This window comes from Mauremys reevesii, linkage group 15 (genome assembly GCF_016161935.1).
Source record: "Mauremys reevesii isolate NIE-2019 linkage group 15, ASM1616193v1, whole genome shotgun sequence".
Taxonomy (NCBI): Eukaryota; Metazoa; Chordata; order Testudines; family Geoemydidae; genus Mauremys; species Mauremys reevesii.
The window spans coordinates 41,232,172-41,795,212 of record NC_052637.1 but is presented as its reverse complement, the minus strand read 5'-3'; the positions used below and the strand labels follow the sequence as shown (position 1 = coordinate 41,795,212).

The window sequence follows — 563,041 nt, the reverse complement described above, 5'->3', positions numbered from 1 at the left end:
GCTGTACATTGGTTCTGTTGATTGCACTTGTACACGTCAGCTTCCAGCACCCAGCCATCACCACCCTCCACAGCAATGAACAACAATGCGAATGACTCTCTCTCCAAAGGCAGGGCACATGCAAAGGGCTCCAAAGGATTTCCAGGTGTGTATCTTCCAACGCCAGCGGCATCCATTTGTGATCAGGACACATACAGCCCTAGAACCTACCAATGGTGTTGTACTAGTACAAATGCTTGTGAGAAACCCAGGCTTGTGAGTGCATAGTTGTGACAAACAAATTTGGATTGGGTGCCTGCGACTATGCCTAACAGAAACCTGTGAACTGAGAGCTAGTGCAAGGTTATAAGAACGGCCACACTGGGTCAGACCAATGGTCCATCTAACCCAGTGTCCTGTCTTCCGACAGTGGCCAATGCCAGGTGCTTCAGAGGGAATGAACAGAACAGGGAATCATCAAGTGATCTATCCCCTGTCGTCCAATCCCAGCTTTTGGCAAACAGAGGCTAGGGATACTCAGACCATGGGGTTGCAACCCTGCCCATTCTAGCTAACAGCCATTGATGGACCTATGCTCCACTAACTTATCTAGTTCTTTTTCGAACCCTGTTATAGTTTTGGCCTTCGCAGGCATCCTCTGGCAAGGAGTTCCACAGGTTGACTGTGTGTTGTGTGAAGAAGAAGGTCCTTTGGTTTGTTTTAAACCTTCTGCCCATTAATGTCACTGAGTGACCCCTAGGTCAGTTCAAATAGAGCTGGGAGTAGAACCAGGTCTCTAGTATGACAGACCCTCATCCAGCCTGAGGACAGAAAAAGCACCATGTGAGTCACGTGACCAGCTACAACTAAGCAATGCCGCGTGCATGGCACACCAGTGAATAGATTACTTCGATCTCAGTAGCACCTAGGGGCTCCAGCCGAGCTCCGGGCCCCATTGTGCAAGGCGCTGCCAGACCCAGTCCCTGCCCTGAAGAGCTGGCAATCCGCACCGCCTCTCAAAGGAGAGTTGTGAAACATTCATGTGAGTAAGATAAATCAATGTAAAACCTGCCACCCAAAGAAACCAAAACAAAATCCCTCCAGTAAGTGTTTCCATCTCACCTGGAACCTTGTAACTGCATTTTCCAACACAGCCTCTGGTCTTGGCTGTACAACCTGGCACCTCCGAGGGGCCTTAAAGTGCCGAACACCTGCTCGCCGCAAATCAGGCCCCCCAGTGTCTTAGGTTGGACACCCCAGAATCGAGGCACCCAAAATCACTAGTCCCTCTGGAAAATCTTGACAAACCTTTGTGTCGTATTCCCTCTAGACGAGTTTATCCAGCCCTAATTGGATTACTGTCCAGTGCCTGTTTCTTGCCTGGCAACTCAGAGCCATTGAATTTGAAAAGCGATTGCGTGCATCAGTTCTGCACGTTTCAGAACCAAATCGCTTCGTACGCCAACTCGAGTCCTGGCGCCAGCCGCCGCCAAAGGGAACCATTCTGAAAGCTTTGCTCTTCATTGTACACGTTGAAATCACGGACGGGGCGTCTCCTCCTGGTGTTGAGTATCAGAGCTGCCAAATCCAGTTCGAGCGTCTCCTTCTTTCAGACCGATTCCAGATTGCTGCCTTTTGCCACTCAGAGCTGGGACTGTGCTGAGAGCCCATGTTTGACTAACTGCATTATTCAGCCAACAAACCAAGAGGTGAGATGCTGATTAGAGAAGAATTTAAAATGTGCTTTCATGCCTACAGGTTCTGCCGGTCTCGTTTAGTGCCTGTGAATGCTGTAATTAGCCAGTGGCTTCAATTGAGATATGACATATTATCCTTTCCAGTTAATTACGGTTCCTTTTATTCATACACCAGCATTTCATGCTAGATGGGTGATAGTGCCGGTAGCCCAGGTGTGACCACACCTGGAATTCTGTGCTAAGGGATGGGCCCTGCAGTATAAAAAGGACACAGAAAACAAAACATAAAAATCCCCTGAAGGGCCTGAGAGCAGGACGAGACTGACGAATTTATAGGACTGTCATGGGACTTGCCACTGAACTGGCGCCTCCTCCTGGTCACTCTGAGGATTAGCCCAGGGACCCTGTAAATAGCAGCCTCCTGCAGTGTCTCTTTAATGTCTCTTGATACTGCTCTATTTCCCTGGAGGTTTAGAGGTTTTTAAGGTCAGGCTTGACAAAGCCCTGGCTGGGATGATTCAGCTGGGGAGTGGTCCTGAGGTCCCTTCCTTCCCTAATAGTCTATGATGATTCTAAAAGCCACTTCCCCAGGGTCCCAGCACCTTCTTCACCCTCTCCTCCAGATACTCAGTTGCTCAGTCCCACAGCCAGCCAGGAGCTCCCTCTTACTCCCCCAGTCCCTGCCAGCAGCTGCTCTGTCCAAGGTGCACAGTTTTCTCAGCCCTCCAGGGCCACATTCCTTACTCCTTGAGCTCCCAGCAGCAACTGACCCACTCTGGCCCTGCAGCTCCTTTTATGTGAGCCCCCTAGGCCTTGATTGGCTACTCCTTATGGCCTCTCCCTGATTGGTTGCTTCCCACGCAGCCTCTTTGGGCCACTTGCAGGACTTGCCTCCCCTGCTCCTTCCGAGACAGGGCATGGCTAACCCTTTCCATGCCTGTGTAGGGTAGGCACCACTTCTCAGAGAACCTCCTTTACAAGTGTGTACAAAATGTGTGTGTACATCTCTTTGGGTGCCCAGGTGCCATGCTCACATGTGCAATTGCATCTATCAATGCCTTGATGGAAATGAAATGAGTCGTAGCCCCAGGAGGTGGGAGGACGAGGAGTCACGGCCAATGTAGGAAAATGTCAACTAGAGGTTAAGGAAAAGGTTTTATGATCAGGAGCAATTGTAAGGTGGAATCAAAGGAGGTGGAGGAAAACTCTTTACTGCAGATAGTCAATTTACACTGTGAATTCTCTGGGGCAGGGACTGTCTCCTACTCGGACAATCAGGGTCATTAGGCACTGCCCTAATGCTACTAATAAACAATAACAGGCATAAATATTCAAGAACGATGTAGGGAGTCAGGCTGGATGTGTGATGGGTTACCCCTCCACTCCGGGCTGCCACCTGATGTACGGGGGTCCCACTGAGCCCGCCCGTTCTTCCACCAGCCTGGGCTCCCTCATCCTGTCCTGCAGTGCCCAGCCCTCAAGCCTCCTCTAGCACATGCACAGGTAGGGCCACACCCAGCTGCAGAAGGACCCGGACACTGAGATCAGCTCTGTGTGGGAAGACTCAGCTCAGGGATTGCCCAGCCCTCAAGTGCACCCCTCCCCCCGGAGTGCAAACCCCAAATTGTATTGTCTTGTGCTGCACAGAAAACTGTACAGCGCAAGCTCAGGAAAATCGCCCCCTCCCTCAATGTGGAGGAAGAGCTGCACAGCTTCCCCCCTCCCCCAGCTATGAATTGCACAAACTGGTTAATAGAAAACAAAAACAAGTTTATTAACTACACAGGACAGATTTTAAGTGATTATAAGGGATAGCAAACAGATCAAAACAGATTACTGAGCAAATAAAGCAAACACACCAACTAAGCTTAATACACTAAAGAAACTGGCTACAAATAGTCATTTCTCACCCTAAATGTTGTTTTAAGCAGGTTGCAGAGATTCTTGAAGACGAACTTCTTCTGCTTGCAGCTTAGAATTCCAGCTATTCCCGTCACGGGCCAGACACCTTCTAGCCTGGGTCCAGCTCTTCCCCAGGTCAGTCAGGTGTTTTTAGCAGTCATCTTGGGCGGGGATTCAGTGAAGAACTGACCCTGATTCACTCACTCCTCAGCCTTAAATAGGATTTAGAGATGGTGGGAATCCTTTGTTTCCCAGTTTGGTCTCTACCCCTTTTGTGGAAAAATACTAGCAGGCCAAGATGGGGTCCAGTACCAGGTGACACGATCACCTGACCCTGCAGTGTCAAAGCTGCATCCCAGGAAGCTTCTCAGGAAGGTAGGAGATTAGCATCTTCAAAGTCTTATTGCCCTTCCTAATGGCCCATCCAGGCTGATTGCCTGCTGTCTGGTGGGCATTCCCAAGTGCAAACACTTTTGCAGTTGATACATAGTCCATGTTCCTAACTTCCGATACAGAAACGACACATGCATGCAAATGGGATAATCATATTCAGCAAATAATAACCTTTCCAATGATAACTCACATGACCCATCTGGAATAAAACATCTCTTAGGTATGCCATTCATATCCTAGCATATCTCTGTGAAGAATATGGGGCATAGTGCCACAGGATGTTTTCCCTTCTCCACTCTTCTAATTTACTGATACATCTCCTGGCAGCTCCCCTGTAATTACTAATGACCTCAGTGTGTGGTTTCAACAACCCCTTGGAGTGAGAAGTTTCCAGAGACCCAGGAAGTGGGGGAAACAAATCCACCATGTAGTTGCAACAGCTACTAGACAAATCCAAGGAGGAGAGAAAATCTAAGCCACCCTGCTCCCATGAGAGAAGTGGCTGCAGGCTGTAAGAAAGCATGCACAGATCATCCTCCATGAAAGATACAGCCTCATGGGACTGGAACACATGGGTGAGCTGTTCATAGACTGGACAAACACTGACCTGCTGTGTAAACTTGGGCAAGTCAGTCCCACTCCCTGTGCCTCAGTTTCCCCTTTCACCCCTTGTCTGTCTGGTTTATTCAGACTGAGCTCTTCAGGGCAGGGACTGTCTCCTTCTGTATGTATGTACAGCTCCTAGCACAGCGGAGTCCTGATTCCATCTGGGTCTCCAGGCCCTACTGTACTACTACTAGTCCAATATACAGTAGAGAATTCAGTGGTGGAGGAGGGAAGGGTGTGGAACAAGGTGACCTAAGAGCTTTTTAGCTGCTGGTCTCTGTGATACTGTGTGTACATCCTTATTGGTCTCTATGCAGTATTTGTTCCCTCTCCACAGACCTGACCGGCTTCTGCCGGCTGTGATAATATTTATCCTGTAACCCAGTGGATCCAAAACCATTCAGGCCAGTTACTGGGCTGGTTTTTACCAGGCTAAGATTTTCACTAAACCATCCACGTAGCCCTCATCACCTCCCATTCAGTTGCATGAGCCGGAACCGGCCATACAGCTTGGGATTCTCCACATAGAATAGGCTTGGAACGGCACAAACGCCATCCCAGAGCAGGCTGTGCCCAGCCGAGCGAGAGGCAGGCAGCAGCTGTGCACTAGGCACACAGATGTGCATGTCTACTCATGAGAGGAGACAACAGGGGCCAGTCAGAAAAAGTCCAAAGGACCAGTTCGTGTGCCAGCGGAGAGGGGCCCGGGCTTTGCCCTGCACTCATTAACAGTGAGCTCAGCAAAGCTGTTCTGTAAAGAAACCCGGGAATAAAATCCAAGTAGCTTCAACAGCAATAAAAATACAAAGCGCAAATCCTGCACTGACCTTCCGCCACCTTGTGCGTGACACGAGCTAGATGTGGTTGAAAAACAAAAACACTTTTGGTGAATCGTGTCATTCGCTCCCCAGACAACGGAAATCAGCTGTCGTGCCTGGCGCTCGTTGAGCTATTTCTCACCAGGAAGCCAAAGGGTGAAGAAGCAGATTCCACGACATTCACTACCGTCGCTGTCCCCTCCTTTTGTACTGGCATCTCATTATGTTCGGCTTTTCTATACGAGGTTACTTAATGCATGAATTAGAGTTTGCAAAGATCGTGTACACAATGGCTTCCAATCTCCTGTGAAGGTAAATGGAGGATGAGACCTAGCAAAAGCGCCAATTACTTAAAGAATATAGTCACGGCAACACCATTAATGTAATGGCAAGGAAGGATTCCAGAACCATTCACTCCAGGCTGTTCAATATTACAATTAATGTCGCAAAGTTGCCTTCAGTACCCAGCTCCTCTTGCTGAGCGGGGGATAGGTTTGGGCTATTAACCTTCTCAGTGTCAAGGTGTTCCAGCTCTCATCTGCAGCTTAATTAGTCTCCAAGGTAATATAACAAAAGCCCACTTCACAAGGAAAGATGTGTAGGCATCACTGGCTCCTCATAAGTGGAGCTGCTCAAAAACACACTGCAAGGAAGACTTTGAAAAGGAGTAAAAGCAGGTGCAGGAGGTAGATGTGTTGCTTTAGAGGCACATGCTCTCAGAGAGAGAGATACCAGGGGGGCACTGGCTTCCTGATCAGGGAGGGCCAGTTTCAAAATGGGTGCCACTTTCTCGGCATCAGAGAGCAGGGTTGGAGGGGGAGGAGGCCCAGAATTGCAGCTGTGACTGCTTTGGGGTGGGCATGCTAGAGAGGGCAAGATGGGGGATTGGTAGCCCAGCCACAGGCCAGGCTCTGAGCTCTCTGTTCCCACAGCTCGGACTCCGGCCCTGCTCGGAAACCATAAAGAGGCAAAGCGTGCTCTGAGCAGGGGTGTGCAGATAGGCAACGCGTCGGATCCCAGCTGACGTCAGAAGCTCTGTGTGTGTGTGGCAAAGAGCTTTCTGTTGAGGGCAGGGTCCGACCAGGCTTGGCACGCGTCTGGGGCCATGTTTAGCCTCCAGAGCTGTCCTGGGTTTGGGTACAAGCAGAAGTGAAGAGCTAAGAGGAGCTGAGCACTGAGCACCACCATGCCCGGCACACTTGGGAGAGAGCTCTAGGTATCTGGGGGCACGTACCACCTTGCTGGAAACCAACACAACAGCCAGACAGTCAGTGAGAGCCAGTCACCCAATGTGCTCAGCCATTCTTCATTTGTGCCTGTTAGCATGTGCCCCCCAGACCCTTTCTATGGTGTCTAGTTATACGGGCACTAGAAACTTCCTGTGCCAGACTAGCATCTTCCCCCCTCCGTGCTACTCCCAGGGAGATACTGGAGTGACAGGGAGGGAGCCCTGTGCCCTCTGCATGGCAGCCTCAGGCACGTTACGATGAGCCGCTCCTCCATTGCTGTGTGCCCAGCTCCATGGGTTCTCCACGGGAGCCAGCGAAAGCTCTCCGCTTGCCTGTGTTGCCGAATTCAGTCACGTAGAACTTGGCGCGGGAGCTGTCTCCCACTTGCATTGTGTGGGGCTGAGCAGAGAAAGGTGCTAATAAGACAGAGTGCTAATTAATTGCAGCACAAGCTCACCGAAGAGCCCTTGGAAGAGTTCCGGCTGTCAGGCTGAACGGCAAGCCGAGATGCCGCTGTCTCGAAACGGCTCCATTCCAGATCTCAGATCATTAGGAGAATGAGAGCCTGCAAATGAACAGAGGGCCCCCCGCCTCTGAAGGGGAATCAGCCACACAACTCCCTTCCGGCCCCCACGGCTTATCCTGCCATTGTGCAGCGACTGTCAGCGTGGGTGTTAGGGGAGGGAAGCCAGGTTGAAAGGACTCAGCGGGGTGCTCTAGCCCTCTCACCTTCTCTGTGGATCAGGACACGTGACACGCACCAAACGGTGGGTTACTCTCACCACGCACTGTGCATGCCTGGGCCACGCTAGCATTAATGCATGAGACAGAGCCTTAAAATCAGCCCCGTTCCCTCGCCCTCAAACCCAGCCATCTGCGGCATTCAGCTGCCAGCCAGCTCCAGCCCAGTGGTGACTTTTCCTCTCCATGGTTCTGTGTTTTGTCCCCTTCTGCAAATCACTTGGAACAAGGTCGGAACAAGGCCTCCATAGCTGGTGTGACTCTCAAGGAGTCACTCGGTCTTCTCTAGTCATCGTTCCTAATTAATTAAAAAGTAATTATGCATGGATTCGACTTTCATTATTTATGCTCCCTCCCATGGCTGCTAGGATATTGCTGGTGCTCCATCTCTAGGCTGGTTTGCTACAAAGGGTTTAAGCATCTGGGACTGAACTCAGCACTGGAGTCCATGGCATTACCACGGAGGAGACATTCACCCCCGTTGTTGTTATGGCTCAATGGGTAGCAGTCTCGTTGCCGAAGCAGAAGGCCAGAGGTTCAAGTCACGTGATGAGAAGGGGCTTCAGACCAGACACTGTAATGCAGCAGGACAAGGGCTGTGAGGTGAGAGCTGCTGTACGTCTTCGATGGGAAGTTAAATTCAGGCTCCTTTCTTGTTCCGCCCACGTCCTGAGGCCTGTTTTGAACGGATTCAGAGGTATCCCCGGCTTCCTCTGACACTAGAACAGGCTGTAAAGCTGCTCCAGGTGCCAGGAACCCATTGCCAAGTGTAGGCTGCCTGCTGCTTTTTGCCCCACACCAGAAGTTCTCAAAGTTTTTCAAGGCTCAGACCACATTTTAATACAGAGATTGTCTCATGAAGGCTCTTCTCCCCTAGGTGACTTGGGGTTCCCTTTCCTGGCCCTACGCAGTCCCATAACATACCTGTGGCCACAACACAAGAATGGTCTGCGGTCTGGAAAACCTGTCTCATACTGAGAGACTGACAAAGCGCCTTGTATTTCATTTAGTCCGGAGAACGTTACAAGGTGACTTGCTCACAGTCTATAAGCACCTACATGGGGAAGAGCTTTCTGATAATCAAAGGTTCTTTAATCTAAGCGAGAATGATCTAACGAGATCCAGTGGGTGAAGGCTGAAGTTAGGCAAATTCAGACTGGAAATAAGGTGCGAATTTTTAACAGTGAGAGTAATTACCAATTGGCCACGCCTAGGGAGGAGTGTGGTGGTCACTGGTTTCTCCATCGTTTTGGGTCTTCAAAGGAAGACTGGACGTCTCTCTCTCAGCTACAGCTCACTCAGAAGTTACGGAATCACTGGGTGAGGTTCTCTGCCCTGCGTCATGCAGGAAGTCAGACTAGATGGTCATAATGGTCCTTCTGGCCTTGAAATCTATGACTCCATGAATGACACCAATTGCTTGTACCGATCAGAAGCACCGGGCAAGGGCTCAGTGTCCTTTCAGCCTCCTTTTAGTGGACGGGAATAAAGGAAGAGACAGCGTCAGGTGAGCAGCCAGCTCTCTGCAGAGCACCCAGCCCCAAGTGCTCCATGAACTTGTCTGGGGACCTCCAGCATCACACAGTGGCTGTGGTACTGGTGTCTGTCTCACCACGTGTACCTTGAGCGTCACAGGGGCTATGGACACCCTTGTCGGTCTCCCCGCTCAGGCTATAGAAGCTGGAGTACGTTTTATACAGGAGGAGGCAAGGATGTGCCATCCCAGAGGTGTCTGTGGAACGAAGGGTTCTTCCATTGACAGGTGGAAGGGCGGAGGGCGAGTGGCAGGGAGGTGTCCATGCAAACAAGCAGCCTACGCATAAGGGTATCTACCCCTTAAAGAGCTCTCTCGTCTTCTGCGGCGCCCGTCTTCTTGCCGTGTGAGCACTTTTCGCTAGCAAGAAGAGTTGTAGGAGAGGGATCTTTACTGGGGATGCAGAGGGGCTGGTGTCACATGTTTGCTAGCAGCCCGGCTACCAGCCTGCCCCTGGTCTCTCACCAAAGTGGGTCCCTCCTGAAAGCTGACCTTCTTTCCCCTGTTCCACTTTCCCTTGTACAAGCATCACATGTCATTAAGAGGTGTCAAAGTCCATCCCAAATGCAAGTGTTTCACCGGGAACAGGGGCTGGTGTGGAATACATTTAAGTGCCCATGGCACCAGTCCTGGGGGGAGGGACCATCTGAGCATGGTCCGTTTAATCTTTCCCCTAGCTGGGGTCCCACTGCTGAAAACGAGCTGTCCCCTGCACCCCATAGTCTGATGCGGTGATGAGTGGGCTCCCGTGTACCGGCTGATAATCGTAGAGCTGGCAATAGTCACATGTTGTTTGAGGGTGTCTATCAAGGAGACGTACCCAAGCGACCTCATCTGATGGGACATCCTGTCTCCCCATGTACTTTTCTGACCTCCAATAGCGACATTAGCAAATTTCTCCTAGCGAGGCAATGGCCCCTCACAGAGATTATGTGACTCCCCCAGGCAGGCTTATGACAGGGTCAAGGAGTGAATCTAGGCCTCCTGACTCCCGTTCACAAGATCATCCTTCCCCTTGTCCCTGTAACTGAGACTCAGACTGGAATCCTTGTAACTCACATGCAATGTCTCTCTGACGAGGCTCCCCCGGGATGAGCCGGCACAGGCATCACAGCTAGGAGCCTCTCTCTGCAGAGCTCACAAGCTTTGCCCATTCCCACTTTGCCGCTGTGCTAATGTGTCCACTCCTCCAGCTGAGGCTTTGTTCTCTTCTGAGCTTCAAAACAAATAACCAGAAAGGAGAAAAAAGGGCAAGTTTAACAGCAGCAGGGGGAGAGAAATCCATCATTTCAAGGGTGTTTGTTTTGTGCCGGTACCAACAATAGACATGGAAATAAAAAAAACAAAAAACCTTGCTACGGCTCTAACTCCTCTTCAAGGCTGGAACTAGCTTAATTTTACAGTCTCGGCGTGTCAGGGACACTGCTTATTGCAAGTGCCTTCGTTGTCATCTTTCAAAGGAGACCCTGGGGCCATCTTGGTTTATCTCCATTTCAAAGCAGCACAGGGAATGATCAAAAAGTCAGCCCAACAATAGAAATAAAGTCACAGAGCAGCAGGCAAGATTCGGGTTTGATTATGTTAATTACAAGCAGGCAGAACCGGCCTCTTTTCACTGACTTTCAAAGACATGGATGTTTCAGTTCTCACACGCCCTCGTTCCACTCAGAAGTGAAGCAGGCTAATTCCCTCCAAGTCGGAGGGTGCATGTTTCTAAACATCCTGCAGGGATGTCTCGGCGTGCAGCAGGAATGCGGTGGCCCGCTGCAGTGCTTCACATAATTACTGCACGCGGGAGGATGTTTTATTTAGGGGAGTGCCAACAGAACAGACCGCTGTGTGAGTCCCTATATGCTCCCACACCCCTTGTATTGCTCTGAGACCTCCATCGGCTGCAGAGCATTCTGGGTAACGACCAGGAATTGGACTGGGTAGAACAAGGAGCCAGTTTGTCTATGATAGGTCGATGAGTTGGGCATCCTTACTGCTGGCCCTAAAGAATTCAAGTTTAATTAACAACCCCCCTGCCAAACAATAGTTTGTGTCCTTCTTGGATGGGAAGAAAACTCGCGAGCATGCGGCCGGGCCGTGCTGTCTTACCAAGCCTGCAGACGTCCAGCCAGAGGCGTGGGTATGGGCAGCAGCGTAACCCCACTGAGTTGCCAGCTAAACCTCTCATGCAGCGTTGAGGAGGCCCTGGGCTAGGCGGAGACAGCTGGCGATTGAGGGGTATGTTGGATTTGAGGGAGCTGGATGGTGGGACAGGAGGGGAGAAGCTCGCCAGTTACTGAGAGCTGCCAGCAATGCATGGCACTTTCTTGAGTGCTATAAACAAGTCTTCTTTCCCTGGCAATTTCTCTGCGATGCCCATAGCAGCCTGCAGCCTCCTGGGTCTCCCGTCGTGCAGGACCAGCTCACGCAGAAGGCGATGTCCTAGCTGTTTCTGGCTCTTTTTTTGTGCTGTGTTTTATGGGTCTCCCTGTTTGCCTGCAGCCATGGGAAGCAGTTTGTTACAGAATCAATGCTGAGTTAATGGGGACAGTTTATTAGGAAGTGTGTGGCGCTATAACCTTTACGCTGCTCAAACCTGCCTCCAACCAAGTGGCATTTAGGACTCCGGGGACTGCACGTTCTGAGATGCTGAGCGACCTTCGTCCCGTCTCCGGCGACTTTATGCCCAGCGTGCGCTGTGCCAAAGCTGCATGCTGCTCGGGGCATGCAGCAGCCTCATGGGGTGTGCACAGCTCAGAGATGGTGTCAGGCCACGGGTGGGGAGAGTCCTTGTCACAGGTGGGCCAAGGAATGGAAGCAGAATGTGGTGCAGCCCAAAGTACTGAAGGCCTGATTCAAAGCCCCGGCCGGAATCAATGAAAAGACTCCCGTTTGAGTGACCAGGCTGGGGCACCGCACCCCTGTGCTGGGCCATTCCCGGAGCAGGGATTTCTGGCACAGGAGGTGGCAGCGCTAGCGGAAGTTTCCCCTACGAAGCAACATTACTCCAGTGCAAATTTCCAGCCACTTTAAGTTGACTTTACATCACCCTGCAAGTGGCTGTGTGTGAACTTGGTGGGCTGGAGAATCTGTCCCAGGTGAGATTTACTGAGCTCAGTGGGGCTGCCGGTTTCCTCTGCTAAAGACTGATTATTTTCCCCACCATCAATTTTATTACATTCCAAAGGGGAAAAAAAAGCTACCTTCCACTAAGAAAACTGACTCAGGTTGCTAAGTGACAACACTGCAGTAATTCATTGTATCATTTACAAAACTCCAGCACTTAAAGCAAGGAATTGTATAGCTTAAGGACATCATACATTTCGTGCTGCCTACATAACGCACTGGTTTTATCAAGTACAAAAATGCGTAGTTCATCAGAATCACCTTAACTCTGACCTGTGCATGGTGGCTGGGTTTTTTAAATATATTTATCTTGATTTCAGTATCTAAATATTTTCTTAGAAGGGATATCACTGAATGGGGAGTATTGTTTGCTAGTGTATTTAATTGACAGATTTTTTGGGGAGGATAAAGTACTTTAAATGGCTCTTTCTTGAGAATAATGAGGCACATGTAATTTAATAGGAAAGTATTACAACATATCAATCACTGGTTCAATTGTATATGTATAGGGCCTTGCATTTGAGGCATTCAAATATTTCTTCCAGTTTCAACCATTTTCTTGACTTGAGAGCTATTTCTTATCCATGTGCTAAGGAACACCTGGCAAACCTGTAAAACTTTCACACCAAAACCTGTTGACTTGTGGCAGTGCGTGTCACTCATTTGAACCGACACATCTGACACCTTTCTTTTTCCAAAGGGTTTCGTGTTGGATTTATGTTTTGCGTTACTGGCGAAATCACTGAATCTCTTTTGGGGCAGGGTTCAGATAGTGCGGTTGAGATGAGCTGGGTGTCTCCTTATCTTCTCTACAAATGTGTTTGGTGATGAGGTGGGCAGTGAAGAATATGGGACGTGCTGTCTAGTCATTCCCTGGCCTTTGAGTGCATGGGTTTGTGCATCTAACGGCCTATCTGAGACACTCCCTTGCGCTCTTTAAAGAGAAGTTCTGACTGACCAGAAACCGAAGACAAAGATCCCTAGGGAAGGTCCCCCGGTGGAGCAGGCACCCCCCATGCAATGAGAGATATTGGGGGCTGAATGAATGTTAAAACACCTGTGCATGACGTTGCATTTTCATCAGCACAACGCTGACCTCTAGTGGGCAGGGAGCATTCGCAATAGCCCAAGGTTCCTGGGAGGGCAGCAGTGGCAGGCTTGCGTATGGCACCTTGATGACGGCCCCAAGGAAGACAGCCAGAATGCCGCAGGGCAGTTATAACTTTATTAAGTGAGGACACTTCATTCCCACTGGCATGTGATGCACTGCAGGCAGCGCGGGTGGACCCCATAGCTAGAGATGGATTCTGGCACAAAAGCATCTGACAAGTGATTTGTAAGTTGCTGATAGAGTTAGAGAAGGCAGCTCGGTGCAGACAGAAAGGACTTTGGGAGCAGACACCAAGCCGAACATGCTGCAATATGCTCCCTACTGTAATTCATCCTCCACTCCCCATGGCAAGTCAGGGGGGGCTTGCTGGCTGCCTGCACCTGGCAAAGGACAGCAGATCAAACTAACATCTCACCCACATGTGTCAAAGGGTGCCCCCATCTTCCTACCCGCCCCATACTGACTCCAGATTTGCAGAGAGCGGCTCTTGATCTTGGGTGCCAAGCACAGTTGTGGTTCTATATAAATAAAGGCAACGTGACAACTGGAGCAGGGCTACTTCTGCTGAGAGGGACGCAGGACTTTTTAACTCAGCAGCAACCTGCGTAGTGCAGGTACTGCCAATGCTCCAGAGGCCAAAAGGGTTAATCCAGAGTCGGGGGTTAGAGAAAGGCAAGGAAGTCATTTTTCTGCAGGTTAATGGGGTTTTTCTAATGGGCCTCATTTAATAAATGTGAAGGTGAATCTCTTACAGGTGCGATTACACACAGGGAGGGAGGAGTTATAACACCCTCCCTCCCCACATCCCTACTTACTCTCTGCTGCTATTTAAAAAAGACAAGAGAGGTAAGCAAAGTGCAGGAGGATGCAAGGAAGCGAAATAAGCCCAGACTTTAAAAGTACACAAGAATAGTGGTTCTAGGAACTGCCATAAATAATAGTGGCTCAGAACAGAGTGACTGATGGAGAGACAAGGGAGTAGGAGAAAGGGAATTCAATTATCAGAGAAAATTCCTCAAGAGCAACTCACTTCACTTCCTTGAGAATGAACCCTACAGCTGTCATGCCTCAAAGACTCCAACAAGCAGAGAAAGCTCATGCTCACACCGTTCCACAAAGGGTTATTTCTGATCTCTCACACCCGGGTCATACTATTGTCATTCTTCTGACTGTTACAGAGTCACTGTTCTTTTACCCTAGAGTAAGATTAGAGTCAGACCTAACAGATGGCAATTTGAAACAGTCGCTCAGACAGGGGACCCCTAGACTAACTCTAAGAGCTCTGAGCAGCTCCCTGTCTATAAACAGGAGCTTGGCAAAAGAAGGTCCCTTATATAGGGAGTTGCCTAGGCAGCGCTCCTCCCAGGGCACACCTAAACCCCGCCTCTTCCTGGAGTGGAGGATAAAAGGCCAGCTGCAGAGTATTATGGGTTTCCCCCTGTTATTAGGGAGAAGCTTCAGGGTAGGGGGACTGAGGGGAAGGCTTGTAGGAAGAAGTGGCTGGGGGACGCTCTGATTTACCAGGCCTGCTAGTAACCTTTGAGAGGGTGGGTGAGAGACTGAGAGTTTAGACTTTTTTTCCCTTCAGTCTTTCAGGTTCAGGAGTAAAGGGCTTTCCTGTGTCTGACTCTTCTCAATGAAAGGAGCATTTGCTCTGGGGAGTTCTTCTGTGTCAGGAAGACCCAAGCAATAGGCTTCTGCACTCAGAACTGCCTAACATGAGAACCTGGTAACCTTCTGCTTAGATGGAGCTAGATTGAGATGACTCTCACGTGTCTTCCAGTCTTTCCTTAGTGAAGGGGGATGACTGACACAAGCTTTTCATTCTTCAAGAAGGAGGCAGGCAGCTCCCTTATTCTCAGGCTTCACCTTCTCTGTGAAGTCACTCTAGTGCTAGGAAATAAATGCATTGGCAGCTGCAGATTCATTCCTTATTTCCAGCACTAACTATATCACACTTCACCCAGGAGCTGAGACTAGAGTGCACAGTGTTAGAACCGTGTTTATCCTTCTTGCTACACAGAAAACTAAAGCCTTGCAGTGTGTGAAGTCCTGGGTTAAACAGCTCAGCTGAGCTACAGCCAGGGTTTCCCCTCTTTCTCCCAGCTTTCTAGAGCACTTGTGTGTTTTATATACTTATGTGGAACTGCCCTAGCAATCCATCTAGAAGGATTTGAGAGCCCAGAAGTCTCCATATCCTTTATGGCATCCTTCCTACTCTGTCCTGAAGCATTAGAAAACCCTTTTCTGTACTTCGATGCAATGAAAGGGCCCTACACTTAAGACAAATAAAAGAATATACTGTTATGTAGTGTGAAGTCAACCGCTGGAACTCACTGCTGCAGGAGGTGATTGTGTTAACCATTGTGGCTAACAGGTTGGCTTATCTGAGGGCAAGTGTTTCCTTTTCAGTTAAGTGCTGTCTGTGGATTGCACTGTAACAAGAAGTAACCTGTGTCGTTACGCAGCCTAAGATAAAGGTAACTCCACGCTGGGCCTTGGGTGTGGGGTGGGCACTGACTGTGGTTAGGCTAAGGTAGGATTGCATGGCTCGTGATCATGTTAATAGCTGCATTGCCCTTTGGGAGGCAGAGTGCAGGGCAGAGAAGATATTTGAATGGAAAGGCCCCCATAGACCAGCCTTGCCCTGCTTCTGGCCCCTGCCCCTGTAAACTGAGCTCTGCAGCCTTCAACTGCCCAGTGTTCGCAGAAGTAGACCCTCCCCTTGGGCATCCCTTCCACACCCTGATAACGTCCCTGAGAGCTGCTCTCAGCCTCCTCCTCGCGTGCTGGAGCTCATTATCCCGGCAGGAGAGCCAGCTCCTGCCCAGCTGGCCGGGTCTGCGAGTTACAATCAACCAAGTCACGAGCCCTTGTCTGGTGCTGCCGGTCACTGCTGGAGACAGGGCTCTGCGTTAGGGCTGCGGGCCCCAAGGACCAACCCTGGCCGTTCCGATGCTCCAAAGCAGCACACACAAGTTTCTGCCTGAAGGGGCCGTGTTTGGAGACTGGACACTTGTGTGCTGCTCAGTGGACATGTCCAGTCTTCTCTGTGATCAGCTGCAGACAGGGAGTCAGTCCCCCCGGTGTCCCCGGTGGGGTAGCACAGCGGGGCTGGGGATTGATAGTCCCACAGATACTACAGGGCTGGGGGCCTAGGAGAGCCGAGCTAGACAGAAGGGCCATGGGGCACTCAGAGACAAGCCAGGGAACGTTTCTCAAAAGGCCGAGGGGGCGAGATCTCGGAGACGGCGCAGCACTGTTAGTCAGAGGGCTGGATCAGAGCCTTGGCCAAGTTCTTGCTATTTGCTTTCCTGTTTATATATAAACACTTTGGGTTCCATTTATTGTAAGCTGGCCTCTTTGAGACCTCAAAGTAAAAGCCACTGGGGAGCCAAACCTGCTGGCTCAAAGATATTTGCTGTTGCTGGATCCATTCCACTGGCCTTTTCTCATCCTCTTTTCATATGTTCCTTCTACACACGCACAATCTGTGTTTCCCTTTGGAGACTAAACAGAATATGCATCATGGTGACAGAGTCACGGCGTTTTAGTCCAAGCACTCCTGACTTTCCACCCCACATCTCTGGCCAGCTGATCTCATTTCCATGCTGTGGATTTACAAAGAAGGGACTTTTAAAAAAGAAAATGCGCAAGCGTTGCCTGGTTGTTGGTTTTTGTTGTAAACCTGGCTCCCTGTCAGTTATGCTCCAGTTTGTGTCATGTAAAGATGTCTTAATGGTTTGGTAAATATCCCTCCGTTTGATCAGTGTTCAGGGGGATATTTTCCCATCCTCTCTTATAAATAATTTGGCAACATAAATATTGTCATTGCTAATTATCTGGGTATTCCATAAACCTTAAAAAAATGAAACCAACCCCCGAGATAGCCGAGTGCTGCTGGGTATTTTGTGTAGAATTCAGGAGATTTGATAAAAGTGCTGACAGCTGGCAAAGCCCCTTCTGCCTTTTAACTGAGAGCTAATAAATATCCCTGAAGATCAAGAGGGAATACGGCTTTTTGTTGTTGTTGTGCCTTGTTCAATCCCTGGCTCAGTTAAATGCAGCCGAGTGGTGCTGAAATGGATCCATAGCCTGGCCATCTGCTCCTGATTGTAAACATGTGGATACAAAGTGAGTGTCACTTATGCTAATTCAGGGAAACGGTGGCAGCTAGTTATATGCCCCTTGAAGTGACTGCATAAAATCCTTTCACCCACCATGGCGGGCTAGGGTGACCAGAGGGCAAGTGTGAAAAATCGGGATGGGGGTGGGGGTAATACGCACCCATATAAGAAAAAGCCCCAAATATCAGGACAGTCCCTATAAAATCGGGACATCTGGTCACCCTAGGGTGGGCTGGCAGCATTATGACCCCTCACCTCCACAAGAAGGGTCTCTCCCCCCCACCAGGAAACAGGGAGGGGGGGAGACATGGCAGCCTGACACTGCAATCATGTGTATACAGATGCAGAGAAGGGATGGGAAGCGTGTATTGGTAAGATGCCACAGAGCCTTTAAACACAAGGTCACCAGTTCAATTTTAGCCCCAAAGGTGTTGCTGTCTAATGGCAGTTTGGAGGCCTGTGTGAAATGAGTTTTGATAGGTCTCAGCCCAGTTCCCAATGGGCAAGTTTCCACATTGCAAAAGCCTCCCATCAATGGGTTCATTAAGTGCTCATTGCTACCCAGAGAGGGCAAGGGCTGAATGTGTCAGAGGGAGATGATCCTTCCTGGAAATGCTGGCACTTGCAGGTCATGGGCACGCTGGTGGAGGGGTGAGTCCTTGCCCGGCTGCTGCCCACCCTGTATGAGCTCTGTAGATGGACAAGGATGGTCAGTCCCTGGGGCTGTCCTCCTGGAGCATTTCAGCAGCATGGTGTTTGCTGTCATATAGTGAGAATAATGATTTAAAAAAAAACGTAAAAAAAAATAGAAAGGAACTGAATAGAATCTGTATCTAAACTCTTAACAATGGAAAGGGTTTTGAACAAAGCATCAAGAATTGATGTTTTCCCTAGGGAGGGAGAGAGACAGAACCACAAAAACATGATTAAATTCCCACTACATGCAAAGAAAGTGCTCCCAGCCCCTGGGATGCAAACAACCCATTGTCTGGATTATTCCTTCCTCTGAGGGCTGATATGAAAAGCAGCTGTCACAGGTGGGTGGGGGGGGGCAGCCTTGCCCTCCATCCTTCGTGCCCCAGATGTCAGAGCGGCACCCTGTGAGGTATATTCATCAGGTAGAGATCCTCTCAGCCCCTTTGGGATGGGAGGTGATGGGGGAAGAAGGGAGCAGCTGGAGGGGCGGTGGGAGCAGGCGTGAAAAAAATATCTTCATGGCTCAGAGGATCTGCCCTAGGGGACAGAAAGAGCCACTGAAGCTGAATTGGTAACGGGCACTGCAAGGAGCAGCTCCCAGGGGCTCAGGTAGCAGGGAGAAGGTCCCTTTGGCTCAGCAGGCGCACCACTGCCTCTGACCTGTGGGGTGCCCAGTTCAAATCCCAGTAATGCCTAGGATGAACATGGGTGCTGTGCATGTCCAGGAGATGGATGCCATTCCCTGGTACAGCAGTGTCATGTTCCCAGACAGGGCTACCTGTCTCCATGGAGGGGAAGTTAGCCATCTGGTGGATACAGAGCCCTGGAAAGGGATGTTGTCTGTGTATCCCTAGAGCACTGACAGGGCAACCTTCCCCCATGCACCATTCTATCCATGTGTCCCAGCCCTCTTCTGCAGGTACTTGTCCTCTGGCTCATCTTCCACCTGGCCCAGCCAGACTCCCCTCTATAGAGCACCCCACACCATGGATCTGAGCAGCTCCGGAGAAGTACCAGTGGTGTCTCTCCATTGCCAGGCTCTAGGAGGAATAGTTGGGCTGGGGGTTGGCAGAGGAAGAACTCATTGTGGGGTGTCATGTCAGTCATTCTTCCCTCCTGCAGGAACGAGGTGCTGCAGCCAGCCAGGGCTCTCTTGCATTCATGAGCACACCCCCCTCAAGGGTTCATAGTTTTGTTGATCCAGTGGCACGTAGCTGTTCTGGGAGATCCTGGGACATCTGTCTGGTGGCTCTGGCCAGTCCCCGTGCAGGGTGTTGCATATCAGGCTAAGATCCTAAACTGGACTCTGTGGGGAGCCCTCTGCCATGAAGTATTCATAGCAATCTGCGTTCTGTACCCTCTGGAGCTTTTCCGGGGTGTGCAGCTTAGTCCCAGAGGAGCTGCCGTGATCCAGCCAGGTGGTCACTGGTCAGGTCAGTATCTGACAGGATGGGCTCAGCTGTCTGCCCAGTCACCTTCTGTCACCAGAGCTTAGGGCGCTGACTGATGGCCCAGAATGGCACCAAAGAAGTGGAGCAGTTTAACAACATGAGGGCTGAGAGCTGTCCTGGAGGAAGCAGGATCTCTGAGTTGACTCTTCCTCCTACCTCCTGCTTGCGTCTAGCTCTAGCCAGCTGCTCTTCATCTACAGCCCTGGGTTCTCTGCGGGGCCCACCACCAAGCAGCCAGCAGCTGCTATTTATCAGTGGGCCTGTCTGCGGGGGATTGAACCAAGAGCAGTTTTCTTCAGCCAGCAAGAAGCACCTTACTGCTGACGGAGGTTGGAATTGAACCGGTGAGGAAAGGGTTGAACCCCCATCATCAGTCCCCCAAGCTCTCCTGTCTGTCTGCAGGAGCCCTACCCCAGGGTTGGTTCTGATGAAGGAATGTTTTGTGTGTGTTTTTTTTTTTAAGTACCATCTCTTGGACCATAAACCCCACCAGGGGAATCCAACTTCTCCCTCCTGCCCCTCCCAATAGCTAAGTAATGATGCCGTTAACTGTAATGACTTCAAAGGGGAAGTTGGTGAGGTCACTGGTGGAAGGTGGAGAAAATGAAAAGACTGAAGGCAGCCGAACAATAACTCCAGCCAAAAGCCCTAATGAATCACGGTGACTCAGATACATGGAGTGACGCTGCTGCCTCATTAAAAGCCGGACTACAACAAGGCAAGAAAATAACTTAATTTGGGCTGTATTGGCCGTGCTGATTTGGGGGTGGTTTCCTTCCCCATGCTGGGCAAGTGTTTATAAAATCTTAATTAGGTTTCACATTTGGAACGGAGACTGATATAAGCCTTTGCCTTAATGGACTCTTGTCCCCTGGGACTTTGAGGCTCCGTGCACAGGATGGCCTGGGGATGGGGCGGGGAGCGGAGTGAGGAGAGAGCTCTCTTTCAGTCACAGATGGATGGCCGATAGCTTTCAGGCTGTCATTTTTTTTTAAATCTAAACCTCAAATTGGACTCAAAGCAGCTATTTATAACCTGTCAGGAGAAGCTGGCATTTCACTATCAAATTTCTATTGAATGAATTTCTAACATCCTTTTACTGCGGCAGATAAGTAGGAGCAGGGAAAAGAGAGCTGGGGGGGTGGTAGCCGGGAGGTTCCCCCAGGGACAAGATGGTGTGTGGCAGTCAGGGAGGGCTCTCCCCACCCAGCAAGTGCTGCCTGTGATGCTGCTGGGTGAGACTTAAGGCTGCTTTCCCCCCAAAAGACTCCTGAGGGAGCTGGGCACCTGAATCCTAAGGAATCTGGTACCTAACTGGGTTCCTTTGAGAATCCCAGCCGAAGATGTGCTCCCAGAGGAAAACCCATGGAGAAGGTTGAGAGTGTATCAGTAACTGATGAGTAAAACGCAGTACAGCCCACTCCATACGTTCCAATGTCAGGAGGGCATCTCCCCTTCCCCTGGAAATCATGAGATTTGGTTTAAAAGTCGAGAGATTTAAAAAAAATAAAAATAAATTCAGCTTCTTTCCGTTTGTCTTCTGGTGTCTGAGCCGTTAGGGAGCAGCTGGGTCACACTTTCGAGGCAGGCCGTGCTCATTAAGTCCCATCCCCCCTACTGGGCCCTCCAGAGCCCTTGGTCTGCTGACTTTGAAGGCCTCTTGCACGGTCTACTCCTTGCCCCAGTGAAAGGGAGCGGGTGGGTTTCTCTCTCCACCATTTGCAAGAATTTGGCACAACTGTCATCTATGTAAAGGAATCGCCTGGGTTTGTTGCCCCTATAGGTGAATCGGGAGCTCAGGGGGCAGCTTTCTTGTATGAGCCCCTTCATTGTATGGGACGTCCTGCTCCGGGGCTGAGGTGGCTGGGGCAGCGGTAGCTGCAAAGCCCAGCTGGGGGCACCAGCATGCACCCTGAGAGTTTGGAAGCAAAACTCCTTAGCATGGCGAGTCTCAGGCCGAAAGCCGGAGTTGAGGCCAATTTGCCCTCACTGCGGCTGAGGCGGGACAGTCAGCCCAGCGCCAGCCTTCCCCGGCGAGGGTCCCAGCTCACAGCACCCCCCAACTCTTCAGCTGCCTTGCAGCATCGTGCCCTGAGATCCTGCAGCGGCGAGCTTCCCACCTCAGCCTGGCGCTGGGGTGACCCCTGTGAGGGGCTAAGGCCCGGCGGGTGGCTTATAGCAGGTTCCCTGAGGATGGGTCTGAGGGCAGAGTCATTAAGAAGTCAAGAGCCAGCCCGTGAGCAGAGTGGGAGGAAGAGAGACCCTGGGGGAAGAGCCAGTCATTGCACAATCTCCATGTGCTTCTCCCATCTGTGTGGTCTTTTGTTTTAGACTTTGTTCATAAGCTCTTTGGGTCAGGGAGCATCTTTCCATTATGTGTGTGGACCGCTCCCCACACAAGGGGTCCCTGGTCTATGACATGGGCCCCTGATCCTAACCCTCCTCAGGGTCGGCTCTATAGACCAGTAGCTCCCAGCAGCCTCCAGGTGGGAGCCAGAAGGGGCTGGGATTCTCGTAAGTCTGAAAAAGGAAATCAGCAGCAGATCGACGCCACCCAGTTCCGACTCCGCTCCATCAGCCTCGTGTCTCCCCAGCAAAAGCTCCGGGTGTGAGTGAGAGGCAGAGCCAGCAGGACACGTGAGTGCTGAAAGTGGCCTTGGATGGCCATGGAGGAGCATTCCCTTGCATGCCTCTCTGCCTGGTCGACCTCATTCCCACCACATTTGAGGCACCGTCATTTGAACAAGCTTGCCCCAGCCGCCAACGGGTGAAACGCTCGCTCCTGCAGCCTTTGAGACAAACAAGCTACTGGGTGAGTGGATTTTGGAGACCAAAATTAAACAGCCACTGGCCTGAAATAGCCAAGCGCACAGCTGCCACGAGCTGGTACCTCCAGCTCTCCCCGGGGGTTGGGCAGCTTGCACGCAGCTTCTGCCTGAATGGCTGACAAGACAAAATACCTGCTCAATAAAATATTTACTGCACCCCGGGAGAGTCCCTGCCTCCTTACGCTCCTCTTCTGAAAGGCTAGTGGGGGGCTAACTGCGTGCAGGCTGGTTCTCCTCACAAGTTTGCTTCCCAGCTCGGCTGGGCAGCTGGGAGAACTGATGAGTTTTATCCCACGAGCAATGCAAGGGGGAACCCAGCAAAGTTTCTTTGTGACTGGAGTAAAGAATGGGGCCTGTCTGCTCCCTAAAGCCTCAACTCCAGCTCCCCCCAGCTTTGCACAAACTGTTTGTGAGCTTAAAACGGAGCAATGGCAAAGGGTAGGCCCACCTAGGTGTGTAATCCTAATACATGCGCGTGCGTTGGATAACTGAGAACTCAGCCCTAGCCTGCACAGTGGAAGACACACTATAGCCTGAGCAAAAGCCAAGTTCAGCAGGAGTTAAGGCTGAGTGGATGTATCAGTAATTTAGCACATACCATTACAGTGATGTTGCAATTGTCCCCAAACCTGAAATTGCCTGAAATAAACCCTAGAGAGTCAGAATTAACGGTAAATTTAAAAGAAATCCAAACATGCTATGGTCCGGAAATGCCAGACAACCATAACTCTTAAGGTTAAATCCCTTCTCAAGCGACCTAAGCTAAACTGGGGGAGGAAGGCCACCCTTACACTGGAACAAGAATGGCCACCTGGGGGTTATACTGGTACAACTAGGTGGGTTTAAATTCACACCTTACGTTATATTGGAAAAACCTTCCCATGTAGCTAAGACCTTTGATTTTCAGTGTCCCTATCCGTCCTCTTCACAAGTTATGAAAACAGTCAGGGGATGGGTTGATGGCATCACCTCAGGTGTTCACCAAGTATCTCTACAAATGTTCATCCTAAATTCCAGGAGGTCCTCAGACAGTGCCAGTGAAGCTTACAGGTGGCAGCGGTGGGACGAAGAAGTTATTTTGGGAGTGAGATGGACAAACCAGATCTGATACAATAATGGTCCTGACCCTTCAGGGAAGCCTTTGTGTGATTTGTCCATCCCTGTGCTTTGCATGGGAACAGTTTGCAGAGCTCGTTCTGGCTCCTTTAGCATCCCAGCTTGTTAACTGAAGCCACTGGCATTTCTCACCCCACCCCCAAGCACTGCCTTCCAGTCCCACAGCATGGAGCTTTGATGAATTTTAAACTTGATTTTAATATTACACGAGCTGTTCGTTTCCCTGTTTGCTGAGCTGCAGCAAGAAACAGCGTGTGTGTGATGCTGTAACCTCAGCAAGGAAGTCCGCGCTGCTGTTAGTGTGACTAACGTGTTGGTATTATTTGAAGGGATCCCAGTTTCCGGCCCTGAGTTCTCCCACCTGTGACCTCAGCGAATGGTCTGTTGTGGCAAATGTTTTGTTTACAGCTTTGTTCCCGTTTGCATCCCTTATGGGGGCTGGATTTCAAAGAGCTTGGTGGTAGCTTAAACCAAATGATTCTCCTCCCCTCTTCCCACAACCTGTCCCAACAACAACAACGAGCCTGACATAATCCTACATTATCACTCGCCCTCTGAAATCTCAGTGCCCCCGGACCAGGCATGAATAAAGCCATACAACCCTTCTATGGCTGTATAATCCCAGGGTATCATCCCCATAGTACAGATAAGGAACCTGAGGAGCTAAATGACTTGCTGTGGTCTCCTCTTGCTAGCGGGAGAGGTGGGGATAGACCCCAGGTGTCCTGACGTCCATTCCTGGCTGAGTCACTAGACTGGTCTCCTCCTCTGACCTAAATTGATGATGATGTTTGATGTCATGGTCATAGAATTCTGTCTTAAATGCAGCACCAGAGAGACGGAGGGGAAACCTGGATTGAGAAGGAGCAAACTCATCTTCTGCTGCACATGGTTGTAATAACTGCACAACAATTGAGAGAGGGGAAGAGAGCAGGCGGCTGGCGAAATAAATTGCTTTTTTGTGTATAACGTGTGTGTGATTCTTTCACGCTGCCCCAGTGATAAGGTCCCACCTGGATGAGCTTCACGCTTCATACAATTGAAGCTAACGGAAGGTCAACAAGGAGCAGGCACGAACAATGAAATGCCACAAGAGAGAGCCCAGCGAGGAGAGCAGCTGCTGTTACCCAGCGCGGGGCTAGCAAGCTGATGTATGGTGCTTAGCTGAATGCCCCATACCATGCACCGGCTGAGAACAAGGGGAGTTCAACTCCTTGCAATGGCTGAGAACGGGCAGCAGGCAGTGGCCAGACATCAAGGGGAAGCCAGTTGCTACTAGTTGGGTGAGCAAGTAAGATTACAGCTGTACAGACACCTCCTCGCTGGGGGAATCTCTGGCTACCGGGGCCCTCTGCAACTAAAGAGCAAACACACGGTTATTTCTGCTTCCTTTAAACAGAAGCCGGGTCCCAGGGCAATCATTGCCTGACCCATTATGTGTAATGATCATGTAATATGTGGGATTAGTATGTAGCCACAGCAGGATTTGGCCTGGGGTATTTCAGTGCTCCCATGTGAGCAGAGAGAACCTGGCCACACTGCATTAAGTAATATTCATGTAGCATTCGTGCCCTAGGGCCAAAGAGAAGTAGGAATAAAACACCCATTAAATGAATTTGTGGCTTTGAAACAGCCCCCAAGGCTCCTCTTCAGCTCCCATCCACCAGCTGCTCAGCGTTTCATGTGGCTGGCCCCGCGGAGTGGCAAAAAGCCGGCCAAAAGCACAGACGCTGTGTGGCACAGAGCAGCTCCTCAACCTGGGCCCTGACCCCTCGGAAACTCCGAATGCAGAGAGAGCTGCAAAACTGTCCCGTCCAGCCCTGACGTGGAAAAATGAGTTAGACAGTTGTATTAAAATGCAAATTTCTGCCTTGCTTGCTGGTTTATCATCTGACTCGTTATGCAATTTGCCAGTTATAGAAGAAAAATTACCATAATGGGCCCCCAGGGAATGGTTGTAAAAAGGATACCAACATAACTTATCCTCCCGTTCCACTACAATTATCTACCACTTTTGTGCTTTATTTCCCCCCCGCTCCGAAAACTGAAACCATCAATAGGAGCTGTGTACCGAGGTGGAATGAATGTAGCATTAGCAACAATCAAGGCATTTGTGTACATGTGTTTCCCCGCCTCAATGAAGTATTTCCCCCATCTTCTCACCCCTTTATTTTGCTTGTTACATCATTGCCTGAAATAAAGCATCTTAATTGTTTGGGAAAATTGAGGTTAAGGGCTTCAGAGCCCCCTCTGAAAAGTGCATCAGAGAAACGTCTGTAAAGCTGTCATTAGAGACCGGTGGAACAGAGGGAACAGGGGTCGGAGGCGGGGGGGTTAAGGAGCTGCATTTCTTAAGCAACAGCAAGAGAACTATTTAACGCGTTGTGTAAACTGTAAAGGGAATTAAAGAACTCTCTCTCTCTCTCTCATTCCAAGGAAGCAATTGAGCTTTGGACTCCACGAAGCCCTGGAAAATAACTGTTTCCACTTGGTTCTGAGTGTTTTGGGGTCTGCGTGGGACCTTTGACAGGGAAGCACTATTAACACAGACAAGAGTCAGGCGCAAGGCAAGCAGGAGCTGCGCTAGCTGCCCTCCTCCCATGAATTGCGATCAGAACGTCATGCAGAACTAAGGCCTATGCCTCATGGAGTCTAAGGACCCCATGTCAACCCAGTTCCCATTTTCAGTCAAACTTGTCATCTCATCCAAAACGATCAGCAACCTTTAACCCCCTGCTGACTGCATCCCATTTTGTGTTGAATATGCTGAGTTCTATTTGAACCCTTCCTTTGGCCTCCTCGTTGTCTGTATCAGCCACACACCTCCACCAAGATCGGGCGGGCCCCTGTTGTGCTAGGCACTGCAGTGAGAGACAGCCCCTGTCCCAGAGAGTTTGCAGTCTCAATGGACAAAGGGTGGGGAGAGAAACTGAGTCATAGTGAGGGGAAGAGACTTGCTCAGGGTCACACAGCAGGTCCATGGCAGGTCTCCTGAGTCCAGGTCAGTGCCCTATCCATTAGGCCCCACTGCCTTTGCTGCAGCATTCCCTTGCTATGTCTTCAGGACTGACTGCAGCAGCTCCCACTGCTCTGCAACGTTCCCTGCTGCACTCTCCCTGGATGAGGCTCTGCACAGCACTTCCCTGACATCCAGCCAAGGAAGGGGCTTGCCAGATAGGAGCCTTTGCCAATAGCCGCCATCGGCCAGAGGAGTGTCTGCTGAAGGACACGCAGGAGGCCGCGCTCCCCCCCAAGGGCTGCTTGCCCCCGCCACACTCCCCTGCCTCTGGGAAGTAAACCCAGGTCGTCTGCGTTGCAGGGCATCCATGCAGGCTGGCTTGGGCGGAGCAAAGGAGAGTCTCCTGAGCCCCTCTCAAAGGCAGGGGCTCAGAGCTCCTACAAGGGTCCGTCAGCTTCTTTCTGGCCGGGCAGCTGCTGGCCCCTTTCCCAGAACCATAAAACAGCCACAGCGAGTGCCAGCCAACAGCACTGAGTGACCTTCAAGGGCAGGCAGGAGAGAGAGCCGGTGACTCATAAAGCTCCTGCCAGATCCATAAAGCACAATATGACTCAGCCCCTCCTTCGCTCGGGCAGTGAAGTCTCCATTCCCTTCCTGCAGCACCGCCCGTGGCTGAGACGGGCTCCCGTCCCGGGCATCTTGGCACGCAGGACTGGGCGACAGATGTGGGCAGGGAAACGGGCGTGAGGACAATCGGCATGTCCCTGAGATTTCTAATGCTGGAGTCCTGGGACACTGGGCATTACGCATGGGGGGCAGGGGCACGGAGGAGCCTCGTATGGAACGAGACAATGGAGAAGGGGAGGCGAGAGAGACCAAGGCTGTGTTTTAGGCTGTTCTCATGCAGCAGGGTGGCGTGCATGGGGGAAGGAGGGGTCAGTAGCATGGCGGTGGGTGTGACCAGCGTGCAAGGGGGTGTGGCACATATAATTAAAGGAGCGGTGAGGGGAGGAAGCATGGTAGGGTGACCAGACAGCAAGTGGAAAAATCGGGGTGGGGAGGGGTAATAGGATCCTATATAAGAAAAAGCCCCAAATATCGGGATTGTCCCTATAAAATCGGGACATCTGGTCACTCTAAAGCATGGCGTCTGGCAGTAGTGCATAGGGCATGATGTTGGACAAACGGGCTGCTTCGCACCAGGAGGAAGCGGGCTGCCCTCCCCCACCACCGCAGGTGTTGGGGACCTTCTGTATGCCCAGCGCTAAGCTGCTGCACACAGGTGGCTAGATCCGTTCATAAATATGCCAGGTCTTTGTTAGCGCCTGCCAAAAGCAACGCCACCCTCTCGGAGACGCCGCTGTCTCCAGCAGGGAGCTGACCCACGGTTCCTTGTCTCTGAAGCATCAGACAGACAGAATGGGGGCAGCGCGTGCTGTACCATGCGCTATCTGCCATCCCTGCGCTGCTAGATAGGGCCTTCGAAAGGCGCAGCCATTTAGGGCGAGGAAGAGGAGGGAGGCAGCCCAAACAGGGATGAGAATAAGACCGCAGCAAGCGACGGGGCAGGAGTGCCACAGGCTGCCCTTGGGCAAACCCCTCCTGTTTCCCCTGGGCCAGCAGGAGGTTGGACTTCAGAAGGGGGGGAACTCCTCTGGCTAGCAGATCACTGCCTCCCCCAGAATAGAAAGGGGAGATCGCACTGCAGTGGCATAAAAATAACCACAGCAATAAGCGGCAGGGCCCAGCAAGGATCTCAAAGCTCTCAGAGGGGTAAGCCCGGCCCAAGCCACCCATCAGGCGAGTTAGGGAAGGACTGTCAGTGACGTTTTACAGGGGGAAACTGAGGCATGGCAGGTGGGAGAGAATCTCCCAAAATTTTGCAGTGAATTGGTTGAGGAGATGGAAGTGCAATCCAGAACTGACTCTGGGTGCTGTGCTCTATGCACAGTCACACTGCACCGAATCCGCTCTGAGCCTCCCAAATCCAGGCCATCTGCAGCACCCCCCTCCCGTCTCCTTTGGAACCAAGCACCCAGGCTAGCTCAGGTTGTGAGGGCAACACAGCCTCCAAATGAAACTGCTGCAGGGCTCTCTTTCCCCGGCCAGTTTTCTATAGCTTGCTTGTGTCCACAGTTCTCTGCAAAGTCAGATCCAGGTCTTGCAAGAACCTGACTTTAGCCTGCTTCTCAGTTCTCAGACCCGGTCTCCAATTAGTCGTTTGCTGGCTGTTCAGAGACGCTTGTCACTTGGTTTCATTGCATAAATCTGTCACTTAGTGGTCAATGGGCTCACCTGGCAGCTGCTTCCTTGTAAAGAAAATGTGTCTTTCCGAAGTTACATTCTTGCCTGGATCAGGCTGGTTTCACCAATTCAGGATGACTGATTAGCAGCGGAGCTTGCAGGCCCCTTCACGCTCCCGCGGGCTGTGGATTCCCAAGGCCTCTGCGACATGCAGCTGTGGAGAGGATCTTCGTCCTCACCGATTTCTCTGCAAAACCACCTGCTTCTGGGAAAATCTAGAAACGTGCAATCCCCTCCTCCGCTCCTGTGCCAGTTTCCTTTCCAGGCGTCTTCCTTCGCTTCTGTCTGGCCAAAAAGTCCATCTTCTTCCAACGCCACGTGGTAAAGAGGCGACACCTAAGAATGCTGGCTGTGGATTTCTTGGCCCCAGGGCTACAAAGGGTTAATAACAAGGCTGGGGGTCCAGGGGGTCCCAGTAGGGGACATAGCAGGAGGCTGGAGAGTGCAGGAAAGTCCTCGTTCCTCCCCGTATCCCAGCAGTGTAACTGGCCACAGAACATTAGCTCCACATTACAAAGTTATGTACCATAAACCAATGCATTCCCGTGAGGACAGTATATTATAAATGACACGCACGCCAGAGACCGGGGGAGGGGGGAGTTGTGAGCAGCGTGGGCTGGGAAAGAGAAGCCAGGCGGTTCCGGCCCCTGTCCCACAAACAAGTAACATCTTCCCAGCAGAAAGGTGCCTCCCCTGCAAGACTCTTCTCCTCAGCGTGATTAGCGTCTCTCCTCCGGATGGGGCGCGGGAGGTTTGTTTCTCAGCCACAGGTTTGCTCCTGAAATCCAAGGATCGCAAAGCGCTTTATGGACGTTCATTAAGCCTCACAATCTCCCCCCCAGCAAGGTGGACTCATTCATCTCTATCCCCATGGCACTGCAAGAGCACATGGCATCTGGCAAACAAATGAAGGTGGAGTCCCTGCCTAGATGCGAGTAGTTCCAGCAAAGGTTTGAATCTAGTGCCGGCTGGTCCTGAGGCGAGGAAGGCCGGCCTTCCGGTTACTGTGTGGGCGGCTAGGAGGGGGAGCTACCAGAGCCAGTCACTGACTCTGTCTCTGTTCCCAGTCTGCATAGCCGAGGTGATAGCAGTGCTTCATTAATGGCTGGGATGGACGCAGAGCCTAGCCATGCAGGGAGCCGTGTACCCAAGGCTCACTGAGGAATGTGCATGGTTATATACTCTGGGCCCGGTGCCACTTGGGGTAGATTTGGCCCTGAAGGCAGGAAGAGCAGGAGCGGGTGACAGAGGGGGAATTTGTGGGGTGGTGGTGCTGGGAAGTCTGGAATTACAGTCCTGCTTGGCTGAGAAAGGAGAAAGAAACCCCGTTCCATGCAGCATCCGCCCACCCCTACAGCTCTGCCGATGCCCCTCAACCCTGACCCACAGCCCCGCTGCTATTCCAGGCCTGGGCTCCCCTGACACAGCTCTGCTGGTACCCCTCAAACTGGGCCTCGGCCCCTCTGGCTGAGTACAGATGACCTGAGTACCCTGAGTACAGATGACCCATTATGCCAAATTGTGGTGTGGTTTTGTGCCATCCACTGGGAACGGCAGCAGGGAGAGAACCAAAGCCATTCTCACTTGGGACCCAGTCCAGGTGTCCAGAGGTGAAAGGCCGGGTGCCCACCCCCTTCCAGCCCTCCCCCTCCCCAGACCCTGTGCCAGCTCATTCACATTCCACTGCTCTCGCCACAGACGCCGGCGACACAGCTCCTCTTCTGTCTTGCCTCGGTTGCCGTGAGAAGGGGAAAAATGAGCTTGATTCCGTGCATGTGTTTCTGACACTCAAAGCCGCTGCTAATGGCTTTCCTGCAAACAGGCAACGACTGGCACGACGTGAAATATGCATGTCGCTGACAGCAGCGAGAGACGAGACGAAAGGCACCTTCCGCGTCATTCGGGCTGACAGGTGACGGCTGTGCTGAACCTGACAGGGGGAAATGTCGGCTGTGCCACTGGGAAAATGGCAAACAGCCACAGGGCGCCGGGAAAGTGGGAAGGGGCATGAAATAGAGGGGAGTGCTGGGCTGGAGGCAGGAGTGATTGAGTGAGGGTCTCTGACCCATGCTAGGCAGGAGGTCCGACTAGGTGATCACAATGGTCCCTTCTGGAACTGAACCTATGGATCTATGAAAAACCCCATAAAAACCTTATAAAAAGACCTCAAGCTAAAGATGGGCTGTTCTCCACCCGAACACACTGGCCATTTCATTACAGATTGGCGCTGGGGTCCCTCTAACCTCACCCAGCTCACAGCCCTGAGCCGGAGTTGTGCAGGAAGAGCAGGGGCAGATCTTGGGCCAAAGGCATCCCTGGTCACTGAAACACCTCCCTGGGGCCTAGCCCATTGGTGCGCACAAGAGCAACAGGGTGTCACGATTGTCAAGCTGTCCTGCAGCAGCTCAAGAGCGTGGGACTGGGTACCAACGTCAGGGCAGACTGTTAGTAACCAGGGCGCACACCCCAAATTGGCTGCGAGTTCACCAACCAATGACCAAGTGCAAACTCCTCGGGCACTATAACAGCCGTAACATGGAGTCGCAGACAGTCCCCTGGGGTACGCGATCTGTCTCACCGCCCAGGTGAGCCTGCCAAAAAGATGGTCCCTTACACCAAGGATCACAGCAGTATTCAGGTTCCTCCCAGTCCCAAAGGACCAATCACTTACCCCAGGTCAGTTGCGCCTTAGATCTCACACCACAGACATCGCTTGAAGCCAATCCTGTAATTAAATAGCTAAAGATTTATAAAGCAGGCAAAAGAAACCAGAGAATTATTTACAAGGTGAAAGCAGGTAAATGGGTATCATAGAATCTCAGGGCTGGAAGGGACCTCAGGAGGTCATCTAGTCCCACCCCCCGCTCAAAGCAGGACCAATCCCCAACTAAATCAGGGCACACACACACGCGTTCCAATCTTAAATTTCAAAAAGTAAAAGATGCTTGTAGGATAAGCAAGCGCTCTCTGTCCTTTAGGGCCAACCCAGGCTAAGTCCTGGGGGTCTTTGCGACCGCTCCCCCCGAGTCCAAGCAGCATAAAGATACAGTTCCTCCTTGCTAGGGGTTTTGAGTCCCTTCCCCACTTTTGCTTTGAGCTGCAAAATCAGCTGATGAGAGGAATTCACTTGCATGACTCATCTTCGGGGGTGGGGGGCACCCAAGTCTTTTGTCCTCTATATTGTTCCACTCTAGTCATCCGGTGTCCCGGAGCCTGGGGGGGCCGCAGGGGAGGGGGTACAGGACACCGTTTGTTGGAGACCAGCATTTCACACCAGTTGTTACTGTCTCTCTCCTGCCTGGTGATTTACAGTTACAAAGGCTTACAACGCAACTGCTCAAATATTACCTTCCAGTGTGGGATACGGACCCTCTAAGTGAGATTAATGCCGGCAGCAGATCACAAGCATTCAATAAAGTCAAAACACTAAGCACAGTCTTATCATTCCAATACCCATTTCAACACTACCAACACCCAGGTGAGCCGGACTGGTTGCAGCTGCGTTTGTCAGGATTCAATAGAGGCACGGGGCACCTTGGCATGAGCTGGCATCTGGTATCAGCGTCACAGATTGTTCGTTTTATGGAGGTACCTGGAGGTCCCAGCTGAGATCCGGACCCCTTTGTTCTAGACAGTCCCTGCCCTAAAGAGCTTCCAGTCTAACGAGATCAGACAGACAAAAGGCAGGAGGGGACGCCTGGAGACCTGTGTCCCAGGCCTCTGATGAACTGGGCTGCGCAGTACGCTTGGTCTCTGACATTCCTACCCCCACTCGTCAGGTGATATCTGGGCACCCTGGAGATCCCTGAAATAAAATATATAATTCCCCACCCCCGCTCCCTGTTCTCGGTGCAGTGTCCCCCAGCCCTCGCCATGCATGGGAGGACAGCTACATTGGGATCATCTCCTGAACAGGAATGATTTATAACCACTCTCCCCTCTGAGGACCGTCAGCTGCTACAGACACTCGCAGCTGGCGCTGTCGAGACAGGCACTACTACGGAGGAAGGGTCTGCACGGGAGGAGTATTTTTAGCTTTCTCATTAACCGAATGCTTTCAAATTAGCCTTCTATTAACCTCAAAGTGAAATGAAAGCATTTGAAAGAAAGTGTTTTTCCTTCCAGGGCTTAAGCCTCCTGCAGAATATCAAGGTTTTCGTGATTAACGTCACATCTGCCTTGAGGCGCTAATGAAGTGGAATTTTATAATATTCAAATTTTATGAATAATTGGTCTGTATTAAATGGGTGCCAAGAAGGCTGCACGCTGCCTACAATGTTGCACGGCATGGGTCACTCTCATTATTTTCCCCCTGCATTGCTGCTTAGGTTGAACACTAGCTGTGCTGTTTGTAGGGTTGCTCGTGAGCTCTGGGCTGCTCCAGCTGGTTTGTTATTGTAGGGTTGCTCATATACTCTGGGATCCTGGAATTCTGTTTAAATAAAAACAGCGCTGAGAAATAACGAAAAGCAAGAGCAAACCACATAAGTTTCTCAAGAATCTCAAGGGCTGCCCGACAGAAAAGAATAAAGAAGATAGATGAGATCTGGGGCTTCTGACCTGTGTCTCTGAAAGATGGTTTCTACTGCCCAAGGCATTTCAGAGCACACTGGGATGAAACGAGAGAGAGGAGCATCTATTTTTGTTGGTCCTTCCTTCCCATCCGAGGATCACACACCGCTCTGAGCAATGTTACATAATAATCCGTTATATGACACTTTTCACAGAAAAGTGCCCACTGCTGGGAAGCTGTTTATTTAATTAACATGTTGCTAAAAAGATAAGCGGATGATTCTCTGCCCCTGCTGGATTATAGTATTACAGGGAATTATAGATGGGTGAAACCATGGCTTCTATTTGCCAAATCCCCAAAGTTTGCAGTGACTCATAGAAGTCCTTTGGCCTATTCCTACAATGACTTTCTGCTGCTGACATCACAGGGTCCCTGCCTTTGCCGGTGCAACACGTCCTCACCGTGACAGGTGACATCAGTCGAAAATACGCTGCACCGTGGCTGGGCATTGGGTGGGGGATGTTCCTCGCACATTCCCAGAATACCGGACATCCTGCTACTCCCGGGAGTGCCATGGGTCCGCCCCTGCTAGTGTGACCTTGCTGGCGTGCGAGGTCATGGAGCAGTGCGCTTTTCATTACATCCCCCGTCCCAGTCCGGACAAAACCATGTACAGTTTTGTCTCCATACCGGACAGGGGACAAACATTACAACAGCAGGACTGTCCGGTTTACAGCTGGCTGAGTGGCCTGTGGGGCACCGTCCGGTGCATTGCCTTTTGGGATTTTTTGCAGTGCACTGTGGGATACCAGAGCTCTTCTCTGGAGTTTGGGGTCAAATTCCCACACTTCCCTCTGTTCCAGCCCACAATTTGCCCTTCCTTATGGTGGTTTTCAATCTCTCCATCATCTCGCTGCCAGAAGCATGGAGGCTAAATGGATCAGCAGCGCTGTCTGGTCTGTTTTAGAGACAGGGCGACCGATTCTTGTGTGTTTGCGGAACCACAACTATCCCAGTGGCTGGGTGTGCAGCAGTGGGCACGAGAGAACTGAGGAGGCGTGGATGATGCAGACCGTGAATGAAAGTCACCAGCTGCTGCAGGCTTTCATTGACCAGCTGCACATCATGGACTGGCACTTTGGGGCCTGCGTGAAATGAGCACCGAGTGATGGCATCAGATGATAAGGCAGAGCTGGGACGCCCTGCAGTAGGGCAACCAGACAGCAAGTATGGAAAAATTGGGACAGGGTGGGGGGTAATAGGAGCCTATATAAGAAAAAAAAACCAAAATTGGGACAGTCTATAAAATCGGGACATCTGGTCACCCTACCCCGCAGTGACTGCAGAAATTTCACATGCAGAAGGCCACATTCCTGGATCTGCATGCCAAGTCAGCGCAGCCCTCCAGTGCAGAGACCCCGGAAGGAGAGCTGCTTTGGCTGTGGAGAAATGGGTGGTGATTGCACTCTGGAAGTTTGCCACCCCTGATTGCTGTTGGTTAGTGGGACAACCAGTTTGGTGCTGGAAAATCTACAGTGGGGGCTGTTGTCATCCAAGGCCATTCAATGTGTCCCACTGCACAGGATTGTGACATTGGCCACTGTACAGGAAATAAAAGCTGGATTGGATGCAACAGATTTCCCTAACTGTGTGGGGAGATGGCTGGGGGATGGGCAGGGTGGGGGGTGAGATCAGACCCACTTCCAAGTGCCTCCCCCTGCTGCAGCTGGAGGAGACTTGTGGAGGTGGGTCGGATATCGCTCCTGGAAGTGCCTAGCCAGGGAGCTCCTAGCTGTGAGTCCCTGCTGGGCTGGGGAGAGACAGGACTTGTCCTTCCCTTGTGTGGCAGCTCTGGGGGGCGGGGAGAGGGGAGGAGATCAGACCCACTTCCAGGTACCTTTTGGGTTGGAAACCCGGTGGTTAGAACACTGTGAAATTTCAGATGTAAACAGCTGAAAATGTGAAATTGACCAATTAAAAAACCCTCTGGCCATGAAATTGATCAAAATGGACCCTGAATTTGGTAGGGCTCTAAGCATAGGCCTTTGAGAGGGTCTAAATCTGCCTGAGGAGCTGCATGATGTCTTGAGGAACTTCTCGATTCTTCTGCCTGTCCTCCACCAAGCACTCCCTGAGCTCATGGGCTCCAGACTCAGAATTGCTGAGCGGCTCAGAGGACATGTCCTCTCTTGTGTGTTTCTTCTTCCTCCTTCTCCCTGTCAGGCTTTCAGCAGGCATGGAATGGGGGGCATCCAGGGTACCCCAGCCAAGGTCACTGATAAACACCCACCCAACCAGCCATTGTTAGATTTAAGAGGCTACCAGACAGCAAAAAATAAGTGGCTAAAACATTTCCCATATAGAGCTGCAGAAATATATGAATGGGGCACATTCACACCAGCTGGCTTCAGGGCCATGTGACAGCACATGCGATGATGAGTATATGGGGGGGGGGCATTTCAAACCCTCTAGCCACAAGGAGTGGGGCCAGGGGTGGTGCTCTGGGTAAGTGCAGGGAGAGTGTAGTACACTGCTCGGCTTATTCCAGGCAGGGGTGATCCTGGCAGATATAGCTCTCAGGAGGGTGCCAAAGGCCCACAGAAGGAAGCTACTTGAGATATGCTGCTGACCTCTTCCCAGCGATGGAACCTGCCAAGCTCATGGCAGTGTGGCGTGGGGAGAGGTTGTACCACGGTGGGAGGAATGAGGCCGCTCTCCCGAGAAATGTGCGGGCAAAGATCAAACAATATTTCTTTGAAAGTGTCAGTGGAATTGTGCCAGAGGACAAAACGGGTGTCCGGACCAAGACAGACCAGAAGCTCCGTGAGCAGAGACGAGTTTGTGATCATCAGCTAGTTCTGTGAGCCAGTCCAAGCCCAGCCCCTGGAGCCAGCAACAACTTCTACCTCGTTCCTGAGTCTACGCAGAACAGGAAAGTAACTCGCTTTAGACTTGGACTCTGGGACTCGAAAACCAAAATATTGTGCTTTGGACTAGAAATCCTGCAGCCAATTCGTTTACCACAGTATTTCTGCAAAATCATGTCATCTGAATGCCCAGACACTGGATTGCTTGCAAGCATTCTTTGGTATTTCTGATGTATTTAATTTGACTGCTCAGTTATTGCTTTGTGTGTATTTTGTTTTCAGTTTTGAATATATTGGGTTATATTAGCATTGGTTTTATTTGAGTAGATTTTTTTTCTGCCTGCAAAAGTTTTCACTTTGAATGCATCAAAGGGTTCTGCTAACGTATGGATTTGGGAATGCTTTGGGGTTGTTTGCAGTATTATTGCTGTTGTTTTTTGCCTATTACTGCCAGTGCAGGCTCTTAAAATAATCCAAGTACTTTAAAAGAGAATTACTTTCTTCCTTGCTTGCACATGGTCAGCCACCATTGTGGGGAAGGGGACACGGAGAGAAGAGGAAGTGTTGGGGATCACAAAGAAAGTTTTTTTTTTTTAAAGTGTGTGTTAGTGAGGGGAGTAAATTACACCTACCTGAGTCCTTTTTCCCTTTCCTCGGTGGTGCAGTATATTGAAAACTGTTAAAATGATAAGCCATCTGGGGTTTTCCTGATCCTGCTTACAGGCTAGGGGTCTCTGTAGGGAAGCATCAAGGGTGTGATCTGAGTCGTCAGCAGTCCATCTGCAACGAGCCAGCCTAGAGCAAGGTGGGGTGAGTTCTCCACCTTACAGAGCAGCCTGCTTTCTCTCTCTCTGTTTTTGGTTTCTTGTGTGTTAAGGTTCTGGATTTAAAGCAATAAAGTAGTGTTACACTGCAGCCTTCCAGAAAGATAAAACACAAAATACAAACAGAGAACTTAGAATATGCCATGAACATACCCAGTGGGTTCTCTCTGAGTTTGGCTAGGTCTTGAAGAGGTCTTGGCTGTCCCTGGGCTCTGCATCCCCCATCCTCCCCACCTCAATGAGCACTTCCTCACTGCCGTCCTGAGGTCCTTTCCTCTGCATTGTCACTCGTGGGGTGGTGCTGGGGTCCCTGCTCAGTACAGCATCCAGCTCCATCTAATAGCAGCAGCTCAGTTGGGGGGGTGGGAGGGGGGAGAGCAGCACTGGATGTGGCATCATTAGGCTCCTTTGGCTTCGGCTTCTTCCTCTTCACCTGGCATTGCTGCTAATCCCAGTCATATCTCAGCATCTACATCTCCTTTGCCATGTCCAGTTAACATCTTTATTCTTGGGGGAATGCCACAGCTGGGCTTGCACTGCCCCTCCCCACCACAGGAGTAGGAAATCCAGGCCTTCATCCCTGGAGCAGGCAGTAGCTAGAGGTGTCACTGCAGCTGTGTGTGGAGCCATACCTGTGGGACTGCAGGAAGAGGCTGGAGCTGTTAAAGAGGGTGGGGGCAGGCAGGTTTCCGGTCACTGTGACAGCAGAGTTTAAAAATTCAACCAATGTGGCCCCTGATGTGGAGACAGAGGCATGGTGGGATTGATGCTGGAGGACTCTTTCTACCGGGACAGGTAATGCAGCATGCAGGCAGGCACCGTATGGCTGTATGGCTGGCAGAGGGCTCATGCCACTCTCGGAGGAGGTTTAACCTGACTGGCCGACGCCCAGGATTTTCTCAGCAGGACTCAGAATGCAGCAAAGCTGTGCTCACCGAAGGGAAGTTTTATCCATGCAACTTTGTATTGTAGAGCTGGTCTTTGTCCCAAGGCTCAGGTCTCGGAGCCTCTCTCTAGGCCCCTGATTCGGCACAGCACTTAAATACATGCTTACCATCCCGTTAACGGCAGCAGGTTATGTGCACTGTGCTGCGTTGAATCAGGATGGTTTGCGGAACTGAGGCCAACTGGAAGAAATAATAGATACGGCACTCAGTAAATAATAAATAATAATAATAATAATACCTGGGTTTTCGAAAGTGCTTTTTATCCCTGGATCTCAGTCCCCCAAATCTATCTGAAGTTGCAGATAATAAGGATCTTCCTTTCAGGGGGCAATAAACGCTTGGAGCCATGTGTGACTGGTCACGGCACATTCTGCAAAGCCTTTAAAAACTCTTCTTTACTGACGCGAGCGAGAAGCTGTTTCCTCTCCGCTTGCTCAGTGCCTTGCTGGCTGTGTTGTGTTTTGTGGCTCTCACCTGATGCCAATTAGGGAGCGGAGCAAGAAAAGGGGGTTTGAAAACGTTGAAATTTCTGCCTGTTTTGCTGCCTCTCACTGATGTTATAAACCTCTCTAGGTCCTTTGCACAGGAGGAATGAATCCTGTTGGAAGGGACTCGGAGCAACCCGGGCAGCCCGCGGGAATCTTCCACGCTGTTGGACGAGGGGCTGGTAACTAGGGCTGGCTGGAAAACAAGAATTCTGTTTCACAAAAAATCTTGAGGACTCAGGTGAAAGTGACAAGCATTCGAGCGAGCGGCACAGAGCTCCGGTTCAGATCTGGAGTGTCAGACACTCCGGTTACAGCACCTCCTGGCCTGAGGTAAAGCTCTGTGAAGCTTCAAAGCTTGGTGCTCCTTCTACCAACAGAAGTTGGCCCAATAAAAGCTGTTACCTTCCCCACCTCGTCTCCCTCCTATCCTGGGACCAACAGTGACAATACAAACACAGCGTATAACCACACAGGGTCTCCTAAACCCTGGCCTGGACGCAGCAGTTGTGGAAAGGGGCTGCTGACTGCACCGCAGCCTTGGCATTTTTTTGCAATGGGCATTGCAAGCCCAAACCCGGAGTCCCACGCCCTCAAACTCTGGGTGCTGCAAAATCTGGAGCTAGCTCTGTGGCAGTGCCCAGGCACAGCGGCACCGGGGGCAGCAGCATCGGAACTCCTTTGCTGGAACTGCATCCCTGGAGCAGCAATCACCCCTCCAACTGGGATACAATAACATACAGATTTTTATCTGTAAAAAAGTCACATCCCCACTCCCTCGCAGCACGCAGTCCTCGCCAGCCTTCTCTTTTGGGCGCTGGGAATTGGAGGCAGGGCTGTTATTCCAGGTGATGGATGGTGGCAGATTTGTCCACAGGTTCTGTGTGTGCAGTAAATCAAACAGGCCTGTTGGAGTTTTTGTCAAATGGTCTGTTCCCCCCAGTGCAAGGGAGCAGGGTTACACCCATCTGACTCTTGTTTTTCTTACTCTCCAGCATATCTCTCTCTGATCTCTCGCACTAATCTCTCTAGCTAATCTATCGGTTTTGCAATCCCACTGGAAAATGAAAACCGCGTCCATTTCTGCAGCAACCCACCTCTTTAGGCAGCAGCGAGAGCTCAGGAGATGCCTGGAGTGAGCTTTCCGGGCCCTCTGGATGAAAACGAACATTATATATTTATGAACTAGAGAGACAGGGCACAGCACTGCCACAGCTCATAGCTGTATTGCCACCAGGGGCAGCATGCTCAGGGCTGTGCCATCCTAGCAGTGTGGTGGTGGGGAGGGGGACCTGAGGCCTCTTTCACAGCAGCGTAATCAAGAGGATGGCAGTATGCAAATGACTCAGATCAACATTGCGATCGTTGGTGGAGTTACTTCAGATAGCACTAAGCCACTGGCCAACCAATGAACAGTTTCTAATCAAGTGGCTTGGAATCATAGGCTAGAATAATAACGCACATGTTTTCTCTCCTAATCATTATTATTACTGGTCCTGCCGTGCAAAGGGAAAATAAGTCGTCAGGAGGGCTCTGAGCATGGGGATATTCGGGGCATGATTTCCATATATTAATAATTGCTTCCTGTTATTATCATTATTCTTTGCATTCAGTAGCACCTAGAGGCTCCTGCTGGGACAATGATATTGCCTGGGACTTTACATCAGTAGATCTACAAAGGAGGTTAGTATTGTTTCCCAATTTAACAGGTGGGGAAACTGAGGCATGAAACAGTGACGTGACTTGGCCAGGCTCACCCAGCAAATCAGTGACAGAGCCCAGAGTAGAAACCAAGTCTCCTGAGTCTCAATCCAGTGCTCTATCCACTAGGCCATACTAGTGGGTCCATCCACCATTGTGCGAGGCATTGCCCAAACACAGCCAGCCCATTCCAAAGAGTTTGCAATCTAAATAGACAAGACAGAAGGTGTGAGGTCATACAGCCAATCGGTGGCACAGTCAGGACTAGCACAGAGATCTCCTGGCTCCCAGCCCAGTGGTCTAATCGCTGGGCCACTCCTCTCTCTGCAAACCGCGGCTGTGATGCTTCAGACGTGTAAATCCCAGCACAGGACAGCTAGGACTCCTGCTACGGGCACACGTGGCTGTATGGCTCAGGGTTCGACAAGCTGCTCTCGGCTTTACTCTCGTGGGAACCACTTGAGGTTCGGGCTTTCGCTCCCAGTGCAGTTACTTGGCAAGAATTCAGGCTCCCCTCTCACTGTCTTTGTTTCTATGATATAGACGCGGCTCTGAGGGGGAAAGGAGAAGGGAGCCGGGGCTTGCAGGTGAAATGGGGATTCTCTGTTTATATAACGCAGGCCAGATCTGTGAACCCATTACTATTTGTTAGTGTCTGGAGTCCCCATTCCCTGCCTGCCTGCTCAAGTTCAGCAGCCAATCCCGTTTGGTGTCCACCTCTCGGCTGCACCAGATCGGATTGTGCGCTCCTTTAGTCCATTAAACAACCTGGCCCCAACAGCTGGGGCAGGGAGCTGGGCAGGGGAGTGGGGACACCACGCCACCGCAGCCATCCTGACCACACTGCTTCCTCAGCCGGCTATGGGTCTCCGAGGCCCCACTGCCCACCCCCACCACAGCCAGAGTCCTGAGGGCAACCTGAGCTCCCTCTGCACCCCAGGCTGCTTGGTGCACACCCCCAAACCAATTCAAGGCAAGCTGCCGCCGCCTCTGTCTGACAGTGGTGTTCACTGCTGGAGGTTTCAGTGGAGGGCATAATGCAGCTCCCGCGGCAGTACTATACTGGAGGCTGCAGTTCCTTCCTGACCCCCAGCTGGTGATCACCTCATGCCCTGGAGCATGAAGCTGGAGAACCCTTGTCACTATTAACGTTATGTTCCAGTATAAACACCTCCATGCAGAAGTCTCTATTGAAAGCGATGCTCTTTCCGGGCCCAGCGCAAGACCAAGGAATTTAAAAGGCTCCTCGATGCCACCATCAATGGGGTTAACAGAACACACAGAAATTAGTCTCGATAGCGGGAGCACATCAATCCGAGGCATTTGCAGCACGTTCCAGCATCCAAATGGCCTCGAATCAAAGGACACAAAAAAAAAGCCCAGGTTGATTTCCATTAAATGCAAAGCGGAAAATAACAAGATCAAAGTGAAGCTGGAAAAAAAAGACAGAAAGAAAGAAAGAGAGAAGAACTGGGGTGAGGGGGACAGGAGGAGGGAAGAGATGAAGGGAAAGGAAGGGAAAGGAAATGTACGCCGCAAACGACCCGTCTGCAAATTGGGCCTTCTTCTTGTTGGTGTCCACGGGCGACCTGCCAGATCAATTGATTACATCTGTGGGCAGAGATGCCTTTTTATTTCACACCAATTTGCACGGCCGGCGTTAGACAAAAATGGAAGCGATGCAGAGAATGGCACGCCGGGCGGGGGGAACCCGACTGAAGGTTGATGTAACAGGGGACCGGGAGAGGGAAGGGAAAGACCTGTCAAATGGCCACTGACAGAGATGGTTCTGAAGAGGTTTTGCTTTTTTCCCCCCTGCTGCCCCTGTGACACCGAGCACAGGGGGGCTGGAACAATTTTTATAGTGGGGGTGCTGAGAGCCGTTCAACCAAACTGTGAACCCCGTATATATAATGGAGCCACTTCAAGCCAGGGGGTGCTGCAGCACCCCTAGTTCCAGCACCTATGCCCAAGCAGGACTCACCCCCCGGGCAAGCCAAAAGGAACTCCCACTGGCTCCGGGTGAAGGAATCCCTGCACCACGTCCCTGGGGGTCCCTACCCCACCCTCCCATGACAGCCAAACAGCAGTAGCACCCTGACAGGCAGTGTGGGCTAGTGGGTCGAGCCCTGGACTGGGCAGAATGAGGTTTGGGTTTTGTTCTTAGCTCTGCTGGGTGAGCTGATCTCAAGCATCGGGGAGTTCAGGGCTAGAGGTCCCATGGCTTACCCCTGCAGCGCCTGGGCCCGCAGTCTGCCATCTCAGCACAGTCTGCCATTTGTGTTGTGATGAATTTGCTCTGACACCATCTCAGGGAATCTCACATGGGACTCAGCCCCAGGGGACATATCCATGGAGTGTGCTGCTCAGGGCATGAGATTCAACTGGTCAGGCATGCAAGGGAAGGGCAGGACCCATTGAAGGGTAGTGTTGTCCCTTTAACTGGCAGGTCAAGGAAACTCAGAAGTCCTGTTGTTGGAGGAGTTGACAGGTTCAGTATTATCTCCCACAGGGGGTGATGCTGTGACCTCCCATGCCATATCTCCCTTTACCCCGGGGGAACGTCCCAATTCCAGGAGGCTTCATGGGCTGGGAGAAAAGGGGGGGCTGATGCCATGTTGGCTGCATAATGTCCTCCTCTGACAGCAGGAAGGGATTCCTTCCCCCAGCGTGAGTAGCAGGGATATGCTACGGTCCTGTATGTATGGTGATCAATTCACCATCACTAAAATGCAGCCACTTCTGGGGTGGGATGTGGCGGCTGCTTAGTGGTGCCCAGTACATCAGGATCAGAAGCGAAGAAGAACGTTGAATCTGCAGGGAGATTTGAGGGAGGCAGAGGGTACAATTTTCAGAAGTGCGTTGGTGACTTAGGAGAGTAAGGCTCTGTCTACTCTTAAACCGCTCCAGTGTAGACGCTCACTACAGCAACGAGGTCGCTCAGGGGGTGGATTTTTCACACCCCGAGCAATGTAGCTGGGTTGACCGAGCTTTTTTAGTGTAGAGCTGGCCCCAGGCAGGGTCTACACGATGGAACCTAGACTGACTCGTGATGCAGCCTACACCAAACAGAACACATTTTTCTGTCGGGGCAGGAACACTATCTCCATGAGCGACGGCAACAAACGCCCGCTCCCCTTGGCACAGCTGTGTCTACCCTGAGGGTTTCGTTGGCACTGCTGCACCAGCCTGGGGTGTGGTTTCACCCCCCCCACCCATGTAGCCATGCTGAGATAACACTGCAGTGTAGACCAGCAGTTCTCAAACTGTGGTTTGGGATCCCAAAGTGGGTCCTGATCCCATTTTAATGGGCTCACCAGGGCTGGCTTAGACTTGCTGGGGCCCAGGGCTGAAGCCGAAACCCGAGCCCCCCCGCCCGGGGCTGAAGCCCGAGCCCCAGCACCTAAGGCCAAAGCCAAAGCCTGAGGGCTTCAGCCCTGGGTGGCGGGGCTGAGGTTACAGGCCCCCTGCCTGAGGCTGAAGCCGTGGGGCTTTGGTCCCCCCGCCCAAGGCGCTGGGGCTCGGGCTTTGACTTTGGGCAACGGGGCTCGGGCAGGCTCAGGCTTCGGTCCCTGCTCCTGGGGTCGTGTAGGAATTTTTGGTGTCAGAAGGTCGCGGGGCAATGAAGTTTGAGACCCCCTGGTGTACACCAAGCCCAAGGCCTGTTGCAAGTCAAAGAGGATTTAAGGTCCAGAGTCACTTAGGTGCTTTTGAAAATTTGACCCAGAATCTCATCCTCTGAGTTGGAATTTGGCCAGGACCCCCAGGATTAGACTCTCCCTCTCTTTACATCTCGGCTGAGACGCGAGAACGTGGAGCAATCCTGAATGACAGCACCTTTAAAGAAGGTTAAATGTAGTGTTTGTCCAGAGAGCAGAGCATCAGCCCCACATGGGGGCCTGCAGAACTCCCGCTTGCTGCCTGGCAAATTGTAAATTTTGGCCTGGAAAAAATATATAGTGAAATCAAGGTTATGTAGCCTTGTGCTGCCAAAATGGATTATCTCCTGCAATCCATCATTTGCCAGGATCCTACTGACGTTTCTTTCGTTCAAAGAAAACATTTTAAGAGACCTTAATAACCACAGAAGGATGCTGTAAAGCCAGCAGAAATCTCTATCATTGTTATTTGGTTGTGCCTGGTAACAAGCAAGTTCAGGCGTTAAATCCAATGACTTTGGGAATTAAAAAAAAAAAAAAGGAAAATCCCACATGACTTCGCGTTAAAACCAGTCCCTCTTTCTGCCGCTAATGGCTCTGAAGGGGGCTCGCTCTCTGCTGGTAATTAACGTGGCCTCTTGCTCCTGTGGAAACGTCTGCAATCAAGCAGGGCTTGTTTCCAAGAAGTGGGGCATCCTCCCTCAAGGTGTGTGGAAGCTCTTGCTACAGTTGTTCCTTTGGCCTGAGTGGTTTGCCGCTGCCCGTGGCCCTGCAGGGTCATTTCTGTTAGGAAGAAAATTAACGCTATGAGTCAGGGATGTTTTTGTTCATTTACAAAAATGCGCCCAAAGTCCTGTTCCAATGAGTGCAGTGGAAACAAGCAACAGCAGGCAGATTCCTAGCTCAGAAACCCCCACGTTCACTCCTCCAGAGAGCTCTGGGCCCAAGTAGCTCTGTCTCTCGGCTTCCTCCCAGGGTCACACTCAGAACCGCTTCTCCTGGCTTCCTGTTCCAACAGCGCATCAAGCTGCAAAACCAATCTCCAGTCTAGCCCTTGTGTTTGCAATCTGGGAAACCCCTGAGCCCACACCTAGCTCAGACTTTCCATGTGCCTTGGGCGGTCCCTCCATTGTTTGTAGCTCTCTCTACTACATAAAGGGGCTTGGATGCTCCTTCTGATGAATCTGAATGAGCACTTGGTGTTGCCATTGACATTAACAAGGCCCACGATTGTCTTTGGATCAAAGATGCATTGGTTGGCAGCCATTAGCGCCATTCAGCATAACTCTACCCAGGGGCTCATAACACAGAGAAGGGTGGGGCATGATGCATAAACAGAGCACAACCGTGGGGTGTGGGTGTGGAGACAATGCCACCAAAATGCTTCCTCCAGTCCTGGGGTTGGTCAGGAATTGAGCAAGCAATTTATGGGCACATTTTAGAGCAGCCATGGGGTTGCTCTAACTTACATTAGCTGGAAGAGTCCCCTCAGAGCATTCCACAAGCCAGAGATCCCTGGAGTGCAGCACAGACCCCCAAGCCGACCCCAGAAGGTGCCCTGTGTGCAGTGGGGGAAAGTGAGTGTTGGAGAGCCAACTACTTGGGCTCAACCTCATTGGGGAAGTTGTTTAGGTCTCCTTTGCACCACACTGCAGTAGTCATGGGTAACAGCATCGGTTTAGTCCTGGGTGGCCTAGCTTCAGAAATGCAGAGCGCTCACAAACCACAGGGCAGTCCTTGGGCGCTGCATGTGCTCAGAACCGTCTGGGAGCCAGACCATGGAGGTTGCCTGGTTTGTCTGCATGTTGCCTGGTTTGTTGCTTTGGGGCTGGGTTTTGTGCCTGGTCCTGGTAACAGAATTAGTTCTTCCCTCAGGGTCTGGACATTCTCCCGCTCTCCTCTGCTCTGTGGAGCTGGGTGGGTGAACAGTGGATCTTTTCTCCAAGGATTCAGCTGGTCTCTTGTGTTCATACAGGGCCCATCAGTTTGAATTGGCAGTTCCCTGGGGCACAATTAGCATCAACTAGGTTAAGTGTGTGACTCCCTTTCTCTAGTGTTCTCACTGTTGGAAGATTTATGTTCTCCCAGGAGCGGAGACGCTGCTGGCTGCCTCCATGTGATCGGTATGTAGCCCTGCCCAGCATACCCGCACGTTCGTGTTCACGCTTGGGGAGTTTCTCTATCTCCTTTCCTTCTCAGCTACTTAATCGCTGTAGATTTCAGGGCGGAGGGTGCGGAGAGCATGCCCCAGGAACGCAGGGATGCCGGCGTCGTCACGGTGCCCAGATCAAATTGTTTTGACAGTTTTGCCAGATTACAAAGTAGAGGCCCCCGTTTTGTGATGGAAAAAGCATTAACAGCGCCGGGAAGTGTGAGCAAGTCATTCGCTGCTACATGTGCTGGTAAGTGAATTTGCATCCAGTTAGTAATGAAGCCAGCCAGCTGCTCTGGGCTCCAGCTGATCGAAGCGAGGGGAGTTACAAGCCCAGGGATTTGGTTGGTGATGGTTTGCTTTTAAATGTTATTGCTCCTGTTGACAGAACTCAGATTAAATAAGGACACTGGACTGCGAGAAGTGCCAGGTTGTCTCTAGTTCCTTGTGGGTGCTGGGAAAATGGGGGTGGTGGAGGCCTTCGCCAGGGATTGGAGACGCCTTTCCGTGTGCTCTGAGCAATTATAGAGTGATCCAGCCATATTGAGACCCGGCGGGCCAAAGAAACAGTCCTGAACTCATGAGCAACCCTACAAAAATAAGTGAGCATGTGCACGTCCCTGGTGCACACCATGTTACCCTACAGAAGCAAAGCAGGGCCCATAGCCCTGCAATAACTAACCCACACGTGCAGCTCAGCTGCAATGAGCGGCACAGGAACAACAAAGGAGTGGAACACTGGACCATTCCCACCCAGGGGCGGCTCTAGGTATTTTGCCGCCCCAAGCACGGCAGGCAGGTTGCCTTCGGCGGCTTGCCTGCGGGAGGTCCCCGGTCCCGCGGATTTGGCGGCACGCCTGCGGGAGGTCTGCCAAAGCTGCGGGACCAGTGGACTCTCCGCAGGCATGCCGCTCAAGGCAACCTGCCTGCCAACCTCGCGGCGACCGGCAGAGCGCCCCCTGCGGCTTGCCGCCCCAAGCACGCGCTTGGTGTGCTGGTGCCTGGAGCCTTCCCTGTTCCCACCTTCCGACAAAAGACCCAGGAACCAGATTTCAAGCTCCTAAAGGCGGGTATGGCCATGAGTCCGAGTGAGAGCCCCATCCAATGCTTAGTCAATGGGTGTCTTTCCACACACTTCTCCGGTCAGTGGATCAAACCCTTGGCATCTAATTTCACCTGCCGCAGGATTTGCCTTTCTTGGTAACTCAAAAACAATACCAGCATGACCTAAGCGTCTAGGGTTTCCTACCAGGTCCTCCTCTATCCTAACTCCCCCTGCCAAAGAGACATTCCCTGCCCCAGCCAGCAGGATGCGCCCTCTTGGGAGTTCATTGCAACCTTTCTGAACAGCAGCTAAGGACAAATATCTTAGCGTGCTGAGCACATCAGGCCTATCTTATATTGCCATCATGCTGTTTGGATTATCGATCCAAGCGACCAAGCACCAGGCCCTCTCCCTATGCCTGGGTGTTTCCTCGTGAACGTACCCGATCGCAGGGGACTTGCAGATTCCTTTTGCAATGCATGTTTGAGCCACACAATCGCCCTGGAGTGCCAGGTGGTGGGGCGGGGGGGAAGGGTGAGCAGTGGCATCAGTTATCCAATTCTTGTCCAAGCTGCATCCAAAGTGTCCTACAGTGGCACTAGGGCTCGGTGTTCCAGGTCTCGGTGCAGCTACTGGCTTGATCAGGAGGAATAAAGAATCAGGGCGTTAAATGACCTGTCAGCAGGTACAGCCTAGAAAGTGGCAATGGGAGTTCTGTGCCCAGGCTGAGCAATTCCCCAGAGCCTATGGCATGAGAGAGCATGAGTGATTTCTTCTCAGGGCTGTGGGAGCTGTGGGCAAGAGGCCAGAAGGCGCGAGCTCTCCGACGAAAGCAGAACCACTGCTGCCCTGGAGGCCAGAGAGACTTGGCCCATTTTAACCAGGAAGGCGGCTGCTGCTAAACAGAGCTTGTTCCCCAGGTCTCTCTCCATCCTGCAGGATAAATGAGCCGGGCTGGGCTGGTTTCACCTTAGATTCCACATACCCAAGGCCTGGCACGAGGCGGAGGAGGCTCTTCGGATCAATCGGGTCCAGTCACCTGTAAGCGGGGGAATGGTCCCGCTATTGTGGGGAACTTTCCTGGCTTCTGCACCACCCCGGTGAAGTGGGCGAGTGGAAGGATCTGAGTCCTCGCTCCCACTTCCTTTACCTAGAGGCCTCTCTACCCTTGAGGACTCCCCTTCCACTCTCCTGTCTGGCAGGGTCCTCGTAACCCCGACAAGGCTGGGCCCAGGATCTCGACCCCCAACCCTGCTGTGGTCACGCAGGACAGGGGTAGGGTGTCCCCACTCCGGGGTATCTTCTCTGCACTGGGCACCTCCCTGACCCACTGGTCATTTCATACAATTTAATGCTAATACAAACAATTAATATAAAAAAATAATAAGGAAAAATGGGAAAGGTTAAAGGAAAACCCATCACCCTGCTCTGTGGCAGGGACCATCACAAACAGTGTCCTTGGGCATCAGGGCACTTCACAGGCTGTTCCTTGTAGGTCCCAGGCCTCCTTCTCAGGCCCTGGCTGTGCTGCAGGGACGCTGCAGCTTGGACACTTGCAATGGTGGTGGCCACACACCTCCGGGCTTTGGGTGGTGGGACCCTTCTTCCCAGAGCCAGCCCCCCCATCGGGTTAAGATCCCACTCCCAGCCTGGCCTGCAAGGACCCTTGGCTGGGGGTGTCTTTCTGCGCTGGGCCCTTTGCCCAGGGTCCCCCCTTGGCTGGCCCCAATTGCTCACCACACCTGGCTCCATGGCTGCAGCTCTGCTCCCAGCCCAGGATCTGCTCTCCCTGGGCTGTGCCTCTGGCTCTGCTTCCAACCTGCTTCTGACCTGCTTCCTGAGCTGCTTCTCTGGCCCCTCTGGACCTGGCCCGGCTCTGCTCCCAGCCCAGGATCCGCTCTCCCTGGGCTGCGTCTCTGGCTCTGTGGCTGCAGCTCTGCTCCCAGCCCAGGATCCGTTCTCCCTGGGCTGTGCCTCTGGCCCCTCTGGACCTGGCCCGGCTCTGCTCCCAGCCCAGGATCCGCTCTCCCTGGGCTGTGCCTCTGGCGCTCCCAGCCCAGGATCTGCTCTCCCTGGGTTGTGCCTCTGGCCCCTCTGGACCTGGCCCGGCTCTGCTCCCAGCCCAGGATCTGCTCTCCCTGGGCTGCGTCTCTGGCTCTCTGGCTGCAGCTCTGCTCCCAGCCCAGGATCTGCTCTCCCTGGGCTGTGCCTCTGGCCCCTCTGGTCCTGGCCCGGCTTTGCTCCCAGCTCAGGATCTGCTCTCCCTGGGCTGTGCCTCTGGCCCCTCTGGACCTGGCCCAGCTCTGCTCCCCAGCTCAGCTTGGTCCCCTGCTTTCTCCTTAGCTCGGCCCCACTCTGTCTGCCCCAGTCCCCAGGCAGCTCCAGCTCACATGGAGGCCGGGACCCCCCTGGCCTCCTGACTCCCTGATTAGCCTGCCCGCCCTGTCAATCAGGCTGATCTGGAGCATTGGCCTCTCCCCAATCTGTTAGTGCTGGGAGCTAGCGACCCCCCCCCCCACACACACACTGAATGTTAGTAAGGGGGTAACAGTCCCCTCACACATGGATACCAAAATGGCTGCTGGCTTTCCACTCTCCTCTTGGCAACTGACTGTTCCTGCCATCAGAGGGCTCTGGCTGGGGCTGGGGTAAGGCCGTTTACACGTTGTTTTCTTCACAAGCTGGAGATCTTATTTCTTCTCCCTCCCCCACCCCGGGCTGGGAGTGACGGGTCAAAATCAACCTTTTCTCTCCCTCCTCTGGCATTGCTTTCCCACCGAGCGATTTCTCCCAGTCAGCCTCTCTGACTTGCTGTCAGGCGGGAAGAAAGGTCACAGGGCCTTGCTCGCTGGCTGTGATTAGCAGCTGGAGAAAACCCACAATCAGACGGGGAATTCCTGGCAGAGACACACTCTGGGGATGTCTGGGTTATTGAGAACTGAGCTTCGGAAGGGGCGTCTCTGCAAAGGGCTGGAGCTAGCGGCTGTTTGGAGGCTGTGAATGGCAGCCATAAATATTGGCGGGCTCACAAGGCCGACAATTTTATTACTGTAAACTAAATTCCTATTAGGATAATTGTTCGCTACATGCCCTGGCCCTGGGTACTGCTCCCTTCCCTGCCTGCTTTATTATCCCCACCATGGCGGTGATGTTAATGTGACCAGGCATCTATTACTCTGCTGGGGTCCCGTGTCTATGCCAGGCCATTTCATTAAGGCGGTTGATGAAACTGCCATAGAGATGCGTCACTTTGTTTGACCTGGATGTCGTGTCCTCAAGTCACCGGGAATCTTTAATTGAGACGCTGAGACTCAGGCATTGAGATAAGCTAGCAGGTTTATTGGACATAGTCATCCTAGCTGGAGGTCTCGGTGGAACTGGCTTAACCACACCCTGGAAAGGCTAGGTTCTGATCCATCACACCGGGGCAAATTCAGAGTAACTCCACTGACATTGGTGGGGTGACAGCACTCCGGATTACCCCATAAGTGCCAGGTAGTAAACCTGCACCCCACTGTAACATCCGGCAGTCACAGCCTGCTCCACATGTGTCTCTTGGGGAATCTGCTCCGCATTCAGCTTCTCTCCAACTGCTCCCTGCTCACAGTGCGCCTGCTGCTTCAGCTTCCCTGCTGCTCCTGGTTAGCCATGAGGCCACTGCTCCCACAGCCTGGCCAGTGCCACTTCCTAGCTCAGGACTTTTCCCTTGCCTGCCCAAGGAGGAAGGTGCTGTGCAGTGCAGGGAGAGGATTTGTCATCTTCTACTTAGCAGATCCATCCCACTAGGCAGGACAGCAGACAGCAAGAGAGCAACGTGGGCAAAGTGAGACTTGTTCATACATGGACAGACGGCCACTGAAACCGGTCCCCTCCCTGCTGAACTAGGGGCTGGAGAAAGGAGCTCAGTTTGTGTGGTTCCCCTTTCACCCAGATGCTCCAGGAAGACTGCCTCAAGTCAAAACCCACATCAGAAGCTCAGCGCATCCTGGGTTGATGAGTTTCCCCGAACAGTCATGAACCCTACGTCTTCTCTCCAGCCCCGGGCAATATTAAGGCCCCGTCCCCAGGTTTGTACTTCCCATCCTCTTCTGCATTCAGCTCCCAACACTGGTGATTCCTTTGTTTGCCCTGCACTCACTGCTGTCTGGGCGGCCCCGTACCTCTGGCTGTTAATACTAGGCTAACAAGCTTGGTTACTGCAGACAGGCTCCTCAAAAGACAGTTGGCTGGGACCCTGCATCATTCTGCAGGCACTGCTGTCCCACACTGGGGAAATCTTCCAGCCCTGTGCTCTGCCATCAACCAGAGAATCTCCAGCAGCTCTAGCTTCATGGTGACCATCTTTGTTGGGTGAAGAGAAGGGAAAACCACATGAAAAATAAGGGGCAATGCTTTATTTTAAGGGACATTACCATTACTCTGGGCATACCATGTATTTTTCTCTCTAGTGTACATTTCTACTGCTCTCATGGGTGCCATGCAATTATCATAAGCTTCAATTTAATGTTTAAAATGGTACTTAACAGTTTTAATACATTCCAGCACATCTTAAAATAAGGGATGGGTGGTCATCTTAAGGGACAGGTCAATGAACTAAGGGATGGTCCCTTGAAATACGGGACAGGTGGTCACCCTCTCTGGCTTGAAGAAGTAATAGTGCTCATATCTTCTCCTCAGACCTCCGGCTGCAGCATGGCAAACTGATTACAAATGCGGACCCATGAGCAGCTCTGATGCATTCCATCCGACAGGGCCACGGTTTACCTGCCCGCACTTACACAGGAGCCAGAGAAGGTGAGATTCTCTCTTTTATTGGACCAACTTCTGTGGGTGGAAGAGACAGAGACAAGCTTTCGAGCGCCGCAGAGCTGCATGTGCCGACGTGTTAGGATATGACACAGGTGCCTTCCTGCAGCAGGGAAAGGGTTAATGGAGACCAGTAGGAGGCGCCGCTGTTACTGGGCAGCAACGGTGTTGGACAGGGTCCGGGGAGGGGATTTGTGGTGCGATTTAGGTGCTCAGACATCACAGCGATGGACACGGTATAACTATCTAGAAGGCTGGATAGAGATATGGATTGACAGCTGGATTTAGCACTGCGTAGTCAGGGCATCTGGAGCCTTCTGCTGAGGAGTTGCATGCTCTGGGCTCACTGGCCTCTCCACAAGTCTCCCTTACAAACCCACCAGGTGAATATGTCTGTGTAAATCAATGGGCTGTAATATGACGCACACACGCTTGTAGGGGAGATGGAGTGAGTCCACCTGGGACCTGTTGCCCGAAGATCTGTATGATGTCCCCCATCTCAGGAACTCAGGTGCCCACAAGTGGTTCCAGGTGACCCAGGAGAATTTATTCCATGGCTACACCTGTCCCCATGACTCCTCTCCCAGGTAAAGACCCTGTACAGGGGTGAGGCTCTGGGGATGCTGCTTCAGGATGCAGGACCAGTGTCGCCCCTCCCCCCCAGCATGGGAACCAAACCCACCCATGTCTTTGCAACTCCCTGTCGCTTGGAAGCATTTCCAGGACACCCAGCCCTGCCAACTTCCCACGAGCTGCAAGCACCCTGGGCCCAGCCCCCTGCTGGTGGCTGGGATCCTGGGAGAGGGGTCTAAGTAGCACATTTCCCTCTGAGTCCACACTCAGTGGAGGCCCAGTGCAGCTGGGATTGCTGCACTGTGAATGGTACAAACAGCTGTGGTCACTGAAGATCCCTCTGCGTGGGCGGCGTGTGAGCCTCCTTGTCCCGGCTGAATTCTGACACCAGTATCCCCTGCTGGACACAGTGTCCTCTCCACCTCCGTTCCTAACCGGTAGGACTGTCATAGGAAGCAGCGTTTCCCGTTTGACTGGGAGGAAGTGCCCCTGGGTTGCAGACAGACAGGACCAAACCCTGCTGCCAGTTACACCGAAGTCAGTCTGGAGTAACCCTGCTGGTTTCAGTGGGCAAGGGGCGCTGTATTAAACCCCGGTGCGTGCATTCTGCCGCCCACCATTCCTGGCAGCACCGCCTCCGTAGCCAGGCACCGCAACCCAACGGCCCAGCCGCCGGCGAGGCGTTCCACCAGCTCAGCTCCCCTTCCCGCCGGCTGCAAAGAGGCTCAGCAGGGCAAGCAGAGCACCCTCGGGATAGCGGCTCTGCAATCAATTTGCTGTTTGACAGAGACGCTGGTGGAAGGGCCGGCTCTGGAGCAGATGCCCTTTGTTGAAACAAATGGACAGGTTCACTTTGAAAACCTGTCTTTCTTCCTTGCCTCCAACTCACCTTTGCTCACTCTCCCCCGCCCCCGCCACTCCCCAAGCTCCCCTTCATCCTCTCTATTTTTCCCTGCTAGGTTCAGATAAATTTTTTAAGGCAGGCCTCAGTCAAGCTGCTAACCGCAGGTCGATACGCACGCCGCGGCTTACCTGGGGGCGAGCCTCAAAGAACTTAACTTTCTCTGAGAACTCAGTGAGCGCCAGGCAGGTACTGAAGACGAGATGTGAAACTCCAGCAAACCCAGGGCCGTGCAGGAAACTTTGCCTTACCCAGCCAGACCTCCCCTGGCCCTCCGCGGAAGGAGGAAAGAGACAAAGGTCCAAAGTATCAGAGGGGGAGCCGTGTTAGTCTGGATCTGTAAAAGCAGCAAAGAATCCTGTGGCACCTTATAGACTAACAGACGTTTTGCAGCGTGAGCTTTTGTGGGTGAATCCCCACTTCGTCGGATGCAAGGGTCCAAAGAGAAGCGGGGCATCCATGGTCTAGAGCCACTTCTGAGATTGTGCCGGGGGCTTCCCTGCTGAGCTGACGGTCTGAACAGACCAGACAAGCACAGGGTGGGAGAAAGGAAGGTTGTTATCTCCACTGTGCAGATGCAAGCTATGCGGCCTGTCTCTCTCTACCCCACTGCCTGCTCTGCCTCCGTAACGTGTCCCCCTTCTCGGCCCTCTATGCTAGGCCAGCTGCAGCATGAACACCTTCCTGCTCCTCCGGACAGAGCAGTCGCGTTCGGAAACGCTGCCAGCCGGAGGTGTAAGAGGGAGCGTCGTGTTGCTGTGGAGGGCAGGGGACGAGGGGGCCCGAGTGGTGGGGCAGGGGGGTGCCTGTCCAAGTCCCTAGGAACAAGGAGTTGCCAAGCCAGGAAGCTCCCAGGTGGCTGGGGAAGGGCCGTGTCTCCGCACACCAGACGACTGGCTTAGTTCATAGAATCATAGAACTGTAGGGCTGGAAGGGCCCTCGAGAAGTCATCAAGTCCAACCTCTGCACTGAGGCAAGACCAAGCCAAGCGAGACCACCCCTGACCAGGTGTTTGTCCAACCTGGTCTCACAAACTTCCAGTGAAGGGGATTCCACAGCCTCCCTCGGGAGCCTGTGAGCTTAACAAACCTTATAGTTAGAAACCTTCTCCAAGTAGCTCGCCCTGGGTGCAGATGAAGCCCATTACTACTTGTCCTACCTTCAGTGGACATGGAGAGCAATTGATCGTCGTCCTCTTTATAGCAGCCTTTCACATATCTGAGATCGTAGATCCCTCCTCAGTCTCCTTTTCTCAAGACTAAACATGCCCCGTGCTTTTAACTTCTCCTCATAGGTCCGGTTTTCTAAACCTTTGATCATTTTTGTTGCTCTCCCCTGAGCTCTCTCCAGTTTGTCCAAGTGTGGTGCCCAGCACGGGGTGCAGCGCTCTAGCTGAGGGACAGTTACCCCCCGTGTCTTACCGCAGACGCTCCCAGAATGGTATTATCCCTTTTCACAACCACCTCTGCTGGCTTCTATTCAGTCTGTGAGCCACTCTTACCCCGAGCTCCTTTCCCGCAGATATTCCCCATTCGGGGAGGCCGCCAGCGAGCGAGGCGAGGACATTGGCTTTGCTTCAGCTGGCTGTTTTCGGAGCCTGCAGGGGCCTTCTCAGCAGCAGTCATGTGTGCACGACAGCCACCAAATGCTGTTTGGACAGGGCCAGTTTGCCGCCTAATTGCACGAGTGCGGGAAATAATGAGGCCAGTGGCTGGAGCCAAGCCTGGCAGTGAGAATAAATAACAGGGAAACAACCTCTCACTTTAATAAGGAAATAATTCTGTTCGCCCGAATCTTTCTGTCAGCAGCTTTTGTGAAATGCAGGACCGGCAGCTATTCGGGACAGGGAGGGACTCTGATGCCAAAGAGATTGGTCTGCTGCTCCCTGCGTTCCTCCTTCGTGCCCACTTTGCTCACTCAAGTTGGTTAAACCAATTAAAAGATGGTAATAAAGGGACAAAAATAACCCCCCGAAATGCAGGAAAGCGAAACAAACCACATGGATTGTCCCTGCATGGATGCTTTCCCTCCAGCATGCACTAACTCCTCTGTGCTTAGCACGGCAGAGCGTAGATCGCCTCTTACGACTGCATGGAATGAAATACAGCGGCAGAGCTGCAGACCGGATAACAGCAGCGCAAGAGGGAGGAGCTAATGGGGAGGGAGAGACAGCAAGGCTCCCATTGAGCTATGGAATGGGGTAGGGTCTCTGGGGTGGAGAGAGGCAGGAAGATGCTCCTGGCTGCAGAGAAGGAGGCTCTTGCGCCTACAGGGGCAGAAGAGAGATGGAATCCGTTGGAGCAAGTCTGCAAAAAAATGCTCCTTTCTCAGCCAAAAATAAATAAATAAAAAATCCTACACTAAACAAAAATGGCAATTTTTGATGTTTGGTTTTAGGTTTTTTTTCTCCCTTTCCATTTGCGTTTGGCTTTGAATCTTTCCATCCATAAATCAGAACAGTGGGTGGGTCTCTAGATGTGCTGTCCGCAGGTGGCTTCAGGGCCGGCGCTTCCATTTAGGCGACGTAGGCAGTCGCCTAGGGCGCCAGGATTTGGGCGGGGGCGGCATTTTGTCGGGAGGGCGGCAGGCGGCTCCGGTGGACCTCCCGCAGGAACGCCTGCGGCAGGTCCACCGGAGCCCTGGGACCAGCGGACCCTCCGCAGGAACGCCTGCGGCAGGTCCACCGGAGCCCCGGGACCAGCGGACCCTCCGCAGGAACGCCTGCGGCAGGTCCACCGGAGCCCCGGGACGAGCGGACCCTCCGCAGGGACGCCTGCAGGAGGTCCACCGGAGCCGCGGGTCCGGCGGCAAAATGGGTAGAGCCGGCCCTGCCCCTAGGGCACCAAAAACCCTGGCGCCGCTCCTGGGTGGCTTTGCTGCATACTTTCAGCCTGAGTTACACCTTGGAAGGCCCGATCTGAGCAGGGGCTGCGTGGCAGGCATCTGCATTTCAGCCTGTAATTATTAGACCGATCAGTCAATTCACTCTGCTAATCTCAGCCAGCGAGCCTCTTAAAAATATAATACAGGCGTTAAGTGAAATGGGGCCTGTGCTCAGGTTACATGACCTTTCACCCCAGGAAGGAGGGAGAATGCTGCCAAGAAACGCCCCCATGAATATTCCCAGGCTGTATTGATTGACAGGGCCTGTCCATTTACAGCCAAAGGGGAGACTTGCAAGAATAGAGAGAGGGTGGTAAGGGCTTGGTGCTGGCAATGCACCTTGATCACAGCACTCGATAGGAGCAGAGCCAGGCATTGGGAGAGCAGCGTGGCCTGCGGGCATGATGAGACAGCCAGTCAGCTCTTAGCTCACACTACTGCCTCTGCTGAGGGCCGGGATGCTGGCGAAGATGCCTTCTGCGGGGATAGCCTGGGGCTTTTCAGAGGCTGTCTGGGGGCCAGGAGAGCTGGCTTTGCCACCATGACCATGAGCAGCCACGTCCCCGCTACGTGCCTTGGTTTCCCCACCCGTCCAAGGGGGGTGACTGTTCCCTGGGCTGGGGAAGCAGAGGCGCTTGTTCTTTCAGTCACTGTGTGAAGTAACGTACTTTGAGATCTTTGGATTTAATGCCCAATGTCTGGCAGCTGCTGTACACAAGCAGAAGGCCCTTCATTGTACCCTGTCCGACCCATCCAGCAGGACCACGCTCCCTCCTCTGCACCCAGCACTGTCCAGCAGTGGACAAAAGCCCTGCTCTTTGGAGGCAGGGGAGTCTGCACCTATGACCTGCCAGGACGGGAGTGTCTCCTTTTTGCAGCACGCACCAAGCATCTGATTAGAATCCAGCCTTGTCCCGTGGTGCTGAGCTCCAGCAAACTCAGGTCCGCCCCTGGCAGCTCTACTGCTGTCAGAGGTACCCGGCTGGGCCACACGTGTTCCCCGTAAATAATTCACAGCTTCTAATGAGTTGTCAGACAGTTTGTGGGTTGCAATTAGAATAGAACCCTCCAGTTAGATGGTTCGCATGGCTCAGCTTTCCCCGCCCCCGGTGGTCTTCCCATCAGCCAAGGCTCGGTTCCAGCATAACCCAGGTTCACCAAGTGTGGACAGGAGCACGTGAGCTTGTCCTCTGCTGGGACCTCAGCTTAATTAATCTTCTGTCGAGCGCAGAAGTGGAATGGTCCCGGCGGAAGCAGGCGGGCTGATTGTGCTGGAGCCAGACAAAAGAGAACAGTTAGACTGTGACAGCTGATGTTAAAATGACTACAACTCACTTCATATCCAGTCAATGCATTATATTCCTTATAAATAGTAGGTTACTCCAGGTTAAGTGTCTGTTGCTGCATTCCAATTGTTGATATTTAATTAGCTCTAAAATTAAAGTCTGCTTTTATTGCCGTGGTGTTAGAACGGCTTTATTTCGAACTGATTGAGATTAAAGTGTCTCCTGACAATCTTGGCTTCCCTTTGTCGTGGGTGGGAGGGTGGACAGAGGATTTAATGGAAGCATTAGAGGTTTTGAAGGGTGACAAATTAAGGCAAGAGGGACTGTTTGATTATATTTTGCCACTAGTGCTCTGATGAGCCTGGAAAAGTTTCTTAACAGCAAAGAAGTCAGTGTGGGTGCGGGGGAATGCTGGTTATTCTGTACTTGTATTTAAAAGTTTTGGCCAGGGGGAACCATTCTCTGTATATCGACAAGTCTCACTAATCAGCCTGCTTGGCCTTTAGGGGAAGACATTTTGTTCACCCACGCCAGCACCAAAGCATGAGGACCGCCTCTGATCTCACCTCACAAGCAATGTTAGCATGACCTACCACCAACTAAAATGGGCAACTAAAATGATTAGGGGTTTGGAACAGGTCCCATATGAGGCGAGATTAAAGAGGCTGGGACTTTTCATCTTGGAAAAGAGGAGACTAAGGGTGGATATGATAGAGGTCTATAAAATCATGAGTAGTGTGGAGAAAGTGAGTAAGGAAAAGTTACTTACTTGTTCCCATAATATAAGAACTAGGGGCCACCAAATGAAATTAATAGGCAGCAGGTTTAAAACAAATAAAAGGAAGTTCTTCTTCACACAGCGCACAGTCAACCTGTGGAACTCCTTGCCTGAGGAGGTTGTGAAGGCTAGGACTATAACAGCGTTTGAAAGAGAACTAGATAAATTCATGAAGGTTACATCCATTAATGGCTATTAGCCAGGATGGGTAAGGAATGGTGTCCCTAGCCTCTGTTTGTCAGAGGGTGAAGACGGACGGCAGGAGAGAGATCACTTGATCATTGCCTGTTAGGTTCACTCCCTCTGGGGCACCTGGCATTGGCCACTGTCGGTAGACAGGATTGGGCTGCATGGACCTTTGATCTGACCCAGTACGGCCGTTCTTATGTTCTTAAGTGCTGGCCTGCCATTGTCCATTGTCAAAGGGACGCAGGCTGGCAGGGAGCAAGGGTGCTGCTCAGAAAAGGCTCTTTTCCGCTACCCCCATTGTCACAGCCTCCGTCCTGGCAAACGCTCCTCACCCACTGCACTAGTTCAGTTGACCCACCGTTGGGGACCTCCCCATGGACTCAAGTGGACTTTGGAAATACGCACAGTCACCCGCTCCGCCCAGCCCAGGCTGGAACGAGACGCAGAAGGGCCAAGATGCCAGGATGCAGCACACTAGACCAAGGCCCGTGGGACTCCATGGAACAGCCTGAGGTCCGATCCCAGAGGGATTGCCCCAGGAAGCAATTTACAAATGAAATGAGGTCAGCTGCAGAAAAAGGTCTGGAAACCTGACCACCTCAAGGAGCAAACTCAGAAGGCAAATAGAAGAATCTGAACGTTTCCTGTTTGGAAGGCAGTCAGATGATTTTTTGTGCCCTCATTCCTGATTTTTGAATAGCTGGAGTTGGCAATGCAGCCAGCAGGAGCACTTGGGATTGGTTATACGTTATTTGCTTCTGACCATTCATTTCCCGACGGAGCCAATCCCATCTGCCCTTTTCCTCTCCGTCGTTCTTGTCCGAGCTCCTTCCGGTGTCATTGATTCTCTGCTGGTCCTGAGGGGCCCACAGCTGATTGCACTCTCCTGGGGTGCGGGGAGGGAGGGAGCTGATGGTGCCCCCGTGTGAAAGGGTGACTCTCTCTCTGATCCTCGATGGGAAGCGTCCGCATGACGCAGCTCCAGCATCGCATTGGCTCTTCCAGCACCACATCACGTTTCAAGCTCGGATCCAATCTGCTGCTGGCTGCTGCTCCAGATACAAACCACTTCCCCCCCACTCCCCAAATCCTGACCCTGAGCAGGGTCAGGTGACTTTGCAAAGCCCAGCGACCTATGCATTTGCAGAGCCTCCTTAGCAAGTTCCATGGAGAAAAAGGAAATAGAAGGGCTCAGGGGCTCACCGTCTCTGGTAGGAAGCAGGCAACGTTAGCAAATGAACTAGAATCCATCCCTCCCCCAGCCGGTGGCTGTAAAAGTATCATGATCAACAGGTGAACGGCACAGCCAGCCGTTCTCCTCACTGGGGCAGAGAAGAGAGGAACGACTGAGAATCGCCTCATCCCACATCACGGTTATTGAAAATCGCTGGCTGTAAAGCTCATATCCCAGCCGGCAGAGGAGAGGAAATTGAGAGAGAGTCTTAGAAAGGCAGCAAATTGGAACATCGGGGAGAGTGGGGGGGTTCCAACCCTCAGCCTCCAGCAGCTTCACATATGCTGAATGGTACCTGCCCCGGCAAATCAGCAGCTCACAACTTTATGAGCGCTGTTACGAACAACGGTCCCTTCTCCGGGCTCGTAGAGCTGAGCGGATTGTCATTCCTGGTGCAAAGCGGGAATGCCAAGGCTGATAGGGTGACATCAGCTGCCACTGGCTGGGCCACTGGCTCCGCATTCCTTGCAAAACGGTCTTCCCCCGCTAAGATCGTGTTCGGTTCTGAGTACAAAGGGCTGGCGTGAGACTGAGAAACCTGACCGCAGGCTGCAATTGCAGGGAACAGTCATAGAATCATAGAATCTCAGGGTTGGAAGGAACCTCAGGAGAGCATCTAGTCCAACCCCCTGCTCAAAGCAGGACCAATCCCCAACTAAATCATCCCAGGTCAGCCCATGGCTCAGCGCGGCTGAAAGCACTAACCCAGGGGTGGCCAACCTGAGCCTGAGAAGGAGCCAGAATTTACCAGTGTGCATTGCCAAAGAGCCACAGTAATACATTAGCAGCCTCCATCAGCTCCCCCACCCCCCTGCTCCCAGCGCCTCCTACCCACCGATCAGCACCTCCCTCCCACACACACACCTCCCGGTCACCTGTTTCGTGGCATGCAGGAGGCTCTGGTTGGGGGTGGGGGAGAAGTGAGGGCACAGCAGGCTCAGGGGAGGGGGCAGCAAGGGGTAGAGTGGGGGCAAGGCCTGTGGCAGAGCCAGGGGCTGAGCAGCGAGCACCCCCCGGCACATTGGAAAGTTGGCGCCTGCAGCTCCAGCCCCAGAGTCGGTGCCTATACAAGGAGCCGCATATTAACTTCTGAAGAGCCGCATGTGGCTCCGGAGCCACAGGTTGGCCACCCCAGTGCTAACCGATTCCCTCTGGGTTACATTCCCAGGAGTGCCAACCTGAGAGTCAGAAATCAGGGGATTGGCTTAAAATCATGAGATTTAAAAATTAACAATAATCATAAATGTTTGCTTTAATTTGCCTCCTGGTTTTTGATTCTTCAGGGTGCACTTGGGTCTGGTTTCTAGCTTCGCTCTCTGCAGCCATGAGGACCAGAAACATACTCTTATTTTAAAATAAAAGCAAGGATTCGCAAGTAATCACAGGACTCCAGGAGCCGGTGCTTTAAGGAAAAAACCCACAACTAACTAGTGTGAGGTTTGTGATAAAATTGCCAGAGTTGGGAAGGCTGGGTTCTCCCCATCCCCCACTCCAACATCTCAGAACTATCCCATGGAATATGTTACCATTGATAGAGTCAGCCCAGGACTGGAATAGCAGGATCAGGGGCACTGGCAGAGCTATTGGGCTGCTATAGCTGGGGTTGGGGAGTGGGCTGGGATTGAGATGCATGAGAAGGTTTGTGGTGGAGGAGCCCAGACCTGGAAGAGTAGGGGGAAGGGGTCCGCCAGCCAGAGCTGTGTGTATGTGGAGACCCCAGCACTGGGCAGTGGATCGGGAATGAGGAGCACCGGCCGAGGTAGGTGTGTGTGTGTGTGTGTGTGTGTGTGTGTGTGTGTGTGTGTGTGTGTGTGTGTGTGTGTGTGTGTGTGAGGAGCCCAGAACTGGCAGCGAAGGGCGGGGGGGCTGCGTACGGTGGGATTGAGGGAGCAGCGTGGGGGCTTTTTCTGTGCATTGCTCTGTATCCCGTGCGCCAAGGCAGAGGAGTGAATTTCTATGTCTCACTAAAGGGGGGAATTATTACCCATCTGATCCACCTGAGATGAAATTTAACAGCCTGAGGTGGGCATCAGGCACTGATAAAAATCCATCTCACTGCGAGCTTAAACTGCCGTTTAAAAAGCTAATGCATAATTTAAGCAGAGCAATTTATAGCTGGTTCATTTGTGGCGCTGGCTGGGAAGAGCAGGAGCGCAGGAGGAGCCCCGAGTGGCATGGTTGGAGGCAGCTGTCTCTCTGCTGCACACTCCTCAGTCCAAACAGGGCTGAGTCAGAGCACCCGGGCCCTTTGCTGTGTGGTGCTACCCCGGCAGGCGGGGCGGATGCGTTTTCCGAGCCGTTAGCTGCCTGGCGATGTGACATGTGGAAGGGCACACGCTAAATCTACTGGCGTGTAAATGTTCTGGACGGTGCCAGGCTGCCAATCATCTAGTGTGCCTGACAGGTGCCAATCACTCAGAGCAGCTGGCCAATCAGCAAGCACATCCCGCAGTGGTCCAGAAGCTGGGCTCTGGGCCAGGATGCTAATTGGGACATTGAATTTAGCTGTACGGTGCCAGACCAGTGGAGGTGCAGCCCACCTCCTACAGGCAGGCCCCTTTGGCCGACCTCCCCTGGCAGTGCCAGCCTTGATCCCTTCCCCCATCACAGGGCAAGGTGGATTCTAACCCGTCCACTGGGCTGGGTGAACCAGGGCTCCCCGTGAGGGTGGGAGGTTCTGTCGTTTTGGAGGCTGGACAGCTGGGGGAGTTTAGTGCACTCGTTTTGGAGAGGTGGGTGTTTGTACAGTGGGTTAATGTGCCCAGCACAGTGATCCTCCAGCTGGGCTGCCTGCCTGCCCTCCCTACTACCAGCCCTTTGTCTGCAGGCCCGCACAGGGAAGCCTCAGGCAGCAGCTCAACCTGAGAGCCCTAGATTAGAGCACAAATCTCTTGGGGGTTCCCAGAGACTTAGACCAAGTCAGGTCAGCCCTGCCCTGCCCTGCCCCATCACGGCCCCCTCTCTGCATTGGGCCCAGCTGCTGTGTGTCTCAACCGTGCTCGCCACTCAGCTCCTGCAACCGGGCCGTGCAGCTCAGGAAACCGGGGCTTTGTCAGGCCACGGGAGAAAGCCAATCCTATTACCATAGCTCTGCCTCCAACCCCTGCCATGGCCGCCAGCTACACAGCTGGGACCTGTTAGCTTCCGAGCCCCTGCTGATCTCCAACTGAGGAGGCAAAGCACGCATGGGGAAGCAGACAGAGGCCCCTCCCTGGGCCTTCTGAGCTGCGCTCTTGTCCAAAGCAAACTCGCTGCTGACTGAGCCGGGTCTGGTGTCCAATGCTTGATAGCACCTGGCCAACACACCCACCATCAGCTGGCTTAATCCTGGTGAGAATCGCCTGGGGCCGGAGGGCGTCTCTTTGCTGTGAGATAAGCCATCCCACCAGCCCAGGAGCAGAGATGATTTGTTCAGTGAATTCAGTGGGGGGATACGGCTAATCAACTGCTACTCTCCTATCAGCCAGAGTGGGCAGGGATGGTGTCCTTAGCCTCTTTCTGCCAGAAGCTGGGAATGGGAGACAGGGATGGATCACTTGATGATTCCCTGTTCTGTTCATTCCCTCTGGGGCACCTGGCATTGGCCACTGTTGGCAGACAGGATAGTGGGCTAGATGGACAGTCTGGCCATTCCTATGTTCTTATCTCCCGCAGCACGTGCCTAGCCAGGGATGGCAAACAGGCCTGCTCTCCCTCAATGCAGAGAGCTCTGTTGAGTGGGAGTGCCCCTGGTCAGGGATTCCCCTCCCCACCACATGCACACACAGGGAATAAAGAAAGCCACACGGCCTGGGAGAAGCCGGCATGTTTCTCATCTCTGCCAGTGGAGACCGGGGGGGACGGGACACTCTATGTCAGCTGTTCTAGGGGGCCTTGAGCAGGTTTCAGGGGGGCCTCCAAGCAGGGCCAGCATTAGACTCGCTGGGGCCCAGGGCAGAAAGCCGAAGCCCCCCCACATGGGGCTGAAGCCCAGGCCCCTGAGCCCCGCCACCCAGCGCTGAAGCTGAAGCCTGAGCAATGTAGCTTCGTGGGGGCCCCTGTGGCACGGAGCCCAGGCAATGGCCCTGCTTGCTACCTCCTAATGCTGGCCCTGGCTTTTATATGAAGAAAATCAGTTATTGTAGCACAGGTGGGCCATGGAGTTTTTATAGCATGTTGGGGGGGGGGGGGGGGGATGGCGGGGCTCAGAATGAAAAAGGTTGAGAACCTCTGCTCTATGTGACAGAGCAGGCATCCCTAAGCACATCCGTGATCACCAAGCAGGTGGAGTTTATTGGCAGAGCCATATTCCTCACCCAAGGTGAAAGCGACGTATGGACTGCAACGATGAAAGATTTACTGTGCCTGTCATCAGTAATACAGGGGCCTGCTGGAATGACTGCAGCGAGGAAGAAGTGTGTGTGAGGAGCTGCCCCAGGTATTAATTTCTGGAGGCCTTATCCTGTCAGGACCATGTAATAAGGACGGTGTCAGGAACTGACGCTTTAAAAGGTCGAATGCCAACTGGAATGGAGCTCGGAGCTGGAGTTTTCAAGAGGCCCCGTCCCCTCTGAAAGGATTTTCAATACGTTGCGGATGAAAAGTGTGACACTGACACCTGATATCGTCTCTGGAGAAGCTGAACCCCGGCCCGGGCTCATCCGTTTAACGTCACCATGAATCACTCGGCTCGTTCGCAAGCACCTACTGCAACATTTCTCCTCTGGGGCCTCTCAACTTCCATCAGCCGAAGAACAGGAGCAAGGGAGCTTCCGCTGGGGGTGGGTTTTCATTCCTGGCCCCTCAAACATACTGGCTGAGGGCTTATCTACACGTGGGATCTGGCCCCATACAGCCAGCAGCGAGCAGCAGCGGCAGACAGGGAAAGGCTCCATTTCCACCGCTTGGCTTTCCTTGTGCACCCTGAGGATCTGCAGAAGCTGAGCTAGCCCGTGGGTGGCTGGATCCCACAGCCAAGGGGTGTGTACGTGCCCTGCCACGGTGCTGTCTGACCTGCCTTCTTGTCTGTGACCGCCGCCTGCTAAACTGCAATGGCCAAAAGCTCTGGTGGTTGGGTCCTGCATGCTCAGAGCAGCCGGCCCTGTGTTCTTGGGTCCAGGGAATCATCCCTCCACCTCCGCTGTGAATAGGTTCCACAGTTACTGTGTTTCAGCTGGACCAGATCCAGACCCTTCAGAATCTGTCCCAGGTCTGCCGAGGCTCAGCACAGCCAGCGCGGGGTAGCGGGCAGGTCTGGTTAATCCTGTGTAGATACCCAGCTAGCGCAGACCAGTTCAGTGCAACCCCTGTAATCCTCAGTCAGAGTGTCTGAGCGCCAGGGAATTCCACCTGCCCAGCCTGATGCCCTCGCTCTGGGGATGGCCACCGTCACCTGGCTCCATACCTGAGCTGCCCCCGGGACGGGGTTTCTTCCCCTCCCCTGCCTGACAGCCGCTCAGAGCCTAGTTCTGAATGCGGCTGGAGCTGCAGCTCCTGAGCAGTGGGCCCTCCAGTGGCACCTGGACAGCTCCCTGCATCTGTGAATGGCGCCAACAGGGTGATGGCGCCCAGGTGGATACAGGCAGGGCAGAGGGGTCAGGGCGGTGGGTACTCAGGTCAGCTAATGGCACTATGGCCCTTGCTAACACACCAGCCCTTCAGCAAAACAGCAGAACCCTGCAAACCCGAGACTGGGGCAAACCTCAGTAACTAGGTCCTGGCCCATGGCCCTTTCCCTTAGCCTAGGAGCATCCCCGGGGGCCTTGTGTGGCTGGGTTTTCTAAGTGGCGCCCCCTTGTGGCCCATCAGGGCATGTAGTGGGGCGGACTGCCCCACTCCCTGAGAGAGTGGGCTGTGGCAGGCCAGGGAGCCTGCGCAGACAGGGAGCCAATCAAAGAAGGGCTTATTGTGAGCCAGTCAGGGCCCAGTTTGGAGACAGCCAATCAGGGCCAGGCTCAGACATATATAAAGGCTGCTCAGGAAGCGAGTAGTCAGTCTGTCCTAGGCCTTTGAGAGGGGGAGGTCAGTCTCCAAGGGTAGAGACTAGCAGCACGGACAGCGCAGCGCTGGCAAGGCTCAGGGAGGCTAGGGAGCTCGAGCCCATAGCCGCCAGGCTGCAGGCCCTGAAGGGAAGGGCCTAGCGGGTGCAAGGGGCCGTAGGGGAAGCAGCCCAGGGAAGCAGACAGACGAGGGAGAGAAGGAGGACAGCGAGGCTGCCGCCAGAGGGTCCCTGGGCTGGGACCCAGAGTAGAGGGTGGGCCTGGGTCCCCCTCCTTCCCCCCTTGCAGTACACCCAGCCAATGGCCGTAGGGAGCGGCCATTAGCCTATGGCAGATCCCTGACAAGAGGGATTGGACTCAGAGGGCGGTTGGACATGGTGGCTGGGGTGTGGGACTGCTGATCACCGACCCCCGGAAGGGGGTGCAGATGGACGAAGGGGCACTACTGGAGGGCAGTGGCCTCGAAGAGGACGCTGCCGAGCAGGCAGCAACGCAGGTCCAGAGACAGCAACAGAGGGCAGAACGACGGACGGGACACCGCCAGGAGGGCACTCCGCCGGACAGAGCTAATTCCCGGAGTCACCAGCAGGAGACGCCAGGTGGTGAGTCCCCAACCTGTTACAGGGCACAACTTCCCCCCCACCCCCCTCCCGCCAGTCCTTGACGGTCCGGTATTGCCCCTCACAAAGCCAGAGCCGTGGTGCCATAGTGCTCTGGCGAAGGCAAATGGAGTCTTACCTCTTCTGGAGTATTAGGGTCCAAAACAAAAAGGAAAACAGTGAACAATAATCCAGGGTCATGTGAGGCTTAGTCAGCCAGACACTCCCTTCTGCTCCGGGCTTGGCTCCGTGCAGCTGGTCCCTTCTTGTCTGTCCTCCTGGGTCTAGTCATCCCATCTAGCAGGGTAAGCTTCGCTCAAGTAGCAGAGCTCTGGACCAGCTGGGGGAGGTCTCCTCCTCTGCATGTGTACTGGCCTGGGGTCAACTGGCTCCCGAGGCTCTCCTTAACCCTCTCTTGCCAGTGTGGGGCCCACCTGCCCTCTCACACCTTGGGGAAAGTATCACCTTCACATTACTGCGTTCAGAAAGGGCTCCTCGCATGGTGCAGACTCCTCCAGCCCCTGAGCCGAGACATTTAGAGACTGCCTTAAAAGCACAGACACAAATGAGTTTGTCTCATTCCTAATGAGGACATCAAATGCCCCATTAAACTCCACAAGACAGCTGCAGAACACGGTAGTGCCAGGCGGGGTGTCCTCACGCCACTCCCAGGCTGGCTGGGGATGGGATTTCTGGAGAGGCAACGCACTCTGCTCTGCAGAGACGCCACCAGGGGACTTGTGGGCCAGCCCACGAGTGGTGCTGTGCCACTGAGCTCCGGTGCGTCGCCGGGCCGATGCACCACACGCCCCAGACAGCAAGACAGAGACCAGGGCCGAGCAAACGAAATGTGAAAACCCAGACAAGAATTCTTCCTCTTCCGTGGGCTAGTGAGGTCTTCTGCTTCCACTGACAAACCTCCCTCCCACGGGGACCCCATCTGCAGGCTCTCCCTGGATCTAGCCCCCTTTCCACAGGGATCGATCCTGTGGCTGCCACCTTCCTCAATCTGCCCTCTCTCTCTGGGAAGGGCCTGGGGTAGGAACTCCCTGCCCAGGCTGCCTCCTCTCTGCTGGGTCCTCTCCCTTCGGCTGGGCTCCCTCAGCTCCTTAAAAGGCCCAGGTGCCTCATGGGGCTTTAGTTAGCTCCACCCTCTCTGGCCAAGATCCACGGAGTTAATCAGCTCACAGGTGCAGAGTGTGACTCTAATTGGTTTTCCCCCCTTTTCTAGCAGGGGGTGAGGGTTCACCCCATCACAGAGTCCCCAAAGCCAGCCCCTCCAGATCTCGGGGTGTGCACAGCTGCCCTATGGGCGGCAGGGTGGGACATGGGGACTAGTTATAGAACTTCAGAGGCTGTCGTGCTGTTTGACTGATTTTGAGCTAGCCCAGGGGGGTCGTGGCCTAATATCCTTATTGATTTCGGCCCAAACTTGAGCTCCTAAAGTTATATTTAGGCTCCTACATTTTTAGCGGTACCAAGTCCCTGCAACTCCCATTGAACCCAGGATCCTTTTATTTGGACACCTAACTTTGCTGAATTCCCACTGTCGCATGTTTGATAAAGGAAAAGGCCCTGTAGGATTCCCACACATCCATCAGATGGGGCCAGAGGGTTTGGGCAAGGCACTCTCCTGACTCGAGCTGGCAAAGGGGTGTCTGGAGGGCTGTAGGATCATGTGATTTTGCTACACTACAGACACCACATCCCAGAAGACCCCTGCAGATTTTTTGAAGAGGCACCATCTATACCCAGGTGCCAGGCAGCACCTGAACCGGGGCACATGGGCACCTAAGCTTGGAGGAGTGAGCCACCTGCTCCCTGGTAAGGTCAGGCCGAGTGGCTCCAGTTTTGAAGGTGAGAGGTGCTGGGTTGGAGCTCAAGGAGTCTCCTTAGCCAGGGAGAGCGCTTTGCCCACGTTCCTGGCCTGGGAAGGGGAGTGGAGCGTGATGGCCACAGGCCGTGCAGAGTGCAGAGACATGTACGTGCATTGAAATCGGTGCTCTGCCTCCCCAGTGTGCTCCTGCCATGAGCTGTGTCAGGAATGGAAGGGCAGAACAGATGGCCGAGTCTCTATTTAAAGTGGTGTGTCCATTAGAAGAGGCTGCCGGGGGGGTCGATGTTATCAAGGCAAATCAGCATCACCGTAGCAAATAAATGCCCAGGAAGATTGTTTTTCAGGAGAGCTAACGGTGTCTCGGTTACTGGCTACCGGGGGCCAGCGTTGTGCTCCAGGACAGGGATCAGCTGTCACTGGGGCCTTCTGCATGCTAGAGGGTGAGAGAATACCAGTGGGATCATCCATTGGGGGCCGCCACTGTATTGGGGGACGTGGTATCTGCAGACAGCCTGTTGGGGGGCGGCTGTTCCTAGGGGGCACTATACATCCCATTCCCAGCTGGTATCACCATACATAGCTGTCGCAAACAGGACGTAGGAGTCCCACTAGGCAGAACAGTGGTGGTCAGAGTAGGAGTCAGGAACCAGGGTTCTTAGCTGGGGCCAGAGCCGGTGCTGCCCGAGGCCTGCCTGGCCACCTACAGACGTGGGTCCAATACCCGTGATTCCTTACACTGCTCCTCTGGAAGTCAAAGCATTGTGCCTATTTACACCACCTCAGCCTCAGGCCCCGTACCTGCAGCACTGTTGGGGGAACCTACTGAATGGCTAGCTTCTGGCAGCAGCTGCGGTGCATTCTGCAAACCCAGCCCTGCCCCGAAGAGCTCATTGGTCCCTCTGCTACAGCCTGCATCGTTTTCCCCCACTGGTCAACGCAGCCTCACTGCTGGGACGTCGCTTGTCCCCACCTGAACACAGACCCTTTCACCCAGAGAAGCTAGTCGGTGCACAGACAGCTTTCTCCAGGCGCAAGGGGATGGGAGCAGTGGAGCTAGAGGTCGAATTGATTAAATAGGTAGATCATGTCCGTGCTTAAAAATGTGCCCATCTCAGCACATAAGACTCACATATAAGTTGGAGGGGGCAGAAAACCCCCCAGTTAAAAGAATAAGATCTGTGTATCAAATGGTGAAATATAAAAAGAACTTGACCTGCTAAATGAATTAACTTGTTAAGTGAATCTATTTGCATAAATCTGAATAAATGAATATGCTATGCCCAAGCCAGACACTTGGCAAACCCCTCATCCAGGGAAATACGAGGGAGGAATAGACGTGATGAAGGTATAGATTTTGACTGTATCCTAATGGTTTGCCTTGTGGTGCTCTTTGCTGGCTACATTATATTTATAGGTCACAGGGACACTGTTACCGCAGGGAGCTCATGCTGAACATTTTAATGGATATTAGTAGAAATATGGTAACAAATTGTTTTTAAAAGTAATTTACAGGAAAAGAGGGGTTTTTAGTTTGGATTTAGGCTGGGAGCATGCAGGAAGTAGGAACCCAATCTCAGTGAATTCAGTGGGATTTTGGTACTGAATTCCCTTAGGTTCCTTATCTGAGCCTTGCAGTACCAAGCAAGTGCAGGAGACCCCAAATGGAAACTGACTAGAAACAGAAGGGAAACTGAGTAGGCCAGTTCTTATTGTCCAAGGCGAGTGAAATTCCAAGGGTAAACAAACAGCATACATAGAGGGAAGCAAAAAGTCTTTCAGTTCTATGCTAGTCACACAGGCACAAAGATTTTATTTTGTGATGTCTTTTAACCTGGCAGTGTCGCTTAAAACACGCGCACTCACCCTATGCATTTAACAAAAATTCCTCTGAAGGCTGAGGACTCAAGGAGCAGTAAAACCCATCTCATTGTATAACAACAGCGAGCAATCGGCATGACATTTAAGTAAATGCTACAGCCATTTGTAAGTGTTCATTTTCCTGGGTACCCCATCTATTACATGACAGCTATTTGCGTAGCATCCTGGTGTGAATTCACTTGGTTCGCAGATAAGCTGTTTAGCAGGGCAGGTATCAGGATGTAAAACGCTATAATACGGACAATTTGTTACCACTGTACCGATCCACGCTGACATTATGGATCTGCAGATTGGAGAGGCCGGGATACACGTGGCGGTTTCTTAAATTTTGAGCTAATGGGGAGAGAAGTTGGAAGGCGGGGGCAGATGTGCTGCTTGGGAAGGACAACAGTGTCTCAGTAGTGCTGCAGTACAGATTGCCCAGGCTAAGGTAGAACCAGTGCTGACGAGCCCACCAGGCCACTGCACTATCCATCCGTCAGCCGTGAAGAGCTGTTTCAGACAGTACAAGACAGAGCAGAGGAAATGAGAAGATTATGGGAGAAGGGAGGAGTTGAGCGCCAGGGGCTGGATACAATACTGGAGTAACTCCATCATCACGGTCAACGGAGGAGCTCCAGATTCACGCTTCTTGGCCTGGGTGGAGTCAATCCCCCCTTTCCAAAGAGAAGGGCAGTGTTCTTTTTGACCTGGCGACGTGGTTTCACCTCGCTCCCGTCCCACAGAGAGATCAGTTCTTGGAATCCTCCGGCCTTGGCCAGCTGCTCCAGCACAGCTATTGCCTCAGTGAGGAGAAATTCAGAGAATCCAGGACTCATAATTCATAACTAACTTTGACAGCTCAGGCACTTCCAGAGGAGAAATTAATAGCCTGTGCAGGGAACTTGGAACTTCTTGGGATAGCGAGAGCAATGCCAAGAGACAGACCGCCTTCTGCCTTTTTAATGACAACCAAATTTGGGTTTTGTTTTTTTTTTTACAGATTTGTCCTGTTTTGTTTTTAATTTATATGTATTGTGGGAGAAAAGGGAGTGAAACTGAAACCGAAAATAATATTTTTTTCCAAAACAAAACCCATTTCTTTTGGAAACCTGTGAGATGAAAATGATTGGGAACAGTTTTGTAATAAGTGATGGGGATTTTTTGTGTGGCCCTACTCGTTACTGGACAGATGGGGTCCCAGAGACTTGAGGCAGAGCTGGGACCCTGGATGAAATCCCAGATCATTTATTGTCAGGCATCATCTCTCCCCACCCCCATGCAGGTGGAGAGAGGAGACCATACACTGGTCAGTGCTTTAGTAGAGTCCAGCTGCAAATCCAGCAGTGTCTTGTGGATTTTGCAACAGTTTTGTGCACTTTCACAATTAAAGGGTGGGTCTACCTGGGGAGATGGCAAGGCATCCACTGTGCTGGGCAAACACCGGCCATGTAGTGCAGGGACCAGACTAGATGACCTATCGCAGTCCCTTCCAGTCCTACATTTCTGTGGTTCTACGTTGGAATCCACACTGAGAGCAATTTAAACAAGAAAGACAAAACCCAGTGGCTTTGCATTTACAACAATAAAGTTTCCCATCTCTAAGCTATTAAGGCTGTGTCTACACAGGGATTGAAAACCAGTGGCAGGCCCGGGTCAGATGACTTGGCCTCGCGGGCCTGAAAAATAGCTGTGTAGATGTTTGGTCTCAGGCTGTAGCCCGAGCTCTGGGACCCTGCAAGGGTGGAGTCCATCCGAGCCCAAACGTTAACACAATGGCTTCTAGCCCTGCAGCCTGAGTCCCGCGAGCCCGCCTCAGCTGACCTGGGTCCGCCGTGGCCGTGCCACTGGTCCTTTATCCCAGTGTAGACGTACCCGTAGGGTATGTCAGTGCTGCAGTCAGAGGTGTGGTCGCCGCCTGCGCTAGCTTTAATCTAACCATGGCGTGTACAAGCTCGCCCAGCCCTCGGCACGGACTGGCTGGCTAGCCGCCCTGAAGCCCATGCGGCTGCATGTTCATTGCTTTTGGCATCCCGCTAGCTAGATGTCTCCATGTGCTGCAGTCATGCCCCTGACTGTGGTGCAGATAGACCCCCAGGGCCAGACTCACTGCGGCTCAGGAAAGCACTTACGCATGAATTTAAATGCTTTCCTGACTGGGGTCCTTGGCCCTGAGGCCCACAAAAATCTTAGCTGTGGTTAGCCAGCTGATGCACTGACTGTCAGCCTGACCAATATTGCCTCCTTGTTTCCTTGTGCTCCCCTGTCTGTCAGCCTGCATCCAGCTGTCTTAGAGTATCAGCGCCTTGCAGCAGGCCCCATCTCTTTGTTCTGAGTTTGTACAGCACCTAGCGCACTGGGGACTTGGTCCAGGCCTAGGGCTCCTAGGTGCTACCAGAATACAAATGTACAGTAGTAGTAATAAGAAGAATTGTGGGTCACCCTCTCTTGAATTTCACTGGCTATTCAGGGCCTGATTCAGGTCTCACCCCGATGTAAGCAAGGAGCCACTCCACTGAAGTCAACAGAGTTAGATGGGCAGAAAACCAGGTGTAAGTGAAGGGGAAGGATCAGACCCAAAACATGCCAAGGGAGCAGCTCTGTTGAATAAGAAATTGCCATTTTCCCCCGTCACTTTTCAGTGCAGAGCCACCCTTAAATGTAGCCACAAGATTTTTAGAAAGCAAAGTTCACAGCTCTCTGGAAAGATTTTAAAATGTTTTAGTAAAATAAAATAACGACAGTAAATATGACCTAGGTGTCATATTCAGTACCTACCTTACTCAAACAATGTCATCTGCAAGGAAATGTATAGCACTTATGTATCACAGCCTGCTCAGCCCGCTGTGGGTTAGAATTTCTAATGGGTCGCTGATTAATGCAGCACTCGGGAAGTTCATGTTGTGTCTAAACTCTTGATACAAAGCCTAACTGCACTGGAATGGTTAAGGGTATCTTCCTAAAATGTAATAATAATTGCGTCCTCCCTGTGACGTTACACCCCATATTCTTTATGAAAATATGCTTATGATATGGATATGGCATAAGATATCTTTTATGCCAGATGAGTCTTGTAAGGTATCATCGGAAAGGTTATAATTCACTGAATGTGATTATCCAATTTGTATGCATGTATCATTTCTGTATCTAAAGTTAGGAATCTTGACTATGTAACAATTACAACTGGGTGTGAATTTGGGAGCCATCCACCAGACAACAGGCCATCAGCCTTGATGGGCCATTAGGAAGAAATAATAAGGCTTTGAAGATACTAATCTCTCTCCTTCCTGAGAGGGGTCCTGGGAAGTAGCTGTGACACTGTTAGGTCAGGTGGTCCTGTCACCTGGTATTAAACACCATCTTGGACTGCTAGTCATTTTCCACTAAAAGGACAGGGAGGTCAAGACTGGGAAACAAAAGATTCCCACCGTACGTAAATCTTATTTAAGGCTGGGGCGTAAGGCAAACAGGACTTTCCTCCATTGCCTTCCGGCCCAAGAAGAAAGGCTGCTGAAAGTGCCTGAAGAGACACAGGAACTGAGCGGAGGGAAAGGCAAGGGCTGAGTAGGAGTCTAGTCTGTAAAGAGAAATACCTGGAACTCTGAGCTACAGAAACTCTGCAATTTGCCTAAAACAACATTTAGGGTGAGAAGTTATTTCTTGAAACCAGTCTCTTTAAGATCTTACGCTTAATAGGTGTGTTTTGTTTTCTTTGCTTAGAAATCTGCCTTGTTCTGTTTGCTATCCCTTATAATCACTTACGTTTATCAACTATAAAAGGCAGATTTTGTTTGGTTTATTATTAAACCCAGTTTGTGCAATTTCTAGCTGGGGAGGGGGCAAGAAGTTGTGCATATCTTCCTCCATGTTGAGGGAGGGAGCGAATTTATGACCTTTATCGATTTCTCTACAGCACAAGACAATATTATTTTGGGTGTACTTTCCAGAGGGGATCTGCATTTGAGTTATGGGCGATTTCCTAGCTCAATCTTCTCATAGAGAGCTGCTTGGAGAGAGAGAGTGTGTGAGTGTGTGTGTGCGCACGCGCTGCCAGAGACTGAGCCTAATTCAGCAAAACAGGGAGAGGGGGAGCAGGCAGGCTCAGTGAAATCCCAGTACATCAAGTGGCATCCCGGATGGAGGGATCTAACCCATCACACTCCCCTCTTTAATTGTGAGTGTTTTTTTGTGTGTTCCAGGAAGAAATGGGCTAAAATAGTGTTGTCAACTCTTGCACTAGTTGGGGTATTTCTTAAAGCTTCAGCTCCTGGAGTCATGCGACGACTTAAGAATCTCAGCTTCCATTTAAAAACGTGAGTTGATTTGATGCCCTCGTGTTTGCAGGAAAAGCTTGAAAACATGATCCGAATACATGCTGAAGGTTCAGAAAGCAGAAAGGTTCATTTGTGAGCTATCCAGAGACAAGTGCATTTCTCCAGAGACTGAATGCAAATGCACAATATGCCATTCCCTACAAAATCCTGTACCCTAATTAAGTCTCATCTGCCAAGCTCTTCCCTTGCACCCCATGTGCATACACCACTGCTCAGAATATATAGAGCTCTGCAAAAAGCGAGTAATTCTGCAAAACCTGCACACACAAAAAGGGCAGAATTTATGTCCCCACTGAAGGAGAAATGCTGCCGAATGGAAATAGAAAATGCAGAGCTCCTGTGCCCTTCTATTACCGCTGGGTGTCACAGGCAGTGACTGATGGCAAAAAACGAGATTGCAAGCCAAATCACTTTCGCTTTGCACAAAAGCAGCTCCACTCGGGGATGGAAGAGCTCGGCAAATCTGCAGCTCACAGAGCAGCACTGGAAAGCAAGGCCATGCAGGGGCCATAAACTTCAGTCACGCTTTGCCAGGTGCCTCTGGAGCCATCTTTCCTCTGCTGCACTACACTGAGGATGGCATCACTGGAGCCCAGGTAAACACAGCCAGAGTAGCTTGTTGATCCCAGTTTCCAGAGCCCAAAAGCCACAGGTTCTTTAAGTGCCACATCCCTTGCTAGGGGCTGGTTTGTAGAGGATAGCAGCCTACTACTCCTTTCGGCTTGTGGTGCTATCCTTGGAGTGGCAGAGGTCTATTCTGCCCTGCTGGCTTCACAACCCACTGATGACCCCAGAGGTCATCACGCATCTGGTTGCTTTCAATATCAAATTAGTTTTGTTTAAAGGCCAGAGGAGATGAAATTTCTATGGCAAGAGCATGGTGTGGACATCTGCTTTGCAACAATCTGTAGCAGCTCTGAGAACAAAATGGCCCCTGTCCTGGAGACATTTAAAGGTGCAGGACACGGCAAGCCAAAGGCCACCACATTTCACAGCTCCACACAGCATGGTTTTAATTACAGTGTGATTAGCTTCCCCCTCTGCGCCCCCCGCACCCCTTTCCTTTTTCCCCTCTGCAGTTACCCCACGGGCAGGTCGCTGTTGTACATTATGGTGAGGACAGGACAAGCCCAACCTCCCTCGGTTTACTAGCACATGTAGTCCCCCCGGGTCAAGACGAGAAGTCTGCGGGAGGAGTGGGGGCAGGTCTGTCTGTCTGACACAGTCCAACTGTAATATATGGAGGAGAACATTAATGCTAAACTTTACGGCATCTCTTTCATTCCAGAGCATCACACACACACTTCAGAGAGTTAATAAGAGAATCACAGAGACTTAGAGAATAAAAATGGACAAGGGTAATAGAAATAATAAATAATATGCTTACATGTCACGGGCTATAGTCACATACTGTCCATAACACGCATTGGGAGGAGCGGGAGAAGAAAGGAATTAGGACGGGAGAGTTATTTTTTTCCAGATGACATCTGTAGAGTGCGTGAGAGTGATGGAACTGAACAATGAAGGGAAGATGCTCCAGGAGAGGCGCAGCGGAAGGCTCTTGCGCTCGCCATGGTTCAACTGCGGACTGACACAGAGCTGGATTTCGGTGCCTAACAGGTATGGCTCCTAGGATCGACAGCACAGCTCGCCGTGTCCATCTGCTCTTGCTTTGCATCTCCAGCTGGCGGAAGAATTTCAGGCAGATTTCCTTGAGCGCTTTCATCCTCTCGCTCCTGTTGTGAAAGTGGCACAAGTCAAGGTTGGCGAGACCACACAAAAAAAAGGCTTCTGCTTTAATAGCAGTTCCCTGTGGGGCTCTCCCCAACTGGGTCCTGCTGGGTTGATTTTTTTCAAAGCCAATCCTTTCTGTGGGGATGAAAGTCCATGTTAGAGACTCCAGCCGGGGAGGGAGACCCTGAGAAATGGAACATCGGTTTAGCTGGAAAGACTAGCATCAGAGCGACACATTGAATGCCCGGAGACGGTGAATTAATGGTGTTGAATAGGGCTTGCTGGCATAAAGCTTCCTGCTGAGCAGCCTTTTCATGCTCCCTGGCTTCTAAACAACTCAATCTCACTTGACTATAATCCTAAAATGTTTTAATGCGGTTTATTTTCAAAGCAATGCCTGGCACGGAAGTGCCTCACTCCTGTCGCTCTGGATTCCTGGGTAGGGGGCTAGGCAGTGGGGAAGAGTTGTGTCTACCTGTGAAGAACTGGGGGGGGGGGTTTATACTGCAGTAGCATCTGGAGCCCCCAGTCTGTATCAGGGCACCCATTGCATCAGGGGCTGCCCATGCACCCAGGAAGTCTGGGTCCCTGCTCTGAAGAGCCCTCAGTCTAATCTGAGCCAGGGCTGTACTGAGTTAGGAAAGATGAGAGGGTGGAGAACGGTGGCTGCCCCTCTCAGAAGAGCACAAAGGGGTCTCACATGCCCCTTACCAACTACTGGGGATTCTCTCGCAGCTCCTGTGCCAGGGGTCCGCGCTGGAGGAGCTGAGTTCCAGGGGACCCTGCTGCAGAGCCATGCAGCCCCATGTGCCCAGAGCCATCGCAGTCAGACCTAGGCAAAACTCTTTTCCGATCACAGTTTCACATTTCAGAGAGAACGAGACGGAGACGCTGTCACAAAATACCTCCACCCCGGCAGGGTATTTTCAGATGGGGAACAGTTGTTGGTCTCAGAAACAAACGGCCAGGCTGCAACTTGTAAGGGAGCACCCTCCAGGGGAGAGCCCTGCTCATCGGGAAGAAGCCTGGCTCAGTGGTTAGAGCACCCGCTGCAGGCTTAGAAAACCTGGCTTCAATTCCCTGCTCTTCTGCAAGCTCCCTGTGTGACCTCTGGGCCCAATCCGAGTGCCTCCGTGCATTCGAGAGTGAGGCACTTCCCTACTCTGGTAATTGGGGCCATATAAATCCCATAGCAAGAGGGTAAATCCATTGTTCGACACGCTAACCTGCCCAGGAATGGAACCAAGGCAGCAGCCTGAGTTAACCAGTGGCTGGTTATGGAGGTCAGCCTTTATTTGTTATCAATCCACTCTTCATGGAGGCCACAGCTCCAGACGTTGCCCCAGAAACACAGAGACATGCAAAGCAACTTTAAAATTCAGGTTAAAATTCAAGAGCCGTCAGCCCCTCACTGTGTCTCCTGCTGCAGGGTGCTGTTGTTTCCAGGTATCTTCTCGCCATGTGTTTGCAGGTTCAAGGTGAATTTCATGCTCTTTATTATTGGCCACAGACGAGAGAATTTCATCTGATCTCAGACTATTAAAAATGACTGACTCCCAGAGCAGCATGCAGCCTGGTAGCATCTCCTGCGAGCGTGTCTGATCTCATGGTTAGGAGATCCTGTGACAAGCAGGGACAGACCCAGTGGCAAAGGCTGCCAGAGGCCATAACTATTGTCCTTATACTACTGTCTGCTGCTGGGGAAGATTTTCAAAAGAGCTACGCAGGTTGGATGCATGGTGGGTGCTGGACCTTGAAAATCTGGCCCTGCATCGTCATTGTTTCGGGGCTCAAATTAATGCACGATGGACAATTTGAATTCAGGGGAATCTCGAGGAGCAGAGAGGTTATTTCACCTCTGTATTTGGCTGCTGGAATCCTGTGTCCCGTTCTGGTGCCCACAATTCAAAAAGGATCTTGATAAATTGGAGCGGGGTCAGAGAAGATCCCTGGGCATGATTAAAGGATTAGGAAACCTGCCTTATTGTGATAGACTCAAAGAGTTCAATCTACTTAGGTAACAAAGAGAAGGCTAAGGGGTGACTTCATTACAGTCTATAAATATCTACAAGGGGAACAAAGATTTAATAAAAGGCTCTTCAATCTAGCCGAGAAAGGTCTCTCATGATCCAGTGGCTGGAAATTTAAGCTGGAGAAATTCAGACTGGAAATACGGAGTATATTTTTGCCAGTGAGAGTAACTAACCATTGGAACAATTCCCCAAGGGTCATTGTGGATTCTTCATCACTGACAGTTTTGAAATCAAGATTGGATGTTTTTCTAACAGCTCTGCTCTGGGAATTAGTTTGGGGACAGTTCTCTGGCCTGTTACGCAAGAGGCCAGATGAGATGATTACAGTGGCCTTGGAATCTATTAATTTAACTAAACCTTTCAAACTGGAGCCTGCACCCGGCTTGCGCTCCTGGCGCGTCTAGAGGGAAACGCCTCCTCCTCCCCTCGGCTCTTCTTGTTATTTTTATTATTTCTCTTGCAGTCGCTCGTCAGAGCCCAGCCCTGGCCTACGACCCCACTGCGCTTGGCTCTGTACAAAGACAGAACAAAAAGCCAGTTCCTGCCCCAGAGAGCGGCTGATCTATTGACACTGCATTCCAGGGTACTCCCTGGTCCTGAGTGCAGCTCAGGGCCTGTTGAAAGGGGGAATCAAGGGAGCCCCGAGGGGAGAAGTTGGATGGAGCAGGAGCAGGTAGAGACAGCAACAGGGGAGGGAGGGGAAGAGAGCGCCCGGCTGCGACTGGCATATGAAGAATGATGGATCCCAGGCATGGACAATTTCACCAAAGCCTCTGCTGCCACATGCATGCCCGGCCCTCATCTCTCTTAGCGGGAACCATGTGGAGCCAGTGTGGGCAGTGAGGGGTTAAACTGATCGATGGCAGACAGACTCCCCAGTGGGAAAGGAAAGAGGCAAAGAACCTGCCGCTGGGCAGCCTCACCCCGGCCATCGGTGCCCGGCCTGTCAGCAACACGCGGGCGCTCCGGGCTCCTCAGGTTCACTCGCCCTTTCCTGTCCATGGAAAATCGATGCGCCGCAGCAACGCGTGTGCTGGGGTGGGGGCAGGCGGGGTCTCTCCGGATGCTATTGTGTGGGAGTGCAGGAGTGTTGAGAGCTGCCTAAGAAGCTGGGAAGAGGGGGCGGAGGAGAGGATGTTATCACAGAAACCTGATTTCTCTGCACACTCCATCAGCTCCCCATCTGTTCCTTGATTGAATGGAGGGGCTGCGTGCGCTCGCCGCACACCGACTGCCAGCCCTTGTCTCCAGCGCCTTGATTGCATCTGCGGAGGGAGAGGCAAGCTGCACAGATGAGCAACCTTATCGATCACGCGTCTCAGCCCAGACAGGCGCTGTGGAATTGCCATTTATTTCTGAGAGGCGGGAAGTGGGGGCTAGCCATGGGGCGCTGTGGGGTGTGGGTGTGATAGGCAGACACCCCTCCCCTGCTGCCAGCAGGAGGTTTATTTAGAGATCCACTAGGTCTCTCCCCCGCCCTGATGCAGAGGAATCGTGTATTTTCTATCCTAGTTGGAGCCGCCTGGGCTGAAGGGTCGGGGTTCGACCCCAAGGACACTGGCTGTGCGGCCTGTAGGAATTGCACCTTGCAGATCCGGCAGGGCAAGTGTCAGCCTGGAGCCAGCACCCTGAGCCTTGTGGATGGAAGTGAGGGAGTCGGTGTAACATGCTGTGTGTGTGCTGGGCTCTGGAGGTCAAACCCTCCTCCTGGGGCTATGGAGATCCAACCCTCCTGGGCTCAACCTTCTCCTGACTCCTCGCAGTACTGGTGAGCAGACTGGGACTGGGACTCCTGTGAGCACTGGGTACCTGGGATGGGCACCCATGTTACACACTTAGAACGTGGGTGGTCTCCAGACGATAATAGCATACTACTACTGCCAGCGAATGGAGTTACGCCTTTAGCCCAATGGGTCCTTCCTGGTCCATCACTGAGACTCCGAGGTGCTACAATAATAAGAATAGTAAATAAGTACCAGAGGTCTGTGCTTCGGTGCTGCATTCAAATCCTGCTGTGATAGGGTGTGTGCCCCACCCCACTCGGTCCCTGAGAGGGTAAGGTGGGCCAGGAGGAGCCAATTAACCATGGATGTCATGCTGCACCTGGAGGGGAACCAGGGCTTGACAGGACCAAAGGACAGATGGGGAGAAGCTCGGCTGAGCCTATCAAGCCAGGAAGTTGAGAGCAGAAGGGGGCTGCAGGGGGGAGTCTGCAGTCACTCTCTGGTGGTGAGAAGGAAATGCGGGAGGGTGCCTGATGGGGAGAAAGCTCATTCTCAGACTTAGGCACCAGGAGACGCAGCAGTAGTGAGTGGACCCCTTCGCACTGCTGCACCGTCTCTGGTGGGCGTTCACACAAGCACTGTGCTGGTTTGCTGGGGTGTGGGGAGCTGGCGTCTGGCTGCAACAAGCTGGGCTGTAAAGCGTGACACTGGCTAGCTTGGCTGTTTGGGGGGACATATGGGGTGTCGTGACCAGTGCTGCAGTTCTTACTCTGCGGGCCTGGCCCATGACCCCGTTGCTGCTTAGTGCAGTGCCACTGAAGTGAATGGGACATGCTGGGCTGTTCCTCTCCCGGCTGCAAAGGGCCGATCTAGGCCACGCAGGGGCCGATGGGACTCTCCCCGTCGGCGCTCAGGGACAGAACCAGCCCTGTAGCAGGCCCTGAGAATGTTCTTCCGGGCGAGGCATCAGATTCCTAACACCGCAGGCAGGCTGGGCTGTTCCAACGGTGCCTGCGTCAAACGGTGCGAGTCTGCGGCCCCCCAGATAAGGAGAGTAAAGCCAGATCTCTGTGCAGGCCTGGGCCCAGTCAGGGCAGGGTGCATGGCCAGATGTGAGGCAGCTACAAAGGTGGGGTGGGGAGGCAGTTTATGGCTGGGGCTGGGGGTGGCTCAGGAGCTAACAGACTTTACATGACTTTTATGACTTAACACACAGCCAAGCACATGGCTCTGCTGACAGATTTATTGCTTGTTCTGTGATTTGACCTTAACATCAAAGCCTGGATGAAAGCCAAAGAGGGACGGATTGTTTGGGCATGAGCACTAGCAGCCTGGCATGCCCGAGTCCTAATCCCAGCTCACACTCTGTGATCTCAGGCAAACCACAGACCCCAAAGATTTCCAAACCACAGTGACTTAAAGTTAGGCATCTAAATCCATACTAGGCGTGGCCTGATTTCTAGGGTGCAATGTGTTGCCGGCTCTTGCAGTTTTATCCAGAGCCTCATGTTGTTTGGTGGGTTTTCTTCAAGCCCCAACTCCTGGAGTCCTGTGATGCTGTGAGCATCCCAGTTTGCATTGAAAATAAAAGTCATTCTGGCTCTTGTGGCTTCAGAGAAAAGTTTGAACAGGAGCCCCCTCATGGTTCAAACCCCCGGCAGAGAATAAACAGAGCCCACCGTTACTGTCTCTAAAATCTCATGATTTTGAAGCTGCTCTGGTGGTTGTCGAATGCTCGCGGTCAGAGCGCTGCAGGGGCTGGGCATACCTAGCTCCCATCAAAGCAAAGCGGAAATTCAAGTGTGCAGCAGCTCTGAATATTGAGGCTTTAGTTAGGCCCCTTGGATCTATATGTCGGCACCTAACTTCCGGCACCCAAGCTGGGAAATATTGGCCTTCCTGTCTCCGTGCCTCGGTTTCCCCATTGGTCCAGTGGGAATGATGCTGCTCACCTGCTCTGGGAGTGGGGGTGGGGCTGATGTAATGTTTGTGCAGCTGGCTAGGGCAGAAGAGTGCTGAGTACCAATTACCAAGAACAAGTGCCGTTGCTCTGTGGTTGCAGCTAAACGAGCTGGTGGGTGAAAATGGGTTTTGGTGGCACTGGTTCCAGGGAGTCTGGGCTCCCTCAGACTGTGGCTGGGAATACCAGTGCCCGGGACTTCACTCTTCCTCCTGGGATGCTACGTGGTAGGGCAGAGCAGAGGGGGGTGTGGTCCAGGGAGGGGCGGGGACTTGTTAAAGGTCACACAGAGCCAGGATTAGGACTCAGGTGTTCCAGGCTCCCACTCCTGTGCTCAGGCCAGTAGATGCCACTTGTGCACCTACACAACCCTTGCACACCTGCATAGGCCCCGAGCCTAGAACCTGGGCGGGCCAGGCACCCAGCATCCTGCCCTCTGGCCCGGGAGAACCAAACCTTCTCACGCCAAACCAGCGCTTCATTGATCAGGCCCCAGCCCCCTCCCCTCTGCTGCCAGGCAGGTGCTTCCCAGAAGAACCATCCCGCAGCCCTGCTGCACCTGCCCGCGGGACCTGGCAGGTGTCCCTTCCCTATTCCGCAGGGCACGTCTTGCTTGGCACCAGCCCGGACAGGAGGAAGCACGCGGATGGATGCTGGGGACACACAGCACCTGCTTCCCCTGGCAGGGCAGGACGTCTCCTTCCGTCTCTTCTCCTTGGGAAGCTGCTTGGGCTGCTTACTTGAATTCCTTAAGTTATGTGTGCCCTTTCCGCTGGATCATTAATATATCTGTCACGGGGCAAGTCCCAGGCAAGCTAACATTGATATAGCCATTAGCGTGCGTGGAGCCCGAGCGGCGCTGCTGTCTGAGGCAGCCACCTGCTCCCCTCCAGTCCTGAATCCCCGCGCGCTCGGAGCAGGCTGCGAGGGGACGCGCTGTGGAATGAAGCTTGATAGTCACAGAGCCGATGGAGGCTGCGGTCTCGGGTTAGCGTCTGCAGGCGTCAAGCCGGTGTCCATCTCGCAATGGGAAACCGGCATGACAGCAGCGCTGCTCGCCTGGCGACGGCTGCCAGAGGTGCCCGTCATAGGTGCCGACTTCTACTTTTCCCCAGGGGTTAGGGTGACCAGACGTCCCGATTTTATAGGGACAGTCCCTATTTTTGGGTCTTTTTCTTATATAGGCTCCTATTACACCCCTCATGCCCCTGTCCTATTACCCCACACCTCCTATTACCCCCCCCACACACTTTCTGGCTGGTCACCCTACCAGGGGTGCTCCACCCCGAGGCCCCGCCTCCAGCTTTGCCCCTTTCCCTAAGGCCAGGCCTTTGCTCCGCCTCTTCCTGCTTCCACTCCGCCCCCTCCCCAAGCTCCAGCCCACCCGCTGTTCTCTGCTCTCCACCCTCTTCCAAGCCCCTCCCCGAGCAGCCAAACAGCTGTTTTGCAGTGCCACCAAACAGCTGGGGCTGGTGGGTGCTGAGCACCCACTATTTTTTTTCCATGGGTGCTCCAGCCCCGGATCACCCACAGAGTCGGTGCCTATGGTGCCCATGCCTTGCTGGGGTTCTCCTAGCCCCCCGGCTTCAGCACAGCGCCGCTCCGAGCCAGGTGTTCTGCTCCGTGCTTGCGAATGCCTAACAATGCTCCTGGACCAGAACGGGGGCATTTTATACGCACCGTGCACTGGTGCTACGGACAATAGCATAGGGCAGCTGGTGTCTGTCACAGAGCAGAGCCACCCAGCTTAGCACAGTTCCTGTAAACTCCAGTTTACCACCCTTATAATAATAATCAGGAAATGTAGCTCGTCTAGGGTTGTTGTTGTTTTTATCTCCAAGCACTTTACAAACGAGGTGAGCAGCATTATCTCCATTTTACAATGGGGGAAACTGAGGCACAGAAAGGACACCGGCTTGCTCAAGTCCCCCGTCACTCTCCCCTCCCCCCCCAGCGTACTTGCGTCCCCATTCCAGTGAAATATGCCTTTTCTTCCAGATTGGTGCTGTACTGTTCCCCCCGTGTTTGTCATTTACCAGCCTCAGGATTAATTGCATGTCAGCGTGACCTTTACAGAAGCTTCTCTCTTCAGCCCGATGCTGTGTTGCATCCCAGACCCAAGTGCCAAGAGAGGTGTGGAAATCCTGGGGTGGTGTTGCTCTTTCAGCGTCACGAGGACGCTCAGAAGCTGCCAAGGGTGCCACCGCACCTGCTCCGCCCCCCCCCGCCCCTGACAGCACATCACCACCACCCCTCACCCCGTGGCCTCACCAATTACAATCCATCCAAAGAACTTTCTGATAGTTCGGAGCCGGAGGAAAATAACATCTCAAACTGTTGGCAGCACCAGCTTCACCTGGCAAAGGGGGGAGGGGAGCCCTTAAAATAACATACAAGTGTTTAAGGATGTAAGATCCACATTAAAAATCAGGGGAAAGGAGCAATTATGCTGTCAGTGAGGGTGATGCAATTTTGGAGAGTTAGTTTCACAGCTGTGATTTCCCCCGCCCCCCCATCACTTCTTCCCCCGGGGGATTTAGTGGCCAATTATCTGTCAGGTTGCTGGAAGGTGGTGTTTTAAGGAGCGGCTGCAGCAGGCCTAGTGGAAGAGGTGTAACCCTCTCCAGGCTAAGGGCTGGGTTAGCTGCAGGTGTCCGAGGTTTCAATGGCAGCCCCGGCTGGCAGGGACTGTGGTGTTTGCTGGCTGGCCTTGCTGCCCCGTGTTCTTTATTCATTCGAACGGCACCGCAGCAGGGTGGGAACGCCTTGCACCGTATAACCAACGCCAGCGCAGGGGGAAGTGGAAAACCAGAGCTACTGTCTGCAATGGAGCAGAACCACCAAGCTCTGAGCCATTCAGGCATGTCCCCAGGCTGGTTTCTAGCCTCGTTGGCCAGCCCCACTGCAGCCCTAGAAGACAGACACCCACCTCTGAAGCTGGACAGGAGGAGAAAGCGGTGATGGAGTCGGGTATCGGTAGTGCCATCCTGTTTATTTATAAAGAATGGACAAAATCCTGTTTCCCTGGCCTCAGCAGGAATCAAACAAGGGGAGGCAGTGTCTTCACTCAGAACTCCAAGCCCCTTTCGAGCAGCACTCTGCCCAAGAACTCTCTTTCTCTCGGCTTTCTGTGGGGCCACACTCCCAGTGCTTGCTCAGGCTTTCTGCTCCTTCTCTGGGGCTGCTCCTGGGCAGTTTCTCTCTCACACACACACTTCTCCCAAAAACATTCTCCCCCCAGCCCTTCTACCACATAGCTCAGATTCCTGAGCAGTCCCATGGGGGCCTGCGTTTGGTGTCAAGGCCGCTATTGTTTCATAAAGGAGCTGAACTCTCTCTCCCAGCTGTCCTAAAAGAGCAGCAGTTCCACGCACCAGCGGGTGGACAAGTGAGAAAGTTGTGCCGAAGCCGGAGAGAAACGTCCTAATGGTGAAATCCAGTGGGGAGAGACGTAATTACCCAAGGGAAGCACTGGGAGTCTCAGTGCTTGGACTAGTGCTGACGCACTGAACACGCTCTAGAGAACAGCCCCACACTGTCCCAGGGGTGAGTGTGGACTGGCCAACCTGGATGGGCCATTTCCCTGGGTAACTTCTCGGCTGGAGCAAGCAAAGTTTGGCAGTGAAGCAGGCAGATAACTGGTCTGCAGTCTCTGGCAGCAGGGCCAGGCTAGCCGCAGAAACCAACTAACAGGATGTAGGCTCCCAAATGGCAGCTGAGATTAACAGCCCCGGTTTCCAAGCGCGTTCGTTCCCCACGAGGATTGTGCCCCCCGGCCCAGGTTCTCGGTGCAGTACAGTATATTAAACTGCCCCACTCGCTGGTAGCTCAGAAAGACTTGATGCACACGCTGACTCCCTTTGACCTTGCAGCACGGTGGCTCGCCTTTGCCTGCCACACCCCTTGATGCAGCCACGGGTGCAAGTCATTGTGGCGTGGGCCAGATGCCACCCTGCCTGTGGGATCTGGGAGCAATGCAGAAGCGACGGGGCTGCCAGAGACACCCTCTAAATTCTAATGCTCTCTGCTGGCAAAGAGCCCAATCAGCTGGTAGCACGGCCCACCCTGTACCCTGTCTCTGGCTAGATGGGGGGAGAGAAAGGGCTGTGTGTGCCCCATGGTGCCAGCAGAGCTTGGCACTGAAGTTCAGCAGCAGGACTGGGGAAGGAAGAAGTTCCAGGCAGCTGGACACACCACGTAGCTACCAAAAAAAATAAATAGACCAAAGCCAGAACCCATCTCCCTCGCTCTCTCTGCCTGAGCACTCGCTGCCCTCGTTAAAAACCAGCTAATTATTATTCTGACTCATTAGCAATTATAAATCTCCAGCTCTGGTACTTCATTTTTTAAAAAATGACAAGTTAGCACTTAATTATGTTCCCCAGCAGCCCGCATCGCAGAAAGCATTAACCTGCTCAACCTCAGCCACCCGCCCGGGCAGCTTTCATTAGCTTGCCAGAGCCTGCCAGCGGTGGGCATTAAAGGGGACGTGTCACTCTGAAAGTGCAGGTCTCAGATCCACCCTCAGGCGTCCCTCGTTGGAGGGGCTCAGAGCTGCTCGGCTCAAGGAAGGAGGCTGGGCCCCGAAAGCTGGCTAATCACTCCTCTTACATCTCCTCCTCCTTCACTGAGAGCACACTGAGCAGCGCTGCCCGCGTGCCATGCACCCCTCAATCAAGAGTTTGTAGCCCCCGCTCCCTCTGGTTTCCCTCTGGACCACTTGCAGCCTAGGCACTTTGGAACAAGGTACTGTAAGCAGAAATGGTATCTGAAAAATTGAGGTGAGACCCTCTGTCAAACCCTCCCCGCCAACAACTTCACCGCAGCCAGAGCAGCACCTGCCACTCCCCTGCTCCTGCCCACTAGCAAGAAACTGGAGGAAGAAGATCAGGTTTCTGAAAAGGGCCTAATCCGGTGGGTCACCTAGCACTCAGAAATGCAGCCTGCTCCTGGTCAAACCCAGTTCTCTGCTTGTAACACCGGCCTCTTGGTGCATTCAGTGAAGATTTTTCTCCTTCAAACCGGCCTGCTGCATCGCTTATTGCCAATGGGTCAGCAACCGCACAAAATCCCCCGCTGCGTTTCAACGTCTGTTGCCCCAGCCTCTCTCACAGGAGTGCCCCAGAATCTCCAGGAACTAAAGACTAATCTTTAATTAAAGATTGTCATGTGTGAAACCCCCAGGAATAGGGCCAACCAAAACTGGCAACCCTTCGCGGATCACCTCCACCAGCTCGTGGAGGTGGGGAAAGTTGGCTACAGTATATTTCATTTAGACCTTGTAGGCTGGGTTCTGATCTCAGCACACCGGGATAGCAACATGGACTTCAACAGAGCCACTCCAGCCCCACATCAGACACCCAGCCCTTTCGGGCTCCTTCCCTGGGTGCTGAATCAGAGCTGTGGAAGATTGTTCCCTTTGGGTTTCCGACCAAGCCGCCATGCTACCAGGGGGTGGGATTGATTGTTGCCAAGGCAAAAATGAGTCTTGGAAATCAGCTGGTCCATCCCGCCCTTGTCAACACCCGCCCCCGATTGAGTGCAGCATATGGATGGTTAGGACTGAAAAATACAACCCCTCTGCAGCTGGGCCACTGCATAGTCCGAATAACCCAAGTTTGGTGGGGCACTACAGCTACTGACTCCAAACAGCCTCCCCCATGCTGAGCCGAGTCTGTTCTATTTCTGAGTCATGTGTGTCTTGTGTGCCTGGCGGGGCCAGTAGGAAGCAGCTGTCCCTCCGCAGCATGGACATCCCCCTTCCCAAGCGAGGCCTGTGAGCTGGCATCTCAATACCCTGCATTCCCCCAACAGCTGGGGTGGATCTAGTGTCAGCGTTCCCCCTGAATTACAGAGCGCACCTGTGTGTGTTCAGATCACCTGTCCCGGGAGCTGGGACTTCACTGGTCTTGGCGATGCTAAGCCATTGTGTTGCAAGAGCAGGCGGCAGGCTGTCACGCTAGGCAGGGAGGGCTCCATGCATTCAGAATGAGAAATCATAGCGGGAAACAGGCCGCTCTGGCCTCTGCCGCTGCCCTTGCTCCTCTCTGTAATTGTATCGTTTAACTCTGCAAAGGGCTTGGAGGATGCAATTTGTATGAACCGTGCTGCACAGGAGAAAGGTGCATTGTGTTATTTCATATTGCCTTGGCCGCGTGGGACGCCTGGTGCAATCGGTCTGGCTCAGCGGTGCTTATTATTCTTATTAGTGATTAGCTTGGTGTGGCGCCTTCTTAATTGGAGAATTGGTCTGAAATCAACAAGATGAAATTCAGTAAAGAGAAGTGCAAAATCCTGCTCTTAGGAAGGAAAAATGAAAAGCACAGCTGTAAAATGGGGACTAACTGGCTAGGCGATAGTCCTGCCAGAAAGGGGGGGTTCTAGTGGATCACAGATTGAATATGAGTTGTCAGTGTGATGCAGTGGTGAAAAAGGCTAATTCGGGGTTGGGGGGTATTAGGAGGAGTGTTGTATTTAGACACAGGAGGTAATTGTCTTGCTCTACTCGGCACTGGTGAGGCCTCGGCTGGAGTACTGTGTCCAGTCCTGGGCGTCGCATGTTAGCACAGATGTGCACAAACTGGAGAGAGTCCAGAGAAGAGCAACAGAAATGATCAAAGGGTTAGAAAACCTGCCCTCTGAGGGAAGGGTAAGGTTGAGACTGGTGCCCCCTTGCGTTGGGCGCAGCACACGGACCTGCAGCGGGAGGTATCGGGCCGCCCCGGGAGAGACTGCAGCCGACATAGAGAAGACAAAGGGAAACTGAGGCACAAAAAGTTAACTGACTTGCCTGAGGTCTCCCAGGAAGCCTGTGGCCTAAGCGCCCTCAATCCCAGGCATGCCTGTGTCACCACTCCAGCCCAACAGCAGCCCCTTTTGATGTCCCCCGCGGCAGCTTTATTCCCATGCAAGCCTGGAGGTAAGTCAGTGTCAGCAGGGTTTGCAGACAGGGGCTGGCATGAGTTCATCGTTACATTTGCCATGAACACATCACTGCACCTGTTCGCCCACTCTGGCCAGCTAAGGGCTGCGCCTGGCCCCATCCCACCTCCACCCAACTAACGGCTGCTGCAACAGCGCAAGGCAGAGGCGTTTTCACCCTCGGCAAGGTCCATAAGTCAGAGAAGAAGGCCCAGCTGTTCAGCTCACGCCAACCGGGACCCTTAGTAATTGCATTTCCGAGGCGGGGAAGTGGTGCCAATGCAGCCGTCCAGGTTTGGAGCTGGGGAAGCGCGTCTCTCCTTGCAGACAGCAGGGCTCCTTGCTGCTGCTGCTTGCTCCTGTTGCACATCACAGCCCTCTCTTATTTGCTTCCATTGCATTTATTCATTGCTTTGTTCACTAACTTCTCGGCGTGTCGGCTGTGCAACAGAACAGCCAGCGCAGCCAGGACTCCTGCGATCTGTTCCTGTTTCTGCCAGGAACTTGCAGCGTCAGCTTGGGCGTCTCACGTTCCTCTCTGTGCCACAGTTTTCCCATCTGTAAAATCATAGAATCACAGGACTGGAAGGGACCTCGAGAGGTCACCTAGTCCAGTCCCCTGCACTCAGGCAGGGCAGGACTAAGTATTATTTATTCTAGACCATCCCTGACAGGTGCTTGTCTAACCTACTTTTAAAAATCCCCAATGATGGAGATTCCACAACCTCCCTAGGCAATTTATTCCAGTGCTTAACCACCCTGACAGTTAGGAAGTTTTTTCTAATGTCCAATCTAAACCTCCCTTGCTGCAATTTAAGCCCACTGCTTCTTGTCCTAGCCTCAGAGGTTAAGAAAAACAATTTTTTTTCCTCCTCCTTGTAAAAACCTTTTACATACTTGAAAACTGTTATCCTGTCCCCCCTCAATCATCTCTTCTCCAGACTAAACAAACCCAATTTTTTCAATCTTCCCTCATAGCTCATGTTTTCTAGACCTTTAATCATTTTTGTTGCTCTTCTCTGGACTCTTTCCAATTTGTCCACATCCTTCCTGAAATGTGGCGCCCAGAACTGGACGCAGCACTCCAGTGGAGGCCTAATCAGAGCGGAAGAATTACCTCTTGTGTCTGTCTTACAACACTCCTGCTAATACATCCCAGAAGGATGTTTGCTTTTTTTGCAACAGCATTACACTGTAGACTCATATTTAGTTTGTGATCCACTCTGACCCCCAGATCCCTTTCCGCAGGACTCCTTCCTAGGCAGTCAGTTCCCATATTGTATGTGTGCAACTGATTGGTCCTTCCTAAGTGGAGTACTTTCCATTTGTTCTAACTGAGTTTCATCTAGTTACTTCAGACCATTTCTCCAGTTTGTCCAGATCATTTTGAATTATAATCTGATCCTCCAAAGCACTTGCAACCCCTCCCAGCTTGGTATCGTCCGCAAACTTTGTAAGTGCACTCTCTATGCCATTAGCTAAATCATTGATGAAGATATTTAACAGAGCCGAACCCAGAACTGATCCCTGTGGGACCCCACTCGCTATGTCCTTCCGGCCTGACTGTGAACCACTGATAACTACTCTCTGGGAATGATTTTCCAACCAGTTTTGCACCCACCTTATAGTAGCTCCATCTAGGTTGCATTTCCCTAGTTTGTTTATGAGAAGGTCATGTGAGACAGTATCAAAAGCTTTACTAAAGTCAAGATATACCACGTCTACCGCTTCCCCCCCATCCACAAGGCTTGTTACCCTGTCAAAGAAAGCTGTCAGCTTGGTTTGACATCATTTGTTTTTGACAAATCCATGCTGACTGTTACTTATCACCTCATTATCTTCTAGGTGTTTGCAAATTGATTGCTTAATTATTTGCTCCATTATCTTTCCGGGTACAAAAGTTAAGCTGATTGGTCTGTAATTCCCCGGGTTGTCCTTATTTCCCTTTTTATAGATGGGCACTAGATTTGCCCTTTTCCAGTCATCTGGAATCTCTCCCGTCTCCCAGGACTTGTCGAAGATAATCGCTAATGGCTCAGATATCGCCTCAGTCAGCTCTTTGAGTATTCTAGGATGCATTTCATCAGGCCCTGGTGACTGGAAGACATCTAATTTGTCCAAATCATTTTTAACTTGTTCTTTCCCTATTTTAGCCTCTGGTTCTTCCTCATTTTCACTGGCATTCACTATGTTAGAAGTCCAATCACCACCAACCTTCTTGGTGAAAACCGAACCAAAGACGTCATTTAACACCTCTGCCATTTCCACATTGTCTGTTATTATTTCCTCCCACCTCCCCACATTGAGTAATGGGCCTACCCTGTCCTTGGTCTTCCTCTTGCTTCTGATGTATTTGTAGAATGTTTTTGTGTTACCCGTTATGTCTCTAGCTAGTTTGATTTCATTTTGTGCCTTGGCCTTTCTAATTTTGTCCTTACACAGTTGTGTTATTTGTTTATATGCATCCTTTGTAATTTGACCGAGTTTCCACTTTTTGTAGGACTCTTTTTTGAGTTTTAGATCATTGAAGATTTCCTGGTTAAGTCAGGGTGGTTTCTTGCCACACTTCCTGTCTTTCCTATGCAGTAGGATAGTTTCCTCTTGTTCCCTTAATAATGTCTCTTGGAAAAATTGCCAACTGTCTTCTATTGTTTTCCCCCTTACCTACCAACTCCCTGAGTTTGCTGAAGTCACCTTCTTGAAATCCATTGTCTTTTATTTTGCTGTTCTCCCTCCTACCATTCCTTAGAATCACAAACTCTACCATTTCATGATCACTTTCACCCAAGCTTCCTTCCACTTTCAAATTCCTCTCTATTTGTCAAAATCAAATCTAGAACAGCCTCCCCCCGGTAGCTTTCTCCACCTTCTGAAATAAAAATTGTCTCCAATACATTCCAAGAACTTATTGGATAATCTGTGCCCTGCTGTGTTATTTCCCAACAGATGTCTGGGTAGTCGAAGTCCCCCATCACCACCAAGTCCTGTGCGTTGGATGATTTTGTTAGCTGTTTAAAAAAAGCCTTATCCACCTCTTCTTCCTGGCTAGGTGGTCTGTAGCAGCTCCCTACCATGACATCACCCTTGTTTTTTACCCCTTTTATCCTTACCCAGAGACTTTCAACAAGTCTGCCTCCTATTTCCATCTCTATCTCAGTCCAAGTTTAAACATCTTTAATATATAAGGCAACACCTCCTCCCTGTTTCCCCTGTTGGTCCTTCCTGAGCAAGCTGCACCCTTCTATACCAACATTCCAGTCATGCATATTATCCCACCAGGTCTCTGTGATTCCAACTATGTCATAGTTGTGTTTATTTACTAGCATTTCAAGTTCTTCCTGCTTATTCCCCATACTTCTTGCATCAGCATACAGACATCTAAGCAACTGATCTGATTCCCCCCGCCACCAGTTCTGTCCTGTCTCTCCTCTATCCCTGCTATAACAGCCCATGCTCCCCACAGTCCAAACCTTCTCCCAGGTCTCCATGTTTTTGACTTACCTGTGGGCTTTGGTGCCATGCCCCCTTTGAACCTAGTTTAAAGCCCTCCTCACTAGGTTAGCCAGGCTGTATCCAAATATGCTCTTCCCCTTCCTCGCTGAGGGCACTCGTGCTTCCAAGCCCTAATTCACTAGCGTTCAGAGAGAGCTTTGGGTGGAAAGTGCTAGAGAGTTGCAAATATTATTGCCAGAGCCCTGAACAACTGCTCAGAGGGAAGATCACCGCTATGGGAAATCTTGATTGGCTGCAGTGATTCAAGCCTCTGGGTTGCTTTTATAAAGTTAAGGATCATGTATTTAAACAAAACCCAAACATCCTTCTCTGAGCTAGAACATCTGAGAGCATTCACACTCAGTTTCAAAAATAAAATTGATGACGATGTCGCCCTTGAGCAGATCATGAAGCCTATGAGAGCTGGGGGAAAGCATTCTGGATTGTGGAGATTGGACCCTGGAACAAACAGACAGAGGCAATCAGTCCAATCCAGAGTCTCAGCAGCTTTAGGAAACACTGCAAAACATTCCTCTTTGATAAAGCTTTTCCACCATAATCCAAGTCAGAGGCACAGCATCAGCTCCCCACATCCCCTCCCCAAAAATCCCTACCATAAACAGCACTTGATCAGGGAGAAGAACCAGTAACTCCATGGTATCTGCTAGGGATTTTGGTATTGTCAGTCGGTTTCAGATAGAAACCCTCAGACCTGCAGTGATGGGCATGGACAAGATAGATAGATAATACCAATGTTGCCAACTCTCGCCATTTGTATCCCACAATATTTGATGCTTTCCTGAAAGCCCCAGCTCCAGAATCCTGTGATTACTTGGGAAATTCAGCTTTCATTTAAAAAAAAAGTCTCTGGCCCTTAGCTTTGTGGAGGAAAGCTTGAAAATGGGAAGTGACTTCACCCCCGGGACTCAGAAATCAGAATGGAAATGAAATGAACCCCCCAAATTATTATGACTATTTTTAAATCTCTTGGTTTTTAAGGAGATCTTCTGATTTGGGGGCCTGGCGGGTAATATTGGAATGCTGCTGTGCTGTGTTACTAGGGGCACTTCACCCACCAGGGTGGGGTTGGGGGGCAGTGGAAGCAAATGGCAAACTGATCAGTTTCACTTCCGAGCTCTCAGGCTGCAGCGTTCAGGAGGCAAACCCAGCAGGTGTGTGTTTAAGCCCCCACCCGAAATAAATGATCCTCAAAACGCTCCTGTCAGTCGTAAACTTTCTGACACCTTTCTACAAAGCCGTAGCATGTGGCCTAAATCAATCTGATTGTACTCCTTAAAGGGGCACTGAGAATGCCTGCTGGGGTGTCACCGTGCTGTCGTGCCTTCCATGGGAGTTGTGCGAACAGAACACATGTAGTCTGTGTCGATCAAGTGATGCTTTACGCTCGCCCGCCCGCTGGGGTCTCAGGCTGGCAGCTCCACCACAGCAGCAGAGCGCAGCTCATTCCAGCACCACTTCATGATAAATAAAAGCAATTAAAATAACCGCACGAATCATGATCATCGAGAGCCCCGGTATTGCTGTAATACCGCTGTCACTGGAATTATTAATCCCCACGGGGGCCTAATTTGTCAGATGTTTGGAGTTGAACTTTTATCATGGAGTAAATGATCGTCTAAAAGAGAATTAAATGAAAAGGGAAGGTAGAAAGAATTCAAACACCCCCTCCCCCCAAAAATGATCACATCTCCTAGAAACATGTTTTTAAAAAATTATTATTTTGATCCATCTCTGAGTTCCTGTACTGCATGACTAGCCTGGAATCGTTGTTTGAAATTATTATGCTACAAAACCCTTTTAAAGATTGATTTGAAACGATGGTTTTCTGCCCTTGATATCCAGCCGTGCATTCTGTTCAGTGGTTAGTGATCAAACAGGGTCAGATACCTCTGAGAAGAGGATGGGGAGGTTTTTAGCTTGCAGGCTGCGTGAATGGCTTTATTGTTTGGGGAAAAGAGCTAGACTTTATAATGAACTTTTACAAGTTAATCTGAACCCAGTCTTTCAGAAGCTCTAGGGCAAATTCTCTGGGCACAGGCATGACATTGAATTACTGCCACCTACCGGTGGACAAGTGAACTGGCACTTGCATGTTTTAATGAGGACAATTGTTTCTCCAGAGCATTGTGGGTAATAGCACTCAGCCCAGCGTCTTTGTCTTTGTACTCCCTTATATGAGCTAACTGCAACTTTCTGTTAGGCTCGTTCATGTGTCGATTACATAGTTAGAGGGTTTCTGCTGGGATGGACTAGTATTTTGACTCACCGCAAATGCCATCGTTTTTCTAATTAGAGAAAGCTCAGCCTGGTGGCTATGCAATATTGACTGAGACTAGTTGGTCCAATATCCTTCTGCACAAGGCCTGGTTTGGAAAACAGTGTGACCTAGCAAACTGAGCACAGCACCTGAGACTCTTGAGTTACGTTGGGTGACGGGACATGGATCACTTGATGATAACCTGTTCTGTTCATTCCCTTTGGGGCACCTGCCATTGGCCACTGTCAGAGGACAGGATACTGGGCTAGGTGGACCTTCGGTCTGACCCAGTATGGCCGTTCTTACGTTCTTATGTTATTGTTTCTGCCACCAACCTTGGGCACATCCCATCACCTTTCTGCATCCGTTTACCAGGATTCAAACCTGGGATAGTAATATGGACCTTCCTTGGAGAGGGGCTCATGACTGGTTAGGCAATGGCTGTCTGGCAGGTTGAAGATGTGCAAAGTGTCAACCATGTTTCTGGCTTCTAAATTCACTGTAAGCCCTCGGGGGGGAAGTGCCTGCAAAGCTGTGTGGATAGCAACATGGAAGCAGCAGATAAATAAGCAAACAGCGGCAAGGTGCATAAGGGGTAGGCTAGGCGATAATACTGAAAATATTACCATACCATTATAGGAATCAGTGGGATGCTCTCTGCCAGGGTACCGTGTTCAGCTCTGGCCACCCCAGCTCAATAAGGATGTAGGCTCAGAGACAGTAATGGACATGATTAGAAGCCTGGGGAGATTTCCATATGACGAGAGATTGGGAAAATTGGGACTGTTTAGTTTTGAGAGGCGGTGAATAAGAAGGGACATGACAGAGGCATACAGAATAATGAACGGTGTAGAGAAAGCAGCTGATGCTGCTATTCACCCCCTTTCTCAGTACAACAACAAAGGGGCGGTCAGTAACACTGAAAGGCAATACGTTTGAAACCGATCCAAGGATTATTTTTTTTAACACTACACTCAATTAACCAGTGGAACTCATTGCCACGGGATGTCATCTTTATGGCCGGATTGAAGAAAAGATCAGACATTTGTTTGGATAATGACAACATCCACAATTACATCAGACAAGGTAAAATTGTCATGCATCAGGCCAGCCACTACCTGATGGGAAATAGGAAGAAGCTTCCCTAGGAGCAATTATTCCCCTAAGAGTTATTCTGCCTACAGGGGGTTCTTGCCCCTGCCTTTGCAGACTCTGATCCTGGTCACTATTAATCAGGATACTGGACTAGATAGACCGTTGCTTTGATTTTATAAAGCAATTCCTACGTGTTCTATTGGAGGCAGCATGCTCTAGGGGCTAACGCACAGAGCCTGGGTGCAGGGTTCCTGAGTGCTATTCCTGGCTGCCTCTTATCAGCCCCATTTTACACACGAGAGCTGAAGTGACTTGCACAAGCCAGATAATAAAGCAATAGCGGACCTGGCAAGAGAACCAAGGCATCCTGCAGAGTCTTACGATCTAGCTATTAGGCCAGGGGTGGGAAAACTACGGTCCATGGGCCGCATCCGGCCCATCGGACCTTTTAATCTGGCCCTTGAGCTCCTGCCGGGGAGCGAGGTTGGGAGCTTTCCCCGCTTCGGTGCTCCAGACGAGGAGTGGGGCCTTGCCTTGCTCCACTCTGCGCATGCAGCAGCTCTGCCCAGCCCCCAGAAGCAGGGGCAGCCAGGTTGCTCCACATGCTGCCCCTGCCCCAAGTGCCGGCTCTGCAGCTCCAATTGGCTGGGAACCGCGGCCAATGGGAGCTGCGGGGGCGGTGCCCGTGGACAGAGCAGCATGCAGAGCAGTATGGCCCTGCCTCCGCATGGGAGCCAGAGGGGGGATGGGCCACTGCTTCCAGGAGCCACTTCAGGTAAGCACTGCCCAGATCCTGTACCCCTGAGCCTCCCCCGGCACCCCAGCCCTGATCACCCTCCAAACCCTTTGATTCCAGCCTGGAGCACCCTCCTGCACCCCAAAACCCTCATCCCCAGCCCACCCCAGAGTCTGCACCCCCAGCCGGACCCTCACCCTCCCATGCGCCCCAATCCCGCCCTCTGAACCCCTCCATCTCAGCCCAGAGCACCCTCCTGCACCCCAAACCTCACCGCAGAGTTTGCACCCTCAGCCAGAGCCTTCATCGTCCCCGAGCACCCCAATCCCCTGCCCCAGCCGGCCCTCCATACAATTTCCATACCAAGATGTGGCTCTCAGGCCAAAAAGTTGGCTCCCCCTTCCCCCCACCGTACTAGGCCATTCTTCTTCACCGATACCGGCCCAAATGGCTGTGAGCAAGGCAGGTGGACTAACCCAGGCCCCCAATCTCCGAATCCACAGCTGGCCCGCTGAAATAGAGATGACACTAAGAGATCGCTTTGCCGGCATAGGAAATGTTCCTTGCTGTGCTGCGTGTCCTATTCCTGAGTCTGGCAAATGGCCTAGATAAAGGTGTGAACATCATTTAGGGGATTCTAGTTTAAAATCCAAGCAGCTCTAGACAGGCCCAGCTAAAAAGAAAAAAAAGCCAACCTTACACTATTATTTCTCAAAGGTATAATTACATGTAATTGTCAATTACTAAGCCAGCACCAATGTGAAGTACGCACACGCTCCTGGCGTCCTTGCTTCTGCCTGCAGCATGGCAAATGAGCCGGCGTTGTGCTTGTAGCTGTTTCTAATGGCGCTGCCATGTGCTTGGAGCTCTCAGGTGGCAGGGCAAAGTGGAAAGGGTTTGGGTATGCCTCTGGGTGCATACCAGAGCCAATATTGCCAACCCCCAGCATTCAAACAGGAGTCAGGGCCCCCCAGAATCACTAGCTCAGCTTAGCAATCGGGGGATTTGATGCAGATAATAAATGCGAGTGTCGTCTTGTTCGGTCCATTCCAAGTCGCCGTTTCCAGCTTTTCTCCACAGCTAGAAGGGCTAGAAGTTTGGTTGGTTTTTAAGATTCTCAAATCATCAGAGGTCTCCAGGAGCTGGGACTTGAAGACAAAAATCTCCAAATAGAGCAAGACTTGTGATAGAATCCCCGGAGCCGGCGACGGGGCAGAAAACCGTCTGCATTTCCTGCTCATTGGGACAGGCTGCCAGAGAGGAGGAGTTCTTACTTACGTCTAGAGGCCCTGGCCAAGATCAGGACCTCCATCATTCTCCCATATTGGGAGGGAGACTTTTGATTTCAGAGGGTGAAAGCAGAGGGGGCAGATATGCACAGGCTCTGGGCCTAAGCTGTCACCGCTGTTTTAAATCAGTGCCCTGGGCAGGAAATCCAGCTCTTGAAAGAGACCGTTCTCTGCGGCTTCCTCCTCTTGTGCAGCACGTAGTAAAACCACGGTGGGAGCAGCCCAAAAGGCCAGTGGTTTTGGTGGCGCTGACACGGACGCGAGGGGGAGGGTCTGTTTAACTATTGCATCATTTCATTTACAGCTGACGTCGCTATGGCAGTGAGGAAGCCAGGGCTGGTTCTCAGCTGCAGCCGCCCATCCTGCCATGCAGCCCGGAAGCCTCGCCTGGCCACCGTTTTTGAGCTCCCCAGCCCCGCCCCGCTTCCGGGCACAGTAGCAGCAGCTGCACCGCACAGCGTCCCTGGAGCGACGTGTGGACAGCAAGATAAATGGGCAAGGGCAGCTCGAAACAATTATTAACTTAAAAATATAACAACACAATCACAACAACACTAACACGAGAGCGAACCGGCGCCAGCGACACAAATCTCATTTTCAAATTCCAGCCCTGTGATGTTCAGAGGATAAAGTTCTGATAATTGCTCTCTGTGGGGTTTTTTTTTTTTTTTTTTGCACTGAGTTCTAATAATTGGGTGCTGTCTCCTGAGCTCATCTTCTCCTGGCTTCCTGAAAGAAGCGTTGCAATTAGCAGCCATCACCCTATAATAAAGCCTGTAATATCCACTTTCACGGCTCATATTACAGTCATTCAGGCCTGTCCCCTCTCCACCCAGCCTGACAAGCGCCGGGGCCGCGGATGTGCACCTCAGAGAGAGACAGCAACACACCCGCGTTCCCGCAGAGCGGAAAGGCTTTGCCAGCGCAGCGCTCCAGCCAGCCAGCTGTGGGATTGTTCTTTTGCAATTGGACATTTGCCCCGCTTGGCTAGCAGTGGGAGGGCGTCGATTCGAGCCAGCCAACGCGCACCCCCGTGACTGCAGAATTCCAGAGCGTCTCATAATGTTTTGCCTGCGTCCATCTCCCTTTCCAGAGCCTCCCGTCTGAAATCTTCTGGCCATGAGAGGCAGCGGTGGTCGCATGGTGGTGTGGTAGGGGATGTTTCATAGCACCGCGGTGATGGAGGCATGGATGTCATTGGTGGGCGTGGGCGGGGTCCCGAGTGCACACCACTGGCCTCTGCTGGCGAGAGTGTGTTAGACCTGCTGACGTATGCAGAGGTTATTGTTGTCTCTATTAGGATAGGACCTACAAGCGCCAACTGAGATCGGGGCCCCATTGTGCTAGATGATGCAGTGAGATATGGTTCCCTCCCTGGAATGATTATAAATAGAACAGGCAGACAAAGGAAGGGTGGTTAGAATGAGGACATAGTCATCTTTCTCCACATTACCTACTTATGTCACATTGGTGGGGAATCTGATACACCAAGCATATGTCTACGCGGGAGTTAAAACCCTGCAGCTGGCCTGTGCCAGCTGACTCAGGCTAAGGGGGTGTTTAATTGCAGTGTAGACATCTGGACTCAGGCTGGAGCCCAGGCTCTAGGACCCTGAGATGTGGGAGGGCTGCAGCCCAAGTGTCTACACAGCCCCTTAGCCTGCCAGCCTGGGGTTTTAGTGTAGACAGAGCTGCTGAGATGAAGCAACTCGCCCAGAGAGTGTGCAGCTGACCTGGGAATTGAACTTGGTGTTCCCGAGACCCAGTCCAGAGTTCCACTCTCAAGGCCAAGAGTCCTCTGCAAGGAGCCATTTCCTGGGTCCTGATTGAGGAGTGTCAGTGGCCATGGTTTTTCCTGATGAGCCAAACCCGTGCTAGCTGGAGGGGAGAAGAAAAGAGACGTCTCTGTCTGAGCAGGGGCTGGAGAATTGTAGCATCACAGCTCAGCTGGGCCCTTGCTGTCCTTATCTCTGGCTCAGAGGCCATCTGCGAGGTGGTCACACGAGACAGCCGGTGCTTGTTTGGCTGGGCCAAGTCAGTCCTCTGGCAGAACCCTGAGCGCTCGTTCTCAGCTATCACTTGGGGTTCGCTCTTCGGATGCTTTGCCAGGGGATCCGAGCCGCTTGGCAGAGCCCAGTGAGCTCGGTTTCTGTGGGACTGCCTGGATTGCGTCTGTGCTGGAGGAGGGGGGCAGCGTGGACGGGAAAGGGCAGCGGAGCGGTTTGCAGGGATTTCACGGCTCAGGCCTCATTAACTGAGCCTTTGATTGTGACTCTTGAGGGCTGCGCGATCCTGGCATCTGTACAGAGTGAGGGCTTTATAGGAACGGAGTGAGGTCCTCCTCCATGGCAGCATGCTCCAATGGTGCCAGGGCCATGAAGGGAGCGGGCAGGAGTTTCCCTAACTAAGCAGCAGGCCTGCATGTCCCTTGCATTAGTCCTTGAACAACTGATCCTGGGGCCACAGTCCCCTGGGGTCCAGTTATCTGCAGCCACTGAACCTGGGACCTCTGGATCGCAACACATGAGTCTCTACTGCTAATGACCAAGATCAACTCTGGCCCAAACAGCCCTCTCTGGGAGGTCCAGCCGCTAGGACACAGACAGCCACGCTGTGTTAGCACGAGTCACCCACACATGGTCCTTTGACAGCGCTCCCCGCTGCAGCTCGCGCAAAGGACCCAGACACACAGGAGACAACTGGAAGCTGCTACTCCCTTGCAGAGAGTGGAGGCAGCTCCGCTGGGGCAGTGCTGGGTTTCACTCTTCATCTCCTCTGGAGTCAGTCAAGGGAAGGAGGAGATCCTGAGAGCAGCCAGAGCAACCCCTACTTTCCTCTGCCATGTCCCGTTACTAGCAAATTCATTGAACAGAGCGGAGGCAATTGTGAAAAGGAGCTTAGCACAACCAGGCAATTTGATTTGCAGGGATGGTGCTGGTAAGAGACCTCTGATCTCAGCAAGGAGGCCAAGAACTGCGTAGGCCATGGCGACCGATTTCCTCCCTCCGCCCTGGATTGGGGCCTTTCCTTGAGCGCAGGATTGAGACAAGTCGCTGGGGGGATCTTGCATGGTCGCCACCTGTGCATTGCCTCTACTGCGGATTAACTGCCCCACCACTTCATTAACAGCACTTCGGCTGCCCAGCGCTGGAGCATGGCGAGAGAAAGCTCTGGAAAGCAGGAGCTACAACGGTAGAGTACACCTTGTCCACCCAAGTCAGCCATAACCCTGCCCCGGGAGCAGAGCTAGCCGCCAGCTCAGTAGGGGGTAGGCGGGTGCCATAAGAAGCAGACCCAGGCCAGTGCAGAGGAAACGTGCCTTTGTGGGGTTGTGTTCCGCAGACTGGAACGCCAGCCGCTGGCTCTGGGCAGGAGGCCTCAGCCTGCAGGTTGGGGCACGTTGGGTGAGCTGGGGCTGGGGCTCAGAACTTGGAGCTGTTTCTGTTATTTCTCTTTTTAAACACCCGGGATACTGCAGTGAAGGGAGCTGTATATGCACAGGCATAAGACTGATAAAGTAGCAGAGCGGTGCTGCAGGTCGGGCCACAGGTGAACCAGCAGAGCTGGGGGGACCAGAGCTGGGATAGCAGGGGCGTTGTGGGGCAGGCGTGAGGGGCACTGGCGCAGCTGTGTGAGGAGCGGGAGCCCAGGGCTGGGATAGCAGAGGGTTGTGGGGCAGGTGTGAGGGGCACTGGCGCAGCTGTGTGAGGAGCGGGAGCCCAGGGCTGGGATAGCAGAGGGTTGTGGGGCAGGCATGAGGGGCACTGGTGCAGCTGTGTCAGGAGCAGGAGCCCAGGGCTGGGATAGCAGAGGGTTGTGGGGCAGGCGTGAGGGGCACTGGCGCAGCTGTGTGAGGAGCGGGAGCCCAGGGCTGGGATAGCAGAGGGTTGTGGGGCAGGTGTGAGGGGCACTGGCACAGCTGTGTGAGGAGCGGGAGCCCAGGGCTGGGATAGCAGAGGGTTGTGGAGCAGGCGTGAGGGGCACTGGCACAGCTGTGTGAGGAGCAGGAGCCAGGGCTGGGATAGCAGAGGGTTGTGGGGCAGGCGTGAGGGGCACTGGTGCAGCTGTGTGAGGAGCGGGAGCCCAGGGCTGGGATAGCAGAGGGTTGTGGGGCAGGCGTGAGGGGCACTGGCGCAGCTGTGTGAGGAGCGGGAGCCAGGACTGGGATAGCAGGGGCATTGTGGGGCAGGTGTGAGGGGCACTGGCGCAGCTGTGTGAGGAGCGGGAGCCCAGGGCTGGGATAGCAGAGGGCTGCAGGGCAGGATCGAGGGGCACCGGCAGAGCCGTTTTTGTGGGAGCCTAGGCCTGGACTAGCGAGGTGGCTGTGGGTAGGGTTGAGGGGCAGTGGCGGGGCTGTGTGACGGCCTTAGGATTGTATTAACCCACTTGCGTGAGCGCTGAACTCCTCGCAAATTTTTCAAAGTGAAAATCCCTGCGTCTAAGCCCTGGCTGGGGCTGAAGCTGCTTAACGTGGTTTATTACAAACGCTCCACACTCAGGTAATTATGGTTGGAATAATAAATGTGTCAGTCCTTCCGGAAATATTTTTCCTTAGAGCATGGGGGAGGAGGAGAGCCCATGCCGTTGGTTTTGGAGTGGCTGCATGTTACTGTACATATTAATTAACTGAGCAAAAAGCGCTTCAACCTCGTGGCACGTACATTATTTATGAATGTCTTGGGGCTGCGGTAACTTATGTGCTCTCCTGAGCTCAGCGTTGTGTTTCAGTTCCCTTGATTTCCTCTCTGTGCGTGATGCCGCAGCGTCTCTCGCCGCTCTGCTTCACTCCCGTTTGCTGCCGGACCCTTGTTGCTGCGCAGGGAGGACCCTTGGACGAGCGGGCCACAGACAGACGTCCGCCCAGAGAAGATGCTGAATTGCCAGGGAGAAGTAGCTAGAGCTTAGCTGGGCTAAACAGGGGATGGGGTTGCCCTGGAAGGACAGGCAAGCCCCTGGCCTTATTCCTTGAGCCCTGCAACCCGCTCGCTCCCTGGCATCATTGACCAATCCCTCCCGTCACGATGTCCTCAGGATGGCCAAGAGTTTGACTGAGCTCTGCAGGACTTTCCCCAGCCATTGAAACGGCCTTTGGAGCCGATGTCACAGCCCACCATCCATGCTGTGGAGGACAAAGCTGTCAGGGCGGAGTCTGCATCGGTTCAGCCGCCCTGCAGTGGAGAGCCGGCCTCCCGCCTGGCTAGAGAGACTCACGTGCCACTGAAAATAGCTGTCACAGCCGGGGGATAGTTTCACAAAAATGGGGATGGGGGGGGCCAAAGGTTTGGTGGGACAACTGCCCCCTTGGCTCCTAGCAAGTGAGGCCCCTGGCTGCAGCTCCAGCGGGGACTTGGGTTAGTCACCCAAGCTCGGGCCAAGCTGCAACGACCACGCTGCTGTTTCTAGCAGGCTCGCTCGAGCCCCACGAGCAAGCCTGGTCAGGGCTGGGCATTGCCGATGAGGGGGCTCCGGAGGAGTAGGAGGGGCCGTTTGGTTGGGTAGATCATGCAGGAGGCCCTCCACATGCCCATGCTCTTTCTCCAGGGATATGCTTCCCAACGTGCTCTTCTGCATGCAAACCCCAGGGCGTCCCACTGTGGTGGAGTAGGGGCTGTCTGTATGGGGGATGGGAGAGCAGGGAGGATTTAGGTGAGATGCAGGTATTCAGACTGTAACATGAGCCTGGCCTGGGGGAGGGGAGGTCTCACCTCTGGCTGGGGCTAGACAAAAGGGAAGGGTGGAGTGAAGTCAGTCTTCGGTTGGGAGCTGGGAGGTGGGGTTCCAGGGGATCCTAGGCTGGGATCCAAGCACCCTGAACCCCCCAGAAAGGCCAGATCGAGGGGTCCTGGCTCTGAACACCAGCTGGGCTGTATCCTGTGTTCCTGTTGTTCAATAAACCCTCTGTTTTACTGGCTGGCTGAGAGTCACTGTGAGTTCAGGAAGAGGGGTGCAGGGCCGGACTCCCCCACACTCCGTGACACCCACGTACCTGGACAGGACCCTGCCCCCAGGGGAGTGAGAACCCAGGCGGAGGGGGACGGCAAACTCATTCCTGGGCTGGCTTCCATCCAGTGCATAATTTGAACTGGGTCTTGCCAGGGCTGAGTCCCAGCACCTCTGGGCCTGGCAGTTCAGAGCCCCGGCACCTCTGGGCTTGGCAGTTCAGAGCCCCGGCACCTCTGGGCTTGGCAGTTCAGAGCCCCGGCACCTCTGGGCTTGGCAGTTCAGAGCCCCGGCACCTCTGGGCCTGGCAGTTCCTATCCCCAGCACCTCTGGGCCTGGCAGTTCAGAGCCCCGGCACCTCTGGGCCTGGCAGTTCAGAGCCCCGGCACCTCTGGGCCTGGCAGTTCCTATCCCCGGCACCTCTGGGCCTGGCAGTTCTTATCCCCGGCACCTCTGGGCCTGGCAGTTCAGAGCCCCGGCACCTCTGGGCCTGGCAGTTCCTATGCCCGGCACGTCTGAGCCTGGCAGTTCAGAGCCCCGGCACATCTGGGCCTGGCAGTTCTTATCCCCGGCACCTCTGGGCCTGGCAGTTCAGAGCCCCGGCACAGCAGTTCAGAGCCCCGGCACCTCTGGGCCTGGCAGGTCAGAGCCCCGGCACATGTGGGCCTGGCAGTTCCTAGCCTCGGGCACCTCTGGGCCTGGCAGTTCCTATCCCCGGCACCTCTGGGCCTGGCAGTTCCTATCCCCGGCACCTCTGGGCCTGGCAGTTCCTATCCCCGGCACGTCTGGGCCTGGCAGTTCAGAGCCCCGGTACCTCTGAGCCTGACAGTTCCTATCCCCGGCACCTCTGGGCCTGGCAGTTCCTATCCCCGGCACCTCTGGGCTTGGCAGTTCATAGCCATGGCCGCTCTGGGCTTGGCAGTTCGTAGCCCCGGCACCTCTGGGCCTGGCAGTTCCTATCCCCGGCACCTCTGGGCCTGGCAGTTCAGAGCCCCGGCACCTCTGGGCCTGGCAGTTCAGAGCCCCGGCACCTCTGGGCCTGGCAGTTCCTATCCCCGGCACCTCTGGGCCTGGCAGTTCAGAGCCCCGGCACCTCTGGGCTTGGCAGTTCATAGCCATGGCCACTCTGGGCTTGGCAGTTCGTAGCCCTGGCACCTCTGGGCTTGGCAGTTCCTAGCCATGGCCGCTCTGGACTTGCCATGTCAGTTATGAAAGTAAAATAATTGCTGAAGCCCTGGCACCTAATTGCCCCTCTGTCATTACAAATGAAGCCCTGCTTCCATCCCAGGAGCGGCCTGTGTGGGCACAGGTTCCATTGCTCAGCTTCGATCCATCTCTTTGGGGGGCACGGGGGGCTCTGGACAAGGTGGGCACAGCCGCCTTTTGCCTTTAGGATACTGATGCAGATTTATCTCCACGGGGTCCCAGAGCTGCTCCCACGTGACGGCTCCTCCGTGCCCTTTGAGGAACAAATTGTTGCATCTCTGTCCGGTTCCCGGTGGACAAACACCCACGTTAACTGACACTAATTGGGCCCCTCCGTTGGCAGGCTGAGCAGAGAGATCCTGCAACGCCTGCCATCCCCTCCCAAGGCTGCGGGCCAGGCCAGGCGAGAGAGGCATTGATGAGTCGGCGGGGGTGGGGAGGGGACAGGTAAACAGCAATTCTGTCTCCAGGGCTCTCGCTCTGGTAACTTGCACTAGTTCTGAATTATTCACGCACCCTGTTTGGAGGCCGGAGAAACCTGCTGATTGACTGGCTGCCTTGTGCTGGTTTGTTCCCGGCCCCCAGGGAAGTTGGCCCACTAGAAAATAATTAGCTGTGTTGTGTTGTTCTGTCCCGTCTTGTGTGTCATAACAGGCTGGCTGAGATCTGACGCAAAAATGCAATTATCCCAAGCAATGCACGCACAAACCCACAACTGTAATTAGGACTCCTGAGAATGGCTGCAGCTTGCAGCCGGGCGATGGGTTTTTTCCCCTGGATGTGTTGCTTCCTCACGACGCAGGGAGCGAAGCTAGGCAACTGGGGGGACCAAGGTCCTCCAGACGCCCGGGACGCGGGCAGGAGTCGGGAGTGTGGCTATTTCTGCATGGCACCGGGTGTCGTGTTTCTGACAGCTGAGCTCCAGGATGCAGGGCGGAGAAGGGACGGGCAGGCTCTGCAGATGCTCCAGGGACCCCATTAATAGACATGTGCCTGCAGGGTTTTGTTTCAAGGAACAGGAGAGAAGAAAGGCCCCCGTGCGAGGTTCTGCTGAGGGCTGAGCAAAGGGCACTGGAAAGTGAGAATTCAGGCTGTCTCCTGATGGGCACACGCCCGCTCGCTGGGCATGGCCATCTTCATCGCCATGTGCCGGGAAAGAGCCTTTGACCGGCCCTCCCTGAGAACAGAACACGGTGAGGAAAGGGCTGTGCTCATGGTCCTCGTCGCTTCCTGCCTTTGTTTCCCACGGTCCCACAGCATCTTCCCCCACTCAGCCCCAGAGGGGCATGGGCATGGCAGTGCCAGCACTGTTCTCACTACAGGGGATCCTACCCCTGCTTCGAGGAGCCACGTCCAAAGGTGATCCAGCTTCTAGACCTCCTTGAGGGACCTCTGGGCACCCATCTGTAGGGGCTGCTTCTGTGATGTGGGACAGGTGTCTGCTGGGATTGGACCAAATCGCAGCATGAGCCACTGCCCAGCCACCCGTTGATAACGCAAGTGGGCTGGGAGCGGAAAGGGCTGTGTACCCCGTTTTCCATCTTCTGAGCCGTCCAGTCCTCCAGCAGGAGCCTTTGAATGAAAAGGTAACATCTCTTCCCCATACCCACAGCCCTCTCCATCCCCAGGATCCCACAGCACCCTCCATATGCACAAAGACCACGGCGCCTGCCCACTGAAGTGCAGCCAGGCCTGGGGTGGAACGCGGGCGCTCTTTAACAGCTCACAGCGACTTGTGTTTAAGCATGGCCATGAAGAAGAGCACCCATGACAACAGGCCCTGTGGAAGAACAGACCCCCATGTTGGCCAACGGACAGTGATGCAGGTGAGCCGTGAGTTGTGGCTCTGGTTACAGGGTCCCAGGCCCCAGCCTGATTATAATCTGACCCGGCGATGGTCTAGCCATAGGCCAGGCTTAATGGAGGGACCTACGGCGCTAAGAGAAACAGCCTGGGAGCCACGTCTACTAGGGTTATTCAGACGATGGAGGCAATCGGCCAGATTGGCACCCATCAGTTGCAGGGTTGCAGGGCCCATAGCAGCTCATGCTCCCATACCACCCTGGGCCAGATCCTGCCAAGGTCCTGAGTGCCTCCTGAGGGTGCTTGTCTCCCGTCCGTCTCTTGCTGGGATCAGTAGGACTTGCAGGCGCCCCGCAGCTCTCCGGATCGGGCCCTGAGTGACGGCTGATGTCTATTGGCTTGTTTGTTTATTTCTGAGGTCATTACAAAGCAATGACCCTGCCTGCAGAGCGCGTCCCGGCTGCCTGGCTTAGCTCCAGCCAGCAGAGAAGCTTGAAACATCGCATCTGCTGGCAGCTGCCTCCAGCCAGACCCGGTTTGCTTCCTTTCGCCTTTGCTGTCGCTAACGCGCCGTGGCTTTTGCAGGCGTTGCCGGTGCCCCGAGCATGGCAGAGGAACGCCACTGCCCGGGCACCTCCCTCGCCTGGCCAAGGCCATTGATTTTCCTTCCGGGTCAGTGGCAGGTGGGGGTGACTCACTGCGGCACTGGCATCGTGGGCACAGGGTGCGGTCACGTGATCTGATTTGCCATCGCCTCACCCATCCCCACCGAGACGTGTGCGTTCCCAGACCCCCTGCCCCCAAGGGGAGGGCCTGTGACTCACGGGAAGCAGTGCGAAATGTGCAGAGACCTGCACGTTGTCCTTAAAGTTCCTAGTCTGTGTCCAGGATGGCAGGGCCACGGCCCAGATCAGCCCTGTTGTGCTAGGGGCTACGGATGCATCGGGACAGACACACTGTTCAAAGAGCTCAAATAGAGAAGACAAAGGAGAGGCCATGTTTTCCTACAGCATCGGCACTGAGACGTCCGTCTGCACCGCTGGTGGATTTCCAGCTCTCCCACCCTTCCGTTAAGAGGGAAATGCCGTTAGGGTGGATGGGCAGTAGCCGATAGTCGTTGTCTTTCCTTGCATATTTGCGGGACTCTGGACACGGAACTCCTGACATCTGGAAGTGTCTGTGTCCCTTCAGGGGAGGATTGAGGCCTGTTGGCTTGGGTCTGAGGTGGGACTCAACTTGGATTCAGCCCTGCCCAGGTAAAACTGAATTCTGCAAATAGGCAGCGTGGCCTAGTGGTTTGGTTTCTGGCTTGGAGGACCTGCCTTCTGTTCCTGACCTCCTCCATCTCTATTTTCCCTCCCACCCTTTTTGAGGCAAGTGGGTCACTGATCTTGTTCAGGGCTTTTCTGTGCAGCTACATAACTGTTACCAGTAGCCTCAGGCTCTAGTCAATCAGGCACCTTTTCCCCCAGTTCTGAAGCTAACTGCACCCTTCACTGGTGCAGCGAGCGTGCGGTATCGTCCGCCTGCACCAATCAAGCTCCCTTTGGCTTTGGAAACATCTCTGCTCCCTGGAGCGTGGGGATCCCTGCAACCTTCCCGCTGGCTAATTACAACACACCACGCTCCTAATGCAGCCATGAGGGGAAAGGAAAGTCTCCAGATACAGCTGACTGAGTGCCCCGCCGCACCGAGTCCTTGAAAAGCCAGGCTCTTAATTGGTGACCATACATCTTGCATGGTCATTTGTCAGGCCGGGAGGAAGGGCCCTGCTTTGATAGAATTACTCGGCACTCGAAGGAGATTGGAGGGAGGCATAAATAAGCATGCAAATGGCACGCTGCAGCCACAGCAGTTCAGAAGGGCACTGGCCACGGGAGTGCTCTGCATTTTAAACATCCAGTGTTCACATTCGGAAGCTGAAAATAATCATCCGTTGCCCTTCCCTAGCCCCTCCCACCAATGGTGCTGGAAGGTCTTCAGAAATATGAATGCAGTTGGCTCCGCCACACTTGCAGCAGTATCCTTCGCTTCGGTGGGGAAACTGAGGCACACAGCAGTTACATGGCTTGGCCTAGTCACACGACCGCTCGGCAGCCGGGCTTGGAACAGGAGCTCTCATCTGCCAAGCAGTGTCTGACCCACCAGCGCACCCTTGAAAATCCAAACCCCTTTTCTCAGCAACAGGTTTCTCCTCCAGCCGTTTTTTACTCCTGCAGGTTGGTTATTGTAGGGTTTTTTGTGTGTCCCGGATGACTGGCTGTGCTGAGGAGGAGGAGGGGTGCGTGTGCATAGCAATAGTGTGTGTAGACTGATGATTGTGTGTGTTTGTGTCTGTATTGCATCTTCTAGATCTACCTACTTACCTGATTAGCTAATGAAACGTTGCTATAAAAATACAATTGCCAGCAACGCTGAAATCCAAGTGTCTGCGGTGGAATATGTGTCCACCTCGGAGCTCCGAGACCACCCTGAGTTCTGCTGGGGAGATCTCTGCAGTGAGGGGTCCATCATTATGAGATCCCAGTACAATCAAGCTCGTCTCCATGCGGCCTAGCTGCTAGCTGGGAGATAAGGCACATGAGGGGCGGGACAGGGAGGGAGACGCCAGGTAGCAAAGCAGTGGGCTGAGGCTGGTATCTCTTCACCCACTTCTCTGCCTTCCCTTGCAGTGCTTTCTGCCATTTCCTCGGCTCTCTATTGCTGGTCACGCTGTGCGCTATCTCCTCCCGGAACGCCCGGGAGCGGCGGTGTAATGCTTCTAAATAAGAATGCAATTTAAACTAGAGCGGCAGACAGCTTATACAAAGCCGTTCTATTAAAACCCCATATTCCGCCGGTGATAGAATTACCTCGCGGAAAAGCTCCAAGATTGGAAAATAACCAGCGAGATGACAACATCCTGCCTCTCTCCACCAAGGCGGGGGCAGGGAAGGGATTTCTCCTGCACAACTGCGGGGAAACAAGGCAGTCCGGCCCAGAGGCCTGGGCGGCAGGAGTCCGGGGATCTAGTCCCACTGATTCCCTCTGTGGCCGCGGCTGTGCCCTTCCTTCTGTAGAAAACCTAGCCTATGAGGAGAGGCTGAAGGAACTGGGCCTGTTTAGCCTAGAGAAGGCTGAGGGGGAACCCGAGAACCGTCTTCAAATATTTAAACCGTCACAATAAGGAGGACGGCGATCGATTGTTCTCTGTGTCCACTGGGAGCTGGACAAGAAGTAACGGGCTTCATCTGCAGCAAGGGAGATTTCCGTTAGATCTGACGCAAAATGTTCTAACTCTAAGGGTGGCTAAGCTCTGGGACTGGCTCCCAAGGGAGGTTGTGAAATCCCCGGTATGGGAGGTTTTTAAGAACAGGTCGGGCAAATCCCTTCAGGGCTAGTCTAAGGTTATTTGGTCCTCTCGAAGTTCCTTCCAGCCCAACATTTCTGTGATTCCAGGATTATTCTCTCAGGGCCTCAGTTGCCCCCCGGAGAATGGGGATCATGATATTTAACCAGCTTTGAGCCCGGGGGTGGCTGTAGGCATTTTGCCGCCCCAAGCACGGCAGGCAGGCTGCCTTCGGCGGCTTGACTGCGGAGGGTCCGCTGGTCCCGCGGCTTCGGTGGACCTCCCGCCTGCAGGAGGGTCTCCAAAGCCGCGGGACCAGCGGACCCTCCGCAGGCAAGCCACCGAAGGCAGCCTGCCTGCCGCCCTCGCGGCGCCAGCAGAGCACCCCCCGTGGCTTGCCGCCCCAAGCATGCGCTTGGCGTGCTTGAGACCCAGCAAGGAAAGGGTCCTAAGAACAAGCCTGAGGCCAAAGCAGAGGTGGGTATAACTTATGTCCCTTCCCAGCTCATTACCTGACCAGACCGACGAGGTGGTCTGCGGGGGGAGCGTTTGTTGGGAGAAGTCGCTGCCTGGGGTGGATGCTGGTTTAGGAGCCTCTGCCTGGGAGATTCTCACAGTGCCAAGTGCTGAGCATGCAGTCGGTGCTTATCAAGCAATGACTCACCATGCTGAATTCCTCTAGCAGAGATCCTGCCAGGACACAGCGCGGTCTCTGAGCTCTGAGGGCTAAGCCACCGGCTCATTCCAGCCCAGACACCCTGGGTTTCCCAATTGTTGGCAATTGTCTTTTTATTGCAAAGGCCACTAGGCTCCCTAGCACAGCTCTGTCCACTTAGTGAGTCTGCACGTTGCTCTTCCAATCCCCTAACCTCTGTCTACTTCTCTGTCCTTGCACGGTGAGCTCCTGACTGTCCCTTCCTGAGTGTTTGGACAGCACCTCGCACAGAGTGGGTCCTCCCATGAACATCCACAATGGCGTGGAGATGAGCCTGCCTGAGATACAATGTTTGACTTGGCTCCAGAGCTGAATTTTCCTAGCATTGGAGGAAGAGTTGGAATTGGGAGTTTGGTTTGAGCCCATCTCAAGCACCTGTTACTCACTCTCAGGCTTTTGGACCTTTCAAGGAGATACAGAGCCTTTCTGCTTACTCACCCCAGCAGCCAGACCAGATAGGTCTCATTAGCTCCAGCTCAGCAGTATAAAAGGCTGTTCAGGGCGAGCATCTGACTGAGGGACAAAAAGAGCTCAGGAAGTCACAGAGTCTCTAATTTATGTTGTTTGTACGAGGGGCTCCCATGCCTTGAATTCCCTCCGATTTTGCTGGATTTTATCAGCCGTTATCTGCTCCTTTGGCTCTTGACAGAGCAGCATGCCCTGCTCCCACCCCACTTCAGTAAACTTCCAGGATGCCGCCAGGCACTTCAGGAAAAATGCTTTGAATTATTTACACGCCCTTTTTTCGTCAGGGATGGCCTGGCTTTTCCATCCGAGAAGGAAAACAGGGAAACACTTTCTAGCCCTTGAAGCTAAATGTACTGGCGTGTGGGATCTCTGTAATCTGGGCTCACTGCTCTGGCTTCTCCTTAGGAGCACGTGGCTGTGGTACCTAAGTGCTTTCCACCACCACCACCCCTCAAACACCCCCAAAGCCAGACAAGTGCCCCTTACACCTGGTTAGCACTCACATGCACGGGCAGCAAGTGGAGGGGAAAAGAGCTGTAGCTAATGTGAATCCATCAGGGAGCCCAACAGCTGGGGATCAAGGATTCTGCTGATCCTGGCCTAGGGTCCTTCTCCTGCAGCCGCAGCTCTGTCTATTGCTCTCCCAGCACAAGGCACACGTCGGACCCGTAACGACCCTGCCCGACCCATCCATCTCGAGAGCACAAGGAGCAGGCAGGCCCAGCCGTAATGGACTTTTGCATCTGAGAGAACAACGCGAGTGTTAAATCAAAGAGTCACCTTGTTACCTTTTTCCTCTGCTACACCGGGCCCCCATGTGCACATTGACTGGCTTTTATTCCACACAAGGCGTGTCGCAGAAGACTAGCGTGGGTCTGGGAGCGATCTCACCCGTGTAATAAGAGGCAGACGTGGCCTCCCATGTAGCTGCTCAGCCTCTGTAAAATCCAGCTGAGCGTTAACGCAGAGGATTGGTTCAGCTGCTGCCACGCAGGGTGTCCGGGAGCTCGCAGGGCAACGCGTCCCCATGGGACGGACTTGACCAGGGGCTCAGGGTGCTGGACACATCTAGCACCGGCTGGTAAGCGGCCTGCAGTTTTACCTGGCTAGAGCCCATTTGAAAGGGAGTCCAGCCAGGCCCTCAAAGGGGAGCTGGCTGCAGTGAAGGTGGGTGCATTGCATTCTGCACCCAATTCCCGCCCCTCCCTGCCACCCCAGCACCACCCCCAGGTGGCTCGGAAGGTGTGGGACAATGCAGGTGGTGTCTGCCTGCATGGGGTGAGAAAAGGCCCTGCACTGGGGAGACTGGTGGGTGGGAGCTGGCTCAGTATCATGGCGGAGCCTCTGCTCCTGTTCTCCTGGGGCATTAGCAATAATGAAGCAGCAAGACCTCCCTATGGTCACTCGTTAGGCCTAACCCTCTCCCGTGGCTTGGCGCCTGCCCGGGTTTTCTGAGGAGGAGGCTGTGGAAGAAAACGGGAAGAACTGGAGACAAGGAGAGGATGCCAGGAGGAAATTGGGAGAGCGAGACGTGGCGGAAGGAGGCGTCCCCGTGGCCAATGGCCGTGGGAAGGGTGCGTGGGAGCCGGGAAGAGAAGCCCGCGAAGACTCTATAAATCAGGGGTTCTCAAACTGGGCGTCAGGACCCCCCAGGGGGTCGCGAGGTTATTATATAGGGGGTTGCGAGCTGTCAGCCGGCACCCCAAGCCCTGCATTTATAATGGTGTTAAATATATTAAAAAGGGGGTTTAATTGATAAGGGGGGGTCACATTCAGAGGCTTGCTGTGTGAAAGGGGTCACCAGTACAAACGTTTGAGAACCACTGCTATAAATCATCGGCTGCCATTTAAAAATGGGATTTTTCCTCCCTGGCTTTGCTTTGGAATGTATTCGCAGTTCCATTTCCCAAGGTAATAATTCAATATTTCACTCTGAGCCAGGAGCGGCGCTTCCCTTCCACACCCTGGCAGCAGCTCTTTTTTAGCCGCGGCGTCCGCCAATCCATCACTCGGCAGAGCCCCCCAGGCGCTGGGTGACAGATGTTCTGTCCCAGCCAAACCCCCACCCCCCAGCCACTTTTTTAATTTTTTGACATCCCTTGAGCCAACTCCGCCAGGGCCACGAGCCTCGCTCTGTGGTGAAGTTCAGACAGCGCCAAGCTGTGCCGGGAGAGGGCCCTTCTGTCTGAGCAAAGCTAGCTGCTGTTGGGAAGGGAAAAACTAGCTCTCGGGCCACGCGGGGCAGATGCATGAGTGCGGCCGCAGCGCTGGCTGCCATGAACGAGGGAGGCGCGAGTGCCCTTACGTGACGTGAAAGGGGGTGGGGAGAGAAACCATCGCAGGAGGGAAACTGGCCAGGGGATGGAAAATAGCCCCTCCCAGGAGCATTGATGCAGGGTGCTGTATCAGGCCCCCAGGTCTGCAGGATGGGCTCTAAAGGGGACCCCTGGGGCTCTGCAGAGCGACACGCGTGAGTGGGGGCAAAGCAGAGGAGCTCCCATGAGGTCATTGTGTGGGTCTGGGCTGAGGATCGGGGCACGGGGAGTCCGGGGCAGGTGGGATCTCTTGGGATGTTGCTGTCCTAGGAAGGTGAGCCCAGCTCAGGGATCCACATGGCAAGGCCCTGCAGGGAAGCTCAGCTGTTCCTTTAGCCATGTGTGGCTGGTAACCCGGGAAAGGGACTCGGGGGGCGGGGGGAGACAGCCCCATCCCCGAAGCCCACGGCTCTCGGCTGGCGTTGGCACCACCCCACATCTCCCTCTGCTCCTCTAGTGGCACCTGGACACTCTGAGTGCTGGCTGCCCACTCCCAAGGCTGCTGCCCGCTCCTCAGCACTGGCATTAGCAGCCGCCTGGTCCCTGTGCCCAGGGCTCCCGGCGCCTCCTGCATCTGCAACGTATTTGTCAAAATCGGAGCTGTGTGTCAGGCTGCTAATGGTTTGGCGCTTCCCTCCGCTAAGTGATTCCAGCCCGTTAATGGGGAACACCTGTTCGTTCCCTCCTGCGGCCGGGCTGGGGGAGGGGAGCGCAGGCGCCAGAGAGACGATGCCTCGCTGCCCCATCTGTGTGGCACTGAGAGCGCAGCGGTGCCAGCTGGTACTAGAGGGCACGATACATCCTACGAATCCGCAGCCCGCCCTCCTCTGCCATTGCCCCCATGTGGGACCCCCCGCTTCCCACGCCGCAGGGTCAAACAGGGAGACCCAGAGTGAAAGCCCTCTGCCCCCACTGGCTGCTTGCGGGGGCGAGTTAGCCCTCAGAGCATTACCAGTGGCCGTGCCAAGCTCTGGAAAATGAGACAGTAAAGGAACGTAGGCACCTGGGTCTAAGCCCCATTTGCAGCTCCCGCCTGGCAACATCGCTCTCCCAGCATCCTGATGGGACCCCCTTGCAGGGGGCAGCTGGTCCCACGCCCCAGCTGTGTGCTGCACAGTCCACTAGGGGGCAGCAACAGCAGGAGGGGGATTTTCAGGTTGTTCCCACCCTTCCAGGAGGAGCCCAGCAGCCCCAGCGACGGTCTGAGGGTCCCTTTCGGGTGTGCCCGTTGTTGGCATGTCCAGCCAAGGAGGGTCACCGCGTCCTGCCATGGAGACGGAGCCACCCATGGGAGCGCTGCTGGAAGGGACAGATGCCAATGAGACGAAGGTGCCCCTGAGCCCGCCGGGTCCCAGAGCTGCCAGTTCAGAGAGCGGTTGCCATTCAGATCTTTATCCTTTTCAAGCTACGCGGGCCACTCTCCCCGTCCCACTCCCCTGCCCTCAGCTGAGAGGCCAGGCATTGAATGGGCCCATGCTGTGAGCGCCCCTCTCCCTCCATCAAGGCTAACTCATGCTTGCAGCGGGCAGGACGAAACCTTGTCTTGCTGGCTGGACGGGGCTTTATACTCCAGGGTTCTCAGTCTGATACCATCCCCCAGCGTCACAACCCACATGGTAGAGAACCGACCACCACGGGATTCTTTTCCCCCAAGGATTTTCTTAAATTAGGAGACTCCAGAAGCTACTCCACAACCCACGCATCTCTCCAGAGTCCTTCAGGTGAGCCTCGCAATGGAGCCGGTGAGGCTGGTCGGTCAATTACGAAAGGCACTGGGCACGCTGCATTACAGAGTCCTTATGATAAGTAAGTGGGGCAGGTGCAGCCAGAGATTCCTTGACCACGACTTACCATACATAAAAACTCTCATTACGCTGTTTCCCCGAGCCCTGCTCAAATGGCTCTGTCATGTCAGCGGAAAAGGAGCCGCTTGCTCCACCATAATTAAGTCTTCCCTAAGCCGATCAAGAAGAATTTTTGCTGGGGATTGTGTAATCCTGGCCTGAAAGGGAACTGAGGCTCCAATTTTTAATTTGCTTTACAGCCGTGTCGTGCCCGGCTCCTCTCTTGAGGCTGAATTAGCAGAGGAGTTTTGGTTTGGAGGTGTAGGGGGGTCACCACTTTGGTGGCAAAGCAAAGCATGGGCGGGTTGTAAGGTCATCCCTCCTGGCAGAGCTGCGCTCATTCTGGAGAGTCAGGAACCCAGGAAGCGGATGCTGCCGTCAGCTATCTGGAGCAGAACACTGTCTTGTATCAGCATTTAGCGCTCTGCCCTCCTAACCAACAGCCTTGACCTAAGGCATCAACTGAGTTTGAATCTGAGGCCTTCAGTACTAAGAGCACAAGCTGGCAGCTGTAGTTAGCTTTTATCCTCTTACCCAGACCAGCCAATAGAGGGAGACAAAGAGCATGTTGTGGGTCCAGTCTGGCTGACACTTGGAGTTGGTCCCAAATCCTGAAAATATTTGAGAGGGGGGAGGTAGGAGGCTGATCAGAAGTTTAAACCATGTCCCTGTTCATTCTGCCCAATGTTAATAATAGCTTGATAGACTTAAAAACTGAGGACAGAAGCTCCTGCACCCAGCGAGATGATTAGCCTTTGATATTTTGGTCATACTTTGTATTAATCTCCCATTTATTAATAGTTTATAAAGTGTTAATAAATGATTAATAGACACTTTACAGCAAACTGTAACTATTCATTCACTATTTATTAAAGTACAATAGGCTGTTCGTAATCATGGCTTGTAACCGTCTATGGCACATGCTACTTTTGTTTCTAATATGCCTATAACACCTATAAATGATTTAAACCACGTTTATAAAGATAACCTTCCTATAATCTGTAATCTATCAGCGCCAGGCATCAAAAGAGCCAGTGGCTGGAAACTGACTCCAGGGAAATTTAAATTAGAACTCAGGCATAAATGTTTCACAGTCAGAGTGACTGGCCGTAGGAAAAAACTCCCAAGGGAAGTGGTGGATACTCCATCTCTTGATGCCTTCACATCAAGACTGGAGGCCTTCCTGGAACATTAGCTTTAGCCAAACACAAGTTCTTGAGCTCAGTACAGGGGTAACAGGTGAAATTGAATGGCCTGTGTTTTACAGGAGGTCAGAGTAGATGGTCCAGTGGTCTCGTCTGGCCTTAAATGCTATGAAGCTATGAATAAAGCAGGACTGATCTCTCTGTGTTACACTGCTGTTGCCGGTTCTCGTGATTCTATTGCGGGCCTCGTGATTCGTGAGTTTCTTAAAGCCCCAGGGTCTGGAGCCAGGTGATTATTTGAAAATCTCAGCTTTGATTTTTTTTTTTAAAGGAAGTTTTTTCTCTAATCGATGAAAGCCAGCGTGAGTGTATGTACTCGGGCAGGGGATCACACCCCTAGCTCATCGTGCAGACGTAGCCTGCATAAGGAATTAGCAGTTACCGGCACTGAAGTGAGTTGAGTTACACTGCCCTAAACCCTTTGGAAATGAGATCAGGATTGGGCCTTATTCATGTGGTCAGCCTTTTATCAATGGGGTTGTGTCTGTGTGTGTTTGCGTGTGTGCACGGATATACACACACACACACACACGTGTATATATATAGAATATGTACCAATGCCAAATAACAGTAGAGCATATTTCTCCAGCCTGTTGAACATATTGCAAGAAAGGAATTGATCCCTGCTGTTTCATTTATTAGATGGTGTAATACCACAAAAATCGTTTCCACAATATCCCAAACTAAATCATTTATTCTTGACAAAAATCCAATAAAGAGCTCAATCCTTCTCCATAGGCAGATAAAGCACAGATTAATGGGGCTGCCTAGATCAAAAAAAAAATGCTGGGAAAATGAAAGGGAGATAGAGAGAATGCTTCTTTCTACCTTCTCTCTTTCCCAAGGCTGCTACAGCTCAGGGTTTTATTACAAAAAGCCGCCTAAGTATTACAGGCTAATCCGTAAATCCCAGCCTAGTAAAATATGTGACGGATTTTGTAAATTGTGCCCTTTACAAATCTGATTGAACTTTTTTCCCTGTTAGTTTTCTTTTCTTCTCCTTCGCCCCCCCCCCCCCTTTCCCTGGCTCAGTACCACGTCCTCTGCATTCACCTCTTGGTTCTGTGACAGCCCAGTACCTCCCGGACCTGCTCCCCAGCCCCATTCTAAACTGTATTGTGAGTGGCTAAGGTCTTCTGCTGCAAACAGGTGCTTAGCAAGGGCTGAGGGGGAAGTTTCCTTTATGCTACGGGTTTATCTCAGCCTGTGGCGTCCCCACATCCATTCCTAGGGATGGGCCCATCCCCAGGCTAATAGTTCAGCTGTGGCAGGCAGTTCTGGTCGTGCTATTGAGAGCATTCTGGGCAGAGCCCATGCAAGTGACAGGAGCTGCAGCTCGGCAGGGCACAGAGGCCTGTTGCTTAGAGGAGCGAGGGGGAGCCCAGGGTACTTTGCCATCCAGCCAGCAGCTGATGATTGCTCCAAGGAAATCCCCAGCCTCTCCCCTCCCGCCCCACCCGGCCCGGCCTGCCAGAGCCAGATGGCCCGATGTGCTGGCTCTCCTCCTGTACACCCACTCCCAGTGCATGCCGGGCATGGCATCGCCGTGTGCGGGGCAATGATCCCTGGCCAGCGGATCAGGGGTCAGCTCCGTACTCCATCCTGGCACCAAACGGGGAAAAAATAGGTGGTGATACCTGCTCCCATAGCCTCTTCCCACTGCATGGCTGCCTGTCCCTCTCCCTGGCCATGCTCCATCCCTCCTCCCTCTTGACTCCTTGGCCATTCCCTGGTGAAAGACGGGGCAGGGAAGGCCTGGCGCTCACTCGCAGCTGGAGTCAGGGCAGTCAGGGAGCCCTGCCCAAGTAGGGTGACCAGACAGCAAGTGTGAAAAATTGGGATGGGAGTGGGAGGTAATAGGAGCCTATATGAGAACAAGCCCCAAATATCAGGACTGTCCCTATAAAATCAGGACATCTGGTCACCCTATGCCCAGGAGAAGGAAGCTGCAGCATCCCCTGCTGGCCCGTGCGCTGCAGACAGCTGCTTTTCTGCCCCAGATGGGACCACCTCTCGGGGGCCCCTTTGCAACTTGCACCCTGCAGAATGACGGCACTTCCCTTCCGCACGGCTGGTGGGGAGGATATAAGTATTGGCGAGGGAGATTCTGCGCTGCTAGAAGCAATAAGGGCCATCGATGTATCTTAGCAACATGAGAAGGGCAGGGTGGTTACAACCAGGGGGTGACCCCCTGCTCTACATGGTTCGACACGGCCCGTCCCTTCCATATGCACAGAGCCCCACTGAAGTCGGGGCAGGGGCAGGCTTGGGGCCGGTTTTTGTACGGTTCAGACTCTAGCAGCGTGCTGGGACCAGGAGCTCCAGTACAAGCTGGTGCTGGGTGGCGACAGTTTCTTCCTATCTACTTAGAATCACTTCTCCGTCTTGCCCCGCAGTACTGCGGCTGGGAATTTGCATCTGGCTGAAATGAAGCAGAAATGCAGCTGTGATGCCAGGAGCCACAGCGAACACACCACAGCCTGGGAGGAGCTGGCTGGATCTGGGGGGGTTTCCAACTGGCCTTGGCTCTGGCCTGTTGATCTTTCCCCACGGGCCGTTTCCTTAGAAAGGGTGCACCGGCTGCACCGTTGCATCGCTTTTATTGAGTCTGAGCAGGCAAAGGGCTGAGCCCCCTCACCTCTCATTGGCTTCAGTGGGAGATGGGCCTGCCAGCATCTCACGCAGGGTGCTAAGCACCTGCCAGGACTTGGGCTCTGCTGGGCAGAGGTGTGCAGAGAGAAAGCTATGGCAGCCTATGAAGAGGCAGGACAGGGCAGGCGGGGAGGGCTGGCAGAGCTTCCCGGGGCTACGGGATCCCGATGCAACCTCTGTGTCAGATTTTCCTGGGCAGATCATCCCTCTGCTCCGAGAAGCATCTGCACTCCCCACCCCCGCAGCAATGGCACCAGGAAGGAATGCTGATCTCGCTGGGAAATCGTGCGGGAATGCTGCACAAATCCCTGGGAATTCCCAGGTGCTTTGGAGTCAGCCAGCCGCTGCCTGCAAAGTGTGCTGCCTGGTCCCGCTGGATGAGGGGCTGAGATTGGGGGGGGAGGGACTGTGGTTTGTGCTAGAATGTCAGAACAACCCTGTGCAGAAACAGAGGGGAGGCAGAGCTGTGTAGTGGGCAGAGCAGGGAGACTATGGGTTCAATCCCTGGCTCTGCCACTAACTCAATGGGTGACCTCAGGCAAATGCCTTCGCCTTTGTGTGCCTCAGTTTACTCATCTGGACAATGGGTCTAACAATAAAACGCTCTCAGTGATCCTGAACTAATGTCTGTAAACACTGCAATAAAAGATGCTACAGACTTAAAACATATCACCAATCATGCTCCAGCTTCTTCCTTGCCCGTCTGTCCACACTAACGCCAGGAGGCTTGCCCTGAGACACATCTTTGTGCAGCTCTCAAAGCGCTGAGTATCATGAGTCCATTTTCCAGATGGGGAAATGGAGGCATAGAGGGGGGATACAGCAAGGCCATAATCTGTCATTTTGGACACCTAGAACAGAGAGGACTGATATCACCACATGACAAACATGCAGCCATCTGAGGCCTGGCTGAACTTCCCAGCAAAACCAGGGTTAGAACCCACATCCTTTGGCTTCAGCTGCACGGGCCCCTGCCCCCTGCGCTGTTAATCGCATAGGGCCTATGACACATAGTTGCACAGTTCTGGTTCCATCCAGGAGAGGGTATTCCCCCTACATGTACACACACAATAGCCAGTTTGCTAGGACAGGAGACTGAGCTCAGAATTGGTGTCTGGGATACTGGGGTAGGCAATGGAGGGTTAACAGCCATCAATCCAGAAGAGGGTGATGAGAGGCATCTTCTGCCTGCAGCTGCCAGCCCTCTAGATAATACCACCACACCAGACTCTAGATAGTACTTAGTCCTGCTGTGAGCGCAGGGCACTGGACTAGAAGACCTCTCGAGGTCCCTTCCAGTCCTATAATTCTACAGTTTTATAATTCTGTGCCCACTCCACTTCTCCCTTCCCCAGGCTGGCTCGCACTCAAGTTCTCTGAGAGACGGAATCCCCTTAGGTCCAATCCCACAGCACCGGAGTCAATGGCAGCTTTGCCATTGACTTTAACAGCACTGGGTCACACTCTTGTTCCCAGGTTGATCAGGGTAGTTTTGACAATCTCTCTCCTCTGCTTGGGGCCAGGATCTGGGGGACAGAATTCCAGGTCATACCAAGCCTGGGTAAGAGAAGAGATCTGAGACGATTGCAGCCCACGGGCAGGAGGTGCTAAATGTCTTTTTTCTTTGTTTCCCCCCCAGGAGATAAACTTTATTGGGTTTTCACGTCACTACAAACAAGAGCCCAGCACAGAGAGAATTAACTAAACAATTGAGGTCTATCTGCCATTAAGTAGTAAACCAGAAAAGGAGTATAACTGGGTGGGCTCTTGGCAGAGATCTCCATCCTTCTGCGTCCCAGCTCCAATGACCTGTGCATCCCATACCATGAGCGTCTTCAAGGTACAGCTCCCCACATCTTCCTGTCCCAGCCAAATTCAACACAACAATGAACAGCCAACATTTATGGAATGCAGAATTTAAATGCTTACCGCCGCCCTAGTGACTGAACTCACTAATCAAGCCCAATTAGCCGCTGAGATTACCCTGCGCCGTTGCTTGGACTTGCGGATCTCCTTTGAAATACCAGGATTGCTGCTTTGGAAGCACTAAGTCCCTTTGTTATGACAGTGCAGCAGCCTGGGGCTGATCTGTCTTAACTGGCTCTGATCGTCCTGTACCTGAGACCTTCTGGGGTGAAATGAATGACTCGGTGCCCCTTAACATAAGCTTCTTAAAAAGACAGTTCCCCATGGGCTGGATTGCTGGATATTTAGGGCTTGAGTCTCATTTAAGGAGACCTCAATTACTAACGAGTAACCAGACGACACCACTTTGCCAGTGTAAAGGCACCTTAAAGTTGGAGTAAATATTATTTATTATTATAAAATAATCCAGTTTTACTAGTACTATTTTAAAATACTTTCCCACATCGTAGGGTTTTTTTTTCCCCAATAAGTGAGTTTCTCTACCAACAATATTTCTCAGTTTTTGTTAAACCAAGATATCATTGGAGAATCTCGTTTTTCTTCAGCTGATCATTTTGCAATAGAACGACCATGGAGTGAGTGGAACAGTCGTTCTTTTTCTGACAAATATTGTTGATTTCCCAAAGGAAGTCCTAGTCATAAGCTCAACAGGTCAGCTGATCAATTACGATTGGCAATGGAGGTGACTCTCCTCTCACGATGGTGACTCAGGAATAACGTCATGGGACTCGGTGGAGCTGCACAAGTGTGACTGAGCCAGTGAGTGCCGAGTAAGATAAGAGACAGGGGCCATGTCTTCAATTGACTTCATTCCCCTCCAAAAGGAAGTAAGAAGAAAGTGTAAGTTGATGTGCGACGCGGCCCAGTTCAACGCACACCTTCTCGCGCTCTCCTTGGGGTTGTATCTTCTCCCGCCCTCATCTCTCCTGCTCCCTTAGCACCTCAGGTGCACCAACCAACGCCCTTGAGTCTCCCCAGGAGGCTGGGTTCTCCAGAGAGATCAGTGACCCACAGGCATGGCCCACGGGAGAGGAGCTGTAGGCATCATGGGGTTTTGCCTACACTCCCATTTCCAGATTCTCACTGCCCCACAAAAAGGCCTGTAGTGGGGCGGCTGCCCCACTCCTGGAGAACAGGGATTGAGAGCAGCTGAGGCAGTGGCTGACCACAGGTGGGGCCGGCTCAATCAGGGCCCAGCTGGCCCTGATAAGAGGGCTTGGGGTCAGAAGCTGGAGAAGTCTCACTCTAGCCCTGGAGTGGGAAGGGCCTGGCTGCCTGGGAGCAGGGTACCCGAAGCAGAGCAGGGCTGGGGAAGGGCAAAGGGAGCTGGGGAGCTCCAGCCTGGTAAATCCCCCGGCTGCAGGCCTTGGTGAAGGCCTAAAGAGGTACTGAGGCTGCAGAGGGGCAGCCCAAGGATAGGCAAAGGCAGCTGGTCCTAACCCCTTGCCAGTGATGAATGGCCATGACGGGCTGCAGTCTGCCCCGGGGAGCGGGGCTGGATGACGACTGGCAGTAGCCACTGAGACCAGGTGGGTTTAGAGGGTTGGGGGTTCCCCTGGGAGGGGAGACCCAGAGTGTGGGGGTAACTGCAGGACAGAAGCTCAAGGGAAAAGGGCACTGGGGTCCGGGAGGAATACGGGGGCCTGAGGCAGGTGAGACACCGGCCAGCAGTGGGCGCTCCGAGTGCTGGAAGAGCTAATTCCCGGACAACCAGCAGGAGGTGCCACACTGGTGAGTCCTGCATAAGAAGCGGTAGGAGAAAAGAACATGCTGCCTGAGCCCGGCTGGCTACGCCTGCACCACTCCGTCTCTGCCAGCACTTGAGGCAGGGCAGACTGTATCCTAGCAATAGATACGTCAGGCTCGAAACTTCTCCTAAACAAACCAAGGAACAAATGCCGGCTTCCAGGATTGCTACGGGGGGAAATGAATGCTGACAGGCGCCAACGCCTCGGCACCGCTTGTCCACTTCCTTTATAACTCCTTGTTGAATTAGATGTTTCAGAGACGACTCCAGTTCCTTTGCTCAGTGTTTCGTCTTGTTTTCCCCCCAGCCACGAAATGGGATCCGCAGGCGTTTGCGCTAAGTGGGTTGAGAGGTTTACGTGGTTTCACCCTCTGCACCTGCCACTGAAAGGCAGTCGTTGGGGGAATTCTTATAGTGAGAAACCCTCGGGGGCTGCCATGGGACAGCCCTACGCTGCCTATAAAGGGAGGCTGCCCAGGCTAGGGGAGAGAGCCCTGCCCTGCCCTCGGAGTCAGGATGCCTGGGTTCTAACCCAGCTTCCACCATTGGTTTGCTGTGTGACCTGGGCAGGTTGCTTCCCTCTCCCCACTGGTCTCTTGTAAGCTCTTTGGGGCAGGGACCGGGCTGTGCTATGGATGTTTGTACATATGGGGCCTCCAGATGCTGCTAAATGCTAAATCAGAAGCCCGGTGCCTGCGCTACAGTCAGGACTCAGCCAGGCCTTGCTTCACTGATACAAGCGCTAAATGTGGGTTGTTAATGTTAGGTCAGTAACCATGGCAACTAACAGCGTTTTGCCCTGGCTGATCACCGAGGCAGGCAGTTGTCTCTCCGTAGCCATCCGAGCCCCCGTGATACTGCGGTGCATGCGGGCCCCCTCTCTGCACGGCTGGGCATCCTCCCCCCAGCTCTCTGTGCAGCGAGGAGTGCCACAGCGGGCCGCCCCACGGACTGCCCCATGGCATGTCCTCTGGGCTCGCTGTCCCCTGCTGAGGCACTGAGATGACTGCCCAGATCTTCCCAGCATGCCCCGAGGCAGGACCCAGCTCACAGCACCTGTTATGCCCTGGCCAGCTGAGAGCTGGTTATAGAAACCCAGTTGCACTTGTGGTGTAGACAGGAGCTGGGATTCAGTCCCTTCCATGAGCCCAGGCAGCACAGGCTGGGGGTCAGACTGAGAACCACAGGGTCTGTCAGTGGGCTGAGCCCCAGCTCTTCGCCGCAGTGAGACACTCCAGGTCCAGCCAGAGGCGCCTGAGCCTAGGTGGGTTGCTGGTTTCTGGCCACGTGGAGCCGGATGTTGCTTGGCTCCGACATCCGAGCGGGCGATTTCAACTGAGACCCGGCGTTCGGGTTTTTACGGATCCAAACGCAAAGCCAGACTCGGGGCACGTGGCGAAACAACCATCCCAGCTGCTGAGCACAGGACTTGAACCCAGGCCTAAGGTAACAGCCCCGTGACTACTGCGGGGGGCTGAGGAGGGCGTTTCTCACCTCACTTGCCCTTTGTGGCTGCCCCGCTAGGCCATTAGCCAGCCCAACCTTCGGCATCCTTCCCCCCCCAACAGGAACAATCCCTCGCGAGTCGGTCAAGGCGACATCTGCAACAGCTTAACCACGGTGTCTGGCCCAGCCCTTTCCAGAAATAGCTTATTGGTATTGGCTCGCACGGCGCCAAGTGAAGTCATTTGCTTTCGTTTCCCTCTCCCCCAGCTCCAGACACGAAACACTTGTTAGCCGGGTTCCTTTCCGTGGGCGTTTGATTGGCTGCCAGTCAGTGCCTGCGCTGACACGATATGTGTAATGAGCGCTCCTTATGCGGGAACATGCTGGCTGGGAGTGGTGTGTTTTATTGTGGTAGCTGACGTGGTCTCCCTGGTTTCCCTTTCTCGACGTGTTCAATGGCATCCAAGCTTGTTCCCATTCCCCCGGCCTCCAGGAAGGATAAGCTGCTGTTTCTCCCGGAGAGAGGGAAGCTTTGGCTACCAGAATGTGCAGGACATTTACCTCCTGGAGCCTTCATTCTGCATCTAGCTGTGCTGGGCCTTTGCTGTACCAGTACCGGAGAGTGGCTGAAATGGCCTGATCAGGGAACAGCAAACATGGACGCCCCCCTTGAACGTGCCTGGTGAAATCCCCAGAGCTTCCCCCTCTCCCAGCCGAAAAACGAGAGCCACACAGCACTTCCAGAGACAGAAAACTAAGGGCGGCTCTTGGTTCTCTGGGCCTCATCAGCCAGGGGTCGATTTCACGGAGCCTGCCCCAGCCCAAGGATCATTTGGATCGTGGTGCTGTTGTGAGTAGGTGAAGGAGCTGGTGTTTGGATCTGAATTAGGGTTCTGGATGGGGTGGGATGCCACTGGACCCTCCTGTGACCCAAACATCTCAATGCCAGGGGCAAGGGGCTCAGTGGATCGGACAGGGCGTTTCAGCTAGGTGGAGATCTCATTAGAAGAGTAATAACACACTGATCATTGGCATCATGTGCCAGCAATGCCCCTCTGCCATGTACATTGGCCAAACTGGATAGTCTCTACGCAAAAGAATAAATGGACACAAATCAGATGTCACGAATTATAACATTCAAAAACCAGTCGGAGAACACTTCACCCTCCCTGGTCACTCGATTACAGACCTCAAAGTCGCAATTCTCCAACAAAAAACTTCAAAACCAGACTCCAACGAGAAACCACAGAACTGGAATTAATTTGCAAACTGGACACCATTAAATTAGGCTTGAATACAGACTGGGAGTGGATGGGTCATTACACAAAGTAAAAGCTATTTCCCCATGCTAATGTCTCCCCTACTTGTACTCACACCTTCTTGTCAACTGTTGGAAATGGGCCTTCCTGATTATCACTTCAAAAGTTTTTTTTTCTCCTGCTGATAATAGCCCACCTTAATTGATTAGTCTCGTTAGAGGTGGTATGGCAACCTCCATTTTTTCATGTTCTCTGTATGTATATATATATACATATATATCTTCCTATTGTATTTTCCACTGCATGCATCCGATGAACTGGGTTTTAGCCCATGAAAGCTTATGCCCAAATAAATGACACCTTAGAGACTGATACAGACTAACACGGCTACCCCTCTGAAACACTGATCATTAATATTCTTGTATGGTGTATGTGCGGTGAATGTCCCAGGGACTATACAAGAATAGTTATATTACAATACACTGGTTTGTTATTGTAGGGTTGCTCACGAGAGCTAGATCTGACCTATTGTACATGCCCATCTCCTTAATTTCTTGGAGGAGGAGGGAAACATTCCAGCAGGAGTGGGAAAAGCCCCTTGATTCGAACATCTCTTAGCTGGAGAGTGTGCACATACAGTTAAAGCAGGAGCTGGTGGTTATAAAGTACCATGCAGCATAACACACATGGAGCTCTGGGCTTGTCCCGTCAGCCTGTTCAGACTGAACACTAGCCGGCCAGCTGGCTGGAGCCCCCTCGTTCATTCCCCAATTACCGAATCATTTGTCAAGTACAGTTCCAGAACAAGCAAGTTACACTTAGCAACAGCATCCCTGCCAAGAACTTATTCCAGCTCCGAACCCCGGTCGCCGCCAGCAACTTGTCCTCTCAGGGGTCACCTCAGTCTTTCAAGTGACCCTTATGCTGGTTTGAGATCTATGGGCCATCATCCGCCGGAGACTGGGCAAACTGGGACGGGTGGGTTCTGAGGGCAGAAGACTTGCTCTGATGGAAGGATTGCAGTGACCTCTCTTCCCTGGGCCAGCTGAGGCAGCATGCGCTCCGGAGTCATGTACATCACACTTTTCTGGAGGGGCCCAGCCATGGACCGCTGGTAGCCCCTCAGTCACCAGCAATTAAACTGGCTGCACCCGCTCAGTAGTCACCCTCACAGCAGCCTGAAGAGCGAGGAGCGTCTGAATGGCCATGGCAGGTCCAGCCAGACTGGAACCTTACACAGCATGGATATCCCCACCATCTTCTGAGATGCTCAGGGGGAGCGCAGCACTCAGTTTCCCTAGGAACTCCTGGGTTCCCATCTGCCGGGAACTCCTCATCTGGCCTCAGCCAAGTCATTTCACCTCTTTGCATCCATGAGGAGCATTGCTTCATCTATTCTACAGCCAGAAGGGACTGTCGTTATCAGCTGATCTCACCTCCTGCATCCCACAGGCCAGAGAACCTCCAGTAATCACTGCGTCAAGCCAGAACTCCTCCTTGTGCGACAGCAGATCTTTTAGCCAGACATCCCGTCTTGACTGAAAGATTTCAGGTGATGGAGAATCCACCACATCCTGTGGCAAGTGGTTCCAGTGGTTAATTACTCTTACCGTTAAAAATTCACGAGTTCAATCTAGTCTGAATTTGTCCAGCTCCAGTTTCCGGCAATCGGTCTCATTAGGCCTTTTTCTGGTGGATTAATGAGCCATTTACAACCAGAAAGCTCTTCCCCAGTAGACACTAGTAGACGGTGATCAAGTCACCTCTTACCCTTCCCTTGGATGAACTAAGCAGATGGAGCATCTGGCGTCTGTCTGGACAAGACACGTCTTCCAGACCTCCAGTCGCTCTTGCTGATGATCATCAGTGGCCCCTCAGCTCAGGTCTTGCTGTGCCCTGAGCCAACTGGGGCTGGGGCAAGTCTTGGGAGGTCTGTATTGCTGAGCGGGATGGGGAGACCCTGACCTGCATGAATGAGGTGACTCTTGCTCAGTCCCGTGTCTCCTTAGACAAGCCCATTCTCCACTCCGCCCTGTCGGAGCCTGCATCCCCGGAGAGCAAGGCTGCGAGTGCACAGAAGGTTTGGGGTTTCCAGCATTTCCCTGACTCGGACCCACACCCAGCTCCCCGCATGAGGCTGTTGTGCTAGGCCTTGCAAGAGCTCAGCCAGGTTCCTCTGGGCTCTCTTGGCTCTGCCTCCATCCTGGCTCTGGGCTCTCGGGGATGGGGGGCCGCACGGCCCTTGATGGGCTCATTTGCAAATGCCGATGCTGGCAGAGTGAAAGCTGTTGCTTTGTTTCGGCTTTGCAGGCCATGCATTGAAGGGAAATCATATGGCCAGAGAAAATGAGCCTGCTCCCATCTGTCAGCACCGCGGCTGCTGTCTGCTCAGGCAGCCTTGGTGGAATAAAGAATTCAGAGGGAGGGATGGGGAGTGGAGAGGGCAGGTTTTGTCCTTGCTGCCCAGCCGATCGCCATCACCTCCCAGTCCCAAAGAGGCTGATCAGAAATGCAGCCACCCTCTAGTTCTCCTGGTGTCTCGATCCCAGGGGCACCACACAGAGAAGGAAAATGACAGCAGCAAGCCACCTCTGCCCATTTAATGAGAGCTGAATGCAGTGTGTGTGTGGGGGGGGGCGGGGTGTTCCCCATGGACCATGGAGGGGCTGGCGGGACCCAGCGCATTAGGCTGCATCTCGGCAGCTCTGTGTGTGTTTGATATATGGACTGAGAACCTGAGCAAAGAAGGTACGTGCTAGGCAGAAACTGACTGTGCCACAGGGCTGATCTCTGCTATTAGCTCACAAGGGCTCCCCTGATTACTATGGGTACCAATCAGGGTCTGTTGTCAGCTTCCCCCCCACCTTGTCCCATTGTATTCCTGGAGATTGAGTGGGTGCCATTAAAATCCCACTATCACTCACTCAGCAGTGGTGGCTGCACCACAGGGGTATTATTATTTCTTATCTGCTTGTAGTGGGGTCTGCAGTGTGGTGGGTGCTTCCCAGACATCCAGGGAGGGATGGTTTCTGCCTTGGACAGCTCCCCATGCAGGGGCAGACAGAGGGCAAGGGAAGGGAAATATGACCTAAAGAGACTCACTGTAGGCACAAGTCTTTAAGAGGGTCTGGAATGTGGACAGAGGCCTTGCCTGTGTGTGTCCTGCGATAAAGGCACATTCTCCCTAGAACCAGTGTTGAAAACATACTTGGTGCTTTAAAAGGGCCAGTTTCAGAAAGCTGAAAACAATCCTGAGATAGATGGGGTGGGAGGAAGAATTTAAATAGAAAAAAGGCGAATGATCACTGGGAACTGTTAAAGAACATTTTACTAGATGCCCAAAAGCCACAATAACACAACAGTGAAAGAAGGCCACACAGGTTAAAAAAACAACCTGGCTTAGAGGGGAAGTAAAAGAGCTATAAATAGCAATAACAAAGAGGAAGTTGATAGCAATAAACATAAATCAGAAGCTAGGAATTGTAGAAAAATGATAAGGGAAGCAAAAGGACAGGCGGCGAAAGCTGTGGACAGCAGAATTAAGGATAATAAGGAGGAGTTTTAAAGTATATTAAGAACAAAAGGAATCCTAACAATGGTATTGGTCAATCTCTAGATGGAAATGGTTCAATTGTCAATAGCAATGTAGAAAAACGGAAGGATTCAATAAATATTTCTGTTCTGTATATGGGAAAAAGCCAGATGGTGTAGTCATAAAATATGATGATGAAATACATTCCACTGCAGCAATAACTAAGAAATATGTTAAACAGCAACTAATATGTCTAAATGGGACATTTCAATATTGTTAGAACTTTCTTTTCTGGTTTTCTGCCAATCTGAAATTCTAGCAAGCTTGACTCAATTTCATAAAGTGTTCTGATTTTGACAGAACCACATTTTTTGAGGGAACATGGTTCCATCAACACTTCTTCAACCGTAAGGAGCTCTATGCTCCCATCTGTTGGCGAACAGAGGTAAGTACAGCCACCGAGCTGCTTCATCTGCATAAACTATTTACCCAGAACTCCAGATGGACAGAAGCTCTAGAAGGGAATGAGCTCTCCACCACCATCTATTGGTGAATAGGGGGAAGTATGGCTACAGAGAAAGCTTCATTTGCATAGGTTTTCTACCCAGAATTCTTCCAATGATACTTTGGGAGTCACCATAACTGTGTACAAACTCACATTTGGTTGGGTAATGGTAGGTGGTAGAGGTTCAGGACAGAATCAAGCAACAATTTGCAAGAGGCCCTAGGTAAGCCAGTTCTAATGCAGTTCAGGGATCTGTGTTTGTGCTATACACTGATGCTAGGCTGTGAGTGGGGTTCACTGGAGGGGAAAGAGGGAAGTGACATGGTAAAAGAACTAGTATTTTGTGAACCCAGAAGTTCTCAAGTTGGTGTTGTTAGTGTTCAGAAGGACCCCTTAGCTCTTTAAACCCAGCCCTTGTTCCTACCAACAACTCCTGGCAGAAGGGTACATTACTGCCTGTAAGAAATAGAGCCCCTTCCTTGGGTTAGCACCCCATTTGTGAGTGCTCCTCCCTGCCCCCTTAGCCCGAGGAACCTGTTGTCTGCTTCTGAGCCAGTTGGCTTTGAAAGTTTGGTGTCTTTTAGTCCTGTTGTGTGGCTGGTTGTCAGCTGGGTCACATGCTGCTCCCTGATTGGATGGCTGAAACTTTAGGGCCATAAGAAGAATGAATGAGGAATTGCCGGTGGTGAATTTCCAGACGCAGAGCGCTTTGTGCTAAAATCTTGCAGGGCTGTGAGGATTCGCCAGCCCTTTCCGACAGTTCACCAGTGGTCACTCAGCTACTCGTGAATAACGAATGCTACACCCCATTGACTCAGAGCCCGCCATCCACTACCCTTACTAACCAACCAGCTCTGGTTCCTGAAAGAATTGCTCCCACTAGACCCCTGGGAGCAAGTTGATCCTGCACAGCAGCTTGGATACTATGGCAGTGGGGTTATAGCAGTGAATGGATGATTATTATCTGCACCACAGTAGTGGCTAGAAGGTCTGGGAGAATAAACTGCACCCTACTGTAACATGCAGTATGCTGACTGCCTGTATCTGAGTCTCTCCGAGACATGCCAAAGGGCGGTTGGCTGTATATTGGTAGCCGGCTGTTTCAGCTCATACCTGTTGTAGCTCTCTCCGCCAGCAGCGCATGTGCTGTATTTACGGGTTCTATCTCCTGATGGGGTTGGTGGTTGTTGAGAGGTTGAGGAGAGGAAGGAAGCATGTTACTCCATTGGCGAGGGAAGCATTTCTGTGTGTCACTTGAGTGCAGGGAGTTTGGCTTGGCTGGGAGCAGGGCTGGTGGGGCGGTGTCCTCACCAGGAGGGATGCTATTCGTTTACAAAGCGGATTCTGTGTGGGTGAAAGGGGCTGAACTGAAGAGCACCCCTGGGTATCCTCAAAGCAGGTGCAACGCAGAGAACAGCGGGGCAAGCTGCCCATGGCCTGGCCTTCTGGTCACCACGGTGACCCCCAGCAGCCTGCCACTGCGCCTCTAGAGACCATTGCTTGGTTCCTGGTCTCCCTGCAGAGCCTGCCGACAAGGGGTGGGGTAATTCTGGGACATGGACACTTATCTGCTGGGAAGTGGATGGAGATTCACCAAACCCCACTCCACACAGGCCACTGAGCAGTCAGCCTTGGGGAACAACTGGCGCTCCCACTGGGCTTGGTTCTTGTGGCTGAGAGCTGAGGCGCTCTCTTATCCATTGCTAGGAAGGAATACAGGAATCAGACTAGAGGCACATCCAGTATCCCGCCTCCAGCACCCACTGCTACAGAGGAAGGGACCAGAACCCCGGCAGTGGGCAGCTCTGGCATAAGGAAAATTTCTTCCTGACCTTTGATAATCAGAGGTCAGCTCATGCCCTGAAGCATGAGGGTTTCTATCCCTGATCTCCTAAACCATCCAACGCCCCAGGCTTTTTAACCCTTATGTGTAATGACCTTGGGGTAATTAGTGTAAATAAACAGCCACTCTGGCAATAGAACCCACTGTTCTGGATGAAAAAGAAAAGGCACAACACAAAATCAATTTTCCCTCTCCAGTGTGCTGTTCAGAAGGTCCCCATCCATTCCAGGTAACAGGCTGAGACTGTGAGGTGCTGAGCACCCTCAGCACCCATTGGCAGCTGTGTGGGTTGTGGTTCCTCAAAGATTCAGGCTCATAACCCATCGGGATCAGGCCCCACGCCATATGCCCTTTCTGCAACTTCAGCTGAGCAAACAGGGATTTTAAATGGACAGTAAACTCCTGACAAGTCCATTTGCACCTCGCTAGCACAGCTGCCCGCACGCTGACATCGCAGCAGACGTGTGAATGAATTCCTCCTGGTCTCCTTGTCACGTGGCCCTGTTCTGACACTCTTCATCTGGGCCCAAGTTACTTGCAAGAAGCAGTTCTTAGCCTTCTCTCCAGGTACTGCTGCGGCCCTCGTCACTCTGGCCTCTCGCAGGGGCACTGCCACTTCGAGATACTCTGTGAGCCTTTGTAAGAGAGACAGGCTCCTTAGCTCAAGCTGGAGAGACCCTGGTTAATAACGGTAATAGCGTTGATGCAATGCACTGAGCCTTCTCTAAGGCCTTTGACTTGGTACCACAGGACATTTTGATGAAAAAACTAGAATGAGATCAAATCCCCATGGCGCACATTCAATGGATTAGAAGCTGGTTAACTGATAGGCCTCAAAATGTAATTGCAAATAGGGAGGCATCATAGAGTGGGTGTGTTTCTAGTGGGGTCCTACAAGGCTTGGTTCTTGGCTCTACGCTACTTAACATTTTTATTCATGACCTGGAAGAAAACCGAAAACCATCCCTGATAAAGTTGGCAGGCGACACAAACACGGGGGAGTGGGAAATAATGCAGAGGGCAGGTCACTGAGACAGAGCGATCTGCATCGCTTGGTAACCTGGGCACAGGCAGACAAGGGGTGTTGTAATACAGCTCCATGGAAATGTGTCTGTCTGGGAACAGAGAGCGCAGGCCATGCAGACAGGATGAGGGAGTCTGTCCTGGGAAGCAGGGGCGCTGGGGACGATTTGGGGATCACGGTGGATAATCAGATGAACGAGAGCTCCGGGTGTGGCGCTGTGGGGAAATGGACTAACGCGATCCTTGGCTAACGCGTCAGCAGGGGACTCTCGGGTAGGAGCAGAGCGGTTCTCTCAGCTCTGGATGTGGCTGTGGTGAGACAGCGGCTGGAATCCCGTGTGCAGTTCTGGTGCCCACAATTGTATACGTTGATACGTTGGAGAGGATGATTAAAGGATTAGAAAACCTGCCTTGTAAAGATAGACTCAAAGAGCTCAATGTATTTAGCTTAACAAAGAGATGGCTAAGGGGTGAGTTCAGACAGTCTATAAGTACTAACATGGGGAGAAGTATTTGATAATGGGTCTTGAGTCTAGCTTACAAAGCGCTAACATGATCCAGGGGCTGGAAGCTGAAGCTAGACAAATTCAGACTGGAAATAAAGTGTAAGTTTTTAACAGTGAGGATAATTCCCTGTTGGAACAACTTACCGAGGATCGTGGGGATTCTCCATCCCTGGCAATTTTTAAATCAAGATTGGATGTTTTTCTACCAGATCTGCTCTAGGGATTATTTTTGGGAAGTCTGATGGCCTGATGGCTCTGGAGATCCCTAATTCAAGCCCTGCTATGGACTATGCTGGTGGTCACCACTCTTAACCTGGGTATCCTCTTTGCCATGCAGCGAGTGGCCCCTGGAGACTACAGGTCGCAGCGTGCCATGCTCCATCTTGATGCAGGTGGCAACCTGGGCCACCAGGTGGTGGGTGTGCTTCAGAAGTCTATTGGTTGCATGTGGTCCACTGGCTGACCCCTTCTGCCTGCTTCCCTCCTGGTTCTGAATATTCCTCCTTATCAAAGCTGAGCCGTTCACGTCTTCTTTGCACCCCAGGTACCGCGCGCCATCAGCAGCAGGGCCCAAAGCTTTCCCCCATGGGTGGGCGGTGAGGGAAAAGCCCCCACCAGGGAGAGGCTCTGAACTCGCAAGGTTGCATTTACTCACATTTCCCGCCCACTGGCACAGTAACAGACGTCTCCTGTTCAATTATTTAATTTCTCAAATCGTTCCCTTTTCCCTTTGCTTTCTCTACAGATTTATCATTATTCCATTAGCCAGACGCTTTGCTTTCACTTCATTTATTCATAGACCTGACGGTTGCTTTCCTGGTGATGATTAGAGTCGAGTCGAGCCGATTCCGCTTTTGTTTGTTACCCAGCGCGAGATGCACCAGACTTAAGGAGTCGCAGACATCCGGCAGAGGTTGCATCACACACAGGACTGGAGCCGGGGTAGAGTTGATAGAGCGAGGGATGACATTCAACTCTGGAATGCAGGGCAAAGCCTCGTGCCTTTGACATTGCGGCGCATGTTAATGATGTGCATTGGCAAAGGAGAATGCAACGCAATGGCGCACGTCCAGTCAGTGGACCCTTCCCTCTTCCTCCAACACAGCCACCATCAGATGGTGAGGACTTTGTTCGCAGAGCTCCGAGATGCACATGTTGACCCATGGTTTTGGAGATGCTCATGAGCACCAGGTTCACGCACACTCTTGTTACGTCAGGGTTGCTGGTGGGGCTGGACTGTACACATGATGGGTGTGATATTGAGAGCTGGTAGCTAGAGCTCTGGCCGGGCCTGCATGCAGCAAGCGCGTTCTTCAGGGTATGCATGGGGAGACAGCTAATCTGCATTTTCCTGGCCAGTGGGACTGGGTGAGAGCCAGAGAACAAACTGAGGACTACTAAGTCTGGGGGCATTTATATTAACAGCAATCCCAGGAATTTAAGGAAGCAGCATTTGCAATCTCATCCCCGGGGCCCTCTTATCCTTCCACATCTCTATGCTACCTGCCTGCCACACATAGCTCATCCGCGCAGGGATCATGCACCTAACTGGCTCCCCCTGTTCCATGCCGGAGGCACCCAGATCTGGAGAAGGGTCCCTGCGACACGGCGCTGCAATGACATGGAGAACGCCTAGAGTCATGGTAAGTGATTCCTGTACAAGCAAGACAGCTACAAAGGAAAGCAAGTAAAGCAATTATGGCAATATATCTGATCACCCCGGCTTGCCTCCAAAATGCAGCCGCTCGCACGAGGCAAAACCAGCGAGTGGCGGGGGATGCGCAGCCCGGCAAGGTATAGCACATCCTAATTACACACTCTGTTATGACAGCTAATGTCAAAAGATTAAAGGAATCAGACTAAGGCACTGCATGGCAGCTCCCCCACCCCCACAAATAAAAGCTATTCAAATGCTAAGACCATGGTTGGGGTGGGAGATAATTCCCTCAGCTCAGTGAGGTTGGGGCCACCTCTCTCTGCACACGGTGTCTCAGGAACACGTCCTTTCTTCCTCCTCTTCATGAATCTGACGAGTCTCCCGTTTTCCGCACCCTGTTCAGCAGCAGCAAAACAAGCGGGGAGATCGTGAGATGGCAGCGCAAGGGGCGACTGGGTAGCTTGTCTGGAGCCTCTGCCTCTGTCCCTCTCTGCATCTCTCTCTCCTCCCCTGGCCCTGGCCTATCACAGCTTCATTCACCAAGGCTCCAGCCATGAAAATCAAAGTCCTCCACTGGCAGCTACATGTGGATCCCACATCCCACGTCTGCACCGCTGGCCAGGAGAAAAGGCGCCAAGGGGAGCCAGGATGGAGGCCGGGATGGCAGCCAGAGGGAGCCAGCACCTATTTGCCTCTGGAATTTCAGCGGGTTAGCGCCGTCTCTGCTCTCCCATCTTTCTAGCTGCATACAGAAGAAACCACAAGGGAGGAATTAGAGATAAAAAATTGGACCTTAGCAGGAGCAGTGCGCAGGCTGAGCCTTCCCCAGTTAACGTGGAGTATATCCATTACCATAATAACTAACCACTTAATAACTGGCTTCCCCACTAATTCTAATTGAAACATATCATGCTATTTCCAAGCAAGAGTGGCAGTCTCAAGTCACCGCTGACATCTCCCAGGGACTTGCTTCTGCTGTGAAAACCAGTGGTCTCCCGGAGTATTCGGGCAGAATGTACATAGGCAACAGACAGGAGTTCTTGTACAACTGCCAGGAACCGCAGCTGATGATAAAAGCCATTAAAGGTCAGCAGGGAATAGAAAATGTTTATGTTAAATGTCACAGATTATACCACAGACACGGTCGGGGGAATCGGCATCGCACTTTGAGGGACGGCGTCCGCACGTGTCAACTCCTGGCAACACACTCCTGGAGCATCTTGGAGACACTGTCGCATGCGGGAGCACAGGATTGGTCCAGCCAGGCTGCTCTCCAGAGTTGCTAGGTGATAGGAACTGGGAGGAATACCCCGGTTGCCATCTAGACTCAGGCTTTTTTTCCCAAATATATTAAGTTCTCACCCCCATCCCCAGCCTCCTATCACCATCCATGTGCGATCATGCCAACGCCTAACACTTTCTTGACGTATTTCCTAAAACGTTTTCCTGCTTTGAGGCTGTTTGTAATCCATAACTGGAGCCTTAGCACATGCCGAGGGCCCGATCCTACGTGGAGCTGAGCACTGTCAACTCTCGTCGATTCCTCACTGAGATGGGAGAGCTCAGCACCCAGCAGATCCGGACCCCAGCTAAGTGTCTTGCATCTACTTCGGCTGCGAGTGAGAGGTCAAAGGGAGGTTGTGAGGACTTCTTTCTACTCCGCTCATCTCCCCCGGTCGCTCTTCTTCCTGGGGAATGTCTCTAAAGACAGGGTCTTGCCTGGTTGGGGATTCACCCAGGCTCTTCCTGAGCTGATGTAGGTAGAGGCCTTGAGCCAAGAGTTTTCTAAGTGACCTGTAATTCTGGGTGCCCAACTTGGGGTGCCTCAAAGGGGCCTGTTATTCAGCAGGTGGGTGCTCGGCATGTTCTGAAATTCAGGCCCCTTTATGGCGCCTCAAGTTGGAAAATCTTGACCTTGGCCTGGTTCCAAGTGGGCCAGTGTCCACAGCACCAGTCTCAGCAGAGAGACCCAGGAACGGGTGGGTCCCGGGCACGGAGGCTTGCGGGCACGCGTGGCAGTGAGATGAGGGAAGGCGCTTACCTCCTCATGGGATGGCGTAGTGACTCGTGCCTTGTTTATTCCACTCCCCATTCAGCCAGGGCAGGGGAGTGTTACAGGACCTGCTCCCTCAGCTCAAACAACAAGGGCTCCTGCTTTAACCCAAAACTCCCTGGTTCAGTTCTTGCTAATGACCCATCCAAGGCACTGCCACCTTGCTTAGGAGGCTGCATGCAGACGAGTTATCGGGTGTCTCCCATCTCTCAAGCCAAAGCAGGGCTGTTGGCTATTTGGTGCAGGGTTTTCCATGACTCCTTCCTGCACGAGGCTGGCCAGCTAAATTCTGGAGCCTGGCAATGGGGAAAGGTTTCCCCCCATTGGAGCAACGCGTCCAGGTCTCCATCTGCGCTGGCAGCCGCCCTGCGGATTTCTCGCTCTCCCTCTCTTCTCCTCCAGACTGAGACACACAAAGAGGCAGCGGAGGTGGGGGAGGAACGGGGCAGGTGTCACGCAGCAAAGGGGGGTGCATTTTGCTGTGCAAGGGCAGTCGTGCTGCTTGTGGAACGTCGATAATGGCACTCTTCCCAGCCTTCGAGCAAGGGAAGCTGAGTGCATAGACCGCCTGAGGGACCAACTATTCTGGGCCAATGGACCCCACACTAGTAAGAACATGAGAACGGCCAGACTGGGTCAGACCAAAGGTCCGTCTAGCCCAGTGTCGTCTCTTCCAACAGTGGCCAGTGCCAGGTGCCCCAGAAGGAATGAACAGAACAATCATCAAGTGATCCATCCCCTGTCGCCCATTCCCAGCTTCTGGCAAACAGAGCCTAGGGACACCATCCCCGCTGATCCTGGCTCATAGCCATTGATGGACCTGTCCTCCATGAATTTATCTAGCTCTTTTTTGCTGACACATGCATCCATCAGCGTGGCTGGAACCAGCTCTGGCTCCAAGCTGTGGTGTGACCCGGCACAAGTCACTTTCCCTCCTGCCCCTTGTTTATTTACACCAGGGGTAGGCAACCTATGGCACGGGTGCCGAAGGCGGCACGCGAGCTGATTTTCAGTGGCACTCACACTGCCTGGGTCCTGGCCACCGGTCCGGGGGACTCTGCATTTTAATTTAATTTTAAATGAAGCTTCTTAAACATTTTAAAAACCTTATTTACTTTACATACAACAATAGTTTAGTTATATATTATAGACTTATAGAAAGAGACCTTCTAAAAAAGTTCAAATGTGTGACTGGCACGCGGAACCTTAAATTAGAGTGAATAAATGAAGACTCGGCACAGCTCTTCTGAAAGGTTGCCGACCCCTGATTTACACTGTGAGATCTTCCAGGAGGGGACCGGTGCTCCTTACGTGTATGTACCAAGCCCAGCACAAGGGGGGACTGATTGACACAGGGCCAGTTTGTTCTCCCAGTCTCCTTGTAGAGGGGTGGTTACCCCGCTCCTGCCCTGAAGGGCTTAAGCCAGCCCTGGGGAGGGCTGTGGCAGGGAAAGCAGCTACTAGGCTGATTGGGGAAGCAGTCGCAGCTGGGCCACGCCCCAATCAAGCCTCAGCTGGCCCTATAGAAGAGGCTGGGAGCCAGGAGCTCAGCAGTCTCTCTGTGTTCAGGGAGAGAAGGGCCTGGCTACAGGGAGATTGACCAGGTATCTGGAGTGGAGCAGGGCTGGGGAAAGGCCAAGGGAGCTGGGGAGCTCCAGCCTAGGAAAGCTCCAGGCTGCAGGCCTGGTGAGGCCTATGAGGTACTGGGGGTTGCAGGGGTCAGCCCCCGGGTAGCCAAGGCAGCAGGTCTGAACCCCTTTGCCTGTGATGAGTGGCTGATACTGCAGCCTGCCCCAGTGAGCGGGGGCTAGATGGCGACTGGCCAAGACTGAGGTGAAGTGGGGATAGTGGGTTGGGGGTTCCCCTGGGAGGGGGAGACCCAGAACTGTGGGGGCACTGCCAGGGGGCAGCACCCAGTGAATGGGGCACCAGGGTCCTGGGAGGGACACGGGGGCCAAGCGGTAGCGGATCACTGGCTGACAGAGGTGGCTCCTCGGTCGAAGAGCTAATTCCCAGAGACGACCAGCAGGAGGCGCCGCAGGGGTGAGTCTGCCCGCTTACACTCCTCTGTTGCCTCGTTAGCAGACCACACGGAGCGAGGCGGGAAGTGCCGGGGGGTGGGTGGAATCGGCATGGGTTTACTGCGCCGCACCAGGAGTCAGGACCCCTGACCCTGCCACAGCCGCGGGGCAGACACTTCCCCCTGTGAAATGGGGTTAATGCGGCGTCCCCGGCGTGGGACCCGCAGCAGATGTGCCAGACGCTGAAGACGGCTCGTGTAGGACCTAGGGCAGGGGTGGTAAATCGAGCCCTGGCCTCGTCTCTGCCAGTTGGGGCTGCCCCGTGATAGCTTGCCATGCCAGTGGGCATCGGCGGGAGCCAGCCAGCTGAGCACTGCATCAAGGAAGCCAATCAGAACACGGGGCAGGCTTGCCAGGGCTTTCTGTCTGGCAGCGGCAAGGCCCTGGCTCATGGAGTGGCCACGCAGCCAGCTCCTCAGCAAGAGCACACACGCACCCCGGGCCAGACCCTGCACCGCCTCCAGTGCTCTGCCGGGCTTCACGCGGGCAGCAGCCATCCAGGGCAAGAGAAACCCTGCTGCAAAAGTGCCGGTGGATCAGGGAACTAAAGCGAAGCCCGGGGGTTCCAGTCAGACTGAGTTCTCGGGTGTGTGTGGGGGGGTTGACAGCAGGGGGTAGCGCTGGACGACGGGGGTGACCTCAGCCCCTCTCCTAGACAAAACAGAAAGAAACACTGTTGCTGTGACATCACATCAGCAGCTCCGAGGGCTGTACGGACCAACCCCCCCCCCCCGGGGGGGCTTTCCACCTCCCTGGCTCTTTCTTTTCCAGTGTTCTCCTGCTTCCATGCCCTGCACCCATAGACACGACTCTTCTCTTCAGCCTGCTCCCCACCAGGGCCATTTCTCTCTCCTCTCCATTCCTTTCCTGCTCCCTACTGATCTGTGGGGCTGGGGCAGCCAGAGCATGGCTCTTCCTTACCCATAGGCACAGGAATTAGGGGTGTGGGGGGTGCACCCAGGGTCCCAGCCACCAGCCCCTCGCATGGGGACTCCACTCCTGGTCCCAGCGCAGGGCTCCACACCCGCCCCTAGCTGTGACCCCAGCCTCGGCTGCCTTACCCCTGTCCATGTCCTCCCCCTCGGCCCTGCTCCCGGCCCCAGCTCTATGGGGCGGTGAGGGGCGCAGACAAGGGGGGGGGGCACAGCTCAGCCCCCCTCCCACGCTAAAAACTGTTCTAGCGCCACTGTCCACATGCAGGAGAGGGAGGTGAGCTGATAGCCCCAGATGTGGGGGAAGGAAGGGGGAAAACCACAGCAGGGTGGGGAACGTAAGGGAAGGGCAGAGATATCACTTTGTGCTCCATAGGCTCCACCGTGCAATTCATGGCACTGGATGCAACAGGCTGGGTCCTGGCGACCTCAGCGACTGAGCTCACTCCGTCCTGGCATTTATTGGTATTACAGCAGCCCCCGCAGAGATCAGAGTGAGAGACAGTCCCTGCCCCAAAGCTCTCACCGTCTAAACAGCCAAGGTGCAAAAGGAAAACGAAGCACAAGGAAGTGGAGTGATTTGGCCAAGGTCACCCAGCACAGCCAGGACCAGAACCCGGCTCTCCCCAATGCCTCAGTCACTGGGCTGGGCCTGTACTCACCACTCGGGCACACTCACACAGCTGCGCCGGCCCTCGCAGCACGTCGCCTGCCGTTTATTTATGCCCCATATGCAAAAGTAGCACATAACTCTTATGGCCACACAGATTACATTTCTGTTGCTCTCCGGTCTGCGCCAGCAGCCCGTCTTGCGGCCTATAATTCAAACGCCTCGGCCCAGCGAAGCTGTGTCAAAAAGAAAGAAAGAGGTTTGCCAAGGAAGCTGAGGCTGGCACCAGGAATCAGTATTTTAAGCCTATGCCAAGTCTGTGAGATGAATGCTCTGAAAATCCCGCATTAATCAATCAGCCAATTTGAGGCTGAAGCAATTGGTGCCCTCCAGCGCTGGCCCTTGTTGGCCAGTAGCTGCTTCCACTTGATGCCAGTTCTGTGCAGCTGGGAAGCGAGGATCAGACCTGGCGGGTCTTCTGCGAACTGAGCTTCTACGGCGCAGATCTGCAGCCAGCCCCTCCAGAGACCACCGCTGATTGAAGGGCAGATTGGTTCTGCCCTCAGACGCAGCGCTGCACATGAGTTGATGGCCCACGCCTCGTCCAGGCATAAACAGAGGTGCAGCATGGCCCTCACGTACAGCCTGTGTGACAGATCCTCTCCCCAAATCCCTTGGCGCAAGTGCCTGGACCCTGCCTGCCTCGGATTCCTGCGTCCGACACCATGAGGCTGATCTGCCGCATTCCTTGCGAGGGGCTGTGTCGAGGGGAGGTTTTGGGATCACATGTTTCCTTTTGTCTTTTAGTCCCTGAAATGAACAGGGCTTTGTTATTACTCGTTTGTGTTGTCATAGGGCCCAGGAGCCACAGTAATGAACCAGGATATCGTGGCACCACAAACACAGACCAGTCCCTACCCCACAGCGCAGGCAGTCTAAATGCAAGAGGTATCATACACAAGAAAACCAGGAGACAACATTGGTTCTTATGCTGGCCAATGTCACAGCTCAGCAGACGTTTGCCTACGTATACTTGCAGCATCATAGAAGTGAGATGGACAAGTTCTTCTAGCTCATCCTAGCCATTTCCCAGCAGGGTAAATATCCCAGCAGGACATTTTTGAGAGTCTTGCCCCGTTTAGTCTAAATGTCCCAAGGCGGCAGCTTCCACCACTTCCCTGGAGAGGCTAATTCAACGAACAACTCAAGCAACACCCTCCACTAGCCAGTTCGTTCTCCTTCCACACTGCATGGTTCCCAGAGCTGGACCAAACGAGGCGCCACAAGAATTTGGGGTAATGTTCCCCCAATGCAGAGAGCTAGCACAAGATGTCAGAGTTGACCTTACATGGTACCCCAGTTCTCTCCCTGCATTTGGGTGGCTTTCACCCTGCATGAATAAAGACAGCAGGCTGGCTCCCTGGTGTCTGGAGGTCATGTAACAGGGTTTGTTTGGGTCAACTCTCCACAAATCCCCCAAGGCTCTGTCTACACTGCCGCTGGGAGGGAGCCTTCCAGCCCGGACAGCCAGCTCGTCCTACCTAGTGTGAAGCTTGTGGCATAGATGGGGTTCCTCCACACAGTCATTTTGAGGGCACTAGCACGAGCCCCACTAACGTGAGTCTGTCTCCCCGGGCTGGGAGGTTCGCTCCCGGATGTGGGGTAGACAGACCCACAGGGACTTGATAAACTCACCCTCCCTCTGAGTCTTCACACCGAGACTGGGCTTGATGGGGCTAATGAATGTTAATGGAGAAGTACAGCTCCCTCTGCTGGGGGAGTCACGGGGGGGAAACTCTGCTGCAGCCCCCCGGCACCTGAACCAGCAGGAGGCCAGACCAGGTGATCATGATGGGCCCTTACGACTAGAAATCCACAGATGCAGGACGCATTCCCAGCAAGATCTGCTGGGCCACAGGCAGCCCCCAGAAGAGAGGCCGATGTTCCGTGGCTGGAGCGGATAGCGAGCTCCATTCCTGCACCGTGGCGTCTGCTTGCTGGCCCGTATCACTCTGGCCAGACACTTCCAAGGGAAGCTGTTTACTTTGGGCTCTTGTCGGGGTGGGGGAGGGAATTGGAGCCGGGTCTGAGGCAGCTGTTTCCCTGTCTCAAATCTGCTGATCCGTAAGCTGCCCCGCTGCAGGCGCTGCTCCCCAGCACCAGAGTCAGCAAGCCCAGGCCCCTCACCAGCGGGATGGAATCCAGCCCGGGTCAGCGGGTCACCAGGGCCCGTTTCCCTCAATCCCCCAGAGATGCGCCGCTGAGCCAGTTGGCCAGATAACAGACTTTGGCGGCTTAATCTGAGATTAACGCGGTGACCCCCTGCAGGCCTCTGCTTCTGGGGGAGAGAGGACGAGACGCTGCAAGCCCAAGACAGGGCTATTTCTGCCATGTCACTATGTCCCCTCCCGTTGGGGGAGAGGGGAGACTGGGAAAGGGCAGGGAATGAGAGCCAGGAAAGCCATTTCTGTACCCAAGATCCCTGATATTCCCCCCTCCCCCGCCTTGTCTGTCTAATATCCTGGGACCAAGGCGGCTACAACACCACTGCAGATTTCTGTACCCGAGACTCCTTCGTCCAGTGCCATATGGACACGGGGGGGGGGAGGGAGGGGGGGTTATCCCTCCACAGAGAGAGACCGATCGGCAGAGAGCTCTGACCCCAGGCAGGGATCAGCCTCGGGAGCTGCTAGACCAGATCAGTCTGGTGTCCTGCCACCAGCGGTGGCCAGTATTTGGCCCTGAGGGTTCAAAGGAAGGTAAATCCACCGGGTGCTTTGCAGCTCATTGGGAAGGGGGCTCCGTTCTGCCCCTCCCGCCACTCTGGAGCTACTTCCTCCGCGCCCTCAGGGGCAGTAGGGTGACCAGATGTCCTGATTATATAGGGACAGTCCCGATTTTGGGGTCTTTTTCTTATATAGGCTCCTATTACCCCTGCCCCCCACCCCCATCCTGATTTTTCACAATTGCTGTCTGGTCACCCTAAAAGGCAGCGAGGTTCAGGCAGCTGCTGACGCTGTGCCCTGCCTGGCCTACAGGCCTGCTCCTTTCCACACGCTTCCTCCCAGAGGGTGTCTCAGCCCCTTGGGTTGGGCTGATTCTCAAAGTGGCCCCGCCCTGCAGCCCTACCTGATCCAAAGCAGTGCAGGATTGGGCCCTGGGGCTGGGTACTCCCAGCCACACTGCATCAGACACTGGGTTTTGGCCAGCGAGAGGCCCACCCAGCTGAGCTCCCCTGACCCCCACCCACTCCGCCGTGCACTGGGTGGCGGGTGCCATTGGGGCTGCAGCACGGCGCCAGGGGAAACCGTGGCACAGCCGCCCTGTGGCATTCCGGGCCGCGCTGCCTCCCGACCCCGTGGCAGGGGAAGCCGTGGCACAGCCGCCCCGTGGCGTTCCAGGCCGCGCTGCCTCCCGACCCCGTGGCAGGGGAAGCCGTGGCACAGCCGCCCCGTGGCGTTCCGGGCCGCGCTGCCTCCCGACCCCGTGGCAGGGGAAGCCGTGGCACAGCCGCCCCGTGGTGTTCTGGGCCGCGCTGCCTCCCGACCCCGTGGCAGGGGAAGCCGTGGCACAGCCGCCCCGTGGCGTTCCGGGCCGCCCTGCCTCCCGACCCCGTGGCACTTCGAGCCTATTTAGCTCTGATGGGTAAGTAGGCTGCAGCCCAACCAAAAGAAGCAGGAGGAAATAAGAGGCAGGCTCCCATACGCTTAATTGGAGCTGGTACTTCATTACCCACACACCTGTTCCCAAGCACCATATGGTCCGAGGTAAATAGACTGTCATTGTTTATCCGGAGTCGGCATTTCAACGCGGCATGCGCAGGCTCTTGCAGGAAGTCACCTTCCCCTCTCGGGCAGCCAGCGAGCTGAAGGTCAGGGAGCCCAGAGACCAGGTGACAGGCCTTTGTGGTCTCCCCTGCTTCCTTCTGAGCTCCGACTTCTCTGCTTCGCTCCGTCTCCGGGGCCCCTCTCGGAAGCTTGTCCACAGCATTTCCTCTCCCGCCGAGCCCATCCCTCTGCACTAGGCAGCAGCTCACCGTGGCTGTGGTTTTGTTGGCTTCTTGGCACGGGTGCCTGTGTCGTCGGCATTGCCCACGGGAAAGACCGTGCGTGGCTCTGGGGTGGAGTAGGGGCAGGGCCTAGGGCTGAACAGGAGCCTTGGGGGTCTGCGAAAGATTTTTAAATCAAAATGGGGGTCTTCAGGTTGCTAAAGTTTGAGAACTGCTGCCACAGCACATTTTGTAAGAGTAGGGCATTAATTAGTTGTTATGTTCAGTTGGATACTTTATTCTTTACTCCCTATCCTAAGCTGTCATGTGGTGTTATAGTGCGCTGTTAAACAGCTTCCACGTTCCACCCTAGAGGTGGCTACATTTAAGCTGTAAAAAAATTGAAACACTTTCCTGACCACGGTTGTTTCAATGTTTAATTGCTAATTGTTTGCAATATGCTTTGAGACCTTCTGGTCAAAGGTCCTAGAGTGTGCTTATTTCAGTCGCCAGGTGGACCTAGCCCTTTCACATGATTTTCCTCTCCTTTTTTTGATGCTACGAGCACTCAAACCCTGCCACATATTCTGGTGTCGGGGGGGAGATGAAATGGCGGCATGTAGGTGCGGTGAGGCATTGCTCTCACTGGGGCATGTGTGTGATTGAACCAAGCAAGGCAAGGAAGTATGTCTTGTCTTCTTAATCTGCAAGCAGTTAGTCCTTAGTGTGACAGAAAGTCTGTGGTACTTTCAGAGATGATTAATCATCAGCAAAATAAAGAGATTAATTTCAGCCCAAACTGTTCCTTGGGTAAGCTGGGAGCTACGCGTTACAATCTGTACACTGTCTCCGTGCCGTCATCTCTAGGAGATTTTTCCCCCACTGCCCTGAGTTTGTACTCCTCGGCTCAGTTCTTCTCGGTGTGTGTAAATTTCGTTTTGTTTTATTTAAGCGCAGGCGTCTCCCTGAGCACCGGCACTCACGTACTCAAGGGCGGCGGATGATTTACGGAGAGATGATATATGACCTGCTTGCTCATCTAAGTTTGCAGCTAATATTGGAGCTAAGATTTCTCTGCAGAGGAAAGGGCGGGGGGGGGGGAGCTTTTCCTAGTAAGTTCTCTCTCTCAGCAGAACAGCGGCCTTTTGATGGTGCCATTTGAACAGCGGCTGGGCCGCAGCAGTCATACATTCCGGCCTTGCTTGAAAGCTGGCTGCTTAAAAAAAAATGAGGTTTTTAAACAGCCTCGCAAATCGATCCCCAGCCACCCATCTCCTCGCTCTGCCTGGGGTTAATGGCAGCCTGAGAGAGCCCTGAATCCACTCCCAGCTTGCTGGGCCTCTTCCCCAGGGTCATCATTAGCAGAGGCAGAGAGATCGGAGAGAGCGTTACTGCTCCATCCCCCTCGGTCCATGAACTGATTAACTGATGGATCTTTGGGGGACGCACTCCAAACATTGCTCTGGGGAGAGGCACGGTGGCTACCTTGGGCTGGACCTGAGCAATCGGCAAGCTCCGAGATGGCTCAGGAGAGACCTGTACCTCTGTGTTTCTCTGGGTGGGGGGAAGGCATTGAAGTACACCCCACTGGCTGACACCCTGAGAGCCCAGGGCTACGAGGTCCAGATACACACCCTGATCGTGGGAGCCCCACAACGAGACGGTACTGAGAGCGTGAGGAGTCAGTCGGCTAATGAGACAGCTCATGGTGTCCGACACCATCAGGTGGTCCAGAGACCTCTATACGGAACACATCATGGGACACCGTCAATACCACGCTGAGTAATCGAGACCGCCGACCAGGGAAACAACCACTTCCTTCCCTGACGAACCAAGGGACGCACCCCACCCACGTACTTATTCGCGACACTGATACTGACTTGGACTCTCAGTACAGTCCATGGGTGGTGTACCCGAGCCCACTTATCCACTGACGCTTTAGAAACGCCCGCACCCCAATCTGCGTCTCTGCTGGTTATGTGATACGTACGTACCTCATGATCCTGGTAACCGATACCTGTAATCCCTCCTAACTCGAGCCGGACCCCGGATGTACAGGACCTTCTCTCTTTTAAACATTAACTTTAATCAAATGTTTAATTCTTTCCCACTGGTGCTCAGAGTCCCTGGCTAAGATCAGGGCCCTGCTCTGCTGGGTTATCAGTGACTCAGCAGCCTGCAGCCTCCCGGTACCTCATGAGCATCTGACCACTGGCTTCAGCCTCCACGTTCCCCTCTGCACGTGGGCCTTTGTGCAAGGCTGAATTTCACCCGGAGGGGTTATCTGCCCGTGGGATGTCTGGCAAATTGCAGCTGTGCCTTTTGCCTCACTCCACAGATCCCAGCCATCAGGCGGCCGGTATCTGACACCCGAAATCTGACGTGGGGTGCTGAGCTCTGAGTATTGCTCTTGTTCCCTGAGTGCATCATGTTGCAGTTCTTTGCATGGGCAAGTTACACACTTGCTCCCACCCCGTCTTTGTGCCGGTGACGCTCCAGGTGCTTGCACCCGCCAGGGCCAAATGCAAACAGGCCACAAACCCGTGAGTTAATTCGCACAAATATTCCCAAGGCGAACGCAGCTCAGTATTCGCCCAGCGCTGCTCAAGTCTGTGTCTGAGCAGGGACGGGCCAGTGAGGAGAGAGCAGTAAAGTACCGTGTGTGTCAATAAAAGCAATAGACTTCTGCCTCTGACGAGCTCAGTGAGCCAGCCAGCTAGCAACGCCCCCGATAGATGTGTGCAGGCACCGAGTGCTTGTGTTTGTATGCAAAGGCCGGGCCAAAAGCTCAGTGGGCTAAATGCTCCCTCCCCTGACTTCAACAGGGCAGCTTCAGTTTGCACCACCTGACGAGCAGGCCCACTGTGTGTGTGTGTGTGTGTGTGTGTGTGTGCCGATAGATTGTGTCTCTATGTGTGTACAGATACACGGGGTGTGTATGTATGTGTGTACAGATAAACTCTGTGTGTATGTATGCATGTGTGTGCAAATAGACTGTGAGAGTGTGTGTGTGTGTGTGTGTGTGTGAGTGTGTGTGTGTGTGTGTGTGTGAGTGTGTGTGTGTGTGAGTGTGTGTGTGTGTGTGTGTGTAATAGCTTTATACCATCTAAAATGGAAAAGACAATTGGATGTCAAAACCAATTTGAGGAACACATTTATACCCACTGACTTTTATGGAATCCCCATTGATTGATTCAAGCCCCATAAAATTTCTCCGGGCAACTTACACACCTTCCCAGCCTGTTCCTTCCAGCCCCGCGTGACACTCTATTGAATAGGAACTTGATTGACTCCTCTGGCTTTAACAGGATTTTATCTGGGATCCCTGTTATGAGCAGCCTATTTTCAGCTTTCCATCAGCGGCGCACACCAGCTAAAGAACGCAGAATATATGCGGCTGTGTCAGAAAACGTACACAGAGCCCATCCATCATGCTGTCAAAGTATCAATCAGGAGAGAGAGCGCATAAAGTGGACTCAGGATGTTGTTAGGTTGGGGGTTGTTTATGGTTTTTCCAAGGAGAAAACAAATATGGGGAAGTTTTGCTTTGAAATCACTTAATCCCCTCGCGTGGGTGAATTTTCCACTTACCAAGCGAAGTTCTGCTAGTTCAGGGCTGAGCTCAGGATCGTGAACCAGGAGCTCCCTGCTATGCCAGTCCTGGAAACCCACACCCACCGCTTGGCTGATGCCTCTCGAGCCCAGCCTCTGCTCTAACCACTAGGCAACATTGCCTCTTACAGGTGATTTGGAGAAGAAAGTTGGGCTGGAGAGGAAACCGAAAATGTTTGTCCTCCTGCCTCCGCACCCTACCAGAGTGGAGATCAGCTGGAGACGCTAGGAGAACGGGTCCAGACGAACAGCCTGTGGCCTAGAGGCCAGGAACTAGAGACGCTGGCTGCTGGCCTTGGTGGTACCTACCGGGTTTCCCTCCTGCCCATCTCTATGATGGTCGGCGGCACCATGTGCCGGAGAGAGCAAAGCTGTCACCACAGCCCTCAGGCAACCTGTCAGGTTCCATCATTGCAACTGCCCTTGTGTGAAATGAGCGTCAGGCAGTTTGGGGAAGGCATTAACGCTGCTCTTCAGTGCGATTAATCACCATCATCAAACCCAAACGGGCACATCAGAGTGCAGAGAACTGTGGGCAGGGCATCGACTGCCCCTGAGGATCGGGGGAGCCCGTGGGGCACCAAGGGGCGGGGTCTTCACGGTAGCTAAGCTCCCACACCAACAGCTGGGAAGGAGCTGCAGTTACCAACTATCTGCAAAGTCTCTGGGCTTTTCCTCCCCTTGCCAAGAGCAATGTGGGGGAGAGATGTAGGCCTGGCTTCTGCATGGGGCTCAGCCACTGGCATCGCTGGGCTCATGCAACCCCCTGGCGCAGACGTGGCTACACCCATGCAGAGGCCCCGGGCAGTGAGCTGCATGATGCAAATCACACTGCAGTGGTGTAGGTCGCACCATACTGGTGCACACCATGCCACGCTGATGCACAAGACCCCTCTGCTGGGGGCGGGGGGGAGCTCCCACTGTGCACAAAGCCAGAGGGGTGGCAGGCAGCAGAAGATCGGGGAGGCAGGGATAGCGGAGGTGACACCGGACCAGCGCTTTCCTAGCTGCTGCCACTTCTCTTGGCCGTTGGCATCAAGCAGATGCGGTAGGTGGCAGCTCCTACCACACACACACTCCCTCTCGCCTGCTGTTTAGCACGTTAACCTCTCCCAGCAACTAAATGTTAACACATTTTCCTCTGGATGCATCATCATTTAATCCCTCCCCCCCGCTGGCACCCAAGTCCTTCTGGCTGCCAGCACCTTGTCTAATCAGCTTCCCGAAGGAGGGAGAGGGGTGGAGAGGGGGTGAAAATTCCCCCTCCCCACTGCGCCGAGGCCCTGGTGCCCCCCATCTCTCCCCTATCGCTCCGAGTCGCCGAGTACGCAGCGAGAACGCCGACACAATCAGGCCACTTAAATTATTACGCAGGGACTAATCGCGAGCTGTTTCCAGTGCCCGTCTTCACATTGCAACCGCCCCCACCCCACCCCAGGAGTGGTGACAGTAATGCAGTGAATGGACCTACCAAGCTGGGGGCGTTGGTATGGTGGGCGAAGGGAGACATGTTATTCTACATGCAGCCATATTAACCCACGGACTCTCGTGGGAGAAGAATGAGACCCTTGGGATTTTTTCCTGCAGGCTCCCAGGACAGGAGGCCACCTCGCTACTGTGTTCCAGCCCCTCCTCCTGCCCCCTGGGCTGGAGCCCATGTGGGCTGGGACATCAGCCGTGGGTGGGTGAGTGGACAGCAGAGGCCAGTCAGAGGTTGGGCGCACAGTTGCATTAGGGAAGGAGACGGCTCCGTGGCTCTCACAGCCATACCTGGGGTATGGGAAATGTCCCCCTGGTGCCCAGGGCCCCGCAACTCAGGGATCCGGGTCTGCTGGGCTGCCGGGGCGGGGGAGGGGGGCGGTCACTGCTGGGCATTCCTGCAGGGCCTACAAAAACATGGTGGGGCTGTGACATTTGTAAAACTGGGGGCCAGGTGCAGCCCTGTGGGCCCAGATGGAGGAGTGGCCCTGCCAGCCCCCGCCCCACATTCTGTTACCCAGAAGCCCGTGAAGCCCCAATGCCCCATTCTCTGTCATCCTTTTGCCACCTCACAGAGCCCGTGTTGTCTTCTGGAGTCCAAGCACCCTTCTGTAGGGCCTTTCGGCCAGCAGCTCTGCGGAAGGACACTTCCGTTTGGTCGCTGAGCAAAAAATCCCAGCGAAGCGACCAGTGGGTCTGTTCCGGGACAGCGTACTGCAGGTCCCGTCTCCCCCCAGCTTCCCTCCTGTACAGCCTTCTCTCTTCCCACCCCTTTGGTGCTGTCCCCCGACCTCCAGCTGCCCCCGGCCCCTTCCCCATTGGGCTCCCTTCCGTCGCCATTCAAACCCAGGAGGAGGAGCGGCGGCTCGGAAGGGGAAAGGGCCACGGGGAGCTGCTCTTCGTGCCGCTACAATCCAATCCCTCGGCCTCCTGCCGAAAAGGGGGCTCTGCACTTTCCAGAGGTTTTCTGGAACCCTCTCGCAGGTTTGAAAAGGGCTGAGATCGTGGGGCTCAGTTTCGTTCAGCTTGTGCCCTTAAAACAAAAACCCACCACGATGCTCCCCCTCCCTCTCCCCCTCTGCTCCGCGCACCCCCTGCCTCCAAAGTGGTGGTGTTCTCTGGCAGGGCGACCTGTGACCCTGACAGTGCTTGGCGGGGATAATTCCCAGCTCTGGCTGGGCTCGCGATGAAGATGGAGCTGCCTTATTGATCAAATGTCTGGGACACCTACCAAAACCCCTGGATGTGGAATCGATAGCGCTCTGCCCTGACATTGTTGAGAGCAACAAAGAAAAGGGAAAAAGCTGTCAGAGGAGAAGCCTGGCAGGTGCTGTGTCCCCCCACCCCTCAAAAAAGCAGAACAGGCCTTTATAGATTAGCCGTCAGCCCCGCAGGTGCCCATTGAATCTGCGCCACCTACCGGCACTCCCTGCGTGAGCACCCGCTGTTCCGGAGGAGCCGGCCAGGACCGAATGCACCCTCCAGGCCCAGAGGCCGAGTTGCAGCAGGCCCAGGTCTCCGTTTTTACTTATTTTAACAGATGTGGGGGGGTTTCAAGAAGGAAACCACTTTGGCGCATGAGATTCTCGGGGTTCACGCTGGTGAAATGAGCTGGGTCCCCACTACAGGCAGGTCCACATAGAGGTTAACAGCCTACTACTGCTGTGAGCGAAGGGTGTTACTCCTTTAGCTCAAGTGGTCAAGGGTTGTTCTGCAGGTCCTGGATTTGCTGACTGCTATGCCAATTTACACCAGCTGAGGATCTGGTCCTATATGTTTTATTATATAAGAACGGCCACACTGGGTCAGACCAATGGTCCAGCTAGCCCAGTATCCTGTCTCTGACAATGGCCAGATGCTTCAGAGGGAATGAACAGACCAGGGCAATTATCGAGTGACCCATCCCATCATCCAGTCCGAGCTTCTGGCAGTCAGAGGCTTAGGAAAACCTGAAGCACAGGGTTGTGTCCCTGAGCATCTTGGCGATTAGCCATTGAGGGACCTGTCCTCCAGGAACGGATCTTATTCTTTTGTTTGGAACGCAGTCATACGTGCTGCAGATAGGAACGTAACCTGGCAGCTAGCCGGCTGGAGTAGCAAGGCCTGGGTATGCCAGAGCTAGAGCCAGGGGACGGGGTGGGGTAGATCTGCCAAGAGGATCCCGGGGAATGAGTGCTTTGATTCTCCCTGCTACACCTCGCTGATACACTGCGGTAGGGAGGCAAGCCGGTCACTGCATTCCCATCATGCAAATGCTTCAGGAGGTGTTTGAACGCTCCAGACCAGACTGGAGCTAGCGGAGAAGCGGTGTCGTTGCTGTGAGCGGTGCGATTGCTGGGACGACCTGATGGCGGCAGAGAAAGGGACATGATTACAGTCAACTAATATGGAGGGGAGTCGGAGCTGGGCATTTCCTGAGTGCTCCTGACACGGAGCCTCCGGTGAGCAGAATTCGACGGGCCGGCAGCGCTCTTGCAGGCAGGAGACGGGGCTTTGATGAAATGGCAACCCCAAGGGGGGGAAATATATACCCTGATTCCCCACCCCCAACCTGCTTCCTCCCACAGCCAGCCAGACACACACATACCCTTCATTAGGGGGCAAGAGACCCCCCCACACACACCCTTCATTAGAGAGCAAGAGACAAAAACACACGCACACACACACACCCTTCATTAGAGGGCAAGAGACCACACACACACACACACACACACCCCACACACACACCCTTCATTAGGGAGCAAGAGACCAAACACACACACACACACACACACACACACACCCTTCATTAGGGAGCAAGAGACCAAACACAATGAGGCCTTGGGCTGGATGTCTCCCAGCTCCTGCCTTACTAGAAACACCAGCTAATAATCACAGTGATCCTGAGCGAGGCCAGTGGGGGCCCATTCAGAGCTAAGCCGCTCCTCCAAGACTGCCCACGAAGAAGCCAGTTGTGGCCACCCGAGGAGGTGGTTTTGGCCACACGTCTGGCTGGCCCATTAAGACCTGGGCTGAGACCCACTCAACTCATTGCCCACGGGCCCCATAGGATGGTCATGCTGCCATCCAGAGCTGGGTTTGAAGACCGGAGACAATTCCTGGGGAAAAGAAGCTGGTTTACCAAGGGAGCCTGCCTCTCTGGAGTGAGTTTGATTTTTCACAGGCTGGGGCCAATTACCGCTGTGGCAGTGATGCACGGTGCTTGCTGAGTTTCCCTTTGCTGAAGAGGGTATTAATTTCAGAGGAGAGAATGTAGCAATTAAAGGCACTAGCAGATCCGCTGGGCTGGGGCTGGGAAATGAAAGTGACCAGATTTAAATTAATTGCACTGGCTGCTGATAGCCCTGTCAGCTTGGCTAGTGAATCCATCCATCTTGGCTTTAACCTGAGCGCAGGCAAAATACCTAGCAAGCCAGCCGGCTGTCTGTGATGGGTAACCCCGCGCCGAGGGGGGGGGGGGGGGACATGCTACAACACAAGGAGAGGCCGGCTGGGAAGAAAGGCGGGAGGAATTCCTGGGCATTACTGTCATGTCTGGAGCAGCAGCAATTAGTCAGTCTCAGGAGGGGAGGATGAAAGCTTGCAACTGAGGCACTGGACTGGAACACCAGAGATCTGGGATTAAGTCCGAGTTCTGACATTTCATTTCTTTGTGTTTCAATCTGTACAAATGGGGAAAATAACCCTTCCCAGCCTGTGTCCGGCTGGGCTATCTAGACTGCAAGCTGCGTGGAGATCTGTTCCTACCGAGCTAGGCCTTTCTACGGCACTTGTCACTGGCACTAGAGAAACATAGGATCTGCTGTTGCTAAAACTACTCTGCCTGGGAACTGGCTCATGGAAAAATTTCTATCAAAATTGTTTTCCCATGATGCACCAGGGCCAACGGGCTCCCATGATGCACTGTCCTCTCAGCAAGAGAGGAGACTGTGGTGCACCATGGGAGATGTAGTCTGATCAGGGAGCCAGTTCCATAGAGGAGAATGTGTTGGGGGGGGTGAGACTCTCAAACTACAACTCCCAGGAGGCACCGCCGCTGCTTTTCCACTTTTAAATTTTTGGGGTGAAAATTTTTGATTTTTCACCGAAACGTCACATGTTTTTCCATGGAAACCCCCAGGTACTGAGCAGCTCATATGACCCATGTGATGCCGGGGCGGGGGGTCTGTTAAGCAGGTTAAATGCGGCACACATTCCCTGGAGAACCAAGGACCTCGGTTCTGGGAACATCCTGCTCCTGGATGAAAGAATCTAAAGACACCCTCTGTCCTGCAGCCCCAGCCCCTGGAGCTCCATTACACTGGGCACCCCCACTTGGCGTCCCAGGCGTGGTAGAGCCTGAGCCATCTGTTACCTGGTGCTAATGAACGTCACGGCGCTAAAACCCTTCGCTCCTGCACCTGATGCTCCAAACAGTGGGAGGCACTTGTGGTTGTCCTGGGCACTTGTCCCATGTAGCCAGATGCTGCTCATCCTACACCAGTACACCCTGCAGATCAGCATTCAGCGTCAGGCGGGGTGATTGTCTAAGAGGGCCAGCCTTGGAATCAGATCAAGGAGAGCACACACCCCCCCAGCTCTGCACCCCACCCCCAACCACAGCGAATTCTGTCGCTATTCCTCGCCCAGCCTGGCTGAGCTGACACGCTCGGGAGCCAGCCACGGGGCAGGGAGGCCGCGAGTGGTTTCAGCCATAACTCAGTGCAGCTCTGGCTCTGCTTTTCCAGACTGGGGCCTATGTCTCTCGCCATTGTCCCAAGGGAGAAGGCAGTAACGGGGTGCGTGGGTGGGTGACGTGCCACAAGAGTGTGTCATGACAGATGAACAGGCAAAGGCGAGCCCCCCTCAGGCCAGACGGCTTGGGCCCAAGAGGCTGAAATGGCCAGGGTCTGGTTTCCAGATGTGAAGCAGCTGGAAGCCCCTTTCCCAACACCTCCTAGGAGGTCCCTGGTCCCGGGAAGAGACAGATGTTGTGATGCCAGAGTCAGAGCTGACGGATGCCGCAGGGAGGGGTGTGCGTTGCAAGGAGAGGGCATCTGCCGTAGCCCAGGTGAGAACCAGGCTCACGTGGGCTTGTTCTATGTGAGAACCAGGACCATGTGGGTTCGGTATCAGGAGGCATTTCATGACTGCGAGCCCTGGGCAGCGGTGGATCCTCCCAGGAGAGGGCACGGGAGCTCCATTGCTAGGGCCTGTCAGAACTGCACCAGGCAATGAATGCTGCCTGCTGCAGGGCGGGCTCTGCCATTCCTGGATTGGGGCGAGTGAGTGAAGGTTAAAGCTGTATCGTGCACGTGAGGGCTATACAGACACGGTCCTGAGAGCCAGAGCAGGGTCACATTAGCTTTGTCAAAGGCCTGGGGGCCCTGGCTGCTGGTATGCAGCAGCACATTACAGAGCTGTGGACGCTGCTCCCACCTCGTCTATGGGATGGCAAAGACCAGATCCAGGATGCAAGATGCTCCCAGTGCACAGACTGCTATTGGCAACGCTGGCCATCTCCCCCGTCAGCCTCCGGCACAGGCTCTCGGCTCCTCCGGTGTGTAAATGTAAATGGATGGCTCCTGTTAATGACACCCAAGCTGGCTGCTCTCTCTGTTGTTAACACGGTCTAGAGGGCAGGTGTATGCACAATGTGCCTGACGGGAGAGTGTCGGTGAATCTCCTAGGTGCTCTATAAATAACTGGGAGCTGGAGCGGTTCGATGGAAACGCACACGTCGTGTGGAAGGATTGCTGTTCCGTTGAAGGCACACGTGCATGTCGCTGACCCTGCAGCTGCTGTACATGCACAGAATGGATGTGCACACGCCCCAGGTCGCGCTGTCGGGCATTTATAATGATGCTATCATCACGCCTCGAGCACCTTCCTCTGCAGATCTCAGAGCTCTTCACGGGCGTTAATGGACCGAGCCAGGGAGGTCTTCGGGGCCGGGACTGTGTCTTCCTACATGTGGGCGTCGTGCAGTGCGTAACACGGGCTCCTTTCTGAATGGGGCCTCCGGGCTCTGCCACAAGCGGAATAAATAACGACAGCTGCAGCAGGGCCGCCTGCTATTGTTGTTTATTTTGGCTATTGCAATAGGGCGGAGGAGCCACTGTCAGGGATCAGGGCTGCAGGGTGCTCGGAGCTGCACAGACACAGAGAGCTGGCGAGCTAAAGCGGAGACGAGAGGCAGTGGGGAAGCCGACAGGTAGAAGTGAATCCAGGAGCCCTGTTTCCCCCCCGATGACTGTCGGAATTGGGTGGTTGTTTTCGGATCCAGCCCGGGGTTCTTGGTCCGTTGCTTGGTAACCCCCGGTGCGGTTCCTCTCTGCCTGTCTGCATGGCAGGCCCCATCCCTGCGCAGGAGCACGGCCCTGTATCAAAGCCCCATCTGTCTGCTGGGGCTGCTCAGGAATCCCGGGCCCTGCCTGTGCGAGTGCTCTGAGTGGGATCAGCCATCCTCCGTGGGGCTGGGCATGTGGCCTCTGCGGCTCTGCCAGCTCCGCGGCAGGCTCCAGCAGCGCTCTTGGCACTGAGCAGACAGCGGGAAAGCTGGGCCAAGATCTGCTCTTCCGTGGCATGCAGCCCCCGGACTTCCAGGTGGGGCTTGGTCAGGGCCGCTGCGCTGCCGTGAAGAAAGATTCTCCAGCTGGGGCTGGCCCGAGTGCTGAGCTCAGGAGGGTTCAGCGGGAGTACGGGAGCCCCAAGCAGCCCTCGCCAGGTGCAGAATTTCCAGCCGCAGGCTCAGATCCTGACTCAGACGTGCCCAGGGCTGGGGGCTGGCAAAGCTCAGCATGGAGATGAGGCCAGGCAGACGTGAGGTCTGAGCCCAGATCTCCTCTCGCTCAGAGTCCAGGTGACTTTGGTACGGGCCCTTCGCTTCCATACGCCACCCCGGAGGATTTCCAGCTCAAGGAAAATCCAGCCATTGCCTTCTTCCTTCGTATGGCCCCTGTTCTCCCACTGCAAGACCTGAATCATTCCAGGGGGAACTCCTTGTATCCCACATTTTGGAGCAGAGGACGATCGGCCGCTGCTGCTCGCAGTGGCTCTGAGAAGGTCAGATTTCCACAGCCTCTATCACACATCGCACCTCATATGAAGAAGACATATTTTTTACTCTTTTATAAAATGCGATGCGCCGGTAATAAAGAATTTAATAACCCGCTGTGCCTGTGTGGATAGAAAACTCATTTGTTTAATAGGCAGCAGTTTGGCTTTGTCATGTTCATTTAGTTTTTAATGACGCACAGTTGTGCCAATATTGATTTTAGCTTATAGGGACTCAAAAAATTTACTATCTGGAATTATCTGAAATGTAACCATTTTATCTTGCAGTCAGGAAGACGGATCTCCCCCGTCTCGCTCCGAGCACCCTGAGCTGATTGTTCCGGCATCCATGTGACCCTTTCCAAAGCCCACCCCCACTTCTTTAAATCTCACCCCATCAGGCAGTACTGCGGTCGCCAGGAGGGGGTTGGTGCGTAATGCATTTTTCAGCTTGCAAAGCATAATGGGAAAAGCAGGAAGTCAATTTCCCCAGCTCTCTGCCCTGTTGTGTGTGTGTTTAATCTCTCTCTCGCTCTCTCCTGCGTCTCATTGGGATCTCTCCCCTTTATCCCTTTCCTGGTCTGCACACAGAAGAACTCGCCTGCACCTGCAGGTTGGGCTCAGTAGCTGCTGGCAGCCCTCAAGCATGACTCTGATTCTGCTCCAATCTGTGTCGGGTGTAGTGTCTCGAACTGAGGATCTGAAATATACATGGAAATTGAGAATTGCCCCGGAGGCCTCTTGGATTCCGCCGGCATAGCCAGCGCATTATGGAACCTGTGCTAACAATAATAATAACCCTGGGGCTGGGGTTTTGTCCAGGTGTTTTAATCTTTAGCCCTGGTGGGGAAACTGAAGCACAGAGGGGGAACGTGAGTTGCCCAAGGCCCTGCAATGAATCAGTGGATGAGTTGGGAATAGAACCCAGGAGTCCTGGCAGCTTTATGCTTGGCAAAGGCTGTGCTTCCTATGGCGTTAATGGAGGCGATAGCCATATTCTTAGAGAGGGACAGGGCCCCTGAGCCAGGCCACCTCCTCCCAGGCGCATTTGAGTGGGTTTTAACTGACATTGCCGGGCTGTGCACGCCAGAGAGGAGCTCAGCAGGCCGCAGAGTCATCAGAGCGATCGGCTGATTATCAGACAATATTTATGATTCATTCAGAGCGCTCCGTGGGCCCAGCTGTCTGAAACACCCGGGGCTGGCACAGATTGCTGTCCCGCTCTAGGCTGCGGCTTCCCAGGTCGCTCTCAGTGACAATAATACCCAGTGCTTCACGGGCTTTCCAGGGGGACGTTCCGTTACCCCCCCGTCCTATCCACCACAGCTGGCACTGGGCTCCAGACCGAGCCAGCGGCCGAACAGGGACATAGGGAAACCCAGGTGTCCTGCCTCCCATTCCCAGACACCGTCCTGGCCCTCTCCATTCCTAGTGACCCAAGGACTCATTCCTAGGGAGCCCACATGGAATGAGCTGCGGGGGGGCCCACTGTGGCTCCCAGTGGACAGCTGACCCCATCACCGCAGTCACTGGTGCCCCTTTGTGATAGGCTCAGGAGAGCCGGCGACAGGATGAACATGGAGATGGGAACTTCTTGCTAACCCGGTGATTGGTGCTGGTTCCTCCAGCCCAGAGATGAGGCACAGCAGTGGGGGGTGGGGCTATTTATTATTCTTATTACAGTAGTGGCTACCACAATCAAGGCCCCATTGGGCTAAGCACTGCACACACACAGAGTGGCAGACAGTCCCTGCCCTGAAGAGTCTGCAATCTGCGTAGATAAGACAGACAAAGGGGTTTTAGCCTCATTTTACAGATGGGGAAACTGAGGCACAGAGCAGCGTCTTGCCCCAGGTCACATGGGAAGAGCCAGGAACTGAATGCAGATCTCCAGATCCCTCACCACTAACCTGACCTCTTTCTTCAAGGACATATCGCAAAGGGCTGGGCGGGGAAAAGTGCCCCACGCTGCTCCTGCATTTATCAGTTGTACAGATTCCAGTCTGTCTGTCTGGTACATTTCACCGGCATGAAACCCACTAAGCAAACAAGGGCTGGAGTGCTACATTGAATTGTGGGAACATACCTGCCTGAAATTAAATGGGGTGATACACAGCCTGTATTAGCTTTGCTTATAGTTTTATGAATCAGCATTTTCTGTGTCAATCCGTCCCCCCACGCACCTGAACCCATTAGGCTTGATACTGTACAAAGTGACAATTGACAGCAAATTGTATTGACAGACTCTTATTGAACATAATTACTCCACAGGAACCATCCTGAATCCATTATCCAGAGTGTTACACAGCAGCCGTTCTGTGGGGCTTTCCATGCTCAAAGAAAAGATCAACGATTACTGGGTTTGTTTTTTCCTAGTTACAAAAATGAAAGGTGCAATTCACCCCTGGGAGCAGCTGAGATCTATTCTGGGGCTAAGCCCTCTGGCTGGCCCTCTATATTCCACAGGCATTAACAGTTCACCATCAAAACCAAATCCAGTCTTATCAGAACACCGAGCCCCCCACCCCAGCTCCATTATCATCTGTGCAGACAGTTAAAATAGAAGGGGTGGCGACTGATCCAGATTTCGGGACGATCTCTTATTCCCAGATCCAGGCTTTGCCAAGGTCAGGGCACCAGCTACACTTGATGTCTGTGTGCAGCAGGAAATACAGTTTGCAGGGCTACCGCTGATCATTGGCTCAATCTCGCAAGGACCAGATGCTGTCTCTAGGATTTGGGGGTCAGGTATTTAGTCACCTGAAGCTATCAAGGGGGTTTGACAGAACCCCAAGCAGATAAGGCTCCTAACTCACTTAGGCACTCTTTGCATCTTTAGGTAGCTAAATACATTGGAAGATTTGGCCTTTGGTTGCTGTATTGCAGCAGGATGTCCTGGGAGCTGGAATTTTCCAGCTGAGCTTGAACTCTGTCTTGTTTATGATGTTAGTCTGTAAATATATTATTTACTATTTTCTACTATTATTATCTATTATTTATCACTTAATTCTGTGGCTCCTGCAATCCGGGCTGCACCGGTAGGAATGACAATATGGAAAAATAAAGTGCATTATTAATATGCATTATGAACAACAACAATGAACCAAAAAAAGAAGGGGACACATTGAACCAGAACTGAAATCCCCCGAACCCTCGGTCATGCCGAGAGCACCGAGAGACTCCAGCGAAGTGCAGGATCCCCTTGTGCTGGGCACTGCACAAACACCTAGTGAGAGACCGGCCCTGCCCTCGGATAAACGAGGCCAGTAACGGGTGGGAGAGGAAATGGCGCCACAGAGAGGGCAAGTGATGCATGTGAGGTCCCCCGGAAGGTCAGTGGCCGAGCAAGAAGTAAAACTCTGGTCACCTGACACCACGTCCAGTGTCCTATCCACTAGACCCTGCTGCCTTTGCAAAAGCAGAGCTAATGTGTATTCTGGCCCAGCTGTCCCTACACAGCTGCCGTGAGCATGAATGATCTGCCGGGCTGTGCTGGCCCTTGCTGGATCAGAAGCAGGTGGCTCGTGCCCTCCGATCCATAACCCACACCCCAGAATGCCGCTCGCTGGCTCCCATTACACAGGACCTACCGAGCAGCCTGGACTTCCATGTCCCTGCAGCCCCTTCCCTCAGCCCCCTGACAGAATCGGGCCCAAGAGCTGGCTCAGCTATTTGCAACATGCTGTTCTCTTGGCTAAAATCCCTTCCCGGGAGGCAAAGGCTGAGCCTGCCCCCCCCTGTCCCATGCTGATCACGCCCTGCACCTGCCCTCCCCGATCACGCCTGCAAGCTGCCATTTCTCTGCCCCGCCAGGCACGGCCGACAGTCCCATCGCTGGAGCGAGCGCTCGACGCTGCATTGTGTGGCACCCACCCAGGGTATCCCCCGATTTCTGAAAGGCACAATCCCAGGAGGTGAGATACACCTGGCTCGGGGTCCCAGCTCAGCTGCCTGCAGCGCAGAGAGGAGGAAAGCAAGGCTGGAAGTCAAGCGTGGCGCACTGAGAACAACATGAAAACTCTGCCAAGCAGAGGCGAAGCAGATGCGACCGAGGCTGGCAAAGTGACAGTAAAGCCGCTGTTACCAGCGTGGCCTGGTCTCCAGCATGCTGCCTTCCCCAAGACCCAGGCTAAGAGAGCATAGAGGGGCCGGTCATTTCTCAGGCCAGGTCTACACTAAAAAGTGAGGTCAACCCAGCTACGTTGCTCAGGGTGTGAAAAATCCACCCCCCTGAGTGACGTCGAGCTAAGCTACGTCCCCATGTAGACAGCACTAGGTCAGCAGAAGTTCTTCCATCGACCTAGCTACCACCTCTCAGGGAGGTGGAGTGTGTCCGCCGAGGGGACAGCCCCTCCTGTTGGCATAGGGAGTATCTATGCTGAAGCAGCATGACTGGAGCTGTGCCACTCTCCTGTTCCAAGCAGAGACAACCCTCGGCAGGCAAGGTGCATGCAGCAGGCCTCATCCTCCACTGCCCTAAATCCATGTCACTCCATGGAAGCTGATGGGAGCGCTGCTGATTTCCACCAGCGGAGAATCTGGTCCAGTAAGTGAGGAGAGGCAGATGCAGTCCCTACACCATGGAGAGAACAGGACAGGTGCTTTTGCAGCTCCCTTTCCGTGCAAAGCAGCCTGAGCTAGCGGACAGCGCGACGCGGGCTGGGAGTCTGTTCCCAGCCCTGCCGCTGAGTCAAAAGGTGACCTTGGGCAAGTCACTTAGGCCAAGGTTTTCAGAAGTGGCCACTGATTTTTTGGGTGCCTCTGTATTTCAGGAGCCCAAGTCAAGACACCTGGGGGCCCTGTTCTTCAGAGGGGCTGAGCCACTGAAAATCAGTCCCTTGGGGTCTCAGGTTGCTGGGCGGGATTCATTCACTGCCACGGAGCTGAACGCTGGGAAGACCCCAACCCCTGTAGCACAAGGGTGGGGGGCAGGGACATGGCCAGTGTATCCATGGATCTACTGGCCAAAATCCCCTATTAGAAGTGAGCTGGGCGAGGGCTCTTGCCCGAGGGGAGATGATTGGCCTGGCCATGGCCCTTGGCAAGCCCTCTGAAAAGCCCATTTCCTTGGGCAATTTGCTAGGAGGGAAGAATTTGCCCTGCTCCCTCCCTCTGGCTCTACGAATAAAGGCCTGGGCCCGTCCTGGCTGCTGGATCAGCGCTGTCATCGCCAGCGGCTGGGGCAGGGGCTGGTTGGCACGTCTGAGCACAGAGATCCCCACCTGTGCTTTGCTCTGCCTTGGCTCTGATCATTAGCGGGACACGTAGCCGCGTGGCTCGTAGCGCTGGAATTCCACGTTGCATCGTACCCAGGGGCCTTTGGGCACGTGCCGCTTCCCAGTTAACAAGGCGTTATGGCTGCCCCGGCGGAAACCGCAATAACAGAACCGCGGCAAATAAAGAGCGGTAATCCTGCGGATTTGCTTTAACAGCGAGATAAGGGGAGAAACAAATACACGGAGCTCTGCAAACAAAGGGACGCGCCCCCTCTTCCCTCCCTGCCCTGCACACACACACACACACACACACACACACACACACACACACACACTTCCCCAGGCCTTTGCGTCCACGCAATCGAAGTCGGCAAGGAGAGTGAGCTGGCGAGCGCTGCTCTCTGTCAAAGGGAGTAACGCTGCCTGGGGTCAATCTCCCGTCACTCTCCTGATGTGCGGGCCATGTTGCTGAGAGGTGTTTGTGAATGGCCTGCTGGCCACTTCTGGGATTTCTCTGCAGCTTTCGAACCCCAGCAAATCCCAGCAAATCCCGACGCATGGTGCAAGGAAACACAGGGGCCTCTAGGACACGGGGGGGTGGGGGTGGGGGGGGGGAGATAAAGCCTTGATCCGCAAGGTTCATTACAGAGGGAGGGGCCCTGCCCCCCCTGAGCTGTGTGACGCTGATGCGGAGAGGCAGGCCTGCTCGGTGCCGGCAGGTGTGCGAATACCACGGGAGTCTCCCGTATGCCCTGCTTTCTCCTCCTCAGCTGAAGCCCAAGTGGCATGCTGCGTCTGGGCCAGGGGCAATGTAAAGACTTCTGACATGTCGTCACCACACTGCCCTGGTACTGGTAGCCCAAAGCCGGTAGCAGACTTAGCCCCCGGTGTGTGGTCCAGCCGTGGAGGGCACCCTGTGTACGGGAGAAGGGGACGGGATGTGCTGGACTGGCAAACAGCCCTGCCTTCCCCTCAGGGCTGGCTGGGATCCAGACAGTGCGAGCAGAGCAATCGCCCCATGACACTGGCAGCCCGCAGGGTAAGTCAGGTGCAGCGCAGTGGTGAAGCGAGGGGTTAAAGGTGCCGTTCTGGGTGAAGCTTTGCCCATAGCAATAGTCTCAGGCTAATCCGAACCCCCAGCTCAGGGGGATTCAGGCCGATCAAAGACGTGTTTCTAAGAGACAAATTCCCTCCCCAATTTGTCAGCACAGGCAATGGGCAGACCCCAGGCTGCCAACTCTTGTGACTTTACTGTAGTCTCGCAAGCGCTGGGGTTTTAATTAAAGACCCAGCTCTGGGAGCTCTGGGATGATGAGAGACTCTCCGCTCTCCCTTAAAAACAAGAAGTAAGTTTCCAGCCCTGGAGGTTGTGGAGAAAAGCTTGAACATGTGACCCCTAAGCCCCCGGAGACAAATCGAAAGAACAGACTTGATTTACTTTTTAATCTCCGGACTTGTTAGCAAATCTCAGGATTTGGGGCAGGGGGGCTGATGATTATTTTTGAACATTTGGGGTGGGGAATTCTGCAGAGCTGGGGGTGTCACTGAGGTTCCTAGTCATTTTGTGCCAGTCCCTCCCCTGACAATCACCCCGATATCGGGAGGGGGGGGGGGAGTGAGTGCTAGACAGGCCTGCTGATGCCCGTAGGACTGAACAGGGTGTAACGTCCCAGCTCTCAGACACTAGCACAAGGCTGCGGTGATGGGGTAACGAATGTTAAAGGGGAAAGTTGGAAGCCAGACAACAAGCCTGTTTCCTTGGGAATTTTAAAGAAACCACCTGGCGTTTGTAAAACCGCACAGGGCTTGTTGGTTTTGCAGAACCTGCCCTGCAGGCCAATATGGTCCCACAGGGACCGGCTAGGCCAGCTGAACTGTAGTCTCTGGGGCCAGCCAGACTCGGGGAAACCTTGGCAGGGAATTTTGCAAACACACACCTGTGCTGCTCGTTCCCCGAGCCTGCGGCACACCTGTGCAGGGGTGGAGCTGTTAGCTGGAACTGCACCTGGCAGGATGTGCTCCAGGGGGAAATCGCTGTTTTCTTTTCTGAACTGGGCCCTTCTTTCAGATGTGGGGCTTGGGCCCAGCCCGCAGGGAGCTGCAGCCGTGTGGAGGCGGGTGAGCCCACCAGGAAACCGGTGAGAGAGTCTTTTCCATTCACACCACTTCTTAAAACGGCTCTTTAGTCTTCACTTCCGGGCTGCCTGCCAGCTGCCCCCTCCCCTCCCCTCCCCGTGCCTGGGCGTGGGCTGAGTCCAGGGCAGCCGGGGGGACAGCTTGTTACAAATATGGTTTTATAACAACAAACAGTGGGATGCTATAAAAAGCCCCCCACGTGTCTTTTGGCAAGTGTTCCTAAGGCGGATCGGAGCCATTTGCTCTTGCTTCTGGGCCCAGGTAGAACTAACACGCCCATTGTCCCAGCTGCTGAGAGGGAGAACTCAGCCCTTTTCAAAAAGCTGTTCGCTGCCACTAATGCAGCCGTGGGGGTCGGCTGGAAGAAAACCGAGTGTTGGTCTCTGAGGCGGTAGCTGAGCAAAGCTCGGGGTTGCCAGCTGTGGAGATATTTGGTGATGGCTTCTTTTGAAACCCGAGCTCCGGAGATGAAGTGAGAATCTCAGCCTTCCTTATTTAAAAAAAGAAAACAAATTCTCCAGCCCTGGTGGTTGCAGAGAAAAGCTTGCACCCAGCTCAAAAACAAGTAAAATATGCCGGGCTGGGAATCTGGGGGGGCTGGACTGGGGATTGTGGAACTCTAGGGGAGACATCCGAGCCACAAGCAGGTGGGCAGAGGAGGTCACTACTCCAGTGGTCACACTTCCATTGTTCAAGTAACAAAGAGAGACCCCCAATTTGCCTTGGGGGTTGATTCTGGGGTGGTGGTTTTTCCTCCAAGCACAATAAGGAAAACTCAGGTCTCCAGGGGCAGTTAGGAGAAGGCCACCGGGTCTGTGATTTTGGAGCTGCTGGGAGGAATTTTTTGCCAGGATCTGGAAGAATTTGTGCTGGGTTCAAAAGTATTTGTATAATGATAACAAATCGGCCCTGCTCGTAACCCTGCAGCTGCTGCTTGAGGTTGTTTGTACGCGGGAGGGCACGTGAGAGCTGATGTTCCAAACGAGGATTTCTGACTCCGAGCCCCCTAATGGGAGAGAGACTGGAGGCTGACGGGAGTGGTAACAGACTTCCGCCCTGAGAGATGAGGCCTTCCGCGTCTCCACGTGCTTTCCAAACGCTCTTTCCCCCAGGGATGTGGGGCTGCCCTGATAACTGGGGGCTGCTTCCTGTAGTCCGGGGCCCCACCCTGGGTGTCTGGGGCTGGAGGCTGTTGCACAGGGGGCTTGGGAGGACTAGCTGGACCTGCCAGCAGCCACTTGGGAAACTGATCAGAACTTCTCCTGCAGCGTCCGTATCCCTGCACCCCTTGAAACGGGCTCCCCCCTTCAGTGCCATTTAATGGCCTCACCTCCCTCACCCCACTAGCTCCCAGGAATCCCTCCCTTCTCCTTGTGTTCCCATGCGGCTTTACCTGCCCTCACCCCTTCGTGTGCACCCCCACCAGGGAGCCCCGGTGAACAGCACCCCCCAGTGGTCTGGTTTGGAGCTGCCCCGCCTGGTTTCACATGGTTGGCACAGGCCTGTAGGCGACAGCAATAGGTGAGCTGTCCCTGAACGCAACCCAACGCTCGCCTGGGGCTGCTCCGGCCCTGCCTGTGTGCACGGAGCAGGGCAGGATGACGGAGTGGCCGATATTGAATCTCTAATGTTGAAGTGTAACCGCTCCTACCCCTGAGCAAGGGGAGAGGGCAGACAGTGGCACTCGGTCAAAACTTTAACCAGGTTCAAAGAGGAACTGGGTCCGTTCATGGAGGAGAGGTCTATGGAAGGCTCTTGGCGGAGACCAGAACCTCTGACTGCCAGAAGCTGGGAGGGGAAGATTTATGGCTTCCCTGTTCTATACACTCCCCCTGAAGCTCCGGCACTGGCCACTCTCAGAAGCCAGGATACTGGGCTGGATGGGCCAATGGTCTGACCCAGTGTGGCCGCTCTTGTGTTCTTATAGGTCCTGCTCTGCTCAGGTGAACCCTGCTACAGTCGGGGGGCTGTGCTTGGGGACAGGGGCTGGCAGCGTGCAGGATTGGGGTCTTGCTGTCTATCGAGCGCCCTTCGCTGGGGGTGCGCCTGCTTTGGCTCCGAAAGCTCTGCTGGGTTACTGACGGCCTGGGGTGGGGGAGAGCTTGTACGCCCATGGGACCCTTCTGGTGCCATCTGGTCCCTTCCCAAGGAGACCAACTTGCACTCAGGGTGTATCTGAGTCCCAGGCATGATGGAGCCAGCCTGCCGTTCCGTTTGGTGGCAAAGCTCTTTGGAGACCCGCCCACCTCGGTGACTGTCAAAGACCCTTTGGAGCCAGGCGGCTCTTCTCCCCAGGGGAGAGCAATGCTCCCAGGGGGACATGGGGCCTGCCTGACTCCCAGCCTCATTGCCCTGAGCCGGGGGCGTCATGCTTGGTCTGCATCACCGAGGTCTAGCTGAGAGCGCCCCTGCCCGGCCTTCGCTTAGCCCGCGGGGCTGCGTGGGGCACAGGGCTGCCGAGAGCGGGTTCGGGCCCCGGTGAAAAAAAAGTTTTGGGTCCCCCAGCAAGGGCAGACCAGCTAAACGGGGCTGACGAAGCCGGGGAAGCCAGGCCCCAGGTCCCCCTCCGGACTGCCAGGCCCCGGTAATTTGTACTGGCTCTTCCCCCACCCCCCCGGTCAGTCCTGGTGGAGCGTTCTCGCGGAGCTGCAGAGCAGGCCTCGGGGAGCCTGACGCACGGGGGTGGGATGACGGGTGTGTTGCCTGCTTCCCCAGGGAGGGGATCGCTGGGTGGATTAATGTCTGGTATTCTTTCAATCCGCTCCTCTCGGAGCACCTTGCAGGCTGCTGGGGCGGTGTCCAGCCCATCGTGGGCTCCGTACCCCCTACTAGATGTGTTTTGGTTTGAGTGCCTGGAAAATCGACTGTCCCCTTGGATGGCTCCTAACTTCCAAGCCACTGCCACACAGCGTGGTGTCTTCCCAGCTTCCTCCCCAGGCCAGGTGGTTTGTCTCTGAAAGGCCTGGAGGCAGGTTTGGTTTTAGGGAGATCCTGCACCTGCTGGCGGGTCTTTTCCACAAGCAGGGAGCCCGCAAAATGCCTCCTCTCCGCCCTGTGTTCTGTTGCGTCGCCGTGTATGCACATGCTTCCTCTTAAGGAGTGCCCGGAAGAGCTGCGAGCGTCTTTGCGGCTGTAGTTCTGTCATTTCCTGAGTTTCATGCTTATTATTCCCGGTTTGCCGAGAGCGTCATTGGTTTTAAACCGTGGTCTCCAGTGCCAAGCCTCTGTTTGAGGAAGGGATCGGGCCAGTGCGCGTGCACATCTCCCTGCTCCTCGGCTGACTATGCATTGACATTGAAAGAGCTGAGCAATAAGCAGATATTGATGGGCGCGAAGGGCAGTGAGGAGATGCATCGGCCGGCCAGGTGGCTATCGAATGAGGCGAGTCCAAGGTTGCTGCTGACCTGGAGGGATAATAAATAAGTATTGATAAGAGCCAATAAGGGGAATTGATAGCTCTATGGTTAGACGTGTCCTGCTGCCTTTTGCAAGCTATTGGCAGGAGCGACTCCCCCAAATACCTGGGGAAGGCGAAGGAGCAGCCCTGATAGACGCCAGTGGATGCTGTGTCCAGATCTCCTTGTTATATCGCATCGGGGGGATGTTCTAGGTTCTTGGAAGCCCCACGCCCAGGTCTAGCTGGTTGCTCTCAGACCGGGCTGCCAGAAGATTTGGTGTATTAGCCATGCTGCCCCCATTTCTTCCCTACATCCCACCATGGGGGGCACAGCCGTTGCTTGTCCGAGCTCAAGAGGGCTGTGGGGGTGGCGTGGCTTCTGCCTTGGGGCGCTCAGGACCAGGTGGTGCAGAATGCCAAGCCATCTGGCCAGGGTTCTTGAGTGGCGCTTGTCTGGGGATCTCCAGCTTGCCGGAAATGCGGCGCACTCGACACCCGGCTGAAGTCACTGCCAGGGCTCAGCCCTTCTGAAAATCAGCCCCCAAGTGTCTCATGCTGGGCTCCCAATTATGGAGCCCCCCCAACACCCAAATCCAAAGACATCCCCGATGATGGGCCAGACCATTCCCTGGCCAGGGCCTTTCTTGCAACATTACTAATGCAGGGGGCAGATTCCCATCTCTGCTGGGTGAGGACATGGCTTGTAAAGCCAGATGCTGTGCCCAGCTCAGGTCTGTGCCTGCTTCCCATGCTGCCCCCTGTGCCTGGCGTGTTCTCCCCACCCTGCTGTCCCAAGCCACCTCCTTGCCCTCATGCCCGTCTCTCCTAGACTGTCCTCTCCCTCGATGCATCAGAGATGGGACACACTAGGCGGGATGGCCCAGGGCTTGGGTCTGGCACCGAGCTTGGTGCTTGGCTGGCTGGTTCTTGTTCATGTGCCAGGATCTAGCTGATCGCCATGTGTGGGATCAGGAAGGATTTCCCCCCCAGGTCAGATTGGCAGTGGCCTTGGTCGGGGGGGGGGGGGGAGGGAAGGGGCACCTTTCTCTCCAGCGTGAGGCCCAGGTTGGGTGCTGGGTTCATCTCACTTAATCGGTTTGCATGGCCTTGGGCATTAGTGACCGTCAGCCCCTCCTGTTCTCTGCGTGGGGCACATCATAGCTCCAGCTGTCGGGTTTAGTGTGTAAGGGGCGGCGGCCCCTGATACACGGGAGGTCGGGCTGCAGGATCTGGTTGTCCCTCCAGGTTTTGAATTTCTGATGCCCACGGGAAGGGAGCTGATCACTCACTTTTTTGCTTTGTTGAATAGTGTTCCCTCCTCTGAGCTTCCCAGTGCGTCACGTCTCCTGCGTCCGTCTGCCTCAGCTCCTGTGTGGCACTGCGCACGCAGCTGGTGTGATAACCACCCATGGGGGTCAGCAGCAGAGTCTGAACCTCTCCCCTTCAGCACAGTCACCTACCGCTGGAGCGAAAGGAGCGTCTCCATTCGCTGGCAGCAGCAGTAGGCTGTTATCCTCGCTGAGGATCTGCCACTAGAGGGGGACATGAGACAAACAGTGAACGTGTGTCGAACTAGCACCTGCTTATTAGAGATGAGACCAGGAGCCAGCGTGACCCTAGCCGGTGTCCTCTGAAATGATTCCCCTTGGGGCTGTAATCATTAACAGACGGCTTGAAGTGCTTTCTCTTCCCCCTCCCACCTGCCCCCCGGCATGTTAGCTCTCGCTATTGGAGAAAGACTAAACCGCTGAGCTCCCCTGCGCCTGGCGCTGATGACTGCAGAATTCAGTTAGTCGCAGATCAATCTCATTTCAGGGTGGAAGGTAGATCTTAATTGGCACCAAAGCTTTCAGGGCGTCTGTCTGGGGTGGGCAGTTCTGGCCCAGGGGAAAGAAAATTGGCATTTGACTTGGTATCCAAAGAAGATGTTTAAAACATGTTGTTATCTTTCTCTCGCTCTCTCTTTCTCCCTCTCTCTGGTTTCTTTGTTTGGTTTTCTTTTAAGCCCTCAATTATTTAACATAAGCCTCTGTTTTGCGACAATTAGTTTAGAGGGGTCCCTTCGGAGGCGCGACAGTGCAGGCAGAGGAAATTCAGAGCATGACACCAGCATTCCCAAATGGGCACATGCGACTGCTCGGCTGTTCCCGGCCCCCCACGCTGGGTGGAGGAGCGGGATCCTTGGGACTGGCTGCCGGGCTGGCTGTTTCTTTTCTTCCCTTTGCCGTTCCCAAATTCAGGAATTATCCAAAGGGTGCCCGGGCTGGAGTGTCCAGTCCCAGGTGTCGCTCAAACCTGTGGCTGGGAGGAAGCCAAAAAGTGAAAAGTGGCTCGTGACTCCCCGGAGCTTTCAGGGGGTGGGGCCAGAGGAAATGGCGAATAAAGGGGTTTTCAAGGGGCTGTCCCTTCAAACAGGAACCCGGACAGCGAGGGTTCTCCAGAGCAGTCAGTGGCGTGTGGGGAAGAGTGCGGGGTGGGGTGACTGCTTGTGGCAGACTCCCCAGAGCAGCAGGACTGATTGTGCCAAGACAGGGCCTGCATGCGGGCACGCTGGGCAGTACAGGCTGGGTGCATCAGCACGAGAGCGAGAGCGAACCACAGGGTCTGTCTGTGCCTGGCAGCCTCAGTGGATGCCTCTGCATTCACCACAGCAGAATCTAGTCCCTCCTGTAGCGTGTTCTAATCCCCCAAGTGTCCACTCCACCTTTCACCCTTCCGTGCTGGGGAAACTGATCCCCATGCGATGTACCGTGTCCATCAGCGCGGGGTTATGGTTCATCTGATTATCTGGATCAGTAGCATCTAGAGACCCCAAGTGAGATCAGGGCCTCATTGTGCCAGGTGCTGCATGGACACAGGGGGAGATGGCCCCTCCCCCAGAGAGCTCCCAGATGAAACGGACAAGTTGCCAGTTTGTGTCATTTTATCTTGTCTTGTGATAGTTGGTGTTTTTCTTTGAGCTCCAGAATCTTGTGACTTTTTGGGGGGGAGGGGAATAGGCAGCAGCTTTAAAATAAATAAAAAGAAGTATTTCTTCACACAACGCACAGTCAACCTGTGGAACTCCTTGCCGGAGGATGTTGTGAAGGCCAAGACCATAACAGGGTTAATAAAAGAACTAGATAAATTCATGAAGGACAGGTTCATCAATGGCTATTAGCCAGGATGGGCAGGAATCGTGTCCCTAGCCTCTGTTTGCCAGAAGCTGGGAATGGGCGACAGGGGATGGATCACTTGATGATTCCCTGTTCTGTTCACTCCCTCTGGGGCACCTGGCACTGGCCACTGTTGGGAGACAGGACACTGGGCTAGATGGACCTTCGGTCTGACCCAACAGGGCCATTCTTATGTTCTTATGAGTCTCGAATGGTGTTTTTTTATAAAAGGAAGTTTCTCACCCTGTCCCACGTCCAGGATCAAACCAGACAGCAAAGGAAAGAAAACCACACTGGTTATATTTTGACCATCTCATGGTTTTGGGAGTGTCTGATGATTTCTGAACCCTTGGGATCGGCGATACTGGGTTTATCTTCCCCGTTTTACAGCTGGGCGGAGCCGAGGCCCGGGGAGTTGGGGTGATTTGCGCAAGGTCACGCTGGGAGTCTCTGCCGGAGCTGGGAAATGAACCCGAGTCTCTTTCCCCCGCTCGCGGCTGGAGGGCTCCACTCTACAGCAATGCAATGACAAATCCGCTAGGCACAGCTTTTCTGTAGGGGAGCTGGAATAGCCGTCCCGTGGCGAAGAAACCTCCCTCAGTAACGCTCACTATTGCTTCCTCGCTTCACAAGAGCGCAGCCCGGGAGCCAGAGAGCCGGAGAGAACGGATTTTTGGGTTTTGTATCTATTGACTCCTCCCTGCACCCTACCCTACCAGAACGCCAGGCAATATCCCTGTCTGGAGCCTCGACGGAGTGCAGGCTAGCGCGTGCTGCAGCTCGTCTCGGAACAAGCTGTTCCAGCTCCTGTTCCGTTTGAAACGAAAGGCGAAATAAATAAATAAAAAGCCGAAGCGTATATTTGGTTCTGTCTTAACAGAGCTTGATCTTCGCCTCCTGGGGCTCCGAGGTTAAAGTGTTCTCTGCAAAGGGCCTTAATGTATCGTTCCAGGGCTTCCTTCAAAAGGCACTTTTCAAACCTGGGTCACGAGCTGCTGCTTTCTTTGTGTAGGACAAAGTATAATTGTGTCCCTTCTGCCTCCCCCAGACGTGCCCCCGCTGTTTAATTTCATGGTGACTGTAATGAGAGCAAGTGGGGGGTGCACATGCCTGGGAAAGCCAGAGGGAGGCTGATGGAGTGACAGGCTCTAGCAGGATAATTTCCCGCAATGTAAGCAGCATGGAGTTATCAGCACCATGCCTGGGACCCTGATTCAGTCTCCGGCCCAGCGCAAGCACGATTAAGGCAGAGCCTTGGGGACCGAGCAAACCAGGAAACACCTTGGGTTGCATCTGAGCTCCTAGTGCGCTGCTGAGGTGCGCCGTGCGACAGCGTTGTCCCCTTGCATCCTGACACCAGCGCATCGCAAGGTTGGGAGGCAAGCTTTGCAGGCCTGGCAAGTTTTATGGGGGTTTTTTGGAGGTGGAATGGCGCTGAAATTGGAATGATCCCATTAAAAATATGGCATGTCTGGGGGACAGGCCTCGTCTCACGGAGCCCTTGGAACTGCCTGGGGATTGTCACATCTCGGGATTGTCACATCTAGCCCTCCTTGACCCTACTGAGCAGGCAGGGCTGGATTAAGGGGCAGGCGACTCAAGCGACTGCCTGGGGTCACCAGGCTCGGGGGGCTGTAAGAGATTCAAAAGTGTAACAAATGGGAGGGAGGCGCCATTTGGTCTACAACAGGCCCTGTGAGCTGGGGAACCTGAAATGAGATTAGTTCTTTTGGGGGCCAGAAGGAACCTCTGTGATCATCTAGTCCGATCTCCCCTCTAACACCGGCCACAGGATTTCTCTGAATTCCTTCTGGCTTGGACCAGAGCAGATCTAGAAAAAACATCCAATCTGGCCTTAAAAATATCCGGTGATGGAGAATCCACCTATGACCCTGTGTAAATTGTTCCAATGGTCAATTACCCTCGCTGCTAAAAACATGCCATTGTCCTAGTCTGAATTTGTCTAGTCTAGCTTCAACTTTCAGCCAGGGGAGCCCATTTGTCTGCCAGCTTGAAGAGAGCTCCGTCATCACATTTCTATTTCCCATGCAGGTACTTCGAGCCACTCCTTAACTTCCTCGCTGTTAAGCTAAATAGATCGAGCTCCTTGAGTCTGTCACCGTAAGGCAGGTTTTCTCATAGCTGTTCTCTGAGCCCTCTCCAATTTATCAACATCCCTCGGAAACTGCGGACAGCAGAACTGGACACAGGATTCCAGCAGCGGTCGCACCAGTGCCAAATACAGAGATAATAGAACCTCCCTGCAGCTACTCGAGAGTCCTCTGTTTATACAGCCAAGATCACACAGATGATATAAAGCATGTTTGTCTGTGTCCCATGCTGGTCTCTCGTCCTCTTGACACGATATCACAACCCCTCTGAATGTTAGTGAGCCAGGCTGTCTGGGGAATGCTGGTGTTCTACCTTTCCAGACGACTGTCCCCCTGTCAGGAGGCTGATTGGTCTTGCAGACCCCCAAGTTTCACCTCACTTCAAAATGACTTGCTTACAAAATCGGACATAAAATTACAGAAGTGTCCCAGCCACTGTTACTGAAAAATCACTTACTTCCTCCTTTCTACCATCTAATTATAAAATAAATCCACTGGAATACAAAGATTGTACTTACGATTCAGTGTATAGTATGTAGAGCAGTATAAACAAGTCATGGTCAGTGTGAAATTTCAGCTTGTTCTGACATCGCTAGGGCTTTTTCTGTAGCCTGTTGTGAAACTAGGCAAATATCTAGATGAGTTGAGGTCCCCCCTGGAAGATTTGTGTGTACCCCTGGTTGAGAACCATTGTTTTACATAGCAGGGGGACAATGGGATGTATTCAAAGCAGAAAGATTGGGAGTTTGGGTGTGGGAAAAGGAATCCATTTCTGTTGCTGTGTTGCCCTCCAGTATCACAGGCCGGCAAATCCCAGAGTGTCTGGCATGTCGGGGAAGATTTTTCCATTTCAAATAAACCCTTCATCTTTTTTGTAACTTGCCTCGGTTTCTGGGAGAAGTTTTAATTCAAACCCAGCAAAGTATTTTGGGTTTGTCTTTGATGCGCCCTCTTCAAGCGAGAAGCAAAATAACAGCTTTGAAACCTGCAAATAGCGTACAGTCAGCCCATTTGCCACATGCCACACGGGTTACACAAGAGCTAACTGGTCATTAGGGAGACGGCTGCTTTCCTTCCCCCTGGTTTAAGATCTTACGTTTCCGGCCGAGCTGGCTGGATGCGCTGTTAGCCCTGGAGAGCCGTGCACAGGATTCAGATACTCCTCTGGGATGGGGAACTGTGCACTGATCCCTCTTCTGTAGTGCTGCTGCTGGAGGCAGAGGCCTCTTGTGGGATTCACCCAGGGGAAGATTTCTACAGAAAGTCACAGAACAGTCAAAAACTGCCTGCGCCTCTTGACTGGCACATTCAGACGCCTGCATTTTCCCCTTCCAGTGCAGTTCCCATGTCAGGGCAGGTGACGCAGCCACGTAGCATTGATCAGAGCCGCTTTGCGTGTCCAAAACATTACAGTTCAAAGGTTAATTAAACATAAAATGGCCCCAACGCCTGGCCTGGAAGGTGAGGATGCTGGGCAGGTGCAGTTCCAGAGTTCTGGGGTGAGCCCAGTACTTGCATTGACAGAGAATTAGAGCCCTGGGGACATGAGTTCCTATTGTTTCCGGAACAAGGCCTTGATCCTGGAAAGGCTCATGCAGAATGACCTAAGACAGCTTGTGTAACAAGCTTAGCAGAGTGTGATGTCCCCCTCTAGTGTTGAATAGAGGATAACAGTCTAGAGGATAACAGTCTACTACTTCTAGTGGCTAATGGAGTTACTCCTCTAGCTCATGGTCACTTGATCCTGTCTGATCATTTCAGAAGGGGATGGTCGGCTCCTGAATCCCTAGCTTTAGTGAGCTGCCCCCACTGCCTGGGATTTCCTGTCACTCCGGGTGATGACTACATGGTTCCAGCCTCTCTGATTAGGCAGTGTAGTGCGCCAGGGGTCTCCGAGGATGATGCCAGCTCCCTCTTTGGAGGAAGGCTGGAGGAAATGTTTGCTATGAAATGGAAAACTTGTCCAGTCTTTCCAGGCACGATGGGGATGGGAGCCTATATATGGAGGTGGTAATTGGCTTACTCCTTGGCCAGGCGAATTGCAATAAATAAATATAACCTTTGCGGTCGGGGACCGGCAGGGAATTTACAGCCCTAGAGACAGGAGTCCCTGTTCTTTGCAGAACAAGGCCCCAATCCTGCCAAGGCTTGTGCATGTGGTGTGTAGCGAGTCGCGTTCGGGGACTACCCATAGGGTTAAAGTTAGGCATGTGGGGAAGTATTGCAGGATCAGGCCCAAGCCAAGTGCTAGCCACTCTCCCTTGTTCCTGTGCCACTGTGCCTTGCCTTACCCTTACAATGACCCCCGCTAGGGCTGAGGCAGGATTGCAATCTGCTGGGCCCGGTCAGTCCCTGTCCTCTGCTGGAAATGAGGGCCAGTGGAGAGGGTCGTTGGGTGAGTACTGGGATTATTACTGGTGATGTCATTTCAACACAACTTGACCATTCTCCTCCCCCCCCCCGGTGAAATTTGGCCCCAATTATTTAATATAAACTGTTATCCACTTGTGTGTGCTATAGACACACAAATATACAGGATTTATGGGTGCATACCAATACACACACACACACACACACATCTGTGTGTATAAGAAATACACACGCACGTTTCATGTATAGGGCAGCAATACTTTCCCTACAACTACATTTCCAACCACTCTGACCTTCTAAATTCCTCCCAAGTATTGAGTTTGTCCCCAGGCTACTCTCTTCCTTTCACCCTCCTCTGTATTCATCTCTTTGGTCACAGAGAGAGAAACCCAGGTAAGTTCTATCTTAGGGGCGTCTACAGCCTTCATCACCAGCATCTGAGCCCTCCCAATGTGGTTATTCTCCGAATACCCCTGTGTGGTAGGGCTGGGCTGTTATCTCCATTGCACAGAGAGACTAAGTGGCTCACCTGAGGTCACGCAGGAAGTCTGTGGCGGAGCAGGGAACTGATCACGGGTCTCCCATAGGAGTATCCCCAACCACTAGACTATTCTTCCTTAATACCATAACACTTGCCACTCCAGACCAATGCAGAGATCCCTCAAGCACCTGAGCTCCCATTTTTGTCTACTGTAGCTTTGCTTCTCACTCCTGGCAGGGGGCTCCTTGCGAAGGCAGGAGACTCTAATGTATTATTAGTGGCTTTTTGAACTACACCCCGACCTCCCATCTGTACGTGCTGGCACCCATCCCTCCACCAGACCTTCAACAAGATGCCGTTGCTGTTAAGTCTGCTTGGAGAACTGAGACAGATGAAACCACCCTATTATCTATGCTCCATTCGCAGACAGGGAACATCTCCCAGTGCCTGCATGCACACCCTGGCTCATCTCCCGGCAGCCTTTGCTACAGCCGCTCACACGCTCTTGGACAAGAGAGCTACCAGCTCTTTTCCGTGCATGGGTGATCGGTGCTGCCAGAGGGGAAGCATGGGGGAGAGAGAGTCGAACATAGCAAATAAATTCTGGAGTCCATCGTTGCACCTGCCTTCTGGGTCAGGCTCAACCAGCTACTCTCTGGCTTGACCAGAGTTTTACAGCTGTGCACCGGCTTGGCCTGCTTTCCTCCCCACACTGTGGTGGCAGGGCAGCGTCGCACAGACAGCGACTTGTGGTGGAAGAGTGACCAATCGAACATCTGCAGGAAGGAAGGAACATCTGCGATGCCTCGCTGCCCTTGGTCCAGAGACTGTCCTCTGGTTACAAAACCCAGCATCTGCACAGGAGAGAATCTAGGCCTGTACCCCATGCTTCAGTGGAAAGTGGGGAAACCTCAGTCATGGAAAGTCATGTCCATATGGATGTGTGTGTATTTCTTCCTAAAGCCAGGTACTAAGTGGTTGGTTTTCTCATGAAACATGAGGGTTGATATTCCTGTTCGGAGTTTATCCTGTTTACTTAGTTACTACTTTACTTTTGGCCGACCCCCAGCAGAAGTCCTTAACCAACACAACATCTGTCTCTCCACCAAATTGAAGATCTACAACACAGTGGTCCTGACATCTCTCCTGTATGGTTCTGAGACACGGACTCTTTATAGACATCACATTAAACAGCTTGAGCAATTTCACATGCGCTCCCTCCGCTCAATAATGCGCATTCGCTGGCAGGACAGAGTGATCAATATTCAGGTCCTTGAAAGAGCAAATGCAACCAGCATCGAGGAAATGTTACTGAGAGCACAACTCAGGTGGACCGGTGATGTCATCAGAATGGAAGCCCATTGGCTCCCAAAACAGATCTTAGAAGATCAGGGTTGGCAGGGACCTCAGGAGGTATCTAGTCTAACCCCCGGCTCAAAGCAGGATCAACACCAACTAAATCATCCCAGATCTTGTATGGGGAGCTGAGGCAGGACAAAAGAAAGAAGCGCCATCTGTATACGCACTTCAAAGATAACTTGAAGAGCAGTCTCCAGTGGGCTGGCATCAATCACAAAGGATTCGAGCAAACGGCTCAGAACAGGACTTGCTGGCGGTCTCTGATAAGATCAGAGGTTCTAGTGCGACCAACAAAATCGTCTCCAAGCTGCACGTGAAAGGTGCCACAGAGCTGCATCATCAAACATCATGGCCAGGGACTTCCCGTGCCCTCCATGCGGGCAACTGCGCATCAGGGTTCGGACTTCGGAGTCATACGCGTAGTCATAGATGAGAATTGTGGCAATATTGTCACCATTGTAAGCTATGGACTACTACTACTTCTTACTTATACAGTAGTGCCCAGAAGTCACTGTCACATCTACTGTGCATGGAGCTGTACAAAGATGAAATAAGCTAGTCACTTGGTTTACAGGCAAAGTCCCACAATCCTGCTGTGGGTGGACCACAGAGCCCATTGCAAGACTGGGACCTGAGTCATTAGACATATGCAAGTTAATAGCTTCAAAATACTCTAAAGCTTTTCTTTTAAATCCCTTTAAACTGGCTTCCTTAACAATCTAGTAGCAGTGTGTTCCACTGGATAATTGTGAATTTTAATGTTTTTTTTAAAGTAGAGGGATTTAAAAAAACCCTGCAACTCTCCACACACTCTACAGAAGATCGGAAAAGAAAGGACAGAAGCTATCCCTGACTAGGGCAGGCTCAAAACGTAATCCCTGCCTCCTGTTGCTGTTTCTAGGACTGCTGCAGGTTGGCTCTCCTGGTTTATTCAATTGCTGAGCCACAGCTACTAATGATAAAACTCCCCCTTCACAGGCACTGCCAGCCTTTTTAAATGACAGGTTTCAGAGTAGCAGCCGGGTTAGTCTGTATCCACAAAAAGAACAGGAGGACTTGTGGCACCTTAGAGACTAACAAACTTATTTGAGCATAAGCTTTTGTGGGCTACAGCCCACTTCATCAGATGCATAGAATGGAACATAGCAAGAAGATATATATACATACAGAGAACATGAAAAAGTGGAAATAGCCATATCAACTGTAAGAGGCTAATTAATTAAGATGAGCAATTATCAGCAGGAGAAAAAAAACGTTTGTAGTGATAATCAAGATGGCCCATTTTAGACAGTTGACAAGAAGGTGTGAGGATACTTAACAAGGGGAAATAGATTCAATGTGTGTAATGGCTCAGCTATTCCCAGTCTCTATTTAAGCCTAAATTAATTGTATCTAGTTTGCATATTAATTCACACTCAGCAGTGTCTGGTTGGAGTCAGTTTTTGAAGCTTTTCTGTTGCAAAATTGCCACCTTAAGTCTGTTACTGAGTGACCAGAGAGGCTGAAATGTTCTCTGACTGGTTTTTGAATGTTATGATTCCTGACGTCAGATTTGTGTCCATTTATTCTTTTGCTAGAGACTGTCCGGTTTGGCCAATGTACACGGCAGAGGGGCATTGCTGGGTATATCACACTGGTAGATGTGCAGGTGAAGGAGCCCCTGATGGCGGCCGATGTGACCAGGTCCTAGGACAGTGTCACTTGCATAGAGCTGCGCACAGAGTTGGCATCGGGCTTTGGTGCCAGGATAGGTCCCGGGTTCGTGTTTTTCAGTGTCAGTTTTACGAGCCCTGCGCCATGGGGGGGACAAGGTTCATCCCTGCGCTTTGCAGGAGCTGGCCGGGCAGGGCCCGGGGCGCTGCCTGCAGACCGGCTGGGGCTGAAGGGGGAGCCCGAGCCCGAGCCCAGGCCCAGGCCCGGCGCCGGTGGCCCCAGACTCGTTCCAAGCGCAGCCCCGCGCCCTCTCCACGGTTGGCCACCGGGTAGCGCTGTGCGCCGCTCCGCCTCCCCCGGCTGAGGCTGCCCCCGCAGCTCGCGGCTCCGCGGCTGCCAGAGCTTCGGCTCAGTCCGCTGCCAGCGAGCGGAGCGGCGGCTGCCCGCCGAGAACCGGCCGAGGGGAAGGGCGGGCGAGCGAGGCGGGAGCCGGGCAGCAGCGCACCCCAGGCGGCGGCAGGCAGAGCCGGGGCGCGCCCGCCTCCCCACCTGGCCTCGCTGCCCTCGGGCACCTTCCGGGCTCCGGAGCGCGGGTGGCAGGAGGCAAAGCCCCGAAGGCGCCGGCCATGGGGATCGCTCCGCTGGCGGGCTAAGGAGGGGGAAGGGGAGCGCCCCCTCCCCCAGCCGGATCCCAGCCGCCCTCCCCCCAAAAAACTTTCCTGGCTGGATGCGGAGCGCGGATTTCGCCGCGCGTGGATAAAACTGCCGCGACCCCCGCGTGTCAGCGGCGGTGGGGCCGCCCCACGCCCCGGGGCTTTGCCAGCTTGGGGCGCCCTGCGAAGCGGCGGCCGGGCGCGGGGGGACCTTTGGAGCAATCGGGGGGGGTCCCCGCGGGGCCGAGCCCCGGTCCGAGGCGGGACCTCGTGCGGACAAGTGAAGTCAGGGCTACGTGTCCAGACCCCCCCACACCCTCCGGCCTCTGGAACTGGGAGCGGAGCCTTTCCTCGCCCGGTGGCGGGGCGGCGCCGGCTGCGGGCCGAGGGCAGCGCGGATGGGCCGTTTCCCTTAAGGTCTCCCCCTGCCCCGGGGGTCGGCGGCTGTTTTCGGGGCGCCCCCGGAGCCAGCCTGCCGCAGCCAGCGAGACTCTGCACCGGCGGGAGGAGCAGCCGGAGCCGGCGGCGCGGACCGGGCAAAGGATTATAAAAGTCGGGGAAAGTTCCCTCCCCGCCCCCCCGCGGACCATGGCAGGGGGCGGCCGCTGGCAGCCCCTGCTCTGCATCCTCCTCGCTCTGCAGGGGACCCCCGGCGCCGGGGCTCAAGGTAAAGCGGAGGGGGCACGACCCGGGGGGGGCCTTTCCAGCCCAGCCCCCGCTGGGCTGGAGCAGCCTGGGAGCGCGCAGGAAACCCGAGCCCTGCTTTGCACGGTTCATTATTTTTAATTGTGGGATTGACTTTGATGCTACCGCAAGCTCAAGAGACGCGCAGCCCCCCCGCTCTGTGGAGGTGTCTCTTTTATGTGCTGATTGAATCTCTGGGGCTGTCCCCTCCCCGTGCCCCTTTTCCCGGGCGTTTGAGTTTCTGGTCCTGGTGCTTGTTTTAAACAATGTTCTGCGTTGGTTCTGGGAGGAGGAGGGGACCTCGCCTTGCTGATGGAGAGGAGGAGCAACACCCGTTATGGAAAGTTGTGTCTGCATGAGACGGGGATATAAATCAGGAGCTCCGAGGGATAGGAAGGGAGACCACGGGGCTGCGGAGTCCTGGGACTGGGGCCACAACGATGTGGAAAAGAGAGAAATGTTTAAAAAAAAGACACGGAAACCCAGCGTGAATATAAAGGCCCGGGTGGGGGTGGCGGGGGGAGGCCGATCTTTCTGCCTGGCTCAGAGCTGGCCAGCCAGGTTGTGACTAACCCTCAAAAAATGAAAACCCGGTGCAACATTTGTAACGTTGAGCCGAGGAGCAGGAGGTGGTGTCCCGGCTCGGGGTTTGCTCCCTTGGGCCTGGTCAAATGGGACTGTGTAGGGTGGAATCGAGTGTGCCTGGGGCTCCTGCAGACAGCTGAGAGGAAGCAATGGAGCAGAATAGGGCAAGGTGTGAAACCTAATTTCTCTCTCCTTAGTCCTCCCGTCCCCCAAAATCTTGGTGTTATTTTGGAGTTAACTTTGCCTGCTGGAGAGGTGTGTGTGTGTGTGATTTCTGATGTATGCTGGCCTTTAATGGTTTAAACAAACTGGCTTTGTACTGTAAACTGTGACTCCATCTCCCTAGGTCCTCCAATCTGTTGCCTGAAGATAAGGCTGCTAGCTGGTTACAGGTGGGCGTGTTGTTAATAGCGGTAGCAGCAGGAGCAAGGCAAAGTTTGTCCATGTCATGGCTTTGAGGGGCATGAAGCCCTGCCCCACGCACACTTTTCCAGAGCTTGTCTCGCGTGGCTGGCTCGCTGAGGTGATCGCTTACATGCCGTGCAGAGTAGATGCGCCCCGGCCGTTTCCCCAGGCTGCGTTCCGTTCGATCTGGTTCCAGTCGCACCAAGTGGCTAACTGTGAAATCAGTGAACTGTATGGGGATGTGGCTATGGAGCTGTAGAAAAGTGTTGATTTGCGAAGCCCTGTTTACCCCAGCCGTGACCTGAAAAGCAGGCTCCTGGTCTGATGTCAAAAAGAGCCAATGCGGGTGGCTGGAATCAGAAAGTTGTGCATTCCAGGGGGCTACACGCTTGGAGAAAAAGCCACGCGAAAAAGGCATCTTTGAATATTTGATTGTCTGACGTGGAACTGAAGAAGTCCCTTGCCAAGCACTAAGGAAGGTTGTTGCCTCTGTCCCTCCCCAGAGCTCCCTCCTTGGAAAGTTTCAGAAGCTCTTTTGGAAAGGGATTGGATATTTGGTTAGCAATCCAAACAGCTGCTTGAAATGACTAGGAGCAGCTTTACACTGTGTGTATCTCTCCCAAGCACCTTACTCTCTCTCTTCCTATCTCAAGACCTGTCAAGATAACAATACAGCCAGGAGAGATTTACATTCAGGAGACAGGAGAATGGGGCCAACCGAACCCTGGAAGCTTATTACGGTTCCTTAGGTAGGGGGTGAAAGGAGGAGGGGGGATGCCCGACAACCCAACTTTATTCTTTTCTTCCAGGGTCTGGTGAGAACTGGCAGCTCCTGATAGCAGAGTCTTGTTCAGAGGGAAGCATCAGCCCCGGCAGAGCTGACACGGTAGCCCTAGCAGGTACAGGCAGGCAGGCAGGCTGAATCTTAACGGAGACCGTGTAGGGGCAGGAAGGAAGGCATCAGGTGAGGGAAGGCAGAGCTATAAATACCTATAATGGAGAAGGTGGGTTGTGCAGTAAAATGCTACATAAGCTTGCTGGGTAGGTGGTTGGCAACTGCCTTTGTTGCATCCTATTTCGTGCTCTTGAATTCCTGTGTCCGTGCTATGAGGCTTCTGCTAAGATTAACCATCTGTGCACACTGGGATTAGCCGGGGTGACAGCCCTGGAATGCATTTCCACCCCTTGCTTCGAGAGGCTCCGTTCGGAGTCTGGGGGCTTGAGTTTGCCACCGGTTGCGGAGAAGCTGCACGCTTGTATTTGATAAAGGCTAGCCTGCGATGTGTGTTCCTGCACTGTCTGTCCGTCCACACCCCCACTCTCCCCTCCCCCGGCTGGAGCTGTACCCGTTGAGCTGCAGTAATGTAAGTAATGTAGAGCTGCAGTTTAAAGGGGATTCGAGGCAGTGCTCAGTGAGCTAATACTGCCCCTCTGATAAGCTAATCGCCTCCAGGATGCTTATGTGTTGTGGAGCCTATTTCCAGCTGCCTCTGTTATCTGAATGGGCTGTATAAATAGTTGCCTGGTTCTCCAAGGGGCAGTGTGAGTTCACGAGCGAGCGCGGAGCAATGCCAGCCCCTGGACGCGGGGAAGGCCGGGCAGCCGGGCTGAAGGGAAAGGGGGCTTTCGCTGGCAGAGGGAAGCACAGCCCTTTTGTCCTTTCATTAATTAGGACTTTGAGGAAGTACAGAATCTCCTTGCCCAACAGCCACGTTCGGTTGCAAGGAATTCAGGGGTTAAGTTGCTAACTCCGGGGCTCATCACCTAGGCATGCTGGATTTGCGTGACATCTTCTGGGCTGCCTGCATCCCAGTGACTGTTAGGGAGTCTCTCTCTCTGCAGGTGCAAGGGGGCTATCGTATGATTTCAGCCCAGGCTTCAAATGAGGGGGAGAATCTAGAGGCAGAGCGTGCTATGGGGCGGGTGGTCCAGGCAGTTGGAGCTGCACAGGAGAAGGCCCTTGCGCCGCCAACTGTGAGATTGTGGCACTTGAGCTCGATAGGCAGGAGGGAGGGATAGAAAGGAGGAGGGTGTCTGATGTACGCAGTTGTACATCCATGGAAGGTACATGGGATGCACACGTGTGTTAAAGCATGTTGATCCATGTAGCAGATTTGCCTGAGATCTTGTATTACTGCTTGACTCTAAACAGCTCTGTAGCCGCACTTAGCACCCTCCCATCCCCCAGGTTATGGGGGCTGGGTGTGCAGAGAGACCCTGTGATCAGACAGGTTGGGGAATCTCTGACAAGGGGAGGTCGCTTGCACTGGATCTGGCCTGTAGAAGGGGTTGCAGGTGGGGAAGGAGGCCTCTGAACCCCTCCCTGAGACAGGCAGGGCTATAATATACTCTCCCTCTAAATTTATAGCCATCGTTTTCAGCAGCAAATGGAGCCAAAGCCCTCTCTGCCCCTGGCTTCAAACTCCCCATCCACTGCCTTTCCTTAGCACCGGCGCTATAATTTCTCAGTAATTAAGTTCAGAACATAACATATAAACTGGCAGTATATTATACAGGCAGTGCCTGTGTCGGAAGCTGTGAAGGTCTCTTTGATTGATTCACTCTCTCTCTGAGTTTCTCTTCTCCTTGTCTTTGAATCTCTGTCTTCCAGGTTCCCCACCGCTCTGTTTGTTCTTTGCCTTTGGAACTATTTCCTGGCGTCATGAACTTGCCTCCTGTTTGTTTTAAGGGCTCTGGGGTTCTTGTACAGAGCGCGACGCTTGGTTTAGGTGCATAGTTTTGCCTTGTTTAAATGGGTCTGGGTCAGAAGTGGTGATGGGGGTTTGCTTATTTTCCCGTTTCCCCCCCCAAACTTATTGTTTAATGAATTGAACTTTTCATATTTAATTCCAGGGGACGAGTTGTTGTAAATACGTGTGAGCCTCAGTGAACAGAACAATTGGGGGAGGGATGGGAGAGAATTTGGCTGTGAGGCTTAGATAGTCCTTGGTCCAAAACTCCTCCGCGTCCCCAGGGCAGCGGCCGGGCCATGGAGCTGGGCCAGAGGGGAGCCTGGCCACGTGGGGGAATGCTCACTGAGCCTGCGGCGCTGGCCTTTCTGGCAGGGCTCGCTTGTGGCACTGGCCCTTTGCGACCTGCTTGGATTTTTACTAGCAGGTGGTTGGAGCTGGGTTACTTGGGGCTTGCACCGGGATCTGGGCGTAGCGGGACCCCGATGCAGAGACTTGTTACATCCCATCTCCTTCGTGCTGTGAGCACAGGGTAACCTCACGGCATCCGTAGAGCAGTGGAGTCCTGCCGGGTGAAAGCCACTGTACTAGCCCCAGAGGCTGGTAAGGAAGCCCAGGGCAATGCACTGGGAGTGTAGCTGGAAGAAGGGGAGAGAGAAACCTGCCGGAGCAGGCCCCCAAGGTGGCTTTGGGCCGCAGAGACTGCGACTGCAGCTCCAAGGTGTGTACAGATTTCCAGTGGGGGCTGCTGGGAAGAGTCCTGCTGGAGCCAACGTGGGCACGCTGCAAGCTAAGAGAGGCAGTGTAGGCTCCAGGGGAGGTTGGGTTGGAGCATGAAGTCACTAAAACCCTGCAAGTCGTCATGAGAATTCGGAGTGAGAGAAACCTGCCAAGGTCAGAGTCTGTCTCTTCAGCTCGCGGCTGGGCCAATCCCCGTGCGATGCCAGCCGCATCCAAACTGGAAACTGCTCTTCCCCACCGACTCGTGCCCAGAACCATGCAGGGCGCTCCGCTCTGAGCAGCGGCCCTCTCCCCTCCCCTGCCCAACACACAGCAGAAGGGATTCCGGCTCCGGCTCGTTTCTGGTGGCTAAGTGCCGTGTCCGTCAGGCATGCCGGGCCGGCTCCTCTCGTATGCCCGCTGTAGCCCTTCTGGGCTTCGCATCCACCTACGTAGCAAGCTGGGTTGTCTCGGGGAGAAGCTGACAGCAGCGGGCCCCTGATGGGCAGAGAAGCTGCAGAACACCTGAGCCAGGGAGACAGAACTCCTCTCCCTGCGAGGAAGCGCCTCCCTCTGGATCCTGAGTGGTGCGTGGGGGAGCCCGTACCCGTTCTCCCAGGAACTCAAGGGCTTCGTTCTTCGGGGCTGTGTCTGGGCACCAAATTCTATTCAAAACGTTTGACGAGGGAAGAAAATAACTGAGCAGCGTAGCAAGTTGCTGTTTGTGTGCCTGCACCCTGTGCTCTGGCGCTGGGGGGGTCAATTGCCACCTGTATCATGGCCTTTCAGCCCCCTAGTGCTCCCAAAAGCGCCCCCAGAGCCACATGTGGGAAGCGTGGAGGGGGGTGGCCGCCGCACCTTCCTATTGAGCCGAGGAGAGCCGCATGCTTTTGTGTGCGCTCTGTCGATTCAGCCAGCTGAAGAAAGAGGGATCGATAGAGCGAGAGCAAAGGAGGAAAAGAATGAAAAAGTGAAACAGCTCAAATGCTGAAAGAGGGATCGCTCCTGCCCCAGAGGTGCTTCCCGGCACCGGCAGCTGATTCTGCCGTCCCAGCTCCCAGGAAAGAGGCGTGAAGAGTTTCTTACCCGCCGTCACTAAAACAAAAGACACCCTGACACCTGGGGAAGACGGAATGAGAGTTTAATTACAGCCTGGCTGTGCCATGTAATTATTAATTACTCACGGCAAAAAATAACTTATTGATTAGGGCCTCTCGCTAATTACCAGCAGAATGCAGCGCTCGGCACGGGCTAATCAGTCACAGATCTGAAGAAGTGGGGTGCTGGACCGAATGCCTCCGCACCCCATCCCCCTCCCCCACCTGGCTTTGCCCAGCTGCCCTGAGCAAGGGCGTAGGATGCATCTTCTCTGCCTCCTGTGGCTGCTCCAAGTTTGACTTAGGCCCTGACCCCATGATCGGAGCCCTGTTGTGTGCCAGGCTCCATTGCAGGATTGACGCTGTGATGACGAGGTCCCTGGGGCGAGGCCTCTGTCTTGTGTTTGTACAGCTCCAGGCACGCTGATGCTCTGCAACAAATGGAGCCCCCTAGTCTCCCCGTCTAGGGGATGCTTTCACCTTGCGGACGTCAGATCCTTGGTTTCTCAAGCCCTTCCTGGCTCGAGAGTTTCTTTTGTCCAGGACTCAAAAGGAACCGCCCGTGCTAGGCCTTGTGACCTTGTCGAAAACAGCCGGGCAGGGCAATAGAACCTGTGGCTGATTGACATGGTGCAGCCCGTGGCAAGATGTCAAATGTTTCAAAATGTCACTAAAAATATTGGGGGGGGGGGCAAAGAGAGGGGGGACTTTGTTTGCAAATTTCAGCCTTTTCCTGGGAGCCCTGCCAGACCCCCTCTTGCTGATCTAAGGACAAACCCTGCATGGGGACTTGTCTCCCACCCGGTTCTGGGGGAGGGAGCAGCAGTACCCCTCCCAAGGGCAAAGAGACTCTAGTGGGATTTAAACTGCTGCGGTCAGGCCTGCAAGGGATTGGGAGACTTAGGGCTCCAGACAGGATTGGTGGGTGGGGAGGGCAGACCAGACTAGCTCCCCGGCTAAAGGGGCTTATTAGGCGGGATGCTGAGGCACCTTCTGGCATTCACGGGCTTTGGGCCACCCCACGGCTCTGCACACCCATGTTTGCTGACCTACCCGCTCCCCTGCCCCCACCTAGCCACCGGGCTCCACGCGGGGTTCCGGGCTCCACACGGGGTTCCAGGCTACTGCGATGTCTTGCCCTCCAGGTGGGCTTGTTTTACTGGGGTTGAACTGGAGGGGGGAGAGATGCCCCTTCCCCTGCCACCCAGAGGCAGATGGGGCTCAGGAAGTTAGTAATTGGAATTAGTTGGGTGATTTGGGGAGAACCAGCTATGCCCGCAGCGAGGCCAAGGTCGCAGGCAGGATGATCCCTGTCAAACGCCTCCCTGCCCCACGTTCTCCCACCCAGCCCAGTTACTGGGCAGGCACCGCAAAGTGTCCACTGCCAGCCCTGCCGTCTGGGTGAAGGGACCCCCCCAGCAGGCAGGTTCCTCTGTGTAAGATCAGCAACGGCCGGCAGGTCAGTACCCCACCGCCTGCTGCAGGGAAGGGGCTGCCCTCAAACTGAGCTGTGAATTTGGGGCTGGGGCCGGGCTAGCTGGCCCTGTACGTGGCTTTGCCAGCGAGCCTCGGTCCCGACCTGCCGAGCTGCCTGCCTGGGCTCGCCTGAGCAGAGGCAGCTGATGGTCCCGGGCTGAGCGGTGGGTTTGCGATGCAGCCAGTTTGCTCGTGAAATGGAGACTGTTTAGCCACTCGTGGATCTCTGGGGGATGCTGCCCCACCCCATCGTGGCCTAGAAGCTGCGTTCCCTGCTGGTCGACTGGGCCCTTGGCCAGCTGGCGTAAGGCCGATTATCTGCCCTCACTGGTGCAGAACTGCTGGCAAGTGCCCGGTTTTGCCCTAAGACTGGGTGCCCCCCGTGACTCTGGCACTGCCCCCTACCCCCGATCAGTGCCGGGCTCCTCCGTCCCCCAGGGCAGGAATGGGGTTGCTGCTTGCAGCCTTCCTCAGCTTCGCTCCCCTCTAGACTGATCTCACCCTCCCGCGTCGTATCGATTTTTTTTGCTGCTGCTTAGTACAATTTCCCGTAGGCTGAGCCCTCTTGTGCCCCTGATGCTTCTCTCTGTCCCCACCCCCCACACACAGACCCCTGTGGGTCTTTGCCAGGGGATGCCCGTCTGGGCCCCTCGGTGCCATGGGGAGAGTTGTACTGTACCAAGCTGGCAGGCCCAGCGTGCCCAGGAGAGGCCCAGCCGGTTGCGTCGTTCACCGATCCAGTCTCCACGGCAGCCAGAGGCCGCTCTGCGCCAGTGGCCCTGCTGCCCAGCCGGATCGCGGCCCCCTCCTTGCAGCGCCGTATCGGATTTAAGGTGGGTGGGCGCATGAGCTGCTGGCCTTGTGCGAAGCGGCACGGGGAGGAAAAGTGGCTTTCGGGGAAGAAGGGGGTGAAGGAGGAGACAGGACGATTAAAATTTGATGCTGCTTAGAAAGCCATTAGTGGCCTGCAATGGCCATGAAATTTTGATGATACGATAATCGTAAGGGGAGGGAATATTATTGGCTGCAACGCAGCCCATTAGTGACTCTGGGGGGGAGCTCGGTTCGAGCAGAGCCGGGGGGTTGTTTGGGTGGCTGGGAACACGGGGCCATTGTCTGTATCATTGTAGAGCCACTCCGGGCTGGCGTCTCTCTCCGGGTCTTTTGGTCTCAGTTCCCCCGGCTGTAAGGAGAGAAGCGTAATCCTCCTCTGACGTTCCATCGCTGCACGTAGCAGCCTGGGGTCACAGGAGGGGCAAGTGCATAGGCCAGAAACTGACGGGAAGAGTTCCCACTGAAGGCAGCAGGAATGCAAGCGCTTTGGGATCTGACCCTGGATAAGTGGCTGCGGGAGCATGGAGGCCTAGTGGGCACCATGTGGTGAAGGGAGCACCTTGGGCGTGGTGCCAGGAGGTGCTGAGCAGGGCTGGCTGGATGTAGAGTTTCCTGGGGTGAGTCACTGCCCCGCCTCTGTGACTCAGTTTCCCCACCTGTACAAATGGAGGACGTTCTCTGCCCCCTGGGGCATGAGACATAGCGAGCCCGTGCCTGCAAAGCAAAGGGGCACCATACTTACTATTGCTTATCACGATTCGCGTCCCAGGGAGCTGCCCTTCAGAGCTGCGGTTCCCGAGTGAGCGAATCCCCGTCGCCTGTATGTAGCGCGTGCGAATGTGTGACATGGTCCCTGTGGGTGGAAGGGGCTGATGGTGGAGGCTTGAGTCAGGGGCACTGTAAATTGACACCTCCCTCCCCTCTGCCAGCGTGCCCCAGTCCTGACTGACATCATCCCCCTCAGCACCAGCCCAGGGGGGAGACCGTCCCTGGTGGCCGCCGTATGATCGCGAGCAGGGTTTGGCATGAGAGAGGGGCCATCGGGCTCGTTCTCAAGGCAGGGCACAGAGAGCCCTGAGCGAGGGCATCCTTGGCAGCGTTGGGGAGGAGTGGGCGTCCCAGTGGCCAGGCAGTCCGGTAACCGATGTCCTAGGCTTAGGGACACTGGCTCCTCTCTCAACACCGCAGCTGGGGAGGGTGTGCGGGGCCTCGATGGAGCAGGGGCTAGCAGCTCCCCTGCCTTACCGATGGGGATCAGGCCGCCAGGCTGCGCCATTCAGCGGGCGTCAGAGGAGGGAGCTGGAGGTGAGACCTGGATGCTGGCTGCTCAACCCCCAGAAAAATGCCCGTAATTACCGTGGGGGGATGGAGCGTGGGCGAGGACAGTGGCATCCGCTCGAGTGAGTGGCAGCTTGCGGGGTGAATGTGGCACTGGGTGGCGCTTCCCTAGGGCGGGGGCGATAAGACAACTGCTGGGCACGATGCTTAGCAGCCCTCCTCCTCGCAGCCCTTTGCAAACCTTCTCCAGCGATGGGCAAACCGAGGAGAAGCGAGCTGCTCACGGGCCCCTGGCCTAGAACCCAGGAGTCCTGGCTCCCACTCCTGTGCTCGGGGTGTTGGCACTAGCCCGAGCGGCCGGCCTGGCGGCCTTGACTAGGACTCTGGAGTGCCTAGAGCCTGCGGTGGCTGGCGCTGTGTAAATATCTGAGAAATGAGGCAGTGATTATAGAGAGACTCTAATGCACCTCTCCAGCACGCGGCTCCTGTCAGTCCCTGCTGAGCAGCAGGCAGCCACGGCGGCCCGATTAGCATTGACGTGACCTCGCGACTCATTTAATAGGGTTGTGGGGGGGGGTTGGCATGTAAATGCACAGCCGGCAGCCCTCCTCTTCTCAGGGCTCATAAACTACGCAGGGTCAGGACTCGGACTGGGGCCGGGGGGGACTTCCAGGAAAACCCAGCATGCCCCAGGCCGAGCGAGCGGGGTGGCACTGTGCCGTCAGAGGTGCTGCCTTTCAGATGAGACGGAAATCCAGGCCTGGCCGTGGCTGCTTTCTTCAGCAGAACATTGTCTGGAGCCAGCGGCGTGAACCCTGGAGCCCTGGCTGAATCCCAGCAAGGCAAGTACAGCGGATGCACGATCCCTGGAAGTCCCTGTGTGCTCCAGCTGGGTCCCCGTTCCTGCAGTGTTGCTGTTGTAACACATGCTGCTTCAGCCAAGGCCGGCTGCCTCCGAGATGGGCAATGGCTGTGGGCTATGAACCGCGGCACGCTCTGCTCTGTGAACAAGGAGACATCAGTGCAAACAGTCTAATGTTGTTATCAAACTAAAAAGCCAGGGAGCAAGAGGGTTGGAAATGCCCCCCCCCCCCCCCGGGCTGTTCTGTGGCTATCACCTAGGGTGACCAGATATCCCGATTTTATAGGGACAGTCCCGATTTTTGGGTCTTTTCCTTATATAGGCTCCTATTACCCCCCTCACTCTGTCCCGATTTTTCACACTTGTTGTCTGGTCACACTTGTTTGGTCACCGGAACTTCCCTGAAGCATGGGAGAGCTGGCGTTGGAGGCTGCAGGGGAACCCAGGAGTTCGGGCTCAGACCACTAGAGACAAGCCCACGATGAAGTGATCTGATCACAACCTCGGTGTTTAGGAGCCACCTTTCTTCGTAAGCTGTTCGGCCCTCCAAAGCCCTGGGACTAAGCTCCTGACTTTGTACGGCTCTGTAGGGTGTTCTCCGGTGGCCTGGAGCTGGGCCGCTGGTGCGGTGTGCACAGTTCGGCTCTCAGTTGACGCTGTGCGGCTGGTGTGGGGGCTGAGGGAAGCGGTGGAGGCCGGCTGGCAAGGAAACGTGAAGTGCAGAAGCTCTGGCTTTGAATGGGAGACGGGATCAGCTTGCTGACGCGCAGGGCGTTGCTGCAGCCGTGAGGGTTAGCAGGACAGGCGAGAGGCTTTTCAACACACACCATAAAACCCAGCCGCTCATCTGCACCGGGGCTTCTTTGAGCTCCAGGGGAAAGCTCTCTGGACTTGGCGACGTATGAAAGCAAATGGGCTTAATTAATGGTGGCCGAGGGCAGCGTGCGGCTGCTTTCAGCTCTTAGATCTGCGTTTGTGCAGGTTGCTCTCCGGCTTGTTCCTGGCAAGAGCCTTGGCTGCCATGCAGCCGGCCTGATGGTAGGGCCAGGTTACTGTCCTGAGGAGGAGACGCAGCTGGTGCCTGAGGCAGGCCAGGCGTCTGTGGGCCAAGTGCAAGCAGGAAAGGCAGCGTCGCTAAGGGGCTTCAGTCCTGCCTCTGGTTTTGCACCCCTGTTCTGTGGCTGGAGCAATCGGGTGGGGGGGGGGGGGGGGGTTGGGCTGTCTGAGCTCTGACCTCAGTGCGTGCTATGAACTGTGTCCAGGTTGGAGTGAGTGCATGGAATTGAGGCTGTGGCCAGTCTGGGATCGGAAACCAGCTCGTCCATCCTTCCTGTGAGAGATGACCTGATGCCATGGGGATGGGCTCCACATAAGAACCTGGGTAATTCAAAATCAAACCCCCTTGGCAGTGCCTTTTTGAAGACTCTGCCCCCTTCTAAGGCCCTGAAAGTATCCAACTGGGGTAGCCGGCTTCCCTCCCGCCCCTGCTGGTGCTCGGACACCCTGGGCCGTTTCTCAGGCCTGTAGTTTGCCGGCTCCCCTCTGTCTTTGTGGAGGGGCAGGCGTGAGTGTGAGACACCGCAGCTGGCATGGTGCCTTCCCGATGGGTGACGCCCTGCTGCCGAGGCAGCCTGCGGGCACTCTGGTACGTACAGTCTGGCGGATCCAAGCATGCCGGAGGTGCGTGTTATGTGAGGCGTCACAGCCCATCTGCAGCCGCTGCTCAGGCAGCCTCTGGTGACTGCGTGGAAGCTGAGCTGGGCCCAGCCGCAGCAGGGCTGGAGGGTGACTCCTGTATCTAAGGTGTCTTGGGGAAATACCTCCCATCTTTCCTCCAGCGCCCCGGGCAATGCGCTGACGGAGTCTGGCTCGTGCACCTCACGCCAGGCTGGAGGGCTAGTTCCTACCGCGCCCACTGCTTAAAGCAGCTGCTGGCTGAGCTCGCCCTGCAAGGCTCTCCCGGCATGGAGGTGCTGCCCCCAGAGACCGCGAGTCCCAGCGTGCAGCGGGAACCGCCCCCCCCTCGAGCCCAGAGGCCAAGCTGCATTGCATGGTGGGATTTGTAGAGGCTGCTTGGCACTGAGAAGGATGGTGCTGAGGGCTGGCTCTGCTCAACGCCTGGACCCTTGGGCTCTTTGCAGGTTGCCAGAGTGAGCCTCTGTCATTCTCACTCTGACTGCAGCGAGCGTCTGTGCGAGTGGCCCTCAGACCGCGGCCAGGTGAGCTGCCCCAGAGCTGCAGTCAGCCTTGGGCGATGCAGGGCCTCGTGTAGCCCATTCTGAGCCTTTGCTCTGAGAGAGCGGAAATCTGCCCCTAAATGTTCGCGCCTCCTCCTCAGCCTGTTTCCGGGGGGCCAGCACGGCCCTGAGCCCACCAAGGAGGGTGATTGTGTTTCTTCCTGCTGCATGCCCAGGAATGTTTCAAAACAAAGGAGCCGAGGGGCAGCTGCGTCCCGGCGTGTAGGAGGAAGATGCACTTAGGAATCGAGCATGGTAGCCGGGAGTCCTGGGGTCGCCCACCCGGAGTTGGTGAAAGCTCTCGGCTGCCTCCTATTTTTAAATCAAAAGCTGCTCATGCAGCCCCACTGGTTTGGAGTTTGCCTATAGATCGGGGGCCGAAGGGACACTCGACTGGAGTAAGAGCCTCTTGGAAGCAAGGCACCCGCGTGGATTTCTTCTCCTGGATTTATTTAGTGAAACGCTGGGTGGGGAATACCCAGGAGTGCTGCTGGCAGCTGTGCTGGGGATAGGAAGCTGCAGGTGCATGACGCGCACAGCTGGCGAGGTCTGTCCAGGGTCCATGTCGCTGGTTCTGTAGTGATACCACTGATCCCCTCTCCCTTACCAGCCCTGCCTCTTCTAGGACGCATCCCCTGAAATTTCCCCCTACCGCTCACTCCATGGCATCCAGGTCAACGCTGCTCTCCTCTTTGTTTCCTTATTGGCATAAGATGGGGGGACTTGTGCTTGCTGTCTGGTCGACCCTGTGGGAGCAGAACAGGGCTTCCCGTAGGTCCTACGGAAACAGTGGCGCTTGGGCTGCCTGTGACGAAGTGGGAACATTCTTGATGTGCTCTTCGAATACTGAGTGGGGAGTATTGACCTGGGAAGGTTGCAGGGGAGTTGTGCTGGGACAGCCTGCACTGGGGAAGGGGGGACACCTGAGCATGTAACATGAGAACCCAGGAGGGGGGTTGGAGGCCAGGTGACACCTCTGCCCGGGACACTGGACAAAGGACACAAAAGCCGGCTGGCGGGTGGGGGCGGCTGAGTGAGAGGCTGGGGGGAGTTTCAGTTTGGAGCTGGCTGGGAAATGGAGGTGAGCCCCGACAGGGCTTGGGCTTCCCAACGGGGCTGTGGCCTCCCTGGGGCCCCAGATGGACCTAACTAAATGGGGTCCTGTTGTCTGTACTGGCAAGACCTGTTTTGGACTGTGTTCCTGTCGTGTAAATAAACCTCTGTTTTACTGGCTGGCTGACAGCCCTGGTGAATCGCAGGGAGCCGGGGGTGCAGGGCCTTGTCTCCCCCACACACCGTGCCACTGCCTTTAAAGTTTCTCGGCAGCTCAGGGGCGTTCTGTTTGAATTGATCTTGCAATCCAGAGGGCAGGCTTCACGTGTGGCGGGTTCTGCCGCGTATGCCAGACCCGGAGCCCGAACGATGCAGAAGTGAAATCCCCGTTCAGCCGATCAGTCCCAAATGGGCTCGTGAAACAATCGACACCTTTGTTCTCCCGCCGCACCATGCACGCACCCTCGGAGAGCAGCCCACTGCTGTTCCTAAACTCGTGGCCAGCGAGATACCAGCTCCCCACTCAGAGGCTGCAGGAAGACCCCTCATTAGCAGAGCTGCCCTCTAAGCTCATTATCAAGTTGCGTGTTGCTGGGTGGAAAACAGTCAGGGCTGGGACCATAATAAATATGCCGCTGTCAGTGTTGATGTGATTGCACTAATGAAGAGAAATCAGCCACGAAAGGGAGCTGCTGCGCTGCCACAAGCTCCCTTCCCCCCGGGCAGGGTGCACTTCGCCCCTTTTTCCCGCGGTTCCGCAGAAGAGTGAGGAAGCCAAGGGAACGTGACAGGCGGGTGGGCGGAGGTGGCGGACGAGTGAGAGGGAGGAAGCGGGAGCCGCTCTTGGGCCCACTGGAAACACGACAGGACGCGGTTGGGAGCGTGGGATTAGAGCTTGTCTCCTGAGTGCCTAGCGCTTCTCGTGCTCCGGCTCTCGCAGGGCACTTGCCACTTTGCTGGGCTGGACGCCAGCCGCGTGGGCAAATGCAGCTCGGCCCTGGGGCGCTGGGAGCTGCTGCTTCGGGAAGGGGGTGCAAAAGGAGGGTTACCGCCTGCTGTTTTTGGAAAGCGCCATGGGATCTCTCAAGCCTCCAGCCGGACAGCAGCTCCCGGAGGCAGGCAGGGAACCCTCTTGTGGGAGAGATGCCCCTTGCCTGGGGAGCGGAGGGAGGAGGCCAGGCTGACTTGGGACTCAGACGTATGTGGACTGTTCTGCCAAGCATCCTCTGGGGATTCCTCCCAGGGCTGCCTCTGTCTCTGGAGGCTCCTTAGGCTCAGGCCTAGGGGAGAATGACTCTCCCTGGGAGTGGGGGCAGACTTCAGAGCAGAACACTCACCAAAGCCATACAGGCGAGGCTCATCTTACGCGGGGGCTCCGTTCCGCGGTTAGCGCGTAAAGCGAAAACCGCGTATAGTCAAAATTACATTGAGTGGAATGGCGGGCGGAATCGCCCGCACTACAGGTACAGTATTAAAATTATGTTTCTCTTTTTTTATTTTGTTTTTGCCGACCACGTAAAGCTGAATTTGTGCACGTTAAATGTGCGTAAGATGCAACAGACCTGGACAGCTCAAAACCTTGTGCTGGTGGAATGCAGGATCTGCGGCTCTGCCTCTAGGGGGCGCTGCTTTGGGCTGCAGGGTTCTCGGGCTCATCAGCTGTTCACATTGCATGGCCCAGGGACAGTGCGGCTAGCCAGGCTTTGGTCCGTCCAGGCGGACGTATCTGGCATTCCTTCATGCCTGTTCGCCCCGGTGAAGGGGCGTGCCGGCCGGGGAATCCAGGCAGTGCCTGCCTGTCTGCTGGGCATAGGGCAGGAACCCTTCTGTTCAGCCTGGCGCTGGGACCGAACCAGAACCCTGCATCCAGACACTAGAGCCCGTCTCAGACAGAGCCAGCACCGGCGAGGAGCAGGCCCAAGCGTGCTGTAGGAGGCAGGATAAGAGATGGGCCGATGCTGCGCACGGAGAGCAAGTCACCGCGCTCCAGGGCGCCCTGCAGGGAGGCAGTTTGCTCACCAGCAGGTTTCTGCGAGTGGGCAATTAAGCAGAGCGCCCGCAGAGCTCCGGTGGCGGCTTGGCTGCCAGCACGCAAGGCTAATGGGCAGGTGCTCTGACTGCAGCCTGGGAACAGACGACTCGACCGCTCTCTTGTGACCTCGTCCCGTGGGCCGGCTCCTGGGGTCACGTGCCGGCCAGGGGAGCTGACTCCTGTGTCCGCGTGGCCCTGCGCTGGGTCCAGGGGGAGGCTGGGAGAGCTGCCTCACTGGCGTTAAATTCTCTGCCCTTTGAGGGACAAGGGGTTTCCCGTCAGCCCTCCCCTACCGGCCCTCTTGTCCTTCGGGCAAAGGAGGGCTTGGGCACTGCTCCTTCTGGAGCCGCTGGGTGCTGCTGCTTCTGGGGTGGCTGGACAGTCTGAGGAGGGGGCATCTCCGGAGCACCACGAGCTACTTCCCCAGATCTGCAGCAGGCAGGAAAGGCCTCGGTACCGAGTGGAAGGAGCTGTCAGGGCATCACTTTGCAGCCCCAAAGCCGCCCCGCCCCAGCCCGCCATGCCGCTGGGAGCAGGGAGCCGGCGAATGCTTTGCATTCCTTCCCGGCCCCTCTGTCAGCAGCCTGCTGTGGGCCACCTGCCTCCGGCCAGTTGGGCAGCCCCCTCCCGGGACCCACAGGAATGCTGCTGCTGCCGAAGTTCTGGCTGGGAAACTCAGTAACCTGATCCTGAGAACTGGGGGTGGGGGGCTATGGACGTGACAGCCGCAGCAGGTGTGTTGTCCCCGCACTGTCCGGCCTTTCTTGTACTCTCTCTGGGTCGGAACGGTTGGCTCCGAGCACATGGAATTAGCCACCGGAGGGTACCCAGGAGCTGGGAGCAAACCTTTCAGCCGCAGCCCACCTGCCATTGCCTTGCTCTCTCTGGCCCGTGTGACGGCTGAGGCCAGGAGAACCAGCACCGGCTGGCTGGGCCCAGCAGGGCCCCAAGGGGGCTGCCGCTGCCTCGTCTTTGAAACAGAGGAGACTATAGGGTCTCCATTGGGGGCCACTCTGATCGAGAGAGAGAATTGAATGGTGGGAACTGCCGTCTCCTCCAGCTGCTGCTCAGAACAAGGGCCGCTGCAGCCTGCGCTATTTTGTTTGTCAGCCAGGTGCCACCTCCTGGCAAGCAGCCGACGCAGCCCACAGCTGGGCAAAGCCTGAGGAGCCCTTGGCAAACACCTTCTTGGTGCTGGCAGCTGGCAAGTGCCCAGGGCAGCATGTGTGAAATCTTCACGGCACTCTGAAAACGCAGGGGCTGGATTCCCCTGGGCTTGGGAACGCCGGAGCGGATTGCGGCTCCCAGTTCTTCCCCCAGCTCTGCAGGGGCCTGCTGGCTCTGAACTAAAAACTGCCCAGGCTAAATAGAACCCCCCGCCCCATGCTCCCCCTCTCCCCTCATTGGGACCTTGGCATCATCCCCACGGCAGCCAGGAGTGATGTCACGAACGGGATTACGACTTCAAGCACAGTAACAAGCAGCCAGACCAGACTGTAGTTGTGAAGAGCAGAGATCTTGTCTCTCTCTGTTTTTCTCCCCTGTCCAAGCAGCGTCGGTGGCGGAGCGAGGGGAGAGGGGCGGGGACGCGTATAGAAACACAACGGATTGGGGCTTGCTAGAATGTCGACCCGGCGACCCCGAATCCCCCCAAACCGCCCGAGAGCCTGCGCGACGCGCCAAGCCCTGGCTGGCCGAGGTGGCGAGGAAGCCCCAGCGAAGCTGGAGAGAGGAAGGGGTTGGACAGAGTGGGGAGCTCCCGGTGGGGGAGAGCGCTCAGTGCCCCGCAGCAGGACGAGCTCATCAGTTGCCTGGGAAGTGCTGTCAATGGAGGAGGAGCCATTCCCGCCCTCTGGAGCCCCAGGGAGTCGCACCCCATTGCTCGGCTCTGCTCCATGGCTTTTATTCTCCAGGTCACAAAAACATCAGGTCAGACCTGAAAGGGTTAAACGGGAGCCTTCCTCCAGTGAGCCGACTGTCCATGTGTGGAGCTGCAAGCACTAGTCCCCGTAACCCTCCCTGCTCCCATTTATGCAGAGGGGGAAACTGAGGCGCAGAGGAGCAGCAACTTGCCCAAAGTCACCCCGCATGTCAGTGCCAGGGTTGGGAATGGGACCCAGGCATCCGGACGCCTGACCCAGGACTTCAGCAGCTGGACCAAGTGTCCTCTTCCGCTCAGTGCTGCCTGCAGGAGCGGGTTTAGTCTGAGCTGCCCGGGCGCTGTGTGTGTGTGTGTGAGCACGCGTGTGTGCGCCTTGTTCAGTTCTGTCTCATCAATCATTCCCAGCCCTAATGTGAAAATGCCACGTTCCTCGGAGCCGGGGAAGGGAAGGAAACCTTGACGGTTTCGACCATTAGCGGCAGGAAGTCGTTGATCTAATTTTAGCTGCGATCACTAATTGCCTTTTACGGCGCTCGGTGAGGTGACTACCTGAGAGAGCCCTCCCTCCTCTAACCTTGAGCGCCTGCCCTGACTCACGTGTGGCCAGAGCTCCACATGCGGCGCCGGGTTTTTGGTCCAGAAGAGTTGGCCGGTTCCCCTCTGCGCCCTGGGTGCTCAGATGGAGAAGTGGCTTTGCCAGCGGCTGCAGCAATTGGGCTGTTCCCAGCTGCGGAGGGCAATGCTGCGTTGGCTCCTGGAATGTTTGTGATGCATGAAGCATCTGGAGGCAAAGCAGCTCGCTGGGCCCCCTTCCAGCTCGTTGCTGCGTCTGGAGTGCCGTTGTCTGAAACCTGGGCAGAGCAGTGCCCAGGCAATGCGGCGGGATGCGCTGGAGTCTGCGGCGTGCGTTACTGCAGCAAGCCGTCTGATGCGGGACCGTCTCTTCCCTCGCCACCCGCTGCACCGTGGTACCGGGGCTCCGTACGTAAGCCGTACTTCCGGGTCTGAGTCTGCCTGGCATGGGACTAGGCCAGGGGTCTGCAGAGCCTGCGGTAGCTGATGGTCCCAGGAGGCACTTGTCCCATGGAGCCAGATGCTGCTCATCCTACACCAGTACACCCTGCAGATCAGCATTCAGCATCAGGCGGGGTGATTGTCTAAGAGGGGCAGCCTTGGAACCAGATCAAGGAGAGCAGGCAGAGAGGAACCGCACCGGGGGTTACCAAGCAAAGAGCACTGTGGCGATGAGGTGTTGCAGGAAGTACCAGCCAAAGAGCCCAGGGTCGCAGCACCCTGTGGCCTTCTGGTTGGCCCCGGGTCGCTGTTTAACCCTGGGAGCTGCCCAGGAATTGTCGGGGTGACCATGCAGACCAGTGCTGCTGCGCCGCCAGACCTCAGCTCGCTTTCGGCTCCCTGGTCTCCCACCCCAGCCGGACTCGCCCTGGCTCTTTGACTGCTGCCTCGGGGCTATCCTTGACTTGTGGATGCCAGCCCAGCTGTGACCACTAGCCCAGACTGCCTGCGCGGGATCCCTGACGGGAGGAGTTGGGGTCAATGCAGACAACAGGTCTAATGGAGCATCACGCCCAGCCGCGAGCAGCATCTCCCTGCTCTCACTCCAGGTTATCGGACAGAATTGCTGCCGCCTTCCCCAGCTGCCAGGATTGAACCTTCCATCCAGCGTGAGCGTCACCCGTTGGCTGGGCCAGGCTTGGTGTCAGGACGGCACAGCCCGCCTGGGCAAACGCTACCCCGCGTCCGATGCCAGCGCTCCAAAGCTGGGTGTTTCCTTTGCAGGCCGTTACCCCGAATGCCCTTCCAGCGCACGGCCCTCGTGCAGCGGGGCCGGAGCCTGCCAGCTGGGGCCACGAGCTGGCATGTGTCTGCAGTGAGTTCATCCAGATGCCACCTGGTGCCCTATAGGTGGATGGTCTGTGGCCCCTCCCTAAGCGGGGATGGGACCAGCTCTGTTACTGTGGGGCATGGTGCCCCCTTCCAGTGAGACAGGGGAACGAACCCCTCCCCGGACGCTTCAGAGCTGTCCTAGGCTAGTTCTGTCTGTCCCAGGGCAGCCGCGCACGCTGCTGGCAATGGGCATGTGCTTCTGCTGCCTTGGCAGATAGGAGCTGGGCCTTGTGCCAGGTGCGTGGCACCTGTGCCCGGAGCACGAGGAGGAGAACCAGGCTAGATGCTGGTGAGCCAACGGGGCTGCGAATCAGCTGGGTCCCAGCTTCTCCTGCCAGCCAGGAGAGGCCCGAGCAGCAGGGGCGAGGGCAGAGCGTCCAGCAGCATGAGTTTATTCATGACTCAGAACAGTTGCTGGAGTGGAGCGCTATTTTTAGAGCCCTTAACTGATGGGTTTTTTTGTGGGGTTTGTGTGTAGGTTTCCTGTCTAAGGAGCGGGCGTTCCATGGGGCCAGTAACTCTGCTAGGCGAAGGAGGAGGAGAACGGGGGGAGGGCTTGAGAAAAGCAACATCCACATGATGCATCTATGAAATGTAGCTGGCGCTAACCGAAGGAGACTCCCGCAAACCTGCGAGTCTGTTGTCTCTGGCTGCGTTTTGGTGACGGGCCCAGCCCCGGGTGGGACGGGTGAATAAATCGTCTCCTTCATTGCAGTGGGTTCCTGGTTCCTCTCTCCCACGCAGGGGGTGGCCTCCTGAACAGGATCAGCCAGCGGTCGCCTTTCTGCAGGGGAGCAGTGGAGCGTGCCTGGAAATGGAGAGCAGAGAGACGCTACTTTCTTCCATCCAGCTCCCAAATCCCAACCCCCACCCCTGGCTTTAGATTTGCAAACACCCCAAAGCTGCTCCTGGTTTTGTCAGGGGCAGCTTGAAGAGAGAAGCCCCAAACTGAGAGAAGCTGGGCTCGATCTCTGGGTCTGGGTCATCGGTGTGACCATTTGGGCCACCCACCTTCCATGTGGCTTCCTGACCCACAGAACTCAGTAGGGCGAGGGTCAGTCACCGGCACGGCCCCAGCTGTCACCCGCCATTCCGAGCACTAGGTTATGTTCCCCTGAAGAAGCCCCCTCCAACTTGGACATTAACTTCTCGTGATCCCCGGCGTCCTACCGCTCCTCTCCCGGTGGCTCCGGCGTGGCAGCTGCAGGCGCTGGCGTTTCCCAAGGGGCGCTGACCTACAGATCATGCTGCTGGCTGAGAATCTCTAGTCTGCGGCCCTCCCGGGTGCTCCCCAAGATGCCCTGGCTTTATAAATAAAAAATAATAATTGGAGATATACCAATCTCCTAGAACTGGAAGGGACCTTGAAAGGTGATCGAGTCCAGCCCCCTGCCTTCACTAGCAGGACCAAGTACTGATTTTGCCCCAGATCCCTAAGTAGCCCCCTCAAGGATTGAACTCACAACCCTGGGTTTAGCAGGCCAGTGCTCGAACCACTGAGACTAGCATGTAAAGGCTGCATCCTGCCAGCTACCTCCATGTAACGCCTCCTAAAACGCAAGTCCGAACGAGGCGAGTTGTGCTCTGGCTTGGTGGAGCTGAGGCCTGGGGCGTTGTTTGTGTTTGCTGTGTACATAGACCCCCCTGCAGGGTCCTCGTTCCCCGGCGGAGAGACTTAGCAGGGCCTGGCAAACGGGGGCATGTGGGTGCGAATCCCAGCGCTGACACTCCCTCCACGGCCTTGTCCTAGTCTCTTAACCCCTCTGTCCTGCTCCCTGAGCGCTGCACTGGGGATAATGGCTACCTGGCAGGGAGGATGAATTAGGTGTCTGGGAAGCGTTCGCCGCGCTGCGCAATGATTGAGTGTTCTGTTCATGCTTGTCCTTGACCCCCCCTCCCCGCTCCCTTTTCAGGCCCGGCTTTCCCTTTTTCACCAAGGCTGGGGCTTCTGAAGCAGAACGGTGCGACGGATTTCAAACCTGCAGCCGATTCCATTCCCCCAGCACTACCGCCACTGGGGAGGGGGCCGGGCTGCCGGCTCGAGGGGCAGACTGGCTGGGTTTAACCACAGAGCGGGTCCAGGAGGAGCAGATCCCCTACGCTGCCCCCCCCTGTTGGGGGGCGGAGAGGGGTCGCCAGTCCTTGACCTCTCCCCTAACCAGCAAGGGGCCCCACTAATGGCAGCTCTCGATTCCTGTCTGCCGGGAGCTGGGCGGGGGGCCCCAAGGGGCTGGTTCAGTCTCCTGGAGCCGTTCCCCGCGATCTATCCAGGGCTAGTCAGACCCCCTCCTCCTTCTCCCCTTCCCATCCCTGTGGGGCGTGATCTGGATTCCCTCTTGTGCGGGGTGAGGGCAGCACGGCCTATGACTGCGGTGCTGACCGGGGATAATAAGCCCGGCTGTGTGCAGGGGCCCCACCCGTCACCGGGTCTGCTGCACCCATGTGACTCCGCTTAGTGCTGGCAGGAGCCAGGCCGGAGCATTGGCACAGGAAGGGGCTGGGGTACTTCTAGCAGAGGGACTTCGTGTGATGCAAGATCCGGGGCAGGCGGGTTCCGAGTGACCAGTTACAAACAGCGCAGGGAGCCCCAGCTTCGCCCAGCCCGGCACCGGGCCGGGGGCACCCACCGGGCAGAGAGCGGAGCAGAGTGGAGCACTCCTCCAGCTTTAAGGTGGGTGTGCAGCCCACGGCGTAGATGGGTCCCAGCATCCAGTGCTCTTGTTCCAAGGCGCTGAGGGGCTTAGGACCTCCCGCTCATGGAAACTCCCTTCATCCCAGGGCTGGCACGGATTGCTGTAGGCGTAACCCCGGGGCCTGGGCGGAATTAGCAACGCGGGGGGGCAGGAATGCCATTCCAGGGGGATTTAAGACAGGCCCATTCCCTGCTGGTGCTATTGACTGACCCGGTTGGGGGGGAGAGCAGAGGTCGGGGGTGGACACAATAGCTCCGATTTCAGAAACCCGCATCCTGAATGCCTGAAAACAGCTGACAGTCATGAAGGGGGATGAAGTGGGATTAGCCCATCCTTTCCAAAGAGAGACTAGTGTGCAGAGAATCACAATGCACCCGCTGTCCCGCCGGCTTCATGCTTAACTTCTCAACCCCCTAGTCAGAGGTGGGAGGGGCAGGGAAGGGTGGTGGAGGGTTGGCCGATGCATTGCCATGAGATCAGGATGCTCCAGCTGGCCATAGGCCCCTGCGTTTCCTCCCTTAGCCAGCTTGCTACAATCAGCTTTTCCTCTGCAAACAGACAGCCCCACCCATCTACCCAGGAATTTCTCCAGTGTCTGGACAGCCTCTTTCCAGCCCGGGCCACCCCGCAGCAGTCACTGCCCTATCTAGAGTAGGTCTCGAGGGCTGCTTCGCGGTGCATTGCCATGTAGGGAGATGGCCGTGTGCGGCCGGGGCCGGGCGCCTTGTGGGGATTGCAAGCTGGGATACTCTGGGGGAGTGAGGGAGCAGCCTCTGGTGTTTCTGGGAGTGGTTCCTTCTGTTCGGTGTAGATCCTTAATCCGCCCTCATCAGCGTGGCCCCTGAGCACCTTCCGGTGGAGTGAACTAAGGGACGTGACTGCTCTCCAGCTGACGGGCAGGGGAATTTCTCCAGGTCCTGGCCCAGAGTGGGAAGATGCTCCTCTGGGAAGGGCTTGCTAAAGTTATTCCGAAGAAGCATTTCTCTTGCAAACGGCTGATCCTAGATTCAGGGGAGCACTTCGCCCCACAGAGATGGGCCCAGCTCCGAACCCCACATCCAGACTGCCCAGGACTTCGGGGGCAGTTGCCAAACTTGACCCTGGGTCTCCGCCGAATTTAGTAGCTTGCACGGGAGGGCCGGGCGGCTGCTGATCCCACTCAGATTCTCTCTTGCACCGTGCACACACACAAGGTACTTAGCCAGCCCCTGTAACCTGGACCACATCCACTACAGCACTCTTCCTGCTTGGGTTGGGAGCCCAGGACAAGCCCCGCAAGGAAAGGTGCAGGGGAGGCAGGCTCTGCCTTCTCCTCCAGCTTGCAAAGGGCCTGGGCTTTGCTGCTCAGGGCTCCGTTACTTTAGCAACGCTGCATGGTGAGGAGTAAACTTCAAGAGGGGACCTGTAGCGCCTATTGATTCTGTAAATTGCAGAAGAGCAGAGACGCTGGGGGGAGGGGAGGGCTGCAGCAGGAGGGATTGAGTCACACAGTTAATTTACAGCTGCAGTGCTGTTGAGATGGGGGGGGGGGTTGGTGAAATGAATTGATGTTTATTTTGATAATGAGTTCTCAGTGCATTCGCAAACTAATAAAATCAACTCATTAGGCAGCATGTTTAATTCAAAACTCTGCTGTTGGGAGATGTCCCCCCTCCCGGTGGCTGATGGGTAATATTAACACCCTGTCTGCGTGTGTATGTATTGTGTATCCAGGTGTGTGCCTAGATGGTGTAGTGTAAAGGGGAGAAATCAGGCTGGAGCCCTTTTTAAATGTTGCTTGTTGATCATGTAGAAGGCAGGGCCGACCGCTGTCAAGGAAGAATGAAATCCTGGGGCTAGACACTGATGCTAAATAATTTCAGCTTAGAACGCAGACACAGTATTTTAAGTGAGGGGAATTAACCTCTGGAAGGAATCACCAAAGGGAGTGGTGGATTGTCCATCACTTGGCGTCTTTCTATCTAGAGTAGGTGTCTCTGTCTATGAGACGTGCTCTGGCTCACCCACAGGATATGGGCTTGATGCAGAAATCCCTGGGCTAAATTCTCTGGCCAGGAGGTCAGACTAAGGGCTCTCAGCGAACCCCGCTAGCCTTAAAAATCTAGAATTTGGTATAAATTAATGCAATCATTCTGCTCAATGTTTTTATATTACCTGGGTAACCTGTTGGAGTCTGATTGACAAACTAGTGCAGTGATGGCATGACAAGAACCGGGAGAGGGAAACTGAGCAACTCAGTGTGGAAAGGATTTTTAGCCAGACGATATAATTGTGGTTGTGTTGTTTAAAACAACTAGAACTGCAATGACTGACTAGCCTTTTGGAGCAAGGAAGTCATTGTTAAAGACCCCCTGTCCCCTCTCTAAGCCCATTAATTCAGAGCCATTCCCTGGTGGGGCTGGCAGAGAACTGGATTGCCTTGTAGGCTGCAAAGCATTCAAAAGCTTCCAACGTAGTTTTTTGCTGGGTTTTCCCCCCATGCAGGAGCATGTGTGAGTGGGAACCTGGGCCCTGTGAATGGGTGGGGAGCCTGCAAAGCATTTGCAATTCCTTTGGGCTATAAAGCGGGGTGCTTGGCCCCACATGACGAGCCGGGGTTGGCGTATTTTCTGTTCCGCAATGCCGGTTTGTTGTGGTTTGGTGGCAGAACAGAAATGGTTCTTGGCTGCAGAACGTGGCTGCAGAACTCTGCTGCTTCCATGTGCGATCTCACAGGGGGGACAGCGAGCATCTGTTCGTCTCAGCTCCAATGCTGGACCCGTGAGCCGTGCGTAGCTCTGCAGGGATGCAGTGTCGCCATTTAATAACACTGGCGCTTTCCATCCGTCTACCACAAAGTACTTCATAGGGCTGGCTCGGGGGAAGCAAGACTCCTCCCTCCTCCATCTCCTCATGCCCGTTATCCCATCCTGTGGATAAGTGACTTGCCAGAGGTCACCCAGCAGGCCAGTGGCAGAGACCGGGAAGTAGCACAGGTCTCCTGACTCCCATCCCAGCGCCACAGTGTCTCCTCCTAATAGTGTCCCTGTGGTGTGACCCCTGGAGGCAGGAGACCAGCCCAGAACCCCAGGCGGCTCCATGTGTCTGGGGCTGGACACACCACTTACATTTGTGTGTGCGTAATGGGGCGCCAGCCATCTGCAAGGGCTCATGCTCTCTGCACGGAGCGTGTTCCCAGCAAAGCTTATTGCAGGCGACGTGACCTTTCTTCTGCTGAGGCTGTTAGAGCCCCGGGGCTGGGCACTGCCGGGAGGATCCCCCATCACCTCGAACGAGCATCAGATGGACAGCTGGGAGCTGCACTCCCTCTCCCCTCCCCCATCCTCCTAGGGCATTTATTTTTAACACAGGCCAGAGAAAGAAACGTGAGCGGTTTGACTGCAGCCAGGGCGCTGCTCCTCGTGCACAGGGAGAGGCAGTGACGGACTGGGCTGGTATCGCCGTGTGACATTCCCCTGCCTGCCCGTTCAGCTCCAGCCGTGTCTCCATCCCCCATTGCTCCTTGCACATCCACAGAGGGGGAGGCCTCAGTCGCTCCTCCCGGCTCCAGGGCTGTGGGGTGACTCGCCGGCTTGTAATTTGGGAGGGGGGCATCAGGGGCTGGGGTTACAGAGTCGCCTCGAGCGCTCCCCTCCCCCAGCGTTGCAAGAGGTGCCCCGGGTGGGACAAGCTGTTGTGTGTTGGCCTCTCTCAAGGGCCGGGCCCCTGTGCCCCTCTGTCAGGGAGCCTGTCTGTGTCACCGGTTCCCAAGGCGCCGTCAGCTCTGGGTTGTGCCGCTCTCGCCTGTTGTCCATGCCCCTGAACTGGAGGCTTCTGGAGTCTCTCCAACAGCTCCCTCTCCCCTGGGGATCCATCAGCGCGGTCCCATGGCCAGATTGGATGATCACATGGAAAGGGCACCCAGAGATCCCTGCGCCCGACCAGGCAGGAGCAGCGTGTGCCCCCCGGCTAAGGGCTCCTGGCAGGGCACAGCTTGTTGTGGCCTGAGTGAGTCCCACATGGGAACGGGCTGCCATGGCCCTGCTGCAGAGCCGGCGTGGGCTGGGTCTGCGGCGTCGCCTTAGCCAGCGCCACGTGTCCCAGTGAACCGGAGCACGGACCCGGCAGGCCGGAGCCAGCCTGGTGTGAGCAGGGGCTCAGCGGCTCTGAACCTTTCCAGACTCCCGTCCCCCTGCCAGGAGGCTGATTAGTCCTGCGGACCCCCAAGTTTCACCTCACTTCAGAACGCCTTGCTTACGAAATCGGACACAAAACCACAGAAGTGCGTCAGCCACTGTTACTGACGTATCGCTGACTTTCTTTTTACCGTAGAATTATAGAATAAATCCATTGGAATATAAACACCGTACTGACATTTCAGTGTAGAGTAGGCAGAGCAGTGTAAACCAGTCACTGTGTGACATTTTCGTTTGCACTGACTCCCCTGGTCCTTTTCCTGTAGCCTGTTGTAAAACTAGGCAAATCTCTAGAGGAGTTGATGCCCCCCCGGACCACCTCTGAGTGCGCCCGGGGAGACGTGCACCCTGGCTGAGAACCCCTGCTGTAGCCGGGCGGGGACTGTCGCGTCGGGATTGTGCTACTCACATTGTCCTATGCAAGGCCAGTCTTCACCCTCCTGGCCGTCAGGGCAGCGTTCATCCCGCTGGGGCTGAGGAGAACTCGCGTGCCTGACCCCCACCCCCTCCATGCCGGTGCGGCTCCGCGGGCGCAGTGCCAGGAGCAGGGCTAGAGGAGCCGGCAGGGGAAAGGTCAGTGCCCTGGGCACAGCCGTGCCCTCTCTGTTGCTGGGGCAGGGGGGCGCGTACCGTGGCAAAGGCCGAGGGCCCACGTTTCCTGGTTCCTGGCTGCAAAAGGGGGCTGGGAGAGGAACTGGGGAGGAGGGCGCCGAGCTGCGCTGCCGTTCAGAGAAGTGGGCAGAGGCATGAGGGCAGCAGCCCTGGCTGGGCACCATAGGTCGCGCTTTCACAGGTGCCCCCCGTCCTACCACCACTGAAGAACAAGAGAACTCGTGGGTCTCTCGTGGCTCCAGCTCAGATTCCTAGAGTCCAAGGCCGGAAGGGACCCTTGTGATCACAGTCTGACCTCCTGTAAACACAGGCCAGAGACCTGCCCCCAGCCATTCCTACCCCAGTGCCCCCCAATCTGCAGTGCCCCCCCCCGCCCTTGCCCTTAAAGTCACTCCTGGGGAAGTTAGCTGGTCCCGTTGCCTTCCCCCTGCGCTGGCAGAGCCTTAACTGCACTGAGTCACTGCTCTGAGTCACGGAGCCAGCGACTGACCCAGATACGGAGAAGCCGGCTAATCGCAGAGTCTGAAGGATTTGGCAGCCTCTGAAGAAGTTTGAAGGCATTTCGGGTTGATAGCTGGAGCTGCCAAGTGATTGAGAACAAGGGGGGGCTGCTGGCCCCTGCCTGGGCTGCGTCTTGGCTCCTGGCTGAACGCCTGGGTACGCAGAGGGGAAGTGACTGTTAATCCAGTCTGGGGTTAAATCTCAGTGAGGAATCTGGTGCCCTCCCCCGCTCGATACACCAGCGCCTCTTGCGGGAGCCCCGTCCCCCTGGGAATCCCTGCAGACTTGGCCCCAGCCCAGGTGGGGTCTCGGTACATGGTGACAGGGCTGCGGAAATGGGACTTCCCCTCTGCCCTCCTTGGCCCCCAGGGCAGCGGGTTTTGCATGAGGTAGCAGAGTCCAAGGCTGGCGGCGCTGAGCAGGTTTTAGGGGCGGCCTGTGCCTTGCACCGAAAGCTGGAAGCTGCCTTTCTAAATTCCTCTGAACTCTGCATCTTTGCCCCCTCACCGCCCTCCTTCCGCCACCCTGGCCCCTCTGCTGCCCCGGCGGTGCCCGCCTGTCAGACTGTGGTGACGGCGAGGTGGCAGCAGGTCAGGGCGCTATTTTTAACCCAGGTGCATCTGCGAACCCGAGCTGTGAATTCACAGCTCCTTCCCCACCAGCCAGGGAGGGGAACAGCGCTGGCGCTGGGGCTAGACGTGCCGGCTGAGCCCTGCCTGGGAGATCGGGGTCAGCACCCTGGCCCCTGGCCCTGTGGCTCTGAGCCTGTTACTGTGCAGCCCTAAGCGGGGTGCCGGGGAGCCATGGCGCTAACCCGGGAGCACAGATTCAGCGGCTGCTGCCTGCAGACCCAGCCGAGCTGCGTCCTGGCGTACCCAGGGTAACTGAGCAGGGTGGCCATGGCACCCGTCGTCTCTGGCGCCCACGCCGCACGCTTTCTGGTTGTCCTTGAGTGGTGGAGCCTGCCTGCAGGGGATGGAGGGCGGCTCAGACCCCCCAGGAGCCGCTAGCGCAGCTTGCGGAGGAAACACCTTGGGTTTGACAGTGCGTACGCGGTTGTCTCAACAGCCCCTGGGCTCAGGCAGAGTCCTGACCTGCTCCCCATTACGGCAGTGTCTGAGCATCTCGCGGTGTAATGGAGCTGTCCTCACACACGCCCCCGGGTACCAGGGAAACTGAGGCATGGAGCGACTAAGAGCTGGCTCATTTCCCTCAGCTCGCGTCCCCGTGGAAACTCCAGCAAAGTCAGGGCAGCTCCCAATGACAGTGGCCGCACGGGGTTAGCACGCTTCAGCTTCGCACCTTCGGCTAACTCCAGCGAGTGCGCGCGTAGCCACGCCATGAGTGACCCGGTCGCACCGGGTGTCTGGCAGAGCAGGGAAGGGAGCCCAGGGCTCCTGGTGCTCTGACCGCTAGGCCGTTCTGGCTCTCCATAGGGGCCATGCACACAATGCTTTTTGCCCTGTTACTGACTACGGGGCTGGCAGTGACTCCGTCTCCCGCCCCCTCCCTCCCCTGCCCCACGCTTCTCCAAGGAGCGGCCATTTTCCATCTCTCCTCCCTTTGCCAGACCTGCGGTGTGACGTGAAGCAGCACTAAGAAACGCGCGTGCCAGGTTCCTGGGAAGGTTGGCTGGGCCGGGAAGGGCTTGGTGACGCTGTGACCCCTATCAGTGTTAAAACAGCCCCGGTCCCAGGCCCAACCCCCCCCCCCCCCGTCGCTCCCCGGAGCGCAGCGTCCGTATCTGTCGTGTCCGCCCAGCTGGTGTCAGGGCTGATTGATCGGGTGGGACGGCTGGCCAGCCGACGGAGCGGGCAGCCGTTCTCAGCCCCGTGCGCTGATGCAGGCTGACAAGTGAATTTGCTGAAAATGTCGACTGTAAGATCAGCGGCACTTGGGGGCGGCAAGGGGGGGCTAGTCGGGGAGGGGAGGCCGGGAGAAACTGCATGAGCTGATGAAGATTCAGTGTTGGCTGGGGTCTGCTCCAGGTGCAGACTTCCCCTTCCCGCCCCCAGTGCTGCAACTGCTCGCACATCCCACGAGGGCTCCGGGATTCTCCAAACAAGAGGCAGGGGAGCGGGTCCCCCTTTTCATGGTGAAAGGGGTGGGAACGGGAGCCTGCTTCCATTGGGGGCCCACCCACCTGGCGGCTCCCAGGCAGGCGCCCCTGCTGCCCTTGCCTCTGGTGCCTTTCCAGCACGCTGCCCTCTGCACACGTCCATGTCCACGGCCGCCTGACCTGCCGCCGGCCTTGCAGCGATGAACCGAAGTGCTCTGGGCTGGGTTTGTGGGGGGCTGTGAGGGGCCGGACCCCAGCACTTTCCAACCCCCCAGGGGCATTGCACACGGAGCAACTGATCCTCTCTGCTATTGCCCTAAAGTCCGGGAGCGGGGGAGTGTTATGGAGGGTAGACAGGGCCAGACAGACAGACAGACTCTCTATTCTTTCATGGCCCTGCAGCCTGCAACCGTTGGGCATCTGTGTAGCAGGGATTCATCAGAGGCCCTGTGTCTCTCTCGCCTGCGGCCGGTTTCACCCTCCCGCTCTGCCATCCCAGGAGCACTTGGCACCATCGGCTGCAGAGTGTTTTTAAAAATCCCGCTGGGCATGTGCCATGCTGCGCCCCCGGCTTGGTGTGAGCAGGAACGTCCTGTGGGAGGAGGGCAGTGCTGGCTCCCGGCTCCCCTGGCAGTCGGGGCTGAACAAAGGTGCCAATGTGCATGCCTGTACGTTTCTTCTGGGGGGAAATATTGGTTTTTCCAGGGCTGGGTGGGGCTGGCGTTTCTGCAGCTGAGCCTCCTTCCGAGACAGAAACGCTTGTTTTCCCTAGCTTGTGTCAACAGGCCGCCGGGCTGAAAGCGACTCTGTTCCCCAGCCGGGACCGAGCCTCCTCTCCCAGCTACGAAGCAGTTGCAGGTTGGGCCAGACTTGGCTCCCTATGCTCGGCCCCCTTCCTGCCTCCCATCCCGGTGGCGAAAACGCAGACGGCTGCCCCACCTTGGGATAAACACGGATCCCCTGAAGGGCCCAGCCCAGGCCCCTGCCATCCCAGGGCGGGCTGGGAGCCTCGAGTGCTGCTCATTGCGGCCCATGGGTCGGAGCTGGGAGCTCTGCCTCCCCCGAACTGATCAGAGCCGGGTGTGCTGCTTCCCACCCCCGGCCAGCCCAATTTGACAGCTGATGGAGCACCAACTCCAGGGAGCGAGGGGTTGTTGGGGGCCCAGTGGTCCTGATGGTCATAGGTCCCAGCCCCGATGCTGCCTGCGCCGTGGGCCCAGCCCCAGGGGGCTCCAATCCCTGCGCTGCCCCAGAGCTGCTGTGTTGGAAGAGGGCAGCTCTGGGGAGTTAGATCTCTGGGTTTGGCAGCCTCTGTCGCTGCTTGCAGCTGTGGGGTGACGGGGCAGGGGGGTCAGAGAGAGGCTCCGGAAGGGGAGGATGGCTTTGAGTTCCTGGGTGCCATCTGGCATGGGCGCCTCCATACAGCGGAGCAAAGCAAACCGGAGCTGGCTGGAGCGCGGCAGGGGGATGAGCCCGGCCTCTGCCCGCCCTGCCCTGAGAGCCGAGATCTGCGCAGCCCCCAGCCCTGCTGCCTCAGACGCCAGATCTGTGCGAGGCTGGGAGGGAGAGGTGAACCCTAGCGCTCCGAGCGCCAGGCTGGGACGTTGGAGCCCCTGAGTCCTAATGCTGCCTGCTGTCCCGGAGCACGTCCCTCCCCCCCCACCCCCCGTCTGTTCTCAGTTTCCCTGGGGGTGGTGAGGGTCAGTCACAGCTGAGCTCCGAGACCCTCCTGTGGAGGGTGCAGCAGAGGGGCTGTGCACTGTCTCTAGGCTGGGCCCACAGTGCCCGGGGCTGGGGTCTTGCAAGGCTCAGGCCCTGTGCCACCCACGTGCCCGAGGATTTCGGGCGTAGCCGGGTAGCCGCAGGGCTGGCAGGGACAAGCCCATGGAGACCGGAGGTGTGGCGTGGCTTGCACGTGCAGCCTGTGGTTTAGTGCCCGGAGCCACCGCTGCAGGGGGAGATGGAGCTGTTTGGTTCTGGGATCAGCCTGTCCTGTGCAAAGGCCATTAACGCTGGAGCCTCCTGGCCCTCCAGCCCGTATTCACCGAGACTGCTGGAGGAGCCGGGCTCTGGCTCCTTCTGCGGCCTGAACCCAGTTCTGTTGGATGTGGACCTGCCCTTGTGGGGCCCCCAGCCTCTCTGCCCACGGCCCGTCCCCGTCCCCCCCCGTCTTCTGGGCCACGCTGGCCCTGGCTCGCTGCCCCCTCGCAGAGGCGGGTTGTGGCAGAGGATCTTGTTATGAAGGCAGTCTGCTTTTAATTAACAAATTAAAATCCTCGTTAACAATCCAGCCCCAGGGCTGTTGGAGGGCAGGAGAAGCCAGAGCATTTGTTATGGAAACAGCAGCTAATTAAAAAAATAAATAAATAATCCAGGCCCAGAGCCAGATGCACCAGAGGAAGGGAAAGGACCGTGCGCCCCCCGCTGGGAGTGGCCGAGGCCGGGCTAGTGGGCAAAAGGGGTTGTTGCCAGCATGGCCCTAGTCACTCTAATCCTTCCCCTTGGGAAGCTCTGGCCCCAGGGTGTGGATGGTAGGGGCCAGATCCTGCCCTGGTGTAAATGCGCTATGGAGTGACTCTGGATTTACACTGGCGTAACAGCTCAGGGTTTACAGGGCCGTGGATAACTGGTGGCTTTGGCCTCGACCCAGGTGCTTGGGGCAGAATGTAACGCCTCTCGCTGCAAACCAGCGCAGCCCCTGCCTCTGCCCAACATGTGGGGCCATGGGAGGCCGCTGCACGTTCCCCAGGGCGCTGGGAGAGGAGCCGAGGAAGGGCGGCCGATAGGGAAGTGCTCTCTGGCCGGCAGCTCGCCCAGCCCCTGCAGAGAGCGCACCTCCAGCCGGCCGTTGAGTGGGCACCATTGGGTGAGTGGCTGGAGCATTCGTGGTGCAGCAAATGCCGAGTCCTGGAGGCGGGGCGGGACCTCTGCCTGCACTATGAATTTTACTGGGCTGTGAACGAGCTAGAGGAGTAGCTAAAAGTGGCTGATGAATATGCTCATGCCGTGCACCCAACAGCGGCGCGGCCTGCACCCTCCAGAGTCCCCGCCTGCAGCACCGGGCAGCTTCCTGTACCCCCCAGAGCTGCCGGCGGGGACATTGGCACCTTGGAGACTGAGCCGCATTGGGTCTATCAGGATGGGAAGTGCAAACCCCAGGTGCGTCGGGCCCTGCAGCCCCCGTAGGTGCCTCTCACGAGTGCAGCCTTTCCCGGGAGACTCGGAGCGCCCTGCGGCCCCTTACAGCCAGCCGTGAATGGGGAGGAGGGAGGCCGTCTGCTCAAGGCCCGAGCCGCGCTGGCTGGGGGCTGTGACGCGGCAGGGGAGGGGGACCGGGGGGCTGTGTTTGTGTGTGTGAAGCGAGCCCCGTCAGCGAAAGCAGCTCCGGTCACGGGCAGGGCCCTTGTCAGCCTGGGAGCGCTACAGCTGTCCAAGCCCGGCGAGGGCGGGGGACCCCGCACACCCGTTCCCGCGTGTCTCCCGTGACAAGGTCAGGGTGCTCGTCTCAAGCCAGCCTCAGCCCGGCTCCGGCGCTTGCCCTGTCAGCTGTCCTGTCAGCACTGGGAGCTGTCGCTGCATCCCATCCCCACTGAGGGGGGCACGGGAGACAGCCGCCCCCTTCCCCAGTGCCGCCTGGGCTCTGCTGCAGGCAGCTCGACCTTTCTTGGCATTGCCACTGGGCGCTCGTTGGGGGAAGGGACGGTGCCAGGACTCCAGCCCGCAGAGCCCTCTCCCTGGGTGGGGGGCATTCCCCTGCGAGGTTGGCAGCGCAGAGCCTGGCTCCGTTACACCGCCCGTGCCTGCTGTGTCCTTGGGGCAGGGGCGGGTGGGGGAGATGAAACCAGGACGTGCAGCTGGGGTGGGTGGGGGAGGGAAGTGGCTGCAAAACATCAGGAGTTTCCCTCCCCCTGCAGCTGCCTCTGCCCTCTATGTGGGTGCCCTGCCCCTGCCTCGGCCCGGGTGGTTCACACCTCACCAGGGGATGAGGCTCCAGCTCCCCAGAGCGTCTGGGAGAAGGAGCAGTGCAGCCAAGGAGCTGTGCACCTGGGTCCCAGGTCCCCAAGGGGGCGGGACCCTGCCCCAGCCCCAGCCCTGCTGCAGCTGGGTTTCCTGGCTCCTGCCCTTCCCATCTGCCCACTACAAAGCCAGGTGGTCATGCTGGGTATCCAGGCCAGCCCAAGACACTGCCCCCCCACCCCACCCCCCGCATGAGCTGCCCTGGCAGCTGGCAGGAGCCGGGGCCTGGAGATTTCTGGAGACCTCCAATACCTCCTTGGCAATCACCATGGCAACCCTACATGCTGCAACCAATCTCACCCCCACTCCCAAACTCCAGCATCTCCCTGGATCGTATCCCCTATGTGTTCCCATTGGGCAGCTGATGCTATCTGGGCTCTGTCTGGACATGGCCGTGCAGCTCAGCGCTGCAGCCAGACCCCTGGGGCTCGCATGAGGGACCTCTCTGAGGGGGGCTCATGGGATCCCGCTGCCAGCACAGTGTTTCAGTATGGGGGAGCGTGGGCTAGTGGCTAGAGCAGAGGCTTAGGGGTCAGGACTCCTGGGTTCTGTGCGTGGGTCTGTCACCTTGGCCAAGTGGCTTTCCCCTCTGTGCCTGATTCTGTGCAGCAGGGCTGGTACCCAGCTCCCCGGGGTGGCGTGAAGGCTGGCCCATGCCAGACCCTCGTGCCACGCAGCCACTGAGCAGTGCCAAACGCGCCGGGAGCCCGGGCTGGAGGGGCTGGCACCATTTGGAGACAGAGTTGGGGCCTGAGCCCAACCAGACCAAAGTGAGCTTTTCTGGCCATTCACAAACATTTGGGGTTTTTGTTTTGTGAGGGCCGGGTCACTTCTGCCTGGCCGTCCCCTGTCACGGCTGTACGCTGGCACCTCCAGCAAATGGCACGGACAGGCTCCGGCCCGGGAGCAGCTGACCTTTCCCGGCGGAAGCCGTGGATATATAGCCGGGTGATACCAGGAAACACGGAAAACGCCCGGCTCAACCTCCGTGCCAGGACCCACAGTGGGACAGTGCACCCCCTACCCACCCGCCCCATGGCCTGACAACTTACCGCCCCTCTGCCTGCCCCGAGCTGGGCCCAGACACAGTTACCAGCTACAGAATAAGACCAGCCCATCGCTTTCCAACGGGGCCTTGCGGCCCGAGGGACTCGGGGCAGCAGGAACTGGGCGAGTTTGCGACCTTGCCCCGTTGCATCGTATCCTGCACCTCGTAGGTAGCAGGGTGAAGAATGGGGCTTCACCAGCTAGTAGGGGGTCCGATCCTGCACGTCCCACCCTAGTTAGGCTGCTGTCCGGCCTTTTCACCACAGGCTCTTGTGTTAATGAACCGTCAATGCCAGAATGCTGTGGGCACATACACGGCTTCCTTTGGGCCGTAGCTGGGGCGTGATGTGCTGGCAGCTGAGACTGCAGGACCAGGGCTGTCACCTTGGCCAGACCTCGCAGCAGCGGCTCTGGGAGCAGGGAGGGCTCGCTGCTCTCGCTTCCTGCAACCCCGTCAGTTACTTAAATGGGACTTTCCTAACCAGCAGCCCCGTGATAACTGGGCCGTGTGACGGCGCCGAGGCGGGCTGTGCGTGCCCCACCCCAGAGGCAGCTGCACCAAGTCCCCGCAGCCGGTGCCCCCTGGTGTAGTGTTTGAAGGAGGTTCCGAGCTGGCGTCTGAGCCGGCACTGTGGCGACCTGCGGGTCATACCCCTGCCTGGAGGGCTGCAGCCGGGGGACAAGCGAGCTGTGCGGTGGCCCCCTTTGCCAGGGCCGGTAAATCCTCCAGCATGCGACGGGAGAGGCAGCCAAGCAGGGGCTTAGGTTGAGAACTCAGTTTAGAAGGTGGCTCTGCCAGCCTCACGTGGGCAGGAGCTGCCTGCTACTTACCGGCCGCTTCAAGTCTGTGCTGAACTAAAACCCCCGTGGCTGCCAGGGCTATAAAACTGCAGGGCAGACGTTCGGGCTCGGAGGGCCCCTGGGCCCCTCCTCCCTCGTGGGGGCCCAGCCAGAGGAGCTGCACCGGAGCCCCCGCCCATGTCAGCGGCTCCAGGCCAGCCACAGGGGTTTCACTGCAGTGTAGACGTGCCCTGTGAGTCTCTTGGAAGCCTCCTGCCTAATCCAGTTAACACCTCTGTGCAATCCGATTACGCCGTGTAAGAAACCCCCGATCTCATCAGCAGGAGTCATGTGAGTGGCTGCGGGGGAAGCAGCTCCAGCACCATATGCTCCTGCGGGGGCCCCGCTGGGAACAGTTCTGCTGCCTGCAGCCCTCGCTGTCCTGCAGAGCGGGAGGGGGAGGGTTAGGGTGCCGGAGACTGGGGTTTGTTTCCCTGTAGAACCTGCCTCGGCCCTGGCTGTAAAATGGGTATCCACCCTCTGCCCTTGTGTGTTTGGACTGGGAGCTCTTTGAGGCAGGGGCTGCCTCTTGCTGTGTTTGTGCAGCACCTGGCACGGTGAGGGCCCTGATCTGGGTGGGCAGTGCAGTACTACACACTCCTGCTTCCGTAGGGTTTCCTCCACCTGCCCCGCACCCACGGAGATCCTGGCTGATCCTCCCTGAAGGGGTGTGCCCGCAGTCACTCTCCTAAGTCTGGGACAGCTGCTCTGCCCTTCAAAGGGTTGTGTGCTGTCAGCCTTGTGCGTGTGTGATACTAACAGTGAGCCTCACATCCTCTTACAGGTGGGGAAACTGAGGCAGGGGGTGGGACTAAGTAACTTGCCCCAGTGAGTCAGCGGTGTAGAATCCAGATGTCCTGATTCCCAGCCACTTTTCTCCCCAGCCCTTCCCTGCTCTGCTCTAACCACTAGACTGCTTCCCCTCCCCCCCCACACACACTTTGTGGTGAGCATTCAGCTTTCCCACCTCTTCAGCAGAGAGGCGGGGCTGGGACCGGGGTGCTGCTGTGAGCAGCTGGGCATGTTCTGTGCACACGCACCCCGTGCTGTGAGAGCTGAGAGAGAGACCAAGTGTTCTGCGAAGTCACAGGGACAATCATTTTCTTTGGAGGGAAGGAATCGGGTCAACCTTTAGCCGGCTTGGGGGGTTGTGTGCAGAGAGAGAAAATACATTGCACAGCCAGACACATTATCCCCTGTGAACGGCTGGGCTTGTCTCCCTGTTCATTATTTGCACTGCACTGTCCACCCCCCACACCTACACGGACACACACGCAGGCCCCCTCAGGAAAGCTGGCCCAGGCCCCAAGCAGCTCTGAGCAGCTAAGAATAAGACCTTGTTCGTATAAGAAAGTTGCATCCGTTTCACTTAAGCAGGTTTTGAATCTGATTGTGTTCAGGCAGCGCCACCCCGTGTGGCCATTGTTCTTGTGGGTCCGAATCAACTCCAGATCAGCCGGGTTGGGAGCGAAGGCGGAGCGTCCACACAGTGCCTCGCACCTGACTAGTGACGGTTAAACCCCTGCGGGTGTCTCCTGTAGACCAGCTGGAAGAGACAACTGGTGAATACAACATGCGCCGCAGGGGGGGCCCAAGGTGGCAGGAGCACCTTACAAGGAGCCCTGCCTTCCCCAAACATTTACAGTAGCCAGCGAGTGTCCTGTCAGGATAACGGGCCACCGGCGCTCCGGCCCAGCAGCTGGATGTAGGGTGACCAGATGTCCCAATTTTATAGGGACAGTCCCGATATTTGGGGCTTTTTTTTATATGGGCTTCTATTACCCCCCACCCCCTGTCCCGATTTTTCCCACTTGCTGTCTGGATGGTGCCCAGCTGGGTGCTCTTTGCTGGTGGCGTGACACCAGTCACACGCACAGCGAAGAGGGGGGGACGGGGGCACTGTTCCCAGCTCTGGGTGGTGGTGGGTTCTGAACCAACATGCCCTTGCTGCCACCGCCTCGCTCCTCGTCACCTTGGCAGAGCTGCAGGCTGCCACGCTGCACTAAACCCACCGTTGGACGGGTCTCAGCGTGAGCCTGTCAGGTTGCAGACAGCTCCATTTCAGTGAGCAAGGCACGCGTGTGGTGCGCTGGCACTGGCAGATGGCTGGAGGGCACGGGGGGTCTGGCTGAGCGGCGCTGCAGTAATGGCGCTAGCAGGGGAAAGTCGATGCGGGTTAGCTGGCCCGGGTGGCTCACTCAGCCTACCTTTCCTGCTTGCTTTTCGGATTAGTCGTCCTGTTGGTCGCAGGGGCTGTTCAGCGGAAGGGTTTATTGTGCAGCCCGGTGATTAGCATTGGGGCTGCCTGTGCTGTAACCTTGAGACCAGAATGACCGTGGGGGAGGAGGGTTTGAAATGCAGCTGGAAGGCACATGCCCTCCGTGGGCTGGCATTCCTTGGGGGGTGGGCGGTGGAGAGCCCCCTCAGAAGAGATCTGCCCCTCCTGCAAGGCTGCAAGTCATGGTGCAAAACTGAGAAGCGCTGTCAATAGCATCTGTTTTCCCTGGTACGGGGGGTGTGTGTCGGGCGGGGGGGAATAACATGGTGGATTTAGCATCTCTCCTGGTCACTGGCACTTCTAGATGCTCGTGAATCTGTAAAAGCAGGTAGCTCAGGTCTGACCTAGCCGGTACCTTCAGGCCCTGGCGGGGGGGGATGGACGAGGGGAGGGAAATGGGTTTATTTTTAGAGCCCGTTGTGATCTCGTGCGTTTGGCACTGAGTGAGGGGGGAGCTCTCTGTCGCGCTGTCTCTTGAAAACCCTCTTAACTGTGCTTTGCGCTCACTGAGAATAAACGGCTCCTTTTCGGTGTGGCCCAGCGAAAATAAACCATCCCCGACCCCAAGGTGTGAGCTCCCCCCGCTGTCTTTGCCACAGCACGCGGCTGCGTTCCTCCCTCTGACCTTGGTGCTTAACTAGAGGGTCAGAGCCCAAACCCACCGCGTTCACGTTGGATAAACTAGGAACGCAGGAGGAAGCAGGGGCATGGTTGCCAAATAGGAAAATTACCAGCATGGGTGGGGTTTCCAAGCAGGGCTTATAACTCCCAGCCCCAGTGTGGCAAAGAAATGGCAGCTCCGGAAGCAGCTCCGAGTCCGCCGTCACGTTTTGGTTCACAGTTTCTCTGAAAGATGAATGAACACACCCCACCTGTATTGTTTCTGTAGGACCTACAGTGCGGGTGCATTGTGGCTCCTACCTGACTTTCCGATGGGGCAGGAGTGAGTGAGAGAGGGCAGGTGTGGCGATGGGATAGCGTGTCCGGTGCTGATGGTCAGAGGGGATGTGGGGTAGAGGGCTCTTCAGATCAGCATCCAGTTCCTAATGCGGCTGACAGCACTTCCTTTCTCCCACCCGGGATCTGTCTCGTCTGTTCAGACCGGGAGCTCTTTGGGGCAGGGACTCTTGTTCCGTGCAGCGCCCGGCGCGATGGGCCCCGACCTCTGATTCTGACCAATGATTTCGTAGCCATGCTGGTGCCCAGAGACGGAAGCCAGGAAAGGCTCTGTGTGACACCTTCATGTCCCTTTTAGAGTGGGCTGTCGTCTCCAGCGAGGCCTCTGGGGACAGCCAGTCATCGCATTCGCAGAACCGGATTGGACAAGACACCGGCAGTGGTAGCAAGCCAGTGCTGGCCAGAGGGGAGGCGCAGGGCCAACATTTTCAAAAGTGTCTAGGTGAATTGGGCACCTAAATGGCTTTCAATGGGAGTCGGGCGCCTAACCTCTGTATTTGCTTCTGTAAATCTCACTAGGCCCCTAAATCCCTTGGTAACCCTTAGGCACTTTTGAAGGTTTTACCTAAGATGTAAGAGAGGTTTTTCAGGCATCTCTTATTTGTACCGTGTCCTTACAGATGTGTGTGTCACCAAAACCAGAGCAAATTGCACAACGCTTGTGACTTTGGATTGTTTCAGGTGCACTGCAGGGTGTGCGTGTGTGGATTTCTAGGTGTGCTCAGTGTGTGCGTGTGCACATATACCCAGTACTTTTTGCATGCTTCCAGTTGCAAGGTCTGTAACTTTTCCCTTGTCACCTCCCCAGCATTGCAGGCTTCCCTGCCCCGCTCCGTTCGTGGCAAGATCGTGCCTGCCCGTCCCCCCCGGATACCGGTGCCAGATGCGCACCAGATGCACACCTGCAGTTATGATTGATTACCCCGTTCTGTCACCAGGCAGCGCGTGCTACGAAGGGCAGGAACAAACGTTTGCTTAGGGTCCCTTTGTGCGGGCACCTTTGAGAGCCGGCTGCGTCGCCGCGGCTCGGGGAGGTGGCTTGGATGGTGAGGTGGTGGAAGCTGGGTCTATGGATGGGGTGGGCAGGGAGGGAGCCCGTCTCGCGGGGCTGTGCCCATTGCTCACTGAATAAGCGAAAGGGGACGGGGCAGGAGAGGATGGTGCAGAATCTCGGATGCCAAGAGGGACAGCGGTGGGAACAGGCAGTGCCGGATGCTGGCATTGTGGCTAACAGCACCCGCGAGGAGCCGAGATCAAAGCGCTCCAAGCAGCCCCATGGCACTGGGGGCTCTCAGACGGCCCAGTTCTCGCCTGCCCGTGCCCTCCCTGCCCCGGGACAGGGTCTGCAGAGCTGCCTGGCCCGGGGCTCGAAGGCTGAGCGAGAGATGCTCCGAGCGGGAGGCTGGGGTTTGAGCTGCCCTTTATCAGAGGCCCAGTGCCAGAGGAGGGCGATGACTGTGGGCTGGGCTGGCAGAGGGGCAGGGGCTTAGGGACCCCCATCATTGTGGGTGTGGGAATGAGGGTCCAGCAGAGCTCACTTAACCCCCCACCCCGCCTTCCCCCGCTGCTCAGCTCATGTGTCTGCAGGGGGCGAGGGCGCCCGCTGCACAGGGCTCCAGGAACCAGAGAGGGGTCGAGCTGGCAGATGGATCATCCCCTGCCCCTGTTCTGCGTTCTCGCCCTCCCAGAGGTGGGGGATCTCCTTCCCCCCTCCTGTTCCCAGCACACAGCTTCTCGGACACACCAGGCCAGTCTTGCCAGCCCTACTGCCTAGGCTGGCGGTGCTGGGAGAGAGGCAGATGGGGCAGTCTGGCCCCAGCAAGGACAGAGAGCAGCTGCCTCGTGGCACAGGGCACTGGCCTGCATGGACAGTGGAGCCTGGCTATGTGGGGGCCTCGTGCTCCCCCCCACCCCCCCCACATGGCACCCTCCTCCCCCCAGCTCTCCAGACTGCAGAGCACTTCCAGGGCTAATGGGAGCTTCCATCAGTGCTCTCGGGCAGCCAGGACGTGTTTCACGCTGCTTTAAAAGCTCTCTGGGTCATGCCGAGAAAACCTCTTCCCGGAGCCGCGCCTGCCATCCTCCCTCGGCTTCTCTCGTACGTGTGACCTCCTTCCCCTTCCCCACTTGGGGGGAGCCCCTGCCTCTCGGCACCTCTCTTCCGGGCCTGTGCCTGCCACACGGCCGCCTGGGGCCAGGCCAGGGAGACCCACCTCTGTGGCGGATGGGGGGAGGGGAAGCTTGGCCCTGGAGCTGTGTTGGGGGGATAGCTTCCTAGCCTAGCACAGCCCCCGTTCACTGCCCCACACTGCGGGGGTCGTGCTACCTCGGATCCCTCCCTCCCTCCTGCAAGTCGCCCAGCCCGGCTCAGGTTCTCCGTGCTTGAGGAGCCTCGGTGGACTCCGGAGAGACCCCACGGCTGCTTTGCGGTGAGCCCCGGTCCCAGCGCCTGCCTGCCCCCAGAGAGGTGTGGAAAGCTGCAGCAGGGGCCGTGACAGGGTGAACGTTCCCCGCCAGCCTAGCAGACGCCTGAGCCCGCTGAGCTCAATGAGAAGATTCCCCAACTTTGGTTCCCATTGGAGCCTGCTCTGCATGGACGACGCAGACTGCGCTGGGCTTTGTCCCTAGGGGTTTGTGGTACAGAGGTGCCCGGCCGCCCCCGTGGGGATCCGGGGCCCTGTTGTAACGGGTGCTGAATGGACATGACCGTGGCTTCCCCAAAGAGCTGGCAATCTAAACTCCCAGCCAGGGCCCTGGGGGAAACCCAGCGTGTGCCTGTGCTGACGTTCAGGCTCTTGGGTTGCCAGCCTGGCACCTTGGATGCGTTCAGCAGGTTGGCCCCGCTTCCCACGTGGCCGCTGGAGCCTGCCCTCTCTGGACTGGGCCCACGGGAGGCTTCATGCACCAGCCGTGGGTTACGGCTGCCATCTGCCTGTCGGAGAGAGGGAGTGGGGAGGACTCAGGAGCTAACAGAGGAAGGGAAAGTTCCTGGAACCTCTCCCGGAAACTCGCACTGTGCTGAGACACAACCCGCCCGCTCCGCTGTACTTTTTAAATAATGCAAAAATGCTAGAGCCCTCCGCGGAGGCTGTGTCTAAACGAGGTGAATGGCTGAGAAATGGAGCATGCGTTTGGGGAGTCCCTTCTGGGGCTGTGCGTGGCCTGCTCTGTCCTCCACGTCTTGTTTCGCAGCTGCCAAACACGCTCAAAACAACCCCAGGAAAAGCCCCAAAATCCCAGCGCCCCATTAGGGGGAGGGGATGTTACTGACGGAGAGGCTGGGAATCCAGGTTAGGGAAAGGTAGGAGGGGTGTGTGGGGGGGTGTGGGTGTGGCATGGTCTATTGGAGCATTGGAAATTACATTTCACTGCCCGGCAGGCTGCGAAGCCAACTCCCGCACTGTGCGTTCAGAGCGCAGAGGAGAGAAGATTTGATTAAGAAGGCCGCTATTAATTTATGGCAAGTACACTCATGATAACCGAGAGGTTGCTTTTAATTAATAGCCAGAAGGAGTTTGAAAGCTCTTTGTCTCAGCAGGGGGAGGCAGGCAAGCCGGGGGATGGGGGAAGAGAATGGAGCGAAGTAAGTTACAAAGATTAATGGACACATCTGCAATTATCTGCCTTTTTGTTAGTCGAAGAGTGGGGGCTGGAACGTGCGGAGCAGAAGGAGCCCTGGGTTTCCTTTGCTGATTAGTTTTTAATTGTGCTTTTTGTCCTGTTGCGGGCAGAGCGGGACGCAGGGATGGGGGAGAGAGGAGATGGGGCATTGGAGAGAGCTGTCGAGGGCAGTCCTGACTGGCAGCCCGGGCTCCCTTCCTGGGCTAACCATGCTGGGCCCAGAGGCCACGTGTTCCTCTTCCCTCTCCCCCCAGCCCGTTCCCGGCAATGTTCCCTTGTGCCGCCAGCAGCCCGCCCGCCCGCCCGCCCGCGCTGCCCTGGCCAGGTGTCTTCGAAAGCTGTCCCAAAGCGTCACGCCCCACGTGGCCCTGCCCGCATGGGTCCTGCCTCCAGACCCAAGAGGAGACGCTTGGCCCTTTGACTGAGGGCTTGCATCTGGGCCTGCCCCAGCTGGGCGGTGGATGCTTTAACCCCGGCTGTGCTGGGTGGAGGGCAGGGCTGGGGCCTGGGATTTGAAAACCCAGGGTGTATTCTGTGTCGGCAAGTGAGAGGTGCTGGCGGCACGTCCGCCGTCCAGAGAACTGCAAGCGGGCACAGTGACAGACGTGCCCTGTCCCACCTGAGATCAGGCCCCCTTGCGCCGGGCACTGCACAGACACACAGCGACAGACGTGCCCTGTCCCACCTGAGATCAGGCCCCCTTGCGCCGGGCACTGCACAGACACACAGCGACAGATGTGCCCTGTCTCACCTGAGATCAGGCCCCCTTGCGCCGGGCACTGCACAGACACACAGTGACAGACGTGCCCTGTCCCACCTGAGATCAGGCCCCTTGCGCCGGGCACTGCACAGACACACAGCGACAGACTGGCCTGAAGAGTTTGACTCTGAACAGACCAGAGCAACACTCAGACTGGGGCAGTGGCTGGCCAAAAGTCACCCAGCTGGCAAGTGGCAGAGCCAGGAACAGAACCCAGGTCTCCTGAGTCCCTGTCAGAGCTCGCTGGGGACAGATGCCAGCTCCCTGGCCGGAGGGTTGCACTAACGACTGATGACTTTCAATGTAGACAGGGCCGGCTCCAGGCACCAGTGCAGCCAGCAGGTGCTTGGGGCGGCAATTTTCAAGGGGCGGCAGTCCCTGTTGTTTTGGCCCCAGCATGGCGCCGAATTGCCGCGGCGGGGGCAGTCCGTGTGCCCTTAGGGCGGCAGGCGCGTTTCCGCGGTTGCGGCAATTCGGCAGCAGCTTCTATATTTAGCTGTCCGCAGCGGCTTCAGCTAAACATAGACGCTGCCGCCGAATTGCCGCTGCCGTGGAAACGCGCCTGCCTCCCTAAGGGCACACGGACTGCCCCCGCCGCGGCAGCAATTCGGTGCACTGCTTGGGGCGGCGAAAACTGTAGAGCCGGTCCTGGCAATTCGGCAGCGGGTCCCTCAGTCCCTCTCTGCCTCTATGAGCTGCCACCGAAGTGCCGCTGAAGAGGAAGAGAGGGAGCGAAGGACCCGCCGTGGAATTGCCGCCGAAGAATGAAGCGGCGCGATTGAGCTGCCGCCGAAGTGCCGCCGATCGGCTTTATCTTTTTTTTTTCTTTCCCTGCTTGGGGTGACAAAAAAGCTGGAGCCGGCCGTGAATGTATCTATATCGCTGGTCATGCCAGCCTGGAAGTGATTGACTGGGGCCAGCTGGCTAGGGCAGGAATGGTCATCGGAGCCATGAGACCTCCGGTGGCACGTGGGTGACTTGCCAGTGGAGGGCCAGGCGGGCGAGGATTCTTGTTTCCCCCTTGGCTGGAGGCTGGAGAGTTGCCTTTCCCAAGGGGAGGGGAGCAGATCATAGGTGCTGGCCCACGGTCCGAGATTAACCCGATAATCCGGCTGAATAAGCTATTGTTGCCTGGCTCTGCCGTGAGCACAGATGACGTGTGTGGCCTGCCGTGCCCGTTATGCCAGGTGGCTTATCTTCCAGCAGCTCTAGTGACTTCGCCGCACACCACGCTGCTCTGGTGCGAGGGACTCATCCTGCTCCCCGGCGGCAGGCAGAGATCTCTGCACGCACGTCCCCTGGCCAGCGGCGTGTTCGTTCCTTGGCTCTCACAAAGCTGCCGACCTTTAGCAGGTGCCTTGACCCTTTGATGAAAGCAGCTTCTCCCCTTCTTTGGCTTCTGGGGTTTGATTTGTCCTGTGACATTCCTGCCTTCCCTGGCACAGTGTCAGGTCTGTACCCCTGGCTTCCCCTGAGCTCTCCCCTCTTGCTGGCTCCGTGGCTGCTTTTTGCTGTGCCTGAGCGGGCTTAGCAGAGCTCGGCCTCCCTTGGGAGGGGTGAGGAGTCCCCGCCCGCCTGTAGCCCTAGCACAGGGGCCTGCATCCAGCAGCCCACCCGCCATGGGCTCGCTGAGGCCCCAGAGATCAGCCACCAGGCTTGAGCGAGTAGCTCAGTGGGCTGTGATGTGCCCTAGGGACTAATGAGTCCACTGTGCTCCTCAGAGCACAACGACTGCTCCTGGCGACGGGCTCCTGGCATCTCCTTTCGGGAGGCAGTTCCCACTGTGCTGCTCGGGGTGGAACTGGCCATCCGTGCCCAAATGCCAGCTGCTTCGTTCTCCCCTTAGGCGGGGCAGGAGCAGAGCTTTCTCAGCACGTATCGGCAGGAGTCGATTTCACTGGACACTAAGCGGGGGGAAGATATTTCCGTCGGTGATGGAGAGGGATGGCAGGCAAAGGAAGCGCTGCTGGAGAAGCAGGGTCTCGGTTACGGCTAGTTACCTTGTGTGCCGTGGCGTGACATGGATAGTCTGTCGTTTAGGAGTTATTAAGCTTTCGTTTTTGAATCTCAGCATCTACTGTCCTTAAATAATGGTCCCCTTCCCCCCATTTCCTGACACACGCCCATAGTTTCCCACAACTATGACAATTTCAATAGATACATTTAGAAAAAATGCTTAAAAATAACCATCGATATTGTCCGTCGCAATGATTTAAAAACTAAGCGGTGAATTCTGCCCAGCCCATCTGTCCTGTGAGTTCTTCCCTCCTGCTCATCACCCCGGGCTCTGAGCGCCTTCCGGCCGTGCAGTAAGCGACGTGACTGCACCTCGGCCTGTGCGGGAGAAGCACGTGTGTCCGTCCTGGAACCCCCCTCGCCAGCCAGCGCCTGCCGGGCTGCAGAATGGGGCCTTTATGCCCACTGATTTTTCAAGTAGTTGACACATCAGTCCAGTGTCATCATGCCCCTTTGTGTTCCAGACAAACTGGGCCAGGCCAGCGGCTCCCTCGCGTCAAGGAGACCAGCCAGGCGAGAGGCAGTCACACGCTGGGAGAAATGGGGGGAGCGTAAGAATCTGAAGAGATCAGACCCTTTACCTTGAAGCAGGCAGTGGAAGAGCTGCCCACCTGACAAACCCGACAAGCCCGTCATGGGAGGAGGAGAACCCACTGTCTCCTCCCTACCCCGGTGCGGGAGCCAGGACCTGCCTTCTGTCTGTCCCCCAGCCTCGTTCCTATGAGCACTCCAGCCAAAGGGCTGCGCCTGAAATCCACGGGTCAATGGGGACCTGTCCCAGAGCCACGGCTGCAGGCGTCACCTTCGCATCCTGTCTCGCGTTGGAAACGAAGCCCTGGCGCTGGGAGGTGCCTGCCAGCCTGGGTGTGTAACATCGCCCTCTGTAAGTGTTTGCATTTCCCCGTCCCACATCTGCACCAGCCCAGCATTGCTAGCTCCGGCCTGGAGTCGCCGCATCCTTTTCCTCCACCCCTGCCGGTGCCTGGAGTAAATTAGAGAGGGAATTGGGTCCCCTTGAGACACCCCAAGCACTAACAGCCTGGGAGCAGCTCCTGGGGCAGGGGCCTCTGGTGCATGGCGAGAGGCTTGCAGCCGGGGGGCTTTTCCGCCTTGTCTGTGGAATGTGTTTGGTGCCAGCTCCCTGGAGTGTTTCAAACCTCCCCCGACCAGCCACGGGGCTGGGATCTCCGTGGCAAGGACTGACATGCAAGGGACTGTGTGAGCCCAGGGGCACGTGAGTCTGCTTGTGCTAGGAACACACCCGTGCGTATCGCCCCCCGGGGCAGGAGGAGGCGTGATGCCTTGCGCTCAGGACACCTCATTTGTTTGCCGGGGTTATTGATGACCAAACTCCGGAGTGGTGGAGCGGCACGGAGCCGCCCGTGAGCCACGGAAGGTCGTTAATAACACGTGGCGATAAGCGATGGAGCCGGCGTCGGCCCTGCTGCGTGGAGGCGAGAGCAGCCGAGGATGAAGGAGCTTGAGGAAGGGCGGGTGGCTGGGAGGGGAGCATGGGACGAGCACTCCAGGTGCCGGTTGCTGCATCTCGGGTGAGGCAGGGCCAAGCCCTTCCTCCCGACCTGGGGGTGGGGAGCACCAGCCCTAGAAACAGGCAGGTTGGGAGGGGAGGTGGCTCACGGCTGGCCATTCGCTGCGCCAGCTGAGACAGCTCTTCCTTATTTCCCTCACCTCCCTGCCCTGCTCCCAGCTCCTGTACCTGCCCTGCAGAGTCTGGGCCCGGGCAGCCGCCTGGGGGCTGTGGGGCCTGGTCCGGCTCCCTGAGGAGTCAGGGGCTCCCCGCAGAGGCTCTGGCTGCGATCGCTGAGCAGACCCCGTCCCCTGCTCTCCGGGGCGCCTGCGTCGGCGCTTTCAGCCCCCAACCCCCAGCGGAGCGTTTGGGAGGAGCCGCCCCCCGTGTAGGAAGCGTCGCTCCGAGAGGTCCTGGCACCTGCCCACGCCCGGCCCAGCGAGCCAGGGAGGCGGAAAGCCACGCCGGTCCCTTTGGAGTGGAGCTTGGTTAGCGGCGGGGCTCTGGGCGAAGCTGCCTCTCTGCTGAGGGAGGAGCCCTTTGAACTCCACCGCGACGGCTGAGCCAGGCGGGCCGGCCCAGCTCTCAACAGCTCTGTCACCCACCCTGATGCACCCACCCTCCGCGCCAGGTGGGGAGGGTCCGGCAGGGGCCGACGGGCTCTGCGGGGGCGAAAAGGGCTCAGGGTCCGTGCGCAGAGCTCTCCGAACCATAGGTGGCGAGTTATATTACCACATGGTGCCTGGGCACCAGCAATATTCAGAGCCCAGGAGCCCAGCTCACCCCCTACACCCCTACTCTCACCCTGAGCCCCTCCCACACCCCAAACCCCTCATCTGCAGCCACACCCCACAGCCCTCACCCCACACCCCCTCCCATCCCCAAACTCCCTCCCAGAGCCTGCACCCTGCACCCCAATCCTCTACCCCAGACTAGGGCCTGCACCCCAGACCTTCTCCCCCACCCAAACTCCCTCTCAGAGCCTTGGGCAGGTGGGGGATGGAGTTTGGGGGGGCGGAGTTTGGGCAGGGGCGGGTTCTGGGCATCACCAAAATTTCTACAAACCTGCCACCCCTGCTCCGAACGTGGCGTGAGGCCGGAGAGCCACAGCTAAGAGCTGTAGGGCCAGTGCTCTCCCCGGCGTCCCAGTGGGTGGGTTCCTGGCGGAGGTGCCCCCGCGTGGCTTGGCCGAGTTGTACGGCCCAGCACCGCCTGCCAGGGCCGGTGTCTGGGAGAGCGACGTGCTGCTTGGGATGTGGAGCCCTGGTGTTTGCTCCCTGCCCAGAGAGCAGTGCCGTTGTGAGGGGGAACGAAAGGGCCGGGTATGAATCTATTCAGCACGGCAGCTTCCCACTTCAAAGCGGGCGCCTTCCTCAGAGGAGCTGCCGCCTTTTGTCTGGGGATGAAAGCGGAGTTCCTGCCGAGGCTCCGTCTCCGCTTGGCCCCTGCCCGGCTAGGGGGTGGCCTCGCACGCCGACCCCGCGAGCGAGTCCCTCTTCGGTGTCTGTGCCGGTTCAGCGCCGCCGGCGCGTGGGGGGACCAGGCTGCTGGTCGCGCAGGGACGCTCTGACCCGTGTGCCTAACGCTGGTTCGGCTCAGCCCTGCCTCGGTGAACGGCGCTCCCGGGCTCTCACTCAGAAAACTAGCTCAGATCCGGCTCTGGCTGTTTTTTCACTTTGGTGGCTTGTAGCCATGAGGGGAAGCGGCTCTGCCGATGTGGTTCTGAGCAGGGCACAGTGCAGCCCGGCCCTGAGCAAACTGCCCACGTCTGCTACGCTGCCAATGCACCTCAACCCTGACCCCAGCCCACCCCCCCAACTCTGCTGATGCCCCTCAGTCCTGACCCGCAGCCCCTGAGTGCTTCGACCCCCCCACCCTGCCCCCCAGTCACGTCCAGTGCCCAGCTGCCGGCGTGTGTCCGTTACCGAGAGCGACATGCACTGAATGTCTGGGGAACTGTCCCAGCCGGCAGTGCCAGCTGCTGCCAACGCTGCAGAGATAGCGCCATCCCCGCCGAGGGGAGAGGTCAGGGAAAGGGGATTGCGAGCGGCCATCGGGCAGAGAAGCACAGCCCAGTGGGCGTGAGCGTCTGTCACCACCTGGCAAGGAGCTGAGATACCCAGTCCTGCGTAGCAGCGAGTGGAGGGGAGAAGGGCAGGTGTTACAGAGCAAAAATCTCCTGGGGGATGGGGCACCTGGAGCTGCCTCCTAGCTGGGGGCTGTGACAGGCTGTGGATTGGGCGTGGCTGGGACCTGTAACACGCGCTCCCCAGTGATCTACACCAGCACTGGTCCCATACTGGTAGATATGGCCCATCTAGGCAGTGAGAGTGCAGGGGGCAGACTATTGCATGGCACGTGTCCTCTTGCCTTCTCCTGCAAGCTGCGCCCTTGCGGCATGTCTGTGACTGATGCGGGGGGGAGAGGCCAGGGCCGGGTCTCCTGCGTGGCCCGGAGCACGGTGCTGTAACTTGCTGGAGCAAGTGGATCTGAGCAGGGTGAGGGTGAGCCCAGATCTCCCCCTACCCCCGTGCCCCAGCTCCCCGTCACTCGCTGCAGGGTGGAATCCGGCGCTGTCAGTCGGCGGCCGGGCAGGGGGAGGTTCTTTCATCCTAGGCTGCACGGTTCCAACGGGATCAATCAAGCCAGCGTGCGCTATGCAAATGAATCCTGCCTCGTCTTGCCCAGGAAGCGCTTTGAGCAGGGCAGGCAGAGCCGGAGCGGCGTTAATGAAGACCCTTGGCACCGATGCCAGCGAGGGGAGGGAGAACCACCCCTCTTCCCCGCTAGCCCTAAGGGCGGGGGGCAGCCTGGCTCTGCAGGGGACTCACCCCACTGAGACTCGTGCCAGCAGGGACGAGCTGTGATGGCAGGACCTTCTGCCCACCAGCCTGCCCGGCACAGCAGGGCCCGTCTCTCTGTGTCTGCGCAGCGCCCGGCACGGCGGGGCCCGTCTCTCTCTGTGTCTGCGCAGCGCCCGGCACGGCAGGGCCCGTCTCTCTGTGTCTGTGCAGCGCCCGGCACAGCAGGGCCCGTCTCTCTGTGTCTGTGCAGCGCCCGGCACGGCAGGGCCCGTCTCTCTGTGTCTGTGCAGCGCCCGGCACGGCAGGGCCCGTCTCTCTGTGTCTGTGCAGCGCCCGGCACGGCGGGGCCCGTCTCTCTGTGTCTGCGCAGCGCCCGGCACGGCGGGGCCCGTCTCTCTGTGTCTGTGCAGCGCCCGGCACGGCAGGGCCCGTCTCTCTGTGTCTGTGCAGCGCCCGGCACGGCAGGGCCTGTCTCTCTGTGTCTGTGCAGCGCCCGGCACGGCGGGGCCCGTCTCTCCATGGGTGCATTGGCAGAGCCATGCAGGGTCCCAGGGCCGGGGCAGCCGGGAGGCCGTGGGTGCATTGGCAGAGCCGTGCAGGGTCCCAGGGCCGGGGCAGCCGGCAGGCCGTGGGTGCATTGGCAGAGCCGTGTAGGGTCCCAGGGCCGGGGCAGTGCATTGGCAGAGCCGTGCAGGGTCCCAGGGCCGGGGCAGTGCATTGGCAGAGCCGTGTAGGGTCCCAGGGCCGGGGCAGTGCATTGGCAGAGCCGTGTAGGGTCCCAGGACCGGGGCAGTGCATTGGCAGAGCCGTGCAGGGTCCCAGGGCCGGGGCAGTGCATTGGCAGAGCCGTGCAGGGTCCCAGGGCCGGGGCAGCCGGCAGGCCGTGGGTGCATTGGCAGAGCCGTGCAGGGTCCCAGGGCCGGGGCAGCCGGCAGGGCGTGGGTGCATTGGCAGAGCCGTGCAGGGTCCCAGGGCCGGGGCAGCCGGGAGGCCGTGGTGCATTGGCAGAGCCGTGCAGGGTCCCAGGGCCGGGGCAGTGCATTGGCAGAGCGTGCATTAAAACATCTCTAAAATAACAACCCCTCCACAGCGGCAGCGGCGAAGGCGTGGGTGCATTGGCAGAGCGCCAGGATCTCTAAAATAACAACCCTCCCACAGCGCGCGAGGAAAGTTTGAGTAAACTGGCAGGCGCCGGCCCCAGGTGCAAAGCGTTTTCCCCGCCGGATCTTTGAACTGCGGCAACGTTCCCTTTAATGTTCGTCGCTTTAACAAATGCATAAAAATTAAACAAGTTCCTTCCCTCCAGCTACATTTTATTCTTTAGCAAACATTTGCCGAGGTTTGGTTTTGCCGGTGGCGTTTTGTGTGACTGAGGAAGATTAGAGAGGACTGAAAGGAGCTTTTGCTTTGGGATTTGCCGCTTGTGGAATACGGAAAGGGGGACAAAAAGAAACCCCTTTACAAACAGATATTGCTGACGCGTCTCGGTTTTCCAGCCAGCCTTTGGCTCTCCGGCTGCACAAGGAAAAGGCGGCTCAGGGTGGGGATGGGCCTGACGGGTCCCGTCTACGCTAGTTAGCAGCAAAGGGCCAGTGTAGACGAGGCAGCTGTGAGATGGGGGAGGCGAGACGGTGGTGACAGGGCAGCGCCGGTACTAGAGCTACCGGGGGCAACTCCTCGGGGCAGACGAGGCCTGGAGAAGGATTGAGGGGCAAGGCTTGAAGAGTAGGGGGGCTATTGGTCAGAATTGAGGGGTGTCGGCAGAGCTGTGGGAGAGGAGAGCCCAGGCCTGAGATAGCAGGGACTGCGAGTCGGGATTGAGGGACACTGGCATAACTGGGTGGGGGTCTCAGGGCTGGGCTAGCAGGGGACTGCGGATCGGGATTGAGAGGCACTGGCAGAGCTGGGGAGATCTCAGAGCTGGGCTAGCAGGGGCTGCAGGTCAGGATTGAGGGGCACCAGCAGAGCTGGGTGGAGGTCAGGGCTGGGATAGCGGGGGGCTGCGGGTTGGGATTGAGGGGCACTGGCAGAACTGGGTGGAGGTCAGGGCTGGGAGAGCGGGGGGCTGCGGGTTGGGATTGAGGGGCACCGGCAGAGCTGGGTGGAGGTCAGGGCTGGGATAGTGGGGGGCCGTGGGTTGGGATTGAGGGGCACCGGCAGAGCTGGGGAGATCTCAGGGCTGGGATAGAGGGGGGCTGCGGGTCAGGAGTGAGGGGCACTGGCAGAGCTGTGGGGAGGTCAGGGCTGGGATAACAGGGGCCGAGGGTTGGGATTGAGGGGCACCAGCAGAGCTGTGGGGAGGTCAGGGCTGGGATAGCGGGGGGCTGCGGGTCAGGAGTGAGGGGCACTGGCAGAACTGGGTGGATCTCAGGGCTGGGATAGAGAGGGGCTGCGGGTCAGGAGTGAGGGGCACTGGCAGAGCTGTGGGGAGGTCAGGGCTGGGATAGGAGGGGGCTGCGGGTCAGGAGTGAGGGGCACCAGTACAGCTGTTGGGGTCGGGGGGAGCCCAGGACTGGAATAACAGGGGTGCTGCGGACTAGATTGAAGGGCATCAATAGAACTGGATAAGTAAAAGTGTTGCTGATTCCCCCGACCTGTCCTTGGGCAGCCCCCCTCCCCCCGGGGGGGAGAGCAGGGAAAGTCCTTGGCCAGCGCGGTTCTGTTCCTGCCCCTGGCGCCTTGTCAATGCCAAACTCCGCAGGCAGGCAAGTGTTTTAGGAAAACTCTCCCTTGGCCTGGCGCAGAAGCGGAAGGAGCTGTAAGGGGAGGGGCTGATACAGGGCGTGGGGGGGGTGAGATTTCCTTTGCTATCAGAGGAGGCTGGAGATGTCTGGAACAATATTGTCTTGCACTCAAAAAAGCCAGAAAAATCTTGCGGGGCCGAGGGGGGCGGATTCTGCGGCGCGTGGGCTCGGATAAAAGCTTTGCAGTGTCAGGCCGGGCTGCAGGCGCTGGGCTGGGGAGAGGATCGCTCTGGCAGGGCTCTTTACATGTGCTAGAAAGAGCTTTTCGGTTCTTTCCCCACTTTTCGGCGGACAGGCGGGGGGAGACTCAGTCAATCGGGTCCGAAATACTCCAGTCAGGGTTCCGGGGCATCGCGCCAGGACTGACACCGTGGTGACATACGGGGGCGGGAGCGACCGACCGTGTGCCCACTTCGCAGACAGGCCCCGGAGGCTGCGCAGGTGAGGGGGCAGAGAGCTGAGAGCGTAGGTCAGCGGTTCCTGGCTTCGCTCCACAGCCACCAGAGGTGCAAACACACACACGCCCTGTGCCGTGCCCCATAGCCGTGTACACACACACACACACACACACACACACACACACGCTCTGTGCCGTGCCCCATAGCCGTGTACACACACACACACACGCTCTGTGCCGTGCCCCATAGCCGTGTACACACACACACACACACGCTCTGTGCCATGCCCCATAGCCGTGTACACACACACACACACGCTCTGTGCCGTGCCCCGTAGCCATGTACGTACACACACACACACACACACACACACACAGATGTTCTGTGCCATTGCCCGTAGCTATATACACACACACTGTGCCATGTCCCGTAGCTGTGTACGCACACACACACATGCTCTGTGCCATGCCCCGTAGGTGTGTACATACTCACACACATACACTCTCACACGCACGCCCTGTGCCATGCCCCATAGCCGTGTACACACACACACACGCACGCTCTGTGCCATGCCCTGTAGCCGTGTACACACACACACACACACATGCTCTGTGCCATTGCCCCGTAGGTGTGTACATACTCACACACACGCTCTGTGCCATGCCCCGTAGGTGTGTACACACACACACACACACACACACACACACGCACAGGGGTGTGCGCCATTTAATCAGCGCGATTACTTTACCAACAGCCGATGAAATATTAATGGCTCCTAACCGCACACTGACATTTACCAAGCAGCAAATGTAACATGCCTGATGCAGAGCTCCGCTGGCCCCAGAGCAGTGACTCCTTATCTCCTCCACCGGCTCTCTGGGCCCCCGCGAGGTGAAGGGAGGGGTGACCTGGAACAGCCTTGTGTGGTAACCTCCTCTGCCAGGCTGTGCGGCGGAGCCAGGAGGGGCTCGGGCTGGGGGGTCCATGCACGATCTCTGAATCCTGGGCTTGCTGTTCTCCCAGGGACACCTGGCTTGGCCCCCGGACTCAGCTGCAACAGGGGACAGGCTGGGGATCCATCTAAACCAGTCCGCCGGCTCTGCCGGTCCGCGCCAGCCGACTGCGTCAGGGGCAGGTAGGAGAAACCCCCTCCTGGAGAATTTGGGATAACCTGCCCCAGGGACACTTCCTGATTGTTGTTTTGACCCCGTGTGTCTCTGGCCGTTCTCGCTGCCCGCACCCCCACCCTAGCTGCCTGTGCAGAGGAAGGCCGGTGCAGTGGGTAGGGCTCTAGCCCGTGGCTCCAGAGACCAGAGTGCCATTCCTTGCTTTGACACAGATGTCCCGCGGCAGGTCACTTCGTTTCTCCGGGCCTTGGCTCTCCACCAGACCACTGTCTGAGGTCAAACATGTCACAGGTGGCGAGGTGCTGTACCGCAGTGGGGCCGCAGGAATTCCTGAGCTGGAGGGGGTAGTGATATCCAGCTCCTCAAAGCACTCGGCCTCCACGGTATCCAGTGGCAGCGAGTTCCACAGGTTAATTGTGCCAGTTGGACAATGCAGTGCATGGACCAGCAGGGGGAGCAAAGCCGACCCTTCCTGCCCATCCCCTTTCGGGCACTGAGTTTTGCTGGCCCTTGCTGGGTTTTCCCAAAGGGCCGAATGAATTGCCTGGTTGGTTTAAATGTGGGAGGTTTGTTAAATAACTTCCGCCACAAGCCAGCTCGTGTGTGTACGTGCACAGTGGCGGTAGCACGGCCGTGACGCGCTCCAGACTGCATGGAGGACGGGGGCTGGGAGGGGGGCTTTGCTTTGGGAGCTGAGCTGAGGCTCGGGAAGTGGGGTTTGGCGCAGCTCTCCAGCCAGAGGGGCTGGAGCGTCCGCACTTGGCGGGCGCTCGGCTCGCCTGGGGGAAGGAAGCAAGCGAGCAGTTGTGAACCCGGGAGCCCGGCCAAGCAAGGCCACATCTGGGAGCAGGCCCCGTACGCCCGAGCACCGGCTGCCGAGCTATTTTTAGAAGCGGGACGGTATTGTTACTTGGAACAACTCCGGCTGGCGAAACAAGGCTTCGGAGCGGGGAGAGGGGAACAGACGCTGCTGGGCTGGGCTGGGCTTTGCCAAGGGGAAGTGAGTTTGGGGTGAGACTGTTCTCCAGGCCACAGGAAGGGCTCGGGCCAGGCACATGCAAACTCCTCCCAGGCCCCCGGGTCCCAGGCAGAGCCTGCGGCGCCCTGGGGGGAGCTCTGGGAGCGCGGGGCGTGCGCCCCCTTCGTAGCCACGGGAAGCAGCGTGGCAGAGACCTGCCGCGACGCTGTTCTGTGCGCCCATCCCCTCGCGACGTGGGCGGGAGGAGCCAGGCTCTCCCTTCTGATGTGGGCCGGGGGTGGCTGGGAGTCTGAGGGGCGTGCGCCCCCTTCGTAGCCACGGGAAGCAGCGTGGCAGAGACCTGCCGCGACGCTGTTCTGTGCACCCATCCCCTCGCGACGTGGGCGGGAGGAGCCAGGCTCTGGAAGCAGCGTGGCAGAGACCTGCCGCGGCGCTGTTCTGTGCGCCCATCTCTGATGTGGGCCGGGGTGGCTGGGAGTCTGAGGGGCGTGCGCCCCCTTCGTAGCCACGGGAAGCAGCGTGGCAGAGACCTGCCGCGACGCTGTTCTGTGCACCCATCCCCTCGCGACGTGGGCGGGAGGAGCCAGGCTCTCCCTTCTGACGTGGGCCGGGGGTGGCTGGGAGTCTGAGGGGCTTTTCCAGGGCGCCCCCCGTTTGGATTCTGCCCCTTCCCAGCATGAGGTTAGCGCTTGGTTATCCTGCGGGCGGCCAGCAGGGAGTGATCTGGGCGAGGGGCGCCGAGCGGCGAAGCTAGGCCCTGGTGCGACATCCCTTTTCCAGGGAGGCTCCAGCCGGAGCGGAGGGAAGAGAGCTCAGCTGGGCTGAGATCTGAACTGCCACCCGCCAGGCTGTGCCCTCGGGCGCTGCTTAGGGAGGTGCAGGCACTCAGGAGCGCTGGGGGAGACCGGGCTGAGAAATGTGGGATCCGAAGAGGATTCGGACCCTTTAATGCCTCGGCAGAGGCGTGTGCATGCATCCACCCAGCGTGTGTGTGCGCGCGCCCGCGCATCCCTCCTCGCCCCACGCGCCCGGTGCCGGCGCTGCCCGTTTCTCCAGATGCACATCCCCTCTCCTCGAAGTTGTCTCAGCGCCGGGGAATGACGCTTCCAAGATGTTGCACAAATGAATAATAAAAACAAAGGAAAATGACCCTCTTTATGGAAACTCATTTTATGAATAAAACAATTATTCTGGTAATTGAAAAAATGTGTCGTTAAATTAAATGCCGTGGTTTCTATTAAAATTTTAGTGGATTTCTTTTTTTTTCTCCGTTGCTCTCGCGGCTGGCGGCTAAGGGCTGGTAATGATAGCGGAGGGTTTCGCTCGCTCTTGATTGGTTTTTAATCTCTCTCCGAGCTGTGTGGTTCTGATGATATTTTGATGCCAAAGAGACTTAACTCAATACCTGACGAGGGAAAGAAGGAATGGGGGTGGGGCGGGAAGGCAAGCGTAGCCTTTGTGTGAGCTACTTGGCTGGAGGGCGCTGGGGGTGGACGTGGCCATTGGGCCTCTTGTCTGTCCAGGTTGGAGGCAGGCGACGGCCAACGGTCTTGTGGGATTTTCACACCTTTGCCCCTCCTCCTCCTCCTCGCTGGCTCCCTCCTCCGGCTCCCCCTTCCAAAGAGTCTTAAAGAAAATCATCCCCAAGAAAGAACAGAAGTAAAGTGTCCGTGGAGAGAACGCAGTGTGGGTGTCTCCTCTGTCACAGGCTGGGGCATTTTTGAGGCCAAAGTCGCTGCTTAGAGATTTAAAGGTGGGCGAGAAATCCAGCACGTTTTTCCGGCTCCGTGCGCCAGGCAGACCATCCCCTTCCAACAGGCGGGAGAGAGCATCCCGAGAGAGGGGGTGACCCTGGTGTGGAAGGCCCGACCCTGGGCAGGGCGATGGCTGGTGGGACCCAGCTGCGAGCCATCTGAGCTGCATTCTCCTGGCTCTGCTCGAGTTGGCAGCGGCACCGGTTCCCTCTCTGGTGGAGTCTCACCAGCACGGAGAGGCTTGATCTTCAGGTTGGGGGGATGGGAGGGCTCATCTCCCTTCGCGGGGGAGGGGGGCTGGCCCAGCTGGAGGAATCCTTGCCTGATCCGGAGCGAAATGCAGCTTTGACCCCGCATTGCAGACGCATCACAGGCTCAAAGTAACACACCTGCCAGCCCCCGCTCCAAGCCAAACCCTCGGTCCAGCCCTTGGCAAAATGGCTGGAGGCCAAAGGTTGGAGCTGGCAGCGCGTGTGCGAGACCGGACAGGCCGGCGAATCCATCGTGCGCTGGGCTGGGGAGGGAAGGGAAGGGAAGGACGGAGCGACCATGAACGAGCAATCTGTTTGTTCCACCCCTCCCCTATGGCACATGTGGGTCTGTGTTATGCTGAGGTGCCTGCCCCGAGGGGGGGTCACTGTGACACACTGGGGCTCCACCCCCGTTAACCTGGAAGAAAACCGAAAACCATCCCTGATAAAGTTGGCAGGCGACACAAACACAGGGGAGTGGGAAATAATGCAGAGGGCAGGTCACTGAGACAGAGCGATCTGCATCGCTTGGTAACCTGGGCACAGGCAGACAAGGGGTCTTGTAATACAGCTCCATGGAAATGTGTCTGTCTGGGAACAGAGAGCGCAGGCCATGCAGACAGGATGAGGGAGTCTGTCCTGGGAAGCAGGGGCGCTGGGGACGATTTGGGGATCACGGTGGATAATCAGATGAACGAGAGCTCCGGGTGTGGCGCTGTGGGGAAATGGACTAACGCGATCCTTGGCTAACGCGTCAGCAGGGGACTCTCGGGTAGGAGCAGAGCGGTTCTCTCAGCTCTGGATGTGGCTGTGGTGAGACAGCGGCTGGAATCCCGTGTGCAGTTCTGGTGCCCACAATTGTACACGTTGATACGTTGGAGTGGGGTCGGAGAAGAGCCCAGGGGGTGGTTAAAGGGTTAGAAAACCTGCCCTGTAGGGACAGACGCAAGGAGCTCAACGTATTTAGCTTAACAAAAAGACGGCTCGGGGGGGACTGGATCTCAGTGCCTACGTGGGGACCGAACACAGAATAACGGCTCCTCCGTCAAGCCGAGGAAGGTCTCACGCTGCCCAGTGGCTGGACGCTGAAGCTAGACCCGTTCAGACGAGCGCGAGGGCAGAACTCGGCGGCAGCGGCCTACGATTGACTGAGCGTGGTGGTGGATTCTCCATCCCTGGCAGCTTTCACATGGCGATCGGATGTTTTTCTATAAGCTCGGCTCTGGTTCAGCCAGGGCTTAATTCAGGGGCGTCCCTGGCCTGTGCTGCGCAGGTCAGAGGGTCCCGTCTGGCCTGAGAGGTGGTGACTCTATAGGAGATGGGGGGTTGTGTGACACCCGCGGGCCCGTTGGAGAGGGGCTCCCCACTCCCTGTGGGCAGTGCCATGCAGCGAGCTCAGCAGCCAGGCACACCTCCCTCCCTCTCCCTGGCATGTGGCCCTCCCCAGCGCGGTGCATGCTGGGAAGCTGGAGGTGTGTGTTTTGGGGGGCTATGCAGGCAGGAGCAGAGTTGCCTCAAGGCCCCTGTGGACACGCTGGGGCTCGGGCGCTGGTGCTGCTGGAGGGAGTCTGCAGCTCAAGGGCCACTGGGGAGCTGCCACAGCCCGGTGGCACAGGGGGACGGCCCAGGCTGCAGTGAGCCCCAGCGATGCAAGAGTCTCCCCCAGGCTGGGTGTGGGGGGGCCTTGGAGCCGGGGGCCAGCCCTGCTCCCAGGCCCCGTGGAGCTCGCTGGCACAGTGGCCGGGAGCTTCGCCCCTCGTGGGATTTGGATGGAATTTTTTGCAGCCATTTCCTTGCTCACAGCTGTTCGCTCAGGTGCTGGGGAGCTGCCGTCTTGGTGTCTGTCCAGATCCCTGGGGGCTGGGGAGGGGGCCCTGCCCCACTGCCAGAACAAGTGACATCAGGAAATCTGCCCCCCCCCTTTGCCTCTCAAGTCCCAGATTCCTCTTGCACTGGGCATGGTGAGCCGGATTCCTGCTGCCCAGCCAGAGCCCCCATCCCCACTCCTCCGAGTCCCCGTCGCTTACATCTCCCCTGGACAAACCGGACAGACCCACCCCCGCCCAGAAACGCAGCGAGCGGGTGGCAGCCGAGTGGGCAAATTGCATCCTGCACAATGGGTCGGGGAGGGGGGAAATTGCCCCATACCCAGCAAGGGGCCTGGGATCTCTGGCTCCTGGCTGTTTCCCTCACTCCCGACCCGCAGCCTCCCGCTGTCCCAGCCGTGACCCCCCCAGCTCAGCCCTGCGATGAGGTCCTGGCTGGGGGCGTGTTGCACATTCCACAGGGCTTGCACCGGGAGCGCCTGGCTGCTGGCTCTTGGGAGGGAATTGATACGTTAGCCGGCCTGCACTGTTGATTTAACAGGCTCAGGCTTTATGGTTCAATTACCCCCCACCCCCGAGTTTTCATTGCGTCCACGTGTTCTCCAGCTGTTGGGGCGAGGAGGTCTCTCTGGGCTAGCGCCGTCACCTCGCCGCGTCCTGCCTCAGCCGATCGGCACCTCGAGACCGGGACGGCTCTGAGCAGAGGGGCCCGCACCCCAGAGGAAGACTGGCCCACTGGCTGGGGAAGGGATGGTGGAAGGCAGCTGAGAGCCCCGCAGGGGAGGAGAGATCCGCTCCCAAGACTTATTCTCCTCCCCCGGCCCCTTCTGCTTGCAATTAGGAGCGCTCTGCGAGGACTGGAGTCGGCTTGGCTTTTAACCAGCTCCCTGGCTGGGCGCATGGGTATAAATAGAACGTGGGCTTTTAGGCAGGCGCTCAGCGTGGGCTCACTGCTCCTTGTGGGACAGATGTTCCAGATGCAGCGCTTGCTGGTCGTGCCCGGGGGTGCGTACCTTGGGCACCTCGTGGGGGGCAGCCCATGCTCGTAGGCACTGTGCCAGGGGCAGATTTAATGGCCCCTCGTGCACAGGGGAAAGGGGGGAATTTGCTTTTCTTTGCCCTTTTTGCCTCACTGAAGGTTCAGAAGGTGAAACGCTGAATCTCTGAGCTCTGGGAGGTCCAGGCTCCAAACCTTTCTGCCGGCTTTTGGGTCTGCTCTGGGAGGAGAATGCAGCTTTTCTGGCTCTGTTTTGTGTGGCAGGGCTGGGTCTGCTCTGAGGCTCAGCTTCTCCTGAGCAGGAGGGAAACAACCCCGAAAGGCCGCGTTTGTGCGGCTTTCGCAGAGAACCAGGCTTCTTGCAGGGACGCTCTTCCGTGGCTGCCTGGTTGGGATGAGGGAGGGTGGGGGGGTATATAAATCACATGTGGAACTTCCTGCTGCAGGTGTGATGAAGGCCAGGAGCCTGGTCTGATTGCAAAGCGTTCACTGGTGAGGGGAGCGTCTGCAGCCAGGCCAGCTCAGCGGCAGCCAGTGTTTGCATTATGGATCCACATGCTTCAGGGCAGAAGCTGGGGTCAGGAAGGAACTGCCATCATGGCAGCAGAGCCACAGGCAGGCTGGGATGGGTGTTACTGCAGCCAGGGGAGGTGGGGGTGGGGAGCCTGTGCAGAGCCCCCCTCATGTGTCTCAGCTCTGAACTGCTGCAGGTGATGAAGACACTTCTCTCGCTGCCAGCAAGGGAGTAGTGTGGCCTAGTAGCTAGAGGAGAGGCCTGGGTGCCCAGATTCCTGGGGTCTCTTCCCAAGGATCCTGTGAACTCTTCACTCCCCGGCTCATGCCTGCTCTTTGCCTCAGTTTCCCCCCAGTAAAATGGCGATGATACCCTCTCCCCTGGGCACATAATGATCCGGACTCTCCCTGACGAGGCCCCTCCCTCTGCTGTGCCAATGTGCGCGTGTGATGCCAGCCTTAGCAGAGCGGTGGGGAGGACTGGCCCGATATCCATGAAGTGCTTTGAGATCCTTGGGCTGGGAAGGCAGCTAGGGGTGCGCTTAGCCCCCCAAGCAAGGGGCTTCTGTGACAGGGGGTGGGAGGCAGGCATGTGCGTGGCGTCTAAGGGTATTTACCGTGGTCACATTTCCCTCTTGTCACTGCAACCTGCCTCTCCCCTCCCCTCCTCTCACTGAAGCTCCAGTCAGAGCTGAGCCGAGGTCAGAAGGATCCCAGACTTGTCAAGGGCAGCTGCGTGCCCGGCTGAGACAGTGCCCTGACCGTGCCCGCCTGGGAGAGCCTCCAGCAAGCACGGCCTGCTCCCTCCTGGGTGATCGGAGAGAGCGCAGTGCCCGCCCCGGGCGGGGTCCTCACAGAGCCGGCGGCTGTTAGACTGAACCTGGCCTCCCCGGCCCGCTGGCCGAAAGCAAATGCCAGACAGCAGGGACGGCTCTGCAAAACCAGCCGGAGCATCGCGGGGGTTCTGGGCACAGGACCGGCTGCCCATGGAGTGAGTGTCAGCCAGGTCCAGCCGCTGCCCTGGTGCTGGCAGCAGCCTGGGGCGAATGGTACAAGAGAGATGCCTCCCGCCACGCCCCACCTGGGCACATCTAATGAAACCACATTATAGGAGGCTGGCGATGAGAAATCCTCATCGATCCACCTCGCCCCCTCATGGAACCTCCCTCCCCACCCCCGGGCTCTCCGGCAGGGCTGAATTACGCCCTCCTCCCCGGACGCTGGGTATCATTATTCATTTTACAGCAGGGGAAACTGAGGCAAGGCAGAGCTTTACGTGACTTAGAATCATAGAATCTCAGGGCTGGAAGGGACCTCAGGAGGTATCTAGTCCCACCCCTGCTCAAAGCAGGACCAGTCCCCAACTAAATGATGCCCCAGGTCACCCAGCAGAACAGTGGCTGAGCTGGGGATAGAACCCAGGCGTCCTGGCTCCCAGGCCTGCAGTTCAGCCAGGAGAGAATCTGCCTCATCTATTCCTGCTCAAGCACTGAGGCAGCTCTCCACGGGGACTGCGGCCCGCAAGGCATTTGCTGGCGCGCCCAGCGCCAGGACGCGTGGCCCTGACCTCGCCCCACCCGGCCGGGCGGGCTCCATAAAGGCTGCAGCCTGAGCCAGAGCAGAGGGGATTAGCGCCAAAGTCCATTCCCTCCCGCAAGCCCCCAGGCTGCTTGCGGCATTTCGCTCTTCGGCGTGGGCTGGGGGGGGGGATTTTTGTCCCTTGCTGAAGTGGTTTATTGCGCTGGAGTCACTGTAATGAGCATGTGCGTGTGTGTGTGTGTGATAAGCGTGTGCACGTGTGTGTGCGATGAGTGTGTGTGTGTGTGTGATGAGCGTGTGCATGCGTGTGTGCGATGAGTGTGTGTAGAGTGTGTGTGTGTGCGTGTGTAATGTGTGTGCGCGCGTGTGTGCAGACAGGGCTTCAGTGAGCTGTGTGTGGAGCTGACACAGATAGAGATCGTGCCTGTCACCGATGCCTCTCTTGTTAGCCTCTCTCTTTCAAGCGGATTTAAAAGCTCTCAGCTGAGGATAAAGCCCAGAGCTGCTTGTCAGAGCTGAGCCGCTGTCAGGAGCAGCCCTGTTCAGGGGAAATGGAGGCACAGAGGAGCAGGGATTCCCCCATGCAGTCACAGAGCATCTGCACCAAGGCCAGCGTTCCCCTCCTCGGGGCCATGAGTGGGAGCCTTCTGTTACCGGGGAACCAGCCTCTGTGGGGTTGGGAGGTGTTGGGCTGGGAAAATGACCAGGGTGCCAGCTCCAGCCTGAGCCCGAATGTCTACACCGGTTTCATAGCCTCACAGCCTGGCCCGTGAGCCTGGTCAGCTGGCACCGGCCAGCGGGGGTGTTAGACTGCGGTTCAGATATATCCTGTGCAGCGCCTGGCACAATGGGTCCCGATCTTGGTCACTGTCTGTGTGGCGCCCGGCCCGACGGGGCTGGGATCTCGGCGTCTGTGCGGCGCCCGGCCCGACGGGGCTGGGATCTCGGCGTCTGTGCGGCGCCCGGCCCGACGGGGCTGGGATCTCGGCGTCTGTGTGGCGCCCGGCCCGACGGGGCTGGGATCTCGGCGTCTGTGCGGCGCCCGGCCCGACAGGGCTGGGATCTCGGCAGTTGTGCGTCTGTGCGGCGCCCGGCCCGACGGGGCTGGGATCTCGGCAGTTGTGCGTCTGTGTGGCGCCCGGCCCAACGGGGCTGGGATCTCGGCAGTTGTGCGGCTGTGCGGCGCCCGGCCCGACGGGGCTGGGATCTCGGCAGTTGTGTCTGTGCAGCGCCTGGCACACTGGGGCCGGCTCTCAGCTGCTGCTGGTAAGAATACAGTGGTAAGGAAGAGCTGTGATCTCTGATGCTGTTGGATGGTGCAGACCTCGCCCTCCCCGAGCAGCTCGCTAGCACTCGTTCCCTGCTGGCGGGGGGCTGGCGGGGACATCCCAGTGGTGGTGGTGGTAGCGCTGGTCGGACGCACGTGGCTTCGCCCTGTCTCCTGGCTGGGTGAGCGTTGTGTTTGGCCTGGGGGCTCTGGCTTGCTGGATTTGTGTTGGTGCCTCCTAGGGACCCTTGCTCCTATTTGCCTCTGTTTCCTCCTGGTAACCCTGGGAGGGCTCAAACACGAGAGGGCACCTCCAGACCTGAGACAAAACCAGTTTCTGGGTATTAGCTGATCATCCTACCCGCTCCCCACCCCCGGAGGGCCTGTGACTTGAACACATCCACGCAGCAGCAAAGCCAGGAATGGAACCCAGGCGTCCTGGCCGCCATCCCTGTCCTATGCTTCCTGTCTGGTCTCTGTGTAACTTAATAAGCGGAGCCCGCCAGGAGGGACGGGAGCAGCTGAGAGAATCCTTTAGTGTTGAAGAGGTTTCTCAGATGCAAGTTAATGACTTCGGGATTGACCTTTGACCCCCTGGGGCCAGCCCTCCAGCAGCAGCCAGATTCCCTGCCCCGCCTGGTGTTTTAGTGGAGCCAAGGGGGGCGGGGGGGGTTATCCCCTGGCCTGCAGTGGACCCTGTGGCTGGAAAAGCATCTCTCAATTATCTGGAACATCGCGTGTCTGAGTCTCTCCAGCTCCTGGCCGTGTCTCACTGCACCGGCGCTCGCTTTGCAGTGGGAATTCTTCTGCTGGCTCCAACTTTCCCTCGGCGGGGCCCCAGGGCGGCCCCCGGCCCTCCCCGCCGGCTTTAGCCCAGGAGGGGAAATGAATTTGGTGGATCTCATTGCGGATTCCAGTGGCTCACGGTGTGAAATTGCCACTTGGTTCGACACTGCTGGGCCCGGCTCAAGGGGGGGAGGGGTGCTCTCTCAGCAGAGCTGGGGGTAGGGGGCATCCCAGACCTGGAATAGTGGAGGGGAGGGTGTTAGGAACAAGGTGTATCAGCTGGGGATGGAGCAAAATCCCCCTCTGCATGGAGTGACAGGGCCTTGGGGCTGGGAGGGGACGTGCGGGTGGCACGGGGCAGTGGGAGGCAGGCAGGCAGGGTACCTTGGAGGGTTCCCCTCCGTCTTCCTGGCCTCCTCTCTGCTGACAGGACCTGCACCAGCACTTTGGCAGGCCAGCATCCGCCTGGCTCTCCACGTGCCGGGGCCATGCCAAGCCCGGCATTGCTTTGCTGGGTTGCCTGTCAGCCAGGAGTGCGGGCGCAAGGGGGACCTCTGCTTTCTGTGCCCTCCATGCACACTCCTGCTGCTTCCTTGCCTCCCTTAACTGTCCTCCTCCATCGGTCCTGCCCCACCCGCCCGACTCCCCTCTCCTCACCCTCCCATTCCAAAAGCCAGAGTCGCTCTTTGCTTCCCGAACGTCAAGGAGAGGCCCGGTGTGGAGCGAGCCAGCTCAGTGCCCTGGGCCCAGAGACTCAGCGGCATCAATGGGCATTAGCAGCGCAGTCAGCCGAGCCTGGCTGGAGCTGGGGCCAGGGGAGGCTGCAGGACAGAGACTGTGTCCTCGGCCCCCTCCAGCTCTGGGAGCCTTGGCAGGGGTCCCATGGGCCGGGATCTGAGCCCAGGGGAGCTGTGACTGCCCCGGCACTGGGGTGAGCTGCCCCCGTAGCCAGAGCTGAGCGCAGTCAGGGGGGAGCTGGAGCTGCCCAGCCGGGCTCCCGGCCAGGCTGTGTCAGTTCAAACCCTGTCGACCCAAGACGTCCCTGCGCCCCGTCCTGCGGCTCGTCAGCACGGCCAGCAGGCCTGGAGCAGCCAAGCAGGCGGAGGGGGATTTGGTGTCTCTCTCGCTGGCTTTGCCCGGCACTGCCGAGCCGCCTTGCAGCCCCCTGCCCAGTTGTGCGGGGCCACTGCCCTTTCCTCCCCTCCTGGGCCGTGCCCGGGGGCCCCCAGGACACCAGCTCTGAGCGCTCCTCTGGGAGGGGCCCCTGCTCCCCTCCCAGCACTTCACTGGTGCCCAGGCTGAGCCCCGGCACCTCTGCCTTTGCCACAGCCGCTATGAAAGGAAAAACAATTGCCTGTGGCCTGGCCCCCTCGCCGTCGCCAGCTGACCCTGCGGATGGCGAAAGGCGCCTGATCAATAACCCGTCCCCGCCGGCTAAAAGCACCTGGGGGCGGGGGGCTGCGAAGGACACGCAGTCGAATCGACAGATTTAAAATCTCCTTTGCTGCCCCTCGGTTTATCTCCCTCGGTCTGAGTGGAGCCTTGGCAGGGGTTCAGTTTGGTTTCTCGGGGTTTAGAAGGGGATTTTCCTGGGGCAGGGCGAGGGGCTCTCTCTCGCGCGGGGTTTATCTGCAAAGCTGCCCCATTACGGCCGGGAATTAGGCTCCATTACTCCCTGTCGGCGCGGGGCTGGGGGCAGCGACGTGGTTCCCTTGACCTATATAAATGCCCCCTCCCCCCCCCCCCCGTGCTAATGCACAGAGCGCTGCTCCACAGCACGGCTCCTAATGCCCGTTGTGTAAATAAAGTGCAGGGGCAAAGATTTTTATCCCATTAAGAGGGATTAGTGCCTTACCGGCTCTGGCATGAAAGGGGCAGCGGCTCTCTCCCCACCCCTGCGCATTCCTGCTGCTCTTTTCATTGGGTTTCCAGGCCCCCCCTTAGTGTCCCCGTCCACTCGGGCAGTCTGGCTTGTGCGGGTGAGCGCTCCCGCTGGCTGGGACGGAGAGGCTCCCGCTGGCTTTCCCCGAGTGCAAACAGCGGCCATGAGGCGAGAGCAGCAGCTGATGCTAATCTGCACCAGCCGTGTGAAAAGCATCTGGTGCCCATGGCTAATTGGACCAGGAACATGCCAGTGGCAGCCAGCTTCCCCATACACCCCTCTGCCATCCCGATCTGCTGCCCCCGGCTATCCCAGCGACTGGCTCCCCCTCCCCCTCACACATGTGATGGTGCCCATCCCAATCCACAGTTGTCACGGAGTGTGGGGGAGTCAGGGCCCTGCACCCCTCTTCCTGGGACTCCCAGTGACTCTCAGCCAGCCAGTAAAACAGGTTTATTGGGCAACAGGAACGCAGGCTACAGCAGAGCTTGTGGGCACAGCCAGGACCCCTCAATTGAGTCCTTCTGGGGGTTCAGGGTGCTTGGATCCCAGCTTGGGATTCCCTGAATTCCCCCACCCAGCCCCAAAACCGAAACTGACCAAACCCTCTCTAGCAGGCTCCCGTCCAGCTTCCCGGGCAAAGGTGTTTACTCCCCCTCCCCACTGCCTGGCTCAGGTTACAGGCTCAGGTACCATCCCTCACCTAAAGTCACCCCCTGCTCTCCCATCCCCCACACAGACGGTCCCTGCTCCATCACATCTCTCTCCACTTCGAGACTGAACTGAGCGGGGTCACTCTGCCCAGTCACCCGGGGAAGTTCAGGGCCCCCTCTCCGGGACAACGTGTCCGCTATCAGGTTGGCGCTTCCCTTCACATGGAAAGGTTCTTCTGTGATGGGTAAAGGCCTCAAAGCTGCTTTCCCTTTGTCCGGGGCCTGCCCCACCCGCTGGCAGGGGTCACAGGATCGGCAGTACTGCCGGACATGGGTAAAGACCCCAGGCCAGTAAAAGTTCTGTAGCAGCCTCTGCCTGGTGCGCCGGATTCCCTGGTGCCCTGCGAGGGGGATGTCATGGGCCAGGTACAGGAGCTTGTGGCGAACCAGCTGCCTCCTGATCCCCCATGCCTCCACCTCCCCGGGGGGAGCCCATTCTCGGTACAGGAACTCCTTCTCCCACAGGAACCTCTCCTGGCAACCTCTCCTCATGGGCTGTACCGCACTTAGGCCAGCCAGGTCCCTTGGCCTCCGCAAGGAGGGATCCTTCTGCAACTCGGCCTGGAACTCGGCGGCTTGGGAAGGGATGGGGACCTGCTCTCTCTCGTCGGCTGGGTCAGGAGCCACAGCCCCCCTGAGCCGTGTCCCTGGGCGTTCCCTCCCCACCAGGGTGGGGTTCTGTGCCTCCGGGGTGACCTCCTCCCCAAGGTCAGGGCGTAGTGCCCCTCGCCGGCTCTGGCTACGGGTCACGACTAAGGCGTTCTGGGGGTTGCTTGGCCAGTCCTCTAGATCCCACTCCCATCAACACCTCAGTGGGCAAATGGTGGTGCACCCCCACCTGCTTGGGGCCCTCCTTGTCCCCCCATTTCAGATGCACCCTCGCCACGGGCACCTTGAATGGGGTTCCGCCCACCCCCGTCAGGGTCAGGAAGGTGTTGGGCATCACCTGATCCGGGGCCACCACCTCGGGCCGGGCCAGCGTCACCTCAGCGCCCGTGTCCCAGTATCCAGTGACCTTCCTCCCATGCACCTCCAGGGGAACAAGGCACTCGCTCCGCAGGGACAGCCCTGCGCCCACCCTGTAAACCGAGAACCTTGAGTCCGGGGCCTCCAACCCCCCAGAGGAGCCGGCCTGGGGACCTCTCTCCTGAGCAGTTGATAAGCTGCCAGCCCCCCTTGCCAGGGAAGCCTGCCCCTCGTCCGGCTGGGCCTCTACCCAGTTAACCCGGTGTGGGGTCGGTCTGCTCAGTCAGTCCTTGAGCCTGGGGCACTGGGACCGGATGTGGCCCCTCTGGCCACAGTGATAGCAGCTCATGTCCCGTGGGTCCCCTCGAACCGGTCGGTTGGCCCTGACGCTGGCCGTTCCCCTTGGGAGGGGGTTCTCCCGATTCCCCCTTTGGGAGGTCCCAGGATGACTCTCTCTCTGCATCGTGGGGGGCCTGTTCCTTTGGGGCTCCTCCCTGCCACCCCCCGACCGGCTCTTCACATAGTCATCGGCCAGCCGCCCTGCATGTCACGGGTTCTCTGGCTTTTGGTCCCTTAACCACAGCCTCAGGTCGGATGGGCACCGCTCATACAGCTGCTCCAGTACCAGCAGTTTAACCAGGTCCCCCTTCGTCTGGGCCCCAGCTGCCCACTTGCGGGCATATCCCTCCATGCCGACGGCCAGTTGCAGATAGGAGACCTCAGGGGTTTTATCCTGACTCCGGAACCTCTCCCGGTACATCTCAGGGGTCAGCCCAAACTCGCGCAGCAGGGCCTGCTTGAATGGGTCGTAGTTCCCTTTCTCCTCCTCTCCCAGCTGGCGGTACAATGCCACGGCTTTGGGGTCCAGTAAGGGGGTGAGAACCCAGAGCCTGTCCGCAGGATCCACCTGGTGCAGCTCGCAGGCCGTCTCAAAGGCATCTAGGAAGTCACCCATGTCCTCCCCCTCCTTGCGCGGGGCCAGGATGCACTTATCAAAGCTCCGTGCAGTCCTGGGCCCCCCCTCACTCCCCGCAGCCGGGGGCCTGCTGCCCCCCAGCCTCGCCAGCTCCAGCTCATGATGACGCTGTCGCTCTTCATGTTCCCTCTGTCTCTCTTTCTCCTCCAGTTCCCGCTGTCTTTGTCTCTCCTCATGTTCCCTCTGTCTCTCACGATCCTCCAGCTCTCTCAGTTTTAGCTCTTTCTCCCATTCCAGCCGCTTCCGCTGCACGGATGCCGAGCGTCGCCGGGACGATCCCCTGCTGGGGGGTGAGCGTCGCGGGGGGGATCCCCCGCTGGCCGGGGGTGTCACGGTGCCCTCCGTTTTCACTGGGCTCCTTCCCGCCCTTCCCCTAGGCATAGGAATGGGGGGTCTCGGGAAGCCCTCAGCCGCTGGCTGACCAATCCCAGCAGGGACAGACCCTGGTGCCTGCGCTGCATCTGCCCGGCTGCTTCCCTCAGAGACAGGGACCGGTTCATTCACACGATCTGCCTCCTCCAGCCGGGCAATCAGCTGGTCTTTGGTGAGCCTCCCTCTGCGCAGCCCCCCTGCTTGCACAGCTCCACCAGGTCACACTTGCGCCACTTGGCATACATCTTCCTGCTGGCCGCTCGCAGGCCGGGTGCTCGCCGCTCCCCACGGGTTCCAGGGGGACCCCTAGTGTGCCAGTCCTTGAGGTCACCACCTCTCTGCCAGGGTCGAGCTGCAGACTCCTCCGCCCCTGGGATCACTCGCTGCAATCCCCCGGGGGACCCTGTTACTGCAAAGTCCTTCTCTCTGGTCACACACTCCCAGGGGCTAATCACCCCTTCGTGTTCCTGCTCCCCAGTCACTCACTGCAGGAAGCGCCGTCCACGGGGTGCAGTAGATCCCGCCGCCGCCACCAGTCGTCACGGAGTGTGGGGGAGTCCGGCCCTGCGCCCCTCTTCCTGGGACTCCCAGCGACTCTCAGCCAGCCAGTAAAACAGAAGGTTTATTGGACACAGGAACGCAGGCTACAGCAGAGCTTGTGGGCACAGCCAGGACCCCTCAATCGAGTCCTTCTGGGGTTCAGGGTGCTTGGATCCCAGCTCGGGATTCCCTGAATTCCCCGACCCAGCCCCAAACCGAAACTGACCCACCCCTCTCCAGCCGCCCCGTCCTTTGTCCAGCTTCCCGGGCGAAGGTGCTGCCACCCCTCCCCCTCCCCCTGCCCGGCTCAGGTTACAGGCTCAGCTCCTGCCCCTACCTAAAGCCACCCCCGGCTCGCCCATCCCCCACACAGACAGGTCCTACTGCAGCGCAACCGTGTATAGACATTTTTTAAGTAAGTGCAGGTGGGGGTTGAGGGGCACTGGCAGAACTGGGGGGGCAGGAGCCCAGGCTGGGCTAGCAGGGGGTTGCAGGTCGGGGTTGAGGGGCACTGGCACAGCTTGGGGGGGCAGGGCTGGGCTAGCAGGGGGTTGCAGGTCGGGGTTGAGGGGCACTGGCACAGCTTGGGGGGGGCAGGGCTGGGCTAGCAGGGGCTGCGGGTCGGGGTTGAGGGGCACTGGCAGAGCTGGGGGTGGGGAGCCCAGGGCTGGGCTAGCAGGGGCTGCGGGTCGGGGTTGAGGGGCACCGGCAGAGCTTGGGGGGGGCAGGGCTGGGCTAGCAGGGGCTGCGGGTCGGGGTTGAGGGGCACTGGCACAGCTTGGGGGGGCAGGGCTGGGGCACTGGCACAGCTTGGGGGGGGCAGGGCTGGGCTAGCAGGGGCTGCGGGTCGGGGTTGAGGGGCACTGTGTTAGACCAGGACTGGTATCGCAGCGCCAGGGCTGTGTCTGTCTGTCTGCCTGTCCTAACGGTGGGTGGGTGGCGGAGGGGGAGGGGAGAGCTCCGTCAGCCCCTGCCTGTCGGGTGCCAGGAATTGCTGGGCACCAATTTGATGCCCTGCCCTCAATGCACCCCACTCCCCAACGCACCCCGGTGCCCCGCGGGGAGCTGATGTGCAGATGTTCCAGGCGCCTGCTCTCCCTCCTCGCCGCCGCCTGGCTTTGGAAAGTGATGAATTCCTGCACCAGCTAATTAGTCTCTAATTAGCCAGTGGTGTGTAAACAATCCCAGCAGATGGGGGAGAAGGCGGCACTAGTGATAATGACCCGTCAGTGGCGGGGCTGCATCTGCCAGGCAAGGGGGCAGAATCTGGCTCGGCGTGTGCGGCCTCCCTGGCTCTGTCCGTCCTAGGAGAATACGCTGATGGATGTCTCCAGCGTGGGCCTAGCGTGGGCTATGTCTGCCTGGCTTTTGCTGGTGGAGATCTGCCCAAGGCCTCTACCTGCTGGTGTGTGTGTATGCACACACGTGTGTGCCTGCCGTGTGCGCGTGTTGGCAGCCTGGATTTGGCGAGGCCCTGAGCTGCCTCAGGCCCCATTGATGTCAGCAGGAGCCCCTGGGCGCACAGCCCCTGGGATCACCCCTCCTTGGGCACGCTGCCCCCCTGCGTGCGGTGGTACCCCAGGGCTTGTGCGTCAGGCGTGGCCCGCGGGTGTGCTCTGGCTGTGCACGGGGAGCGCAGGGTGCCCAGGACGCTGCGTGGGCTGTGCGAGGGCACGTCTTGCCCGCACGTTTTAGCCGCAGCTGTTTGGGTGGGGCGGGGGGGAGTGTCCTTTGAGCCACCTGCCGGGGGGACAGTCCCCTGTCTTGCCCTCACCCTCACCCAGTCCCGCACGGGATCCTTAGCTTGGCACACATCCCCCCCCAACGGGGGCGGGTGGCTGAGGGCCAGGGCAGCAGGTGGTGCAGACGCTGCCCTTCCAGGGTGCCCAGCAAGACAGCTGCCGCTCCCATGTCAGTGGGGGCAGAGCATCAGCCTGCAGCGGGCCCCCAAAGACCCCCCAGCTCTGACCAGCGCCCTCCCCCTCTTACCCAGCGGCCTCCCTGCGTCAGATCTGTAGGCGACAGTGTCAGGTGTCACAGGGAGGGTTGGGGAGGGGAAGAGGCAGCTGGGTGCGGGGGGACAAACGGACGGAGCCGGTGCCGAGGAGTGAATTGGAAATGGCCTGTTGATACACTCGGCCCATCAATCACGCCTGAGCCACTCACGTCCCCGCCTGTCAAAGTGTCAGTCATCCCGTGGCTGCACGCCTGCTGCATAATGGCACTGTCAGTTACCATTAACGCTGCCCGGGGCCGGGGGCTGCTCCGCGGGGGACCTGGCTGGGGGCCGAGCGACCGGCTGGCTGGAGAGCAGGAGGTGCCGAGGGCCGGTCAATGCAGTGCTGAATCCTGGGGGGGAGATCGGTGTGTCAGTCTGTCTCCATACACACCCGTCTAGCGATGCACGTACTGAGCCCATCACCATCACGTCAAGCCTTCCTCCCGGTCTCCTGGCCACTCGGAGCCTGCCTGCCAGCCCGCAATAACCTCCCCATCCCGACTCGTCTGGGCAGGACTTGAACCTCTCCGCCTGGCTCCCCGTCCCTACACTCAGCACTTTCACCCCCGGGTATCCCTGCTCTCGGGCAGGCAAAGACAGCAGCTGCACTATTATTCTCACTAGTGATTTGTACCACGGCGTTTCCTGGGACCAAGTGAGCAGTGCTGGGCCCTCTGCAGGCTACAGAGCGGCTCCCAGACCCTTGTGCCTGTCGCACACGCTTTGGCTGTGCACAAGAGCACTGGTGTTATCCCCATTGCACCAATGGGAAACTGAGGCACAGACCTATAAAGCCACTTGCTCAAGGTAAGGCAGGGAGATGTCAGAGCAGGGAATTGAACCCAGCTCTTCCTAGCCCCAGGCTAGTGCCCGAACCCCCAGAGATCCTCTTTGCTCACCCCCTCGTGTTCCCTCACATCACCTCTCCGTTACCAAGCCAGGCTTTCTTCTCTCTCCCCCATCAGCATCTCGGAGTAATTTTGTATTCCTCTCCCCTCCGTCTCCCCCTTTTCAAAGCTGAGCCAACTGAGTGCAAAAATCCACACGCTCTGCCGTCAAACTCCAGGAGCTCGCGCTCATGTCTGGGGGCATCAAAAAAGAATCTACATAGAAAATTTCCAGGGAAAGAACTTTGCTGCATGTAAATTGGAGGCCCAGAAATCTCCCGGCCTCAGATCTCGCTTTTATTCCAGTTCAGTAACTAAGTTGATGATACCTGAATTACAGAGCTGCGCCTCGGAGCGCTCCTGTTCCGCCCCAGCCTGCACTGTCTCTCGGTGCTCACTCCTGGGATTGTTTTCTTTTTTCTTTTATTAAGACTTTGTTGTTGTGGCTTCCCATTAACGAGCTAGGCAGCGCTCGTCAGCAGGCTCCTTTCTCGGCCTCGGCTGGGATGTTAACGACGTCACTCCAGGGCGCCGGGTTCCAAATGCGGTGGCAGCGAGGCAGAAAACAAGGGTTTGTAGGAAAGCTGGGGTGGCAAATCGGCCTCGATTTATTATTATTAATTGTTTGAATTGCAGCGGCACTGCGAGGCTGCCGCTGAGATCGAAGCCCTGTTGTGCTAGGTGCTGGATGGACACCCAGTGATTGAGCGGCTCTGCCCCAAAGGAGGGATCAGTGGCCTTAGAGGGGCCCAAAGACGAAGTGATGTGCCCAAGGGCATACAGGGAGGCAGTGGCAGAGTCAGGAGCTGAACCCGGGAGTCCTAAGGCAGAACCTTAGCTGGCAGGCCCGTTCCCCTGGTCAGGCACCTCCAGCTGGCGACGGGCTGAGCGGAGAAGGGGGCTGGACACCGACACGGCCCTGCTGCCTGCACCCCTCCCGAGCTCCCCTGGCATTCAGAGGGAGGCGAGGAGACAGCAGCATTCCGACTCAGGCCGTCGGGGCTGAACCTACTCCCCGTGAAATCCAGGGGAGATGGCTGGGGCGGGCTGGGAGCAGCCTGCCTCCTCCTCCTCCGTCACTTAGGGCCTGCTGCAGGCCTCCGGCTCCCTCTGGCTCAGGTTCGCTGCTTCCTTTCCCAGCCCCCAAAATCCCAGCCCCCCCCATCCCCACCTGCTGCCTCATCATCATTTCCACAGCAACCATCCTCGTCATCACGGAGGGGGGCTGGAGGACTCCAGTGGGAAAGGAGCAAGCGCAATCCTCAGGCAGGAGGATGCCCTCAGCATGCAAACGAGGAGCGTGTCTGAAGGAGGATAATAAGGGTTTCAGGTCACACTGTGCCTACATCACTCAATTGCAGCCACCTCTGGGGTGGAGGATGGCAACTGCCAGTGCACAGCATGACACCATGAAGACTGTAAAGCCGGGCTGGGGAAACCCCCACACTCCTATGAAAGATGTCATGGGACATTTGGTGTGCCAGAAATGCAGACAAACCTTGGGGAACTTGCCCAGAACTTGGAAGAGCTGCGCGGGCTCTGTCCAAAGCTGGCTGCATTTCAGCACTGAGTGAGCAATCTCTGTGCAGTGTTGTTGTGTGGCGGTTAAATAGCTGCTGCGCCCCACCCCAGAGGTGGCTGCATTTCAGCGCTGAGTGAGCAATCTCTGTGCAATGTTGTTGTGTGGCGGTTAAATAGCTGCTGTGCCCCACCCCAGAGGTGGCTGCATTTCAGCGCTGAGTGAGGAATTTGGATCCGTGGTATTACAGAGATTATGCTTTTCAGATCTGTGTCTCCCAACATTCCACTGTCTCTTCTCATTCTCGGCACATGAGTTCCCAGTGCTGCTTGCTGGTGGGCTCTCGGCAGATGGGGCTGGGGCGGGGGAACCCAGAACTAGCTAGCTGTAAAAAGGCAGCCGTGACCTTCGCGAGCACATAACCATGGCATGATCAATAGTGGAATTACGCGCTGCTTCTCCGCCTCTGCGCTGCGTTTCACCCTTTAATGCAGAACAGATGGCGGAGGAGCTTCGGAGCAGCAAGGAGAGAGTGTGCTGTTTGAGATCAGATTCGTAGTGTGCAGCCTGCAGCGGGACCGACTGGGGAGGCAATCGCTCCGTGCCCCCCACACCAGGAGTGGGATCTCGGCTTGGCACAGGGAGGGGCTGCCTGGGTGCCCTGAATATGCCAGGCCTCAGCGCGCGAGTGTCTCGGACCAGCCCCGGAGCTCTTCCGTTGCGCGAAGTCCATCTGCTGCCCGTGGCCTGCGCCTTGGCCCGGAGGGGCTGGGAATTCTGGAGCCCGGCAGCTGATGCCTTCTGGGGTGGGAGGGGCTGGTCTCAGCCAGTCAGCAAATAAAGCCTGGCCCGCCCCACCCTGTCCTGGCTGGCAGCCGGAAAGGGAGACTTGGGCTGGGGGGTCCTGGATTGGAGTGGGACTTTCAATTGCCTCCACCCACACGCTACGTCAGCAAACACCCCTTCCCCGGGCACAGGGCCCTGCCCATCCCCGGAGGCCGACTGCGCTCCCTGACCTGTGCTGTCCACGCTTTCCAGGCGGTGGCCTCTCGCCCCTCAGGGGGAGCCCCCCAAGCCCAGCCTGCCCCCCCGCCACCAGGCATGGGGCACGGGCTGAGCACGGGGCCAGTGTCAGGGTCTGTAATTCCCTCCCCATGCCGACCTCCCTGCAATCTGTATCCCCCGTCCCCAGTTGGGTTTTCTCCTGCTGAGCTGGTTTGCCATCGTTTGTAACCAGTCCATTTGGGCCTTGCTCTTTTCAGAGCTGCCGCCCCCCAGCACCTTCCGCCCGCCCCCCTTCCCTTTCCAGGAACGTGCCGGGTCCAATCTTCCCCTCCGATCTTGCTCCCAGCCTCACGATTACCCGGCTGCCCGGGGAACCGGCCTGGAGTCGGCTTTGATTAACTGCTTCGTCTGGAGAGCGGAGGGGCCCTGCCGCCCGCCTGGGCGAATGGCTTTGCTGGGGAGAGTGTGTGTTGGGGGGGGGTCATTCAGTATAACCCCCACCCCGCACCTAACCCCTCTCCTGCCCCCCCGGGGGGCAGCCAGGACAGGTGCAGGGCTCTAGACTGACTGCGTGGGAGGAGATGTGGGGGAACAGCCAGGCTGACACCCCTAGGGGGTGGCTAGGACCCCAGCTGGCTCATTCTGCTGTCTCCTGCCAGACCCTGTCCCCCGGAGGATGAGACTTGCGGGGCTTCCTACCTGTGTTCAAACCAGGCTTCCTACCTGTGTTCAAACCTAGTTACCTGGCTAGGGCGGCTAGCAGGGGTCTCGTCTCTAACCAGAAATGCCCACTGATGCTGCTGGAGGGAGCTGCGTTAGAACCGGCCCAGCAGCACATTAGCGAGCCATGGTGCAGTATACTTGGATTTTAGCAGAGCACTGGATCCGGCAGGTCTGCTGTGAGAAGGGCAGATTCTGGTTGTGTTCGGCCCGTTGAACAGGGCCTTGCTCTGTGCCCTTGTATTGGAGTCAGCAGAGCCAGGATCCACCCGCTGGGAACAGGGTGGCAGAATCGTGTCCCAGCTGACTCCAGATTGGCTCAGACACTGATGCTGTGTCGCCGACTGACAGCCGGCTGAGGGTCTGAAATGGGCCAGTCGCATGGATTGGCTGCGGGTGGAGATCTGGGTTAGGTCCTGTCCTGCCAGATGCTGACCTGGCCAATGGGAATTGGTAGGTGACTTCCAGTCTGGAAGCAGGGCAAGAAAATACATCCCCGGGGGAACTGCGAGGAGGCGTTGGAGGACAGGAGTGTGCGGGCAGGATGACTGCGGGGACGACAGGGGTAAAATCTGCAGGGAAGACGAGCCCTGGAGTGATCAGGCAGGGGGGCTGGTGGCATTGACTGGGGAGACTGGAGGAGCTAAATCTACGTAGGGTATGAACAAGGTGCCCCTGGGGGGGATGAGATGAGGAGGCTCCCTGACCGTTAGATCAGCCCAGCGGTGGAACAGGGTCCCCAGGGGACGGGACAGGAGTCCTGCTGTCGGACAAGCACAAGACAAGAGATTGTAGGGGACTGTCTTTTACCTGCGGGTGGGGTGGGGCTGGGTCTCCCCCCCCCCGGCAGGCGCACGTTGGACAAGCAGGACCAGGTGCACTGCCCAAGCTGGAGTGACCCAGCTGCTTTGGTGAGAGCCGGAGGCTCCCTGTCGGCCCAGCCACTGCACGGCCCTGACCCCTCCTGACCGATAGCGTCGGGCCGTGGGGTGGCGGGTGCCACCCCTGGCTCATCGCCCCTGAGATCAGACTGGGTTGTCTCTTGTAGACTTGCTCTGGGCAGGGCCGGAGATCGTCAGGGTCCCAGCTGTCCGGCACCGTCTCCTCTCCCAGGAGCAAATGCTCCGTGGTGCCTCTGGAGCAGAGAATGCAGGACGTGCTCCAGGCCCCAGTGCTGCCCTTGGACTGTGCCAAGGAGATGAAGGTGCAGTGGGACCGGGAGCAGAGCAGGCTGAGAGGCCACTCATCCAGGGCCCGGCTCTGGGTACCCCAGCAGCTGTCAGTTCCTTCCCCGGCTCGTCCCATCCAGGAGGCGAGACCCAGGATGTCAGTGGAGCAGCTCGCCAAGTTGTCAGGGAAGGCCAGTTTTCCCAGCTCTCCTGACTTCTCCGGGAGGCAGCCCCCCGGCGAGCTGTCACGTGGGCTTGTGAGGCTGCAGCATGGTGGGACTTTCTAGGTTAGCTCATGGAGGGGACCTGGGTTCTAGTCCCAGCAATGCCACTGATTCACTGGGTGACCTTGGGCAAGTCACATCCCTGCTCTGTGCCTCAGTTTTCCCATCTGTAAAATAGGGCTAATGCTGTTTGCTCTGCTTTGGGTGCAATCCAGCTGCAAACTCCTCAGTGCCTAGTTTCCCCACTGAATTCCATGGGATTTCCACACGCAGGGGGAACGTGTGGGGCCAGATGCATTGAGATGCACCAGTGAAAGTGGCTGTGTTGGGACCAGGTATCACTGCTCCTCGTTATTATTCTATAAGGCCTATGCTGTGGTCAGTCACGTCCCCGTCTGCAGAGGCAACTTTTCAAAGCAGTTTCTTTGCAGGCTGTCTGCCTCTGCTAACCCATGGCCATAGCAGGTCACAAGCACGTGCGGCTACTCGGTTCCTAGATAGGTGGGCAGGGGGTGAGGGACTGTGTCTGTCACGTTTCTTTCCTTCACTTTCGTTTGGGAGCCCGCCTGACGGAGCAGCCAGCTCCAGCCGGCGTGTTTCAGCCAGCGGCGTGGGCGCGAGTGCCTTTCATGCCCCCAGAGACATGTTAATCCCATGCGCTCTCTGCCAAGGGGCATGCTGCTGGATGGCAGACAGAGGGCATTTGTAGTGTAGATTGGCATCAATTTACTGGTTTCCTCTCAGTTCTCAAGACTTAGCAGTTTTGCTTAAGCCAAAGAGCCTGACTTATGCCGGGGGGGGGGGGGGAAAGATGAAGGCGTTTTCTCTTTCTTTCTTCTTTTGCTTTTCTTTTTCAAGAAAGATTAGATTGAAACTAAACGAGAAGGAAGATTAGCCAGCACTGGAGACTCTGGGGGCAGACAGTCCGGCAGCCTGGCCCTCGGGGCCTGGAGCCAGCAGAGGATATGTTTAGGGGTGAATTTGAAACCCCCAAGAGGACAAAGCATGAGAGGGAGCTCAGACCCCTCACTGCCGTGCAGGGCACCCCAAAACAGATCAGGATCCCATTAGTTATTGGCCTGTTCCTTGGTGCAGCTGCGGCTTTGCTGTCGTCAGAGTGATCTGGGCCAGGGACTCTGGGAGGTGCCCTTTGTCCCTGGGTTTCAAGCACTTTCCAATCATCACAGTGCACCTGGTAGGCAGCTACGCCCTGAGCGGGGCTGGGGTCTGCTGTCCTCGGGGCATGGGGGGAACCATGGCGCCTGCCTGCCCTGGGGTGAGAGCCTGACGCCTTCGCCGACAGTCCTGAGTTTGGTCCGTGGACGAGAGAAGCCAGGATGTCCAAGCGCTCACCTCCGAGCGAACTGCCCCGCATGAAAGAAGCAGAGAGCCATGCGCACCCCTTCCTGCCCCCACCCTGTTGCTTGCTGTGAAGCGGGCCCCGGGGGGAAGGGGCATTCGGGCCCCGGGGGCCAGGGCCGCTATTGTCTTCAAACAAACTGCTGATGACAGGAACTAAGGGCAGTGGGTTTTGTGCATCATGTTTATTTTCTCCCCCCGTAAATAAATAAATAAATAGAATTAAACTGCAGTTCAAAGTGCACTTGAAGGCTGCTGGGGAATACGAATGTGCCTTTGAAGTACAAGGGCTTCCATTTGTTAAACCGAAAATGGAGCTGTGTGTTTCAATGTAGAGGTCCCTTAGCAAAGAAAACCAGAGAGGAGCGACTGTTTCTTCTTCTCTCGCTCAGCCTGCAGCTCTCCAGCCCCCAGAGTTAAAAGTCCAGTGCCGGCTGAGCCGCTGCAAAGGGAGCGGGGAATAAAGGAAACAAAGCAGCTTGAATAAGCCCTAGATGGACTAAGCTCTTGTCGATATGGCTGCAAAAATGGCTTGGAGGGGAGAGGTGGAGGGAGGCTTCTGAGCGGTGTGATTACTGGGGGTGGCTTCGCGGGGTAACCAGATTAATGTAGGCTGTGTCAGCCACCCCTGGTTTAAAGAGTGACTCGGGGATGTGTGGAGTTCATCTTGTAATGAAACTAGCTGGGTCTGTGAGACCGCTGCCCTCTAGTGGATGGATCAGAAGTGCTCAGCTGTGTTTCATAGGACCTGTACTGTTAATCACTAATGGAGATTCTCCTTTAGCTTAGGTGGCAAGATCCGAATTCTGTCCCCCTCATGCCAGGATGTTCCACTGGCAGTGGAATGACAGCTGTGAATTCCTAGGTGTCCCGAGATTCTTTCCACTATTCTCAGATCAAATTGGCGCGGTTTGTGTGTTGAAAGCAGGACGTCCTTAATGGTGCTGGATCAGCATGGCCGGTGGTTGCACTGCTGCACAAGGAGGAAGAGCACCCAGCTCACTCTGCTCTAGCTGTGTCAGCTCAGGTGGGGCTACCGGGAGCACGAATTGGCTTGTGTCAGTAAAGCCACGTACACAGGGTGTCCTGCTGGAGAGTGCTAGGGTGGGCTAGGAATTGAGTGGGAGCCCTCTGGAGCAGCGGCTCTCAACCTTTCCAGACGACTGTCCCCCTGTCAGGAGTCTGATTTGTCCTGCGGACCCCCAGGTTTCACCTCACTTCAAAACTACTTGCTTAGAAAATCAGACAGAAAAACACAGAAGTGTCACAGCCTCTGTTACTGACAAATCACCTCCTTTCTCCTTTTTACCATAGAATTATCAAATAAATCCAGTGGAATGTAAATACTGTCCTTCCCTTGCAGCGTACAGTCTACAGAGCAGGATAAACAAGTCATTGGATGAAATGTTAGTTTGTGCTGACTTTGCTAGGTGCCTGTTGTCAAACTAGGCAAATCTCTAGCTGCGTTGTTGCACGCCCTGGAAGGCTGCTGCGTACCCCGGGGGTATGTGTAACCCTGGCTGAGAACCACTGCTGTAAAGGCCCTCACCGTGTCCTGTGTTCCAGGAGACACCACAATCCTGCCGGAGAAGCAAGCTTGATTCGTCCCTTGGGGCTACCCCAGCTATGCCTAGAAACACCTGCCTCTTCCCCCCACCCCCGAGTCCAAGCAGCACAAAGATCCTTAGTTCCTTTGGTCTGGGGTTTTTACCCCTCCTGCCACGTGCTCTGAGCAGCAAATTCAGCTGCTGGGAGGACTCCACTGGCAACACTCATCTTCCCAGGGAAGAGAGCAACGATAAAAGTCTTTGATCCTTTCGTTGGTGACTCCCCTATCCAGACGTGGGGAGTTTCCACTTGTCTGGACCCAGAGCCCATCTGGCATTGACGGGGCTCCTCTTTCGGGAAGGGCGGAACAATTTCCCTCGAAGAGCAGCGCCTCTCCCTATGAATGTCCCACCTCTGCAGAGTCATGCATCCGGTCGCAGAGGCTCACGCTACGCCTGCTCACACATTACCCTGCAGTACGGAGCACAGATACTGCCAGTGAGATTAATTCAGGCAGGTGCTCACAAGCATTCGACAGCGTCCGAACACCAAACGCTTCCTTCGCATTCTAATACCGGTTTGATCAATATTAACCCGCCAGCGGGCCCGGCAGATTCCAGCTCCAGATCTGTCAGTGTCCAGTCGAGACGTGAGGATCTTGGCATGAGCTGGTGCCTGGTCTGCCAGGGTCACGTGGGTGAAGGCCAATGGAAGAGGAGGTGCCGATGCGAGGGCTGGTGGTGTCCGGCAGACAGCTAGAGGGTGGGGTAGTGGTGTCTGGTTGGTGGCCAGTGGAAGGCGAGGTGCTGAATGCGAGGGGAAGTGGTGTCTGGTTGGTGGCCAGTGGAAGGCGAGGTGCCGAATGCAAGGGGCAGTGGTGTCTGGTTGGTGGCCAGTGGAAGGCGAGGTGCCGAATGCGAGGGGAAGTGGTGTCTGGTTGGTGGCCAGTGGAAGGCGAGGTGCCGAATGCGAGGGGAAGTGGTGTCTGGTTGGTGGCCAGTGGAAGGCGAGGTGCCGAATGCGAGGGGAAGTGGTGTCTGATTGGTGGCCAGTGGAAGGCGAGGTGCCGAATGCGAGGGGAAGTGGTGTCTGGGCGGTGGCCAGTGGAAGGCGAGGTGCCGAATGCGAGGGGAAGTGGTGTCTGGGCGATGGCTAGTGGCCAGCGAGATGTTCACGGGACACTGTCTATTGCCGTGTGCCCCCCACTTTGCTTCGTTTAACAGCCTGAGCCCGGCCCTGGGAGCCTGGGATGCCTGGGCTCCATCTCCCCCATTGTATGACTGTGGGTGATGTCCTAGCGGGTTCCCCTGTGCTGGGAAGCAGGGGTACAGTTCCTGCCCTGCCTGGCGGGGTGGGGAGGAGGTTTGCAAAGGGCTTTGAGATCCCCTGGCACCAAAGCATCATTATCTCCCCGGCTGTGGCATGGAAGCCGCCACTGTCAGCACAGAACAAATCTTCCCCGGGGCATAGACGTCCCCAGGTCTCATCTCGGCCTTGGCAGGGCTCTTTTAAGCACCAGGTGGTTGGAAAGAACAAACCCTTCAAAGTCCCCCCACTCGCTCCTCTCCTCTCTCGCTTCTGTTTTCCTCCTTCTCCATCCCCCTACTCCCAGGCCCCTTTCCACACCTCCTCCAGCCCCCACCCAGCCGTGTGCCAGGGCCGCTACCCTGCTGAGGCGGAGGGGTCAGGTTGGCGAGATCAGCTTCCTCTCTGCCCAGGGCCTCAGTCCCCCCCGTGTGATCCCTGTGTCCTCCCGGGCCGCCCAGGACAGCAGGGCTCTGACCGTCAGGCTGAACGAGCAAAGAGGAGGCCTCAGTCTCAAGCCAGCCCAGGGCCCAATGCCCAGCGGTGCCGCCCCCACCTCCCTGCAGGGTGGCTCTGCTAGAGTCAACGGAGGCATGTGCCAGCTGCTCAGGGAGGCATCTGGGCTGGCATGTGCCCACCTGACGGGGCTGAGGCTGGTCTTGGGAGGTGGGTGACTCCTGGGGGGGCTGAGGGAGTCCCGCTCCTGCCCGTTGCCATTCAGCCTGGCGTGTGGCGGCCGCAATGCTGTGGGTGCCGTGGGGGGGCGTATGCCCCGCAGGAGGGGACGGGGGCCACATGGGGTGCTCTCGGGATCCAGCGGGTTTCATTTTGCCCCTTTTCCTCTCTTTCTAGATGACGTTTCGCCGTATTTCAAAACGGAGCCGGTCCGGAGCCAGGTCCACCTGGAAGGGAACCGCTTGGTCCTCACCTGCATGGCCGAGGGCAGCTGGCCACTGGAGTTCAAGTGGCTTCACAACAACAAGGAGCTGACCAAGTTCTCTCTGGAATACAGGTGAGCGAGCTCCCGCGCCCGCCTCGGCCCTGCCCCAGTCGGGAACTGCCGGGACCCTTCACATCCAGAGCAGCCGCAGCAAAGGGGCTGGGGAGCTTTGCGCCTCTCGACTGTTTCTTCTGCTCAGGCTGTTGTGGGGTGGGACGAGGGGAGCTGGCCGGGGCGTCCCAGGTGCTGGGGGATCCTGGGGGAGGACACGCAAGCGTCCTGTAGAGCGGACGAGTTCCCCGGGGTCTGGGCGCGCATCTGGGGTGGCTTGCTGGGGAGGTGGGACGCAGGGACACGCTCAGAGCCAAGATGAAATGATGTTGCCCTCTCCCGGCCTCCCTGGGCACAATCCACCCAAGAGCAGGAAATTGCTAACCGTGTCGCTGCCCCTACGCCCCCGCTGCCTGCTCAGCGATCGTGGAGCAGGCAGGGCCATCGGGATGTGCCGGGATGCACCGGCCCCCACATCCAAGGCACCGGAGAGCCGCTAAGGGGCCAGTGCTGAGAAAAAAGGGAAGAGTGGCAGGAGCCGTCTGTCCCCCTTTGCTCTCCGAGCTCCTGTCCCTTGCTAAGGCCCAGCTGGGCAGAGAGGGTGGCAGGTGCTGGCGGTGCTTTTCCTGGGGTGCGGGCAACTGCCCTGCACTGGCCATGGGTGTCCAAGAGACCTGTGGAAATTGCCAGTTAATTCCCGGATTCACCCCCTTCTCCCAGACACTACAGTCTAGTCTCAGGCGTGTGCCCGTTGGGGGCAGTCTGCCCACCTGCTGCCCTGCGGGCTGCCCCGCAAACACTGTGGCAGGGGCGTTGGGGGAGGTGGTCGGGCAGTAGGGTGGCCAGGCAGCAAGTGTGAAAAATTGGCACGGGGGGGCGGAGGGGGTAATAGGAGCCTATATCAGAAAAAGACCCAAAAGTTGGGACATCTGGTCACCCTACTGGGCAGGGACTCAGGATTGCCAGGGACAAGGTGGCCACGGTGCAGCCTGCAGGCCACACCCCGTCCAGTATGATCTGTGGCTGCCATCCCCTTGAACGCGGCGTGCGGCCTGGGGAGACTACGGGTCCCAGCATTCAGGGCTCCATCTTGGCCCAGCACAGGGGATTAAGGGGGAGTGTTGCATGCTGGGACTTGTAGTCTCAGCTGGCTGCCCCCGCTGCAGGGGATGAGAGCAGCTGGTATCGGTAGGGTGACCAGATGTCCTGATTTGATAGGCACAGTCCCGATATGTGGGGCTTTTTCTTATATAGGCTCCTATTACCCTCCACCCACTGTCCAGATTTTTCACACTTGCTGTCTGGTCACCCTAGGTATGGGCCACTTTTTAGGCCAATGATGTGCACCCCCCGCTCCCCCCGAGGTTCCTCGGGCCCAGCCCCTGGTTCTGGCCCATCTGGGTGAGAGGGGAGGAGCCGTGCGTGTGATGCCCCCATGTCGGTGCACAATGCTGAGCATGCCAAGGGCTGCCTTGCCGTGTCTGAGAACGCGCTGGGGCGGGCAAGCGCAGGCCGGCGACAGGAGGAAGTGCTCGGGCAGAGCGGCAGGCGGGCGGAGGCCAAGGCGGGACGCAGCTGGCATGCTGCACAGCCAGGGCACGGTTTGGAGAGGCTGCAGGTTTGTCAAGGGGGAAGGGACAGGAACCAGAGCCTGCCGGGGCTGCTGAGGTCCCTGCTTTCCCAGGAGGCTTTAAAACCCACTTCCCAGGAACACTCTGGCTGTGGACTCCCTTTGCCCCGGACCAGCACCGCCCCCGGCCGAGACGTTCCCAGGGAGCGAGTGTGGGGCAGGGGGCGGCGCATGGGGAACCCGTTGGACATTGAAATATTCTAGTGCAGTAGCACCTGGAAGCCGCGGGTAGGGATGGGGCCCGCATTGTGCTAGGCTGTCCCAGGCTGACCCCACCAGGGACTGATCAGCTGCCGCCCACTGAGGCTGGGACGCCAAGGATCCGGTGATAACCTGAAGATCACCTGGTCCTCGTAAAAGCAGAGCTGCGGAGAGTAGGTAGATCCTGCCCGAGCCGCTGGGACTGGGTTTCTGGCCAGCTCAGGCAGGTGACTGCAAAGAGTGATTCTGCAGGGAGCAGGCTAGGAAGGAGAAGGGAGCAGCGAGGCCTTTGACCGCCAGTGTGGGGTAATTCCAGCCAGAAGCCGGCTCCTGCAGAAGACCTCCAGTTGGGGGAGAGGATCTGATTGACCCGTTGAATTTACATAAAACTGTTTGATTTGGAAGATTCAGAGCTGAGGCCTGGGAGAAAAGGGACTGGGGCCTGTGTCAGGAGAGCAGGCGGGCCAGGGCATCCGCGTGGTGGCTTCCCCAGGCACCGAACACACGTGTAACACAAAGACAGTCCCTGCCCAGGTGGCTGCACTTGTGGCAAACGGAGGTGGAGGCGGGGGACTGCTTTGGGTTGGTGAGATCTATGTGCACCGTGCACCCCGCTCTGATAATCCATTAACGCCAGGCCGAGCACTTTGAAGGTGAAAAGTGCCGCATGCTAATATTCCAGCGCTGCGTACTTAGCCGGCGCTCGCCATCTTCATGCTGTTCGTTAGCTGTCCCGCGCTTTGACCATTATCAATAGCTTTCGCCGCGATAGGCAGTGCCACCCCCTCCAGCCCGACGGCGACAGCCCCACCTGCTGTCCCCAGGGCCCATCCTCAGCTTTATTCCCAGCTCCCGGTTCGCGTGGCGGGTGGGAGGAATCAGAAAGAAAAGCCACTGCCCCGGAGTCACAGCCCTCGAGGCTCACCTTTAAATCAGGCCGGGCGCCTCTCCCGCTCTCCTCCGCGTGTGTCATCCTCTCTATTTTAATCAATAATTCAGCCCTAGACCAGCCATTCCCCATTTCAAGTAATCAAATCCAAAGGCTTCTAGTTGCCGTAGCAACTCCTAAGTGGTCCAGGACCCTGGGAAGGCAGACAATGGGCCCGGTGTGAAATCCCCTCCCTGACAGCGATTGGAGGACCCCATTGTTGGCTGCTGGGCCTGCTATGAAGGGAAGTAACTTTGTTTTGTGTTAGCCGAGGGGGTGGGTGCAGAGGGCCCAGGAATGCCGGGCTCTCCCCTCGCTGCGCCGGGTGGCTGGGCTGGGCTGGGCTTTTGCTTTGAGGTTTATTTTTCCTGTTGAGATTCTGGGGTTGCAAGGAAAAATGCCGAGCTGAGAATCGAATTACCCCTCCCTGTTGTGCGCAGACAGGCAGCGAGCTCTGGGCAGGCCAGAGTCACACCCCGTCGCACGGCACATGGCCCATCCCTGGGCTCTGGGCTCCAGCTAACCTCTCAGGGCCTTTGCCTGAGCGAACAATGGCTCCGTGATTCCCATCACCATCGCATCTGGGCACTGCACATTCATTCCCCCGGAGCGGGGCAAGTGTCATTTCCCCCATGTTATAGATAGTGAAACTGAGGCACAGAGCTGCAAAGGGTCTTGCCTGTGGTCACAGAGGCAGCTGGCTGTTGAACCAAGGGCTCCCAAATACTGGCCCAGTGCCTTAGCCAGACTCCCGCAGACTTGGCTTGCAGTGACTCGCTGGGGCAGGGCTGGGGAGGGGTGTCACTCACTGAAGCAAACAAGTGTAGAACAAATTGCGAGTCAGAGGGCTGGAGCGAAGCGGGTGCTGCCCAGTGGAGTCGGGGCCAGGTGGGTGAGGAAGAACCAGCACGATGCATGGGTGTTTCACACGGAGCCCGTCACACGCCTCAGCCTTCCCTGCCATCTGCTGTGAGCACAGACCCCCCCATCTCCCGGCTCTTGGGAGGGAGGCACCACCGTGATGCCCGCATTAGCCCCGTGGAGTGTGTGGCGGGGGGCCCTGTCCAGGGCAGTAGAGCCCAGGGTTCCTACACTGCAAGCGGTCACAGGAACACAGCTGCCAGTTCGAGGGAGCTCGAGATCTGTGGGTGCAAATGCTCCCATTCAGGCTTCCGACAACCCGCAGGCCCCAGGAGACCCCCTCTCCCCCAGCTTTCAGCAGCTCCTGCACCGGGCAGCTGGGGCAAAGCCATCAGGACGCTTAGCGCAGCCGACTCAGGGGACTGACAGGTCGGGGGAGATGGGGACTTGAGGGCACTGTGGAAGTGGGGGAGCCAGATGAGCGTCCCGACCGGGGTGTGGACCCCCAGACGGAGTGCTAGGGCTGGGAGCTAGAATCAGGCTGGGTTTGCTGCTCTGCCACCTGTGAGTTTCTGTAAACTCCCCTTCGATGCTGAAACATCCAGGAGGCGGCAGAAAAGCCGGTGGTGCTGGGGGCGGGGTGGATCTCTGGGTCACTGAGGGGGCTGGGGTTCGGTGTGGTGAGCAATATGGGGAGCCAATTAAGCAGGGCAGCGAGAGAAGCACTGAGGTGGATGCCGACACGACAGCTTAGCTGGCAGCTGCTGCGGCGACGTTTCCAAGGTGGGTTTATTTATTCATGTGACAGGTGCTGGGCTGGGATTGTGGCGTGCATGGATCAGCCCGGAGAGGAGCCAGCCATTGCGGCTCTTAAAGGAGAAGACAGGAAACAGGCTCCTGGTTAACATGTTATGGAGCAGGGCAGCATGTCAAGGGGGCTTTTCCCGTCCACTTGGAAAGTCCCGCAACCGCCGCATTGTGCAAAACCAGGCCACGGAGCCACTCGCCGCCCCCTCGCCCGCAGCACCACCCCGCCGGCCAGCATAGGTGCTGCGGTGCATTTCAGTACGGGCTGCCTCCGCTGAGGACCAGCTGGCGTAGTCCTGTTGTTAGTGGCACGGGGAGGGGGAATCGAGGCCTTTCCCCGTGGAAAAGGGTCACGTGGCTAGGGAGGCTTGGAAGGGTGAGAGGGATGTGAGGAAACGTCAGTTTCACCAGGAACCAATAGGTCCCTCAAGGAGAAGTGAAATTTACAGCTAGGCAAAGTAAGGAAAATGCTGCTTGGGAACTCGTTTGCGTTGGATTTAAGGCTGCTTCCTTTGTGTGTTCTGACATGGGACGATGACAGGTTGTGTTTTAAGGGTTATAGAGCAGCGGTTTTCAACCTTTTTTCATTTGCGGACCCCTAAAAAATTTCAAATGGAGCTGCAGACCCCTTTGGGAATGTTAGACATAGTCTGCGGACCCAGGCTGAAAACCACCGTTCTACAGTAACGACCTTTCTCGGACCCTTTAGACATGGTCCGTGGACCCCCAGGGGTCCATGGACCCCAGATTGAAAACCACTGTTAGAGACCTTTCACTTTCTGAATGTCAAGTCTACTTGCCTGGCTCCCCCATTGTCTGACCCTCCTGCCCCATAATTTCCCACAAGTGTGAATATTTACATTGATAAAAATTAAAAAAAAAACCTGCTTAAAAATAAACATCAGTGTTATCTGTCAAAATGATACAAAAATGAAATGGGATTCTGCCCAGCCTGTGGCTGGAGGGGAGGGAGAGGGGGAAGAGATGTGATGCCAGGGTGGGAGGGATGGAGGGAAAGGATGGTGTGTGCGGGACAAACAGTAAAGATTAGACCTTCTCCAGGGTCTTGTCCAAGGGACAAGTTACTCAGCCTGCTTGCACCAGCTAGGCACTGGAGAGAGAGTGCCTCTGAGCTGCTGGAGGAAGGAAACCTTTTCACTTTGCCAAACGGCAACCAGTCACTTGTCCGGCGTGGAAAGGCAGGACACCTGACGAAGCCACTTCTCCGACGACGCTCTGGCTGCCAGGTCCAACTCCCAAGACGGTCAGTGGGGATTAACCCATTCAGTTCCGGACCCGTCTTTCTCTCCCTGGCTGCATCGGACCGAGAGTCCTTGGAGTGATGGGGACGTTCTCTGGATTTTACAGGGCTGTGGCCGGGATTCCCAGGTTTAGGTGTCAGGACAGCAGGGCCGGGCTGAGGATGTCAAGCCAACGGTCTTGCCCCTTGGTGACCTGGTGTGACGAAGTGGGACTGGTTTTAGTGTTCCCTCTGAATACGATGGGGGGGGCTCAGTTCCTGGCTGACCCTCTGTTGCCTGGCAACTAACGGCCAGGCCCTGCCCCCCTGCAAGGGGATGCTAAAGGTGTGGGAGACAGAGAGATCAGGTGACCTCCTGGCCCGGGAAAGAGACAAAGCCCAGAGAGGAGGGGCTGGGGGGGGGGGGTTGGGGGCAGTGGCCTCCCTGGGGCCCCAGATGGACCTAACTAAAGGGGGGTCTTGTTGTCTGTACCAGCAAGACCTGTTTTGGACTGTGTTCCTGTCATCTAAATAAACCTCTGTCTTACTGGCTGGCTGAGAGTCACGTCTGACTGCAAGGTGGGGGTGCAGGGCCCTCTGGCTTCCCCAGGACCCCGGCGCTGGGCTGCTTTGGGGCTGAGCAGCGATGCCGGGATGTGACCTGAAACCCAATGCTACAGCTTTCTTTCCCCTTTCTCCAGAGCCGAGCTTAGCCAGCCCTGCCAATAGCTCGCTCCTAATGGCACAATTACTGCGCTGTGCGGCCCTCGGAACAGGGAAATCACTCACGGTTTTTCAGCAAATACCGGTTTCAGGGTGGAAAAAAGTAATTACGCGGGTCAAAATTGTTTATCATCTTTAGTGCTTCTCTTCACTAGCCAGGGTTTCTGCTCGGGGCAATTGCTGAACTAGTGCTCTTTAGTGAAGTTATTTCACAATTAACAATGAATTCTGCCACAGCTGGAGAGTGTTTTCCCTTCAGGTTCATTGGGAGGAAGGTAATTGGATTGTAGATTTTACTGTTATAATACTCAGTACAGGGGACTCCTGGGTTCTAATTCTGGCTCTGCACGTCGCTGGCCTTCCTCTGCACCCTCAGTTTCCCCTCTTGTTAAGGGGTTCTCGTGGGAGGGTGTGGGGCTTAACGCACTCGTTAAGCGAATTGGTGCCGCTGGGTGGAACGTGATTAGTTATTTGTATTGCAGTAGCGCTAAGAGGGCAGGTCCCAGGCCCCAAAGGTATTTAGGCATCTTGATTTCAAAGGGAATTAGGCACCCAAATTCCATTGAGGAGCTGGGCCCAGGGACCTGTTATGCTGGGCCTGATACACCACCAGTCAGGGTCTCTGCCCCGAAGCGCTGAGTTTCAGGTGTTGACAGCAGATGCCAGAGGAGCACCTGGGAGCGGCAGACAGCAACAGGATGGGGTGAGCGCTGGCCATTTACAGCTATTCACTCTCTGATCGGTTCCGTTGCCGGGGCTATGAACTAGTGCCCAGTTCGATTTGTAGTTGTTGTTTAAAGTGGCACAAGGGCGGCCCGGTTACCAAGCACCCTGCTCCTCCTGTTCCGGCACCTGCCCAGGAAGGAAGTAGTTTGGGGTATTGTCGCCCGGTAGCAGCCCGGGGTGTGGCTGGAGAAGAGAAGCACCGGCCAACTGCTGGCTTGGTCGCGCGATCCTCTCTCTCCATCCAGGCGTTTGCCTCGGGAGGCCCAGCTGGGTCAGCGGAGATGCAGGATTTGACACTGGTTATTGTGTGTGTCACCATGGGGCCCCAAGACCGAGCCAGGACACTTGCGCTAGGTGCAGGACAAACACAGGACAGAAAGCCAGTCCCTGCCCCAAAGAGCGGGCAGCCTGCCCCCGTGAAACTGGGGTGTCCAAGGTGCCAGCTTGCCTGCCCAGTGGGAAAGGCCCGGACTGCGAGATGGGAGCGCTGGATTTGGGTTGGCCTCTTGTTATCCTTTGCACTCACCCTCCAGGCTAGAATAGCTTTGGTGCAAGGCTCTCTGTGGAACACAGAGCGGGGAATGGCTTTACCCAGCTTCGCAGAGTGAGGCAGTGGCAGGGCTGGCCCAGGAACGTAGGTGTCCCTGCCTCTGTCTCCCAGTCAACTGTGCCAGCAATCTCCCCTCTCCCCTGACAAGAGCAGCCCTCGGCCACACACAGAGGAGAGTCCCCCCATCCCACAGGGGAGAACAGCGACCCAACAGGCCTGGGCCCCTGGGGAGGGAGAGCCGTGACCCCGGAGGAGTTTAGAACAGTGCACCCTTTGAATCTGGAGGCTACATCCGTCCCTGCCTGCACCCCATCCGTGCCACCCCCCGGCAAGGCAGATTCCGCCCTCGCTGAGAGCATCTGAGGAAGTGGCAGCCTGTCTGCTGAGGCTCCATGCAAGGAGCTGGCAGACGGTGGTTCCTGTAGAGCCCTTGCCCTGGCATTGGGGACAGCCTGGGCTCCGGTTCCTCTTGCCAATGAGGCGTCGCTAATTCCCAAAGCAAGCGCCATGCCCCACAGCCTGGCATCTGCTCCGTTGCTTTCGTTTCCCACCTTACACCAGATCTGGGTGCAGTCACGGGCAGCCCGTCGTGGGTGGACCTGCCCTGGCACACACCGAGCCCTCAAACCGACTGAAAAGAGCAGGGGTCACCCAGAGAAGTGCTGGGGTCCTACCCCCAGCAGCGGAGTAGGAAGGAGCGGGGGCACGAAGGCTGATTAGCCCAGCAAGGGGGCCTGCGCTGCCTTTCAGGCGTTATGGCATTGGAGACTAAGAAGTTCACTTTTTTTTCTTTTTAAAGAAAAGAACCCGTCTCCCAGGTTTGCATCGCGTTTCCATAGCAACCCCCCTTTTCTTCCCACCCGGCACACAAAGGCGAGCGACTTGTGGAGGTGCTGAGAAGGGCGAGGGGGAAGGCTGCGGGTCAGGGGGCCCTTCGTCCTCGTGCAGCTCTGGGTTTGCATCAGAGCTGGCGAGCTTCCCCCGTGAAGCGTGCTGGGCTCACTAGCTCATTGTGGCTCCAGTCGCCCGGCCTGCAGGCGCTGCGAGGAAACTGGAGATCCCTGCGCTGGTTAGCTGCCTTCTGTGCATCAGTCTCTGCAGATCAGCTCCCACCCTCCCCTTTTACCTGTCTGGAAAACTCCTGGGGAGGCTCTCAGGGAAAAGCTAAACTGCTCAGAGAAGGGTTTCTCCTTCCTTAAGGAGAAGGCAGCTTAACCCAGCATCTCCAGAGAGTTTGAGGCCGAGAAGTTGGAAAGATTTTGCCTAGCGTGTGCTGCGCTCTCTCTACCCCAGCCCCACGCGCACACACTCCTGTGGCTCGGGGCTAAGACATTTTTCCGCGGTTTCTCCCTCCTGTGGGTTCTCCAGAGTCTGAGCTCTTTTCATACACGGAATCATAACATGCAAATTAGGCCGTGCGATGTCTTTAATGAAACCCTCCGAAGGAAAGAGCTTCTCTGGCGGATTGAGGATATTTATTTCTCGTGCAAGAAATTGAACATGCAGATTGGTTAGGGCTGGTAATTTATCACATGAGATTGTGTATTAGGGTTTGCATTGAGTCCTGCTCCCTTCTGAAATTACATCGCGCATATATTAGAATGTGGACAGACAGACAGACGGACGGACGGACTCTCACGCACACGGCCCTTTCCCTCTATTAAATACATTCTCATTCCGCTTCCATCCTTTCTTCCCTCCACAGCTGGTGCAGGACTCCGGCACCCACCCAGAGGATTTCCCATGTCTTCCCACGAGCCCAGAAGCCCTCTGCCAGAAGCGTGGAGACTAGGAAAATTTAATTAGCTCCTTGGCTTGCATCTTAGCTTCGTCAGACACGTCACTCACCCTCCCCAAAAAAACATTTTTGCATGACTAATTCCCCACAAGGCTCTGGTTTGGGTTTCCTCTGCTACGCCACAGCTCCCCCGCCGCCTTGCTCGGGCTGGATGCCCACGGGTTCTCTTTCTGGCACAGGATTCTCGTTTTGGCTCTTGTAATACCTTTTTCGGAGGAAGCCGGGAAGAAAACGGGCCCGGTTCTGCTCTCGCTCCCATGTAGGGTGACCAGCCAGCAAGTGTGAAAAATCGGGACAGGAGTTGGGGGGTAATAGGAGCCTATATAAGAAAAAGACCTACAAATCGGGACTGTCTCTATAATATCGGGACATCTGGTCACTCTACTCCCATGTGTTTCACTCGAGAGCGGCTCCGCCCAAGTCAATGGTTTTGCACCAGTGCGAAGCTGACGCAAGCGAGAGCAAGAATCAGCTGCTAAAACCAGCGAGAGGAATCCCAGTTTGGTTTCTGGGCTCCTTCCTCCGGCGTTACAAGCAAATGGGCACCAGCTGTGGGGATCTGAGCGGAGCGAAGAGCTCAGGGTTTGGCCGTCTCATCGGAATTGACCACAGAGATGAGGGAAATGCAGCCAGTTAAAAGTCAGATGCATCCCAAACCCTGTGAGGTTCTTGAAAGTTCAGTGAACTTTACATGTAAAACAGAGGGGCCAGGGGAGGGGAATGTGAAGGGTGGGGAGCCCAGGACGTGCCCTGTCCATGAGGCTTCGCCCTTCCTGTGGGCAGCCAGAAGCTTTCCCATGAGCCAGGCGGCACCGCATGCCCCATCTTGGCCAGGTTTTGCCAATCCAGGGATTTGGGGCGGATTGGAGAAGCAGCGGGTTTGCAGTCACCGCTCCAGCTGGCGCTCCCCACGCATGGTGGAGAGTCCCCACCCCCTCCCTGTGGAAGGCTGCTGATCCTGCACTTTCTGGGTGTCGTTTCGTTTTAAGGGTCTGCTCAGTGCAGCGTGTTTGGGGTGTGCCAGTGCCCTGTACTGGGGGCAATCGGAACCGCTCTACAGTCTGTGCCAGGCCCTGTGCTGCTCCGAGGTAGTGGAGACTTTCCTTTAACTCACGTGGCAGGGAGGGGTGCCTCCGGAGCAGGGGGTTCGGAGTTCTAGTCCCATTGCTGGCGGGAGGGTCTGTGCAGCTGTGGGCTGCAGCGCAGCGTCCCCATCGATTTGGTGAAGGGGGATGTTTCCCAGTTCTATTTGGAAAGAGACGCTTGATTGATTTTAGGTTTTCTCATGAGCCCTGGCCTACCGAGGTTGGTATGTTGTTGCAGGGTTGCTCTGGAGGGCGGGGCTGCGTGTGTTATTGTAGGGTAGCCAAGCTGTGCGTGTTGATTGGTTACTGGGGAGGGGAGGTGTCTGTGGAAGAGCCAGTGTCGATTCGTGAGTTTGGAGCAGCAGGCCGGGAAGGCACTCACCCCAGCGGCGGAGGAAAGTAGGACACGTTCCCTGCCTCCTGCCCTGACCTTGGCCACGTCCCGTTTAGATACTGAAACATGAATCGCCGTCTTGTTATTTGTGCCTCTCTCCGGCCCGCCGTGGCGGGGCTCTCCGCCCCCTGCGCGCCGTAGGAAGCCAGCAGATTAATGCATGTGCATGAATTATTAAACGGCTTATTGTTCTAGCCGGACCAATTGAGCTGGCGATTTACAAGGCCGCCGGAGTTACTGGAATTCCCCTGACCGCAGCAAAATGCCTCTTTCGCAGGCGCCGCCAAGGATGGCTCTGGCCGCATGTGTCAAACTGCAGCCTTCTCCAATCAGGAGCTAATTGAGATTCAATAACACCGTTAACATGACCTGATTAAATACCGGGGGGATGGTTAAAAACACATTGAGTGAGGCCCCTCTGCTGCGGCTGGCCACTGCTCCCTGCATGTGGGGAGCTGGTAAATCTTGCTAAGTGTGTTTTAATGCTCTCTTGCCATTTCATTATCACACAATAACGATTCCAGTACATGTGCCCCTGTAGAATTAATTAGTCGTTATACAGTATGTTAATCAAAGGGGCTGTGCCAAGGCTCTGAGATCCCAAATCTGTTGAGCTGCTGCTTTCTGTGGCCTGTGTTTAAAGCGCCACATGGACCTTGCAACGTTCTGGTTTTTAATTTGCTAGAGCAAACGCTGCAGCTGTGATGTCCCTTCACCCCCTGAATAAATCAGTGGCATCAGCCATTAAACATCCCTACAATAACAAACCAGCCTGCACGATCCTGGGCAACCCTACGATAACAAAGTGAGTGTTAATATCCCGGGGCTCGTAAGCAGCTGTATTGTACAATGACAAACTGGCCCTTGCAGCCAGGGGCGGCTCCAGGCTCCAGCACGCCAAGCGCGTGCTTGGGGCGGCATGCCGCGGGGGGCGCTCTGCCGGTCACCGGGAGGGCGGCAGACAGAGTGCCTTCGGCGGCACGCCTGCAGAGGGTCCGCTGGTCCCGCGGGACCGGCGACCGGCAGAGCACCCCCCGCGGCATGCCGCCGTGCTTGGGGCGGCGAAATGTCTAGAGCCGCCCCTATTGCAGCCCAGCCCTCGGGAGCGACCCTACGATAACAAAGCGACATGAGCTTCGGGGTGATGGCTTGGGTCAGGCGGCCACGCCCCAAGTTAGCCCAGATCATGTCTTTGCATCGGATTGGTTGCCACAGAGGGAAGTGCTAGCCACAGGTTCTCCTCCTTTCACCTTCATGGGGAAGGAGCCCAAAAGGGCAACTCCCACCCAAACCGACGGAGCAGATGAGCCTAGAAATCCCCGTGTGTCTCCGCCCCTGGGCGGAAGGGGCTGTTTTGCCAGCAGGTTCGCCCAGGGGAGTGGGTGTTGGTCATCCCCCTTTTGGAGGGGAAGGGCTTTGGGAGATGGATTTCCTGGGCAGCTCAGAGGCCGTTCCTTTTCTCTGCCCCTTGGCCTTTGCTGCCCCTGGCACTACGGGCGACTTTCCAATAACAAACCTGTGCATGTCATTGCCCCGTGAGTGACCCTACAATAACAAACCCACGCGTGTCCCCGCCCGGTGAGCAACCCTACAATAACAAACCGACGCGTGTCCCCGCCCTGTGAGCAACCCTACAATAACAAACCGGCGCGTGTCCCCGCCCTGTGCGTGACCCCACAATAACAAACCGGCGCATGTCTCCACCCTGTGAGTGACCCTAAAATAACAAACCGGCGCGTGTCTCCACCCTGTGAGCGACCCTACGATAACAAACCGGCGCATGTCTCCACCCTGTGAGTGACCCCACAATAACAAACCGACGCGTGTCCCCGCCCTGTGAGCGACCCTACAATAACAAACCGGCGCGTGTCTCCACCCTGTGAGCAACCCCACAATAACAAACTGGCGCGTGTCCCTGCCCCGTGAGCGACCCCACAATAACAAACCGACACGTGTCCCTGCCCTGTGAGTGACCCTACAATAACAAACCGACACGTGTCCCTGCCCTGTGAGTGACCCTACAATAACAAACCGACACGTGTCCCTGCCCTGTGAGTGACCCTACAATAACAAACCAGCGCGTGTCCCCGCCCTGTGAGTGACCCTACAATAACAAACCGGCGCGTGTCCCCGCCCTGTGAGTGACCCTACAATAACAAACCGCTCTGCCCCAGCCCAGTGCTCGTGAGCAGCACAGCAGCAACAAGCCAGGCTGTGCCGGAGGACAGGCCATGCCGTGGGGAGGCTGGTTTTCAGTGCCACTCCTCAGGGTTTATACCATAAACAAAACTTCCTGCTTAATGATTTCAGAGCTGCCCACCTCTGCATTGTGGCCCCCAAGTAATTCCCGTCCCCGTGAAGGCAGCCCCGGCCCTTGGTCAGGCGTGCGCCTGCACTCGGTAACGACCCTTCAAATGCCAAGGGAGATCAGAAAGACAACAAAATTAAAGCCTTTGCGGAAGGCCAGCCGCAGAGAACTGCAGGCCAGGCTGTGATTTGGTTAGTAACTGCAGGCCAGGCTGTGCTGAGTAATTTGTTTCCTTTCTCTGGGCTATTTCCATCCATTCAGGTGCAAAACAGGCCAGCTCCTTAATGGCCCCTTTGCCTCTGGTGGCGAGAAGAAGAGGCCCGTTAATTGGGGTGTCAGGATCTCTTCATTCTCTCCTCCCTCGCAGGCCCAAGGAGACGGCGCCGAAGCGTTTGCCACACTCCACGGAGCCGGAGAATCCAGGCAAGGAGCCTGCCAGCACCAGACACTGACACGCTGCTCATTTGATAGAGGAGGCCAGCAGGGGGGTGAGCGGGGAGACTGAATTCAAATGAGTCTCTAGCCCTGGGTCCCTAGGGGTTGGCGGACCCTGCACTGGGCTGCGTTAATCAAGGGCTTCGAGTGAATTGGACAAGGTGTCCGGTACACACCCCCAGCGCACAGTACAAACACGTTGGGGTGAAGCAGCGTACGAATTTTGCGTCTATCTGTGCACTTACAGACATGTCGTACGCTCGTCAAGCAGAATGCGTACGTGTGCCTTGCACACGCTTGTGCATGCACACAGGGCACGTCCGCGAGCAGGCTGCATGTGCAGCAGGCGTGATGCAAGCCCAGGTATCATGTAATGGGCGCTGCTGGGGATCAAACCAGCGAGGGTTACCCACACGCCAAACGTGAGCGGATCCTCGGGGTGAGCCAGCAAATATACGCAAGGCAACTCAGGCCGCACGGGTGATACTCAGCCCCTCCTGTTTGTTTACATAGCACTCTGCATGCTCTGAGCCCTGCCCAGCCCCTTAAGGCAACCGGCGTATTCTCATCCCCCTTTTACAGATGGGAAACTGAGGCACGGAGCGTGGACACAGCCCCAGGTCACACAGTGAGACAGTGTCAGAGCTGGGAATGCAGCTGCCGAGTCCCCGTGAGCTTTCCCGCCCCTTTGCTCTCTGCAAGTCAGCACGCGGGTGCAGTATCGCACGCTTGCTTTCTCTCCCGTACGCTGTGCCCAGAGGGTTCGCGATCCCGCTCCTGGGTTCTGCTCCCAGCGGGGGATAGGTGTGTGTGGAGGTTAGGGCAGGGGACGGGGCCCAGGACTCCTGGGTTCTGCTCCCAGCGGGGGATAGGTGTGTGTGGAGGTTAGGGCAGGGGACGGGGCCCAGGACTCCTGGGTTCTGCTCCCAGCGGGGGATAGGTGTGTGTGGAGGTTAGGGCAGGGGACGGGGCCCAGGACTCCTGGGTTCTGCTCCCAGCGGGGGATAGGGGTGTGTGGAGGTTAGGGCAGGGGACGGGGCCCAGGACTCCTGGGTTCTGCTCCCAGCGGGGGATAGGTGTGTGTGGAGGTTAGGGCAGGGGACGGGGCCCAGGACTCCTGGGTTCTGCTCCCAGCGGGGGATAGGTGTGTGTGGAGGTTAGGGCAGGAGCTGGAACTGAAGTCACTGCCATGCGAAGGGGCCGAAGGACAGAGCTTTTCATGGGAGGGGCTAGGACAGGGGACAGCATCCAGGCAGGGGGCAGGGACTAGCCCGGGCCATGTGTCTCAGCACAAGGCTGTAGGTGGACCACGGTCTCACTCCATGACCAGCTCCCTGCCGTCCCAGCAGGGTGTGTCATTGCTCTGGGGTGGCTGCAAATCCCGGGGCCCCCTGTTTAATTTCCACCAGGGCATAGAGTCCTCTGCAGACTTCTTCCAGCTGGGCCAGCCGCAGCACCCTGCTCCCTTCGTCCTCCCCCCGCCAGCCCCACGCTTGGGTCTGTGCTGGGGGTGCTAGGCCTTGGCGTGTGTGTTTCTGGGCCCCGGCGTGTGCACATACGTGTGCGTGCATGTCCGTGTCGGCGTGTGTGTGTGAGCACGTCTGTGTCTCTACGCGGCGTTGGGGGTGCGGCTGAGATTTATTACCGAGGACAGTGCAAGGAGAGTCTGCCCATTTATTCCTGGTGTCCGCGTCGGCTCCTGGCAGCTCGGCGGCATTGAAATCTCTCATTTAAAGCCAGTCGGGATCTTGGTCGATATCGGGTGTGACACTCAAGGACTCTCTCCCGTAGGACACCGGGTGCTCTCCCTGTAGGGTCAGGCACGGGCCACAGGGCTGAGCCGGCTCTCTTCGTCTTTTGAACGCCACTGCCAGCTCGGGTGACCAGAGGTCCCGATTTTATAGGGACAGTCCCAATTTTGGGGTCTTTTTCTTATAGAGGCTCCTATTACCCCCTCGCCCCTGTCCCGATTTTTCACATTTGCTGTCTGGTCACCCTAGTGCCAGCTGTGCTGTGCCCACTCTGGCATGGACCCAGCAGGCCCAGTTCTGATCTCCCTGAGGCTGGCGTCAGGCAGGAGAGGCTCCACCCAGCTCAGGACGAGACCCCTTTGGTCTTCTCTCCTTTCCTGGCCCCGGCAACGCTCAGACCCAGGCCTGGCTCTGGACCCCAGGGGGGCACCCAGGCCCTCAGGGGGACTGCTGGGCACCGTCACGCTGCAAACACCTGCCGGGGGCTCGCCCTGCCCCCAGGCCCTGTTCCGCCAGCTCCCTGCCCGGGGAAGCTCGGTCTGATGTTTCCAGCAAAGGCCAATGACAGCCTGGTGGGGGGAAGCGGGGGATGGGGGCAGTTTCACCGTGCCCAAGGGACTGCTGGCCACTGGCCCAGACAGCGGTGGGGCGGGGGGGATTTGGGCTCTCCTGCTTCTCTCCTGCTTGCGTCCCGCTCACCGTGTCGCTCCGAACCAGTCACAGAGCCACGACAAAATGTGAGGCGGAGGGGCGGGGGTGTCAGCAGCTCCCCCTTAGGGAGCCGTCTGCCCATGCTCAGCGCAGCAGAAGGTCCAGGGCTGGGAGGGGGATGCAACCCCAGATGACCCTCACCCACAGTCCCACTTGGGTGGGGGAACAGTGGCGTCACGAGCAGGCAGGCCTAATGGCTGGAGCAGGAGTCGGGAGCCAGGGGTCAGGAACAGGTCAGGGGCAGGAGCGATTGCTCAGCCAGCCTGGTCCTACCGCAACCCTGCTGAGCTCATAACCTGCCAGCCAGGCTCAGCTTGCTCCTGTGCAGCGCGGTGTGCGCCAGTGGGTTAACACCCTCCACCCCAGAAGTGGCTGCATTTGGCGGCGGAGGCGTGCTGGGGTTGGCTCAGCCGGGAGCACTGTGATCATCTGGGGGCAGGGGGTGGGGAATGTGTGCAGTGGAGAGGGAGGTGTTGCAGGAATGCCGGGGCCTGGCGGTGCTCCCTCTGGCCCAAGGCGCCCGGAGAGCCGGTGACAGTGACGGCTGTCAGGGAGTCGTGGCCGCTTGGGCTAATGAGGCCGGCCAAGCTGGGGCTTCGAACTCCGGGCGTGCTTAGCTGCCGGTGGAAAGCGGGGCGGGAGAGAGCTGGCAGGACGCTGGTGGCACCTGGCCTGTCCATTGCGCTGGAGAACCAGAGTCGAGCCCTTAGGAAACGGGTTAGTGGCCCAATGGGGGTCTTACACTGCCACCTAGGGGCTGGTCGGGGACCCGGTGGAATTTCAGCACGCTGGTGGCTCGCACACGCTGGTGGCTTGCACACTCTGGTGGCTCGCACACGCTGGTGGCTTGCACGCTTTTAACATGACGACTGCTCTCAGAACAGCGGTGCCCTGTTTTTAAGACGAGGCCTGGCAAACCGTGGCAATTAGCTCTTGTGTCTCCACTGAGCGGCTCTCAGGACACAGGGCCTGCTTGCAGTCATGCACACCAGGCTGGCGTGCGCCTGTCCCCAGCTCCAATCTGCCTGTCTGCTCTGTTCTGTGAGCCGGCAGGGGATCGAAATACGCAAGGATCCTGCTCTCAGACACACTTGGACAGTGTTCGTCTTGTCTCTGCAAATCCCCTGCTAGCTCCCACGGCCAGGGCAGACAAGCGGCGTGGACGGGAAGATGGCCCGACGTTCACAGCCCACGGCAGCCCTGGGTCCTCCAGGCTTGTCAATCGTTGTGGAGAGACGGAGGGGTCATCTAGGCTGTGGTGGTGAGTGACATGAGTTTGCAAGGTCTCAGCAATGAGTGTGGCCCCGAGCAGGCGGCCTCCTGTTCCCTATAGCACAGATCAGCGTGGTGGCCAGGGCTGGGATTCAGGGGCATCGGCAGAGCCGACTGAGTTTCAGGGGTGGGTTTCACATTGGGGATGAGGTGCGTTGGCAGAGATGCGTGCGTGAAGAGCGTGCAGCGCCCGAGTGGAATATCACGGGGCGCTGCAGGGTAGGAATGAGGTGCATCTGCAGAGCTGGGTGTGTGACCCAAAACTGGCATAGCCGGGGGCTGCAGGTCGGGATTGAGATGCGCTGGCAGAGCTGGGGGTGGGGAGCCCAGAGCTGGCATAGCCAGGGGCTGCGGGTCGGGACTGAGGGGCACTGGCAGAGCTGGGGGGTGGGGGCAGAGCTGGCATAGCTGGGGGCTGCGGGTCAGGACTGAAGGGCACTGGCAGAGTTGGGTATGTCTGGAGCCCAGGAGTGGCACAGCGGAGCGCGGGGGGGTGGGTACTTTGCTGCTTGGGATCGAGGGGCATCATCGAAGATGGAGCGGGCGGGGGAAGCTTTGCACAGCACGTCCCCACGACATGACTCGCTCTCCCAGCTATCAACCCACCGATGCACCCAGGGGTGGCTCAGGGCACATCTAGGTTATCTCAGGCCCCCTGAGAGGTTCCTTGGGGTGAAAGAGCCACTTCCTCGACTCCATTAGCCCCCTGCTTGGCATCGGAGCCCTGGCACGGCAGAGCGGTGCCGCTGCTGCTCCCCAGCTCTCTGTGGGGCCTTGACATGAAACCTCTATCGCTCTCTTCCCTTGGTCACATCAAAGGCTCCCGGCTCCTGTTCTCCAGCCGCCGCCTGGGGCAGATTAAATTCCAGGTGCGGCAGCACAGGGGCGAGATGCCGGCTGACCGGGTGGGGGGGTGTCGGTGAGGGGCAGGGAGGCACTGGCAGTGCTGATGCCCACAGCGGCTGGGCGGGCGGGTTAATCTGTCAGGCAGCAACTGTCCGTGAGTCTCTTGTTATTAAAGTTTAATTTAAACTGTATCAAAAGGACAAAACGCAGCCGAATCAAAGCAGCCAGCGGCACTTTTTAATACTTGATTGGCTGTCGGGGGGAGGCTCGGGTTTCCTTATTTATTTACTCGCCCCTGTCTCCGGTGTCTCTCTGTTCTGAACAGAAATAGTGCAGAGGTTAATGCTCCGGCTGCCACTCATGCCTTCCGGCCGGGAGATGCTGCTTTACCCTGCAGGCTCAGGCGGCTGAAGCTAAGGGGCAGCCTGGGACACTGCGGAGCTGGGTTCTGTTCCTAGGTCCGCACCCCGCTTGGGCAAATCGCTCCCCCTTTCTGTGCCTCTCTGTCCCCCTCCTGCCTGGTCTCGGCTGTGGACGCTTTGGGGCAGGGACTGTGGGTGCGCTATGGAGCCCTGATTGTGCTTGGGGCCCCTGTAATCCCCATAGGGTTAAATCCAGGGGGGGGGCTGAGTGTTAAATCCCCAGGGAATTGGCGCCCCATTGGGAGCTGGGGTGAGTGGGACGGAGGAGGTGGGCGCCGAAACGAGCCAATGTACATTCATTTCCCTTATCTCCTAATAATCTGCTGAGGCTAGAGAGGGAGAGATAAGCGCAGCCGCCGCGGGTGGCGGGGATGATAAGCGGCTTGGCGTGCAGCTCGAGCCAGACTCATCAGAACCGTGCCGGGCTGGGTGACCTTGCCGAGCGGGCCGGCCCTGCTCCCCGGCAGCCTCCCGGGGAGCGGCTGGGCCTGAGGCTGCAGCCTGTCTCTCCAGTCGCTGCGGGCCATGGACTCACGCCGGCACAAACTGGGTGGGCTGGGGTGAGCCAGGAGGGCCTTTCGAGAGAGGCGGCTCTGCCAAGGAGCAGGCGAGTCTCCCGTAGGCCGCCGGCAGGAGGCAGTGGGGTTTCAGGGACTAGAGCGCGTTTGTCTGAGTGATGCCTGGCTGCGTTGCTGCTCGAGCTGGAGAAGTTGCCTGTTGCCTCAGGCTGGCAGAGCTTGTCTCCCGGCGAGAGCCGGAGCTGGGAAGCCAGGCTGCTCCATGTTCCCCATCCTGCTTGCTGCTCCCGAGCACTCCTGGCTTCCCTTTGGGTCATGCCGGGGAGCTGTCCTGGGCCCCAGGAATGGCCACGCTGACTCAGGGCTCGCTTCTCTTTGAGCTGCAATGCGATCGGGTTGCTGTGCTCAGCGCAATGCTCTGACTGCAAAGCGAGCATTGACCACGGAGTCCGGTAACCTCCGTCTAGCCCGGACGTGGGCAGGAAAGGGAGAACTCCACTGGCCGAGCAGAACGTGGCTCTTCTGGGGTTCCTGCTGTGTTTGGATTGAGGCTCGGGCCGCTGCGGGGTTTTCTCCTGGCTGCCTTAGCCGAGAGGCCGGAGCTACATTCGTACAGGAATCTTTGGCTGCAGAGCCATGTACAAATGCTAGAGGGGAAGTACTAAAACGGGTGAGGTAGGGTGCCTGGCATGAAATGAGGCCTTGTGGAAACTGGGTGGGACGAGGATAATCCGTGGGACGCAGTAATACCAGGGTACAAAATAGACGGGAATGGCAGAGTAGGTCACGCTGCTGGGGGATTGGCCCTGTATGTGAAAGACGCATCGAGTCAAATAAAGTAAAAGGGCAGGATGCAGAGATAAAAACTCTGTTCCTTGGAGCAGCGAGTCCTGGAACCCACAAGCCAGGCGGCAGTTCTCCATTTAGTGCGAAGTGTCACATGGGGTCTGGCCCAAGAGGTGAATGCAGCTGAACTGCTTGATAATAGTGACCAGGATGTGCTAAATGTAACAGCCTGGTCGGGGGGGAAATGCCAGAGAGCCCCACCACTGTAGCATTTCACTTCCAAACGGGGAACGACACAGAAACGAAGCTAATTAGACGGCACTCGACAGGAGCAGTCGCCAGGGTGAAACGCCTGCAAGCTGCATGGAGACTATTTCAAAACACCATGATAGAGGCCCAAACGAAATATGGACCCAAAATAAAAACGAAACAGTCAGGGGGCCAAAAAATGCCTCCAGGGCTCAGCAGCAGAGTCAAGAGGCAGCTAGAGGCAAAAAATCCTCCTTTAAAAATAGGAGGTCAAATCCCAGTGCGGGAAAGCGAAAGGAGCGTGAACTGTGGCCAGTCGAGCGTAAAAGTGTACTACAGGGGGCCAAGAAAGACTCTGAAGAGCGCCTCGCCAAAGGCACAGCTCAACCCGCTACAGCCACGTCCTTCCCTCGGGCCCCTCGGAAAGGGGGCAGGACGGGGCTGCTTTCAGAGACAGCCCCCATGACTTGGCTTTGCTTTGCGATGCCTGGAGGTGAAGTGCGATGCACTGACCTGCGGCGCCAGCTCCCAGCGTCGGCCCCGGACCTTGGTGGGGATCCCCCAGGCAAGGAGCCCACCCAAGCACCAGACTCCCGCACTGTGCTGAGTGGCAGGTGTGGGGATGGCGGGGCCATTAATGGCTCAGCAGCGAAGGGGAAAAGCACCTGTGTTAAAGGCTGCAGTCCGGAATGTGGGGGAAGGAGCCCTGAGCCCACTCCCCTTCCCTCGTGGGGTCAGCGGGGCCAAGGATGCTTGTTCCCCAAGGCCCAGAACAGACTTCAAGGTCTCTGTGTCCTTGCTGGGGGTCAGAGCTGTGCAGCCGGGCGCCAGTGACTCAGAGCAGCGCTTTGTCAGGAATTCGTTTGGTCTCTGTGAAGCTCAGAGGCTGCAATCAAAGGTCAGGAGTTCTGGGCCAGCCCCTCCGGACGTCTCTACCTTTGACAGCCGTCCGCCTCCTATCCCCGACACAGGCACACACGAGCGGTGGGGGCAGCTGGTGAACACTGCTCGTGTTTCCTGGCAGAAATACGAACTCGACACTTGTCTGCGTTGTGTCCTGTGCTGCGAATCCTGCACCAGGGTGCCAATTTCACCACAGCAAGAGATTTCTCCCATCCCACACTCGGCATGGTTGATTTTTAAAGGCACGCACGCTACCTGAGCTGTGTTAGAACAAGGGAAGCCACGTGGATCCGAAGCCCATAAGAACAGCCATATTGGGTTACATAGGCACCGACTCCTGGGGTGTCCGGGGCTGGAACACCCACAGAAAAAAAATAGTGGGTGCTCAACACCCTCCAGCAGCCCCTTAATCAGCTCCTCCTCCTCCCTCCCAGTGCTTCCCACCCACCGCAGATCAGCTGTTCAGGAGGCACTGGGGGGGAGGGAGGGAGTGAGGGTAGGGTGCCATCAGGGGCAGAGCAGGGGTCAGGAACCCCCCAGCAACTCATAAAGATGGTGCCTATGTTGGGTCAGACAAACTGGGGTTCATGAACCCTTGGGGGGTCGTGAATGTATCAGGGGGTTCTCAGAAAAAAATTCTGTAATGGCGAACAAAGCCGTCCCTAGGAACCCCGGGCGCGGGGGCCGGCAGCCCGAGCCCCGTGAGCATGACTTCCTGGCAGAACAAGTTTAAGCTTCGTTGTAGTCGTGCGTTGTTTGCGTGGACTGCTCAAGACTCGAATGCTTATGGGAGGAACTCTTTATTAAATACCTTCCTGCTGTTTCACGTCTGGTACTCCTTGATGAAACATGTTGGAGGCTTCATCGAAGTGATATGAGCTGCAAAAGTGAAATCTTGGAAGAGCGTTGCCATTTTCACAATGTAATAAAATTAATACTGTAATGGTAAATAATAATGTAATAATAAATAGTGTGTAATAAGCGTGTCATTAAAAAACCCAAATTATTTCCAAGATCACTGCGTCTATGATTTATGCTCAGGTAAGGGAGAAGATCCCTGGAAATGTTCATTTTTAGGAGGGGGTTTGTGAGATTTGATATTTCTGTGAAAGGGGTTCGCAGGTTGTTAAAGTTTGGGAACCACTGACCTACCCCAATATCCTGTCTTCTGACAATGCCCAGTGCCAGGTGCTTCTGAAGGAATGAACAGAACAGGGCAATTTATGGACTGATCCATTCCCTTATTGCCCAGTCCCAGCGTCTGGCAGCCAGAGGTTCAGGATCACCTCTGCAGCACTGGCTTGCGTTCCTGAGCATCTTGGCTAATAGCCACTGACTGATCTATGCTCCACAAAGCATCATGGGTAAAAAATGCAAATGTACCCTGCAGGCTGTGTTCTGGTCATACCATTTGCTGCCAGCAGGGGGCGTTCTCTTTTTCCGTCCCCATCCCACCCCTCCAGCTGTCTCCTGGGTTGGGAAGTCTATTGTCCTGGCTTTGGAGAAGTAACCGGCACCTGGCGAGTGACTGCAGCGAGGCACATCACTAAATAAGTGCCTAGATCATTGTGGATGCTGGTCGTGCTGATGCTGCGCAGAGAGACGTAAAGATAGTAGGAACTTGGTTAGTCTCTTGGCTGATGTGGCAGATTGTGGTTGGCCTCCCAGCGTATCTAATCAGCTGGGTGTCTGTATCTGTTTAGAGACTAACAAATTTATTTGGGCTTCCAATGAAGTGGGTTTTAGCCCACAAAAGCTTATGCTCAAATAAATGTGTTAGTCTCTAAGGTGCCACAAGGATTCCTCATTCTTTTTGCTGATACAGACTAACACGGCCGCTACTCTGAAACCTGTATCTATTTAGTCACCTCTCCCTTTCTCCCTCTAGGTACATGATCACATCACTGGACCGCACCCATGCCGGCGTCTACCGCTGCATCGTCCGCAATCGGATGGGGGCCCTCTTGCAAAGGCAGACGGAAGTCCAGGTGGCATGTAAGTCGCACCCTCCTCCATGTCTCCGTTGGTGGGTGAGTCTTTGTCCCAGGAGCTGGAGTGCCCCGAAGAGCCCACCAGAGCCCAAATGACCTTCACGGCCCACGGCAGGCAGATGTCATTGTTCTTAATTATGGTTATGATCGAGGCCGGGGCCCCTCTGCGCTAGGTGAAGTATGAACACAGAACAGCAAAAAGTCCCTGCCCCAGTCTTGTGTCTGGTGATGCTGCCTCTGCATGGGCAGAGCCCTTTGTGAGCAGTGGTGTCCTCAGGCTGAATTCCTCACCGGATGTAATAAGAGATGCTCGGTATGATAGATTTGGCTGGCTCAGACTCTGGCTAAGAGACCAACTGCAAAGGGGTAGGAATTGGAGCTCCGTTTTCAACACACCAAAGGTTCACGGAGAGGGGCATCCTGGGACTGGCTGGAAAAGGCGGGGAACAGTGAGGAGCCAAAATGTGCAGATGACCCAAATTTGTACCGTTCGTCAGGACACGGGAGAGGGCGTGAAGAACTTCAGAGGGGCCTAACGAAGCGAGTGGAACGGGCAGCATGACGGTAGATGGTAGATAGCCGGGGGCTGCGGGTCAGGATTGAGGGGCACCAGCAGAGCTGAGGGGTGGGAGCTGGGGGCTGTGGTTCAGCAATAAGGAAGCATTGTCAGAGCTGGGGGTGCATGGCCAGACTGGAATAGCAGAGGGGGCTGTGGGTCAGGACTGAGGTGCTTTGGCAGAGCTGGAGGGGGCAGCTTGCCCCACTCCTATCTCAAGCCGGCATCGTCCACGCTTCACTCAGGAGTAAAATTCCCCCGGGAGCGAGAGAAATCCGTTCCTCCGAGTAGCCTTCGACAGGCACCCAAAGTAAACAGCGTTTATAATCATTATGGAAAGCAAATGCAAACGCTGGTGCGGGGCGAGCCGCCCGCATAAATCAGCAGCGAGGCAGCTGCAGGCGCCCTGAAGAGCGGGAAAGGCTGGAAGGAAGATGATGGATTTCAGGCTGGCGTGAGGCGCGGGATTGCCGGCTGGCTCCTGCCGAGCCGTGTGTAGCTGGCGAGTCTCGTCCGTCAGAGAGAGGGGGAAGAACTGGAGCAACGGGGCCGAGACGCAACGCGAGCAGGGGTGGGCCCGGACCCAGACAGGGCCCTGTTTGCCAGGCGCTGCACAGACAGAGTCGGGCCCTGCCCTGAAGGGCCGATGGTGTAGAGATGAGGCCGGCAGGATCAGGCCCTGAGGCTGGCACCCAGTGCAGGAGGCTGGGACGGCCCCTCTCGGGCGGAGGGGTGGTTGTTTTGGGGGTTCACGCGGGGCGTGTGGAAGGCAGGGACCCAGAGCGGGCCGTGCGCCCAGGGCTGGCTCCCCACCCCTCAGCACGGCAGAGGCGGAATTGGCTGGGAAGCGTTGGAAAAGGGAGGGGCGGCCGAGGCTGACAGGGAGCGGGCAGGTGGGGGATCCTGGCTGGGCACAGTGCCATCGACGTAGGCGGGGGGGTGCCCCAACCACGGCGGCAGGGGGCTGGTAAGGCAGGGATGACAGGAGCCTGGCTGGCTGTCCCGCGGCGCCGGAGCTCTTTGGATCCCCCTCACTCGGCGCTAGGATGAAAGCCTCGGGCCAGGACCGGCGCTCAGCAGTAACGAAGGGAAAAGCCGGGCGGCTCGTTCTAATTAACTGAGCTGCCTCTCATCCGACGGCTACACAGCCAGTGGGGGGGGGAGGGGAACGCTGGAGCAAAGGCCCCCCGCTGACCATGTCGAGGGGGCTTCTTGTCCTTGAGTGCGTGTCACTCCCCCCTCTCCCCGCCAGCTTCTCTTCCTCCCTCCCTTCTGTGTCCTGGCACCGTTCCCACGCAGGCCGGAGGCCTCTTGGGATGGGCTTGTCCTATGTCCTTCAGGCGGGAACCCTGCAGCGCTGGGATCAGAGCCACCGCAGCCACCTGAGCAGGCCTGTGCACTCCCGGCCGCCTCTCCGAATGGCCCTGTGCCCGCTGGGCACTAGCACAGTCTGGTGCTGTCGCCAGCGGGCCATGTAACAGCGACGCGCTGGCCCCTGCTTTGGGCAGAGGCCTCATGATTCACCAGCGGGGCAGCCCTCTGGGCTAGCAAGATGGAGGCCGCATGGCAAGCCAGACTCAGGCGTTTTAACCGTCGGGTCACCTGCCCCTGCACAGAGCCCCGTCTGCGTGGCAGCCTCCCCTGGTCCCAACAGGCAGAGCTGGCAAGGGGGGTGAATTACAGCTCCTAACTGGCACAGCGTCTCCCTAGGAGCAAAGCTCTGCTAGGGAAGAAAGGATGGCCTCTGAGCTACGACTCCAGAGATCCGGGTTCAGGGCCTCGCCCTGCCACAGCCTCCCTGTCTGCCCTTGGGTGAGTCACTTCCTCTGTCCAGGCCCCGTTCTCTGTCTGCCCTGGGGGGAGAATGATCCCCGTCGTCTGTTTAGAGTTCAAGGGACTATCTCCGGCGATGGCTAAGTACAGCGCCTAGCGCAGCTGGGCTCTGTGTGCGGCAAATCACGAGACAAACTAGCCCCTAACACTAGCCCCAGCCCAGCATGCGGCTAAGCCGATTGTCAAGGCAGCACAGACCAGGCTGAGGTATAACAAGCCTGTTGCAGACAACAGTTTTCAAGGTGAAATATTAAAACGGCAGGATGAGGTTCCCTCAGTCGTCACCCGGCGAGGGCTTTCACCCAGCCGAGCTGCCCCCGTGGGACTCTCAGCTGCTGGATCTGAATATGCAAACGCTCGTCTGCCCTTTAGTTTGGGTAACAGAACCGCTCGTTGGCTTCTTTGAAAAATGGGGTGAAAAAGCCGCAGTGACAGGCCTGGCGGGCTCTGGCTGGGAGCTGGTGCAAGAACAGGTTGGAAATCAGGCGCACGTTGTTTGCAGGGAGGGCAATCACCGTTGTGACAGTATAGCTAGGGAAATGGGGGACATGAGAGTCTTTAACTCAAGACTCTTTCTCAAAGCCTCGGCCAGAAGGTGAGGGCAGCATGCTGGAATCGTGGGAGTGGGGGTGTTCTGTGACAGAGGAGGTCACATTAGATGGTCCCCAAGTGCCATTTGAGCCTTACAAATCTATGAATCACAAAGTACCGGCACACCCAGGTGAGCTGTCCTGGGTTCCTCAGAAACTCGCCCCATCCTCTGCAGTGCAAGGGATTTCCGGGCCGTTGTGATGAGCTGAGGAATGTGTCTGAGCAAGCCCCCGCTTGTGTCTCATCCAGCATTAAAGTCTCCGAGCGGAGCCAAGCAGTGACAGAACGGAACAATCCAGCTGAGCGGTAATGGGGGCTTTTGCAGCTCAGTTTGAAAACAGCCCAGGCCTTGGTGCAGTGAGTTTGGTGGCTCTGTGTCTGGACTGGGACCGTTCCTGATGTGGGCTGCGGTACCTCTGCAGGGCTCGAGCACGCGGCACTTAATCCTGTGGGTTAAAGCCAGGCTCAAGCCGTGCCCTGGGTATCGTGCTGGCCCCCTGCCCAGCGGTGATTTCACTCCAGTGCTGAGGGACTGGCTTTCTCCTCTGGTTGTTTGGATGCGAGCCCCACCCCACTCCAGAGTCACCCCCAAAGCTGGTCCCAGCCAGATCCCCACGAGCCCCGCTCTCAAAGAGTGATGACAAATCAAGAAGCTAATGAGAAATTAATAAGGCAGCTGCGCTAACAACTAATGATAATGGCAAAGTCGTTAAAAAAAGATTCTTTACATGTTTTTAATTACAGCAATTAAGGGAAGTCAATAAAATATCTCCCCTCCCTCCCCTCTTCCTCACACACCCTAGTTTACTCCTATTTTTTAAAACCGCGATAAATTTCCAGGGTGCAAACAGCTGAGCAGTAAGAAGGCAGAGTGAGGCTCTGACCTTGCCCTCAATGCCACGGTCATGAGTCGGCTCGAACCCTCCACACAGCTGGTTTTTCATAGAATCATAGAATCTCAGGGCTGGAAGGGACCTCAGGGGTCATCTAGTCCCACCCCCTGCTCAAAGCAGGACTAATCCCAACTAAATCATCCCAGCCAGGGCTTTGTCAAGCTGGGCCTTAAAAACCTCTAAGGATGGAGATTCCACCCCCATCTGTGGGTCACCCCAATACGCTATTTCATTTTGGCTCCTGGCCCCCAGTGTGCCGGGTACTGTTCAAACCCAGGACACAGGGACGGTCTCTGCTCCAAAGCCTGTCCAGTCAAAGTCAAAGACACGAGACGAGGGATGGATGCAGACAGGCGGCCGGGGAGGCGCAAAGGGACCGTGAGGCGGTACCGGTCAGCGAGTCGGGCTGTGGTCTCTGCACACCAGCAGCTGAACCGTGGCCCAGGTTTTCTGTCGGCACTGCAGCAAAGGAGAGTCTAGCCCTGCCACGAGTAGGAGACAAGGTGTGGCAGCTGAGCGGCGAGGCTTGTGCTGCCCGGACAGCCACACTGGCCCTGCTCGGGACGGGGGCGAGCGGCAGGCCCACGCTGTGGCAAGGAGACGGACACAGACAGTTCCCTCCTTGGCCCACGCTCCGGCCTTGGGCTCCGAGAGCACCTTGCCGGCTCCCCGCCGGCCCTGACGCCTTGGTCTCTGTTTGTTTTCCAGACATGGGCAGCTTCGAGGAGAGCGAGACGCACCAGAGCGTGTGCCACGGCGAAGCGGCCGTCATCCATGCCCCCCGCATCGCCAGCTTCCCCCAGCCCCAGGTCACCTGGTTCCGGGACGGCCGGAAAATCCCCCCCAGCAGCCGCATGTGAGTCCAGGAGGGACGCCTGGGGGCAGGGAGGAGCCGCTGACTCTAGGGAGGCCAAAGACAGGTGCCCCGGTGGCCCAATGGCACCGGCTGGAATGGGACAGGGTGAAGGTTCGGGGCCTGCTGCTTGTGGGGGGTTGTCGTGGCTTATGCAGGCAGGGGGTCGTCTAACTAAATAACCCCCTGCAGAGCAAGGCAAGGCCACCCCGACTGCACAAGGCGACTTGCCCCCAGCCGTCCGCACGGCAGTCCTGGGCGCGGTCCAGCCGGGCACTAGGGCAGCGCTCACTCTGCATCCTACGGCGCCCCCCTGCGGCAGCGCGACCCCGCAGGGCATGCTGGGGGCAGGAGTAGCGTACCGAGGTGTGGAGGGAAACCCCAAGCCTTCCTCCTGCACGTGTCCACGCACCAGCTTCTCTCTGCTCTCCCCGTCTGCCCCCTAGCATCACCCCTCTGCCTGCCAAGCGCCTGCTGCACGTCAGGAGACAGAGAAACCCCTGAGCACGTCCCCCATCGCCTCCAGAGGCCCTGTACTGCACCTTCCCCTGGGGGAGTGTGCGCTCCGGTGTGTCCTCCCCTGGCAAACAGCCCTCTGGGGAGCCAGCCTGCCGACCAGCCTGCAAACCAGCCCCCCGCCTCCTCCCCGGGCTCTGCGCACTGATTCTATTAAACGCCCGCTCCATCACCCTGCTCCTGGCAATTACAGCAGATTAATATTCATGGCAGAGTTCAAAGGGGTCCTTGGGAGCGAATCGGCTGGTGCCTGCGGGGTGGAGATACGGATCTGATGAATGCTATCAGGCTGGCTGAGGCAGGCCAGGGTGGCATGTAGCCACTAGCCCTCGGATCCCCCTATCTGACCGGGAAATTCGGCTTCCTGCCCCCTGCCTGGTGATTAGCAGCCGCTTATCAACCCACTGGCCGTGTTGTGCCCACGCCAGGACGAGCACGGAGCGGGGAGGGGAGCAGCCGGGGGTGGGTTTGTTTATTCGTTTATTTATTTGGGATTGATTCGCTTTTGTCTCCTAATTAAATTATCAGGCGGCTGCAGGAGCTCGACTAACTAACTACAGACTCCTGTCTAGGAGAGCAGGGAGAGGGAGGAAATGTACCCATGGCAACAATGGGTACCGAGGAGACGCAGCTCTTCATTTATTTAGCGCAGGCTGGCAGTGATGGAGCTGCTTATGGTGACAGCTCACATCCAAACTACAGAGGGTTCTCGCCCATTTACCTTCCCCTCAGTTCTCCCACCCCTTACCGGTCTTCTGTCCCCTTGGCATCTTAAGGTGCTCCCGGGTCCTTCTCCACTTCCAGACAGCACCTGCGCCGTGCCACTCTCTGCAGGGTGTGCAGTGTTATCGTTTTACCTGGGGCGTGGAGGGGTGCCACACCAGAGCCGCACCCACACATACCCCGTGACCCACCAGCGGAGCAGCACTGGGGCCGAGGGTACGTCTACGCTACAGCAGCACGGCTGCAGCGTAGTCCTGGCCTGAGAGCAGCTGGCGCTGTGTCTTGCGTTGTTTGCATGCAGGACACAGACTAACTGACGCTTTCCGTTTGAAATTGGCAAACACGTGAAGGGTTAATTTCCTTTAAGTGGAGTCACCTCTGAGGCAGCAGCCAGTCGCCCCAGGCACTGGGCTGTTCCATACAGTCACTGCAAAGCGATATCAGTGCAAAGTATTTATTATTATTGTCATTACGTTCCTAGAGCCCCTTTCATCCCCGGGATTCCAGGGGGCTTTAGAGTCTGGTCTTAAAGCCATCACGGCACCCCCACAGGACAGCAAGCCGCCACGCGGCGCGGCAGCAGGAGCCTGGGAATACGGCAAAGGGGCTGAACGCTCCCGGGCAAGCCCGGAGCAGAACAGAACCTGGCCAGGACACTAAGAACCCAACTGCAGCGGCACAGCACCTCCTAATGGTGCGTCAGGGCATTGCTCGGAAAGTATTTCAGAGCAAAGAGCACCCCCTGCTGACGGACCTGTGGAGTGCTGGTTCTTCCCGGCAGAGGGAAGGGGATAGTCCTGCGAAGGGAAGCCACGTTCCTTTTGACCTCAAAGAGCTCTGTGGCGATTGGGTTCCCAGCGCTTTGCAACCCCCCAGTCCTGGGCGCCTGCTCGCTGAGGTCCCCTGCCTTCGGGATAGCCCATCGCAGCATGCATCAGAGCCCAGCAGCCTTCCGCAGCCGGGTGGGATTCCCAGCTCTGATGGCTCCATCCCGGCCGACCCTGAGTGCAAAGAACGAGTTGGCCTAAGCTCTCTCCAGCAGCCACTATGGTGGGATCACACTTCTCACCAGCTCAGCTGGCACAGCTGTTAACGTGACGCTCAGATTCTTTAGGGCTTCTCAGCCTTGAGACACACTGCTGCTGCTATGCCATGACATGCTGCTGCCTCCCTGTCGCCATGGTGCAGTGAGCTTGTCATGCATGACAGGGTTTCTTGAGTCCGAGGGCTGGTTTAAAGTCTGGGCATCGTAGGCTGGGCCACAGCTCCTAGAGTCGCACGATGAAGAACATCTATATTTTCTAGCTCTCATGCTTGCAAAGAAAAGCTTGAAAATGTGAATTGAGCATGACTATTGGTTGCCTGAGTCTGCAGAGAGCCTGAAACAATAGCTCCAAATGCCTCATTCATCTTAATTCTGAAACCTGCTGCCACCTCGAGGAGAGGTGGGGCCACAGCAGGGGGGTGGAGCCATATGGGGGTGTACCTGCATCCCTGGATTGTGCTAAATTGTGAGTCAGGCTGCTTTGAGATCAGGCAGACAAAGCACTGTTTCCTGGACCATCTGTATTTTGAAGCCGCAGTAGGGCGTCTCGGACTTCTCTCACAGCCTTTCAGACGTGTGTCAGACGTCCCGATCCCCCCTCCCGCCAACCCGACTGCAGGGAGGCAGAGACATTAGCGGAGCTGTTTATTGGAGAGAATCCATCCAAACCCTGCCACGCTCACCTAATGGGAGAAAGCGAAAAGAACTCGACTGGATTTGTCCTTGTTAAACTAGCATTAAGGATGCTTAACAGATGTCGCGGGCGCATCACATTAGGATCCGGAGATAGACTTGACAAACTAATGGTTTTGTTTATCATTGAGAAAATGAATTTAAAAAAAAAATGCGGGAGCCAGAGAAAATGAGAGAGGGAAAGCGCTGGCACTCACGCAGGCTGGAATAGTCTGCTGGAAAAAAATGACTCCCTCTCCCCACGCAGACGGATACATTCATAGTGAGACATGCGTTGTCCCCTGGGCTAGTCTTTAGGAAAGATCACTCTCCTAGCAGCCTCCTCTCTGCTTGTGTGCTTACCTACCTAACACGCACACACACAGGTAGCAGCGAGGCGGTGCACAGCCTCGGCCATGCGCATGGACATGGCATGTGTAAACATACATACCAATATTACATGATACAGCCATGCACACATGTAATCGTTCTGGATTGCATAGCCTATAAGACACACACATATGGGGCACACAGATAGACACATTCCATACACACACACACACGGGTAGGCATGGGTAATGGCCCCTCTGCTCCGGGCATCCCTGGGGTTTGAACTCTGCAGCCCAAAAAGCCTGAACATCTGCTGCTTTAGCTAAAGGAGCACCTCCACTCACTGGCAGCTGTAGTAGGCTTGTAACTTCTTATGCAGACCAGCTACTAGAGGAGCCACATGCTCCCAGTGTGTGTTTCACACTCCTATGTGTGGATATAGAAATACCTACACGGTGGACACACACTTGTCCCCATGTCTCTGGACCAGATATATATACACACACACACAGAGAGAGAGAGAGAGAGAGGGAGGTGGCAGCAGCATTGGGCGCCGTCAGCCCCAGCGAGCTGGAATTGAATTTGTAACCCACATTATGTGGGAATTGAACTGGTCTCTTTTCTATTTGCAAAGCAGGATTGAGGAGATAAAACTCCTTTATCTCATATTTAATGGCAAAATATATTCCTCAAACCATTTTATGTTTCCAGCAGATTAGATCATTGGGTAAAAAAAGAAAAGAAAAACCTATTAATCGGCAACTGTCCGGTCTGTCGGCCCCCTCCCTCAATGCTTAGGCACTGGGCAACATAAAGACAGACGTGATCAATTGTGTAAATTCTGCTCGTTGTCCGAGATTAAGGGTTTTGCAGGCTCGTTAATTTGTGCGCTGCGCTCGGCGCCTCCTGTGGTGTTTTACCCTCTTAGTGAAACCCGCGATGGGGGAGCGTGAACCGAACCTGAGCTAGGCTCTGAGCTGCCTTCCCCACCAGCTCCGGATCCGAATGTCCGCAGGGACCCTTGTCCAGAGATGACCCTGAACTGGCCCTGGACCAAAGATCCCTGAACTCGAGGGCTGGCCCCGCCCCCGCCCCCTTGCTCCCTGCGGCGAGTTCGCTCCTCTCACGCTGTCTCCTCTGCGCTCCCCTGCCAGAGCCATCACGCTGGAGAACACCCTGGTCATCCTGTCGACGGTGGCACCCGACGCCGGCCGGTACTACGTGCAGGCCGTGAACGACAAGAACGGAGATAACAAGACGAGCCAGCCCATCACTCTCACCGTGGAGAGTAAGTCCCGGGCCCCGGGTCGGGGCGTGTTAAAGGGAGCTGGTTGGAGCTTCTGGAGGCCGCTCCAGGGGCTTGTTCCTCAGGGGAGGAATCCAGGAATCGCAGGGAAAGAATATGTGCCCTGCTGGCTCTGCGCCGCCTGGCGCGTGGGTCCCAGGGCCAGATCCAGGGGGCGGGGGGTTGGCATTGGGTTGGATCCTCAATGTCCAGACTTGGTGCAGTGTGCTCGGGGGGAAGGAGGGTGCAGCCTGAGAGAGAGGAGAAGCAGGGCGTGACTGTGAGGCCAGTCAGAGGCGTGGGATAGCTTTTGTGTGCAGGTGGGCGGGTGTGTTTGGGCGGGCAGGTGTGCACCGGCTGGCGTGTGTGCACAGGTGTATGTGTGTGCAGGCAGGCGGGTGTGCACCGGCAGGCGTGTGTGCATGGATGGGCATGTTTGTTCGGGTGGACAGGTGTGCACCGGCTGGCGGGTGTGTGTGCATGGGTGGGCATGTGTGCATGGGCAAGGGTGTGTGCCCAGGCAGGCGGGTGTGTGTGCATGGGCGGGCGTGTGTGCAGGTGGGTGGGTGTGCTCTGCTGTGTGGATGTGCACCGGTGAGCGGGTCTGTGTGCGATGGGCGGGTGTGCACAGGCTGCCTGTGTGCACTGGTGGGTGTGCTCTGGTGGGCGGGTGTGCACCGGTGAGCGGGTCTGTGTGCATGGGCGGGTGTGCAGAGGCTGCCTGTGTGCACTGGTGGGTGTGCTCTGGTGGGCGGGTGTGCACTGGCGAGCGGGTCTGTGTGCATGGGCGGGTGTGCAGAGGCTGCCTGTGTGCACTGGTGGGTGTGCTCTGGTGGGCGGGTGTGCACCGGCAAGCGGGTCTGTGTGCATGGGCGGGTGTGCAGAGGCTGCCTGTGTGCACTGGTGGGTGTGCTCTGGTGAGCGGGTGTGCACCGGTGAGCGGGTCTGTGTGCATGGGCGGGTGTGCACAGGCTGGCTGTGTGCACTGGTGGGTGTGCACCGGTGGGCGTGTGTGCACCGGCGGGCGTGTGTGCACCGGACTGGCTGGCATGTGTGCACTGGCGGGAGTGCACGGGTGGGCGTGTGTGCAGGCAGGCGGGGGTGTGTGCACTCTCTCCTGTCTGTGTAGAACAAGGGGAGGGTGATGGGCCCCCAGGCTCAGCCTGGCATTAACCAGGGCTGCTCAGGGATCAGGGAAGCCTAGATGGTGCCGCTGGCTCCGCAGTGCTGTCGGTGCCGGGGTGGGGGGGAGCAGCCGGCCCCAGAAGGTTTACCAGGGCTTTTCACGGATGGGGAGGGGGGCTGCAGCTCGCTCCCTACATTCTTGGAGGGAATTGCTCCCTGCTAATAGCTCTCCTGGCTCCATCAGAGCCCCCTCCCATCCCATCGCTTCCCACCCAGGAGGGTCCCCCCACCACCACCACAACCCCAATGTCTCCCGGCCATTTTACAGGGCTGTCTCTGTGCATCTGGCTTTCTGGCCCCCGCTCCCGTTGGCTCAGGCCCAAATTTAATTTGCAGTAAATCTCTTCGGAGGCTCCAACTTCTGCTGACTTAACAGCTCAGCCTCCTTGAAATTTATTTCGGCTCTTTGGGCCGTGCTGCAGGAGCCGGCAGGCACTAATTATCTCACCAGCCCAGCCCCCTCCCTGTACACCCTCCCTCCGCCACAGGCTCCCCGGGCCTCAGCATGGCACATCCCCTGCCCTGGCCCTGGAGATGGGGGTGGACAGTAGCAGCTCTGGGCAGCGCCCCCTTGCAGAAAGGGCTGCAGAAAGTCCCTGCCCTGTGGCTTTCATGAGGGGCTGTTGGCAGGGACTGGGGCTCTGCATGGGGCAGGGACTCCCCAGGCACCGGTGCAGCTCCACTCCACTGTGCAATCCTGCCCTGGGCTCTGCATCCCAAAGGCTCTGCCAGTGCCCCTCAATCCCGACCCACAGCCGAGTGCAATGAGCACTGGGTTCCCCTTTGACCTCACCTGCCCATGGCTCTCCCTGACCAGCGTGGCCCCTGCCGCAGCCACCGTGTGACCCGTCCCCTGGAAAAAGCCCTGACTTGGTACAAAGCGCCCGTGCGATCTCATCCCTTTGCTCTCTCCCTCCTGCTGTTTGCTCCGCGGCCGCTTTATGGCCTCCCTTGTCGGGCTTTATCTGCCCGGCCCGGCCCGGCCTGGCGCGCCATTAATCCGTCGTGCTGTCCTGATGTGTCCCGCCATGTAAATAAACAACGCCAAGGCCTGTTTATGGATTCAGCTAGATCAGCAGCTTTCACGCCAATCCCTTTTTACAGCACCTACATGAGGGTTTTTTATCGTTGCAATTATTTTGCCTTCTACACTCCCCCACTCCCTTCTCTGCCGAAGCCGCGGGCGGCGCAGGGCTGCCGAGATTACCCCAGGGGGGCGGGGCATGGATGCTCGATGCCCTCCGGGGCTTGTAGGGACCATGCGGGAGGGTGGGTTACAGAACCCCCTGAACCCTTTGCCACTCAGCTAAACACTCTTGGCATCCCCGACCGGCTGGGCACAGGACCCCCGTGTCTGGGCAGCTGGTGGGCCAGGCCGTGATGGAGAGCAGGTGGGTGCCAGCCCACACTGAGCTGGGAGTTGGCGTGGGGCAGAGCGGAGCCGTGCTGAGCCTGGGGAGATCTCCAAGACGATGCCATTGCCAGAGCTCTGACTCGCCTGCTCCCCTCGACTCGCACCGGCTCGCTGGCCCTCCGTGCTGGTGCCTGGCCGCTCCCTGCGAGCCCCGTCGGCCGAGGAGGCGGGCGCTTTCTAACAGCCTGCTCTGCCGCCTCGGCTCCCCTTAGATGTCGGCGGCCCGGCCGATCCCATCGCTCCCACCATCATCATCCCGCCCAGGAACACCAGCGTGGTGACCGGCACCTCGGAAGTGACCATGGAGTGCGTGGCCAACGCCAGGTGGGTAGCTGCCCCCCAAGGTCCCGGGGGCTGGACTCTCATCTGAGGCTACCCTTGGGGCAGATCCTGATCAGGCTCCCCTAGGTGTGGGGTGGGGTGGGGTTCCTGGCATAGGGACCCCTGTTGGCATGGGAAGCTGGCCTAAGATGCAGAGGGTTGGCCCTGCCCAGGGTGGGTGCCCTGGTGTTGGGTGATAGGGGGCTCTGTTGGGTCAGGTCTGCTCTGCCTGCCCTGCCCCATAGCGAGGGAGGTCCCTGGCTGGGCCCCAGAGGCTCTGTACCAGGAGAGAGCTCGAGGGATTCAGCTGCAGGTCGAGACTGGCTCCAAACCCACCTCCCGCTGGGGGGGCGGGAGACAGCCCAGTGACACGGGCAGGTCTCTTGCTGTGGTCGAGGCCAGAGACTCCCCTCGGGCTTGGGGTCCCCTTCTGCTGAGCCCTGCAAACGTAGAGGGACCAGATCCCTGGCCCAGAGCTGCTCTGAAACCTCCCTCCCCCTAGGACGCCTGGGTCCCTGTTCCCCTGCGGGCTGGCAGGCTCCGGCTGCAGGAGCTGAGCGGGATCTGGGGCGGGTGGAAGGCAGGGGCTGTGTCCGGGGCAGCTCTCCCACACTCTCCTCACCCCCCAGGCCGCTGATGAAGCTGCACATCGTCTGGAAGAAGGACGGGGCGCCGCTGTCCAGCGGGCTCAGCGACTACAACCGCCGGCTCACCATCCTCAACCCCACGCTGGGCGACAGCGGCTACTACGAGTGCGAGGCCGTGCTGCGCAGCAGCAGCGTGCCCGCCGTGGCGGAGGGGGCCTTCCTCGCCGTGCTGGGTAAGGGCCCAGGCGAGTCTGGGGAGGTCCTGTCTTGCTGGGTCACCGTACAGAAGCAGGCGCCGGAGGAGCCGGGGCAGCCTGGCCAGGCTCCTGCCTTTGCTCCTTCCGGGGTCTCAGTGCCAGGGGCCTGTGGGGAGGAGCGTATCAGCCCCAGCACCCGGGCTGAGTTGAGGGCTGCCGGGCTCTCTCTGCCTTGGGCGCGCTCCCCAGGGCTGCACAGCAAGGGGGTGGGGCCCCCCGCAGCCCCTTCGCTGCCTCCAGCACCCTCCTGCGGCTCCGCCAGGGCCCCTCCCGCGGCTGGGGCCCGTCAGAGCCAGGCCCTGGGGGTGCCCCTGGCTGGCTGCTCCGTCCAAGGGCCGGGGAGAGGGCAGCGGGCTGCTCCGGTTGTTCCTGCCTCTACCTCGGGGGGTCTCGTTGCAGAGCCGCCCCAGTTTGTCCAGGAGCCGGAGAAGCACGTCACGGCCGAGATGGAGAAGGTGGTGACCATCCCTTGCCAGGCCAAAGGTAATGTGTCTCCCCCCAGCCCCGGCACCCTGCCGCTGCCCAGACTCATGTCTAACGCTGCCTCTCGGGGGCGGGCTTTGGGTTGCAGGCGTCCCGCCGCCCGCCATGGCCTGGTACAAGGACGCGGCCCTCGTGCATGTGGAGAAGCTCTCGCGGTTCCGGCTGCTGGGCGACGGGAGCTTGCAGATCAGCGGGCTGGTGCCCGATGACACCGGCATGTTCCAGTGCTTCGCCCGCAACGCCGCCGGCGAGGTGCAGACCTCCACGTACCTGGCAGTGACCAGTAGGTGCCAGCTCTCAGCCCTGCAGGCCAGGGAATAGCGCCCAGCAGTGGGCCCAGGATTCTCGGGTCCTGAACCCGTCGGTGCCTGGCGCCAGCCCCTCGGGCGTGGCACAGGCTGGGAGCCCAGCAGGGACGGGCCAAGGCTGCCCTGGCTGGGAGACCTCCAGAGTCTCTAGCTAGGCTCTGCGGGGAGTGGGGTGGGTGACTCTCCCCTGGCAGTCAGTGCTGACCCCAGTGTGGCGCTAGGGGGCGCTGTGCTGTGGGGAGCCCCAGCAGGAGGCGCAGACCCCAATGCCCCAGTGTGGTGCTAGGGGACGCTGTGCTGCAGGGGTGGGGATCTCAGGAGGGGGTGCTCTCCCCTGGCAGTCAGTGCTGACCCCAATGCCCCGGTGTGGCGCTAGGGGGCGCTGTGCTGTGGGGCTGGGATCTAAGGAGGGGGCGCTCTCCCCTGGCAGTCACAGCTGACCCCAATGCCCCAGTGTGGTGCTAGGGGGCGCTGTGCTGCAGGGGCTGGGATCTCAGGAGGGGGTGCTCTGGCCTGGCAGTCACTGCTGACCCCAATGCCCCAGTGGGGTACTAGGGGGCATGTGCTGTGGGGCTGGGATCTCGGGAGGGGGTGCTCTCCCCTGGCGGTCACTGCTGACCCCAATGCCCCAGTGTGGTGCTAGGGGGCGCTGTGCTGCAGGGGCTGGGATCTCAGGAGGGGGCGCTCTCCCCTGGCGGTCACTGCTGACCCCAATGCCCCAATGTGGTGCTAGGGGGCGCTGTGCTGCGGGGGCTGGGATCTCGGGAGGGGGTGCTCTCCCCTGGCGGTCACTGCTGATCCCAATGCCCCGGTGTGGTGCTAGGGGGCGCTGTGCTGTGGGGCTGGGATCTCAGGAGGGGGCGCTCTCCCCTGGCGGTCACTGCTGACCCCAATGCCCCAGTGGGGTGCTAGGGGGCGCTGTGCTGCAGGGGCTGGGATCTCAGGAGGGGGCGCTCTCCCCTGGCGGTCACTGCTGACCCCAATGCCCCAGTGTGGTGCTAGGGGGCGCTGTGCTGTGGGGCTGGGATCTCAGGAGGGGGCGCTCTCCCCTGGCAGTCACTGCTGACCCCAGTGCTCCAGTGGGGCACTAGGGGGCGCTGTGCTGCAGGGGTGGGGATCTCAGGAGGGGGTGCTCTCCCCTGGCGGTCACTGCTGACCCCAATGCCCCAGTGTGGTGCTAGGGGGCGCTGTGCTGTGGGGCTGGGATCTCAGGAGGGGGTGCTCTCCCCTGGCGGTCACTGCTGACCCCAATGCCCCAGTGGGGTGCTAGGGGGCGCTGTGCTGCGGGGGCTGGGATCTAGGGAGGGGGTGCTCTCCCCTGGCGGTCACTGCTGACCCCAATGCCCCAGTGTGGTGCTAGGGGGCGCTGTGCTGTGGGGCTGGGATCTCAGGAGGGGGCGCTCTCCCCTGGCGGTCACTGCTGACCCCAATGCCTCAGCACAGGATGCGGGAGATGCTGCCTGAGGATAAAAGGGGCACTGCCAGCCCTGAGCACGGTGCCACCGAGAGCCCCCGGTGCCCCTTCACTGCCCGTCCCGTGCTGGGCAGTGCTGCCCCGCCCCTCGTGCAGCATCGAGGGAAGGAGGCTGCCGGACAACTGCGAGAGCAAAAGCCACTGGGGTGCAGGGCCTCTCTGCGGGCACCGGAGGGTGCTCAGGGTGGCAGTGGATCCCAAGCCTCTGGCATGGGTCAGCCCAAGGACGAGGTGTTGAGAGCCCGAGCGGGCCAGGGGCTGCCGCAGCCTGATGGTAGCCACTGGGTCACCCCAGAGCTGGGCCGCAGGAGCCGCTTCACAGGCTTCTCCGTGTCTCCTCTGCTCAGGCATCGCTCCCAACATCACCAAGGGCCCCCTTGACAGCACCGTGATCGACGGCATGGCCGTGGTTCTCAGCTGCGAGACCTCAGGGGCGCCGAGGCCGGCCATCACCTGGCAGAAAGGTAAAGGGGGCCATGCCCCAGCGCTGCATCTCTGGGCACAGTCACCTGGGGTCCTTGTAGGGCCCAGAGCTGTGGGCACCTCAACCTTCCCCAGCCAGAGCCCCACCCCGTGGCAGAGCCCTCCCGCTGCCTCATGCATCATGTGCTCCCTCTCATCCCCATGCAGAGCCCTCCCTCACCTCCCAGCCGGCACCTCTCCTAGCTGCCCAACCTCCTGCTGCCGAGGGCAGTGCCCCCCTTCCACCTGGTCCCCACCCCACTGCCGAGGCTGGCCCCCCCTGAGGGGGGAGAAGTCAGAGGGTTAATGCCAAGCCAGCGCAGAGGGTGGTTTGGATCAGCCTCCCATGTGCTGGGGGGAGCGATGGGCATTGGTCTAGTGTGACCTGGGCAGGGCATGCAGCCTGGGGCAGGAGCTCGGGGCTAGGAGCCGTGTTCTGGTTCCTCCTGCCCCCTGGCTGGAGCTGGGGGAAGGAGTGGGGGGAAGGCAGTGCGTGTTGCCCCAGTTCATTGCAGCTGGCAGCCCCCAAAGCTCTGTGCCGTGCCCCTGAGCCAGAGGGCAGTGGGGGGTGTCGGTGCCTGGGCAGAGCCTGTGGGGGACTCAGCTGGGCTCTCACTCCCCGGGCAGTGCCCTGCTTGCCCCATAACATCGGGCACATGGCAGCCAGGCCGGGTCCCTTTGCTGCCGCACCCCCGGCATGTCCCGCCTCTAGGAGCAGCGTCCGGAGCTGCGGAGTCTTCCCCTGTTCCCGACATGCCAGGCTCACCCGCCCCCTCTGGGAGGACAGCTCCAGGTTACGCTGCTCCCCCGCAGGCCCCCGTCACTGCCTTGTCAACCCCCCCCCGGCGCCCGCTCTTAGGGCCGCAGCGCTGCTTGGGAGGATGTTCGTGCTCCCTGTCCGGGGCAAAGCCCGCGCTGCCCGCCCCCGGCTGAGTGCCTGGGAGACGGGCAGTGTCTCCTGCCGGCATTTCCAGCCCAGGCCAGGGGCTCGGCTCGGTGAGCACGAGATTGAGGGGCTGAGAGCTTGGCTCAGAGCCAGGCGTGATGGACCCTGCCCGGCTCCGTCGATGCCCCTCCAGCCGCAGCCCCCCCGTTCTCCCAGCCCTGCAGGACTCTGCAAACTCATGTCACTTGTGAGCAGGCTGGTTTGCAGGCAGGTCTCCTGGCCCTGTGGCTCCTTCCCCGTGTGGCTCGGGAGCGGGGCGCTGGGCTGGCTACGGGCGCCAGGCTCTCCCTGGCCATCGCTTCCTGCGGATGACGGGGCTCTCCCCTCTCCCCACAGGGGAGCGGATCCTGGCCAGCGGCTCGGTGCAGCTGCCGCGCTTCACCCTGCTGGAGTCAGGCAGCCTCCTCGTCAGCCCCACGCACATCGCCGACGCCGGCAGCTACACCTGCTTGGCCACCAACTCCCGTGGGGTGGACGAGGCCTCTGCAGAGCTCGTCGTGTGGGGTAAGGCCGCTCCGCCCCTGCTGGCCCCTGCCCCATCAGACCCAGACCGACGTCCCCAGCACCCAGCGCGGCACGGCTCTCGCCACGGGGCCTGGTTTCCCCAGCGCCCCCTGCTGGCCCCGTTGTGAGGCTTACGTGGGGCTCGACTCCAGGCCCCTGGCACGGCAGGGCGGAGCACCCCCCCCCCCCCGCCAGGCTGTGACGCGCTCTCCCGCCCTTCGCCCCAGAGAGAGCCCTGCTGGAGCTGGCCCCCCAGTGGGCGGAGCCCCCCCACATTCCCACGAGTGGGGGCTGCTGCTCACTATGTGTCTGTTCCCCAGCCCGCACCCGCATCGCCAGCCCCCCTCAGGACCAGAGCGTCATCAAGGGAACCAAAGCCTCCATGAGCTGCGGCGTCACCCACGACCCCAGCGTGGCCGTCAGGTACGTGGCCTTGGCTTAGCAGGGCTCTGTCCTGGGAACCCCGGCTCCCAGCCCTGCTCCCGGAACTCCCTGTCAGGGCGTCCGGGGGCTCCCGGCCCTGCTCCCCGAGCTCCCTGGCAGGGCGTCCGGGGGCACCCGGCCCTGCTCCCCGAGCTCCCTGGCAGGGCGTCCGGGGGCTCCCGGCCCTGCTCCCCGAGCTCCCTGGCAGGGCGTCCGGGGGCTCCCGGCCCTGCTCCCCGAGCTCCCTGGCAGGGCGTCCGGGGTCACCCGGCCCTCCTCCCCGAGCTCCCTGGCAGGGCGTCCGGGGCTCCCGGCCCTGCTCCCCGAGCTCCCTGGCAGGGCGTCCGGGGGCTCCCGGCCCTGCTCCCCGAGCTCCCTGGCAGGGCGTCCGGGGTCACCCGGCCCTGCTCCCCGAGCTCCCTGGCAGGGGGGCAGGTTGAGGGGTCCCAGCCCTGCTTCCGGAGCTCCCTGGCGGGGGGGAGGTTGGGGGTCCCAGCCCTGCTTCCAGGGGGGTGGGCAGGGACTTCCCTATTCCCCCAGGCAGGGCAGAGATGCAGGGGGTGAATTAACACCCCCCACCCCCCAGTGCTGGGCAGGTGGGAGCCAGGGGACCCTCCCTGCAGAGCCAGAGACCCCAGCCCTGACAGATCCGCTCCCCTGGCCCTGGCTGAGTATCTGATGGGGGGATAAATGCTGCCTTGCTGCGGGAGCCCCACCTGCCATCTCGGGTGCCCCCCCGCGCCCAGCTTCCTGAGCCGTGGCATTGCAGCTCTGCACCGCCACCCGGTGCCCAACCTGGGTACAGCGCCTGCGGGAGGCTGCAAGCTGTGCCATGCCCCTGCTGCCCACTCACTCCCCCCCGCCGCCCCCGCCCCGCCTGGTGGCTGAGACCCAGACTGGGGGGCTGCTCTGAGCGAAGCCAGCGCACACGGGGCAGCCCATGCACCGCGTCCCGCTGAGGGGCCGGTAGGACTCCTCCAGAGCACGGCCGTCGCTGCGTTACAGAGAGACAGGGCGGGGCCTGGGGGCTACGTGGGGGCTGGGACACCTCGGTTCTCCCCCAGCTGTCGGAGGGGAGTGGGGTCTGGTGGTTGCGGCAGAGGGGCTGGGGTCAGGACGCCTGGGTTCCATTCCCAGCTCCAGCCCTGAAGCCTGTGGTGGCCTTGCGGCAGGTACGTCTGGGAGAAGGACGGTGCGCCCGTCAGCGTGGATGGCATCCCGCGGCTCCGGCTGGACGAGGAGGGCACCCTGCACATCTCCCAGACCTGGTCCGGGGACATCGGTACCTACACCTGCCGGGTCCTCTCCGCCGGGGGCAACGACTCCCGCAGTGCCCACCTGCGCGTCAGGTGAGGGAGTCTGCTGGCCTAGGTCCCCCCCGCGTGCCCTGCCTGGGACAGGAACGCTGCAGGGGCTCATCCTCCCACCTAGACACCTTCCCGGCTTCCTGCCATGGCATCTCCCCCTTCCCCCTGCCCGCGCACCCCGCCTCCTCCTGCCACGGGGTCCCCTCCCGCCACGGCGTGTCTTCTATGGCATCCCCCTGCCCGCGCACCCCTCCTCCTCCTGCCACGGGGTCCCCTCCCGCCACGGCGTACCTTCTGTGGCATCCCCCTGCCCGCGCACCCTGCCTCCTCCTGCCACAGGGTCCCCTCCCACCACGACGTACCTTCTATGGCATCCCCCTGCCCGTGCACCCCTCCTCCTCCTGCCACGGGGTCCCCTCCCGCCACGACGTACCTTCTATGGCATCCCCCTGCCCGTGCACCCCGCCTCCTCCTGCCACGGGGTCCCCTCCCGCCACGGCGTACCTTCTATGGCATCCCCCTGCCCGTGTACCCTGCCTCCTCCTGCCACGGGGTCCCCTCCCACCACGGCGTACCTTCTGTGGTACCCCCCTGCCGGCGCACCCTGCCTCCTCCTGCCACGGGGTCCCCTCCCGCCACGGCGTATCTTCTATGGCATCCCCCTGCCCACGCACCCCGCCTCCTCCTGCCACGGGGTCCCCTCCCGCCACGGCGTCCCTTCTATGGCATCCCCCTGCCCACGTACCCCGCCTCCTCCTGCCACGGGGTCCCCTCCCGCCACGGCGTACCTTCTATGGCATCCCCCTGCCCACGTACCCCGCCTCCTCCTGCCACAGGGTCCCCTCCCGCCACGGCGTACCTTCTGTGGCACCCCCCTGCCCGCGCACCCCGCCTCCTCCTGCCACGGGGTCCCCTCCCGCCACGGCGTACCTTCTGTGGCATCCCCCTGCCCATGCACCCTGCCTCCTCCTGCCACAGGGTCCCCTCCCGCCACGGCGTACCTTCTGTGGCACCCCCCTGCCCGCGCACCCCGCCTCCTCCTGCCACGGGGTCCCCTCCCGCCACGGCGTACCTTCTGTGGCATCCCCCTGCCCATGCACCCTGCCTCCTCCTGCCACGGGGTCCCCTCCCACCACGATGTACCTTCTGTGGCATCCCCCTGCCCATGCACCCTGCCTCCTCCTGCCACGGGGTCCCCTCCCACCACATCGTACCTTCTGTGGCACCCCCCTGCCCACGCACCCCGCCTCCTCCTGCCACGGGGTCCCCTCCCGCCACGACGTACCTTCTATGGCCTCCCCTGCCCGTGCACCCGCCTCCTCCTGCCACGGGTCCCCTCCCGCCACGGCGTACCTTCTGTGGCATCCCCCTGCCCATGCACCCTGCCTCCTCCTGCCACGGGGTCCCCTCCCACCACAACGTACCTTCTGTGGCACCCCCCTGCCCACGCACCCCGCCTCCTCCTGCCACGGGGTCCCATCCCGCCACGGCGTGTCTTCTATGGCATCCCCCTGCCCACGCACCCCGCCTCCTCCTGCCACGGGGTCCCCTCCCGCCACGACGTACCTTCTATGGCATCCCCCTGCCCGTGCACCCCGCCTCCTCCTGCCACGGGGTCCCCTCCCGCCACGGCGTACCTTCTATGGCATCCCCCTGCCCGCGCACCCCGCCTCCTCCTGCCACGGGGTCCCCTCCCGCCACGGCGTACCTTCTATGGCATCCCCCTGCCCGCGCACCCCGCCTCCTCCTGCCACGGGGTCCCCTCCCGCCACGACGTACCTTCTATGGCATCCCCCTGCCCGCGCACCCCGCCTCCTCCTGCCACGGGGTCCCCTCCCGCCACGGCGTACCTTCTATGGCATCCCCCTGCCCGTGAACCCTGCCTCCTCCTGCCACGGGGTCCCCTCCCACCACGACGTACCTTCTGTGGCACCCCCCTGCCCGCACACCCCGCCTCCTCCTGCCACGGGGTCCCCTCCCGCCACGGCGTACCTTCTGTGGCATCCCCCTGCCCGCGCACCCCGCCTCCTCCTGCCATGGGGTCCCCTCCCGCCACGGCGTACCTTCTATGGCATCCCCCTGCCCGCGCACCCCGCCTCCTCCTGCCATGGGGTCCCCTCCCGCCACGGCGTACCTTCTATGGCATCCCCCTGCCCGTGCACCCTGCCTCCTCCTGCCACAGCATCCCCTTCTCCCTTGCGATGCGGCTAACCGGGGCACCCTGCAGCCAGGCCATAGGCTCCAGAGCCCCTGTGCCATGGCAGCCCGGCAGTACAGGCAGGCTTGCCCTCGCGATGCCAGACCTCACCGGAGTGAGCTCCCGTGACCCGCCCCAAACGCCCTCAGCTCCCTGCCCCACCTCCTCCCTGCCTGCCTCCCCCCGTCGCCAGGGCAGTGTGCCCTCTGAAGCTGTCCCGCTGCTTCCAGCCCTGGTTTCTGCCCCCCCTCCAGGCAGCTCCCCCACGCCCCGGAGAACCCGGTGGCCACGCTGAGCCCGCTGGAGAAACGTGCCATCAACCTGACCTGGGCCAAGCCCTTCGACGGGAACAGCCCCTTGCTGCACTACATCCTCGAGGTCTCCGAGAACAGTAAGGCACCCGCCGCGGGGCGCTGGGAGCGGGCACAGGCGTGGATGGGCCTGGCCCGCCCGACTGGGCTCCCGAGGGGGGAACCTGCAAGGGGCGGGGGGAAGTCCAGCTCCCTGGTTTGGGGCACTAACCGCACGCCATCGGGCCGGGGCCTGGGGCTTCGCCTGCAGCACACCGTGCAGAGTGGCTCCTGACAGCCGGGAGCCAGCCGGGGACCCCGCGTGTCCTGTGCAGCCGAGCAGCGCAGGGGGTGCCAGGCCAGGGAGCGGGCATGGGGCCTATTGGCGACTGAAAGGACCGTGTTTGCCCCGTGCCGGCTCTCCACTCCACCCCGCCCTCTCTGCCCCGCAGACGCCCCCTGGACCACCCTCCTGGCCAGCGTTGACCCCGAGGCGACCTCCGTGGTGGTGCGAGGCCTGGTGCCCGCGCGCTCCTACCAGTTCCGCCTCTGCGCTGCCAACGACGTGGGCAAAGGGCAGTTCAGCCAGGACACCGAGAGGTAAGGCGGGGCCGGGCGGCCGCCTGCGTGGGCCAGGAGCTGGCCAGGGCAGGGCGGGGGGGCCTCACTCACGACCTTCGCTGCCTCCCCTCCCAGGGTGTCCCTGCCGGAGGAGCCCCCCACCGCGCCCCCCCAGAACGTCATCGCCAGCGGCAGGACCAACCAGTCCATCATGATCCAGTGGCAGCCGCCTCCTGAGAGCCACCAGAACGGCCTCCTGAAAGGCTACCTGATCAGGTAGGCCACTGGGGGGAGCCGGCCCTCCCCACCCGGCCGGTCCCCAGGGCGGCATCTGCCTGGCTCCCACCGGATGGGCCTGCTGGAGCCAGAGGGGGCCCGGCTGCCCGCTGGCCTGACTTGCCCTCCCCCTGCCCCCAGGTTCTGCCTGGCCGGCCTGCCCGTCGGCTACCAGTTCAAGAACATCACCAGCGCCGAGGTCAACAACCTGCTCCTGGAGGATCTCATCATCTGGACCAACTACGAGATCGAGGTGGCGGCGTACAACAGCGCCGGCCTGGGGGTCTACAGCGCCAGGGTGACCGAGTGGACCCTGCAGGGAGGTGGGCGAGGAGGGGGGGGCTTTCCCCAGCTCCGGGGGAAGGGCACTGGGTCTCCGCTGGCCCGGCTATGGGGTGCTGAGTCCCGGGGGATTCGTGAGCCCGGCCTCAGCTCACGAGCTGCTGGGGGCCAGGGGATCAGCAGTGGGCTCCGGACCCAGATCACCACCCCGCAAAGCAGCATTAGCCAGGCCGCTCGGGCAGCTGTGCTGCTGGGTCCCCAGAGGGGCCTGGGCAGTGTCTGCCCCAGGCAGCACCCCACCCCCACCCCCACCTCCCGAGCGAACCCGCCCTGCGGCTGGGGGAGAGGTGGGGCTGGGCTCTGCCCCTATCCCCAGGGAGGTTTCAGAGCTCGCTGTGGGGGGTGGGGGTGGCCATAGGGTGGAGAGGAGCCCAGCCTGCCACTCCCTGCCAGCCCGGTGTCCCGGTGCCGTGGCTGGGAGGGAGGCTGCCTGATCAGAGAGATGCTGCCGCTGCCAGTGGCCCTGACCGCAAGCCCCAGGCCCAGGCAGCACCTCCATCCCGCACAGCATCCCCGCCCCCGTGCTAAGCCTGCCCTCCTCTCCTGCAGTTCCCACCGTGCCCCCGGGCAACGTACAGGCCGAGGCCACCAACGCCACCACCATCCGCTTCACCTGGAACCCGCCCAGCCCCCAGTTCATCAATGGCATCAACCAGGGCTACAAGGTAAGGGGGAGGCGGGGGAGGGGAGGGCACAGCTCCGAATCGAACACAAGGCACAGGATGGCACCACTCTTTGAGACACCCACCAGCAGCACAGGCCTCGGGGGGGGGGGCGGGGGGATAGGAAACCCAGCGTGGAAGAAGGGCCTGATCCTGGGAGGTGCTGAGTACCCTCAGCTCAGTCCCACAGCCAATACATTCCTTTCTTCTCACACATTGTCACTTAGCTACAGCTGGTCCATGTCTCATTTCCTACCCCTCTCTGGGGTGAGAGTGAAACAGCATCCCTCTCTCCATGGGTCATCACTCGGGTTTGGACCTGGGACCTCCAGCACCAACCTCTCCCATTTTGCTAACAGAGTAACTCCACTCGCTGGCAGCAATAGTAGGTTGTTATCCTCAGTGTGAGCCAGCTGCTACAGGGTGGGCAGGACACACTGTGCCCGTGTGTTGCAAACACTCAGGGCTGTACTAAGAAACCCTAATCCATCTTTGCTCTGTATTGCGATTCGTTGGATTAATTAGCGAGAAGGCAGTGTTTACGCCTCAGCTTCCCCAGGAACGGCGCCACCATCTTGGATTCTCCGCCAGGGGGGCGAGCCGGCAATGTGAATAAAATCAACAGCATCTCTGCTTAAACCCTCATTCCGCACTCGTGGCCTCAAACGTTCTAAACCTCTTTTCCGAGGAAGTCTTTCCTGTGTCCGCTTCCCAGACCCTGAACAAAAATGGCTTCCCTTTGCATGAAAACCCCTCCAAAGCAGGTATTCCAATTGAGTCGAGCCTGACCATTAAAATAATAGTTACTAAGATTTAACACTTACACAGAACCTCAGCCTCCAACGCTCCGTAATTAATTCCAAATCGTAATTAATTCAAATTTACATTAATTACATTGAATTAAAATATTATACTTGTTTCTTAATCTACTGCAAAGAAGTTCAGGAATTTAATTGCCAACAAACGAGATAACCAGAGTAAGCAGGATATTTAACATACTTATTAAATGCCACTTAGTATTTTTGATTAGTATTTTAGGGCCTAATTAGTAGCTAATTAAGTTGCTATAGGCTATCTTCCATGGTCCCAATTTAAAGCCTAGACGTCCCTTCTAAATGTAACACCATAGCAAAGCAGGCTATTGGGCATTGTTATCGGAGGAGTTAATCACAAAGCATCAGCTGTCTGTTGTTTTGTATGGATAAATACAAACGCTTATTAAAACACATCAAGTGTTTGCTTTTCGCCATTAATTGATGTTTAATCAACGCCGAATAAATGAGAGGCTCCGAATGAAAAGCTTTGATTTGGAGATGCACTAGAGGGTTTGCATTGTCTTGAAGAGAAGTGTGGGGAGATGCCCCCTCCCCAAAGGAAATCTCTGTCCCCTTGGGGAAAGCGAAAACGTCCCTGTGACGGAGCGATTCTGGCGGGACCCAACTGAGAGTGCCAAATCAGGACCAATTGCTTAAACAGGGCAGTTACAGCCCTAGGCTGGGGTTTTTCCACCTCTAAGGCAAACCAAACCAGCCAGACAAAAAGGACTTTGGTCTCACCCCACTGGCTAACCACAAGTCACACAAGCAATTTCCTTAGACACTCCAGTCTCCCAGTATCACCACCAGTGCACTCGTCCTGGGGATAAATGGTTATGAAAACCAACACCCCAATAAAAGAAAAAGGTTCCCTCGATCCCAAAGGACCAAGCCCCAGACCCAGGTCAATATACACATCAGATCTTACCCACAAATCACGCTGTTGCCAATCCTTTAGAATCTAAAATCTAAAGGTTTATTTACAAAGGGAAAAGGTAGAGATGAGAGGTAGAATTGGTTAAATGCAATCAATTACATACAGTAATGGCAAAGTTCTTAGTTCAGGCTTGCAGCAGTGCTGGAGTAAACTGCAGGTTTAGATTAAGTCTCTGGAACATCCCCCGCTGGGATGGGTCCTCAGTCCCTGGTGTAGAGCTTCAGTTTGTAGCAAAGTCCCTCCAGAGGTCAGAAGCAGGATTGAAGACAAGATGGAGATGAAGCATCAGGCTTATATAGACTTTTCCAGGTGTAAGAATCCCTTTGTCTTCACTGTGGAATTTTACAGCAAAATGGAGCCTTGAGTCACATGAGCCAGTCCCTGCACTTCGCTGAGTCACAAGGCGTGTCTGCCTTCTCTCCATGGGTCCATTGTGTCCTTAATGGTCCTTAATGGGCCATCAAATAGGCTAGGCAGAGCTAACACCAGCTTGTCTGGGAGGCTTCCCCCAGAAGCACAGCACAAACTTGAAATACTGACAGCATAGAGCCAACATTCATAACTTCAACTAAAAATGATACAGACATACAGACAGCATAATTATAACCAGCAACCCGGAACCTGATCTTAGACACCTTATATGACCCCCTTTACTTAGGATTTGGTGCCACTACAGGACCTTGGTTGCAACCCATGTTCTATATGGTCCCCATTTATATCAATAACGTCACAGTCCCCCACAGCTTGTGAGTGAAAAGGCTGTGGGAGTCCAGTAGCAAACACCTCAGAGCTCAGCTCGTTGGCTGAGGGCCGGGCGTGGCCGGGAAGCTTGTAAAGCCTAGTTGCTAAGCACTCCGAGATTGCCCGCTCTCTGGGACAGTGGCCGTCTCTTCGGTCGGTGTTTGTAAAGCACCTGCCACAGCAGATAATAATAATACAGAGGCTGGTTTAAAAACGCTGTTTGTTAAAGGTTAAAAATCATGTATTCAAAAATAATCACACGCTCCCGACGCCACCTGTGTTGCTAACAACTCCTTTGATCGTTGTTTAAGCATCAGATTTACCTTTTCCCTGTTTTCTGGTCTGAGCCCGGGCAATGAAAGTAGTCGGGCCCCTTGCCAGTCTCCTGCCGGAGCCCGGTGCTGCAGTGTTTGGGGGCCAGCTAAACCCAGCGCTGGGAACCTTTCCACTGATATTGCAAAGCCGCTCCGTTCCCCCTCCACACGTCCCTTCTGGCCGGTCTGACAGCGCCCCGGGAAAGCTAAACCCCAGCGTCCTGGCCAGATGCAGGAGCAGGTGGGGGGAGTGAGCTGAGTTCAGAGGAGATCCAGGATCGTAGGCCCCAAAGACACACTAGCTGGAAACACGGATGCATCAGAAACAGACCTGACCGTGCTCCCAAGGTCAGGACTCTGCCCCAGCAGAAAGTAGATTAAGGCGTCCTTGGCTTATCTATCACCATCTGGCTCTGTCTACCCTTGTCATACCTTCCAGTCTGTCTAATTAAGTATCGGAGCAGGTTACCAAGGGGGGTTGTAAATTCTTCATCCCTCCGTGTCTTTGAATGGAGACCGAAAGATACTGTGCTGTGCTCCTTCAGGCACAAATGGTTGAGCTTAACGCCAGGATTGCTGGGCGAGGGTCTCTGGGCTGTGTTACGGAGGAGGTGCGGTGGGGCTGGGGCAGTGATCTGGCATCTTGGCGTCCCTCTGGTCCCCGTGACCAGTGGACATCCCGGGCGTTTCGGTCACTCACGACCCGCCCTTTGGGAGGAGAGGCTGCTGAGGGGGCAGCCGTGGGGCTGAGGGCTGGTTCTCCCCCCACGCGGGGCTGTGACCCTGTTGTTCTGCCCCCCTAGCTGATCGCGTGGGAGCCGGAGCAGGCGGAGGAGGTGACCGTGGTGACGGTGAGGCCCAACTTCCAGGACAGCATCCACGTGGGCTACCTCGGGGGCCTGAAGAAGTTCACGGAGTACTTCACCTCCGTGCTGTGCTTCACCACGCCGGGCGACGGCCCGCGCAGCCCGCCGCAGCTGGTGCGCACCCACGAGGACGGTACGGGGAGGCCTTGCATTGCCTTGTGACACAGCTCCCAGGGGCACCTGCAGAGCCAGGCACCTGGGCCCTAGAACCTGCCCCTACTCCCCATGGGGGAGACCCCAGGGAGACCCCCGCTCCCTCCAACTCCCCATGGGGGAGACCCCCGCTCACTCCAACTCCCCATGGGGGAGACCCCCGCTCGCTCCAACTCCCCATGGGGGAGACCCCAGGGAGACCCCCGCTCACTCCAACTCCCCATGGGGGAGACCCCCGCTCGCTCCAACTCCCCATGGGGGAGACCCCCACTCGCTCCAACTCCCCATGGGGGAGACCCCAGGGAGACCCCCGCTCACTCCAACTCCCCATGGGGGAGACCCCCATTTGTTCCAACTCCCCATGGGGGAGACCCTGGGGAGACCCCCATTTGCTCCAACTCCCCATGGGGGAGACCCCCCGCTCCCTCCAACTCCCCATGGGGGAGACCCCGGGGAGACCCTCCACTCACTCCAACTCCCCATGGGGGAGACCCCCACTCACTCCAACTCCCCATGGGGGAGACCCCGCCGCGCTCCAACTCCCATGGGGAGACCCCGGGAGACCCCGCTCACTCCAACTCCCCATGGGGGAGACCCCCATTTGCTCCAACTCCCCATGGGGGAGACCCTAAGGAGACCCCCACTCACTCCAGTTCACCGTGGGGGATGCCCCACAAGACGCCTGCTTGTGCCCATTCCCTTTGGCGGATACCCCGGGAAGACCCCTGCTCGCTCCAGCTCACCATTCGCTCTCACTAGCCAGCGCCCTGGGGAGACCCTGGCTTGCCTCGGCCTGGCTGCACAGGGGGTGCTGAGATGTGCACTGCTTGCTCCGCTCTAACTCTTGGCGTTGGGGTTTTTTGGGCAGCGCCTGGCCCCGTGGGGCACCTCAGCTTCAGCGACATCCTGGACACGTCGCTGAAGGTCAGCTGGCAGGAGCCCCTGGAGAAGAACGGCATCCTGACCGGTGAGGAGCCCCTGCCGTTCTGGGGTGCTTCAGTTACCCCATCTCCGCCCCGCTCCCCTCGGCCCCATCCTGCGCATCCCTCCGCGCCACGGCATGCCAAGGAGGCGCTGGCGTGGCCGGGGCAGCACCCGCTACACCGGCTGGATGCTGCTGTGGACGATAGTGGGGAACTGGCTCCGTGGCGAACACTCAGTGGAGAATTCGGGGCAAGAGCCGGCGGGTGGGACATTCCCAACCCCCCAGGCGGCTTGAACATCCCACTCCTGGTGCCTGAACCGCAGAGGGGTTGGCAAGCGAGGGGTGTGGGGCAGAAGGGACCAGCATTGGCTCAAGGAGCTGGCTCTGCCCTTCAGCCTCTGGCTAGTGGCCCCTTGCGCCAGGCTGTCAGGCTGCTGGGGGCATCTGGGAAGTGAGGCCCCTCTGCCAGCAAAGCATGGGGGTGGCACTGCATTGGCTGGGGCCTACGTGCTGGCCTGGGGAGGGGTGCAGGCAAGTTGAAGGGTGTCCCCTTGGGGGGAGGGAGGTTCCCGCAGTGGGGGGCTGAGTGCTCCCCGCCCGTGTGCATGTGGCTGGCTCGTGTTTGCAGGCTACCGGATCTCCTGGGAGGAATACAACCGCACCAACACACGAGTGACGCACTACCTGCCCAACCTCACCCTGGAGTACCGCGTCACCGGCCTCACCGCCCTCACCACCTACACCATCGAGGTGGCCGCCATGACGTCCAAGGGGCAGGGCCAGGTGTCCTCCTCCACCATCTCCTCCGGGGTTCCTCCAGGTAAACCCGGCTCCCAGCTCCCTTCTGCTCCCGTCACCAGCCTCCCGCTGGCTTCCAGCAGGCCCTGGGTGGAGGGCACCCCACGAAGAACGTGCTGGGAGCGGGTCTGGGGCTGGGCCCGAGCAGCACAGAGCGGGAGCTGGCTCCTTAGCAGCTGTTGACCAGGCCTGGCTACTCGTGCTGGGGGTGACTCTGCCCCTAGAGCTGCCGGGGCGTGTGCCATTCTCCCCTACGGTCTCCCCCCGCTGCTGCCACGGGTGCGGGTGCCCAGGTGTGGGCATTGATGGGAGGGGGAAGGCCGGCTGCACTTGCCCCCCAGCCCCGCGACAGGATGTCCCCTCCCATCCTGTCCTCTCCCCGCAGAGCTCCCTGGCGCGCCGACCAATCTGGGCATCTCCAACATTGGCCCGCGCTCCGTCACGCTCCAGTTCAGGCCAGGCTACGACGGGAAGACCTCCATTTCCCGCTGGCTGGTGGAAGCTCAGGTGAGGGGTCTCTGGAGAGGGAGGTGAAGGAGCCGGGGAATCCAGGCCTATTGGGGGGTGTACAGCACCTTGCACTTTCGGACTCCGTTGCCTTGGGCTGGGACATTGCACCGACAGGAGCGACCTGCATGGCCCATGTGCAGTGCAGGCAGCGCCACCGCCCCTCACGCCACCCACTTGTCCACAGGTGGGTCAGATCGGCGAGAACGAGGAGTGGGAGCTCATTCACCAGCTGGCCAACGACCCCGACGCCCGCTCCATGGAGGTGCCCAACCTCCACCCGTACATGTACTACAGGTGGGTGCTGGGGACCGGCGCTTGGCGAGTGCCGTGGCTGCTACAACCCCCACCCTGGGTGGCAAGGGGGCCTGGCTGGCCCTAATGGGTCTTCTCAGCCCGTCGGGCACTGGGCTTTCCACCGCCAAAGACGTGTATCCCCAGAGGCGCTGGACAGAGCCTCTCCTCCCCTAGCACCGTGCCCCCAGCGTCAGCCTCACCCTGGGAAGGTAGCGGAGCCTGAGAGCATCAGGGAGGGGGGCTCTGGGTCCCAGGTGCAGCTGAACCTTTCCCCAGCAGCAGCGCCCCCTAGTGTTCCCCGGAGCATAGCATGGGTGCAGCGTTGGTGGCGGGGATGCCTTGAGCTTTGCACAAACAGGGGGTGGGGGTTGTATTGTAGCCCCTGTGGAGGAGCTTGGGGGGTCCCCTCCCTGCCCACGGTGACTCGGCTCCGCTTCTCGCAGCTTCCGCCTGCGGCAGGTGAACATCGTGGGCACCAGCCCGCCCAGCGTGCCCTCCAGGAGGATGCAGACCCTGCAGGCGCCCCCGGACGTGGCACCCGCCAACGTCACCCTGCGGACGGCCAGCGAGACCAGCCTGTGGCTGCGCTGGATGGTGAGTGACCACGGGGCGCATCCTGGAAACCCTGCCCGGGATGGGCACTGCCACCGTGTCTGCCCGGGGCGCACCCTTGGGTGGGGAGCCGGGAAGGAAGCCGAGAGAAAACGGCTGTCACAGGGTCTGGGGGCAGCAGCCTTGTGGAATGCAGCGTTAGCCACTGTCTTCCCGGGGTGGGGGGGTGGAAGCAGCCTGGCTGGGCATTGCAGTGGGGGGGGGCCTGCACACAGGCTGGGTTGGGTGAGGGGTGAACATGGATGAATGGGGGCTGTGTGAGGAGTGCAGAAGGGAAGTGAGGTTTGTACAGATTAGTTGGGGCTGTGTAGGGTATGGGGAGCGGTTAGGTTGGAGGAAGGTTTGTGGGTTGGGGGCTGTGCTGGGTGGGGAGGGTACGTTGGTTAGCGGGGCTGTGCCGGGTGGGGAGGGAAGGTGGATTAGCGGGGCTGTGCCGGGTGGGGAGGGTATGTGGGTTAGCGGGGCTGTGCCGGGTGTGGGGAGGGTACGTGGGTTAGCGGGGCTGTGCCGGGTGGGGAGGGTGCGTGGGTTAGCGGGGGCTGTGCCGGGTGTGGGGGAGGGTACGTGGGTTAGTGGGGGCTGTGCCGGGTGGGGAGGGTCCTGGGTTAGCGGGGCTGTGCCGGGTGCGGGAGGGTACGTGGGTTAGCGGGGGCTGTGCCGGGTGTGGGGGAGGGTACGTGGGTTAGTGGGGGCTGGGCCGGGTGGGGGGAGGGTACGTGGGTTAGCGGGTTGGGGGTGGGCCGGGTGAGGGTGGCTGGTGCTGAGCGTCTCCCCCGTCCCAGCCGCTCCCGGAGCTGGAGTACAACGGGAACCCGGAGTCGGTGGGCTACAGGCTGCGATACACGCGGGCGGACGGGCGGGGCAGGACGGTGGCGCACGTGATCCACGAGCGGGTGGAGCGGGAGTTCACCATCGAGGACCTGGAGGAGTGGACCGAGTACCGCGTGCAGGTGCAGGCCTTCAACGCCATCGGGGCCGGGCCCTGGAGCCACGTCGTGCTGGGACGCACCAGGGAGTCAGGTACCTCCTGTCCCACCGGCTACTCCTCAGCTGGCAGTGCCCATCAGCCCCCCAGCCTGGGTGTGCCCTGCCCGGCCCTCTGCCCCTCCCAGCCCCACTGCCACGGGGAGCAGCCGGGCCGGCTTCTGACCTCGCTCTCTTCTCCCCTCACCAGTCCCCTCCTCCGGCCCAACCAACGTGTCTGCGCTGGCCACCACCTCCAGCAGCATGCTGGTCCGATGGAACGAGATCCCCGAGGCGGATCGCAACGGGCTCGTCCTGGGCTACAAGGTGGGTGGCAGCCCGGGTGATCCCTTGTTCGGACCCAGCCGCCCCCTCTGAATAGTTGGGCTGATGCCCCTCAGCCCCACCCACAGCCCCCTGCTATGCCAGCCCTGGGCTCCCCACCACCAGCTCTGCCCCTCAATCCCGATCCACAGCCCCCTGCTATGCCAGCCCTGGGCTCCTCCCCACCACCAGCTCTGCCCCGCAATCCCGATCCACAGCCCCCTGCTATGCCAGCCCTGGGCTTCTCCCCACCAGCTCTGCCGGTGCCCCTCAATCCCGATCCACAACCCCCTGCTATGCCAGCCCTGGGCTCCTCCCCACCAGCTCTGCCCCTCAATCCCGATCCACAGCCCCCTGCTATGCCAGCCCTGGGCTCCCCACCACCAGCTCTGCCCCTCAATCCCGATCCACAGCCCCCTGCTATGCCAGCCCTGGGCTCCCCACCACCAGCTCTGCCCCTCAATCCCGATCCACAGCCCCCTGCTATGCCAGCCCTGGGCTCCTCCCCACCAGCTCTGCCCCTCAATCCCGATCCACAGCCCCCTGCTATGCCAGCCCTGGGCTCCCCACCACCAGCTCTGCCCCTCAATCCCGATCCACAGCCCCCTGCTATGCCAGCCCTGGGCTCCCCCTCACCAGCTCTGCCCCTCAATCCCAATGCACAACCCCCCTGCTCCCCAGCCCTGTGGCTCGTGGCTATTCCAGTCTTGGGCTCCCTGAAACATGCCTGTCAGTGCTCCTGCCGTGGCTTTTCCTTGGGGAGAGGCTGCCTTGCGTGCGGCGTGGCGCTGTCACGTGGGGCTAGGCCAGGTGTCCCCTGGTGACCTCGATGGGGTGTGAACTGAGGGGCCGTCGTGTGGGGAGTGGGTTCGGCTGGCGTGGCAGGGCAGCCCCGGGGTGGCTCCGTGGGTTCACGTGGGCTGTTCCAGGTGGTGTACAAGGAGAAGGACTCGGATGCGCGGGCCCAGGTCTGGCCGGCGGAGGGGAACGCCTCCCGCAGCGCCCAGCTCGCAGGCCTGGGCAAGTACGTGCTGTACGAGATCCACGTGCTGGCCTTCACCCGCATCGGAGACGGCGCGCCCAGCTCCCCGCCCATCCTGGAGAGGACTCTGGACGACGGTAGGCGCCGCTCCTCCCCCGCCCATGCCCGCTGTCGGGTGACACGCGGGGTGAGGCCGGGCGCAAACGGGGGCCAGTCCGTGAGAGGGCGAGTGTCCCCGTCACGCTGGGATGGGGAGAAAACGGCATCTGGTCGGCCCTCGCCACGCTCCGTGCGGACAGCTCCCCCTCTGTCTGCCTGTCCTCGGAGGGCTCCCACAGATGGGGGTGGGGGTGCCGGCCCCAGAAATAGAACGAGGGGACGTACCAGGGCAGGAGAGAGCATTCCTGAGTGTGTATCTGGGCCCCAGGGTGGGTGGGTGCCCCCATGCACGCGTGTGTGTCTTTGTGCTGGTGTGGGCCCCCAGCAGGGCATGCTGAGGAGGGGGGGTGTACGGATGGGGGAGCCCCTAACAGGGTGCATGGTGGGGTGTGCCCCTAAGGGGCTGTGGGTGTGGGGAGGGTGTGGAGGGAGGGTCGGTGTGTGTCTGTGTGCGTGTGGGAGTCTTTCTGCTCTGTCAGCCTGAGTCGGGGCGCGGGCAGTCTTCAGCGGGACGGCTCCCGAAGGAGGGGAAGCACCATTCCCCTGTCACCCCGGGTGCCCTGTGGGGCGTTTGCACCCGGCAGAGTCGCGCAGTGGAGGCCCAGTGGCCACTAGCTTCAGGGTTTGGCCAGCGGACTCCCCCAGCCGCTGGGCTGGGCTGGGCTCCGTTCCCCGTTTGCTCCGGCCGAGGGCACTGAGCCTGTTTGCCCGTCACCCAGCGCGCCCTCTGCTCTCGTCCTGCCCCAGTGCCTGGGCCCCCGGTGGGCATCCTCTTCCCAGAAGTGAGGACCACCTCAGTCCGGCTGATCTGGCAGCCTCCAGCCGCGCCTAACGGCATCATTCTAGGTAAGCGCTTCTCCGAGCGCCCTGGCAGGTGGGTAACAGTCCCGGGACCCCTGGGAGGGGGCCATGCTAGGGATGCTTGGCAGCGGGAGGGGTGCAGCGGTGTGTGTGAGCGACAGGGCTGGGGCCGGGGGATGGAGCTGAGCTGAGCCCTGCAGGGGGAGGGCCGTGCTGGGGACCCACCAGTGCCCTGCATGCCATGGTCTCGCTGCTGTACCAGCTACTCCCCAGCTCAGGGCTCCTCTGCAGATGGCAGGAGCCAGCAGCCTCAGTCCCTGGATGCACCTGAGCTGCTCCCCTGATAAACCACAGAGCTGGCGAGCCCCATCAGCCGCCAGAGGGATGCAGAATCCCCTCCCCTTCTGGCTGGCCCGAGCCCAGCCCTGCCTGGCACCGAGATGGGCTGGGCACGGGCGCCCATCTTCCTGCTGCGGGGAGACATGGACAGTGAGCCCCAAAGGGCCAGTTGTGAACATCTCCCCCAGCCTGAGGCAGCAGAGCCACCCAGTGCCACCCGCCCCCGGCGTGGGGTCACCTCCCAGGCGGGCCCTTGGGCCGGACCCTGCGGGGGCAGCTGGGCCCAGGCGCTCACGACTGGCTCGTTAGTGCGTCCTCCATCCCGTGTCTCCTGGAGCAGCCTTTCTGCCCCCTTGCAGGCCGGGGGGGGGGCAGCCTTGCCCCGGCGCTTGCTGACCGCCTCCGTCCCCCTTCTCCGCAGCGTACCAGATCACCCACCGCCTGAATACCACCAGCACCAACGCCGCCACCGTGGAGGTGCTCAACCCCAGCGCCCGCCAGTACACGGCCACCGGCCTGCAGCCGGAGTCGACCTACCTCTTCCGCATCACAGCGCAGACCCGCAAAGGCTGGGGCGAGGCGGCCGAGGCGCTGGTGGTGACCACCGAGAAGAGAGGTAACCGTGCCGGGGCTAGGGGGCGCTCTCCCAGAGCAGGGGCGGGCACTGCCCCGAGCCAGCCACGGGCGTGGAACTCAGGCCCTGCCCGAGCGGGGATGGGGCCAGGGGCTGCTTCCGACCAAGCCCTCACGGCCGTCTCTCCCTGCTCAGACCGCCCGCAGCCCCCCAGCAAGCCTGTGGTGCAGCAGGAGGACGTGAAGGCCCGCAGTGTGCTGCTGTGCTGGGAGCCGGGCAGCGACGGCCTCTCCCCGGTCCGGTACTACACCGTGCAGACCCGCGAGCTGCCAGCTGGCGAGTGGACACTGCACTCCGCCTCGGTCAGCCACAACGCCACCTCCTTTGTCGTGGACAGGTGAGGTGGGGCCTTCGAAGCAGGCACGGCCTGGTAGGATCTGTGGTGGGGAGGGGCAGGCGAGAGGCAGCGTGGCCTGGGGGCACTGGGCTGGGAGTCAGGAGATCTGGCTTTTATTCCCGGCTCTGCCAGCAACCTTAGGCACCGCTCTGTGCCTCAGTTTCCCCACCTGAAATGAGGAGAATGGCTTTGTGATGCTCCCTGGGCTCTTTGGTCGATCTCATTCCCCCCGCCCCCCGCCCTGTCCAAAGCAAAGCTGCGCCATTTCATACCCTGCCTCCACTGGAAGGCTCTGGAACCGGTGCCTCACACCCATCCCCTTCCCCTCCTGGCCCAGGTTGAAGCCCTTCACCTCCTACAAGTTCCGCGTCAAGGCGACCAACGACATCGGGGACAGCGAATACAGCCCGGAGTCGGAGTCACTCACCACCCTGCAGGCCGGTCAGTCCCCCTCCCCCGCGGGCAGGCATGGGAGACGCGGCACACGGCGGCTGAAGGCCACTGGAGCCGGCCTCGTCTCTTCAGTGGCAGGGTGCAGCCCAGGCTGGGTCACGGCTCCCGGCGCGCCCCAGGCTGGAGCCTTGTCTGCAGAGCGAGGGGGCCTCGTTCCCCTCGGCCAGGGGGCCAGCTGGCACTCTGCGGGGCGAGGCGGGGTTGGTCACGTGGGCCCATGGGCTCACCCCTCCCAGAACCAGAGACCATGTGGAAGGCTCCAACCCCCTGAGCTGCTCAGGAAGGGAGCCGGAGTCTGGAGCCATGGGGGAGGGACCCTCGTGCCTCTCAGCATCTCACCTGTGTTTCTTCTCCCCTCAGCCCCAGAGGAAGCCCCCACCATCCTCTCGGTCACGCCTCACACCACCACCTCCGTCCTGATCCGCTGGCAGGTACCGTGCGGCACCGCGCTGCCCCTGCCTGTCTCTGTAAGACAGCAGCTCGACTCACATTCCCGAGCCCCGGGAGGGCCTGGGAGCCGTGTCCCCTTGGCACTGCGGATCCCCTCGTCCTCCCTTCCTATCCGCACTGCTCTCTCTGGGCCGGGCCCCACTGGCTCACCACCACCCGCTCCAGAGCTCCCGCACGCCGCGGCTGGCCTAGTAGGACCCCGGCATCCGGGGCGCAGAGTGCCTGCCGCAGAGAGGGGCCGGAAGCAGGCTGGCCCCAGTGGGTACTGCTGTCCCCACGGGTTCCGGGGAGCGCTGCTAAGGTACCTTGCACCTCTCTGGACCGATCCCTCCTCACCCCAGGGCTGGGCTCTGCAGGGACCCCTGAGCCCGCCCTGGCTGTAGGGCGCGGCGGGGGGCAGCGAGCGAAGAAGGAAACCCCACAGAGGGGTGAGGGCAGCGCAGGCTCCGGGCGCGGGCACGTCTATGAAAGGCACCGTCTCCATGGGCTGCCCCTCCCTGACTGCACCCGCCCCTTGGCTCCTGTCCTCCCCCTGCAGCCCCCCACCGAGGACAAGATCAATGGGATCCTGCTGGGCTTCCGGATCCGCTACCGCGAGCTGGTCTACGACGGGCTGCGCGGCTTCACCACACGCAGCCTCAGCAGCCCCGGCGCCAAGTGGGCGGAGCTCACCCGTGAGTGCCCTTATTCGGCTCCCGCTTAAGGGGGGGCAGGAACAGCGCCCCCTGGGAACGCACGTTGTGGGGGGATTCCTCTCGCCCTGGCCCGTGGGGCTCTCCGTGACGCCCAGCCCTGCCTTGCAGCCCCCCCCCGAGCGCTCTGCGTGTGCACACCAGCCCCCCCCCGAGCGCTCTGCGTGTGCACACCAGCCCCCCCCGAGCGCTCTGCGTGTGCACACCAGCCCCCCCGAGCGCTCTGCGTGTGCACACCAGCCCAGCCCCCCCGAGCGCTCTGCGTGTGCACACCAGCCCCCCCTTCCCCCCCCGAGCGCTCTGCGTGTGCACACCAGCCAGCTGGCCCCAGAGCCTCCTGCGCACCGAGCCGAGCTCCAGGAGCTGTCCTGCACCGGCGTGTCCCGCTCCCCTCCTGCGGGGCTCAGGGCAGCGTCCCCCGCCAGGGCTGAGCCCCGTGCCTCGGGGGGATGACATGGCTGGTGGGGTGAGTGCTGACGCCAAGGCGGGGGGGGGCAGGGGTCTGCTCTCTGCTGGGTGGGGGGACATGGAGAGGGCTATGAGGTCAGGAGCAATCGGGGCAGCTCACGGCTTGAGAAGGATGTTGGTTAGCTGGGGAGAGCCTGAAATTTGACCTGGTGCTTTTTTCCCCCTTTTCCCTGTTTGCGAAGTCTCTTGTACGCTTAACCAGGGGCAGGCAGGGGCCAGGGGAGTTGGCCAGGGGCTGAGGTTCTCCCCAGACTTATGCTAAAGCCGCCCTGAGAGGAGCCCCAGCCCCCAATTTCCAGAGTTGCTCTGCTGAGGCCTGTCAGTCATCTCTGATCATGGCGCCGACACTGGCACTGCGCTGCATGCTCCCTGCTGGCAGCGGTTAATGGGGAGGGCTGCAGCCCATGCCCTGGTAGTGGAGAAGGGGAGTGAGATGGTAGGGCAGAGGCCACCCAGTGCCAGGTGGGCAGCAGGCAGCCTGGCACTGCCAGCTGGGCTAATGCCAGTGTCAGAGGAGCAGAGGCTGAGGGGCAGAGACCGGGCATGCCGGGGGCAGGGAGGCAGGAAGCCATCTGAGGGCAGTCCCGGGGCAAACTCACCCAGCCGGGCACAACCAGCTCCTGTCACTCCCGGGGCGCTCCCCAGCTCTGGCTCCCCTGAACCCCCGGTGGCAGCAGTGAAGCTCCACCGGGTTTCTTCCCCCTGCCCGCTAACCAATGCTGCCCCCTGCGCTAGCCCTGGCAGCCGTCCCGCCGCTCCCGTGCTCCGCGGGGCGTCCGTCCTGCTTGTTGTGTCTGTGTGTGACTAACCCCACTGACCGCTCTCCCTGCGCTCCCTCTCAACGCCCGCAGCAGGGTACGCCGTGCGGAACCTGACCGGAGCCGGCCTCACGCACCACGAACTGGACAGTAAGTCTCCGCTCTCTGCTTCGGGGCTCGTCTCTGTCCGTCTGCGTGTCGCTCCCCTCCTGACCGCCCCCCTGCATTCCAGCGACCACCTACAGGCCCCCCCCCGCACTCCACCTATGGGCGACCCCTGGTCACTTCACTGCTCCCCATCGTACCTACCGGCAGAGCTGCCCCCTGCGGCTGGGGCATCACAGCAGGACAGGACATCCCCACCGCCCGGCCTAGCCCCGAGGGGGTTAATGGGAGGGAGGCGAAACACCAGTGCTCCTGGCCCTGTGGATGGGCCCCTGCCCGGCTCTCCCTGGCACCCACTTCCCCTCCTCTCGCCCCCTGCAGATCTGAGCAAGCACAGGCGTTACGAGATCCGCATGAGTGTGTACAACGCCGCAGGCGAGGGGCCCTCCAGCCCCCCCCAGGAGGTCTTCGTAGGCGAGGCAGGTGAGTCAGGGCTGCGCGGGCATCTCTGCTTCCGGGCAGGCTTCGAGCTCCCCCGTTGGTCGCTAAGGGCCGCCCCGTCCCTGGGCCACACCCAGCGCTCACCAGGGAATTCACGGGCCCTGCCCAGCTGAGCTAAGGGAGCCTCTCCCAGGGTGGTAGCTGTCGCCATTCCCTATCGGCAGCCGGGGCTGCACTTCCCTGCAAGGAGCCAGCCTCTGCCCACGGCCTGCCCTGCTCCCCAGCTGCCAGCCAGCAGCAGGACACCGTCTGATGGATGGCAGCACAGCGGCTGCAGGACCGCAGGGAGAGGGTGCGATCAGATGGAAGAGGGGCCGTCCCCCTCTCCCGCCAAACCCCAGCCGCCATGCCGGGGGACGGGAGTGCCAGGGGGCTCGGACGCTCTCACCCCAGCTCGCTCTCCTTCTGTAGTGCCCACCGCCCCGCCGCAGAACGTGGCCATTCAGACCGCCACGGCCACCCAGCTGGACGTCACGTGGGAGCCGCCGCCCCTGGAGGCGCAGAACGGCGACATCCAGGGCTATAAGGTACTGGGCCCCCACCTCCCGCTGGCTGTTACAATCGGCACAGCGCCCATAGGAGCACGTTGCTGCAGGGCACTGGGCTCCCAGAGCTCCCATTGGCTTCCCTCTCCAAACCAGATGTGCCTCAGTTTCCCTCTGATGCCAGCTGGGCCAGGAGCACTGAGCCAGATGTGTGAAGGAGTTTAACTGGTCAGTGCTGGGAGATGCTCGGGTAGAAGATGCTCCAGGAATACAAGCCACAGTGAACCTGTTTGATTCGAGGCCATCGGAGCCAGGAGGGCTGATGCCCAGCAGTCAGTGGCATCGGGATTGCAAGGGAATGGGAACGGGGGATGTAGCCACCCTGCAGTGCATCCGTCGCCCCCGGGGAGCAGGGTTCTTCCACCCCGGGGGCAGTGCCCAGCCCTGAGGCGGTGGGCATGGTAGCCTGAGCTATGGGGCAGCAGATTAGTGACAGGCTCCAACACACACACACACACACACACACACACACACGGAGAGGGGACGGGCCCAAGCAATCTGTCCTTGTCCCCCTGAAGGAATCGTCACAGCTGAGCGCAGTTCCTGGTGTGCGCAGCAGGTGGCGCGGTTTCCCTTCCAATCCCGCCCCAGCCCTTTTCTCCTGGGTCTGGGCGCTCCCTGCAGCAGGGCATAGCTGGGATTTGGGGGGGGACCTGGCAGGATTGCTGGGACCGTACAGCCTCTCCCTGGATATCTGGGCACCGCTCAAGGGTGACCTCAGCCCGCGTTTGAGTCTCTGGGCTCAGCCAAGGGACGTGGGTCACATTTTCCATCCAGCGTGGCCTGGAGACGGCGCATCCTGCTCCCCCCTTTCCTCTGGACACAGGAAAGCCCCTTCTCCAACTCAGAGCCAGAGACGTGCGTGCGTCTTCTGTGCTCCCGGCCTGCGTGTGGCTGGGCCCCTTGGATCCGAGAGGGGCTGCGGGGGCTTCTGGAATGGAGACGCCTCCGGAGCTTTGCTGGTTCTAGAACCTGGGATTGTCCAGACCCAGACACCGCAGGCCTTTATCGCCGAGGGGCTGAAATGGGACTTCATGAAACCGGTGCAAGCCCCATGTGGACACACTCGCTTCGCTTTGTGGTGTTTGGCTCAAACTGATGAGGAGGCGTTTAAGCTAAACCCAGAAAAGCCACTTTTGACCCGCAGTCGATATCCCCTCACGGAGGTTTTGAGAAATGGGTTGAACTCCCCATTCCCTACCCTGTGCCAAGCAGGTGCGTTTCCTAGGAGAGGGCACCGGCCTGACTACACCGCTGTAGGGTAGGTGGGCCCAGGAGCTTTCCTCTTTCTGGAGCGTGTCTGAACGTGTCCCACTGAGAGATGGGGCTGGGGGTCTTTCTTGAGGGTCAGGGGACCTTAACGATAAAGGGCCCTACGTGTCCTCCACTGCAGAGCAGCCACCGCCCCAGTCGCTCCACCGAGGGGCCACAGCGGGGTCCGTTTACCGGCGTGCTCTGCACACGGAGAAGCCAGGCAGGGAAGCTGAGCCTGCGCGTGGGGAGCCGGGGACCCCAGCCCAGGGTGGAGACGCCGGGAGCAGGCTGTGAAGTGGGGCGTGTGGGGATCAGCGAGGCTAGCAGCTGTGTCGGGCCCCTGCCAGCATTGGGCCTGGCCTGACCCCAGCTCCCGTCTTCCCCATCTCCCCGCAGATCTATTTCTGGGAGGCCCAGCGCCAGAATGGCACGGAGCGGGTGAAGACGCTGTTCCTGCCCGAGAATGGGGCCAAGCTGAAGAACCTCACGGGATACACCTCGTACCTGATCACCGTCTCAGCCTTCAACGCCGCCGGGGACGGGCCCCGCAGTGCCCCCGTCAGGGGCAGGACGCAGCAGGCAGGTGGGCTCCGTCCTCCTCTCACTCATGGGGCCGCGAATCAGGAGAGGTCGCACAGCGGCCCACATGCTCCCTCCCGACCTACAGACCCACCCCGCCCGCCTTATCCCAGCCCTGGGCTCCCGCTGCCCAGCTCTGCCAAGCCCTGTGTGCTGCCACCACGTCCCTCTGGGTTCTGGTCCTGCCCTGAGCAGAGGCTGGCCGCTGAGCCGAGCTGTGCTCCTGCCGGGTGGTCGGTGCTATGAAGCTCTAGGCTGAGACCTGACAGACTCGTCCCACTTTTGGCCCCGGGCTGGGATTGAAGCCAGGTGGGGGCGGGGCTCTGCAGTTAGCAATGCTGCGGGGACGCCTGGCTGCTGAAGTCCCTGGCACCCTCCCTTCCCATCTGAGAAATAAACCAGCCTGTGCGACCAAGTGCTCCAGGTACGGAGCCAGCGTGGGGGCACCGTGGGAGAACCGGGCCGGATCCGCTGCCATGTCCGGCCACGTTACCCCACTGCCAGCTACTGCCTGCGCAGGAGCTGGTCCTGGGTTCCAGTCCCTCACCCACAGGGGCGGTATCGGAGGCAGCATCTTGTCACGGCCTTGGGGTTGTTCTCGGCACAGCACCAGGCAGGAGGCTGAAAATAATCGCCCCAGTTCTTTGTGCTGGATCTGCCCAGGTAGCTCCGGGGCTCCCCGCTGGGGCAGGCCCCCCCGTCTCGGCCTTTTTGGGGGGCCTCAGGGACCAAGACCCGGAGACGCTCTGCTGGGCGGGCTTCGAGCACACTGCAACAATGCCTCATTCTCCTTAATCGTTCCTGTCCCCGGGCAAAGGAAGTAGCATTTCCCCAAAATAATCCAGAGGTGTGAGGTGTCTTGGCAGGGAGCTTGTCGTCAGGGAAACCAGAGGCGCAAGGTGTGCTGGTGTCAGGAGGAGACACAGCCCAGCTGCACCGGGGGTGCGTAGCTCTGCAGACTGGGGAGGCACAGAGGGGCCCGGCAGGGCCGATCAGTTGTTTCCGATTGGGTCTGGAGTGCTAGTGTCTCTCGCTCTTTTCTGGAGATGCGGTGGGACGAGGGGGGTTTGGCAGAGTCCAGCCCCGCAAGGGGGTTGTTACTGGGGACTTGGCACTGGCGGGATGAGTTTGGAGTTCTCAGCTAACTCGCTGTACCATGGGCAGCCATTTCCTGAGCACGCCCTCTATCGCGCCCTGCCTCAGTGTCCCCCCTCTTGAGGGCCCTTTAAGAACTCACTCGGTCCAAAAGTCCCCCAAGTGACCCCTTCCCAGGGTCCGTTTAGTGAGTCCTCAAGTGCATGCTGGCCCTCTAGGCCCCAGCCCCAGTCCAGTGTGTCTCTCCTGGCAATCCACACTTGGACAAAGTCTTTCAAACACAGAACACAAACTCGCACAGTCTCCCCCACCCCCGCTCTGAGGGACTGCCTGTCTGCTTCCCACACCTGCTCAATAGGGCGTGCCGGGTGGGGGGCAGGGAATTTGGGCAGGTCACAGACACACACCCGTTAATGCTGACGGAGTGTGACTGAATCCATCCCTTTCCCACGGTCTCACTCGCCAACCACCCCAGCCAGCAAACCCCAGGACAGGCTGGCCGAGGAGCGAGGGAGGCCAGCTGGATCCACGCCCCTCTGCTCCCTCGCCCCGGGGGAAGTCTGCAAAGCCCCTCTGCTTTCTCCTCGCAGCCCCCAGTGCCCCCAGCACCATCCGGTTCAGCGAGCTGACCACCACCTCGGTGAACGTCTCCTGGGAGCCGCCTCTGCTGCCCAACGGCATCCTGGAAGGGTACAGGCTTGTCTATGAGCCCTGCACGCCTGTGGACGGTGAGGGCCCTGGGCTGAACGGGCGGGGTGAGGTGGAGGTGGGACAGGGCCATTCGCTGCGGAGGGAAAAGCTGGGGAGGTGTGAACAGGGGTCGGGGGCCTCCACTCCCGGGGGGCTGGGAAGCAGAGCTGGTAAAGGAGCCCGGGAGGCAGGAAAATCTGTTTCTGGGGAAGGATTCAGTTTACCCCAGGCCAGGTGGATGTGCTGAGCAGCATGGGCTAGAATCGCTTTGTGGCCCCCTGCCACTCCTCACAAGGGTTTGGGGACCAGCCCAGTGTCCCGGCCCAACTCCCGCTTGTGCCGTTCCCTTCTGTTGCTGTTCCCTTTAAAGCCGTTCCCATGTTCCTCCCCAGGGGTGGCTGCAGGGCACCTGGGATTGTCCCGTAGGTCACTGTGTGAAGGGCTTGGAGATACACAAGGACACACGGTCCTGAGCACACCTGAAGCGTCGCTGCGGGAGCAGAGGGCGCACGTTCTCTCCTGCCATTTTGATGGTGAAAATGTTTTTTTCAACAAAATGGAAATTTTGGCCAAAGTTTCAGGGATTCAGAAAAAAACAAAACAAAACAAAACTGAGCAAAGAGCATCTTCAGTGGCATTTTCACTGGGTCAAAACATCCCGGTGCAGCCAGCTCTCATGATCCTTCATCACGTCTTCAGAGGGGGTCCAGCACCTCCCTCCCTGTCTCTCTGCAGCCCGGCAGTGCCCCATGTAGCCCGGCCCAGCACTGCCACAGCACCGGCTCCCCTGCCCGAGCTGTTACGTTCCAGGGCGACAGACAAATAGGGGGAGCGTTGGCTCCGGGCAGCCGAGGGGACATGCAGAGCAGGCAGGAGAGAGCCTGAGAACGCAGCGAAGAGCGCGGGTGGGGTGGCCCGGTGACAATGGCTGCTCAGTGTTCCCTGCTGCCACCTGGGCTTCTGAGAGTCGGGTTCAGAGGAAGTGCTGTGAAGCGAGAGCTCTGGAGGAGGGCCGCAGTGACCCCAGGGAGCAAGGGCGGGCCGGCTTCTCCTTTGAACCCGCGCCATGCAGGATGTCCTTTGATCCTGCAAACCCTGCTTGCCGCCCACAGCACAGAGGGGCCTGGGGTCCTGCCAAGCAAAGGGCATGCTTCAGGGCGTGTGCTGATCCCGCGGGGTCAGGAAGGCTCTCCCTGCTCGTGCTGTGCCAGCTAGCGGGGGGCATTACGTGCTTCCTGCAAAGCAGGGTACTGGAGCAGGATACGGGCCATGTAGGTGTGTGTTCATGGAGCCAGCCTGTGCTATAGTGCAAGAGACCTGGGATCCAGTCCCCAGAGCAGGGACGCCAGCCCGGCTACTCTGGATTTGTGCTGCAGGGAGTCGCTCCTCCACACAGGCCTGTGGGTTGGTTTGGCCACACTCACATCAGGCTTGCAGTTCTCTTCCCCAGCGCCAGGTCCTGGCACCGTGAGGGAGGGTGGGCGCCAGGATTTCTGCATGCCACGTCTGTGCCCTCTGCCCCCCAGGCGTGAGTAAGATCGTGACGGTGGACGTGAAGGGGAGCAGCCCCCTGTGGATGAAGGTGAAGGACCTGGCGGAGGGCGTGACGTACCGGTTCCGGATCCGGGCCAAAACCTTCGCCTACGGGCCCGAGATCGAGGCCAATATCACCACGGGGCCAGGGGAAGGTACGGCGCTGCTGCGCAGGCTCCTGCTGCCTCTCGGAGGTGGCGGGGGGGGGGCCCAGGATTCCCACAAGCAGAGATCTCTGCAGCGGGAAGGATTGACCCGAAGGGCCCCATGGGCAAATGCAGTGGGAGGCCAGATGGGCAGTCGGGGTTGGATGTGGGGGTTGGAGCCATGGGGGGCTGAGGAGAGAGGCAGGGTGGGGACTGGGTAGAGGGCAGGGGGCTGGACCCCGCCACCAACCCCCTCGCCCCCCCCCCCAGTGATGTTAGAAGCTTGTGTTTTTTCTCCCCATGACGACTTGTTTTTCTCTGGTTTCCCAGGTGCCCCCGGACCACCGGGTGAGCCCTTCATCTCCCGGTACGGCTCAGCCATCACTATCCACTGGGCGAATGGGGATCCTGGCAAGGGGCCCATCACCCGATACGTCATCGAGGCCCGGCCCTCAGGTACCGTACGCTCCCACCCCCCAGCATGTCCGTCCATCCCCATCCCCCCCGCCACTGGCCTGGCAGGAACGCAGGGCCCAGCTCTGCCCCGCGGCTGCCATCCCTGCAGGGCAGGACGCGGGCCGGTGGCCTAGCAAGGCACCTGGGCTGTCCCTGGGGCCCAAGGCAGGACCGGGCCCTACGGGCACCCTACAGGGGGAAGGAGGGCCGGGCGCCCCGAGCGCGGGGGGAAGGAGGGCCGGGCGCCCCGAGCGCAGGGGGAAGGAGGGCCGGGCGCACAGAGCACAGGGGGGAAGGAGGGCTGGGCGCCCCGAGCGCAGGGGGAAGGAGGGCCGGGCGCACAGAGCACAGGGGGGAAGGAGGGCCGGGCGCCCCGAGCGCAGGGGGAAGGAGGGCAGGGCGCCCCGAGCGCAGGGGGAAGGAGGGCCGGGTGCCCCGAGCGCAGGGGGAAGGAGGGCCGGGCGCCCCGAGCGCAGGGGGAAGGAGGGCCGGGCGCACAGAGCACAGGGGGGAAGGAGGGCCGGGCACCCCGAGCGCAGGGGGAAGGAGGGCCGGGCACCCCGAGCGCAGGGGGAAGGAGGGCCGGGCGCACAGAGCACAGGGGGGAAGGAGGGCCGGGTGCCCCGAGCGCAGGGGGAAGGAGGGCCGGGCGCACAGAGCACAGGGGGGAAGGAGGGCCGGGCGCCCCGAGCGCAGGGGGAAGGAGGGCAGGCGCCTGAGCGCAGGGGAAGAAGGGCCGGTGCCCCGAGCGCAGGGGGAAGGAGGGCCGGGCACACAGAGCACAGGGGGGAAGGAGGGCAGGGCGCCCCGAGCGCAGGGGGAAGGAGGGCTGGGCACCCCGAGCGCGGGGGGGAGGAGGGCAGGGCGCACAGAGCACAGGGGGGAAGGAGGGCTGGGCGCCCCGAGCGCAGGGGGAAGGAGGGCTGGGCACCCCGAGCGCGGGGGGGAGGAGGGCCGGGCCCTGAGCGCAGGGGAAGGAGGGCAGGCGCCTGAGCGCAGGGGAAGGAGGGCAGGCGCACAGAGCACAGGGGAAGGAGGGCTGGCGCCCGAGCGCAGGGGAAGGAGGGGCGCCCCGAGCGCGGGGGGAAGGAGGGCCGGGCACCCCGAGCGCAGGGGGAAGGAGGGCCGGGCGCCCCGAGCGCAGGGGGAAGGAGGGCAGGGCTCCCCGAGCGCAGGGGGAAGGAGGGCCGGGAGCCCCGAGCGCAGGGGGAACGAGGGCACGGGGCCCCGAGCGCAGGGGGAAGGAGGGCTGGGCACCCCGAGCGCAGGGGGAAGGGGGGCCGGGCACACAGAGCACAGGGGGGAAGGAGGGCCGGGCACCCTGAGCGCAGGGGGAAGGAGGGCCGGGCACACAGAGCACAGGGGGGAAGGAGGGCAGGGCGCCCCGAGCACAGGGGGAAGGAGGGCCAGGCGCCCCGAGCGCGGGGGGGAGGAGGGCCGGGCGCCCCGAGCGCAGGGGGAAGGAGGGCAGGGCGCCCCGAGCGCAGGGGGAAGGAGGGCAGGGTGCCCCGCGCGCAGGGGGTCGGAGGGCCGGGCGCCCCGAGCGCGGGGGGAAGGAGGGCCGGGTGCCCCGAGCGTGGGGGGAAGGAGGGCCGGGTGCCCCGAGCACAGGGGGAAGGAGGGCCAGGCGCCCCGAGCGCAGGGGGAAGCCCAGCGCACACTGCACTGGAACAGCTGGGAACTTGCTGCCCTCTGTCCCCCCGGGTGCCCCCCCCCCCCCCGCGCTCTAGGGCTGCTCCCTCCCCAACCAAGCTGGGCCTCTCTCCTCTCTTCCAGACGAGGGGCTGTGGGACATCCTCATCAAGGACATCCCCAGGGAGGTGACCTCCTACACCTTCAGCATGGACATCCTCAAGCAGGGGGTCAGCTACGACTTCCGGGTCATCGCCGTCAACGACTACGGCTATGGGACGCCCAGTGCACCCTCCCCTTCCGTCTCAGGTGCGGGGGCTGGGAGGGACGTGCCCCGGGCTGCTCTCCTGGCGGATACGGCCAGGACACCTGGCGGTCACTGTACTGTGATTCCCCTTCCCTCCCCACAAACACTGCCGGTGCCCCTCACTCCCGACCCATCACCCCTGCCAGCCCAGCCCTGGGCTCCCCACACAGCTCTGCCAGGGCCCCTCAACCCCGACTGGCAGCCCCCTGCTCACCCAGCCCTGGACTCTCCCCTTTGCTCTGCCAGTGCCCCCCACTCCCAGCCCCCCGGTATCCCAGCCCCCTGGTTGAAGAAGATCCGTTGTTTGCAAGTCTGTTGGGGTTCCCCAGGGGCAGAGGAAGGGTCCCCGGGATGAGGCAGGTCCCATCCCAACACACCAACAAGCTCCAAGCCCCGCCAGCGCCCAGGACAGGCCCCAGGGTGTGAGCCGGCAGGGCGGGTGGGTGACTCACCCTGCTCTCCACGGCTGCCTTCCAGCCCAGAAAGCCAACCCCTTCTACGAGGAGTGGTGGTTCCTGGTGGTCATCGCCTTGGTCGGGCTCATCTTCATCCTCCTGCTGGTCTTCGTCCTCATCATCCGCGGGCAGAGCAAGAAGTATGCCAAGAAATCAGACTCAGGTGAGCGCCCCTGCACGCAGGGCAGGAGCTACCGCCCAGTGGGGCTGCCCGGCCTGGCGTAGGGGGATGTGGTGCCACCGAGGCCGCGGCGCGGGAGGAGCGGCCCCCAGACTCACCCAGCTGCGGACAAGGTGCTGGGAACCAGGGGTCTGGCTCCGAGCTGCCCTGGTCTCAAAGACAGAGGTGCAGCGCTGGGAGCCCGGGAGCCGTGCCTGGGTACGGGAGACGAGGGCCGTGGAGGGTCGCATTTCGCCTTCGCTGTCTGCAGCTTGCACCCCCCGGGGCTGTGGAGCCAGAGGGCCTGTCCCGTGGCTGGGGTAGACCAGTGCCGCTCTGCTGGAGGTGTGCCTGGATACCCCAGAGGAGGCCAGGGGTCTCCATCCGCTTTTGCCCTAGTTATTATGGTTCACGTCACTGCTGGCCAGGCCTCTCCCTGCACCCCGTAACACTGGGGTTAGGGCAGAACGTGGCTCAGGCGGTGACTCCAAACCCGGGGGAGCCAGCGTCAGGGTGCGCACCGTGCTCCTGGTGTCCCTGGGCGTGGCGTGGTGCCTGCCCCGGCCACCCAGCGCTGGGAGCTTCCCCGAAGGCTCCACCCAGCAGCCTGATCAGTGGGAGCCTTTCCCTTCACTGCCCTGGCTCGCGGGTGAGACCCTGCCGCCTTCTGCCACTCGCCCGCCAGCCGCTCCGCTGATGGGAGCAACACCAGAACCGTCCCCGCAGCACAACAGACCCATCCTGCCCCTGCCCTGCCGGCAGACGCGGGTTAGAAAAGTGTGTTAATGTCGCTGGGAGCTAAAGATCAAACCACCGGCTTCTCTCATTGTGAGCTGCCAGCGGCAGGAAAGGTCAGGGGATTAGTAAATGCTGCTGTTTTCTTAGCCAAACGAAGGGCTCAGATTGTGGGGCTAATGCCGCCCGCCCTGCTGAGTCAATACACTTGTGTAGCGGACGCCTGGCGCTGGGAGCCCGGACTCCTGGCTTCTAGTGCGGGCGACTCGCACCCAGAGCCTCTAGGGCTGGGGCCTGGGTTTGTGGGGCCCGGAGTTGGAAGCCAAGGGGCCCGATTCTCCGCCCCTCGGCTGCTGGGTGACTGCTCCCACCGGGGCATTGTGGGTGTGAAATGCCGCCGCACCGTTCGCCCCACCGGTGCCAGCGTCCGACGGCAGCGCTGCCCCAGGAAACGCCCACACCGGCTGGAGGGCAGGGGGCAGTTGGGCCCCAAGGGGCCAGACCCGGGCAGCTTGTGCAGCTGTTTGCAGCAGAACCCTGCGCCAAAACCCAGCGCTCGCCCCTCAGGGATCTCAAAGCACTTGATAGACATTAACCGGTTAACCCCTGGGGGAGATCAGGAAGCGTCCGTACCCCCGTTTTAGGGATGGGGAAACCGAGTCACGAGCAGAGTGGTGATTTGCCCAGTCAGCTGCTGGCAGAGCTGGGACACAGATCTCCTGATGCTCAGCCCTGATTTGCCCAGGGCCTGCTGCCCCATTGCTGGGCACAGCGTGCCATCCGCCCACTGTCTGCGCGAGGCCTGGGCACTTCACAGATGGCATACCGGGTGGGATTTTACCATGCTCGCAGCGTGACGCGCAGGGCTGGCCAGACACTGAGCTGAGACTGACTCCCAGCGGAGCACCAGCCGTGCAGTCCGCGCCTCACGCCTTCGGCTGCCCGGACGGCTGGGCTGGCACGGGGAGCTCTGCGTAACCCCTGCCCCCTGGCCATGCTGGGGACCTGTGAAGAGCCCCAGAGAGGCGCCTCAGCCCTGGCGGGATGGCACTGCACTGGGATACGAGGGCTGGCTGGAGAGGGGGTGAGCTCGTCCCCCGGAGCCCACCCAGCCCAGCCCAGCCTGAGTGATGAGACGGGACGGGTGAAGGCTGCTCTACCCCTTCATTGGCACTGAGCGTGCTGGGTGCGGTGCCCGCTGGCTGAGCTGGGGGTGTTCTGTGCCCACGCACCTGGGGAGAGAGGGGGGTCATCGGCCTGGGGAACCCCTGGCTACAGTGCACCTGCCTGCTCCTCCTTTCTCCATCAACTTCCAGGGGGGCTTCCCCTCCAAATCCCATCGCCCGTCTCCAGGCCTGTCTCGGGGAGCAGGCCGCTCACCACGGCAGGTCGGGAGGGTCGGCCCAGGAGACCGAGCTGGTCCCGTAGCCGGGTGTGTGATGTGCGGGTTCCCCTGGGGCTGGGCGCTGCCCCAGCTGATGGCTCCCCTCCCGCCCCGACAGGGAACAACTCCAAGGCGAACGCGCTGAGCCACGGGGAGATGGTGAGTCTGGACGAGGGCAGCTTCCCTGCCTTGGAGCTCAACAACCGGCGCCTCTCCGTCAAGAACTCCTTCTGCAGGAAGAACGGGATCTACACCAGGTACTGGCTGTGGGGCCCAGGGCTCTGTGTGCCCAGCCAGAGATCTGGGGCCAGGCCCCCACCCCCACTGCGCCCCACTGCCCGGGTGACGGGTGTGCTAGCACCCGCCAGACACCAACTGCACCCACAGGTGGTTCTGGGTGGGGATGTGGAGCCCGGAGCAGCAAAGGGGTGGATGTGGCTCCGGATTGGGCTCTCCGCCCAAAGCCATCGGCTCCAGTGGGGCTGCCGCTGCTCACCCCCCACCCATGACTGTTGTAGGGGGGCCGGGGCTGGCATTGCTCTGAAGCACCTGGGAGCTGGGCCGAAGCAAAGCCCGTAGGCACCCCACAGGATTGCTTGGCTGTTCCCCCGCCCGGCTCCAGGAGCTAGCTGCAGCCAGCACACCGGTCTGTGGCGGTGGGTCAGAATTGAGGGGCACTGGCAGAGCTGTGGGGAAGGGGGAGCCCTGGGCTGGGCTAGCAGGGGGCTGGGGGTCGGGGTTGAGGGGCACGGGCTGAGCTGGGGGGTGGAGCCTGGGGCTGGGCTAGCAGGGGGCTGCGGGTCGGGGTTGAGGGGCACTGGCAGAGCTGGGGGTGGAGCCGGGGGGTGGGCTAGCAGGGGGCTGCGGGTCGGGGTTGAGGGGCACTGGCAGAGTTGGGGGGTGGAGCCTGGGGCTGGGCTAGCAGGGGGCTGCAGGTGCGGGTTGAGGGGCACTGGCAGAGCTGGGGGGGTGGAGCCTGGGGCTGGGCTAGCAGGGGCTGTGGGTCAGGGTTGAGGGTCACCGGCAGAGCTGGGGGCGGGACCCCGGGGCTGCGGGGCGGGAGTGTGGTGCTGGCAGAGCTGTCGGTGGTCCTGCCCGGCTCCTGGTTTCGAGCACCAAACCGGCTCTCAGATTGGAGAGGGCAGGAGAGGAAAGCAGCAGAAGCCGAGCTGCCAGGACCCCGCTGGTTAACGGCTCATCCCCAGGCAGGCCAGCAGACTGCAGAGGGGAGGGTTGGGGTGCGAGCCCCACGGCCGATGCTCTGAACAGCCCTGCTAGTGCCCAGGGTCATGGCGGGGGGTGTCAGTGGGCTCGGGTGGGGCCTGCTGGGGAGGCCGTGGCTGGTCTCCCCGAATGGGGCCCGGGGGATCGGCTCCAGCGCCAGAATTCTCCCTTTCCGAACGAAACGTAGAGCTTCCGTGTCCCTGCCGAGGTCCCCGCCGCGGCCCAGCCCCGGGAGCCTGCATTACTCCGACGAGGACGTCACCAAGTACAACGACCTCATCCCGGCCGAGAGCAGCAGCCTGACGGAGAAGCCCTCGGAGATCTCGGACTCCCAGGTGAGGGGCAGCTTGCCGGGGCTCTCAGCTCGGCAGGGCTGGGGGGGCAGCACACTCTCACGGCAGGGCCTGGCGGGAGGGTGAGAGGTGGCTGCAGCCCAAGGGGTGGGGGGCAGGGGGCAGACAGGCCTCCCCACCCCATTCAGCCATTGGCCCCCCGGCTGGCTGCCTCCGTCATCCCCCGCAATTCCTGTCCCCTCTGTCAGCTGCATCCCGTTGTCCTCATCACCTCCCCCAACCCCGTAAAGGGGTTCGGGGACAGGAGTGTGTTCCAGTTGTTGTACAGACAAAACTACACAGGATCTTTTCAGGGGGCAAGACAAAGATGCCACATTTATTATGATAACAATTTGATTTCTGACCAATAACTAATATCTTAATCCTTACACACACATTATACCCAATATCTATACACACACACACACACACACATTCACACACATACACATCCATTAGATGTTCTGCAGCTGCTGCATAGTTACCAGTCCTGGACATAGCTTGAGTTCGTGGTTTGAGTTTGCAGCTTGGGTTCGTAGCTTGTGGCGGTAACTGGCCAGGAAAGCCGGGCACAAGGATGAGCTGGGTCTCTGTTGGGCAGGCACCGATGCCCTTCCATGTTGGCAGCAGAATGTTACCCTCCAAAGTCTCCCATCTCACCCATGCTTTTTGTAGGCTTTAGTTTGAATCCAGAGTCTCTAGGTCTTGCTGTGTCAGGCTGCCTCTGGGTTTGGTGATTGATCACCCGTCAATTGCAGGTGTGACTTTCAGCCTGGGACCTGGTTTGATCTTCCTTCTATTGCACCTTTTCTTTTTAGGGTGGACTCTTCTCACTTTGTTAGGGCTCTTGTCTGCATCTTCAGCCAGTGGGGTTTGAACTCTATTGCATCAGGACAGGCTGGGGCTGGAGGTTGATTCCATCATCCATACATATGGGAAGGGGCTAGAGAGAGACCCCAGGAAAATGCATATTCCCCCAGGACCCCCGGTTTCTCCTGGCCATGCATTTCCAGGTGCAGATGCTGCAGCTGTGCTGGAACTGGCCCTTAACGAGGCCTGCGTAAACGAGCCCCTCTCCTCCGGTGGCCCTGGGAGCTGAGATTCAAATGGCTGCCTGGAATCCCCGCTCCATCTGGGAGACTGTGAGCGATGGCGAGGCCAAAACAGACCCTGCCGCTCGGCTCTCTCATTAGCCCTTGGGCTCTGGCAGCAACACAGGAGACAGTGGAGCGGTCATGCAGCACCTCGCGCCGTGCAGCCACGTGGGGCTGAGCAGCGAGCCAGGGGACCCAGGCCTGCTAATCCCACTTCAGCAACTGTCTCAGCTGAGGCACTCGACTCCCTGGTGCACGTTTCTTCCCGCCCTGCGGGACCCTCACTTGGGGTGGCCAGTGCTGAGTGCGCCTAGGGAATAACCAGAGCCTCTGAGCGGGATTATGGTACACGCAGGAGCAGCGGGTAGAGGTGATGGGTCAGATCCTTCTGTCAGTGGCAGCCGGGCAAATCCCCGCTGAGTTGGGGGGGACATGCCGGGTGTAGCCGAGATCTCACTCTGGCTCGTAGCGCCTGCTTCTCTTTTACACCAAGGTCCCTTTGGCCTTTCCCTTGCACCAAGGCTCCTTTACGCTACTGGAGCGCTGGGAGTGGGAATCTGACCGACTGGCTCTTTTCTCCCTACGCTTGGAGGACTGTAGCTGCGTGGCCGAGCTCTGGCGGAGCACTGGGAAGGGGCAGAGGGAACCCGAGGGGGTGCAGACGCGGGTGCTGCGTGAGCACTAAGCCTGCCCGTGTACCCCCACGACAGGAGCGCCTGCAGGTGCCCCTGGAGATCAGGACCCCCTTGTGCCACGCGCTGGGTAGCCCTGCACGGAGAGGGCCTCGCAGGCTGAGTTATTCCTGCAGGAGAGCTGGGGCCCCAGCAGGTGCAGTGACGCTTACTCAGGCATCTGTGGCACAGCTGGGAATTCCCTGGCCGCTCCCATCACCTGAGCCCGGTGCAGGCTTGTGTCTCAGAGCCGCGGAGGGGAACAGGCAGCTGAGGGCTTCCAGCTCTTCAGCAACCCCCCAGCTGCCCCATAGTCCTGGGCCTTGGCTGCCCTTTCCTTGGCCTGCAAAGTGGAGGCAAATCCAAGTTAACCCCCCTTTGCATTATTGCCGGTTGAGTGTCTTTGAGGAGCTGTAAGAGCTGCGGAGCAGAAAGCTGTCACTTGATTGCTTTCCTGGCCGGCCCCAGCTTCCTCATGAATGGGGCCATTGTGCCTTGGGGAAGGGGGAAGCTGAATTCAATTATGGAAAGCAGAGGGCGAGTTGAAAGGAGGGACGGGAGCCAACCCAGCCTCTGCCTGAGCTCTCTTCTTCCCCCGTCCTCCCCTCCCCGCTGTGCCCTCTGACGAAATAAGTCCGGCTGCTCCCAGAGATGGCGCGGAGGGTCAGCGCTGCCAGGGCTTGCGCTGGGCCTGGTCACCATGGACACCTGGCGGGCCCTGGGTCTGGTCATTGGGGAAGGGATGCCAGGCCGGGCCGGGTGCTGGATCTGGTCATTGGGGAAGGGATGCCAGGCCAGGCCAGGCCGGGTGCTGGATCTGGTCACTGGGGAAGGGGTCTGGGTCTGGTTGTTGGGGAAGGGACACTGGGCCAGGGTCAGGATCTGGTCATTGGGGAAGGGATGCCAGGCCAGGCCAGGCCGGGTGCTGGATCTGGTCACTGGGGAAGGGGTCTGGGTCTGGTTGTTGGGGAAGGGACACTGGGCCGGGGTCAGGATCTGGTCATTGGGGAAGGGATGCCAGGCCAGGCCGGGACGGGTGCTGGATCTGGTCATTGCGGAAGGGATGCCAGGCCAGGCCGGGTGCTGGATCTGGTCACTGGGGAAGGGGTCTGGGTCTGGTTGTTGGGGAAGGGATGCCAGGCCAGGCCAGGCTGGGTGCTGGATCTGGTCATTGGGGAAGGGACGCCAGGTCGGGCCAGGTGCTGGATCTGGTTGTTGGGGAGATGATGCCAGGCTGGGCACTGGTTCTGGTCATTGAGGAAGGGACGCCAGGCCGGGACGGGCACTGGGTCTGGTCATGCTCTATCACCAGCTTCCCCCAGGGCCCGATTCGGACCCTCCCTTACTCCAGTGCTGTTGCATGGAATCACTCTGGACTCACATCAATGTGTGGGAGACCCCGGTTGCACCTGCCCACCCAGTCCCCTGCCTGCAGGATGGGTGCAGTGGTGAAGGATTCAGGTGCAGGCTCTGATGTCATGTAGGGTCACGGTTTCCAAGCTGCCTCTCACAAGCCAGTGCCCAGTGGGCTGCTGATGGCACTGCCCGGCGGGTGCCCCCTCAGCTCCTTCTGCTAGCGCCATGTCCTTGTGGGCCTGTGCTTGTCAGGCGGCTGAGTGCTGCGGCCGGGCACAGCCAGACCTGGAGTAACCCAGCGCTCTGTCTCTGCAGGGGAGCGACAGCGAGTACGAAGTGGATCAGAACCACCAGAAGGCCCACTCCTTCGTCAACCACTACATCAGCGACCCGACCTACTACAACTCCTGGCGGCGCCAGCAGAAGGGCATCTCCCGGGCCCAGGCCTACAGCTACACGGAGAGCGATTCCGGCGACCCCGACCACTGCCCCTTGTCCAACAGCACCAGCACCCAGCAAGGCAGCCTCTTCCGGCCCAAAGTCAGTAGGACTCCAACCCCCCAGACGCCCGTCAACCCCCCCAGCCAGCAGAGCACCCTGTACCGCCCCCCTAGCAGCCTGGCGCCGGGCTCTCGAGCCCCCATTGCAGGATTTTCTTCTTTTGTTTGATGGTTTCAAAAGAAATAAAGAAAAGCGAAAAAGGAGAAAAAATCCCAGACCCACGTTTACGTCCAGAGTTATTTTTTCCGAGGCGAAGGAGACGTCCCGGCAGGGCGAGCCCAGCACCAGCCGGGGAGAGACAGGTGGACCTGGTTCGGATTCTAATCATTTGCTGCTTCCAGAGGCACATGGAGCCCTATAGAAGAGGAACCCCTTGAAAGGACCTTTGCAAAAGCTTGCAGTCCAGCTGGGGGGGCCTCCTCTTCTCTCTGAGGCTGAGGCGCGGAGAGGAAAGTCACAGGGTAAAGGGACGGCAGCCGGCGGGCTCCCGGACGACGCTGGTGTCTCCACATGGCGCTGGCTCCTTGCAGGCGGGTTTACTCAAGGGCCTTTGCTAACAGGACAAACCCACCCCTTTTTGGCCAAAACTTGCTTTGTGCGATCCCTGAGAGGCCAGCCAGCTAGCGGCAACCCGCGGCGTCCGAAGGAGCGGGGCGTGGAAGTGCCATGGGGCAGCGTGGTTACACAAGACTTCAACCAGAGAACCCACGCCAGTGACCAACGGTGTCCTCGGCCCAGCACGGCAGAGCCTGACGTGGGATGGGAACGGTGCTGCTCTTCCGCTCAGCATTAGGTGGGAACAACGCCTGCGGCCCTTGCTTCCCAGTGGGCCGCGGACGTGCCCGATGGCCCGCGTGCTGGACGTGGGACCCGCTTTGCCAGGCTGCCCACTCGGCTCGCCGGTCCCTCCTCTGCCCGTCTCCTCTCCTGTCTCCCCGTGACGCGCCATGTCAGAGTGTGGAAAAGCGACAAACCGAAACACAAAGCCCGTGTGCAGCCGTTTGGTTTGCTGCTTTGGGGCGGGATGTGGGGGCTGGAGAGTGGATTTGGGAGGGACGGGGGTGCTGGAGTTGTAATCAATTTACTTGAATCCTTCTGGAGGAGACATCCCCCTCCCAGCCCCCCTTATCCCTGGCGAGAAGCGCTGCCCGCTGGGGAGGGGGCCTCTGTGGCCGAACTGCACCACGGGGCAGGTGACCAGCACAGGGGGGTTGCTTATCGGCACCGACATTTGGTTTGGGGCGGCAATTCATTTCTTCCTTCCTTGGCCCCATCCTGGAGCGGGGGAGGGAAAGGAAAATGCCCCGGGGCCCGGGATGTTTGTGGGGCGAGATGTACCCTCCGCCTACAATGTGGTCCTCTCCCCCTGGCTTGGGACAGACGCCGCCCCTTTAACTCCAGCAGACCAGGGGGGTGGGATGAGGCGGGGCTCTGCTGGCGTGATGGATTGGCAGCCGCAGTCTTTGTTTTGTGTTCTGTTTTAGTGCCCAGGTTTGGCGGGGGATGCGAGGGGAGGGGGCCAGAACCGGGAGGAGGGGGATCGGTGGTGGTGGTTGTTTCCAGCATCGCGAAACCCACACAGTGCCTACTCGTCAGCTGCATCCCGAACTCCTCAGCCGTCTTCCCTTCCGCACGGGTGCAAAGTACGAGTGGAGGGTCCGGCTGTCCCCCGCTGTGTCCCCCTCCTTCTGCGGAGGGGGTCCGGAGCTGTCACCGGGGTGATTGGCTCCATCCATGATGCCCCACGTGCTCTCGCCCGTATTTGCACATTCTCGGCCCAGGCTGGTTGACAGAGGATTGAACCTGGTGCGTGGGGTCCCTTTAATAAAGACTCGAAAGCGCTGGAATCGTTTTTTGGTTTATTTCTCTCCCCCCAAAAGCAGAGAGCTGCACTCAGGAATGACCCTGTACCCCTTGAGACAGGGATGGAGCTGGGATCACCCCGAACTTGCCAGCTGACGGTCCCTTTTGCAGGCGTATTCCTGCAAGGGAGGGTGATGTGGGTAAGTAGCTGTGGCCCACAGGGTCTCTCTCGCCTACGTTCAGGTGCGCGGAGAAGGAGCGACGGTTTCTGTGCAGGTGACCGAGAAATGGGTTATCCTGGGAAAGAGCTGGCCAGAAATCAGCTCTGCAGTGCTGTCTGAGCGCTCAGGGCAGGGCTGGACAGCACGGTGGCTAAAATACCCGTGTGCCCCAGAGCCTTGGCTACACTAGAGCTCCCACTGGTGCAGCTTTACAAAGCTCTGCCCTCCTCCCACGCAGATCGCCTTGTGGAGAGCTCCATTAACTCCAGCCAGGGAAAACCCCTTCTGTCGCTGTAGGAAGCGCCTGCCCTACGTTGCAAAGATACCGTGTCGCCAGGTCTCTACCTCCCTGGGATCACAGCTATGCAGGAAAGAAGCGTCCAGTCAAACCCACAGCCCCACTCACTGCAAGGCAGCTAAATCCTCAGCCCCTCCACTCACCACCACGGACAGGGCAAGTGCTGGCTGCTTCCCGTGAGCCCAGGATTTAATCAGCACCTTCTGATACCCTGAGGACACTGACCCTGGCTTGCAGGCCAAGGCCTGATTGGGATTAGCCCAGAGCCAGGAAATAGGTAATCAAGAATCCCCAGGGGGCCGGCTGGCAGTTTAATTTGCAGATTCCAAACCCATTAGCAGCGGGGCTGGTTCCTCCCTGGGGTGAAGGGTGGGGGGTCGCTCTGGATCCAGACACAGAGCAGAAGGACCCGAAGCCTGCAGAAGTCAATGGGGTCCCCCCCGCACTGGAATCGGCCTGAGTGGTGAGGTCAGACCTGCAGAAACCTTCCTGTGCAGCTGACATGCCAGTCCTAAAATCTGCATTGCCCGAGCCGTCCGCCACGGCCGGGACTGAAAGAAGGAATAGCAGAGAGACAGTGCGCTTCCCGTGGCGGCTGTCCTTGTTCTAGCTAGACAGGACTCAGCAGTGGATTAGAAACTGGTTAATGGCCAGCTCACAAAATGTAACTGTAAATGAGGCATCATCATCAGGGCAGGAGGGGTTCTCGCAAGGATCCACCCGTGACCCTCCAATAGCTTTATTAATGATTGGGAAGAAAATATAAAATCATTGCTGGTGACGTTTGCCGCTGACAAGAATCGGTGGAAGGTAAATGATGATGGATTTCGCGCTAAGGTGGCTTCTTTGAACACCGGGCGTTTTAACACGGCCCAATGCAAGGGCCTACATGGGGGAGCAAAGGCTGTAGGTCACAAGGGGAGGGTGGGCGACACTATCCTGGAACGCAGAGACGCTGAAAAGGACTTAGGGGTTCTGGTCGCAAGTAACTGCACATGAGCTCCTGGCGTGAGGCCGCAATAAGAGAATGCTGGCAAGCTGCCGTCCGACGGATACGGAGGGAAGTGGCGAGCAGGAGTAGGGCGGGGATATGACATTAGTGAGCCGATTTTGAGGACACTCTGTCCAGCCCTGGGGTCTGCACTGCCAGGAAGGTGGGTGAAAAACTGTCAAAGATTCATAGAATCAGAATCTCAGGGTTGGAAGGGACCTCAGGAGGTTCTAGTCCAACCCCCTGCTCAAAGCAGGACCAACCCCAACTAAATCATCCCAGCCAGGGCTTGTCAAGCCGGGCCATAAAAATCTCTAAGGATGGAGATTCCACCCCCTCCCTAGGATTCAGCAAAGTGCTACAGAAATGACGCCCGGTGTGGAAAACCTGCTGCCTTAGAAAGTCAGCTGGGAACATCTCACCAATGGAAGGGGTGGAGCCTTCGTCATTTGATGGCTTGAACTCAAGACTGGCTGTAGCGCGAACGGGCGTTACAGGCTCGAGGCAGAGGTTCTTGGCCGAGGGTCTGTGGCCTGCGTCACGCAGGAGGTCAGCCCAGATCATCGTAAAGGGCCCTGCTGCCTGCCAAGCTGTAAGCATTTCTTTGCATTTTGGGTTTGCCTCCTGGGAGCGTCAAATCGGCTGCTGAGCTGCGTGTTGAAAGCGCTGGAAAAGAGCTGGGCTGTCTATTTCCGCTGCCATTCCTCTTGTTTTCCTCTACGCTTCAGTCCAAGCCGAGAAGATCCGATCCCAGCTTGCGTCTCGTCCTGCCCTTCGGCTCCTGCTCGTGCTGGCGTGAAGCCCCAGCCTGGCCACTGAGATCCCTGCTGCCCCACCCATCCATAGCCCCCCTGGGCTGCAGACCGGCGAGCGGTGCCCCCACCCAGAGCCTGCTGGCCTCCTCGGAAGGTGGTGGTGCTTATGGGGCAGCAAAGCAAACAGCTGGAGCCCCCCACTCCTGCGTTTCCCCACTGCCACTAGCAGGTGGTGTGTGAGGGGGGGAAGGGGCTTTAACTCAGGTGTGGGCAGAGCCGTTGTGCGTTGTGACCAAGTTTGACTGGAAAAGCATAAGCCTAAAGGGAGCCCGGAAGGACGTTGGTGACTCTGCCTGAGGATGGGGGGCCTGGAACCGGCTGCCGAAGCTGCCTCGGCACAGGCCCCCTTCATTGGCTGTCAGACAGGATGCGTTTGCAGCCGAACTGGGATTCAGGGGGGCCACACGTCTCCTTCCTTCCAGCCCCTGCTTTCAAAGGCCAGTCCCAGGCCTGGGCGATTGTGCATCCAGGCTGGCTCCGTCCCTGGATTAAACCCTTCTGTGAGGTGCTTGGGGGGGAATGGCAGGCAAAATGCAATGTCACGTCCAGCGCGAGACAAATCCCAGGCCTCCCCCTCCCCCTCCGAGCGCCAGCCTTGTGGCCACCGCACTGAGCATCTGCCGTTTCCAGGGCAACGCGTCTGCAGCGGCCCTCGTTCATCACTGCATCCCAGCCCAGGTCACTTGGTGAAAGAGCCCCCCCTCCCCCCAGCCCTTTCCAGGGGCCCCGGGGGCTGCTTTTCAGCTCTGGGTACAGCCCGATTCCCCAGGGAGGCCTTGCTGCTTTGATGTCTCTTTGCACGGCACATACAGCCAGAGCCCAGCTGCAAGCGCAGCCACTCGATAGGCACCGGCCCATGGCCGCTAAGCTGCTTCTGCTCCCCGGGTGACATCCAGCCCATGCAGAGAGCGGGCCCAGGGCCTATGCGCTGCTTAACGCCTTGGGCTGGGCCGAACTGCACCCCAAATGACGGCACACAAAGACCCCGAGCCCAGCGGCTCTGCCGGGACAGCTTGGAGCAGAGCAGCTGAATCTGGGAGCGGTGGCCAGTCCACATGCCGCAGGCAGCTCATTGCCGCTAGCAGGACTGGCTCTGGAGTGGTACCTCTGTGCTGAATTTCGCTCTTTGCTGGCGCTGACAACCTCTGGGAAAGTACAGAGCGAGGGGAAACCCTGAGCGAAAGCCCCTGTTGGGCCAGAGTGTGTTTATAGTGTATCTGCACACACCCCCACACGCAGAACTGTGTGACTGGCTGCAGCATAAGACCTTGGGAGCGCCCAGCAGTGGCAGAGAGCAACCGCCGCTCCCCTGGGAGGTACCGTTCTCTGCCATGGTGCCATCGCTGCTCAGCCGGATACAGAGAAGATTTCTGCACAAAAGCGTTGTGACCCCCGGCTCACCGTCAGCACTGGCTTTAGTGTCCGTCCAACCCCGCCACCGGGAAGCTTCATCTTTTTATTTAAAATAACCTGGTGGGCAGCGTAATAATTGTGAGAGGTGGCCAAATGGAACAGAGAAGGAATGGCCAATAGCATGTTAGCGAGTTAATGTTTTGAACTAAAAGGCTGGGGAGGGGGTGGGGGAGAGGTTGGCCACATACACAAGAATTCCCATGGCCAATCGGCATTTTCTAAACATCGTTTGGTCCCTTCAGCGTTTCGGGGCTTGGTGCGTTTCACGGAACTCCTTCGCCCATTAAATGGCTGGCGTTAGGTCATCTTCGGCTGGTGCCCATTGTGGGGCTGCGAACTCACTGATCCACTAGGCTCAGAAGGAATCAGGACCGTGTCCACCGCGGCTCGGTGATTGGAGCTGTCGGAGCTGAGGGTGAGGGATTGCTCGGGGCTTGGCTGAAGGAAGGAATTGCTGTTGGTTTCTCCAGCACTGTGCCCAGGAATGACCACAAGCTGTTCCCAGGACTCCCAGCTGGCAGCAGCTGTACTTAGTAACGAGAGAGACTAGTCCCCTCCGGGCGCTGACCTGCAGGGGCAGACCCGATGCAGAGCCCTGTGCTCTCAATGGACAGGCTCCCGCTGGCTTTGGCTCGGGCTCCCGGCGAGCAGCCGTGCTGTGGCGTTCCCTAAGCATGAGGCCCAGCGGCTCCATCTGTCCTCAAAGTGCTTCCCCCGCCTGCTCAGTTGCAACTGGCGACGGCAGGGCTCATTTTGACCCCTCTGCCCCATCAGGTGATGGGCTGATTGCTAGTGCCCCATGTCTGAGACAAGACACCCCCATGCCCATAAAACCAGTGCACGCTGGAGGGCAGTGCCTGCTGCCCCCAGGGCTGCTGAGAAACAGGGAGGTGGTTTGACAGGGCAGCAAGATTTATACAACTCCCCCCCATACAACCCCCACACGGCCACCATGAATTCACCAGCATGGGTCTTAGAATGTCACTTGCCTTTAGGGTGACCAGATGTCCTGATTTTATAGGGACAGTCCTGATTTTTGGGTCTTTTTCTTATACAGGCTCCTATTACCTCCCACCCCATCCCGATTTTTCACACTTGCTGTCTGGTCCCCCTACTTGCCTTGGCATTGTCTGCCAGGCACTGGGCTTTGTAGACACACTCAACAGCCCATGCGTACGAGGGAGTAACAGGGGAGAGCGAGCTGTCTCCTTGGATCAGCGCGGGGACCAAACGGGCCTTGACAGGCCTCCGGAGTTTTGCACTGTTATGACTTGAGCTTCACCCAAGGGCAAAACACAGTCACTTATCAGCAGTTTGCAAACCAGAGAAGAGGGGAAGACGAGCAATTCCGCAGGCAGAGCTCTGGGGAAGGGAGCCGTCCTGGCAGGCCAGAGCCCCGGCCCCTGCTGCTACCTTATCCTGATGCCAAGAGGTCAGCCCTCGCTCGCACCACTAAGGAAAAGGCCAGGGCTCCCCTTCCCGCAGCACTCGGGGGATGGGGAACCGGTCACCCAGATCCCAGGCAGCAGGATCCTCTGCTCTGGCTGAGCTGTGCTCACTGCAAAACCCGGTGGGTCAAAAGTGCCTTGATGCCTCCAGGCTGCTTTAATTGCCCCCTGGCCCGCCCAGGGGCTATTTCCCAGGCCATGCGCCCTGTCTTGGCGACTAGGCGGAAGTGGAAGCTGGATCTGCGGCTGCCTGGCACCTGCACAGGAGGCACCAAACAGCCACTCACCCTGTAGTGTTCTGCCTGGGCCCGTGCCGGGCGTATTGTCCTGCCCAGTACTGTGGTAAGTAGAGCTGATGCTCCGTGTATGCAAACCTCAATCCCAGCCTTCCTTCTGGGCTGGCAGCCAAACCCCCATCCCACTGGCGCCAGTGGCCAAACTCCCGCGGACTGAGTTCTGCATTCAGGACAGGAGCCCAGCGGTTACGGCTCGGCCGTGAGGCCGTTGATAAAGGGCTTTGAGATTCCCAGGGATGCTTTAGATTCGATGCGATGCATCCTGCACTGGTGCAGGACCCAGGGTGGAGTCATCCTGTGCCTCACTTGTCCTGGGGCTGCCCTGATACGGTCTGGCCCTGGCCCCAACGGGCCTCCGGGAATGGGCAAAGGAACCCACCCTAGACCTTGAGCTGGCACTACCCAGCACGGGGGGGCTGCTCTAGTGACGTCGTCCTTCACAGGGGGGGCGTGAAGCCAAGGTCGCCTACGCCGGCTAAGGAGCAGTGAGGTTATCTCCTGCCTGGCGTTGCCCTGCAGTATCAGCTCTAACGAGGATGCCTCCCGCCCTGCGCCACCGACCACGTCACATCGCATCATGTCAGAAGGAACCCGGCTTGATCCTCCACTGGCTCCCTCCAGCTGCACACGCGCCGGCCCTGCGTTGGCGCTCCAGCCGTGACAGGCGCGACCCAGGGACTGGGCCCTGCAGCGGCTCCCGCTGCTGTGAATTTTTGGTGACATTAGCAAGTGTCCAAGAGCAGAACTTGGCTTTGGTGCAAGTGACTACATCAAAGGCCCAGAGCCTTGTGCCGCGAATACAATAGCAAGGGGGGGGGGGGAGTGTCCCCTGAGTACCCGGATCGGCCCCTTCAACACCAAGGATCCTAACCTGCTTTTCTCCAGGCTGCCCAAAGCAAACAGGTCCCTGAGTCCACATCCTGCAGTCACACCTGTGTGGGCGAGAGTTATGGGTCAGCACCCCTTGCACTTTCCTGGTGTGCAAGCAGAATCACTTGCACTAGTTTTGCTCTTGTGCAAGGCAGACAGTGCAATTCCTGCCCGGCGCTAGGAGAGGGTGAATGTAGTGTGGCAATCTGAACAGGTCAGTGTACGACAAGGGCCAGGATACTCAGTGAGGCTTGTCCTCCCCTTGAGGGTGTGGACAGAGGGGGCTCGGGGACAGAGCCCCACCCTGCTGTAACTTAGAGCAGTTTCAGGGCTGCTCTAGCGTATGCTCAGCCTCCGCTGCCCAAGATCCCCTGGGGATCAGAGACGAGCCATAGGGCAGTGCAGTCTGGCCACACCCGACATGGCCTCAGTCTGTCCCCTGCGCCACGAGGGAGAAGCAGGGCCCTAGTGCCTGCCCTACACCACCTGGGGAAGCCTCCAGCACGGGGGGCAGGGGAGACTCTCAGGGGGATGGTCACAGCCACTTTAAGGCCTAAAGGGAACCCGGTGAGCTGGGAATCGAACCCAGTGGGTGACACGCAGGGAGGATGTGGGGGGGAGGGGCCATCCACGTGTAAGTCAGACTTGGTTTGCACCATCCTGGCCCGTCCACGCCATTTACACCCCTGGGGATTAGCCCCAAGGCTTTTCCCCAGGGGTGCAAACAGGCCCAGCTCATGCCCCCTGTCAGAAGGCCGCCCCGGCTGGCTGGAGCTGCCAGGCCACCTACCAAGCCTGCAGTTCGCAGAGAGACTGTGCAGTGGCACCTGGGTAAAGCCCACAGCTGCACGGCCCCCTCTGCCTTGCCCTCCGCTGCTCACGGGCTACTTAGCTCCCCGCTAGGCTGCGTCCCTGAAGGAGCCCGGTCCTCACCCAACACTGGACTGTAGCTTTCAGCCCCCTGCCCACCCACACTCATCCCCCCAGAGCAGATACTGGAGCCAGCTCTGCGTCTCGGCAGGCATGTGGCTCTGTAAGGGATTTAGGGAGCTGAGTTTGCATCCTGGCATCACAGTCAGACCCGTTTCTTCATGCTACCGGTGACGGCAGGGATGGGTGAGTCCAACACTCCAGTGCACACAAGCACTCACCCACAACAACAGGACTCCCAGGCAGCAGGGTTAAATCCATTGATTTCCCCTCAGTCCTTGACCAGCTTTTAATTAGTCACATGTGATAATATCTGAAGGGCGGTGGATAGTTACCCACATGACATCACTCCCTGGAGCTTGGCTATTTTGCCTCGGGTGTGGTGAGCGGGGAGGGGCCCCAACAAAGCTCTGAGACCAGCATCACTCGTCCATCACCACCACCAGGGAATTCACTCCCCCATTTCAAGGACTAAACAAGAAAAGCCACCCAGGCAGAGAAGAGAGCAGGGACAAGCAAAAGGTGGCAAATTCAAAACTAGGCACAGGAACTGCTTTTGGCCCAGCCTGTGGTTAGCCTGTGGAACTCCCCGCCACAGGATGTCATTGAGGCCAAGAATTTACCAAGCTTCAAAGACAGATTGGACATTCATGTAGATACCAAGGACAGCCAGAGTTGTAATAGTGCATGTGAACAAAAGCGTGTTAGAAGGGAGATTTAAAACCCCTCATGTTCCAGGGTTTAAAACCATCTCCATTAGGGATCAGGCTGAGGCCTTCATGAGAAGCCAGATTATCCCACATCTGCCTCCTGCAGGGTTCCTTGAACCTTCCCCTGGAGCATCCGGTCCTGGTGAGCCAGGCTGCTGATCCAGTCTGGCCATGCTTATGCTCATATGTAAACCAAACCTGGTGTGTTCTGGTTTTCCCATGTGGGCTTGATGGGAAGCCGCCTCCCTCAGCCTGTGCTGTTCTGAAAGGGTCTCCGGTGGCCCTGAAGACAATCTAGTGAGACAAGCCTGGCATGCCATTGTCTTGCACGCTCAATGACACTTCTTGGCGGAATGGCGGGGCACCGGCTGCTGCCCTGGGCTGGCACATTCTCTTTGGCCTCGTGAGCGAGAGCTGTTTAATTGCTTTCTTGCCACTTCTTTTAAGAGTGTTCCGAGAAGCCATGAACGAAACCCAGCAACGGGCTCGGGGGGCGGGGGAGCTGTTATTGATTCAGCTCACCCCCCACCCACACCCCTGCTCCTGAGCCTTGGAACGCCAGTGCCCGCGGGCAAACCTCGCCGCTGTTTCCTGCAGGCTGGGTCCAGGAGGCTCTCTGCAGCCCTGGAGCCAAAGCAGAGCTGGGGCGGGTTGGGAGCGCCCGGCGCTGACTGGCAGTTTTTCGAGGTCAGTGGGTGCCTGTGCGTCGCACTCCTGCAAAGTCCAGCTGCCCCTCTGGCTGCAGCCTAACATCAGCCGTCTCCCCACCAGCCCAGCTCGGGCGATTGATTTTAATCCCTCCTGACTGGGCTGTCTCATGTGAACACGCTCCCCTGCCAGCGCCCTGCGATGCAGCAGCTTGGGCTGGGAGGGTAGAGTGAAATGTAGTTAGCACTGTGTATACAAACGGTAATTTATCAGCCAGTGACTGGGGAACCAGCTTGGGGCAGTGGGTAGAGCCCCCGGCTAGCATTTAGCCAAGGTGGAGTCCAGGCCTAGCTCTGCCATTGGCTCAGCCTTTGCCCTTGGGAAAGTCACTTCAGCTTTGCTCTGCCTCAGTCTCCTCAGCTGTAAAATGGGGATAATAATATATCTCCCTCCTTTGCAAAGTGCTTTGAGAACTCTGGACCCTTCACCGTAGGCACTCGCTACACGCAGCACCCAGCCAAGAACAGCCTCAAGCAGGGCCGGCTCCAGACCCCCAGCGCCCCAGCCGCGAGGCGGCATGCAGCGCGCTCTGCCTGCTCTGCCTGGCGCTGGCGGCGGCAGTGGCTCAGTGGACCTCCCCGCTGCAGCCCTGCCGGCTCCCCACGGGACCCGCCGGACCAGCGAGCCGCGGCGCCAGGGTCGTCTGCAGGAGGTCCACCGACCCGCGGGACCGCCCAGCGTGCGCGCCGCGCGCCGCCGTGCTTGGCGGCGCGGCCACCCTGGCCTTAAGGCAGGGGTGTAGCCTGCGGTCCCTGAGGTCTGATCATTCCTTGTCTGCAAATCCCAGCCGTGCACCGTTTGTGCCATGCTTTGTTCTCGTGCCCGTATGAGAAACGGTGTGGCTCAGTAATAATGAGCTAGTTACCCAGAGGCACAGGAGCCACCATCAGTAATAAATGGATCGAGCAGATGAGACATTAAACTGAGTTTGCTTTTGCAAATCTCCAGTGCCCACCATCCTGGTGAAAATGAAAGAATTCCTTTTGCAGTCTCAGAGGACAATGCTAACGTCTGAGAAGCAACTGAGTTAGAGGACAGAGCACAGGTCTGAGCACATTCTAATCCCCGCCAATGATTTGCTGAATGCCCACAGGCAAGCCACTTAACCTCTCTGTGCCCGGACCTGGGCTACACTTAAAAGTTAGATCGAACTAGTTATGCTGCTCAGGCCCTGAGCACTGCAGTTAGATCAACCTAACCCCTGGTGTAGATTCAGCTTGGTTGGTGGAAGGATTCTTCTGTCCACCTAGCTACTGCCTCGCAGAAAGTGGGTTAACTATAGAGACAGAAAACACCCTTTCCACCTATGTCAAAAGTGTCTACACCGCAGTACTACAGCGGCACAGCGTCTACACTATGGAACTACAGCAGCACTTAAAAACAAAGGACCTTTGTTGTACAGACAAAACTACACAGGATCTTTTCAGGGGGCAAGACAAAGATGCCACATTTATTATGATGATAATTTGATTTATGACCAATAACTAATATTTTAATCCTTATACACACACATTATACCTAATACACACACACACATACACATCCATCAGATGTTCTGCAGCTGCTGCATAGTTACCAGTCCTAAACATAGCTTGAGTTCATGGCTTGAGTTTGTAGCTTGTGGCGGTAACTGGCCAGGAAAGCCGGGCACAAGGACAAGCTGGGTCTCTGTTGGGCAGGCACCGATGCCCTTCCATGTTGGTAGCAGAATGTTACCCTCCAAAGTCTCCCATCTCACCCATCCTTTTTGTAGGCTTTAGTGTGAATCCAGAGTCTCTAGGTCTTGCTGTGCCAAGCTGCCTCTGGGTTTGGTGATTGATCACCCGTCAATTGCAGGTGTGACTTTCAGTCTGGGACCTGGCTTTGATCTTCCTTCTATTGCACCTTTTCTTTTTAGGGTGGACTCTTCTCACTTTGTTAGGGCTCTTGTCTGCATCTTCAGCCCGTGGGGTTTGAACTCTATTTCATCAGGACAGGCTGGGGCTGGAGGTTGATTCCATCACCCATACATGCCTCAGTCACACATCTAAACTAAACTAATAAGAGTACAGCAGGGTTTGCAAAAATGAAGTTGGAGGAAGCTTTTACAAAATGGAGTGAGCATTTTAAAATGGGGGTTGAATTACAATATGGCAAACAGTGAACAGAAGTTACAATGTAGGCAAGTGTAGTGAATGGTGAACAGAAGTTACATTGATAAAGTGAACAATTAAAAACTATTTAATTTATCAGTTCTACACCTTCCAGACTGGAGCAGACCCATGGGCCACCCATCTCAGTCGCTGCCGCCAGAGACTTCAGAGGAAGGGCAGGAAATCCCCCAGCAGGCAGATGTGCAATCACCTGCCCCCCCCCAGGAAGGTCTCATCCTAACCCCCAAGAGCTTTGCTAAACCCCTGAAACACGACGTTTTCTCTCCCTGTGGTTTGTTAGCAATAACTCCGAACTTCCCCAGTCACATGCAGCTTTGCAATGACAGTATTTTCTCATAGCTCCTGCCACCTGACGTTCCCAATGTGCCCAGTGAGTGAATAGCAGCTCACAACACCCTGCAATGAAGAGTGCAATGGATATCTTTAGGCCCATTTTACAGACGGAGAAACTTAAGGGGTTTCTACAGCATGGCTGGCAGCTTGCTTCCCGGCAGAGGCAGACAGACGCACTAGCTCAAGCACAGTGATGTGAACGTTGCAGGCCAGACGAGTACAAGCTCGTCCGACCCCCTGGGTCAGTCCTCGGGCTGCAACCCATGCCTCTGGTTTTAGAAAGCTAGCTCTAGCAGAACCAGCAAGTTCCTGTCACCCAGGTTGGGGGCTTGCTCCCAGCTGTAATGTGTCAGGAGCCTCATGATAATTATTGTTTCCTTGAAGCCCCAGCTCCTGGAGTCAAGTGGATATGTGAAAATTCCAACCTTCATTCTTGAAGGAAAAGTAGGTTTCCGGGACTTGTGGCTGTGGAGAAAGTTTCCAAATGTGACCCCAGTGCACCCGAAACGCTCAAAAAGAAGAAGGCCAATAAAAAAAAGAACCTCACGTCTATTGTTTTTACATAATCTCATGATTTTAAAGCCAATCTTGTGATTTTTGGTGAGCCTGACAATACTGGATCCCCCCCTGCCCCCCAGCACAGAGAGGGGAAGGGATATGCCTGCAGTCACACAGCAAATCTGTCGCAGTCTAGCATAGAAGAATCCAGGTGTCCTGACTCCCGGTGCTGCGCTGGAGCCACAGGGCCATGAGCATTGGTGCAATAAAAATAGGGACATCTACAACAGTAGAGTGAGTGTGTGTGTGTGTGTGTGTGTGTGTGTGTGTGTGTGTGTGTGTGTGTGTGTGTGTGTGTGTGTGTGTGTGGTACTTCATAGCCGAAGACACTCACTGCCAGCCCGGAGCCAGCCATGGGGTTAATAGAAAGTTGAACACACTAATCCATTAGGCAGAGGGCGGGGGTCTCAACCTCTTTCTTTCGGAGCCCTCCCAACATGCTCTAAAAACTGTGCCACAAGCCCTGTTTGTCTGCAGATAAAAGCCTGGGCCGGTGTAATGGGGTAGCAAGCAGGGCCGTGGCCCAGGGGCCCCCACACACCATGAAGCTAAGTTCCCCGGGCTGCAGTGCTGCGTGGCGGGTCTTTGGCTTTCTGCCCTGGGCCCTAGCGAGTCTAATACCAGCCAGGCTTGGTGGACCCCCTGAAACCTGCTCCCGGCGCCCCGCTTGAGAACCAGCATGTCAGTAACAAGTATCAGGGGGTCGCCGGGTTAGTCTGTACCCACAAAAACAAGGAGGAGGCCGGTGGCACCTTAAAGACCAACAGATTGACTTGTGCCGAAGCTTTAAGGTGCCACCGGACTCCTGGTTTTTCTGGGTGAGTAGCAGTGTCTCTGTTCTCGGGGTGCCAGCCCGCCTGCCCCACCCTGCTGCTGGGGAAGCAGTGACTAACTGGCCTGCGTGAGTAACCGTCTGCCCGGCTCTCCCCGCGCTCCAGAGCCCTGTGATCATGACTCGGGACACTCCAGCCTTGGGCAACCCGGCTGCCCCCGCCCCGCCTGCCACATGGAAGCGAGAGTCGGAGCCATTCAGGGTTTGAATGGAGGAGCCTGGGGCTGCCCCTGTGACGCCGCCTCGCCCCATTGGCCCTGGCCGAGCAATGACATCACCCCCGAAGGAGCGGGGAGCGCCGGGCTGGTCGGTTTCAATCCGGAGCGGACCGAGGCTGGAAACTGACATGGGATGGAGAGACGGGAGCGGAGCGCGGGGCACTGAGCGAGGCGGCGCCGGGGGAACAAAGCCTGCCTGGCAGACGGGCAGGGGCTTGTGACCAGGTAGGTACCCACCCCGCACTGCCCCGGCGGGGGATTCCCAGGCAGGGGGGTGTAGGGACACAAGGGGAGTGGCGCCGGTTTGCGCTGCGGGGACTGGCTGCAGAGGGGTTCGTGCCATGGGATTTCCCCCCAGCGCGGCTCTTTGCTCAGCTGCTTCAAAGAAAATGAGATGGGGGGGGGCAGCGGTAGGGCGGGAGGGGCTGCCTTTTGCTGGTCAGAGGTGTCCCCGCTGAGCTTCCAGGCGGGTCCTGCAGACCCGGGCTCGCCTTGGGGAGGGCTGGGAGATGGTCCAAGGTGGTTCTCCTCGGGAACCCGTGCGGAGTCCGCGCCCCCCTTGTAACGAAAGCGACATTGATCCAGCCCCGCCCCCCCCTCCAAAGTCAATGCTAACAAACTAGCAGCCGCTGGCCCTTGCCCAGAATGTGCTTCCCGGAGCCTGGCCTGCAAAGAGCAGCGATTGTAAACGGGGGGGGAGGGGGCTCTTCTCTTTCTTGTAATGCATCGGCAAAGAATGTACGTGTCCGCCCCCCCCGCACCCACCCACCCCGGGAGCCAGAGGCCCTCCGCTGCCGGGTTTTGGCCGTAGCCAGCGGGCGGGGGGATCCGGGAACGCGCGCTGGGGGGGAGTTGTTCCAGGTAATTTCCAGAGCTGGGCTCTTTTGTCTGGCTCGCCCTGTCTCTTTAAGGCCAGGCGAGCGCCGGGCCGGGAGGGGTGGGGACTGGCCGGGAGATTTACTGCGCTGGTTCTGGCTCGCGCCCGGGCAGGAGCAAAGTGCAGGGGAGCCAGGCGCGGGCGGTGGCCGGGAGTTGCGCGCCCCGGCTGTGCGTGCGCTGGGAGAGGGGCGCGCAGCGCAGCAGAACTTTGCGCCCTGAGAAGCTCGCGCAGAGGAGGGGGCTGCTGGGGGCGCCTCCGCGGGGAGGAAAGTAGGTGCCTTGTTGGGGGGCGGCTCCGTAAAACCAGCCCTCGGGCAGGCGGTGGCTGAGATCCAAGCGCTGCGCTTGGTGGGGGCGGGGAGGGGCGCTGTTTGTGTGGAACCGGGCCCGGGTCTTCGCTGGGGGCAGGCACCGGGATGCGCGCAGCCCGGCCCGGCTGGGTCTTTGTGCGCCCCGGGATGCCCAGGCGGGGCTGTGGCAGAGACGGGCGGCAGGAAGGGATTTCCTGGGCTAGGAGGTGAGAGAGGTGCCAGGGGCCCCTTGCGGGCTGTGCCCGCCCTGTGCCCAGCCTTGATTCCTCTTCTCCCCACTTGTTCTCACTGGCCAAACAATGGCCAGCGTGCAGCCTCCCCCCCCACGCCCCCAGTGCCCCTAGGACGGGCTGCTCCTTGCTAGGTGCCCGGCCGGCGGAGTGAAAAGCGCTGGAACAAAGGGCTGCAGGCCCTGGCACACACAGGCCCTGCTCGGGTTCCCTCTTCAGCAGCCGGAGGAGAGAGGCTGTCGCTGGGGATTTGGGCTGACTTGGGGAGTGGGCAGCGAGATCGGTTGGTTTCCCTGGCTCGGTGACTCTGGCTAACTTTGTGGCTAACTCTGGAGTGGCTCTTGCGAAACAAACCGCTGGGCCTGGGCTCGCTGCTCCTGCGCCGTGCGACTGTAACCTCGGACGCCGGCTACCTCCCAGGGCCCGTTGGCACTGGGCTAAACGGGTGTAATGTTAGCGCACTGGCCAACCCCTCCTCGTGTGCATGGGGCGAGCTGGAGGGCCGGCTGTGGTGTCGCCAGGCTTTGCCCTGAGTGGCAAACACACCTCAGAATACATCTGATCTTTGCGGTGCGGGGCGTTTGGCCTCCCCCTCTTAGCCTGGCTTGGCGGCACCCGTTGGGAGCCGCCCATTTCTTTAACTGCTCTGGGGCCTGTTGGCTGGGCAGCCCCCAGCCACTGTGAATTATTTAGCTGGCCTCTCTTGGGATGCCAGAAGGGTTTGAAATAGATGCTGGGAGAACACGGCCTTTGCTGTGTCAGTGCCTGGTCTGGCTAGCTACCACTCAGGCCTCCGTCGCCATGGTGCCCACAGCAGCTCTTAGTTGGTGGGACCCAGCAGCTGGCACAGGGAGGTGGGTTACCAGCTTGCTCCTAGCCTGGGCTTGATTTTTCCACTGCTGTGCCAGGAGTACCATCTCTTACAGCTGTGCAGAGGGGTAAGGCCCTCGTGGCTCACACCAACGGCCCATCTAGCCCAGTGTCCTGTCTTCCAACAGCGGCCAGTGCCAGGTGCCCCAGAGGGAATGAACGGAACAGGCAATGATCAAGTGATCCATTCCCCGTCGTCCTCTCCCAGCTTCTGGCAAACAGAGGCGAGGGACACCCAAAGCATGGGGCTGGGTCCCTGCTAATAGCCATTGAAGGACCTTTCCTCCAGAAATGTCAGATGTGTTTAAATGTGCTCCGGGTGGGTGTAACTGACTAAATAGGGGGCCAGGGAACCAAGCCCCCTCCCCACCCCACCTGCCCTCTCGGCTTTCTCCTGCTGCAGGAAGGAGGCTTTGACCTCTGCCCCCGTGCATGGGGGTTAGCCTGCCTCGAGCTGTGAGCTCGGCTTGCCTGCCAGCTGGGGGGCCGGGAACACAGTGCAGTTGCCCCTTGCCATGGGAAGGGAGGTGGGAACGACTGCAAGGGATTCTGGGGAGCATCTCTGCAGGATCCACTGTGAATAACTGAGTGAGGAGCCAGAGTGCGGCAAGGCTGAGAATTGGCTGCAGTTCTTGGTTAAAGGCACCTTAGCGATACCTTGCACCCTGTGACGTATTGACACCTTCCGGGACTGCTTGGGACTGATGATGTGGGGTTGTGTCTGGCCACATCCCTGCCCTGCGCTGTGCCCTGCTGCAGGGCAATAGGGAGAGAAGGGGGCTAGTTGAAGGTCTCTGCAGCCTATTGTCTTTATCAGAGCTGTGCCAGAGCTTGGATGGAAACTTCAGGCTGAGCACTCTGAGTTCAAGGGGCTGGAGCTGAGCTTCCAGGCTCGGGCTCGTCTCTGGCTTAATGGCTCCATGTCTCTCCAGGGGCCGTAGTGAGTGCACTGACTTCCTCTGAACCTGGCGCTCTGCCAACCTACGGAGAGTTCTGGGGCAGGATCTGCTCTGCACTCCTCAACTCAGGGCCTTAGCTGCCAGCAGCATGAGAGATGGGAATAAACAGCAGCTTAGCCCCTGCCTGAGTTAGACATAGTCCCCTTCATCCATCAGTCTCCAAGCCCACATTCTCCCTGTTGGACAGATAGGGAAACTGAGGCAAGGGGAGGGCTGTGACTTGCCCGAGGTCAGCCAGCAAAGGAGGGGCGGAGCTGGGACCTGACCCCAGGTCTCCTGCGTGCCCGATCCACTAGGCCATGCTGCAGGCAGTGCTCGATCTCTGTTCTCGCTAGCACCGGGGTTTGACTCCAGGTGAGGTCCAGAGTGAAAACGATTCAGTGCCTCCCTCTTGGCCCCCAGTCGGAAGGTGTGCGTCTTCACGACAGAGGCTGGCACGGAGCCTGACCTGCCCCCAGCAGAGCCCTCGCCCTGGGATGGCGCTCAGTGAGCAGTGCCCGGGCCATGCGTTATGGGGCGAGCGATTGGCAAACCAGTCTGGGTCTTGATGGAATCCAAGCTGGGTTCTGCTTGGGAGCAGAACTGGGGTTTGCTTCCTTTTGGCCACAGCCAATGCCTGCGAAGGGGAGCGATGACCTGCTGCTAGGCAGTACCTGCCCGCTGCTGTCCCAGAGGGAAAGATGCCCTCTGCTAGCAGGCTGGAGTGGGGCGGTTCTGTAACTCAGGTGAATCCTCTACTGACCCTCCTGACTGTAGGCCGCATGACACAGCAGGTTATTGTATCCAGGGTGAGAGTCATTTAAAAGGGCTTCAGCTGAGTGATTTCTGCTGATTGCTGCATTCTGGGTCCCATTGTTCTGGGGCGGGTGAGTTGGTTAACCAGTTCCCTGGTGAGAGATCCCTGAACTGCCTTCAGTCTCCCAACATGGAAATTGTCTTGGTTTACCATGGTCTTGAACGGGCTGTGAGAAATCTGGCTGCTTGCTCCTCACCCACGCACAATAGGGGGACACAGGAGCATATTGGCAAGACTGGAGCAGAGCAATGGTCTGTCTAGTCCAGTGTCTTGTGAAAGACATTGGCCAGAATCTGCTATTTCAGAGGCACTTAAGACAGTTCAGGGATAACCTTGCCCCAGGGAATGTTTCCTCCTGACCCCCTGCCTGCACTAATTAGAGGTTGGCTCATGCCCTGAAGCATGAGTGTTTATAGCCTTTCCCAAACTCCTATTGTCTTTGTTAGTACTTAATGCAGCTCTGGATTTCCTTGTCATCCACAGAGCTGCCCGGTCCTTTTGGAAATCCTGCTAAGCACTTCAGGTTGGTGATATCTTGTGGCAGTGAGTTCCACAGGCTAATTGTGTCTGTATGTGGAAGATTATGCTGGCAAGAGCCAAGATCCCTGTCTCCCTCTGGTTAAACACTCTGGATAGGGATCTAATTTTCTCTGCCTGATATTTTCCACCTGCTTTGCAATAGGTGCTGCAGATGCTTCTGATAAATGAATTGAAGGTTCAGCATATCGGCTGTTTGGAAGTCTAGTCTGTCAGTCCTACAGCTGTTTCTGCCCTGCCTCCAACAAACTGTCTCCTTTCACCCTTCTGCGTGGGTGTCTTTGGGCTTTGCCCATGTCTTTGCACTGATGGCTGGAGGATGAGCCCGTCTTCAGGGCTGGGGCCTGCTTGGCAAAGGGTGGTCCAGGATTGCAGCTTCTGTCTGCAGTGAGATCAGATGATTTTGCAACTCTCCACCTGCAGCTGTTCTGTGTTGGTAGCTCTGTGGGTGGAAGTGGTTCTTTGTTTGGGTGTTGAGGTCAGGTGTGCGGACAGGCACTGGAAAGGGGTGTGTGGAGGGGGGGTGAGCGGAGATTCTTGTTGGATAGACAGGGCTGATCATCTCTTGGACTGGCTCTTTCCCTCCGCCAGGTTTCAGGTGGGGCTCTCACCACGCTCCAGGGCGTCTGACGGAGGAAGGGGGGTGGGGTAGAACCTCCTGTGATCTCCTGGCTTCAGGGCGCTGCCTCGTGAACTGGAACACGCAGCAAAGCCGGCAGCCTTGGTCGGGATGGCAAAAGAGCCCTGGTGACGGGGTGAGGCAGAGCCAGCGCCAGTTAATGCGTCAGGAAAGCCCCGAGTCAAGGCCTTTGATTGCTATTGACTTCGGGCTTGTCACTCCTGCCTGCCCCCGTGTGACAGCTTTATGGGGCGGAAGCAAGGTGAGGAACTGAGCAGCAGGGCGCAGAGCAGGGGCTGGGCTTTCGGAGCTCCTGGGTTCCAATCCTTGCTCTGCTGCAGACTCTGTGACCGATGGTGCCAGGCGCTGTACAGACGTGTTGGCTGAACTGTCTCTCACCCAACACCTCGCGTAGCTGCTGGCACCGGTGTGAAGTGCTGCACGGGTGTGAAAGGCCACAAGGTGCCGGTGATGGAGAATGGATTTGTAATGAACAGATGGTTTCTGCCCCGAGGAGCTTGCAGTCCAAGTCCCTAAACCACCTAGAGGGGCAGTTCTCAGCCACTGATCTGAGGCCCCCTGGGGGGATTTGATCAGGTTTCAGGGGGCCGCCAAGCGGGATCCGCGTGAGACTCATTGTGGCCCAGGGCAGAAAGCCCCTTTGCCCCGAGCCCCACCTCCCAGGGCTGAATCCAAAGCCTGAGCAGTTTAGCTTCATGGGGCCCTCTGTGGTGTGGGGACCTGGGCCATTGCCTGACTTGTTACCTCCTAATACCAGCCCTGGCTTTTATCTGCAGAAAAATTGACTGGTCTCTGCTCCCCTCTGACCACCCACCCTCTGCAATGGGTTTTGGCACTACGAGCAAGGCCGGGCGGGCTCTGGGAGGGCAGTTGGAGCCGCCTGCCCCTGGATGCAGGCTGCTGGCTGCGTCTTTCACTTTGTCTCGGGTTACACTTGCGCTTTCTCAGCAGATTATCAGGAGGCGGCTGTTAAGCTTCCCTGGGCCGGTTTTCTGCTTTTGTAAACGCAGCAGCGGGAATGTCACAGGATCGTGTCTCCTTCCTTGCTGAATAAGCAGCAGAGAAAGGGGGCTCTGTCCCCCACGTAGGCAAGCCCAGCACCTCTGCTGCAGCCAGAGCGCTATGGAAGCCTGCAGTAGAGCTCCCTACAGCCTCCCACTCTGTGAAAACATCCCCTCTCCCACCCCATCTGCCCCCACTGGCCCTAGAGTGAAGCTTGCCAGAGGAGAGAGAAGGCACGAGGAACTCGCCCCTTTCCTGCTAGCTCGGAGGAGGAAGGCAATGGCTTGTTCTGGGCCCCTAGCAGCATGGAGGCTTCCGGAGGCGGGCAAAGCTTCTCAGTAACACTTGAGTCTCCTGCTGCCTCTTAGCCAAGGCTTTCAAAGTCTCCTGGGAAGGCTAAGGAAGCAAACTTGCCCCCATGGTTAGCTGTTAGGGTCCCCAGCTGGCCTAAATCAGCAGATTGTCCTTGACGTTCACCAGCTGGGGAGCTGGCCTGGGGGTTTCTGTGTCTCGGATGAAACCGAAGGCCAATAGAAATGAAATCAGGCAAAGGAAAAAGATGCGTGGGCAAGTGTGTAATCCCCTCCCTGCATGCAGCAGTGAGCTAGGGCATGAGAACCTGGCAGGGAAACTGATTAGAAACTGACTAGTCGATTTTTCCATTACTTGTAATTCCTTCTGGCTGGAGAAAGACCAAAAAAAGCAGGCTTGGTTTTCAATCCAAGGAGAGGTTAGTGACAGATAAGGAAATCGGACACCCCAGTGAGGGGGGAATTGGTTAGACTTTACCCTGCCTGGGTGGATTAAGCCTAGTTTATGGATAGGAAACTGACACCAAAAGGAGAAGTGAGAGAGGGAGGGAGAGAGAGAGGGAGGGAGGGAGGGAGATAGATATATGCAGTGCCAGCTTGCACTTCAACCAGCCGCCAACTGTGTGGAACCCAGGAGTCCAGGCTCCCATTGCCTTCCTCAGCCACTAACTGCTCAAAGCTCGTGTCCAGTAACAGACTCTGTAGGATTTGAATCTGTGTAGTAGGAACCAACACACTGAAATCAGAACATGTAGCATCTGCCCCGATACCACGCGCAGCACCTTGAGAGCCTGCTGTTCAAATCTCTGCCCGACCACAAGCCTCCTGTGGCAAGTGACTTAGGTTCTGTCTACACGGTGCCTAAAACCCGGCCGTGAGTCTCAGCCCGGTTCAGCTGACTGAAAAGCAGGGCTCAGAATGGCAGTGTCCATGTTTTGGGTTCAGGTTGCAGCCTGGGCTCTGAACCCCAGCAAGGGGGGAAGGTCTCGGAGCCCCGGCTCTAGCCAGAGCATCTACATTGCTATTTTTAGCCCTGTGGGATGGGCCCCACGAGCCCAAGTCAGTGATCCAGGCTCTGAGGCTTGCTTGCTGTGTAGACGTTCCCTTTGTCTCGGCTCCCCGTTTGTGAAGGGACACTGGCCGGTCTCACGAGGGTGGTGCTCTAGGAAGGATCGCGGGGCATGCCCCTGGCCCGTGTTACACAGGGTCAGATGAGGAACCTGACCTGTGTTGTGAGGATCGATAGGTTCGTTCGTGTGGGGCTCAGAGGCTGTACCAATGGGGGACCCGCAGTACCGGAACTGGCTGGTGGATTGATTCCTCTGAACTGCCCGGGAGGGGCAGGCGGTTGGCATGTTCTGTGTGGCTCGTTTTCTGTAGCCTTTCAAAGGACGCCGGGGAGGGGAGGGGAGGGGAGGGGAGGGAGTTGCAGCCTTGCTCAGAAGAGCCGTGTGCCCGAGTACTTGGCGCTGTGATGAGAGATTGTCTAACAGGTTATTGTTTAACTGGGGTAGAACAGTTTGAGCCGTGTTCGCGCTCTGAAGCAAGAGCGGTGAGATGGAAGTGATTGCGAAGCAGGAAGTCTGCCCTGCTCCCGCTGAGCAATGGAGGAGCACTCGGGGTGTGTCTGTGGGGATGTCTACACTGCTGTGAAGCACCCTCCGCTGGCCTGAGTCAGCGGGTGTTCGATTGCCGTGTAGCCGTACCCTGGATCTGTGGGGGAGAGCAGGGGAACCTGCAGTGCTGCAGAGCGGGGCTGAGCCGGGCCGCAGGGCAGGGGAGAATGGGGCCAGCTAGAAAGCTGCAGGGCTGGGGAAGTGGGCATGGAGAGAGGGTCAGGACTATGCTCCAGCAGGGCAAACGGAGCAGACTTCAGAGGATGCCAGGTGGGCTCACGAGCACTCGCTGGCTGCGGCCTGTTGTGGGGCTCTGTCTCTGTAGAGCGTCCCCTTGCCTTGGTCACCAGCAGAAGGGGGCGGGTGAAACCCATTACACAGATGCTGCCTCTATCAGTTAGTCCAGCAGGGCGGACTCTGACGGCGAGGTCTTGATGCCCCAGCCATGGGGGCCTCCTGCATTGTGACAGCATCTCCCCCGGTCTGGCAGATGTCGGCACCTTGGAGCGCTTTGCTGGTGGAGCAGCTGGGTCCAAATCTGGACTGTCCCATAGAAACCTGGAAGAGTGAGAGACTCTGATCCCTATTCGCTGCCCCAGGACAGGCATGTGGAGTGCAGCTGCTGGAGTCTCTGCCTCTCTCGGGGCCAAGCAAGGCAGGACAGTCTGGGGAACGTTTCCCACCCTCCGAAGCCCAGTGCGATCTCTGAGCGGGGCCTCCAGCTTGTCTGGAAGTGGCAGTAAAACAAATGTAAGAGGAGCAGGAATGGTGCTCGCCGTGGCCCATGGAACAGCCGACTCTGTCAGTGTGCAGTGCCCATGCCGTGTGGGGAAGGCTGACCGTGACTCTGGGCTAAGATCTCTGGATGTCTCGCCAGAGCAAGTGCAGGGAAAACAGGCTTCCAAGGACCATCCGAGCGCAGGCCAGTTCTTGTATATCCCGTTATTCAGTGCACGGAGAACAGGTGTTGGATTGAAAGCCCTGAAGATTATTATTCCTACCACAGACGCAGCAACTGAAATCACAGCTCCTGGGTGCTGCACAAGTGAGAGACCGTCCAGGTCCCAAGGAGCTTTTCCAGTTGTCTGTTTAGACACGGCTTTGCTGCTGTCCCTCTAGACAACGGATTGGAGACAGGCGGTCTCATTTTCCCTGTTTCCTAGGCATGGAGGGAGGCCTAGAGAGGTGAAGTGACTTGCCCAAGGTACACAGGGAGTCAGTGGCAGAGTCAGGAATTGAACCCACTCATCCCCGCCTGGTGCCTGAACCACAAGAGCATGTTTCTGGTTGCTGAAGTTCTCCAGCACAGCACGGGGAGCGGCCTCCCCGTGACACCCTGTATCCCAGGGGCGTGGCTCCCTTCCCAGTGGGGCGGGCAGCCCCACAGCCTTCGGCAGGCCAGTGGGGCTCCAAGGAGGAGCCACTCCCAGAAATGGCCCAGTGGCATCGCGTGAGCTGGGTTGTGGGGCATGGAGGACGCATGTTCGCACCTTTCCTGCTCTTCTCTGCCCGCAGACCCAGGCAAAGGGTCAGTGGAACCAGCCGCCTCCGTTTGCTTCCTGCCGTGCGATCGCATCCCGGCTATTTGTTGCTCCTAAATTAAACATTCAGATTCTGCGAGTCCGTCCCCGGGGGCGGGGGATGTGTGCTAAACGCTAGACTACATGCGGCTAAACGCTACCGGGAGCCGATCAGCGAGTGGAAACAAGCCTCTGGTGCATCCTGCGTCCTCCCATGTCGCTGTGGGGCCAGGGCAGCCTGTGCTCTTAATCCACCCCCTGCCTCAGCCCCCAGGGGTAGAGAGAAAGGAGCCTCTGGCCCGTAGCAACCAAAACAGCGGGGGGTCTGCCAAAGCTTCTTGCTGCGCCTTTCTAGCCAGCATCCCAGCAGCCGCGGCCTCTGGGCCGTCGACAGCTCGATTCCCGCGCTGCTCTAACGGACGGGCACCTGGAGGGAGAGGATGGGGAGCCCAGTTGCACAGACTCCTGGCCTGATCCTTCAGTCCAGCTCCCATGTGCTGCTTTTTCTGGCTTCTGGTGACCTCGCGTTGTGTCTTGCTTAAGCGTTGGAGGTGGCGCTTGGACTGTACAAAGGGCAGGCCTCTTGGGGCGCTGATGCCATGGCCGTGAGCGTGGTATTAGCACGTGGAGGGGGCACTGGAAAGCCAGAAACACCAGGAGACCATCTCAACGCCCTGGTGAGTTGGGGTGATGGGCACAGAGGGCCTGTCCCTTTAACAGGGGACAGGTGTCGCTGGGTGCCCCTAAGATAGGGAGGGGGGGTTCAGAACGGCTACGGGACGGTTGAGTTGAATCGAAGCAGAACAGAGGGACGTGGGCTGCCTCACGCGGACGCATGTGTGCGTCTCCCTTTCTCTCTGATGCCCAGTCACGGCCTGCTTCTCTCAGCACCTGCCTCCCCCTCCCCTCCCGAGCCAAACCTGCTCCCTCTGCTGATGCAGGCGCTCCCCTCAGAGGCCTCATCACCAACCCCTCTCCAGAAGGTCCGGGCTCCCTGGCCAGGGAATCGCCCCAAGCCCCTGGGATGTGCTTAAACAGTCTCAAGCCAGCATGACTCAGGCAGTGATGGGGCAGGGAGGAGACCTGTGCAGTCTGCCCCCGTCTACAGTTCTGCCAGTCCTGGCTGCCTCGTACACACTGACCAGGGCAGAGCCCCTGTGTTCCCAGCCAACCGCCACCACCAGCATCTGCCTGGATAATCCGGCTGTGAGGACGCAGCAGAGTGCAGGGGAGCTGGCATGGAGCCATGTCACTGCTGGGGTGGTTCGGTCTCTCGATAGGGCTGTGGAAGCCGGCGAAGGCCCACACGGAGCCGGCTCTGACCCGGGGGATCCCCCTTCCACCGACGCTGGCTGCTAGGCTGCTCTGCCTCTGAGAGCCAAGGAATCCAGTGCACGCGGCCAAATGCAGCGGGATGGGGGAGGGCGGCGGATGGAAGCCCACTCAGCTGGGAGCCTGAGCCAGGATAGCTCCCCCCGCCTGGAGGAGGCACCGCAGATGCCGGAGCAGCTCGGACAGTCTCTTTCTGCCCCACTCCGCACGGCTCGTCATGCTGAAAACCCCGGCCTGGGTGCAGGGGGTGGTGATTGGCCTGTCACTGACTGCCCAGCTCCTTCAGTGGCTCTGGGGACCCCTGGGGTTGGGTGGAAAGGAAACGTGTCCATTGTCCCTTGCTACCAAGGCACCTGGGGAGATAGGGCCCGGATCGCGCTGCTCTCAGCCCCTGGGAACCAGCAAGGGAGCTCTGGCCTCCTGCGGGGCCATCTTCTCTCTGGGAACGCAGCAAACACTGCTCCACCCTGGGCCTGCTCCCCAGCCTCCGCCCGTGTGGCGGCTGCAGCTAGCCCAGGGCTGAGAATCTCGGGCCAGGTCTGCAGCAGTCTCTGCTGGGAACGCTCCTGCCACGGCAGCTCTGCCAGGGGAAGCCTTGGCTGGTGGGGCTCCAAGCAAACCTAGATGCTGGGGGTTAAACCCTGTCTGCACTAAGCGCTCTGCCTGGTGGAGCTGAACCTGTGCTAGTGCAGTGGGGAGACTTCCTAGGGTAGATGCGCCCGTGCCGGTCAGCCTCTGTTCCTGAGCGGTCTGTCCCTCCCAGCCAGAGCCCCCTCCGTGTATAGGAAGGGGGTTTCTGGGCTAGCTCCCAGCTCGCTGGAGGAGCAGGCATGGAGAAGGCTAAGAACCGTGTTCTGGATAATTCCTATTCAATGTGGTGGCTGCACACGGCATTCCAGCCCTGGTGTGACGAGCCCCAGGACAGCAGCGTGGGGAGCTGGAGGGATCCTTCCTACCAGTTCTCCTTGGGTCCCAGAAACGCTGAGCCTCTTTCCCTCCGATTGAAGGCAACTGCCTTTCTCCTGGCTGCATGGCACAGCCCTGAGCCTGTGGGGCCTCTCCGCATTTTCCAGCCCTCCTCGTGCGCTTCCTGCCGTCTGTTTCCAATTCCTCCTGGCGTCCGCTCCTCGCCGCTCACTTTACGTGAGAAAAATCCAAAGCATTTTCTCCATGTGGCTTCGAACAAAGCCGCCACCTTGCCATCCGCCCTCGGTAAGAGGCGCAGGGCCGCAGTGGGGTGAACCGTCCTGTCCCTCCAGACTGGCCAGTTCTGCGGAGCACACCGGGCTCTTGGTTTCTGACTTCCTCAAAACCCCTCCTTGGGTTCACTGCCTCAGTTTCTCTGGTGCTCACGTTCCTCTCCGGTGCGGGGCAAAGATTGTTCCCACACGGCGGCTGAATGTTAACTGCCTCTAGCTCCGGGTAGCTGTGACTTTCCTGTATTGTGGGCGGCCCCTCTTGTGCCATGGGGTGCAGCGTGACTGTCTTTCACCCCACCCTGAATAATTCTGGTGGAAATGTTACTCCGATCCCAGCACCCTCAGTGAACTAACAGAGGCAGGGAGCTCACTGCTCTGGGGTGTGGCGTAGCGGCTTCTCAGCAGACCACATCAGTACATGGCCGTTTAGCACAGGAAATAGAGACAAACCCTGTATCCAAGTGACGCTGCAGGGCAGGGGCAGAGGACGAGCTGGAACGTGATTAACGGCAGCTGATGCCAGCTCCAGCACCGGGAGAATCTGCCAGGCTGGAAAACCGGCTGGTAAAACCCATTCCGCTGACCCCCCTGCTCCGTGGGGCAGGGACAGTCTCTCCAAAGCAGCGCCTGCTGCTGGTGAGAACATTATCCCCTTGAGCCGCCCGTTCCTGTGGCCCAGCTGACCTGCCCTGGATTCCTCCCCCAGGCAGCACTGTCTGAAGAACCAGCTGCTTGGGGCTAACTTTGTTAGTGGGTGCAATTCTCCCTCCCATACCCGCTCGGTCTCTGGCCTCCGACACTGGCCGCTATTAAAGAGAGTGGGATGGGAAGGAAGGGGGCCTGGTGGCGGGGGCTGCAGTCTGGACTGAGCCAGGCCCCCCTGTATCGGTCAGGGGGGAGATTCTGGCGGTAGGGGAAGGCCTGTCTGCAGGGAGGGGGTGGGGGAGAGACTCTCGAATTCACTGTTGCAGGGGCTGAGCCGAGCCGCTGGCAGAGCCAGCGCATTCCAACAGCAAATGCACGTTTCCCAGCCCCCGGGGGCTGAGAAGGAAACGGGGCTGGGGGCTGGCCCTACAAGGGAGAAGCCACGCTGGGTTGGGGGGTGAGGGGAAGTGCTCTGTAAAGCCGCCAGCGCTTTGTGGTGCAGGGAGTGGGACACGGTAGCCGTGGCTCTCCCCGCTGGTGATGGTGCTGGTGAGGTGGCGTGAGCTGCTGTCTGGCTCCCCCAGCCTAACCCACGTCCTCTCTTCTCTCCATGCTCTAGGTGAGTGCTGCTGGGGAGGACAGCAAGACCTCGCCGCCCAGCCCGGCCCCCGGGGAAGTGCCCGCCGCCCGGCCCCCCTTGCCGGGACAATGCCGATCCTGAAGCAGCTCGTCTCCAACTCCGCCCACTCCAAGCGGCGCTCGCGGGCGGATCTGACGGCTGAGATGATCAGCGCCCCGCTGGGCGACTTCCGCCACACCATGCACGTGGGCAGAGCGGGGGACGCCTTCGGGGACACCTCCTTCCTCAACAGCAAGGCCGGCGAGCCGGAGTCCCCCGAGGAGCTGGGCTCCTCCAAACCCGGCCTGCTGTCCCGTACATTCCGCAGCAGCAAGAGGTCGCAGTCGGTGACGCGCGGCGACCGGCGGGACATGCTGGGCTCCCTGAGGGACTCGGCCATCTTCGTGAAGAACGCCGTCTCCCTGCCTCAGCTCACCGAGAAGGAGGCGGACAAAAGCGCCGGGAAGCTGCCCAAGAGCCTTTCCTCGAGCCCTGTCAAGAAGGCACCGGAGGAGGCGGCCGCCCCGGAGGAAAAGCCGCGTCCCAACGGTGCAGCCACCCGCCCCCAGAGTCCCAGCCTGGACGAGCGAGACTTTGGGGACCTGACAGATCTGCCTGTCGTGGTGCCGAAGAGCAGCTATGGCATGAAACACGCCGAGTCCATCATGTCCTTCCACATCGACCTGGGGCCCTCCATGCTCGGGGACGTCCTGAGCATCATGGACAAAGACCAGTGGGACCAGGACGAAGACTTCGGCGCCATGGTACCCGAGGAGTTCCGAAGGGATGGAGGCCCTACCCGGGTACCTGCAGCCCACCAGCTCAGCCAGGAAGGGAGGCCCCAGCCGGATTCCCTGCTGATGGCGCCAGCCTGCCAGGACCAGAGCAGGGCCGTGGGCTCTGCCCGGAGCCAGGTCAGCAGGGACAGCAGTTCGGTTTCTAGCTGCACGGTACAGGGGCTGGAGGAGCACCGCCCATCCCCCGAAAGACGGAGCTACGGGATCCCAGATGGCGCCCGGCCTGGCCCCCCCAAGCAGCACGACAAACAGTTCTCCTTCGCGGATGAGGAGGACGACGAGATCAGAGTGTAGGAAGGCGGCTGATCCGACCGGTCTGGTGTAAATTTGCGGTAGCTTGAGCACAAGAAGGGATAACCCGAAACTGACAATGTCAGAAGGAATGGCACCGGGAGACACTTAACTCCACTCCTTCCCCTTTCCCCACGGGCTGTGGCCAGATTCCCCTCCGCTCCTCTCTGACCTCCCTCCGGGGACTGGGCGAACCTGTGAAACGGGAAGATAGATGTCGTGGGGTTAGTTTTTGCTATTCTGAGGTCGCTGTGGCAGAGGGAGAAACTTGGGTTTAAAGTCATAGTATTACGTCGAGCAACCTCTCTCCTGTAAGGCTGCCGATCTCTGCGAGCTGGGGGAGAACAGCAGGCGGGAGAGGGGACGAGCCCGCTAGCCAGGCTGGAGACAGTTCCTTTCCCAGAAGAAAACCCCAGGCTGTACTGCAAGGGGGAAACGTACTTTCACTTCCACTGGACTTTGGATAGTAACTTGATCTCCTGGCCACATGGAGCAATACAGAGTCAAGTGACAAGGCCAAGGCTTGAAGCCTCAATGCCCTTAGTAAGATACATTCCCCCCCTTGTGTTTTTATTGGTCTCCGATCTGTGCTGGTGACTCTTTTTAACAGCAGAGGAGGGGAATTCCAGTCTGAAAGAACTTGGTTCAAGAGTTTAGACTTCTGCATATTGTAGAGTGAAGTGGCATTGGAAAGCCAGCGGTTTCTAAGCCTGCAATTGATGGTACTTCTCTTTGGGCAGAGCGCTGGGGGGCCTGCAGCTCCAGAGGTGGGGGAGGGATTTTTTTACTCTTGTATCTTTTTTTTTTCCTTGTTCTTTTTTTAAAGTGTCCTGTGTTGCAGCACCTTCGGGCCCACGGGCTCCCTGCAGCCTGCCCCAGCTGCTCCTACACATTGGACTCAGACCTCATCCAACCACCCCTTGAGAAACCCTCTCCTGTCCCTGCAGCAGCATCACGTCTCTGGCACTGCGATGCCCGGCTGCACACGCACGCACACATGCACACGCACCGGTCATGGTACGACACGGAGCTGTAACAGATGCCGCGGGCAGCAGAGCTGCCTGCAGGCCTGGTGCTCTAGAAGCAGGACCCAATGACTATGGTGCCATTCCCAGGTGTATGGAAGGTTACGGCGGAAGGAGCTGGAGGTGCCTTCTGGGGAATCCCCTTAACAGGGCTGGGGCAGAGATGTTGGCTGACCCACCCCAGCTTATCCTATCGCTGGCCCCTGGCCTGCCCTCAGCTCCAACCCCTCTGTGCCCTTCCTCTGCTGCATGAGCAGATGGGATGCCCTGGGAGGCAGCTGTTGGTGGGGTGAGACCCAGCAGCCCTCCGGCAGGAATGGAACAGAGGGGCAGGGGGAAGGAGGTGAGCCCACATTCCTGGACTTAAAGCTTCGGGGGATAATGTCTGGCTCCTCGCCCGGCCGAGCCGCGGGAGCCAGTCTGCACACGTGGGCACGATGGGTTTAGTGCACTGGCACAGCCTCCTGCAGCCCAGCGGTCTGGGAATGGGCAGCGTGTGCAGGAGACGCAGACTCGCCCGGTCTCCTCCCAAGGGAGACGCCCCCTGGGCAGACGCTCCTGAGCCCAAGAGCTGCCGGGGCAGCCTGACTAGGGGTGGGGAACCATCCTACCTAGGACACGGGGCTGTCAGCACCACGCTGGAGAGATGTGTCCTCGCCCCTTGGGCCCTGCCCTGCCTTCTGCACATCACAGGTAGCAATAAAACACTAACTTGGGCCTTTTCTAACTTATTGTCTTTTTAAATGTTGTTTTGCGCTAGATCCCCTCCTCCCCCCCCAGGTTGAAAGCAGCGGCTGGGTGCCCCGAGGCAGGACCTGGCCTTGCCTTGTGACTGGGGCTCTGGCCCATGTGCTGGGAGCTGTACGGTGCAGATGAAGGGGGGAGTTTATGATGTATGTAAAATGCAGAACAGAATTAAACGGTAGTGAAAGCAGTGCCTGGCTCCTCGGGAGTCTTTGATGCTGGCTGGGGGCATGTTGTGTCTCGCTCTCAAGAGACTCTTCCCTGTTCTGATTTCTGAGGCTCCCCTCTGCTACGCTGGTGACAATGTCTCCTAGCCTGGCCCCTGCCCCCGCTAGGCTCTCCCCCTGCTCAAGTGGCAGAGATCTAGGGTGACCAGATGTCCCGATTTTATAGGGACAGTCCTGATAGTTAGGTGCCTATTACCCCCCCATCCTGTCCCGATTTTTCAGACTTGCTGTCTGGTCGCCGCTAGAGTGGGGCAGGTAGGGGGAGGTGGGGGGAGAAATCAGCTGGCTAACAGACGAATGCACCAGGGGGAAGCAAAGACCTGAGCTTGCAGCTGTTGAACTCACCAGTTGGCGACTAGCCAGCAGCCGACGCTCCATGGCACTTCCCTCTGGCGTCACCTAGACTTGCTCTTAACCACCCCTCTGCCGGATGCCAGCCTCTGAACCAGGGTCTCCCGGGGAGGTGGCCTGTAGGAGCTTCGAGCGCTGCCCTGTGCCCAGTGATGGGTCCAGGTTGCCTTTTTTTACATGGGACTCGAGCAGGTCTTGGCACCACCCTGCAGCCAGGTAAGGGTCCCTCTGCCTCTGCGGGGCTTTTCTGATGCCCCCCTGGAAACTCTTGTTGCCACTGCCCCCTGCCGGGGCCTGGCTCCCTCCCCCCGTGCCTGGGAACGCTGCCGCTGACGGCTCCCCTGGGCCCAGGGGGGCACTGTGCTCCTCTCTGCAATGGAGTTGGAGGGCCAAGTCTGGGTGCAGCAAGGGGGCCTGCGCTGGGCAGATTGGGGGGAGGGCACGAGGTGCTGGCTCCTGGGGGTTGCCCCTTCTCTCTGCCAATCCGAGGCATGAGGCTGCCAAGCAGAACCTGGAGCCTGCAGCTGGCAGGGGCGAGGGCTGGGGGGCAGAGATGCAAGTGCTGCGCGGCGGCTCTCCCTGCCAGTGGCACTCCTGCCCCTCCGGCATGTCTCTCTCGCCTTTCTGATTGTGCTGCCTGCCAGCCTCTGCTGCTCTTCCACTACCAGTGCCTGGCACGTCTGCTGCAACCCGCCCTGCCCTGAGTGCACCTCGAGCGAGGCCCTCGCGCTGCATCGTCCAAGCCTGGGGCTGTCCAGAGCCCCAGATACGAGCCAAGGGGGACACTGGCCCAGGGAGGCTTTAGGTGCAGACGCTGCTTCCCAGGCTCTGGCCTCGGCCCTCCCCGAGGCGCGCTTGGCCTCGGCGCATAAAGAAACTCTTTCAGGGAAGCTGGGCCCGTGCACAACACAGCCAGTGTTTGGATGTCAGCTGCTGATTTCATAACCTTCAACCCTGCAAGGCTGTTTATCTGATTCCTGTGCCTCTCCCAGCATGGAGTTCGGGCCCTGGCCCCAGCCACGGAGCAGAGCCCCAGAGCTGGACCCCACCACGGCAGCTGGCCGGACTCGCTCCCCAACGGCCTAGTGGGGAGAACGGGCCCTTTGATGCTGGAGAGACTCATGGGTTGAGGTCCACGTGTGGGGAAAATCAGTCTGGCCTCAGCAGAGTTGGTCAGGGAAATGGATAAGCTGGTGGCTTTGGGAGACCAGGTAAAGCTAGTGGCCTTCGCTCTGGGAGGAGCTGGGGCTGGCGTGTTGGGGAAGGGCAGAGAGGAGCAGGCGCTGAGCTGGGGTGAGGAGCGAGGGCTGCGGCAGGTGCTGGCTGAGGGGCCCTACCAGAGCTGGGGGTGAGGGGCATTGGCAGAGCTGTGTGTGGGGAGCCTGGGGGTGGAGTAGCAGGGGACTGTGGGTCGGGACTGGGGCATTGGCAAGGCTGATTGGTGTGGGGAGAGACCAGGCCTGAGATCGGGGTGGGGGGCATGGCTGCTCCGGGGGCGCAGCAGGGCCATCACTCTGTCCCGGTGTAGACACTAAAGCAGGAGGGAGGCCAGAGCAAGACCAAACCCCAGGGGGTGGTGTGAAGAGGTGAGTGTGAAAAAGCCCTGTTGTGCAAGGGGTGAGTGTGAAAAGGGGGAGCGGGGTCAGAGGCCTGGACTCAACCCTCCAACCAGCCAGGGCGGGTAAGTGCCTAGGGGAGGGAAATGCACTCGAGCACAATGCAGGATCTGTGCAAAGGGCAGCAGCCCAGACAATGGGAGCACTGGGCTGGGACATTGGCCTATTGTTCGGGGAAGAAAGCACAACAGCAGCTGGCCCGGGCTCCAGGACAGGTTCACCCTCTGTTGTTTCTTAAAGGCCCAGCATCTCCTTGTACCTCACCGGTCACGTCTCCCAGGGGCAGGGGTAGCCAGGAATGGGTTAATTAACGGCTTGTATGAAATGGGACCTTGCTCCTAACCAGCCCAGGCTGCCTTGCTGCCCTAGCAGGAGCGAAGGGAGCTGGAGAAAAGCTTCAGAATCTGGAGCAGCTGCCAGCCAGGTGGGTCTGGATCTAGGGGGTTGGGTCAAGTGTCTCTGTGCTTAGCACCAAGGGGATAGTAGGGACTGAGAGAGGCTGTCCCACCCCAACGAAACTACCTCCCTGCTCCACACTCCCATCCCAGCCTCCCTTAAATCCACAGGTGATGCTGCAGTCGCTTTCCCTGAGCTCTGTGCAGGTGAGGAAGCCTTCCTCACCCGTAGCTTCCTCCTATGACCTCCAGCCCTGACCCCTTTGCCAGCGGCCCAGCGCCTCTGCCCAGCCTGAGGTTCCCCGGCAGGGTGGGGGCTCGGTTCCCTGCCAGAGCTGGACAACACTGGCTTCTAAAACCTCAGAGCAGGGGCAGGCTCGTGGGTTTGTGGGTGCAGTGTCCCCCTCAGCCCTTCCTCAAGGCTGCGTTTCACATTCCAGGAGCTAACGGCCCCAGCACGGCGTAGGGGTGTGCGTAGGTGATCACATCGCTCTTGTCACAGATCCACAGGAGCGGGGCTACACCCCTGGCCTTGGCCCAGTCTCGTGGAGGACCCCTCAGTGTGCCAGACCCCCCAAGGGGTCTCACTCCTTCAGGCCAGGCCACGCGGCCTCACTGCCTCCCATGGGACTCCAGCTCTCCTGGTTCAGGCCCTGTGAGCTCTGTTCTGCAGAGGTGTGGATGTGCTGCAGGGATCAATGCACCTCACCCAGGGTTTGCAGTGACACTCACGGAGTGGGGTTTATTAGCTGGTGCTTAGGTCAGCACAGAGAACTGAAGGTTAAGGCCTAGCCCCGGGTCATTGTGGTCAGCCCAGAGCCCACGTTGGTCGGGCTCTTTCGGTCTCCGTCTGACCTCCTTGATCGGCTCCCAGGTGAGAGCCCAGGCTGCTTCCAGGCGCCAACTCTTCCACTCACTGCTAGGTGGTCACGTCCCGGTGGGGGGGCGTTGCCATTGTCAGACACTCCACTGATGTGGGGCTGGCCTTGGGCTTTAATGGCCCATCCTGCCTCTGACAGCTAGGCCTGCCCAGAGACCAAACACTGAGTAGCCAGCTGAAATATAGGGGAAACTGAGGCACACGTGGGCATCGTAAAACTCTTACAAGAATTTCCCACTTCATCCTACGATGGCTGTAAGCGCTACCACCGCTGCATACTGGCAATGTGGCCATCCCAATAACCCCGGAATAGATTCCTTTGACCCTGTCTCCTGTGCTCTGCCCACTCCCCGAATGGTGCCACATGTGCCTGGTTCATGCCCACGCTGGTAACAGTTACTCTTCAGAGCGGAGCAAGATCTCAGCCCCTCTGCCCCTGGGCTGTAGCCGCTGGGCCTGGTCAGCTATCTAACGCGGGCTTTCCACAGGTGCGGCAGGCCACAACTCTGGCCAAGTCAGTGGGAGCTGTGGTGTGGGGGCAGTTTCTCTGGAAAAGAGGCTCCCGTGTCTTTATGTAAAGCTCCTACTGGGCCGAGCCGGGGGATCTATTCCCCCAGGGACCAGGCCGTCTGGCTTTGAGTGCTCCAGGAAGCAGGCTCTGCTCCTCCCAATCCACCTCGTGGAGAGGCCCCGCTTGCAACATCAGGGCCCAGGTATCCCAGGCAAAGCAGGCCGTGCATTTCTGAAGTGAATGTCCCCCTTTGTTCTCCTGCCGCAAGGCCACCCGGCTTGCTCTGTCTCCTCCTGTAGCTTAATGAGGCTCTCACTGCAGGCGGGATCAGGACAGGGGAACCCATCCGTTCTGCCCTCCGTTCTTGTGGCTAGACCGCCCCAGAGCTGCTGCATTGTCTTGAGCCCAAGCACGGGAAGCCGGATGCCCCTCGCTTTGCGGGCGGTGGAGCAGGAGCAGGAGCAGCACCGAGCCGCTGCGGAAGGCGCCCGCCACGCGACCCCCTTCAAACATCAAGCGGCCTCCCGCTATCGTTCCGACGCCTGTCACCTTCAGCGGCCCGTTCGAGAGCACCCGCTTGCCTCACGCTGACAGGGCAGAATGCGCACCACGGCTGGCTGAGCAGGCAGCAGCGAGGGCCCTGTGCTCAGCTCGGAGGGGGAGAGGGAGGTGCTGGCACGAGCACACGGGGTGGCCGTGTCCAGTGCCAGCCGGAGTGCAGGGAATATGGTAGTGGAGGCTGAGATGCCCACATGACTGAAAGCCTCCTCTGCCAGGGGCATTGTGGGAGGGTTCATACCCATGCCAGCACCTCATTGGTCATTCAACCACTCGTTTGGCACAGGACAAAGCGGGAGCAGGTGCCACATGGCATAGGCCACGGCCCTCAGGCTCCGTACAGGAGACATGGGCAAGGCTGGCATCGGGCTGGGGAGACTCCGGTACCTCCATCCCTGCTTAGAGCTGACAGCTGGATTCTGCCTCTGGCCTTGGTACTGCTTGGAGGATGCTCATATTAGCGAGGTCGTGCCCATTCCTGCTCAGAAGCCGGGCACAAGCTTCCCAGGGCTCAGCAGCACTCGAGCTGGGTCTAGCCAGGCTGCACCGTGAAGCCCTCAATACACACAGTGCTGGGTGGCATGTCTCTGCCCTCCTGAGTTTTGGGGGAGGGGAGGCAGCCGTGCCACCTTGCAGCTTGGGTACTTGGGGGCACAGTAGTGACACAGGTTCATGGCACTTTGATAAGTGCTGGTAGGTCGGGGCCATCTTTTAGTGGGGTGTTTGTACAGCACCGTGCGCAGCAGGGCGCGGGCCACGACTGCAGCTCCTGGGCTCGCCGCTGATCCAAATAATAAATAATACACGTTCTGGCCAGACGAGAGTGTTTGGCCGTCAGCTTTTATAACACATGCCAGAAGCAGAGGTGGCTCTGACCGACACAGTTCGGCGCCAGATCCAGGTTCAGGCGCTCACCACAAAAGCTGCTCTCAGGTGATGTGATAGAAACGAGGTGGGACTGAACCTGGACCCAGGCGACTCCCCAGACGGGCTCTACAGGAACTGCCCTCTGAGAGGATCCAGTAGCCAAGCCCTCACCCAGCGACCGAGCTTGGGAATCTCTTAATGCCCCACAGCCAAGCTCTGTGCAGCACAGAGCCCTGGCAGTGAAAGAGTTAATGAAAAGCGCTCAGGGGGACCTGCGGTTTCTTGTGGGAGATGCTGGCCAGCTGGTCTCCAGGCAGAGCCAGGGCTGGAGGCTAAGGCAGTGAAAGCAGATGGCTGGGCAGAGAGCGACGTGGAGGGGGGGGCTTAATACGACAGGGCTGCTTGGGGCCCGGGGATGATTTCCCTACTGCTGGGGCACAGCCCCTTTCAATCACAGCTGCAAATTGAGACCAGATGCTGGGAGTTGCTGTCTCCAAACTGCAGCCTCCTTCACCAGTCCCCTGTGCTTGCTGCCGGAGAAGGGGCTGCAGATTCCTGGGGGCTCGGCGGGGTTTCCTAGCTGGCTCGGAGAAGAGGAGTGCTGGGGAGGAAGGCTGCAGAGGAGTTGCAGCACCCAGGCTGTTAACTCTGAGCAAGCAGCAGGAAGGAGGGGAAGGGCGGATATGGGAGGGAGGGAATTTGTAGCTGGCCCCTTCTTCAATCCCATTCCTCAGCTGGGGCTCTTCAGCCTGCCTGAGGCAGAGGGGGGAGGCTGGCCTGGCTCCACTCTGGGCCCGGGGCTTGGCTGGGGGTATCTCCCGCGTCCCACTGGCTGGGAGGAGATGCAGGAACTCATTGCTGGGGTGGAGAAGCTCGTGTTTGATTTAGAGCGGGATGTGGAGCACCAGCGAGGGGCCCTGCTCCTGCCCTTCCCAGGCATGGACAGTAAGTTGAGGTGGGATCTGCTGCTTCCCAGCTGTGGGACCTGATAGCTCTACCCCACCCCCTAGTTCCTGCCCCAGCTCTGTGTTCATGCTCCCAGCCAGGGGCGGCTCCAGACATTTCACCCCCCCAGGCACGGCGGCATGCGACGGGGGGGCGCTCTGCCGGTCCCACGGCTCCGGTGGACCCTCCGCAGGCATGCCGCCGAAGGCTGCCTGCCCGCCACCCTCCCGGTGACCGGCAGAGCGCCCCCTGCGGCTTGCCACCCCAAGCACACGCTTGGCGTGCTGGGGCCTGGAGCCGCCCCTGTTCCCAGCTTCCTGGAACATCGCTCGCCCCTCCAGCCAGCCCCCTTTGCTAGGCCCAGAGAGGGCTCTGGCTCGCTATGCAGAGCGGCTTGGTAGGATTTGCCCAGCCTGGGGCTGGTGAGGGGCTCAGGGAGGAGTGCTGGCATTGGCAGGGCTGTGGGGGGGACGAGGGTTGCATGGGGTGTGGTGAGCAGAGAGAGGTGCCCCCTGACATCCAGCCTCTCTGCGGGTGGGGACACTAGCAGCGACTGGCACCCAGGAACCATGGTGATGGGCCCACCCCAAGATCCCAGAGAGACTCGAATGGGGATAGATGGAAGGGGAAGAGTTCCCCATCCTAGTTGATGTGTTTGGCCCAGCCCAGGGGGTCCCATCTCTGCCGAGCAGCAGGCGATGCCTGGGATCATGGTGACCTGCGGGTGGTTACGAGTAGGTGAAAACACGCCCCCCCCCATAACTGCATCTCCCCTTCCAGAGTCAGGGGCGTCCGTGTGTGAGTTCTTCCTCCGAGGACTGTGTGCAAAGGGTAAGTAATGGGAGCCCGGGAGCCTCCATCCAGGGGGAGCAGGGATGCTGTTATTTCGGGGATTGGTGGCCCGACAGGGAGCCTTTCCTCTCCAGATCCCCACACAGATTCCAGTACCAGCCCCTGGGGCTTGTCCCCTGCTCAAGGGCCAGCGTCCTGGGGGTTGGTGGAACTCGGCTCGACTGCCGGTGGTCAAGTGCCATCACATCTGGAATTAGCTGGCCCCTTGCCAGTCATCTTGGCAGCGATGGCCCAGAGTAAATGGGCTGCTTGGAGCCGGACACGGCCTCTCCCTGGCCTAGAGGGGCCCCTCCAGACTTGGGTTGGCGCTGACAGAGCGCACAGGCAGGACAGTCCCTCTTCACGGGTGCTGGGGAGGAGGAAGGGAGCAGTTGGCCTTGTGACCAAGGCACTGGCTGCTGCTCCAGAGGCCTGGGTTCTGTTTGTCACCCCTGTTCTCTGGGCCTGTCCTCGCCCCACCCCATTTGTGCCCTGGCCTAGTGCCCTTCCCTGGCCTCCTGAGGACGCTGGGAGGATGCCCGGGTACCACTGATGGGGTGGTACAGAAGCCCATAGGCAGGGAGTTCTATGCATCAGAGAACTGAGCTCAGCGGAGTGATTCCTGGGCTCCCACCAGAGCCTTGTGCCCCACCCCTGGGCGCGTCTCTCTATCCTGTGTCTGGCGATGCCAGCGAAGTTGGCGAAACTCTGCTAAGAACAGGATTCTCATGCTGTCAGCTGTGCCAGCGACAGCCCTGGCTACTCGCTGCTGGGATGCCGGAGCGGGCTGGGGGATCCTCTCCCAAGGAGGCTCGTAGTACCAGGCTTCGGAGGGGAATATAGTCTGGCTGCCACGCCCCTGCCCTGTGGGAGGTGTGGGGAGTGGGTTCTTCTGGGCAAGGCAGGGACCAAGGCCTCTTCTCTGCTCTGCGTCCAGGCCTGATGTGTCCTTTCCGGCACATCAGTGGGGAGAAGACGGTGGTGTGTAAGCACTGGCTGCGGGGGCTGTGCAAGAGGGGAGACCTGTGCGAGTTCTTGCACGAGTACGACATGGCCAAGATGCCGGAGTGTTATTTCTACTCCAAGTTTGGTAGGTGCTGGGAGCCGGGCGGGGGCCTGGCTCTTTCGGGGCAGGGTTAGGAGAGCTCTAGCGGGCGAGGGGGTGCAGCTACCGGCAGATGTTCAGACGCTCCAGACTCCATCTGCGCCAGTTCTTGTCCTGTCTGCAGCCCACGTTAGCTCTGCCGGTACGGGTGGGGAACTGCCCTGGCGAAGGCACATGCCGCTCCTGGCTGACCTTGCTGAGTGCTAACCCACTCCAATGCCCAGTTTCCAGCTATGCTTGAGAACGGGAAGCTAGTGCCGCCTGCTGTCTGTGAGGAGAACTGCCCTCTGGACTCCTTGCTTATCTCTGTTGGGGAGCCAGCCCCCCAGCCCCTGTTCTGCAGCGGGCTCCCATCGCCAGGAGATATGGCAATTCCCTGCCGGCCAGGCCCTGCCCGAGCCAGCTACCCCCAACGCAGCAGAGCCAGTCCCTTGGTGAGGGGCGTTTCTCAGCCGGGCGTTTAATGTTAATGTCGGCTCCGTGGGCCAGGTTTAGGGGGCTTGGCCTGATGTCAATGCACCCATGTGAGTGGAGGCCCCTCTAGCAGAGCGAAGTGCTGCACCCTGGAAGGGCCGGTTCTTGTTCAGGGTGAGAGCGCCAGAAAGCCCCATGGGCATCTAGCAGTGCCGGCAGCTGGGGTGGGAGGGAGTGTGCTAGCCAGAGCCCCCGTGTGGGACGGGGATAGAGGCTGGAGGCACGGTGTGAGCGACTGGCAGGCTGGGGGGCTAATGGAAACCCAGAGAAGGAGAGAAGTGTTCTAAGCATCAGGTCGGGAGCACCTGCCCCCCCACACCGGGTTACCTCAAGTTTGACCCTGTGTCAGTGCTGACTTGACCCTTCATGCTTTTGCTGGGGGGGCGGGAAGGAGGGCGTCTCTGGCTTGGGACTTTAAGGACCAAAGCCCTGTTTGCTATGTGTGAACACGTGCCTGTTTTCCCAAGAGCTGAGGCCAAAAACGTCCTCTCCCCTTCTTACTGTGCAGCATGGTCTGTGCTAGCTGCGGACTGCGTTCCAGCCCAGAGGTGGCTGCCCCTCAGTGGCGCTGTGTGCACAGCACTGAAGAACTTTGGGGCTGTATCAGCTGCTGTTGTTATGGTACTTTGCAAGGGGGGAGTGCCTGGAGGGGTGGGAGAGCTTTGCCTACCCTCACCTAGAAGCACAGGCATATAACAGGGTTCCTAAACATCTTTCCTCTCCATAAATATTCTCTCCAGGTGAGTGCAGCAATAGAGAGTGCCCCTTCCTGCACATTGATCCCGCATCCAGAATTAAAGACTGTCCCTGGTACGACAGAGGGTTCTGCAAACAGGGTGAATACCTTGCGCTCGGTAACTAAGTGAATGGGAGCATTCCCTATGGATTTGAGCCAGGAGCCCAAGTGGCAGGACTCCTGGGTTCTATTCCTGGCCCTGTCGCCGATAGTGAGGTGCTGAGCAGCCTTTTTTGTGTCTCAGTTTGCCCAGTTGTAAAATGGGCTTACTACCTTCTTGGCAGTATCCTGGGCTTATTGACTGCCCTTCAAGGGCTTTGAGATCCTCCAATGATAGATGCTATAGAAGAACAAAGAGTTAATTAGATAATTCAGCAACGAATGATTGTTAATGAAGCTTAATTAAACCTTTTGCAGCAAGCATCTGACTAACAGGAGCTAGAGATGGAAAAGGGGGTGTGCGTAACCAGACCCCCTGCTCTCAAAAAATGCAAGAACGTTGGACATCATCTGTGTCTAAGCAAAGACCTCTGTCCTTCTGTGTTCACCTTCGGCCGCTTCCCACCACTAGCTGAAGTTCAGCTGTCCCCTGTGGAGACCCAGTTGGTGCATGGCTGCTAACACGGCGGTGTGCCCCTATCAATGGCATGTGTGATGCCCGTTCAGTTGGCATGCATCCTAGTTGGATTCTGGGCACTGAGGGCAAAATTGGGGAGATGGGCTGCAAAGAAATGAGTCCACAAACTCCCCACGAGGAGGGGGGACACCTAGTCAATCAGACTTTCCATGCTCTGGTCCCAGGAAGGTGCCCACCACTGACCCATCCCCATTTGTAGCCACGGATCAATTTCGATGCTGACTGAAATCTCTCCCTCTTTGGGTGTGCGTATGTGGCAGGTCCTCTGTGTAAATACAAACACACCAGAAGGGTGATGTGTGTCAACTACTTAGCTGGCTTCTGCCCCGAAGGACCCAAATGCAAATTCATGCAGTACGTATCTGGAGGGGTAGGAGAGTAGATGCACCCTTGGCAAGGCCTTGTGGGGGGTGTCTGGCAGCTCTCAGTCTGTCTCTGACTGTGAGATGGACGAGCTGAGCTCCAGCCAGGGGCGTGACCTTCCTCTCTGCAAAGCAACTTGATTTGTGGTGTCCTAAAACTTGGTTATTCCTTTCCATGCGCCCCTTGCCGATTCTGGTCTGTGGCCACGGTGCCATCTGCTGGACAGGGCAAGTGACTGCAGAAAGGAGCATGTGCCCTAGAAATATAACTTCTGGGAACGCCGAGCCTGTGCGGCTGGCATCCTTTCTGCCCCTCGCCTCCCGCCAGCATTCACCCCCTCTGAAGCTGGTTGAGAGTCAAACCCGGGTCTGCACAATGCATCCTGGCCAAGCCCAGCAGAGCTGCATGTGGCAGAGGTTTGCATAGCACCTGCCGGCCCTACCCCAGCCTTGATCAAATTTATTGCTTGATATGACTAGGAAGTGCCAGTTTTCAACTAGAGGCCTCTGTCAACCCTACCCCTTAGCCCTGAGACAGTCTCTTCCCTCGCAGTTACGGGTTGGATCGATTAATATTTCAAAGGAGCTAACTGCCTTTCTTTTCCTTCTGCACCTCCAATAGCCCCAAGGCAGACCTGATGCTGTGTAACTCGGATCTCTCCCAGGTAAGGCACCGAAATGCTCTTCTCCCAAGGAGAGCTGGGTGGACATTTTTTTCCCCCCAGCGACTGGCTTGTTCACCCCCAAAACCCTGTTTCTGTCGACCCAAGACCATTCACAGATTCGTGTCAAGTTCCCTGAAAAGTTTGAGCTGAACCAAAACAACCCTCTCTGAAACATTTTGATGAAACTGAACCCAAATTTGTCACTTACATGTTGGGAATTCTTGCAGAAGCTCAAGGACTAGATTCACAAAACACTCGGGGGGATGGGAGGTGGCCCCGATCCTTTATAACCTTTAGCTTAGTGGGTACGGTGCTCTGCTAAGATGTGGGAGACCCGTGGTCAATACCCCCCTCTATCTGATGTGGATGGGATTTGAACTGGGTCTCCCATGTTACAGGACTGTGTCACAGCCACTGGGCTCGGGGATATTCTGGAGAGGGTCTTTCTCAATCTCCCTTGTTGAGGCTGTGCCACTTCTTATAAATAATTAGTCATTGGAACAGGGACATGCGTGCTCTCACAACCCAGCTATAGCCATTCTCTCTTTCTCTCTCTGGCCCAGCGACTATCCATTGTCATTCAGAGTGGCAACTCACCGCCATTCATGACCATGAAAGTTGAGATCTTGCGTAATAACATGACTCTAGCAGCTGGGTCTTTAAAAGGGAAAAAAATGGTGACAAAATCACCAGTTGCCAAGGCTGGAAATCCTGCTTTGACACCCTGAATGCTCCTGCCCTGTATCTGTGCTCTAGGTGGTACCAGTTGTGACGAAGTGGGAATATTCTTGATGTGCTCTTTGAATACTGAGTGGGGAGTATTGACCTGGGAAGGTTGCAGGGGAGTTGAGCTGGGACGGCCTGCGTTGGGGAAGGGAGGATACCTGAGCATGTAACCTGAGAACCCAGGAGGGGGGTTGGAGGCCAGGTGACACCTCTGCCGGGACACTGAACAAAGGACACAAAAGCCGTCGCAGGTGGGGGGGAGGCTGAGTGAGAGGCTGGGGGGAGTTTTCAGTTTGAAGCTGGCTGGGAAATGGAGGGGAGCCCCGACGGGGCTTGGGCTTCCCAACGGGGCTGTGGCCTCCCTGGGGGCCCCAGATGGACCTGACTAAAGGAGGTCCTGTTGTCTGTACCGGCGAGACCTGTTTTGGACTGTGTTCCTGTCGTGTAAATAAACCTGTTTTACTGGCTGGCTGACAGCCTGGCTTCCCCAGGTCCCCACCGGGGTGGGCTCGCTGTGGGAAGCACACTGAGGGGCATATGCTGAACGCTCCAAGGGAGAGGAGGCTCCCCAAAGTCCTGACTGGCTTGGGGGGGGGCAGTTGCAGAGCATCGCCCGGGAACTCCGTGACACCAGTCCTGCCTTGATTCCGCCTCTCTTGACTGATTCCTCTTGTGTGCTTCAGGGGCTGCCACCGCCATCCCTGGCTGTTGATGGCAAGAGTACTCACAAGCAGCAGGTCCCGGCAGTCCTGGTGCTTTCTCATCAGCCTGGGGCTAGGGCTGCCCAGTGCCAGAGGAAGAAGGCACAGGAGGCTGGTGGCTACCCCTATGGAATGCTCCGGCCCCTTGGGCAGGTCACATGCTTCAAGGTTAGTGTCTGGAGCTGTTTGGCTGGGAAACTCGCCCCCCCCCCCCAAACAGAGACGTCAGTACTTGGCGCAAGACTCACGTGGCCTTATTCCTGAGGCTACTGCCATTGAGGGACCAGTGAATTCTAAGCTGTTACGACCCCGCTGGTGTTCCTCAGGGGGTGGACCAATGTTCTACTTCAACTTGAAAAGCACTTGGGTTCACTGATTTGAAGCAGTTCTCTGCCCGCTAGCCCCTTGTCACCACATGCTCCTCAGACCTCTCTGTTCTCCTGGGTTTCCCAACCATTTTCTCACGCAGCCCCCAGGACTGGGGGGTCAGGATTGGCAGGAAGGGGGCAGTTGTCTTAAAGCCAAAATATCCTTAGAGTGCAGTGCTGTGGGATCAAGGAGGCAGGATGGGACACTAATGCCACTGAGGGGACTCTTGTCAATAGTGTGCATGTTCTTTGGGTCAGTACGTTGCCTGCCTCGGTGTCCCACTCATGACACACGTGGGACAGACTATCAATCCTACCGCCAGGGAGTAGGACTTAATTTACCTAAGAGTGACTCAGGCTGGGCTGTCAGCATTCCTGCACAAGAAGGGCTGTGCCAGCTCATACCAACTCACTATCTCCATCTCTTATGCCAGGCCAAGGTGGGGGTGGTTGTTTTTTTTTTAAATCTCCATCATGAACAACTGCTGTCTGCTGTACTGGGATGATCTTCTCATAGGGGCTACACAAAGTCAATGTCCTCCTATTTTGTTCCCTTGCAGTGTGGTGAAAAGGGTCACTATGCCAACAAATGCAGCAAGAGTCGGCTGGGAATCCAACTGGGGAAATGATTTGCGAGAGTTCCAGGAAGAAAATCCAGAGGAAGAGGCTCTGTTGTGATACAGTATCAACGGGAAGCCAATCAGGACAGTTGATTTCTTTGAATGTAGAGCCCAGTCAGAGCCATCCTGCTCCATGCAGTTTTTTTACAGCTCTTTGCTAAGAGAAGAGGAAGGGGGAAATGCAGTTGCTCTAATGTAACTGTAAATTGGATGTTTATTTTCTGACCCCATGCTGCTGGGTTGGCAGGGGGCTCAGATCTCAGACTGGTGTGTCAGACACTGATAATCATGGCAATACTAAAACACGGTTTTTAAAAGGCACAGTAGAACAGTCGGTCTGGATTCTGGTTAATATTCAGGACAGGAGACTGGTGTGTGGAGGGATAAGAAACTGTTTCAGTAGGAGTGAAGTTGAAAGAGTAGCTAGTGGGTTCTAAGTTCATCGCACTTAGCAGGATGCCTTATACTCAAGGCAAAATCAAAGTTATTCCCTCTCCATGTACCTGAGATGGTCTCCCTTGAAAATCTCATGCAACTTTCTGTCAAAGGCTTTTCTAAGAAATTGAAAAAGAAGCTGACTTTTCCATAGTTTGGAGTGGCTAGAGTACAGGCTGGGTACCAGAACTGGGTTTCATCATGGACTCCGACTTGACGTGTGACCTTGGGCAAGTCACTTAATTGCTGTGCGCCTCAGTTTCCCCATCTGTAAAATGGGGCTAACGCTACATTTGGGGTGTTAAGGCTTATTAGCTGCTTTGCAAATTAAGCCTCCCGTGGAAGACATGATAAGTATTGCATTTTAAGAGAACACACACTACACAGTCAGTTTAAAAAACACACAGGAGATTTATTGCGGGGGGACAGTCATTTCTTGGTGAAATGTGGTTTTACTCTTGTTCTGCTTCCAAAGAGGAGGAGTTTTTTGAATGCTTCTGTAACTTATTTGTAATAAAGCTTTTTGCCAACAGTTCTTCTACCGCTCATGATTGCATTACATTTTTAAAACCCCTCTGTCCTGGAGAGGAAACAAAATTTTAGCCCACTCAAGGAGGCTAGAATCACCCCTATTCCAATCACTCGCCCTTGTTTGTTCTCGCGGGGTGATGTTCTACCCCCAGGGCAGCCTAAATAGCGAATGCTATGGCTTGTCCTCCGCCAGCACTAGGATGCTGCAGTGCTAATGTTATTCCTGCTTTGCTTTAGTGCCTCTTTAAAGGTCATTACTGAAGCAGGCCAGCATGTTGTGTACAAGGGAGGGACAGGGCCGTGTGGATGCCACCTCTGTGTTGCACGGGGTGTGTGAAGTGAGGTGGAGGATGGCTCTTTCCTGCCATGACTTCTACGCTGTCAAACCACCGCTTTGTAACTCTCCAGCCCAGATCTGTCTTAGCTTGTACAGCGCTTGACTAGCCAACGTCCATATCCTTAAACACGCCAGGCTTTGCCGAGCGTGAAGTTCGGGCCTTACACTTTCACACAACCCAGTGCCAAGCAGCATGCCTTGCTTAACGCTGCTCTGCAGCCATGAGATGTGGGGCGTGGACTGCGACCAGGGGTTATAATACTTCCCTCCAAGCAGCCAGAACAGGCCCCTTGAACCATCCTAGCTTTACAATTGAGTTGGGGGATGGGAGCAGCTAGTCCCTCCAAACTACGGCTCTTCCTCTTATTGGCCAGGACCCTCTGCCAAATATTCAAACCAGAACCTGCAATTCAATTTAAAACATCTGGGGAACAAGAGCCTGTAGTCCCCCCACGAGACGTTCTCATGGGCCTGGAACATACAGAACCAGATTCAGGTTTGATATGGGCTAAAAGCAGTAGATATTGGGGTTTGATCCTCCAGTTTCTGCCCTGTAATCCAGTTCTTGCTGCTTAGATACTAACCATCAAGTCAAATTTCCTGCTAGTGCTCTAAGGAAACTGTCAGTCTATGCAGAATGTGCCCCTACCCCCTCTGGCTAATAGTACATGATATGGGAGGGTAAATAAAAGGCATACCCTTTAGCAATAAATTAATGTAGTTGATTCTAACAGATGAGAGAGCTGTCCTGCAATCCCTTGTGTTGTGTTCGAATGCAGATCGTACGATCCAAGCCTGATTCTCATGCAGCAGTCCAGTATTTTCTGTCTCTGGTCCTTGAATGCCCTTGTGCCTTCCTCAGTGATACCTGCGCCAGCGATCTTGTTCTTTACAGAGCAAGAAATACAAAGTTAATGCTACAGTATTTACCCCTGGTGAAAAATAGTAATGTTTCTCTGATAGTGTTTAAAGTTCTCCTAGATTCAAAGGACCATAAATGTCTAAGCTGCTTTATTGGAGTGCGGTTTAACTGATCTTTTTGGTTTACCATAATTGTCTCCTGCAGATTGACTCTATCATGCTTCAGCTGTCTGGCATAGCAGTTCAAGGAGGAAGGGAAGAGAACACAGTGGCAGGAATGAAGAGGTTTAAATCCTAATTAAATCCAGCTAGTAGCAATAAGAGTATTGCTGCTCGTCAAGCTCAACTGGTTAGATGTTTCCATGTATCTGTGTATGTGCCAAGCACAAGTGCAAGGCACACTTCTTTGTGCTTTCCCCAACATAAATACACAGCCAGGCGTATATTAAAGCCCCCCATTGTCCTACCAAAACAAGACACTTCACTGCACATGCTTCTCCCCCGGGGAAGAGACTGAGAGAACAAGCATGTGACAGCCGTGTAGTCACGTTGTTCAATGCAGCACTGGAAGGTGCTGAGATGGTGATGTATGCAGCATGGCACTGGCCTTTTTGACAAGAGCTGTATGACTGAAAGGGGACGACAGCTGGAAATTACGTTTCTAAATGATGTAATGCTTTTCGTCTTCAAAGCGTTTTACAAATGTTAACCTTTAACTCAGAGTCCTACAGCAGCTCTCTCAAAAACAGTTGCAGGATAGGAAGTTGCTTAAATTCAGCAGTGTGAGGAAAGCCCTGCTCTAGAAACTAAATGAAACAGGAGAGCATGCAGGATTTATTTCCCAAGGGGGGAGGGAATGCAGTATGTTCTCAATCCCTCTAAGCCAGCACTATAGTCACCAGCCTTCTGGACAGGGTAGGAATAGTTATCACTTTCTTCAGAGCCCATCACTCCCTTCATAGACCAGCTGTCTCTGAGTTGAATAACGTAGGGTATTCCCTTCCACCAGCTGGGGAATGAGACCACTGCCTCTGTAGCATGCCCGGTTCCTGCTGTGCAGGGGATTAATCACAGGGCATGAAGCCACCAACCAGCCTGGGCTAATGTTCACCACCATGTCAGCTTTTGCTTTCCTCCAGAAGGCTTTACAATGCATAAATAATGGATAACTCTAGTCAGCTCCTAGTCAGTTCCCTGACAGAGAGCTCCAATATTAGTGTTTATAACCCTGAAATCACTTGACTAATGAAGAGATTTTTTTTTTGTTGCTCTAAAACGAAAGGAGGATTTGCTTGGAAGAGACAAACGCCAAGAAGAAAACCTTACTCAGATGTTCATATCTCCAGCTATAGCTGAGGATGCAATATCCAGCCAACAGCATGGAGATCCCAGCAGCTCCACCCTTCTTTACGTCGATGTATTTGTTGTAGTAACTGCTCCAGGCTGTTGAAATAGAAACACAGGGCCAGCTTGGTTATTCATCTCAAATTAGGGCTGATTGATCCAACCACTTGGCTTTTAAAATTACAGTAGTCTACCAAGCCACTTCCTTTTACATGAAGATAACTCATGCCAAATAACTCCTCTTGTGTCTCACATCAACGTACTGCTCCAGACAAGAAGCAAGCGATCCCGGCTCACCTTTTTGCACTGCTCCGAGCAGTCCCTTTGGAGAGAAATCACAAGCCGCCAGCCAGGCAGGCAGCTCCCTGAGCTTTACATCCATCAGACATCTTTCTACGAGGGGAGCTACAAAACAGAGTCACAAAAGTCGGAGGTGGGAAAACAGGGCTGAGTATTTTGCCCACACACACCATGGTCTGCAGACTGTACTCTACACACGGACTGTTCTCTAGCATAGTTCAACATGATTCCAACAGTGGGGTTTTCCCTGCCACTTTTGGGGAGGAAAAACATACAACCCTTCCCCCTGGACTGGAGAGATCTTATGCTGCACTGAGGTGTCTCCTGTCTAGGAAAAACAATGCCCAGGTTGAGGGAAGCAACCTTGCTTTTCCATAGAAAGCCATGCTATTCCTAGTGAATGTAGTTACGGTCCCATGTGACACCTCATAAATGAGTGCTCGCCCAATCAGTCACCCAATAAGCCCCCTCCCCAAATCCAGATTTTATATAATGGATATAGCCCATCAGTGGTCGCTATGCAGTACATCTCAAAAGTGATGATTGAAAGCCTCCTTTTACCTTGCGATCCTTCCAAGAAACCAGGCCCTATCTTCTTCATCTTGATCTCTGCATCCTCCTGGAGAGGTCTCCCTGGAAACATGCTCAGCCTCTGATAATTAGGATACAATTCTGGAAACCACTCCAGTCCAATGGATCTCGCCTGTATGTTCCTGCCAGAAGATTGGAACAGACAAGGAGGCTGGTTTTCAGAGGTGTAGCACAAGTGTTGTTTCCAAGCCAGCTCGCTGTCTCTTCTCCCTGTATTCAGAACAGACTCAGAAAGTAAGGCAATCTGCTTTTCATCCACCAGAAGCTGTTGCGCACAGGCTAGGTAGTTTCTGGCTATTCCTTCACTGGCTCCTCTGAACGTCTCTCTCACTGACTGGTGGGGCTTCTCAGCGAGGGAAGCAGAGAAAGAGGCCTTAGAATCCACATCACCATTTGAGTAAAACTGCTTCTCTTCTGTCTCACTTTTAGCCACTCTGTCCAGCGGAATGAGGCCACGAGGGCTCTTTCCGCAGTCAGCCTTCCCAGGATCGCTGAGTACATGCATTCCAGTTGCAGTTAAACGATTGCCTTTTTCTCGCTCTCCACTCAAGGTATTACTTTCTGCAACCTCCAGGCTAAAAGCATTTGTGTTCATGGCTCCCGTAATGTTCATATTCTTCCGGTGGTCAGACTGGACTGTGTCTGCATGGTTTTCAGAGCAGTCTGGAGTCAGCATTTCCAGATACCATCCCTGGGTCGTACAATTACCTGTGGTAGCACTGTCTGCCAGAGTGCCCTGAATTTTGGATTCATTCCTACCTCTTAGCACTTTGACACGGTGTTTCTCAATAACTATTTTCACTCCCTCAAGAGCCGCCCTGGGAATACTTTCAAGATCACAAGTGGGTAAATCCAGAGAACCAGCCACCTCCTGTGCTGAAGACCCTACCTTCCTTTGTTTCTGTTTTGCAGATCTTATTGGGTCATTCAAAGGAAACTTTGAAGCAGATTTTCCATCCTTATTCAAAGGAGAAAGCTCCAAAATGCCACCAGGTGCTGAATTCTCATCATGAGAAGTATTTTTACTTCTGCTTTTCTGTTTGGTGGGTAACTGCTTTGCATGCTTTGCTTTTGAAGTCCTCTCCTCTGCTGCATTCATGTGCATTCTGGCCTCTTCCTGAACTATTGTCATTCCTTCATCTCTGTGTGTCTTTTCAGAAGTCGGTTTACTTTGCCGCTTTGTATTTTTACCTGGCTTTTCTGCAGGCAAGTTGCTGGCTATTTCTGATCCAGCAGTACCCCCTATTTGTAAGGGGTTTAATTTGCTTTCTACTTTGTTCCCTATTGTGTCAAAGGATTTTTTCTTACTTTCTCTTTCTGAGCTATTGTCTGGGGTTGTGATCTTCTCTTTGCTTTGTCCTCTTTTCTTCTCAGTGGCCAGGAGTCTAACTGGCTTGGACTGAGACGCTTTCAAGTCAAGAGAGGCCATCTTGCCTAAGTCAAAAGCAGTTTTCGTGTCTCCTGCCATCTTACAGTGTGGCAAGTGGGACTTCAGTCGTTTAAATGGCTTCCTACAATAGGGGCACAGTTCCATTCCTGGGGGGGCACCTGACATCTTTCTGTCTGGAAAGGAAAATAAAAAGCATTATCTACTAGCATGTGTCATCGGAAGAAGAGATTCTGTGATAGGAATTCTAGTGAGATGCTGCTCAGGAAAGGTAGGCAGGAGTGGAAATGAGGGTCTAGTTAGCACGAGGAAGTTACATTTTATCCTGTTGTCTAGTATGACAAGGTAAGTAGAAAGGAAAGCACACACCGTTAAGGGGAAAAAACACTCCCAAGTAAAAATAAGACAGTGGCTGCGTGAGATTGAGGTACAAAGGTAGAGGAAGCCCTAGACTGGCCAAAATTGCAAGACTCGTACAGGAATGCAACTTGCCGGGGTCACATGCATAAAACATGTCCTTAATTAGGCACAGCTCTTGCCTACATCCTGCATTAAACCTTGAATGATTGATCCTTGCCTCAGCTATGGGTGAGCTTTCCACTTTTGATGGTAGGGGTTCCTGAGCAGGATAACTCATTCATGCTGCCATTTCTGCACCTTCTAAAAAAAATAAAAACCCTCAACCCTGGTGGAAGGAGACTGAGTTTTGCAATGACCGAGGGCTCCTGCTGAAGTGTTGTTTTCCTTCCTCGAGCAGTTAGAGGCACAAAACCTCAAAGTAAAAAAGCAGCAACGTTTGCCTGACTCCTAAGCCCCCTGCAATGATAAACACACTGGGAGCAGTGGGGAGAAGAAAGCGGGGCTCAAAGTGCTGCCTGATCTGTCTGTGAGCCAGATGTGAAAATAAAAAGAACACCTCCCTTCTCCAGCCTTCTGTCACAGTGACAGTCGCACTGAGAGCAGTACACAACTTCCTGCCTGAGCTCTCTCCCTCCCCTTACATGCCTGCGAAAGCAGCTCCCTGCTCCAATAATATCCCACCTCCTCCTGCAGCAGGACCAGCTGCTCCCATTCCTACCTGCTCAGTGGGGACACAGGGGGATGTGGCATATGGGGGCAGCTTTAGTTCCAGCCCCCTCTCCAGGAGCCTTTAGGCTACAGCAAGCAACAGCATTTCATAGGAGAAACACAAGCCCTTCTATAGTGGTGGCTGGCTGCTCCATCCTCTTCCCCGGGCTCTGAGAGGTGCTCTGCTCAGTCTTAGGTGGTGGTGTTAATAAAGCTCTTGTTGAAGCTTGCTTGACCCTGTCACATGACATGACAGAAACAAGGGGCTAGTTCTGACTGTGTTGTGATGCTCGCAGCATCAGTGTTACAAACGAAACCACAAGAGCTCAAAAATCTTGAGCCCCTCCACCCCCACCCCCCCCACATTATGAGATTGGCCTAAAAACCAAGAGATTTTAAAAAGAATACATTTTTGGGGGTGGGGGGTTGATTTTTTTTTAAATTTGCCTTCTGGGTTTTGAGCTGGGGGGGATTCCAGCTTTTCTCTGCAACAGAGAGAGCTAGAAACATATTTTTGTTTTTAAATGAAAGCTGAGAGTATCATGAGTTCAGGAGCTGGGGCTTTAAGCAAAACAACAAAATACCACACCTTGTGATACAATCATGAGTTGGGTAACTCTGAAAGCTGCTGCTGAACCTAGGCCTTCTGGTAGTGACCAGCTTTTCAGTGTGAAAAGATAGGACAAGAAGGGGAGGCAGGACCATATCCTGCTGAGTTGAGTTCCTCCCCAGGGAAGAGTAGTGACAATATCTACCCCTGCAGTTATCTCATTTGCCAGTCTCAAATCTCACATGGGAGATGCCCAGAGGTGAGGGTGATGGGCACCAGTAGAAATAGAATATATAGATATATATATCTCACAGAACTGAAAGGTCATTGAGTCCAGCCCCATCACTAGCAGGACCATGTACTGATTTTTGCCCTGATCCCTAAGTGGCCCCCTCAAGGATTGAACTCACAACCCTCGGTTTAGCAGGCCAATGCTCAAACCACTGAGCTATCCCCCCTCCCTTTTAGGAGCCTCTAAAAGAAACAGATTAAAGCTATTGGTGACAGAGGACCCCCCCTAGGCATGTTAATAAAGCTGATGTTAAAGGGAGACCCTGATCCATGGGAGAGGGGGGCTGCTTGCCTGACCGTGTCAATAAAGCTGTTGTTGAAGGGGGCCCATGGGGGAGCTGTTTGCACTGAAGGTGTCAATAAAGCTGTTGTTGAAGGGGGCCCATAGGGGGGCTGTTTGCCTGTGGGTGTCAATAAAGCTGTTGTTGACAGGGGACCCAGCACAAGCCCTGCGGGGACCTCACAGACATTAACCTGCCGCCCCATTCCGCTGCTGTGCTGACCCCTCCCCTCCGCGGGGTGACGTCATTCCTGCCTGACACTAAATGCAATTTTCTGACGCTGTGCTACTGTACCAGCCTGGCTGACTCCCTGTGAGGAGCCAGATTCCCGCCCGCAAGGCTCAGCTACGATTCAATAAAAATAACATTTCCGGACAGGCAAGACACTAGACACCTACCCGTCTAGGTGGAGGTGAGGCGCATGCGCAGAAGCCTCAGGAACCAGCTGTGGTGAATACGCATGAGCACCAGGTCGGTAGATGGCCTTAAGTCACGCGCATAAAAGCAGCACGTAGACAATGCGCATGCGCAATACGGAAATGCTGCGTAGAGCAGTGGGGGCGTGGTCAGTGCGTCTACGCAGGACGGGAGAGCGCCGGTGCTCGCGCCTGCGCAGGCAGGGCAGTGCCAAGAGGATGGGACAGTGCGCCTGCGGGGAGGACTCAAGAGAGCCGGCTGTGGGCAGTGCGCCTGCGCAGAGGAAAGCTGGGCCGGGGAGAAGGGGGTTGGGTATGGCTAGTGCGCCTGCGTAGGAGGCGGAGACGCCGGAAGCGGCTGTGAGAGCTGAGGAGGGCCGGGGGCTTAGTCTTGGCAACGGGGCCGTGGTCTGGGCTGCGGCCGGAGACACCCCCCCCGCCTCTGAGCCCCGCCCCCCGGAGCCCCGCCATGAGCTGCCGGCAGCCGCTGCCGAGCGAGCGGGGAGCGCGACAGAGGTGAGCGAGGGGGCGGCCTCGGGCTGAGGTAGCGGGGCGGGGGGCTCCCTGGGCAGCGCGAGGGGGGCAGGACTGCATGGGGGAGGGGCTGGGGAAGGTTCCAAGGGGGTCTCCTGGGCAGCGCGAGGGGGCAGGACTGCATGGGGAGGGCTGGTTCCAAGGGGTCCCTGGGCAGCGCGAGGGGGCAGGACTGCATGGGGAGGGCTGGTTCCAAGGGAAGTCCCTGAGCAGCGCGAGGGGGAGGACTGCATGGGGAGGGGCTGGGGAAGGTTCCAAGGGGGGGGTTCTCCCTGGGCAGTGTGAGGGGGGCAGGGACTGTATGGGGGAGGTTCCAAGGGGGAGTCCCTGAGCAGCGCGGAGCTCCCTGGGCAGTGTGAGGGGGAGGGGATGGGGGTGCTCCCTGAGCAGCGCGAGGTGGGCAGGACTGCATGGGGGAGGGGCTGGGGGAAGGTTCTAAAGGGGGGTGTCTGAGCAGCACAAGGGGGAGAAAGACTGTATGGGGGAGGGAAGAGCTGATGATATCATGGTAATGGGGAGGGGGCACATTGAAAGACTGTGCCCTTACACTGCCCCTAATCCTTGCTGTGAACTCCCCCCACCCCTCCCCTTACACTGCCCACCTAGGGTATGTCTACATTGCCGTCAGATACAGCAAGCCTGCAGCAGGTCTGGGCTAGCTGACTCAGGCTTGTGGGCTCAGAGGAAGGAGTTGTTTAATTCCTGTGTAGGTGCTAGGGCTCAGCCTGCATCCTGAGCTCTGGGGCCCTCCCAAAGCTAAATGTCTACACAGCAATTAAACAGCCTTTTAGCCCCAGGAGCCTGAATCAGCTAAGACAGGCCAGCTGCAGGTGTCTGATTGCAATATAGACATAATCTAGGTGGGCAGCATAAGGGTGGGGGAGTTCACAGCAGGGCCTGGGGGCAGGGTACCATTACACAGCCTCTATCTGACAGCTAGTGAATGTCTAGTGATCAGCTCAACATGGCTGAAACAGCTCTTAATCATTCCCCCTTCTTCCAGCCCTTTCCACTATGTCTTTGCTTGCTTGCTCACTATGGATAACAAAACCATCCTGCCTATAACCTGGTTGTCATCCTCACTCCAGGCCTCTCTCTAGGTCCTCACATCCAGACTGTCTAAATCTTGCAGATTCCTTCCACATAACATTTCTAAGATATGGTCTTTTGTATCCATCTAAACAGCTAAAAATCTTGTCCAGACTCTCAGCCTCTCTCGCATCTCAATGACTGCAACATCCTTTCCTCTGGCCTTGACAAATGCAATATGCCCCCTGCTTGTATCCTTTTAGAATAGTGCTACGAAGATCATTTTCCTAGCCCATCACCTTGATCATGTATTTCTTCTCTTATCCCTCAACTGGCTCCCTCTTCTCGATCATATCAAAGAAGCTGCTTGTCTTTACTTTCAAGGCCCTGCACTACACAGTCCCACTCTACCTATCCTCTCTCAGTATAATAATGTCGACGCCCACCAATGCCCTCTCAATGCCAGCCTGTATCACCCATGTGTTAGCACCTTTCTCCCATGCTGCCTCTCATATTTGGGAGGAGTTCCTCATAAACATCCATAAAGCAACCTCATTATCCTCCTCCAGATCCCTCCTCAAAACTTTCCTTTGCCACAGTGCTACAGAAAACTTGACAAGAGTTAGGCTGCTGGTGTGCTGAAACCACATCATATCATGCTGATCAGTGTTTTCCCATGGCTTCCTTTTACACCCACGTCAGTTCATCTGTATCTATCTCTTGTCTTGTACGCAATCCCTGCCCCAAAGAGCTTATGTTCTATCTCTGTTCTGTTTGCACAGCATGTAGCAGAGTGGCTTCCTGCTTCATTACTGGGGGCTCTTACGTGCCACAAAAATACAAATAATGCTGCAATATTATTTTGTTATCCAGAAGGCACTGACCAAATAACTTGGCTTTCATATTAATTCTGTCCTTGTAGACAAATTCCAATATAAGTACTTTGTTTAAGCCCATCATGTGGTGTGTATTGTTTTCCAGAAGCTAGAATAGCTTTGTCTAGCTATTGTACAACACCCAGCATGTTGGGGCTCTGATTCTGACTACCATCATTGTCATCATTGTAAAAATGACGAGAAAGGGTTATGTGCCACTAGTGTTAAGGTTTTGCCAATTTATAAAGAGATGACAGCATCTCTAAAATGTTAAATACCTCTTGGTTGCTGTTATGTTTTGTCTTCATAATATGAAGCAACAATGATGTCATAAGAGGATGGCAAAACCATCCCAAACAGTGAGAGACTAACAGGACTGGTCGTTAATGTTGTGTTTTTCAAAGCCTCACTTGGGATGCTTTCATTCAGTGTTTAAAGAAATGTTGACCAGGAACCTTATTTAATGTCAAATGCTGTCAGAGTTGAGAGAATAAAGCAAGTCGTCATGGGTGTCTAACTGCAGGATCTATATAAGCAAGATGAATGTAATTGGGTAGCTACTGAAAACTTGGTCACCCCCATCCTTTTCCTTGCTGCTTTCCTTCTAGTGAGATGTCATTCAGAAACACCTGGCTTATTTTTTAGAAATGTCTGAGTATTAGATAAATGTCTTATATGTATGGCTTAGACTTTAAAAGCAGTCGAGAGAAAAATGTTTAAATTCTCTAATTTTAATGGAAGATGAGTCCAGATCCCCTGGACTGCCTTGAAAACTTCCAACTGGTTACATAGAGAGGGAGATGTATTTCCCAGTACTCTGTGGTGAGCAGTTGAGGCAAAATATGAAAAGTCATAAGCAGTTGTTGGGTTCTTGTGGAATCAAATAAGTTGTTATAGTGTGTGGTTTTTGCTGCTTGTTCAGTCACAGATTCGTGGGGTTGACTACAAAATGAGATAATATAAATTGTGAATGGGCCATTAACTTTTTTTACTCTTTTCTCATTAATTTCTTTAGGAAGAGGAGACGGAATGGCAGTGAAGAAGATGGCCACATCCCACAGACAAAGCGTAGTACCAGAAATGCTGTCCTTCAGGACTCTTGGGATACTGAGGTGAAATGTTTTCCAATTAGATTCCATATTTCACTTACTTTTCTAAGCTGGAATAATGACTGCAATGTGTATAATCACATTTATGGAGAACAGCTAAGTAAAACTTAGTAGTTTTTTTTTATTACATATTTTGTATATAAAATTCTGAGGCTTGGCACAAAATTGCACTTCAAGTATTGAATTCTGTTAACACAATTTGGAAATCAGCATGTTTTCCATTGCAATTGACTATTTTTCATTTAAATGGTTTTGTGTTTTATAACTACTAATTTACTTTAATTGGATGCTGTGCAAAAATATATTTTCAAAGTATGCTAAGCACTTTACAGCTAGAAAAGAGACATTTCTGCCCCCAGACAGTTTACAGTCTGAAATTAGATGTAACACAATCGGGAAGATGACAAATGGAAGGATTCAGTAACAAGAACATGTGGTTGCTTTGTCTGGCTGTACACATTACTTACGAATTTAGCCTTTTCTTTTTTTTAAATACTTGTTAGTAACAAATGATTGAAAAGTGATAGAATTAATGAGCACTCTTCCCTATGCTAATGGTTCTATGAGCCCAGTAAGTGTTGTGGTACACAGTGCTCCTTAGTAAGCAGTAGTGCTCATTTAATGTGTGCAAAGCACTATATTGATGCCAAGTATTTCAGTTTTTTGAGAGAGTTTAGTGGTTAATATGGGACTTTAGTTTGCTGGATTCTCCTATCTCTGCCATGTGTTTTCTGTGGGACACTGGGTAACCTCTTAACCTTTCTGTTCCTCAGTTTTCCCCATCAGTAAAACATTGTTAATAGTTGCCTAACTCACAGGGGTAGTGTGAATATTGAGGTCACAATGCCCATTGAAGTCGATGGAAAGGCTTCCATTGATTTCAGTGGGTATTGGATCACATCCTAAATTAGCTGCTTTCACAGCACTTTGAGATCCGCACAAAGAAGGTGCTATGCAAGGGCAAAGTACTGTCTTTCTAGCTTTGAGACTTATTTCCATGGTTTATTCCCAAACTGTGCTACTAGTGTCCAGTGCTGCCTAAATCATTGTATATGTTGACACTGAGAAGTTAGTGTACGTATTTCTGAATTGCAGTAATTTTCTACTGCAAATGAACAGGGAAAGGTGTGCAAAGGAAGGAGACTCCCTCATGTTTGGGATGGTAATGAGATGGTTTTCTAAATGTGTTCAATGTTGTGGGGTTTTTTGTAGACCACTTATTATTAAGCCCGGCTGTTTGTCCTGGCAAAAAAGAAGCTTGGTACACATTTCAATTAGTATAAGCTGTTAGCCTTGGCATTGTATTTTGGCCATACAAAAAGTTGTGCGCTAATTATTTTAAGCAAAATACTCTTTATTTTATTGTCATAGTTTTAAACTATTTAATTTTAAACTGATGGACAAGGCTTGCTGCTTAAAGGAGTGGCTGGTGTGACAGGCCATGACTTTGTTAAACTTTTTCCCTACAATCAAGCTGTTCATCTGAAAGCCCGTGGCTTCTTTGATTATCTTTTCTCTGGCAGTAAGACTTCCTGGGATGAGGTTGCCCTTTGGTTCTTGGGTATAACAGCAGTACACGAAACATCTGCTTTCCATTTGACATTGAATCACTTATCCAACAGAAACATCTTTCTGGGGGTGTCAAGCAGCTATGGGTGAACCAGACTTTATGGAGGGAGGAGGAAGAATTTAGTGCGTAGCAAGGGTTCGAACTAGGAACAATGAAATTAAAAATATTTGGGGGGAGGGATAATTGAGTGGCTGAAGCACCTTTGCTTGTCATATAAACTCTTAACATTAGACTGGACAAAGCAGTAAAAACATAGATGGGAATAATCTTGTAGTATACATGCAGAGGGAGAGAGTAGATGACGTAATAAAGCTTTGCTATCGCTAACTGCTATGATTCTAAGAATTGTCTGCAAACAGACAGCGTAGGCATGAGCCTTGAGTGGATTCTCTACCTGCCATTCCAGCAGTGAAATCAAACCGTTGAATCTAATATTGCAATGCAGGTGTTTGTGTGAAATGGCAACTTCAAGTCTTTGCAGCTTTGGCAGTAGAGTTAAAAATACCTCTGCCCATATGAACTAAACATCACAGTTCCTGTCACTGATGCATGCAGTTTATTCAAGAGCCTAATTTTCAGGCTTTTCTGTCCCTTTCTTCTGGTCTCACAAATATTTTTAGATAACTGAATCAAGCATGCCATGAAATTAGATTGTTATTCCAGTATCTCTCTACAGACTTCCCAGGCCAAGTTGTGAAATTGAATCTTCTGCTTATGGTGCATGAACATACTTCTAATTTATATTGCTTTGAGAGTGCTGACTATATGTAACATCTCGGCTTTGTAACTGACAAATCACCATGAAAACAAGGCAACCTCTGCTTGATAACATTTCAGAACAGTTCCAGGCTGCTGAATTTGGGGCAAAATGGAGTTGTAACTCTAAACTTGGGAAGAATGGAGGGTAGGGGAGTGCATTTTCTCTGAATGCATGCACTCAAAGTATTTAAGTGAAATTGTAACTAAATAATTCTGACTTCTTCTCTCCTGCCTTCAGTTTGAAGACACAGCTAACTTCTGTCTTCCAATCATCATACAGAGCTTGATTTACTTAAAGGGATGTTGTCAATTTGAACATCTTATCTATTTGATTATACCTACTAGTACAGTGGTTCTCAGACTGGAGCCGCTGCTTGTGTAGGGAAAGCCCCTGGCGGGCCAGGCCGGTTTGTTTACCTGTCCGGTCCGCAGGTCCAGCCAATCGCGGCTCCCACTGGCCGCGGTTCGCCACTGCAGGCCAATGGGAGCTGCCTTAAGTGGTGGCCAGTATGTCCCTCAGCCCGCGCCACTTCCAGCAGCTCCCAGCTCTTAGGAGTACTAAGAACTTTTTTCTCCTGAGGAAGAATGGGGATCTTCATTATTTTGGCCGACTTATGCTTTTCCTTCCTGAATAATCTTTTTCTTCATTAACCCTATTTCCTAACGGTGGTCTTATCATTGGTTAGTCAGGCTGAGGACAGGACACCCTGGATTTTAGAAATACTCCTCCATCAACTGAGTGGGTTACTGTTGTGTGATTTTTTTTTTTTTTTTTTTTGGGTACTGCTCTGAGAATCTGAACATGGTTCTGCCAAGCACTGCATCTAGGCTAGCTCCCACAAATTTTACTATGATACCTGCAGCTCTTAATTCTGATCCCAAAATGATTTACTTAGTCCTACTCCCAAACTTGTCTCAGAAGACTCTGAGAATGATGGTCTCAATCAGGGATTCTCAACAAAAATGTTGGTGGTCTCAGAGTGCGGCCACCAATTCTTGCTGATGGCTCCCCGACAATTTTTCCTAAAATACTTTAGGAAAAACAAATAAGTGCATATACCTGTCCAAATCATTGTAATTTATTTATTTAGGGCAGGGGTCGGCAACCTTTGGCATCCCGCGGCCCACACTGCTTCCCGCCGCCCCATTGGCCTGGGATGGTGAACCGTGGCCAGTGGGAGCTGCAATCGGCCGAACCTGCGGATGCAGCAGGTAAACAAACCAGCCCGGCCTGCCAGGGTGCTAAAGGTTGCTGACCCCGATGTAGGGTTGTTTTTTTGCAGACTCAATAAAAATAATGTATCATTGTCTCTCTTCTTTACTGCAGTGGCTCTCAACCTTTCCAGACTACTGTACCCCTTTCAGGAGTCTGATTTGTCTTGTGCACCCCCAAGTTTCACCTCATTTATACTACTTGCTTACAAAATCAGACATAAAATACAAGACTGTCATAGCACACGGTTACTGAAAAGTTGTTGACTTTCTCATTTTTACCATATAATTATAAAATAAATCAATTGGAATATAAATATTGTACTTTCATTTCAGTGTATAGTATGTGGAGCAGTATAAACAAGTCATGGTCTGTATGAAATTTTAGTTTGTACTGACTTTGCTAGTGCTTTTAATGTAGCCTGTTGTAAAACTAAGCAAATATCTAGATGAGTTGAGGTACCCCCAGGGGTACACATACCCTGGGTTGAGAACCATGCTTTACTGGACTTAAACAGAATAGAAACAAATAAGGTGCCTTGCATGTTCTTGTCTTTTTGTTATTTCTTTTGCGTTTTTAGACTAGTTAGCTAGTAAGTCTGTTTCTGTGAAAAGTGATATTAACAAACATACAAATATCACTTTTCATAACAGACTTACTCAGCCCTGGCAAGCCAGGGGACAAATGAAGCCCTGGATGGGGAGATGGATAGGGAGGCAGCAGGGGATGGGGCTGTGATCTGGGGGCCAGAGGACACAGTGGGGGCTGGGGAGGTGGTGTGAGCCCAGGGCCAGCACCTGCCACCGCACGGCTGGGGACAGTGCAGGGCCGAAACCTTGGGCTGGAGAACACAGTGGAAGCGGGGGGCAATGGGGACGGATGGAGCCTGGGGCCCACACCTGCGGCTGGAGGCGATGGGGTGTGTGTGTGGTGGAGGCGTGAGCCTACGGCCAGAGCCCGAAGCCCCCTAGGCTGAAGGCCAACCCCCACCACCCCCGGGAAGGTGGGGAGCTCACACCGGCTGCTTATTCTTCTGACGTTTGTGGCCCCAGAGGGGGGTAGGGCCCAACCCCTGCTAGTGGCCCTGGAGGGCCACTGCTCCTCATAACCCAGGAGGTTGTGGCTGCATGAGAAGCTCCTGGTGGCCATATGCGGCCACGGTGTCCGCATTTGAGAAACGCTGGTCTAAATGGCTGTATGTGTCAGTTTCTGTGATTCAGGCATTGCTTAGCGCTCCATTACAGAACGGCAAAGTACGCTGAAACACTTAACTGATCAGTTGTGTTCGAGTTCTGGTCTATAATTGTTGCCAAACTGAAGCCTTACCACTACTTGGTATATGTATTGATATATAAAGTGGGGTAGATATAACAGAGGAATTTTGAAGATGCCCTTTAATATTGCAGATGTTTTTAACCCTTCTCCACATACTTCTCCTTGATCTTGCATTTGGTAGCCATCTATTGTTGTATAGATAATTATTATGATTTCAGCAATGATCTTATAAGGGATGCTATTTGCCTAATTATGGTCCTGTATATAAAGAAATTGATTTACAACAACCTGATCACAAGGTATGACTTCAATATGATTTGGGCAAAGAGCTTCATGTTCTAGTGAGTTTTGTACCTGATTTAAAAAAATAAAAATAAAGAAATGGAGAATGGTATGACAACTGGAGAGGCCTGTCAACAGCCTTAGAAGTAGGAAACACGTCCCAGGACACACGCTCTGCCGTATTTTCATCTAACAACAGTTAAAATTAGAATGCTTTTAGATACTGGAAACCATCTTCAGTCAGTACTAATGGCCCTAAAAATTGTGTTCTGTTAAGACTTGAAATTTAAATATTGATTATTACTAAGTACTGATCATAGTTTTTACCTTGATTTTCAGAAGGTGCCTGTAACGAAAAACTGTAAGGAAAGCAGACTAAAAGAAAACAAAGTGTCCTGTGCGGTGGGTTTCTCTCCAAGGCTGCCGTAACTTGCTGAGTGTAAAAGTGCACAGTTTATTTTTTATGCATTAAGTAGTTTATGAAAAATAAGATGATTTAGCAAATGTGGATTAGTGACCACTACACCCCCTTCTTGTGTAACTTCTGTATAATACCTGTAGAAAAAATAGCTAGTCACTCGTACAGCATTGACTGATCATTGCATTCTTAACAGAGTAAGCTTGAAATCTTTCTTTTTAGTTGACCTGGTTAATTCTAACACTCAGTGCTCTTGCACTGATTTCAGATGCCCATAATCCAGACTCAACAATTCTGTCAGCCTCAGCTGTTTTCTTGCTTTTCTATTTATAGTTGGGCTAAAAAACAAAGTGGAATTCACTGCTGTTCGGGTGGAATCGTTATAACCTATTGTATAAATCAATGTTATGCACTCTGCCTTTATAGTTTGGTGTCATAGTCCTTGTCAAACACTTATTTATATAGTGACCTGATGAGCCTGGATAATTCTGGCTGATTATGTAAGTGGCTTCTGTTGCAGTCTGAGATTTGTGAGCAAGCACTGCTCCAGATCTTGGAGTAAACCCTACAGTGTGTACTGTTCTTCAGTAGTAGATTCTTTTTCAAGGTTCTATCTCCTTGAGTGCAAACACACACTAGATGTACACCTCTATCCCAATATAACGCTGTTCTCGGTAGCCAAAAAATCTTACCGCGTTATAGGTGAAACCGTGTTATATTGAACTTGCTTTGATCCGCCAGAGCGTGCAGCCCCACTCCCCCTGGAGCGCTGCTTTACCGCGTTATATCTGAATGAATGTTATATCGGGTCGCGTTATATCTGGGTAAAGGTGTATCTTATTGGGCTTGACTTAAAATTGCTGCTGACAGTTCTAAAGAAATGGTACGCCACCAAAATATATATATAATGGCTGCCAAATCTTGATTTATATAGTACAAACATTTAGTTGTATGATGGTACCTCATACCAAAATCTGTAGTGGCCTTATAATCAAACTAAGGGTTGGGGGACAAGATGGACTTGTTACAGGGATATGTAGATATTTGCCAACATTTCTCTTCCTTTTGGCCAAAGTAATGTATGCCAAGATAAAGGGACACTTTCAGACAAAAAACTTTTTACAAATGTTAATTTTTTTAAATTTACTAACAGTACTTTAGATTAAAGAATATTTAAAGTCTACTCTATTTATAATGCTCACCTAAGTTTAATGCACAGTGGATGACAAATCAGATATTTTCACTTTCTGATTCTCAAGCATTGTGAACAATGCACGAGCATAACAAAACAGGAAACTGTTTAACTGCAACTAAAGCAAATCCATGAAAATATTGGCTGCCCTTAAACTTGTTTAGCCTAAACCACTTCATGTCTCTTGAAACACAGAAAATACGCTTTGTGTGGAATACTGACAAGTTTATTGGTGTCATGACCATTAAAAGCGTATACACATTTTAATCTGGTTAAAGAAAAACACTGTCCTTTTATGCAAACCAAATCATGAGTTCTGTCTTACTTTCTGCATGTGAAAGTGAATTAGTGGCTTGCTGCTTAGTAGCCTTGAGGCTAACACATAGATATCTGGGTAACTGTTTCTCACTGCAATACTGCAGTGAGAAGTGCATTATGTTGCAGGAAAACTAAGAACCAGGACTGAAATCTAACTTGTAAATACATTTTGGAAATGTGTTGCAAGTATACCAAGTACCCTATTGCATTAATTTTTTCAAGTTTCATGTCACTTTGCATGTTTCACTTCATGTGACATGCATAGCTTTTCTGAACTTGTTTCAAACCAAATTTTGGGAAAGGGGAATTTTATGAAACTTTTCACCTAGTTCTAAAGACGCATGAAATTTACTAAAATCTCGTTCTTGCTTTTCCAGTTCTTAGCAAAAATTTTATTAAAATTCAGTTGAAGTCTGAGCACCTGATTAAAGAACTGTTAACCTGTGGTTTTCCAATAAGTTGAGTCAAACAGCCCTAGTGGTTAGTGGGCACAATTGCACATCACCTGGGCTTCCTGAAATTTCTTATTGGTCTGACAGTCACTAAAGCAACTGAATGTGCCTTCTTGGCATTCAGTGTATTTACTTCCTGACTTGTCCATCGGACTGTGTGTGACCCATGAAACTCTGTAGGAGGGAGATAACGAGAACAAAAATTTCTTAATCAAGCTATGTAAATATGTATAGGAGAAAAATCTAAATGTTACCTTCCTGTTAACCTTCTCTTTGTTTCATAGTCCTCCAGCAGTGATAGCAGCAGCAGTTGCAGTAGCAGTAGCATCAACAGCCCTGACAGAGGAAGTGGTCCAGAAACCAGCGTAAACCAGATAATTGCAGCATCCAGTCCTATCACTCCCCCATCCTTCCATGAGCAGTCTGCACTAAGTCAAGGTCCTTACTTCCACATCAACCAGATCCTGAAGGAGGCACACTTTCACAGCTTACAGAACCGTGGACGCCCGCCTACATGATGAACCAGCAGTTCCTTGCCTTCTGTGAAGGGACAGCACTGTGTAGATTTGATATTTCAACTTAAAGTTTGTTAAAATGAAATTGCACAAAACGCCTGTTGCCTTTTCAGTCTATATTTGAAATAACAGGTTAACAGGAAATTGTTTACTTGTGGTTTGCTGCACTATTGCAATGCAAAAGGGGCTTTGAAGCAATTTTTATAGGATTATTTTTTGGGGTTGGTATCAAATACATGTATGATGAGTCTGAGGAACCCACATCTGTATTATAGGCGTGCATAATGAGTCCAATTCCAATTGACTGCCTAATCTGTTTGTTAGCAACTGTTGCTTTATGTAAAGTCCTTTCAAACGTCCATCTTCAGTTTTATAAATCTTTTTTAATTTCAATAAACTAGTGAACAAGTTTCCATGGTCAAGTATTATTTGCAAAGGTTGAGAGTAGTTAAAGGGACATTCACTGAAAATGTCTAGTGTTACAAGCACCACCCATGATTACTATAACTGGAAGACTGAAAAACTTCTTACGTAGCTTAGCAGGCATGCTAAACTTTACCTTGTTTAATCTTTTATGCAGCAGTAAGACAAGAAAATCCTTCTCTAGAACTAAGCAGAAGCTTGAATTTCAGCTGGTTAAGTTATGAAAAGAACTTCAGTATATAACTACTTGAGAGACAGGTAGCATTGGCTATGTTCAGAAAGCATGCCATGCCATGCCATGCCACATGAGATACACAGTAAAAGGAAAGCTGCTTTCAACGCTCCAGAAGGTGTTGAGTTTATATGAATGAACTTTTCTTTTTCCCTTACCTAGCCTTAAGTGATAAAACTGTGAGGGGGGAGAAGTGCAAGTGCACTTTGCTGATGCAAAAAATTAAGTCACAGTGCAGTATCTTAACCTACTTCTAGTTTAAACACTAGTATAACACATATACTGTGGCTCGGGGAAAGGGATAAGAGCATGCTGTCTTACTTTCTTAGTAACTCATCCTGAGCAGTTTAGCCAGTACAGGCCTGGGAGAGCGTGTTCTGAGTGGAAATGAATGTGTAGGCAAACTTAAGTGTTTCATCTTTTTATTAGATCACTTGGTCATGCTAGAGAGCCAACCCAGTTTGAACAGGGATGGTGCAGCTGTGTCTTCCTCCTCCGTTGCCAGCTGTCTGAACAAGGAACCAGGGCGGAATGTTTCCTCTTCTGCTCTTACGACCAAAGGAGGTGGAACCTGTTTTTTTAAAATGAGAGAATCAGTGACTGTTATACTGCCTCTTTCTTTGATTCCACACCCAGCCAGTAGTTACCTAACTGTGCCTCCCTGCAGCTAAGAGAAGCAGGAATGGTATGTAACTGAGTCCAACCTGAACCCCTGCCTCTCCCACTACATGTACAGGATTACTCCACGTATTAAGCCTTGTCTACACTACATTTCTAGTATTGGAGAGGGGATTCTAGGTTCTGGCATAGTAGAGCTTCTCCCTTCCCCTGTGCAACTGGATTGGTATGCTGTTAACTACTTAAGACTTGTAAGAATCACTATATGATTGGTTTTACTGCCTAGCCCAGGAAAGGTGGCTACTCCATTTCTCTTGCTTTAGAAATGATAAAATACCATTGTTGTCTTTATACATAGACAGTGGTTTTGATTAAGTACTCTACACAATCTTGTATGATTCACTATATAGTGGGATCGGAGAAAAGGCAGAGAGAGCATATCTGCTAGTAATTCAGAAAAGGGGCTTTCTATGAAACTCTATATACACGCATCACTGCAGCCATGACTAGTAACACACAGGCACGTAGGGAAGACACATACACTAGATACCTTGGGGGCAGGAGGTAGAGAATCTTTTTTTTTTTTAAAGTTGAACTTTTTGAAACAAGTGTGCTGTTTGGAACAACTAAAGCCAAGAAGTTCTCCCATTGAATTACATGTAGTAGCAGAATGTGATAGGTTGGCTCCCATTTAGGTAAACGTCTCTACTCTTATAAAAGAGCAGTGGATCTTTATCAAATAAAAGCAGTCAGGACTATGCCCTACTGCACCATACTAATGTATAGGTTCACTGATGACTTGGAGGGATGAGTACATTTAGGAATACCACTCCCTGGAGCAGCCAGGTATTCCTTGGCACAGGACCCTGCCTAGATAGACATTGATACCCATTCCCCATGGTTTAAATGTATACATTTTGTTGTTATAAAATTTAATACAGAGCAACTGGACAACACTAAATGCTGTTGTAGGTGAAGCAAGCCACTCAGAATGCACACAAGCTTAAATACCCAAGCAAGATTTCTTCAGGAGTACAGGTCATCATCAAACTGGAATGAAGTTTATAAAATAGTTAGACAGCATCCCTTAACAGCTTAACATTCCTTACTACTTCCCTTAAATACAGATGAAGAAGCTAAATTTTAAGTCTTCTGTGCATAAATTTAAATCACCACTACACTGCCATGATCTGTCAGCTGGGGGCTAGCGGTCTGGAATTTTGTGCTACCGGACTTGCTTTTAGCCTTTGGCAAATCACTTATGGAAAATGAGCTAATCAAGTTTTCTGTTAATAAAACACCAGGGGTGGGGGTGATTACTTCCTTGCAAAACTAATGTGAGGATTAGGATTTGTACAGTATTTTTTAAAAAAGCAGTCATACTTGGGACTGTTTGAAAAGTACTTGTCTCTTACAAGGGACTGCTGGCTTAAATATTTGCTTAACCTGTTCTCCCTTCTCAGGCTGAACCAAGTTTTTTCTTTTTCTTTAAGTATTCTCAGCAAGCCTAAAACCCTTATTTACAATGCTGCTTCCCTGCTCTGGTAACACAGTAGCGATCTGTGGTAAGATTAGGATGGTTAATAACTTCACCAACCTGAGTCTGATTTTCTGTGTTTTTAACAGCAGATTTAGTCTTTCGAGAGCTTGACATACTAAGCGGTAGAAGTCCAAATCTTAAAGAGAAATAAGGAAATGCATTCAGTCATACTGAAGTATCAGTTCAAGACACTTGCTTTCTAAAAAAGTGATATCTGCATCACTGAGCAAATTACCTGATTTGACTAGATGCTAAGGGCAAGATATTGTGAGGCTCCTGGGAACTCAAATTATTGCTTCTATTGGTATATTGATTCTCTGCCCCAGTGAGTAAGCCAAACAGGACCTAGAAGACAGGAAATAAGTGCCATTTTTTAATTCAGGTGGTTGAGGATTCTGTAACACAGCAACTGCTCAAGTAACAAGAAGGCCCTGCCTCCATACAGAAGCTCTCAGATACACACAGAATTGTCTTTAATGCTGAATCCTTTCCCCAAACATGCTTAATTTTTGCATTTCAGGGTGGCTGACTTGTCTCCCCTCACCTTCTTAAGCATGTTTCCTTTAGTCTGGGCTTGTCTAACTTACAGGGCTGCAGGAGCGCAGCGCTTATAGGTAGTATCTAAGAATATAAGAACAGCCATACTGGGTCAGACCAAAGCTCCATCTCGCCCAGTGTCCTGTCTTCCGACAGTGGCCCATGCCAGGTTATCAAGTGGCCCATTCCCAGCTTCTGGCAGAAGGAGAGCTGCCTCTGTTGGGGTAGGTACTCCACCTCCCCTAGAGGCGGTAGCTAGGTTGATAGGAGACAACCTCCTGTGAAAAACAGGACTAACTACATCACTCCACACCCCTCAGTGATGTAGTAATACCAGGAAGTTCCTCGTGTAGACCACGCCTCAGCTAGCTGCCTGCTACTATGGGTAGCAGAATTTCAGGCTGTCTGTGTGGCAGTTCGTATTTCACAGATTCTAATGACTCTCCCTTTTCGTTACAAAGGGAGAGAGCTGAGCAGGAGTGCGCATCATGCTATAGAGAACTCACTCAGAAAGCTATGCCTAGCTCCAGCTGGCTTTAAATATCCCATCTGCAATTCTGAGCGCAGGCCAAGAGTTAGCTGCTGTTGAACTGCATAATGTGAGGAACCGATCAACCTGCCTGATAACTGCAGTAGAATAAAGCAGCAAACAGGTTTTGCACCATTTACTTCTGTTGCAGGGAACTACTTTCCCCGAACTTACAGAGGTTCGTTGCACCAGGCGGTTAAGGCTGCTATTTAAATGTGGAGTAAAAACATCCAAGTCAAATGGATCAATGTTGGCTTCTAAGAAGTCTGTCACCTTCTCAATCCTGCAACAAGACCAAAAAGATGCCATTACAAATCTTAAATGTAGATTACAAGGTGGACAAATGCTTATGATGGGGCAAGTGGAAATTGCTGTTGCAGTGGTCCCTCATGAAACTGAGCTGCTCCCTGCTCACCTGACCTATGTCTTGAGTACAAGTAGGAGGCACAAATCAGAGGAGCGGCAGTTTTCAGTTTCACAAGGCTTCCCCAGTCCATTGTGACAGAGGAAAAACTTGCATTTGGGTAGCCTCCTACTGTGTCAACACTTAACTGCAGCAGGAAAGAGGTGAAAGTACTTTAATGTACTTTTGAAGGCTTTTCTATTCCTATTTACAGAACACTTAGAGCGTAAGCCATCTGTTCTGAAGGGTCTGAGTGGGATTTGTGCTCCCTACTCCTCTGCTTCACAAACCTGTTGCTAAGCAGGTGTGTGATTTCTAAAAGAAAGATTCTTCATGACTAGTTCTCTGGAGATATGTTAGCGATACCAGGTCTACCCCCATAGGAGACTGGTTGGCCTGGCTCAGCACCAGGACTCCACCCTCATCCCACTCTGACATTTTTAGACTGCGCTTAAGAGTTGGTGAAAAGGTGCTGCAGCTTGACACTTCCGATCCATGGGACAGGAACATGATGGGTAGTGGTAGACATACCAGTGCCCCATATGCTGCCCTGCAAGGCTTCTAGCTTGCCTTGAAGAACTTCTCTGTAGGTGGCTTCTGTCACAGAGCAAGGCTGAATGAGCCACTTTCTGCCTTTAAGTTGTGATTGTGCGTGAGGAAGTAGGATGTCAGAACTGGACTGAACAGCCTCTCTCATGCTTGGCTTAGAAATCTGGCAGTACACGGTACCTGGAGTCCTGCTTGCTCCTGCTGGTTTTTGCTTCCTCACTCTTAGCTGTTAGGACTATATTCAAATAACGTAGATCATAGAGCAACTGCAACGCCCTGTTCTGAGTCACTGGGAACGTGCCTTCTTTCTGTAAGAAAGGCACAAGGGTATGTTTCAACATTCTCTTTATAATAATTGTTTCCAGAGGTTTTCTGAAGACAGAACAAACAAAATACTCGGACCGATAAGCAGCAGGCTTAAGTCAAACAGTTCAGGTAGCGATCCTATGCCACATCCACTCTTGTCACATATTGTATGCTCCTTAGGGCAGACACTGTCTTGGTTGTGAAGTGCTATGAACGTCTTTGCCCCAACAGTTCCAAAGGCTTCTGGACATGTTAGCAAAGAAACGTGGAAAAGAAATGACCAAGCCAGTCATGCCAAGTATCTCCCGGAGCAGAAGAAAAGACGTAAGTATGTTCTGACGCATGTATTGGACAAAGAAAGCATTCACTTCAGTTTCTAAGAAATTGAATATACAGAAGATCTCCTGTGTAGTCTATATTACTGTAGTAACACCAGGGCTCCCCTGGAACTGCAGCTATCTCTATTAGCATCGTACTAATGGGAAAGTAGGGCCTTACAAAGCTCTGTTTCCCTTTCCGAGGCCTTTGCTGGCCATCCAGGCAGACAGGTGGAAGAACTAGAGCACTGTCACTAGAGCATGCAAGCAGCTACTTCCCTTTCCTGCCTAGGCTCTCAAAGGTTTACAGCACTTTACAGTCTCAAAACCCATGAAAGGAAGGCTTGGCTGATAACTGCAGGTTGGGAAACTGAGGCACTGGAGTGTAGCGATTTCACATCGAGTTGGATCCCAGTCCAGGTATATGCCCCATAAAATATTTAAATTTCTGGGGGCTTCTCAGAGATGAATTTTTGGGGTTCCCTGATCAGCAAGAAAGACTGACTATAACAGTGACTGCACATGCAGATCCCTTTTAGTACAGCCATAAATCCCAGCTGCATACCTTCTCCTGCTTCTCTTCAACAAGCTTCTCATAGCCAGCCAGCACTTCTGCCAGGCAGGTCTTCAGCAGCAGCTGCAAGGTACGCTTTGGCAGAGCGTGACCTCCAACCCGGTTGACTTCTTGACACAAGCTGAAGAGGAGGCATTGAACATACCAGGATGGCTGTTGGGGGGGAAAGAAAAACACCCCACACACCAATGAAAGCTGATATTTCCTGACCTTTCTGTATGGGATGTTGGCATTATCAAGGGGAATGATAGAGGTTATGTGAATTCTGGGTTTCTCCTGGTATCTTCTCCTCCTTCCTCATCACCAACCTTGGTCTCTTGCCTTCTCTCCTCACAGAACCCTGCCCCAGTGCTCCCATCCTGTCTTACCTCCTTACTCTTATTGACCCTGTACATATACTTTCCCCCTCTGGCTCTTTCCTCTCATGAAAGATGTCCTGATCGCCACTATATTCAAAACCATCTGTTAGCCCCTCCACTCTAAACTCAGGAATATGCAGTCTACAACCAATGCACTGATTTTCCCTCCTCTAGGTCTGCCTTGTGTTGGGCTTTTACCTTTTTTCCACTCTACTGAAACTGGTCTCATTTTAGTCTTCAGATACCTCTTCCTGGCCAAACCTCCGGGCTTCTTCTCTACCCTCATCCTAGAGCTGCAGCTCAACCTCTCCTTCCCGACATCTTATCCTCAGCAGGGTTTTGAGATACTGTCCTCTCCTGGTTTTCTCCTCTGTTTTTTGGTGGGGCCAGCTCTTCCCCTGGCTGTGGGGTTTCCCCAGGGCTTGCTCTTTCCCTTTATTGTTTCAGCCATCCTTTGTACTGCTGATAACTCACAAATCTCTTTCTACCACCGGCCTGTCTCCTATCCAATCCCACATCTCAACTCGTCCGTGGTCCTCTTAGGCATCAAGCAGTTAAATGCATTAAAAGGTTATAAGGTGCTCAGATAAGTACTTATCTGGCTTCCGTCACTGTACTAAGACAGTTCTTAAATTGAATGTAGACAAAAACTGAACTTGTCTTCCCTCTTTTTCTATCACTGTTTCACAACACCATCCTCCCACTCCCTCAGGCTTACAATCTGAGGGGGAATTTGTACTCCTTTTCCTTTACCCCACACTTGCAAACCAATCCAAATCATGATGTTACTTCCTTCAAACTTCTGTCCTTTGCTCTCTCCCACCACAGCCAAGTCTCTTGTTCAGGCCTCATTATAGCCTGCATTGCTTACTGCAGTATCTTCCCTCTTCACCCCAATCTCTCTCTCTCTCTCACATCCACTCCCTTCAGTATATACAAAATGCTGCTGCTAAACTCCTCTTTCTTGCCTGTCTGATCATGTAACTCCTCCCTTTCTTCAGTTCCTCGATTGGCTTCCCAGCCAATATTGCATCAAGTTTAAACTGCTTGTCACCACCTCCAAAAGTCTACATAGCTTTGTCTTTCCCTACTTACCCACCCCTGTCCCAACTGCTCCACTAATGCTGCCCAATCTCATCCACCCGTTTGTCAGATTTATACAATCACCTCCTTGCCTACAGCACCCAATCAGGCATCCTTGTCCACCTTTGAGTTTGTCTTAAACTCACTTCTGCTGCACTGCCTTTAAGGAATCTTATTGATTTGTACATTATAAGCTGCCTATTTTAATTCCCCTTTCCCTACATCGGGAAGCATCTCAGGGCAGGGACTATTTTCCTTAAGCGTTACCCAGCACACAATGAAAGGTACCGCAAATAATTTGTAATAAAGCCAAAGAGTTGGGATACAGGTGAGGCAGTGACAGCGTTATATGAACACCAGCCATTCTGGGTACAGCACCAAGTCAGCAACATGGACTTTAGGGACCACTTCTCGTAAGAGAGGGACTGTTGGCCAGGGGCTAGCTGGGGCTTATCCTTCACTGCATATTTATATTCACCTTCTCCTGCAGGACAGACCTGAAGAAGAGCTCTGTGTAAGCGCAAAACCTTGTCTCTTACCAACAGAAGTTGGTTCAATAAAAGATCCCTTTCTCTATAGTGTCTTGAGACTGAGCTAGCTACAACATTGCATGCATATTCTCTGGCAGAAGTCCTAAGGTCTTCAAGTTGCTACCTAGGACTTGGATATGTGACCCTGAGTGCAGGGAGATTTCATAAGAGGAGTGAATTCAGTGAAACCTCCTATAGTGAAGTGACTGTTTAAGAAGGCAGCAGTCGTAGACATTAATGCTACTACTAGCTTTTGGCCTCTTGAAAGATTATTTCCCTCCATTCGCCCGGAGGACATTGCTCACACCTGTACAGGGAGTCGGATCTTTGACGTTACGCTGCTTCCCATTTCCGTCTCCTCCTGAATTTCAATTTCATCCCAGTTGGTGGCTGTAGCTAAGATAGAGCCAGCTTTATCTAGCAGCAAAGTTTTGGTGAAACTGTGAACCAGGACCTAGAGGGGAAAAATAGACATTCAGTAACAGCCCAATGCAGGTGCTAGGGGTCAGACAGTCTATTTACAGCTCCCTGGTGTTTTTCACTTAGTGAATCTGCTGAAGAGACTGAGGTGGGCCAAGTATTTTCCAATTGTCTTTAAGAGCATCACACCAAGGGGATCTGACAGCTCAGTGTGACTATTTCAGAGCCATATTAATTGGAAATTGATCAGGGACCCTAAGGCTAGTAGTGGCAGTGTTCTAATGAATGGAAAGTCTCTGAAGAACTAGTAAGCTACACGTGCAGCAGTGGCTGTGGGCAGCTGTGAAAGAGAAGCCTAAATAGGAAAGGAGTGTGCCCAAAGAAAACTGGCTACTTACTTTGATAACAGCTGAGCTCCAAATCTGATATGCAAATAGACTCTGTTGCAGGAGTTGTTCTTTCACTTCCTGCCACTTGGCCTGCATGGGATTCACCTCCTGAGCTTTCCCTTTCCCCAGCTTTTTAGAAGACCGGGTCTCCTTCATTACATTCTCTGTGCTGCCTGATTTACCCAGAATGCACTGCTTCAGGTGAGGACACAGTTCACCTAGTGACTGACAAAGTCTTGCCATGAAGAGGACGGCATTAAGTTTGGCATCATTCAGAGCATCTGTGTGTCCTTTCAGCTTGTCCTCAGCGCTCTGCAGCTCTTCTCTAACACAGCCCAAGACGTACTGGATGCAGGTAATGCAGTGATCACGGAGCAGCTCTTCTACCATGCCAGCATCAGCATATCTATCAAAAGCAGAGTTCCTGGACTGCACGCCCAATATCTCCTTGGGTGTGGGAGAGTCAGAGGGAAGGTAGGACAGAAGGTCATCTACTTTGGCCTTCAGTTTGGAATCCAAGGCAGAACAGAAGCTCTGCACACAGGGAGTGAGAGCCTGGGCCTTCATGGACAGGCCACTCTTTGCAAATTGGCTGCGGTTTGCAACGTTGACCCAGGCAGCATCAGAAGGCATGTCGCTGGGGCTCTCTGACCACAGAAACAAAGCCATGTTGTGTTCAAATTGGATGTGCTTGCTGGGGGCAGAGGTGCTGGACTTGACTTCAAGCTCCTGTAGAGCTAAGACAAGAAGCTGTTTCGAACTGCTGGAGATGGAGTCAAATCCTTCCTTCATCAGGGTCTGGAAAAGAGAACTTTCCTTTCTCAGGTCTCAGTGGCTGTCACATCACCCATTTTAAGAGAGCCTCTATGGCTGCTGAAAGGTACTGTGGACAGCCCCGGAGAGCAAAGACCTCTCGCCACAGACAGTACCACAAGGGGAGCAGCTCTGCAAGCTTCCCCATGCATCACCAGCCTCCCCCACACCCAGCTAACGTGTGCTCCTTATGACCTGTTCTCTGCTGAGACTGCCAGGCTAGGGAAGCAGACAGCCCTTAAACACTGCCAAAGTCAGCCTGGCTAAGCCCCTGACAGCATCTCACCTGTAACCTGTCCAAGAAGAGCTGCCGCAGCAAGTCCTCCCAGAAGGAGATGGGCTTGTCCAAGAGTCGACGACACACAGTATCCCAGTTCTGGCTCATGGACTCACTGGTGAGCAGCTCCCACACAGCGTCACGGATGCCGGCTAGGCCTTTCAGGCTCTTCACATAGCCCAGCAGAATGACAAGCCCAGATCTGATATCTTCATTACACCTGAAAGCAATATTCACGTCAATCCCATCCCCTCATATCACAGCTCCAGACTACCTCAGGAAGGAAAAACTGAAGAGTACAGGTAAGAACCAAGAGGCATTTTTTTATTTGAATAGAGTTTGGGGGATTTTATTTTCTGTAATGCTGCAGGAACTCTAGATGCAGATCACATTGCAGGGAAGTGGTCTGTGTAAAATCTGTTGCCTTATTTACTGAACAACCTGGATTTCAAGGAAGCTTTTAGTCTGTATCATCCTCTCTCTCAGCATTTCTGTGGCAGACAAGTGTGTCTTGATCTGCTTCTATGGGGGTAACAGGCAGGTGAACAGACTTGGCTCCATTTTACAATCCCCAGCCAAGGAGTGCTGTTGAGCTGCTTAGGTGCCTCAGAAGCACTCGACGCTGCCAGACCGATCTAGTGGTGTCTGATGGCGCCTTGCTCCCTTTCACTAGAGGAGGAATACAGTGATAGAACAAGTACCGTCCTAATCCATCCCTTAGAAGAAGCTCCCGCTATACACTCACATGTTAATCCACTTCTGAAGAGTCTCTCTCAGGTAGTCCTGGCTGATTGGATGTGCCAGGGTTCGGAGGGTTGGCTGGAACTCTACAATGGACAGTGGTAGATATTTGAACCAGCTGCTCAGCTTCATCTCCTCTTTCAAAACTTTGATGCCTTTACCTAGAAGAATTGTGCTGCATGAGTGGGGTGGGGTCTTGGCTAAGCTCTAGCCGTATGAGGAACATGCACAGATGGCCATTCGATAGTGAAGCCAATCCCAAACCTCGCTGCCTGAGCCAGCTGCTCACCTGCTGGATCCTGGCCTGTTGTGGTCTCCAGCATTGAAAAGAGCAAGCTGCAGGGCAGGGACGGATCTGAGGGCTCCCCTTCAGGCAGAGTGTAAAACAGGGCATGAGCTTGGTACAGGGTGGTGGTGAGCAACTCCATCAATGAACACACCTGAGCTTTTATACCAGCACCTAAAAAGAAAAATCTCTTCTTAATAGAGGCAGCAGCCCTAACCTTCCTCATTAAAGCAGTCCCATAATAAAAACAATACTGATCGGAAAGGACAAACATTTTTCCAAGGCAGATGCATAGTTACAGTGAAACCTTTACAGTGAAGACAGATCTACAGGTAAGTGCCAGATCCCAGCTATCTGCTCCCACAGTTAATAGAGATGGGCCTACTATAAGCAACTGAGCATGGGGTAACTAATACATGCAGCCAAAGCAGAGTTATTGTGATGGATCAGTTAGCTACAGAAGTACCTATCCAAGCTATCCTGTTTGGCCACTACTGTTTTAAAGGATCAAGGGAAATAATTAGCTGTCTGTTAGCCCTGACTCAATGCAACAAAGTTCCCATGGAGGCTACAAATAGGACAAACCCCCTTCCACTCCGTTTCTGCTCTTTCCTTGAGAGGGGAAACAAACTTTAGAGCTTCCTTTCGGATTAGTTCAGGAGCAAAGCCAGTTGTACTGACCGTGATGTGGCTGGTTCAGAAGCTGCTGAACAGCTGACTTCCTGGCCAGCAGGAAGTCTGTCAGGGCTTGGCGCGGAGAGCTGTCCTCCAAAAGCATGATGGAGCATAAGGCCTCTGCCACTGCTTGGTCAGAAACAGCCTGGCATTTTAGCAGTGACTTGCTTTCATGCAGTATAGTAGATCTAGTAAGGAAACAAGTCAGATGCAGTCACCAGGTGTTGAATAGGGTTGCCAATTTTCTAATTGCTGACAACCATACCCCTGAGGCCCTGTCTCCTGCTTATGCCTCTCCACGCACACCCCCGGCGTTACTCGCTGCTCTCCCCATCCCCTGTAGCTGGATCCTCTCCACTTCCCTTCCTCCAATGCCAGCTGGGCTCCCTTTGCTTCTGAGTGGCAGCCTGATGCAGAGCCTGCCGGCCCATGAGATGCAAGGAGAAGGTGTCCCCAGCTGAGCAAAAGACTAAATAGAACAGATGGGAAACAGATGCTTCCCAGTCTTTTCTATATCCATGGGTACAATCAACAGGAGTCACCTATAAGGCACCTGATTGTATGGCTCAGTCCTGGAAGGAGAGATCTAGAACAGGGCACTGGGAGTCAAAACTCCTGGGTTCTAGTGTCAGTTCTGCCAATGGCAATTGGTAGGGTGTCAGGTAAGCTGCTTCAGTCATCTCTCAGCTCTTGTGCATGTGGAACAATAATCCCTACTTCCCCTAGGAGAAACAGAGGGTCAGAGGCTACGTTTATATGGGGCCTTCAAGTAGATTACAATATTACAGCAGGGCAATGTTCTGACAGCATCTGCAAATTGGCTCTGGCGGAGCTGCCTACACCACCAAGCTGCTTACCTGAAGTGGCTGGCTGCTGCCACTTGTCGTACAAGGATGGGGAAGCGTGCAAGGATGGGACTGTAACGGGAACTGGAGGAATCCAGCTGCAGCAGGCTGTGGAGATGGCAGCAGAGCAGGTACAGATGAGTGGCACGTAAGTACTGAGAGGCCTCCATGGCACTCCAGATCTTCTCTGGAATCTCAAGCAGCAGCTTGATCTGCGCTCCGGTGCTATAGAACTTCTCCTGCGAGTGCAGCATAGTCTGGGCATGAAAGGAGAGGCTTTGACTGTGGGTACAAGCACACTTCCAAGGGAACAACAATGGCAGTAATTCTGCTAACTTCGGAAGCTACCCGAGCTTTGTCCCTGTACGTTTCTGTGACGTGACATCCAACAGCCTAAAGCCGTACAGAAGTCAGTCCTGCAAGCCAGGCTTTGGACAAACTGGCAGTGCGCCCCCAACGGCCTCCCGCAGCGATGCCCAGCTCAGGAGCGGCTCTCACAGGATGTTCTAGCCAACCTCGCAGGAAGAAAAAGGCAGAGCTGGTGCCCGGGGAGCTGTGACGCGGCAGGGTCTCGCAAAGACAGCTCTGGCCGCTGACAAGGATGAGGGGCTCTGGGGCAGGGGCACCCCCGCCCTTGTGGGGCTCCAGCGGTGACACTAGGGTGTAGCCGGCCTCTACTGCCTGGCCGCGGGCTGGGGGCCTGTCCTTGGCAAAGGCTGGGCGGACCATGGCTTGTTCGGGCCCCGCCCCCCTCGCTCACCGGGCCCCGCCCCCCTCGCTCACCGGGCCCCGCCCCCCTCGCTCACCTGAGCCCTCGGGCCCCGCCCCCTCGCTCACCAGGCCCCGCCCCCTCGCTCACCTGGGGCCCCGGGCCCCGCCCCCTCGCTCACCAGGCCCCGCCCCTCGCTCACCTGGGGCCCCGGGCCCCGCCCCCTCGCTCACCAGGCCCCGCCGCCTCGCTCACCTGGGGCCCCGGGCCCCGCCCCCTCGCTCACCAGGCCCCGCCCCCCTCGCTCACCTGGGGCCCCGGGCCCCGCCCCCCTCGCTCACCTGGGGCCCCTCGCCCCCGGGCGCCCCTGGGCCCGGCGCCCCGCGCTGCAGGCCCCGCACCGCCCCCAGCAGGCGCTCGGCGCTGAGGCGCATCTCGGCGATGGTGTCGGCCGCCTCGATGAGGTCCCGGTAGCGCTCCCCCACCATCTGCCGCAGCTCCTCCCGCTTCTGCTCGATGCCCGCCCGCAGCCGCCGCTCCACCTCGCGCAGCTCGGCCGTCGTGTGCGCCTCGAACAGCGCCGCCGCCTCCGGGCCCCGCGGCAGCCCGGGCCCCGACGCCGCCGCCATCTTGGGCGCGACCCCGGGCGGCCGCCGTCCGTCCCGCGAAGCCGGGAGCGTCCCTGTACCCGTGACGTGTCCGATGGGTGCCGCCGCCGCCATCTTTGGGAGGGGCATCGATACTTCCGGGCACTGGTGGCATCGCTCAGCGCCATCTTTGTGAGGGCTCGCGGGACTTCCGGTCAATTGCTAACCTGCCTCGGGGGCCGCCATCTTTGTGAGGGGCAAGGACAACCTCCCCATTGAGCCCCGGGCCCTTCCATAGGGTCTCCACGTGCTGAGCCCCGCCCCCTTCCATAGGTTCCCACATGCCATAGGTGATTCCCCCCAAAAATTTTGCCTCCCCTTCCATAGATCCCCCTCATTTTCACCTCCCCTCAACCCCTTCCTTAGGGGCCCCCTTCACTTGCCCCATCCCCTTCCCTTGGGCCCCCTCAAGTCACCGTCCCTTTCCATGGGGTGCTCACCCCCCACCTCCTGCCCCCAGCCCCACCACCTTCCCACAGAGCCTTTCCTCCCAGAGCAACGGGCAGGATCAGCTGGCCTGGCCCCCTCCTGAAAGAACTCCTCCGATGGGCTGTTTATACCAGAAATGCGCCCCCTCCCTTGTTTTTCTCCCTCCGCTCTTTCTGCATTTCTAATGCACCCACCATTGTGGAACCAAGACACTGATTTCCACTAAGCAATAATCCACCACAACTTAAAAAAAACCACCCTCCCTTAGTTCTCGAAGCTTAGTCGTCGTCCGCTTTTCACAATCGTTTGTTTTACACTAGGCTGTTGCCCTTGAATTTAGATTAATCTCTTAGTGCCTGGAGTGCATCTCTTCACTTTGCACAGCGCCTAACGTTGATCAGTTAAAATGCGGCTCGTTTACATTTTTTGCCATTCTGCTTGGAGCTTGCGCAATACAAATAGACTGGTCTGCTCTGGTTTGTAGTCAACGTATGGATTTCCCCATTGCAGGGGAAGGTCTAAATCCAGTCTAAAACCTGGTTATATTGAGTTTTTAAATTGTAGTTAATAACTCATAGTACTGCCTTATAATATATACTTGTATGCATCTTTAAAATATTTCTGCCTTGATGCTGGCAGAAATATGAAAAGATCTGCTTTAGTCAAACCCAAGTTATTAAGCTCAATACAGGGGTAACGGGGTGAAATTTAATGGCCTGTGATATATAGGAGGTGAAATAGTCCCTACTGGCCTTCAGTTCTATGAATCTATGAAGGTGCTTGTGTGTCCAACTTCAGGATCAGGTCCTAAATATGGGCTTGGATGATGGTTGCATAAGAAAAACTGCACAATCTGTCCCTACATGTGAAATGAATTGTGATCGTTTGTCTTCAGCCTTTTGAAATGACTCTATGATAGAGTTTCTGGAGTATATTTGTTTGCAGCGTGGATGGGGTCCCAGGGTAGGTGAGGTGATATCTTTTATTGGACCAACTTCTGTTTCTGAAAGGAACAAACTTTTGAGCTTCATGGAGCTCTTCTTTGGGTCTGGAGAAGATAATGGTGAGTGTCACAGCTTAAAGTGGGCCAGATTAAACATAAGAGATCCACCTGTGTTGCAGGAGACCACTTAAAATGAAGTGGGTAATTAACACCTCCGCATTCATAGGACAAAGGCAGTAGTAGGCAGCTGGGAGTGTTACAAATTGTTGTAATGAGCCATACAACCAGCATCTCTGTTACGTCTGTGTTTTTTAGTATCCAGCAGAGTTATGAATTTAAGTTCCTAGGCTCCTCCTTTGAAGGTGTTGTGGAGTATAGTTGGTTTTGTTTTCTAATTGAGACTGTATGTGATCATACATGTTCCAAGCACGAGCTAAAGGAACAGGTGAATGTGTGAAATCTGCTCTGAGGGGAGCCCTTCCAGCTGTTAACTTCCTATCCTGGATAGTTCATCTCACTGTCCTGAAGATGCCACTCTTGCTCCACTTAGGGGCACCTTAAATCACTCCTGGTAGTGCGGGTGGGCTCTGAATGCTCTGTTCAGTTTAGAGCAAGGATGGATGATTGGATCTAATCCTTCATGCATGAAATGCACAGCATCTCCCTTAAAGCTAAGCCAGCTGTGATGGGCTGTGGAAAATGGGAAAGGCATCTCAAAGTGCAGTATTCTAAGCTGTACCAGAAACAGGGACCTGAAGGTTAGGAGGCACTGGAACTCCATTGTGTATTTCCCATCCTGTCTTTGGTTAGTTGTTGCTTGAAGGCCATTTGCCCTAGATACAAAACCGTCCTAGCAGCCTGTGGATGCTCAGCAAGCCGAATTAACCTCCCTTGTGTCTTCAGTGGAAGGTTTCAGGATGAATTTGCAACTTGAGTGGTACAAGTTAACACCAATGATATATAGTATCCTGCAACCTCCAGACTCTGCCCCCTACCCCGTGGCAAAAGGCTGGGACTGCCTGTGCTTGGAGAGATGTTATCTGTGGCCCATAACCAAACCGTTCAAAAAATTGATTTGGGCTCAGGTACTAGGCCTTATAGTCCTTCCTTCATTCTCACTTAGTGCACTATTTGCTTAGTAGCTGGAACATCTGTGCTCTTGTAAACAGTGAAACTGAAAACCTAGGTTGCCTATCGCATAGGGGTAAGCCTGGTTTGCCAGCCAGCAAGCTTAGAACTGAACTTGGATCCTCTGGTTGGAGTCTATTTCCACATATTACTCTGTTTCTAGACCATTTGTTTCTGGTGTTTATAAATTTAATAAATTAAAGGACTTTGACTTATGCAGGCCAGTAAATCAACACTACTATTGAAACAACAGAACACTGCATGTATGTTTCATTACATGCAGATACTTCAGCTGTTAATGGAGACTGGAACCCAGTACTTCGAGCACCAAGAAGGACCCACATGTCTTTTAGCAATAAGTAGTAGGGTGACCAGATGTCCTGATTTTTATAGGGACAGTCCCGATTTTTGGGTCTTTTTCTTATATAGGCTCCTATTACCACCCACCCCGTCCCGATTCGTCACACTTGCTGTCTGGTCATCCTAATAAGTAGCCAGCTGTTATAACTGCTGGGGCCAGACACTAGAAGGAGACATGGTTACATACCAAATCAGTATCTAACAGAGTCACTTCCAAAATTGTACAGTGAATTAAAAGGAAAGGATATGCTAAAATGAAGGGTTTCTCCTCCCCCACCTTTAAATACAAAGTGGCCCCTTCTTGTATCTCAAATAGCCAATCAGATCAAGGAAAGCAAGAGTTACAACTTTGGATTTAACTCTGTCCTCTGTAAATATGTACACTATGAACATTGCCAAATATTCATTTGCACAGTAGGATAAAGCTTGCCATGCTAAAGAAGGCTTTCCACAGAACAATTGTTAAGGTGACAGCTTTGCAACAATACACTGCTCTCAGGTATGAGCAAATATTGTGTGAGCATAAGGTACCTGGGTGTGTTAGTTTATTTTTGCCCTTTTTTTTCCCAGACAAGAATTTCTCACCCCCAAACCACGTATTTCAAGAACTGCAGCACAGAAATATTTGAATAGGATGAGAACATCTGAAATGCTGCAAAGACCCAATGAAACCAGCCTGCTCTAATAATTGCTCAGTTTGCAAGAGCTTCCCAGGACAGTTACTGGATTACACTTTGTTACAAAGGCTTAGCACCTGCTGATTGAAGCAGAAAGGTGTCTGACTTGTTAGATTTCATATATATGAGTCTGCTTGGAAGAAACCTCTAGAGCTACTGCACATATATTCTAGTTAAATGAATGCATCTCTTTAGCAGGTAGTACTGTCTGCCCCAGGAATATTACATGATGTAACAATATGTATGCAAAGTGCTTTCCCACAGGTGCATGCTCACAGATTACCTGTCTTTTGATGGTGATGGTCTGAAAGCAGCAGATTTTGTGGAGTAAGGGACTGGGAATTGGAAGGAAGCACGCTGTAGAAGCACTCAGTTTCCTAATGCTCTTTTTTCCTCACCATGGGAAAAGAGCAAACCCCACTTGAACCTAATGGGCCATGCTTCTGTCTTGTGGTGAGAGAACAGAACCTCTGGAGAGATGCCCCTGCTATGATATTAGGGTCCAAAAAGCCCCCAAACTTCGGTGCAGTGTCAAGAAAGATCAAAATTTCATAGCTGTCTTGTGATGGAAGAAACCAACCTTCTCCTGAACCTTGCGGACGTTCAGATCTGGCTCTGATCCAGACTTTGCGGCTTAGACCGATCTGACAGTCGGTTCACTTCAGTGGCTTTATTCTCTCCAAGACTTCTTACAGGCATTGGTGCAGAGCATTACTTCATTATCAGCACTCTCTGATTGCAGAACTAGCTGTTCTTCAATAAGTCATAGGAAGGCCAATTTATTTACAACTGCAGTAACTATCTCTATTCATTTCCCTGGTAATACAGTATGTCTCTCACACAGGCACACACTCTTTTTTCCAACAGATGAGCTTCCCCGTGACTGTAATGTTACAATAGTTTGTAGATAAAAAGCAGTCTTAGCACCACTTTCTTGTAGGTGACATGCATGGGCCTGCTTAATATTCATAAATGTGCTCTTGTTATACCATACCTTGCTTCATTCAGAGATGAACCATCCAAGGGTCGGTCCTGGGGCTGGTTTTGTTCAATATCTTCATTAATGATCTGGAGGATGGCGTGGACTGCACCCTCAGCAAGTTTGCAGATGACACTAAACTGAGAGGAGTGGTAGATACGCTGGAAGGTAGGGATAGGATACAGCGGGACCTAGACAAATTAGAGGATTAGGCCAAAGGAAACCTGATGAGGTTCAACAAGGACAAGTGCAGAGTCCTGCACTTAGGATGGAAGAATCTCATTCACTGCTACAGACTAGGGACCGAATGGCTGGGCTGCAGTTCTGCAGAAAAGGACCTAGGGGTTACAGTGGACGAGAAGCTGGATATGAGTCTACAGTGTGCCCTTGTTGCCAAGAAGGCTAACGACATTTTGGGCTGTATAAGTAGGGGCATTGCCAGCAGATCGAGGGATGTGATAATTCCCCTCTATTTGACGTTGGCGAGGCCTCATCTGGAGTTCTGTGTCTAGTTTTGGGCCCCACACTACAAGGAGGATGTGGAAAAATTGGAAAGAGTCCAGTGGAGGGCAACAAAAATGATTAGGGGGCTGAAGCACATGACTTATGAGGAGAGGCTGAGGGAACTGGGATTGTTTAGTCTGCAGAAGAGAAGGATGAGGGGATTTGATAGCTGCTTTCAACTACCTGAAAGGGGGTTCCAAAGAGGATGGAGCTCGGCTGTTCTCAGTGGTAGCAGATGACAGAACAAGGAGTAAGGGTCTCAAGTTGCAGTGGAGGAGGTTTAGGTTGGATATTAGGAAAACCTTATTCACTAGGCGGGTGGTGAAGCACTGGAACGGGTTACCTAGGGAGGTGGTGGAATCTACTTCCTTAGAGTTTAAGGTCAGGCTTGACAAAGCCCTGGCTGGGATTATTTAGTTGGGGTTGGTCCTGCTTTGAGCAGGGGGTTGGACTAGATGACCTTTTGAGGTCCTTTCCAGCCCTGATAGTCTATGATTCTATGACTTACCATGCTGTGTGCCAGCTGTACCCTTCCCCTGTAGGGAGCACTTGAAGGCTGATAAACAGGGATGCAGAGAACTGGCCCCTTGGGCATCTTTCCTTGAAGGCCAGTAACTCTGTTCTCAAGGATCAAAACTTCTTAGGAAAAGATTTCGGACCTGTCTGTGCTCTGTGTGTTTGGGTCATCCAGGTTTCCAGAACCAGTGACTCTCAGAGTATTCACTTGCTGGTGAGCCTTGGGATATGTCATGGCATTCCCAGTGCTAGATTGGTCCAATTGCAATAATCTCTCCAACGATTAGAGCGGGTTGAAAAATGTTTAATAGGAAAAAAACATTGTCAGTTTTTTGTTGGATTTTTTTTGTTTTAAATCTCAAGCACACTCCGCTGCTCCAAAAGAGCCCAAAAATGTGTTGATTTTGAAAAGCCAGAATTTCAACCAGTTTTGCTATAGATGATTTGATTAAAACTGCAGGAATTTCTATTGTTTCATGCAATACTTTTTTGGGGAGTTACCATAGGAACTGGCAGACTGGCTCAGAGACAAGGTCTATCTAGCCCTAAAACCTGCCACTGACAGTTGCCAGCGCCAGATGCTTCAGGAGAAGGTGCAAGAAGCCCTACATGAGGCACAGGTGGAATAATAACCATACCACCCCCCAAGAAGGTCTCGTTCTAATAGTTAGAGTGGCTGAAGTCTGAGGTTTTATCTCCCTTCCTTTTTTGGGGGGCGGGGAGCATCATTATTAGGGCCGCAGGTTTGTCACAGTGCAGAAAACGTCCTGGATACCATGATTTCTCTGTTTCTGTGACTTCCTGCGGGAAGGCTTTAGGTGGGTCACCAGCCCAGTGTGGAGGGGAGGTCCTGGGTTGGGGGGGTTGGAGCGAGTCCATCCCACAGTGGTGGCTTCTATGTCCCCCAGGGCTGGGCTTGACTCATTGCTCTGGGTGTTGCGACCTGGCACAGGGAGTCACAGCACCGCTCACTCGAATTTGGCACAGACACCTGCCTTCCTTCCTCTCACCAAACATGACATTCTGCCCATGTCTGGGATGAGGTGAGGGGCAGGCTCATTCTCCAGCCCTCCCCCTGGGACCCCTCTCTTCACCAGCCAGGATGAGGGTGGCAGAACCAGGCCAGTGAGTTCCCCCTCATTTGTCAGGGCACCTTTTTTTAAACAGACATCACAGAGCAGTCACTAAGCCCAGGACTCTTACTAAATTTACCATTGTCGATTTAAAGAATGCTGCGACAAATTTCCAGCCCCAATTATTATAACTGGACATTCTTATTCTCCTGGGTCGTGTCACGTTGAAGGCCGATTGCATCCTTCCAGCATTCTGTAGCTATTAAACCACCACTCACCCGTCCATTTATCTCCCTGACTAATTCAGCAACAATAAAATGGATGGGAGTCTAGATTTGGGCAGGCTGGAAATTCAGCTTTTAATAGGGGTTGAGAGGAGCGAGGGGAACAAAATTCCAGTTTCCCCCCACCCCCCATGCACACACCCACACGCCATTCTTCACGAACATCAGTGAGTGGCCTGGTGACAGTCAGCTAGATAACACTTCAGCCTGGTCTCTTCCAAAGAGCTTAAGGGTGTTTGGTGCCCAAATCACTTTTGTGGGAGTGAGGCCCGCAACTCTTTGTCTCCTCAGTTCATTTCAAGGCACCGGGTTCACCTATAGCGCGAAGCATTCTCCGAGCCGTTCACACTCCGAGTCTTATTGCAGTGGAATCTTCACTGCAGGGCTGAACTGCGGGAGAGGCTGGACTCTGGTAAATGTTTCACAAGGGGAATTTCCCTGCTCGCTTCATCCCTGTAGTTACGAGCTAGATCCTGCCACTTTCACTCTCCTTGCTTGGTAGCTTGCTCTGTATTCCATCCTGGGGATGGATTTCCATTGGGCTGCTTGAGGAGTGCCCTAGTAGGAGAACAGGAAGCAAGGTCCAGCTCCCAGGAGCTGGCGTCCCAGTCTTTGGGGGAACAGCAGTGGGGGAAAAACTGTCCGCAACTGAAATTTTTATTTAAGTGTGGAGGGGAGAATATTGGAGGGAGGGAAGCTTGGAGGTGACATGAGCTCAACCTCCACCCCCAAGTACATCTTCATAGGTTTGTCTCGAATCCATGGTGTATACAGGGTGACCAGATGTCCCAATTTTATAGGGACAGTCCCGATATTTGGGGCTTTGTCTTATATAGGCGCCTATTACCCCCCCCCCCCTCTCTCTCCCAATTTTTCATACTTGCTGTCTGGTCAGCCTAGGTGTTTATCGGTCCCTGTTCTGGTGCATTGGCCAAGAGGGTTGGGGGGGAAGAGATGTCTGCAGCTGGAGAGGCTGTTCCAGAGGGGTTATTTTCGCCTCCTTCCACGGCTTTCCCTGACCCTTCAGTTAATCATGTAGACTCATCCTTTGCAAGAAATTTACAAAATGTAACTGATGCACGTACATCCTTGCATGGGCTACGGATCTTACTCTCTCCATGGGGCAGAGCTGCTGCTCCAGCTCCCTGCTGGCCAGAGTAACCCAGCCAAAAGGGGGGATATATAGTAGGTTTGCTGGGGGTGTAGGCCCATAGTATATATAGCTGCCCCTGGCAATCTGGGAGGAATTGACACAGGGGGTGTTTGAGTCACAGCGCCTCCTGGTGCTACTCCATAGAATAGCAGAGTTGGAAGGGACCTCAGGAGAGCATCAAAGCAGGACAAATCCCCAGACTTCCCCTGCCCCCCCATTCCCTAAGTGGCCCCCTCAAGGATTGAACTCAGAACCCTGGGTTTAGCAGGCCAGTGCTCAAACCACTGAGCTATTAGTGCACTGCATGCCCCATCCTGTCCTCAGGGCTGGGCCTACCACCACAATCTCCCCCGAGGTAAAATTTGATCCCTTCTTATAATCGAGAAAATAACATTAATTCATAAAAAAAATTTTTGAGGGGGAAATCAGAAACTGTATTAACCGCCCCCATGCCCCAACCAGCTTTCAGCTTCCATGTGTACAGCCGGGATACGAGATGCCCTCTCCCTTTGCAGAGGCGTTGGTTTCATTCAGACCCCTATACACAACAGACTGCCAAAGAGAAACGATAAGCCAGTAAAGTCACTTTACTTCTGGTGTTACAGTCCCGAAGTCACAGCTGGTATCACAACCGACACACACATACATCGCATAGCGAACATAAATAGATAGCCGGTGGGGGCTGAGGGATACAGGTTTCGTTCTGAGTGAAACTCTGCCTTACTCGGCAGAGAGGCTAGAGCTGTTATTCCACTGTGTAACTTACTCCAGAGCATGGTCCAGCTGAAGTCCAATGGGCCTGTTCCTCCCAGCCAGGATTGCAGGGCTGGGTCCAAAGGCAACACGGATTAATTGGAACCACACAAGGAGGGTCTGACCGTCGCACACAAACACCACATGCAGGGGTGGACTCATACACTCGGAACAACAGCAAAATAGCAGGGTACAAAATGCCAGTGTCTCATCGCTACAATAATAATAATAAAATGTGTTGCTATGTACTGTATATACACCCCTTCTCTCCTCTCAACCAGCCCCACAGCTAGAATGGGGAAGAATCACTGCAGCAGTCAGGGCTTTCTGAGGCTTTGTCAGAGCTTTTTCTCCTTTGGAACAGGGGATGTATGTCCTCACGCCAATGTAAACCCAGCGGACTTGCTCCTGCTCTCCCTGACACTGGGCCCAGGGAATCAAAGAACCATAGGGATGAAGCAAGGGGATTGGTCATTGTCATCGGCTGTCCTTTGGGTAGAGATTGACAGCTCAGGTTAAAATAATAGGGTAGGCACACAGGATTTAGAGCCTAATTCTGCCGGACCCTTCCCACTGACTTAAGAGCCTGATCTAAAACCCATTGAACATGGTGACAAACAGGTGTAACCTGGCTGACTTCGTAGTTACTCCTGATTTACACTGGATTAAAGGAGGGGAGAGCCAGGGCCTTTGTCTGATTAGGGGACTTTACTCCTTGAGTGACTCGGGTTATGCTTCAGTGGGACTGAGAAGTCCCATAAGGGCTCAGATAAAACAGGTACTAAGTGCATGGAGGGGCAGCAGAAGTGCCAAAGCAAGTGCACTGGCCTTTTGGAATGATGCACGCAGGAAAGCACACATCCACCTGAACTCGCCCCTCTGGTAAGGGCCTGCCCTGATTTCTCAGCTACGCTGTAGTCCCACCGGGCTGCAGCCCAGAGGTGGAGCTGAATTCTCCACGATTCCAAAGCTCCTAGGGCCACTGCATTGCTTTGCTCGTGCCTGCAGGGACCCTTTCTGTGATGAACCGCACAAAGTATTTCTAACATTCTCCATGGGAAATGGCTGAGTGAGCGGTAGTTCAGGTATCGCCACCTTCTGGGAGCCATTTTGTTCCCAAATTATTAACCTGTGTGAAGCTACTATATTCAAGCTGATTGCAAAAGGGCTGTACCAGGAAACAAGGGGTTAGCACCACCTCCTCTTGCAGAGGACAAAGGATGCAAAAATAGGTGCTTGGCAGACACAGAAGGGAATTTGGGGCATTCGCTACCAGAGGACTGGCCTGGATCTCAGGCTGAGAGTTCTGCTGCAGCTACTTCTGTTTCCTTCTTTTACTGCCTTGTTATAAAACTGATCGCTCTTAGACCAAGGCCTTCCTGCCTGTAACCAGATACATACATACGTATTGTTCACAGTTGAATCATTGTATGGATGATCCTTCAAACAAACCACAGCTATGGTGTGAGACATGGATGGGCAACTTGCCTGAGATCACAGCACGGGTGTCCACAGGCATGTAACCCTTGCTGCTGCATGTGCTAATCTTGGTAGCGAACAAGCTTAAAATGAGCGGACGGGGACTTTGTTCTCTGCAACAGTGTGGATGAGCTTTCTACCCCCACAGGGCAGAGGAGAGGACGCTGACATAGCAAGGGGATTCCATTGACTGGTGTTGGAAATCAGTCTCCTCCAATTTGCACCCCTCGGGTAAATCTCTAGGAAAACCTTCCGAAAAAGGAAGTAACCAGGCAACAGAGCAGGGTGTAATCGAGGCAGAGCTCTGCTACGCTGGCCTAGTGTCAGCACAAGGGACCTCACTCTAGGTTCTGTGTTCGAGTGCTGCATTGCTGGGTTTAGGGACTATGGAGCCAGCATGCTGAGCCCTTGGGGTGAGGGAGGGGCAGAGGTGGCGTTCAAGCGACCCCACTCAGCCAAGGAGGGGGGTAGGTGGCACTCAGCGAGCTCATCCTCAACCAGGACAAGTGCTCCCAATGGGGGGCCTGGGAAAACCTGGCTGGTTTGGGATCCCACAGGGTCCCACCCAGATAAGCCAATAACCAAGCAGGCAAGTTTTAAGGCTAGTTTTGAACTCTGGGCCTATACCATACATGGGAGCGAGTTCGGGGGGTGATGGGTCCCCCCCATCAATGGTAGGGAACTGAGAAAGACCAGAGCAGAGAGGTAGGGCCTGGAGAATCAGGGAGAGGCGTCAGGAAGGTGACACTGACCTTGCCGGAGACGCCTAGTGCCCCGTCTCCCCGGTGGGATTATTAGCACCCGCCTGGCTAAGTGAAATGGAGACCTTGCGCTATGACTAACAAAGGAGGGGGCATGCAGGTTCTCTCTCTCGCTCGCTCACCAAGGCTTTATCCTGCTAGGTGCTGAGTGCCCTCGCCCACCAATGAGCGGCACTCAGCACCTTGCTCAGCTACTCTAGCACCTACTGGATGGCCGTCTGTCCCTCTGTCCTCCTCGAACCGAAAACGCTGCACCTCTCGCAATGTGCTCGCCCGCGTGAAGCTCCTCATGGCTTAACTGCAATTGTGTCAACCCCCAGGGTGTTTCAGGGACCCGTCCTATCATGTCACTCAACCCCTCTGCCTCGGTTTCCCCTCCCTCTGAAACCCAGGGCTAATGAGCGTTACCTCCCTGGCCTGGTTAATGTTCAGACAGCACTTTGGAGTGGCAGCACACTGCGCAAGGGTTAAGCGTCCGTGGCCCAAAACGCAACCGCCCCCAGTCGTGTGACTGCGGGGAGCAGAGCACCCAGCAATGCCTGGGGGATGAGAGGGGTCAGCCCCGGGTGGACAGGCCGCTGTTCTCACCACTCTGAAACGTTTGGGAAGTCGTGGCTCCGCCGTGACATCGCCATGGAGACAGGCAGCGATGCTTTTGCTCAAACAATGCTCCGGCTCCCCTTCAGCTTAGGCAGGGATGCCGAGGCTGGGAAGGCAAAGAGAAGTCACTGAGGCAGTTCAGGGGCCCGATCCTGCTGGGAGCTGAGCATGCCTGACTCCTGTGATGTCAATGGGCCTGATCCTGGGAGAGGCTCTGAGGTGCTTCCCGGCAGTTCAGAGGGTCAGGCCCTGGAGGAAGGGCCGGTAGACTGAAGAGAATGGCCAGGAGGATTTTCTGAGCCTTTGGCTCCTGCAGGGAGGCGTGAGGGGGAGAGGTCTCTCCCAGTGGCTATCGATTAATTCTGGGAAGACCCACAGCCTGTGCTATGCAGGAGGTCAGACTAGAGGAACACAGTCGTCCCTTCTGGCTTTGCAATCTCTGAATCTTCCCTGCAAAACCCAGGTGGATTTGCTAATCCCAGGGCAAAAGGGGAAGGTCTGTAGCTTTTTCTAATAGTGATTCATTGGTGCTGTGAGTGCATCGGGGCCCTGAGCGCGCCGGGTGCTGTATGTATGCACACAGCACAAACAGAGGGTCCCTGCCCTGAAGAGCAAAACCATGCTCCCTTTGCCCGATCATAAATCCCTCTTTTTTAAAAAAGAATCCTGCAGTGCCCACAAGCCCCTTCTCGATGGGCTGGGCAGCTCCTGGAGCCCGATGCTACCGTCGGACCGGCAGTTCCATTCTCTCCTCAGTAGACCGGCAGCCCCACAGTAACCAAACCCACTTGTGCTGCCCAGCATTCCCGACGAGAACCAACGGGCACTCGCCGGCAACCCCACGGTAACCAAACCTGCGTGTGCTGCCCAGCATTCCCGACAATAAACAAAGCAACGCATGCAGCACAGCACTCACAAGCAACCCTACAATAAACAAACCACCTATAACCAAATAGGAGTGCAGGATCAGGCCCATGCTGGATAAGAGAAAGAAACCACCATTGGGAAGGATGGCGTTAGTGGTTCTCTCGCTGCTTCCCAATATCCTTGGGGCTGCGGTAGCAGAGCACAATAAACCTCAACTAGGACCGAGAGGAGTTCTAATTAACCTCATTAATGAGCCCTGGGGGAAGTGCAATGTGTGAAATAACACCACCACCTCCCCGCCGCACGCCGACACACGACTGCCAAAATCAACACGCCTGCTGTAAATCTCCTGGTTAATCTCACTTGCTGGGGGCACACCAGGCTTTTCTGAATGTACCATCTGTCAGGACAAATTCCCTTGAAAATCAAGTGGGTAAGACACATCAGCGATGGAACTGCCGTTGCTTAATTGCAAGCATGCGACATGGCCCAATCTTTTTGGGAAGAATTTGAAGGAAGTCAAACCAGCTCTCTCCCCAGGCAGTAAAAATTCCCTCGGGATAGACTAAACGGGTGAATTTAGGGTCCCAGATCAGGCCCAAACAATTTCATGGACAGTTTCTCTTGCCTCAAGTGTGTCTGGGGGAAAAACGGAGCTTCATTAATTCATCCTCATTAAGGCCCAACCTTTTAAAAAGTGGGACCTCAGTTCTTGGGGCCAGGCCGACTTTCAGCACCCAGTGACATCAGCTGCAGCTGTGGGTGCTCAGCCCTTCTGAAAGCCAGAAGCAAGTGGGGACCCCAGAAAAATGAGCCCTCCACCCGCAACCGAGGCCTCTTCTGGAAAAAGTTGGCCTTAACTGAACAGCTGTTCCCAGGAGCAGAAGCTCAGCTGCATCGTTTGTACAGCGTGAAGTAGCCAAACATTTAACTTCCCAAAAGGTTTTTGCTCTTAGACTAGACTTCTGGGCACACGTTACAACTAGCCAACTCTGTCCATCTCCGTCCCTTTTCTGCCACTCAGCGCACGTCCACACCAGCAAGCTGCATGGGTTTAACCCTGAGGTGCGATTTTAAACCAAACAGGTGCTAACGGCCACGGGTACGCTCCTATTTTAGTTAAAACCAGGAGGCTCATTTTGGACTGGTCTAAGTCAACCAGGAGCAGGTGTAAACTAAGCCGCTGTAAGTCCCGTTGACACTAAAAGAAGCGAGTTCCCACCATTTCCACTGATTCTTTTAAAAAATGACATAAGTCAAAGAGGTGCCATTTCTGCGTGTAGACAGGGCTCAGTGTTGCTACACAACACAAGTGGCTAGCAGGCTCCGGGATAAAGCTGCGCTGTAGGTTTCTGCGGGAGAAGTCCTGCAAATATTCATCAGGAGAGAGATGTTGAAGCAGACCTCTCTCTCCCCACCGCTACTTCCTTTCCATACAAATAACTCCCACGCTACCCACGAGATATTCAGCCCCTCCAACTGAGCTGGTGCACTGCCAATGCTGTAACACTAAACCTGCACCTAACAAAGGACTCCCGGCTGCATCAAGCCTGGCAATCACGACACCATATTTCATTTTAATGTGACATGTTCCTCTTGTTTTTAATCCCCGGAGCATCAATAGTATATTTTATTTTTTGTTGTTGCAAAGCCTTGGTTAATATTTACTTCCTCCTTATAAAAATGGCATATAGCAGCATACCTCAGACAGCCCAGAGATAAAACAGGGTCCTTGCCACCTGGCCAGCAACAAGCTAAAGGGCTGCGTGCGTGTGTGTGTGTGTGTGTGTGTGAAACTTCTTGTTCTCTGTCCTGTGTTTGAAAAGACAGCTGGGGCGAGGGGGAGCGATTGCTTACACGCGTGAGCCCAGATGTCGATTACCCCCTCTGAAGGCAATGGGGTTGCATATTGGTAACTGAGGGCAGAGTTTCACGCCTGAGCAGGTGTTAAATGTAACGGAGAGGGGAGTATATCAAGATTCTGGTTCAAAACAAATGAAGGGCACATTCATCTGATGGAAGCGACTGTGCAAAACTCTGCTTTGCACCAGCAGAACGCTAACCTAGCTAGTTAGCACCCAGGGGCCAGATCCTCCTTGTGTAGCTATTGACCCCAGTGTAAATGGTTCCTAGGCTGGCTGAGGAGCCCTGTTCACCCTGTTGCACTGATTTTGCACAGTTGTAAAGGACCGTGCCTGGGGGAATCAAGGGGTGGGGTTCTAGGGAATACGGCCTGTAGCACTGAATGCCACTTGTGGGCTTTGGAGGCGTGGTGCTAGGTGGAAGGATCAGGGCTGGCTGCAAAGGGAGGGAGGAGAAACCTTGTATTTGAGGCACAGGACTGGGAGTGGGGAGGCTCCCAGCGGGAGCATGGGCACGGCCTCAGCCAAAGTTTTCAAACGACTCCCGCTCAGCTGGGCTGCTTTCACTTTTGGGTGCCCGGCTTGAGGCACGTCGGCACCCAGGGCATGGAGTCGGCCCAGTGAGAAACAACGCTGGAAAACACTGGCTTTAACTTCTGCAGGGCTTGGTTTCCTCATCTGTAAAATGGGGCGGGAATCATTTGTAAAGCTTTCAGACACTAGGGTGACAAACGCCACCAAAATGCCTCGGGCTGACTAGAGAACAAGGTGAGAGCTGGAGGGAGGTCTGGCTGTGTACCCGATGAGCTTTCTTCCTCCAGAAAATGTGATTTACATACTTGCCCTCCGAAATCTATAAGGCCGTAATGCAGGCGTCATTTCTCTAGCACTCTGCAGCACTGGAGAACAAACATTCAGCTCCCCTCGCTGCTTCAAAAGAGGTCACTCCCATCTCCCCAGGGCTTCCTCTTCTCCTGAAAGCACCACATCACAAGAGACCAGGTCTAGGTTGCTAGTTATACCAGTGCAATTGGAGACCTACTGGCGGTTTAAAGAAAAAAATGTCTGTTCTGTTTTCCCCCCGATCAGACCCCTTAAGCCGCAGGGTTTCCCTATTGGCAGGGTTTCCCTATTCCCTAAAGTCACTCTGACGGGGTGGATTGGGGGTGAGGAGCAGATCTGATTAGCATCAGTAGATTTCTCTACAGGTGAACCCAGCAATTACCATTTGCTCTAGCCTCCAGCATGTGATCCTCGCTGACCCAGCTGACGTATTTACATCTATCGCCATAGTATCTTGGCACCATGGCTCCAGACTCCCCCAAGCACTTTACAGCTGCCTTCACAGGTGTGGAGAAGCTGTGCTCTGCTTTCTGAAGAGAGTTAGGCTAGATTTACACCACTGTAACTGAGAAGAAAATTTGGTCCGGCAGTATCACAGCTCATTCCCCCAGAATCCGAACCCACCCCTCCACCTCCCAATGGTAACTACATTTTAGAACCAAGCACACACCAACCATGCCTGGCATCTGTCAGTATTTTAGACAGAGCTGTCAAATGTCCCTCAGCCTCTCACTTGGTATCTTCTTTAGACAACATCTGCGGCGTCAGAAACATCCACGCTCAGAGCAATGGCAAAGTAAACATCCACCTTGTCTTAGTAGCCAGCCTTCGCCAGGAACATCAACAGAAAACATGCACGTGGGACTTAAAGGCCTCGCTGAGGAGAGAGAGAGAGAGAGTGTGTGTGTGTGATATAACACCACACAAAGCACACGTACACCTCAGCAATATTCTGGTAGCTGTTTCAGTCCCAGCATCATGAACGCTAGAACTGAACGGCACTCAGAATCTGTGTCTCTCTCTGCAGATTAAAAACTTGCAGGTACTTTCCATGGGAAGGATGCTGCTGCTAATCTCTGATGCCTCTCAGCCAGCCGCTCGCTAAAAGTCCCTGCCATATTCCACTAGAGGAAAACAACAGAAAAGCAACGGCTGTGTGACTATGGGAACCCACCACTAGCCCAGGACTGAAGGTGGCCATGCCGCCCTTTGGAGCAGTGTTTATAGTTCATTTCAGGTGGAAGAAGGGAAACATTATACATTTGAGGGAGAGGAGAAAAGCTTTTTTTATGGCAAGTTGATTTAAGCGAGGGGGTGGGGGGAGGGAAGGTGGCTGTATTTGAGCTGCTCTAAGGTCTGGGAGGTGAGAAATAATGCTGGATAGATGGACTGGTGGGCAGAGTCCAGGTCAGGTGATCAAAGGTGCACCACAAATATCACTGCTCACGTACATACCACCACCATGTATCTGACTGCACAGGTGTGTGTATATAAACTGAGATTTTCCAGGCTGTCTCAAGGCATCAATTTTAATGGGAATTGGGTTCCAAATCTCTTAGGAGTCTAAGTCCTATCTGTCCACCCTCTCTCTCTCTCTCTCTGTACTGGGGCTGGGATATTTTCCTTCTGCTGTGATTTCTTTCATTCTGATCTGTTGCTTCTCCCGTGGCAGGAAAAGCAACTTGTAAACAAATACAGTAATAGTCTAATAAAACTTGGGGAACTTCAGGAGATTCATTCTTAAAAAAATAAAATTTTACTAGCTGAGTAATAAAATGAAATATTCTTCATGTCCTAGTGGAGGATCTCACTGTGTGCGCTCTCTCTCTCTCTCTCTCTCATTTTCAGCTGATTCTCCTGATTTGCAAAGAAACAGACATGAATAGCTCTGTTTAGACATATGTGATCTATGCTGTATGGAGCATGTTGGTATGTGTAACCAAGTCCAGCAGAAATGCCTCAGTTACACATGTGCAACTCTACTGAATTTGCCCGTTTACATGGGTGTGGTTAGAGATGTGTGAACATGTTCTGTACGTCCAAACACATCCCTGGGGGTAACACCAGTGCAACCAATGCAGTTGCAACAGAAATGAATTTGGCCCATGACCTCATGTTATATGTTTAAACACGTGTGTGTGCGTGTGTCTGTTTTTTCCATGTATGAAGTTGTATTTGAACAGCATCTTTCTGAATACTCAAAACCAACCTGCCTTCTGCTGAGAGGCTACTCCTGGCACAGGCCCCCGTCCCTGCATTACCATCCCCTAAGACAAGCAAACGAAGACCAAGTACTCTTGACCTGACTTGCTATGTGCTACTGCCATATAAAGGAGTGGGGAGGAGGAGGAAAGAGGACAGCTGAGAAGGGCAATCCTGGAGTCCTCTCAGATGCTTGTCTGAAGGTCACCATTGAGCAGAGTCCTTTGAGTTTCCGTGGTCTCATTTAGCCTGGATTTGTCCTGCTTGCTGTCGCTCCTGTCTGCATCATCCATGCCACTGACCTTCACCAGGCAGAGAACGTTCTGAAAGCTCTTCTTGAAGTTGTCGGACAAAAAGGCGTAGAGGATGGGGTTGGCACAGCTGTTGGCATAGGTGAGAACCACGACGAAATCAAACATACCCTTCAGGAAGGGTGTGGGAGTGATGAAGACGGAGACGGAGGAGACGTTAAATATGTAGAAGGGAAGCCAGCAGAAGATGAAGACTGCCACTACGATGGAGACCATCCTGGTGACTTTCTTCTCTGATTTTTTCCTCTTGGAGGAGCCCACTCTGATCCCAGAGGACTTGACTTTGATAATGATGAACAAGTAGCAAAGGCAGATAATGGCGAGGGGCACCAGGAAGCCCAGAATGAAGGTATAGATGATGAACCCTGTGTACCACGCGCTGGACTTGCCTGGCCAGATGATGGTGCAGCTACTCCTTCCATGGGTGTTTTGGATCCCAGCATAAATCATGATGGGCATAATGACGAGAAGGGAAATGCCCCACACGGCCACGTTGATCATCTTGGCCGTTCTGGGCCTTCTCCACTTGGCGGATTTGATGGGGTGGACTACAGCCAGATACCTGTCGATGCTCATGACGGTCAGGCAGAAGATGCTGGTGAACTGGTTGATCCCGTCCACTGTCATGACAATCCGGCAGATGGCTCTGCCGAAGGGCCAGTGAACCAGAGCCACCTGCATGGCCAGGAACGGCAGCCCCAGCATGAAAAGCTCATCTGCAATGGCCAGGTTCAGGATGTAGATGTTGGTGATGGTCTTCATCTTGGCATAGCGGAGGATGACGTAGATCACCAGTGTGTTGCCGCACAGGCCTATAATGCACACCCCAAAGTAGATGAAGGTAAGGATGGCGTTGCTGGTCAGGTCAAAATGCTGGCCCGTAGTGTTCTGGGAGGCGTTGGCAGACATCTCCGTGGAGAAGTTGTCGAACTGGGAGGCTGAGGAGAACCAGAACTCGGTGACGTTGGGCAGCTCGTAGGCCAGATCCATGGTGCTGTTGTTCAAGGGGCAGGTAAAACTCAGATGAAATGAATTCTCATCTTTCTTTGTTTACGGGAGTGGGGCAGAGAAATCTAAAAATCAAACACAACAAAACAAGAATAAAGAAGCGCATTCGTTATTGCTGAAGCCTCCTGCTTCAGGGCTTAAGACAACTTCTTGCTGGTGGGGTGGGGGCGAGGGGTCGTCAGGGGCGAATGATCCCTGGAGACAGTTTCTCCCATGACTACCTCTTGCAGTTTTTCTTTACCTTCCTCTGAAGCCTGTGTCCTATTCAGGAGGCTGACCTAGCTAGACAGGTTAGAAATTTCTTCCTTCCTTCCTGTTGTTTTTGTAACATCTAAATATTATTGGCCAAACCCCATCCTGAGGAAAACCCATTGACGGCAGTAGAGTTACCCCAGGAATGACTTTGGCTTGGCAAATCAAATACAGGAGTAGCATGGATGAGCTTCAGTTCAATGAAACCAACTAAAATGTGCCAGCAATTTTTATGATGACTCAGGAGCTAAGAGGGAACTGTTGCTGCAGCTGGTTCCCGTGGAAAACCTGTTCTGCGCCCTTTTGAATGCTCAGGAAAACGCATGCACCCAGGCAAATCGTTTTAGTTTTGTATAAGTACCCTGAACAATCTTGCACGTTTTTCCAATTGCTCTTCCTCTCCCTTCCCCCCTGCCCCCATCCCATCCTATCGAACTCCCACAGACAGTCCTCTCCAGCAGCAACTTCAGCACAGCCTGGCTAAAGCTGTCTGCTGCTCAGTCCAAGCATGAGCCCCTTGCTAGGCTCATGTGCATTTGCTCCAGCTGCGCTGTGGCAGGAGCAATGGGACGCTGCTGGATGTCTTAATTGGCACCTTCAGCAGAAGGGCCGCTGCTGGCAGAGAAGCCCCTCCTGGCTCCTAGCACTCCAGGCTTCTCTGGTGCAGATCCCTGGGAACTGGGCTCCAAAGGGGTAGAGGGCTGAGCCCCCCCGGGCTTGGCTCAGGGAGGGAGGGGTTTTTCCCTGCCTTGGGCACTGGTTCCTACCCCGCCTTGGGCAGGGGATTAGTGGGGAGAGGCGGAGGGTAAGGAAAGCCAGCGGGGGAGGGATGAGAGGGAATGAGACCTGATGGGGGGCAGGGATGGGATGAGCTCCCTGGGGTGCAGTCTCCTTGCCCGAACCGCTGCTGAGACCAGAGGAGGGGGCAAGCCGCAAAGGGTGCGAGAAGCCCCAAAGGGTTCAGGGAAGATGGGGAGGGAGAAGAATGGAAAAGGTGGGAGGGGGCACAGAAAAAATTGAAAAGGAGCCCCCCCAACCTCCCCCCCCAATACACACATGCAGTTTCCCCTCCACCCCCACCCCCACCAGGAGCAAGCGAAGGACTCTGCGAACTCCCCCAGCTCCTGCTAGCAAACCGAGACCCATTCCCTAAAGCGCCCTCCCATCTCCCTGCGCTGTTGCCCCAAACCAGGGCCCCCCTCCCCCAGCTAGTCCCAGGCTCCTGAGCAGGGGAAGAGCAGCCCGGCCGGCCGGGCCCCCTCTCCCCCTTAGGTGTCCCTGGCTCCAAACAACCGGGGGGCTGTTTCTCCGGAGCCCCCCCAGAAAGCAGCAGCCAAGTCTGCAGGAGCCTCAGCCCTGCCTGGCAGCCTCTCCCAGAGCAGGTCCCAGGCAGAGCTGCCTTCCCCCTCCAGAAGTTTTCACCTGCTGCAAGTCTCCCGTGCAGGTGTGGGGTCCCCAGCCCAGCTCCCCTTCGAGCTCACTCACATCTGCCCGGTCCTGGCGGGCGTTTCTCCTGCCGCAGCCCCAGCTCAGCTTTGCCCTGGTTTGCAGGGAGGGAATCCAGCTCTTGCTGCCCGGGGAGACGGGAGCTCGGCGGCTGCCTGCCGGGATGAGGCACCGGGAGCCAGGCGCCCGCCGCGAGCTTCAGGCTCGCACCCAGGTGGAGCTAACGCCGCAGGAGCCTCTCCCGAGTGCTCCCCCAGCAGCGGTGGCGAAGAGAGCCCCTGCCCCTGCCCCTGCCCCGCGCACAGCGGCTGCGTCATGCAAAGCAACTGCTCTCTGTGCACCAGTGCACCGGTTCTGTGCCGGGGGGTGGGGGGAGCGGCTCCTCTGAGCAGGGGGCTGAGCTTTGAAGCAAGCAGCCCCCTCCCCTGCCCCTCCTCCCCTGATGCAGAAGGGAGGGGGGCAGGTTTGCCTTGCGGGGTGCGGACGGAGGAAAATCCCTCGGCTCTGCACAGGGGTTTAACAGAGGCGGGGCTGGCAGGTCCCTGGCAGGGAGGGAGGTGATGCCAAAGTGGCATGCAATAGTGCTAATGCAGCTGCCGCGCAGCGTGTGCATCTCACAGCGGGTGGTGTGCTCGTGCCCAGACCCAGCTGCATTCTTGGGAGGAGGATGACAACCGGGGGGGATCGATGCAGGGTGAGTTGATCTGGACCTAGGGAACTAAAGGGTTGTCCCACTCCCCATGTGGCCATAATACAAAGAGAGGGGGAGGGGAATGCAGCTCTGGCTCCTTTGCCTCAAATTCAAGCCGCTTTTAAAACCAATTTTCTCTCCAAGACCATTGTCGCCCCCACAACAAACCCAGCATGCAGTAAACGAGCCGCATTCCTCTGAGCTATGGTTTAATCTGCACAATTGTTCTGCCCCCAAAGAAGGAATTTGTTCCAAGCAATCGCTGAGCCGCTAGAGCACCTGGCAAGCTGCTGAGGAGCAGAGGTGGTTGGTTTTATTGGGGGGTGGGAGGTGAGGGGGCTAAGGTTGACGCAGCGCTGCAGAAAGGGAAGGTAGCCGGGAGAGACACATGCACCAAAAACAGGGGAAGGATGGGGTGAGAGGCCCTCAAATGAGAGGCCCACCCAAGTAGGGAGCTAGGTTTCCCCTGCAACAGGCACTTGTGAGGATGGGCGATAAGGCTGCAGCCAGAGCAGGTTGGATTTCCCAAGCAGGCTCTGTTCGGAGTGCAGCAGGTGAGGGACCCGTTGGGTTTCTGGCTTCATCTCCCCCTGGACAGAGCTGGCCCGTCTTGCAAATTCATTATTGTAGTGTGTATCCAATTCTCAAGGACTTCTGTTCCCGGGAGCGTCCTGCAGCACACGCTGTTTATTTGTAAAGTTGAGTCAACGGAGAGTGTAAAAAAGAGAATTTAGCATCGATTTCATGATGGAAACTGGAACTGGCAAAACCCTTAGACAGGTGAGCACCAGGCTGGCGTGGAGCAAGGCAGTGTGGTTGGGTGAAGGTGGAGAATCATGCATGAAGGAGGGTGAGATTTTTCCAGGATAGGTTTTTAAAGATGAACCATTTCAGGGAGAGCGAATCTCATCAACTTTCTCTACTTCTCTGCGTTGGAGTTTTTAGTTTCACTAGTTCAGGCTCTTTGGTCAGAAAACAGTGTCGTCTGTTTCTAAAGGACTTTTCCCTGATCTGAGCAAACTGGGATCGGAAGGAAAAGGCCTCTGAAAAGAGTGTATATTGTTTAGCCACGGGAGAGCCATCAGGCCTGATGCTCCTTTCTATCCAGACTTGCTTTCCTTTGGGTGTGGTTAGTGCAGGGGACTGAGACGAACCAAAGCTCCTGGGCCAGTTGATTCCCAGCTGCGTGACACAAGGAAAGGGCCCAGCCTTGCATGCGTGCTCACATGACTTGTCCTCGCTCACTGCAGCAGACATGCTGACTTCAGCAAGACACTTTGTGGGTGCAGAGGATGCAAGATCTGGCACTGAATCACTTACCCTCCTTGTGCCTCGACTTTCACCTCTGTCGAGTTCTCTCCGTTGAAGCGGGTGTTGTGACACTTCATTTCTTTTAATTATTGCTTCCAGATTTATTTGAGGCCAGCGCCATGACTCTCCTTGGCACCAGGTTTAAGACAATAAGCCCAGACGTGCAGGGAAAAACACACTGATGCTCCTGCTACCGCTGGAACTGCCTGCTGCAGCAGGACCGATCAGACCAACATGTCACTTAAAAAGTCTTGATGGCCCTGAAATGGGAAGTAATTCCAGCTGGGAAAGTGCACAGACAGCACCCTGGCCCCATGAGTTCAACTCCTGGGGCTAACAGAGGTTCCAGGTCCCAGCTGTCCTGGCGAGAGCACAGGGAGAGGTGGGGATTGTGATGCAACCTTTGCAAGGTGCTTTGAGATCTCTGCCTGGAATGTGTGAAGTGCTGAGAGCTATGGATGGGCAGCCTGTCTTTCACCAGGAGTTAGTTACCAAGTAGCAATGACTTGAGCAGGAAAACCAGAAGACAGGGTTGGGGGAGTTAACCTCTGCTCTGGTTTGTTGGAGAGCTTGGATGCAATGAAATAATAGCTACTTCCCTGCACCCTCCTTCATCGCTCATCAAAGAGACAAGAGAATGCAGGAAATGAAGACCAGCTTGGGCCAAAGAGCCAGGTGATTAACCCAGAGAGGGGCTGAAATTCCCATTTGTGGTTGGAAGTTCACGTCCCAAGGCAGAGCTGAAGACCTTGGGGTGCAAAGGAAAATCATTAACAGTCTCATAAATCCCAAGGAGGATGGAAAAATCCATTCCCTGAAATAAACAGCCTGGAAATAAATATCCCAATTAGGCTCATAAAGGAGCGCAGGGTATCAGGGATCTGAGAGAGCAGATGGTGCAGCTGTCAGCATCCTAATGAGAGGGTTATTTGTACCGTGCTGAGTCCTGTGTGTGGCGCTTTAGATGCTGTCCTTGATCCAGGCAGCTGCTCTGTGGGGAAGCCAAAGCCGGGCGCTGACGTTTCCTTGGACTTAGCGGAAGGCGGTTTGCACATTGTAGTCGCCTGCCTCAGCCAAGGGAAGAACCTTTCCTTTCCATTCGGCATCAGTTTGAATGACAAGGCCGCTAGCAGCGGCTGGACGCAGGTATGGGTGGGTTCCCATCCAGTGCAAGCTGCCCTTTGCCAGTGCAGCCCTGCAGCTACCTCTGCTGATCCCGGGCTGGGGCTCCATGCTGCATGGTCAGTGTCAGTCCCGGCCCCACAGGCCTCTCAGGAGCAGACCCTGCCTCGGCCCTGCTAATGGGAACTTTCTGAGAAAAGGACAAGCGCGATGACCACACACTGCTGCCTTCTCTGGTGACTTCAGCCAGAGCTGAACGTAGGGGTCCCTTGGGGGTCAGCACGGTCCTTGGGAATGCACCTCCGTTCCCACAAGGGTTTAGTTATTCCTTACTGCTACCGACGAGTGGGGCGCTCAGGCCACTGCGGGGGAGGTAGGGCAGCTGAGTGCAGTTCCTGCCCCTGCTGTGTGACCACATACAAGGGGCTTATCCTCTCTCCGCTGGCATGGGACAGGGGACTTCATCCAGTGATTCTTGCTTCAAGTCCGTAACTTCTGGCTGAACTAGAGTGGATCTTTTAGAAAGACACCAAGTCTTGATTTAAAGACTGCTATGGTGGAGAATCCACCACACCTCTTCTTAGTTTGTTCACGTGACACAGGGTGTGAAAAATCCGCCCCAAACCTGAAGGGGAACTGTGTGTAGCTTGTCTCTCTCACCAACAGAAGCTAGTCCAATAAAAGATGTCACCTCACCCACTTTGTCTCTTGGGGTGCTGTCAGTTCCCTCTTTAGATCCGTAGGGGGCATTCCATTCCCCCCTCCCCCTCCGTTTGCATTGCTAACGAGGTAAACCATTCCACATGCTCTGATCATTCCAACTCCAGGACAAGACACTCTCTTCCTCTATAAGCTCCCCACTCATAGACTTGTGTGCATGCCCCAGCTAAGTTCCTTCCTTCTATGACAAATTCCACTGCACCAGGCCTGATGTCTACATGCTGTGTGACTTTCTTAGTTGCGGATTCTCCCTGTTGACCGATGCTTTATTCAGTGCCCTCAAGCCCAATAGCACCTGCTCCTTATTTCCTACTGAGCAGAGCACGCAGAGATTTGCTGTAATTTGATTCACAGATCTATGAGCTGTTGAAATTCATTTAGCATACACGCTCGCGTACAAGCCGACCTGCATCTAAACCGACCCCCTGATCCAAAAACCAAACAAAAATGACGGACTTGCATCTACATGGCTGAGTTAAATGGTATTTGGCCAGCGATGGTGAACAGGGTCTAGCAGTGTTTGTGCTGAGAGGGTCCTTCTAAGCTATTTTAGATCCTGTTAAGATTTAGGGCTGATTTCTAACCCAGCGTAGGAGCAGATCCTGTAAATCGGTGTGGATGCCAGTTCAGAGGCGATGGGCTGTTATGATTTCACCCACCCCTGCAGCCTGTTCCATATCCAAAGACAAAATCCTGTGTGTAGCATTAGAATCATTTGTGAATAACTACATGGGATGTTCCACGCTGGTGACAGGCAGGGGACATAGGCAGGAGAAGCCAGAGGGGGCTCTTAATGTCCAATCTAGTTTCCATGCTGATTTGGTGAACAGTAAAACCAGTGGGAGAGAAATGCAGGAGCGAATATCTGACCGAGAAGTCGGCTGGCTTCTCAAAAATAGAGACGGCCAAACTTAGAGGCCAGAATGTCTTTGTCAATTTGTGCTCCCCCGGCTGGCAGGCAGGCAGGCAGGCAGGCTTGACAGTAGCTCAGTTAATATATTGCTCATGATGGTTTTCTCCCTTGGTGAGATACACTGGGGAATTGACATGCGGTGAAATCCTGGCCCTGTGGACATCAATGGGAATGTTGCCGCTGGTTCCGTTAGGACCAGAATTTCACCCTGGCTGTTGGAACTCTTGGCTGGTGTGTCTGGAAAGGCAGATTTCCCAGTGTGGGCTTCACTTTTCTTTGTATTGCTCTATCACCAGCCGAGAAGCACAACCAGCTTGCAGAGAAGTTGCCAACTGGAAACAGAAGTGTTTTCCTTTTATCAACACCATTAATGCTGTGGATGGAGCGGTTACGCCCCCTGTGCCGGAGTCTCCTCTCTTTTTCACATCGGGGGCGCTGAGTCGACTTCATTGCAGCTAGTACTGTTTTCCACCGGTGTCAGCGAGAGCAGAATGGGGCCCATTGTGTGTTACAGGCTTGTTGTTAAATTGCTGACGGGTTTAATTAACTGAGTATAGCTTGGCATGAGCCAGCACATTCCTTGAGCGTTTAGCTTCTCGACTCCCCACGGGGGTAACGGTTTGTGTTTTGGACAAGCATTGCCAGTGCTAGGAAGGGGATTTTGTGCTACTATTGCTACGCATGGCGTTACTGCGTAGGTTTCAGTTTAAAAATAAAGCTGCAGTGGCACCATAGCTGGGAAAATCTCACATGCATTAGAGGAAATGGGAGCAGAATCTGGCTTCTCTTATCAGGCGAAAGCTCAGATCTGGGTGCGTAGCTGTTGTGTCAACCACAACAAAAGGCGGAGGGGTCATTGCAGAGGGTCCTCCCTCGTTCGGACAAGATTCCGCTGAGGTTCTGGGAAATTATACTTTTCACCTCTGCCGTAGCTGTCTCCGGATGATCGTAAAGCATTGTGCAAGAACTAACGGAGCCTTACCCACACTCCTCCCAAGAAGCAGGTCAGGATTATTGCATCTGAGTGATGGAGAGACGGACCTAGAGGAGGAGTGTGGGTAGCAGCCCAAGGACTCATACTAGTGCTTGGCAATGATTGGCCACCACTGGAGATGGGACACCAGACAGGGTGGATCAGGGCTCTGAGCTGGTACAAAAAATCCTCTTTACCTGATGCCTGGCTGGTGTGTCTTGCTCACATGCTCAGGGTCATACTGAGCACCAGTTTGGAGTCAGGAAGGAATTTTCCGCAAGTCATGTTATCTGTGACATTGGGGGGTTTTCCTGCCTTCCTCTGCAGAGTGGGGTGTATCTCATCATCTGGGAGCACCTGAGTATGTCCCACCTAATCAAATCCCTGGCATTGGCATTGGATGTTGGTGGCAGCTTGTTCTCTTCTGTTCTCTGCCTGTGGAATGCAGCTGAGCCTCCTGAGGAATGAAATGCTTTAGTCTAAGCCAAGTTAGGGCTCAGTATTGGGGTGACTGGGTGAAATTTAATGGCCTGTGATATGCAGGAGCTCAGACTAGATGATCTAATCATCCCTTCTAGCCTTAAACTCTGAAACTCTGAAAGTGGTGGGAGAACTGGGATTATTCTTTGGGTGCTGTGGCCCCTATGCACTGCTGTGACTACTAGATCATGCTGCCTTCCTTTGGAGGCGATATAGATTGATTTCCTAAAGGTCGGAGGGGAAGTCACTGCAACCTCACTTCACTGTAAGCAAACTCCCATGGGATAACTGTCATGGAAACAGAGTGAAGGAGCAGGCTATGAAAGACATGGGGGTAGGGGCTCCCTGCATGCCGCTCCTCTGTTCAAGAAAGGGAATCCTGAATGCTTCCTTTCTACGAATGTCTTGCTGCGTCCTGTGTGGTCTGCCTATTCCAATTCCCTGCTCATGCTGCATGGGTGCCAGCATGGAAGGAGTAGAGGATGCTTTTGGGCACAGGACAAAAAAGTTTGGGAGGGAAGTGGTGATCTCTGATGCATCACACACAAACCAAGTTCCACCCACTTGAGACAGCAAAACAAAACTCCGTTCCCAGGAGAGCTTCAGAATATGAGCCACCCTTGCCTTTCTTTCCTGCTTTGATCAGCAGTGGTCAAGTGCTGACATTTAAATGGCTGTTGTTAAACTCCAGAGTTAACGCCCCCATTGAAATGCAGTTCACGCTTACCTCCAAGCAATTGTTTCAGGCTGGCTGCAGGCTCAGGCAGGTGACATTGCATCAGTTAGACTTGGGGCACGTTTTGAAGGCTGCCTGCACAGCCGTACGAATTACAGTCTTAATTCCTTTTTTTTAATGAACGCTCTGATGGTGGAACACACAGAGCAACCCCTCCCCCACATCCCACATTCTTCACTCGGGTCCAAAGCTTTAAAACAATAAATAAATAAAATGAACAGCGTAGGATCACAGAGCAGTGAAGCCAGCCCCAAACCTGAGCAGCAGCCTGGTGTGTTTTCTTCCCTCCCTGCTTCAAGCGTCCAATCTGCCCCTCACTCTGGCTGCTTAAGCCTCCAGCTACCCGTGATGATGGGGAGAATCTTTGGAAGAGTCTGGCTCATCTTCCCTGCCAATCAGTGCCCCCTTCCTGCCATCTCTAGCTGCCAACGCCAGCACCAGATTGTGTAGGAACGGTTCGCCCCCAGCCACGTGGATGGGGCCCTTTGTGTCGCTCCGTTTCAACCCAGAGGCATTTCAGTCGTCGTTAGCCTGTGTGGATTTGGCACCACAGTGTGGCGAAAGAAGCCGACAGACTCCCCTGAAGGAACATGGGGGAGTGATGTCCCCCGTAATATTAACTGAGAATTTAATTACACACACACTGAGGGATAAACCATAGCCCAGAGGTGCAGAGCAGTGAAATTAACAAATGGAATAGGCTCACCCGGAGCAGAGCGCTGGCCTGGTTGCTGCGTATGGAAATCCTGGTGGAGGCAGTGGGCCCATCCCCTTCCAGCTAAATGTGGCTCCTGTCCTGTGACTAGATAGTCTGGTGGGCTCTCCTGCAGCTCCGGCTGCTCTCCGCCTTGTTAATTATTGACAGCAGAAATGCTGAGTCATCGTTCTGAGGCTTGTTTATGCTGGAGGAATTGATCCATGGTCATTTCAAGCTTGCCCTTTCCCCGCACTGGAATCCCCTGGTCTGGGGGATTCTCCGATAGCCTCACCAGGGTGGGAAGGCTGGAGCCTGCATGCCGGAACAATGGGTAAAAGAGAGCTTGTGCCAAACGACCGGCGGGCGTAAGAGGAGCAAGCCAAGTCATCAGGCCTTCACTGCGTCTCTCACGGCATGGCCGGCGCCACGCACCGCAGGTGTAGCCTTATCACCTGCCCTACGCAGTCCTGTAGCTTCAACATGGAGAGTGAGCCAGGAGCCAAGGGGACGAGCCGTTCTGGTTCCCATGGGCCCGTCTGAGAGGTAGCTAAGGCCCTGGCTCAGGGCACTGGAGATCTGGCTTGCCATATCAGTGACTTTGATGTCAATGACGTGACCCTGATTTATGCCATCAGAGAATCTGGCCCTTAGTTTTGTTCATGCCTCGGTTTCCCAGTAAAAGGGAGCTAATAAGCCTCCCTTGGTCTGTCTTGTCCATTTAGATTGAAGCTTTTTGGGTCAGGAACTGTTTCATACCATAGTTATATATTGCATGTAGCACAATGGCCCTTGATCTGGTCAGGGCCTCTAGGCGCTACCGTAATTCACACAATAATCCTCCTGGTGGAATAAAGTAATTCTAGCAATGATTTAGCAGCATACTAGTGAGCAGCAGCTCTGTCTTTGGAATGAGTGTGTCATGGCTATTTAAATGCACCACAGTCTAACTCCCCCTGTGGGAGAGAGCGCTCGTATCTGCAATCGGAGTAGGGGCTTGGGTGGTTTGTTTTTTCACTTCTGACACCAGTTTTCTCACCAAAACCGAATGTGTTTCGGGATCTGATCTCTGCTCTGTGTGGGCTCTCCTCTGACATTTTTTCAGATCAATGCTGGACATTTTTGGAGGTCCCTGTCACAGACCTGGTGGGGTCTCTCAAGAGGCCAGGGCTGCAGAGGCTCTGGAAGAGCCCAGGGAACCAGGACTGAGAGGACGGTCTCCTGTATCAGAGCTGGGGTGTATTGTGTGTGTTAATGGAGATATCTTGAACTGCGAGTGGCTTTGTGTGTGTGTCTGAGATCAAACTGACTAGACCAAGGAAGGGACCTGAGGCCTGGTCCAGACTAGTAACATGCACTCAGATATGAGTTAAACTGGTGCAAATCTCTAATGCAGCCACACTTACGCTCCTTAACCTTCACTCCTATTGACTTAGCACGTGTTGGAAGCTGTCTTGCTGCACCCATCTAAGCGAGAGTTAAACCGGTTTAAGTGTGCCTGCATTAGAGGTTTGGGCCGGTTTAACTAGATCAATTTTAGCCAAATCAGTGTAGTTTTCTAGCACAGCCAGGGGCCAGCAGCATACAGGGGAGGAATGAAGCAGGGCTGTGAATAAGGTGTTCTAGACACCTAGTTCTCCCAGCTTGTTCTGCGCTCTCCCCGTCTGATTAGAGTATTTCAGAGGAATATGGGAGCCCCCCCTCTCCCCACCGCAACGCCCCCAGTTGTCCAACAGGGGCACTCAGCTGGCCTTCTCATTCCAGCAGCATGATAGCATTGATAAGGCCGCTGCCGATAATAATGACTGTGTCATTTCATCTCTCACGAATGCCTAGCAGTGCGCTGCCCTCTCTGTCGCCTATACCCGTGTTGCTGTCTGCACATCCGCCTCCTCTCCGTCTATAGCTCAGACACAGACTGGCTTTGGCTTCCGCTGCCAACGAGAGCTACCTTTAACAGCGTTCCCCTGCTTCAGTTCCATTTGGAAAATAATTGTGTTTGCCACAGTGGCTCCAGCTAGTCAATTACGTCACCGACTGGGACAGGAAAAACTTTGCATTTGCTTCTGAGCCTAACAGACAGGCCTGGATCCTTACCACAGCAGAATCAATTTATTATTGAGCTTGTAACATTAAAAGAGCATGACCACTTAAATGAGTTCTCTGGAAATACCTTCTTTTAGGGCCGGATTCTGATCTCAGTGACTTGTTTGGAGCAGCCATGTTGATCGATCGCTGTAGGGTTACTCTGGATTTACACCAATGCCCTTGAAGCCAGAATCTGGCCCTTTGTTTGGACATAAAGTCCAAGCCAAATAAAAGTGGAGTGAAAGAGCAAAACATCCAGCCCCTTTGCCCTGAAATGTAATAAACGAACACGTGGCCTGTGGCTGTTTTCCATGCCAGGAGAAAGGGAAAGTCATGTTAATTTCAATCAGAGTACAGTTAAAGGCTCCTGCAGGTTCCTAGCCTGGCTCCAGGAAGTGTGGGTTTCAATTTTAATCCTCCCCTCACAATCAGGATCAGGGACTGGGTTTTGTTGTTTCTTTTTGTGGCTTGCGGGTTAGAGCCAGGCACAGCCCAGAGACAGGGGGTCGAGCTGCCCTCCCCCCATCTCTCTGCGGATCCCCAGCACACCCAGCCATTCTAGTCTTGGGGTCCCCCCCTCCTAGCTACACTTCTTCCAGTGCGCCTCAATCCCAGCCCACCGTCCCCCTTCCCGTCCTGTCCTGGGCTCCCCACCCCCAGCTGTGTCATTGCCCCTCAAGCACCCTGTTGTTTCTCTCGAGGCTTTGGAAGTGAAAGGCTTGTGGGGAAGCTTCATGCCTTCTTTGTATTGCAACAGCACCTTTGGATCCCTGCCACGATCAGGGTGCTCTCCGGACAGCTAGGCCTTGTCTACATGAGAAAACGGTGCAGGTTTAAGGGCTGGTCTACACCGGGAACTGACCTGAGTTTGCCTAAGTCGTTAAGGAACTGGCACAAGAAAAAGGGCCAAGGGAGACCCTCCCCAGCAGGGGCTGCGCTGAGCTGGGTTGGTTTCTGGACTGATTGGGTTAGATGGATGCTCCCAGTGCGGTGAAACGAACCCCCAGCCTCTGTCCTCTCCTCTGCGCTTGCAGGGGCGGTGTTGGGGCTGCATCCATCTACTTCTCCCTCTTACACTGCCCTGTTTCCCTGCCTGGCTGTTTCCACGCAGCCGTGGGAGCCCAGCCGGCACCGTGTTCTGTGCACCGAACCAGGTGAAGGCACAGCGGCGATTGGGGAGTTAGGTTCCCGGGGGCTGGGGGTTCCTGACTGTGCTCTGTTGATACCTGCTTTCCCCCTCTCCCCCTGCTGCTGCCGTGGCTCTGGATTGCACAGCGGTTCTGAAGGAGCCCCAGCGAGCTCCTAAGCAGTCATGCATCTGCAGCCTCTGCCTGAAATCAGCACCTTCTGCTCACCAGCCAGCCATGTGAGAGCGCTCTTCCCCGCCAGCGCCCTCGCCCCCATGCGGGGCGGCTCTCTGCCTGTGCCGAACTCACACAGCCGGTACGTGCAGCTGGCCTGGCCGGGTTTCTTGTCTTAGCACATCAGCGACTGCTGCATAATAACCACGTTCTGCCTTGATCTTCGGGGAATACAAACAAGGCTCAGAGATGGTCACTCAGGACTAAGTTAGCCTGGAAGAGATGCCTGTCTCCTCCCCAAGGGCCTGGTCCTGTGCACATGCTACTCGGGCAAAACTGAGGCTGGGGGGTAGATCTTGCTGACTCGGCTGTACTTCCCCAGTGGGGTTGCCCCTCCAGCTCACAGCAAAGGGGGTGGGTGGGTGAGGGTGTTTCTGACTGGCACCAGGGAGGGGGAAGATCAGGATCTTCCCAGAAGGTCACAGGACCCATCTCAACCTCCCTACGAGAGGCCTTTGCATGGTCTCCCCCCAGCACTGGTGGAGGAAGCAGATCATGGGGGTCTCTCGCCCCTCGCTGCTCTGGGGGGCATCACTTGCTAACCCTTTGCCCGCTGCTCTCCCCAGGCCAAGTGCACGGCTGGAATCAGCAGGGCACCAGGACGTGCCCTGCTGAGCGCTCCCTGCCAGCCGGTGTGTTTATTTTATCCATTAAACACATGGCAAAAAAACCCCAAAAAACCCCAAAGGGTTCTCCCCTCCTGCTCCCTTGTCTCTTCTGCATCCCTGCTGGTGGGGTGAGAGCCTTCTCCTGGCCCAGTTCGCCGGCGGACATCTCTTTCCTCTCTTGCTCATCCCTCTCAATTTCTCCCTCTGCTCTCATTTGACTCTGTAATTAGATTATTGATCTCTGCCAGGCGCTTCGGGATGGGGCTGGCATGAAAGATGCTGCACGAATTAGGCATGAGTCATAATTATAGAGCAATGGCTCTAGCAAACCTTTAACGATCAGCCCCTGAAATGTCTTCTCGCCTCTGGTCTTATTCCCCCCTCAAACCCACTGCTCGCCCCCATGTTCAGCGTGGACAAGACGGGACGTGCTGCTTTGCTATCTGCGTCCCTCTCCAGCTCCTAGCTCCCCAGGCTTGCATGACCTGTCCGCTCCCTGCTCTCTAGAGCGCCAGAGTCGCGTTCAGATTCATCCCTACACTGGTATGGATCCTGGCTGAATCCTGCACCGCTTCTACCCGCCTGGGGCTGGCTCGGGTTAGAGCAGCCTGGTGTTCCCGATGGGCCACAGTACCCCTGCAAAAGAGCCAGTGCTTAGGCCCACCCCGTCCATGCCCGCTGTGCCAAGGGGAGAGCTGCGTTTTCCAGGGAGGCTGCTGGCAGCCAGGTGCCTCTACCGCTGCTTCGCAGGCCCGTCTCACCAGCTGAGCTGCCCCCACAAAGGGTCATTGTCCCCAGCCTTCTGCTGACAACCGTGCCAAGCGACAGGCTATCCCAGGATCCCCCTGTGCTCAGCGCATGCTGTTCACTTCTTGCCTGTGCATGGTTACCACCCCTGCAAGGGGGGGGCTGACCCTCTCCGCTTTGCGGACCGGCAGCCGGGCAGTGATGAAACCCGCATGCCCGATTGCTCGTTTGCCACCCATCAACAGGGAAGGGAGAAGGCAGAGAGCAGTGTGAGGCCCCAAGAAGCACCAGTGGACGAGTGGCACAGGGTTTCGTGTGGTTTGTGCCAGCTGACTGTCAGCAAACTCCACCCACAGCCTTGCATGTCTCTAGCCCCTTCCATCTGAGGCTCTCAAAGCACCACACACCCTGGAGGAGTAGGTGAGTCTCTTTGGGAGGTGAGGTGCAAGTGACTTACCTACCGTCCCACAAGAGTAAGTGTCAGAACTGGGAAGAAAAACCCGTGTCTGCTGACTTCCAGCCCCATGCCTTAGCTACAAACCCACCCTGCTTTACAGTTTGGTGCTGTGAATACTGGCAGGAGGCTTGAGTATGATGTCATCTCCCCCTCTGAGGGCACCAGGAGTCAGAGGGAGAGGGCTGCCCAGAGGGGAGGGGGCATTTGGAGGGGAGAGAGCGGCTGGCACCCTCATTAGTGACTGTTAGATGGCTGATTCGCCCTTTATAGGAAGCCAACAACTAAAGGGTTAAAAGAGTTCTGGGGCGGAGCACCTGGCTGCAGTAGCTGCATGTGTCTGCTGCATCTGCATTCACACTGGCTACAAGTGCCTAGCATTGGCCATCTGGAGTGGGTGAAGGGAGGCAGGCGGGTGACATGGGTGGGTGAGTGGAGCAGACGCTAGGAAGTTGCCTTTGCATCTTACAGATGTTCAAAAAGGTTTGGGGAGAAAAAATACCCCAAGGACTTTTGTACAGTCAAAAAATCCCAGTAGCACAAAGGGATGGATTCTGGTCTTGTTTTCACTGGTGTCAATCCGGAGTGACTCCATTTTATTTAAGGGGCCGGATGCATCACATACTTATTGACATAAATCCGACATGACTCCATTGTAGTTAATGGGCTAGCGTCGCCTCTCAGTTACTGGTATAATGCTGGAGTGAGTCCATTGTAATCAAGCTACTCTGGCTTTACCCATGCCCTGGACCAGGGAGACCCCATTCTGGCATAGGCGCCCCACAGCTGGAGCCCATGACAAGTCCAGAGGCAGCACGAAGGTTTGACTCTGACTCCTACATGTCTGTTGCAGCATTGCTGACCTGAGTGCTGAACTCTGCCATGCCGCCCCAGGCCTGGCGTCAGAATTCAGTGCCTGTCTCTGTGATGGATCAGGGAGGCAGAACTGGGCCCCAGGCAGGCACTGAGGGAGTAGGGAGGTCAGGCCTTGTTATCTGGGCAGCCATCTCCTCTCTCAGCTGGTACCTCGCTCACATCTGGCTCGTTAGAAGAGCTAATGAAGGGTGCAGGCAATTATACGGGGAAAATTGATTAAATGATAAATCATGGAGCCTTCAAATCGCTTTGGTTGGAGTCACTCCTGATTGGCACCGATGTCAATCAGGAGTAGGGTGACCAGATGTTGAGGGGAAAATATCAGGACCGCCGCAGGGGGGTCATGTTTGGTTTTTTTTACACTCACCCATCCGGGAGTCCGGTGGCAATTAGGCGGCGAGCCCTTCAGTCGCAGACAGTCTTCGGTGGTATTTTGGCGGCGGGTAATAAACCTTGCTGCCAAAGACAGAAGCATCCACCGCCGAAATACTACCGAAGACCGTCCGCGACTCAAGGGCTATCCACCGAATTGCCGCCGAAGACCAGGAAACAAAATATCAGGACAAATGGCGTCCCGATCGTACTCTGGTCGGGATGCGGGACAAACTCCTCAAAATCGGGACAGTCCCGATTTTATTGGGTGTCTGGTCACCCTAATCAGGAGCAGAACTGGTTCTGTACAAGGAGGCCTATTCCTCACCCCCCCCCCCCGCTGATCTGGGTTACTAGCATCAGAAAGTCTCCGTCTTGAAACCTGCTGGTGTAGAGTTTCTCTAGGGAATCCAGCCTGCTGCCACGGGGAAGGAAAGCCAAGCCAGGACTGGGGTACAGCCAGGGGGCAATGTGGGTGAAGACAGAAGAGGTCTTGCCCGCTTTGGTGGCCCTTGTGTGACGTGGTGTCGCATTGGCTTGTGACGGGGGTGCAGCAAGGGGCCGAGAAATGAAATGGATTGGGGATGAGTTCCCGTCTCCCGAAAACTCATAGCCAGCCGTGCATGCGTGTGTGTGTGTGCTCGCGGCACCTGTTTCTACCAGGAAGGAGCACCTGTAGTCACACACAATACATAAAATGGGGCATTCATATGATCTCTGTTACAGTAACCCCTGGGAGCCGCTCGCCTGGACCAGGCCCCCATTGTGCAAGGCTCTGTACAAACCCAGACCCAACAAGCTAACGGAGTTCGTGCCCTGGGGAGCTCTGTGAACCCCAATGCAAGCGCCTGCCTTGGAGGTTGGAAGACCTGTCAGAAGAAAGATTGATGCAGATGGCTCCTGTGCCATTAGGCCCTGGGCTGTGTATTATGTGCCTGCCTGTTCCCCTGGAAGGGAGCTCTTGGGAGGGTCTCCAGTCTGGGGGGGATGGGGTGCGTGCCTGAAGCCAGAGGACGCTAACAGAGTCACCCCAGTGAATGAGGTTACCTGCCCCTTGGGGAGCCCGTTGACGCGTCCGTCTTTGAGGGGTGCTCAGATCTGTCTCTACAGCCATCCAAGGGGCTGTGGTGTCAACTGAGTGGAACCCCCCCCCCCCCGCCTGCCTGTTGGTCAGCAGCACTTTGAGGAGCGTCGTGTGCTCCGCTCGGAGGCGCCCGGTGTTTGGAAGGATTCGCCCGCCCGCTCACCCCCAGCGGTGCTACGTCTGAGCACCTTACCTCTAGGAAAAGCGGAGCTTGGCTCTTCCCAGTGCGGCCAGCAGGTGGCACCTCTTCGAGCTCCCCCCAGCCTGCTTTGAACCCGGGCTGAGGGTGGAGTGCCTGGGGAGCACAGCTGGCAGACGCACCACCTCTGGGGGCTAATTAACAGCAGCATCAGTTACTAGAGCAGAGAAATGGCTCTTGCGGCCGGGGTCGGGGCCCCACAGTGCCACTCGAACGCCCTGCTGCTCCGTCGCAGGGCAAGGCCCTCTCCCGCGCAGGGCTGCTTGGCCAGTCTGCCGGCCAGGGCGGTGCAGCGTTTAGGGCCATGCTGGAAGACAGACACATTAATGACTATTAGCCAAGATGGGCAGGGACGTCGGATTTTATACCCAGAATAAACGTAGATACACGGACACACTAGAAAGGCAGGTGGTCCCTGGACCCCTGCAGTATCACACGACGGGGTTTGGTAGCTGTTGATCAAATGCTGGACACGGCTGTCTGGGAAAGACTTGGACCTTGGGAACTAGATTGTGGTTTCCCAGGCAGGCAGGCTGAGCAGATCTCACTCCCCTGGGCACCGCTGAGCTCCCAGCCCTGACCCCCTCCGCCTTGCTGGCTACAAAGGAATCCTTCCCGGGCTGGATTTTGTGGCGTTGGCTTTAGACAGGGGAGGCAGAAGACGCGCGAGAGGAGAATGCCTGAGATGAAAGCAAAGAAGAGCCAAAGGAAGCAAGGAGTAAAGAGGAAAAGATGAGGAGAGAGATGAAAGGAGCAGGAGAGAGAGAATGTTCCCTCCATTCATTTTAACAACCAGTCTCATTTCCCTGACACCGCTGCTTATTTGCTTCCTCCACACTTTCCCCGTTGTTTGCTTCCTTCCTTGGGCCTCATCCGTTCATGGACACAACATCTGAATTCTTCTTTGCCTGACAGTTTCCTTTCCAATACTGAACAGACTCTGTGGGGCCCACCTTGAATTCCTTCCCTGTCTCGAATTCGGGTGCGGGTTATTTCAAAACAAACAAGCCGTCCGTTGGCGCTGGGACCGGGTATCCTGAATACAGTCAGATTGGAGAGCAGCCCTCTGTGGTATTTGCACAGGGAGGTCTGATGGTGCCAGGCGTTCAGAAGAGCTCAGCACGTTGGGTTCTGTTTCGCAGATCTGAGCAGGAGAGTCCCAGTGGGAGCTGCTGGGTGCTGAGCCCTGGAAGATCTGCCCCGGGGGAGCGGTGTCTTGTGCTAATAATTCACTGTGGGCAGGAAAACATATTGAACATAAATATAAATCCCTGTAAACTTTTTGGGGCAGGGAGCTGGGCCTCCTTTAGTTTGCCCAGCACCTACGTTGTGAGGGCTACTGGAAATACATATTTATTATTATTTACGAACTATCACATGGAAAGAAAGAAAGAGAAAGATCAGTATTGCAAAAGGACAGGAAACATCAGCACCACTCAGTTAACCAGCAGTAGCTATTTACTTTTAACTGGGAGCAACTAGAAAGTGAAAAAAAAAATCTTTTCTTTCTGTTTCCTGCTTCTAGATCAGGGGTTGGCAACCTTTCAGAAGTGCTGTGCCGAGTCTTCATTTATTCACTCTAATTTAAGGTTTCGTGTGCCAGTCATACATTTTAACATTTTAGAAGGTCTCTTTCTATAAGTCTATAATATATAACTAAACTATTGTTGTATGTAAAGTAAATAAGGTTTTTAAAATGTTTAAGAAGCTTCATTTAAAATTAAATAAAATGCAGAGTCCCCCTCTGGACCGGTGGCCAGGACCTGGCAGCGTGAGTGCCACTGAAAATCAGGTCACGTGCCGCCTTTGGCACACGTGCCATAGGTTGCCTACCCCTGTTCTAGATGGTAGATAATTTCCTAGCCAGTAGAGTGTATTTTTCCAACACTCCTCGCTATGGCCTGCAGCCTGGAAAATGCTCCATGTTTGTGGACTGATCCCTGCACTTTTCTGCACCACCCAAGCACTCCCAGATACCTGGGCACCCACCCACTCACCTTCCCCATCACCTCTACACACCCTCCCTCCCATCTGCAGCCACCCGTTGGGTGTATTGGCCATACATTGAGGTTTATGGTTATGTGCACATAAATTAGGGTGATTTGCACAGCCCGGCACAGGTGGAGCTGTGCAGAACGTGGCAGCTATGTCGACATATCACCGCAGGGCAAATAAAATAACGACTGGCACAGGGTGCTGCTTACTTCGGATTCAGACCAGAGGGGTTGTAACTAGGCTGATCACCCGTCCCTTATTGGGTGCCTGAATCAGGCCAACCGAGGATGCACTTTGTCCCTTATTGAATCTACCTCCCTGCAAAGGATCGGTCAGCACAATGCAAGCGCAGGAGTTTGCACACTGGTCCTTGCAATAAGCTTTGTCCTGCGTGTGCCCTTGCACGGCCCCTTTCTTTCCTTGAACCTAGTTCAGAGGCTGCACTGCCACAACAGCCGAGGGAAGCTCCGGCTTGCCAGGAGCAACGCGTTTCGCTAGAGCGAGGAGGGGCGAAAAGCATGACTCGGCAAAGCAGTCCCCTCGAGAAGCGCCCGCCTGCTTCGCTTTCCCAGCCCCGCGCGAGGCGAACCATAGAATCGAGCGTCCCTCCTGATTGGGCGCGGCAGAAGAAGTGGGCGGGCCCCGCAGGGGTGGCCTTGAGACACGTGTGCAGGGGGGAGCCGGAAGTGGCCGCAGGAGCTGGAGCTGGTGGCAGTGGCTGGGGGTCCCTGCAGTGCATGCAGTGAGTTGGGGTTTTTCACATTTCCAGGGGGGCTTTCAGGGCCTGCTGCAGATCAGAGTGAAAAGGCCCCACTGGCCCTGCACGACCCACAGACACCCAGCCAGCCAGCCAAGCAACCCAGGGGCTCTGGGTGGGGTGTTCCAGGGAGAAAAGCCCTTCACGCTGGGGGGCAGCAGGGCTGGCAGGGTTTAAACTTGCTAGTCCCTAGCTGGTGGGTGTATAAAGGAGCCCTCCCGAGTGTGCAAAAAGTAATAGGGCCCAGGACCACCCTTGCTGGCAGTGCTTAGGAGCAGGTTGCATTGTTCCAAGGTAGCTCATTCATTCACGTCCTGGTTGTGTGAGGCTGGCTGGGCGTGCAGGCTGGGCCAGTGTTTTCTCCAGTGTGATTTGTAGGAGAGCTGGACGTGCAATAGGAGCGGCTTATTAATGATGTCTGAGGTGCTCATGGTCCCAGTGGGAGTGAAACTCCTGGAGTAGCAAGTCCTGGACTGTTGTAAACCGGCCTGGTGGGGGGTGCACTTAGTGAACTTTCGCTTAAGAGTGAGATTGTCTTGTGTGCGTGAGTGAATGAAATGATAAGACTTCAGTTTAACAGGGCCCTGCTCTGTTTTGGTTTTGCAGCAAGACTTTTAAAAAGAAAAGGGACCTTTAAAAGACCAGGTCTGACGCTGTGAGCCATGCATTCGCATGTGGGTCGGTTTGGACCACGAGAGTAACTTGAAATCTTTAGGGTGGATTGTAGAGCTGGATTCTGTGTCGAGCTTTTGTGGTGAAGTAGGGAGTGAAAGTTGGAGCAGTGGAGGCTGGCATTTTTGTTAACCTTTAACGTTAAGTTCAGCAGGTAGAAAGAATCTGCACAGATTTCTAAAGAGATAGTGCAGAGATGTGCTAATACTTGTCCTTTTTCTTTCTTTTTTTAAAGTCATGGTTGGTAGAGAGAAATATCTCAGTAAATGTCTCCTTGGGGGAGTGTGATATAACTGCTTCACGTTATCTAGGCATTCCTCAGATGAAATAATAAAACATCTGTGTTTCTTTCCTTACATGATTGGTTGCTGCTGAATAATATTATTTCAGAAGTATCCAAGTACCCTGGCTTAGCTCTCCTTTTCCTGCACAACATAAGCGTCTGCAAATTATTTGTGCAATGAAAATAGTGCTGTGAATGCACTAATGTTCAAAATGCTAAAAGGGGGTCAAACTGTCTTAGGCAAAAGTAGGTGGAACGTGGTGGGCGCGCTTTGGAGTGGCCTAAGCAGACACTTCTTTGGTGCAGTCTAAGTGTAATGGAAAAGAGCAAATGCAACCTTTTGCTCAGGGTGAGGAGGGTGTGCAGACTTAATTGCATCTCGCGTCTCATTTTTGAGGGGTGAACAGAAAAAGTGCTAGAAAGGGCAGCGGGAAGACCAAAGGTGGCCGTAGGAACCATGCTTGTGGAGCTTGGATTGAAATGGTACTTTCTTTTGACTTGTTTATGGAAACTTTCTAAAATATCAACACTGCTAGGAATGTAACAGTGGGTTTTTCTTTTTCAATCACTCCACACGTTGACCAACCTTTGAGCCTTGATCCTGCTCTTGGATTGGGTCACCTAGTCCGTGTGGAGCTGCATGGGCTCCAGTCTGCCAATGGCAGGATTTCAACCCCCCAAACGCTGGCATCCTGCCAGCCTGCCTGAACCAGAAACTGGCCATACACAAAAGTGAAACGGACCAGGGTAGGTTCGTTGGTGCTGCGTGAAATGCAGGCAAGCCTCCTGGGTAGCTGATGTAAACTACAGCTGTCATTCCTAATAGAAGGGCTTGTTTTTTCAGAAGTGCTGAGGACTTACAGCTCTGTAGAGAGCAACAGGGACTTAGCCCTTCTGAGAACCAGGCCCTAAGGTGCTGCTGTTAATAACAGGGAAGGGATGTCTTGTCCCCTGTAATGCCTGTTTTATGTTGCTGCTGTCTCTCTCCTAATGCACCAAATCTCTTCTAGGCCGGTAAAACCCGAGTGCGTTCAGCATGATCCAGAACTGCAGTCCGGTGGTCCAGGCGCTGCTCGGGACTTTATTTACCTGGGGGCTGACAGCTGCTGGCTCTGCGCTAGTCTTTGTATTTTCCAGTGGCCAGGTGGGTGTTGCCGTTCAGTTCTGAAAACACATTCCTCTTTCCAGACGCGATTTCTGTGTGATCAATACAAAATAATTAGGCCCTGGTTTGGCCTGTATGGCTCTGACTTCTGGATGGGAAGAGGGAAGTCTTCATTTGCACATTATGATGTTGGAGGGAGTCTCCCTCCCAGCCCTGCTCCCTTGTAAATCCAGCTCTCAGATGCGTACCTAGGCATTTATGCCACACAAGCAAATATCTTTTGCATTTATTTTCCTCTGTGGGGCGGGGGAGGAAGGATGGAGGGAGGAGGAGGAGGGAGAGGAAGATTGGTGTTAGATTACAACTGTAAAGCCATCAAATGTGGTTCTTCTCAGGAAATGGGATGTGGAAAGACAGCTTCTTCCTCAACAGGTCTCCCTCCCTCTGTATGCGCAGGCAGGAGAGCAGGTTTTAATGACAAAAAGTAGCTCGTACTCCTGCTGGAGCCAGTGCAGCTGTGGGAGAGGGAGCTAGATTCTGTTCTGACTCGTGCATCAGCAGTGCTATCGTTCACCAAGTTCCAGCTGCTTGTCAGAATTTTGTTGCTGGGTGTAACCGAGTGGCCTACCTTGCTGGTGGTGGCACATGAGAAGGAAAGAACCCTGCTTGGCTCTCTGATCCGAGGTGTGTTCGGTCAGGGAGCCTCGACTCTGGAATAGCCCAGATCTGTTCACCATCGCAGCATCCTGCAAGGGCAGGCTGCTTTCTCAAGCGTTTGGGAGCAAGGGGTGAGCAGGCGGCTGAGATCTGCAGCTGGAGTAGCTTCTTCTCGGCTGCCTTTACGCCTGTGATGTACGGGACTTTATTCGGAACTTGGGTCAGTTCTGGGGTTGAACTAGCTGAGACTCTGCTCTGGCTCTTTATCTCCTAAGCTGCCTTCTGAAAAGCTGCAGGCCTGTGTCAGTGTTTCCTTCGGATGTCATCCCGCTTCCCAACCTATTTCTTATTGAAGCTCTTCTTGGGTGACCTATTCAGGAGCCTGCTTTTGAAGGGAGAGTCCCTTAGCGGGAGTATATTAATTTTTTCCCCTTGAGGAAGGGTGAATCATGCCGTGAGCAAGCTAGGCAGCAGGATGCCCTGAATAATTGACAGGCTGTGCAGTCAGTTGACTGATATCCTGGTTTCAGTGTTTGTTGGATACAAACCAGACTTGAGAGAGAACTGAAGAACTGCAAACAAGATGCTCACCTGACAGAGGCAAAGCACGGCCTGAACTTTAAGCTGGTTCTTAGGTCCTCCTATATATAGCACGTTATATAGCAGCACACTGCCTAGGAAGGTGCTAAAGACTCACTGAAGTCAAAATGGGACATAAGCATGAGAAGTTAGGCACATGCTGTGAGAGGAAGGATTGCCTAGTGGTTAGGGTGCCAGCCTGGGGTTCAGGGGACCCAAGTTCCCTGCTCTACCAGAGACCCTGTGACACTGGGAAAATCACTTAGTGGCTCTGTGCCTCAGTTTCCCATCTGGAAAGTGGGGATAGTTGCACCACTTCCCAGGGATGTCGTGTACATTGAAGATTGGGAGGCACTCAAATACTGCAGTAATGGGGGAGCATATAAGGATCTTAGAATCAGGGCCAGAGCTGCGAACTCCCCTCAGCGCTGCTCTCATGCCGTAAGCAGTTGCACCTTGTTTCTTTTAGCAGGTGGTAAATTAAATGCTCTGTTTTAATTTTCAGAGGCGGATCCTAGATGGAAGCCTGGGCTTCGCTGCCGGGGTAAGTACAGTACCCACTGGGACATCCTAATTCTGCTCATCCTCTGCTGCAAGTACTCTCCTAAGCCACCCCCGTGCTTCGTCTGGCTGTGTCATCACATTGATGTTTTTTGCGTGTGTCCGAGATCTAATTAAGGCTACGTGAGGCAGGGAAGGAATCTGGTAAAGCAGCGGTTCCAAGCTTTAGCAACCCGAGGAACATCAAAACATTTTGATTTTAAAAAATGTTGCGGCCCCACAAACTCCCTGCTCAGCCACAGGCCCCGCCCTCACCCCTTCCCCAAAGGTCGCACCCCTGCCCCACTTCTTCCCCTGCTCCACTTTTGCCCCTCCTCTTCCCCACCTCTTTCTGCCCCCTCCCCCAATTGTGCCCTGTCCCCGCTCCTCTCCCTCCCAGCGCCTCCTGCATGCTGGGGAACAGCTGTTCAGCGGTGTGCAGGAGGCACTGGGAGGGAGCGGGAGAAGCAGGGCCGGGACACGCTCAGGGGAGGGGATGGAATCATATCAGCAGGGCCAGCGGCCCCCAACCAACTCCTCCTCTGCCCTCCCAATGCCTCCTGCACACTGGGGAACAGGTGTTCGCTGGCATACAGGAGGCGCTGGGAAGGAGGGGAAGGAGTTGATCAGCGGGGCCGGCGGACCCCCTGGAGGTTGAGAAACGCTGTGGTACAGCCTGGTTAAAGTCCTGTCCCATGTCACTGCCTCCTAGGGGAGGTTGGAGGTAGTGCAGCCTGGACAGATGCCGGTGTCTGTCTGGCACAAAGCAGGATTTTTCACCTGTGGTGGGTGTGGCCTTCACGTTCAGTGCTGCTTGTCTGGATTTTCTGAATTGTGCCCCTTGCAGCTTCTTTCTGTGGCTAGGAGGAGTGAAAGAACCCTGATCCTGCGCAGACTGATGCACGTGGCTAACTTGGCGTCTGAGTATCCCAGTGAGCTCAGGTGCTTGAAGTCGTCAGGGGGGAGTTGAGCCTTTACATGATTCAGGCCTAAATCAACAGCCTCATGTAAACGGAATGGTTATTATGAGACACTGTGTTCCTGCCAGGCATGCGGTAATTCGGGGGACGGGTTGAAGAGTTGGCTTAGACAGCATCAGGGCAGGCTGGTGGAAAACCTCCAGAGGATTCGGGTGAGCTTGGTATCTTGTATTCTGAATTGGTAAATCACTGGCTTGTCTTCTAGGAGCTTGAATGTACGTGAGCAGCTGAGCAACTAATGTAGAAATGTCTCTGGCTCTGGGGGCTTAGAGGAAACTGCTGGCCGTTTCCCACTTCCTTTTGAGGTGCTGCCCACCTTGCAAGGTACATGTCCCTTTCTAGGAGGCATGTGGCAATGGGGAAAAGCCCCAGAGGAACGCTTTGGCTCCTGGCCTTGGGGTCTAGCGCAGGAAAGGAGGTCCAGATGTTGGGTTGCAGAGCACTGTGGGTGTGAAGGTGGTGGTACTTTTTCAAGTCTGGCTCTGTGGCCACCCAGCACTGGGCACTGTCTTGTTTAGTTCTCTCCCAGAATGCTTTGGGGTCCGTGTTCCTGGCCAGTGGCGTAATAGGGTGGCAGGTAGCTAGAGTTTTGGCCTTAATTGAGAGCGTCCTGGCTTGTCTCTCTAAAGCACGCCTCTGTGTCATTGTTCTAATCAGGCCTGTGTGGCTGAATGACTCTGCGAAACATACAGGTCCTGGTTGACTGAGTGTGTATCCTGTATGTGTCAGCAACTCCTGGAGCACAGCGAATGCCCATCTGTGCTCGAGGCAAGCTGGAAGCCCATTCACCTGTCTGCAGTGGATTTCTGGCTGCTTTGTTTTTTCCGCAGCAGTTAATAACATTGCTAACAGTTAAAACTACCCGAGGATGCTCTGATTGCTGGCCCAGCCCCCTCGGTGGAGCATGCTGCACAAAAAAAGAAAACCAACTGCAAATTGTCCAGGCTTCTGGATGGCATTAGCGGGCCTGAATTGCCAAAGTGCCATACAGGGCAGGGTCGGGTTTCATTTGCTGCTGGCCTGTGCTGAGCCATGCGGTACTGTTGGACTGAGGTTTCCAAACTGTGCTTGCTGGTGGTCTGCAGCCAGCCAATCCGTGGTGACCCCTCATTTCCCGCTGGTAAATCACACTGAGCACGGCTGGAAATCTACGAGGTGCTTTCCTGATATTGCTGCTCTAGGATGCTAGTTGCTGCAGTTGCCACCAAGAGGCTGGGGGACTGCCGAAGAGGAGCCGTCCGCTGGGTTTCCCTCCTGTCTTAAAATGTGGCCAACTCTGCAGAAGTCTGAGAGCCGCTGCAGCAGGACATTAACCCCCTGAAAGCATTTCTGTGCAAGTGTAGTGGGGGTGGGGGAATGGCTGGGCCCCGCGGGTCTGCTTAATGTCTTAACAGAGATGAGATCCTCGCACCTCTCAGCACTTCTGCGTCCTGATGAGCCGTTGGCTACAGCAGCGTCGTCTCCTCCGGGTGTCCGCCTCTCCTCTCCAGCTGTTGCGCGTGGTCTCTCGTACTCTTCTGGGTTTGTTAATGGCTGCATTGTCTGTTGGACACCTCTTGCCCCATCTGCCAGCCTGCGAACCCCTCCCCGCTTTTCCTGGGTGATAATAGGACCTCCCTGTAGCAACCGCAGCAATTTACTTGGATGGGGAAGTGTCAAATATATTGTTAGCGCCCCTCAGATGAGACTTAGCAGTTGGGAACGAGGAGGAGAGGCAGCGCTGTGTGTGTCTCCAGCCAGCTCCCCCGGCTGCACGGGAAGAATGGCTGCGGCAGGAGATGAATGCGCAGGGTTATTTTTGTGGTCGTTGCCCGTCTGAGTGGGACAGAATGGCTGGGCTAACGTTGGTAGATTTGCCTTTGTTCTTCAAAGGTGGCATCTGAGATTTCTTCTTCCTTCTTGGGGCGGGAGTATCTCTTTGTTTAGTGTTAGTACAGTGCCTAGTGCGCTGGGGTCCGGTCTGTGACCGGGCGCCTTTGGGTTACAGTAATAGAAATAATACTCTTCGAAGGGTCTCGTATTGCAGCAATCCTTCCTCTGCGGATGGCAGGGTAATCGTTCCAGAGCAGCATCCTGTTATCGAACTCTGCCTCCAGCCTTTCTGCTCGCCCTCTGAGCTGAACCTTACTCGTCATGTTTTTCTCCTGTGAAAACAAGATGCACCCAGGGGTAGAATACACAGGTGCTGGGCGCATCCTCCCTGGGCTCTGCTGATGCACCTCAATCCCTGAGCCCCGGCACTTTCTGCTATTGCAGTGCCACGCTCTTGGCAGGTCAGACACTGGGCCTCCATCCCGATCCCCGGATTACCCTCTTAGTCCAGCCCTGGCCCTAGCCAGCTCTGCTGATGCTGTTCATCCCAGAGTCACTGAACTCCCCGTCCCTTCCCTGTGGCAGTTCCTTCTGCTTTAGCCTGGGGATCTGCCAGAGCTGTCTTGACCCTGATATTTCTGTTGCCGGACTAAACACTCACGGTGCTAACTGTCAGACTCACCAGACGTGACCTAAGCAAATGCCCACCAGCAGCTCGGCTGAGAGCCCTGTTCTCCTGTCACCGCATGAGCTGAACGGGGGTCCCGTTGCTTTAGGGGTGCAGCATCCACGTGTACCAAATTCACCAGCCATGGTGGTGAAATAGATGCTGAAGAAACAGAGCTGCTGCCAGCAGCCTCCTGATTTGAAGGCGCTGCTCGGGCGTCTCACATGTTGCTACGGTGTTGGTTTATTTAAAGCGACTGCATCATGGGTTCAGTGACTTGCCACTGTGTCCAAGTGCTTGGCATTAGCCGCGTCGGCCAAACTGCCAAATGCTGGCGTAGGCACAAGTTGGGGCCCATCTCCTAATCGCGTAGCTCTGTAGAATGGAACTGGCAGCAACGGGATGATGGTTGGGTGGCTGCTGTTTGTCAGCGTCCCCGGATGCGAGCGCTCTGGCAATTATGGAACGACTCATGAGAGGACTGGCAACTTACACCGGTCCTGAGGTAGCCTCCCGGCAGCACCAGAGCTCGTTTCCGATCAGATGAAACGCGCAAGGAATGTGCTGCCTGCTTTGCTAGTGGGCTGGCCAGTCGGTTATCACCACGAGGGGTTTGTCCGTGATGGGTGGAATCTGACCTCGCTGGCTTGTGATGCTTGGGTGTTCACACACCAGCGCACTAAAAAACTTCCTCCAGGTGCTCCCGAGATTAGCAAGAAAGCTGGCCTGGCTCTGTCTGTTTAGAAAACTTCCAGATTCGGACGGGGCTGGATATAGCAATTTTAGAAACCAAGCAGGATGCTTGATATTGGTCAATGTAGCATTTGCCACTCTGGATCTGTCTCGGCTGCTACCCTGATACTGAGAGAGGTCAATACCAGATGCTTCAGAGGAAGGGGCAAAACACAGTGGAGTGGATAACTACAGAGTAACCTGTCCATGGGTAGAGGTCTCCCAGGATGGGAGCTGTGTGCATGCTGTCAGTCCCTGGAGCCTGTAGGGCCGTGGTTCTCAAACGTTTTGTACTGCGACGCCTCTGAGTGCGACTCCCCCTTAGGAATTAAAAACACGTTTATATTTAAAAGTGATATTTGTCCATTTGTTAATCTCTCTTTTCACAGCAGACTTACTAGCTGGGAGGTATGTACTCGTGACCCCCTCGTAATAACCTCACGACCCCCAGTTTGAGAGCCCCTCCTGTAGAGGGCAGTGATGTGGGTAAAGCCCCAATGTCGTGATGGAAACGTATTCCTTAATGTCTGCGTACACCTCTTCCTGCAAAATCTGTGTCCGAGGGCTGTATTTATCTGGTAAAAGAGCAAACTAACTTCCTCCAAAGGCTGTTCTCAGCCCAGCTTCTCGGACACTTCCAGTGTTGTACAGCTGTTTATTGCCTGAGATGGTTTTGTTGCACTGTGCCCCTGGGCGATAGGATTCACTTGCATTTTAGTGTGGAGTTTTCCCCCCCCACAGCTGGCTCCTGAAGAACAGGAGACTGGTCTGATGGTCTGAGCAGCTCTGGAGCGGTTCCCTAGGCAGCACAGCTCGCGTCTGCTGGAGTTGCCTTTAGTTTTGGGTGGGTGGAGGTCCTGTGTTTTGGTGCGGGATGTTGTGCCGAGTTCTTCACTCTCGGGAGAAGTTGGGTGGCAGAGTGGCATGGTCCATGGAGCTGGGATCTTGTGCGCTGGTGGGCAATAATGTCCTGCCCCAGCTAGCACCTTCTGTCTGAGGCTCTGAAAGTGCTTTATATGCATTAATAAATGAAGCCTCACAACTGTTAGTTCTCCCCATTATGCAGATGGGAAAACTGAGGCACAGAGGTATTGAGTTACATGCTCTCGGTCGCACAGGGAGTCTGTGGCAGAGCTGGGGATGGGACCGTTTCCTGCCTCCTAGTCCTACCTTTTATCGAAAGGATGACTCCTCTGTATAAAAGAAGCTGCTCGTGTGGCTTCCTGGACCTAGATGGTGCAAAATGAAGGTGCCGTGAGCATGAGACCAGATGCCTTTTGAGATGCATCCAGCAGTTACAAATCAGCTGTGAGTTGCCGTGGGCATTCTTTTGAATCCCTAATGACACGACACTCTAACCTTTCCGAATCAGTTAGAAACTTCCCGCGGACCTCACCTCTTTGTGTTGGCGTCAAGCTTGGGCAAGAATAATTAATCTTCCTCTTTTGGAAAATCGCCATCTCCTGCGACTCAGCATGCTGTGTGAAGGGCTTTGAAACAAGTATTATCTGAGCACCAGGTGGCTTGTAAGGAACCTAGAGAGAAACGAATTGGCAGGAACCCGGCTGGAAGCCGGACTGAATTCCACTGTGCTGCTTGTTAATAAGCTGGGCTGTGAATTCTTCATTGCGGATAGATAGAGAATGCCACACGCTTTGTGGTATGCAGACTAGCTGGAGCAAGATGAGCTATTCACTGCTCCTATCCAGTCTCGATCTGCTTCGTTAAGTGACCAGAGGAGCAATACAGAAAGAGATTAATTTGCAAGCTTTCTTGAGTGGCTTCCTTCCTATTGAAAAATAGGATGGGAAAATAGCCGATTAAAAAAAGCCATGTGTAGACAATTGTGCTATTTCTTAACCCCCCCGCCCCCCTTAAAAGCTGTTTCTTCAGGTTGCCGTTACCGTGACACTACCGCAATCTTGGGTTATTTTGATTGTTAAATATGTTTCTGCTAAACCCTTGTTTCTCCCTTTGATTGCGAGTATGTAGTCAGTGCCTCTTGCAGCCAAGGCAGAGAGGAAGTCTGTTTTGCTTCTTGTATACAAAGCCTCTTCCACAGAAAATACTTGCATATTAAAAAGCAAGCGCAAAAGCAATGAGCTGCTGGTTGTGATTGAGCAACCCTACGATAACAAACCGGCGGGACCAGCCCCATTGCTCACAATCAGCCCTGATAGAAATCGCTTTACCAACAGGCCTTTAGTCAGACTAGTTGCTCCTGCTTTGCTGGGATTTCTGCTATCTCTGCTTTAATCTGGGCTCCCTGGCATGCCCTGGGGTTAAATCCATGTAAAATAACGTGATGGAGCATCATAGGGTGATTGCACTACAGTACCCAGCCAGCGTGTATGTGCAAACCTCTTCTGCGCACAGACATACACCAGGTGCTGGGAGAGTAGATTTCTGCGTCCATAAGGATGGAAGAGCTAGAGAACACCTCTCTACAGAGATGCAGATTAGATGCTGACCTTGACTTTCTGTGCTAGAGCAATCTGATGTGTGAAGTGGAGTGTGCTGAAAATTGCTTTGAGCTTTGGCCTCCACTGCATTTTGTTCAGTGGATGGAGGGAAGAGAGGCAGAAGCTAGCTTTTTACAATTTCTTTCTTTCTTTCTCTCTCCATTCTCTCTGTTTTGCCTTCAGACACTCTGTCTCTGGGTTTTGAAGTGAAGATTTGGACCTGAGGATCCAAATTAGGTGCAGATAACTCCAATTCTCGGTAATGGTCCATCACGCTGTCTTGTCGTTTTGGCCTGGCACTGCCAGCTTTTCACCGCTATAATAATTTCTGGCCCTCTTGGTTCGTGTCGCTGGTCTTTGGGTTCAGAGGAACGCTTCTAGACTGGTCTTGGTCCGTACGTAGCTTTGGACCAGTGGGACTTTCAGGCCTGGCAGGAGTACAGCCTGAATCCGTTGCTCTTTTGAAGAACACAAAGTACACGATCTAAACGGCTGCAAATGGCTCGTGATTTTTGGGTGTTTGACTTGGGACATCTACAGAGGACTGTTTCCGAAGGTGGGTGCTGGGCACTTCCTGAAAATCAGGCCCCTTTTTTAAGATGTTCTGAATTGAGCACCCAAAATCACTAGTGAGTCACTCCTGAAAACATACGCCTGTTCTTCCCAGAGGGCAGCTCACGGTCTTCTGAATAGAACATCATGCATGAGGTGTTCTTGCCCGTTCTAGCTGGGGGTTTGTGTTTCACCCTTGGTCCCAGCAGGGGGGCTGGAACAGTTTGTGTAGTGGGGGTGCTGAGAGCCATTGAACCAAACTGTGAACCCTGTGTATGATGGAAACCGCTTCAAGTCAGGGGGTGGAACGAGCACCCCTAGTTCCAGCACCTGTGAGCCCTGGAACGTCTTTAACAAAGCTTCAGTACAAGATTTGGTTATTGTATCAATGCCCCTCTGAAAGGAGAAAGGCAGTGTGCTCTGCATCTTGAGGAAGGGGATGGCCCATGGTTAAGGCATCAGCCTGGGACTTGAGAAGCAAGGGTTCAATTCCCGGCTCTGCCACAAACATCCTCTCTGACCTTGGTCAAGTTACTTAGTCTCTCTGTCTCAATTCCCCACCCGCAAACTGGGGATAATAGCACTTCCCTGCCTCTCAGGAGGGTTGTGTATACTGAAAACTGAGATGATTAGTTACCGTGGTGATAGGGTCTTAATAACCTGGAGGTGGGCATCTGATGTGGGATCCAGACATCATGTGCTCCGAGAGTGAGAGTCTGAGAAGTGCTGTCTCTTCCCACTGAAGTTTACCATACCTCAACGCACAGTTAGCTTCCCAGAGGGCCTGATGTTCCATCTTCCCTCACTGCGTTGGTGTTCAGTTCGCTGCCCTCGGGAAAAGGGAGAGCTTTAAACAGCACCTGACTTGTCCGGCGTTGAATCTTCCCTTTCAGGGCCAGATAAAATTGGGTTGGGAACATGCAAAGCTGAAATGCCTTCCCAAGCGCGGGGCCCAGTCTTGGTATCAGCGCCTTAATGAGGCAAAGTTCCTTCTTGCTGAAAAGTTTGGCTGATGAAACGTTCTCTTGAGTGTCTCCCTCCACCCCACATATTTTCTTCTGTGGATGGAGATCTCCCTTCTCCCTCCCTTGCAAGACTTGTGGCTCTAATCAGGTACATCATTAAAATTGCCACTGCCGATGAAACCACGGCAAAAGCCTGCGTTCTGGTCTTGCATCAGCCCTGTGGTGTGGTGACAACATACCGTGCTGCTGCTTAGCAACAGACTGTCTTCGCTGTGAAAATGGGTGTGTTTTTTTTTTTACAGTGCATCGAGATAGCTAATGTGATGGAAAATCCTGCTGGAGACAGGGCACGGAGGACTGCTTTAACTTGGGATCAAGTGTCAAGGTCAACCCCGTGTGCAGTCGCCTGGGTTTTACTTTGGCTAGCTACACCAAGGTGGGAACGACGGCGCATGGGAGACGTCTCAATGTACAGCGCACCTCTTGTTTGCAGTGAAGCCACGGGCTGGCACCATGAAATCGCAGGGGGCCCCCCTCGCATGGTGACTGTTACTTGTCCCTGATGACAAAGTGAAAGCCAAAGTGAAACTCAAGGTCCCGTTAGTAGGGACTCTGGAATTGAGCTTTGGAGGGGGCTGCCATGGGACAAATGCCACCACCGGTGCTGACAAGAACAGGTGTGTTCCCCCTGGCAGGGAGGTTTGCATTACCATAGAGTGGTCCTTCTCTGACAGATTGTTGTGCCCAGTCTTTGGCTAGATGGCAGCTCCTGGTGCTAAGGAAGTATGGTCTAGTGGTTAGGGTGCTAGTCTAAGACTTGGGAGACCTGAATTCAATTCCCAGTCTGCCACAGACTGTCTTTGTGGCCTTGGGTGAGTCACTTGGCGGCTCTGTGCCTCAGTTTCCCCATCTGTAAAAGGGAGCTAGTCTCAACCTCCCGGGGGTGTTGTGAGGATAAACACATTAAACATCGTGAGATGCTCCAATAGCATTTTAATGGTGGCTATAGAAATACCCAGGAAATACTGGGCAGGGGAAGGTTTGTTTCCCTGGTTAAAACTGGTGCATGGCACAGCCACCTTTTGAGCCTGTGTGAGTCTGGCTCCGGGAAGCCCCATCTTTGCTAGGGAAGGCTGGCGCACACCTGCCGCTCCACTGGCATTGAGTTATTAAGCTAGCAAATTAAAACAAATCCACTCCCTGGCTTTGTTTGCTGCATGTTCTCAGGCTGACAAGAGATGCTGCCATCTCTGGTTACTGTGACACATTCAGCAAAGGTGTCTGGGCTGCCAGCTGATAGACATCCCGCTTCTCTTAAAAAGAGACTTCACATTTCCCAGTGGCTCAGTGCAGGCTTCTCTGTATTTAAATGCCCAGCTTCCTTTCCTGCCACTCTCCATGCTCTCCCTTCCCTCCTCTTCCTCCGTGGGTTCAGAGCAGCCGGTGGACTTACGGACATCATTCCGTCTTGGCTCCGGAGCATTAAACGACTTTTAATTACCATCTCCGAATTAATGCTGTTTCCGAGGCATTCTGAAGCCATGCACGAGCGTACAAGGGCCAAACTCTGCTTTGAGCTGCATGCGCAGCTCCCATTGCATGTCTCAGAGCACCCTTTGTTTTTGGGTTGCTGAAGATCAGCTGAGCCCCTGGTTCTGTCCCTGTCTGGGCCCTGGCTAGCTGTAGTTCCAATGGGTAGCCGGTCACTTAGAAGTGTGTGTGTGTGTGATTGATCCCAAGGCAACGTCTTGCGGAGTGGGTGGAGCACAGAGCAGGGAAATAGGAGTCAGCGTTTTATTTGTGCCTCTGCCATAAACTTGCTCAATGACCTTGGGCAAGTCACTTCACTTGTCTTTGTCTTGTTTTTTCCTGTCTGCCAAGCGGGGCTAAGACTTCCCAACTCCTAAGGGCGTGTTGGGGTTGGAGGTTCGAGTGCTTGCTTTGAGCGACTAGTATGAAAGGCGCTAATGAAGGTGGAGGGTCAGCTGGGTGGATAACCAAGCTGGCTATACTCATAGCAGGGATGAGGGCTCCCTAACCAGAACCTCCGCAAGGGATGTGCTGGGAATAGAGGAGCAATATCCTCTCCGATCCTAGCAACAGAGGTTACTCAGTGACTCTGACCAGGTGTTTCCCTCGGGCTCCTCTCCACTGGGGGCAGCAGTGATGGGAGCAGGAGTGCAGTCAGGGCCATGGTAAGCGTCCCGGTACCTACCCGTGCTCAGACCAGGTCTGCATGGTCCTGGCTGGAACGTCAGCTTGTACAAACGCCATACGAGAGACGGACCCTGCCCCAAAGAGCGTGCAGCAGAGAAAGGAAGTGTCCCTTATCCCCATTCTGCAGATGGGGTATCTGAGGCCTGGAGAGATGAAGTGACTTACCCAAGGTCACACGTGGGCTCTGTAGCAGAGCAGGGAACTGAACCCTGGTCTCTTTAGTTTCCATCCTCCCTACCTTTGTTTGCCTGCTCTCTCTAAACACCAGGGAGGGCGAGGAGTTATTTATGGTAAGGGCCAATGTTGGCACAAGACCCAAGGGATATAAACTGGCCGTCAGTATGTTTAGGCTGGAAATTAGGCGAAGGTTTCTAACCATCAGAGGAAGCTCTGGAGCAACCTTCCAAGGGGAGCAGTGGGGGCAAAAAACCTAACTTGTCTCAAGATTGAACTTAATAGGTGTCTGGAGGGAATGGTACTATGAGATTGCCTATGCGGCCTCTCCCTGGCTGCCATTAGCAAATATCTCCAAGGTCCGGAGGTGGGACCCTAGATGCGGAGGGCTCTGAGCTACTACAGCGAATTGTTTCCCGGAGGTTGGGCTGGTGGGTCTTGTCCTCATGCTCAGGATCTCACTGATCACCAGGGTTGGGAAGGAATTTCCCCCAGGTCAGACTGGTAGAGGCCATGGGGGGTTTTCACCTTCCCCTGCAGTGTGGGGCACAGGTCACTTGCTGGTTTGAACTAGAGTAAGTGGAGAGTCTGTAACCTGAAGTGTTTAAATCAAGATGTGAGGACTTGAACTCAGCCAGAGGCATTCGGCCGATTACCGGAGTGGATGGGGGAGATTCTGTCATTTGCAGCCTAGATGATCGTGATGGTCACTTCTGGACACAAAGTCTGAGCTAGAAAAGAAGCAAAGTGCGACGGCCCTGGGGTGAACTCAGCCCTTCCAGCAGAAGGGAAAAGAAACCCGATAAATGTCTGAATTCTGGGGAAAGCAGATGTGCATTAAAAAGCAACCAAGAGTCCTGTGGCACCTTAAAGACTAACAGATGTATTGGAGCTTTGGTGGGTGAATACCCACTTTGTCAGACACACGTGATGAGCATTGTATTTCGAGTGCAGGATAACAAACCTGCTGCCTGGATGTAGCGCTTAACTAGGAAAAGATTATACTTGCTGGTTAGTGAGATGTTCTCATGAACGGGGGGGATCGGAGTTTGACAGTTACAAGGGCTGGCAATTGGGTATCACATTCTTAATATGATCAGCTCCCTGGGTGTAAATTCTAATCTTTGCGTTAACTTGTGAGCATCTTGCACGAGTGGCGTAGAACGACAGCTGTCGGACAGCCATGGGTGATTTTTTCTTTTATTCCCTTCTCCCCTCGTGTTGTCACTTAACATATTGGGTCAAATCCTCTAGTCCTTGGGCAAACTCAGTTGATTTCTGTAGTTAGGTGAGCGTCCTCCATAGATACCAGTGACTGCATTGGATTGGCTGCAGCTGTAGATCAGCGTAACTAAGATAATCTCGTGCGTCTGCTCTGAGATGCACTGCGAGCTTTGCCGGAGTGAGGACTGCAAGACGGAGCTGATCTGATTATTGTTTTCCCACACTAGCTATTTGCAAAGATCAGGCGAGGTTTAGGTAGCTCTGGCCAGGTGCTTTGCACTCAGATAACTGAGGTGCTGCTGTAGGACACCGATTTTTCCACTTTTGCCATACTGTGACCCTATGTTCTAGCAGAAAAAAGTGTTGGGGTTCCAGTTCCATGTAACCATAACAAGAGGTCGGGAAGGGAGGATAGAGGACAGGGTGCCCCAGGCAGGGAATCCATGTAGGAGGCACATTTGACGTGGGAGAGACAGAAGATGATCACTTATTTGTGGACCAGACCCCTCTGGGCTGGGCATTGTACATAAACAGCACAAAGACAGTCCCTGCCCCAAGGCGCACTACAGTCTAGATTTTCCTTCCAAGCAAGTAGTGCCAGTTGTTGGAAATCCAGCTCAGCGTCTTTGTTTAGAGGTGCAGAGATAGCAGGAAGCAGAGTAATATCTATCCCTGGAGCCTGGTCCTGCCTATGTTGAAGCTAATAGAAGTTTTACCATTGACTTAAGTGTCAGCAAGATCGGAGATTGGGGACAGGAATGAGTAGAAATTGACCCGTTCTTGTCTTTGGAGAAACAATGTTTTTCCATAAAGTGACGATGTAATTCCACTGAGCTTTTCCCTCGGCTCCTGTTACGGTCTTCCCTTTTTTAGTTTTGGTTTTTAAAGAGGTTTTAAAGAGTATTCAAAATACAAAGTTTGACAGCTGTGGTTGTCTAATGTAACAGCCCATTTTCTTACGAGGTGTGGGAAGTTAAGACTACAAGGTCCCCTGGAAGGCTGGGGTCTAAAGCGATAGACATCCCGCTTCTCTTAAAAAGAGACTTCACATTTCCCAGTGGCTCAGTGCAGGCTTCTTTGCCATTGGTGGACGCTCAGGCCATAAGAATAAGGAAAGTGGATTCATTCTCTTCAGCTTGCTGACAGCTCTTGTACACAGGCTGGCAAACTTCACAGGCTTTAAGGCATCTCCAGTTCATTGACCACTTCACTCTGTATTTTCCTAGCAGAAGAAACGGGAAGCGATGCCCGGTTGGGTCCTTGCTTGTGCAAGGTTGTATCTTGCAGCCTCTTTCCTGGTGCTCTGTTCAGGCCAGTTGCATACTGAACAATGAGCCTCTGAAGCACTAGATGTGATATATTGAGATTTTTAGTAAGGCTTTTGACACAGTCCCACATGACAGTCTCATAAGCAAATAGGGATTTGTGGTCTAGACGAAATTACTATAAGGTGGATGCACAACTGGTTGACAGACTGTACTCAAAGAGTAGTTATCAGTGATTTGCTGTCAAACTGGGAAGGATGTTATGTAGTGGTGTCCCACATGGGTCAATCCTGACTTTGGTACTAGTCAGTTTTCTTTGTTCATGATTTGGATAATGGAGTGGCAAGTGTGCTGATAAAATTTGCAGATGACACCAAGCTGGCGTCAGGATTAGAATTCAAAATGACTTTGACAAATTAGAGAGTTGGTCTGAATTCAGCAAGATGAAATTCAGGAAAGACCAGGGCAAAGGACTGCACTTAAGAAGGAAAAAAATCAAATGCACAGCTGCAAACTGGGGAATAACTGGCTATGTGGTAGTACTGTGGAGAAGGATCTGGGGATTGTAGTGGGTCACAGATTGAATATTGAATTGAACATGATGCAATTGCAGAAGAGTCTAGTATAATTCTGAGGTGTATTAACGAGTGTCGTCTAAGATGCGGGAGATAATTCTCACTCTGTTTGGCACTGGAGTGCCGTCTCCAGTTCCAGGATAGATGTGCACAAACTGGAGAGGGTCCAGAGGAGGGCAACAAAAAACGATAAATGGTTTAGAAAATGTGACCTGTGAGGAAGGGTTAAAAACACTGAGCATGTTTAGTCATGAGAAAAGAAGATGGCGGGAATGGGACCTGATAAGTCCTCAATATGTTGAGAGCTATTACAAAGACGGGGGTCAATTATTCCATGTCCACTGAAGGCAGGACAAGAAGTAATGGGCTTCAACTGTGGCAAGAGAGATTTAGGGTTAGATATTAGGAAAAAATGTCTAACTCGCAGGGTCGTTAAGTTCTGGGACAGGCTTCCAAGGCAGGTTGTGGTATTCCCATTACTGGAGGTTTTTAAGAACGGGTTGGAGAAAACCCTGTCAGGGACGGTCTAGGTTTGCCTGGCCCTGCCTCAGCGGAGGGGGCGGGACTGGATGACCCTCTCCAGGTCCTTTCCAGCCCTGTGTTTCTATGATTCTATAACTTCAGCCTCCGCTTCTCCCTAGTTTTTGTTCAAGGGAGGGTCTAGAAAAGTGCCCGCTTGGGTGCTGGGAGAAGGCCTGGCTCCAGAAGACTGGGTTTGATCCCAAGCTGAGGAAACTTTTTTCTGTTAATTCTTAAGCATTTTTCTTAGCTGATATTTTTCTCAGGCCTCAGACTGATTTTACTTAAAGAAAAGAAAAAAAAAAAGAAAACAAGAACTAATTTTGTTTCGTGGCAAATGAGAAGACTCCCAGTGGAGTCCGTCAGAAATGAGTTTCCTTTCGTAGCTGAATGGCTCCAAAAGCAAGTACTGTAGATAGTTGGGGGCTGAGGAGACACCAAATCTGCTGAAGGCTCTTAATTGGGCTGATTATTTTTGATTAATCAAGCCTGGTACATCTAACACTCGGGGGAGTGGGAGGAGAGAGAGGAGAGGAGAGGAAATGAAATGAATAAATTGATGAAGTCTGTATTTATGCTGTATATTGGATGGGTATTTGAGGATCTGATATTTCCTTTCTTGCTTAACTATAATCTGGGGAATGGATTTCTCTGCTACTTTAATAAAGCTTTATGGGCCAAATGTAGACTTGGGACTTGCATCTCCACCTGGCACAACAGGAGCCAGGGAAGGCGTCCTGGGGCAAAATGGATCCATTGCAGAGAAGTGTGTTGGAAATCTTCTCACAGCTGTTCGCACTGCCCTCGTTATCTTGCTGCTTAAACCGACACCAAAGCACCTGCAGAATTCCGTGCGGTCTCGTTTATGAATCACGTCAAGCCCTACGTTACCTGTGGTTGGAGTTCAAGGCTTCCCATTGGTGGTTCTAGGATATGGGTGAAAAGATGTGCATTGTGCTGGTGGAAGGAAAGTAGCTGAGGTTAGGGTAGGGGAACAGCCAAGTGACACCTAGATGGGATGATGAAATGACTTGACTGCTGTTATCTCCTCACTTGTTACCATTTGCAGTGGTGTGAGCAGTACTTTTAGCAGGGAGTTAACTTGTGCGCGCGCTTGTGTACACAGAATTCCTTTATCCAGGAAGCTGCATAGGTTCTGGGTGGGTTTCGAACCCAGTGTCCTGTGATCATTTTGATCCTACTCTAACAGGAGGAAGTCTGTGCATCAAGCGTAAAACTAGATGACCTCCTGAGGTCCCTTCCAACCCTGAGATTCTATGATACCGCATACTCTCTTGACTTCATTATGGACTAACCCCAAAGAGATTCAGGGCGTCCCGGCAGATCAGTGCAGTATCTAGTGTCCCCCCACCTCAGGCCTGTGTATGTCTCTCCCTTCTACCCCTGCCCGCTCAGCTGGTCTGTTTACAAGCAGCCACAGAAACACACACATCCTAGGGGAATTGGTGTCTTAGAGATTCCCCTTCGCTGATGTGGTGCAGTGGTGCGGCTGATGGCTAGATGGAGGAGGTTGGAGCTCAGTGGTTTGAGCACTGGCTTCCTAAACCCAGGGTTGTGAGTTCAATCCTTGAGGGGGCCACTTAGGGATCTGGGGTAAAATCAGTACTTGGCCCTGCTAGTGAAGGCAGGGGCTGGACTAGATGATCTTTCAAGGTTCCTTCCAGTTCTATGAGACAGGCATATCTCCATATATTATTATTATTATGCACAGTAGCTACAGGCCAGAACAACAAAATACTTCTCAACAAAACATGAAAGCAGCCAGCACCGGCGCTGGCCTGGCATCCCGTCTGCTCCTCCCAAAGCTCTCGCTGTTGATAGCGTTGGACATACAGACGTGGCGATGGGGCAGTGACCCAGACGATATAACTGACTCCCTTCATCAACAGATCTTCAGTGTCTCTTCATGGGCTGTTAATTAGCAATCTCTACCTAGTGTTTGGAAACCTCTGTGCCACTTTGGGATAGGGGGCAGCAGTGGAAGCGCCCTCAACCCTGGTGTGGAGGGAGCAGCTCTAGGAGTCAGTGGGGAGTTGTGTCCTCGTGTCTTGTCCTCCCCTTTGGAGCCAGCCTCTGGCTGAGATCAAGAAGAGCCATGACTGAGACTGCCAGTTGGCTGGTGGGTTTGGCGTCTAGTTTCCATTTCGAGATCCCTCCAAGCTCCTTTCACGTAGGCCAGCGGCAGCTGCCAGTTGATGAGAACACGTTGTCCTGAGGCTGTTTCTAGGTAGGTTTTAAACACGGTGCCCGTCACCGGGCTAACGCAGTGCATGGGCACATGCAAAACAGGAAGTGCCAGCTGACTTTGAGTGCCCACCTGGGGTCTGACTTTCAGAGGGGCGTGGGCTTGAGTTGAAGTCAGTAGGAGCTCCCGGCCAGAGCAAGGAACGTGCATCGGTTGAGGCTCTGGATTTGAAGCAGTGAGCGCGGTTTAGCTCTCTTTCAGAGGGAATTGTTTTCTAACACTTCCTCTTTTTTTTTTTTGGGGATGAGCCGAATTCTCCCTTGTGGCCTGGTGTCATGCCATGTCATCTGGGAAACGCTGCAGTACAGCTTGTTCTTTTTTCAGCAACAGGCGTGCTCAGCGTGGGGAGCTGAGTGAACAAATGACTGCTTGGATTCCTGCCTTCCCCTTCCACCTGTCGACTCAGTGCTGTTCTCTGTAGGGATGGAGGCGAGCGGGGCGGGGGGGAAGAGAAGAGTGCTGGATTGGGTCCACTCCCCCTGCTCTTCTGGTAACTGATTTGCAGGGCTAGTAGAGCAATTGCCATATAACTAACCCCGGCCCCTCTTAGTAGATTGGAGAGTCTCTCCCAGGTCACTGGAGCCCTGTGGATCTTGATCAATTTCCTGCCTGCCATGAGCGTCAGCTTCCACGAATAACTGAGATCAGCCCATCTTGTGTCTCCCATGTATCTGAGCGCCTCCCAATAATTAATGCATTTATCCTTGCCACAGAGAGGCGTTGTTACCCCCACTTTACAGATGGGGAACTGAGGTACAGAGAGACAAAGGTACTTCTCCAAGGTCACACAGGACATCTGTGAGGGAGCAGCGACTTGCTCCTGTGGCAAGGGGTGGGTCCTGTATACTGCAAGGGGGATGCACCTCTCTTTCTGGATTGGGGTCCCTGTGGAGTGTTGTTTTTACAGCCCCAAGAAACTGAGCTTCACGGCAGGACACGTCGGAGTGGGTGGAGCCTGTGTTGTGCACAGCGCTACGTTCTGTCCTCTGCTCGCGGTGTCTTGGAGAGGGAGATGTGGGAAGGCCCCGTAACCCATGGAAGGAGGGCAGTGGAGGCTAAGCAACTTCCCGTGAGCTCAGGGGAGCCCTTTTCTGAGCACCACGTGCTCAGGGCGGCTCTCTGGTGCCTTGGGGAGCAGGGCTGGCATCCTGTTAGGGTGGAGCGGAAGGCACTGGTTCTGTGGTGCTTGCTGAGCCCAATGGGAATTTTGCCGCCAAAGCGAGCAAACGCTATGTCCCCTCCATGGGCTCTCACCTTCAGAGGTTGAGAAGTTCAGGGGGAGCCATTAGCAGTACGGCTCCCGGGGCGGGGCAGGGCTGCAAGAGGGGTCACGCCCTTATCAGTTGCCCTAGGTTGGGGAGGGTTGGAACCTGACTTCCCCATAAATCTGGGCCCTTCCGTAGCCCTCAAATCTTGGCCTCTCAATTCAGCTACAACGTCCTCTCTTTAAGGAGAGCCTGAGGTTCGTCTTGCTGGATTCCTGGGTCCGTCTTTCCCCATCCCATGTGCTGTTCTGCAGAGGGTGTGTGCGTGTCTGCTGTCATTCAGGCTTTGGTGACAATGTGGGGTTGCTTTTTGTAGCTTTGCTTGAGTTGAAAATCCGTTCTGCACAAGTCTCCTGGAGGAAGCGGTTTCTTGAGGTTGGTTTGGCAACTGCTCATGGTTCCAAGCTGGTGACTGGACAATCCTAGCGCATGTTGACTACTTTGATAATCTGTCAAAATGCATGATGCTTGAACAGACTGAAATTAACTTTCCTTGCCTTTTTCTTAAAGCCTTCCCGCTATATTATTTAAAGACATGATCTCAGCTTGATTTAAGCCTGCAATTCCGGTTTTAGTAAAACCAAAGGTTTGCAAAACCTTAAAGCCAGTGGAAGCCTTTTCCCCCAAGTACTTTAATACCAATGGAAATAAGGTTTCAGGTGGGGAGCTGTGTTAGTCTGTATCAGCAAAAACAATGAGGTGTCCTTGTGGCACCTTAGAGACTAACGAATTTATTTGGCATAAGCTTTCGTTGGCTAAAATCTGACGAAGTGGGTTTTAGCTTATGCCCAAATAAATTTTAGTCTCTAATGGAAATAAGGTTTTTATGTGTGTTGGGAATCAAATATTAGCCTGTGGTGTCCATGTTCCAGACCCTGCGTTGTGAGTTAATGTCAGTGCTTAGGTACCTGGGTGATAGGAGCTGTTTGTAGATCTGAGAGCTAGTAGGTGAAATTGACTCATCTGGTTTCAATCACTAACGGGTCACTTTTGGCATTTCAATCTGCATTAATGGTAGAAACACATGAGAATTGTTTGGCTATTCATTTTAATAACATAAGGTGTTGATTGTTAACACCTCAGGCTAGTGTTACTATGTTTAGTCCAACCTGATGTGGTCTCTTCGAAGCCTCCCTGAATGTGCTTTGTGGTGAAAACAGGTGGCACAAATTAGAAGACATTCATATTTTAGTGTGTTGTGCAGAGGCCTCTGTCTCTGGCATTCCCTGTTGTCACTAAGAACTAGTATGTGGATGGGAGCCAGTCCTTCCCTCCCCTCCCGCTGCTCCCCTCTGGGAAGGGTTATTATGGACGTGTTAATCCTCAGTAGGATGAGCCTAGCAAGTAAGTATGCGTGCGTCAATTGTTTTCCTGCCTCAAGGCTGGCTGGGTGAAAATGGATGGCTTTGCACAGCTCACGCTTAATCCCCTTCTCCTTTCTTCATTGTACTTCAGTGACTGCTCTGTGCGGAAGTTGGCTCGAATCTCATCGGTCAGACTGAGTGGCCGTGTCACCTTTCACATTGCCAAGTGCGATGGCAAAAGTGACGGTGAATAAGCTGGAGCGGTTGTGGCTGGCGTGAACTGAAGTCTGCTAGGTGTGAGCCCTGGCAAGCCGCTGTGAGTGTTGTTTCAGGGCCGCTGCCATCCAGAAAGCTGGAGGAAGCTGAGAGTTTGGATAGTAACTAAACACTGTCTCCAAAGGAGTGTGTTAGCGGAACAGTGTGGATGCTGTCTGTACAATGTGCACGTGCCCATTTACTTAACTTCTGGTGTGTTGTGAATCTGCTCAACAACCTTACGTGAGCAGAGGTCAGCATGGTGAATCCACGAAGGGGGTTTGCTCTTTGCCTCCTGCTAGAGGAGGGTTATTAAGGAACCAGGAGGGAAGTTAGTTGAGTGTGGGTTGCTGGGCAAGGTGCCTGGGTTACCTGGGAGGAGCGTGGTGGTTGGAGGGAGTTGGAGTGATTCGTGGTCCAGAGGCAGCGTGCTCTCTGGAGCGTAACACAACCCTTGATGTTGAAGCAGAGGCAGGGCACCTGATTGGGCATCAAGAGACCTGGCTTCTGTTTCCACCTCTGCACTGAGCTCTGGTGAGAATTAAAGCTGGTCACCCTCTGCCTCAGTTTCCCCCCCCCCCACCTTTGGCCTGTCTCTTTATTGCGTGTATGTACAGCACCCAACGCATTAGGGGCCTGATCTCGATTGGGGGTGATCCCATAACCTGTATTAATTTATATTCTCTGTCCTTAGGTCATGTTAGCTGCATCTTACTGGTCCCTCCTGGCTCCTGCCATTGAATTGGCTGAAGATTCTGGGGATTTTGGGGCTTTTGCTTTCTTCCCGGTAGCTGTTGGCTTCACCCTGGGAGCAGCTTTTGTCTACTTGGCCGACCTCCTCCTCCCGTTGCTGGTAAGTAGCAGTCTGACTGTCTGCTGTCAGTGGCCTCGGGCTAGTCTCCCACCCACCCTGTTTGTGTCCGGGACCGTAGGCTGCTGGAAGCCTGTTTCTAGCTGACCTGCACGTTACTGGATGCACGAGGCGGGTTACGTGTTGCTCTTGAACGCCTGCCTTTCACACGGCAGAGTAAAGTCTGGTCTCTGAGCTGGCAGCGCAGTGTCTGTGCTGTCACCACCCCGAACTCATCTGCCTATTCCCCCCTCTTGCAGATTCCCTAGGTAGCAAATAGAGGTCTGCTGCCCTAAATCGGGTGCTCTCTTAGGGGAGTGACTCATAGAAAGGTGGGGCTGGGAGGGACCTGGAGAAGTCACTAAGTCCACCCCCAGTGCTGTGGCAGGACCAAGTAAACCTAGACCGTCCCTGTCAGGTATTTGTCCAACCTGTTCTTAGACCCTCCAATGACGGGGATTCCACAGCCTCCCTTGGGAAGGTTAGAAAGTTAGAAACTCCCTTATAATTGGAAGCTTTGTCCTCATATCTAGCCTAACTCTCCCTTGCTGCAGATGAAGCCCAGTACTACTTGTGCTACCTTCAGTGGACACGGAGAACAATTGAGCAGAGTCCTCTTTATAGCAGCCTTTCATATATCTGAGAACTAGCAGGTCCCCTTCCCCTCAGTCTCCTTTTCTCAAGACTAAACAGGCCCCGTTTTTCTTCCCCTTTCCTCCCAGCTGAGGTTTTCTAAATGTTTTGCCATTTTTCTTGCCCTCCTCTGGACTCTCTCCAGTTTGTCCACATCTTTGCCCAGACCTGGGCACAGCACGGCCCCTCCCCAGCACCCAGTAGAGTGGGACGGTTACCTCCCACGTCTAACGTACAGAGCTCCTGGATGGGCCTATCCAGCAGCAGTGGGGATGGAAGGGCAGCTGACTGCACTGGCCTTTGGCTTGGTTTCGGGTTGGGGCTTACCTCAGACTGTTCCCCACGGTATTTGGGGATCCCCAGGATGGATTTTGCATGGCTTCAGGGTTTTGCTATGAAAGCTGCGCTCAGCTTGTTGCAGTGTCGCCAACCCCCACTGTTCAAAAATCCTGAAGCAACCCTCAAAAGAATCATGAGATTTTTGAACCCCACCCCACCCCCCTTGCATCCTGTTTCTGAGCCTTTAGGGCAGGGGTGTCCAAACTACGGCCCGCGGGCCAACCGCGCCCGTCAGTTTTTTTTTATGCAGCAGCGGCTCCGGTTGAGCCGCCTCCGCCCGCGCGGGTCCACCGGAGCCGGACGGGGACGAACCTGCCGCGCCCGCGCCCGCGCGGAGGCGAGCTCAACCGAGAGCCGACGGGACCTGCCGCAGGCATGGCATGCAGCATGACAGCGGCTCGGCCGCCCCGGCCCGGTGGACCTGCGGCAGGCATGGGAGCAGCGCTCAGCCGAGCAGGGGCGGACGGGAGCCGGGGAGGACCCCGGCCAGCTCGCCCGCGCCGGCTCGCCCCGTACCCGCCTTGTGGCTTTGTGTGTGTTTTGTGGCCTTTTTTTTTTTTTTCTATTTTGCCCCAAAACTGCTTTAGGGTATGTTTGAGTCACACTTTCAAGCTTTTCTCAGCAATCATCAGGCTAGGAACTTGTTTGTTTGTTGTTTTTTTTAAAGGGTGATATTTTTGTTTTGTAACATGACTCCAGGAGCTGGAGCTTTAAAACACTGAATACTGGGAGATTCATGAGAGGTGGAAACGCTGCCCTTGTTAAACCTTCCTTTAGCTGGTGCAAGTGAAAAGGATGAACTGCAGTAACCAACAGGGCCTGGTGATAAAAACATTGATTTCCTTGGCTTTGCTAGCTGTCTAGAAGAGCTCTTCAGAAGGTTGAGGTGGCTGTGTGTTCAATAGTCGTGTTAGGCAACAAAGCATCCGGAGTGTTGATGTTACTCTGTGTTTTGGCTAATAAAGTTAGATGGATTTTTTTCTTAACTTCATATTAGTTTCCATTCTGGCAGAAGCCAGATACTAATCAGTTTCTGTGGGAGATTTAATGAAACTGCATTTCCCTGGGTTTCTCTAAGTCAGTGTCTGGGCTGAACATGGCTTTAGGCCACACACATAAAAGTGTCGGCTCTTTCCTTTTTTTATGTTTTGTATCTTTAACTGGCAGTGGTTTCCAAACAGTCCAGGTGAGACCTTTGTTTCAATCCTGAGATGTAATTTGCAGCATTGCCAACACAATTGTGGAAGTGGCGCGGGCCGAGGGACTTACTTACTGGCCACCACTTCCAGCAGCCCCCATTGGCCTGCAGCGGCAAACCACGGCCAGAGGGAGCTGTGTCGGCCAGACCTGCGGACGGGGCAGGTAAACAAACCGGCCTGGCCCGCCAGGGGGTTTCCCTACACAAGTGGTGACCCCAGTTTGAGAAACACTGATTTAGGGTCAGGTTTTCAAGACTTTCTCTGCAACGACAAGGGCAAGAAACTGTAAATGACAACTGAGTTTGTCATATGATCACATGACTCCAGGAGCTGGGGCTTTAAGAATAACACAAAATATTAACAACAATTCTTGGAGAATTGCAAGAATTGGTAACTCTGATATCTAACGAATGCTTCTCCCTCCCCTATCAGATTCTTTTCCCCCCTTCCCATTTTGGCACAATTGAATATGTTAATTTTTTTTTTAATCTCTTATACAAGAGTCTATAGTAGTAAGCTCAGTTCTAGGATGTACTGTAAATAGGGAGGAATGGTGGTCTTGTGGTTAAGGTACTGGGCTGGATTCAGGTGATCTAGGCACAATTCCTCACTCTGCCACTGACTCCCTGTATGACTGTGGGCAAGTCACTTAATTTTTCTGTGCCTCGATTTCCCCGTCTGTAAATTGGTTCATCTGAAAACTTTGATAGATAAAAATAAAGGCTCCAGTAGTCTGGCACTCCATGAGCCCCTCTACGGTAACGTGGGAGTTCTTTAAACTTCCATTTGTTGCTTAGTTCCTCTCAGAATTTGGAAGATGAAAGTCACCAGATTGTCGTGTATTTGAGTGGAAGGAGCATTGACCTGTGGTGTAAATAACATGGGGTTAGGCATGTCCTGGTATCAGGGGCTTGTAAAACAACCCAGCCCAAGATCCAGCTCTGTCACGCAACCCAATGAATGCAATCAGCTCTCTATTGTGCTTCAAGTTGTGTGAAGGTTATCGTCCTCAAACACCCCTTTGTTTCACTTAGGCCCAAGTTTAAAAACAAAAGTATCTTGCCTGTATTGGTGTTTGCAATAATTGCCTGTCATTATAAGGGACCGTCTAATGTATTTGATCAGCTGCCGATAGCTCCCAGCAGAGAAAGTAAACAGTTCCGCCACGCAACCCGCTTCTAACCAATGTCTCTAAGGTTTTTCTCTGCCTATTGGGAAGAAGCCTACGTCGCCTGTCTCTGCAGGGTTGGGTGGGAGGAGGCGGTGTTGGTCTCTCGCTTCCAAGCCAAGCTTTGGTCCTCAAAAAGGAAAAAAATCCTTCCCCATTATTCCATGCTGCTGTTTAAGAGGCTCCCCTTTCTAGAGAGGTTTTGATTTGAACCCAATTAAAATAACATCAGGAGCTGAACTGACGTTTGGCTTCCACTCCATGCATCTGATGAAGTGGGTTCTAGCCCAGATAGATTTGTTAGTCTCTGAGGTGCCACAAGGACTCCTTGTTTTCGCTGATACAGACTAACACGGCTACCCCTCTGAAACCTGAGTTTTGGCTTGTAGTTGATGCCTTATCGATGTCTTCTTAAATCAGAGGGGCGGGTGGGTCCTTCCACGCTCTTCCCTTGGAGTTCATTTGGGAGGGAGTGTTAATATCTTAGCTTAATGGGTAGTAATCCTGCAAGGGTCTGACGACACTTGTTCCATTTGCCTAATACTCACTCTTCGGGGATAAGAGAAGGATTCTCTCTGCTTCTCTTCCTCCCATTCTACCAAGTGGGGGGACGGAATACCCCCAACACAGCAGTAGTGTGCTTTGTTGTTTTTGATTTATACTGTGGTAGTGCCTAGTAGCCCCTGTCATGGAGTGCGGTGCTAGGAGCTGTACAAACCCAGAACAAAAAAACCAGTCCCTATCCCAAAGAGCCTGCAGTCAAAGCAATGCCCTCATCCCACTCATGCTAGAATAAAAAATGCCAAATGCACCAGGTGTTACTGGAACGGTGCGTGTAAAAAGGAGGAAAAATACCCAGGCTGAACTGACTCTGAAGTCAGTGGGGTTGTGTGTGGGCTTAGAGGTCTCCCCATGTCTTTTCTTCCAGGATTGAGGCCTTCGATTGCTTTGTGGGGAGCACAGCCTAGCAAAGAGACTTGGTGGTGGTGTGGGGGATGTCATGAGAGGGACGTGGGGAGTGACTCACTTTAACAACGTATAGAACTGTAGTATTCTGATTAAAAATGCCTCTTCTACCTTTTTAAACTTAATGGGCCAATGACATCTCTGAAGTAACTGCCTGGGATTGTAATGGCCTGACCCGGGGGTGAATTTGACTCAGTTTCTTTCCCATCTTTTGGATTAAAACCTCTCCCAAGCAGTGCTTTAGTCATTAATGCTCAAGCACCTGTCAGGCTTAAGTTCTTGTAATTTACTCCAGGCTCCTCAAATCCTTGGGTGAATCAGTTGAAGGAAAAAGGAGCTTGAAGGACAAAGCAGCACACTTCCTCACTGAGGTCTCTCATGGAGAAAGGACCCAGAGGGGAATACAAAGGGATGCTAATACACACCATCATTATGAAAGGAGATGGTGATGGATAAGGAATTCCTGGGTTTTTTTTAGTGGACTGTTCTCTGTGTAACGATGACTTTGCTTTGATGTGCTTGATGCTTCTCCCTAGCTGCTTTGGGGTGTAGCAACTCTTCCCCCTTTTCAGGCAGCTCACAGAGGACTGGTGCGGTTACTAAAGGTACCTAAGGAAGTGTTTGTGTTCCCCGGTGGAGCCCTGTGGGACAAACTGGCTAATGGGGCTGAACAGTTTGTCATTAGGTTCTTCACAAAGGGAAGGATTTAATCCATTAGATTTTTAATTTGGAAGATTTAACCCATCTGTTCTTTCATTAGTTGGGTTCACTGAGGGTGAGACTCTGGTTTGGGTGTGTTTCCTATTGAGTACAGGTGATAACACACCTGGAGGTGAACCGGGTAATGGGATGCTGTCGGGAGGAGCTCCAGAGAATGAGCCAAGTGTGCTCAATGTAAGCCAGGAGGAGCTATGCTGCAATTGCATATAGGGACCTCGACATTTCAAAATGACTTGGATGGAACTAGACAAGCATGTCTCCATCGGCTGCAGTGGTGCAAACTGCGGTGTGGCACGTGCCCAGTTAAACAAGGCCACGTTCTAGTTCCCTGTAGGATGCTCTGCCAGTTCTGAGCAAATAATGTCTGTTTTTATACTTCCCGTCCACCAGCGTCGGTGACACAGGCTCCTTTTTTTTTTTTTGGAAGGAGTTGGGTACGAGAAGCTGCTATGGAAATCAATAGGAGCTCTGGGTGATGAAAATCAAGAAGTTTTTATTTAGCTGACTAAAGTTAGGCACCTAGATTTGTTAACTTGGCCCCTGCGTTGCTAATAATGTACAGATAGAGCTGCTAACAGCCGTGGGCCAAAGACACAGAAGCCAGGTTGTGTAGAACAGGGGTAAGTTTGGCGCTCGACTGGACTCCTTTCTTGTTGGCACTCTGAACTGTCCGCTTCTGCACGGAAAAAAGCGTGGATGAGTCTCCCCCGCTCTGCCACTAACTTTCATGCCCCGTGCCATTGAAAGGGTTCCGAGAGCATTAGTCTTGTGTTGGGGCACGTCTGCACGATGAGCGAGGGGTGTGATTCCCAGCTCGCGTAGACGTGCTCGTGCAAGTGTAAATAGTAGTGTCGCACGGGCAGCGGCAATGCAAGCCTGGCTAAGCTGCGCGCAGTCCTAACCTGCCTGAAGCCCGTGGGTTTGCAATTGCTACCTGTGCTACTGTAGCTACGCTCCTCAAGCTAGCGTGAGTATGTCTGCCTGAGCTAGGAATTATACTCCTCGCTCACAGGATTCTGTAGTATAGAGGGAAGAAATGAGAGAACCCTTTCCCCAGGGCTGTTGTAATTCTCCATCATATGGAACCAGAAATAGTGTCAAGACGTGGGTTTATTATTGGGAATAGGAAGGAGATCAGGGAACATGAGCCTTCTCCCTCATGTCTGGTACTCTATTGCACACCATCCATGCAGGGACGCTTGTATAATGGGCTTGGATTGGCTTTTTTTGTTTTTAGCAAAGGCTGCCAGTATTTGACGGACAGCGTAGTGTGTGTTAGCATCCTGCCTGCGAGGAGGAGATTTATCTAGCTCAGAGCATCCCTTTTTCTTGTTTTTTCAAAGCGCCTGTGTTTAGCACAGCAATCTGAAGAAAACCCCTCTCTTTCCCTTCCCCTGCTCCCCTTAAGAGCACTGGTTGGGTTGCAGAGACAAAACCACTGTGTGGTGGAAACTGGAGCATTTGTCTGAAATGTTTGTCAATCCTCGCCTCTGCAAAGGGCGGAGGAGGGGGTATATTAAAGCTCTTTGCTGATGTTGTTTGAATAGCTGCCAGATTGCTCCCTCTCCTGGTTTGAAGGAGGTGTATACAGAGACAGTATTGGCGAGTGGCTAGGGTACTGCCCTGGGACTCAGTTCTGTTCCTGATTCGGCTGGCTGACCCTGGGCATGTCACCTGTCCCTGGCAGTTTTCTTCCTGACCCTTTGTCTGCCCTATCTGTGTGGACAGTAAGGCTGTCTCTTAATATGAATTTATGCAGAGTGGGTCCCTGATTTTAGCTGGGACTTCTAGGCACTGCTGCAAAACAAATATTTGTGTTCTGGCTGAATGGACCGTCCCTGTATTCGCTCTTTTGCCTTTTTACCTGAATGGACAAGACGTCCCCCCACCAGCCCTGCAGGTGGCTCAAGCGGTTTCAGGTTCAAGGAGGCGGGTGCAACCTCTGACCAAGTAGCAAAAGTGCAAATGGTGGAGGACAACGCCACCGCCTGCAGCAAATGTTCTGGACTAGTGCATCTGGCAGGCTGTAATAGACAGACATAAGCTGCCTTCGGCAGTACTACAGTGGTTTGTAATTATACATAAATACCGAACAGTGAATTAGTGATGTTTTGTTATTTGAGCGTAACTCTCACAAAACAATGGGTGACTGCCGCAGTGGTCTAGATTCTGATCTGGGTGTGACTGACCGCAAAATCCGGCTCGGTGAGAGTTGTATTTAAACTACCTATTGATCACACGCAATCCTGACTTCTCAAAATTGCTCTTTCCACTGTAAATCTAACACTGTGCTTGAGTTTAAGGCAGGTCTTCACTGGCGACGTACAAGCGCTGCCTCGGCAGTTCTTTAACGTGGCTTTGGCTTGTGTAGTCGGGGCAGAGCGCTCCCACCTCCACGAGGAGTGTGGCTCCCAGCGCTGGTGCACTGTCTACACTGGCACTTCACAGCGCTGAAACTCGCAGCATATTTGTCACACGCATCTTCATGGATCATGCCCTTTCTGCAGTGTGCTGCTAATTGGTTTCCTGAGGCCTGAGTAACTCTGGACCGAGCCGGTGGGAAGTGTGCCGACCACGCCCCCTTTCTGCTGTTACGTCTAATGTAAAGCAGAGACCGGTTGTTAAACATGCATCGAGCTTGGCTCTGATGTTTTAAACAGCCTTCAGAAATATGGTGGGGGGAGGTGCGGGGGAGGAAACTTGTCACATTCTTGTCATTGGCACCAGGAAAAGATCAAGATGCGATTTTTATATCACTAGACCTGATCAGAGAGAGATGAAACTGACTCCAGCATGTAGTGATATTTTGTGCACCTCCCTGCAACTGACACCAGCTTTTCAAGTGTGTGCTGGAGTGGAGGTATTTTCAGGAGACAGCTTCACAACGCACAAGGAGAAAGTGGGAAAAGATTAATTGAGGGTGGGGGATTCAATGTGAGTCAGAGCTCACTCTCTGCATTCTTGATTTTCCCCTCGTTTCTCCCCCCATCCTCCCCACGCTGAGATCAATAAAAAGCAGCCCTTCCACTTTTGTGCATGGAAGCACAGATTCTGCTCCAATTAACTGAATAGCGGAAACCTTTCTGGGGAGCTTAGCCGGGGAAACTGTCATCAGGAAATGCTGCAAAACCTTCCTCTTTGGAAAGGCCTCGTCCCTCAAAAAGGAGACGCTCTGTTGAAACCATCTTATAGCCCAATTGACCCTTGAAACAAATCAGCCACACTAGATTTACTTACTTTATATTTTTTTAGATAAAACGCCACCCCAAGCAGAGGTTTTACCCTGAAAGGAAAGAAGCGCCAGATGTTCCATGGTGTCCATTAGGGCGTCTCTATTGCTATTGATTTTATGTGGCAGGTGCTCAGACACCATGGTGACAGGCAGTAGTGTAAAACTCCAATGTGGATAAATAAGAAATTTTCCACCAATGCTTTCTTTACAGCTTGACTTGCAGTACAAGCATTAAAATACATACAACAAGCTCTATAGCCAAGGGGTGCAGAGGGCCAGCATAGGGACCTAGATCTTAATTGTTGTGCTGTTCCCTTCTGCAGAGAGGTAAATTTTTCCCATGGTGCATGCTCCACAGACACTGGGTAACCAACGCGTCAGGCATGGTCCCTCAGAACGGTTACAGCACACGTTACCCAAATTTAAACTGCAGAATAATCACCTAAATCAATATGCAGAATCCACTGAAAGCCATAAAGAAGTTAATGGGAACCTGTGGATTTCAGTCTGGCCCCAGATTTAGTTTTTGTGGAAACCAGGTGCCCATTGAAACGTTTCTACAACTTGGGGTTTTCATTTCAAATTCCTATGAAAAGTTGTATGGTTTTTTTTTTTTTTAAAGATTTCCCCTTTGGAGCCCAGACATTGTATCCCTAAATCTGAAAGTGAAATGGGCTAGAAACATAAATGAAATTGACTCTGATTTTTCCTTCTCAAACTTAAGAGAAATGCAAATAAATAAAGGGAGCCCAGAGTTGCAATTAAATTGATTCTGTAGAGTTCTCTGCCTCTAGTAACTGATCATGTTCTTAGTAATGTAGGTAAAGTAATACTTGCTTCCAGTGTGTGATTGTCGTTAAGCTGGCTGCTCCCTTAATTAGTGTCTCTATGTTGCTATTATACATTAAACACTACGAAAGCCCTTGCATCTGAAGTCCAAAGGTAAACAGAAGTGATACCCTGAAATTCTGAGCTTAAATCCCCTTCTCCAGCACTTCATGCTTATTTATATACACACTGGCTAGACTGCCAGAAAATGAAATCTATATGGGAATCCCCAGCGTTGTTCTAGAAATGGTTATTGAAGTTTTATGGGTGGGAAGAAGTAAAAAGTGTTTATCCCCCCCAAAGCCTGCAGCCAGAGAACCCAAATTTAATTCCACTTCTTGCAGTCAGCTCAGTCCCCCTTATCGCAGGAAGTGCAAAGTTTTCCCATCGTTACTTTCTATTTTACTATGCATTTGCAATCATGATAAAGGGCTTATTTCCCTGCAGCTCAGCATGATTACTTCGCCCCCACCCCGCTTCTTATCATAAGCGTTTTTCTGCTCTGTAGCACAGGCCTTTGCTGGCTGTGAAATTCAATTATTGTTGGGGGCTTGGCACAGAAATTGTAAAGGCGACGTTTGCAGAAGCATTCTGGGTTGATTCGGTTCTTCCAACACACCTAACCAAGGCTGAGTGGCCAGGCCATGAGGAAAATACCCTATATAAAGAATAATTTTGGGTAGGTATCAGACGTCGTCTTCTGATTTTCTTTTCCTTTCTCTGCGGATGAGATTGGATATGAAGAGAATATCCTTTGCTGCTTAGGATTTCTCCCGGAGGTTTCCATGTCCCCAGTGGGCGCTGGGGTGGTGCTGCATGCAGATAGGAGAGCACCTATTCTCTGGGGTCTGCACTGGCTACCCTTTCGGTTCAGAGAGCGAGTCGGGGAGATGGCTGAGGTCAAGAACCTCTAAAAATCAGGCTGGGGGCATTTCAGGTTGGGCACTCAGTATTAGTGGCACCTAACTGGCTTTGCAAGCCAAGCAGCAAGACCATGATGATCTGAAGTGGAACCCAAGAATCCTTTGCTTGCAGTAACTGCGCTGCATGTCTGGCCATTGAAGGTACTGGCTTACTTAGGATCTGATCCAAAGCTCAGTGAGGTGGGTGGGAGTCAGTGTTCACATGACTCTCCGAAGTGGGGCTGTTCGAAGTGGGGCTGAGCTCTGGTTTAGATTATTTACAGGACTAACCTGGCTATTTCAAGTGGCAAGGTTCTGTTTAGCCACTGGCAAGCAGAGCCCTCCAGACGGGTTGAGCTTTTCTTTGATCCTGTGCTGCGTGCGAATTCACAAACAGGTGCTAGGCCCAAATTAACGCATCTGCCGTGAAACGGAAACCTGCCATTAAAATGAAAAAAGGGAGTAAGATTGCAAGCCCTGGGTGTTTGAACATGTCAACGAAAGGAAAATTGCTTTTATGTAGCTCACCAAAAATATATATATCTTAAAAAAGGCAGCACAATGACAATTCGTTATCAGAGTAAACTCTGAATCACTCAGCAGATTCATTTGACGTGCTGTCTAGTTTGAAGCCTTATTATAAAGAGCTGCCATTCATGCAAATTTTACACTTTTCGATTGTACAATAAGCTCTTTGGGGCGAGGGTTGACTTATATTGTGGTAGCACCTTGAGGCCTCAGCCCCATTGTGCTCGGGGCTGTATGCATGGAGGAAGGATGGTCCAGTGGTTAGGGTGCTGGCCTGGGACACCAGAGACCTGGGTTTGCTTTGCCATAAACGTTCGGTTACTTTCAGCAAATTGCTTAATTGCCCTGTCTCTCAATTCCCTCATCTGTGAATTGGGGATAACTCTGACCTACTGACCAGGGGCTTTGGGGGGATAAATACATCAGAGATGATGAGGTGCTCAGGTGATACAATCCTGGAGCCATTAAGCCAGCCCCTGCCCTGGCGAGCTGACAGATGAGAGAGGGGTCTCCAGATGGGGAGAATAGCGAGGGAACATTGAGACAATTGATAGCGGCATGATAAGCAGCGCCTGCAGCACGCTCCCTGCGCCCTCCACCCCCATTGTGGAATTTTTTGTGTATTTGCATCGTGTGCAGCACAAGGGATGTCACTGGTGGATTGATAACATTTTACAGTCGTTTGCTAATTAAGCCGCGTATCTTACGTAGAACAAGAACTTTGGTCCCACTTTGTATTCCCGCGGGAGCAATTCTCTGCGCCCGGCGAAGATGCTTGGAGTCTCACTGGGGTTTATTGGATGTGCTTGGCTGGCGAGGCAGCAGGAAGAGACTGGAACAGCGTAGCTGTTTTATACACAGTGCTGGTTGGATTTTATTTAGAATGCTGAGCAGTCCTCTCTCTGCTCGGAGACGTTGATTTGCAGCATACAGTGATAGCTATAAGGCCTCAGAGATTTCCCTTTGAGAGCACTCTGACCCAGGGTCTGCCTGCGGGCTTCTCTAAACCCTTCCACGGGCTGGAAGCTGAGGCTAGACAAATACAGACTCAGAATGAGGTGCATGGTTTTTAACAGTGTGATGGTAACTAACCACTGGAATCGCTTACCTTGGGAGGGGATGGATTGTCCCTCACGGGAGGTTTTAAAATCAAGATTGGATGTTTTGCTAAAGATGTGCTTTAGTTCAAACAGGAATCAATCCAGGGAAGTCATATGGTCCATGTCAGCTAGGATGTCAGACTAGATGATCACAACAGTCTCTCTAGTGTGTGGTAGAGCAGAGAATCTAACCCAGATTTCCTGTGTCCCAAAAGCATCCTTCCAAAATGTGAACTGGGCTTGCTTTTAATACAGTTCTAAATGGCGTAGCCTCCTTTGATCCTTGCGTAGACGGATCACTTACTTCCATCTGCCTTTGCCTAGTACCCAATGCAAGGGAATGAAGAGAGATTTGACAATTGCAATTAAGAAAAACCTGAGGATCATGACAGCATTTTATCTAAACTGTGTCAGTCCTGCCTGATTTAGCTGCATGCCTTGAACCATTTTAGACTTTAGTAGATCTTTAGAGGCATATGTTAAACACACTTTTCTTGGTCCAGTGCCGAGACCTGTCTGTCACTCCACCTTCCAGAACTCTAGTGCAAAAGACACACGCCACAGAGTAATTGCCTGATTTGCACGTGGCTTCTTCTCGAATATAAATCGGGACTTAACCACTGGCAGAATGTGCTCGTGACAGGCTTGCAGGCCAGGGCTCTGTAACGACGAGTTGAACCAGGCATGACTAGATCATGATACAAATGGAGCAGAAGGCCCCATCAGGAAATAGCAGGTGCTGTGAACCAGGTACATAAGCCAGTACGTAGGTTTATTCAGGGCAGAATCTCGGGAACCCAAATTAAGATGAACAGAAAAGTGGGTCATTTCCTACTCCCGCTGTTCCAAGACTAGTCCTTTTAAAATAGGGTTAGTGGTAATGCGCCTGGTTCTCCTTTCACTGACATTGGTACAATCCAATGCAAGTCCACTCGCATTGCTGGAGTCTTACCAGCGTAAAGCTGGTGAAAGGGAGAGGAGAATTGGACCTGTAATTCTTACCGTGTTTGAGTTGAGGGTGCGAAACCTGACTGAGGGTAGCTAGACCTCGAAGGGATTCAGCATGGGTGGAGCAGACGGTGACATTCCCTGGGTTGTTAGAAGCGCCATGAAGAATTTATGGAAGTACAATATCCAGGAGAAGGAGAGAAGCTCCCTTTTTTGAAGCAGGAGCTTGTGACAATGTATTACTGCAATGACTGTTTGTTGTACCAGATGACCTGGTCACCTCGATGTCAGTGACACAGAGACACAGCTGATCTCGTCTTCCTTTAGTAGACATGTATAACCCCCATGTGTAACTGATGCTAATAAGAGTTAGGGACGTGTCATCCCTTGCTGGAGTTTAATGCTGCCCATAAAGGTCAGTGAGTGCTTAGGGGAGGGCACAGGAGACCGGGGTTTTCTTCTCGCTGTGGCACTTTGGACTAGTCATAGCTGCAGTTTCACCATCCCCAAATGGAGATAACATTCGTCTAACTCACAGGGAAGTTGAAAGGCTTAACTTCTGGGCTCTGGTGTCCCTGGGTGGATGGGGCTATAGACGTACAAAATGTTACCAACGCCAAGAAATTAAATACTGTGCACTGAGCATGTGGTTTGTGAGAGATCTGGAAGTCTGGAGGGGGAATAAAACCCCTAGCCCCCAGAAATAAATTTGATGTTGGCTTTGCTCTCCAGAGGCCACACTGCTGCTCATGGCCATTGATATTTCGTAATGTAGCCGTGCAGGCTGTGAGGAAGGGAAGATGGGAATGGCTGTCAAAGGAATGTTGGTTGCTCTCAGTCCAGAGAGCCGATGCGAGCTGCCTGTTCAAGCTGCTCGTGTGTTGCTAATCGTGATTCTCAGGGAAGGTAACATTTAAAATTAAAATGTTAGGTAATTGAGTGGTGCTGACACGGCTCAGCTCTCCGCTTCTGAGGGCTGGTCGATAACCAACTAGTTAAACCGCTTTACTCGTGCTTCTCCGCGTCACGGCTTTTAATAGAAGTGATGCTGTGATGGGTCCCTCACCCCGGCCTCCACTCTGCAGTATTTATTCCCCACCGGGACTTCAACTGCACATGGATTAAATTGTGCTGAGAACAGTTTTCATCCTAACGGATCCCAGACCACTCTGACTATATGCATATTGCGAGGTACACACCTCTGGTGTGGAGTTGTGGCCTCCACTTAAAATCAACTGTGATAGCTGTTTAATGGCTGTAAGGCCCTGTGAAGGGAAACCATATATATGCTGACAGGTTTACTAGTTGTGGGAATGGTAGGTCGCCATCTTTAGCGTCTGTGTCCCTACAGTCTGTGCACTGCAGCACAGTTTGCCGGTAGGCATCCTGCATGCAGAAGAGATGCTAGTTTCTTGGGAAACGTCAGTGCAATGCATCTGGGTGGTTGGGTCCTTCTGCTGACAACCTATGAATAGGCATTGGAACCTTTTGCAGGGTGATTGCCATATCCAACACGCATACACGGGGGCCTCTCCGTACAAGACCTGAGCTCCTCCTGACCAAAGCGTCACGCCCTCCTCCAGGATAGTCGGTGGAGTTAATGAGTTACACGTGCCGCAGCGACTCAGCGGGAGACCATCACTTTATCCACCGCTGTTGTGCAGCCCCAGTTTTAGGATGCATCAGGCGAGGTATTTCCAGCAAAGATAAGGAGGTGTTAGTACCGTTATATAAGGCACTGCTGAGACCTCATCTTGGAATATTGTGTGCAGTTCTGGTCTCCCATGTTTAAGAAGGATGAATTCAAACTGGAACAGGTTCAGAGACGGGCTACTAGGATGATCCGAGGAATGGAAAACCTGTCTTATGAAAGGAGACTCGAAGAGCTTGGCTTGTTTAGCCTAACCAAAAGAAGGTTGAGGGGGGGATATGATTGCTCTTTATAAATATATCAGAGGGATTAATATTAGGGAGGGAGAGGAATTATTTAAGCTTAGTATCAATGTGGACACAAGAACAAATGGGTATAAACTGGACACTAGGAAGTTTAGACTTGAAATTAGATGAAGGTTTCTAACCATTAGAGGAGTGAAGTTCTGGAACAGCCTTCCCAGGGGAGTAGTGGGGGCAAAAGACATATCTGGCTTTAAGACTAAGCTTGATAAGTTTATGGAAGGGATGGTATGATGGGATAGCCTAATTTTGGCAATTAATTTTGGCAGTTGATCTTTGATTATCAGCAGGTAAGTATGCCCAGTGGTCTGTGATGGGATGTTAGATGGGATGGGATCTGAGTTACTGCAGAGAATTCTTTCCTGGGTGCTGGCGGGTGAGTCTTGCCCACATGCTCAGGGTTTAACTGATCGCCATATTTGGGGTTGGGAAGGAATTTTCCTCCAGGGCAGATTGGCAGAGGCCCTGGAGGTTTTTTGCCTTCTTCTGCAGCATGGGGCATGGGTCACTTGCTGAAGGATTCTCTGCAGCTTGAGGTCTTCAAACCACAATTTGAAGACTTCAGTAACTCAGACATAGGTTAGGGGTTTGTTATAGAAGTGGATGGGTAAGATTCTGTGGCCTGCATTGTGCAGGAGGTCGGACTAGATGATCATAATGGTCCCTTCTGACCTTAGAGTCTATGAGTGTATGAGGGTACCGCAGCTGCTGTCCGGGCTGCCCAGGAACGCTCCCCATAGTTCAGGGGAGGAAGTAAGACGGGGGGTTCGGCATGCCCCGGGGGAATGGAGGCACACTGCACACAGTTATCCAAGGTACCAGAGACCCGTTCACTGAGACTGACGTGCCTACTCTTGCATGGGAAGTAGTGTGAAGGAGTCTGTACCGAGGCTGGAAAAAACCCTAGCAGTTACACACCGGGGTTTATCCTGCGCTGTCAGGGAGATGGGAGTCACTCCTCTAGCCCATGAAAGCTTATGCTGAAATAAACGTGTTAGTCCCTAAGGTGCCACAAGTGCTCCTGTTCTTTTGGCGGATACAGACTGACACGGCCGCTACTCTGAAATCTGACTCCTGGCTTCTGTCATTCTACTGGACTCCTAGTGGCTGAAGCTGGTAAGGCCCTTCTGAAAGCCGGCCACCTTCAGACTCCCGGCTGAGGTTTGGGCATTGGCTCCATGCAGACGAGGGAAGCTTGCACGTAGTTACACTGGGGCAACCCCCCTACTGTAGACACTGCACCACGTGGCACTGATGCAACATACAAGGGTGCAAATTTCCCTAAATTAGACCAGTTCTCGATGGACAGATTGGAGCGTCTCAGTAGCATTTAGGTTTACCTGGAGAGCTATGTGAGTCAGTGTGATCTCAATTTAGCTCATGGATTTGATGACTGTGACATTTGTGTGACTGCTTTTGTCTTTCTCCAGTTCAAAGCATTTATGGTATCACACCGTTGACCAAGAGCCTGGGTCCTAGTTCTTTTTTCTCCCCCATTAATTTAATCTCCCTTGTTAGCAAACGATTACAGAGAAATATTGTGTAATAATGAGCTGTTAATCGAACTTCTGTTTGCTTTCTTTTTTATCCGGGTGCAGCAAAAAGCTGCATAATAAAGGAGCTATAAAAATACATGTTGCTATGTTACAAGTCTGCGGGGGGAGGGGAGCTAGTCACCCTTCGACTTTATGAGGCATGCAGAGAAAATGTTCTTCATTAATACCAGCCAAAGACTTATAGGTTTATTGCAAACAATTACAGTCTGGAATTGTCTGTTATTATGGTGCTAAATGGATGCAACAAACCTTTGTTGTGTATTGCGGAACAAACCACATTCTGTAGCTGTGGTGGCACCTAGATCCGTCCCTATGAAAATGCCTATAAGTATCTAACTCCTGTGCCGCCTTGTGACAGGGCAGGTTTTCCTCCTAGAACAAATGGGGTTATATGTCTTGTGGGTGGTAGCCGACCCTCCATCCTCATGTGTTCTAAGACCTCTTTAAAGTTTACTTACATTCTTGGTCTGTTTTGGATCAACTATTCTGTTGTCTCAGGAGGGCAATGTGCAGCTTCTCAGAGAATTAGCTCTTTGAAAACTGCCTGGAGCCATTTTTCATGCAGCAACTAAATGCAGTGGCTCCATTTCATGGTATCTCAGAGCTTCCTGGGGCGCAAAGGGTTGGGAGAAAACGACAAGCTTGCTAACGACACTGCAATTCTCGAGGAAATACTTGTTCCGTGGGGTCTTTGGTTTGTACAAAACGTAGCATTTGCCTTTCTAAATGGACTGGGAGTTGCTGACAGATGGTGTGAGACATGAACGAAAAAGTAAGCGGCTTTCTTTGAGGTGTGTGAGCACTAACAATTCCTGACATTCTTGCATGGAAAATGCTGCAGCTACAAAATGTCGTTTTGGCGTAACCCCCACCGTTTTAGAATATCTAAAGGGGCTGGAGGGATCGAGTGTGTGCAGTTGCCTTTATCCCTGATCCTTCGTGCCCTGGAGGACTGCGCTCTGTTGGAGCCACTGTTCTCAAGGCCCTCCTGCTCGAATTATTTACAAGTTCCCTTTCAGTTATGCTGTCCCCAGTTGGAGACGTTCGCAGAGGTCTTGCCGCATCCTGTGGCGACCCGATGTGGGAGTGGGAGCTGGTTACATGTTGCATGATAGGGCTAACCGTAAGCCGGTGGGGTTGGAATCAGTTGTGGGGAAAACCCTTTTCTGGTTTATGTACAGATGATCTGCCACACACAATGCTAGTGGGTTTTGCTGGAGGGGCAGACGTGGGCTCTTTCTGAGCAAGGAAGCTGCTGGCTGCTTGTTTCTGACCAGGGGAACAGGACTTTGTGTGCACATATTCATAAATAAACAAAAATGTCCCGGACTCGCAGCATCAATTTCTCCTCTTAGAAACGAGCCTGCCGGGCCATGGATATTGGCAAACAGCTCGGGCCGGAGAGGCAGCCGTAACTTTGTGTTAATGTGCAAGTGGCCTGTTCTGATGTTGGGATGTAAGTCGTGACAGTCTGGTGTGCGGCCTCTCGTGAAAATCTTTCCCCTCCCCTTTTTATTTACATAGATTAATAGAATCTGAGCATGGCATCTCTGCTTGAACCCTTTCAAAGCGAGGCTGGGTTTTCACGCAGCTAAACCGCATTGCATGCTTCAGCGTCAGGAGGCCAGTGGAATTTAATGCGATGCATCAGTTGCGTGAAATGCCAGCACTGGCTTTGCAGCTGGGCTGAGAAAAATGCCTTAAGGAGACAACAGTAATAAAACACAAGCAAGATCTGCTCTGAAAGGAAATTGGACATTTGGGGCCAGTGGCAGAGTCAGCTCTCTCTCCCTTTTACTGGGGAAAGGGGAGTGTTAAACTCCATGGATGGATGGCGAGCCTCTGCGGGAGGTTGACTAATCTGTTTGTAGCGGGGCAGTAGGCTTGTCTCAGGGCATGTGGAGCTCAGATTCGGAAAGGAACTTGATGTCAGGAGTCTGCAAAGCAAGGCCGTGTAAAGGTGGGACTCTTACTAACAGGAAGTCGCTCACGAGGTTTAAATGAAACATCGATTGCTTCTGGAGCACCATTCACCTGTCTTGCGTGTCAGCATTTGTCAGCTGGCACGGCGGTTTTGCGACTCCGGGAATTAGCAGGTCCACGGGCCGTGCTGGGAATTCAGCTGCCAGCACTAGGGAGAATCTGACGGATTCTCTCAGACTGAGCTGACTGAGGTTTCTTCATTAACCAAGGCTCAGCCCTCGTCTAGTTCCTGTGCCGCCCGACAATGAGCGTCTTTCTGAGTCATCTCTTTGGGTAAATGCCTTCTGCTTCTTTCTGCTGCCGTTTCTTCAAATATCTCCGTTTCCCACTGTTTGCTTGAGTAGCAGACGCTGCCTAATGTGCTAGACGCTGCTTCAGCAAGCAACCCTTGGGGTGCCGCAGTTAGCGTTCAGCGTGCTGTCATTGCCGTGGGCCCACGAACAAGCGACGGCTAGAAAGGGAAAGACCGTTTGGAAGTCTAACATTTATACTGCAACAGCAATCAAAGAATAACAGTGAGCTCCTGGCAGCTGTTGGTTTCCCACTGTTCTTCCTCTTCTGGATTTTCAGCGGGTGAATAACTTCCATCTCGTGTCCGTTCGACCCACGTGGAATGGATTTGTGGGTCAGTTCTGCTCACCATGGACCAATGTCCCACTGCCACCAGGTAGCACAACAGTGTGCTGGCAAGCCCAGACTGGGTTCCTGCGACACTTTAATTGTAGCCGCACTCCTGGATTAGCAGGGTTAGTTTGTCCCTAGAATTCCAGCTCATGGCCCCAAGACGGGGGGTTGCCTGTTGCATGCAAAACACCTGTACTTCCACACCGAGCAAGGGACGTAGAAGGTAATAGGAGGTACTTTTAAATGTCTTAGGAGCAAGAGAAAGATGAAGGAAAATGTAGGTCCTCTACTAAGTAGGGAAGGAGAGCTAATAACTGACATCAAGAAGGCTGGGAATGGGCGAGAGGGGATGGAGCGCTTTGACGATGACCTGTTCTGTTCATTCCCTCTGAAGCGTCTGGCATTGGCCACTGGTAGAAGACAGAATACTGGGCTAGATGGACCCTTGGTCTGCCCCAGTATGGCCATTCGTAAGGCTAAGGTGTTTAATGCCTATTTTGCTTCATTCTTCGCTAAAAAGGTTAATTGTGATCAGATACTCAACACAGTTAATACTAACAACAAGGGTAAAGGCATGTAAGCCAAAATCGGAAAAGAACGGGATAAAGAAAACTTAGATGAGTTAGATGTATTCAAGTCGGCAGGGCCTGATGGGATTCATCCTAGAATAATTAAGAAACAAGCTGAAGCAATCTCTGAACTGTTAGCAATTGTCTTCAAAAACGCATGGAGAACTGGCGAGGTCCCGGAGGACTGGAGACGCACAAACATAGTATCTATCTTTTAAAAGGGGAACGAAGAAGACCCAGGGAATTATAGACCAGTCAGCCTAACTTCAGTACCTGAAAAGATACTGGAACAAATTATGAAACAATCAGTTTATAAGACCCTAGAGGATAACAGGATTATAAGGAATAGCTGGCACAGATTTATGAAGAACAAGTCATGCCAAAACAACCTAATTTCCTTCTCTGACAAGGGTTACTGGCCTAGCAGATCAAGGGGAAGCAGTAAACATGATATATTGTGATTTTAGTAAGGCTTTTGACACAGTCCCACGTGACATTCTCATACGCGAACTAGGGAAATGTGGTCTGGATTAAATTACTGTAAGGTGGGTGCGCAACTGGTTGAAAGACTGTACTCAAAGAGTAGTTACCAGTGATTTGCTGTCCAGCTGGGAGGGTGTATCTAGTGGGGTTCCACATGGGTCAGTCCTGGGTCTGGTACTGGTCAGTATTTTCCTTAATGACTTGGATAACAGAGTAAAGAATATGCTTGTAAAATTAGTGGATAGTGCACCACGCTGGGAGAGGTTGCAAGGACCGGGAGGACAGGATCAGAATTCAAAATGATCTTGACAAATTAGAGAATTGGTCGGAAATCAACAAGATGAAATTCAATAAAGACCAGTGCAAAGTCCTGCACTTAAGAAGGAAAAAAAATCAAACGCACAGCTGCAAAATGGGGAATATCTGGCTAGGTGGTGACATTGCTGAAAAGGATCTGGGGGTTGTAGTGACCTACAAATTGAATATAAGTCAACAATGTGATGCAGTTGCAAAAAAGGCTAATATCTTTCTGGGGTGTATTAACAGGAGTGTCGTATTTAAGACACGAGAGATAATTGTTCCACTCTGCGTGGCAGTGGTGATTTCTCAGTTGGAGTACTGTGTCCAATTCTGGGCACCACGCTTTAGGAAACAGGTGAACAAACTGGAGAGGGTCCAGAGGAGAGCAACAAAAAACGACAGAACGATAGAAAGCCGGACCTGTGAGGAAAGGTTTAAAAAAAACCCTGGACCTCTTTAGTCTTGAGAAAAGAGGACTGAAGGAGGACTTGAGAACAGCCTTCAGATATGTGAGGGGTTTTACAAAGAGGATTGTGATCAGTTGTCCTCCATGTCCACTGAAGGTGGGACAAGACGTAATGGGTTTTATCTGCAGCAAGGGGGATTTAGTTTAAATGATAGCAAATCCTTTCTAATGACCCAGATAGTTAAGCTCTGGAACAGGCTGCCAAGGGAGGCTGTGGTATCTCTGCCACTGGAGTTTTGTAAGGACAGGTTGGATAAACACCTGTCAGGGATGGTCTAGGTCTGCTTGGCCCTGCCTCAGCGCAGGGAGATGGACTTGGCTGACTTTTCAAGGGTCCTTCCAGCCCTGCATTTCTGTGATTCTGTTATTCTAGAACAGGATTGTGAGACTGAGAGAGCTTGGCTTGTTTAGCTTAGCGAAACGAGGGCCGAGCGGGGATGTGATTGCTCTCTCTAAATCCATCCGGGAGCGAGGGGTGAGCAGCCTGCCGGGAAAAGGGCGATTTAAGCTAAAGGACAATGTTGGCATAAGAACAAATCCATATAAACTGGCCATGAATGAAATTAGGTTTCTGACGTTCAGAGGAGTAAAGTTCTGCAACAGCCTCCCAGTAAGAGCAGTGGGGACAACGAACCCACCTAGTTTTGAGATGCAGGTTGATAAGCTTGTGAACGGGATGCGATGACAGGGTTGGTCTGGGATAGCAGGGGACTGGACTCAGGGACCCAGGAGCTCTCTTCCCGTCCCATGTTGAAGGAGGCACAGCCATGGTCGGATTTGGGACTCTGGTCCTCCAGGGGTTAAGATGTTGTATGCCCCAGCAACCTCCAGATTGCCTGTTTGGGTGATGGCAGATGTGGATTAGTTTTAAGAGGGAGCACAAGGAATCATTCAACACAGGGGTGATTAAGGCTTCTGGTTGCAATTTACAAGAAGTATGATTTAGTAAAGTAGCCCAGAATTAGCAGTGAATAAAATGTACTCGCAAGAATATTACATTAGTTACAGATAAACTGATTCCAGGCTTGCTTAATGTTCACTTACGCTTCCCTGGTTCCAGTTATTAGATACAAGTTTTGGCATCTTGTCAGTGGGCAGATAACGCAGCTGGCATCAATAACAATGAGGCTTGATCAATGAGCTTGATGATTTCCAAGCTGTTCACAAGACACTGTTGTAACAAATCCAGAGCTAAAAGCTGTTACTTGTTGAGCTCAGGCTAACCTTTCCCTTCTTCACAATTAATAGGAGCCACGGCAGTGGCCGTGTCGCTGCAGCGTCTCATCTACCTTGGGCAAGACAGCTCAGCTGTTTCTGCATTCTGTAATGCAGAAGAGGCAGGGATGGAAGATGCTCAGTGGGAGCTATCTGAATACAAAGGGCCCCACCCTGTACTCGAAGTGCCTGAGAGTTTTTTGCTCTTATAGGGAGTAAACTGTCCCTATATAAAACCATGGTACACCGGCACCTAGAATACAGCAAGCAGTTCTGGTCACCCCATCTCAAAAAAAGATGCATTAGAATTGGGAAAAGTACAGAGAAGGGCCAGAAAAAAATTAGGGATATAGAACAGCTTCCATCTGAAGAGAGATTAAAAAGACTGGGGACTGTTCAGCTTAGAAAAGAGACAACCAAAGGGGGTTAGTGTTGTTTATTCTTTCACATAACAAGAACCAGGAGCCACTCAATGAAATTAATAGGCAGCATGTTTAAAACAAACATGAGGAAGTACTTTACAGGTTCAGTCACTTTCAACTCTCTTGCCCAGGCTGTTCAGCGGCCGGGCTGGTTTGTTCTACCTGCTGCGCCTGCTGGTTTGGCCGAGCACCACACACGGCACTGCCGCGCACTCTGCAGGCAGGGGGGGGGGGGGCGGCGGGGGCTGAGGCTGAAGAAGCTGCTGGCCCCCTTCCTGCCCCCCTGCCTGGCTGGCCGAACTGCAGCCAGTGGGAGCCACCATCGGCCAAACCTGCGGATGCGGCAGGTAAACAAACCGGCCCGGCCCGCCAGGGGCTTTCCCTGCACAAGCGGCGGCCCTAGTTTGAGAACCACTGCTTTACACAACGCTCAGTTAACCTGTGGAACTTATTGCCAGGGGATATTGTGAAGGCCAAAGGTATAACTGGGTTTAGAAAAGAATTAGATAAGTTAATGGAGGATAGGTCCACCTATAGCTAGTAGTCAAGATGGTCATGGATATCATGCCGTGCCCTTGGTGTCCGTAAGCCTCTGACTGCCAGAAGCCGGGCCTGGGCCATGAATCACTCAGTAACTACCCTGTTCTGTTCGTTCCCTCTGAATGCATCTGGCACCAGCCACTGTCGGAAGGCAGGACGCTGGCCTAGCTGGGCCATTGGTCTGACCCAGCGTGGTGGCTCTTAAGATCAGCTCCAAAGGATGCACAGTTGGAGCTTGTGCAGCACTGGTTTGCAAACGGAAGTACCCGATTGGGCCCCTGAGGCACAGTTCTGCAGCTGGTCTCTGGGAATCCATTTCCTTACTGCTGCCAAGTGACCTCAGAATCAGGTCCTTTCACCTTCGCACTAAACTGTTTCCTGAGCTAATCGTGCCCACCTGACTTAATGTTAAGACTGAATCCTATTGAAGTACGTTGGTTAGCGAGCGCCACTGATGAATCTCTGCAGGGGTTCTCCCTGTGACTATGAAAAGCATTTGGCTTCCAAAACTATCTTGGTGTGTGAAATTGATCTGATCTCTGCATGCTTCTACTCTCCTCCTGCCCAATTCCACAACTTCCCTTCTGCTCAATCCATCCGGACTGCCAAAGGGGAGAGCGTCCCGATGCAGTTTGGAGAAGGAAAAAATACCCTCAGCGCTCCAGAGAAATGGCCTATGGAATAAAACATTCTGGGCTGAGTTCCGCGTATATGTGTTTGAACTTGAGATGTGTTACAGGCCTGATATAGGGTGAAGGCGAGGACTGGAAACCGGGTAGCTGTCTCACCTGAGTGCATATCTGCATATGTGCTATTTCTCTTGCATTGATTGAATTGTTTTTTTAATACCTAGGCGTTCTCCTCCTCCTTTGTATTTCATCTTCGCTCCTGCTGCTACTTTATTGGGTGGCTCTTTGAAATGTACAAGGATCGTTGTGATTGCGCATGTTCTATTTTAGGTTTCATGAATCTGTGAATAATTTATCAACAAGGGAGGCAGGGAGGGGAAAACCCAACCAAATCCCCATAAGAAGCGCAGTCGTTTCAGCCAGTGATAGACCACACTAACCTACCCCTCATCAGCAAACCTGAAGGGAGACGGCTTTAAAGGACACTTCTGCAGACCTTGCCAGTTATCGCTCGTCTGCTGTTACCGAGCTTTGAATGGAGAAGATGCAAAACAAGATTCACCTAAACACTCAGACCTTTAAATCTCCATCTGATGATGGAGCAGGCTTTCTGCTCTCACTATCTAAGGAGTGCTGTTAAGGTGATGGTATTGAATAATAGCATGTAGTTCTCTCACCCTCCTCCCATCCTGGATTTAAACCAGGTTTAACACACCTCCAAGTGCGATATGTTAGGGGAAAGAAATGGCAAGGCTGCGGTTATTCTTATTGGTTTGGGCAAGGTGAGTGGGGCTGGCATAACCATCCCTTGAAGACTGGGGTCATTGCTCTTGCACGTAGCAGCGTACGACAGCAAGGAGAGCTAGTACACACCCTAGAGAGAGAGACGGAGGAAAAATCCTGGCTCCAGCCCCCACGTTTGGGTTGGGAGATTAGGGGAGCTCAGGGCTGTGGACCCTCATAAAACAAGGCAATTCCTTATTTGGAACGAGGTTGTACAGAATCTGCTTGGCACATAGTTGGAAATTGGCAGTTGATAACAGAAGGCACTGTCCTGCCGTCAGCCAGGGCCATCAGATTGCAATGGCATAAGAATGTTTGTAAGGGGCTTGTTCTGACCCAGTCAGCTGTAGGCTCTCGTGCTATGGTCATGAGTCAGTGGAAGTGGGTAGACAGAGAGCTGGAGAGACGGGCATATTGTCCGTCAGCTCTCCGCAAGGCGTGCAGCCCCCAGGCTCTTAGTCTGCGGAACTCAGATTCAGAAAGGGGACCAGGAAGCGTGCTGTAATATCGGTTTTGTGAGTCTGTGGTGATGGGTTTCTCTCTGATGGCAGTAACTTTGAGTCTGAAGGAGATAGAGGGAGGCTGTAGTCAGTTTTACTCAGACTCAGAGTGGGAGGGATAGCTCAGTGGTTTGAGCATTGGCCTGCTAAACCCAGGGTTGTGAGTTCAATCCTTGAGGGGGCCACTTAGGGATATGGGGCAAAAATCAGTACTTGGTCCTGCTAGTAAAGGCAGGGGGCTGGACTCAATGACCTTTCAAGGTCCCTTCCAGTTCTAGGAGATTGGTATATCTCCAATTATTATTATTACTAGTTCCCTGTTTTTCGGAGACTCCAAAGTTCTGTTGGGCGATCTGGATTTTGAAATGTAGCCCCCTTTTGGGAATCACCTGTGCCATCATGATCTGCTGGACAGGTGAGCTCATGTCCGGCCATCCGTGGATGTAGAGAAAACAGACAAGATGAGACTGGGGAAATGTATGTCCTGGGTTTAATCCTAGCCCTGCTGAAGTCCATGGGAGTTTTGCTGTTGATTTTGTCAGTTAGACCATCGCTCAGTATATGAAAAGATGGAACTTGTCAGCATCTGGCAGACGGCAAATTCTGATGGCTCCCTTACACTCAGTCTCTGTTGTCTAGCAGCTGAGTACCAGGATCAGGGCTTGTGGAGCTAGATGCAGTAAATATCATAGAAGGAGACAGTCTTGTTCTTGGAAAGCTACGTTCTAAAGAGACAAGACAGTTGGGGTTATCCCCCAACCTTCAGATTGGGCAGATGGGGCACAGGGAGGGAAGAGACTTGCCCAGAGTGTCACACTGAGACATTAGAGAGACAGGATGGGGGACGGAATATCTTCTCTTGGTGAGAGAGACAAGCTTTTGACCCACATGGAGCTCTTCTTCAGTTCTGGGGCCCTCAGGTACTCAGAGTGTCGCAGCTAAACGCAAGGTGGAACAGATTGTTTAGTGCACATTGCAAGAGATAATTCATGGGGAAATAGCCCTTTACAACCCCCGAGGTCATAGATCAGAAAAAGGGGTTTTAGTGGGTTACAGATTGTTGTACTGAGCCAATGAATCACTGACAGAACAGGGAACCCAGATCTCCTTAACCTTGCCTTACCCATCCTTTGTCCATTTGGTTTTGGGGTTTTAACCCAACCACCGTGTTGTGTTCCCACCGATTGGAACTGCTGGCCACCAGCCAGCCATGCCTGTTTCGTGTGCCCTCTGACTCGGGTGGCATTTTCCTTTTGCTCTCTAATCCAGGCCTTCATTTCTTCTGCACCATGGCTGAGTGACTTGGCTCTGCTCTCTGTACTGCCTTGGCTTCACCTGCTTAGTGATATTTCAGAAGCCAGTGCCTGTTCGTTATTTCCAGGTGACCCGGTTCCTCAGCCTGAACGTGCACATGGGAAGCCTGCTGTAGGATTTCTAGTGATCTGTGTTTTCACTTTTCAATCAAACCCTCAGTCAGCTAAAGCTTCAAAACCTCTCTGCAGCGCAGGGATCAGGTTGTTGCGCTGCGCACTTCGTCACTGCTGCTCCTGGCATGTGACCGCATCACTGGCTAGCTGGAACTCAGCATCCCAAAGCCCTCTTGCTTGATGTGTCTTCTCCTGTGGGTCCCAAGGAGGCTAAATTGGCTAACATGGTTCCACCAGACAGCAGCACTGTCAGCAGTCAGTCCCGATGCTTTTGCTTGCTGCTGTTTATCATCTTGCTACTGCAAGACTGTAAAGGGACTGAATATTTTGAAACTGAGTAACTTGAAAAGAAAAATCCAGTTTCTGCTAGAGCCGCGTTTTAATGCCATAACCTGTCACTTAGAACAAATCGCTGAGACTGTTTCTGTAAGGGTTGTTTGCTCCCATGCTGATGTTTAGAAAGGTCTTTACTGTGAGAGAACGAAAGGACTGATTGGTTATAAGGGAAACCGTGAAACTGGTTATATGTACAGAGGGCTGTCAAATGCACAAAGTAAATAGCCTAGGAAAACCGCCTCCTCCCCCTCCCCCCCCATAATAATCTCTGTCAAAAGGATTTGCTAAAACTGAAAGGCACCTAAAGATTGCTGATTTAACTTGTAGCTTCAGTAGGCAGAAAGTTCAAATTGACATTATCTGCCTCTGAAGATGAGGGGAGCCTCTTCTGAGAGCAGTCTGAGAATGCTGCTTCTGCACTATTAGTGGATAGCTATCCACAGTGGTATTCTGGAGTCCTGCTCCCTCCTCAAGGAATATTCACTGCCGCGTCTGGCTAATGCTACCTTCAAGTCTGACTCTGGTTTATTAGGAACATAGGAATGACCACGGTGGATCAGACCTGTGGTCCTTCTAGTCCAGGATTCTGTCTCTGACAGCAGCAAGTACCAGCTGTGTCAGAAAATAAAAACCATGCAATAGGCAATAATGGAATAGCTCACCCCTAGAGATTTCCTCCTGACCTCAATAGTCAAAAGTTTGCTCATGGCCTGAAGCATGAATACTCCTGATATCACGAATCATTTAATATGATTTGCATTAGCTTCAGGTTTTCTTCAGTCCTTCCTGCTGCCATGTGGAGGTGTTTCATATTTTTGCCATTTTCAATTATCACTGGCTTTTGCAGGGGCTGCATTTTTGGTCTTTTTCTTTACAGAAGGGTTTTTTCCCCTTTGGGAGAGGTTAATGTGAACTGTAGAATTGGGTCATCTTTGTTGGGCAGCTGATGCTCCTCTGTATTATACAGCCAGTGCTTTATCTTCACAGCTTCCAAGGCTGTGCCTGATTTGTGCCTAGAAGGGAGTGTGGTGATGAGTTACTGCACTTCAGATGGGCTGTGCATTGAAACTTAAATGCAGCCAGGCTTCTAGCTAGGCGACCGGTCTGTGCTCTCTAAATAACTTTAATCAACATTCCCGCCTGCTTGATTGTTTCATGCTGCAAATGAAGGCTGAATTCAGTTCGGTCTCTGAATAGCCATGCTGAGCCATGCGCTCTGCTGTTTAATTCTGAATGACTCCCTGTCCAGCCTTTGTTCTGGCGCGGTGCTGCAAGCGGATTTGTCACAACCATGCTTTGGTGTTTGGTTTTTTGTAAATGATGTGGGTTGAGAAATGGAGGCAGGGAGCAGAATAAGCTGTGTAATTGTATTGCTCTTGGTGATTTTTCCAATAATCCTGGTGTCTGGCCACTGGTTCCTTCCCACTTGTGGATGGGAGTTAGGGCTGGTCTACCTGGAAAACTCACGCTGTGTGTTTTTATCAAGCAAATTACATGTGTTACAAATGACACTCTTCATAATTTCTTTTGCTGCTTGTTTCTTTTATGCATGTCTCTGGACAAGGTAAATCCCCAGTTTCAATTTGCGTGTTCTTTCCAATTTCTGTCTACCATGCACCAGTCCAGAGCTGTGATGTTTGGTGTGAAAGCGCTACAGAGGAAAGCTTGGCTTAACAAGAAACGTTGCCGCCTCTGGATTTAAAACCTAACCAACAAACAGAACTGCATGAAAGCATATTCTTGTTGGTCTTACGTTTGGTAAAGTTTGAACCTGAATTTAGGAACAAATTGGCCTGATAATGTCTCATTTAATTAAACCTAAACAAAGCCAAAATAGTAAGGGGTAGAAACTAAATGGAAGGCCAGTTTTCGTGATGACTCACTTTTGCATTTGTCAGGTTTCACTGGTTTATAAAAGAGTCGTGCTGGCACAAAGATAACTCATCTATGCTCTGCAAATGGACAGAGCGTTACTTCTGAGAGGTTATTAAACTAGTGTGTTAAACACTGAATAATTTAAACTAATGACTTTTTAAAAAGCTATCTTGTTTTGTGGCTGATGTGTGTCCTAGTTCACTGTCTTTTCTAATTCTATTAGATTATATAAGGAAACATACAGAGATCTTTTTGTTGTGTAACCATTGGCTTTGTTACTGGAAGCGAACCCTGCATGCAGACCTGGAGTAGATGGAAAATTATCCAGTGAATAAATAATTATACGTAGTAGAACTGTAAGCTCTTTGGGGCAGGTGACCGTGTCTCACTCTCTGTACAGCACCTAGCCCAGTGGGGCCCAGACCTTGTTGAGGTTTCTGCAAATTATAACACAAATAAAATGCACCCGTGCGTCTGTGCGTTCTCCATGTCATGTGCACACACAGAGGCAGGCATACTAATCTGGTCCCAGCTAAGTGTTTAGAACAGGCCAGGGATATGAGAGGTGCAAGGTGACCTGCAGAATATTTAAAAAAAAACTGGGCTTGATTTTTTTTTTTCCCCTTCAAAGACACTGGAGTCTCACTCATATGAGAGAGGGGAGAATCAAGCCTTCCGTCTTGCACTACGTTCCGTGCTGCCTTAAAGACCGGGGCCTCTGGGTTTGAAGGAATAATACTTCTGTTCTTCTGTGTGGAAACTGAACTGTAAGAGGTGGTGGATGGGACCTGCCTTGCAGTCCAGAATAACACGCAGTTTGCAGGTACCAGCATTGGGGAGATGTCTGAGCAGCATTGAAGGGCCCATGGCAGGACCTCTGGAAGCATGTTGCTGCTGTAATAGTTTGTATAGTCAGCCTTAATCTCCGCTATTCCACCTGCCTGTACAAGTGCACGGTGTGATCTCTGCTTTAGATTTGTTCTAGCAAAAGATAAGTGCCATCTATCACAAGTGGTTATAGGCCCTTTCAGCCTCTTGATGACATGCTTGTTCTCAGCTGGGGCTCTGCTCTAGAAATGAATGTGCCAGGAGTTGATTTCAGTGTAGCTGGATTGAAATCAGCTGAATGTTTCCCAAGCCCTCTTAAGTAGGTGGGTGGGTCCCAGGGGAACTTGGGTTGTGGAGGCATGTTAATGTTTCACATGCTGTTGGGGCTGCTACCTTGGATTCATCCAGGTGAGAAGTGAAAACAAACCTTTTTGAAAGCTCCCAAAAGCCTGTTTTCCTTTCTGATCTCTGCTCGTTCTTCTGGCTCCTTTACCCTTGAAAGTGGTTCTAATCCAAGTAACATGCTTGCTTGGGAGGATGCGCCTTCGGTACAAAGATGCTACATAGTAATCTCTGGAGGGGCGATTGCAGGGGCTTGAGCGTGGAGCTGGAAGTCAGGACTCCTGGGTTCTATTCACTGCACTGTCACTGACTTTCCTCGTGATGTGAAGTTGCTAACTTTGTGCCTCAGTTTCCCCCCCTCTAAAATGGTTACCCACCTTTGTAATATGCTTTCAGAGCTATAGGTTGAAAAAACTCCACTCTATATGAATGGACCAATATTGCCCTCTCTAATTTGCAATGCATTCTGTAGCAGAAAATGACCCCCTGGGATCTGAGAGACGCTATCTTTCCATCTTAGTTTTTTTTTCTCTTATGCTTTTGTTCTTCTTAGTCTCTGAGCTATTGTGGCTTTCTCTCTTTCAATTACCATGAAATGACTTATTACCATTTGCGTTATTTTTCTCCTAGCGTTAGCCCCGGATGCACTATGAACATTTCATTTTTTTAATGTGAGAGTTAAAAGCTGCTTGCACTATTCTTTTTCCCAGTAAGGTGTTTGCTCATATGCTTTCAGTGCACGAGGGAAGCAAGAGCATAGCTCTCCTTCACCACCAGTGCAGAAAATGTGGCTTCATCCATCTTGTTCCAGAAACACTGCTGCTCCCATTGGGTTCGTTACTGGTAATAAATAAATAAAGGTGTAGCTGGACGGGGCTCCATAAACATCAGCGGAGCTATGTTGATTGATATTAGCTGAGCATCTGGCCCCAAGTGATTTGAATGCCAGAAACCCACGTAAACTAGTTTTAATCAGGAGATTCAAACCCCCAGGAGATTCAAATTAATCTAATGTACAGAGGCAAAACATCCAGTGCTGCAGCCATCCCCATCGCTAAGCTAATTATTTAATCTCCTTTTGCGGGGGAAGGGGGTAGCTCATTTTATTTGTTTTTGTTCTGTATAAACATGGTGTGGGGAGAAATACATCCTACAAATTCCACACGCATTGAAAGTATTTACAGACCAGTCACGAATTTGGTATGTATTTTTATCTCCCTTCAGGCTGTTCCTTGGATCTCCTTTCCTACTTCGTGTTTTCTCTGTGTAGGGACCAGCAATGCACGTGATATTCTGGGCAGCGGGGCTATGGGCGGTGTGTTTCGTATGTGTGTGAATACGTATATGGCTGAGAATAGCACTGGGTTATTTGGTTTGGTTTTGCATTTGGTTAACAAACAGGCTCTTACTTAATCATCTTCCAAGGCCATTCTTAAACCGTGACTACCCTAGGGGTGATACCATGGCCCAGCTGCAGCCCTGGTGATGAAGATGGTGTCACACGTCAGTGTAGCAGTACAAGGATTCAGCAAACACTATAGGTGAACATGTATATGCGAAGTCAGACCAGTGCGAGAACCACAGATGTGGTTAGGTGTGGGACGAACAAGATTGTCCATGACCGTTGCAGGCTGTTGTGTCCTTGCTTTGTGCTGTTCACGATTTTCACATGTTAATGTGCCTTGAGTACTCTGCCGCCACCTTGCTCTGTCGTGGGCTGTTGCTTCCTAGTTGCTGGGGTCAGTCAATCTGATGTACTTTCAAGCTTGACTTCAGTGTTTCTTTAGATTGACATGCTGGCCACATGAGAATGGGTGCCTTGCTTTACTTACGATGAAATCTGGCCTTGGGTATTCTCGTGTCGGTCATATGAACGAGATGCTCACACCAATGCACCTGAGCTTTTACGAGCATGCTTTGAATGCCAGACATCCAACAACAAATGAGGATTTCAGTATTGCCAACCGTATCCCACTGTTTGACCCTGCAAAGGGACCGAAGATAGCGCCTATGGAACTGGTCAGGTTTCCTAATGTGGCGACAATATGCTGTCCATGATTCACAACCATGTAGAAGCCTAGTGAGCGCTACTGCCCAACAGACATGTTAGCTTAGGGCTTGTTTTGATGCCCCTACGGTTCCATAGATGGTGTGACAATGTTCCAAATGCAGAACTTGCCTTGACTGTGCGATGGGCAATCTCATCATCCGTTGTGGTATCCTGTGACGGCTGCTCTCTACGTAGTGAGACGTCTCCACGGACGAGAGAGGAGCGTTGTTGATCTTTATAATTGGGTGGACGTGCACATCCCCTGGCGCAGGTTGGTACAGTATTTCTGTTCTCTTTAGGCTGATTGTGAAACCAAAGCGACTGACGGCATGACCGAAGCGATCAATTCTAAATTGAATCCCATCAATCAAGTGAGCAGTCAGTGCACAGTCGTCAGCAAATAAAAACTACTTAATGAGTAAACGGAGACTTCGTGCGAGAACGGAAGCGTTGCAAATCAAACAACTTCCTATCATTACGGACCTGGACAGATACTCTGTCAATGTTGTGAAATATATGATCGGGGTAGCCAAAAAACCCCCGAAGGAAGAGACTGAGAGCCAGCGCACAACCTTATTTGGTGCCAGTGGTGACTGGAAAGGGATTGATATCCCACCACTTTCCACCACTCAGGCCATCGTCCCACGGTGGAAGGACTGAATGACAGAAATAAACTTTGGAGGACAGCCAAAGATGAACAGTAGCTTCCAGAGTCCCTCCTGATTTACTGAGTCAGAAGTGTTAGCTAAGTCGAGGAATGCCCTACGAAGACCTCGGTTTGGCTCCTGGCACTGGTCCTGCAGCTGATGGGCTGTGACGATCATGTGTATATAAGTGCTCCGTCCAGACTGAAATCCACATTGAGACTTGGGGAGGTTGTTGTCACAAGAGAAGTGTTGCGTCTAGTCAATATGACCCGTGCAAGAATTTTCCCAACAACAGAGTGTACGGAAGAGCAGCAGTGATTATTACAGTTCGCTCAATCATCCTTATGTTTATGGAGATGGATGATGTGGGAATCCTTGAAATCCTGTGGCATCGACTCTTGCTCCCAAATAATGTGGAAGGGCCATGAGAGGTACCTTGCCATGTGGTAGCCACCCTGCTTATAAATCTCTGCTGGGATGCTGCCCGGTCCAGGTGTTTTCCTTCATGACATCTGCTTGATTGCACTTATGATCTCATACAAGGTGGGAGCTAGTAAAGACTTCTCTGTTAATGGGTGTGAAGAAAGAGCATTAATTGCTTCTGTGGAAGTGCTGGAGGGTGATTTGAGAAGTGAACTGAAATGTTCTGTCCATCAATCAAGGCTTTCTGTTTGGTCAGTGAAGAGTCGATTGCTATCCCGGGTGCATACCGGGATTATCCTGTTGCATATGGGGCCATACGCAGCATAAAGGTGTCTTTGTTGTGTAACTCTACCGCTTTCTTTTCCCACCACTATTTTTTTTGGGTCAAAGTCTAGTCTGAACCATCTGTTTTCCTCAATGATATGCAGCATTCTGAACTGTTGAATCCTGGTAGGCTCGATTGATGGCATGCAAGGAGTTCAAGAGCTGACACATTTTGGGGCCATTCTCATTAAACCGGTCCTGATAGTTCTTCTTAACGAAGCCGAGAACTTCAACAGCCATATTCTATGTCATGTCCCAGCAATGTTTCCGGGGTATCTCAACATCCACTGAGTCTTCTGTAGCAGAGGGAAATGTTTCCATGAGTTTCTATTGGAATTCATACTGTCATGGTTTCCCGGGCTTGAAATACTGATTTTCTTCCCTGACTTGAGTCACCGCCTGGGTTGCTTGAGAGCAATACGGAAAGATGTTGTGAGATGTCAAAGTTTATGGTTTGACTAGCAGTCAGCCCCTGTGATGATGTAAGTGAGCATAACATTTTGGAGATCTTTGCCGTCCAATTACATATCTTTACTTTAGTAAAGCTTTGGATACTCTCTTGCATGACCTTCTCATAAACAAACTAGGGAAATGCAACCTAGATGGAGCTACTATAAGCTGGGTGCAAAACTGGTTGGAAAACCATTCCCAGAGAGTACTTACCAGTGGTTCACAGTCAGGCTGGAAGGACATAACAAGTGGGGTCCCACAGGGATCAGTTCTGGGTCAGGTTCTGTTCAATATCTTAATCAATTATTTAGATAATGGCATAGAGAGAACACTTAGAAAGTTTGCGGACGATACCAAGCTGGGAGGGGTTGCAAGGGCTTTGGAGGATAGGATTAAAATTCAAAATGATCTGGACAAACTGGAGAAATGGTCTGAAGTAAATAGGATGAAATTCAATCAGGACAAATGCAAAGTACAGTGCTCCACTTAGGAAGGAATTATCAGTTGCACACATACAAAATGGGAAATGACTGCCTAGAAAGGAGTACTGCGGAAAGGGATTTGGGGGTCATAGTGGATCACAAGCTAAGTATTAGTCAACAGTGTAATGCTGTTGCAAAAAAAGCGAACATCCTTCTGAGATGTATAAGCAGGAGTGTTGTAAGCAAGACACAAGAAGTAATTCTTCCGCTCTACTCCGCGCTGATTATGCCTCAACTGGAGTATTGTGTCCAGTTCTGGGTGCCACATTTCTGGAGAGAATCCAGAGAAGAGCGACAAAAATTATTTAAGGTCTAGAAAACATGACCTATGAGGGAAGATTGAAAAAAATTGGGTTTGTTTAGTCTGGAGAAGAGAAGACTGAGTGGGGACATAACAGTTTTCAAGGTTGAAAGGTTGTTACAAGGAGGAGGGAGAAGAATTGTTGTTCTTAACCTCTGAGGATAGGACAAGAAGCAATGGGCTTCAATTGCAGCAAGGGAGGTTTAGGTTGGACATTAGGGAAAAACTTCCCAACTGTCAGGGTAGTTAAGCACTGGAATACATTGCCTAGGGAGGTGGTGGAATCTCCACCATTGGGGGATTTTAAGAGCAGGTTGAACAAACACCTGTCAGGGATGGTCTAGATAATACTTAATCCTGCCATGAGTGCAGGGGACTGGACTAGATGATCTCTCAAGGTCCCTTCCAGTCCTATGATTCTATAATCAATCCCATGTCTGTGTTTTGAATGAGGTTGTCTTTTATACTTTTGTCTGTTGAAAGACTGTGGTGGTGATGACTAGGTTGTACTTAACACAAACTCTTAATGTCTAACTACTTTCCAAATGTGCTATCACATTGCCTCATGCTGCATAGTCATGACCATCCTTGGCATCGAAATCACCTAAGATCGGCTTATCATTCCATAGGACCGACCTGATAACACTATCAAGAGTTTGATAGACGTCCTCCTTACCCTCGCCTGGATGGATGTGCGTTGATGACAGAAGCATTAGCAAGGCTGATGAAGAGGAGCATAAGAATGTCACCAACACCCTCCGGCAATGACTCAAGTTTGCAGGCAATCAAAGAGCGGATGGCAAACCTTACACCAGAGCATCTGTGTTCATCCTCAGATTTGCCAGTCCAATAAAAGGTGTAAGCAGCAGCTGCTACTTCTAGCTGCGACTTGCCAGCAAATTTTGTGACTCTGACTGCAGCAATATCTATTATACTGGGCCAATAACCTACTGAGTATAGTGGTTCTACGCTCAGGTCAATTGCCTGTCGAGGAATCTGCAGACCTTCCAAGTGACACAATTTACTTGGGCCTTCCTTGTGTTTAGAGCCCGGAGAAGCGGAATGACCAGTCAGATATGGCACTCGGAGAGGTTCGAGTGGAGCGAGCAGTTTCTAGAGCTCTTTCCATCCCCTTCCCCATGTGAGGAGAGCAGGTTTCCCTTGTGCGGTTTGGCTGCTGTCGCCGTGCTAGTCCTGCCAGAAAAAAGCAAGGCTGATGAGATCAGCATTTGTAATGTTTAAACCCCTCTGCTTCCTCCTCCCTCCCCCACAAAAAACCAAAACAGGCGAAAGGGAATCCCACAACCTCTTAGGCCTTTGTACATCATAAAAAAAGCTCAAACATTCCTCCTACCCCTGCTGGTCTCCTTTAAGTACCGTGGCTAGCCAGTAGCATCGTCCAGGTCCTTCAGGGATCCAGATCTGATCTTGCATTCACTAAAGTGAAGTGCCTGGGTAGTGTCAGGACCAAGGACTGTTGATTTGGCTTTGTGCCATGCTGTCACAGCTGATGAGATCAGCTGGGATTCTGTGGAGGGGGAGGTGAGTCTAGCAGATTTCTCTTCAGTGCTGTAAGTTCTGGATCTACCACTCAGGTTGTATCCATGCTGAGCTTTTTCTTTGACACTTCTCACCGTTGCTCTAGCACGGCAAATCCTGGGATGGGAACAAGGACTGGAGCTTTAGCATGGGCAAGACCTCAGGGGTTCCCCCCTCTAACCTGGTCTGGAGCACTATAAATTTACATGAGTGTAACGACGTCCGTGAAAAATCCACCCCCTGAGTGACGCAGTTTTACCCAGCAGTTTTACACAGCACGATTTCAGCAGGAGGGCGTCTCCTGTCAACATAGCTACATCTCTTGTGGAGGTGGATTAATGACACCGCCTAGTAGTGCTTTCGCATTTGAACCACAGCATCTCTTTTTAGAAAATCATGTAGTCCTGATTTTAAAATGCCCAGTGAAGGAGAATCCATTACAGATTGTTCCAGCCATTAATTATGCTCACTGCTAAAATGGTTCCAGTGGTTAATTACTCACTGTTAACTTCATCTGCCAGGATAGATCTGAAAAGGGTGTTTTGTTTTTAAAACCCTTCCTGAGGTAAAATATTCATTCTGAGAACCTGGCCCAGAGCTCTTAAGCGCAGATCTTTTTGGGATCATAGGTTGGATTCCCTTCATCATCCCCCCCCCCCCCCGCCCCCAAGTATTCTTAAAATCATGGCATGAGATGATCAGTTTCTTAGATCTCTGAAGGGAAATCTTCAGATGACAAAATGAAGGAGACGGGCAAAATTTCTTCTCGGGCTTTCAGCACAAAAACCACAAAGCTCAGAGCAGAACTGCTCAGAAAGCAGCTTCTAGTGTGTTCACAAGTAAAAAGAGGGGATCGTTTGGCCAGATTTAGCAGAAAGTTTAACAGCCAGGATACAGGCAGAAAGCCCACTGGGATTGCTTATAGCCAACTCAGTACAGCCCTCCGGCAGTTTTTCCTTTGAGCGTTTGCAGTAGGTTAAACTTCAACTCAACTTTCCCTAGGAACAGGAGATCAGCTGGGGCTACCCCAAGATACTGCTCAGGGGAGCAAAACAAAAAGGAGAGGGAAGGTCAAATCCAACCTCTGCGCCAAAGTCAGAGTTTGAAAAACTTGTGACACTTCAGATTCTGAGTAGGGTGACCAGACAGCAAATGTGAAAAATCGGGACAGGGGGTGGGGGGGTAATAGGAGCTTATATAAGAAAAAGACCCGAAAATCAGGACTGTCCTTATAAAATCGGGACATCTGGTCACTCTAATTCTGAGGCCCTGCGAACTGGCCAGGCAGAGTTAATGGAGCATGCACAAGGCTAATTCACAACAGAGCAAGGACCAGAGCATCCGCTAGAATCAATCAGCATAACGAGGAGGACTTCAGTTTTCACTAGCTGAGAGCCTGGCCCCAGAAGTTCCAGTTGTGTGAGATAGGATCTTTGAGTTGGCTTTAATTCTGTCCCCTGTACAAACCTGGCAGAGGCATAATGTAATCGGCAGCATGCATCTGGAAATGCTCCAAGGCACCCTTGCACTCCTTTGCGCGCGCTCATAATAAAAGTAAAGCATGCTAATCAATAGACAACATCAGGATGGTTCTCTGCGATGCATCACCTGCCGTGCTACTCCATGCAAAGACGTGAATTAACTTATGAATGGCATTTGCCCTTCTTTTGTCAGGAGTAAGACAAAGATGCAGAGGCAATTTTAGCCCAGTACAGATTGGATATGGGTTTAGCAGGGGCTGGGAGATTTGAAATCAATTCTGCAATTTCCCACCTTCCATTTGGTGCCACTTTTCACAGAGCAGAATCTAGCAACAAAATTTTCCCCAGCCCCATTTATGTTTATGACATAACAGCTCATTACGGGGAATTTATTCCCATGGGAGACTGGAAGCAGGGAGGGGAAAGGGGATTTTGGATTTTAAACCTTGCTGATAAATACCCCATGCTTTGCCCAATATCTGTAGCTTCAGCTTAACATATTCTGGGTGTGTAAACTGCATATAGCTGCTCAAATCACTTCTTTGAGGCTCAGAGACACTTTCAGATTGCCTTGCAATTCCAAGAGAGTCTGAGTTCCACCTTGTCAGAGTAAATTTGGGGTTACATTAATGCTAATGAGGATACAAGGACGCAGTGCCATCTCATCAGCTCTCAGACACACATTCAAGCCTTGACTAGTCCAGCAGCCTTAATTCAGTTTACTCTCTCAACATCTCTGCCAAGTGAGTCTCTTGGGAAAGGCTTTGCAGGGGTTAAAACAGGTGCCCCGGACCCATTTCCTCCCCTTCCTGCTTCAAAACTTGCAGAAGGGAAGAAGTCACTTTAAACCATCCCTGGCGATCCACCTCCCCTCTGCTCTTCCGAAAGGGTGGGTCTGCATTCAGGGGTGAACAGGATCATTCAGTTTGAACATTACGCAGATCGACTCCTGTGCCATGCCTAAGTGAGTTTCCCAGACGTGCCTTTACATGCCAGCAGGAGCAGGTAATTACGTCTCTTAGAAGGTTAGTTCCCCCTCCCATGCATTAATGACAGTAATTTAGAGAGTCACTTGCAAAGCCAAAAAAACCCCACGTTTCAAAAAAGAATGACAAGGAACCATTATGATATAAATACCAGAGCAAGGAGACAATGCGCCTTCCAGACTGATGTGATAACAGTGTTTGCTAGCATGCAAGCATATTCTTTGTAATTACCCCAATAATTCCCTCCCCACGCTCCCCTGAACTGGTTTCAGTGAATTGTAGAGCGTATTAAAATGCTCCAATTAATCATACAGCACTGAAAAGGTCATTTAATTTTGCTTTTAAACAAGCAAGTGCATTAACCCCCGCAAAGGAGCAGACAGTGATGGAACGAGTCCAGGCCTTGTGGAAGATGAATTAAGTCTTGAGCATTGAAATAATAAATAGGGGTGTCACCAAGAATGATGGGCCGGCAGGGGCCGCAGAGTAATCTAATTTTTAACATAAAGACTCAGCAAGCCTGCCTGACATGGTGGCTTTATGTAGGGCCAGTTTAGACTCGTTCCCTAGGGACAAAACCTGTTAGAGGAGAGAGGCCTTTTGCTTCTCAGGGAAAGTAAACTTGTCAAAAGTTATCCTTGGGCAGAGACTATACAGAACAAAGGAACAAGAGGGCAGACATCTCAGGGTGCCAGGAATCTACTGCTTTAAGAGAGCAAGCATGTCCAGTGGTCAGAGCAGTAGCTTAGAACTTGGGAAATCTGGGTTGAAGTCCCTGTTCTGCTACAGACTTCCTGTGTGACCTTGGGCAAGTCACTTAAGATAGATGAGGGTGCTGATAGGGGAGATGTTAAAGGATGTAAAAGGTACAAGCTAGATTTAGTAGTGTTCCAACAAGGAAGGTGGCTTTAAAAGCAGAAATAGGGGGAAAAATTAAAAATAGAATTGTAGGGTGAATTTAGTGCTGGTGAAAGGCACTGGAGGAAATATTCTGTCATGCAATGCACTGACTATGGAACTCATTGCCACAGGATGTTAAGGGCAAGAATTTAGCAAGGTTCAGAAAATAATTGGATATTTTTATCTGCAGGTCAAGACTATCCAGAATTAGAATCATTAATGCCAACAAAAACTGGGTGGGATATCAAACTTTCAGGGTTTAAGCCAGTTTCTGACTATTAAAGATCAGAATGAGCCCTAATGTAGGGTGCAGATTATCCCCTATCTGCCTCCTGTAGGATTCTTATACCATCCTCTGAAGCCACTGTCAGAGAAAGGATGCTGGGCTGGATGGATCTTGGGACTGATCCAGTCTGGCAGTTCTTGTATTCACATGGGCCGCTTAACATCCTGGAAGAAATCTACTGAAGAAGAATGTATTAAAAGCAGCCACATGTCCTTGGGCCAGTGGCTTTTTGTATTTCCTTTGCTATTATTCTGAATATGTACCTGTTTTGAACAAGAATGCTTTCCCTCGCAGTCTGGCCCTTCCTTCTGCGTGCTACTGCCGTGTAGGCTTCCTCCTCTTTGACATCATGCTCCATAGCCATAGTAACGAATGTGATGTCACAAGTGGGCATCACCGAGGAAGTATGGGAAGGGGAGGAGCAAAGAACTTTGTCTTTAAGAATTGGAAAGGGCCTCAGGAATCACATTTGAAAAATATCACAGACACGGCTCTTTACGCACTTCTAAAAGTTTCCTCCAGCTCCTTTTTTAAAACGGGTGAGAATTTCCTGGCTTTACAGTGGTCGCTTTGCTGAGCTATGCACATCCCCCCCATACATTCCTTCCATCCTTGCTGGTAAATCAGTACCAGCCATTCTCCTGCCCGATTCATATTAGAGCGGAAAGCATTGCTTGCTGTTAGCACATCAGGAAAGTCAACAATTGCCGTTGGAATCTGGTTCTTAGTGGTGTCAAAGGAACAGGTGCTGCTTTTCCCAAGCATTCAGACCCGGGCAGTTTGACCTGGTTTCTTTAGCAGCAGAGCGAGCAGAGTTTTCCTTTGGAAGTGTAATCACAGAATACGGAGCGACATTCTCAAGCTGGAATCTGAGGCGCGATTGGAAAAAGTAGCGAGACGTCTGTTGTCCCTGCCATTCAGACAGATCTATTTCTCCCCCTGCCCATCTCTTCTTGAATGCAATTAATGGAAATTAAGCACCAGATCAATTCTCTATCCACATGGTTAGGAACGCTGGAAGGTAACATCCCTAAATCTAAAAATAAGACACTTGGCTGTACGGTGGAGAAGGGCTGAAGTGTGAAGAAGATCCTATCTGAATGACAAGAAATAGCTGTATTAAATTCGTAAAGAGATTCTGCTCTTGTAGTGTGGCACATGAGATTCAAATACCAATAGGTCACAGGCAGAAACTTGACAGTAGTAGGCATTGCATCAATCTCTGTCCATTTGTATAGCACTGCTGACGCGTTAGGGGATCTATGTGTAACTTACGGATTCTAGTTGATGTTAGGAAGCTGTGATAAAATGGTGTTGTGGAGTCAGCATGAGTCTCTGATTCTGTGACTCTAGCCCAGCGGTTCTCAAACTGGGGGTCATGAGGGTATTATGTTGGGGGGTTGTGAGCTGTCAGCCTCCACCCCCAAACCCTGCTTCGCCTCCAGCATTTATATTTTAAATATAAAAAATGAGTTTTTAATTTATAAGGGGGGGTTGCACCCAGCGGCTTGCTGTGTGTAAGGGGTCACCAATACTAAAGTTTGAGAACCACTGCCTAGTGGGTACAGTGGTGGGTTGTTAGGCCTTTAATGGTTTCCCATTCAGCTGGAAGCACCTTGGAACAATGAGTTGGCTGAAGCCTAGGGTAACCCATTCGACCAAGTTTCTCTGCAGGAGGCTGGGGGAGTGGAAAGTCCCCAGCAGCAGACTGAAGAAGCCAGGGGTGGTTGGTGGGACTCTAAACTTGAGGGACTCATGGTAACGGCTAAAGCTTGGGCAGGAGAGGGGAGACATGCTGTCATAGCAGGTGGGTCCTGTTTAACTGCAGGGCAGTTTTAAGCAGCAGCTCTGTACTAAATCAGATGGGCTGGTGCCAGAGCGGTGCAGGGTCAGAGATTGTTACCGATATTCACCCAAGGCAGAAAAATGCCAGGGGGAAAGAAGCCGAGCAATGTCCATTTACTGATGCTGGGTGGAGGAGCGAACGGGGATCCCCTTTTCCACTGCCTGCCCCTAACATCCTCTTCCACAGCGGGACCGCTTGGGCTGTCTTTTTCCAACAAACGAAGTGGGTTGAAAAGCGAAGGGGATTTTTGATCAAAGGCTGGGGAAGCCTCTGAAACGACTTGAGCCAGGCGGCAGTCAGCCAAGCCGAGCTGCTGTCTGTACGTTTGAGCACCGAGATGGAAAGTGCCTGTGACAGGAGTAGGTGCCCCTTCTCGCTTGACTTTTCTTGGCATTTTTGATGGTTTGTTACGCAGCGTAGGCTCTCACGCTCTTCACGTGAACTGCCGACAGGGGTGGGGGAAAGGCAGGGACCGAGGAGCGGCCGGTCTCAAAATCGGCTGGCAGCCGGCCTTAGAAGCATAAGCCAGCAGGGAAGTGTAAAAGCATTGCGTTAAGGAATGAGAGCAAAGGATTAGAGGAGGGTTTCCTTTCTGTCCGCTCCACTGGAGATGGGAGGAGCTGGTGACTGTCAGCAGGGAAACCTTTTTGCTCAACAATCCTTAAAAAATACTCTCTTGAAGGCAAGAATGCAAAAGGTCAATATATAATCCCTAGCTCTTGTCTGGCACTTCTCCTTGTAGGTCTCAGCGTGCTTTACAAAGAAGGCAGGTATCATTAGCCCTGTTTTACCTTGGGGGAAACTGAGGCACGGGCAGGGGGAAATGAGATGACTTGCCAAAGGTCACCCAGCAGGCCAGTGGCAGAGCAGGGGAAAGAACCTGTTTCTTGAGGCCCAGCCCAGTGCTCTAAACACTAGAGACTTTGGGTCAAACTTTCAAAATGATTTAGCCTCCTAAGTTTTTGTTGAAAATCAGTCGGGTGGAGGAAGGCTTTCTGGCAGTGAGAAACAGGGAGGAAAGGTTCTTGGGAACCACTAAACCTGAAATGGCAGATCCATACCGGCCTCCCGTGGGGCGGCAGCATGATCTGATGGACAGGGTACTGCACTGGGGCTTGGAGACCTTCTGTTCCCAGCTCTGCCATGACTTGCTGTGTGACTCTTTTCTGTCTCATCCTTTGTCTATCTCAGGGATAGGCAACGTATGGCACGGGTGCCGAAGGCGGCACGCGAGCTGATTTTCAGTGGCACTCACATTGCCCGGGTCCTGGCCACCGGTCTTGGGGGGCTCTGCATTTTAATTTAATTTTAAATGAAACTTCTTAAACATTTTATAAACCTTATTTACTTTACATACAACAATAGTTTAGTTATATATTATAGACTTATAGAAAGAGACCTTCTAAAAATATTAAAATGTATCACTGGCACGTGAAACCTTAAATCAGAGTGAATAAATGAAGATTCGGCACAGCACTTCTGAAAGGTTGCCGACCCCTGGTCTATCTCCTCAAAGCTCAGTAGGGTGTGTGTGTGTGTGTGTGTGTAAATATCACAACACAAGATCTAAGCCTTTTTATTCTTTTAAAGTGGGGGGGAAGAGGGAAGAGAGTCCTGATCCTAAGAGATGCTAAAGCAACTCCAACACCAGTTGCTTTCAGTGAGAGTATTCAGGATTAAACTCTGATAAATATGCACATACACATGTCCAAATAATTGTACATACACATGTCCAAATAATTGTAATGTAGAGGTTTTTTTGCAGACAAAATAATCTACAGTTGTCTATTCTTTACTGAACCTAAACAGAATAAAAACACAAATAAGGTGCTTTGCATGTTCTGCTTTTTGGTGGTGGTTTTTTTTGTTTTGTTTTAAGACTTGCTAGCTAGTAAGTCTGCTACTGTGAAAAGTGGGGTCCCGCTGGAGGGTGGAGGAGGCAGTGGGGGCTAGGGGTGACATGGGGGTGCGGGTGAGCCTGGGGTCAGAGCGTGAAGCCCTATGGCTTGGGGGAAGGAGCCCACCGCCACAAGACTGGAGCCTGCCGCCTACCACCCCAGGGAAGGTGGAGAACTCCCACTGATCACCTGCTCCTCCAGAAGGGGGTAGGGACCAGCCCCTGCTGGTGGGTCCGGGGGAGAGGCTGCTGCTTTGCCCCCATCACCACCCAGGAGGCTGTGGCTGCATGAAAAGCCCCCGATGGCCACATCTGAGAAACGCTGATCTAAACGTCCAATCAAGAGATGTAACTGGTGTCTCCCAAGGTAGACTGCAAGAGATTACAAGCCCCCTGCCCCTTTCCCCCGCAGCCGTACACAGATGAACAGCAAGCCATCTGTTTTCCAAAGTTCTCTGGTATTGGAGTTTGTCTATATAAGAGAAACTCCAGCGGGACTGATCCCAGGTCTGTCAAACATGATCTCAAGAGCAGGATTTGTCACGGCAGATCCACTGATACATTTTTCAGGGGAGCAAGAAGCCAATCCTGTGTGAGTCCTGCACGACCTGGGTTGTTACTAGGATAGATGTTGAAATTTTCCGACCGTTCAGAATAATTGTAGGTTTGCTTTAGGAGTGTGTGTGTTGTTGCAGTTTCTTGGTAATAAAAACGGCAGCTGCTGATTTTGCCTGGCCATTGTGTCTGCGGGGAAAACTGCACGGTAAATAACACACGTGGCACAATGTTGAGTTCTCTGGCTTGCTTTATACTGGAGGATCTAATGAGCCCGTCTGTCCTTAATATCTAAAAATGAAACAATTTTCCTGGGACCTCATGCACCAGAATAATTTTCTCCAGCTGTGGAGATCTTCCTGTCCACGTCTCATTCACGGGGCATTGTGAACTGCACTAGCCCCTGGTGTGTTTTCACTTAACTCTAATTAGCAGCATGAGCTAATTAACCTGGGCTAACTTTTCCTCTTCCTTTCCTTGTGCTTTTGGAATCCACTGACATGTTCCAATTAAGGGGCCCGAGTGGGGAGCAGATTGGAGTGACGCAGAGCACTCGCAGTTGGAATAAATCAAGCACTTTGCGGAAGGTCACTGATATTTTTCAAATTGAAGAAGGTGTGTGTTGGTAAGGTCAGTATGTCTCTGTTGACAATAAGCATCTGAAACGGCAATAGATTTCCCGGTTGCCTCTATTTAGGCATAAAGCTTTTGATACACTCAGCATGGGTAGCAGAAGAAATAGCTAGGGGTGGCTTTTTATCATTGCCAACTTTCAGGCAAATGCATCTCGATTTCAGAAGTAGATGGCTTGCTTGATTATATGGATCTGTAATGCTAACAGCCTGGTGGTTGCTTACGAGGATCCTTTTCTTTTCATTGCAATCTTTAATTTATAGACTCCTGTATGCTCTGGTCATGCTCTGTGCTTTTAATTTTGTTACCCTTTTGTGCTGACAGGACAGAGATGAGAGCCTGTTGTCTGTCTGGTGCCAGCAAATCAGTTGATGATAAACTGTGCAAAGCTGCTGCTTGTCTGATTTGTTCTGTAGCTTCAGGCTTGCTAGGCGCTCCGCTTGATGCAGGAGGACAGATTGTGGCTTTGGCGAGCGTATGGCCTCCATGAAGACATGACAAGCGAGAGCAGTGACTAACGTAATCAGGATGAGAGTAGGACAGGATTACATGAATAGGGTCATGCAATCATTTAGACCAGTTGTGTGCACTTAATAGTTGAAGCTTTATTAATATCACCTGAATCTTCCTCATTAATTCTCACCAGATTAGGTCACTTCTTGTAGGCCATGCTGCAAAAGTGACTTTTTAGGATCAGAGGCTGACCCTGGTAGGTTTTAGGAAAAGTTCCCTGCTTGGGGAAGTGGGAGCATGGGACTAGCCATGGAGGTGGCAGTGGAGAGGCTACTGAGGGGCTGACAGAAAGGAGAGACAGAGGGAGAGTTCTTTTTAGGTTGCAGATGGGTTTTTACCCAAGTCTTTCAGTCACTTGAACGTCCTTCCATCCTGCAAAAATCCACATTCTTCCGATCAATACCTTTGCTGAAAAAAAGTGGCAGCTGCTAAACCTTTCTGCCACTTCTGTGTATCTCATCTGAGCCCTCGTTGAGCTCCCCCACAGCAGAACATTTCCCTCTTCTTTTCCCCCCTCTAAGTTAATTTTAATAGTTGGTGAAAGCCACCGAGCGCCTCTCTTTATCCATAGACACCACCCACCCCAGATAGCAGCAGGGCAAGTTAGCCCCTTCCCAGCCAACGCCATTTCTGAGGAAAGAAAACATCTTTCTCACCAAACCTGCTCAATCCGCAGCCTCACTCTGCTTCTGCTGACAAAGGTTTTGATGGTGGGCTTGCTGAGAATGGGTGTCTGCGTCCCTGGGACCGAACTGAAGTCATCGACTCATTTCACACCCAATTGCCTCTTGGGCACAGTTGACCTTGGTTCTCTTTTCTTCCCAATGTTGGTGTTTGGTTTTTGCGGGCTGTATACAAAGGGTTTAGCGCCCAGTTTACCGAGTGGGAGGGGCGAAGTTATTTCAAGTATATGATCCAAATCACCCTGGGTGAGTGACCCGTCCTCTTCATTATTTACCAGTCCCCCAAGTTTTGTGGCATCTGCAAGCTTTGTCAGTGATGTTTGTTTTCTTCCAGGCATTGATAAAAATGTTAAATAGCACAGGGCCAAAAACCGATCCCTGTGGGGCCCCACTGGAAACACACCCCATTCGCAGTTACATTTTAAGACCTATCAGTCAGTTTTTAATCCATTTAAGATGTACCATGTTAATTCTATAGTCTAGGTTTTTAATAACAATGTCGTGTGGTACCAAGTCGAACACCTTACAGAAGTCTAAAAGGTAATAGTATTAATATAATAGATTATCAGCCACACTTGTAATCTCATGGAAAAAAATACCCAGTTAGCTTGAGAGGATCTGTTTCCCATAAACCTGTGCTGATTTGCAGTAAGTGCATTGCCCTCCTTTCAATTCTTCATTAATCGAGGCCTGTTTCAGCCGCGCCATTATCTTGCCCAGGATCAATGTCAGGCTGACAGGCCTACAATTCTCTGGGTCATCGAACAGCGGCTCCTGCAAATCCCCAGTTCACGCAGGTGGATGGAGAAGTCAGAACTCTGAGTGCTTTCAACTCCCAATCCAAGTCTGTTAGCAAGGACTAAAAAGTGACAATGCACTAAATAAAGCACAGATTTTCCTCCATCCTCCTGACTTTTTTTTTAAAAAACTTCTCATTAGGTTTACTCCGTTATCTCATTGTGTCTGTTCTGAAGTAACAGGTCTGGGTAAGGTCAGCTTTCACAGAACTTAAGTGTTTTCCTGTTTTGTGTTTGAGTGTGTTGCACAATCACACACCCTTTTTGGGGGAAGAAATCTCTCTTCGCTTTTGAAGTCAAACACAGATGAGGTTTGTAAGGTTCTGCCACCCCCATAATAAACACTAAAGGGTAGGGAAGGTGGTAAATTATTTTAGGTTAACACATGCTGTGCAGTTTGCATTGAAACAGGCCTCTGCTTCACCGTTCTCTTGTTTTGCCAGGGTGATTTGAGCCCTCATCATGGAATCTGATCCCAGTGCTCACGCAGACCCAGTCGCAGACAACTGGTGCATTTATTGGTTCTTGTTAAATTAATGCTTCCTCTAAAAAAATTGATTTATCCTTGACCCTCTTCTCGTATGTTTAGTTATTTTGAATTAATTTGCATGACAAATGTTTAAACCCATGAGGTTATGGAAAATATTGTGAAATAAGGAAATTAACTGCATTGTTGCAAACTTCCCGCATTGTTGATTTTTGTTCCTTTGAATGCTAGGAATTCTGCCATCTCCGATTTAGAAGAGAGCAATGTCTTACTTTCCAGAACAGTTTGTCAGCATTTGCTAATCTGGCATTGCGGGGTTGCATCCAATTGATTCAATTTATGGATCTTTGTCCTTTTTAGTCCATATCAAATGGGCACGTACATGAAGTTCCCCTCTGTGCACGTGCTTCCAGTATTTCATGGAAAATGTTCACCCTTCCACATGCTTTTTTCATCCGCTCATCACATATTCTGTAGCACACCTGATCCTACCGCAGCCCAGCTTAGACGGACTCCCACGGAAAATCTGGGAAGTGCTGAGAGGAAGAAAAGACTTGTAACGTTTTGCTAAGGAAAAATCCTTTCTAGAAGAAGAACGCCTCATCAGTGCATCTTCTAATTGCCAGGTTAATGGAAGTGAAAGCACCCTGATTAAACTGCAGTAGAACGATGATAGCAAATATGTGATTAGCATTAATAACACCAGTCAGAATATATTATGCAAACGAGGGGGTAATAGTTTAATTATTCATCTTCAACCTTTATATTTTTTTTAAAGTCACCTTACTCATCAGGTTTCTCATTGCCAGCTCTGGTGTACGCTAGTTTATATTGCCGCTCTCTGAATCAAAGTGCCAAAGCCACGTTGCCACTCTCCTGTCTCAGGTAGAACGAAGACACCGACGTTCCATGCTTTGAGCAGTGATCCCTTTCTCAACACTTTATGTTCCTCCAGCCTTTGCTCTGCCAGTACCTTGCCATCCGTTTTGTCTCTAGGGTTAAACCCTTTAATGAATCCAGAACCTGAAAACAGCAGGAAGAGAAGTAACAATTTCCCAGGAAACGAGTAGCCCTGAAAGGAGCTGAAATATACAATGTCTGATGATCTCTGTTCCAAGGGGAGACGCACTGAAATCTAACACATTCTCCAGTCTTCCTCCCCTCTCCTCTATAGGCTTTCTGTGACCTTTTCCAAGCTGGACATTTTATTGTCACTAAATTCTGTGACAAGCAGAAAGTTGGATTTAAACAGCTTATCTATCTATCTATCCATCCATCCATCCATCCATCCATCCATGGTGGAGTTGTGCCAATGAGACCTACTGAAATTCAGTTCTTTACTGCCACACATAGTCTTCTAGTTGAGTGTATGGAGGTCAGCAGTGACACCTGGTGGCCTGTCAGGTTAACCTCAGCTGTGAATTTCCTATACGTTTGGTGTGCCCATGTCTCTTGGGGTGTCTTTTGAATCACAATTTTGCTGTCTCGCAGGGACATATTTCCCTGGCCTATGGTATTGCAAGTTCCTACTGTCTATGGGAGAGTCCATTTGGACTTGCTGCAAATTCAACACTGACCTGGAAACATGATATTGTGTCTGACTGGTTCAATTAATTTCGTTCTAGGACAGTGTCTTTGTGTAGGAACCCCACACCTGGACCGGGACCATTGCGTTTGTATAGCACCTACACATATATTTTGTTTTTATATGGGCACATTGTCTCCTCCCCACACCTATGTATATTTTGAAACACAGAAACCTGTATCAACCAGATATTCTCAGTGCTGTTAAAGGTCTGATCGTACTCTGGAAATGATTCAGTGAAATTACATTGTATGGGTCCTTATTTATTCTTTCCCCCAATTCCAAGGAAATATGCTCAGTTTTGAGTTAGTTTTTTCTCTCTCCCTAATTGTCAGTGCTGCAAACTCAGGCCTCAGTTGAGAAAAGCCTCCTTTGTCAGAAATGCACTTAAATACGTGCTTAAGTTCTGTTGCAGTCAATGGGCATCAGCAGATGCTTAAAGTTAAGCATGTGTGTTTTTGTGCTGTCCTGAATGGGGCCTGAAAATCCAAATGGAATGTTTTCTGCCTGCATTCCTGAAGTGCAGTGCAAGGTTCCACGTGCAGTTTTGACCACGTATGAGCCAGAATACAATCCAGCTCGCTGTTCTGTAGTTGTATTGGCTCAACAGTGCTGACGGCAGCACATGGTTTGTCAGCAGAGTAAGGCACTGTATGTTTAGCCATTTTTCTCACTGTAACTACACTTGAATTATGTTGATTTTTTTTTTCTTAAACAAAGGTGGCATTTGGAGTTTGTTTTGAAACCTGGTGTATATTCATGAGTGTATGGGCATGAAATTAACATCTTTGTGTTTTTTAAAATCCTGTTCCCTGCCGCTTTTTCACTGCCAGATCCATCCCGGTATATTGAGTACAGCCAATGCAGAAGCTTCTGTGAAATGCATTAGGTTTGCAGATGAAGGATGGAGTCAAAATTCCAGTTCTTGCAAACCCACAAAGTCTTAAAACTGCCGCTTTGTGGAACCGGCCCTATGAAACCTGACAGTTTGTGAAACCTGCCTGGTTTAGTTTTTAACTACATAAAGTTTTTAACTCAGGCCCAGTTTGTGGAAAGACATATTGAAGGTCATCAGGCTTCTCAGTGAGCTTGGTTCTGTCTTCTTAATTTGCGGCGAAACCCTGCAAAGCTAGATGGCTTCCCTTTGAGTTGGTTTGAATCCAAAACTCGGGGAGGTGTGAACCAAATCCAGAAGATTCCAAAGTTGTCTTTGAGCATTGGGTTGGGGGGGAATGTAGAGAGAGGAAGACACACACTCGTACATGGAAACAATGTTAAATTTCCCTTTAATCCATTTCAGGGCATCAGTGAACCTCCCCACGCTGCCTTGTCTAGGAGCTACGATCCGAGAGCGGTGAAAGAGAAGTATGACCCCGAGCCGACTTATCACCAGGACTATGGGAATGAGCTCTCCATCCGGATAGGTAGAACTGGGCTTCATTCAGGCAAGCATCCTGTCATATACCAACAGCAGAGTTAGAACTCAAATAAATTGGCTCATAGACTATAATATAAATATGCTTGAAATTTAATCCACTTCAGTGCACACACATGCTTTCTCTCTCTTTCTTTCTTGGCACAGGCTGGCATCTGGCCCAAGAATCATTGCTTCTGTTTCTCCTTCAGTTCTCAAAACCACTTGCATGAATTATTAATCATTAGACATCTAATTTGACAGTGAAATGAAATTCACTTACCTTGAGATAATAGTTTTTCAGCTGGGAAGGAGTGGGCGGCTGGGTCACTTTTGCCTTCCCATGCTGAATTGTATGCATCAGTGATGGCTTGCTGTAATTATGGGCCATGACTGATGGTCACTTTGTGGCTCCGTATTTTGGAGGATAATAGAAGTGGTAGCTGTTAGAACATGAAATAAATATGTCCTGTCTTGGGGAATGTTTGTTTCTTTGTAACAGTTTTTAAAAAAAACCAGTGGGAACTTCTGATCTAATTTTGTAATCTGAAAGCATGTTAAAGCTTCCCACTTTTAGGTGAGTGTGTTCAGTGCTTACATGGCCGTAAAATGAAGATCAAGTGTGGTACCCATATCATATCTGATGTGTCTTCTACAGGGGGTCTAGATCCTTCCTACGTGGGAAGATGAATGTGATCTAATAGGATTTTCCTTCTCTAGCTACTGAGAGTCTGCACCAGGCAGAAAAATGTAGTTTGATAAATGACTAGTGAAAAATAGTCTCACTGCTTTGGTATTTTACTTGAGTTTAAGCATATCTGGTACACTAGACGCTACCCCAGTTTCTCCCCTCCAAGTATGGAGATGGTAGCGCATCCAATAAAGAAGTGAGTCTTTCTGCAAAGAATTGCTGCATTAGCTCCTCGGGTGAGGTTTTATTCTTTATTATATAGTTGCATTCTTTATGGAAAACTGTTCTGAACCAGAGTGTTTTTAACTTTTTTAAAAATTTAGACAGGTTTTGAAAGGAGCCTAAGGGGGCTAGGTGTCCAGTTACCAGGGGATTTAGATGTGTCATGTCTTTAAGCTCCTTTAACAAGTCCAGACTGATATCCCAGCTGATAATTCTATTACTTCGGAGCATTTAGCATGCTGGCAATTTTATGTCCTAAATGTAATTTAATTTCACTCTTAAAATAATCATGCATCTTTCTGTAAGTTCAGAGCTGCTCTGTTTTGTACATGCATCTGCTCTTGGTTGTAAATGAAGACCCTGGAAGTCGTTTTGAGAACAGAAACTTTCCATTATGCACTGTTGGTTCGCTCTCTCTGGGGAAATTTTTTAAAAACGACAACAAATCAATACCCTTTTCTCTTCCATGATCTTTTTCTTAGGCCTGGTCTACACTGGGGGGGGGAGGGCGGGGGGTTCGAACTAAGGTACTCAAAGTACCTTAGTTCGAAGTACTTACCTGTCGTCACGGCGCGGGATCGAAGTCCGCGGCTCCCCCGTCGACTCCGCCACCGCCGTTTGCAGTGGTGGAGTTCCGGAGTCGATGGGAGCGCATTCGGAGTTCGATATATCGCGTCTAGATGAGATGCTATATATCGAACTCCGAGAAGTCGATCGCTACCCGCCGACCCGGGCGGGTAGTATGGACTTACCCTTAGTTTTTTGCTTGTTGGGATGAACTTGCTATTTTCACAAGACAGTGTGATTGCCAAGAAGACCGATGGCAAATAGAGACAGACAGCAACTTGGTAATTAGCAGCTTTCACTAAGCCTATCAAGAACTTACCAGCTGTGTTCTTGTGAAATTTCTCAGGGCACATAATGAGTATTTTATTAATCTAAATGGTGGTACTTGCTAATGTAAATTTTGACATTAGTCACTGTTGAATTATTAATTTAACTTTCGAAATCCCAAACAAGTAAGCTTAAAAAAATCCAGTGCCTCTTGCATTGTTCTGAAATTAACTTAAAAGGTGTAAGGTGGTAGTGATGAGTGGAGTGGAGAGACTGATATTGACTTGATTGAAGGGGCATGAAAGTGTAAGCCTCTCCAATCCTATGTAACCAGGGCCCTGATCCTGCAAAGACATGCAGAGACTTAACTTTACTGCCATGAGCATAAGTGTTCACAGGATCAGGGCCCTAATTACTGAATCTTCAAGTCAGTGAATCCACTCAGTAAATGGGAAGATTCACCCCAGAGCTACATAAAAAAAGATGGTGGGGTTGGGGGTGGGGGAGTCCTGTGAGCAGTTGACTGTGTGCTAGTAAAACAGGAGTCTATCCCCTACTTTTCAATAAGCTGGGGAGGCTGCTCCATTTCCTTCCATGTCTGTCTGTTGCCTTCATGCCCCCTTGTCTGTATGTTGTTCCCACTGGATGAAAGAGCGATTGGAAGAGGTGTGGATACCATCTGGACTGACCTCTAGTGAGTGCTCTGCAGACATGTGATCTGGGTTTTACTTTGCCCCCAAGTGTTGAACGTCATCTTTCTCTTTATACTGATAGTGCTTTGACCTTCCATCTTTGGGTATTAGCTGAAGCAGTTCTAGGTACCAGTTTTATAAGCTGCTGCCCGTGGGAGAAGAGCAGCGTTCATTTTTATGAGTGCAGTTGCAGAGGTCTATACAAAAAAATTATCAGTTACTTAAAGCAGTGTTGAAAATACACGTGCTTCCTCTGGAGCAGTTTTGCCTGTACTCCGTCTCAAGCAGACGTGTAAAGTGAAGTGCCGTGAAATGCACATCTCTAGTCTCGGAGTGTTAACGCAATGGGGGAGATGCATGCAGGCTTAATAACTGCTAACAACGTATTAAAGTCAAGGCCAGATTCAGTCTCCAAACATGAGACTGGTGTAATTGCCTCTCCCCTCCCATCACCAGGTGCACGGTCATGCTGCAGAGGCTGTGTTAATGTTGGTCTGTATTCCTTGACACCATGAGAAGCATTCCCCTAAACGGTAACATTCAGCCATGTGCAGAGGGGCCAGCCAAGGGCCATGCACCACTTATGGCCTGTGGAAGCCCTCTGCATGGGTGTGCATTTCACCCACAGCGATTAGACTCTGGCCCAGCAGGGTCAGTTCAGGTTGTGTATGCGCCAAACTGCATTGCACCCTAAGCCCGGCCCTGGAATGTCCCTGCTGTGGCCTGGTTGCAGAGGAGGTTGTTGAGATGCACCTGTGTGGATTAGGAGGAGGGGCAGAATCAGAGCCGGCACTCTGGTGGCAAGGGCCCGCTTCGGAGTGTGGCGCACAGTGCAGGCTGATTCCTATTTTAAATTTGCCTTTTGCTTTGTGTGTGTGCGCGTGTGCGTGCACCCACCCGCATCCGTGCCTGCGCAGAGTTCTCCCAGGGGAAGTCAGTGAGGAGTTGCAGAAGTGAACAAGTAGCTAGGCCAGTAACTAGAAGGGCCATGAAGTGCCTCAGATGCCAGGTGGGATTCACCGCACAGATGGCTAACGTTCCTCAGCAGTGGAGTGGACTGAAGTGAACATGGTGGCTCCTACAGAAGCTGCATTGTGAGGTGGTTTCTTGCTAGGGACTCCCTCATTTCAAGTGAGCTAGTGGAAGAGCGAGAGAGGTATCGCGCTTGGCTCCAAGCACAACTCTCCAGTGATCCACACAGAGTCATGGGATCGAGGAACAGCGTAAGGGAACTTTCCTGAGTCCTAAAGCCTGGCTCCTCTGTATTCCTGGCCAACTCAGTGAGGCCCCCATTCTGCAAAATACTTAAGCACGTGCCAGACTTCAGACACGTGAATAAGGATCTGGGAGTTATAGCGGATCAACTGCAGAGCTACACAGCACCTTTCATCTGAGGATTTCAGGGCATGTTACAAATGGAGAAACTGAGTCAGAGTGCAGTGAAGTCATTTGCCAGGGGTTGCTTAGGGAGTGAGTGACACAGCTGGGATTAGAACCCAGGTCTCCTGACCCAGGGTCCCACGCTCTGAATGACACAGTGAATATAATCTAGGTGTGTTGTCCTTATGACAATGCACAGTCCGTTCTACCTGTGTTAAGCAGTTTCTCTTCTTTCTTGCCATTTCTCTATTGGTGACTTGTATAGCCTCCTTCGAACACTGATGATCACGTGCCAGGCTGTCGTGCTAGTTGGTTTCTCTGATGCCAGCTCCAACCCTTGGTCTTCCACTTGGTCGTCTTCTATTGACGCTCATGGCAAGAGCCATCCTACCGACCCAGCGCTGAGGTCCCTGCTGGCAGCCTGGCCTTCCTCAGCTTGTCTTCAGCTGGTGCAACCTGCATTAAGTCCCTTACAACCTCATTTCATTTCCTCTCCTTGAGTGTCCAGCCGTGCAACCACCTCAACATCTTCATTTCCATGGCGGCGAGCGCACTGGTTTCTCTTCCAGTGGCTGGCCTGGTCTCGGTTCGGTACATTAGGATGGATCGAATCACACTTTGATACACTCTCTCTTTCACCTTCAGTGGCATCTTTCTGGGGTCAGCTCCTGCCATTTGCACCAGTGTGTTGCCTGGTGCCGGTCCGGAGGGCGCCACATTAAGCACTTTCCAAGTCTGGATTGGACCTCGGTCACTCCCTCTCCCTGCCGGCCGTGGTTTCAGCAGTTGCTGCTTTTATCTTCCACCCCTCAGAAAGAAAACCCCTTTCAATCAAAACCTGTGCAGCAGGCAGTACAAGAGAGCCCCTTGCCTCGTTAACCTAATGCCCCTTCTACATCTCTGAAGATATTGGGCAAAACTCTACGAGTAACATGGGGAAGAAATGGAAGGAAAGGAACTACTGAGCTAAAAAGAGGAATGAGGTAAAGGAAATAAGGGGACCCCTTAACCCAGCTGAGAGATGGGATGAGCTGAATTCTGGGATGCACATTTTTGCCCCAAGTGGCAATAGAGCTGTAAGTCATAGGGAACGAACGTCTCCAGTATGTTACCTGGCTGCGTCCTTGTAATCCTGAAATCCTTCCTCTAAATCGACCCCCTTCTCTCCTGTCCCTTCTGAAAGCCTGGCTTGTCGTCTGCCTCAGAACATCCATTAACTCCAGCAGAAGCAAGTGATGATTGTTAGCCTTTTCTGTGTGTCTGCGACATGAGTCAATAGAGCGTGTGTGCGTCCCTGTCTTTCAATGGTAACTTCTGAAATACTTTATTATAGTCTCGCTTTTCAAAGCCCTTCTTGGTCCTGGGAGAAGTGCATCTGTAGTGGTTAATGGAAGACTCCCATCCATTTGTTGAGCTCGACTAAGACGCACTCAGAAAGGACACATAGACCCTACTGAGTGGTGCCTCTCACTCTTTTCTAGTGATGCTTTGACATGACCTAACACACAGTCCTTCCGACAGGAGCCATCACTTCTTTCTGTGAAAAAACGTTAAGGCAACTCGTAGTGATGAGTTGTAGTAACTCAGCTAACCAAACCTTTGCTGATGGTGATGAATGCACTGTGTTTAGATGGCAAAGCCAGTGGAGTTAATCTGGATTTACACCAGTATCAACAAGAGCAGAATTTATCCCAATTTTTTTTTTTGCAAGTTTTACAATTGCTGTCAGTTTCCTGGGTGATCCTACAAAACCAAACCAGGTTCCCTTTATATTTTTTCCCTCTCTTTGGTTGGAGAGGAGGGCAAATGTTCCTGTTGTAACAGCCCTCTGTTGGTGCACCCCTCCCAATTGCAGTGTAGACACACCCTTTGTTGTAATATGTCTCTGCTGGTGACTCGGGAGCTGGAAGAGTCCCTTGCAGAGTGCATGATGTCCGAAGTGCTGTGGGTGGAAGTTTGCAAAAGCTCACCACATAAACTCTCTCCTTTCCTTGCTCTACGTATGTGCAAGATGATGGAGTGTTGGAGGAGGGGACAACCTTTGCAGCGGTGAAAGACTGTTTGATTCATTGCCATGATTTTCAGTCAGCACCCGGCATATGTGAATGAAATATTCATGAAGGGGTTACAGCTTACATAATGGATGGGTTCCTTATGCAAAATGTAACATTTCCTAGTTGGGAAGGTCCCATTACATTCGTAATCACGTTGACACATTCGCACCACACTTGGTACGCTACTGAGCTTGGAAAAACGCCACTTACAGCACACATTGAGGCTAGCTATTAAAATCCAAATGAATCAAAGATGAAGTGCCTCTGGCTATTTTAATATCGATTTAAGAAAACTAATGCCACGTAGCCATTTAAATGGCTAGTGATCTATATCACCTTGTTTAAATTTCTAGCCTTAAAATTTTTATTGATTAAGGAAAATTTACATACATGCATGCTAAGCTCCTTGGTAATACACACTCTGGACCAAATTCTGCTGTTAAACCAATGTAAATCTAGAGTAATTCATTGACTTCAGTGGAGTCACTCTGGATTTACACTGCTCAGGGGGTCACACACTAGGTAGCTTGTGCAAGATGAGCTTATTGCATGCAGCATTGCTCCCTGCAACTCTCCACTTCCCCCACAAGCTAGTTGGGTGCCACCGTCCCGTCCTCTTCTATTTCAGGGACTCCTTGCAGCTCCCCCCATTCTGCCATAATTTCCCTGATGCCAGTGGCTCTGTGTGCTCCCCATTCTCCCCTTCGCCATGCCAAGGGCTCTGTGCACACCCCCAGATCCTCCTTTCTCTCCTTCCTTCTCCCCCATTATTTTTTCTCTCCTTTTTTCTGGAGTTGTCACTCAGTGTCAATGTGTTAAATTCTATTGGAAGGATGAACGGGGTACAATGCTGGAAGGTGTTAATGGGTGCCATCAACAGGTGACAGCAGCTCCCTCCGCCCAGTTTCCACCTCCCCAGATCAATAGAGTTCTGGCTGTAGATGCCTACAACATTCCTGGACACTTTGGAACTAATAGGATGTGGCGTTCAAAAATTACTCCGTTACGTAGACAGACAGACAAACGCCATCGAGTCTCGTGTAAGGCCTCGCAAACTCAGCCAGTTAAGATTCCTGGCAGATCTCACCCAGCTAAATATTATCTCATTTTCAGGAAAACTTCAGACTGTGTTCTGCCTGCATATACATCATCTGTTGCCGTTCTCTGGTCTATTGCTAAGGGAATTTGAGAATAGGATCTTTCTTGCTTAGTTCATCTGTTTCCCGATGCTCAATCCCCACTTGACGTCAGCAGCCGAAGACCCCATTTTCATAAATGTCACATTTTAAATGATTATTTCTAGGAAGAGCGAGCCAAGGCAGAACTTTCTGACGCATCAGCACAACGACTTCTCAGCTAGTTGTTTTTCAGCGCTCCCCTCCCTCCCCAAGGGGGTGCTAGATCTCGAGAGAATTCATGTGCCATTTGTCAGGAAAAAGAGGTTTTTAGCTGGGACTAGAAAAGGCTGCATCGTGCGCCGGGTATTTCCTCGCTTCAAAACAAGGCAGGGATAAATCCGATGCCTTTGCCCTTCCTTCCCATTTCTCAGTAAAACAGCATCCTAGGCTGGGTGCTGAATGCGTAGAGCTGCTTTATCTGCCCACGGAGTTACTGTCTTGTCCAGCTCACAACTTTAAAGAGCCCTTGGGATGCGAAAGATGCTGCATAGATTATTTTTTAAAAATCCAACTCTTTCTAAATTAGTGCATGTGAAATCGCCTTTTGGCATCTTTTAATATTGTGTCCTGCAGTTCCGTGCAAATACCGCCTTTCATGGCTTCCCTGTCAACACATCCTTATTTTCTGGGCTTTTGCCAGTGCTCTCCAGGATGAAATGTGTCCTACAAGTTCTTAGCTCAGCAACGGTTTTTTTTTTGCTGTTTTTTTGTTTGTTTAAATCTTGTCGACTGTTTTAAGTTACAGGAGCTCCTACAAAGCAACAATACCTTTGTGCCTTTGGTGCAGGACAGGACCTTTGGGTGTTTTATTATATGGAGCGAGGCAGGGTGAATCGCTACCATGTTTCCTGAGATGTGGCTGGGGTGGTAAGCAGTGAAGAGAGCACAAAATAAGTTTTCTCGGGAGTGAGGTTTAATACAATATCCAGTTAGTGTGGCTGGGAGACTCCCGGTCTGCAGAAATTGTCATGGGCTCTTTAATGCCCATCAGTCAGCTGGAGGTTAAGTGTCCCCGATGGATCCCTCCCACAGTGTGCACGCCAGGCTGGGGACCTGGGTTGGGCGCTATCAGGGAACTACAGAGGCTCTGCCTCTTTTTGTAGCAGCTTCTTCCGGTAGCCCAGGGAAGCTGGCACAGCCCAGGGTTAGCAGGATGTTGCTTTAGGGTTTGTCTGTCTGTCTCCTAGAATCCAGTCACGTCTCTTGGTTCTGTGTGGGAGGTGCTGGCCATTGACAAGTACGGGGATGTCTACGCTGCAGTCACGGGGTCTGGTTGCCGCTCATGTGGACGTACCCGAGATAGCTTTAATCTAGTTGGCTCAGGTACCGGAGCCGCGAAGCTGTGGCCTATGGGCATCAGCGTAGGCTGTGCAAGCTCGCCTAGAACCCTGGGTAGTTACCTGGGGGGTTAGCCGGGGCTGCCGCGACTTCGCTGCTGTGGTATCCAAGCTAGCTAGAAGAGAGCTAGCGTAGACATGTCTGGTGGCACGGTGATCGCACCCCAGGATTGCAGTGTAGACAGGCTGGGGGGGAGATCAGGAGAATTCTCATAGATCCTACGGGATGTCTCCTTTGAAACGAGTGGGGGATTTGACTAGCTCTCTCCTTGTGGCCTTGTGCTGTTCTCCAGTGCCATTATCTATTCACAGCCGTGTGAGTGAAAAAAGCAGACCCAGCTTTGAAAGATCCACCCACGACCCCTCTCCCCAGCCACTCAATCTGTTTGCACAGCATGTGATTCTCTACCGAGAGTCAGCCTTCTTGCCAGTGAGAAATGAGCGTCAGGTCCCTCACAGCCTGGCTATTGGGCTCTGCACCACTTTTGATTTAGTCAAGATTCATTAGTCTACGAGGCTAATTAAACTCAGTTGGGACCCACGCTATGAATTCAGGTCTGCTAGCAAGTGTGGCAGGAACGGAGATGTTGACTGCGGTGTTTGTCCCTTAAACAGTGGAGTCAGTTCCCAAATTGCGTTTGCTAGCTCTCGGCAATATTTTCCGCTGCCTTAATTTCCTGGCTTCACCTGGCAACCTATTATTAGGGCTCTAAATTCTATTTTTATTTCATGTTCCACAGCTACTTAAATTAAGAGCCCACTGGATATCTCATTTCCCATCCCTCCATCTATCTTGTAATGCCGCTCTGCTGGACTCCTTGCTCATTACTGGGATCGTTATGCAATGTGTCACTCAGCAGTTTGTCTCTGTAGCCTAGAAGTGCTTTAGCAAGAAAGTGAAGTATGGTAGAGGATCAAACTGGAATGTAATCTCCCCTAGTAGGGTTGATTATGTGGCGTGACGCGACTTTCTGTACGTGTGAGTGAGCGTGAAGATGCAATCAATGTGATCATGTGAATTGTGACATGCATGAAGATCGCAACCTGCAATATCCTTATGTGGGAGTCAGCGTGGGGGTGGCATGCCTGTGTGCGTGAAGATGACGGCAGACCATGTGCATGATTGCAGAAAAAATCTGGTGCAAAGTGACATGATGGAAAAGACACTGGTGTGATCGCTTCTGGCTTCCCCACGTGATCTGCCACTAGCTTACCTGGCATTGATCAAGTCATTAAGATAACAAAACATCCTTCCCAGAGGCAGGCACGCATGCACCGCACCAAAAAATCTTCTGTCTGTGTGTCACAACCTGTTTGTCTCATCTCCTGGAAGCTGCCTGGGAGGGAGGGATAGCTCAGTGGTTTGAGCATTGGCCTGCTAAAGCCAGGGTTGTGAGTTCAATCCTTGAGGGGGCCATTTAGGGAAGTGGGGATTGGTCCTGCTTTGAGCAGGGGGTTGGACTAGATGATCTCCTGAGGTCCCTTCCAACCCTAATAATCTCTGATTCCGTGAGAAATAGCACCATCTCCAAAGAGTTAAATGGAACTTGGATAGCAGAAGGGGAAGCTCTGTTAAAAAGGGGGGAAGAGATTTCAGTAAATTGAAGAACCCCTGCAATCTCAAATTTCATTGCAGTGCAGTCTGATCAACTAACCCATTCAGCACCTCTCCCTCTGCTTCATTCATTAAACACAATCATTCATGTATTTTCTCTATATGATTTCTTATTTGACTGGGGATGTTGAATCACTTTTCGTTACTCTGAGAATGAGAAGAGAAATGAAAGCCAGAATTCTGGAGCTCAAAGACCTCAGGAATATTAATTCAGGAGAAATTTCAGGGCAGATGTATGAAAGCATATTGAGGGCTTTTTTTAAAAGATGGGATTTATTCCTTTAGCAAAGTGGGGAGGATCTGTCCCTGCATCATAAAGACATTGTAAGGATAATTAAGTGATTTGTAAAGCCATAGCCCAGTTGTGCCAAGAATGATTTGCGTTGGCTTCGATTGTGCGAACAAACTCCAATGAGCATCTGCAGTGCAGTTTTCAGGTTTGCGTCTGGGATGCCAAAGGCTGGAACAACAAAGGGACCAAAATGTGGAGAACAAATTTAGCTGCCCCACACCCATGCAAGGTTTATAAACATTCCTCTTTGGGCACTCCCTGATTCCCCCTTATTGGACTTATATCTGTGCAGGGCAGCCGAACTGGATCCTGCCATAAAGTGAGGAAACCATTGTACTGTCGGGTGACCTGTTCACATGGTAGAAGCTCCAGTGTGACCGGGCGAAGAAGTGTTTATATATGAACATATAAAGTGCTGCTTTGGGGGTTTCTCCTTAGCCTTTGGTGGGGAAGCCTGGGAGTGCTTAGGGGCTGGCAGGCTCTGATTGCTTTCCCGGTGCTTAAGCCCATCCTGAGCAAGTCCACAACCCAAGAACAAAAGGAAAAGAAACCTTTCCAGATGCAGACAAGTGAGTGTTGGGGGCATTGTGTTACAGAATGACAATGCATAGCACTTGTGCAGTGCTTTCCCTCTGCATGGTGCTGAAAAAACAGCCTCACCAGGGTGTTAAGAACCACCCCCATTTCAGAAATGAAGGAAGGAAAACCTGAGTTGAGGAATTTGTGACTTGATCAGGGCTTTGCAACTCATTGAGGGCGGCACCGGGATTGCAACGCTGGACTGCGCTGCCCTCAGATGCTAGTTCCACTGAGCATCTGTTTAATTGACGTAAGCTCTGCTCCTGTCCCAGTCATGCCAGCGGTGAGGGAGCTGCTGTTGAATAGGGGTCCGGCTGTGCATGTGCTGTCAGAAAAAAATTCCTGGTGACTTGGTGGTTCTGGAATCTGGCTTTAAAAATCTTAAAATTTTTCTAATTATGAGGTGCTGTCCTGCAGTTTATGCTGTCGATCTCTTTTCTCTTCTGATTTTGATTTTGACACATTTCAATTTGGCTTTTCTGTGTGCTAAAACAAGACTGTTTGTGTCAAGGTCTCTTTTGAATGTGGTATATGGCACAGGATGATGGAATATGCCTTTTCACTAAAAATCAATGTTTTATTTCCCCCACTAGGAAGCTTTTCCAGATACAGATATTGATCGTGCTGATAAGAGCCACGTTTGCACCGTAATTGCTCTTTAAATCATTGGCGCTGGTGGTGTGGATATAGCTTGCTCTCACCAGGAGAGCTTAGAAGGTTGATTATTCAGTGTTTGTTCAAAGGCTTACAGCACAGAAGTAATCCTAAAGCTGGGGGATTTAGTTCTACAAAATGGCAAAAGAAAACAAAATCCAAACTTATTTGTCAAGTCTGACTTGTTAGGTCAGCTGACGGGATAAAATCTAGGTCTAAATATACTCCCTTTTAGTTCTTTCTAAACTTTTCTGCCTCCACCTTCAATGTTGGTCAACTTAGTGTTAGGTGGACTAGTCTGGAAAACGTAATACATAGTTCTTATCTAGTGCTTTTCACCTGTAGATCTCGGGTCTACAAAGAATGGGGTCTATAAAGAATGTCAGTATCATGATTCCCATTTAACAGATGGGAAAACTGAGGCATGGGGCAGCGACGTGACTTGCCCAAAGAGCTGGGAATAGAACGTAGGTCTCCTGATTCCAGGCTGCACTGCCTCGCTGGGAAGTCCTCTGTTCCCACATGGCTCCATCAAGTGCTGCAACAGTGCAATCTCTCCATAGCTCCCTGCCCAGGAGCTGTGAGTTCTGGTCCATAGGTACCATCGCTAAATGTGAGTCCAGTAGTTGTGCCCATGCACTCCTTGCCCTCTCTGAGACGGTTATTTGTGTTGTGGTAGGGCAGTCCCAGTCGGGAGTTAAGATCCCACTGTGGTAGGCATTACGTATGCATGTAACAAAGAAATGGCCCCAGAGACCTTATCATCTAAGTAACTAGTGCAGTTGATGGTGGATTTTATATGCATAGAGACCATTTCACGCAGGCTACCAAATAACCACCAGGTGGGAAACACTTTTGACCTCTTCTGCTGAAACAGAATGGATTACTAAAGCCAACCTGGTAAGAGAAAAATCAGTGCAAAGGAACATGGGGAGAGCAGTAGCTTGAGCCTCAAATGCAGTATTTGGGGTGTGCTTTCTTTAAAAAAGGAAATCTTAAAAAAAACCCAAAAAACCCTATTTTCTATTTTAATATATTTACCAAAAATGGTTAGCACTGATTTTTTTAAAAGTTTTAAACCCTCCTCTGCAACATCTCTGTGTGCAGTCCGAGTAACCATGAGCTTTGCACTAGTGCGTATGGACCTGGAAGTGAGACTGACCAGTCTAATTTCACAATGCAAACGTCATGGGTGGTGGAATTTATGGTTCTAATCCCCTAAAGGATGTCTAGATGTGAATTTTTAGTTGTGTTAATTTACACAATTGTAAATTCTGGTGTAGACAGGGTGAATATATGTCCCTAGTTGTGTTTAACCCTCAACTGAAGTCCAGGAATGAACATCTAGTATAGTGTTTACACTAGGATTTGTAGTCATGTTGTTTAATACTTGTTAAAACACAACTTAAAAATTCAAGTGTAAATGCACCCTAATTTATTGTTAGTTGCACAGGTAAGGAAACTTTGCTATATTTTTAATCTGTCCTTCCATTTAATGTAATTTTTCGTTAAATATTGTTACACGTAATATGCAAGCGCTATATAAATAAATTAGAAAAGTGTTTAATAATTAGTGTTTTGCAGAGTTCAAAATATCATGCTACTAGAGAAGAGTCAATGAGTTACTATCCAAACAGAGCAGATCCAGATCCATAGCCTCTGACTATTTTTTAAACTCATTTCAAATGCTCTGGTTCCAAGTTAACTTAGCTCTAGGCGCAAAGAGACAGAGCTGGGTCTGCCTCGCAATCCAGCGTTATTTTTTTGTGAGCATCTTCAGTTCCACTTTGATGCCAATATATGCTGCCTCTTAAATGGTCGTCATCCTGAGGTTTGTGAAGGCCTCATGCCTGGCTGCTTTGAAACATGCAGAGTGGCACCGGCCGCAAAGGCTGCGGGAAAACATTGCTGAGAAGCGCCTACATTGTGCTGGTCCTCCCACACCATTGGATAGCGCTGAGCTGTTTTAGCATCCTGCAGGTCGCTGATAGAGGCCATGCCCCTCTGACTGATTACAAGACAAAGAACGCAGCAGGTATGTGGAGGATTGAGCAGTGTCCTCATTTTTCTGTTGTACAAATATTGGGATGAATTTTAGTCCTCCGCATGCAGAGACTGACTGAATAACGCTGGCTAAAGCCAAGAGCAGAGAAATTTAAGGCGCAGCTTTCCAGTGCATCTCCAGCGTAGGAGATGCATGTGAGTGGTGGCTGCGCTTCAGAAGATTGAGGCTTTGCATAAACATACAAAACAACCAGATACTTCTCAAAAGTATTATCCAGACCCCCTGGATCTGGTGGCAGTTTCGGTCTTGGACCTCTGCTGGGCAGAGGAAGCTCATTAAGCTGACCAGGGTGATGCTGTTGTGAGTGGAACAGGAGTACACCAGAAATGAGGTGGAAGCCACCAAACTCATTCCACTTACTAGTTTACATGTATACTTTGGTGGTGCCTAACAGGGCCCGATTCGAAGGAACTGCCGCCGAAGTCCCACTGCTGTCTTCAGCGGCAGCTCAATTGCTGTCACGGAGGAAAGTCCCTCTGCCGAAATGCCGCCGAAGACAAAGGCAACGATTGAGCTGCTGCCGCCGCCAACAGTGCTGGGATTTAAGCGGCAGCTCAATCGTTGCCGCCGTCTTCGGCGGCGTTTCGGCAGAGGAACCTTCCTCCGCGACAGCGATTGAGCTGCCACCGAAGACAGTGGCAGGACTAAGGCGGCAGCTCCTTTGGGACGTTGCGGGGCCCTCTTAAGGGTGCAGGGCCCGATTCCGGAGAATCGGCTGAATCGCCCTAAAGCCGGCCCTGGTGCCTAAAGGCCAGCTGCGTCTGGCTTCATTGTTCTGGGCACGGTATAAACATAGGGGAAATGAGTTCCTGACTAAAGTGCTTACGATCTGCATCCTAAGTCAGATGTGAACCATGGGTTTTGAAGTCTGCCCTTCCCTCTTTTATGGCTTAATTAAAATGTAAGTGTCTGGGACCCTATTTCCAACCTGTATTGCAATACTCCATGGTGATGGGCTGCTGAGCTTATCAGGGAGTGTTTGCTGAGTAACCATTGGACACAATGTCCCTTGCATGTGGGAGGATGGCTTGAGGAGAGAGGCACCAGCCTGTAAGAACCCACAGGGTTGCCATAGAGATGGAGTGGAGGGTATGCACCCAAATACACATCAGTTTTGGACATGGAGATATACCCATGCAGGACCATTGTCTAGTGTTTGAAAAACGAGATGGGATAATACGGGTTCTGTTCTTGACCCTACATTGCTGTATGACCTTGTGCAAGTTGCTTCAACTTTGTGCCTCAGTTTCTCCATCTGCACATCAGGCTTCGTTATACCTACCTTCCAAGGGGGCTGTAGAGGGATTTTCATTTTTATCAAGTGCTTTGAGATCCTTGGCTAGAGTATGCTAGCGATGTGTAAAATTGTTATGATTTCCAGATCCAGGGGGTTTGGATAATATTTTGGAGAAGTATCTGGTGTTCTGTATATTTATGCAAAGTCTCAGAATCTTCTGAAGTGCAGCCATCACTAACGTGCATATCTTGAATTACATCAGGGAGGCTTCAAAAACAAACAAGATATAGAAACTTTTTTTTTAAAGAATATTTTTCATACACACATTCCTGGCAACCCCCATGAATTCACATCTACTGGTAAGTGTTACATAGCAAGGTTTCTACTCGTAAGTTGTGCTTGAAGTGGCATCCAGGATTCGAAAAGCTGCTGTACAGTTCGGGTATGCTTGTGCGGGTCTGGGGCTGTGGTGGCAGAGGGGAAAAGCTCTCCCACCTGTTAACCATGCCACCCGCTCTCTGGTGCAACGTTTGATGAAGAATGGTTCCAGTCAGCACTCGATGAAGGCTGGCTGCCTCGACAGGGAATGAGATCACAGGAAAGGGACTGTTAAGACCTTTTCCAGTTGGAACATTTAACAGTTAAGTCCCAGACTTCATTTCAGCAGGTGGTTTTCACTCAGGAGCGGGGGAACTATTGGGTGAAAAAACCTAGAAAGTCCCCTTCCTCCTTGCTGCACACTCCTGCCAGCAGGCGAGCATGTAAAACAGCTGTTCCAGGGAATTGATTTCAGGGCGTTCAATAGTCATTTTTAATAGGGAAAGTTCAGAGGAACAAAGTGGGAGGAATTTGTCCCTCTTAGTCATTTCAGCACTTAACTGATATCATTCGAGGCCTCGGACGGTTTCCTACCACCACAGCGAGAAACTGGCTGAAGCTTCTCAGACCCATGGCTGCCATTACCTACGTGGTGCAGCACGCCAGACTCAGGCTCCGACCGCTTCGGTTGTGGCTCACGGTGTATCTCCCAGCCCAGGACAGCTTGGGGACACAGCTGCCAACTTTCACGTGGTAAATATGCAACCCGACTTTCAAAATAAGCCAAAAATCAAGCTAATCCCATTTCAAAACAAGGCCAAAACAAGCCAATCCCTAAGAACCCCAACGCTCTAGGTGAATAAATCCCCCCGGCGTGCAGTCTGGGACTGTGGTGGGCCCGCTGTGCACCTCAACTCTCCTCCCCACCCATGCCTCTGCTTGCTGGGAGCCGATAAAAAATAAATAAATAAATAAAAAAAGCAGCAAGCTACAAGCCTCAAGCCAAAAACGCTACAAGCAAAAAACTAGCCAACAAGCAACTCAGAAGCCAATTAAGCCCCAAACAAGCCCAATTTCTGTGTTTTTTTCCCCACGGGTTTGACATGTCAAGTTGGACAGGATCGTGACTCTGCCTCACCCGGTCCTTGACTCCCTCCTGTGGTGGCTTGACTCTCAGGAGGTATGCTCAGGGCTCCCCTTCTCCAGCTCGCACCCGTCTGTTTCGCTAGTGACGGATGCATCAGACTTGGGCTGGGGAGCACATCTGGGAGACCGCAGGACTCAGGGTCTCTGGTCTCAGGCGGACCTGGGTCTCCACATCAAAGTCAGAGAGCTGAAAGCGGTGTGCCTGGCATGCCAGACCTTCCGGGCATACTTAACGGGACAATGTGTATCAGTCATGATGGACGATACAGCAGCAATGTTCTACATTAACAAACGGGGGTGTATTCTCCTCTCTCCATGCCAGGAAGCCCTCATGCTGTGGGACTTCGGTGTAGAACATTCAATACGCCTGCGGGTGTCATACCTCCCTGGGGTACAGAACGAGCTGGCAGACCACCTCAGCAGGTCGTTTCACAGCCACAAGTGGTCCCTTCGCCCAGACGTCACAATTTCAATCGTCCAGAGGTGGGGCTTTCCCCAGATAGACCTCTTCGCCACATGACACAACAGGAAATGCCAGCAGTTCTGCTCCTTCCAGAATCACTGCCCACGCTCCAGCGTGGACGCTTTCCTTCTCCCATGGGGAGGTTGTCTCCTATATGCCTTTCTACCCATACTGCTCGTTCACAAAGTACTCCTGAGCGCCTTCCCTCCGGATCTTGAGGTCATATTGATAGCACCAGCCTGGCCTCGTCAGCACTTGTACACATCTTCCCTAGCCATGTCCATGGAAGCTCCAGTGTCCCTGCCGCTCTTCCCAGACCTTCTGGTGCAAGATCACGGTTGTTTTCAACATCCGAAACTCGAGTCACTTCACCTCACGACGTGGAAGCTCCATGGTTGAACCCAATGGAGCTTTCCTGTTCAGACCAGGTTAGACACGTCCTCCTTGGCAGCAGGAAACCCTCTGTGAGAGCCACATACCTTGCCAAGTGGAAGAGATTTTCAGTCTGGTCAGCGCAGTGCCATTCGTCCTGGATGCTGGCAGGGGCTTTCATTGTTATCAGTAAGGGTGCACTTAGCCGCCATCTTGGCCTTCCACCCGGGCATGGAGGGCCGCTCTGTGTTTGCTAACCCCATGGTCAGACGGTTCTTAAAAGGGCTTGACAGGCTATACCCTAACGTCCGTCAGCCTGTCGCTGCCTGGGACCTCATCCTGGTCCTTTCTAGGCTCATGGGACCCCTCTCCCCCTTTTGAACCATTAGCGACATGCTCCCTGCTCTACCTCTCTTACAAGGTGGTGTTCCTGGTAGCGATAACCTCCGCCAGGAGGGTGTCTCAGCTCAGGGCCCTAACATCAGACCCTCCCTACGCCATGTTCTATAAGGACAAGATTCAGCTCAGATCTCATCCTGCTTTCCTACTGAAGGTTGTGTCACAGTTTCCACATCAACCAGGATGTCTTTCTCCCGGTGTTCTACCCTACTCTAGCGGCAGGGAGCAGAGACTCCACTCTCTGGATGCCCACAGGGCGCTGGCCTTTTACATAGCAAGAAAAAAGCCATTCAGAAAATTGGTCCAGTTATTCTGGCAGTGGTAGACAGAATGAAAGGTCAGCCTGTGTTGTCGCAATGTATCTCATCATGGATAGTGTCTTGTATTCCTGAGTGCTACAACCTGACAGGTGTTCCTACACCTCCAATCACTGCACATTCCACCAGGGCACAGGCTTCATCAACAGCCTTCCTAGCTCAGGTCCCTGCTCAGGAAATCGGCAGGGCGGAGACGTGGTCCTCCATCCACACTTTGACCACGCACTATGCGATTACGCAGCAGGCCAGAGAGAATGCAGCCTTCGGGCGAGCAGAGCTCCGATCAGCGGAAGACTCGGACCCCACCACCTAAACTTGGGCTTGTGTGTCACCTGATTGGAATCGACACGAACAAGCATTTGAAGAAGAAAAAATGGTTACTCACCCTCTCGTAACTGTTGTTCTTTGAGATGTGGTGTTCATGTCCATTCCAATACCCAACCTCCTACTCCTCCGTGGGAGTAGCTGGCCAGAAGGAACTGAGAGGGTGATGGGTCGGCAGGGCTCTATATTGAGCACCATGAAGGTGCAACCCCAGGGGGCTCCTGGACCGACCTAACGGATGCTGCTAGGGGAAAAATCTTCTGGCTACCCTGCACGAGTGCTGTGCACACCTGATTGGAATGGACATGAACAACACATCTCGAAGAACAAGAGTTTCAAGAAGGTGAGTAACCGTTTTTTATTTCTCCTTCAGGAACTCCTGGTGTGAACTGCACTATGAATGACTTCATCTGGGTTTGCATGCAAAATGGCTGCTGCGTTATGTGAGTAGAGGTCTTAATTTGCACACACTATATGGTACATAGAAACAGGCGTCGTCAGACTGGATCAGACCCCAGAGTCATCTAGCCCAGTATCCCCTCTCTGATAGTGGCGAGCATCAGATTCTTCAGAGGATGCAGTAAGCGCCCTGCAGTAGCAGAGGTGGGATAATCTAGCTCTCATGTTGAGTCTCATCCTGGTCTCTAATAGTTAAAGATTGGTGTCAACCCTGAAGCATGAGGTTTAATATCCCTTCTGCAAAATGTATAATTAATCCTGATAACTCTGGATATGCTTGTTTAGAAATGTCCAATCCATTTTTAATCTTAAATTCTTGGCTTCATTGACTTCCTGTGGCAGTGAGTTTCACAGTCTAATTATACATTGTGCAAAAAAAAAAGTCCTTTGATGGTTTTGAATTTCCCATCTTTTAATTTCATTGAATGTCACCTGGTTCTTGTGTTCCGATCATGTATGTCTTCCCGTCGCCATGTCTGTGTATTGTATTCCCTTGCCTAATTTCTTCCCTAATCCCCCCTCCTAAACACACAAGGTGCATGCACACCAATTTTGGGATCAGTGCAGTAAATAAGCGGCAGTGATCAGACCTCTACACTCGCTTCCGTTGTAAATCTGAAGACTTCTGTACCTTCAACCCTTTTCTAAGTCCAACCTGCTTAGCCTTTCTGCCCCTTCAGGACGTCCTTATGGAATGATGCCTTAGATAATAGCAAGGCAGCAGAAAATGTGTGAGTGGGTGCATGTAATATGCTACTGAGAAAGGAGGTGGTTTTTAAAACGACTAGCAGCGTGGTGATTTCTCATTCTGATCTGTTGGAAGCCTAATTTAAGTCAATCATTTTTAAGGACTGCATTAACTGTGTTAAAACTCAGGCATATTTGTCATCATCTGCATCTCTTTACATGACACTACAGCGTAGTTACTCTGGGCTCTGATTCCCCTCCCTCCCAAGTTGAGATTGTAAGTGATAATACACTCCGAGGCATGTGTTACTATGTGATAACCATAAGAGCATTTTAAGGAATGAAGCAAAGCTGAGTCTCTCTCTCTCTCTCTCCAAAGCCCTGAGAAATGTCTATAGCAACAGATGTGGTGGACTGTCTTTAAGTCATTAGGAGATTAGCACTGAATTTACCATGTTGTGTAATTAAAAGGGTGGCTTTTTCCTGTAAGACTATGGATGGTTGACTTTTGCCTCCGCTAATACAAGAATGTGTTCCCTGCTGCAGTATAATTCTGTGAATCCTACACATACAAAGCAGGAAATTTCAGGACTCGGAAGTTGTCAGATGAACTTTAAAGTAATTAATTAGTAAAATACCCTGGATTGTATTAGCTGTACATGGCCAATATTCTTTTCCTAGCATGCTGCCTTAAATGGGAACTGCAGGGGCTTGGATACACTGTTTAAAAGGTCGGTTTTTGCTTCGTCCTACAGCAATGCCCCTCCTAAATCACCGCAGCTGCCTCTTTGCCGTGTGACAAAATGGCTGATGTAATATGGTGGGTCCTGCGCTTTTCTTGGTGAGGGGCTAAGATGCCACCCCTTGGCCCTGCTCTTGGGGCCCCAAGGGCCCTGCTAGCAGCCCAGGAAGGTGGTAAAGGAGGGAAGCGGGGGAGGGGTCTGGGTTTGCTCCTTACTCTGAGCCCCAGCCCCTCTCAACCCCTGCGGGTTCTTCCCCTCTTCCCCCTTCGGTGGGGAACCTTCGGTCCTTAAACACTGGGGAGGGAGTCTCCCTCCCCTGCTGGGGCAGGGCCTCCCTTACTCCGGTTCTCTGAACTTTCAAGTCTCACAGCACACCTCCAAGCTCCAGTCCTCTCTCCTTCCTCCTCCGCCTCCCCTGACTGCCTGAAGCAGGGGGTTTTATTAGGTTCCTAGCAGGGCCTTAGTTGACTACAGGTGCTCCAATTAACCTGGAGCAACCCTCCCTTGTCTACAGGGAACCACGGCCGAACTAGCCTAGCGCTCGCCCACGTCCCGGTGCTCAGTAGGACCACTCTCCCACTGCTCCCTGGCCCTCCTGTATCACGGCCACCTTGAGCAACGTTTTACTAAGGGTACCGTTGCTGCTTTCTCCAGTGGCCCCAACAGCGACTATAGCAGGGTCCCACCCCTCTGCACGCTGGCACGTAAGGCACTGAATTTGGGAATGCAGCGCCCAGCGTTGTGTCCTGTAGGCAAGATAGCAAAGCTATAGTGAACTCAAATCTAGCTCTGCAGGACTGTCATTGCCTTTCCCAAGTAGATCCAGCTCTGTAGCTAAGTAGATTCAGTCAGACCCAGAGCTCTTTCCAGTTCCAAATGGCCCGTCAAATGCAACCGATACAGAGAGAGACTGAGTTTGCCCCCAGAAGCCTGTGACCACAGCTTTGTGTTGGAAGAAACTTCCAGTCTCTTGCTTTGCGTCTTTAAATGAAGATCTCCTCCTCCTTGTCCTATTTGTTTTGATCCTGCCTTGACAGAGCTGTATTTCCATGACAACAATGATCTCGGTGTCACAATTAAAGGCATAGGATGATGCTGTCAAGTGGAAGGAGAAGCCGGTGGTGCGGCCCTTTCACCCCCCCCCCCCCCCCGAATTTCTTGGGCACAGGCCTCTGGCATGAGCGTGCGGAGTATCTGAGTCCCAGCTGGAGCTCAGGTAGGTAGGATGTTGTGTGGTAATTTAATGGATGTTCCAGGCACACGCTGAGTGGAGAAGAGACCTCTGATTATTCGGCCTTCTCTGCAGCTTCTGATGCTGTTGACCTTTTGTGGCCTTGACTTCTCAATGGGCAGTAGAAGGAATCAGGCAGGCTGAATAAAAATCCTGACATTTCTATGTGTAATTTCTTCTGGAGTCTTTCTGTCTAAACCCAGGGCTGATCTTTCAAGTTAAGAGAATTACCATCTGTTCTGCATAGCAGCCAGGCATCTGAAACGCGTGACTGGTTAAAAACTCCATTTGCGTAGGAGAGGGAATCGTTGTCTGCCTGGAGTTCCAGCCCTGCTCATATTTGGGGTTATTGCTCGTGCACATGGAGTTCTATCACTCCTGGTGTGGTATGCCTATTAAACTTTAATTACCTTCTACGCCATGTTCATTTATATAAATTTATTGCTGTTGTAACGTCGCTGACTATGCTGGAGTTGTTCCGTATATGCCCCATTGTAACTGAGAGCAGAATTTCGGCCACTGATTTCTACGTTTCCTCCTATTGAATTGGTGCTTTATTCAATATCTACTTTGCAAGAAGAACGGTTCCTTTTTTTGATGGGAATTAATCATTTAGGAGCCTAATACCGAGCTAATCTTTGGGTCACAGTGGGGAGTTGTAAAGCTCTGTAAAAATAGCCCTTCGCAGTGTTCCAAATACTGAAGGGAAATGAAGAAGTGGAGTTCTTGTGCTCCGGGGTGGAATTGTTTTGCAGCTGTGTGGGAAGGAGGAGCGCTAATACCATTGTGAAGCTGAATCATCTCCACCCCCCGCATGGAGAGAGAGAAAAATGTACAATGCGTTTGGGGTGAGGGCACCAGAACACGCGCCATTGTGAACACGGATTGATTTCCGGGGGGTTTCTGTTGCCTTCACGCTACCCACGCCTCTGCTCAGCTGGACGTTCAGACTCCATCCTGACAAGCCTGTTTACGTGCATGAGTAACGTGGCCGATTCTGTGGAACTGATCGCTTGAGAAGATCACCCTGCCTTAGAACGTCTGCGGGGATGAGCTGATTGCTGCGCATGGACGCGCGTGGATACTTCTCTCTATTAAGCTTCCACCCACCATACTTGCCCATTGTTGCTTTCACTGACTCAGGTCCACCCATGCTGGTGATAAGGGTCTGGGCCAAAGGCCACTGTAGCCAGTGTAGAGACCTACCTTGACTTCAGTGGGCTTTGGGTCTGGTCCCATGTAAAACTGCCACCACGATAATAAAACGTTTCTAGTCCTCAGCCTTGCAGAGAGAGGAGCAGAGGCACTCGGGCTTTAAACAGCCAAGGAGCCACTTCGTCATCTAAGATCCTCATCTGAGAAGCAGAATAGCAGCTGATAACAAATTACCCTTCATTACAGCAGCTTTGTTGGCAGCGAAAGCAATCAAAGCTGAGCTAGCTACCATCCCGAATATAGAATGGGAGCGTGTCACTGTTCAGCCATCCGGCTTTATCTCAGCACCTCATGCTCTGCTCCTGTGCGCAGCTGCGCAGACCCACAAGAGGTGGGGGTTGAGGGTCGCAGCAGTAGGGCACTGAGATGGCAGCATAAGTGGCAAGGCTTTGTGTTCATCCCTGAGCCGTGGAGGAGAGGGTGACAAAGTGTGGAGTCCAGGCTAGCCGGGGAGAACTCCCCTGCTCTATTTCACTCTGCAGTGGTATCGAAGCTATTCGCTACTGTCGTTCCCTTGCCTGGGGGCTGAAGTGATGGAGGCGGAAGGAAGATGATGGATTGAACTGAGGTCTGAGAGGCAGAAGATTCTCTGTTAAATAAAGAGCAATTTCAGAGTCGGTAGTTCGCTTGCCCTAGGGTTACCACTGTGGTCCATGGCTTTCAGTTGTCAGTCAGACAGACAGAGGCTGCATATTTGTAGCACTCAATCCACTTTCAAGGCTGGGAGGGGGCTTCATGGTGGCAAAGCAGAATGCAGCCTAACTCTGTTCGAACTCCCATGGAGCCAGGACACTTTTCCACAAACAGGGCCTGCTTCACATTGTTCCCTTGTTTATCCACATCTCTCTCTCGCTGAATGTTTGACTGTCTTTCTGAGAGCCCTTTGGAAACAGGGGCTTGTCCTGTGCTGTGTATAAAATGTAAGCCTCCCGTCCGTTTGCAGCGGTGGGATTTTCAGTGTTTGCCTTATCCTGTTTGCGTGAGGAAGTGAAGATGTTTCTGAGAGAGCTGCTGCATTGGCAGTGTGCTCCGGTGGGCAGGGAATCGGAGTCAGGATCGGGAGAACTTGGTTCTCTTTCTTGCTTTATCACTGACTGCACTCAGGTGTCAATGAAAAGTGCCCCAGCATTGCTGGAGCTCAGAGCAGCTCCGGACAACTCTGGGATCAGAGCCCTTGGGGCCAGTCTGTCCAGCATTCCCGCTTGTGGAGTGGCACAGATGTTCCAGCAATAAGGGAACTATATCAGAGAAACCTCAGTGTGACACTAAGCAAGTCAGTTTACTTCCCTATAAAAGAGTGAGGCTGATACCCAGGCTTTCCCCTAATAGCACTTGCCTTTCTTTGCAGAGCCCTTTGAGATCCTGTGATGATAAATATTCTGTCAGTGCACTGCCCCCTTGAAGCTCATTGCGGTAGAGTTGAAAAACAGGAAAACTGATGCAAAAAATACGCTCCCTTTTCGAAACTTGAAATTTTCTGATTTGCTCTGCATTTCAGGGTCTGGGCCTGTATTAAGATTCTGTTGCTTAGAAATGGCTTGTGATTTCTTCAACAGCCTATTGTGTCTCCAAGAGGAACGCTAGGCATACCCCAAATTACTGAAAGAATTTCAAGTGTTGTGTTTCAATGTTCCATTGTTTAAGAGGGCATCAGGATGAAGTCAACTGCTTCCTTGTGCCTTTTAGTTTTAAATTAACAGCTTGAAGAAAATTTCATGTCACCGTAACCTGCTTTTACGTTTGTTTGTAGATATTTGTCCTTTCCAGGAGCTATTTAAGGAATAGTACAGCAAAAAAACCACCACCACATCTTGGTCCTTCCTTCTTTGACTGAGAGCAGTCTACAGGGAGGTTTCAGGCACTGCCTTGTAACTTATAAATGAACTGAGTTTGAAGCAAATGTTGATAGTCATTACGGGTATGAGATGTGCTATCTGCATTTCTGCCTTACTCCTAACCTCTGAGATGTGCTTTGCATTGTGGTGAGCGATGGCTCAGTTGTCTCCCATCAAGAGATAATGATGTAGTTCTTGACAAGGGGAAAAAAATGGATGAATTGTCAAGACTTACCACTCTCCCTTAAAATCGAGATTACAATAGAAGTGCTACTCTGACCACAATGATGGAATAACTTGCTACTGTGGTGTTCTCTACTTCTTAGACATTTATGTTGCCTTTTAAACTTAATACATCAGGCAGCTGTATTATAAAGAGCTTTTTCATCTTCAGAGTGCTTTTGTCGACACCTTCCTCATAAAACCTTGCGAGATCCTGTAGGTAAATAAGAACTATCCCCAGTTTACAGATGGGGAAATTGAAGCCCAGGAAGTAGTTTGCTAATCTTTGTCAAGCTACCTTGTACAAATTCTACAGTTATGCAAACAGCAATTTAAATATAAGTGCATATTAAGCAGGGGTTGCTTGAAATTCCATAGTTAAGGTTGGGTCCATTTTGCACTTAGAGCGAGTATTCAATGTCTTTGTTTTGTATGAAAAATGGCACGTACTCCCCAAACTTACAGCACTTGCTCTTGGAGTACAAAATGAATGTTCTTCAAATTTACAAGTAAATCTGTCTGTTTAATGAGTTGGAGCTAAAGTTAATTAAAAACGGGGATCTTTATGAAATGTAACATGTTGCATGTATCTTTCCTTTGCCCTGCTTTGTCTTAACGGAATGATGCAAACGCTCCAACCTTTCCAAATAGTTAAAATTAATTGAAATCTTGTTCATAGGTTATATTAGAAGAAATTAGGTTGTAATTAAGGTGACTAGTCTGATTGCTATATTTGTGTGTGTGTGTATGGAAATTCAGAGTGGCTGCTATCCGTGTGTGTGTGTGTGTGTATAAATAGGAAGTCATGACACTACCCCCTAACAGAGCTGTTTCCATTCAGGTCTCTGCCTTCTCGTATTAGGGAATGGTACAGGGGATCCATTTCCCACCTCCCATGTTCCAGACCCCGGTACCGATGTGCTGCTTTTCTTTGGGGCTGTTAAAGGTAGCAGGAAGGTTCCAAGTGTTTGAAATCTTTATGTCATTATGACATCCAGCATCTTAGTATCCAAGTTCCTGTTGACCCCCACAACACCCCTACGACGTAGGCCTGTGCTGTCCTCCTCATTGTTCAGATGGGGAATTGAGGTCCAGAGAGGTTAAGTTTCTTGCCTGAGGTCACCTAGGAAGTCTCTGGCAAAGCAAGGAATTGAAGCCAGGTTTCTCAGAGTCCCAGGCTAATACTCTAACCACTAGGCCATCCTTCCTCTTCGTAGCTCATTGCTGAGCTGTCTGTTCATTTCAATCCAGTGATCCATTTTTAATCCATTAAGCAATGGTGGTGGTGTGTGGTCTGGAAATCATTCTGAGGGAGAAGGGAGGTGATTCGCTGTGTGCTGGATACCACTGTGCTATCACATTCCAGAGTGTAGCCGTCTCTGGGAAGTACCATGTGCCTGCTGTCCACTCTCCTTCCTGTATTGTTCTACCAGCAGCGATCTGACAATTTGATTACCCTGGTATGGTAGGCAAAGAAATAATAAGCTTGCTCCTTCCAGGGGAGCCTGGATTGATTTGGCTGGTCCTAGAGCTGCATTGCTGAGAACAAAGGGGCATTTTATTTATTTTCTCAGAAAACAAGCGTTTATTCATTTAGATTTTTACTTTTAAGATGATGGAACAGGCTCTTTTCTGAGTTGCATCTCAGTTCCACCCACCATATTCTGTAGTAATGCCTATGCGCCAGCTGCCCGGACACTGGCACTTGGCTAGTGCAATGTTGTTCTGTGTATCACCCCCCGCCCCCAAATAAGGGCATAACCCAAAACCAGTGGCCAAAGGACAGAATTTGGGGGTTCTGTTTCAGAAAGTTCCTGCAGCGCTGCTAAAGAATCTGTCCTCGCCAGCACAGATGGCTCCAGAGGTGAGGGATGTCAACAATCAAATTGAAGTGAACGGCAAGGTCTGTAAACAGATCCCGGAGAAAGCTGCTGTACAAACACCATTCATTACAGAAAGGAAGCCGCAGTGGACATGCTAGTTCCAGAGTCTGCGAAGCGCAGCTGCTTCCCTTCGGCATGATTGGTTTTGGTCCCTGTCTCTGCTGTCCAAATTTGTGCCTTGCTCTGCATCTGATGCTCCAGATCCTTCGTAAATCAGCCCTGCTATCATCCATCATGCGAGTGGGATTGTCTCGAGTTTTTCTCTTTTTTTAACCATTCGCTCATGCCACTGATTTATTTATATCTGAATCCTCCCTTGCTGCCGGACGTCGCTTCCGGCATGACCAAGGCTCCACCATCCCTGTCTTCCTTGGGTTGCGCTTTGCACGTCCTCGGTATCCTTGAATCACTAACATTTTCCCTCTCTGAGTACTGCTCGGTGAAGGACTTCTTTCAGGCAGCTCCTTTTGCGTGTTCCTCCAGCTGCCCAATGGCATGCAAGATGCTCTGGGTCATTAACACATCTCAGACATTTCTGTCTTCTGTTCCAGATAACTTTTGGGATAAGACGTTGAACTCTTGAGAAATCTCTGCCTTTGTTGGAAAATCATTCTGTTTACTACCTAATATTTTTCTATGACATTTACTTCCAAAGGCGTGTCTGACTGTGCTTTTGGTGAATTTCCAGCTTTCACATTCATAAGTTTGAGAGAAATAACATTTGTGTTGAAGGTTGGCAATTTCATCTTTCAGTTGTAGATTTTTTTTTAATGACCAGATCTTGTTTAAGCTGATAAATCAGTTGCCACCTTCCGGTTGCTGACACGATTCCCCTCTGGACATCCCCATTGGCTTGAGCTTTGCTGCCGACGTATGTAAATTTGGACATTGTGCCTGTCCATTAAACTAGCTCAACTTGTCCCACAGCAATTTTCTGTTGGTTGTCGTGATGCCCAATGGGATGGGCAAAGCTGATTGGTCTAATCCTGAACCCAATGAAAGAGCTGTTTGGTACTGTTCTTCTCTAGAGTGGATGGAGAGAGACTGTCTTCCAGGAGTGTCCTCCTTTCTGGATGGACTCCCAGCCCTGTACTAATTCCTCCTGCTCACACTGCCGCTTTGTTCAGAAGCAATATGGGGGATGTTGCTGTGTTCCAGTTTTAGGCCTAGTTCCACTGTGCTCCTTTCACCTCTAAGCCCTCCTGCATTCATTCATGGTTTTTATTTTAAAACAAATGTAATTAATTTGCAAAGAGACCTCCTCTAGTTGAAACCGCCACACGCCCTTCAGATTGACAGGCGAGTTGAAATAGGAATGCTAAAATAAAGGAAAATGAGAGAAACTGCAAAATTATGACTGTACATTATCTCAGTTAATCTTGCTCATCTAAGGCTTTGCTTTTAAAAATATCGTAAGCCTGTAAGGGGATGTTTTCATAAAAAGCAAATTGCAATAAACATGCAGTTCTTTTCCCCCGCTGAAATAATAAAAGCCACATGGTGGTTGTGACTAAAGAGGCAAAACTGAAACCCTGGGCAGCAAAGCTTCAAACTCCCTTTTGTTACCAATTTTTCCATAGTTCTGTATTTGGTCAGCTCAGTAGAGCATGCATATAAATAGCCACCATTTGAAAATTGTACCTGGCATATTTTCTGCTCTGTGGATTTCCATACTTGCGTCCAGCTTTAATTAAAAAGAGATGTTTTACATTTGTAATGGAAAATGGTCTTGGTGCCAGATTGCAAATGGGCAGATAAAGGCATGAAATGGAACAACGCCTGCTCTTGTGGAGGGAAGGAGGCAAAAGACAATGAGAAATCCACATGCCTGCAAATGGCACCCAAGGAACACGATGGGGTGAATCAGCATTTGCTAATATTGAATCGGCTTTTACTTGTACCAGTGTAAATCCAGAATATCTCCAGGGAAATCTGTGCAGATACTGCAGACTTAGGCTGGTCTAAGCTCCCCGTGTGGCTGATCTATACCCAGTGCCTATTCATGCAAAGTCTCAGGCTTACTCTATACTAGAAAAGTTTGACTGGTACAGCTATTCCGATAGAACTATACCAGGAAACCCACCCAGTGTAGACACTGTTTATACGGGCAGAAGTGCTTTTGTCCATATAGCTTATAGCAGTGCAGCAAGTGAAATCACTTCTATGCCAATATTGCTGCATCTTTATTAGGACTCTTGTTAGAAATGTCACTCAAAAATCCCCCCCTGCCCCTTACTGGCAGGCTGTACCAGCAGAAGGTGCTAGTGTAACCTGGCATCAGTCACAGTCTGTTCTTTGATAGGAGATTACAGGGTTCCAGTCTGGGAGTTCTGTGCCTGGCCGTCCTTTGGAAACCAGTGATGAAAAATGCTGTGATCTGGAAATCATGTAAGGGCAGAAGAAATCATGCGTTAGAAGCACAGCAGAATTGATTGTAAAGCAGACTGTTATTCCACAATTTTCTATTGCATGTTTAGCAACCCTTTAAAATGGTTCTATCATGAGGCTTGAAAACAGTGCATGAAATGTCAGAGTTTTCCAGGAGGCTGGCCCTTTAAGTTCAGCTGAAAAATCATTCATTTCAGCTGCATTTTAGCATAACATTTTCTTCCCCCATATTTACTAACACGACCTGAACTCCTGTCTCCCGTCGATGCATGTTCTTTTCCTCGCTCTGGCGTGTGAGCGGCTGAACTTCTGATATCCAGTATAGTGATGTTGCCTTTCTCTAGGCTGCCTGCAGAAAACAGGGTGTTTCAAAGACATTTGGGGTGCGCGCGCAAATGGACGTGTGCCGGTTGAGGTGCTCTAAAGCTGTATTGTGGTTAATAATAAAATTTGCTAGAAAGTAACTTAAAAAGAAAATCACACTGCATTTCTTCCCACATTTGAGATGTTCTCCTTCCTGTAAACTCTTTGTAAGCGTTGTCCATGAGTTGTGCTGCAGAGGGACCTGGACTTCACAGATACATCTCTTCCCAGGAGACATCCAAGCAGTCGGTTCTGATGTTGGCTGTTAGACGTTAATTCTGAGACTCGTAGGGGTCACCCGGCACAATAAACTTTAATTTTGCACCCATTTTTTTTATTGCTGAGGGGAAGGGGGATGTGGAAGGTGAAAAGGAGCAAAGTCGAAACCCTAAAAGCCCCGAAGGAGGAATTGCTTAACCCCTTACACAACACTGTACAAGCAGCATTGCATTTGTTTGATAAAGGTAATGCTGTTGACATAATATACTAATGCATATGCTGGTGTAGTCCCTGTTGCGTAGACAGACCCTTACAAGCTCGAGAGGGGAAGAGGGAATTAACTTTAAAAAAAAAAAAAGCCTTGTTGAATAGTTTGGACTAAGGGTTCCTTATCCTTGCACAGATAAATGCAAATGACCCAGCAAATAAAACCTGGCCTGTTGTCGTCAGTAATATTGCTTTGTTTGTGGGACTGTCCCTGCACCAAGGAGCTGCCAGTCGAAGGGCTCCTTGGAGAATGGTGGTAAACTGCCCCCTGTCAGCTGGCTCTGAGATGCAGGGCAGTGGAGGATACTTGGCTTTTTCACTTCAGTTTGAGGGGCTGATGTCACTGCCTTGTCCTTGAGCTTCTCTTTATGCAATTTGTGCTTTAATCTCCCTTTGCTATTCGGTGCCTATACAGTCACTTCCACAGCAGCCAGCTGGAATGGCGCAAACTAAGGAATCGTGCAGCGAAAAGGCAGCGTGAGCAGATCAAAACAAACATCCCTGCAAGGGGGGCTCCCAGAGCCTGGGCTGCAACCCAAGCTCAAACATCTACACTGCAGTTAAACAGCCCCATGGCCCGAGCCCCAGGAGCCAGAGCCAGCAGACATGGGCCAGCTGCGGGTGTTTCATTGCAGTGTAGACAGACCTGAGAAAACAAACACTCTTAAATAAAGACTAGGCACGTGTCCCAAGTGCCGTGCAGTGATTCTGTCTTGTTTAGATTCTTGCATCCTGCCTAACACCACGGTGCCTAAAGGATCCGAATTGGGTCCTAATAACGTGTCTGATTTCTCCTCCCCTCCCCTTACAAGTTGTCTGTATCTTGGTAAGATAATCATCTTGGTAACTGGCCCTCTCTCAATTCCTTTTTCTTTTCAAGCAGGTAATGAGATTTTTCTTGTGTCAGGAAATTTGGTATGGTTAATCTCACTAAGATCAGAAGCTGTGGCTTGCCAGGGATCGGTGTTCTAGGCATAACTCAGCCCTCTGAAATGAAGTGATTAAATTAACTTGAATGAGTAAAACTTCAGCATAAAATGGTTTAACAAAATGCTTTAAAGACTTCCAGGCAGACAAAAAAAGCTCTTGGAATTTAGCGTGAATTAGTTTTTTGAAAAAGACTTCATGCATCCAGTTAAATTAAAGAATGTGCTGTTGGTTTCATCAAAGAAATTACTCTTTAAATGCTTTCCAAATATTGAACTATGATTTCCCTAGCACTCCTCTTCTCCCTTAACTGTGCATGCTGTCCTAAGGGAATGAGCCACACTTTGATTGCATTAATACTGTAGGGTGCCAGTATTGGCACCTCTGGGTCAGGTTTTTCTCATTGAAGTCTGATTATTTTATAAGAAGGCTTTATACACATCTACCTCGATATAACGCGACCCGATATAACACGAATTCGGATATAACGCGGTAAAGCAGTGCTCCGGGGGGAGGGGCGGGGCTGCGCACTCTGGTGGATCAAAGCAAGTTCGATATAACGCGGTTTCACCTATAACGCGGTAAGATTTTTTGGCTCCCAAGGACAGCGTTATATTGAGGTAGAGGTGTACTATATCATGGGAACTTGTCTACCGTCTACCAAGGAGTCTATCGTCTAGAGTTCAAGGTGGCCCTGCACGCTACATTGCAGGAAACCAACATTTTGAGTTTGAAAGTCAACAATGATAATCTTCCGTGTGCTAGGGAAGAGCTTTCCTCTTCCATCCCAGGGGCTGCGATTCTCATTCTTGCTAAGGGAATCTTAGAAATCTCTTTTGGTGCCCAGCATTTGTGATGGAGGAGGAAGTCTGTGCTGGGCATTTCAAGCTTTCTGGGTCAGCACGAGGGATGGATGAGTCGAAGGTGCTGCTTCCATGAGTGGGAAAAGGGGCTGACACACGAGCAGCCCGTTCCTGTACTGCTCTGAAGAGAAGATGCTGCACCTGGACCATTTGCTCGTTCGCATCCAGCCGTTTCCAGCTCTAGGTTCGGGAGTTTGCAGCCCTGTCAGAAAGGAAGTGGAAAGTAGAAAGGGCGGAGTTGTCTAATTGTAGGGAGGGCACACGTGTCGCTTGTGGGCAACAGCAGCAAAGTGTCCCTGGCCCGGCCTGACATTCTTCCGCTGTGTTGCATTCCTTTCCCCTTAGGCTGGAACAGACGGACGGAGCAGCTACATTTGTGTTCCACCCCAGCCATGTGCGTCACTGTGATGCTTGAGAGAGAGAGTGAGTTACAGCGGGTCAAGAGAAATGGGCTCATTCGTCCCTTCAGCAGCTCTTGATTTTATGCAGACAATTGCTTTTGTTTTCAGCAATCTTATTGGTCCAGATGGGCCAAGCCAAATTTTGACAACCTGTATTCTTTTTTTCCCCTCCCTCCCTGTCGCATCTCTTTGCAAAGTCCGTGTAATTCTTCGCGCTCTTCCCCTCTCACCGGATGAAATGCTTCACTGCTCCTGTTGTCTAGAATAAAATATGCACAAATGAATGTCATCGGGTCTTTGGGAGCAATGCTACGGGAAGCAATTGCTACAGCAGCATGCCTGCTGAAAAATAGTCTGCAATATAATAGAACACAAGGTGGTACAGTGTAGTACGGCTGTATTTTGTGTCGTGTATTTTTCTACATACAAAAGCTCAAAATGCTTTAGAGACAAACGTGTGTGATTTCAGAGGGGAGGCATGCAAGGGATGACAAGGAATGTCAGGTGAGATTTGACAGTAGAGGGATGGCTCAGTGTGTAGCAGGGTGCAGGAAGACAGACCACAGGAGCAGCAAGAGAGAAGAGGCTTGCGCTGAGATCATGTGAGGGGACAGAGGGGAGGCTGGTGTTTTAGATAAGTAGAGAAGGCTGCGAAGGGAGGCTTGAAACAGGGTGGGAGGAGCAAGTTAATGGAAAGTTTTCAGATCCAGGAGGGCAGCTTTGAACTGGATCTTGAAATGAGTGGGTGGGCTGCGGGGGCATTGGGCAGCACTGGGTGATGTGCCGGTCTCTTTTGTTTCTGTGTTTGTAAAATACATGAGGCAAACTCTGGGGATTGGGCGAAGTGCAGGGGCAGAAATGGAGCCTCTGGGTGGGGGCTGGCTCGGAGTCCCTCAGGCAATAGGTGCGTGTGTGCGCACGCGCCTTGCAGTGTTACCCATGCTGTACCTGTCATATAGGAGAGAGACGTTTCATTCCCAGTGTTGTCTTGGCGATCACTAAGGCTCACTCAGAAATACAACGACCGAAAGCCCTGATTACCCCCCCCCTCTCGCCCAGAGCGGCTCGTAGGTGCCTGCCTCTCTGGGGTTAATAGGTTTCAAACGTAGCCTCTGCCTGACTTTGAGAACTTGGGATGGGGAGCCAGCGATAATGATGCATCTGAGAGCAAGTGGCATTCACTCATGATGAATTAAACAACCTTTCGGGAAAGCTCGTGAGCATGCTTGGATAAAAAGAGGCACCTTCTAGACAATGCGTCACGACGCTCTCCATTTATCTTCCCAGCTGAAAGTGTGAGCAGATAAAGCACGAACCCCTCTTATCCACCAGAAGTACTAGAAATTAATTTGCTACATACGGGAGAGCAGAGAGTAATTTAAATACAAGTGAGATCTGCTAAGGAATTAATTCTGAGGTCAAGCCAGCAGGACTGGATGCGGACGGAACTTGCCATAATAAAGAAAACACGTGTTCCAAGTTGTTTTTTATTCTAACATGGGAAACAGGATTATTTCCTGGCATTGAGTCTAGTTCCTAGGGAGCTAGTATCCTCCTTTAAAGCCAGCCAATATCATGAGGGCACCTGCCCTAGTGGCCAGCTGAGCAGAGACGCAGAGATAGAATGGGCTCGGGAGGACTGAGCTCTTTCCAAGGAGTAGCCCAGGCAGGTCACAGTATGGGTGGGAGACTGCACTGCCTGTTCTGCACCTGTGTCATGGAGTTTGGGCCCCAGATGGGCCATCTGTCACTTTCTCATCAGCGCTAAATTAACTTCAAAAATATAAAATACAGTTACTTGACTTTGTCTTATTGACTCCAAGAGGTTCTGCATTTGAAGGTTCCTTTAACTACACGAGACCGAGTTTTCTTGCTTCTGAGACTCTCTTCCTAAACGAGCCAGTTCATCCTGTATAGAGTCTTATCTGCTGTCGCTTCCACGTGCTGCGCAGTGTGGAGTGCTGGCTGGTGATTAGGACAAGGAATCGGGACTCCTGGGTTTGGCTCTCCAAATCTGCCTCTGACTTGGTGTGTGCTGCTGGACCCATCACGCGGGTGCTTTCTTTACCTGTCTGTAAAATGGGGATAGTACTTGAGAGGTGCTGGGAGGTTTAATTACTCGTTGTAAAGTGTGAAATCCTCTTATGACAGGTGCTAGATAAGTCCAGTGTGCCGTGGTGAGTGGCAGTGAATGGATGGTGTAGAACATCCACCTGCTCTTTAGTACAGAAACACCTCTTTGCCCACTGAAAATCCACTCTGTTGGTAGAATAAGGTGCGAGGGGAAAGAAAAGTATCTAAAATTGCCTATGGCAACCCAAGAAGGCTATCCGAGGGCACTGTATGCTCGCCTTACTGTGCGTTCTCATGGCAGGACAGCAGCAGATGGAAGCCTTGCTGGGAGTTCACACTCCCTGGCTGAAAATCAAGACAGCTTCCTCTCTGTTCTGCTGAGGCATTAAGGGGTAAACAGGAGATGCTGACATGGGTTTTGTCGTTTTTAAAAGGTGTCTGTCTTCAGTGGAATTGTCACTGGCTCCTCCTCAGATATTTGCATAACTTCCTGTTTCTTAGTCCTACAAAGTTCTTTTTGGGTTTCTTCTCCTTAACGTTCACCCAGAAATTTTCCTGCTTTGGTTTCAAGCCTGCTCATTACTCCCG

The 563,041-nt window shown here is 54.4% G+C and overlaps 8 protein-coding genes across 35 annotated transcripts in view; 5 read left to right on the top strand and 3 right to left on the bottom strand.

The window, feature by feature from the left end:
• The first annotated feature begins 178,425 nt into the window (after nt 1–178,425).
• Nucleotides 178,426–339,916, top strand: SDK2 (sidekick cell adhesion molecule 2). Of its 8 annotated transcripts, none has more exons than XM_039501733.1 (45): nt 178,426–179,226; nt 260,425–260,584; nt 283,596–283,702; nt 288,280–288,427; nt 292,865–292,998; nt 295,807–295,918; nt 296,545–296,735; nt 297,159–297,242; nt 297,331–297,525; nt 299,372–299,488; nt 300,769–300,936; nt 301,257–301,359; nt 302,532–302,708; nt 305,118–305,254; nt 305,606–305,753; nt 305,850–305,990; nt 306,132–306,313; nt 306,882–306,997; nt 310,605–310,800; nt 311,689–311,787; nt 312,374–312,565; nt 312,929–313,050; nt 313,238–313,347; nt 313,791–313,941; nt 314,742–314,979; nt 315,134–315,249; nt 316,176–316,365; nt 317,135–317,233; nt 317,949–318,143; nt 318,297–318,498; nt 318,836–318,939; nt 319,312–319,382; nt 319,940–320,075; nt 321,413–321,469; nt 321,806–321,907; nt 322,337–322,452; nt 324,121–324,307; nt 325,989–326,126; nt 327,615–327,776; nt 328,098–328,223; nt 330,000–330,164; nt 330,640–330,780; nt 333,015–333,153; nt 334,329–334,455; nt 337,889–339,916. In XM_039501733.1, exons 1-45 carry the CDS (start codon nt 179,148–179,150, stop codon nt 338,240–338,242), a joined length of 6,534 nt encoding a protein of 2,177 aa, XP_039357667.1. In that variant the 5' UTR covers nt 178,426–179,147; the 3' UTR covers nt 338,243–339,916. The 8 variants fall into 8 exon arrangements, with proteins under 8 accessions (XP_039357667.1, XP_039357666.1, XP_039357664.1 ...); XM_039501732.1 differs by having other exon boundaries at nt 334,308–334,455; XM_039501730.1 differs by having other exon boundaries at nt 319,312–319,418; nt 321,416–321,469; nt 334,308–334,455.
• A 12,824-nt stretch (nt 339,917–352,740) lies between these two features.
• Nucleotides 352,741–369,184, top strand: CDC42EP4 (CDC42 effector protein 4). Of its 2 annotated transcripts, none has more exons than XM_039502480.1 (2): nt 352,741–352,896; nt 366,138–369,184. In XM_039502480.1, the coding sequence occupies exon 2, from the start codon at nt 366,227–366,229 to the stop codon at nt 367,226–367,228; it is 1,002 nt and encodes a 333-aa protein (XP_039358414.1). In that variant the 5' UTR covers nt 352,741–352,896; nt 366,138–366,226; the 3' UTR covers nt 367,229–369,184. The 2 variants fall into 2 exon arrangements, with proteins under 2 accessions (XP_039358414.1, XP_039358415.1); XM_039502481.1 differs by lacking the exon at nt 352,741–352,896 and adding an exon at nt 353,616–353,820.
• A 5,702-nt stretch (nt 369,185–374,886) lies between these two features.
• On the top strand, nt 374,887–383,536 carry CPSF4L (cleavage and polyadenylation specific factor 4 like). Of its 2 annotated transcripts, XM_039500885.1 has the most exons (8): nt 374,889–375,344; nt 376,125–376,175; nt 377,113–377,265; nt 378,495–378,590; nt 379,388–379,481; nt 380,112–380,154; nt 381,564–381,749; nt 382,510–383,536. In XM_039500885.1, the coding sequence occupies exons 1-8, from the start codon at nt 375,083–375,085 to the stop codon at nt 382,576–382,578; spliced, it is 954 nt and encodes a 317-aa protein (XP_039356819.1). In that variant the 5' UTR covers nt 374,889–375,082; the 3' UTR covers nt 382,579–383,536. The 2 variants fall into 2 exon arrangements, with proteins under 2 accessions (XP_039356820.1, XP_039356819.1); XM_039500886.1 differs by lacking the exon at nt 379,388–379,481 and having other exon boundaries at nt 374,887–375,344; nt 378,495–378,564.
• Nucleotides 383,460–391,078, bottom strand: C15H17orf80 (chromosome 15 C17orf80 homolog). 5 transcript variants are annotated; one of them, XR_005588365.1, is made up of 7 exons: nt 390,944–391,077; nt 389,434–389,660; nt 386,939–388,531; nt 386,375–386,482; nt 386,060–386,176; nt 384,571–384,759; nt 383,460–383,584 (listed from the first exon to the last, which is right to left on the bottom strand). XR_005588365.1 is itself a non-coding variant. In XM_039500881.1 (6 exons), exons 3-6 carry the CDS (start codon nt 388,521–388,523, stop codon nt 384,731–384,733), a joined length of 1,839 nt encoding a protein of 612 aa, XP_039356815.1. In that variant the 5' UTR covers nt 388,524–388,531; nt 389,434–389,660; nt 390,944–391,077; the 3' UTR covers nt 384,275–384,730. The 5 variants fall into 5 exon arrangements, 4 of the variants coding, with proteins under 4 accessions (XP_039356815.1, XP_039356817.1, XP_039356818.1 ...); XM_039500881.1 differs by lacking the exon at nt 383,460–383,584 and having other exon boundaries at nt 384,275–384,759; XM_039500883.1 differs by lacking the exons at nt 383,460–383,584; nt 389,434–389,660; nt 390,944–391,077 and adding exons at nt 388,933–389,015; nt 390,013–390,068 and having other exon boundaries at nt 384,275–384,759.
• FAM104A (family with sequence similarity 104 member A) lies at nt 390,874–402,912 on the top strand. 11 transcript variants are annotated; one of them, XM_039500893.1, is made up of 4 exons: nt 390,889–391,016; nt 394,415–394,511; nt 399,950–400,009; nt 402,272–402,912. In XM_039500893.1, exons 1-4 carry the CDS (start codon nt 391,006–391,008, stop codon nt 402,503–402,505), a joined length of 402 nt encoding a protein of 133 aa, XP_039356827.1. In that variant the 5' UTR covers nt 390,889–391,005; the 3' UTR covers nt 402,506–402,912. The 11 variants fall into 11 exon arrangements, with proteins under 11 accessions (XP_039356831.1, XP_039356827.1, XP_039356825.1 ...); XM_039500891.1 differs by having other exon boundaries at nt 390,991–391,016; nt 399,947–400,009; XM_039500888.1 differs by lacking the exon at nt 390,889–391,016 and adding an exon at nt 391,114–391,477.
• Nucleotides 402,913–403,562: 650 nt separating this feature from the next.
• COG1 (component of oligomeric golgi complex 1) lies at nt 403,563–416,434 on the bottom strand. 2 transcript variants are annotated; one of them, XM_039500878.1, is made up of 15 exons: nt 416,017–416,434; nt 415,967–415,986; nt 414,961–415,205; nt 414,110–414,291; nt 413,432–413,602; nt 413,147–413,303; nt 412,411–412,621; nt 411,321–412,109; nt 410,810–410,956; nt 408,522–408,683; nt 407,514–407,641; nt 406,556–406,664; nt 405,551–405,660; nt 405,373–405,451; nt 403,563–403,728 (listed from the first exon to the last, which is right to left on the bottom strand). In XM_039500878.1, exons 1-15 carry the CDS (start codon nt 416,417–416,419, stop codon nt 403,588–403,590), a joined length of 3,054 nt encoding a protein of 1,017 aa, XP_039356812.1. In that variant the 5' UTR covers nt 416,420–416,434; the 3' UTR covers nt 403,563–403,587. The 2 variants fall into 2 exon arrangements, with proteins under 2 accessions (XP_039356812.1, XP_039356813.1); XM_039500879.1 differs by lacking the exon at nt 415,967–415,986 and having other exon boundaries at nt 415,999–416,327.
• An 8,445-nt stretch (nt 416,435–424,879) lies between these two features.
• Nucleotides 424,880–444,469, bottom strand: SSTR2 (somatostatin receptor 2). Of its 3 annotated transcripts, none has more exons than XM_039501872.1 (2): nt 444,387–444,469; nt 424,880–435,101 (listed from the first exon to the last, which is right to left on the bottom strand). In XM_039501872.1, the coding sequence occupies exon 2, from the start codon at nt 435,016–435,018 to the stop codon at nt 433,903–433,905; it is 1,116 nt and encodes a 371-aa protein (XP_039357806.1). In that variant the 5' UTR covers nt 435,019–435,101; nt 444,387–444,469; the 3' UTR covers nt 424,880–433,902. The 3 variants fall into 3 exon arrangements, with proteins under 3 accessions (XP_039357806.1, XP_039357807.1, XP_039357805.1); XM_039501873.1 differs by lacking the exon at nt 444,387–444,469 and adding an exon at nt 436,711–437,025; XM_039501871.1 differs by lacking the exon at nt 444,387–444,469 and adding an exon at nt 436,774–437,025.
• A 10,314-nt stretch (nt 444,470–454,783) lies between these two features.
• SLC39A11 (solute carrier family 39 member 11) overlaps nt 454,784–563,041 on the top strand; it is a 243,333-nt gene continuing 135,075 nt past the window's right edge. The window contains exons 1-5 of one of the 2 annotated variants that reach the window (XM_039501620.1): nt 454,784–454,900; nt 456,881–457,014; nt 458,717–458,755; nt 478,680–478,838; nt 528,395–528,539. In XM_039501620.1, coding sequence (XP_039357554.1) covers nt 456,907–457,014; nt 458,717–458,755; nt 478,680–478,838; nt 528,395–528,539 — 451 coding nt within the window. In that variant the 5' untranslated portion in view covers nt 454,784–454,900; nt 456,881–456,906. The remainder of the gene's footprint in view (nt 454,901–456,880; nt 457,015–458,716; nt 458,756–478,679; nt 478,839–528,394; nt 528,540–563,041) is intronic. The other variant, XM_039501621.1, reaches the window with a different exon arrangement.

Coding starts and splice junctions, on each gene's coding strand:
- FAM104A (XM_039500887.1), top strand. CDS start 391,431: ATGAGCTGCCGGCAGCCGCTGCCGAGCGAGCGGGGAGCGCGACAGAG. Junction 391,478..394,414: donor GAGCGGGGAGCGCGACAGAG/GTGAGCGAGGGG, acceptor TAATTTCTTTAG/GAAGAGGAGACGGAATGGCA. Junction 400,010..402,271: donor AAAACAAAGTGTCCTGTGCG/GTGGGTTTCTCT, acceptor TTTGTTTCATAG/TCCTCCAGCAGTGATAGCAG.
- C15H17orf80 (XM_039500881.1), bottom strand. CDS start 388,523: ATGTCAGGTGCCCCCCCAGGAATGGAACTGTGCCCCTATTGTAGGAAG. Junction 386,483..386,938: donor TTTCTTGGAAGGATCGCAAG/GTAAAAGGAGGC, acceptor TCTGTTTTGTAG/CTCCCCTCGTAGAAAGATGT. Junction 386,177..386,374: donor GCTCGGAGCAGTGCAAAAAG/GTGAGCCGGGAT, acceptor CTATTTCAACAG/CCTGGAGCAGTTACTACAAC.
- SDK2 (XM_039501729.1), top strand. CDS start 179,148: ATGGCAGGGGGCGGCCGCTGGCAGCCCCTGCTCTGCATCCTCCTCGCT. Junction 327,777..328,097: donor CACCACGGGGCCAGGGGAAG/GTACGGCGCTGC, acceptor CTGGTTTCCCAG/GTGCCCCCGGACCACCGGGT. Junction 333,154..334,307: donor AAGAACGGGATCTACACCAG/GTACTGGCTGTG, acceptor AACGAAACGTAG/AGCTTCCGTGTCCCTGCCGA.
- CPSF4L (XM_039500885.1), top strand. CDS start 375,083: ATGGGAGGGAGGGAATTTGTAGCTGGCCCCTTCTTCAATCCCATTCCT. Junction 378,591..379,387: donor CAGAGGGTTCTGCAAACAGG/GTGAATACCTTG, acceptor CGTATGTGGCAG/GTCCTCTGTGTAAATACAAA. Junction 381,750..382,509: donor GGCAGGTCACATGCTTCAAG/GTTAGTGTCTGG, acceptor GTTCCCTTGCAG/TGTGGTGAAAAGGGTCACTA.
- CDC42EP4 (XM_039502480.1), top strand. CDS start 366,227: ATGCCGATCCTGAAGCAGCTCGTCTCCAACTCCGCCCACTCCAAGCGG.
- SSTR2 (XM_039501872.1), bottom strand. CDS start 435,018: ATGGATCTGGCCTACGAGCTGCCCAACGTCACCGAGTTCTGGTTCTCC.
- COG1 (XM_039500878.1), bottom strand. CDS start 416,419: ATGCCACCAGTGCCCGGAAGTATCGATGCCCCTCCCAAAGATGGCGGC. Junction 405,661..406,555: donor GCCTGGTGCAACGAACCTCT/GTAAGTTCGGGG, acceptor CCTGTCTTCTAG/GTCCTGTTTGGCTTACTCAC. Junction 405,452..405,550: donor TTAGCATCTAGTCAAATCAG/GTAATTTGCTCA, acceptor TTTCTCTTTAAG/ATTTGGACTTCTACCGCTTA.